Source organism: Lissotriton vulgaris, chromosome 1_2 (assembly GCF_964263255.1).
Source record: "Lissotriton vulgaris chromosome 1_2, aLisVul1.2, whole genome shotgun sequence".
Lineage (NCBI taxonomy): Eukaryota > Metazoa > Chordata > Amphibia > Caudata > Salamandridae > Lissotriton > Lissotriton vulgaris.
Window position 1 is genome coordinate 159,239,724 of NC_141686.1, and position 576,716 is coordinate 159,816,439.

General features: G+C 44.5%; 1 protein-coding gene and 1 pseudogene across 4 annotated transcripts; one reads left to right on the top strand and one right to left on the bottom strand.

Moving 5' to 3' along the window:
• Positions 1-134,926: 134,926 nt before the first annotated feature.
• LOC147734736 (aldo-keto reductase family 1 member B1-like) lies at positions 134,927-421,894 on the bottom strand. 4 transcript variants are annotated; one of them, XM_086953623.1, is made up of 11 exons: positions 362,666-362,757; positions 362,476-362,563; positions 359,082-359,249; positions 335,342-335,458; positions 335,094-335,171; positions 334,018-334,140; positions 303,031-303,137; positions 261,943-262,024; positions 246,805-246,888; positions 194,109-194,191; positions 134,927-136,190 (listed from the first exon to the last, which is right to left on the bottom strand). In XM_086953623.1, the coding sequence occupies exons 2-11, from the start codon at positions 362,509-362,511 to the stop codon at positions 136,148-136,150; spliced, it is 921 nt and encodes a 306-aa protein (XP_086809749.1). In that variant the 5' UTR covers positions 362,512-362,563; positions 362,666-362,757; the 3' UTR covers positions 134,927-136,147. The 4 variants fall into 4 exon arrangements, with proteins under 4 accessions (XP_086809749.1, XP_086809748.1, XP_086809750.1 ...); XM_086953622.1 differs by lacking the exons at positions 362,476-362,563; positions 362,666-362,757 and adding an exon at positions 421,755-421,894; XM_086953624.1 differs by lacking the exon at positions 362,476-362,563 and having other exon boundaries at positions 362,666-362,739.
• On the top strand, positions 413,320-414,264 carry LOC147734737 (barrier-to-autointegration factor-like protein pseudogene; annotated as a pseudogene).
• Positions 421,895-576,716: the final 154,822 nt, after the last annotated feature.

A 576,716-nucleotide genomic window follows, 5' to 3' on the forward strand; every position in this document is an offset into this window, starting at 1 on the left:
AGTAACACAGTGAAAACACCACAAACTAACTCCACACAGTTTAGAAAAATAAAGGGATTTAATCTAAACTACACAAGACCAAAACGACAAAAATCCAACATACACTGTTCAAGAATATGGTTGCAAAAGAGTTCTTAAGGTTGCGATAAAAAAAATCCACAGTTGCGTCAAAAGTTCACAGTTGCGTCACGTTAAGCCACCAGTACCTTTTAAATGCGACAAAGTTCCAAAGCAGAAGCTGGTGCGGTGGAAAACAAGCGATGCGTTGCTCCTGAGACCCTGGGGAGGCGATGCGACAACCTCGCTGCAGCAGCGGGCATGTTGCGACGAATCCGGTCTGTATGGGCAGGAAGGCGATGACTTGTATGGATTCCGGTGCGTAGGTTCCGTAGGAAGTTTACTCTAGCAAAAGGCACGATGGGATGATCTGTAGGGGCTGCGATGATCTCCGGGGCGATGATGCGCGGACCAGCAATGATCTTCATCTCGCAGCTCCTCGATGCGATGGCTCTGCGGCGACACTCGCAGTGACGTGATGTGGTCCGCAAGCAAGCGGTGCAGCGATCTCACCCTGCGACGACAGGCTCTGCGACGACACTAGCAGCGATGGTAATCTTCCCACACCAGTCTGGTGCGTCAGTCAAATGAAGGATGCGACGGCTCTGGCAGCGGCAACAGGCGCTGCGACGATCTCGACCTTCGTAGCGGCGGGAATTTCCTCACACTGTCGGGGATGCGCTCCGCAAGCGAGCGATGCGACAAAACTTGCAGAAAGTCTTTAAAAGCTTGGTTTCCAGCTTCCCAACACAGGTACAACCTCCAGAGGCACCACACATGGGCCACACACTCCAGGAAGGACAGAACTCTCTCAGCAGAGTTCAAGGAAGCTGGGGGTGAAGTCCTTTGGTTCCTGGGACTTCAGAACAGAGAGCCAGCTCTCTCTCAGTCCCTTGGAGAATCCTTAAAGCAAGGGGACACAGCACAAAGCAAAGTCCTTCCCCTCTCCTTGGCAGCAAAGCAGCAGCAGGTCAGTCCAGCAGAGCAACAGCAGGACAGTCTTCCTTCTTCAGTTTCAGCTTTCTCCTTGGCAGAGGTTCCTTCTTGATTCGAGGATGATCTAATTTTCTGTAGTCAGGGGTCCTGTACTTATACCCCTAAAAGTCTTTGTTCCCTTTGTGCAGGCGGGCTCAGAGCCCGGTCTGAACCAGTTCTGGGTGTTACTTGAGCACTTTGTTTTTCCTGGCTTCTCCTTTCCTTTCAGAGTGAGGGGCAGGGTCGTCAGGAGGTGGAGCCAGCATTGTGGAAGGCAGGCACAGCCCTATTAAGGCCCAGGTGCTATCTCCTCCGACCACTCAAGTTGCAAATGCAGTCATTCAGCCTAGGGCTGGCCCAGCCAGTCTACTGAGGGCTCCCCAGACCCTGTCACTCTCAAACCAGACAGTCAATTCACAAAGAGGCCAAGGCACAAAGAAGGGTCAGACAAGAGAACAGCTACTTTCTAAAAGTGCTCACACACTGGATTTAAAAACAACCTTTCCTAAAAGATGTGTTATTAAATTCTGAATTCAGGGATACCAGACTATTATGTCCTATCTTGTTTCTATGGGAAGATATGCTGGTAGCCACTGTAGCCAGCATCCCCTAAGATAGCCTATGGAGCAAGATAGCCTTGCAGCAGTGAAAAGCGAAAAAGGAAGTAATTCACTACCAGAGCATGTCACCTGCACAAGTACATGCTCTACCTTTCACATACACTGCACCCTGCCCAAGGGGGTACCTTGGTCCTTCTATAGGGGTGACCAATGTGCACAGAAAGGGAAGGGTTAGGCCTGGTCAGTGGGGACACTGACCAGGAGGACATGGCAGTTCACAGACTGTACACAGGCGCTGCGGTGGCAGGCCTGAGACACCATTTTAGGGCTACTCCTGTGGGTGGCACAATCAGTGCTGCAGGCCCACTAGTAGCATTTGTCATCACCTGCCCTGGCACACCCTGTGCACTTTACTAGGGACTTCTTGGTGATACAAATATGCCAATCATGTACATCCAATCACAATAACAATTTACACAGGGAGCACTTACACTCTGACACTGATCAGCAGTGGCTACCCTCCATTGCCAAAGGAACAAGGCAGGATATCCTTTGAATTTAATGACATATAAATGGGTGAAATTATAGCTGTTATGAAATATTTAACATTTGCATTCCGTCACAGGGATCCTTGCCTGGCCAAGCTAGAGAGGACATTTTACAAATAATGTCGTAGTTATTAGGGACACTGAAAAGCTCACTTAGACTAAATAGGGCATGAATCCAGCCTTTGTTAAAAAGGCGGGTCTTGAAGTTACTGATGCCAAGAATGCTATATGGAATTTGCCCAAAACCAACATTACTCTCTTTATTTTCTGTAAAGGATTTATGGCTCTTCTCAGTAAGCTGAAGGCAATGACCCTCATCTTCTCCTTTGTTGGCCCTTCAATGTTCAGGGTAATGTCTATTGGAAAACCATGTTTTCCATGAGCCAGATGAACTAGACACCTTCATGGGTATTATCTCTGCGCTACAAATGAATAGTTGAGTTCAGTAGCAGCTTTATTCGATTTAGGTTTCAAATCATAAAAGCAAAACAGCCATAAAAAACATACATTACAATAACACAAAATATATATAAGTTAAAATATGAGCCCAACCTTTGGATGCGATTTCCTTTATGATTACGTTTGTTTTACAGGATTAGCATTAGAGACAATACCATTACAACTAGTTGTCCCTTAATTAAGGCAATTAATAACAGGCAAAATGAATCTATTGAAAACTTCCCATATGTTATGTTATGTTATAAAGCCTTTTGTTACGCGCTCTATTACTCAAGAGTATCCTGGCGCGGTAAGTCAAAGATAGCTATTATACAGTGTTTCAAATCGGTTGGAAGTGGAGATATTACAACCACTCAATGCGCAGACACTTCTGCCCATCGGATGGTTACACTTTGCGTTTGGTCTTAATGGTCAGAGGTATGACGTACTGGGGTAAAAGTCATGTAGATCCCAAGTGGATATAGGGCCATCTCCTTTTTGGGGCTGCCAGGTTTGAAGATATGGGACAAGGTGTGTGTTCCTGAATTTTACTAATACGAGGTCGCCAACAATATCTTTTGGAAGGGATCCTAGCCAGCCCACCCTTCTAACACTCATTATTCTTCCATCCAAGTTAGGGGACAGGGGTTTATTTTTTGTTAGCCAGAAAGTAACCTTATTTTTTAGGTCCTGATGTCTTTCGACTTTTCCGTTTGTGAGTGCTGGCACTCCCGAGAGAACGCACACAAACGGAGCGGCCTCCGGTGGTGGGTGTATGTGATTAAATATTCTTGGCGTGTTGCCATGGTTAGCAACTGTCCCCTTATGGAGTGTAGGTTCTTTGCTCAACCTTACTCTGGCGGCAGTTCACTGTGCTAATGTAGAGTTAGTGGATACCCTAGGAATGTTTGGAGCTAACGTGGGTGAGGCTACTGGTTGGATTTGAACATTATTACTTTGTGCAGTTGATTTAAGCACTTCTATGTCAGCGAGAGACTGAGGTTGGTTAGATCTTGCAATGTTTTTTATGAGTATCAGATTGGCCTTGATCGTTTCCTCTATTCCCGTAAACCTATCCCCTAGACTGTTCATTCTTTCTATCACCTGGGATATTATAGATTTGACTAGGTGTTCGATCTGGGCCAATAGGGTTGCCTGGGTAGAAGGTGCAGAAGAGTTTGATTTCCCGGCAACCTCTGGGGCTGGGGGGGAGGTGATGACAGCCAATGGGGGGCTTGAGCACAGTTCTGGTTGTTTTGCCTGAGTTCCCTGGTGTTTAACCCCATTTCGCTTTCTTTTAACGGAGGCGACCTGAGGGAGCACTACGTTTTGTAGATAACTTTTGCAGATGGTAAGTGGGGGGTACCTAACAGACTATCGTTTAGGTGCAGTGGTGTACTAGTCTGGGGACTTGTGCTTACTGAAGGACAGTTATGGGCGCCAGTTTGCTTAATTCTCGGTTCCAGTGGAGCATACTTAGTTTTACATAAACTGTTTAATTCCTCCAGCAGAGATAGGTTTTGTACTATGTCGGCTGCCTGTGAGGGAGATCGCTTGTTGGGTGTACTATCTGTGGACGTGGATCGATCTGGTCTCTCTGTTTGACGGGGAATGGGCAATGTTGTCCAATTTAAGTAGTGGTTGAGTGTCCCGTTGGACGAACCCCTATGGGGGATAGCATTTTTGGTAACCCCCTTGCGAATCATAGTGTGACTTGTTTAAAAGTAGTGAACGCCAAAACAGCAGTAAGATCTAGTTATTTCGAGGTTTACAAGATAATATCCATTGGGGAGGTCTGTGAGTGAACGTAAATATAATTTCCAGGTCTCTTTACCTCCTCTTGTTGAGATGCCAAGGGGAGTGGCCCGTCCCGTCCACAGAGGGCCCGCCCTTTGCCCGGGCTTAGCCCGCACGCGGTCCCGCGATGCAGGAGGGTCAGCCTCCTTATATGCTCCTCCAGGCGTCAAGGTGTCCGGCAGTAGGAGGTGTCCCCAGGCAGCAAGAGATGCTGGGCGTTGTGGTTCAGCCCTCTCCCCACTCGGCGGCCGCGATTGCAGTGGCGGCAGCGGGGGAGAGAAGCAAGTTCAGCGGGACCCCAACGGTGTCAGCGGATCCCGTAGCAGTGGCAGGAACGATGGATTATGCCCCCAGTAGGTGTCCTGAGCCGGGCAGCAACTCTGTAGATCCGTTTAAACAATTCTGGCTTCGAATTCAATGTACCAAGTCCGTAAGAAATCAATAGTTGTAGCAGGAATTTGTCCCACAAATAACGTAAGGCTGTGTTGCAGAAACTTGTCTCTCTTACATCATAGGCTTGGAGGGGAAAAAGCCAATAGCAGAAAAAACCCCTGCTACAAAAATCCTGTATAACTAAGCAGTGGCCACAGCATACATATGTGAGCAAAAAGAAACGCTATTGAATCACACTGTTCGTGATTCCCCCCAAAAACCACATAATGACGTAGAGGGGCTACAAAACATCCAGGAAGTAAGAGCTCAAAACTAATGACTAATACACGGCCGCGTATTAGTTACAAAAACACAATCCCACAAAGGTTTGCAGTTATCCAAGAAAAGGGAGTGAGGGTTCACGAAGATATCGAAAAGGAAATCCCAGGATCAGCGCCAGAGAAGTCTGCAAGCCTGCAGACCTCACGCAGAGACGCTACAGGATACACGAGATGCCGGCTCCAGGGAGACGAGAGAAAACTCCAGCCCGGCAGTCTCAGGAGGGTTCCGCGGTCGAGGGGGTGGTCCGCGGTAGGTGGCGAGTCACTGGAAAGGTCTGCTCACCCAGCGGGGGTGGAGAGCCTGCCCGGCAGCCCGGAGGTTAAAGCCGCGGCTCCCCACGGCCGATCGTCTCGCCGCTCAGCTATGGGCCACCATCCTTCGGACCTCGCGGCCGGGGAGGATCGCGTCCGCGATTATGCTGCCAGACCTCTGGGAGTCCCCCAACACCCCCGATGAGTGCGAGCGGTCAGGGGAGTGCTGGGGGTTGCTCCGAGTTCAGGTGAGCGGTCTATGGCAGACGGCGAGTCCCTGAAGAGGTCCACTCCGCCGGCAGGGGTGGAGAGCCCACCCGAAAGCCTGAAATCTCAGCCGCGGATCCCTATGGCTGGTCGTCTAGCCGCTCAGCTGGGGGCCGCCATCTTGCGGATATGACTCGTGGATGGGAAATCTACAAATGAATACCTAAAACAGACACTTTCGTATAGGCATGATCAATCTCTTCCTACCATGTCTCTCCCAGTGTAATAGAAAAGTTATTATTTTCACTCTGGCAGTAAAAGGACTAAAGAGTCATGTGTTCTTTGTATTTGCTGTTATAATCACATTTCCAGCTGTGGTTAGCAAACAGAGGCCCCTACAATTTTATTTTTCAATTCAGCTTCACTCTCATGGTCAAATGCCTTAACCCAGTATGGTGCAAAATGCTGTAATGCCAGCATGGAGCTACATAATTATAATGCTACTGTAGGAATAAAATATGATCATGTTTTTTTTTATGTCGGGGATGGTTAGAATGTACTTCTTTGGCCATCACAGACTTTTTTTGGTAACTTTGGGGATGGTTAGGGGAGGAACGGGTGGGAATGAAGACTTTTTATGTCATGTTATGTTATCAGACTTGTAAAGCACATGGCTGCCCCAACGACGGGGCGTCCCAGCGCTGGATCCACAGAGATGGAGACTGAAAGATGAGACAAAATACAGGGAGAGATCAAGGAAAGAGTTGTGTCTTTACTGTTTCCTGAAATCCCTATGGTCTTGTATGTTCCTGATCGGGCTTAGGAGGGCGTTCCAAAGAGGTGCAGCCAGATCCCTAAAAGAGCGACTGCCTGCCCGGGCTCTTCTGACACGGGGTGCACACCAAAAGTTGGTGTGTTGAGCGGAGAGCACGTTCAGGTAAATAGGGCGTGAGAAGATTGATTAGAATGGAAGGGGCCTGGCCATAAAAAAGTCTGTGAGCGATGTACAGAGAACAAACCCTGGAACAAAGGGCCAAGCATGCAAGGACAAGGGCATTGGGCCTGGTGAGCCAGCCCAGGAAACTCCAGAGGTGCAGGAAGAATCTAACCCTGATGGGGAGGATCTGGCCTCTGATGGAATGACTCCATCCCTGCCAGATCTGTCAGATTTGGCAGAATTGACAGGATCAGGTGGACCCTCCAGAGAGGAGTTCAGTCAGGGACAGCGTGACTGTCCCACCCTTGAGAGCTTGAGGCGGATTGCTTCTAAGCAAGAGAAGGGGGATGACAGTGGGTTTCACAAACTCTGTTGGGAAGATGGACTGCTTTATACTGAGGCCAGAAACCCCAAGGAGGGGGCCACCAGGAGTTGGTGGTGCACCAGAAGTACAGAGAGTTCATCCTAACTTTGGGTCATGGGTCATGATATCCCCTTGGCAGCACATTTGGGACAGACAAAGACATGGAACCGGTTGATGAACCATTTCTATTGGCCCCTTATGTCTGTAAAGGTAAAGGAGTTTTGCAGCTCCTGTGTCACCTGTCAGGCCAGTGGCAAGGCAGGGGACAAGACAAAGGCTCCCCTAAAACCACTTCCAGTGGTTGGGGTTTCTTTTGAAAGGGTGGGGGATGGACATTGTTGGTCCCCTGGACCCATCAACTGCATCAGGGAATAGGTATATCTTAGTGGTAGTTGACCATGCTACTAGATACCCTGAAGCCATACCTCTTAGAACCATTGATGCTCCTGCAATGGCTAGAGCACTGCTTGGTGTGTTCACCAGAGTAGGTTTTCCAAAAGAGGTGGTGACAGATAGGGGTACAAACATCCTGTCCAGCTATCTGACAGCTATGTGGGAGGAGTGTGGTGTTAACTACAAGTTCACCACCCCCCCCCCATCTCCCACAAGCAAATGGTCTTGTTGAGAGATTCAACAAAGCCCTGAAGGACATTATAAATGGGATTTCAGAGAAACTCAGGAGGAGTTGGGATGTTCTCCTCCCATGCTTACTATTTGCCTACAGGCAAGTGCCACAGAAAGGGGTTGGTTTCAGTCCCTTTGAGTTGTGGTTTGGACACCCTGTGAGGGGGCCATTGAGCCTGCTAAGAGAGTCTTTAGAGAAGCCTCCTAAAGAAGCTAAGGACCATGTGCTTGATTATGTGCTAGGCCTGAGATCTAGAATGGCGGAGTACACGTACAAGGCAAGCAAGAAACTGGAGGCAAGCCATGAGCTCATGAAGCACTGGTATGATCAAAAGGCTACTATGCCTCAGTATACTCCAGGGCAGTTGGTGTGGGTGTTGGAGCCTGTGGCTCCCAGGGCCCTCCATGACAAGTGGAGTGCGCCCTATCCAATCTTAGAAAAGAAGGGTGAGGTTACCTATTTGGTAGACCTTGGCATCCCCAGGAACGCTCACAGGGTCCTGCATGTGAATAGATTGAACCCCCACCATGATAGGGCAGACATGACCATGTCACTGGTCACTGATGAGGGAATGGAGGAGGAAACTGAGCCTGTGCCTGACCTCTTCTCCACTAATGTGCAAGATGGGCCAGTGGAGGGAGTGGTATTCTCTCCCAAAGTGACAGACCAGCAGCACAGAGACTGTAAGCAGGTGCTGAAGTAGTTTGCTGGCCTGTTCTCTTTGACCCCAGGCATGACTGCGTGGTGTGTGCACCACATTGACATGGGTGACAGCCTATCTGTCAAAAGTAAACTGTACAGGTTGTCTGACCATGTCAGAGCCATCATTAAAGCTGAGGTTGCTAAGATGCTGGAACTGGGGGCAATTGAACTGTCTGAGAGTCCATGGGCCAGTCCAGTGGTGCTGGTACTAAACCTAATCCTCAGGGGGAACCAAAGGAGTTAAGGTTCTGTGTGGACTACAGAGGTTTGAATGCAGTCACAAAGACTGACACTCACCCTATACCTAGAGCTGATGAGCTCATTGATAGGTTAGGGGCTGCTAAGTACCTGAGTAGATTTAACATCAGGTTACTGGCAGACTGCCCTCACTGATGGAGCAAAGGAGAGGTCAGCATTCTCCTCACCAGAGGGACATTATCAGTTCGAGGTAATGCCCTTTGGAAAGAATGCACCTGCCAAAGATTGGTGAACAGGGTCTTGTCTGGGTTGGATCAGTTCAGTGCAGCTTACCTGGATGATATAGCTGTATGCAGTTCTACCTGGGGGGATCATTTAAACCACCTAAGGGATGTGCTTCAGGCTATGCAGCAAGCAGGCCAGACTATTAAGGCAAGCAGGTGCCAAGTAGAGCAGAGTTCTGTGGCGTGTCTGGGCCACCTGGAAGGTTACAGCCCCTCCAAGCAAAAATCCAAACTATTTTGGATTGGACAGTTCCTGTTACCCAGACTCAGATGAGGGCATTCCTTGGACTGACGGGGTATAATAGAAGGTTTGTTTAAAAATGTGGGATCATTGTGGGGCCCCTAACAAAACTCACTTCTAAAAAGAGGCCCAAAAAGTTGATTTAGACCCCAAAGTGTCAGAAGGCTTTTGACACTCTGAAAGCTGCTACGTGTTCAGCACCAATGTTACTGGTCCCTGACTGGTCCCTGACTAGACAAAAGAATTTGTAGTTCAGACAGATATTTCAGAGCAAGAGATTGGGGCATTGTTGTCACAGCTAAATGAAGGGGACCTTGAGGAGTCTTCTTCCCAGAGAGCAGAGGTGGAGTGCCATTGAGAGAGAGGCTTTTGCTGTGGTGTGGTCTCTGAAAAAGTTGAGACCATATTTGTTTGGGACTCACTTTGTGTGCAAACTGACCACAGGCCTCTCCGATGGCTCATGCAGATGAAAGGGGAGAATCCCAAGCTGTTAAGGTGGTCCATTTCCCTACATGGAATGGACTTTACAGTGGAACACAGACCTGGGGTTACCCATGCAAATGTAGATTAAGTTTCCAGGTTTTTCCACTTAGCTGATGAGGACTACCAGGGTGTAGGTTAGTAACCCATCACCTTTCGTTTGGGGGGGGGGGAGGGCTATGTTGCAAAGCCATCCTGTGCCCTGGGCACCCCGAACTTTTTTCTGACTGATGCTGGTGGTAACTGATTTTGACTGACCATGGGCTCTGCCTAACCAGACCCAGGCCCAGTGCTGAGCTGAAAGGAACACATTAACATACAGTTAAAACACCCAACATACACTAGGGTACACAATGGTATGGTCGGGTACCCCTGTAATTGGCATGACCTTCCCCAGAGGCCCCTAGTATATAATAGGGCAGGGTATTGAAACTACCTAGAAGTCCCCAGTACCCTGAGGCATGGCAGTTTAAAGGCCAGCAGCTTTTTCTGCACTAAGCATGTGTGCAATGCTGAAGCCTGAGGCAAGTTTAAAAGGAACACTGGGTGCCAGGACTGCTTTTAAACAGTAAATTATGCCCAAACTCAACTTTGGTGGAAGGGGCACTTACAGATGGAAAGCCTGCACTGTTTTGGCATATTAGGGACCCCAAGGGTCTCCCCTAGATATCCCGGGGCTGGAGAGGGGGTTAGTTATCTATAAGGTACACCCTTATAAAATGAGCTTTTATATGCCTGGGTAAAGTGAAATTTCCAAATTTCACTCCCCCCATTGTCTTAAAGTGCTGCTCAAATTCAACTTTGATGCTAGGAGCACTGGGAAAGGAGGATCTGCAAAATACCCGCAGATTCAGAACCCCTAAAGTCTCCCCTAGTTGCACAAGGGGTGGGGGTCCTGTAGAAATTAGGGAAATACATATAAAATATATTTTCATAAACCCCGATGCTAGAAAACCGGCCCAAGTCATTTAAACCCATTGCAAATCCCATGGCCCATAGGTTAACGTGGTAGTAAGATATTAATTAATAACTGTTGATAGGAGAGGACTAGCCGGACCATTCAACAACTTCCCAGAATAGTAATAGTAAATCCAACAATATCATATTGGTGAAATTCTTATAAAGGGTACATACAAGAAGTTATAAGACTTTCTTGATTGTAAGTCCAAATTCAGCCTTTCAGTGGTCTGCCCTGATTGGTCAGAGTTAAGCAGATTAGCCAGGCTGCTTTGAAGAGAAGAGGTGATAGAGGACCCCTAGGGTTAACAACTCTGCTGGGAGGGCAGTGTGCTGGTCTATAGGAATGCCAGGCCAGAGCGTTGAGTCATAAACCATGCTCTTCAAGGCAGAGGATTGGCTTGCCACTTTAGCCAGCAAAGACCTTCTGTATTTAACACACCTTTACCACAAGGTATAAGCATGAGGCATATCATTTGAAAAGTGCTGTAGTGTAGTTCCTATTTTCCCAATAGACCCTGCACATTGGAATAACATAAACAATAGTATAGACGTAGAAGTGCGGTCTTCCAGGTCTCTACTGACTATGCTAAACTTAATTGGGTTTGTTACCAACTAGATCAGAGGTCACTGGAAACTTTCTTGACTGAATAGGAAGTGATCAGCTTCCCTGGTACAGACAAGAAGGGATTCAGTTTTCCAACAACCGCATTCCAACCATTCCAACCAGTTTTCCAACAACAACTTTGCTCCTTAGAATAAGAGTCAATCTCTAGAGTCGTGTGAAACAATAGACAGTTATTTTACTCAGTCAGTTGTGCAGATTACTTTCACCAAGATGCTGAGAGACGGGCATTTTCAATAAAAAGGTATTGTTTATTGAACAGTCTTTCTTTTCATGCAAGAGAAATGAATTGCCACAATTGCAAGACTAGTTATTATAACAAGTGCGTACAGTAAAATGAGGATTGCGAAATAATACTGTAAAAGCATTGATATGGTTTCTTAGCCATACAATGGTTAAAATTAATAAAATATATACATTCATATATACATTTGACTAATGTGCTCAACTGGTGCTTCTAACTACGCCTACCTGAGTGTACCTGACCTAAGCCTAATACTTGGGAGGGAGTAAGTAAGTTGCAGTTTTAGTTAAGTTGGTTTTGCCAAGGTTTGCTTCAAGAATTCTCTCTAAGGGTTTAGTCAACACCATACCTCTGAAATAGAATGTTGGAGGTCTTGTATCTCCTTCCAGGACTCGATATCCCAGTCACTCGAAAAAGTAGGCTGGAAACGCCGGAGCTGGATTTTCTCGGCAAGAGAAAAGACAACGTCTCACTCAGCGCGTTGAGGAGGAGGGGCAGCGTCCGTGGGCAGCTTGTATCTGCTGGGCTCTGCAGGGGACAGCTGTTCTGCTCCTATGTTCACCACACCATCGCTATCATCGATATCATTGAGGCAGCGCTTGCTTAAGGCAACGTTGGTAATATTTATACCTGAAATGTGCCTTGTTTGACGTAGGTTTTTGGACATAAGACGTCAATAAAGATGTCACTAGTAAGTGATCGTCTCTCAGTGCTCATTAGAGTTCTATTACTAATCAAAACATAGCAAGCGGGGTTTTCCCAGGTTGCTGAGTTTTATCTTGTTGAAGAACTCGGAGTGTAATCTAGGAATCTTAGATAGTGGCTTCTGCTGTGTCATCTGCTCTAATGAGCTGCAGAGGAAGAGATTCTGAAATGTGGCTCTGATCGTGTTAGGCCAGAGACGAGTTTCTGAAATATCTCTCTTGATCGTTTATGCCATTATAGGGGTACAAATGGATTATAGCCGTATAGGGACATAAGGTCACAGTATTGATCAGGGTCCTAGATTAGAACGCGACAGTGCTACATGACAAAATAGTGTACAACCCCTCCATTTGGTAAAACAACATAAAACCCCTCTAAAGAGGGTCTAATAACAAATATCCCAGTGCACATCTCCTACTGTAGTGTAGTTCCTATAGTACCCCTGCAGGACTTGCGCTTTTGGATACCATACACTGTGGGTCGGGTGGTAGACTGATTCTTTGCACCCCGTATATGTTAGCCTTGTTTCCATTAGCTAGCTCACAGTGCCACTAAAATCTCCTTTTATCAGAGAGATTAGTTTTTGGCAACCTCAGAACATAACAACCCTGATTCCTCAGACTCGTGGAAACAATATACTACTTTTCACCCAGCCACTCATGCCTGCTCATTTGGTCTCAGAGAGATGCATGGAAGAAACAGTCGAGCGTGTTTACAATAAGAATTTATTGCACCTTTGTTCTTCTTGTTTAAAATATATATGCTGCTGCTACTACTGTTACACAGTAGCAGAGATATAGGATCAGCAGTACATTGAATAAAAAGGAATAGTATAGTTCGACCATTTTTCAAAAGTCATGAACATATACATGAATATAAAATGCATTTATAAAATAAAGCGCATACTCCTACGATGCCTGTCTAGATGTACCTAGCATGTGAGTAGGTGCGAAAGAGCTAATAAGCCTAGGAGCCAAGAATCTGGCTAGGATTTAGTCGAACCTCATTATCTGAATAATGAGTGTGGGACCTCGTCCTGGTCTCGAGTTGGACACCCCGCAAGGGATGTTTAGACCACTGTCAGCTGGAGCGACTGCATGCAGGAACCTCAGCGTCTCTGGTCAGTGTGTCGGCCTTGAAGTCTCGGTTCCCTCCAACTACTGATAGCAAGAGGTGCTCTTTTTATACAGAGTCCCTTTGTCCCTTGTGCGTGTGTTAGCCATTGTTTAGTATGAGGATGATGTATGGGATAAACCTTGTGCGTAGATAGGCGGAAGGTGAAGTATACCCCAGGGTAGTTTCCTCATAAATTATTCATGTGCTAAGGATTACGTCCTAGCAGTATTGATTGGGAAAAACCCTCCCTCTGCATGGAACTAGGTGAAAGGTTTAGTCCATAAAATGTGTTCAATCCTCATAAGGCGTTCTGTCCCTATATGGCTTTCTGTCCTTATTAGGTGTTCTGTTCTTATAAAGCGTTATGTCCCTAAAAGGCTAGTTCATGTGAAATGTAGGGGAGATGATGTAGGTGAGATCCATGTAAAAAAATATGTTTTTAAGGTGTTAGTTCAGTTGAAGAATAACTCATCCTTGAAAGAATATTAGCTTTATCATATTCATTTCACTATAAAAAAGTCAGGGCTACTTACTCTTTTTGTCATAATATTTGCTATTAAATAGACAAGGTCTATGGAATCTGACACATGGCACCAGCAACTTGTCATCATAAGAGTCTCAGGCCTACTATATTGATCACAAGCTTTCGAAGAACAAGACAAAGCACTCTTCAAATACAATAACTGTTTTTCATCAGAAGCACACAGTTTGTGCTCAATCAAATTCTACAGAAAGGAGGACCTACACATGGATATATGGCTAAGCCCAGTGGAGAGTGAGAGAGACACTGAAGCCTGCTGAGTACCCAGGGAAAAGCAGGAGGTAAAATACCAAAGCAGAGGGGCGGGGCGGGCAGGAAGTTCCAGTGAATGCTACCCTAAGCTCTCCAAGGAAAATGAACCATCTGCTTAGTCCTTCAAGCTTGAGGAGCAAGCTAGTTATCAACCTGAGCCCATTAATAACCAGCATCTCAGAAGAATAAAGTATTGGTTGTATTAGTGGAGCCTCTCACATTACCACGCATAATGAGAGTGATAGCCTGATCTCTTGGTGGATATGAAATAACAACAGTCTACCTCTAAGAAGACCCTCTGGATAAAGAGCAGCAATGAAAGCCTTTTGGAGGATTATCCTCAATCCTATGGCCCCAGGACAGTGCAATGGGAGGCTACAGCCGTGACCAAGAAGATACTGAGCAGTCAGAAGGCAAGAGGAGATGTTACAACGTCCATGGACCGCTGTCACATGAAGATTGATTGGACCAAAGGTACATAACGTGGTGGCTAAAAAAGGATACATTGGATATTTTTGTGATGCAGCAGAGTGCTGTGAATAACAGGACCTATTAAGTGTGCATTACAATCAAAGGTAAACGGGAGGACAGACTCAAAAGGTTCAAAATCAATATCCATGTATGGTCTGTTCTGTGGAAAACTGAGGACCTTAAGACCTTTTGGAGACCTTCTTCTCCCTTTGAAATTAATCTGACTACATTAACTGAACAGAGTGTGACCTACCTGCCAGGGACCCAAGCAAAAATTACAAAACCAGTGCACAAACCCAGTTGTGCTTCCAGATGAGACAGTGAGAGAAGGTATATTGAATCAAGCATCCAAAAAAGAAATAAAAAGAATGCTTTCGCAGATGCGTGAAATAGGCCATGGTAGAGAGCATGCCCAGCTTGAATATATTTAGAGGTTTTTTATCGACCTTGGGTACTAGGTAACATTCTCTCCCCCTTACAGCATTTGCTGGTGGTGGAGGGGAAGACCTAGCTGTTTGTACAGTGGGTTGTCAACTGAAACATACTTGAAAGCTCTCCAGAGTCTTTCAAAATGACCAAACATTATCTTATATCAACTCTGGGTGCTCACAATGGGGTGTAAACATTTTTGTTGTTCTAGTTGGACTTCTTCATGATTCTAAATCCCTAAAATCTCCATCCATCTGCCTTTAGATTGAGTTCTCTAGTTAAGAGCACTGTCTGAACTACCATTTTTATTTTACTTTATTTATTTTAAAGGTTTTATATAGCGCTGGCTAGACCCGTAGTTATCAGAGTGCTTTACATGAGTATCAGAACATAGTTGCAGGTTACATCGTTACAAAGGTTACACAGTTATTAGAGCTTGGCGACCATAGTTACATGTAAGGTCGAGACAAACAAAAAGGACATATACCTAAGGGAAAAAGCAGGTAAGGGGAGAGATTCAGGGGAGGGGGTAGGAGCAGGGGAAGAAGACAGAGTGGGTGAGGGAAAGAGGAGGGGAGGCTCAGAGACACAACATGGAAAGAGGAGGGGGAGGGTGATGGGGACACAAACCGGTAGACGAGTCAAAGCTGCGTCCAAAGTCCAGTAAGCTGTGATCCCAGGGGAAGTGGTATCATTTCCCCATCTCTGTTGCGAGAGGCTCCCTATATGCAGTGGACTCTCTCTGAGGGGTCTCTGAGACTCCAAGGCCTACCTACTGGATCCTTCCCCGAAAAGGAGAGAGGGAGTGCTTTGGCAAGGGGTGCCATACCATACCTCTACTATGAGTGGCTCCCTTGGTGATGTGGACTCTCTCAGCGGGTTCACTGAGACTCCAGAGTAAGAATATTAGATCTTTCCCGACCAAGGGGAGAAGGAGTGCTTAGTCAAAGGGCAACAAGGGACAGTGGGCTAGGAAGAGGTTCGGGACTGGCAGGTCAACAGATGGGGAACAAATGGCAAAAGAAAATCACATTAATTACTGAAAGATAACACATACAATACCCGGATAAATTATTGATCCAGAAAAAGACAGGATCCACGAAAGGCAAAAGTCAGGGAGGACAAAAGGAGGGAGTTTCACACATACATGTCCTTGGGGCATGTGTGTGTGCAACGGGTGTTAAAATTGCATATTCAAGGGTGCATCAGAAATTAAATTAAATGAAAATTACATTTATAACACGTGCTAATACCCAGAGGTGTCTAGGCACGTCGTCTCCCCCTGATATACTAGCCTGAGTGGAAAGTTAACATGCTGTGAGGGCTAGTTGTTAAAAAGCTGAGTTTTTCAAAGTTTATGAAATCCCAGTAGATTGTTTTCTGTCTTTAGTCGGAGGGAGTTTCACAATCTGGCTGTTCTTAAGACAAAACCTCTCCCCCCCTAGGAGGCCCCCTTGGCCCTGGGGATTATCAGATTTGCAGAGGTCGCAAATTATAATTGAGAATTTAGGTGTATTCCTTTTTTGAACTGCTATTAAAACATTTAACAAAAAACACAAAAGGGGCTGTAAAGAAAGACTATAGTTAGGTGATGAGTAATTGGAAGAAAAGATAAAGTTAGGTTCTGCAGACATCGGTATTTATCATGACTTCTCAAACTTGGAAAATCAAGGGCTGCTCATATGGTAAAAGAGGATAGCCCAGGTATGCAAACTATAAAAAGATCCACTTTTGAAAGTGGACTGTGAAGCCTTTTGGGGCATCATGTACTTTTGTATATATATTTGAATATTACACTGGTACTGATAGTTTCGGTGTAGTTATAGTTTGGTCACAGTTCTCAATAAAAAAATACTTCTTTTTGTTTTCTTAATTACTTTGGCATAATTTGATGAATCTGTACATAAGTTAATCCACTTTTCATTTGACAAGGGCAGTTTCATTTTGATCCTTCAATCTGCAACCCAAAAATAGGGGTTACAAATTTTTACTTTTCTACTTTTAAATCACAAAGGTTTAGTTGTCTTTTGTATAGAAAAAACACTAAATGTAGTTATATCAAACTTGCCATGAAAGTAGAACTTTCCTCAAGGAAGTTTGGTGTAAATCCATCCAGTAGTTTTCGAGAAATGTGCATTTAAAGAAAATGTTGGATGGGCATGGAGAAGTTTCCTTTTAAAGCTAATCTGGGCCATGTTATAATAAGGATACACTGTCCTTGTTTGCTCTGCAACTTGAAATAGGTGTGCGGAGCACAAACAGGGATGGTGTGCCCTGTCATTGATATTGCACTGCCCCCAGGGCTGCTGCAAACTGAGTTGACCTGGGAGCAGTGCATTAGTGAAAGGCGGATGTCTGTTTGAAGCTAATGAGGAGTTATTCTCTGCTCAGGGGACAATGCTGCCTGTTTAACAAAGGGATACAGAAATCCTCCAGCAGGCGAGTGCCACGTCCCGTGCAAACGAGGAAACACCTTTTAAGAATAGTGCCAGCTCTCAATGTGTGCTGGCACTATTTGTATTACAGAAGGGGTCAAGCAGGCATCTGTGGCTGCTTCTGTAATACCAAAGTGCCACTGGAGTGCAGAAAGCAAGGGACTTTCTTCAATATGGCACACAGGCCATTAATCCAATGAGGTCTGCAATCCTGGTTCCATTGATCAAAAATTAAAAACATCTTCGAGGGAACATTTTGTTCCGTTGTTCATTTTGGGAATACAGACGCAAAGCGTAGTCTGTGGAACTGTATCTCTCTGATTGGCGGGCTATAACATCAGGAACAATGTAGTGTAGTGTAGTTCATATTTTCCCAATAGGCTCTGCGCATTGGAATAACATAAACAGCAGTGTAGACGTAGGACTGAGGTCATCTAAGTCTCTACTGACTATGTTAAACTTAATTTAGGTTTGCGCCAGCTAGCTCAGAGGTCACTGGAAACTTTCTTGAATGAATAGGGAGGGACAACCTCCCCTGGCTCAGACAAGAAGGGATTCAGTTTCCGACAACCGCATAAACATGACAACTTTGCTCCCTCAGAATAAGAGTATATCTCTAGAGTCGTGTGAAAACAATAGACAGCTATTTCACTCAGTCAGCAGTGCAAACTTAGTTTCACCAGAGTGCAGAGAAATAGAGAGACGGGCGTTTTCAATAAAAAGGTGTTATTTATTGAGCAGTCTTCTTTCTCATGCAAGAGAAATGAATTGCCACAATTGCAATACTTAAAGTAAAGTAAAGTGCGTACAGTAAAAGTAGTATTATGAAATAATACTGTAAAAGCATTGATATGGTTTCTTAGCCATATGATACTTTAAAGTGGATAAAATATATACATACATAAATACATTGACTAACGTACTCAACTGGTGCTTCTAACTAAGCCTACCCCGGTGTACCTGACCTAAGCCTAATACATGGGAAGGGATGAGTAAGTAGCAGTTTAAGTTAAGTTAGTTAATATTATTTTGCCAAGAATCTGCATCAAGAATTCTCTTAAGGGTTTAGTCAGCTCCGTACCTTGGTAATAGAATATGGGAGGTCTGGCATCTCTTTCCTCAGGACTCGATATTCCAGCAACCCGCAAGGGTAGGCTGGAAACCCCGGAGCTGGATTTTCTCGGCTGGAGAAAAAGACAGCGTCTCTCTCAGTGCGTCAAACAGGAGGGGCGACTTCCGTGGGCACTCGCATCAGCTGGGCTCTCGGGCAATTAGATGGCCGCTCTGCTCCAAACCACTGTGTGTTTGCTTAAGGCAACTGTTGTATTTTATACCTGGAAGGTGCTGGGTTTGACGTAAGGTTGGACATAAGACGTCACTAAGAACTAACAGTTCTTTCTGGACTTCAGGAGTTCTTGTTCAAATCAAAACAAAAGCAGGGGGGTTTTCCCGGGCTGCTGGAGGCTTGGTTTGTTTAAAGAATGCGTTGTGCTTTCTAGGAGTCGATGGAAGTAGCCGTGCTGGGCTTTGGATTGCATGGGCTATTAATGAATATGAATCTGATTCTTATGCCTTTATCAGGATATTATTGATTATAACCTCCAAGGGCATACATCGGGAATATAGAATTAGGGTCCTAGATATGAACACAACAGTAGCAGTTACAATGAAAGGAACTGAGTACTGTTCATGGGCCAAGCAAAAACAAGGAGAAGATGGATGGAGCACTGAAACATTTCCCTGTTCCTCATGGGAAATGTACATCCCGAACTGTCAAGCCAGGTCTTCCTTGGACCTGAAACAAGCATCCTAAGACCATGTCAACCCAGAACTGGTCCCAGGTTGATTGTTTCCAGTTTAGGTAAGGCCTGGCTTGGCAGCAAAGGCTGGACTGTTCCCATGAGGAACAGGGTCAAGACTGATTTGCATATGGCTGGGTCTGAACTTTAGCGGTGAAGTGAGCTACAGAACGATGATGGATTCAACCCAGATCTGTGACTGGGGGTGAGTGTATGAAAGGCTTCAGCGCTCTGTTCATCATCTCCTTGTGTTTTCTTTGTTCGCCCTAAATTGGCAGGGTATGCCCAGCCGTGGGTCTCTTGCTCTCTTTGCCACTGGATTCAAAATAACCTGGCTGATGAGGGTGTTACCCTGAACCTGGTCCCAGGATGCTTGTTTCCGGTCAAGGAATGATCTGGCTTGGCAGTTCGGTTGGAATTGGTCCCATGAGGAACAGCCTCAAGACTGATTTGCATATGGCTGGGTCTGAACTGGGGCGGCGAAGTGAACTCAAGAATGATGATGGATTCAACCCAGATTTGTGACTGGGGGTGAGTGTCTGAAACGTTTCAGCGCTGGGTCCATCATCTCCTTGTGTTTGCTTTGTTCATGGCCCAAAGTCAGACCCTGCTCCAACATTTTGACTATGTGCAGTGGGGATTTTCCATCGATGGCAGATAGGGAACAGGGCCTGACTGAAACGCCTAGAAGAACATTGGAATCAAATAAGAAAACATACTCAAATAAATCAATCATTGTATTTTTATAGTTGTCTCTTCCATGGAGTTAATGGTAATGTGTTATGGAAGCTACACTGTATGATTATTTATGACTTTTGTAATAGCATCTTTCACATCAAGCGTGAGGTTATGAGGGCAGGTGACAAACACGTTCAATTGATTTACCTGTAATTGAACTGAAAAATACCAGAAAAACGCATAAGATTGCCATTTGAATTCTACAAAAGGTATTGAACTGGGCAAGTAAGAGTGGTTTACTGTTAGAACTGGGGGTCTCTAGTTGGCAGAGGTGGGTTCCACTGTACAAATATGGACCCTTGCTTCTAGTCAGGGTAAGGAGGAAACACTCTTTAGATAACCTCTGCTCACCCCCTTGGTAGCTTGGCACAAGCAGTCAGGCTTATCCAAAAGCAATGTGTAAAGTATTTGTACCAACACTCACAGTAACACAGTGAAAACACCACAAACTGACTCCACAACAGTTTAGAAAAATAAAGGTATTTAATCTAAACTACACAAAACCAAAACAACAAAAATCCAACATACACAGTTCAAGAATATGGTTGCAAAAGAGTTCTTAAGGTTGCGATAAAAATAATCCACAACTGCGTGAAAATTTCACAGTTGCGCCACGTTTAGCCAACAGTACCTTTTAAATGCAACAAAGTTTCAAAGCAGAAGCTGGTGCGTTGGAAAACCAAACGATGCGTTGCTCCTGAGACCCTGGGGAGGCGATGCGACAACCCCGCTGCAGCAGCGGGCGTGTTGCGACGAATCCGGTCTGTATGGGGAGGAAGGCATTGACTTGTATGGATTCCAGTGCGTAGGTTCCGTAGGAAGTTTACTCTCGCAAAGGCACGATGCGATGATCTGTAGGGGCTGCGACGATCTCCAGGGCGACAATGCGCGGACCAGTGGTGATTTTCCTCTCGCAGCTCCTCAATGCGATGGCTCTGCAACGACACTCGCAGTGACTTGATGCGGTCCGCAAGCAAGTGGTGCGGCGATCTCACCCAGCGACGACAGGCTCTGCGACGACACTCGCAGCGATGGTAATCTTCCCGCACCAGTCTGGTGCATCCCGCAAATGAAGGATGCAACGGCTCTGGCAGCGGCTACAGGCGTTGCGACGATCTCGACCTTCGTAGCGGCGGGAATTTCCTCGCACTGTCGGGGATGCGCTCCGCAAGCAAGCGATGCGACAAAACTTGAAGAAAGTCTTTAAAAGCTTGGTTTCCAGCTTCCCAAGACAGGTCCAACTTCCAGACGCACCACACATGGGCCACACACTCCAGGAAGGACATAACTCTCTAAGCAGAGTTCAGGGAAGCGAGGGGTGAAGTCCTTTTGTTCCTGGGACTTCATAACAGGGAGCCAGCGCTCTCCCGGGCCCTTGGAGAATCCTTCAAGCAAGGGGACACAGCACAAAGCAAAGTCCTTCCCCTCTCCTTGCCAGTAAAGCAACAGCAGGTCAGTCTTCCTTCTTCAGTTTCAGCTTTCTCCTTGGCAGAGGTTCCTTCTTGATTCCAGGATGATCTAATTTTCTGTAGTCAGGGGTCCTGTACTTATACCCCTAAAAGTCTCTTTGTGCAGGAAGGCTCTGAGCCCTGTCTGAACCAGATCTGGGTGTTACTTGAGCACTTTGTTTTTCCTGGCTTCTCCTTTCCTTTCAGAGTGAGGGGCAGGGTCGTCAGCCGCCCAGCAGGAGGTGGAGCCAGCATTGTGGAAGGCAGGCACAGCCCTATTCAGGCCCAGGTGCTATCTCCTCCCACCACTCAAGTTGCAAATGCAGTAGTTGAGCCTAGGGCTGACCCAGCCAGCCTCCTGGGGGCTCCCCAGCCCCTGTCACTCTCAAACCAGACAGTCAATTCACAAACAGGCCAAGTCACACAGAAGGGTCAGACAAGAGAACAGCTACTTTCTAAAAGTGCTGTTCTCAAACACAGGATTTAAAAGCAACCTTTCCTAAAAGATGTGTTATTAAATTCTGAATTCAGGGATACCAGACTTTTATGTCCTATCTTGTTCCTATGGGAAGATATGCTGGTAGCCACTGTATCCAGCATCCCCCATGATAGCCTTGCAGCAGTAAAAAACGAAAATGGCTGTAATTCACTACCAGAGCATGTCACCTGCACAAGTAGATGCTCTAACTATCACATACACTGCACCCTGACCAAGGGGGTACCTTGGGCCTTCTATAGGGGTGACCAATGTGCACAGAAAGGGAAGGGTTAGGCTGGTCAGTGGGGACACTGATGACATGGCAGTTCACAGACTGCGAACTAGCACTGCAGTGGCAGGCCTGAGACACCATTTTAGGGCAACTCATGTGGGTGGCACAATCAGTACTGCAGGCCCACTAGTAGCATTTGTCATCACCAGCCCTGGCATACCCAGTGCACTTACTAGGGACTTCTTGGTGATACAAATATGCCAATCATGTACATCCAATCACAATAACAATTTACACAGGGAGCACTTACACTCTGACACTGATCAGCAGTGGCAGAGTGTCCAAAGCATCTAAACCAGCAAAACCGAAATCCAGCACAGCATCAAAAATATAGGAGGTAGAGGCAAAAAGATAGGGGGAAACCACACCAGGGACGCCAGGTCTAACACATGTCCCCTCCAGCTGAAATTGGGGATAACTGCCAACCCTCTTGGGAGTTCTCTTCACTAAGGTGGAAAAACCTAGACAGACCATCAGCATTGGCGTGTTCTGTGCCAGGGCCCTGTTGCACCGTGAAGTCCATTCCCTGTAGGGAGATGAACCACCTCAACAGTTTTGGGTTCTCACCCCTCATCTGCATTAACCATCCGAGGGGCCTGTGGTCTGTCTGAACACGAAAGCGAGTCCCAAACCGGTAGGGCCTCAGCTCTTCAGAGCCCAGACCACAGCAAAAGCTTCCCTTTCAATCGCACTCCACCTCTGTTCCCTGGGGAGTATCCACCTACTAATGAAAGCTGATCCCAGGCCTCCTCAGTGATCTATGAGAGTACTGCACCCACACCGTGCTCTGAAGCTTCTGTCTGCACTATGAACTCACTGGAGAAGTCAGGTGCCTTGAGCACCGGTGCTGTGCACATGGCAGTCTTCAGGGCATCAAAAGCAGTCTGGCAGGCTACGGTCCAATTCACTTTTCTGGGCTGCTTCTTGGAAGTCAGCTCTGTCAAGGGGGCAACAATGGAGCCATATCCCTTGACAAACTGTCTGTAATACCCGGTGAGACCTAAAAAGGCTCTCACCTCTGTCTGGGTCTTGGAGGCTCCCAAGCCAGAATGGTATCAATCTTCGCCTGTAGGGGCGCCACCTGGCCGCTCCCTACCTGTTGTCCCAAGTACACCACAGATTGCTGCCCTATCTGGCACTTGCTGGCCTTGATAGTGAGGCCTGCCCTTTGCAGAGCCTTCAACACTTCACAGAGGTGTTGCAAATGTTCCTCCCACGTGGAGCTGAACACAGCAATGTCATCCAAATATGCGGCGCTGAATTCCTCCAGCCCGGTCAGTACCTGGTTAACCAGTCTCTGGAAGGTGGTAGGGGCATTCTTCAACCCAAAGGGCATGGCTCGGAACTGGAAGTGCCCCTCTGGGGTTGAGAATGCAGACCTCTCTTTGGCCCCATCAGTTAAGGCAATCTGCCAGTACCCAGAAGTTAAATCAAACGTACTGATGTACTGGGCAGCTCCCAACCGATCCACGAGCTCATCAGCCCTGGGGATGGGGTGTGCGTCAGTCTTGGTGACCGCATTGAGCCCACGGTACAAGACCTGAGTTCTGGAGTGGCACCGGGAGCAGCAAATTTTGGGACTAAGACCACTGGGCTAGCCATGGGGCTGCTGGGGGGCTCAATTACCCCTAGCGCCAACATCTTGGAAACCTCTTCCTTGATGCTGGGCCTGACCTTGTCAGCTACCCTGTAAAATTTCTGTTTCACAGGCAGACTATCTCCAGTGTCCACATCATGGACGCACCAATTGGTGACACCTGGGGTCAGGGAGAACAGGGAGGAAAACTGACCCAACACCTGGCGACAGTCCCTCTGCTGTTCTGGGGTCAGGGTGGGCGAGAGGACCACACCATCCACTGACCCATCTTGCTCCTTAGCTGCCAGGAGGTCAGGGAGAGGATCACTATCCTCTTCCCCTCCAGCATCTTTAGCCATGAGCATTGTCACTTCAGACCTCTCAAAGTGTGGTTTGAGGCAGTTCACATGCAAGACTCTCAGGGGTTGCCTGGGAGTCTTCAAGTTAACCAGGTAGGTTACTTCACTCTTGCGCTCCACCACCTCATATGGCCCAGTCCACTTGTTTTGGAGCGCACAAGGCTCCACTGGCACCATTACCCACACTTTCTGCCTGGGTTGAAATTCGACCAGAGTGGTATTCTGGTCGTACCACCTTTTCATTTCTTCCTGGCTAGCTTCCAGGTTCTCCTGAGCGAGCTTCCAGAAGCGCTGTGTCTGGTTGCGGATGGCCAGCACATAGCTGAACATATCCTGGGGGGTTTTACCACGGGATTTCTCCCACCCCTCCTTCACCAGTGTGAGAGGTCCTCTAACAGGGTGGCCATACAGGAGTTCAAAGGGACTGAACCCTAAGGACTTCTGAGGCACCTCCCTGTAGGCAAACAACAGGCATGGTAACAAGACGTTCCACTTCCATCTCATGGGCTCCGCTAGGCCCATAATCATACCTTTCAGGGTGCAGTTGAACCTTTCAACCAACCCATTTCCTTGAGGGTGGTAAGGAGTGGTGAACTTATAAGTTACCCTACACTCCTCCCACAGAGACTTAATGTACCTAGAGATGAAGTTGGTACCCCGGTCGGAGACCACCTCTCAGGGAACCCCCCATGGGAAAAGATCCACATCAATGTATTGCTCACCACGGGTGCTGTGATTGTCCTGAGAGGGACTGCTTCCGGGTACCGGGTGGTAGGGTCCACCAAGACCAGGATGAACCTGTTGCCTAAGGCTGCCTTGGGGTCCAGGGACCCCTCAATGTCGATGCCCACCTGCTTGAAAGGGGTGCTCACCACCGGAAAGGGTTGGAGGGGTGCCTTGCACTTCACTCCAGTCTTGCCACTGGCCTGACATGTTTGGCAAGATCTGCGAAAGGAACCAACGTGCTTCCACATCTGGGGCCAATGGAAGTGGATGACAAGCCTGTTTAGGGTTTTGTCTTGTCCCAGATGTCCTGCGAGAGGCACGTCATGAGCCAGACCCATTAGGAAGTTCCTGAAGCACACGGGTACCACGGGCACATGGACTGCACTGGGCTCAGCAAACTTAGGCTCGCTATATAACAAGTCATCTTCCCAGTAGATGAAGTGATCTCTGGATGCTCCACATGCTGCCTGGTCTGCAGCCTGTTGCCACATACCAACGAGAGAAGGGCACTCATTCTGCTCCTTGCAGAATTCCTCCCTGGAGGACCCACCTTCTTGCTGCCAATGGGTCAGCTCAGGCAGGTCGCCCAGTTCGGCCACCTGTTCCCCTGTAGGTTCCAGGGCATCCCCCTCAGGTTCTGCTCCTTCCTGGACCTTGGGAACGGCTGAGACTGGTTTCCCGTGCCCTCTGCCTGTTCCTCGCCTGGCAGGTCTCTGGGCCACTGTTTCAGGCTCCAGTTCTGCTAAATCACCCCTACTGGCTGCCATAGCACGCAAGGTCACACAGATCCACGCAGGCAAACCCAACATCTCCAAATTAGTTCGGTGTTCTACATCCTTCCATGGAGAACTCTCCAGGTCATTACAGAGCAGACAGTCTAAAGGGCAAGGCATCACTGACAACAACTTCCAAGAGACCAGACACCCCTCCCCATTCAAAGGGAACATGTGCCACTTTGCAGAGGCGCACTGAGCTATCAGCTGCAACTACCGGGTGGAGTACATTGGGATACACTGCTCTTCAGACACCCACTGACACCTCACGGATGTCACGCTGGCTCCTGTGTCTCTCAGAGCCTCTATCTTTCTCCCATTGATGATCACCTTCTGCCTGTATTTCTTAGAGTAAGGGGGCAGTAAGGTTTCCTTGACCATCTCTTGGTCTCCTAGAGAGACATAACTGCTAGTTCCCCTTCCCCACTAGAAATCATATCTCCTCCCAAAGCTACACTTGGTAACTCTGGGGCTGGAGCACCAGCGGGTGCTGGGGGTTTCTTGGGGTACCTGTTGATAACATGTCAACCTCATTGCAGTGAAAGCAGGTAGGGGGACCTCTGTTTTCCCATCTGCCCCTAGGGGGCCATGGCTGCTTGGGTCTGGGTGGTTGGGACTCCTTTCCCTGGGAACTATTTTGGGGCCCTCGAGAGAACTCCTTTTGGTTACCCTTGCCCCCCCCCACTCTTCTGCTGGGGACCCTGCCCACCTTTGGCTGTGGTACCCACAATTCCTCTGTGGACCCTGGTACTGGTCCAGCGGTCTGGCTCCTCAGCAAGCTCAATGGGGTCTGTCAGCTCGCTGTCTAAAAGATGCTGGCGCAGCTCTGGAACACAACGACTACTCAAGTGCTCCCAACTAATTAAATGCAACAACTCCTTATAATCAGTTACTTTGCTGCCCTTCATCCAACCTTCCAGTGCACGAGAGTACAAATTCACACACTCCATCCAAGTCTCAGGCTCTTTCTTTTTAGAGTTTCTAAACTGCATTCTGTACTGCTCTGGAGTAAGTCCATACCTGAGACGTAGGGCCTCCTTCATATTGGGGTAGGTCATGGCACCTGCTAACTATAAGGGCTCTAGTTCACTCCTCCCAGAAGCCTCAAAATGTTTCCACAGGCCCGCCCCCAATGCTGTTCAGGCACACCATTCATTCTCAATGCAATTTCATAAGAAGTAAACCAGGAATAAATATCCTCACTCCTATTGTAATTCTGTACCAGATCCTTGGGAATATATACTTTACCCCCTGCACTTGCTGTGCGCTGCCACCGTTTGAACTGGCATCCACCTCCTTGGCTTTAAGGTCCAGTTCTCTCATGCTCAACTCATGAGCCAAAAGCAATTTCTTTTCCTCCAGGGCACGGGCATTTTTATTTTCCTCCGCCGCCCTTTCTTTCTCCATTTCCAATTGCTTCATTTTCCACTTCAGGACTCCAAGTCATGTTCTCTCATTCTTTGATTCTATTGTAACTCTTCTTGGGTGAAGCCCCTACTGGAATGGGTGCTACCAGGCCTTGGGCCTGTTCTGCTCACAGGCAGATCTGTGATTTGGAAACCATTCCCTGTACTTGCATCATTTCCCTCTTGTGCCTCCCAATGGGCCTCCAAGGTTCTCTGCAGCTCATCCTTCCTGTAGCCGCTCTTTATGGGGCATTCAAACTTATGGCAGAATTTGCTAAGCTGCTCAACTTTGTATGAATACAAATCTTCAATGCAAAACTCCAATTCTGCCTCCTCACTGAGTGCCTTTCCATTCACAGACATGATGCTTTGAAGAGTTACTCAAAAATAGAACCAACCAAAAAACAGTAGCATGCGGTGGCGTAGTGGTCTGCACTCACTAGTGATGTACACCAATCACTGTGGGCCCGATTCACAGAACTAACTTAAGACAAAATCCTAAACTCACTACTTTTGGTATTCACAGAAGTTAGGAATTTGTCTTAAGTTTGTCTTAAGTTTGGCTTAAGACAGACTTAAGACAGAATCCTAACTTAAGTCTGTCTTAAGACAAAATCCTAACTTCTGTGAATACCGAAAGTAGTAAGTTTAGGATTTTGTCTTAAGTTAGTTCTGTGAATCGGGCCCCGTGGGTCTAGTACAAATACAAGTTCAAATCCCACCACTGACCAACAATGTTAGAACTGGGGGTCTCTAGTTGGCAGAGGTAGGTACCAATGTCAGGGTAAGGAGGAAACACTCTTTAGATAACCTCTGCTCACCCCCTTGGTAGCTTGGCACAAGCAGTCAGGCTTATCCAAAAGCAATGTGTAAAGTATTTGTAAAAACACTCACAGTAACACAGTGAAAACACCACAAACTGACTCCACAACAGTTTAGAAAAATAAAGGTATTTAATCTTAACTACACAAGACCAAAACGACAAAAATCCAACATACACAGTTCAAGAGTATGGTTGCAAAAGAGTTCTTAAGGTTGCGATAAAAATAATCCACAGTTGCGTGAAAAGTTCACAGTTGCGTCACGTTTAGCCAAGTACCTTTTAAATGCGACAAAGTTCCAAAGCAGAAGCTGGTGCAGTGGAAAACAAGCGATGCGTTGCTCCTGAGACCCCGGAGCGGCGATGCGACAACCCTGCTGCAGCAGCGGGTGTGTTGCGACGAATCCGGTCTGTATGGTGAGGAAGGCTATGACTTGTATGGATTCCGGTGCGTAGGTTCCATAGGAAGTTTACTCTTGCAAAGGCACGATGCGATGATCTGTGGGGGCTGCGACGATCTCCGGGGCGACGATGCGTGGACCAGCGGTGATCTTCCTCTCGCAGCTCCTCGATGCGATGGCTCTGCGGTGATGTGATGCGGTCCGCAAGCAAGTGGTGCAGCGATCTCACCCAGCGACGACAGGCTCTGCGACGACACTCGCAGCGATGGTAATCTTCCCGCACCGGTCTGGTGCGTCCCTCAAACGAAGGATGCGACGGCTCTGGCAACAGGCGCTGTGACGATCTCAACCTTCGTAGCGGCGGAAATTTCTTCACACTGTCGGGGATGCGCTCCGCAAGCGAGCGATGCGACAGAACTTGCAAACAGTCTTTAAAAGCTTGGTTTCCATCTTCCCAAGACAGGTACAACTTCCAGAGGCACCACACATGGGCCACACACTCCAGGAAGGACAGAACTCTCTCAGCACAGTTCAGGGAAGCTGAGGGTGAAGTCCTTTGGTTCCTGGTACATCATAACAGGGAGCCAGCTCTCTCTCAGGCCCTTGGAGAATCCTTCAAGCAAGGGGACACAGCACAAAGCAAACTACTTCCCCTCTCCTTGGCAGCAAAGCTACAACAGGTCAGTCCAGCAGAGCAACAGCAGGACAGTCTTCCTTCTTCAGTTTCAGCTTTCTCCTTGGCAGAGGTTCCTTCTTGATTCCAGGATGATCTAATTTTCTGTAGTCAGGGACCTATACTTATACCACTAAAAGTCTTTGTTCCCTTTGTGCAGGAGGGCTCTGAGCCCGGTCTGAACTAGTTCTTGGTGTTCCTTGACCACTTTGTTTTACTGGCTTCTCCTTTCCTTTCAGAGTGAGGGACAGGGTCGTCAGCCGCCCAACAGGAGGTGGAGCCAGCATTGTGGAAGGCAGGCACAGCCCTATTCAGGCCCAGTTGCTATCTCCTCCCACCACTCAAGTTGAAAATGCAGTCATTTAGCCTAGGGCTGATCCAGCCACATTCATGGGGGCTCACCATCCCCTGTAACTCTCAAACCAGACAGTCAATTCACAAACAGGCCAAGTCACACAGAAGGGTCAGACAAGAGAACAGCTACTTTCTAAAAGTGTTGTTCTCAAACACAGGATATAAAAACAACCTTTCCTAAAAGATGTGTTATTAAAATCTGAATTCAGGGATACCACACTTTCATGTCCTATCTTGTTCCTATGGGAAGATATGGTGGTAGCCACTGTACCCAGCATCCCCTATGATAGCCTATGGAGCAAGATAGCCTTGCAGCAGTGAAAAACGAAAATGACTGTAATTCACTACCAGAGCATGTCACAAGTACATGCTCTACCTTTCACATACTCTGCACCCTGCCCAAGGGGGTACCTTGGGCCTTCTATAGGGGTGACCAATGTGCACAGAAAGGGAAGGGTTAGGCTGGTCAGTGGGGACACTGACCAGGAGGACATGGCAGTTCACTGCACACAGGCACTGTGGTGGCAGGCCTGAGACACCCTTTTAGGGCTACTCATGTGGGTGGCAAAATCAGTGCTGCAGGCCCACTAGTAGCATTTGTCATCACCAGCCCTGGCACACCCAGTGCACTTTACTAGGGACTTCTTGGTTATACAAATATGCCAATCATGTATATCCAATCACAATACCAATTTACACAGGGAGCACTTACACTCTGACACTGATCAGCAGTGGCAGAGTGTCTAAGGCATCTAAACCAGCAAAAACAAAATCCAGCACAGCATAAAAAAATACAGGAGGTAGAGGCAAAAAGATAGGGGGAACCACACCAAGGATGCCAGTGTCTAACACTTACAGTTCCGCCAAGGCACTTTTGCGGCCCTTAACGAAATTACCCATGCCAAATAACTGGAACTGTGGACAGAGTTAAGCTAACTGATGAAAGACAATTTAAGATTACTTTCAGGCTAAGGTTCACCACATCAGAGAGAACCTTCTAACTCCTCAATTAGAGGCCGTGGCCGGCTAACCTCCATTGCCAAAGGAACAAGACAGGATATCCTTTGAATTTAATGACATATAAATGGGAGAAATTATAGCTGTTATGAAATATTTAACGTTTACATTCCGTCACAGTGATCCTTGCCTGGCCAAGCTAGAGAGGAATTTTTACAAATAATGTGGTAGTTATTAGGGACACTGAAAGGCTCACTTAGACTAAATAGGGCATGAATCCTGCCTTTGTTAAAAAGGCGGGTCTTGAAGTTACTGATGCCAAGAATGCTATATGGAATGGGCCCAAAACCAACATTACTCAAGGATATGGATAGTTATTCTCTGTAGAGGATTTATGGCTCTTCTCAGTAAGCTGAAGGCAATGAACCTCATCTTCTCCTTTGTTGGCCCTTCAATGTTCAGGGTAATGTTTATTGGAAAACCATGTTTTCCATGAGCCAGATGAACTGGAAACCTTCATGGGCAATATCTCTGCGCTACAAATGAATACCTAAAACAGACACTTTCTTATAGGCATGGGAAATCAATCTCTTCCTACCATGTTTCTCCCAGTGTAATAGAAAAGTAATTATGTTATCAGACTTGTAAAGCACATGGTTGCCCCAGCGACGGGGCGTCCCAGCGCTGGATCCACAGAGATGGAGACTGAAAGATGAGACAAAATACAGGGAGAGATCAAGGAAAGAGTTGTGTATTTACTGTCTTCCTGAAATATATATGGTCTTGTATGTTCCTGATGGGGCTCAGGAGGGCGTTCCAAAGAGATGCAGCCAGAGCCCAAAAAGAGCGACTGCCTGCCCCGGCTCTTCTGACACGGGATGCACACCAAAAGTTGGAATGTTCAGGTAAATAGGCGTGAGAAGATTGGTTAGAATGGAAGGAGCCTGGCCATAAAAAGGTCTGTGAGCGATGCACAGAGATTTGAACTTAATTCTTTTTTCCACCGGGAGCCAGTGTAATTTATGTATGTATTTGGCCGTAGAGCAGGACCACGGGAGGGTAAAGATGGAACGGGCAGCAGCATTTTGAACCCTCTGCAGTCTAGTGTTGCCTGCCTTATTGGCACCCTGATACAGTGAGTTGCAGTAATCTATTCTGGAGAGGATAGTGGACTGGATGATGAGTTGGCGAGTATAGAGGTCAAAGATCCCGAGCAACGGCCTCAGGCCACGTAAAAGGCCGAAACAGCTTCCCACCACTAGTTTAGTCTGTGCCTGAAAGGTAAGTGTGCTGTCCAGCCACACACCCATATTTTTTACTGTATCCTTGGTAGCGGGAGGAATTCCCAAGGCCATAGGCCACCATTGGTTGTTCCAGAGGTGAGTATCCTTGCTCATCAAGAGGATCTCTGATTTACTTGCGCTAAGCTGCAAACAATTGGTCGTCATCCATTCTGCGATGGCCACCATGTCATCACAGAACTTGGTGACATGTTGATGAGAGATGTTAGATATCGAAATGACAAGTTGAGTGTCATCAGCGTAAGAGACCATAGAAAGGCCTCTGCTTTTGGCCACTTCCGCCAGGGGCTGACTCAGAGCTAAGCCCTGGGGAACTCCATAGCGGACAGAGTGCTTCTGGGAGCCATAGGGAGGGGAGCAATACAGTGCAGCAATACAGTTGATGTGAGAGTACCTTCACTTCTCAGCCATGCTGCAATACAGTTAATGTGAGAGTACCTGCACTTCTCAGCCCTGCTGCAATATCTCAACAGTGCAGCAATACAGTTAATGTGAGACTACCTGCACTACTCAGCTCTGCTGCAATACAGTTAATGTGAAAGTACCTGCACTTCTCAGCCCTGCTGCAATACAGTTAATGTGAGAGTACCTGCACTTCTCAGCCCTGCTGCAATACAGTTAATGTGAGAGTACCTGAACTTCTCAGCTCTGCTGCAATACAGTTAATGTGAGAGTACCTGCACTTCTCAGCAGTGCAGCTATATAGTTTATTTGTGAGAGTACCTGCACTTCTCAGGAGCAAATAGGTTTCACCAGCAAGTTCATACTTGATTTAAAACAATGTGTGTTACACTTTATACATGACTTGATGATGATTCAAGGATAAAACAAACGTCAATCTTATTATTGTCAACTTTCATGTAGATTTGGCAAACAAAATGTTCTATTGACTAAGCAATCTAACTACAATTAGACGTCCTATTATTCAATTATTCCTCGCTGTCTCTCAAATTATGGTTCACTAAGTAACCCTGACCTACCAAGCATCCCCATGCACTGATCACCATTTATACTTTCAAATAATATCTTCATAAACAATACATTGAGATGTAATGATTTGTTCCACTTTTTACATTTTAGGCATTACAAAGAAAGGAGTTCACTTCTACTGGCATGTGACTGGCATGTTTATCTTGAATGATGCCACTGTTGAGGTATTTGGTGATGCTGTCTTACGATGTTTTCCGTAATGGCTGATTAGCTAAACATAAATGGGGCATTACATTGATTTCGTATCGAAACCATAATCACTCTTAAATTGAAGGCTAAAGGGCTTTTTAGGTTGTAATTCTTTTTTATGATATATTTGTGATTTAAGTAGACAATCTTAACAACAATTTAGGATAGTTGATGCCATCTTTCTCTGCCCCTGTGTGTGCTGCAGCCATGCTCAACAGTAACAGGGTGTACCCTGTGGCCTAAACCTGGTACTAGTGCCCCCACCTTCTGTGCATCGTCTTTGGCTATGTACAGAAATCACTGGGCGTGACCCCGCCCCTATTCTCTGCCCAGTCCCTGTCTTTGCGAGGTATGTACACTTCATGATAAAAAAATGCTCTCAGTCATCTACTAATATTACAAAGGCAGATGAATGTGCATAATGAGGCTTGGGGCATCCTGTAGATTGGCTCCAGCAACTTAGATCCAATCCATAAAAACATGGCCAAATTATTTACTTAGTTGAGGGCTACCTTGTAGCTAAATATATGCTAACAAGGTGACTAAGTGCATAAACCATATACTGATGTGAGCAACTTGCAAGCAACAGACTAGAATCCCACTCTTTCATGTGCCACAAGACAATAAAATGAGAACAATTGAATGGAAATGATAATATCTGTCATTTATATTGTTTCAAAGATGCAAGTGTGTTCGAATAACCCATATATAATTATAAAAAAAACATGAGCTCCACCTTTTACCAAGTAGGATACATAGGATTTCTGTCACAGAATCGCCAGTTTCTGTTAAGGCTCATAAGGTCTCCATCTCATCTTGAGTTTTTTTTTAAAGTAAATCTTTCTTTATTCGGTTTTCAAAGTACATAAAAAACCATAAAAGAGTTTCAACAATATATTCATACATTTAATTTATCTTTTAAAAACTACAAGAATTTGTCCTAAAATACACTTTAGAACCAGGTACCATACATAAAAAGACTTTGAGGACCTTAGTCAAACCGAATATTTAAATAACATTCCTACTCTTCATCAAATGACCAAGAGTTTTTATATCAAAGATTTACTCTCTGTTTAAAAATACACTTTAAAAACGTTCCAATACATTTGGCCAGTAGTTCAGATTCTAGGAATTGCAAGCGCAACATAGCTGGGCGCCATCTTCTGATGCCCATTGTTTTTAAAAGAGGAATCAACCAGAGTTTGCGATGAGGAGAGTAGAATTTACAGAACAGGATGGTGTGAATAGTTGACTGTTCTGAAACTTCATCGCATGGACAGGGGATTAAAACACGTTCCCAACTGTTTTTAACTGGGAACGCCACCAACCTGTGGAAAATGTTCAATTTGAATCTAACAAGACGAAAAAGTTCAAATTGTGACTGAACATACATTAAGTAAGGTTCGATCTCTAATGTGGTCATGATTGCCACAGGATGAAGAACTGCTTGCTTCCTTGCCTCCTTTGCAGCGCGCAGCTCTTCTACATGGCTCAAGGCCCGCATTTTTAAGTCTTTCCGAGATATTTTTCTGATTTCTTCCGTATATAGATAATACCCTCCTAGCCCCAGATCAACCAGAACATTTTTCACATACAGAAGCCATTTGATTTTGCCAGAGTTGTTCAAAGACATGCAGTCTGTGACTATCTGTTTAGTGAATACATTTTCAGTGGAGGTCCAAATGCGCCTCCAGAGCAAAATTGGTTGTATTTTTGCCAAGTCCTCCAGATGAGAAATTCCCAGCTCTGCGTTGCAGGCAAACGTAGAAACATATTTGGGGGGCGCCAAAAGAAATGGTAAAAAGGTATTTTGAGCTACCTGTAGGGGGTTTGTGTTGGTGTACCCCCATAACCCTGCTCCATAAAGTGCAGTTGATTGGCATTTTGCCCTATATATACGTAATAACTCTACCGGGGGTCTCCTTCCTAGCTTCTGGGAGAAACTGATAAGTGCTGCAATAGCTCGAAGCAAGTGATGCTTTCTTGCCTCAACAGCTGGTTTCCAGCACATTTTTTCATCGATCATAATGCCGAGGTAGGGATATTTGGCAGTAGATTCAACCCTTTCGCCATCAAGCAGCAGCGTGTTTCTCTTTTTCCTTCTGGATCCTGCTACCATAATATATGTTTTTTTTATGTTTATACGCAGGTCGAGGGAGCCCATGAATCTAGCGTACCTGTCTAACGCATTCTGCAGCTCTCGCAGTGTTCGGGCCAATATCACCGCGTCGTCCGCGTATAGTAGGGCGGGTATCGGTCGATTTCGTACCTGGGGAAAATCCTGGGCCCCCCTCAACATCTCAACCTCAAGCCCATTTGTATAGAGAGAGAAGAGAAAGTGGGCCAGGACACATCCCTGCCGGACGCCACGCTCCACTGCAAACGAATCAGAGAGTTCACCCTTTATACCAAAGCGCACCCTAGCGGAGGCGTTCGAATACAACTCTCTCAGGATTGTGATGAGAGAGGACTCTACTCCCATCTCCGCGAGAATCGACCATAATTTCGAATGGGAAACGCAGTCGAAAGCAGCAGACAAATCTACGTACACCATATGTAGAGAGCCCTGCTTTGCTGAGACATATTTACCCATCATTAATGCCAGGTTTAATGCTTGCTCTGTTGTCCCAAAGCCTTCCTGAAAACCAAATTGGAGGTCGGAAAGAATCCCACCATCGTCGGCCCACTGCTGGAGTCGCTGGAGCACTACTCTCCCCACTACTTTGCCCAACGAGTCCAGCAGCGAGATTGGGCGGTAGCAGGACACATCCTCTCTGTTTCCTTTCTTGAATATCGGGACCATAGTGGATTGGATCCAAGATTCAAAAACCCCGCACTTCATTACTGAAGAAAAAACCCTCGTTAGAATGGGAGCCCAAATTTCTATGTTGTGCTTAAAAAAATCCACTGGTACCCCGTCCGGTCCGGGGGCTTTCCCATTTTTGCTCTTATTCAGTGCATCAAATACCTCGGCTAATTCGACTTCCAAAGGAATGGGATAAACATTTACGCGTGAGCTGTCACTGCGCGCTCCCACTGACGATTCAACTTCCTCAGGGATTTTGAATATTTTGGAAAAGTGGCTTACCCACACTGGGCCCTCAATAGCCACCTCAACGGATGGCTGAATTTTTGAGTCAGCCAGGAATGGGGCTTTCAGCACCTTCCAAAACGCCTCATTATTTTTATTCAGTGTGCTTTCGTGCAACTGATCCCACAGTGCTTGCTTCAACTCCGCCTTCCTAGCCTTGCATGCAGTACTATAACTCTTTCTCCGGGACCTTATTTCACCATGGTCTCTGACAGTTTTTGCTAGGGCCGTCTTTAGTTTTTTATGTGCTGCTGAACACTTGTGGTCAAACCATCCTTTATTTATGTCCCTATTTCCTTTCCGCTTAATGGTTAGGAGTTTGTTTATTTTTTCTAGGATTAACCTAAAGTTTTGAAGGACATCCTCTTCCTGTGTATCTAGGTCGAGGCACTTCTCTATAGCCGAATAGACAGTGTTTACCACCTTTTTAGTTATCTCGCCTGCGTCTACCTTCCCCACTTTAGGGCGTAACCGTTCAGTTTGGACAAATGGAAATTGTTTTGGGCGAGTGCGCTAGATGTAAGATACGAGGAGTACTGTCCCTGTTCAATAGTCAGCTCCACAGCCAGAGCAGAGTGATCGCTCAGAGTGTTAACTAACACTCTGAAGTTCTCGACTCTGCTCACCAGTGTTACTGAGGCCAGGATGTAATCCACTGTGGACTCACTTCCCCTCCCCAGATAAGTGGGATCTAGTTGCTTGGTAGTCATGTTTACTTCGTTTATAACCACCAGGCCCAGCTCAGAGAGTGTTTCATTATGGTGCTCTCCCACCATATTATGGGAGAAGTGAATAATCTGCTTTTCTTGCTCGCCCACCAGCCCACAGATGTTACTATCTCCTCTATCACATGGGTGCTGATTAAAATCCCCCCCCCCAGATAATGCTTATCATTCTATCTGGGTGTGACCTCGTCAACAACTTTATAGGTTTTTGACGAAGTGCCCCGAGTATTTTGAGGGCATCGGCTTCCAGCAGGTTGTTATAGAGTTTTATGAGCAGGATGCTCTCCTTCTTTCTGAGTGAGAGGTTTAGTAGCTGGTAATTTGAGTCCAGATACAAGGGTAAGACCTTTAACCCTGGTATGGTATTTGCCACAAATACAGATAATCCACCCTTTGCCCTACCAGAAGTAACTGCAACAGCTGGGGTAAAGTAAGTTTTATAACCCAGCAGATGCAGTTCAACAGTACACCAGGTCTCCTGGAGGCAGATGACATCATGATTTTTGACAAAGCTAAGGGCACTTCCGTCCTCAATCTTTGGGTGGAGTCCCGCAATGTTCCAGGACAAAAAGGACAAGGTTTTCCCCTTCACAGGTTCAGGATGGAGTACTACTTCCAAACGATTGGCCGCTTCAGTTTGGTCGTTCTCTTTTACAATGGAGCCTTCTCTGCCCATGTAGGTTACATCTGCAGGCACCGTTTGCTCTATTAGGGCGATTTCTGCCTCCTCTACCCCAATCGGTGTATGTTCTCCGTGGTTTGTGTCACTGGGTATAAGTTCTTCACTGAGCTCACTCTCCTGTGTAGGTGCCCCTTTTGCCTCAACAGATTCAACCAACCCTGGGTTTACTATACTTTCTTGCTTATTTACCCCTCCCCTAGAGATCGGGGAGCGTCAATCTACATCATCCAGTCCATAGAGTACTGAGAAATGGTTTGCAGTGGGTAGGTTTAAAACCCTGTTGTACGGAAAAAATTTATTTGGGTGCCCCTGATACAACTGTGGTCCATAGGGATAATTATTAAAGTTTTGAATTGACGGTTGACATTCCAGTCCTCGCCACTTAAAAGGGTACCTTCCTGCTGCGCTTTCCCTCACCTGCGGTACAGACTCCTGTGGATAGAAGTAACTGACATGATGGGTGGAGATAGAATCACCTACTCTCCCATCGTACCGTAAATCTCACGGCCCTATGGTCTTTGAAGTTAACGATGATAACATCCCCCTTCTTGTCCTTTGGTCTTGAGCCTACCCATATTGCGCGCCTCACCGCTATGATTTCTCCATTAATATGCGCAGGGAGAGGTCTATTGTTAACCAACCAGTGTATTATTTTGTTTTTTAAAGCTTGATGATCCTCCCTTAAACCTTCAGTAATTTCTGGGACTCCTGCCATAATGATAGCGTATGGTGCGGCCTCTGGCGGGAGATCTACTACCCGAAGGTTGCTTCTCTCGTGTTTCTGGGGAGGCTTCTCCCAGTTTGCTTTTGCTGGTTTAGCTTGGGCAGGCCTTAGTTGGCTCCCCATCGCCCTTTTATCTTCCAGCTGGGGAGTCTCCCTTTGTTTCGGAGGATTTGGTTCTGCTGGCTTTGTCTGTACTTGAGGGGGGGCTTTTTTAATAGTTTTAGCCGGGGCTTTTTTCCCGAAAGCAACACCAGTTTTCGGGTTAATAGCACTGGTCGAGGGTTTATCAGTACGCAGAACGGGGTTAACAGGAATACTCTCCGAAGTATTTTGTGGTTGTACCCTTACTAGTTCTGCAAGAGAAATGGTATTTTCCCCCACCTGGTGGACAAGATGGTCTAACTTTGAGCTGATTATCCGAGTTCTCTCAAGGAGGGGAAGCAGAAGTGACTTCACTTTAGTGAAGTAGTGTGGCTCACTGGTTAGAGGCGGCAGACCCGAGAGCAGAGGACGGCCCGGGACCAGGGTTCGATTCCCGGCGCGGCAGGTTTCTGGACCAGGGTCAGCGGACTCGATAATTCTCTCGCCTCGGTGCCCACTCTGATCAGCGATCACACTCGGCAACTCTGGGCATTAGCTTGCCTCATCTTTACTAACGGCCCCACCAGACCGCCGGGGATGCCTGGTCTCACCCTGGAGATACCCATTAAGGGACCATCTCTCAGGGAAGCCAGGAAGGGTTTCGCAGCGGTCGAAGCGCCTTGGGACCCTACGGGTAAGTAGTGCGCTATATAAATGCCAATACATTTACCATGACTTCTATCATCCCTATTAGCCCTCCCTCCGAGGAGAAGCCATGGGACGAATCAGGGCGATTCTGAGGGAGTGGGGAATCATCTATTACTACCTGTGGGACTGGTGGGAGAGCTTGAGTAGGATCTATCTTCGTTATTTTTGCTTGGCGTTTCTTTAGAGGCCCCCCCCCTCTTTTCCTTATATTATGTTTCGCCTCAACTATGGGATGGTGGCTTGTGGCTGGTGAAGAGGCAGTTAATAAATTGGGTGAAATAGACAAACTAGTAGTGTCAGCATTTTGAGACAGGTTCTGGGAGGAGGCATCGCTGCCAGAACTAAACAGCTCCTCGTCCCCGTCCCCTGCATTTGTAAGTTGGATTGCCTCCCCTAACTGAATTATCTGCTTTGGGGAGGCTGCTGACCCTATCCCTCCCAAAGACTAGCGCTTTCCTGTTAGTAAGTCTAGCGAGAGTCGCTTTTCCACATCAGAAATCTCTTTTTCCAAGACAGTAGACACTCTTTTGAAGAATTGATCGATGGTACCAGTGGCTACCGTATTAGAAGTTTCAAGGGTAATATTACGGTTTTTCCCCGTCTTAGATGCCATCTTTTCAAGGAAGAAAAAGAACTATAGTACTTTCAACACATACGCACCCCAAAAGAAGTTAGTCTTACCTAAGCTAATCAGTGGCTAATTAACTTCATAAACCGAACCACGCGTGCACGGTGATTCTGTCTGGCAGAAATAAGGGGGGGTGGCCCAGCCCGGCCTTGTTTGGCCTTAGACGGCCCGCCCTTTGCCCGGGCTTAGCCCCGCGCTTCGGCCCGCGCGCGTCCTGCGTGGGCGCATACAACCGTGCTTAAATACGTGGAAAGGAGGAGGCGGGAAGAGTTACAGGTGCGCTCGTTGTAGATCGCGCACTGCACGGTGGGACTCGCAGTCCCGCACCCTCTCCTGCACAGTCCGTCGATTTCCCTCCAGGGAGAATCAATTAGCACCAGCACTTCAGGTGGAAGATACGGCGATTCCCAATATGCCTTACAGCAGTCCAGGCGACGAAAGGGGAGAGCAGTTCACCAGGATACTCCCAAAGGGCAGAAGGGCAGAGTTACACCAGGCATCTTGAGTTAGTTCAAAATCAAATATCTGGAAATGCCAGGGGAAACATAAATTGAGTCAATTGAGCAACACAGAGGAAATTATCAATAAACTGCCAACTAAAATGTAGTATCACTGAAGTTTTAAGAGGCATGCATCATGGAACTTGACTGTCCTTTACATTTTGATTTAGACCTGGTCATCTAGTCGATGGGACAAGCTGCATTTTAGACATGGGGCAAACCATCCACTACACACGGTAGAAGAATGAAAATGGTGGTAAGTTGTCCAGACATCAGAAAAAGCACGAACGAAGACATGTCCATGTGAATTATGAATAAAGGTGGAGACCCAGCCATTTCACGTTTGTAGTTTATATAAAAAAATGAATATGAGCTTCAATCTTCTCCTGATGGCTGTGCTCAACTAGATGACGACGGGGGCACCCCCTTGTCAGCAGGATTTGCTATGAATCTACAATCCACTTCTACCACCGCCGAACCTACCATTAATCAAACAGCCTGACCCAGTGTACTGACATTTTCTACCTTCCAATATATATATATATATATATATATATATATATATATATATATATATATATATATATATATATATATATATATATATATATATATATATATATATATATATATATATATATATATGTATATATTTCCTATTTTTATACAAAATATCCAGAATTTGACCCATTACTTACCTGTCTCCACAGTTCTCCATTGCTACTTTTATAACTCCAGGTGGTTTTACTTATTCCATGGTGCCAAGTTGGGGAATCTTAAGTTATTTAACACACAAGGCTGTGAGGTCTATTCCTCTCCCTGTATGAGCCCAAAAAAGACAGTGGGGCAGGAGGCCAGCTTCAGATTTTCAGAACACAGGTGTGTAATTGAACTGTAGCCTCGAAGCATGATATTTACATCACAGGCCTGTGCTTTGAAAATGTGAAGAAGTGTGGCTTTCACCTATGAATTTACCAAATGTATAAACGCTGAAGAGCAGTAGTTACAAGCAAGTCATGTGTTTCTTCCTCTGCACTGGATCTTCCACAGTTCAGATGTTTTGCATTAGGGTAGGAAGTGGTACAAACAGTCCGGCCCACACTGTTGTTACAAGGCTTTGGGGAACCTCCACTCTCCCTGATGCTTCTTGTTGTGAGTTAATTTCATGCCCTTCTTCTTCCTTTGCTCTTTCCTCTTGTTCAGCCTATGATGCCTATAGAATGTGATGACTGCATGGAATGTGGTGTGCAGGTACAAGATTGATGAGCAAAGCAGCAACCCTTGGTGGAAGCCAAGAGCAGGATCTCTGCAGACCCTAGACAGTGGAGTAAAACCCTCATCGTTTTTCTTGCTAAAGTGCCATCCGTTTCCCCGGTTGCAATCAGAATTTCGATACAAAATGTCTGCATACATATTTTTGCCCAAACTTTATTTTCAAAAAATCCCTCCCTCGATAAAGATTTTGTATTATTAATTCCATATTATACATACCTTTGTATATTTTTGTATACAATATTTAGGAGACAAGGCGCAGATGTTCTGGTCCTGTTTAGTTTGGCCCTCTATTTATTTAGAAAAGGCATAGAGTAAAAGAAAGTTTCCAACCATCCCACACAAGCCTTTATCAAAAGGACCTTGACCGCTTCCACCCTGGCTGAAGGCAACAAAAGACTGATGAATGTTGCATTCCCACCGGAATAAAACAAGTATTGGCACAGTAGGCTCTTACATTGTTTTTTTGTTTCATTTTATAATTGCAACTATATGCCACAAAATTAAAACCGAAAATGAAAATATGCCGCCACCTACACATGGCTGTCATATGCTTGTAATAAAAAAAATGACGTTTAAAAAAAAAAGTCAGTGATGTGTGGCAGGATTTCATGAATTGTAATGTGTGTCAAATACATGCTAGGCCTGGACTGTTTGCCAACATGAGAGTGTTAACACATTAGGGAATGTGACCGAAAGGCATAGTGCATAGAAAGCAGACTAGCTGCTTGAATGGTTATGTTAACAAAATTGTACTCTATTGTCAAGTTTTTATTTTAGAAACTCCAAATTTTCCTGCCATCGCACCAGCGAACAGGGTAGAGAAAGACAAAGGGGCAGATTTACAATAACTGGCGCATCCCCAGGGATGCGCCAGTTATTGTGCACCGCAGCCCTGCCACCCATGGTGCCCCGCATTTACAATGCGGCGCACCATGGGGCAAAAACGGCTCAGATGCGTGACGCATCTGTGCCATAAAGGTGATGCATTGCTGGAGTTGCGTCGCAAGAGCGACCATGTCCAGCAAGGCTCGGGGGTGCCCTATCTGTCCAATGCTGCGTCAAGCCTTACGCCTGCTTCAAGCAGGCGCAGGGTTTTGACGCAGCATTGGCCTAAAAGTGACTGAGTGAAATCTTGTAGATTTCGCTCAGCCACTTTTGCGAGGCGCACCTGCCCCGGAACGCCCACCCTGCGCCGGAACGCCCACATGTGGCGCAGGGCTTTACAACGTGACGCATCTGCCTAGATGCGTCACGTTGTAAATAGGTCACAGGGATGCGCCACGTTTACTCCGCCGTTGCGTGACGCAAATGTGGCGCAAGTCCAACATAAATCTGCCCTAAAATGTCAATTTCTGGGATGTGTGCTGCAAACACAGCTGCAAGGAACAGTGACATCGAAGAGATCTGAGACATTACCATTAGCTTACGTACATGTATCCAAAGGGGCATTGTTAGCACATCAAGGTTCCAAGATAGGGGATGAACAGAAGCATCCACGCCTCACTCCATAAGAAATCATTGGTAGTAAAGGTAGAACAAGCATTGGCATAGCCAATAGGTCTCGCTGTGGGATAAGTTACCATCACTCCACCCTAACACTCACCAACCTCTCGCCCCGTATTAAGGACATATGAAAGCTTGATGCTAACCAGTAGAGCTAGGGCTATTATTTGTGCAGATTTCAAATCAACTTATAAGCCGTAATTAAGCTCTTGAAAGAAATGTCAAACCAACTCCAGGGGCATATCAGTGTTTTGACTCAGATCGCACAATCTAGCTATGTGAGCGCTAGCATTAGCTACTGATTCAGTGTTAGAATTTACAAAGGGACAATATGTAGCTCAAAAAAGTTTTTTTCGACCCTGGCAGGTTGAACAACTGAGCTTGCCCTGAAAGATTCGGATCTGTTCAAGCAGATTACATAAAATATTGCATATATGCTCTCGACAGTGGCACTAAACCCACCGAGCTATCCTTGAAAGACAAACATCCCATAAGTTCTAAATCACAACTTTTTGCATCAGATTCCTATCTCGCTGGTTTCAATCAATCAGCATTTGTAGAGTCCAGCACTGTCACCTCTAGGGGTATCTGGGCACTAGAGTGCAAGGTCTCCGTCAAAAAGCCAGGTCTTGAGGAGATGGTGGGAAGAGAGAAGAAACGAGCAGAAAAAGGCTAAATAGAGTTGCAGAAAAATGCGTGATCAGAAAAGGCAAAAAGAAAGGCCAGAATAGACAAAACCGTGGACAGAAAATCGAGCAGAAAAGAAAAAACAGAGCAGAAGAGGGGGAAAAAGAGGGCAGAAAAAGGAGCAGAAAGGCGAAATGGAGGGCAGAAAAACGAGCAGAAAGGGCAAAGCAGAGCAAGATATGAGCAGTAGAGGCACAAACAGAGGGCAGCAGGTAGACAGACAGCAGAGGGTAGCAGACTAAGGGCAAGCTGGACAGGAGAACTGTAGCAGGGGAGAGATGGCATGAGGACTTGCTCAATGGGGTTGTGCTGTGATCTCCATTAGGTAGGTCCTGGGGAGGGCGGGGTACTGGGTGGTGGGAGGAGGGAAATGGTGGGAAAAGGGAACAGCTGGAAGATGTAAGAAACTATCTGAAAAAGTCAAAGGTGGACTGAAAAATTAGCAGAAAAGACAAATCAGAGGGCAGGAAAACGAACAGGAAGGCAAAACAGAGCAGAAGAGGGCAAAACAGATTGCAGAATTCAAGCAGAACATTTCTAAACAGAGGGCAGAAAAACGAGCAGAGAAGGCAAAACCGAGTAAGCAAAGAGCAACGGAGGTACAAAAAGAGAGCAGCAGGTAGACAGGCAGCAGAGGGTTGTGGACTGCGTGGAAGCTGGACAGGAGAACTGTTGCAGCGGGAGCTGGCACGAGGACCTGCACCAGTACCCTCTTTTCATTCATCTCTTCATTGACGTATAGAAATATAAATAAGGCATGTTTTCTAAGAATGCTTACAACAATCCTGAAAAAAAGACATTAATTCAGAAACTGACTGGGAGGTAGCATCCTTTGTTCAAAGGCACAGAAACAGCTCAACTTAGTATTACCCTTTGCACTAACAATACAAAGATCATACTGAAGATCAATGGAAATATTGTTGTACTATCACTGCTAACATATCTTCTAGCTGTAGGCTCAAACTTAATTATTATAAGTTTTTACAAAGATTCTATTACACGCCGGTTCGGAAGCTAAGGTTCCAATTAGCGGATAATGATAGATGTGAACGATGTCATGCGGAGGGGGCGGGGTTCATCCATCTGGCATGGGAGTGTCCTGGGGTGTATGACTACTGGTCCCAGGTGCACGATGCATTACAGATTATGACGGAAGGGGTCATTGATAGGGACCCACTAGTTATGCTGTTGGGATATACATTGAATGTACCTAAGCCCATCCGTAGGTTTATGGATGTTGTCCTGCTGCTTGCAAAGAGGAGGGTCGCATGCCGTTGGGGTAGGGGAAGGGCCCCGAAGTTTAAGGAATGGTTGGATGATGTGGTATACTGTCAGGATCATCACAATATTTACGCAGAACTGCTGCCTGCTCGGAGCAAGACGAGAGACATCTGGGGTCCTCTACAGATCTATCTGATGAAAACTGCCTCGCCACATGAGGGGTCAGAGGATAGCAGCGAGGGTGTTGGGTTGTAGGTAGAACACTCCTAAGGATACATCTCCTAGCACCGATGGCGGGACGCCGTGAATCCTTCTCACTGTATAAAGTTATGTAGTGTTAAAGATTTAAAGGAGACATCGCTGTAATAGGGCTACTCGACTTCACCTGTACTATTTGTCTTGCTGCCCTGTGAGTTAACTGTACGAACTAACTCGGAGAATGTATGACAGCGACGGGAATGGGCTCACTGGTATTTTTCTGTTTTGCTCGGACCGCTGGCTCAGACAAATGTACCTATACGCTTGTCAATTGAATGTAACTAGCATGACTGTAACCAACTTGAATGTCTTTGTTAAATTAAAAATGATAAATAAAGGTTTTAAAAAAAACAATACAAAGATCAGACAATGCAGGGTAACATGCTGCCCATCTGCAAAGTACTTCAGAGCCTTTCAGAGTGTAGTAAATGCTATATAAATGTTCATAGCATATAGTGAAAGCTTGTCCCTTTCACCCTGGAATACTTCACACACATACCTACACCCAGTCGCCACCGACAGACATATTGCAGACCTGCTGTTCAAATCACATCTCTCTGCATCAGTCCATGCTCAAATCCGGCCTTTGTTAAGATAGCGCCCTGAGCGGAGAGAATTTGGTGCCCTTGCTGATGCTAATGAATTAAAAGCAGCCAGTCGCTTGAAACCAGTAGCGAACTGGCCAATACACACAGCAGTTGCCAGAAGTATTACAGCCCAAATTAAGGATGGGGAAAGCCAAGTAGGAACTGCTGTTCAACTGAGAACCTTACGCTATACACTGGAGAAGGACGGCACTTCAGACACAGCCTGGTATTCTCCCTGCCCTCATGAAACCAGCAACGCAGTACCTGAATCTCGAATATCTGACGATGCAAAGGAAATTGCCCGGCATTGAGGACTTATGGAGCTCCCTGGCAGTCTATGAATGGTTCCTATACATGTACAGACCTTGGCCTGAAGAAGGCCTTCGCTAAAATTACTCAGGCCCCACAAGAAGGTAAAAACGAGTCGGCATATATATAAACGTGGCCAGGAGATGGCCAGTCCCAAAGAAAAGGAGGCAAGTAAGACACAGGAAGGTTAAGGAGAGTATTGATACCTTCATAGACCGAAAGAATGAACTCCGATCACTAAGGGCCACATGGTACTTTAGGGTCTTAACTCTGAGGGATGCAAGATGTCCTCAGTTGATTGAACTAATTGAACTATTTAACCTTTGGTGGTTATTGTTGGACACTACTTCCCAAAGAATATAACATGAATATATATGTTGGACACCTATGTACCTAAAAAGTCTTTTTATAGTATAGTAATGAATGTATGTCATGTATTTATTATGTGAATCTTATGTAAATTTGTCATTATTGTGCATTGATTGTTTGTCGCACAGTATATAATGAATATGTGGTGGGTTCTTAAGTAAAGATGCCCATGGGAGGTGACAAATGAAGACAAGGCGGTACTAAGGAGGGACTAACAATCCTATTAACAAATCAGAAGCCAGCATTTACGAAGAACAATGACACAAGCCAATGACAAGTATGAGCAGACAGTGGGCGGGGCTTGTATTCCATACTCTTACTACAATAAGTCTCGCAGAGCAGCACATGCGCGCTGACTCTAGGCTTGACCTAAAAGATAGTCCCTCAGCAGAAAGCAATTCTGGTATTTTACTGACATCTATTGGTCTTTTTCTATCAAGACAGTTAAATAGAGGCAGTTGAACAGAAAAAAAGTCCCTAAGAGGAAGCAGACAAGTTCTAGGGCTGATCTCCAGAGTCCACAAAGTGCATACACATATAATAAGTATAAACTAAAGTATATACAAGAGGTCTTGAATGCTCAATTTAAAAATACACACATCAGCATCAAAGGACGGCTGAAAGAACACCACATAGTGCGCAACACAACTGAGAAAGATATATAATGCACATTGTTGCATAACAGCTGTATTACACGACAAACTACTTCTTGGTGCTTAACAGCTGGCACAGCATGTATACATACAATGTATATTCCATACTATATTAAAAGAAACTTGAAAGTATAGCTCTATGGTAGAGCTGAAAAGTGTGATAGGCACTATATAAAAACTCCAACAGAATTAATAACAAGAAAAGGGCATGGGCGGATGGGGTGGGGAAAATAGACATGAGGGCGGGTAGAACAAGGACAGGGTGGAAGATGAAACGGGGATGGAGGAAGGGCAAAGGAGGTGGAGACAGCTGCCCGGAGATGGTGATCCATAGGAAAAAAAGCATTTTTTTAAAAACATGTTAAACATACAATCCCATTACGACATAACAAAAAAAAAATACAAAGGATAAAATAGATGCAGAACCAAAAAAGCACGAGTGCACCACACCACAATACACAATTCAATAAAAGCAAATATAAAGTCAAAATCCATTAGAGAATGAGAGAGGAATTCCTCAGTTAAATCTCTTTATTCCATTTTCTTATTGAGTAGCGAGACACAAAGTACAGCCGATGCGTTTCATCCAAATACAGGACTTCTTCAGGGCACTGTATCGAAAATTCAAAGTGCCTCCATGAGTAAAGAAGGATATAGGAAGTGCACAGCTCAAAAGAGAGTATTCCTGTCCGATAGGATAACAAACCAAAGGCTATGGAGGTCGTCCAAGAAAGAAGCCACGACTAGTCCAGAAAAGTATAACGCTCGACCCCCAGGATATGAGGTCCAAAGGCGACACCGTCTGTGTGCTGCGTAAGATTAGAATCCCATCTGCAATAAATCAGGCAGAAATGCTTCAAAGTAGCTTTCAATTTGGAATGCCGCTCTTGTTTATGGGAAAGGATGTCAATGGTCCTACACTCTATAAAAGTAGCAGCAACATTCCCATCAATCAACAGCTTCCCTCAAAAAGGCCCGATACGACAGAAGTGGTAGAATCGCGATATGATAGTCGCGTTCTTTGAGAGAGGCTTCCAGGACGTTCACAGCAGCAAGACTCCTTCTGGCTGGATTAGATGCGTTTAAGCTGCCACAAGGAACTAGGAACAACGGAGAAACCCCAATAGATGCCGATAGATATGGAGAGAGGATGTGGCATAACATCCAGAGCTACCGATTTTGGAACTCGGAAACCGGGTTCAAGTCTGGGCATCAGCTCTTCCTGTGTCTACAAAAAAAAAATGCAGACAAGCTGATCGGAAAAAATATAAAAAAACAATGACATAACCCAAGAAAAAGCTGTCTGGAAGCAAAATACGGAATGGAAATAAAATGACAAATGATCAACTTTATTAGCACTACAGCAATTGTTGCTGAACTCCTGTCAGGTGAACGCGTACAGGAAGAAAAGACAACATGTTGAAAGCACAGGCAGAAAAAAAATAAAAAAATAGTGACCTTAAACAAACCTACTTGCAAAAAAGAGTAAGCCTACAAGAATAGGGGCATGCTCAATGTTAGGAATCGAGCTAGTCCTATCTTTATGACCATGCCTTAACATCACATGACCGTGGATAGGTAGATAAAGTCTAGTCCTACCTTTGGGTCATTGCTCGATATTGCCAGTGTTTGGATTCCCTTCCTGGTTGTTGGTTGCTGAAGTTTGCAGAGCAGAGCCTCCTCATCTGCTGCCTTACTCCTTTGTTGCTGCCTTGCCCCCTCTCACGGGCTCGTGAGAAGGGTTTGTCATCATTCCTGATACGTTTTGGTTCCCTCCCCGTTTTACTTTTCCTTCATAGTTAGTTAGCGGTATCCTGGTATCCTTCCCCCTTCCCACGTTCCTTTTTTGTCCCAGTTATACTGTTTATTTATTGTCCTAGGTGTTCGGGGGCTCCCGTTCACTCCAGCGTTATAGATTAAACAAACGCTGAGTTACCGAGGCTTGCTGTTGTTTCCAGCGCGTCTTTGCTGGACTACGCTTCGCCTCATTGTGTGCGGAAGTGACGTTTTGGGTCACTCCGCGGCGGCTTCGTTTCCGAAAGCGCTGTTTGTATAGCGAAACGGAGGGTTTCCCTGCTCCCTGTCCCTTCGGTTTACTTTATTTAGATACGGGGTTTTTTAGGCGTTGGCTGCAAGCCAAATTCGACCTTTTTCCTCTTGTATTATTTTTTGGTACAAGGACATATCAATAACAGCTCCTTCCCTATTTTCTGCTACAAGTCATCAGCGCAGATACCGGAGTACACCGTTTTGCTGTTGTAGTACTCCACATCTTTACGAGGCAGAGCCTGCATATGCCACTGGTAAGAAGGGTTGTATGTTTGGTAAGGCATGGTCATTGGGGGTTGGGTTACACTAGTGTACAGTGCACATGAAAGGTTTTGTTTTCCCCATTGTACATAGGTGCAGAAGCGTAAAGACAGAGGGAGCTGTGTCCTGTTACCTCAAAGGGTGGAAGACTTGGTGTCTCCTCAACATTACCACCCTCTTTTCAGGTCCATAGGTGCACCCATAGTGTTTGTCCTGTGGGTGTCCAGTGGGCAGGTGAAGGGGACTGGTGCATGCTACGTTCCTGCAGTGCTTGGGCCGGCTGGAATCTAACAGAATATCGAGCCCACGTTAAAACAGCACTGCCCGGACTAGCATAGATGAGGACGGGAATCCGATGGGCGGGGGTACGGGGGGTCCCTCAATGCAGGATATAATGGGAGCTGTACACACCCTACAGGCACAGGTGCAAGAGTTGCAACAAGAGAATGTAGGACTGAAACAGGAGTTAGTGGCGGTAAGGGCCAGAGAACAGTCACAGCATAGGGGAACTGGTCCCGTGATACAGCCAGCCACATTCCAGTATTCCGGAGGGGCGGGATCTAGTACCGCAAGTGGCGGCTCTCCCATAGCGGTAACAGTATCAACCCCTGTGGCAGTCCCTTTAGCCCCCCCTGAGAGATTCACAGGAGAGAGTGATAAATTCGGTACCTTTATGAATCAGTGTCAGCTGCACTTTATGTGTAGAACAAATGCCTTTCCTGACGATTCTGCAAAGATTGCGTTTATACTGTCGTATCTGGCTGGTAACGCGGCCCAATGGGCGATTCCATTAGTGGAAAACAACGACTGTGTGTTGTATAACTATCAGGCATTTAAGGAGTCTATTCGCCAAACATGCGTTCATGCAGGCCAGTGATGCTGAACTGTTGAAATTACGGCAGGGCAGGCAGGACTTATTGTCTTATATAGCCAACTTTAACCGATTGGTATCTGAGACGCATTGGCCGACTGAGAAAAGGACATCCCTATTCTATCAGGGTCTATGCGAAGAATTGAAGGACATAGTGTCACAGGTGGTAGATCCGCCTGAGGATTGCGCGGCTTTCATCGACCTGGTGGTGAAATTGAATCATCGAGTGACGGAACGGCGAGGAGAACGTAGCCGGTTCCAGTCTTCACGGGGTAGTTATATGAAACCGGAGGTAAAGGTGGGAGGAGAGAGTAGAACAGTCCCCGAGCCTATGGAGATAGGTGGAGTACGGGGTCCTCTGACTCCAGAGGAAAAGAAGAGAAGGAGAGAGAAGAATTTGTGTCTGTATTGCGGACAGGGGGGACATTTCGCACGTGATTGTCCCGTGAAACCATCTGGTGTGGGGTTTGGGAAAAAGGTGGCATGCATTCAAGTGGAGCAAAAGGAAGAGAAGGAAAGGAAAGCCTAGTATGAAGTGGTGGGGGCGATAGATCAGGCCCCTAGGCATTTTGTGATTAATGCTCAATTGCTGATATCAGGGCAGAACCGTGTCCCGGTGTCAGTGTTACTTGATTCCGGGGCCCCTGGGAACTTTATGGATATCTCGATGGCGGATAAGCTGATGGTTCCTTGTCATCTAAAGGAACAACCAGAGCCAGTAAGGGCAATCGATGGGACTGAGTTGACTTCGGGGTGTATTACCCGACAGACTGAACCATTAGGTTTATTGTGTGACAATGGGCATGTGGAATCCGTGATCTTTGATTTGATCGATGCACCCTCGTTCGGCTTGGTACTGGGGGTCCCGTGGTTACAAACACATAACCCCAGGATCGACTGGGTACAAAGACTGGTTACGTTGGACTCGGTACATTGTTTAAAGAATTGTTATGTTGTGGCGGCGGAGCAGATCGATCCTTTGTCCTGTGCCGTGACCGAGACGAGTAGGATTCCTCCACAGTATTCTGCTTATAAGGATGTGTTTGATAAGGGATGTGCCCAAGGTCTCCCACCACACAGGTCGTACGACTGTAAGATCGACCTAATACCAGGGGCTCCGTTGCCGTGTAGCCGGGTCTAGGCACTGTCTGAACCTGAGGAGGCTCATCTGAAGGCGTATATTGACGAGATGTTGTTGTTGGGTTATATACGTCCTTCTTCCTCGCCAGTGTCATCGGCTATCTTTTTCATACCTAAGAAGGAGGGGTCTTTGAGGGCGTGTGTTGACTATCGAACATTGAATTCCGCCACAGTTAAGAACAGGTACCCTCTTCCGCTCATCTCCGTGTTACTGGACCAGCTCCGCAAGGCTACGGTTTTTACCAAATTAGACTTGCGGGGCGCATACCATCTTATAAGGGTTCGGCCAGGGGATGAGTGGAAGACGGCATGTAAAACAAAGTATGGACTATTTGAATACACCGTAATGCCGTTTGGCTTGTGCAACGCGCCTGCGGCGTTTCAGTTTTTCATAAATGAAGTTCTTGGCAGGTATTTGGACCAGACAGTCATAGTGTATTTGGATGACATCCTTATTTATTCAGAGAAAGAGCTTGATCATACCAAGCATGTGTTACAGGTCTTGCAGACGTTACAGGAACATCATTTATATGCTAAGCTGGAAAAGTGCCAGTTTAGTACTTCCGAAGTGGAGTTCTTGGGATTTGTTATTTCTGCTGCAGGCATTCGTATGGACCCGAAAAAGATTCAGGCTATAGAGACCTGGCCAGTGCCCACGAATGTGAAACAAATACAGGTGCTCCTTGGTTTTGCTAATTTTTATCGGCGATTTATTCAGCATTTTTCTGATATAGTGGCTCCAATGACTCGCCTTTTGAGAAAGGGTGTCCCTTTTGATTGGACCAGTGAGACTCAAGACGCCTTTCGTATGTTGCTGAGACAGTTTGTGTCTGCTCAGGTATTGGTGCATCCTGATCCTGCCCTGCCGTACTTTGTAGAAACCGATGCTTCCTTGTGTGCTGTAGGTGGGGTTTTGTCACAGCGAGATGAAGCCACTGGCCATATGCATCCAACTGCGTTCTTTTCTAAAACCCTATTGCCAGCTGAACGTAATTATACGGTGGCAGAGAGAGAGCTGCTGGCGGTCAAACTGGCGTTTGAGGAATGGCGTCATTATTTATGGGGTGCCCGTCACGTGATTACCATCTACACTGACCATAAGAATCTAGAATTCTTTCGTTCAGCTAGGGCATTAACACCGCGTCAGATGAGATGGGTTTTATTCTTTAATGAATACGACTTCATCATAACCTACAGGCCTGCAGCCCAACAGGTGAAATCCGATGCGCTTTCCCGAATACACGTGGATGTAAAGGAAGAAGGTTCTTTGAGTATGAGCAGGGCAATGATCGCTAAAGAAAGAATCGTAGGGGCATTGACAGTGGACCATTTTCCTGCTCTCGTGAAAGACCGATTAAGTCACTTGGATCTGGCCCCTTGGTTATCCCTACCCCAGGTAGCGATGCAAGATGGTCTTTTGTATAAGGAGGACAGGTTGTTTATTCCCCCTGTGTTGAGGGTTGAGGTGTTGGAGTGGTGTCATTCCTCTGCCATGGCAGCTCATCCAGGTATAAGAAAGACCAAGGACTTGTGCATGAGGTGGTTTTGGTGGGAGTCCATGTCTAGGGATGTTCAGGGTTATGTGAGTGCTTGTCCGGTGTGTGCAACCAGCAAGCCCTCGCATAGTAAACCCTCGGGACTCTTACAGCCTTTGGAGGTTCCACCTGGCCCATGGCATTCTTTGAGCATGGATTTTGTAACTGATCTACCCTCTGTCGCAGGCCTCACCGCAATATTGGTGGTGGTGGATCTATTCACCAAGATGGCCCACTTTATACCGTTTCCCAAAATTCCTACCGCAAAGGAGATGGCGGTGGTGTTCATGTCTTCAATTGTGCGCTTGCATGGGTTGCCGGAGGTGGTTGTATTTGATAGGGGGGCACAGTTCGTCTCACACTTTTGGACCGAATTGTGTCAGGTGCTTAAAACCAAGATACGTCTATCCTCGGCTTACCACCCTCAGTCTGACGGTCAGACTGAGCGCACTAACCAGACGATGGAACAATACTTAAGGTGTCTGATTGCGTCCTTGTCCTGTGATTGGGTAACTGCTCTGCCCATCGCGGAGTTCGCCTATAACAACAGTGTGCATTCCGCCTTGGGCATGACACCCTTTTTCTGTTCCCTGGGATACCATCCGAGGGCGATGGCTATACAGCCCACGGGTCGCGTGCCAGCCATCGACGACGTGTGTAAGCAATTGGGAGACATCTGGGCCTTGGCTAGAAAAGGCCTTTTAGATGCAAAGGAGGCTATGAAGGTACAGGCGGATAAACATTGAGTCCCTGCTCCTGCATACAAGATAGGGGATCTTGTATGGCTGTCTTCACGCAACTTGAGATTACAGGGATCTCGTAAGCTGCAGCCTAGGTTTGTGGGTCCATATCCCATCCTCCAGGTTGTTAACCCCGTAGCAATGAAGCTTAGGTTACCACAGGAGTATAGTGTGCACCCCGTTTTTCATACATCACTGCTTAAACCCTATGTACCAACAGACCAGGTACTGCCGCCCCCTCCTTCTGTCCTGATTGATGGGCAGGAGGAATTTGAGGTCCAGGCTATCCTCGATTCGAAGCGAGTCAGGGGACGTCTTTTATACTTGGTGGACTGGAAAGGGTACACGAAGGATGACAGGACGTGGGAGCCAGCTGGGGGGGTGCACGCCCCGCGGTTGGTTCGATTATTCCATAGACTACACCCCTCCAAGCCCAGACCTGTGGGGAGGATTGTTGGGGGGGGTACTGTTAGGAATCGAGCTAGTCCTATCTTTATGACCATGCCTTAACATCACATGACCGTGGATAGGTAGATAAAGTCTAGTCCTACCTTTGGCTCATTGCTCGATATTGCCAGTGTTTGGATTCCCTTCCTGGTTGTTGGTTGCTGAAGTTTGCAGAGCAGAGCCTCCTCATCTGCTGCCTTACTCCTTTGTTGCTGCCTTGCCCCCTCTCACGGGCTTGTGAGAAGGGTTTGTCATCATTCCTGATTCGTTTTGGTTCCCTCCCCGTTTTACTTTTCCTTCATAGTTAGTTAGCGGTATCCTGGTATCCTTCCCCCTTCCCACGTTCCTTTTTTGTCCCAGTTATACTGTTTATTTATTGTCCTAGGTGTTCGGGGGCTCCCGTTCACTCCAGCGTTATAGATTAAACAAACGCTGAGTTACCGAGGCTTGTTGTTGTTTCCAGCGCGTCTTTGCTGGACTACGCTTCGCTTCGTTGTGTGCGGAAGTGACGTTTTGGGTCACTCCGCGGCGGCTTCGTTTCCGAAAGCGCTGTTTGTATAGCGAAACGGAGGGTTTCCCTGCTCCCTGTCCCTTCGGTTTACTTTATTTAGATTACGGGGTTTTTTAGGCGTTGGCTGCAAGCCAAATTCGACCTTTTTCCCCTTGTATTATTTTTTGGTACGAGGACATATCAATAACAGCTCCTTCCCTATTTTCTGCTACAAGTCATCAGCGCAGATACCGGAGTACACCGTTTTGCTGTTGTAGTACTCCACATCTTTACGAGGCAGAGCCTGCATATGCCACTGGTAAGAAGGGTTGTATGTTTGGTAAGGCATGGTCATTGGGGGTTGGGTTACACTAGTGTACAGTGCACATGAAAGGTTTTGTTTTCCCCCATTGTACATAGGTGCAGAAGCGTAAAGACAGAGGGAGCTGTGTCCTGTTACCTCAAAGGGTGGAAGACTTGGTGTCTCCTCAACATTACCACCCTCTTTTCAGGTCCATAGGTGCACCCATAGTGTTTGTCCTGTGGGTGTCCAGTGGGCAGGTGAAGGGGACTGGTGCATGCTACGTTCCTGCAGTGCTTGGGCCGGCTGGAATCTAACACTCAATGGGAGGGATCAATGGTTCAGAGGTTGCCTAAAAAGGTCCTAAAGGTTAGACAAATTACTTAGAATTGATATTGAATCAAGGGAGCAAAATATATAGGGCAACATATGAAATTGTAATCATTTCAATTTGTAAAAAATATATACAGGTGCTCATATTGGTGGTGGGGTGCATATCGTGACTTGGGTAAATATAGTGAAACAAACAGGAAATTACAGGTACAACAAAGGGTGATCCACATAAATATGTACAGCTGCAAGCTGTAGCAAAAGAGGGCTCCGCGAAGCCAAATATTGTTGCAGAGAGGTGCTGCTGAGCAGAATTTGTGCTGCTACGGAAAAGAATGTAGCGGGAGCCACTACGAAGTCTGGCCAACCAGCGATACACCTTGGACGAATCAGCAAGCAGGTAGGTCCCAATGTTCTGTTGATTCTTCTGCCACTTTTTTGTGGATACTTTTTTAAGTCCCATGTTTTGGGTTCCATTAGAACTAGGGGTAAGCATAATTTTTAATTCACTGGTGGAATTGGAGGAATTGAGTAAATCCATGTTACTCTTGTAATCAGCACCTGCACCATTATCAACTTAAACAATAAGTTCTTGACTGACTATGCCCAGGTTGCTACGAGAGATGTCCTCTGAGGTACAAAGCAGGCCTCAAGCAGCATAGACGTCCTCTGAAATGCAGGGTAGGCCTTCTGAGTGTCTATCACAGATCAAAGTGTGTACTGAAGAGTTGGTCTTAGGGTCCTGTATTTATACCTGATGCCCGCCCTTGAAGTGGGGGGAACGTCTAGGCCTTCCGGCCACCTGATTATGGAAACTGCGCCTACCCCCAATCAGGCTTGAAGAGGTCTAGGGTGACAAAATGCTGGTGTCAAGTACTTTGTGAGTGTGCTGCGGCAGCTCCTTTGAAATGAAAGTGAGGAGGAGAGCAGTTTTGCCCTTACCATCCTGGTAGGTTGCCCATCCTGCCAACATCTAGTCTCCTTTGTGGCACTGTCTGGGAGGACTACACAAAGGCAAACTGCTAAATGCATCCAGTCATGTAACCCAGGTTCTAGGCACCAAATGGTTAGGACAAGAAAATGTCAACTTTCTAAAAGTGGTATTTTCAGAATTATGACTTAATATCCGTCTTTACCATTAAAGAGGATTTTGGTTACCATTGATTTGAGACAAAACTTGACACTTCTACATGTTCCAAATCATCAGTTAGCACGTATTAGATGTAATAAGGTAACCCAATATTATCCTAAGTGAGAGGTACGCCCTGCAGTGTTGAAAAACTCATTTGTGAGTTTTTCACTACCAATACTGTCGGTAACACTACATGCAATTGTTCACATTTACTTAGTACCAAAATCGAACGTTTAACTGTGATTGACCTGTGAGTGTATTTTTGTACACTACCTCTTTCCCTTACGGACTATGAACTGTGTCCTATAGCAGTTTGTAGTTTACTATTTTAGGTACATTATAAGTGATATCACGTTATACTAAATGGCCTAAACTAGCTGGTGGGTCGTATCCAGTTTTAAATTTGATTACTACGCTTGGCACTTTATTAATGTCCATACTGTACATCATTCACCTCTCAATCTCATTATCTGTGCAATTACCCGTTTTCTTCCTTTTTTTAACATTTGAACAAAGTATTTCTAATCAGGTACTTAATTGTAGGTTTGTGTGATTTTCGCTGTATTGAAATAAAGTTTTTCCTTTATGTATATTTTCTTTTTTAATCTAAGTAGGAAGTGTTTTCATTTTTTTGGCTAGGTACTGCTGAGGACTCCTTATTTAAATGGAAAACATTTGTAAGGCTTTTTCTGTTGACACAATACAATAAAATCAAACAGAACTGAACACTACCAGAACACATAAACCTTAAAAGTACATGTCCAACCTTTTAAATACACCGCACCCTGCCCTAAGGGCTGTTTAGCAAAAGGAACGTTTAGGCTTGGCTAGTCAAATTGGCAGGTTAAAACTGCACACAGGTAGCAATAGAAGATCCGAGGCATGTTTCAAAGAGATACTTAAGTTGGTTGCACAATTAGTGCAGCAAGCCCACTGGTAACATTTTCTTTACAGGCCTCGTGTACATGTAGTACCACTTTACCAAGGACTTATAAGGAAATTAAAATGCCAATTGGGTGTAAGACAATTTCACTATGTTGTAAAGAGAGAGCACAAGCTTTTTACCACTGGTTAGCAACAGTAAAGTGCACAAAGTCCTAAACACCAGCAAAAAAGGGTTCAGAAAACAGGAAGAGTGAAAGCAGCAAGTTGCATGCAGGAGGGTCGAGTCCAACAATGACAAAATACAATAGATCAGATTTAGGTTATCTGACTATTCTTTCACCCTCTCCATAAAACAACAGCTCTGTTAATCTGAAACGCACACCTCATTTTACTGATGAAACCTAACATAGTGTTGCAGCTCACCTGAAAGTTGTCCTTGCTGAGACATGGAATGAATGATTTGGGAATTACAATGACATTTCTCTGAATTTGGAAGTGTTGCAGGGATTCTGCTCAGAAACAGAACTATGCTTGGGACCATGGAACCTCAGTAAGTATGGTCCTGAGTCACCATACCACCTCAGTAACCATGATCCCGAGTCCGACTAGCAAATGTGTCTCACTTGCCCTCCTAACCATGTCCAGAGAAACAAGTGAATTTACACCTCAGAACACAACACTCCTTACCCTCTCAGGGATCGCAGTAACTGGAATCCCCCTTTTAGTCTCACACTCGTACTCAAGATATAACAGAGACACAAAGGAAGTTTGAAATGTTTATTTAAACTATCATGCTCTAGAATGCAGTATTCTTGCCACAATCAAAGTACAAATGCCTAAAGAGATACAGTCCGCATAGTCAGTAAACCATATTGTATGAAAAGCCATGTCATGTTATAAAACAGATTAGCCAAACCCCCTCCCCTTCTACAGAAGTGGAATGATTATACAATAAAGATCTCTGAAATTAGTAGCGGACCCCGTACCTTATGATACACAGGTGGACATTCTAAATCTCAGGTACAGCTGTGATCTCCTCTCAGAAAGTCTCTCTCTCTCTATGCGTGTTACATCAAGGTGCATACCTATATGACCAGGCTCATGTGCTCACAAACAACATCTGCACTCATGTGTTGTGTCTAGTTGCTAGTACCTGACTAGAACAAAATAACAAAGGACATTGCTGTTTGACCTTGTCTACAGTGTTCAGACTAAATCCCAGGAAAGAACAGAATGTGAAAACAACTACAAGTTATGTGTGAAAATACAATGTGGCACACAAATAAGTATATTTATAAAGTAAAATGTGCACTGCAAACGCAGTTTACACCATGCACAATTAGACCAACACAGAGAAAACCACACTGGCCAATGCACTCAACACATATGACAGAACCGCATTTACACCTACAATAAAACAAAAGAATACTTTTAAATTAAAAATTTCACCTGTTTCCACTCACAGGATCTGTGTCTTCTAACTCTTGTGCCTGCCCGTACTACATACAGGATCAAGCTAGAAAAGAGGTGATGGCTCCAAAACTTGTGAATTGGGGGTATGCTTGCATGCAACGGAAGAACATCCTGCATAACTGTTCCAAGATAAGCTACATTAGAAAAGTATTCTTGGGAAAAGCAAAAGGATATGTATGGGGAAAGAATTTAAAAAATACTTCTTTCTCATGTCGCTAAACTCCAGGTGGTGGCTAACTGTGATACATAACACAGTCTCAGGTCATACAAAATCGTCTTGGTACACATCCTTATCCCTTCTTATGATTTTCAGAGTTTCAAGACACTCCGTTTGGAGGTGCATGCTGGAAAAAGCAAATTGACTCACAAATCTGTGAATATTGACCTGCGATTATCATCCTGCTTTCGTTTTCTCACACACCCTATACACATGCATTGAACATTGTTGTAAATTACAATGAAAGGAAAGTAAATAAATACAGAAATCAGTCTTCCTTGCCAGTTTTGCTGTAATCTGCCTGCAACTCTCTTGTCTGTCCGTTTGTTGAAGATCAGTTCCAAACTCAATATTTCTCAGTTGGATCTTTCATATTTGCAAACATTGCCCTCTCTTTCTCTCTATAATTCTCTCCTCATTCTCTCTTCATTTCTTCATCATGATCTTTCCACATTCTCTCATTCAGATTCTCTTTCTTAAAAAATAATAGACAATTCAAGGTTGAGTGGGTCTTCCATTTGCTTAATACCAGCTTACCGGTGCACTGACCAGTAATTTTGCTTACAGAGACAATGAGGTTCAGGGCAGCACTGAACAATGCCCTTATAACGCATAGGTTTTAAAAACGTCCGACACGGTGAGTTAACGTTTGGCCAAATTATGTCAAGTGATCCAAACTACAGACACATTCTGCTCATTTACATAACATTATAACAACCTGCTGGCTACACTGGACTGGTATTCCTGCATTGGGTTGCAGGTGGGTTTTGTTTTATGAAATCCTGATCAAGGTGCAAGCTGCCCAGTAGCGCTTATCGTCCGGGAAAACCCATGCCTTTGTTTGGAAAAGGTTGATGCACTGGACCTATGTATACAAACTGTTGCCACAGCAGACTGTAATGGTAAACTGCTCATGGTAATATAGGTCTCATTCTTGGATATGTAGTATTTGGATGGCTCGAATGAGGCCTATTCCACCTCCGCAGAGATTATTTGATCAAAAAGGATTCCAGACTCAACATATTTGTTAACTTGGAAGTTGTAAACTTTGAAAAAAAATGAAATGAGTGATTTAGGGGGATGTCGTTCTAGAGCTTCTATAATATTGGTCATCAATCAATTACTTTTTTAGATGTATGTATGTGTGTGATATTTCTATAATGTAAACCTAGACAGAAAGCAGTGTAGACCTCTACAGGGTCAAAGATGGACCCTGATACATGGAAGTAAGCGTTCTTCATCAACCTCAGATCCAGGGAATACTCGCAAGGGATGTATGACGTTACAACGCATACTTTAACAACGCATACCATTACAACGCAATTTTTACAATGCAGGATCCTTTACAACGAATGCCTTTACAACGCATGACATTACATCGCAGATACTATTACAACGCATGCCATTACAACGTAAGTATAGGTAAGTATATATATATTTTTTTTAATGTAATTAATAAATATTTAATTAATTGTATTGATTAAATACATTTTTTAGTAATGTAATTGTAATTTTAAAATTATATATATATATATATACTTTTTTAAATAAATATTAAAATTACTAAAATACATTTATTTAATTTAATTAAAGTATTTTTTTAAAACTGAACCCTTAAAATACCCCTGTACCCCAAAACCCAAACCTAGCCCTGAACCCTAAAAATACCCCTGTACCCCATAACCCAAACCTAGTCCTGAACCCTAAAAATCCCCTGTACCCCATAACCCAAACCTAGCCCTGAACCCTAAAAATACCCCTGTACCCCATAACCCAAACCTAGCCCTGAACCCTAAAAATACCCCTGTACCCCATAACCCAAACCTAGCCCTGAACCCTAAAAATCCCCTGTACCCCATAACCCAAACCAAGCCCTGAACCCTAAAAATACCCCTGTACCCCATAACCAAAACCTAGCCCTAAACCCTAAAATACCCCTGTACCCCATAACCCAAACCTATCCCTGAACCCTAAAAATACCCCTATACCCCATAACCCAAAACTATATCTGAACCCTTAAAATACCCAAACACCCCAAAACATATACCTCAGTACCCCAAAACATATACTCCTATACTCATACTTTTTATAATTACTTACATTAATTTATTTAATTCATTTTTAATATTTATTAAATTAATGTAAAAAAATTAAAAAATTAAATAAATGTTTAAAAAATAATATACTTACCTATACTTACGTTGTAATGGCATGCGTTGTAATAGCATCTGCGATGTAATGTCATGCATTGTAAAGACATTCGTTGTAATGGATCCTGCATTGTAGTAGTTGCGGTGTAAAAGTAGTTTGTTGTAAAAGTTGCGTTGTAACGGTTGTTTACCCCTCGCAAGTGTTACCCATAGCTTTTCTTGGCATCTCGGGTGTTGGAAGACATGATTCTTCCTCATTTGCCTGAGGAACATGGTCTGTTGTAGGATCACACTCTTTTAGATGTTCACATTGTAGATGTCATTACTGAATCTGCGATATTTCTTGATCCTGGCAAGATAAGTAACTCTTTTACTCTAGCAAAAGAAACTAAAAAATTGAAGTATTAACTTTTAGTATTTGGAGATTCTGGAGAGCAAGAAGGGAAGCCAGGACACTTTTTAAGTAGAGTATGGTATTACTTGAAACACCACTGGCATAGGTAATAATTTGTTATCCAAGAAGTCTTGAATGGCATGTGAAGAGGAGTAAAAGGGTTAGGGATCTGGACTTTGTCCTTTAATTAGGTATGATGCCATACTTCGTAATGTAAAGTGATGGCAAATTGGCATATCCCTTCCCCCTTGGGAGTGTTAAATTGCTTATCTATAAAACAAAATACCACAACAAGTCTGATGCAGTATAATCTTCATCTGAATCCAAAATGTTTAGGGAATCAGTAGAGGAAAAAGCAAAAATTGGGAAACAACCCATGGCAACAGATGACACACAGGTCGAGTTGCCGGTAGTTCAATACTGACATTTGTAGGGTCGGGGACAGGCAATGTATCCAGTAGCTATTACCACTTCTCTTTTATTTCCTTTCTTTCCTTACACCTTCTTTGTTTCTTAGCAGATAAAGTAGAATCTCTTAAAGCAGGCCATGGAATCAACTGAGATGAAGAAGAATTGTTTCTTAAGTATTAAGGCAACTTAACTTTGAGACTATCATACCAAAGCCACAGATCCCATTATCTCAGTACTTCTAATGGAATATGCATGGAATCACGCTCATCTGCTAACATTATGAAAAGTAAGGCAATTGCAAGAACTGGATGACGATGGCTCGTAATGTGACATGCTTCATCATTTGCCACCTCGCCCCACCCTGGTAAGATGTTACTACCATGGTGGACTCGACCTCAGAATGATCCTCTTTGAGGGAGTTCTTAGATATTTCTTCTCTCAAGACAATGATTTAGGTCCAGTTTGTGACTTTAAAAAACCATGGGCTAATCCACTAAAGTATCCTTTAATTTGGTGTTATCCCTGGTTGATTAAAAGATTAACAAGGGGTAAATACAGAAGGCATACTTACGTGTAATCACCTGTATATGCAACACTGTACAAATATTTAGGCCAACATGTTTTTGTCTGTAATCAGTTGTGGGTCTAAGGCATTCACCAGGGCTGTGTCTTTGCCCCCTACACTGCAATTAGTAAGTGCTGGGTTGGCTTAGGTATAAACAGAGGACCTACCTCTCAACTGGTATCATAATTAGTGATAACCTATGAGATCAATACAAAACGAAGGAATAATTGTGAACAAGGAATTGCAGTTGACTTAACTTAGCACAATATTGGACCAGCAAGATGGTCACTTTTACCAAAAATGTTTAAAATATGTAGCACTATATGACACAAATCAATTAACAACAGACAAGTGATTAGGGTGAGTAGACTAACTCTAGGCTTTGGTGACATATATAAGTTTAGTCTCGTGCATATCATAAAACAATGCAGTGATCAAAATGAAGAAAGCAGACAAAAATAAATACCTAGTCTTATTTAGTTAGGTGCGTCATGATCTGTTTGAGGTGGGTCTCTCCTGTAGTCACACTCTTGAGTCACAAATAGATATATAAGATAGTGTTTAGACAGATATCATCTCTATAGAAAAGACCGGAGAATGTTTTTAGACAAATATATATATATTGCCCTACTGTGGTTAGAACACGAATGGTAGGCAAAATATTCAGGCCCCACGTGTACATACAACACTTCAGATACACTTAAAATATAAAACCACGCCCCTGTCCTCTTTTGTACTAGGAGTGATTTACAAGGATACCAAAATATCCTGTTTCACTGCCTCTTGAAGTGCCCGCAATCTAACAATCCTCAAAACACTCAACGCCAGACTTACTTCATCAAGGTCGAGAACCCACTTGTGGCCTAACTTGCCCCATCGAACAGCCATCTGATGCCCTGGTTTTTTGCCTGGAAGTTCCTGGTTGTAAGCTTCTAGGTCACGGTAAAATTAGATGATCATCGTCTTCAAACTCCGCTCTCAGCACTTCCTCGCCGGTAGGCAGCCGGGGACTCCAGCCCCCATCTACCCTTGCGCCTGGAGGTGCTGTGACTCACCCAACGCACCGGAGGTGCATAAAGAAACTTGCTGGCTCCCGCGGGGTGGGAGCCCATCTTCAAACTCCGCTCTCAGCACTTTTTCGCGGATGGCAGGCGGGGAGTCCAGCCCTCATCTACCCTTGCGCCTGAAAGCACAGTGACTCACCCAAAGCGCCAGAGGCGCATAATGGAACTTGCAGGATCCCGCAGCGTGGGACGCGCGCAGGCATTCTCGGGCGAATCCGGGGCCAATAGTGGGCCCGTCTGCGCCCGTCCACGGTGGGAAAAGATGGGGCGGGGCGGGCTACCCTCCTTGGTCTTTCCTTGCAGAATTCTCATTTATCAGTCTCCACTTGGTATTATTTTATTTTTTCCTTTCACTATTGAAATTAATTGCCCTAAAGTGGACATTTAAACCACCCTTAGGTGGTTATTCTTCTTTCTCTTGTGTTTAGGGAGTAAGTAGCAGAGGTGTAGTGCAGTTCTTTAGATCGCAGGGTTCAAAAGCAAATTCAATTTAATCAATAGAGGGGCTCCCAAAAAGATGGGTAAAATAAAAGCTCAAGTCAGGCTAAATGGTACGTAAAACCTTAAAAGGAAAAAGAGATCTCTGGGTGCTGTTTGCCATGAGACTATGGATCGGATAGAAGCAGTTTTGACTGAGTGCCAGGAAATAGCTGAGGCTGGTACATCCTTCTTAGATAGGTAACCTAGCCAGCACAAGCATTAACTCTACCCTTGTTGCCCTGCCAACCATCTCACCCAAAAAATCAGGAAAGTTAATACCACAAAAATTTAACCAACCTTCAAATGGAAGGAGTAAGGGGTTGATTAGAAGAGCCTCAGATTTGGATCCTGATTCGGCTACATTGGTATTACTTACTGAGTCAATGGGGTCCTCCAGTATGACACACTTTACTAATGTTGAGTGTCAAATAGATTTGATATCCTTGTACATGAGGAGGTTTGGGGGTTATCAGATGATCCCGATACACCCTGCAAGGTCCCTGTTACTGAAATGAATACAGTGAAGCTGCTAATTGAGTCATTGAGAGAGGAGGTTCTTGCCCTTAGAACGGAGGTTGATACCCTAACAGCGAGAACAGTTTGTGGGCAGAGGGTTCACCAAGGGTTTTTAGTAGCCACACCATCAAGGACACAATTGGCAAGAAAGAATAGGGGCACAGGACTTTACTCTTTGGCGTATGTTGAGCCCCCCCATAAAATTGCTCCTGTAAGTTCTTTAAATAAACCCTTAGATCTCACAAGTAATTACTACCCGAATGATACATCTATACTAACTGCTAGGAACCTGCTGGGAGTTGGCCAGGTGGGGGCGGATCTGGGGCCTCAGACAGAGGGGAGGTGACTTTAGATGAAGGGTGCACTGCCAGGCTGAGGCACGGGGGGACATTGTTGAGGGGGTCAGCGCAGGATGGAGTCTACACACGACCTAGGGACCAGGGTGCCAATATGTAATTTATCTGACTGACGTTTCCAAACGGGCAGAGTATGAAGATCATGATTAGTTAAAAACTAAAGTCACTCATTGGCTGAGATCCACCCGTCAATGTTATTCCATTATCAGAGATGACATAAAATTTGTAGAAAGATATAGTTCATCTGGGCTCTCTGGGGACACAATAGACTTGGGTGTTCTCTCTGCTACAATTAACCAAAAGTCAATCAAGTGGGATTGGGTGGAGAAGCATCCGGCAATCCTCAAAGCTGTAAAGAGTAATGCACGCTGGGTGATTGAGGAGCTTGCTAAATTCCCTGCTAAGGTTGCAGTTGAGAGTTTGAGATCCTGTCATAAGTCCCTTTTTAGTGAGATGAGGTATATGCTCAGCCAACCCCCCAAAGTAGGGGAAATGGGGAGACATTGTATAGACTTGTCCCAGGACCTTAAGGGTGCCTGGTATAATCAGGACTGTATGAAAGCGAAGGGGGCGCTTACCTGTGCAGTAAAACAAAAGGCATGTCTAAAGTTTATGACCTGCAGAGCTAAATATAGGTATGGCAATTAAAAAAACTAAGAAGGAGTGGAAGGGTTCCCTTTGGTCCTCCCTACACACTGTGTTGATAGATAAAGACCTGTGGTATCTGTACTTTGTGAAATAGTGCTCTTATTTTATAGAGAATAGATATGTTAGAATGTTCTTTTGGATTGGCTCATGTATTCTATATTTCTCTGTAGAGAATGTTGCTCTATGAATAGAGAATGCTTCTGTGGCAGTTATACCTGCTAACCTGAGCCCTTTACACTGCTTTACTTATCTATCAAGTATATTAACCACATCGCTGCTGTGCATTTTCCCCTCCTGTGCTGAAAAAAATGAAAATGCCTGAGTTCATGACGAGCTCAGCTTGAGCATGGAAGGGGTTAATAAATACTTCATCAAACTGAAGACTTCTGGCTCCTGTCTTCGATGTGCAGTTCCACTACAAGCAAGACCACTTCAAGACCCCAAGACCTTCTGGAGAAAAGCGGCTTTCTGACTAATGGGTAATAGGACAACTTTACAATATACTGTTTAGCCGCAAAACTGGGTCACCCACTTCGGGTCTCTCTATATAAAAGGTACTCTCGAAAGTAATGAGGTTAGTGAAAAGTGGGATGAGGCCTTAGTTGGAGATGGCAATACGCTGGTCTCTCTCTTGACCCTTCTGGGCCGGTCGCTCCACACACCGCGTGACTCCCCGTGAGTGTGCCAGGCTCCCCGCTGCTGCCTCGAATCCGCCGCTGCCTTGCAGCTGTGCCTTTCGGTTTCCTCGGCGGTCTCCACCCGTGCTTTGCAGCCGCTCCTGACATTTATTTACTGTAGGGTATTGTTTATTGTTTATTGTATTCTGTTCCTGTACTTTTGTTTCTGCCTTTCTCTGTGCTTGTGTGCTGCCTGTTCCCTTGTCCCCCGCACTCGCCCCCTTGCCCGTTTTTTCCCCCTCTCCCCCCGCTCGTCGCCACTGCTCCCCTGCGGCCCCATCCCTTTTTCCTTTCTCTACCCGCATTCGCCACGCCGCTCCCGCCTCCCAGCTGCTCCTCCCTCCCACTTGGCCATTTATGGTGGAGTCAACGCGGTGGTGAGCGGTGACCCTTGACCCTTCTGGGCCGGTCGCTCCACACACCGTGTGACTCCCCGTGAGTGTGCCAGGCTCCCCGCTGCTGCCTCGAGCCCGCCGCTGCCTTGTAGCTGTGCCTTTCGGTTTCCTCGGCGGTCTCCGCCCGTGCTTTGTCGCCGCCCCTGACATTTATTTACTGTACGGTATTGTTTATTGTTTATTGTATTCTGTTCCTGTATTTTTGTTTCTGCCTGTCTCTGTGCTCGTGTGCTGCCCGTTCCCTTGTCCCCCGTAACCGCCCCCTCGCCCGTTTTTTCCCGCTCTCCCCCCTTCCCGCTCCCCGCCGCTGCTCCCCTGCGGCCCTGTCCCTTTTTCAGTCCTCTACCCCCATTCGCCACCCCCTCCCGCCTCCCAGCTGCTCCTCCCTCCCATTTCGCCATTTATGGCGGAGTCAACACGTACGCGCAGCGAGCACGTGCAGCGGGCGTGCCGATTGTGCACCGAAGGCGCGCCAAAGGCAAGCCCGTCTGCGCCAGTTCGGGCCTGGACTGCGCCCAGTGCCAGGACCCCTGGCCCCCAAGGACGCCATCCCACTGGATGGATTTACGACGCCGCAACCCTCCACGCACTCAACGCCGGACGGTACCCCGCCTGCTACCGAGCCACCCCGAAACGCACCCACGGACCCTTCATCTGCAAAGCCTGCAAGTTCACCTGCCTCCGGACCTGCACCGCTCCCGCCAAGCCAAGCACCAGCAGCAACCACCTCAAGTGCATCCTGCTCAACACCCGCTCTGTCCACAGACACGCCGTGGAACTCTGGAACCTACTCGACACAACATCACCAGACATCGCCTTCCTCACGGAAACCTGGATGAACGCCTCCTCAGCGCCCGACATCGCCATAGCCATCCCGGACGGATACAAGATCACCCGGAGGGACCGCGTCAACCAGACTGGAGGAGGCATCGCCATCATACACAAGAACACTAGCGCAAAATCCGTTCCGCTCGTGGATTTTGCGAATTTTCAGTAAATTCGCGATCCGCGAACTTCTGCGAATTTACCGCCAATTCGCAAATTCGCGAGCGGCGGATTCCGGGGGCAAAAGTTGAAGCCTGGCTGGCCTGTTGTAACTATTTTACGATGGCGCCGGCAAGCTGCCAGCTAAGCATGGGCGGAAAATCCGTTCCGCTCGCGGATTTTGCGGATTTTCGGGAAATTCGCAATCCGCGAGATTCGCGAATCTCCCGCAAAATCCGCAAATCCGCGAGCAGCGGATTTTGCTCGCACTGCTCGCACTGTTCGCGTGAGTTCGCGCCCCGCGAATAAGTGCAAAATTGCAGAAATACACTCTTAGCAAAACTGAAAGTAACTACTTACCAGGTTCAAAAGTTCAGGCTCATCATTAGTAGCCATTTCCTGTAGTGCTTCCTGAGGGGCCCCTCCAGAGTTCAGTTGCCAGTTGAAACTATTATGTGACCCTGCTCTGAACCTCAGAATAGTTACACATATGCCACAAAGGTCCTGAATTACAGCTAAGGGAGACAAGCAGGAGCCAGGCTGGAAGTTAAAATCCATTAATCAGCCCCTAATTCATTATTGTCAGTTGGGGCAGGGCAGGTGTTGTAACTAATTTTGCAACAATGAAAGCACTTAGCAAGTGCAAAAGATCACTAATCAGGGCGCACTAAGGAAGCAGGTGCCAGCTAAAAAAATATTCTGTGACACATTAATCAGCCCCAAATTAATTCAGGTCACTTGAGGCAGGGAAGGTGTGCTTTGCTTTGCCGAAAATAATGTACACTGGACAACCAGAGGGTGTGGTGATGAAACAGAGGGTGGCATGGGTGGGCCAGAGGGTGGCATGAGTAGTCAGAGAGTGGCAGTGGTGACAGAGAGTGGCAGTGATGAAGAAGAGTGTCCCAAACAGGCTGGACACGTAGAAACAACAAGTTCGCAAAACTTGCGACCCGACAGGTAAGTTCGCAAATTGCGAAATTGTAAAAACCCTCGCGAACTGGCAGAAACACGGGCGAACACAAAATAAAAAAAAAATCCGCAAATTTGCGGGAATTCGCGGATTTTGCGGATTGCGAATCCGCAAATCCGCAAAATTCGCGAACGCGAGATCCGCAAAATTCGCCCATGCTTACTGCCAGCGCCATCCTAAAATAGTTACTAAGTTAGCTTCAACAGGAAGCTCTAATAGATAAAATAAAGCAGGTGCTAGCACCTGCTTTATTTTATCTATTAGAGCTTCCTGTTGAAGCTAATTTAGTAAGTATTTTAGGATGGCGCTGGCAGCTTGCCGGCGCCATCGTAAAATATTTACAACATACCCTTCCTGTGACTTCAGTGACTCATTCATCAGCCCAAAAACAATCGGGAGCGTCGTCGAGGCAGGTGTGCCTTCTTCCCAAATCTACCGTGGAAAATCAGCTGTGATAGAGGCCTTTGCATCCTTGACTTTCACAAGCGCAATCCTCGTGCTGTTCCTGTGGCCAGGAGCTGAAGGGACCCCTGCACCCCTCGGGGCGCCTGACTTTGGGCTTGGAAGCCCCCCCCCCCACATACTCGCAGTGTGCACTGTCTTCCCGCCATTGACCCACTATGATGGACAGCTCACCCAAGGGAACCCTGCACCCCTCGGGGCGATTGCATAGTAACACACACATAGCCGCTGAAACTAGCTGAAGCTCAAATGAAGTGACTCATTCATCAGCCCAAAAACAATCGTGAGCGTCGTCGAGGCAGGTGTGCCTTCTTCCCAAATCTACCGTGGAAAATCAGCTGTGATAGAGGCCTTTGCATCCTTGACTTTCACGAGCGCAATCTTCATGCTGTTCCTGTGGCCAGGAGCTGAAGGGACCCCTGCACCCCTCGGGGCGCCTGACTTTGGGCTTGGAAGACCCCCTCCCCCCCCCACACACTCGCAGTGTGCACCGTCTTCCCACCATTGACCCACTATGATGGACAGCTCACCCAAGGGAACAATGCGCCCCTCGGGGTGATTGCATAGTAACACACACATGGCCGCTGAAACTAGTTGAAGCTCAAATGAAGTGACTCATTCAGCAGGGCAAATCCGTGGATCCGCAAATCCGCCGATTTTGCGGATCTACGATCCGCAAATCCGCAAAATCCGCTGATCGTGGATCCGCAAAATCCGCCCATACCTAAAGAACACCATCCGCATCTTGACCAACTCCAACGACACCTTCACCGGCGCCGAACACCTCCACTTCCAGATACACACCGACCCCAAGACAACCCTCAGAGGCACCCTCATCTACAGCCCCCCGGGACCGCACACACAATTCAGCGAAGACATCGCAGACTTCATCAGCCCGCACGCCCTCGCCTCCTCCGACTACATCCTCCTAGGGGACCTCAACTTCCACCTGGAGAACAACAATGACAACAACACCGCTGCCCTGGTGGACAACCTCGCCAACCTCGGACTCAAGCAACTGGTGAACACCCCCAAACACTACGCCAGCTACACGCTTGACCCTGTGATCTCCTCCAGCAAGCACATCTCCTTCAGCCACTCCACCGGACTCCACTGGACTGACCACAGCTGCGTCCATTTCAGCTTCAGGAAAAACACGACCGCCCACAAAAGATTCCTCGCCGGATATGGAGCAAGATCACCGCCGTACAGCTCACCATCTCCCTCCGCCAGAACCCTCCCGCCAGCACACCGGACCCCAACGAAGCAGCCAGCAACCTCACACAGTGGATCACCAACTGCGCCGACGACCTCGCACCACTAAAGCACCCCCCTATCAAGCCCAGAAGCAAGAAAGCCCCCTGGTTCACCATCGAACTCAAGGACTCCAAGAAGAACTGCAGCACCCTCGAGAAAGCCTGGCACCACAATCAGACCGCAGACAACATGACCGCCCTCAAACACGCCACCCGCAAGCAGCACCAAGAAGACAGCTTTCAAAGAACGACTGGACAACAATGCCCACAACAGCAAGGAACGGGAAACGACCTTTACAACTCAACTTTTACACTGCACTACCATTACAACAAAACTTTTACAACGCAACATCCATTATAACGCATGCATTTACAACGCAACCATTACAACGCATGACACTACAATGCACACCACTACAACGCATGCCATTACAACACAGTCATTACAACACATACCATTACAACGCATAGCATTACAACACATAGTATCCTTACACTATCCAACACTTACCCTACTGTTGCACCTCCTGGAGTTAGAATAGTAATTTTTAGTCCTACACTATCCAACACTTACCCTACTGTTGCACCCCCCTGGAGTTAGAATAATAATTTTTACCTCTACACTATCCAACACTTACCCTACTGTTGCACCCCCTGGAGTTAGAATAGTACATTTTACCCCTACACTATCCAATACTTACCTTACATGCAATGTAATGTTATGCGTTGTAATGGTATGTGTTGTAAATGTAGTATGCGTTGTAGTGGAATGCGTTGTAAAGGTAGTTTCAAAGAATCCGTTGTAATGGCATGCGTTGTAATGGTATGCGTTGTAATGGATGTTGCGGTTTAAAAAGTGCGTTGTAAAGGTAGGCGTTGTAAAAGTATGCGTTGTAACGTCATACATCCGAAGACACCACCCGCACGATGAACACCATCCACTCCGGATCACCTACCGACCCCTGCCCCCACCACGTCTTCAACAAGGCCGACTCCATCATCGCACCCCAACTGCGGGACATCATCAACACCTCCTTCCACACCTCCACCTTCCCAGAGAGCTGGAAGCACGCCGAGCTCAGCGCCCTCCTGAAGAAACCAACAGCGGACCCCACCGACCTCAAGAACTTCCGCCCCATCTCGCTCCTCCCTTTTCCTGCCAAAGTCATCGAGAGAGCCGCCTGAAACTGAACTCACACAAAACGGAAGTCCTCATCCTGGGATCATCGCCCTCTGCCTGGGACGACTCCTGGTGGCCCCCGGCCCTGGGCACCACTCCCAATCCAATGGACAACACACACAACCTGGGCTTCATCCTGGACTCTTCCCTCTCGATGACTAGACAAGTCAACGCCGTCTCCTCATCGTGCTTCAATACCCTGCGTATGCTCCGTAAGATCTTCCGCTGGATCCCCACCGAGACCAGGAAGACCGTCACCCAGGCACTCGTCACCAGCCGACTGGACTACGGGAACACCCTCTACGCTGGAACCACAGCCAAACTGCAGAAAAGACTCCAACGCATCCAGAATGCCTCCACACGACTCATCCTGGACATCCCCCGACGCAGCCACATCTCCGGCCACCTGAGAGACCTACACTGGCTCCCCGTCAGAAGAGGATCACGTTCAGGCTCCTCACCCACGCACACAAGGCTCTCCACGACCTGGGCCCCAAGTACCTCAACGACCGCCTGACCTTCTACGCGCCCACCCGCCAGCTACAATAGACCAACCTCGCCCTCGCCGCCGTCCCACACATCCGCTGAGCCACCGCCAGAGGAAGATCCTTCTCCTACCTGGCAGCCAAGACCTGGAACTCCCTCCCCATCCACCTGCGGCTGACCCAGGGCCATCTTCTCTTCAGGAAGCAGCTCAAGACCTGGATGTTCACGCAGTAACGCACCCCACTCCCCCAGCGCCTTGAGACCCTTCCGGGTGAGTAGCGCGCTCTACAAATGCTAGTGATTGATTGATTGATCTCTCTCGAGGAAACCCAAACACCCGCCGAGCCCCCGGCCCAGACAGAATCCCCAATGATTTGTATAGAGAGGATAAACCTCTCTGTGGCTCCTACATAAATCTGGTAACAAACTTGATTATGCCGGGTGCTGCCATTCCACCATTGTGGCAGATTGCAGAGATAGTGCCCATTTACAAAAAAGGGGACAGAGCTAAGCCGGGGAGCTACAGGCCGATTAGCCTTATTGACTCCCTTCAAAAAGAAAAATTGTAAACAGATTCTGGGGAGGATACATGATTGGATGTCTGAGTTTCAAATCCTGAGTGATATCCAAGCAGGTTCCGCACAAAAGGCAGTACCCTGGATCAGGCCTTCTGCTTTTTGTGCATCTATTGGAAGAAAATAGCTGTTAAAGGGTGGGGGGAAATTATATGTGGTTTTGTTGATCTGCGCACAGCATTTGATCTTGTCCTGTGGGCCACACTATGGAGAGTATTAAAAGAGATGGGCATGCCGGGCAACCTTTTAGATATTTTAATCAGATTACACTCATCCAATGCAGCACAGGTTAGGTGGGGGGAAAACAACCAAGTAACAGGAACCTTTCCTGTCCAAGGAGGAGCGAGACAGGGCTGTGTCCTAGCCGCCGCTCTTTTTACTCTTTTTATAAATGGGGTGGTTGATTTTATAGATAGAGAAGGCTGTGATGCCCCTAAAATTGCAGCGAGAAGAGTGCCTGCACTACTCTTCGCCGACGACACTCTTTTAATTCCCAAATCTCCACAGGGTCTTCAACAACTTTTGAATGATTTTATAAGGTTCTGCGATGAGAAGGGTCTGATTTTAAGTTAGTAAAATACATAGGAAGATGATCTCCCACCAAATTGCTCCAGCACTTGAAATCTATAATTCTAAGGTCCTTGGGGGGGTACTTTATGGTGCAGAGCTGTGGGGCACCGGCAATTCTACCTGCCTCACAACTATCGAAAATCGCTTCCTAAGATCACTGGTAGATCTTCCCGATAGCTCCCCCTTGAAACCTCTGAATAAGGACCTTGCTCAGTGACAGCTGGCACTCAAGTTGAATTGGAACCTTTTAATGTTTTGGTATAGGCTATGGACAGCGGAAGAATTAGAAACTTATCGAGTGACCTTGTCAGATCTTCTAAAATTCTCCAGGGCTGCATCGATTAGGTGGTTCACCTCCCTAAGGGAGTTATTAGGGAGGATGGGGATGGAGGCCTTTTGGTCGAACCCGAAGAGTATGGCCGAAATACCGAGGGCAAAGATAAAAGAAATCTATTGGGAAATGACACTTGTAAAGGACCTGGAAAAACCTGTGTCCAGTTTAACTAATGATTTTTAAAATGTTAAACCAGTCCCCTGTTTCGAGACAAGTATTGATGAAATTGTTCCCCTTTTGGCATGCAAATTGTTTTTACAGTTCCACTGTAAGACTTTACCCACCAAAACTGTTCTATTTGAAGTGGTCCTGTGACTTTTTTACTGATGATTGTGCCTTGTATGTAAAGTATGCTCAGAATCTATTGTTCATTTCTTTTCTTTTGCTCATACTATTTATCCCTGCGGAAAAAACTGATATTTCTATTGTGTAGACTTGTAGGTCCAGGTCATTACCTGGAGGAGCTTAGAGTCTTGTGCACTGACACTCGAAGAATAATGGCATATGACCTCTCAAGATTTTAGTATGCACTATGGATCAGACATGAAACACTCCTTGCATAAAGCACTTTATTTTCTTCTACCTCACTGTATTTTAGTATCTGCAAAACGTTTTTTTATGGAATGCCCTTTTAACATATTTATTGGAAATCTTCTTTCATTGTATTTTTTATTTACTTGACCTGCGTACTTTTTTGGATCTATGTGATCGAAATAAAGTTAATGATTATGATGATGATCATTTGCACCTGTGTCTGCCGAGGGGCAGTGAGAAAATCCGGACCGGAGCCGAAATCCTCGCTCAGCATGCTAAGGATCCGGGGGGTCCGACCCCGCGGACTGACATGCCAATACCTTGCGCCTCTATCATACTTCGATTTTGGGGCGTTTCCCCAAGGCCTAAGGCACGTAAATATGAGAGCGGGAGGAGGGAATATAGTCAAAAATCTGGTTTGTTTAACCCGGATTGTCTTTTAGCCTCATGTGATGATGTCTTTTGTGCTGCATTATGGGACATGAAGTCCCTCATCATATTGATAGCTAGACAACCTACAGTTTTCTTAACAAAAAATATGTTTATATTCAGCCAAACAGAGTATTAAGACATCATACGTCTGTTCATTGTCAAAATTACTGAGATCCAGAACATTTCTGGATGACAAGTGGGACAGAGCCCTCATTTTCTAACAGGAAAATTATCTACTTTCCTGGATTTTTACATGTGCCACCAGCCTCTATTTTTGGGATTTTTTTAAAAGAAGGATTTTGTGTGGAGGACCAGTACTCACTAGCAAGTAATTGGGTATCGAAGTTTTAATTCTGTGTAAGATTCTTATCAAGTTCACATTTTCTCCCGCTGATAAGCTCGGGGAAATGCATTACGATTATTTACAGGTAGGCCCAGTTTTTTACACAAAGGCAGGTATACAACCTAATGATGGAAAGACCAAGGTGCATATTACCAACAAGTGGCGATATTTATCACTAAATAGGCTTAGCGACGATTTTTTTATCGCTGAGCATCGCCGGAATTTATCGCTGAGATAACGTGCTATTAGCAACGTTTATCTCCAAAGCGATAAAGATAAATTTTCCAGCAATAGCGGCGAAATGCGTGAATATCGCTGAGAACACAGCGATATTCACGCATTGGCGACAAAATGCTCTTAGCCATGTTATCCACCTCCCATTGGATAACATGGCTAAGAACTGGTCTGGGCAGGTGTTAGTATTTGGAGATATTCGCGCTTAGCGCGAATATTTCCATCGCTATGCCTGCCTTGCTAATAGGCGATAGCGATGTTAGCGACTGTTTTCAGTCGCTAACAGTTTGGGTACAACCACTTTGCATGTCATTAGCGATAAATATCACTAACATGCAAAGCGGGCCCCAAACCGCTCGCTATCACCTAAAAGCTGTTGCTAACTGATGTTAGCGACAGCTGCTAATAGGGCAATAGAAATATTGCCGCTTAGCGGGCGAAAACGGCCGCTAAAGCGGCGAAAATTCCCTTTCGCCACCCTTGATAAAATGCCCCCAAGTGTTGCTACCTTCTGTGTCATGATCCCCATAGGATATCGTCATTTGGACCCTGCAAATCAGTTCAGAGTCGAGACACCCTTCGTTGTTCAAACCTGAAGAATGCTCTTGTGATGTTGGTGTTTCTTTGTTCCAGTTTTTCTACCATTTTATGTCGTTTTCAGAATGTTGCCTTTCTTTATAATGTCTGCTGTGGATGTCAGCAAGGAGAAGTCACTCGCTGAGCCACCTTGTAGATGGGATGTGAACTTGTTTTACTATTTTCTAATGACTTAATAGTGCATTTGCTAAACCACTGTGTTAAGCGATTGTGTATGCCTATGTTATATTAATATAGTAGTAGTATGTACTTTATTGTGATTGATTTATTAAAATTGTTACATACAGAAAACGAATTTTCTCAGTCTGGCACACTTAAAATAAATATGTTAAAACAAATGAAATTTCCGTAGTGCAACACACTTAAAATAAACATTTTAAAACCTTTTACAAACACCTCACCCGAAGTTAAAATGGTTATTGGAGTTCTTATCACAACAAGTAAAGTAATTGAAGATGTAATAAATGTTTTTTTTTTTTAATAGTTTGACAAAATTTGGCTGCTTGACCGAGATAATCTGTGAATGTAAATGTGTTAAAGCTTTTATACATTGTTCAATCAGTTGAATGGATACTTGCCTCTCAGACAGCCCCCCTGGACAACAGCAGAGATGAGGTATCGATTCACTTTTGAAGTTGCACAGTCTGAAACTGAGATTTGTAAATTCGAATTTGACCAGGATAATCTAAAGTCTTTTATCAGAAAAACTCATAAAAACGCATACGGTGAATTGATATTCCCAAAGATTTATTATGTACTGATTCTGTTAGGTAGCGCTGAGTGGTCATAGTATTGTAGGATTCCATATTGTAGACCTAGTTTTTAATTATTTCAAGTTTTATTATTATTATTATTATTATTAAGCTTATAGAGCGCACAGCTACCCGGAGGTTTCCCGGCGCTAAGAACAGGATGAGGGCAGAGAAAAGGCAAAGTTTGAGACTCATGAGACAAGGGAAACAGCCTATTGATTAAACAACCAGGTTTTTATGTCCTTGCGGAAATTTAGGCAATTTGGTTCTGTACGCAGGGGAAGAGAGTTCCAAAGGGAAGGTGCCAAGTAAGCGAAGGACCGTCCGCTCATTCTGGCCCGTTTGATCCTGGGTACCTGAAACTTATACTGGTTGGAGGAGCGAAGGACGCAAGAAGGGCAATATTGGTGGACTAGATTTCTGAGATAAAGTGGAGCCCTGCCAGTGTGGATTTTGTGCATAAAGCATAGGGCCTTGAACTTTGTGCGACACTCCATGTGAAGCCAGTGAAGGTTCCTTAAGGACATAGATGTGGGGGATTTATTAGGGAGTTTGCAGAGAAGCCTGGCCGCTATGTTCTGCACCATCTGCAATGTACGCGTTACTTCCTTACATGCACCTAGGTAAAGGACATAATCATAGTCCAGTCTGGGTGTTATTAGAGCCTGAACTACGTTTTTTTGTGTGTCCTAAGGAAGCATTCAGATGATCTTCTGGAGCCACTTGAGAATCGTTACACAGGTGGAAGCAACTCTGACCGCTTGTTGCTTCATAGACATCTGGTCATCGAAGATAATGCCGAGGTTGCCTGGCATCGGATGGTCTCAGAGACACCTACAAGTGTTGATTCAGTTGAAAAACCTGACCTAAAGCCAGACTGAGAGTGGTGAAGAAGATTCCTAGATTCGGTGTATTTGGTGAGTTGTGTGTTAATATGTTTTTCAAGAATTTTAGAAAAGACCAGGAGGAGTGAGATAGGGCGGAAATTAGATGGATTTTCAGGGTCAGCATTTGCCTTTTTCAGCAGAGGTATGATCATAGCATGTTTCCATGCATTAGGGACCGTGGCTTCCCCTAAGGATATGTTGAGCAGTTCTAGAATAAGGGTAAGGGTAGAAGTGTCCAGGGCTCGTAAAATTTGTGGGGGGATGGGATCCATAGGGGAGCCGGATTTGATGTTACCAATGATGTCATAAAGTGTGTTGATATTTAGAGGGTCCCAGGTTGTTAACTACTGGGAGGAACTGCTGAGTGATAGGTTCAGTGCCTCAGGTTCACTGGTAGTCGCCAGTGCAGGCTGCTCCGAATGTGAATGGATAGGAGTTAGGTCTCCAAAGTCGGCGTAGATGCTATCAATTTTAGAGATGAAGAATTCTGCCAAAGTATTGCATTGCGTGGAGTCTAGACATGGGGCTTTCGGCTGGCATAAAGCGCCCAAGAGCTCCTGTACCGCTTTGAAAAGCGCTTTTGGGCGATTTTGTGCATTCAGAATCGTGAGGTTGACATATTCTGCCCTAGCGGTGTTGCAAAGTGCATGATATCTAGTTAGGGCGGATTTGTACACTTGCTTAATGCAGGGGTCATAGTCGGTGCGCCACCTCCGCTCCAAGTTTTTACAGATGTTTTTTTCCCTTTTAAGTGAATCTGTGAACCACGGGGCTGGTGGGTGGTGCAAATTGTACTTCTTCTTACTCTGAGGGAGGCACGCATTGACGGCAGAAGTAAGCCAGCTATGTACGACCTCCTCTTGTTTGATGTTAGTAAGTGAGGGGCCTGGTGTTCTCAAGACAGGAATTACATTTATTGGAGTCCAGGTTTTTCCAGTTTCTGGTCACCCTGGATCCTGTATGAATTACTGGGGTCTTGGGGGACCGATCAGTCGTTATAGAAAAATCCACCATGTAGTGGTCTGACATGGGGATGGGCAGGGAAGGTTTGCATGTTATGGTATCCAGATTTGAAAAAATGTGGTCAAGTAGGTTCCCGGCCTTGTGAGTTGGGCCAGAGTTATGGAGAATGATATTGAGTGCAGCTAGATCCAAGATGAGATTGGTACTGGTAGGGCAAGATGTATCATTCAAGTGAATATTGAGATCTCCAATAATCAGGAAGTTAGAGGCGTCTAACAGCAGCGGTGAAATGTGCTCCGGGAGTGAAGTAGCCCAGGAGCTGGCTGGGCCAGGGGGACGATAAATAAGAATTCCAGATAAAGTAAAATTGGGGGATAGCAGGAGCTTGAAAAGGCCGGCTTCACAATTATGTATATCTAAGTCCTCCCATTTGCAGGTATAGATTTTATTGAAGATAATTGCTATCCCTCCACCCTCTTTACCTACTCTGTTTCTACCGATGAAGGTACAATTGTCGGGAAGGGCAGATGGTATGTCCGGACCGGAGCTGTCATTTAACCTGGTTGTAAGGTGGTAAGTAGGTCAAAGATGTCTCTTTTGTGCCTAGGTAGCGATCTACAGTTCAAGCTAATGAATATAGACTCGTGAGGGAAATCTGTGTGTTTGTACCTGAGCCGAGGCTGCGGGAAATCGGAGGTTGCCATATTAAGTGTAGAGGGTAGGGATAAGATGGTAAGATTACATCCAGAGCATTTGGAAGGAGCTTCGTGACAGCTAAGTGGAGTAGTTTGTGAGCATTGTGTGGACCTGAGATTGAGAAGGGCATCTCTAGAATATACGCGGGTTTTTGTGGTGGTTGTAGCAGCAGGGGGACTGACTCCTGGCCCCGTCCGGTCGCGGACGGACGCAGACGGGCTGGACTTCGGCGCGCCATTGTCGCGCCCGCTGCGTGCGTCCGCTGCGCGTCGGCCAACACATCGGTTATAAAGGGAGTCGGCGGTATGTCAACTAGACCGCTCCCCCCTTCCGTCGGAAGTGTAGGAAAACGAGCTAGGCTCGGAGTGGAACGGGGCGGACACAGTTTGCAATTAAAAGGTAAATGAGAATAATGAGAGATTAAAACTAAGTACAGTGCAGGACATAAATCGTGCCCCCTGCTCTCTCACAGCAGCGCCAGTCTTCGTGAAAGCAGTACACTCCGGTACACTACGGTTTAGCAACATGGTTTGTGTTTTATTTGTTGACTTTGCTGATTGGGAGATGGTATTCTCACAAATTGGCTTTGCTTCTAGATCATGAAGTGTGCTTGATAAGGTCATGGACCAGGAGTTTTGGGCAAAGCAGCTATTTTCTATTATTAGCTTAATGACTCCCTTCAATGTACCCTTCTTCGCTTTATTGAGAAGGTGGCAGCATTTCAGAAAGTTTGCTTTGAATGCTAGACCTTGCCAGATTAGTCCAATTTCCAGTTGTGTTTGTGCTGTTGAGGTGCTCCGTGGCAGATTAAACAGAGTTTGGAAAGTACTGTACTGTATTATCTCCAATCTCATCGCTCAGGGATAATGAAGCAAACCAAAAATGCTCGAATTAATTTCAGCACCTGCTAACCACTTGGGCTTTATTTCCAACCATCATTATTTTGCACACTGTGCGACCTCAGTTTGTACCCAGCCATATGCAAATTAGTCAAGACCCTGCTCCAATAGGAAAAGTCAGGTTCGAAATGGCATGCCAGGTCCTCTCTTAACCAACAACAAGCAACCCAGGACCGGCTTTTCCCTAGCTAAATCTATCAGCCAGGTGCAGCTTGGTTCCTGTGTCAGTGAGCATGGGACCTACATCTGGGCATACGCGTCCCACTTAGGGTGACACACTAAAGTATACAAAAAAGTGATGGATGGAATGCTTGAATCAATCTTAGTCACTGTCAATCACTCGAGGCCACATCCCAATCCATTTTTAGATCGGAGATGACAAATGTTTAGCCCTTGTTACTCTTAATGTCAGACAGTCTTAAGGACTGTGGGGCATATTTCAAAGAAATGGCGATAACTATCGCTAACCTAGGTTAGTGCTAGTTTTCCTATCACTGTCTAGCCCTGCAAGATATCGCCCAGTTAGCGACATATTAGCAACATTTTGCTAACAGGAGATAGCTTCAGGGATTGCCGCTAACATTAGTGCAATGGCGTTAATGAAACTGGCGATAGCGGGTGGAATCCAGCGATAAGCCCTTAGCAATAGAAAAAGGCATGCTAACCCACAAATTTGGACTGAATCTATCTGCCCACCTCCAATATAAAGGAAAAATGCAGATTTGAGCAGCCAGGGGATAGTGCAGCACCCATCAACAACCCCCTTAAGCCACCCAACATCCTGGTTAACCAGGATGAGAACCTGGTTCCAACGCAAGACCTGTGTCTGGTTCCTGGATCCCTTGCTGGACTTGCGTCTGGTTCCTGGATCCCTCGCTGGACCTGCATCTGGTTCCTGGATCCCTCGCTGGACCTGCGTATGGTTCCAGGATCCCTCACTGGACCTACGTCTGGTTCCTGGATCCCTCTCTGGACCTGCGTCTGGTTCCAGGATCCCTCGCTAGACAGCGTCTGGTGCCTGGATCCCTCGCTGGACCTGCGTCTGTGGCGTGGAATGGGATGTGGAGTAGCTGTGGAGTCGATGAGCGGTGGCAGGATCCATTGATGTGCGACGATCGCTGTCACCTGGTTGTAACGTCTGGCAGGTCGCATGAAGACACGTTGCTGACTTGTGTGAGAAGCCCGCCTTGCGCACTTCGGTGCAGTTAATGGTAGCAGTGATCCTGCGCACCAATGTAGTGAGGTCTGCTTTGCATACTATAATCCACCACTACACCGGGGTGCATGGAGGGGATTACCAACGGTGGCTGCCGTCTCCCTGCATCACAGGACGGAGGATGTTGGGCTGGCTGGATGCTCTGGAGGGTGAGGCCCCTGTGCTATGCCGAACTTTGGTGGTCTGAGCACTGCAACTACATGCCTAAGGGAGCACTGCTACATCAATTGCATCAGGTGGTCCACCAGTGGACTACGCAGTGACTTCTGTACCCAGCCCAGTGGAAGCACACCTGGCTCAGGCTCCTGCAGGATGAGTGACAGATTTGGAGAGAGTGCAGTGGATTGCGCCACAGGGTCAATGTCCAGGTAAGGAGAAGGTGGAACGCGTAGCGCAGAAGGGCCGAGGGGGAAGTCGCTCATGCCTATCACATGTAGATGATGCACCCCCAGTGGCGGCTCCACAGCTGCATTGGAAGAGCGTTGCCCTACCACCTCAAGCAGTGCAGAAGAGCAACAATTATCACATGATGATAACTCAATCAATCAATCACTCAGGGGAATTTTAAGCACGCTACTCACCTGTGAGGGTCCCAAGGCACTGAAGGGGGGGGTGCAGATCTGTTAGCCGAAGAGCCAGGTCTTGTGGGTCTTCCTGAAGGTGTTCAGGGAGGCACCTCTGATGTCTGCCGGTAGCTTGTTCCAGATATTGGATGCAATGTGGGAGAAGGATCTTCAGCCTGCTCTGGCTCTGTGGATGTGCGTGGTTTCGGACAGTGCGAGTTTGGAAGATCGGATGTCTCATTTGTGTACAGAGAAGTTGATTCTGTCATTAAGGTATTTGGTTACGTTGTTGTGTAGGCATTTGTAGGCATGAGTGATGATTTTGAAGGTGACTCTTTTCACCACGGGGAGACAGCTGAGTCGTAGGTGTTGGCTGATGTGTTAGAGCCAGGGGATGCTGAGGACGAGTCTGGTGGCGGTGTACTGTAATGTCGGTAGTTTGCAGAGTAGGGACTTGGGAATGGCAGCGTAGAGTGTGTTTCCATAGTACAGTCTGCTGGTGATGAGTGCATGGGTGACAGTGTTCCTTGACTCTCAGGGTATCCATTTGAATGTCTTGCGGAGGATGCAGAGGGTGTTGAAGCAGCTGGAGGTGACGGTTTAGACCTGTCTGTTCATGGTGAGGGATGGTTTGAGTACAATGCTGAGGTTTCTGGTGTTGTCCGAGGGGTAGGTGGGCTTCCGAGGGCAAAGGCCAACAGGTGTTGTCCCATGCTGAAGGTATGGTTGCAAGGACAAGGACTTCTCGGCGTTGAGCTTCAGGCAGCTGTTGGTCATCCAGACAGCAACTTCCTGCATTCCTTTCTGGAAGTTGAGTCTGGCGGTGGTGGGTCTTTGGTGAGGGAGAGGATGAGCTGGGTGTCATCAGCGTAGGATACGATGTTGAGGCCGTGTTGTCGGACAATGGCATCCAGGGTGCCATCTAGATGTTGAAGAGGGTCAGGCTCAGAGTGAACCCTCTGCGACTCCGCAGGTGATTTACGTGGGATTGGAGAGGAAGGTTGGCAGTCTGATCCTTTGGCTTCTTCTGGGGAGGAATGATTGGATCCTATCAAGAGCTGTTCCTTGTCGTCGTGTAGTCTGGTGGGAGACGGTGTCAAAAGCCGCTGAAAGGTCGAGTATGATGAGGGCTGCGGAGTGGCCTTGGTACAGGAGTGTGTGGATGTCAGCTGTGGCAGTGAGTAGGACGGCCTCGTTGCTGAGGTTGGTTCGCTATCCGGATTGGGATAGGTCGAGGATGGCGTTGTCATCAATGAAGCGTGTCAGTTCCTTGTTGACAGTTTACTCTGCAACTTTGGCTGTGAAGGAGAGGAGCGAGATGGGCTGGTAGTTCTTGAGGTCAGTGGGGTCAGCTGTTGTTTTTTTGAGAAGGGGCCAGACTTCTGCACGCTTTCAGTCATCTGGGTAGATGCCTGTTGTGAATGTGGTGTTGATGCTGCATCGCAGTTCGTATGTGATGGCTGCCGCAGCTCTGTGGTAGATGTGGGAAGGCATGGGTTGGTGGGGGCCCATGAGTGGATGCCTTTCATGGTTGAGGCTGTGTAATCGGCAGTGACTGGCGTCCAGGTAGAGATGGTGGCTGGCTGGTGTGCCCCGGGGCGGGGTTGTTTGTAGACGAGGGTTCCTTGGAGTGTTGAGTTGTGGCTGGGCTGGATCTGGAAGTGCATGTTTTCGGTGGAGGGGAAGGTTTGACTGGAGGTGGTGAGGTGGAGGGTGCTCGTGTGGGCAATGGCGAGGCACCCTCCCGGGTGGTTGGTGTGGTCCTTCTTCTGGATCTTGTTCCATCCAGGATAGCTGTGATGATGTCGGGGGCGGAGGAGGCGTTGGTCTAGGTCTCTGTGAAGAAGGCGATGTCGGACGAGAGAGACTCAAGTAGGTTTCAGATTTCCACTGCATGTTTGTGCACGGAGCGCCCGTTGAGGGAGGATGCATTCTAGTGTGTCGCCGGTGCTGGCGTCAGCTGTTGCAGTCTGGGGTGGTGGTTAAACTCTGGCGGCAGTGGAGGCAGGAGAACTGGCTGTGGGTCGTGTCCCGGGGTTGAGTGCGTGGAGGATGGCTGTGCTGTAACAGTGGGTGGCCCGTGATCCAGGCTTCCCGGTGTAGGTCACGGTTGGGTCCCAGACGTGCACAGATGGGCTTGTCTTAGGCGCGCCTCTTGTGCGCCAGTGGCGCGTGACCGTTGCACAATTGCCAAGCATCCACCATTAAGTAGAGGATGGTGGAGGAACGATCAGCAGGGGGGCAGGAATGTGCGAGGACAGGGGTGCGGGGCCGCAGGGGCAGCAGCGGTGGGAAGCGAGAAGTGCGGGCTCAGAGTAGCCAAAAAACAGTTAAAAAAGGGAAAAACAAGGGATGATTAACTGATGCTGACAATCCCATCGCTGCATTGCAGCATTGTGATTGACTCAGGGGAGGGAGCCTGGCTGCCTACTTCCTTTTCCTGGAAGCAGACGCAGGAGAGCAGGAGCTACAAAGGCACCGGCACTCGAGGTAAGATTTCCCTCAATATATTTTTAACAACACCCGCTCACACACGTCCCCGTGTCCATGCACCATCCAGTGTTCTTTATGGCGTTTACCACCTCACAGCTTTCCTGACCCCTGCACTTCTCAATGTTGGCCGCTGTGCGCCCATGCTCAGTGGGCGTACCACTCGTGTAACAAAGGCACATACGTAGTTGCGACGCATGCCATAACATTGCATATCATTACAATGAATACTAATCCTCAGCACATTGCAACAGTAGAGTAGGTGTTTCATAGCGGAGACATGAAGATCACTGTTCCCACTACAGTGAGTGCAACTCAAAAATAACCTTTGTACAAAAAAAACCAACTGTGAACCTTGGAATACCTTCTTGAACTCCCAAAAACACCCAAAAGATCACATTTGAGACAAATGCACCACCTCAAATTTTTCTTTATTTTCGCACAAAACACATCCAAGATTTAGACATTTAACCCCAAAAAAACACCCCAAATCTACAGAATTTACACCAAAACCCACCCCATTTTTCATTTTTTAACCCCAAAAAACACTCCATTTTTCATTTTACCCCAAAAAACAACAGATTTTTTCATATTATACCTCAAGAAACACTCAATTTTTCATATTTTACCCCAAGAAAAAGACCAATTTTCATTTTTTACATCCAAAACCCATGTACACCTCAAAAGGTTTACATTACCCTATTACTAACCTCACAATGCATTGTAATCAGATACGACAATGACAATGACAATGTACTGCCTGAGTTGTAATGGTCATCTTCCGTGACAAAGGCAGCACATTGGCTATGCCGTTTGCGGCCGTCTGCCCCTAGACCGTGCTCAGCACCAAGGTGCATTCCTCTTGGACACTCCACCGATACGACGCCAGCACTCTCCTCGCAATCAACCCTCACGCCACTCGTTTGCCAGGACAAACCTCTACTCCATAATGGACATCACCTTCGCCATCACTGAGGGATTCAGTATCACCCGCAAGGAGCACCCCAAACATCAAGGAGGAGGCATTGCCGTCACCTACAAAAGAACACTCCGACTGACCACACACTCTAATGAGCCAAGGGTGACCATGGACCATGTCAACTCCTGATCCAGACCAAGCCCAAGAACATCCTTGGTTGCACCCACATGTGCAGGCCCCCGGGCCATGGCCTCCCATTGTACATTTCCATTGTAGACATCATTGCACCCAATATATATTGTATATTATACCTGTACTTGCTGGAGCACCCTGACGCCGTGAATCCTTTTGTGGCCAAAGAACCCTGCAGAATTCCACAGACGCCGAATTCCCCGCTGGTTGAAGCCCTCCCGCCGCCGCAGTCTCCAATCTTGCGCGGCCGCAGCGGTGAGGGTCGCTGGTACTACAACTCCCAGCATTCCCAGGGGCGGAAGTGACCTCGGCGAGCAGCGCGCCTGGAGGCGCATAAATTAAAGCACAGCTCCGGTGGAGCGGGCATACCTGTACTTGCTGGAGCACCCTGACGCCGTGAATCCTTTTGTGGCCAAAGAACCCTGCAGAATTCCACAGACGCCGAATTCCCCGCTGGTTGAAGCCCTCCCGCCGCCGCAGTCTCCAATCTTGCGCGGCCGCAGCGGTGAGGGTCGCTGGTACTACAACTCCCAGCATTCCCAGGGGCGGAAGTGACCTCGGCGAGCAGCGCGCCTGGAGGCGCATAAATTAAAGCACAGCTCCAGCTCCGCGGGACGCGAGCGGGACGCCGGGCTAAGCCCGGGCAAAGGGCGGGCCCTCTGTGACCCTCAGTGACCGAGGTAGGCCGGGCCGGGCCCGCTCTCTTTTAGTTTATATTTCCATTGCTTTCTATTATCCTCTTCTGTGTCCATCTGAGGGGGAGGATTTACAGATGCAAGAACTGTGATTGCTACACTGCTCCCTGGCCCTTCCTGTTTTGCCTGGTCGGTTCTAATCCCAGACTTTTATACATTTAAAACTGTTTTTTACTTACTTTCATATTACGTTGGAAAATGTCTAAAACTTTACGATCAGGGAAGGTAGTGGGAGAAAAACCTGCCCGGAAGGTAACTAACATTCGGACAAGAAACAAGTCAGTAAATTACCCACCTTTGAAAGGTCAATGTCAGTTATCCGAACTCTGGGATCTGTCTGGTATAAAAAAACCTCAAGATAAATCTTTACATCATCCAGATATTAAAGCCCCGGAAGTTCGCTTACCAGGTACCTCTGAGGATCGATCTTCACTGGTTCAGCAGGGGGCGCCCCAAACAACGGAAGGGGGGTCACCCACCCGGGATCCTACAGATGGGAAGCCGAGGATTATAAGTGAGCCAGGTCACATTCCACCGATCCATGAGGTATTTCGGAATGACAGGCCGGAGGATGACTTGTCTGCGTCATCCACTGATTTGGAACTATGGGGTCGCTACGTAAGCCCTGTAAAAAGGGAATCTCTGGAGACATGTAAAGCTCAGGGGGGTGCCACCCCATCAGGGTTATTGTTGTATAGTAGCACCCCGTCGCTAAACAGACATGAATTATCTGACTTACTAAACTCCTCCAAGAGCCCTGACCTCAATCTCCTAGATAATAACTGCACTGCGGAAGCACGAGAAAAGCCGATCTCTGAGTCCATGATCGCGCTGGAACAACTCCTTGCTTCCATCTTGCAGCTTTTGGGGAAATTTGTGGGCAGCTCTGACTGTATCCTTGAATCAGTCACCCAAATCCTAAAGCTACTGCTGCTGAAAATGCCGGACTTGAGCATACCCTCCCCACGTGAGCCTGGATTATCTGTACCCGAGGGGAACGGTATTGCTAGCAGTAGCAAATCAGCCAAGAAAAATGAAGAGCCGGATTTGGCCCCCACTAAGGAAAAGCCTCATACTGCAGCCCCTAACTGCATTAAGAATATAGTCTTGGAGATAGAGGAGGAGGAAAAGGTTTTGCCTGGCCCCAAAACGGCTCCGGAGTTATTTCCTATCTTTGTCCCGGATGGTGAAAAAGATCTCCCGACTAATAAACTTGAGGTCAATGAAGAGAAAAGTAAATATGGTAAACAAAAAAATACCAAAGCCACTAAGAGGAAGCCTACTCGAAAATATAGAAAAAAGAAGCAACGGAGGATCATCTTCCAAAAATGCATAGAGGCAAGGGAGAATGAAACAAGGAATGGGGAATCCTTATCTGCTTCCTTAAAAGTGGACATGGATGTGAACTTTACCACTTCAACCTCAGTGGAGGAGGAAAATGAACAAGGCAGCCTGCCCTTTCAGGAAGATTTTCCACAAATTGGGGGCTCTCTCCCAGGCTCACCTTTTCGGAGTGCACTAGGAGGCTCAACTCCCCATCCATCTGGGAACTTAAACCCTCTTGCCCCCCCATTTGTGGTCACAATTGACTCTGAAAATTTGGGCCCTCTGGCTCGCCCCGTGAGTAGGCCAAAGGCCCCTGTGGATGTGCGAGTACTAGATTTTGTGCCATTGTTTGATACTGACCTTTTGTTAAATAGAGCCTGGCTTCTTAAACGCTTCAGTGAAGTCGAATGTCTCTATCACATCCAATCTAGAGACATAGACCTGGTGACCCTGCTGGGTGGAAGTCGGGTTTTGAGTATTCGGGTGAAATTTTATTCCCCCATTATATCAAATCTGATATTAGAGCAGGCTGAAAATTTTCAACGCTTGGGTATTGATATCCTCCCTATATCCAGCCTTGGCAAGCCAAATGTTTTTGATAATCAGGGGTTGAGGGGCGGTGAGCAAAATGGGGTTGCCTCTCCTCTGAGAGACCTGAAAATCTGGGTATCCAGAGGAAAACGTTCTGTTTCGCATGTGAAGCCTCTTCCACTAGTTGAGAATTCCACACTCAATGATGATAATAACCGGTGGAATTGGCTCCATAGTGCATTAACAATAAAAAATAAGGATAACCCCAAGTTGTTCCAACATCTTTAACCCAACTTTAAACGTAATTTCCTGGAACGCGGCCGGTTTCCATAACAGCCCGGAGAAAATGTCACTATTATCCACTTTGGAGGCTGATATATTGTGTATCCAGGAAACTTGGTGCATAGACAGGTTAATGCCATTAAAAGATTATTATGTCTTGGAAATACCGGCCGCGCCCTCTAAGAAAGGGCATGCTAGGGGGGGCCTCGCCTGTTTACTGTCAAATAAGTTTCAATGGAGATTTTCCCATTACATTGACTCTAGTAGACTTTTCCACACAATATTTTTAGAAAATATATTTTTTGATAATGTAAAATACCCTATGGTAATTTTTAATGTGTACATTCCGCCTGAGGAAAGCTTTAATGACAACTTGCAGCGGGTCCTCCAGCACATGGATAAGATAAAAAATTCACCTCCTTTTCCCACAATTTTACTTATTGGCGATTTGAATTGTAAAGTATCAAACGCTGGTCTAAGACTTTTTAGGAATAATGCGAAGGAGGAAGCATACCGCATCCCCCAGACACTTTTCCCGGAAGACTTAAAGACAAATAAAAGGGGGAAGATCTTATTAAAAGAACTAGCAATCGGGGACGGTATCATCTTAAATGGAAGACTCCCATCTGACGTCCCCGCAAATTATACCCATAAATCCCCCTTTGGGTCATCCATCTTGGACTATGCCATCGCCAGCTACGGTCTGTTTCCCCGGATTCTTGACTTACAAATCATCCCCACGATCCTGAGCGACCATAGCATATTATTAATATCAATTGCGCTAAACTCCTTGAATACGGCACCTTGGTCGTTAAAGGGCAAGGAGGTCACCTTCCACTCAACTACCGGAAGATGCTTCTGGAATAATGCTGCCATAAATGCAGTTCAGGAGCTATTGTCCGATACCCTTAAAGGAATAGAACAGTGGAAAGGAAATGAAATAGTTTGTTTTGAGGAATTCATGTTAAAGATTCCTTTGAATGCTAAAAAATGTCTCCCACCTAGGAAAATAGGAGAGGTAGTCCCTCCGACTCTCCGTAATCTAAACAGGGATTTAAACAAACTGATCCGCGCACAGTACGCTGAAAGGGTTCCAGAACGAGGGAAAAATATTGCTAGGTTAAGAAGAAAGAGAAACAGACTCAAGCTAAAAATTTTAAACGGGATAAGGAGGATGAAGTATGGATTAATCTAAGGGAATCCGCTGCACGTGGTAACATTAAAGACTTTTGGGCAATAATTGGGAAAGGATGTGGTACACGCCACGCCCCTATCCCCATAGCAATCTCTGAGGATATATGGTCCTCTCATATCCGGGAACTATATGCAGGGAATGGGATTACAAGTACGGATAACCTCATCTATGCCACCCCTGATGACTCGGTCTTCTTTCCCTCTGAGAAAGAAATCGAGCTGGCTATAAAAAATATGCGTTCCTCTGGGGCCATGGGACCGGATGAGCTTCCGATGACGGTCCTAAAAAAGGACCCATCAACATGGAGCAAAATCTTATTTCCCTTGTTTAGGGCATGTCATCTTTCCAAATGTGTTCCTGCATCATGGAGAGGAAGCATTCTGGTCCCCATCTTCAAGAAAGGGGCACGGGACTGTCCCGGCAACTATCGCATGATTGCGCTCCTCGACTCCATCGGAAAGGTCTTCGCGAAATGCCTCCTGAGTTCCCTGTCTGATTGGGTCGAGGAGCGAAATATCTTGCCGTTGGAACAGACTGGCTTCCGGAGGGAACACGGCACTCTGGACAACCTGACTGCCCTTCAGGTTATTACTGACAAATATGTCCAGGTGAGAGGGGGTGTTGTCTACGCTGCCTTTATTGATTTCTCCACAGCGTTTGATAAAGTAGATCGGGGAACGCTGTGGAGAAAATTGGCGTCATTGGGTGTCCCTACTTCCCTGTTGGAACTGCTGCGGGCTCTGCACACCGAGACATGGTGCAGAGTCTTAATGGGGGGTGAGAGGGGACTTTCGGCCAAAATTCCTTCTCAAAATGGCCTCAAACAGGGCTGCTTATTGGCGCCCCTGTTGTTCTCCTTATATACTACTGACCTCCCTGCTGTAGTGTCCCACAGTGAGGGGATCGCACCTCTGATAGGAGGGGTGCCAATCGCCTGCCTGATGTATGCGGATGATGCTTTATTACTTGACTTAACTCCCGCAGGTTTAGCAAACCGGCTCCAGGCTCTGCAGGACTTTGCTGGGGTCCATTATATGAAGATTAACATCAATAAAAGTAAGGTGATGTGCATTGCTGGCAGGAAGAAATGCCGCTCGACAAACTTTGGTTGGGCTATCGGAGCTCATAGACTGGAGGTCGTAACTTGCTACACATTTCTAGGGAAAATAGTCTCGGCCAATATGAGTGAGAACCCGCACATAGAGCATTGCTCTCGCAAAGCTCTTGCCCATGGCAATGGATTAAAGTCTCTATACCTGGCAACGGGGAAAAGACATTTCTCTAGCCTTCTTGAAGTCTTTAAAGCTAAAATCCCCGCAACCATCTTATACGGTATAGAAATAATAGAGATAAAACTTTGGGCCTTTTGCCACAAGATTGAGGGAAAACTCCTAAGATCCCTCTCTTCTTTAAACAACGCCTGTCCGCTGGCCGCCTGCAGGTTGGATTTTGGACTCAGGAGTGCCTGGGTTCAGGGGCTGTGTGCCTTGATAAGGTGGGTAGCCAGTTTGGCCAGAGGAAGAGAGGGAACCCTGCGAGTCTTACTCAAAAAAGAACTTTTGGGCAATTTTAAGGAATTCTCCAAATTGGTCAGTAATTTTAGGAGGGCAGTCAAAATTCTCAGACTGGATGAAAGTGCACTCTTCTCCTATTCTCCCACGCAGTTAAAGCAGGTCCTTAAGGAGGCTTCGTGGGACTACTGTTTTTTAACTGATATAGAAACAATCGGAGTTAAAAGGAATGTGGAGCCACTCATCTCCTCCTATAGATTTAGACAGCCTCAACCGTATGCCCTGTGGAATTTACCACACGGGATTCGTAGATTTTGGTTCTTGTTACGGTACGACTTAATCCCCCTTAATGTGTTGCTATCCAAATGGCATGGTACTTCACCATTGTGCAATCTATGTAAATTGAATAACCAGGACTGTTTGCACGTACTTCTGATTTGTCCTATGTTACGTAGCTTGCGCAACCGATGGCTGAAAGTAATTTGTCTACGTCTCAGCATCGTCACTTTACATGATTTCCTGAATGCACTTTATTGCCCACCGAATGAAATGTTTTGTGCTTATATTTTTAACTTTTTTAAAGGATTTTTAACTATTTATTAATGTCTCCTGAAGATTGGGCCGACCCGGCCTCGCGGGACTGGGGGTTTGCAGTGTTGTTGTCACGGTTTGAATTTTATGTATTATTACCTTTGCATTTGTGATGATTTTTGTTGCTTGTTTGTACATGTTTATGTGGCCCTCTTTGAGAGCCAAAACATAATAAATAAATTTGAATTTGCTCATTGCACCCAGGGTCTCCCATCCACCAACTACATCAAACACGGTGAACTCAGGTTCCACCTGAGCAACCCCAGTCACCAGAGCACCACCCCCTCCTGTCACCGACATCAGATGCAAGCAGCAATATAGCAGGAAAAATAGTTGAGCACGTCACCTCTGCCTCAGCTTCAGTCACAACACCGGACTCTCCTGGCACTACCATCATTAGATGAATGACGTCTTCACCTTGCCCACCGGATGCCAGTTCCGTCATTGCACCCCGTCACAGCTGGATCAAGGCCACCGCAGAATGTCTGGTCAACTGCCTCCGCACCAAAACTCCACCAATGCTTCCAAACAATGACACTGCAGCGCGCAACCACCCCGATGGATCTCCAACATCGTCGACGTTCGGGCACCCCTTATGAACTGCACTGCATCAGTACCTTCCGCCTGCCTGACAAAAGGCGTGAGGGTGAGGCAGTGCCATAGGGATAGGCTGGCCCCATGCATTGCTGGAGTTGCATCATGGTTTGACACAACTGCAGCTATGCGTGACTTTAGCACAGGCAGATATATCAGGATTCCTGACATATCTGACATTACTTGTGTCATGGAGCGCTATCCAGTGATTACAGCGCATCCATGCTGTAGCAAGAAGGGCGTAGGGAGAAGTGTTGCAACGCTATCTTGTCACAGCGCAGCAACACTTTGTGACACAGGAATGCACATTATCTTATTGATTGTGCGCATTCCTGCACTTTTGTTTTGTCGCAGGGAAGCAGTGCAACGTTGCTTACAGGGCTGTCCAGTGCCAAAACCTGCAGAGTTTTATCACCATTTTAAAGAACAGCTATTTTCTGGTCCTAAGTAACTGGCTCTAACTGCAGTTAGAGCCAGTTTTTTGGCTCTTCAGAATTTCAAGGAGCCCCTTGATAATATGGAGTAGTGATGTTTTCGTACATTTTTGCCCAGGAACGCCTACTTTGCATGTCATTAGGGATAAATATCGCTGACATGCTTGGCGTTAAAAAAATGTTCACTATCGCCCAAAAACTTGCGCTAAGGCCTGTTAGCTGCAGCTTTTTAATACTATGATAATGATATCGCTGCATTAGTGGCAGAAAAGTACTGATAACGCAGCGATAATGGGCTTGATAATATGCCCGTATGTGATTTTGAGTTGTCTGCATAAATCATTTGCTACAGTAACTCCCTGGTATTTTATTGTAGCTGGTTGATTTCTCGCTTTGCCCTTTTCTGGTAGCCATGTGTCATGGTCATTATAGGCTGGACTATATTTCAGGACAGTGGAAGCAGAAAGCCGCAATTGTTTCGCTATATTTCCCATATCCCTTGACCTTTGATTTGGCTTGTCAGTGCTAGTTTGTTGACAGTTGTAGCAATGCAATTCTTTTGTAGCTCACTACAGTTTGATATAACTTGCAAGTCATGCATACTGTAGGACTTGCAACCCGTGATTGTTTTTACCCTTGGTGAATATGATACAGCTTTTTTTTAAAGTGGAACTAATAGCTGTAAGAAGGCTAAATAACAGAATGGGAAGTATGCACCCTATTTCAATCCTCTATTAGTAATAATTTTCTTTGATGCGCTGAAACCATTACCAAATGTAACTCTTTCATAGGTTTCTAAGTACAATGAAGTAGTTGCCTGTAACAGAGAAGCTGGGATCCCCCAGGCCGCCAGGTTGTTCTTTAGAATCAGCAGATTGACTCAGACGCAGGAGAATAGCCAATGAAGCTTGCAGATAAAAGGTCACTCCCTTTTCCGAGTGATTGCGTTATGGGCCAGAAATGATAATGTCACAATATTATCCGTGGTGCTACAATTGAGCCTGAACCCCATTTGGAAGAAGAGAAGGATGTTCTGTTCTTCTGCCCATTGTTCACGTTCCTGCAGTAGAATCCTAGCATATGCTTTGCCGCAAATGTCCAGCAGCGCTATTGGCCATAGCTAGATGGATATGAACTGTGGTCCTTGCTTTTAAAAAGAGGGAAGAAAATGGAACCAATATTTTATGACCCTACACACAAAAATTTAAGCTCTAAATAGACAAATCAACCAGAACTCCGAATATTGAATATCAGCATCAAATTTAGTTCGACCCTGGTGCCCTGCTTCCCCTGATATGCTTTAGAACAAGTTCACTGGTCCCTGTGTCATTTAAGTAGCTGCTGTTATTTCAATGATCTTTAATATTTTTAGTAATTGTTTAAACACAATGTTACAGCAGATTAAGGGCCTGATTATGGCTTGGTACCACCATTGTGGCAGCGTCTGAGTCCCCCCTGGCGGGTTGGCGGTCTGCCAACCATATTTCGATGTTGGCGGTCCCATAGACGTAACACCGCCTGGTTCCCACCGCCAGTACTTTTCACCCAGCAGTGACAGAGTAACAGGCTGTAGTGGCTGATGGTAGAAGTCCAGACTGGTCAAAGAAAAGAAATTACCTAACCTCCCTAAAGTTAAACCATATTTATTGTACTGGAACAAGTAACTGCCCTAGATGTGGAGAAGCCACCACAAATTTGATGTGGTCCTGTAGGAGATTATGACCAAGCTGCATCCCATCACAGAAACACCCATCAACTAACTGTCAAGAAATGCCGGCTAGGATGCGATCAGCCAACAGCCGCGCTAGAGTAAGGGAGCAGGCTTTCTCCTATCTACCACCTTCAGCATGGAATAAGCTCCCTCTTGAGCTATGCCCTGGACTCTATCTCCCTGTTCAGAAAAAGCTGCCAGCCTGCCTTTGAACTGAGTGCCGAGACACTCCCCGGAGTAGCGGCACGCTATATAAATCTAGTTCCATTCTGTAGGATTGCGTCATGACCAAAGAGTTACATGGATTATGGAATGCTTTGGTGAACGTGCGATCGAGACGGAATGGCCGTTGGAGAGCGAGCGAAGCGGTCAGGTTGTTGACCACAGCGGTTCCATTTATAATAAAGATCTTACCTATGCATTCGTGTCAAGGTGTCATTCCTGTGAGAAGAGATCACCACACATTAATTCTGGAATAGTTCCTACACCCAAAGGCAGTAAAATGAGACATAGGTTTGCAACCATGGGAACCCTGCTGACTATCGGCCGCTTAGCCACACACTGGCTTCATTGGACTGGGCTGGGAAAAAGGATGGAATGGGCACCAGCTGAAGAAACCCACATCAGGGCCACTAGAATTGACAAAAAAACTGATGAGGATTTACAGCAGTGGATGGTAGTAAATGCCAGTGGTTTAAATAACTGGCATAGCTTTAGATTGTAGACCACCTAGAAACTATGGTAAAATGATAAAACCAAATTGTACCTAATCCATGGTCAAACCAAATTGAACATTGCCTGATAACAGAGGGAATGGAAATGACAAAAAAGAGGGGAGGAAGGGAACTTGAAGAGGGGAATCCCACATGATAAATGACTAAAATGTAAAATAGGAACACCAATGAATGGAGAGTGGTGCTGCTAGATAGGAAGGGTATACATAGTAGATACCATTCATTCATTTACCAAAGTAATGAGGTGCAAATAAGCGGGGTACTGGGGGAACATGTCAGACCCCCAGGTAGACGAGCATGGCCAGAGGAGTGATAAAGCAAGCTTGACATACATATATGATTTGAATGGTAAAGATAGTGAAAATATTTTGGTAGAGTTGATAATAAGTAATGTATATGTATGTACCTGTTAAAAAAGTCACACACAAATAAAGTGGTTTAAAAATAATTAATTTAAAGAGATTATTTTACAGGCCTAAAGAACGAGTGTGCTTTAATACCATACGACCTTTAAATCAAGATTTGTGCATTTTGATTTTCATACAGATACAAAACAAATTGTTTATCTGCAATTGTTATGAAACTTCCCAAAAATGCAGGGCTTAGATTGTCTTTAAATGTCTTTGCATGTTGTCTGCCATAACCACCAGGTAATTTATAGCATAATACACAGTACAGTGCTCCTACTTAGGGGCCGATTACGATGTCCGACAGACCTGAATCCATCTGACATCGTTTGGGAACCGGGACCGAACGACCTCCTGCATGCATTCCTGGTAAAGAGCTACGGTGCAGTTCATCCCTGCGTCCGGTGACCGGCACCTCAAGGTGCATGCCACCGGGTGCAGGGATCAACAGGGGGCACCATAGGTGCCACGTAGGCCACAATCCGGAGGCCTTGCACCCATGTGGAGCCCTGGGTGGGGCCCAAAGTCAGATTCCCACAGCCTTTCCGTGTTGGAAAGGCCGGCACAGAAGGGCTGTGGGAAACGGCCATCGCAATCCCTCGGGCGGAAAAAGACGCCCGAGGGATTACTGGCCCCTTTCGTAATGGCAGACGGGCTCTCCAAGCCCTTCGTAAACCATTCGGAAATCCTGTCTGGATTAATTTCTGACCGACTCCATCAAAATGATTCAATCGGAAATTAATCCAGACAGGAGATTACGATCCAATAGGAACGGCTCTCTCCGAGGGTGGGAGCTGCTTCGTACGGCATCGTAATCGGGTCCGTAGTTTGTTTTTTTATGGTATATGGCTACTTAGCACATAACAAACCTACAGATATCAGATTGTGAGATAAACTGATCAGTTACATACTGCAGAAATATAACAGTTATATCTTTGTTTATTCGCTTACCAAAAATAAATGTGGAGTCATGATATGTAGTTAAATATGAATGAATAGAGACAGAAATGTCAAACAAAATAAATGCAATCAAACCATTTGTGTATGTGCGTACATGTGCACGGGTACTTGTATCAGTGCTTCCCAAGCTCATCTTCTGATAACATAAAGATTGACTTGATTTAACTTTATTTCAGGTTGAGTGCCACCCATAACTAACCCAGGTTAAGCTAGTGCAGTACCAGTTTAAAGGCACTGCTGTGACCGCCTACACTTTCATTTTTATCATTTTATAATGATAGAATACATGTTTTTTTTTCTCATAATCTTTTAATTATGGCAAGGTACAGCATAGCCAAGGGCAGTCAAAATGGTACAGGAGACAAGTCAGTAAACAGCATAAGAGGAAAGTATAAATCAGAACCCAGCAATTATAAACAAAGCAAAGATCTTCTAAAATATGACTGCAAAGCGTCTCTTAATGCTCGCCTTGTTATACAGGAAAAAGGTAGAAACAGTAAAACATAGAAGAACAACAAATTTAGGGCAATGTTAAGTAGCAAGCATTTCACAGTGGAAGTAGTGTGATATGGGAGCATACATACATCTGCCACATGAAGCAAGTGGGGCAAGAAGTGTTGGATAGCGGACCCGACTGCTAGAAAAAGGTTATTCAGAAAGTTGCAATGCCCGGAGCTTTGGCGAATTGAAGCAGGTGAGCTCCAAGTGGGACAAATATTGGATCAAAGGGCGTTGAAATTTAGTGTCTGTCCTAGCTAGGTTATGCAATAATTGTTCCATTGCCAGCACTTGCGATAGGCGGGTGAACCATTGGGCGATTGGTAGCAGTTGTCTTTTTCCATGGTAGCGCTAAGAGTTACCATGCAACACTTAACATGTGGCTAACAAGTTTCCAACCCGCGTGGGTCATTGCCTCAAGGCCAAGTGGGCAAATTCTGAAGATAATGGTAGAGTAGCAGGTAGGAGGGGGTACCCTATGGCCACTTTAATGTGCCCAATATCTCCTTCCAATAGGTAAGATGAGGATACAAGGCCACATATGAGACAGAGATCCCCTACCACGAATCCAAAGACGTGGAGGGGTACATGGTAGAAAGGCAGGCTGGTTGCAAAACCATAGAAACATAACTTCATCGGTAATATATTGGCCTGCTCCACTATGTTTTTCAATGTTCTTTCCCATGTGGTGCCCAATTGCCTGTTCACACAGGGGTGGTTTAGTGGCACTCTGTTCCCTCTCGTTCATACCTTTCTGGAAAGAAAAACTATCTTGAACACTGGGATACGAGTCTGCTATTTGTTTGTCCAGATAGCTAATTTTATCTTAATTTCAAAGGGGATCCCCTCCGCTTAACCCGCCCTACTGTGAGAAATATCTGTGATTTTGTACAGTTTGTACAAAGGCCCGACACCGCCTGGAATCTGCCTACTTGTGTTTGGAACCAACACCATACCGTCCAACACCCGGATCATGTACTGGCATCTTAGTTGTGAAATACCTCTTCTACGTCTAAAGCTGAAATGGCATAGTGTTCTTCCACTTGTAGGATGTGTGTTACCAATTTTTTCCCCCATGTGTCTCCTCATACACATCTAGGAGTTGCTTGGCGAGCTGTTCTGGGCGACACTGATATAGTCCTGATGGGATGCTATCACTTGCCAACATCTTATTCTGAGGCCTCTCTTTCATAGATTTAATCAAAGCCTCCCAGTAATGGTTGCCTCTAGATCGTCTCTTTTTTCTTTAGTCAATTAAGGTAAAGAGGTTTCCACTAGGTAAGCTAGCAACTATTCTTCTGCCATTAGCCTTCAAAGCCATCCTTATATACAACCACCATTGGTGGTGGACGATCAGAAAGGAACCTGCCCAGATACTGAGATGCCTCAAATCTGTGCTGTATCGATTGTGAGACTGACATAAGTTTTAACCTGCTATAGGTACTACGTGAGCTCTGTGTGTTTAGGAAACAGCAGTATTCTTTTTTGGAGGGGTTAAACTCTTTCTGAAGATCCAAATCTCTAGCAGTTTCCCTTTTTCCATAATTTCCCTCAGGGGGCTCGCCATACCTGATTTACTTCTTAAATTGGGGGGAGAGGGAATTTAACTCAATCAGCCATATCACAGTAGCTCCCAAGTATGTCACTATCGTGACTGCATTATGACTGCCCCAGAGACCGTTTTTCACCAACATTTGGTGCATAGATTTTTATAATCCTCATTTTTTTAGTCTAGCGTCCCATATATTAGGAGATATATTCTCCCCACATCAGCCTTCATGAATTGCATTTCGAATGAGGTTCTACGCATTATCCATGTATTAATTCCCTTTGCATAAGTTAATCAGCTTCCATTCAGCATTTTCCCGCAGTCAGGCTATAGCAATCCCAAATCTTTCAAAATGATACTACCCTTTATTGCTTTGTGTAATCTTTCAAGCCTCCTACGTTCCATGTAAGGAATTAAACTCGAGTTCCTTGCTGTGGTGTGGCATAAGTGACATTTCCAGAGGCCTTTGATTTACCATCTAGCACCTTGATTTCCTGGAGAACAACCCTAAGACTTACCCATGGTCTTTTGAATGTGTGACAGATCTCGTACTCCCACTACAAACTCCTCCCCAGGCAATTCACCTTCTAACAGTGTGGACACAGTAATCCTCACACTTTCTTTATGTTTTAAACAAGGATACTTGAAACTGTGTTCAAATACTACCAACTACCTAAGTGTAATTGTTCATGTCAAGACCCTGCTCTTCAGATTCTACTCAGGATCACTGTTCAAATGGATATACATCAAACCTTCATTTGTTGCCTGTTGTCACTCTTGCTTGAGTATCCTGTCAGTTTCCTTTCCTCACCCATGCCCAGCCAATCCCACTCTTCGACCTGGGGGTGTAGAAGATGTGTGAATTTCCTTTGAAGATTAGACAAAGCTTGGCTGGTACAGCAGAATGTATTTCATGCCCATTCTGATGTTTTGATTTGATTTGCCCCTTGAAAGTTTTTCCTTCACTTTCTTAATTTCTGCATATTTCTTGCCACTTATCCTTTGGATCGAGGCTCACCATGTTTTCATGTATGCTGCAATGTTAGATCTCTGGCTTTGAAGTTGAATATACTAGCTATCATTGCTCCAAGATCAGGCCAAGTGCCCAAAGGTCCCTTTTCACAGAAAAAAACGTTGGCAATCCTTTCAGTACCAATTTTTTTTAAATCCTTTGTTACAGAAACAAGTCCTTGCCCTCTGCTCGTTCCAGAAAAACTATAGGATTGATGTTATTTCCTCTGGCCTATCCCTCTGAGTCCTTAAATCTGGTCTGTAAGTCCTCACCTTTACCCGTTAGCACCCATGCTGTTGCTTTCAGCTCAATTATTACTTTTTGCTTTGTTGCTGTTTCTTCCATCTTTTGGGACCTTTCATTGACTTTCTTCAAGTCTGTCCTCAGCGACTTGACATCTGCCATGATAGCATTCATTTTGTGTCCCATTGTGCAGCTAGACTTCTCAATGGCCTGCGATATTTAGGTTGAAGTTTGCTCTGTACATCATCAGTGTGCCATCATCAGTGTGGGTCTCAGTCAAACGATTTGCCACTCTTGTGCCAACATTCCTAGCCATTGTACAGTACTACATTTTAGTTTAGATGTGCCATTTTCACCTGCATATGTCTTCGCTCGTCCATGTGATTTTATTTTTTTGTAAACTTTATTTTTGATTATGCAAAAAAAAAAACGTCCCCCCCCAATTGTGGCATCATACAGAACCATTGAATACAGGACGACAACCTCATTAAGGCACATTAGGGACAAAGACACCGATAATCATCAGTCAGGCCTTGTGCTTCAAGATGCTTATTTTCACATCCCCATCGCCCCAAAGCATCGGAAGTTTCTAAAGTTTTGCATCCAAACAAGCCACTTCCAATTCACAGTCTTGCCCTTCGGGCTAAAGTCAGCTCCTCGCACATTTTCAAAGTGCATGGCAGTAGTAGCGGCTTTCCTGAGGAAGAGACGCATTTTCATCTATCCTTATCTAGATGATTGGCTTCTAAAGAGTGCGTCTACGATTCTGCTACTGCAACATCTCACGTTCTGCATACACCAACTGTGGAGACTCGGCCTGCACGTAAACCCTCAAAAGTCTATCCTCAATCCAACGCAGAGGATACACTATCTGGGCGCACTTCTGCATTCAAAGGACGCAAAAGTGTATCCTTCGGAGGAGAGACTATCCCCCATTCTCCTCAAGTGTCAAAATGCTACTGAAGACTCTTCGACCCACGGCCAGGCAGATTTCGTCTCTTCTAGGGTCTATGGCCTCTTGTATTTTCCTCGTTCCAAATGCCAGGCTGCACAGTGGTCCCAGTTTTCCAATCGTTGGGAGGACAAACTGTCACTAACCCTGTCAGTACAGATCTCCATCCGATGGTGGATGCAGCGGAGTCATCTGGTAGTGGGAGATCCTTTTCAAGAGGACATACACAGACAATCACTGGTGACAGATGCGTCCCTTCAGGGATGGGGCGCTCATCTGGGGTCTCTTCAAATTCAAGGAGTGTGGTCAGAGAAAGAAAGACTGTTTCATATAAACATGCTGGAACTCAGAGCTGTCCACCAAGCTCTCAAAGCTATATGCAAATCAGCTCTGACCCTGTGCCTCATGGGAACAGTCCAGTCCGAACTACCAAGCCATGTCTTTCCCAGACCGGAATCAAGCATCCAAGGACCGGTTTCTGGCTATCAGCCTTCATCCGCCTGGATAGCTTGACTCCAGTGGTGTGGAGAGCCTGGGACTCACGTCTGAGTATGCCCAGCACACTCAGGGTGAAAATTGCAAAAAACACAGTTGATGGACAGAATGTAGAACAATGTCATACATTCACCCCAGTACAAGTATCTGGGCTTAAATCCATCGTTTTATTGCACTCCACAGTGACACATTAATGAGCAAGAACTATGATAACACCAATGGGTTTGAAGGTTCCTGAAATAATCAACTATAAGAATGCTCCCTGCTCCTTCCCTTGTCTTTTATTTTAAATAATAATTTAAAAAATACCAAATATAAAGAAGAGTATACCAGATGAAACACTTATGCTGAAAAATAAAAGGTTAACACAAACGTATACTTATAAATACCAATAGATGGCACTGTGATGTAAGATATCACATTTAGTTACTTGGTTCCTCTCGACTTGAAGAATGATGAATTAGTCTTTTGTGTGCAAAGTTCAATCGGTCATCAGGCTTGTTGAAATTCAGCAAAAAAAATAACAACTTTGATCAATGTCGGTGAGATCTGTGTCCGAACATAAATCCTTTAATTTCAAAAGAAATGTGAAGGAAATCAAAAATGGCGTCCACACAGCATTAAATACGCAACCAACGCTACTTAACGTAAAGATGACAAAGGTGGGTGTTGGAAGAGTCCGATAAGCCAGATGAGGAGGAGAATGAACAAAGAGTGGAATCCTTGCGTGTTCTGGAAACAGGTAGGCGTAGATACATGTAAATGACAAAGTAAGCGGTGAAGTTTGACAAATGCAATGTTAACTAAGTAAGCGGTTGAGATTTGACAAATGCAATGGCATGGGCTTGTGACATTTGAATGATGCTCATGTCCTTATTTTATTACAAGTGGCAAAAAGTTCAAAGTTTCAACACAAACAAAACGGATAATATCCTTACGCCTTGTAGATAATTCTAGCACCCAAATTTCAAAAGCTTGTAAAAACTCATGTATGACTGCCTTTTAAGCCAATTACAGGCGCTGACAACACAGGAATACAAACGCTTCCAACAAACTGGGAGAAGCAGTCAATTTTCAAACACTCGTGTCACCAATGCACTGCTTGAGGAAAAGTAGTCAGAAACGCTGTGGAAGCGAAGCGATGATGGCCCACTAATTATCAAAAAGTCCATGAATTATCAAACGCTGAGAGAAAGTAGCAGTGATAACCCACTAATTTTTAAAAAGTCCATGGATTTACACCACTAAAGTAGAGCCCGCACCAAAATCTCCCAACTTCCGAGGGTTTATAAATTATGAAGAGGTGAGATGAGTGGCGGTTGCTCCAATGTACGAGCTCAGAAGTTGACCTTTAAACAACAAAATGAGTGGTTAAAGTTACATATGAAATGAGCTTTAATGTTTCTAAAGCCAAAGAGATAAACGGTACTCACATAAACATGAGAAATACCAGTCTTTTGGTAATCCAGTCCAGAAAAGTCATGGAAATGTTCTTTGATGTTGAGATCACAATGCTGTTGCGTAAGTAGAGACCGCAGCTCGTCGCCAGTGTAAAATGTAGGTTTGAATGAAGATGAGGAGACTCCAGATAGCAATACATTGTTGTTAAGTTTATTCCAGTAAAGTGATCCCATCCATCCAGCAGGAGATGTCAGGAGCGATTGACCACAAACAGCAGAGGCATCACAACACCAGGTTCTATCACCATGGTGCACATTTAAACATAAGCGAGGTGTCTGCAATGTCTGCATTAATAAACAAATATGATAATTAAGTAACTTAAGGATATTACATTTACCATCGATGCATTTGCACAATTGATGTTAAGGACATTATCACAGCCACCCTGTGACCCAGACCCTTTCTTGCATCATTTGTTTAGGTGTTTAAAATTCCCCTGATGATGGCCTCCCAAGAGCCTGAAATGCATCAGGAACTATAGGTTGGAGTATAACTTCTTATTTTATCCGAAGATGTATATTTTTGATATCATGTGGATAAAATACACATGAAGAGGAATTTATGAAAATTGAAGAAATTCAATCCTTGTATACAGATTTACCTGCCCCACGTTTGATTAAATGTGGATTACTCCAGTTACTGGATACACCGCTGTGCACTGAGCGGACACCACCCCTGGGGTGGTGTTTACCATATCCCCCGCTGCCCCCCCTCCCCCCCATCCGGATCCCTGTCTGGAAATAGGGAAAATTGCTAACAAGAAAAGAGGAAAAAACCTGGTACTGTGAAGAAAATGTAAATTATCCCCAGATCCTCAATCATAGAGGGCAGATGGCTGATTTGTACCATTTAAAGCAAAACGTCATCCTAAACTTCACCCCGTAAAGATCTAGGTATTTCTAACAACCCCCGCTAAGCTCTTTTAGATACTCCTGAGCCTGAATCTCAGCGGTAAAGCTACAAGTGTAATCCTAATATATAACTTTTAACCGGGCAGGATTTTGGAGAAATATTTCAGCCCTCAATTTCTGCAGAGGGTTAAAAAGTTGTCATAGCCACCATCGTCTCTCTACCGTGGCATGTGCAAAGTCAGCTCTAACGAAAAATGCAAAACCCTCGAACTCTCTTTGCATTGGGACAAGCTAGTTTGTATATTTCTTGACGTCGCAAGAAACTTCCAAAGTAAACCAACATAGGCCTAGGTCTCTCCGGGTCATTGAGCCATGACTTCTCCCGTATCAGAGGAAATCTAAGGGCCTGTTGGATTTCCACATCCGAGTTCCAGTTAGTCTTTTCTGGGTAGGCTCCTTTTAATTACTTGATCACATAGGCTTGAATCCTGTCCCTCCACCCCCTTGAGAATCCCCAAGATTCTCATGTTATTCCTTAGTTGTCTGTTCTCTTGATCTTAAAGTTTCCAGTAGACATTCGTCATGACTGTTTCCTGAGAGGATTTCTGGGTTTTAAGGGCATTCATTTTGGTCTCTAAACAATCCGTCCATTCCTCCACCATGGTGATTCTTCCAGCGATGTCAGAACATGTTTTATTTACTTTCTTTATTATTCCATGTCGTTTTTTTGTAGCCAGCCATGCACGACGACTAGAGCTCTGGGTTTCTTCCTGCAGTTGCTTTATGGATTGGAGGATTACATCCAACGTTGTTTCTACTCTTGACTAACCAGATGACGCACACCCAGATGGTTTACTGTTCTCCTTTGAGGTCTCCCCTGGCTCGTCTGGAGGATGTACAAATTGGGTTGTGGAATAGTCCCATCGCAGATTCTCCAATGAAGCACCCCTTGCTCCTATCGGTTTCCTCTCCATAGCTTTTCCTTCCTTTTTTCTTTCCCCCAATATTTTATGCTGTGTTAGACATACTGAATTATCGGGAGCACTACTAGAGGAGGAGTAAGAGGCCAACTCATCAGTTGACGATGAACAAGTATTGCAAACATTTGAGTGGTCTGAGTTATCAGTCAAAGAAAATAACTTTGCCCCTTTATCGGTAGACCTAGACATGGCTTACAGCTCAACCCCATCAATATTCCAGCTCTGTGCTCCTGTCAATGGTGTTCCTGGATTGGTCCATGTAGATGCGTTACCAGGAATCAGGCCTAGATCCTCAGTCTGTTCATCATCCTTAGATTTTGGACAGATGCGTATCACATTTGTCTGCACCCGAGTATCTGGGGATTTAAATATACCTCTCTGCCTTGATCTGGGTCGCAGCGTTACCAGGGGTTAGGTCCAGGTCTTCACTCTGTGTCCCCTCCTCAGCGTTTGAACAAGTACTTGCCTCGTTTGTCTGAAGTCGCTTTTCTGGGGTTTGAATTGTGCTCCTGCGGGCTATATCTGTATTAACCAATGTAGCAGGGGTAGCCTGAGGAGATATAGACTTATCCACACTCAACGGGTTACTAATTGGAATCACCTCCCGAGTGCATTTTCCTGGATTGAGACCTGGCCCTCATTTATCCTGTACTGGGACCTTATTAGCAACTTGTGAAAATAGCCTTTGAATTAATAGATGTGTTGCCATGGTGTCCCAAAGCAAACCTATCTTCCCAGGCCATTTGACTCCCTCCAGTCCAACATCAACTCCATTGCTTTTTATCTTGCCCCTGCTAGTGTTTTCTTCAACTTTCCTCCCCCCCTCGCCTCTTTACCAGCACCACGGCGATTGGTCACGACAGGTACAGCTGATAGGTTGGCCGACGCCGCTCTCTTTGCATTCCACGTTCCTGTAAGGCTGCAGAACAGAGGACCGAAGACAGGGAAGCTGACCTGACGAGACTGCGGATTACTTTCACCACTGCAGTAACCGCAGCGTGAAGCAGCCAGTCTTGTCCGCCATGCGAACTCACATTAGACACGGCCAGCAGAGATCGCTCACTGAGGCAGAAACCTGCTTGCATACTCCAGGTCGGCGCTCCTCCACGGAGGGGAGAATCAAGTCAGGGGAGCAGCAGGTTAGCTGGCATCTTACTGGGGCACCATCTTGCCCTTGATATTCAGAATTTTCATGTCTTTTCTTCCCGTTGCAAATTTGATTACTATCGAGCTTTTGACGTATTTGGCTCACCATGCAAAGATGGCCTTTGTGTGTCCGGTTCATGGAACACAGTATTTACGGAAAATGGTGGGACATTAGTACATTTTTTATGACTGTACTCTATACACTTATGAGTAGTTGGAGCCAAAATAATCCTTGAAGTCATACCCATTGTTTTTCTTGCAACTCAATAACGTATCAAGAAATTTAAGTGGTTGGCCACCCATTTCAAAAAGGCTTATGGCTGACCATTATATGTGGCAAAACCTTGCAGATTTATAATGTATTCATTTTTATCATTTTGAGGAACACCGTTTTGAAGCTTATAAGATTACATTACTAGGACCTTGTTAGACCTGACATCTTTTGGCGTGATTACCCCTATCTTTTGCCTCGGCCTCCTGTATTTTTGATGCTGTGCTGGATTCGTTTTTGCTGGTTTAGATGCTTTGGACACTCTGCCACTGCTGATCAGTGCCAGAGTGTAAGTGCTCCCTATGTAAATTGTTATCATGATTGGATATCCATGTTTGGCATATTTGTATCACCACGAAGTCCCTAGTAAAGTGCACAGGGTGTGCCAGGGCCGGTGATGACGAATGCTACTAGTGGGCCTGCAGCACTGATTGTGCCACCCACAGGAGTAGCCCTAAAATGGTGTCTCGGGCCTGCCACTGCAGCGCCTACGGGCAGTTTAGAACTGCCATGTCCTCCTGGTCGGCGTCCCCGCTGACCAGGCCGAACCCTTCCCTTTTCGTGCACATCAGTCACCCCTATGGAAGGCCCAAGGTACCCCTCTGGGCAGGGTGCCGTGTATGTGAAAGGTAGAGCATGTACTAGTGCAGGTGACATGCTCTGGTAGTGAATTACAGCCATTTTCGTTTTTCACTATTGTAAGGCTATCTTGCTCCATAGGTTAACATGGGGGATGCCGGCTACAGTGGTTACGGCATTTCTTCCCATAGGAGCAAGATAGGACATAAGTATTTAGTATCCCTGAACTCAGAATTTAATAACGCATCTTTTAGGAAAGGTGGTTTTTAGATCCTGTGTTTGAGGACAGCACTTTTAGAAAGTTGCTGTTCTCTTGTCTGACCCTTCTGCGTGCCTGGAAAGGTTTGTGTATTGACTGTCTGGTTTGTGAGTGACAGGGGCTGGGGAATCCCCCCAGAGGCTGGATGAGTCAGCACTAGGCTGAGTGGAGCAATTGCTACCTGAGTGGTGGGAGGAGTTAGCACCTGGGCTGAATAGGGCTGTGCCTGCCTGCCACAATGCTGGCTCCACCTCCTGCTGGGCGGCGGAGGACTCTGCCCCTCACTCTGAAAGGAAAGATGCAGCCAGCACGTCAAGGTGCTCAGGATCCACCCAGAACTGGTTCAGACCGGGCTCAGGGCCCACATGCACTGAGAGAACAAAAACTTTAGGGGTATAAGTACAGGACCCCTGACAACAGAAAATTAGATCATCCTGGAAATCAAGAAGGAACCTCTGCCAAGGAGAAAGCTGTCGTTGAAGAAGGAAGACTGTCCTGCTGTTGCTCTGCTGGACTGACCTGCTGTCGCTTTGCTGCCAAGGAGAGGGGAAGGACTTTGCTGTGAGCTGTGTCCCCTGTCTTGTAAGGAATCTCCAAGGGCCCGAGAAGAGCTGGCTCCCTGTTTCCGAAGTCCCAGGAACAAAAGGACTTCACCCCCCAGTCTCCCTGAACTCTGCTGAGAGAGTTCTGTCCTTCGTAGAGTGCTTGATCCAGTTGTGGGGCCTCTAGAAGTTGAACCTGAGCTGGGAAGCTTGAGACTAAGCTGAGAAACTTGTGAAGCTGAGAAGTGTCGCATCGCTCGCTTGCGGAGCGCATCCCAGACAGTGCGAGAAGTTTCCCGCCGCTACGAAGGTCGAGATCGGCGCAGCGCCTAACATCGCTGCCGGAGCCGTCGCACCCTTCGTTTGCGGGACGCACCAGACCGGTGCGGGAGAATCGACCATCGCTGCGAGTGTCGTCGCAGAGCCTGTCGCTTGGGTGAGATCGCCGCCCCGCTTGCTTGCGGACCGCATCACGTCGCTGCGAACATCGTCGCAGAAAACATCACATCGAGGAGTTGCGAGAGAGAGGGTCTCCGCTGGCCTGCGCATCGTCGCCCCGGAGATCGTCGCAGCCCTACGAGATCAGCGCATCGTGCCTTTGCGAGAACAGACTTCCCACGGAACCTACGCACCGGAATCTACGCAAGCTGCCTTCCTCCCCTTACAGACCGGATTCGTCGCCGCACGCCGGCTGCTGCAGCGGGGCTGTCGCATCGCCTCCCCAGGGTCTCAGGAGTAACGCATCGCTTGTTTCCACCGCACCAGCTTCCTGCTTGTGGAACTTTGTTGCATCCAAAGGGTACTGTGAGTAAATGTGACGCAACTGTGAACTTTTCACGCATCTGTGGATCATTTGATCACACCTTAAAGAACTTTGATTACAACCTGAAGAACTCATTTGAAACCGTAACCTTGCATTGTGTATGTTGGATTTTTGACGTTTTTGGTCTTGTGTAGTTTAGAATAAATATCTTTATTTTCCTAAACTGTTGTAGAATCAGTTTGTGGTGTTTTCACTGTGTTACTGTGAGTGTTGGTACAAATACTTAACGCATTGCCTCTGGTTAGCCTAGACTGCTCAGGCCAAGCTACCTTGAGGGCGAGCAGGGGTTATCTGAGAGGGTTATCTCCTTGTCCTGACTAGAAGCAAGGGTCCCTATTTGGACAGTGGTACCTACCTCTGCCAACTAGAGACCCCCAGTTCTAACAGACCTCATTTTCCATTTGGAGTTTGACGAAATTGTGAATACATGTTATATAGGAGTTATGTATAGTTTCACATTTATGAAGATATTTTGTATGTTGTCATTGACAGAAAATAGGACATACTTATATACATACTTATATACTGAGGATGTAAGCCTTGGGACCCACAACTTTTAATACAGATTGGGTTATTCAATTATTGTATTACTATTAAAAGAACAGTTGTTTTACAGAAATCATGTTTGAAACAATCACTGGATTTACACTATACTACTTAGGAGCGAAAAAAGAATTAACAGTTTTTATTGGTGAGTGTCCAATCTTACTTTAGAATCAGGTTCGAATTTTGGTTGGCTGGTCTTGATAATACAGGATTTTAATCTAATTGATATTTGTCATATTGGTTTATGATGTTATGAGCTGTCACACCAGATAGATTATTTAAAATGTTAAATAGAATTGGTGAAACAATAGTGAGAAAATAGAAGTTTATATTGACATTGTATTGATAGAAGAAATTGAGACTTTGGTCATGTTGTGATGTACATTGTGGTATTCAGTCAAAATATAGAGTTGGAAATGTCAACTTTCACTAATATTGAGTTTTAAATATCCTGACACAGAAATATCGACAGCAAGAACATCATGGTCAAGAATATCGACTTTAAGGTAAGAAATATCGATGTTAAAAATATAGAAGTCACTGTTAATGTTTGCAAAAATACAGTTGTTTAAAATATCGTTTTTTTAAATTAGTGTTATGTATTTTAGTATATATTTTTAATGTATGTGATATATTGTTTTGTATAAGTATTGCATATGTTTTTAATATATGTATTACATTTTTAGTAGTTATTAATTTTATTTTAATTACATTTTGTTTTTTAGTTCTGTAGTGGTTTGTGGGTTTATAGGGGAATAGGGTGGGAAGTAATTTAGGGGTCTATTAGGATGGCGGACGGATCACCACCAACCTACTGGTGGTGGTTATCCATCTGCCAAAATACCCAGCCGGATGGCCTTTTACTCCCGCCATGGTGGGGTTACCGCGGTGGACGGAAAGACCGTCTGCCACTTTTCCGCCGGTAGGCAATCATAACAATTGTCTACAGGGCAGAAAAGGCCTGCAATATGGTGGTGGTGACTGGGAGGCACCACCATCCTTTTTACGATGGTGGCAGTGTAATGCCTTTCATTGGCAGAGACTCCGCTATGGAAAGGCGTGCAGTGTTTCCTTTAGGGGCCCAGGTAGGTAGTAGGGTGGAGGGCTGTACTTGGGGGGATACCCATGGTACCCCCCAACATTGGCATACACAAGGGCGCAGGCACCGCGCGGTGCCTATCACGTTGTGCATGCCAATGCACAACATGCATATATTGTATTGTGGCAGGTGCTGCTTACAGTACCGCCCATCACAAGGCAATATATGCGGGATGTGACAGCGAGGGTGGTGGTCGCATCCTAATTGGTGGTGCGGGACTGCCGCACAAGTGGTGCCGGTCCCAGCACCGCTAGGGTGGATGGCGGACTGGAGTCCGCCCACCATCCTAATAGACCCCTTAATTATAATGAATTAATACATATTATTTATTTATTAATATTTATTTAATTTAGATTTTATAATGTTAATTGTGCTTTTAATTTTTTTGTGTACATTGTAGGTGCAGGATTTCGGGTTTTTAGGGATAAAAGGTGGGAAGTAATTTATTTGTAATTAATTTATAATTAGTTGTTAATTAATTGACAATTAATTATGGTAATTATGTAATTAATTTTAGGTGCGGGTTGTGAGGTTTTTAGGGGTACAGTATGGGAAGAAATTTATTTTTAATTAATTAATAATTAGTTGACAATTAATATTAATTAATTAATAATTAGGGTAATTGTTTGATTATTTTTTGGTGTGTTTGAGTTTTGGGTTCATAGGGATGATGGGTGTGGAGTAATTTAATTTTACTTACTTTATAATTAGTTGTTAAATACTATTAGTTATTTAATTGAAAAATGTGTTTAAGTGTATAATTATTTTTTTTGCAGTTTAGTTTAGGGGGCCAATTCCTATGGCTTTCCAAAGAGGTCTGAATCGGATTCGGGTTTGCCGAATCTGATCTGGAACCCTTGTTTCTAACCGAAGCTCACACACTTCCCAACGACCGCTTCAGATGCCTGGAAACCGTTAGGGATGTCCGAATCGGTTCCAAAAGGCCTTCGGACAGGTTGTGTCTTTTAGAACTGATTTGTACAGCTCTATGGACTTGGTTTTCCGAGCGAGCGAGTACGATGACCAATTCAGACAGCCGTTCCGATTCGTTTCTCTGAAACAAAACAGCTGCCGAATCGGTCTTTGGTTGCCCACAGCAGGCCTCACAGGGGGCCCTCCGAATTGGGCCGGTTGGGGTACCCACGGGACCCCTCCTTTCTAACTCTAACCATGCACAGTGTGGCAGGCAACAAGGGGTGCCCGCCACAGGTCGCACGATTTTCCCCAACCACCCGTTTCTTCAATGGGAGCCTGTGTTCTCGTTTGGAACACAGGCTCCCATAGAAGTCAAGGGGAGTCTGACCAACTTGAATCTGGAATTATCCGGAGGCATCCAAATTGCTCAGTCGGACTCCCGTGATTCCAGTCGTTCGGAATACATTCCGGAACCGATTCGGTCAGAATGCTTTCTGCACGACATCGCCACTAGGTGTGGGTTGTGCGCATTATAGGTGTAAAGGGTGGGAAAATAATTACATTTTATGTGTTTTAATTTGTTTTTGAATTAATAATATTTGTTTAATTGATCATTAATTATGGACATTTTGCAAATACATTTTCTTTTTGATGTGGGTTGTGAGTTGTGTGGTGGGCTATTAAGTAAATAGACTACATTTCTGTAATAATTCATATTTTTGCTAATAAATAATTTCTAAATGGAAATATTTATTTGTTTCAAATTTTTTTAATGTTATTTCATATAATATGTTTAGGTATATGTGATATGTATTTAACATTATATTAAGTTTTTATTTTTAATATTAAATATATTTTTATTTTTAACATTTATATTGTTTTTACTTACTTTAAAAAATATATTATTATGCTGTTGATGATATTTTGCTTGCTTTTAATTTTGAACTGACTGGAGTGAGAATAGTAATTTTCACCCTCCGCTGTCCAACACTTTCCCTACTGTTGCACTCATTGGAGTGGGAATAGTAATTTCTACCCCTCTGCTGTCCAAAACTTTCCCTACTCTTGCACTTACTGGAGTGGGAAAAGTAATTTTTTCCCCTCTGCTATCCAACACTTTCCCTACTGTTGCACTCACCGGAGTGTGAATAGTAATTTTTACCCCTCCACTATCCAAAACGTTCCCTATTGTTGCACTCATTGGAGTGGTAATAGTAATTTCTACCCTTCCGCTGTCCAAAACTTTCCATACTGTGATGTAAATAAATAATTTACTCTCTTAATTTCTATGCAGGTAAGTACTTAATCAATAATAACTCAGATCGGATGAAAAAAGACAGAGTCCGTGGTGTTCGAGTTCTAAAGGGTTTTATTCCTTAAAAAGGAATGGTCATGACCAAGATATCATATTCTGACCACCACACAGGGTGTCAGAAGGGATAGAGCGCGCTACATTTTATTAACAGTACATAGCTTATATACTTATTGTACACCATTGAAAACAGTATAGAAGGCGTAACAGCTGAGAGAAGACAAGATAACAGTATACACGTGGTACAAGTGCGTAATCAAGAGGCGTGAACTAGAGGTGTGTGCTAGAAACGTCACGGGTAGGTGTCACGAATGGGTGGCACTAACAGAAAATGTTGCAATGTCAGCAGAAATCGGAAGCTTGGATGCGCGCGCAGCTGCATGACGTGTAATTGGGGGGGTGCAGGGGACTTGACATTTACACTGACGGAAAGAGACAGAAGTCTGGCATGTCAGATCAACTTGTGCTTCTATCATATCTGATATCTGATGTTTAGGAACTAAGCTATCTGGGCAGAAAGGTCTCTAGAGCAGAAGCTATTCTATACTTGCTGTGAGTGCGTGTATAAGCGCCTGAGTGTCTGTATGAGAAGCGTGGGGGCATGGGGCCTTCCATGGAAGCATGGCAACAGAAGCTATGAATTACTTGCACAGAGACAGGTCGGCCCTTTAGCCCTGCAGCTGAGGAAGGATGTTTACTGAAGCTAGCAGGCAGGAATGTATTTTCGGGGCGGGAAACAGATAACTCGAAGGTTATAGTCAATCTTGGCAGGCAGCGGGCTGAGCTGAGCACGGAGGGCCGCGCTAGAAGTAAGTCAGAGTTCACGGGTACGGGGGCAGCCTGGGCAGAGGCCCTCGCAGTCAGAAGCCAGAAAGGAGGTTCGGTGGCAGAGATTCAGGGCCTACTTCAGCCAGGGCTGGAAAACATAGGAGTACACTACAAAAAGACGTTGGCATAGCATACTTAGGAACGGACCATTCAACCCATTCATGGTGGGTCTGAAAGAGGACATGTTAACGTTGGACGCAAACGTATTTGCGTCTTCTTAGCTGGTACAGGAGGGAAGTTACATGCACTTTAACTCGTACATGGAGTCGGTGGGGTACGCGCTAGGGAACATAACTTGACCAAAAATCTATATTACCTCATTCCCTCCTTGTTCCCTACGGACCCTTCATGATATATCGATCCTCATGAATCGATCAGTCTGTTCATGTAACATTATATGTTCATCTTTCTTTCTTTGACTGTTTGAGAGAAAACTGGAATGTTCAATGCACGATGTGGCACACAGTCCACAAATCGCTGGCCCACACTGTAGGCACAGGCAGCAGCTGAATACTATAACAAGGCCAATGCCTAGGAATGATAAGATCTTCCATCCCCAAGCGGATAACGTTGTCCAGAACCAACCGGACCAAGTCCAGGTGCCTGGATTCTGATGTATCTGATTTGCAATTTTATGCAGACGGGTAATAGCTTGATAGACAGATGGTGCGTTTTGTGGAATGAAAACACAGCAACTTGACCCGATGACCTTACAGGCTCCACCTCTATCTGCCAAGATGACGTCAATTACAAGACGATTTTGAAGGACAACAACCCGTATAGCAGACTGCTCCTCTGTTAAGTTACCTAAGGCGGAGGCAGTTTCATGTACTACAACTTCAAGTGTTCTGGTTAATCTGCGTATTAATTTACTGTTTTGGACAGGTCCTAAAAAGAAAAAGAATCCTTTATTGAAATCAGTGTACTGTTCCCATGCCGTTTCTGTGTAGTCGACAAGTGGAATATCTCTTTTGGGTCTATTCTGCACTAGATTCGTATTTCTATGATAATCAGGGGGAGCTAGAAAAACAGGTGGCAGAAGGAATGCAATATAACAGGTACCATCCCAGTCGGGAGGCAAACGTATGTATGCGGTATGACCACAAACAAAATAGGAGTGACTGATAGCTTTGAAAGACGATTTACCCTGATCACTGAATTCGACCACAGTAGTGCATTTACTATGACCTACGTGTACTGAACCTTTCTTGCTAACACATAGTTCACCTGTGACTGGTAATACTAACACATGGGGCAGAACTGGAGCAGCTTCGGATTCAACGGTAAGGATCATAAGGCTAATTGTGTAATTACCTAATCCATATACTTCATTTTCTAGATCAGTTCCTATTCGAGTGGGAAGTCCCTCTTTATCAGGATAACAGACGTCGAGCAGAACTAAGTTCAGGTTTCCCCAAACCCAGCCCCCATCGAAAACAGCAATATCAGGATCTAAGGAATTAATTATTTTAAACCATGCCCCACAGGAGCCATTGTGAGTGAACGGGTACGGAAAGAGGGGCAGAGCTCCCTTGTAATTCTGGTAGGGAGGGAGTCGACCACATATCCAGCAGTCGGTAGCATTGTTTGTCTGATGGGAGTGGTGTAACATACTAATGAATGTATTGTTGCGCAGCGCAAGTCTGTAAGAGAGTTCGTGTGCAGGAAGTTCACTAAAAGTGTGTTCAGCAGAGACATTGTAAGCAGATTGGTCACGCCTGAAGATAGGCCAATAAATGGGTAGCAGAATGCTGGCAATAATAATTAGAACACTTAGGAAAAACATTATTAACAACGTCACTATACAGTGACTACGCAGTGATTTGCAGTATGTAATTCTTTTGACTTGTCTCTCTCTCTCTCTATCTCGATCTAGGGGATACATGTCAGAAACTATTTAACCGATTCACCTAGGGGAGGACTTAAACAATTAAACTGTCTGACTTGCTAGATCGGAGTTTCATACGATATAGTTCTTGGGGAGTCTTTTCTCGTTCGGTAACGGTAAAGTCTTTTTCCTCAACACAGTCTTTGGTGGGGGTGGACGAGTCTCGATCAGGTTTCAGTCCGTTTTTTAGTTCATTGCAAAGCTTGATGTGACTCGTGTGGACCCACCCCTTTCTCCCCTCTATCTTCACGGCGGTCCTCGTGGTGAGCAGGACGGTCTTCGGTGCTTTCCAGCGGGGCTCCAATGGATTTTTCCGGTCGAAATTCCGGACGAGTACCAGGTCCCCAGGACGGACCTCGTGCGGCTTCACATCAGTGTTGTCAGGAAAGGCTGCGGCAACCTGTGAACGACATGATTGGAGTGCAGACATCAAGGAGGCAAGGTAATCTGTCAACATATTGCAATCAACATCAGTGATTTTCTTCGGAATGGGCGTCCCCCACATATTCGGTGGTCTGCCAAAGACCACTTCGTACGGGGATAGCCCTGATCTTGAGTGGGCGACCATTCTCATATAGAATAGTGCTACGGGCAGGGCGACTATCCAGTCGACCCCCTTTTCCTGACAGATCTTTGCAAGGCAGATCTTTAGTGTCTGATTATGCCTTTCTACAAGGCCTGCTGCTTCGGGGTGTCGGACACAGTGGAACCTCCACTGATATCCTAGCAAAAGGGAAACCTGTTTCATCAACTCGGACGAGAATGGCTGTCCGTTATCTGAATACACGACACGGGGCAAACCGTACCGTGGGAAGAATTCACGAACCAACTGTCTGGCAGTGGTCAGAGCAGTGTAGTCTGGAACTGGGTATGCTTCGGTCCAGCGGGACAGAGCACAAACAATTACAAGGACATATTTGAATCCTCGACAACTGTTCATCTGGATATAATCCATCTGGAGGACTTCAAAAGGGTGATCGGGAGGATGAAATCCACCTTGCTCTACAGGGACGCTTTTTCCTGGATTGAACTGACAACAGATCATGCAAGTACGCACTTTCTGTTTTGCTGCTGCTCGTAAGTGTTTGTTGTACCAGAGATTTTGTAAACTGTCTAACATCGCTTTCTCTCCTAGATGTGCCGGGCTATGTGCTGTATTTATCATGACTTGAACCATTGAGTCGGGGAGAAACCATATAGATTTTCCCTTCGTCATCCAACCTTGATCTGTCTGAATCCCTCCTAGTTCAGTCCATTTCTTTATTTCATCTGGAGTAGCATGTGTCTGGATATCGATTACGTCTAGGGTGGGATCTCTAACTGTCATACATTTTGTCGGTACTATCGTCTTTGTCACATCATTAATCTGGGTGTGAGTCAGTGCTGTATGTTTTGCTGTCTGGTCTGCCAGGTCGTTACCCTGGGAAACGGAATCTGTAACTTTAGTATGTGCTTTACACTTCATGACTGATATGCCCGAGGGCAAATGTATTGCTTCTAACAGTGCTTGAATGAGGGGACCATGTTGATTCTTGGCCCCATGAGAGGTCAGGAAACCTCGTTCTTGCCAGAGGACTCCGAAGTCGTGTACAACTCCGAAGGCATAACGGGAATCAGTGTATATGTTTACATTTCTGTTCTTGGCTAGAATACAAGCTCGGGTCAGAGCGATGAGCTCTGCTGCTTGAGCAGACAGTGTGTCTATACGATGTGTTTCTTTAATTTCAGTTTCAGTGGTCACGGCATACGCGGCCACTAATTCTCCTGTACTTGTTCTCATGCATGAACCGTCCACATAAAGTGTCAGGTCTGGATTTGTCAGTGGGACATCTGTTAAGTCTCGTCGTGGCTTTGTTACTGCATTAATTATTTCTATACAATCATGCGGGGCTGGATCTGTCATACTTGTGGGTAACAGTGTTGCTGGGTTCAGGATGCTGCAGCGTCTGATTTCTATGTGTGGCTGGAATAGTGTTAATTCATAACCTGTCAGTCGTGCTATAGTTAAGTGTTGAGTCTGGGTTCTGTTTAACAAAACCTCTACAGAGTGTGGTACTTGAACTGTCAACTGATGACCTAAAACAATTGAATCACTTTGTCTTATTGCTAACGCTGTTGCTGCTACTGATTTTAAGCACGCAGGGAGTGCCTGGGCTACTGAATCCAATGTACTAGAGAAATAAGCGCAAGGCTTATGTGAACCTGCTTGATCTTGAGTGAGGACAGACAACGCTGTACCATCACGTTCTGTAACAAAAAGTGTAAACGGTTTGTTGTAACATGGTGTTGCTAAAACTGGTGCTTGGCATAATGCTTTCTTTAATTCTTCAAAAGCTTGTGTGTGTTCCTGAGTCCAAGGGAGGGCAGTCGAAGTCGCTGCCTCCTGTGTCGTTAACTGGATGAGTGGCTTGGCTAGAAATGCATACTGGGGAATCCATTGTCTGCAGTACGAGGTGAGGCCTATGAAGGCCCGCACTTCCTTTTGTGTCTGGGGTTGCGGCATATTTGCAATTAACTGAATGCGATCGGGAGTGAGCTGTCTCCCCACTTTGGACAGCAAGTGACCCAAGTACACAACTTGCTGAACACAGAATTGTAGCTTCGAAGGAGACACCTTGTGTCCCTTGTCGGCCAGGAAGTGTAAAACTGTCAGTGATGCTTTTTCACATTCGGGCTCACTTCGTGCGGTGATCAGTAGATCATCGACGTATTGCAGTAAAGCGGTGTTAACTGGCATTTGAATACAATCTAGTTGTCTTTTCAGTGCTTGACTATAGATGCTGGGGCTTTCTGTGAATCCTTGAGGTGCGCGTGAAAATTTGAAGCTGCGTCCATTTAAACTGAATCCGAAGAGATATTGGCTCTCTGGATCAATAGGCACGCTGAAGAAGGCGTTCTTGAGATCAATTACAGTAAAGAACGTTGCTTCTGAATCAATGGCAGTCAATAAGGATGAGATATCCGGGACCACAGGGTACTGTGGAATAATGCATTTATTTAATTCTCGAAGATCAATCACCAGCCGATATACTGGCGGTGCATTGGGATCAGTACGTTTAAGAATCGGAATGATGGGTGAATTACAGATATTGGAGTCGGTCTCGACGACCACTCCTTGGGCAATGAGCTCTTCAATGATTTTCAGTAAAGCCACTATAGCATCGGTTGGTAACTTGTATTGTCTGATTCTGGGTAGTACAACACCTGCCTTGAGTGTAACGCGGTATGGTGTAATGTGCATACAGCCTACATCAGTTGGGCCTTTTGCCCACAAGTAATCTGGTACATTTTTCAATCTGACATCAAATTCACGCAGGACATAATGACCTTTGAAATCCCGCAGAAAGAGTCTAACTCCCTCCGGGGAACAGCATATTATAGCTCCTAGAGCCTTCAATGTTTTAATTCCTAACAGATTTTCTGGACATGATTTTGTAAGTAACAAGTCGGTAACACGTGATAATGGACCCACAGCCAGGGGGACTGGTTCGGATACTTCATTTACAATAGGCTGTCCTGAAAAACCAAGGGAAACATTTTGTGAGCCTGAGAGGGGTGCCCCTGGAACTTCATCATGGCTGATTGTAGTGCGACTTGCCCCTGTGTCAATTAAAAACTTTCTGTCTTTTCCCAATACTTGACTGTGTACATAAGGACCTTCTTGATCTACAGGAATCTCAATAAGAGGCAAGCCACCTTCCCTCTCTAGGCTGTTTCATGTATATCGGGAATATTCGGGATAAGCGGACTGGGCATACTGATACATCTGTTGTGAGACTTGCTGAGACGCGGCAATAGGCTGTGGCTGTGGTATCGCTACTGTCTGTGCTGGAGTCGAAGAAACATGCATAGGCTGTGTATTCTGTGTACTCTGTGAAGTCTGATGCTGGTTATGGTCTTGTCTAGGCGGATGCGGTCTTTCTTTAGTTTTACCTGTCGCTATGTTATGTTTCAGAACTGGGCATTCGTGTACGTAGTGACCTGGCTGCTTGCAGTAATTACATGTCCCTTTAACGGGAGCTGTAGTGTGACTTGTCTGGGTCGCACCCTTTCTGTGACCGTCGGATGGGACCGTCTGAGCTACTAACATTTTCATCTTTGTGTCTTTCATGCGTTTTTGTTCCTGATCTTGTTCTTCTCTAATTCTGTTCTGATGATATTGTAACATTTGTAACATCTGTGATGGCGTGTTTGCTTGCCATGTACTCTCGACCTTGTACACTCGATTTTTAACTAACGGTAGGGAATTCTCGACTAACTTTGATACAAAAAGATGTGGGTACGACTCGCTACTTGGCTGGAGGCCACTATTGATAATAAAACATTTCTCGAATCTTGAATAGAAGTCACTAGTATCTTCATCATGTTTCTGTTTACAGGAAGAGATGGCGTCCCAATCTTCCTTTCTAGTTGTCAATAATCTTGGTAGAACCTGTACTATTAAACCTGGTAATGCTTTAGTTTTGTCCCCAAGGCCTAACCCCGGGACCCGTTTCTTTTCTTCGTCCTCTATTTCTGCCCATGCAATCTTTGTGTCTCCCACCTCCCATTCCTTTTCCTTTAATTTCTCGAATATGCCCGTGGGCAATAATACTTTCAACATTTTCATGATGTCATCATATGTGTAGTCTCCCATCAGTAACATGTCTTTGAGCTCTCTGTGGAAACCTGCAGGGTCTTTATCATGGCACGGGACTAATTTCTTCATTTCTAATAGTTCTAATTTAGTCAGAGGCGTGTGTACATACACGCGTTTCAAGACCTTATCCTCACCCATAACTGGGTGTACTTCTCGTAAGGGGTTCTGACTTTCAATACTACCCCCGCATTGCATGTGGTACATTTTCCTTTCTGGAGGTGGGGCGGGAACGTATTCAGAGCTTACAAAGGTATTATATCTGTGTCGCTGTTCTAGAATTATTTGAATTAATTTGGTGCTTAAGCCTCTCCATCTATCCATCAGTAGTGCTTCTAGTGTTTCGTGTAAGGGACCTGGATCAGAATAGTGTTTTCTGTATTTGATGAGAAGGTGCTGAATCATGTATACACCTGCTAATTTCTGTTCGTCGGGGGAGAGGTTCAGAAATGTCTGTGCTAAGGTATCATCATTGTATATGTCTGCATTTTCGGCCCATGATACAGCTGATCGGGCTAGTTCTTGTTCATCCATAGAATTGAGCATGTGGTACCCAACTCGGTCTCGGAGCCTTTTATCAGTTTCCTGGAACTGATGCTCAGCAGAATTCGGATTTGTCAAGGCAGAGAAGAAAACTCTCTTGCTTTCTGGACGGATACCCTTCCTAAGGTAAGTTCCCTTACCTACATATGCTATAGTACCTGCAGATTTTTCTGGTTCTTCAGATTCTCCTTCCTCCTCGGAGGAAGCTTTGTCTTTCTCTTTTTCGTGTATCTCTATTACTGTTTTTCTTATTTTCTTGTACATACTGGCTATGCATTTCTGTCTATCATGTTTACCTTCCGATGTATTTTGACCCCACTTGTGGAGTGCCTCTATTTCATCCTGGTCTGTCTCAGGCCTGTCTCGTTCTCTTATTAGGCAGTTTATAAAGAAACGTAATATATATGCTTGAGTGTCAACTTTCTGATGCTCCATGGCATCTTTAATACTTTCGGGATCTTTTCCAGTCTGTATAAACCGGTAGATTCTGTCTAGGTGTTCTTTCATACCGGAAAACATTAACAGAAAATCAGTAGCGGCACGTAACCGTAATGATGCCATCATCATTCTATCCTCTTTTCCGGGTACTGGATCATATCTGCAGACTGTAAGTTGTCCTTTGAGTGCACCAAGACGGGGTGATTTGTACACGGTGGGACTCCGCATGTCCCCTAGGGATAATCTGTGCGTTAGGGGCGGGGTCTGAAAACCCGCGGTCGCACTTCCTGAAGCGGAAGCTTGGGCATCCTCCCTGTGTGGAGTCTGTAATTGAATTTGTCTTTTAGTAGGATCTGGTAGACGTGGTTTCGGTAGGTCTGTTTTGAGTACGGGAAGAGGCGGGGCTGGCGGAACAGGAGAGGTCTGTTGTGGTACCGGCGGAACATGACCGGGGGGTGGAGTGCCACCTCCGTCCCTGTCAGTAGGCAGGGCACGAACAGGCAGATTGGTGTAAGCTGGTGCTACATCTTCTAGGTAGGAATTTAGGAATATGTCTTTAGTAGTCTTGTGCATTACTTTAGTTGGAACTAATGGTGACGGCAAATTTTTCGGTATTTCTGAAATGGCGTCAGGTGTACCCTCAGCCAAAAGATACATGCTGTTCACTTGGCTATTTCGGATGCGATCTATTTGTTCTGATTTTACTCGGATTCCTTCAATAACTAATTCGTTTTCTTGGGCCTTTTCTGATTCTTTAAGTCTGTCTTCTCTACGAAGTGCTCTTTCAGCACGTTTATGTGATTCCTTACGCCAAAATTCTATGGCGTCTTTCTGGGATTGTCTGGCTTTCTTTTTCCGTAATGCCTCTTCTACCTTTATGATGCACTCGGCATCCCATGTTCCGTTAACTGGCCATCGGTATCTTTCTTCTAGGTGCTTTGTGTAATCGGTCCATAATTCTAGATACAATATGGCGTCTATGCCATGTTTAAGATACATGAAGTTACCTGGAGTGTCCCTAGGGGGGATAGGAATTTCTTCCTCTAACATCCCTTTCCTAGTTCCTAACTGCTTTAACTTGTTGAAAAACGGCATTGTGCCTACTTGATACTGAAATGCTCGATCCTTGATACTTAATTCTGAATTTAACTAGTTATACAAGAAAACACAATAATGCACATAAAAACAGTCACATTCATACCACGACATTAATTACATGAAAAGACATTTGAGACATAGATGACTACCCCCTATATCAGATGTACTGCTAAACAGTACAGATACACCGTTGTAACAGTGCAGAAATTCAGAAATTCGGAATACTAGATATACTGCTAAACAGTACAGATACACTGCCTAAAAACAGTGCAGACCGGACTTGTGTACCCAAACCCGTCTAGATACGCCCCAGCAATGGTACTCACCGGGAAGCATGGAAAACAGAAGGCCTCGGAAAACTCGACTGGACTCGACTCGAAACTTCGGAAAACTTCGGGAAACTTCGGAAAACTTCGGAAACCTGGTGGGCCTCTTGACACCTCGGACCTTGCTTCTTTCGGCTAGGCTCTGGTCGGGATCCTCCGCACTCCTCACCGTCTCGTCTGGGCACTGATCGCAGTCTTCGTCACCTCCGTGGGTCAGAGGGAGATGCAGGAAATCCTGCCGGTACGCGTATGGTCCTTCTAACTGATGGCAGGGGACAGAGCTTGCAATGCGCCAACCGGCGCGTGAGGTGGGGGAGGGGTCCCTGTTCGGGCGCCAAAATGATGTAAATAAATAATTTACTCTCTTAATTTCTATGCAGGTAAGTACTTAATCAATAATAACTCAGATCGGATGAAAAAAGACAGAGTCCGTGGTGTTAGAGTTCTAAAGGGTTTTATTCCTTAAAAAGGAATGGTCATGACCAAGATATCATATTCTGACCACCACACAGGGTGTCAGAAGGGATAGAGCGCGCTACATTTTATTAACAGTACATAGCTTATATACTTATTGTACACCATTGAAAACAGTATAGAAGGCGTAACAGCTGAGAGAAGACAAGATAACAGTATACACGTGGTACAAGTGCGTAATCAAGAGGCGTGAACTAGAGGTGTGTGCTAGAAACGTCACGGGTAGGTGTCACGAATGGGTGGCACTAACAGAAAATGTTGCAATGTCAGCAGAAATCGGAAGCTTGGATGCGCGCGCAGCTGCATGACGTGTAATTGGGGGGGTGCAGGGGACTTGACATTTACACTGACGGAAAGAGACAGAAGTCTGGCATGTCAGATCAACTTGTGCTTCTATCATATCTGATATCTGATGTTTAGGAACTAAGCTATCTGGGCAGAAAGGTCTCTAGAGCAGAAGCTATTCTATACTTGCTGTGAGTGCGTGTATAAGCGCCTGAGTGTCTGTATGAGAAGCGTGGGGGCATGGGGCCTTCCATGGAAGCATGGCAACAGAAGCTATGAATTACTTGCACAGAGACAGGTCGGCCCTTTAGCCCTGCAGCTGAGGAAGGATGTTTACTGAAGCTAGCAGGCAGGAATGTATTTTCGGGGCGGGAAACAGATAACTCGAAGGTTATAGTCAATCTTGGCAGGCAGCGGGCTGAGCTGAGCACGGAGGGCCGCGCTAGAAGTAAGTCAGAGTTCACGGGTACGGGGGCAGCCTGGGCAGAGGCCCTCGCAGTCAGAAGCCAGAAAGGAGGTTCGGTGGCAGAGATTCAGGGCCTACTTCAGCCAGGGCTGGAAAACATAGGAGTACACTACAAAAAGACGTTGGCATAGCATACTTAGGAACGGACCATTCAACCCATTCATGGTGGGTCTGAAAGAGGACATGTTAACGTTGGACGCAAACGTATTTGCGTCTTCATAGCTGGTACAGGAGGGAAGTTACATGCACTTTAACTCGTACATGGAGTCGGTGGGGTACGCGCTAGGGAACATAACTTGACCAAAAATCTATATTACCTCAACTGTTGCACTGACTAGACTGGGAAAAGTAAATGTTATCCCTCTGCCAACCAACACTTTTTCTACTGTTGCACTGACTGGAGTGGGAATAGTATTTTTTTCCCCTCCGCTATCCAACACTTTCCCTACTGTTACACTCATTGGGGTGGGAACAGTAATTTTTACCCCTCCACTGTCCAACACTTTCCCTACTGTTTCAATAACTGTAGTGGGAATAGTACATTTTATCCCACTGCTATCCAACACTTTCCCTACTGTTGCACTCACTGGAGTGGGTACAGTAATTTTTACTCCTCGTTATCCAACACTTTTCCTACTGTTGCACTAATTGGAGTGGGAATCTTAATTTTTACCCCTCCCCTATCCAACACTTTCCCTACTGTTGCACTGACTGGAGTGGGAATACTAATTTTTACCCCTCTGCTATCCAACACTTTCCTTACTGTTGCACTCACCGGAGTGGGAATAGTCATTTTTACCCCTCCGCTATCCAACACTTTCCCTACTGTTGCACTCATTGGGGTGGGAATAGTAATTTTTACCCCTCCACTATCCAACACTTTCCCTATTGTTGCACTCTCTGGAGTGGGAACAGTCACTTTTCACTCCTCATTATCCAACACTTTTCCTACTGTCGCACTAATTGGAGTGGGAATCCTAATTTTTACCCCTCCCCTATCCAACACTTTCCCTACTGTTGCACTGACTGGAATGGGAATAGTAAATGTTAGCCCTCCGCTGTCCAACACTTTCCCTACTGCTGCACTCACTGGAGTGGGAATAGTAATTTTTAAAACACACAATGTGATAGACGGAATGTTGCACATTGGCAAACATTCACCCCCAGTCACAGATCTGGGTTTAATCCATCATTATTTTACTCACCATGCCAGCCTAGTTCAGACATAGCCATATGCAAACCAGTCTTGACCCTGTGCCTCATGGGAACAGTCCAGGCCGAACTGTAAGCCATGGCTTCCCTGGACCGGAATCAAGCATCCTAGGACCGGTTTCTGGCTATCAGCCGTCATCAGCCAGGATAGCTTGACGCCAGTGTCGTAGTGAGCACAGGACCCACGTCTGGGCATACCTTTCCCACTTAGGGTGAACAGCAAAACACACAAGGTGATGGACGGAATGTTGCACATTGGCAAAACATTCACCCTCAGTCACAGATCTGGGTTTAATATATCATTATTTTCCTCACCACGCCACCCCAGTTAAGACATGGCCGTATGCAAATCAGTCTTGACGCTGTGCCTCAATAGTCATTTTTACCCATCGCTATGCAACGCTTTCCCTACTGTATTACTCATTGGAGTGGGAATAGACATTTTTACCCCTCCGCTATCCAACACCTTCCCTACTGTTGCACTGACTGGAGTGGGAAATTGAAGTTTATAGATTTTTAAATAGTTTAATGTTTAAATTTATAAAATATTGTTTTTTTTAAATAGTATTTATGTTATTGGTATATGTACATATTTATATATATGTATTTGTTACATTTTTATATAATTTTTCAATGATAAAATACATTAAAATTATTAGTTTAATAATTGTTTTAAAGTAAATATATATGTATAGATATATTATACTTATTATATGTGTGTTTACCCTTTTTAAATTAAGTTTATTTGTTATATTGGTTAAAATGTATATTAATTCTAATTTATTGTTTAAAACAAATTTTATTCTTTAATATATTTAATATTTATAAATTTCTGTTATATATATATATATATATAAATAAAAAGTGGTATTCTGTACAGCTATATTTATAACATCGACCATTATCAGTAAAGGAGGTAGATATTTTTGACATCGATATTTTGGTCACAATATTTTTGTATGGGGATATTTTGAGTGTTGATATTTTGTCAGTGTACCGTACATTGTAAATGTTTATTAAAACATGTGTTTTTTGCCTATCATGCATGGCTTTGTTACATGTTTGGGGTCACATGCTAACTTGGTTGTGTGCCCCTAGAAGATTTAGGCTGTGTTTTGCAAGAAATAACAACCATTGTTCCATCTATGAATTTACCTCCGTATATCTGGACAACCGTAATGTACCACCCGACACATGCAAAATAACTTTTCTTGGTTCTTGAGTTGTAAGCTTGTCTGAGATTGGGAATAATTGAAGGATCACTACGTTCTAAGGTGTACCTCTCTCATCTTTGTGTACCTTCAAATATGAATGGTTTTTTACTCTGACATGTATTTGTACGATGATGTGTGTGTAGAACCTGAATTCCCTCTTACTAAGGACAGTGTAAAGAACCTTAATGAGTTTAAAATTGTTTGGGGTAGTATAATCTATTCATGTCTGATTTTGACAAATAAAAGATATAAGGATGATGTGGATTTCGTACTTCTACAATCACAAAAAAATTTGGAAGTGGATTTTACCTATGTAGGCAACAACAAGGTCAATATCAAACAATATAAGGGAACTCCTTTCTGGATATGTATTAGAACATTTTAAAATTCACTTATTTGCTGTGAAACTTCAGATCGGATAGATCATATCATAACACTGCATGTTAATATCAACTTGGTATATTTATAATGTGGTAAAAGAAGTGACTAATGATGTCAGAACTATGATACAGATATGATTATTGGAACTTTAGTTAGGGAGAACAAAGTGGACCGTGTAGTGAATTAAGTATCATTACTATGTATTCTAGCTGAGGAGCTGGTTCTCCACTTGTGTAAATGTTGTATATTCTCTTCTTCTTTGCTGTAGAACCCATAAGCCTTAAAATTACTTTGAAAGACAATAAACATATGTGCTAGTGACTTTGTATTAAAAATGAATGGCATGTGGATATTTGGAGCAATCGCAATAAAAATACATGTATATATATATTGGTAGAAAAAGAGAGATAACATATATTGTAATTTAACCGTAAAACAGAGAAGAGTTTATCACTTTTTAAGATATATTAGACTGAAGACAATTTTTGTAACAATTTGTACTTATCTGTATTTTTAGTTGGATAAAGTCTTATGAATAATAAAGTTGTTATTAGTCAAATGATATGACTCCTCAAAGTGTTATTGAAAATGTAATATATACACCAGGGTGGCCCCTAGTTTAATTAGGTGAGTTGTGCTGGGCCTTAAAGATCTGAAAAAATCAAAATTGTTTTGGTCAGAGGACCACTGCCCCCTGCCCTCTGATAATTCCCAAACAAGAACTGTTTATTAAAATGAGAACCCATCTTTGTAATAGACCAAGGCTGCTTTAAAAAAAAACTAACATGAATGAAGAATTGGAAGTCTGCTCTCTCTTGCAGACCTCCATCTCTGCATTTGCCGTCAATCGCAGAGTGTTGCAAATTGCAACCTTAATAATTCTTATTAGGCAGATTGTTTGCGACACCCTGTGAAAGGACAATTTGTGATTCAACCTATTGCTGTAAAAGTTGATTTACAAATTGCACAGCCTGGTTTAAGAATAACGCACATACATCCAGCCCTCAGTGTCCCAGTTGGCACCGGCAGTTAAGTAGTGGTACTCATATACAAAGAAGGGCACTCACATGCAGAGGATTCCAAAATTATTTGTGTCAGCCTTCGTTTGTGAGAAGTTTAATGCAGTCTTGCCTACTGCTGCAGTTGCTTCCCAATGAGTTGAGAAGGACAGTGAGCAAGGCACCAGAGAAAATGTAATGGATTCAGCATGGGTGAGCTTCTGTCAGGCACTATGTTACAATACATGTCAAAAAAGAAATCCAGCCAAGTTTCTTTTTAGGTTTCGAACCTGGCGAGGGGCACGAAGTGCCCCTCCCAGTTTGAAAACTATTGTCTTCAGTAGGGATGTCGGCCCCGCCTCTGCCTCTCATTGGCTAGTGTTGTGTTGCTTACTTTTGTACTGCTCCTTTAACCACACACATTCTTTCCTATGTCATTGCTGAATGTAGAACCTTGCATATGTCATCTTGATGTGCATCCTTTGTAAGAGTCAGTTATCCATTGATGCTGATCTATGCTGGATTAATTGTACTGTGCTCTTCGATTAAACAAGCTTCTACCTTAACCATCCTTGGATTCATCTTCATTTCACTGGCGACGGGATTCGAAGAGCAGAACCCACGTGGATACCTAATCTAATTTAAAAATTTAACTTGGTTTACCTCATCTTACTCAGAAGGACGTTAAACAACTCTTGGACTTGGTAAATATACAAAGAATCGTTATTATCTACCTTGGATCAACTTTAAGGTGCTTGAGCATTGTTTTTTTTTTTTTTTTTTTTTAATAATTATGAGCTGTTATGGGCGGAAGCAAAAACAAGAAGATTGACTTTAACCTTCAATCGTAATTTAAACTATGCGCTTTACTGAAGTAAACTATGCGCTTTACTGAAAAGTGTGATCGAAATTAGAGATTTCAGCTCTTTACCGTTTCTTGTTAAGAAGTTTGCTTGCCTTAAGCGTTTTGCCGTTATTTTCATTACGCTTTACAACCCGCTTCGCAGCTCGCTCCAAGGCTCGCACCATTTCCAAAAACAAACAATTCGTTTGGGTCTGTGACGAAGTCGACGCAGTGCTGTTCCACTCCTACAAAGTTCCGCTTTGAATTCTGGGAGTTGCGTGTGACGTAATACGTCACAGCGTCATAGCGGCCATCTTGGTAAAACCCGAAGTCATGGACACATTCGTTTTAAGATCGAGTGAACTCTTTAGCGCTTGAAGAAATAAAAAGACAAATTGAATTATTTTAACAGCGGATTATCATTAACGGTGATTCGCGCACCTTGTCTTACCTTATCAGCGCGTTACCATCGACGGTGACTCGCACACCTTTGGGATTTGGAGAGAAGGTTAAACAATTCAACAGCGAGTTACCATTAACGGTGATTCGCACACCTTCTCCTGTCTTATCAGCGCGTTGCCATCGACGGTGGAAAAAAAAAAAGAGAAGAAGAGGATTAAAGCATTTCAACAGCGAGTTACTATTAACGGTGATTCGCACACCTGGTTATTTTCTTATTTTTTTTATTAGTTGATTTACAGTACATATTATTATCTTATCTACAAGACTTCATTTTAATTGTGTTCTAGCACTTTTAGTGATAAGATTCTTAACATTTAATCCAGCATTTTTCTCATTTAAAGTTTTATTATAGAAGTAGTAGGTTTTATTCAGGATGACTCAGCCTAACTATAATATTAGCCCTCCTCAGGCATTTTGGGTTTCTGGTAATGAACCACCACTCAAGTGGTTGGAATGGAAGCCTTATTTTTGTAATTACATTGATGCATTAGATGAGGATGGAAAAATGTCTCATGCTCAGAAAAAGAGACTTCTTCTCCATTCTTTAGGTCCTGTTGGACTAAAAGTGTATGAAACTATGACTAAACCCTCCTTTCCTGGTGATTTAAATGTTTATATGTTAGCACTTTTACATTTAGACACTTATTTTGCTCCTAAGGTGTGTATTGGCGTAACGAGGTATAAATTTTTCTCAAGGAAACAGTCTAAAGAAGAAAATATTGATCATTTTTTAGCTGACTTGAAGAAGTTGTCCTTGGATTGTAAATTTGGTGTTCTACAAGAAGAATTAATTAGAGACCAAATCGTTATGCACTCTTATAATACCTCCATACAGGATAGGTTATGGATAAATGGGGACTCTCCTCTTGATGATATTCTTGCCATTGCACGCAAGGCAGAAATGTCTGGCAGATGCGCTAATGTGATAAAGAATGATAATAGTGCAATGTCTAATGATGCAGTTTGCAAAATTAATGCTATGGACAAAAAAAAGTATAACTATAGTTCTAAGCAGTCTTTTAGTTCTAACAACAAATTTTCTTCCGCTAAACATCCTCAGTCCTCCTCAAATGTTAAACTTAAATGTTACAGATGCAACAGTTTAGACCATTTGGCTGACTTCAAAGGTTGTCCTGGGTTGAAAACCAAATGTGCTAGTTGTGGTTTGAAAGGTCATTTAACGAAAGCATGTAATAGGAAAAAGAGAAGTAAAGTTAATTTTGTGAATGACATTGATGAGGAAGAGAATTTTGAAAATGATGTTGAAGATAATCTAGTAATGAATGTTCATGATAAGTTAGTTCTAAGAATAAGAGACGAGGACATGGTTAACAAACCTATTTGTACAATGAGTATTGGTGGTGTGATTGTAAAAATTTATGCCGATTCGGGCTCACCTTATACCATTGTTAATGAAGATATGTGGAAATCTTCATTTATTCAACAGGTGGGGGAGAAATTATTGCCATCAGATATCCACCCTGAAGGTTATTTAGGAGACCCTATTTCCATCTTGGGTTTTCGTTGGTTTGTTTTCAGGTTCAAAGACAGAGAATGTAGAGGGAAGTTGTACATTTCAAAGAAAGGACCACCTGTTTTAGGGTGGTTCGACCAAAAACAACTCCACATTATCTTGGATCCTAATAGCAAAGAACAAGTCTTAGTAGTTGATGACTGTTCTATAGTTACAGATAGCATTTTAAAGAAATTTCCAAAGGTTTTTAGCAAAACTTTGGGGAATTTAGTTGGTTTTGAACATAAAATCATACTAAAGGATGATGCTTGTCCAAAAGTGCACAAGTGTAGAAATGTGCCTATCTTAGTGAGAGATGAAGTCAGTAAAGAACTGGACAAACTTGTGTCTACTGACATCATAGAACCTATTGAGGCAAGTGAATGGGTTTCGCCAATTGTCGTCGCAAGACGGAGCAACGGCAAAATCAGGTTATGTGTAGACCTAAGGTATTTAAACAACAACATTGTGGTTGATAAATTCCCACTTCCCAAAATCAATGAGATGGTCTCTAGTGTTGGTAATGCCCAGTGGTTCTCTACCATAGACCTGTCATCTGCATACCACCAGATTTCTCTGTGCCCTGATTCGATGAAGTTTACGTCTTTTGTGACGCCTTTTGGGTGCTTTCGTTATAAACGCATGCCGTTTGGCTTAGCCTCAGCGGCTGCTGTTTTTCAACGGCTTATGTACCAATTATTCAAGGGAGAAAAAGGTGTCAGATATTTTCAAGACGATATTCTGGTCTTTGGAGATGATGAGAATGAGCATTTATCGAGGCTACATAAAGTTTTGAATATCCTTGAAAGCAAGGGTCTTACTGTTGAACATTCCAAATGTAAATTTGCTCAGAAAAGTGTAACTTATTTAGGACATATCATTGATGCTGAAGGGGTTAAACCCAAACCCTCTTTGGTTTCAGCAATCTCCGAGGCTCCTATTCCTGCAAGTAAAGATGACATCAAGTCATTCTTAGGAATGGCTGAGTTTTGCTCCAAATATGTTCCTAATTTTGCGAGTGTCTCATACAATATTCGGCAACTTTTAAAAAAAGGTGTGAAGTTCGAATGGTCAAAGTCTTGTGATGAAGATTTCTTGAATATTAAGAATGCTATTGCCCAGACCACTGCCTTGCACAGTTTCGATCCATCTTTAGAGAATGTAATTACCACAGATGCAAGTAACAAGGGTTTGGGAGCGGTTTTGGTGCAGATTGATGAGAAAGGGAAGGAAAATATAATAGCCTATGCCTCTAGATCCCTTTCTCCTTGTGAAGAGAAGTACCCTATAATAGAAAGGGAGGCCTTAGCTTGTGCCTGGGCACTTGATCATTTCAAGTCTTTCGTATGGGGCAAAATGTGTTTGTTACGAAGTGACCACAAACCATTAGTAAAGATCTTGACTACCGAAGGAGTTATCAACGCTTCTGCTCGCCTAGCTAGGATTTCTATGAGGTTACAGAATTTCATATACAAAATTATTTATGTACCAGGTAAAAGCAACGTTCTGGCTGATTTTCTGTCAAGAATGCCCGTAATGCTGGAAGAAGTTGATAATAATGATTGGAATGAATTACAAATAGCATATGTTCATGATGAAGGACTTTCAGCCTTTAGCAAGGAAGAGTGGAACAAGGATTATCTCGCTGATGAATGCTTACAGAAAGTTATATCTTTCACCATTGAGGGTTGGCCAGATAAAAAAGATGTTCTTGATGATAATTTAAAGCCTTTTTGGGAGATTAGGTCCGAACTCTCGGTTTCTCATGACACCTTATTAAGGGGTGAAAGAATTGTTCCTCCTGGTGGGCTGCGGGAAGGAATCATTGAACTTTGCCATGAAGGTCACCCTGGAATTGTTAGATCTAAATCCTTAGTAAAGAATTTATTCTGGTGGCCGGGTTGTGATTCTCATATAGAAAAAGTTGTTAGAGACTGTACCATTTGTGCTTCTGCTGACAAAACTTTGCGTACCTGCCGTCCTCCTATGTTGGAGTGTTCTCCTCCAGAATCTACTTGGGAATCGGTTTCCGTAGACATTATGGGTCCTGTTCAGGATCAGGATGGTTCTCAGAGGTATTTAATTGTGATCATTGATTTGTTTTCAAAGTGGCCTGTGGTCAAAGTGGTAGAAAGAGCAGATACTGATTCAGTTTTAGGTTTTCTGGATGAAACTTTTGTCACTGAAGGTATTCCTTCTTGCATTCTCACCGATAATGGTGTTCAATTTTTATCAGTTAAGGCAAAAAGGTATTTTAGCAAACTTGGTATTAGACATAGGACTACGTCCCTTTACAATCCTGGTGGCAATGGTGTTGTGGAGCGTTTTAACAGGGTTTTGAAGAACACTATTCAACTTTCTATTAGTAACAATTTGGATTGGCAAACTCAAGTTGGAAAAGTTGTTTGGAACTACCGCATTACTGTGAATGATTCTACAGGTATTTCTCCTTTTGTTTTGATGAAGGGTAGGAACCCACGTTCTAAAACCATTCCCACTTGGTTATTTTCTGGTGAAATTGATCCCTACTCAAAAGATTTAGTTAAGGCACGGTTAGTTCAAGTCCACGATAAAAGTAAAAGATATCATGATTTGAGGCATGGATCAAAGGAGGTGACAATAAATGTTGGTGACTGGGTTAGAATTAAAAAACCCTTTAAGGTACAGAAGGGTGAGTCTACATTTTCTGAACCCTTCCAAGTTTTGGAAGTTTTGAAAAATTCTGTTAAACTTAGTAATGGGAAAGTTTGGAACTTAAGTAGAGTTGCCAGATGCAATCCTGGTTCTTCTTTTAAGGCTGATGTGCCCAATCGAGTTTGGAAACCTGAAGATTTGGAGGTTGATGACTCTAATGGTGATTTGGATTCTTCCCATGATTCTGGAGTTGTTGGTTGCCCAAGTTCGTGTGAAGTTTCAGATCATAGTTTGGTTGTCACTGGAAGCAATAACTCAGATTCTCCTAGCAATATTCCTGAGGAGTCAGTTGTTACTCCTAGGGAGGATTGTTTGGTTTCTGGTGAGGATTCTTCTCTCCGCCATTCCTCAAGGAAGAGGGTGGTTCCTTCGTGGCTTAAAGATTATATCACTAATAACAGTTAAAAGATTATATCACTAGTAACAGTTTAAGTCTTATCACAAATTTTGTTAGTGTTGCTGTAGCTGTTTTTATTCATTATATGTTTCCTTCTTTTCTTTTCTTTTTTTTCTTTTTATTATAGATAGGGGGATGTGTTGTGTTGCTTACTTTTGTACTGCTCCTTTAACCACACACATTCTTTCCTATGTCATTGCTGAATGTAGAACCTTGCATATGTCATCTTGATGTGCATCCTTTGTAAGAGTCAGTTATCCATTGATGCTGATCTATGCTGGATTAATTGTACTGTGCTCTTCGATTAAACAAGCTTCTACCTTAACCATCCTTGGATTCATCTTCATTTCAGCTAGCTCCATAAATGGAGGATAGCCATTGGGAGGCAGAGGCTGTCAATCGCGCTTTCTCTCGAAAACGCGATTCGGGGGCGTTTCTGGTGCTTTTTTTAAGCCCCGCCCCTTTGTCCCGGGCCGCGCTGCGATTGGCTGCCGGCCCGGGACACCCCGTGACGTCATTCCCGGGCCGCGCTGTGATTGGCTGCCGCCCGGGACACCCCCGTGACGTCAGCCAATCACAGCGCGGCCCGGGACCTGACTTGTTCAGTTTTGCGTTGTGTAGAAAATTAAATCATAATAGTTTAGTTGTCTCTTGGATATGCTGCACAAAATAAACGTTAGCGTAATCTCATTTCACAATATTGAGCAGCAGTTATGTCAATGCATTGGCATTAGTACAGCGAGTATTCTGGTCGAGAGGGGGGTCTAGTCGAGACCAGCGCCCTTGGAAACCCTTTGCCGCCAAATGACCACCGCGGCCCGGGGCCAGGAAACCCCCCCCGCAACTTGCTCCGAGGTCCAGGAGCTGCCGCGCCGAAGAACGAAGCCGCCGCGACCCCATTGGCTGAGGGAGCCGAGCCCCCTCACTAACGCCGCGACGGGATTGGCCCGTGCGGCGCAGCGTCATCAGCTGTGGTGTGCCGTGATTGGCTGAGCCTGCGGAGCGTCATCGGCGAGGCCGCGCTGCCATTGGTTGGCGGCCTCGCGCTCAGAGGGGCTCGACTAGAGGGCCGCGACAGGATAGGCTGCCTCCACTGAAGGTGCGGGAGGTGCTGAAGAATTGTCGTAATCACCGCCGGGACCGGGGACGAGATCTGACCCCGCCGAGGGACTTGGAAGCGTCCCGCACCCCCGGCCAGCCGTCCCCCCACCAGGTGAGCCTCACCGCCTCCCCCGCCGCTCGTTGGATTGTCGAGAGCGGGCGGGAGAGGAAAGGGGACCGGCCGGGGCGGGGACGCGTGCAATCTGCACGACGGGTGTGCTTTGGTGCGCCTGAATCCCAGGAAGACGCGAGGCGGCCCCGGGGACGAGAAAGAGTCCCTGGGCCTCGCGAGGGAGTGGAATCAGCGCTTGAAGCCCATAGTCAGTCAGTTTCACTGTTAGGGGGGAGTGATTAGTGTTTTGGTTTTGTTTAGTGATTAGTTATGTTTGGTAGAAATTAGAAGAGCGAGCTGCTTACAGTATTGGCTGTGCGCGGACTATTAGGTTGAGTTTATGCAACCGGCTAATATGTGTTTTTAGTTTGTTTGTTACACCTTTGCTTGAGTGAATGCGGCGCTTGTTCAGGATGCATGTTGGTGGGGGTGCCTCTGAAATAACCCGGACGTGGTTGGAAAAGGTGTGGTTGGTTGATCTTGTATGAGTTTATTTCTGATTCTGGTGCTCTGTGGCGTGACTTGTACAGTCAGTTGATTCGAGAGAGGAAGAACCAGGTCTTTTCTGCCTTCCTAAATGTCAGGTGAGCTTCAACGCACCCTTCATCCACTGGGAGTGAGCACCATCGTTTTGCTGCTTGCACAGAGAAAGATGTGCAACCAATGTTTTTTTTTTGTAAGTCTGAAAAACCAGTTGTGGTGTCATTCTACAGCGAGGTAATCTTTTCAGGTATGTGTGTTGATCTTTTGATGGAAGGTTGGTGCTGTTCTATTCATGGCTTTGTGTGGCATAAACAGGGTTTTGAAGGTGGCTCCCTTTGTAATGGGCAACCAGTGAAAGGCCTTCAAAGCAGCAAGATGTTCTCTTATAGGTTTATGTGCAGGAGCTGTTCTACGGGCTAACTTCTGGATTCTTTGTAAACACCTCAAGACACAGAATCTTTGGTTAGGCTGGTGACATAGTTGTCATGGATGTGCTCTACATTATGAAGTCAGGAGTATTGCTGACATGCCATATATTTTCAAAAGCTAATTTTGCTGGGGCAAAGTCAGACACTTATAGGAGTACTTCTGGGAAAGTTATGTTGGCTCTTAAAGGCCAGGGCTGCAGAGGGGGGGAATTGACCCTCTTGTCAGGCAGCCTGGACAATTCCTTTATAAATGATAATTTGGTCATGATATTTCTGGCAAACAGTATTGTTACTAATGACCACTGTCTATGAGGTCGCCCGAGTGGGCGAAGCAAAGGTATGCAGTCCCAGAGTGCGGCTGGAGAGTCATGGGGGCATTGCATCTACTTTGACTCTCATGGCGTCGGCTGACCAAGTTTTCCCCTGTCAGTTAAATACTAAACCCTCTCGCCCACCATAACAATGCAGGATGGGAGAGGAGTGGGGAGTGGCCAGAGCAGGTGGATTAATTTACAAATATATTCGAAATTCTCCCTTCTTTATTGATGTGAGCACAAACACGCATACACTCACCGCAATGCATATTGAAAAAGAAGAACTACTCAACATATGAGCTCTTACACCTGTTTTTTCGATTATCAGCCCTCATGTCTAACAAGTAGCGGGATCTTAGGTGAGAACGATGGCAGCACATTCCTGGGAGAGAATAAAAGTGACACGTGGAAATGCTTGAATTACTCTAAATCACTAGCAGTGCATTCCATGCTATCGTTTTAGCTCATCACTATCATTTCAGAAAGAACCAATCACTTGGGCCTTGGTTTTGCTCCTCGTCCCCCCCCCCCATTTCTGTGTGTGTGTTTGTGCTCTGTGAATGTGTGCAAATGCAATAGGTCTCGCATTTGTGAGAGATTAAGCTATTGGCATTGTAAATGACAATGCCATTTATTTATCTGTTTTCAAAACCATCACATAAATACAAAATTTGTCATTTACAATGCCAATAGCTCTAACTTTTACAAAAGGCGAAACCGTTGCATTGTAAATGCTTGTTTAACCTTTCTAATCAAGACAAAACATACACAAGACAATATCCACAAGTGTCTGCTACACACTGGAATTCACTTTAATCAGAACTTCAAAAACTCTATACATAAAAATACAAGCATCTTTGACCTAAGTCAGGCACCTTTACCAACAAGGCATATGTACAGTCAAGTACTAACAGTTCTTTAACCAGTTGGCTGCTAGTGTTTTTTTCCTCCTGTGCTGGAAAGTAAGATTTTTCATTGTTCATGACAAGGTCAGCTCGTCATAAGCACCGCTCCACTGAGCCGCATGACGAGCTGAGCTCGTCATGAGCAGGGAAGGGGTTAAAATAAAGAACTCTGCAGCAGGGAGCCAGTGAACCCTAGGATAACAAGCACACAGCGTGATATCGAAATTATTATGTTTTTTAAATACACGTAGTGTTCTGGAAAATACAGTAGCCTCACAAAATGAACACAAATGCCCTTACTACTACATCCATTTCCTATGAACCCCATTTGGAGCACAATCTAAAGTCTCAAAATATCCAATCTGGTTCACAATGAATGGGCAATATGTTGTTGTCAGGATGTGTGAACCGATTTTTTTATGCTTGTTCCCTTTCACGGATTCAATAATGCAGAGTTATGTTAGAATTAACAAATCTTCATCAAAATACATAAATGAGACAAAAACACCTTGCAAAGACCCAACTGCAGTCACAGACCACAATACCCCGATAGTCCTGAGACTACCACGAAACGGAGCACAAGGCAGTGCTATGCACAGGATACCGCACATCATGTAAACCATTGCTGCAATTCTATTTTGCAATCTTAGCAGTTGACATCTGTTGGAATCTGTGCGCATAAGCATAACATTAGAGTTAAATGTAGGTGACATACAGAAGTATCACTTACTTTCTCCGTCTTAGCCTCTTATGCTAAAAGGACACTATCAATTGATTATTTTCAATCATATGGTCTTTAGTTGTGAGGAGTGCTTGCTTGCATCTTCTTTGCACCTCCCCTCTAATGATTGTTCACTTTTTGAGAGATACATTTTAAAGGTTTGACTCATTCACATGATCCTTTCATCTCTTTGACTCAAATATCAATTCTCCTTCAAAGAGTTATGCGTCAGTAGTATTCATTTACAGCCCAATTGATGGAGCGCCTAGAAAAGAATGTTTGGTTTAACCAATCAACATTTTGTTTAACATATCACTGTTCCTGAAAGACACTACATTGTCTTGCAGTGGGAAACTTTGAATCCCGATGAAGCAGTTATTTTGAAATTTAAAACTCTGCGGCAAAAGGATAATCCTTCTGATATCTGCACCTGAAAGACATAAAAGCCAAAAAAATTGTTTGATGACAATTGCTAAACATGGTTTATAAGATCACTTCAACTTATCCCATAGGCATATTTTTGTGGGGTTCACGCACATTTGCAGCAGATGGCTGTTCAATGGTATCTCGACCTTGGGATCTCACCATTGTCAATTATTTGGGCAGAAGAACACACAATGAACTACCAGGCATTGTAGCAAAGAAGAAAGACTGAGCTTACAAAGCCATAGTGAGGTGGTGCAAAAGAGTTCGTGGGAAAGAGGCTCTTAACTGCCAGAGGGTGCAGGGAGTAACAGGTACATGCATCAATGTTGGCTTTTGCAATTCCTTAATTGCAATGTTTAAGGAATCGCAATTAAGGAATCGCAAAAGCCTATGCATGTAGAAGTCACTTACAAAATAGCGATTTCTAAACATTCCTTAATTGCAACTCGCAAATTGCGAGTCGCAATTAAGGAATACCTCCCCATTCATTTCCTTCTAGGAATGAATGGGAAGACATTCTCAATTTGTGATTCTCAATTAGAGAATCGCAAATTGAGAATGCAATTGCCAGGGTCTCAAAAGGACACCCTGTTGCACCCCATAAAGTGATCTGTGCACATATGTTGCACACACACATGCCCTGAGGGCATGTGTGTGTGCAACAAGAAACTTTGAAAAATTTGCATATTCAAAGTTTTTGCAAATTACCATGAAGGTCAACTTCATGGTAATTTGCTCCCCCTATTAGGGAAATCGCTGATTTTTTAACTTTTATGCATTGCATTTAAGGAATCGCAAAATGCGATTCCTTAACTGCAGTCGCAATTTGAGAACTCGCAATTAATTGCGAATTCTCAAATTGCGAGGGCCTTGACCCTTGATGCATCGCAAAAGCTAATTTTGCGATAGCAAACGGCCGATTTTTGCGAATCGCACCGTTTGCGATCGCAAAAGGCTTTGATGCATTTGCCTGTAAGTGCATTATAGCTGTGAACAGGAAGTGTGAGGCCAATGTAAAAAACTGGCAGAAAAGACAGGTAGAAGACGAGAGATAGGTTATTGTCATGAATGGAATGGAAACAGGGGCAAGAAAAGAAATCTGCAGAAGGATACAAGGTCCCTTAAAAATAAACAGCTCTGTCGTATAAGTGAAAATGTTTCTGCAGTCACTGGGGAGTTTAGACACTCAACCCATCCTACATGGACTCTGTCACTCATCCGCATACTCATGCCTCTGATGATCCACCGACTTATTCTATGTTTATATGTGTATGTATATATGTATGTATATTTTACAAATCCTGTCAGACAATCAAATATTAATCCATCATTGAAGGTCAACTGCCCTTAAGATACATTTTCACCATAAATAAGTCAGCACTACTGCCTTGGTTTACATTTATAAACAGGTCAAACCTACAACATCTGACGTAAATCTTTCCAAAGAGCTAATAAGGCCTATGGCCTTTAAAGTTGATATATCACCACTTCAGGAATACTGTATTGAGCGTACGCTTTTTTGACTAGATAGCCGTCTGGTATATAGCAATAACATTACAAAATGTGTCAGTCTATATTTGTCAAAACAGTACACAACCCCGCCAAAGGGGGCCTATCAAGAATTTTCAAGATGGCCCATTGGCTTTAACAGACACTCTTTTCACAAATAAATAATTCAGGTCTACTGCTTATGTTACAATGTTTTGTAATAAACAGATCAGAATCATTGCAGCACTGGCTTGACATAACATTTCCCAATGAACCAATAAATCCTATATCATTTAGTTTTTGCTTTTCAGTTTACCCAACAGTGTATTTTGCATAAGCTTTCCCACTAGGCAATCATAAGACATGCAATCATAAAATTGCAAATATGTACAAAATCACAGTTGACAAAATAGTATATGATACCTCCCAGGGGGAGTAACAAGGTTTATCACAGTACACATGTTCTATCACAGGGTTTCTTAGACGGAGTAATAACATCCTTACCTTGTTCTGTCCCTACTTTACTAAATCCCTATCAGGAGGCTATAACTCAGGGTAATAACAATCCACCCAAAAAGGGTTATTGACTTTAACATTTGTTTTTTACAATAAATACGTTAAGCCTATAGCTTTTGTCATGATGTTTATAATAAACATATAAAGTCTGTGCCATCTGATATTATACTTTCCAGTGAACCAATGAGGCCCATACACTAGTAGTGGCTTGTAAACATCATGTTTTGACTTGTAGTGGGCCAGAGTCCAAAGTACTACCAGCAGTTCTTAGGGAACTCAACTCCCGGTTCGCGCTGTGTCCTGCGGCGATTCTTGGCGCATTCCTGAGCCAAAATCGTCAGTAAACGGCCCCTACTGAAGGCTGAAGATGTGAGGCATCGGTGGGTGAAGTGCTCCTGCCCTCTGCAAGCCTCCGAGGTGCTCGCACGACTGTCCCAACTCCCGGAGGGTGATCCAGAGTGAACTGATATGGCGGCCTGAGTTCGGCAAAGAGCAGCAGCGGGCGGCTTCCAGAAGGCCTGATTGCTGCATCGGATCACTAGGGGCACTGGTGGTGAGCTCCGGATCGAGTACGGTGGGTCTTTTGACTCCGCGGCTTATGCGGGACGCCCTGCCCTTTCTTGCCTGACTCTGACATGGCGGCCGCGAGGCCTCTTCATGGCGAGTAAATGCCTGAGCCCCCAAGGAGAGCACATACGAGGGGAGATATGGTGTTTTGGCCGCTCTGTTAGCCATAACGCTGCTGCCAGAATAACGGTGGAGTCTAGGACGAGGAGTCCTCCTCTTCCATACCCTTCGGCACACACGACCCCCTGGGGAGTCTACCTGCAGACGTGCTGATGCGGAGCTTTCGCTTCTGGGCCTCGTGGAGCTGACCCGTGGAGCTAACACCCAGCCGAACAAAGTGACGCCAGTCTCACTCAAACACTAAACCACACAGACTTAGGGTCCAACATATGGGGATTTGAAGGAGTGGTGACGGAGGCAGCAATAGAAATGAACAACCTCACAGGCAGCTGGGAGGAAAAGTGAAACTGAAACCGCCTTAGACACGGGACAGCCTAAGGGGTGCCACAGTGTAGTGAAGAAGATGACATAACAACAGTGTTCACTCCAGTGGGCGGTGAAGGGAGCCTGCGTCACTACACTCTGTTGTCTCAACTCTTTGACCTCAACTCTAAAGCTACCTTTGTATGATGTCCGGTGAAGCTACCTCCCGAACCATAGGGGAGATTAGTTTTGAACTCCCTCCTTTGACTATTACCTACCTGGCCGGACTTCGGGCAAACGCTCCCGCATCTCTCCTGACCTTATCTTCCCCCTCCCTATTCCCCCAACCCCCTCCCCTCTCCGCTCCTACTCTTTCCAGCTTCTGTCCTCTGCGATCACCTGCCCCTGCCCCTTGTCCCCACCTTGTTTCTCAGTGAACCTCTTCCCTCGACACTTGAGACCGAACTATTTTGTCTGATGCCCAATGGAGCTACCTTGTTTAGCTATAGGGGAGAGGGGCCATGGATTCCCTCCTTAGACAGACTTCCTTTCGTCTCTACGGTTGTCTCTTCCTCACTTTCAGGCCATTTATGACCTTATTGAGGATGAGTCCCCTGACGTCTTTGCTATCACAGAAACCTGGCTCCAGGATGTGGACGCGGCTATTATCAACTTAGCCTGTCCCCCTGAGTACTCTATGTACACGTTAAATCGACCTACGAGAGGTGGTGGCATAGCCCTCATAGTTAGGTCATGTTTTAACTGTATGTGGAGTGGCCTGAACATCGCGGGCTGTGAAAGCGCCTCTTTTAAGATCTTAATCAGCCCTCAGTTTACGCTCTCGGGGATGGTTGTCTACCATCCTCCTGGTAGTGATGTAGTGTTCAGAAACTCATTTCCTGATGCGGTTAGCACGCTAGCCGTGGGATGTGCTAACTTTTCCATCTTGGGTGACCTGAACCTGCATTTTGATACTCTGACCAACCCGACGGTGAGCAGTATTCTAGCTGATTTGGAGGCTCTCCAGCTTTCCCAACAAGTATCTCAACCTACCCATGTAGGGGGCCACATTTTGGACCCCTTCTTTACCAACTTGGATGGGGCTAGGGTAACGTCTATCTCCCCTTTAGGGTGGAAGGATCATTTTCTGGTGACCATTCGGTACCCTTTACCTGAGACCCTTCTCACTCCATCGGTCCGTAGGGTTCCCAGGCGGCACTGGAATAAACTGAGGCTGGATGACTTGCATCGTCTCCTAGCGGAAGAGCCGCTGGGCCCTCTGAATAATGTGGAAACAGGCTATGACCAGTTTTGCACTTGGATTTCCAAGGCACTGGACTCCCTGATCCCCATTGTTTCAAGTAAAGTAAGCGCTAGAGAGTCGAGCCCCTGGTATGACAGTGTGCTACGTTCCCTCAAGGGTACTTGTAGACTGGCGGAAAGAGCATGGCGGAAGACTTATGGGGCTGATTTGAAATCCGCATATACTGCCTCCGTCAAAACTTACCATCGTGCTATCTGTAGAGCTCGCGCAGCATTTTATGCCGTGGAATTCCGTAACAGCTCGAACCCGTCCAAGACCATATTCAAGGCCGTTAAGGATCTCTTGACGAAAAGGACTTCCTCTGCTGCAGTGGGGTCTATTTCACACTGCGAGTCCTTGGCTTCTTTTTTCTTGAAGAAGGTCCAGGCTATTTACCGGGCCTTCCCCAGTACGGGGACCGTTTTGGAAGTCCTGGAGGGGGTTCAATGACACTCTATCTTGCACTCTTTTCCCCCACTACCCCTGGAGGGATTCGACAAACTGGCTTCGCAGATTAAATCTGGTTCGCCGTCGGATCCTGTAAGACCCGCTCTTTTTAGAGAACAGTCTTTTCTGGGGCGCTCTGCAGTGTGCTCGCTAGTTAATCTTTCACTGGACTCAGGTGTGGTTCCAGCCAAATGGAAGCAAGCGGTGGTTTCCCCAATCATCAAGAAGCCCACCTTGGACCCCTCGAAACCTGAAAGCTATCGCCCCATATCACTTCTACCCTGGCCGGCGAAGATTGTGGAGGCTCATGTCAACCTGGCCTTGTCAGAACATCTTGGCCGGACCAACGCCTTAGACCCCTCGCAGAACGGCTTTCGTGCTGGGCACAGCACGGAAACGGCCCTTCTTGCAATGGTAGAACACCTACGAGCAGTACTGGATGCTGGTCAGACGGCGGCGCTGATATTATTAGACCTCAGCGCCGCCTTTGACACGTTCTCCCATAGCATCCTGTTACACCGGCTAGAGGAGATCGGGGTTGGGGGACAGGCGTTACAGTGGTTCCGCTCCTTCCTTGACAATCGTTCTTTCTGTGTGGCTATCCCTCCCTTCAAGTCCAAAGTCCAGCCTCTGGCCATGGGGGTGCCGCAGGGATCCTCGCTGAGTCCCACGTTATTCAACCTGTTCGTGAGACCGCTGGCTGAGGTCGCTAGGCAGTGGGGCCTGACTTTGGTCTCATATGCCGATGACACTCAGCTGGCGGTTACTCTCAGCGGGGATGCGGAGCAAGACGCCCCCAGGTTTCAGAATGGACTGAAGGCGGTGGCCAACTGGCTGACGGCGAACTGTCTTCAGCTTAATGCCACCAAGACAGAGATCATGATTGTCGGGAAGAGAGTGGAGCTTTGGGGTGACAGATGGTGGCCTTCAGAACTGGGCCCTGCTCCGACTACGGTTTCGGAACTAAGAAACCTGGGAGTCTGGCTGGACGCTGGCCTCACCTTTGTCGGCCATACCAAGAAAACAGCAGCTTGCTGTTTTGGCGTTCTTCGAGGTCTAAGACCTGTGCTTAAGTTTTTTGATGCCCCAACTAGGCAGCTGGTAATTCAGGCTACAGTCATTTCTCGCCTGGATTACGCCAGCTCTCTTTTGGTGGGGGCTAATCAGGCAGAAATTACCCGCCTACAACGGGTACAGAATGCCGCAGCCAGAGCGATAGTCGGCTTGCCTAGATTCTGTCCTGTTTCCAACGTCCTTCGCTCCTTACATTGGCTTCCAGTGAGGAAGAGAATCCATTTTAAGGTCCTCTGTCTCACTTTTAAAATTCTGAAGGGCATAGGTCCCCAGATTTTGTCTAATCTTCTGTCTTTTTATGTTCCGTCACGCGCTCTGCGTTCCTCGGGCCAGGCTCTCGCCGTGGTCCCGCCTTTCAGGCTCTGTCGTGCCGGTGGTCGCTCCTTCTGTGTCAAAGCTGAAACCATTTGGAACTCCCTCCCGGTTGAAATTCGTCTGCTGGAGGATCTTATGCTTTTCCGAAAAGCTATCAAAACATTTTTGTTTTAGATTCTTTTTAACTGTCCTATGCTGGTTTGGGCCTCCAGTTGTGCTATGTTCTACCTTGTTGAGGCGCCAGGACGCTCCTTTGCTGGAGTAGCTGTGCACAAAATAAATACCAATAACATAACATAACATAACTTTCTCACCTCCCCTACCCCCCACTACTTTTCTCTCTCCTTTTTTCCCTCTCCTAATGTATTGCTGATTGTCTGATGTAATGTGTAATTGTAGATCTCTTTCTGTTTATATTGTTGAACCACATTGTTGCACTTCCCTTCGTCTCTCCTGTCGTCTCCTCCCGCATCCTCCCTCTAGTTATGTCTCTCCTTCTCTCCTCTCTCAATGTATTGAGACTGAACTATTTTGTCTGATGCCTGAAGGAGCTACCTGGTTTAGCTATAGGGGAGATGGGCCGTGGATTCCCTCCTTGGTCGTCACCTACCCAGTCGGTCTTTAGACAGACTTCTTTTCGTCTCTCCTTATTGTCTCTTCCCTTATTCTCACTTTCTCACCTCCCCTACCCCCACTACTTTTCTCTCTCCTTTTTTTCCTCTCCTAATGTATTGCTGATTGTTTGATGTAATGTGTAATTGTTGATCTTTTTCTGTTATATTGTTGAACCACATTGTTTCACTTCCTTTCGTCTCTCCTGTCCTCTCCTCCCGCATTCCTCCCTCTATTTTTGTCTCTCCTTCTCTCCTCTCTCAATGTATTGAGACTGAACTATTTTGTCTGATGCCCGATGGAGCAACCTGGTTTAGCTATAGGGGATATGGGCCGTGGATTCCCTCCTTGCTCGTCACCTACCTAGTGGGTCTTTAGACAGACTTCTTTTCGTCTCTCCTTATTGTCTCTTCCCTTATCCTCCCTTTCTCACCCCCCCTACTCCCTCCACTACTTCTCTCTCTCCTTTCTCTCCCCTCCTAATAGAATTGCCTATTTTTTGATGTATTGTGTAATTTGTTGAACTTGTTCTGTTACATTGTTGATTCTCATCTAAAGCGCTCTGATACCTTCGGGCCTAGCCAGTGCTATATAAAGCTCTTTAAATAAATAAATAAGGAGCAGGGTGCTGGTGAAGTTGCATCTGGGCACGATACTGTAAAGGAGGGCCAACTGAAAACCGACTGCCAGGGGAACTTGTACTCAATATGGTTTCCCTGTGCGCTTATAATATCTAAGAATGGACTTACATATCACAGGGACATATTCACTCATGCAGATGTGCCCACAAGTGGATATGGTGTACTCTGCTTTAGGGCTGTACTACCTGCTGTTGGGGTGACTTACCTATACCACATGCAGTGCTTCGCAGACTTGTCAAAGAGGGCTGTGCGCCATATCAACTCTTCTTTTTTCTATGCACCAAGATGCGCAGGCTGCAATGGCAGTTTGCATGAGCTTGGTGAGGGGTCACTTAGGGTGGCACAATTCGTGCTGCAGCCCTTGGGGCCTCTTCTTAGTCCCAAGGCCCTAGATACCAGGGTTACCAGATACTAGGGACTTACATGGAGACCCAAACGGTGCCAATTGTGGGACAAAGGCACAGTTTAGGGAAAGAACACTGGTACTTGGGACCTGGTTAGCAGGAACCCAGCACATCTGTAATAAAAATTGCATCAGATACCAGGCAAAAAAGTGGGGGCTAATGCAACAAAAACCCAGTTTCCTGTGACAGGTAAGTGCACAAGTGCTTTATTCAGAAAGCAGTAAAAGCTACAGGGGTGAGCAGAAATGAGTGAAGCTGCTCTGTTTCCAATGGCTTCCAGGGGTATTCCAATCGCCCTTTCAGCTAGTGCACAGATGAGCCATCTTGTAAACTCCGCACAAACAACTCCGGGTTGGTGGTGAGATGTCTTCATGTGTGGATCAATGTGTGTTTAAGAAATGGTGGTGATAGCCTGTGGAGGATTCCATGGTTGACCACGTAGCCATGGGTAGATGGCTAGGCCCAGTGGAGAACGAGAAAGAAACACTGAAGCGTACTGAGTGCCCAGGGAAAAGCAGCAGTTAAAATGCTAAAACAGATGGGGGCGGCACGAAGAGACAACTTCCAATGTATTAAGCCCATGGCCCTTCACTTTAATGGATGTGAACCACCTGCCCATTCCTTTGAGCTGGGGAGTAAGCTGGTGCTAAAACTAAGCCCATGAACAACCTGAAATCCCTGAAGAATAAAGTATAAAACAGTGTTTTTAGTGGAGTATCTCACACGTCCACGCATAGAGAGAGTGACAACCTGACCACTTGGTGGATATGGAGAAACCACTCAAACAGCAAAAACCTGCCTCTAAGGAGACCCTCATAATGAAAACCAATTACGAAGATTTTTTAGAGGATTGTTTCTATTCCAGGCCATGAACCCAGGACTTGTGCAATGGGATGTAGCAGTACTGGCCAATAAGATACTGTTAAAAGTGAGATCGGGGAGTGCGAAAAGTAGCACTGACATCCATAGACCAACTTCATATGAAGATTGATTGCCACAAATCTAACATTACGCCAGGTCAGTCAAACTAAAGTCCATGTTCCCCTAAGAGTTAAAGAACAGAGATCAGGCTACAGAAAGTAGCAGGTAAAGGGATAGTTTGGATATTTTCGCGACACAGCAGAGTGCAGTGATTAACCCACCCTATCAAATGTGCAATAAAACCAAAAGCATACCTTTAGGACTGACTCAAAAGGTTGGAGAATGCTCAGAGAGCTCCAAATCTAAGACTGATTTGATGGCCTGTACTGAGGATTTAAACTGTCCTTTGCATACCTTTGTGACTTAAACTGTCCTTTGCAGACTTATTTTACTGTTAGAAATTAATCTGACTGCAGAAAGTTACCAATTAAATTGAACACTATACCACCTACCTTTCAGGGACCCAAAGAAACAGGGCAAAAATATGTACAGCAACATATTTGATGAGAAAGTGAGAGATTATATTCAGAAACAGGCATCAAGAAAATCGATAAGAATGCTTGGTGGTTTGGAGGGGAAGACCTAACTATCTGTGCATCTGAAACATATTTGAACACTCTCCAAAGTCTTTTCGAATTACCACACTGTCTCAAAATGACTCTAGATACTCACTATGCTGTGTAAAAAGCTTTGTTTTTGGCTTATTTCTGATTTCGCCTTTGATTGAGCTCTCTAGTTAAGAGTATTGTATGCACTACCATAATCCTAGGATTATCATTTGGTGATTTGTGAGTATGCATGGTCTGGAAGTTGTATAAAAGGTGTAAGTTGACCATGTAGGTGTATTCCTTTTTAGGTCCTCTTGAAACCTCTTGTATATACGTGTGGGATTAAAGCCACCTCCTTGCTATTCCTTTGTTTATTTCAGCTTCCATTAAAAATCCTTGCTTGATAGTGTTCGGTCCTGCCTCTTTGTCCCTCCTTTTGCTCTTTTGTTTACTCCCATAGAGCAGGGACTTAGTACTGTACTTTTAGGCTCTGGTTCTTTATCTCTTGGTTTGAGGGACTACTTTATTATGTATTTCTTGCTTGTGTTACATGGGGGGTGTTTCATAGCTGTTTGCATTTTATTATTGCAGAATTCCTCCCTCTCACTGCCTCCTCAGCTGGAAAAGACCGGCTGTTGTTCTTGACCGTGCTCAGCAGGAAAAAGAAAATAACAAAGGTTTGTTCGCTCTAGTTACATTTTGGTTTCATTTTGCCAAGTCTTCTGTTCTTACTTTGCCTGCAGCCCTTCCTCTGTAACAAAACACACGACTGGCTAACGGCAGAGGAAGGTGTGCTGGCAAAGTGAGAAAAGAAGACAGTTTAACAGTGCACCTCCCCCTTTGCACAATACATGGCCTGTGTACAATTTTTATTTTATCATCTCTAGGCACTATACAGTGATACAGTGCACAGGCCAGTACTTTTGGAGGGCGCCATGTTGTCTTCAGACGTCTGGCTGTAGGCAGCTGTGTACCACAAGCTGGCCCAAGTGTGGTGCCTCAGCAGATGTTTTTGTTTTATAGAGCCGGCTTAGCTTGATCGGCGAGACAAAGGAAGGGGCAGCAATGGCTCGCTTTACACACACTTTAAAACATCCTAGGAATTTGTGCTGCTAAATGGGAATTTTCCACAATTGTTTATGTTCCTTTTACATGGACTTTAATTTATTGGCACACTGGCTGGAAGTTGTGAAATTCAGTAGCGGCTCTACTGGACCCGGGTGGTGAGGTGGGCTGGGTTTGGGGGGGTGGGGACGGAGGGACGAAAAAAGAAAGAAAAAAAATTACCTCGCTACGGCCAACCGTTGCCTCTTCTCCGTCCTCTTTCCTGTCTCTTGTATCAGCAACAGGAAGTTCCCAGGCTCCCCTAAGCCAATCACAACACTGCAATGCAGCATCATGATTGGTCTGAGCACAGTAGATCAGCGCTCAGATGGGGAATGGGAGGCTGGGCATGTTCCTCAGCAGGCTCTGCATTACCTCCTGGTGAGAAAGATGCAAAGTGTGCAGGACTGTTTGGCTGGCCCAAGTGCACCAGGCAAGCAGTCTTGTGCAGTTAGGGAGTGTAAACCACTTCTCCCCCTGCTCTATCTGGCCATCCCACCCCACCCCGAGAGCCACTGACTACAATAGGAAAACTAAAATGATAATAATGATACATTAGTATCATTCTAGTTTTCCTCTTGAGCAGTGGGGCGACACTCCTCCGCCTTAGCAGATGAGCCAAAACTGGTGAAATAAAACGAATATGTAGGATTATTTTTCCAATCTATGGGGCCGATTCACAGAACTAACTTAAGACAAAATCCTAAACTTACTACTTTTGGTATTCACAGAAGTTATGATTTTGTCTTAAGTTTGTCTTAAGACAGACTTAAGACAAAATCCTAACTTAAGTCTGTCTTAAGACACGCTTAAGACAAAATCCTAACTTCTGTGAATACCAAAAGTAGTAAGTTTAGGATTTTGTCTTAAGTTAGTTCTGTGAACCGGGCCCCAAATTTTTGACTGCTCTATGGCAGTAAAGTGTCAAGAGGCGAGTGGTGTTTTCTTGTTTTACTTTGAAAGTAAGTGTGTTTTACCCAGTTTCAGCACAGTGTAGATGCACCAGCACCAGGTAGATTCATGCTGAGCTTAGAAGCCTGTTCAGTGCCTCAACCAGAAGCAGTGGGGTACCAAGCAGTAGCGTGTAAAAGGCTTGTCATGGTTGAAATATGCCCTTTATATATTAAATGTAGGTAGTCTGTGCGCACTGAGTGGGTCTTTCAGATCAGAAGTCCCTGTTTTTTTCTTATGTTTATGTCAGAGGTATGTGCCCTCTCCAAACACAAAAGTGAACTTTTATTTTATTTGGTTAGGGAGTCATGGGGCAGGAAAGCAGGCTCCAGTTGTGACTCGTGATTGGTCCTTTTTGATTAAGTGAGCTAAAATGAAGTTGACTTATCTGCTTGGAGCCGCATTTAAAAGAGGCTGATTGCCTAGTGCTTGTTACTATTGTTGGTTCATATGTATTCTAAGTTGGAACTATTGCTTTGTGACATATGCGGCTATGCTTGGACTGCATTAAAAGTTGTATGCATAATGGTAACCTCTGGTCTTGTAATGAAATAGATGCCCCCCCCTCCCATCAGGTACCTGTGTAACGTTGGGACCGGCTTTGCCATGTAAGCAAGCTTCAACCCGCTAGATGTGTATGAAGGTACATGAATAGCAGCCTCTCCGAGCAGCTCACCCCTCTCCAAACACCCGTTCCCAGAGAAGGAGGAGCTGTGGCTGTGTCAAATAAGAGAAACCTGCGCACAGAGATGTTAGTGGATAAAATGTGAGTCATGGCTAAGAAACAATTCTCAGTCCTTCTCGCTGCACCTCTTTGCAGAGATGCCTTCCCCATACCCCTAAATGTAGCAGGCCAGTGGTTCTGCAATCCACAAACCTGGATATACTTGCATAACATCCTCTAGCCAGGCATGGCCAGAGGCTTTAAATAAAGGGGAGTGGACCGTTCGCGGTCTCACTTCGACACATGCACAGCGTGTGAGTGTGTATTTTTTAATGGACATGGGAGCAGGGCCTACACGAGGAAATTAATAGGGTGCCTTGCACTCCCACCACCACACTGGCGACAATGGTGGGTTGAGCCCCTGTGCACCTTCCACCACGAGTAGCTGGGCAGGCAGTATCCAGCACCGGCAACCACGCAGATCGGAAGAAGCTACCTCCCACGTCGTCGCACAAAGCACTGCAGCAACCAGCAAAAGCAGAGGCTGTCACAAGGCTGAAGACATGGCGCCCGCTACCAGCATCCTCTCCCTCCCAGCTAAAAGGCGGTAGAGTGAGGCAGACATGCAGAATCAGGGCTAGCACGCAGAAGAGCTAGGGCACGTAGCAGAAGCGTTCCGCTGTGAGTAGCGAGCCAGCTAAGGCCGCGCCCACTGCGCACGGACATGCGCACGATCGAGAGACTCTCTGTAAGCAGAAGAGCCTGCACTAAACCCAGCAGGCCCCATGCGCCTCTACATGCCAGATCTGTGGTCATTCCTGCTCCATACCTCTTGAACAAGCAGTGGCACCTACAAGAAAGACAGAAATGTATAATATATAATATCAGTAACTATAAACAGTAGAGAAAACAGGTCCTGGCACCTGCAAGGGGAACAGAAGGAAAAACAAAGAATAATAACAAACAGAAGCATTATCACCAGCTGTGGCACCACAAAACATAGAACGACCACAGATCGCATGAAACCTTGAGACACAGGGCCTCGGTACGAGAGACTGCCATTAGACCCGACTACAAGCTAGCATGGCAGACGAAGTTCAACCTCAATAACCAGCCCACACACAACACGGCCTCTCAGAGGGGCTGCCACAGTTCACCGAGCTGGCAGACCCAACGACCGCATCCCCACTGTGGAAGATATGTATTGGGCAGCTGGAGAATTACTACGTCACCACGAGTAAGGCAGATGGTGCTTTCAAGACGGCGCTGCTCCTCCATCATGCAGGAGAAGAAATATACAAACTATTCAACATTTACCAGATACTGGACCATCCACAGATTCTGACACCACAGTCAAGGCACTCAATGCAGATTTTGACCCCTAGTTAAACACAGATTTCGAAAGGATCAAGCTACGCCAAGCCCACCAACGAGAGGGGGAATCCATTGACACTTTATACGCAAGGCTACGCAAACTAGCAAGCAGCTAGCAAGACGATGCCAGCCCTGTGTGGACTGGGAGCAATACTGGCTCAGGAGAAAGAGCCAGGTTGATGGCCCGTGTTGGCGTTCGCTAGCAAAGCGTTGACGCCAATTGAGACACAAGATGCCCAAATCGAGTGGGAGGCCCTCGTGATCAAGTGGGCCTGTGAGCACTTCCACCTATATATAGGTATCCAACCCTTCAAAGTCGTCACAGATCATCAGCCCCTTATTCCCTTATTCCGGGGATCCGGCCCCATCCAGCCTCCTCCCCAGGATCGAGAGGTGGCCATCCAACTGCAGCACTACCAGATAAAGGTCTTCTACTGGCCAGAAGCAAAGAACCCAACCGACTTCCTATCTCGCCACCCAGTGACGTCCGACAAATCGGGTGACCACAACGAAGTTGAGGACTACGTTCAGATAGTTTCAGACATAGCCTACCCCCGTGCTCTACGACTGGAGGACATCAAGGAAGCTGCCAAAGAGGACCCTGTCAACGTGCGAGTAGGAGCAGCAGTGCAAAGTGGAACCTGGCGAGAATTCCTTAGGGATGCCAATGACTGGCCAGGCGAGGAAAAGGAAAGCCTGACAAAAATATGGTGCGTGCATGACAAATTCAGCACTACCCCAGATGTACTCCTCCTACGCGGGTCTTGCACAGTGATCCCGAAGACATTAAGGCACCATGTCACACAGCTGAGGCACGGAGGACACCAAGGCGCCATGAAAATGAAGACAAGGATGTGGGAAAAGGTATTGTTCCCTAGGTTAGAAGAGGTGGATGAAGATCTTGTTCGTGAGCGCCCAGAGTGCCAAGTGTCGGGTGCCCCAGAAAAGACAGTTCCAGTAATCACTGAAGAGCCAAGTGTGACACCTTGGGCCAAGCTAAGTATGGATCTCGGGAGCTTCTCGGATGGGTGAACCACACTGGTCCTGTTAGATGGCTTTTTGAAGTAATTGACTCACCAGCTTTTGTCTACCAACAAAAATCAAGAGTGACAACGGACCGCCTTTTCATGGTGCCAAATTTGGGGACTTCTCCAAAAGACTCTGAATACGTCAGCGTCGCATCACTCCTCAATGGCTACAAGCTAACGGGGAGGTGGAAACTTTTATGCACACAATGAATAAGTCAATTTGAATCGCAATCACTCAGCAAGCAAACCCCGAGCACAATTTACAACAATTCCTGAGGATATACTGGAGTAATCCCCATTGCACAACTCAACAAGCACCCTGGACTTTAATATTCAATGGACCTCGTTGTGACATGATTCCCACTACCCATACACCTCTTCCTCACGATGTTCAGGGGACCCAAGAACGTCGCGAACGATAAAATGCTCTCGCCAGCCGGACCCGGAGAGCTAGGGCTCGATCATTCCTACCCGGTGATCATGTAATCATCAAGGACTGTAATCTTGGGTGGAACTTCAGGACATTGTTTGAGCCTGGAGTCTGGATCGTCACCAGAAGTGACAGAGCAAAGGTGACGGGCAGCAAGGGGAATGTGTGTTCTTATCCCGCAGTCTTTTTCAAGGCAGGGAATCACAACGCGGTTGTTACAACGGCTGCGTTGTGATTCCGCATGCCATTACTCCGCAAGTCAGAACAACGACTTGTGGACGGGGGGCGCTGGATGTTGGAACAGTATAATTTACTATTCCAACTCCAGTCTGTGTGGACACTAGGGAAGGCACCTCCCCGCCCCCTCCGCAAGTTGTTGTTCCGACTTGCGGAGTATTGGTATGCAGAATCAAAAAGCGATCGTTGTAACAACCACTTTTTGATTCCCGGCGTTGAAAAAGTTTTGTGGTAAACGTTGTTTACCCAGCAAGGGGCATGAAACAATACCAAGCAACATATCCTGGTTCAAAAGGGGTGAAACTTCTCCCCAGTGGCCCCTCCAAGGCAGCCAATGAAGAAAATACTGTCTGTAATGAGTATGGAGAAGATGGCACAGTGGGTAACAAGCCAGAGATAGGGGCCTGGTGGATCCCACAGAAAGCCAGCACAACAAAACGCAAGCCGGTCCTCCCATGTGGGATCTCCCCACCCGTAGCCAACCCCATTGATACATTCTTCGATCTAATCCTCAGCCTAGCCACCGACTCAAAGACTTTGCATGCTGAGTACAAGAACTCTGATTTTCAAGACCAAGTTGGGGAGGGATGCAGCAGGTCAGACCCGCAGACCCGTATATACTTGCATGACATTCTTTCGCCAGGCATGGACAAAGGCTTTCAATAAAGGGGAGTGAACCCCTTGGGGTTTCACTCCGACATATGCAGTATGTGTGAGTGTGTATTATTTAATGGACCTTGGAGCGACGGATATGTCGGAGAACCACGCCTCTGATAAGCTGTAGGTGACCACACCCCCTTCACGGGCAATGGCGGCAGCACTGCAAAATGCCAGAGTCTCAGCGGTCTTGGGCATGGCAAGGAAAATCGCCCCAAAGTGATTTTATACTGCAGCGATGGAGCTCGATTGAAGACGCGTGCTGAGAGGTGGAAGGGACCCCTTAATTAATGCCGACTCAGAGAGGTGAGGAGAGGAGTCTGGGATGTGGGAAGGTGAGTGATTGGTGCTGGGAAGCGCTGTTGTAAGTAAAATTCAAGGTAATAAGCAGAGTTTATAACGCATCCCAGAAAAGGTAGAAGCCCTGCATCAACAAGTGCAATAACCAGTGTTAGCATATTAGAACTGACCATGGGGAGACACAACAAGCAAGTCTCTAAAGTACACTCAGCGACCAGACTAAAAGCAAAAAGCCGCCTGATGCAGGCACAGGCTTAGGTGCTGTCTTCTTGGGTTTGAAGAGCAGGACTTTTAGGAAATCGTATTGACAATAATTTGAGCTTTGAAAGCTCTGAGGACAAATTGGTCGATGAGTTTAACGCAACAAGTCAGGGAGACCAAATCTCTCTTTCGGTGGAAACCGGCGAAAGCACCAAGGAAGAGAGAAGGAATGTCAAGGAGTTTCCTCTCTTTATGAAAAAGCTAGCCCTACCAGCCCTTCCACAGTCTAATTCACCCCAGACAGTGGCAGTCGATTTGGCCAGCCCATGCCAGATTCCACTAGATCTTAGTGTATCATCTTCATCCCTAGCTCCTCTGATTCCCCAGCCCCTCCACACGTTCAAAACACGCTAACCTGAATTTCCATGACACAAGAACTGAACGCTAATTCCTTGAATCCACTCCAACTGCCTGCCACTAAATCTGCACTGATTCAAAACCAGACGTAGAATTATAGCAACACCTCATCTATTCCAGGAACAACAAAAGGTTTCAGTGCAGAGTTTTAAATTTTTTTCAAAAACTGCACAAGCGACTCAAAGTCAGCAGGTCCAGACTATACCAGATTCTTCACAGCTTTTAGGTTCAGCTTTTGTCACAGTTTCAGAGCCAGTAGAAACTCTCTTAGACAATCTACCAGACGATCTAACAGAAACAGCTTCCACCAAACAGTTAGATATCAAGACACTGCTCAATCTTATCCTTGATGAAATAAGAAACATGAAGAGGTCTCAGGAAAAGGAAACTGCTTCCCTTCATCTCCGCCTAGATAAAATTGAAGACGGGATGTCTTGCTTTCCAGTCAAAATCCAGGAAGCAGAATCCAGGATTTCTCAACTGGAGAACCAGATGACCGGATTGCTTACCAAAGTACGTAAAGTGACTAAAGACAGGAGTTCATTAGAAAACAAGCTCGAGGAGCTCGAAAATCATTCTCATCACTCTATCCTGCGTATAGTGGGAGTTCCCGAGAGAATGGAGTGAGCCCAGACACCACAATGGGTGGAATCCTTTATTAGGCAAAAGGTTCTCCCCGAATTTAGTGGGGATTTTACCATCACCAGTGCTCACAGAGTTCCTTTCCATCCTTTGCCAAGCATGAGTGGCCCCCGTACCATCTTAGTCAACTTCGCGGACTATCGTATTAAGGAGAGGGTCCTGTCCAAAGCAATCCAACAAAAGCAATTTCCAGTCAACGAAACTTCCAATTGCAGAATCTTTCCTGATATGTCTGCAGCAGCGGCTCGCAGACGCAAAGAATTTGCCAAGCTGCTGTTTTTAATCAAAGCTCCAGGTGCACAGGAGTCAGTTGCTCAACAGTCAAAATTGGGTGTCCTTGTCAATGGGAAATTTCATATGTTTGCTAATTTAGAAGAAGGACAAGATCTTCGTAAGGAAATTACAAACTCACAATGAATTGGTGGACTAATGAATGATTCTTCACTTATTGAGTGAATTTATGAATGTATCTAACTGGGTTTTTTGGGTTTTTTTTTTCAAGCTTAGTCGACATCCCTATGCCGGAGTCGGGGAGTGGTCACCGCGGGTGCAGATCCATGGCACCAAAAAAAATAGTAGTGGGGAACGAGAGGTGGTTAGTGTGGTGGTATGCCTCTCTAGAGAGAGGATTCAGAATGAGAGTGGGGGTTTGGGGGGTGTTTAAATGCAGGAAAAAATGAACAGGAAAAGAAAAATGTGTACTCGATTTTACAGATTTACTTTATTTGAATGCCGGCCGTGGTAATAGTGATTATTCAACTTTATAGATAAAATGTTTAAATGCAGAATGTGACTTGTAATATTAATGGATTACTTAATCCACGTAAAAGAGCTGCCTTTTTAAATTCGGTTACGTCACTCTCTCCTGAGATTGTGTTTCTACAGGAAACTCATTTTAGATCTCATGACCCCAAAATAGTATTTCCTAAAAAGTATTCACAGGCATTTTTTTCCTCTGCCAATTTAGCGGTTCGAGGGGTGGGGATTCTACTCAGGAATACACTGGATTGGCAAGTCAAAGATGTCCAGCGAGATGGGAAAGGTAGATGGCTGTGGGTGGCAAGATATATTGCTGAATTTGGTAAATTATTATGGTTCTATCAAGGACGATACCGCAGCACTTGTCCAAATTTATCAATTAGTAATAAGCATGGAAGGTCTTGTAGTTTTAGATGGTGATTTTAACTTTATTTAGAATCTTACCTTGGATTCATCAAATAAAGCAAAGCGTCAACTAAAACCTAAAACCACAAAAATAATTAACAGCCTAAAAAAATACTTTTTGCTAGTGGATCCCTGGAGACTAGCTAACCCCACCCTCTCGCAATACACCTGCTATTCAGGTAGATTCAGATCAGCCTCACGTTTGGATAATTTCTTAGCTGATAAAAAAGCTGTTGGGGATCCAGTAGAAATAGTAACCAACTCATTTTCAGATAACTCTCTAGTGTCTTTTTCTTTATTATTAAATGAGAAACTGAAAAATAGACCTAGATGGCAATTTGATAAAACTCTTTTACAAGATATGACCTGGCTAACAGAAACTAGACGGTTTATCAAGGAGTTTTTTCAAAACTATCTAAATACAGCTCCTTTATTTTTGGTACGGGAGGCCTTTAAAGCCACCTTTAGAGGCCAGGTTATCTCTTATCAAGCAAGAATCAATAAGCTATGGAGACACAAGATCACCATACTTCAAACCGCGGTGGAGGATGCTAGAGGAAATATAACCTTACAGATTCCTCAGCACCCATAATAAAAGCATAGCAATAAGGGTTAGCTATAGCAATGGAAAAGCTGAAAGATTTTTTCTTAACAGAGGAAATTTCAGGAAGTAAGGCTTACCAACAAAAATTATATGAGGAGAGTCAGCAGAATGGTAGATTTCTGGCTTGGTCAACGAAAACACAAAGCGCTGCACAATTATTCTCCCAAATAAAAAAACCTGCAACTGGTCTCCTAGTCGAGGAAAAGCAGAGTATTGGCGAGGTGTTCGATTCACATTTTATGCATATCTATGGAGAAACGCAGTGGGTAGATGAGGCAGATTTTGAGAGATATTGTCACTCACTGGAGCTACCGGTGTTATCACAGCAATTCTCAGAAGCTCTGAGCTCTCAAATTCAAATTTCTGAAGCACAGGCAGTATTAAAAAGAGTCTCCCAAAATATCCAGAGGCGAGAGGCAAGATGGCGGTCGGATGAGGCCGTAGCTCGCACTGCTCAGAGAACCCAATGGTAGATTAAGCCTAAGTTAAGCTATGGAAGATACTAACTACTGAACTGGGCACATAACGGAACACATAGAGGAGTATATTTGGAATACTAGCAGAAAAACTGAGAAAACAAAAATTAAAGGCAGCACGGGGGGAGCGATGCGATCAGACCTCACCTCTAGCAGCGTCTCGACTCCGCAGACTCCGCGGACTTTGCAGGGGCGGATTCTCCAGCTGGCGGCTTTCGTTGGTCTGATGCTGCTGAGCTCCTGCAATCTTCAGAAGATATTCTTGGCATTTTCGGACACTTGGTGGTTTCTGCCTCAGAGACAGTCTGGTGGCAGCAGTAGTGGAGGCAGCGGTGAGGCATTTTTCTGTTTTGCGGCGAGTCCGGCAGATCCAGTGCCGGCACTGTCGGTACAGGCGGAACCAGCAACAGAGGATGAGAAGGTGGCTATCTGCTCGGCTGTGATGGCGGAATCGGAGGCAGCCATTCTGAGTGTGGAAATGGCCCCAAAATCGGCAGCAGTAACAGCAAAGGCGAAAGCAAGTCTCGCCCTAAAGACCCCTGCTGTGGCGAGATCACCAGCGGCAGCAGAAGAATCACATGTGGCAACCACACCAACACAGGCACAAAAGGAGAAGGAGCTGGGGCAAATGCTGGACCCAAGCCATTGTCCGAGAAAAGGAAGGGAGGAGTAACAATAAGGCCAACTGCTTCCACTGTGGTGGACCTCCTGAGAGGTAATGGCAGCATACCGCCGGAGGAAGCAGCAGGAGCTATACAGGTACAGACACTAGACACACAGGCATGTAAAAGCGTCTCCGAGTCTGATATACAAAACAAACATGTGTCCCTTGCTAAAAAAGATGGGGGTGGACATGAAATACTACTAAGGGAGGATGAGGCTAGGGCTCACCCCTCTGATGCTGGCATAAATGAAAACATTATCAATATGAGAACAGTCTATGCTGTAGACGCTGTAGATAATCTTGTAAACACTGTTTCAGTTACAGGGCCTCCACATCAGACAATGTTACAATTAGAGACAGCGATAGAGGAAGGAGGGGCATGTGCAGGGGGGAAAGCCGAGAAGGATTCCGAGAAGGAGCTGGATTTCTATTCTCTTTCAGATGGAGCAGAGTGGTCTGATGAGGTTACTGATAGTAGTAACCCTGAGGCAAGTGACAGTGATCTGGAATTACACCCCCTAGACGGCGTAAAATCCGGGACAGTCCAGAGGAGAAGGAAAACACGTGAGAAAGAGCTCTCGTGGGACTATACTCCCTTGGTTCAGCTTACAGGCACCTCAGAGATGGGAGTAAAGGGAGGGGAAACTACTGCGGCGGCAATGACATTAGAGACTATCATGCAGGCAATAGCTGCTCACCGCGAGGAGACCCGACAAGACGGCCGCAAGGCTCAAGCGGCAATGAGGAAACTACAAGGAGTAGTGCAAAAGCTGTCCAAAACATGTAGCACTTTCGGGGAGTGGATGACTGACTTGGAAACACGGATGTGTACCGCAGAGACAGACTTGGTTAGCACACAGGAAATGGTAAAATCACAGGAAGCACAGATAACGGATATACAGTGGAAACTGGAAGAACATGAGAACTGGCAACGGCGGAATAACCTATGAGTTCTTGGTGTTCCTGAGGGGGTGGAGGGAGTGGAGGGGGAGGATGCCCGCAGATATGTTATTGAACTATTTAGAGAATCACTTCCTGAACTCACAGACTGGAACTGGTCACTAGAAATCCAGCGGGTGCATAGGGTATACTTTGGTAGCTTTTTGCTACGACAAGCAGTATTCGAGAAGGCAAGGCCCGAGGCAAAACGTACTAGGAATGAGGTGTTATACTTTGTCCGCCCTGACTACTGCCATACCGCCGTCGAAAGACGGTGGAGGCTGAGGCAGATGATTAAACCATTCCAAGATAAAAAGGCACTGGCTTTTCTGGATAACCCTGCAAATCTAAAGGTAATCTGGAACGGGCAAACACATTTGTTCCTGTCCGAGATAAAAGCAAAAGAATACCTGGACAGCCTAACACCCTGATTAGGGCTGTAAAAATGTAAAGTAGAAATAGATGCCTTCATCTGTACTTTGTTTCTGGGAGGGGTTGTTAATTTTTCTTTTTTTTTCCTATTCCGTCGCTCCGGGGCTTCCTGTCTCCTTTTTTCTCTCTCTCTTCAAAGATAATGTAAGGTAGTGAGCTAGACCATTTATTGTAGCTACATAGCATAACTGCAATAAAAATGATGGTTTATTTACGGGCGATCAGGCTGGTGCGTTGCACTCATCACACGCAGACAATGTCTGAGTGTCTCTCGGAGGGGATGTGGGAGTGGGGGGTGGAGAGGTGGCAGCTGGAGGGTTGTAGGGGGCAGGGGGTAAATTTGAGGAAAAACACACACAGATAAGAAGTGGGTAAAGGTGGGCAGTTGAGAGGCAGATACAAAATTAACAAAAGTGGCTTAAAAGGGAAAATGTTACAGAAAATTAGTGGGAAAAGAGGACCAGTAAGGGTAATTGAGACTGTTAGAATTGTTAGAGCTATTTTAAGATGGGGAGAATAGATATCTGTTCAATAAATGTGGCAGGACTCAACAATGCAGCCAAAAGGGGTAAACTGGGGAGTTGGTAAAATTTAATACATTTGACGTTATCTGTCTCCAAGAGACCCATCTCCCCTGGGATAAAAGGCATCTTATGGTTTGAACAGGGGTATAATTTACTGGTCGCCACATAAAAAACCTCAAATATTCGAGGGGTAGCCATTTTGGCCAAAACATCGTTGGGCCCAGTCAAACGTAAGGCAGCAGATAAGCTTGGCAGGTGGGCTATAGCGGAGCTAGGACTGGGTCTCAAAATATGTTCAATTTATGGCTCGAATTATGATGATCCCCAAATTTTCGAGGATCTCGAGGTAGAATTGGCAGCATGGTCTATAGCCCTCATCTTATGTGGAGATATGAATATTGTGCTTCATCCATTACCCAATGTCAATAACCAAGGGAGGTATCAAGGGCCGAAACTGAGGGTATATAGGGCTTTTACATCACTTATAAACAGTCATGGATTAGTAAATATATGGCAGGCAAAAAAGCCACCTCAGAGTTCTGTTAGCACTTATTACTCGTTTCCACACAGGAAATATGTTAGGATATATTATTTTTTCTGTACGCCAGATATACTCGACAAGGCTAATATAACAATACTACCTAAGGTTATATCAGACGACAATCCGTTAGTTCTAGGGGTTGAAGTTTTAGATGCCATTAAAAGCAGGGGGAAATGGACTTTTGAGAAGAAGCTGTTAGTTAATAGGGAATATGTTGAGCATATAAGAAAATGGGTAATCGACTATTTTGACATTAACAGGTATAGTGCCTCAAGAATAATAGTTTGGGACGCGCTTAAAGCAGGTCTGAGGGGAGAAACTATTGGCTATGTGGCTAAAATCCAAGCTATTCATAAGCTGAAAAATCAGGAATTAATGCGAAGGTTGAATGCGTCAGAAGATGAACACTCATTTTTAATCAGGCACGGGAGAGAGACAATGCAGAGCCAGGTACAGATACAGACGCTTAAGGCAGAGATTAATGGATGGCTTGCACAAAAGGTTGCAGAGTAGTTCCAATCCCACTGTAATAACTTGTATGAGAGCGGAGAGTTAGTTGGGAAGAGACTAGCTCTTCGCACTAGGCAAAAGTCAGTACAGAACCAGATCTTGGCGATCAATAGGGGGGGGTGTGGAATATACTTATCCGGAAGGCATAGTTAAAACTTTCCAGGATTACTATCAAATGTTATACTCTGAAGAAGCTGGCAGGGAGGAAAGAATTACATTAGACGATATTAGACAACTGGTGACAAAAGAAGACCTAAGGCAAATTTTAAATGAAGATATAAAGGACGAATTTGGAATCAGAGATCTCCCAAGAAGAAACTGAAACAGCAGTACAGAGTCTGGCTACAGGGAAGGTTACAGGCCCTGATCAAATACCCCTTGAATTATGTAAAGTATTGGGTTTGACAATAATACCACTCTTGTTAGATTTGTTTAAAGGGATCCAATACAATGGAAATATCCCGGAGTCATGGAAGGAATCTAGAATTGTTGTCTTTACAACAAAGGTGAAACGCCCAGATAACCCAGGGTCATACAGACCAATCTCCCTAATTAATAAAGACATAAAGATTTATTCTAATTTCTTGGCGACTCGGTTAGGAAGGGTCATTGGTCGTCAGGTCTCCCCGTGGCAACATGGTTTTATACCAGGGAGGCAAACAACAGACCACATTAGAAGAGTAATTTCATTGTTTGATATTATGTCAGAGACGGGGGCCAGATGGCCATGATCCTTCCGGACGCCGAGAAGGCATTTGATCATGTAACATAAGATTTTCTGTGGGGAATATTGGAACTAAGGAGGTTTGGTCAGGGACTTATAAGAGCGATTAGAGCAATGTACTGTGACCCAAAAGCTCGGATATCTGTAATGGGTAAATAGTCAGGGGAGATTTTAATTTGCAGGGGGGCTCGCCAGGGATGCCCCTGCTCACCCATTTTATTCGCTCTATATTATCAACCTGCTAGTAGAGATGCTGCTGCGGTCAGTTAAAATTAAACCTATCTGTACTAGGGGGTATCAGACAAACGTTTTAGCCTTGCTGATGATGTGGCAATTGTCACAACAGATCCCAAGGAGGCACTAGACGAGATTGCTGTTATAACAAAGAGATTTGGCAGGCTATCAGATTATAGCATGAACAGGGAGAACACTATTGTAGTTTGTACACAGAATGTGGAATTTGAGGATGTAAGTCAAGCACAATCAGCAGTCTATTTAGGGGTCCGCGTCACGCCAAAAGTGGTTAGGATTATGAAAGAAAATTTTGACCCACTAATTAAAACTATAGCTTTGGATTTAAAGAAGGTTAACGGGCTACATTTGTCAATTATAGGGAGGGGTAACTATTTGAAAATGAATGTACTGCCGAAATTTTTATACCTCTTTAGGTCAATTCCACAAGTTTTGGATGACATCATACTAAAAAACATCAACTCCATGCTTTCTAATTTTGTGTGGCATTACGGGAAGATAAGGAGGTCTATGAAATTGCTGACATTGTCACATGATCGAGGGGGGTTGGCAATGTCAAACATCACATTATATTATTGGGCAGCTTTGCTTCACCAAAGTAAGTATAAGCTTTATTCAATAAAAATGTATCATAAAAGCATGTACATCTAAAATTCATATTTTAAAAATATATGACACAAAATAGAAAACATAGTTCATACTGTACAGTGTACCTCATACAATTAAAAGAATGTATATATAAGAAGATTTCATTAAGATCGTAAAAACAATGTTAATAGCAAGTACATCAAATTACATTCTTAGAGGATGGTGCGCTACTAATTTTCGCTATGAGCTTGGTTCTTATTAGCCATCCCTCCCAATTATTTGGCCACACCACAAACCATGGTAAGGCAGGCAGTGTTGGTTTTTAGAATGTGTAATGTGACACGATAATTCTTGGAGCCAAACTTTTTGCAGACTGGTTTAAGCCATTTGGCTCTAGCCATCCTATAGGCTGGGCACGCGAAGAAAAAATGGGCAATAGACTCATTAGGAGCTACACAACCTGGGCAAGGTGCAGAAATTAAGTTGCTCCGATTCCAGGAAGCTGCCACCTCATTGAGCGGGAGAGTCCCCAGTCTCATCTTCAAATAAAGCGCCCTATCCCTGGGTGATTGAATAAAATCAAGGTAGGGTTCTAATTCTCGGATGGATTTGTGTTCAAGGAAGGCCTCCGTGAGTTTTCCCATTCTAGGATTACTCATCTCTACTGCCTGCACCCATTGCCAATAGACTCTTTTTATGTCCTGCTTAGATGGCGGAATCTGACTGACCCAAGCCTCCCCAAGACCTATATCGATTAAAAGCAGCCTAAGATTGGTAATCCATTTGATCTTATTCCCTGTATCGGCTTTCATTAGCTCACTAAGGGCGGCAGCATAATTGGACAGCTCTGAGGTCCTTCTTATGCGTGCCCAAAAGAGTAAAGGGCGGAGGTGTGCAATATCCTGGATGGATCGTCTTCCCATATCATAATGCAAGGGCTTCAACGGTTTGGCGACTGGAAGGGAGACAAGATCTCTAAAAAACTTGTTTTCAGATCTGGCGAGTTTGTTGGTGTTTACAAAGCCCCAAAGTTCGGCCCCATAAAGGACCGAAGGTAGTGCTTTACCGTCATAGACTGCGAGGGCCGGGGCAACAGGCCTACTTACAGAGAGATGTTGTTCTCTAAGAATGGCCCCAGACACCCGCTTGTGGCTTAAAGCATTTTGGCTAGGTGGGAATTCCATTTCATAGTTTTGGTGACCCAGATTCCCAGATAGTCAAAAGACTCAACGGTGTCCAGTGTGCAGTCGTTTAAGGTCATGCAGTTTCTGAAACGTCTTGATGGGTTAATTGTCATTAACCTTGCTTTGCTTGTGTTTATTGTTAACCCCCGAGAATCACAGAAAAGGTTGAACCTATTTAGGAGTTTTTGGAGCCCTCCCAGTGTTTTGGAAATCAGGAGGGTGTCGTCGGCGAACAGGAGGGTTGGTGTTTTCTCCCCTGCCAAAATTGGGGCATCTGCTGGTTCCTCTCTAAGGTGGTCAACCACCCCGTCCATAAATAAAGAGAACAGGGTGGGAGCCAGGACGCATCCCTGGCGCACCCCCTGTTCACCACGACCCCCTCCGTCAGCTGCCCCTGCGAACCCCACCTGATTCTGGAATAATTGTCCTCATGCAGACGTTTTATAAAATCGAGGATCAGAGGGGAAATGCCTAGATCTTGCAGGACCTGCCAGAGCTATTCGCGGGGTACAAGGTCAAAGGCAGTTTTCAAGTCTATAAACGCCAAGTACAAACTGCCTTTCCCGATCACTACTACTTTCCAATGGATCATGAAGAATCTGAATACCTGACCCATTTTGCCCACCTTTTGCCTGAAGCCTGCTTAGAAGTGCGAGAGGATATTCCCATCCTCCATGCAGGACCTTAACCTCATAAGGAGCACCCTGCCAACCACCTTCTGGATTACTTCGATCAAACTGATGACCCTGTAGTTGGCAGGGTCCTCCCTATTTCCTTTTTTGTAGATTGGAACAACCTTCGCACCTTTCCATGAATCAGGGACTGCTGACCCCCCAGCTATTAGATTCATCACAAGGAAGATAAAATGAGCCCAAGGCTTTGGATCATGCAGAAGCAGATCTCCAGGAATGCCGTCGGGTCCCGTGGCTTTACCTGGGGAATACAGCTTATTGCTAGATCTACCTCATGGATGTCAAAGTGGTCCAGCGACTGGGAGGCACTAGGAAAGCTAGAATAGATCTCATTTTGGGGGAACAAGGGGCCATCGGCTCCCGAATATAGGTTAGAAAAGTGATCGTGCCATTGTTGCCCTGTGATGTGATTTGGGATTGGGTCGAATCCTTTTCTGTTCTCTCTATTAATTACTTCCCAAAATAGAGTTAAGTCCCTTTGTTTGGAAGCGTATTTGAGGTCCTGCCAATGTGCCTCATCCCAGTCACGTTTGGCTTCCACTAATGTTTTGGAGTAGCCCTTTCTTGCTGCTCTGATTGCCAATAGGTCTTTCTTCCTGACGGCTAGGGATAGAACCTGCATACTGATGAATACCATGGGTTTATAAACCTTGCTGAGGGGTTCTTTTTTGCCATTTTCCCTTCTTATCTAGTGTTTCTCAATAAAACAGGGGGAACATGGTTCGGTTCTCAACATCTCTATAGACCATATCAAGCTCCTTGTTTTTTAGGGCAAGGAGTTCCCTGATGGTTTGCAATTTACATTCTTGTTGGGAAACTTTGTGCCACTTAAGGCGCCTATTGCAATTAGAGGGTATTACTTCTCTAGTTGACATTGGCGGAGGGTTAAATGCCTCTGTCATGGAGAGTGACCAAACGTTGTTAATTTGCAAACAGAGTGGATTATGGTCGCTATCCAAAGAGTGTTTTACTACCATATCCTGGATATCCCCCCATAATCATACATCTACAAGAATGTAGTTTATTCGGGGCGGGGAACTTATCCTATTATAAGTATTAGCTCCAAATGGGTCTGAGCCTGTCCTTCCATTTGAGGCTCTTAGATTGAATTCCATGGTCAGGGCATTTATTTGAATTGCCCTCTGTGATCACTTCTTAATGGGCGCAATGTTGAGGGGCGGATTGGCCCATTTAGTATCCTCTTCTACAGTTCACAGTAAGTACTCCTCACTTAGGGGTTCATATGTGCAGTTGAAGTCCCCTGCTACTATGGTGTTAGAATGAGGCGGGGTTTGAGGTAACTCATACTCCAAGGCTGCTATGGTTGAAGATGTCTGTGCGCCCGGAGAGCCTCTTGCATATATATTGAATAGCTCTAATGTTGTACCGTTAGCTGGCCCTCTGATGGACAGGTGGAGGATATCTTGTGACAGACAAATGTGTGTAACGATCGACCAGTTTAATGAGATGTTAATCCAAATTTGTAATCCCCCAGAAGGGCGGCCCTTACCTCCACCAATTGCTGGAATAAAGTCAGAGGTGAAACCAGATTTATGTAAGGGCGATAAGCTCCAAGTCTCCTGGAATAAGCACACATCGAATTTTTCGATGAACGCATTCACCTCGGGGAGCAATCATTTTTTCTGAAGCCCGACTATGTTTCAAGAAAGGATATTAAGGGTCCTCAAATTAGACCTAGCCTCAGGGATTTTACTGTCAAAAGTACACCCTGGGACCCAAGCCCGGTCATCAATCATTCTCTGGCCCTTTGGTCCTTCAGTCCTGAGTCGGCTTACACTAATATTAGACTTCCCACATCTGTCTCCTGCTGGGATGGTGATAGTGTTCTGGATTAGCCCCCTGTTTAGTCAGTCAACAGTGTTTATACCGGACCCTCCTCCCGACCTCCCTGGCCTTCGTGATGTACCGGTCTGGATGGTGACCAGAGTGGAGAACATCTACTCTGAATGGAAAATGCACTGCAGAAGAAGTATGAAACTCCAGGGCCAACAAGTTCTCAGCAAGTACAGCATCGGTTAGCAATAACTCGATGCAGTCTGTCTGAGAGTTGCACGATGAGATCCTCCTAACTCTGATGATGTCTTCAAGTATTATAGACCTACATCCCCTCACATGGCGCTGCCAATGGATTGCTTTATTACGTAGGGACTCGCTGCTTTCAAAGCTTTGCATAGAAGAGCATTTGGGGACTTTGACCATATATGCTGTTGGCAAATTGCCTGCAGGGGATGTGGGGTTCCCATAGTTAGCAACTCTGGCCTGTATATTTGTGCCAGTGCGAGGATGATATTGTCCCTGAGATCTAGCAATGTTAGAAAAGATGCGTGGAACCCCTTGTGCTTTCGTTGTGTCAGCATAAGATCCCTTAATACTCGAGGTGGGTTCATGAGGAGGGGGCCATTGCCTCAATTTCGTTGCTCAGGTTGGATCCTGCCACCCACCCCAGTAGAAACACCAGTAAATGACCTAATCATGGATGGGGGAGAGTGGGGGGATAAACCTGAGTCAGTGGTCTAGAGGGAAGGATTTGACCCTACGATTTAAATCTTTATAGCTCTGCATTTGCAACCCGATGCGAAATCGCCAATGCCAGTGGCGTTATGTTCGCTGGTTGTAAAAGAAGGAGGTCCCTCAGATGAGAACTCCAATACAGCAAACCTATTCGAGCAGGGTGTAAGGGGAAGTTGCTCATCAGGTGCGCTAGCACATGCATCCCCTACGTCAGATATAAATGTAGATGGTGAAAGAGATGCATCTAGAAGAGATTCCTTGGAGCCGTCAGTCGATGAGCTATGAGTCATAGGTTTAGGGGGTTTATTTCCTGGTTTCATAAATATCAATGGAATTGCTCATTTGAGTTTGCTGGCTGATGCTGATGCCGCCCCCAAAGGGTTAGCAGCAGCATCCAATGCTGTATTAGTACCTCCTAAAATCTCTTCGCACTCACTGACTATCAGCTCTATTCTATCAATGACACAATTGCCTTTTTCCCTTTCTTGCTCCACCTTGGCTGCTCTCCATTGGCTTCCCATAAAAAAGAGGATCCTTTTCAAAGCGCTCCTAACTTGCTATAGGATAACCTCACAGAAAGCCCCTGAATACCTGAAGGATCTAGCCATCCCCTATGAGCCCAATAGAGCACTTCGCTCTATGGGAACTGGTCTTCTTAAAGTCCCCCGGATAAAAAAGGCCAGAATGGGAGGACGCTCCTTTCGCGTGATGGCAGCCAACAACTGGAATTCTCTCCCAATGAACATTAGACTAGCTGAGACGGAAACAATATTCAGGAAACTTTTAAAAACCTACCTGTATACCCTCTGGTCCGCCCCTTTCTCCTGCTGCTCTCTCCACAGCGCGGGGACACGCCGGGATGGCGTCACCAGGCGCTTTATAAACCCCTTTATTATTATTATTATTAATTGCCCCCCCCGCCCTCCATTGCTTTCCTTCTACCCATGGAATAGATATTAATGCCCAAAAGGGCTTCAGCGGGGTTTAGCCGTACAAATGGAACTTTCACCTTTATATGACAACAACCACAATTGTTAAACTCGTAAAGTGGATGCTGTCAAAAATACATCACAGAGCCCCTCAAGAATGATAGGCAAAAAGTACCTTATGTCCCGTACCCAGAATGTCAGAGAGGGGCCCTGCCTCTTCCTGGCGATGACTGGCAAGGACGGGCCCACCCTTGGCCTGGGCTTTGCCCGGGCGCCGCCAGCGCCAGTCCCGCGTTGCTTGGGGTGGGGGCGCTTTTAGCTGTGAAGAGGTGTCACAGGTTATGGCGTCACTGTCCCGCGCCAGTCAGAGGATTATGGGGAATGTAGTTGTCGGTTCCCATCACAGCGGGTTTTCCCTGCAAGTGGGCGAAGAGTGCCGGCCGTCTCTCAGATGGCACTGCCCAGCGTAAATCAAGCCGATCCCCTCACGGCTGCGGCAAGGTAGGCAGGAGAAAGTTAAAGCGCGTCCCGCGTTGCGTGGGCGCTTTTAGCTGTGAAAAGGTGTCGCAGGTCTGGCGTCACTGTCCCGTGCCAGTCAGAGGATTATGGGGAATGTAGTTGTCCGTTCCCCTCACAGCACTTTTTCTCGGCAAGTGGGCGAAGAGTGCCGGCCGTCTCTCACACGGCACAGCCCAGCGTAGATCAAGCCGTTCCCCTCACGGCTGCGGGAAGGTAGGCAGGAGAAAGTTAAAGCGCGTCCCCAAATATCATTTTTATTGAAGCTGGATAGTATAGACGGTAGGAGTTTGAGTGAAAGAGTTCCTACAATATTTGAATTAGCAGTAGGAAAGGAAGCCGCAGGGTTTCTCTTAAAACAAGTGGAGCACAGTTATTATAACAAAGTACGGTTTAAAATCATAAAGAGTGAATGGTGTAACTGGAAAAAGATATAAAAATGTATGGGGATACCTAGAGTTACACAATATACTCCCTTATGGCACGGGTCACTTTTTATGAAGAACACCTATGATACCATGGGGCAGGAATGGGAGAATAAGGGTATACCTACTGTCGGACAGTTCTACGGTGGAAAACAGCAGCTGCAATTCGTGGATCTGCAACGTGTTTGGGATACACTCAGTTCTTTAAATTTGTACAGGTTAGGAGTATTGTTTTGTCATATAGACCCAGGGTGATGATTGGAAAGATCCCCCTGATGGAGCTAATCAGAACTAAGTCATGTAGAATCGGGTGTCTATATAATCTTCTATTGCCAGAGATGCCGGACGATTTAGAAAAGAACGAGGCAGCATGGGCAGTAAAACTAAACAATCCAGATGCAGACATTTATAGGAGTTTAGAACTATCAGCGGAAGTCTTTTTAGCTTCTAATTTGAAAGCACAGCTATATAAGACTATATTTAACCTGTACTTCACACCGGCGAAGCTCTTTTCATGGGGGAAAAGAGAGGATGATCGGTGCCGTAGGTGTGGGGTGGGCCCGGCCACAATGATACATATGTTCTCTGATTGTGATGAATTGATCCTTTTAAAATCAGGGATTTCAGGTTTTTGAAGATCTTTATTTGATAGCAATCTGAAGCTAACTACTACATTGGCAGTTTTGCGGTATGAAAGTTCTCTCAGCTGCAATAAAGAACAAGAATATTGCTTATTTTTGGGCACAGCTATATATCAAATAATGCTAGCCGCAAGATGGAAGGATAAGAAACCTCCCACCTTTCAGATGTGGTTAGCCAGGCTTCTGGGAGTCTGGAAGCAGGAGGCAGCCCTATACGCATGTAGAGGTAGGAAAGCTAGAACCCGTGGGTTAAAAATATGGACCTGCACTGCAAAATGGAATGGTTAGGTGGGGGGGCGTAGTAACAGTAAAAACAGTTAAAAACATCTTTTAGGAGGAAATTCATTCTTTTGGGTGGATTAGCCATATAGTTATCTGTTTTTTTTCTTTTCTTTTAAGTGGTACACGTTTCTGTGTTCTGATAAGGGTTCTATTTGAACACAGCATTTATTATGCAGCAGATGATGCATTTACCCGTCTGTTCTATTTTTTTGTTGTTGTCTTTTTGGTGCTAATTCCATTATTGTAGAAGGGAATGTCTTTTCTGGTGTGAACAATAAAAAAAAGAAGTAAAAAAAAGAAAGGAAGTATTAAAAAGTATGGCGAATGCCAAAGCTAGTGGAGTAGATGGGATGCCCGTAGAAATTTATAAGGCATTTCAGACTGAATTGCTTCCTTTTTTAGTAAATTTGTTTCATGAAATTAAAGATGGCATCGATACCCCTAACAGTTTAAAGGAGTCGTTAGTAATACTTTTTCTTTAAAAGGATAAGGACCCTGCCGACTCAAGTCCTACCGGCCTATCAGTCTGTTAAATACAGATTATAAACTTCTAATGAAAATTTGGGCAAAAAGGATAGCACTCTGTGCACAACAGCTGGTTCATATTAATCAAAACGCTTTTATTCCAGGACGTTTAATGGCATAAAATACTTATTTTTTAATGCAAGCCATAGATTACTTTTCTACCAACCAGATAGATGCAGTGATCATGATGATGGACGCTGAAAAAGATTTGGTAGATTTGAGTGTGTTATTTTTTATTTATCAAAGTTTATTTTCCTTAACAATTTATACAGATGTTAATAAAAATATATGGAGGGGCAGAAGCTACAATAATGATTAATGGCTCAGTAAATGGAAAGGTACGGGGTACCCGTCAGGGATGCCCATTGTCCCCTCTCCTATTTTCTCTATTTATTGAACCCCTATCCGAGAAGATCCGGAAAAACATAAGTATAGTCCCTCCTATAGACGGAATGTCAAAAATTAAGTTATATGCAGATGATATTATTTTTTAAATATGAAGGCCGGGGCAGATAACATACAGACTGTATTAGATGAAATTCAACATTTTACACAAGTTGGAGGATAAAAAGTAAATCATGCAAAAACTGAAATTTTAGTATTTAATACGACTCTTTTGGATTTCCCATTTGCCATCTATCTGAAACCGATGCACCCAATTAGATATTTGGGAATTTAAGTCACTAATGATTTTGGGCAATTATTTTCTCTGAATTATGTTAGTCTGCTTTCGAAAGTCAAATAGCTATTTGATAACTGGTCGTTGCTGCAACTGTCTTTAGTGGGAAGGGTTTCAATGGTTAAAATGATGGTACTTCCATTATTTTTATTTTTTTTATTAATCTGCCTTTGAAAATCCCGAGTTATTATTTTAAGGAACTCGACCAATTATTAAGGAAGTTTGTTTGGAATTATAAACAACCTAGGCTTAAGCTTTCTATATTGCAACTTGATGTAAGTTCAGGAGGAATGGCACTCCCACATTTTTTAACGTATTATCAGGCTTCTTTACTTAATCTATTTTCCCAATTGGGTAAGAAAAACTCAGTTTTTGATAAAAGAAATTGGTACATATGCTGGATGAAAGTGCCATCAGACTTCCAGCTTTCCTACGTCTGGCAAAACTCCCTAAAAAACGCATTATAAGATCATTTTTACTCTGGTTGAAAGAATGCAGACTTTTGTTAAATCATGGAATATCCCCATATTTCACGCTTATACCCCAATACAGGATGGAGCAGTAGGAGGTCTTAAACTTTCTAGTAGGCTTTTTGAGGTCTGTAAAGAATTATGCTACCTCCAGTTTGGGGATTTTTATAATCTTGATTCCTTAATTACTTGGGAAATGGTATATTTTCAGGCCACTACACCAAATACTGCATTGGCCTTGAGTTTTGTACAAATATCTAATTTTCTTAGAAACAATTATGCAATTCTAGATGAGACAAAAAGGCCAATTGCCAGGCAAATAGTAAATACAATGGTAGGGTTTAGCTGCTGGTACAAGCTGCTTAATCTAAAAGCCAATTCAGAAGAGGTCCTGATAAAAGAACTGCAAAAAAATCATTCAGAGACAGGCTTCAGGTTTAATACTAAAGAATGGACTCAGCTTAATGAATTAGCGAATAAAACTCTTAGAGGTGCCAACTTTAAAATAATTAATTTTTGTATCTAGATGGTTATTATATTTTACTCCTTTGAAACTGTCTAAAATGTTTCCAACTTGCCCAAATAAATGTTTTCGTTGTAACAGAGAGGGGGTGGGGGGATGGTTACATATTTTTGTTGAATGTAATGATTTACAATATTTCTGGAAGAGGGTTTTTGAGGAAATATCCATAATTTTATCTTCGGAAATCTGTCCATCAGCCATGTTTGTGTTTTTGGTTCTTCCGCAGCAGTGAAATGCTTCACAAAAAATCAGCAATATTTTATATTAATTGCCATTGCAGTTGCTAGATCACTTATTCTGCAAAACTGGAGAACCAGCTCACAACCTAGCACTGAGCATTGGTTTAATAAAATGATTAAGACGTATAAATTTGAAGAGGCCTATGCCAAACATATTGGAGCTGTATTAAGATTTAAAGGTATATGGCCCACTTTTTCTCCTTATGGATTCATTGACGAAGCTTGATGATTATAAATTAGTTAATATATAAGCTATATATGCACATAGCACTTTGCAGAAAACTGTATTTTCTTTAAAAAATATAAAAATAAAAAATAGGCACATGGTACTTTCTATATTTGCACTTTATTTTTTAATTCTATTTAATGTAATTTATTAAATTGAATAGTTTAGGTGGGATCTTTTTAATCTAGGATTGTGGGAATCTGATTGTTTATCAGTTGCTTTTTGAAAATGTAATATGAAATGCTCTATATGAATTGCTTAACATGCTTCCTTAAATTTTTTTTTTTTTTCATGGTCATGCTATGTGTTATGTAAATCGATATGTAAAATGTTTGATTTACCTATTTTTACCTGTTCTAATAAAAATTAGAACAGGGAGCGGGGCCTCCAGGAGGGAATTAATGAAGTGCCCCGCATTTCCATCACCACACTAATTGCCACCTTTTGAAAAGGCGGATATGCAGCTGTGGAGGATACAGAGGCCTGCGCAAAGACTCCGGAGAACTGTTGAAATGAAGAGCACGGCTGAAAAGTAATTACCAGCCCTTTTTGGGGTGCCTTGTTGCAGATATGACTTGCCCATAGCCCAATGTACCGTCTTATGAGGAAGAAGTGATGCCGATGTGTAAGGTCACAGAGACCACTGCAAAGCCTGAAGAGTATTGTTGAAATTCAGAGATCGACTAAGAAGCAGCTCTCAGGCGTCCTCGCTGCACCTTGCTGCAGATATGCCTTCCCTTACCATATTATACCCCATGAACAAATGATGCGGCTATGTAAGATTATGAAGAACTTTGTAAAGACTGCAGAAAATTGTTGAAATGCGAAGCACGGCTCAGAAGTTATTCTCTCCTCTCCTTGCTGCGCCTCTTTGTTGATATGCCTCCCGCATCCCTCATTATACCTCCTTCACAGGAAGCCGAGATATCATGTCAATTGGGTAGAGTGGAAGGCGCCCAGAGTTACCGCCTGGGTCCTGTTTGTGAGAAAGGATAGCAGCAAGTCTTTTGCTTTATCCAGAATGCCCATTGCAGTGATACAGTCGATCAGAGTAGTGTGATCAACCGTGTCAAATGCAGCTGAGAGGTCCAGCAATATAAGTTCTGCAGTGCCTTCCTGGTCCAGAATGAGTCTTATATCTTCTGAGGCCTTGATTAGTGCTATCTTTGTGCCATGACCCTTACAAAAACCAAATTGGGTGTCATCTAACAGATGATGGTCTATATATTTAGTGAGTTGATGGTTCATCACTTTTTCAACCACTTTGGCCAGGAAAGGCAGGCTACCTATGGGCCTATAATTTTTGGTATATTCCGGGTCCAAGTGCGATTTTTTTAATAGTGGGTTTAGTATAGTTTTCTTCCATGCGGGCGGGTATGTCCCTGAGGAGAGCATTGCGTTGCAGATCTCCGCTAGTATAGGGGCTATCAGTTCAGTGACAGGTGCGAGAACAGCTGGTGGGCAAGGATCCTTAGCTGAACCATATTTGATAGTAATCATTACGTTGGCGGTTTGGTCCGCAGATACTTTTTCTAACTGCGCAAAGGAATGATCTAAGAGATCGATGGATATAGGCTGATTAGTTTGATTTGTTTGTGCTGTGAATTCAGAGTAAATAATATTTACTTTACCATAAAAATAGTCCACTAAGGAATTGCACAGCGATTGTGAGGGCACAGGGACTGCCACTGAGGCTCGACATGATAACTTAGCGACTACTTGGTAAAGTTGTTTATGCGAGTTTTTAGCAGATTGAACCTGGGCTATATAGTATTTGCTTTTTTCTTGCGCAATCATTAGTTTGTATTTAGCAAGTTCATCCTTGTAATAAAGTTTTTCTTCGCAGGCGTAAAATTTACGCCAGTGTCTTTCCCGATTTCTGCATAATTGCTTTTGTTGCCTAAGTGGTTCAGTGAACCTGGGAGCTGATGGGGAGTTCCGATTTTTGGATATAGATTTATTTGACACCAAGTTGATATCATTGAGCAACCAGTTGGCATATTTTGTTGAAGCTATGTTTGACGCAGGATTGGTGAACCGCAAGCTCCCAGACAGGGACAGATGCTTCGTTCCCTGACTGATGGCTCTCCATCATGCAGCAGTGGATGGCCTTCAGTTTTCATTTCATGCATTTTATTGATCAACGGCTCCATGTACATAGTGCAGTCCCAGCTGGACAATGTTGACACCCATATCTGCAGGCCCTGATGAAACATCTGATCAGACTACAGCTCGTACAGACCTCGAAAGCTCGCGAACATATCCCAATCAGGTGCACACTGGCACTGGTTCCTTTAAGAGCATGAATGTCACCAGGAGGGCCACCTATCACAGGTTCAATGAGTCTCTAAGGCTAACAGCAGGATGCATGTACTGCCCCGCTGATATAACTCTACTTAATGCACCCAGGGCCAGCACCTGTATCTTCGGCCGTTCATCAGCCTCCTGATGACTGATACCTCTTTGGCCAGTTTATGGAAAATCATAAGACTTGGCTCTCTGGGTGCAGTGCCATCTGGAGCCAAAACCGTGAAGGGGCCTCTGCACCCACATATGGATGTTTTTACTACCCGAATGAGGACTCTAGACGCCATTTTCAGTGTTTACATCTGTTTTGTACCCACTCTGGGCACCCAGGAGCGTTGAGTTTAAACACATGAAAATACCTATAACCAGCGGCAGCTCTTCCCCACCCCATTAAGGCAGAGGAGCGTTGCCCCAGCAGCTAGTGGAGCAAAATTGAAAAAGAAAATAGTAATAAAATTAATTACAGTTTTATTTCTCACCGATTCCAGCCTGAGCAGTGTTTGATGGTGGGGGATTGCTGCTGACTGGCAGCAGGGTAGTTTTACTAACTCCTCCAGTTTACACTGCACAAGTCAAAAGTCAAAGTCAAAACGAGCTTTATTCGATTTTAGGCATATAAAATCATTAAAGCAGTCAATACAAGTATCTCATCTCAGTTCTAAAAATACAGTGATCTTACATAAAATATATACAAGTTCATGGAAACATTCATTTTGCTACAGTTTTTCCTATTACTTAAGAAATTTATAGTGTATGACCTCTGTGCCGAAATAATGCATCACAATAATAAAACTACTCATATGTGTTCCCTTAACTTCTAGATATTTATAGTTTTCCTTGCTCTCAATGCACTTTTCAGGAAACCCACCATAGTTGCGATGCAATAGTAGCTATCCAACATCTGTAGATTCAGTAGAGCTGGGCGACATTGTCTCCGGCCCCCCTGTTTTAATAAGGGTTTAATCCATGTACGTCTTTCGTTTGCATAGAATTTACAGAATAGGATTACATGTATGGTTGTTTGTGAAGAGATGTTGTCACACGGACACATGCCTTGATCCCTTGACCAATTGTTCATGTCAGGGTAACTGATCAAACGATGAAAAGACCCAAATCTGAAACGTGTTAACACGTATCTATCATATCCCCCATACAGCACAGTAGGTACGGTTGAATGTTGTATGTTATAGTAATTATTTGGTGCTGGACCACCGTGGGTTTGTTTGTTTCCAGAGCTAACCTGTTATCGTCCAAGACAGCCATGCAAACTTTTTCAACTCCTTCCGGTGTATTGAATTATTTGTTTCCAGTCGGAGTAAATACTCTGGGTGCCCTATGTCTTGCATAAAGTTTTTCACATATCTTAACCAGATGATCTTGTTTGCATGGTCTAATCTCATTGCATCGGTTAGGATTTCCTTATTTAGCCCTGTGCTCGTGGAGGTCCAAATTCTATGCCAAAGCAGCACAGGTTGAGCCTTAATTAAATCTGAAATAATTGGGACACCTAACTCGCTTACAGGAACTGCCAATATGAATCTTAAAAAAGCGTTTTCAACTTGCTGAAGTGATGTATGTAAATGTTTTATTAGATTCTACCCTGCAACCCCCAGCTTGAAAACTTCTACACTTTTGTTTCCCTCTCCCGCAGGTCATTATAAAACTTTTCTTTGTGTTCATTTTCAGACCCAGGGTGTAAGAGCCCTCTGTAAACCAATCTGGGTGCGTGACATGAGTACAGCATCATCAGCATAGAGAAGGGAGACTATCGGGGGCTTATTTACATATGGCGGGTCCCTAGCGTTTGACACCAACTCCTGTTCCAACACTGCACAAGTCACTCTGGCTGGCTATCTTGCAACAGCCAGCCTGACATGTGCAGTGTAAACCTCTCCACCTAGCTGTCTCAGACAGCTGGGTGGAGTAAAGGCGCTGCCTGCCTGCAGCATGAGAGTAGCATCGGGATTTTCAGAGAGGGTTGCCTGAGGTTCCACGAGGTGCCAGTGTGCTGACGGCATCCAAGAAGAAATAAGAAAAAGATGTAGGAGAGCAAAACACAGGTAAGTACATGTATATTTAAAAAAAATTCTTCTTGCCTCTCACTTGGTTTGGCTCTCGGTCTTCTCAAGCTCCCTTCAGTGTTGAGGCTCACCACCCGCCACTGCTTATAACAAGTCCCTGTATGATGCTAATTTCACTACCACCAACATTAACAAGCATATACTTTCTACCTCAAAAAAGCCCTCCCTGATAATGACAAGGATCCCCATAAAGGCTACAGGTATGTGTCCTGACATCAGTTTTTTATTCTTTTTTAACACCCAATAACACAGATTTGGAGTGTAGCTCCTACCTATTTGTTTTTTTGTCACCAAAAAGGCATAGCTATCCACATACTTCCATGCCACACCTTTCAACTCCACACATTTACAATCTATACCATATAATTCAACACCAAACCACATCATTCAGCTCAACACAATTACACACCACAATCATCCAATCCACACCACAGAATTCCACATCATTCCAGAAAATTCAACAGCACACCACATAATTAAATTCCACTATATACCACTCAACAACACAAAATACCATTTCGCATAATTGGCTCCATAAAACACAACCCCACACATCATTCCAGTATGCTCAATATCACAATTACTGTCCACATAATTCCACTGCACACCATGTCACAAAATTTCACTACACAAATCCACTCCACACCACATGATTCCATGTCACACAACTCCACATCTAATAATTCCAATCCAACCCACATAATTCCAATTCACACCACATACGTACACTATATAACACATGAGTAAAAGACATTATCATTTACAACACCACTAGCTCTAACTTAAGCAAATGTGATTCCTATTGCATTTCCAATGCTTGTTTGAATTGCAACTAAAATGTTTAACAAAAAAAACCACAAAATGAGGGCTTGAATTACAGGCTCTCCTCGGGTGGTAGGGAACTGAGGGGAAAAATTACCCGAATATAAAGTCAGGTTCTGCAGACATTTGCATTTTTCATGGATTGTCAAAGTTTAAAAATCAAGGGCTTCCCATCTGAAAAAAGAGAATAGTTCAAGCATACACACTTTGAAAGATTTACTGCTGGGGAATACAGGCTATCTGTGTCGGTGTGCAAGTTGTTCTAGCACAAAACGGGATAAAAACAGTATGCTGACACAACCGCGCAACTTGGGAGTGGGATTTGAATGCTGCTGCCTGCTTGTGGTTTGGGAAAACATTTGAATGAGGGTTTGGGAAAGCACTGCTAAGTGGGTTGAAAGAAGGCATTTTTATTTGTTTTAAGCTACTAAAATTGTGATATTGCACATTGCACTTTTACAGAAGGGGGCTCAGTCTTCCAGACTGCCTCTGCGTTGCTCTTCCTGACGAGCTGCGGTGCCTGTATGTGGAGAAGTGTGGCTCAGTGGTTAGACGCGGCAGGGTCTAGGGCTCAAAAATTCCACGGACTCGATAATTTTCGCGCCGGTGCCTACTCAACTCACGGGGTCACACTCTGCGACTCTGGGCAATAGCTTGCTTAATCTCCACTACGGCCCCTCGCGGTGGGATGCCTGGCTTTCACCTTGTAGATACCCTGCCGGGGTATCTCACAAGGGAATACCAGGACGGGTTCCCTAAGCAAGCGCCCTGAGACCTTCGGGTGATTTGTGCGCTATATAAGTCAAATTACATTACATTCACAGCAAGGTCGGCGTGCTAGTTTTTCTAGATCAGAATGGGATAAAAACAGTGGTGCAGATTTACAAGCCCACGCGCCTCTTTTACGCCGATGTTGCGTCACTTTTGTGACGCAACGTCGCCGCAAAAGATGCGCCATGGTGCAGGGTATTTACACAATGTGACTCATCTCCCAGATGCGTCACGTTGTAAAGCCCTGCGCAGGAAGGACGTGTTCCATCGTAGGGGGGGGGGGTGGGCTTTCCGGCGCAGGAACCCCTCCCAAAAGTGGCTTCATGAAATCTACAAAATTTCACTCAGTCCCTTTTGGGCCCATGCTGCGTCAAAACCCTGCGCCTGCCTGAAGCATGCGTAAGGATTTACGCAGCATTGTGGCGATATGGCCTCCCAGAGCATTGCTGGAGCTGCATCGCGCTTGCGACGCAACTCCAGCAATGCACCGCTTTTACGGCACAGATGCGTGAGGCATCTGTGCCGTTTTTGCCCCATGGTGCGCCACATTGTAAGTGCGGCGCATCCAGGGTGGCGGAGCCATGGCGCACAACAACTGGCGCATTCCTGCTGATATGCAGCGATGCACCAGTTATTGTAAATCTGCCCCTCTATGCTGACGTGACCGCGCAGCAGAAACACCGCCGGCGTACCAAAGGCAAGCCCATCTGCGCCTGTCAGCGCCCGGAATGCAGCTTGCGCCAGGACCCCTGCACGTTTTTTCCTGCCAGATCTACACTAGTGAGCAGCTAATAGCACTGAATAAGGATAAACGCTGCAATTTTTCCACAGGTTGAGAGAAGGGATCAGCTTCCATTTTACGATATAGCATGTAACTTTTCCTTTATGGTTTTGAACCTTGCCTCAAGTTTACCTGCCCAGTGTCTTTTCAGTAGGAACCACAACTTACTTGATGTGGTTACCTCGACCTCGGGCCCTCCACATAATTTCCCAACAGGGAAAAACAACCACCCTAGACCTGCTACTAATGTGTATAAGGCTATACACTGCTGATCACTAGATCAGTGATTCGGCACTAGTACGAATTTGAATCGTTGTTTCAAACAGCAAACCCGGATATGGTCTTCTTAACAGAATCCTGGGCCAATGAAACATCAGACTGCATCTTTACTCTACCAACAGAATACTCACTGTCCAGTGTAGATAGATTGGGGCAAAAGGGTGGCGGCTTAGCAATTATCTACTGGGCTAGGCTGAAAGCCATTTTCAAGCCTATTTTGCTGCCTGGAGTAGAACTATGTCCTTTAACATTAAAATTTCCAATACTATATCTTTTCCCGGTCTCCTTTTATACAAGCCACCTAGACCGAAAGCCCCGTTCATCCAAGCATTACAGAACTTTATGGAATCCTGTCTGGAATATCCTACCTTCACAATATTGGGGGATTTCAACTAATGTGGATACTTCCAATCTACTAGACAACATGGAAGGTTTTCAGACTAACACAATTAGTCTTAGAGCCCACACATAAGGCCCTTCATACTCAGGATGGTATATTCACGAACAATCCCAATATTTCAATTGAAAAAGTATCACCCTTCATCTGGACTGATCATATGGCCATCCATTTTAACCTATTCTTTTTGGATAATGGCAGATTGCAGTTAAACATACTGCCCCCTACCAAAATAAGCTTGAGGAAAAAAATTAAGGAAGAAGACCTTGTAAAGACGCTAGATAAGAACCCACCTTTGTTAGTGGCAGCCAATTCTGATGGCTGGATTTGATCAGCTGGTCACAGCAAGAACAACCAAAGTCCAGGATAATAGAACCTCAGCTCCTTGGTATAATTCAGACCAAAAACGTATTAAATCTAAGTGTAGACGAGCAGAGAGGGCATAGAGAGCAGATTATAGTGATCAAGGTAAACGTACCTATAATCTAGCACTAGCTGAGTGTAAGGCAACTATTATAAGTACTAAAATAAACTATTTTACAACTAAAATTGAAGCTGACAAAAACTCCGCAAGAGAGCTTTTTAAGACCATCACCGCCTTGTCCAAACTGCAACAGGTGAATCAATGTGCACCGGACCAAGCCCTTTGTGATAAAATGGCAAATTTCTTTCAGGAAATGGTCAAAGCAATGAACTTGCTGGTAAGGTCCCGGCAGCGATCGGACCCCCCTTACCACCAGCGGAGGAGTCCATTTTGGACACCACGATGTGTCAAATGACCAGTTTTTCTTCATTAACAGTTGTTAAAGTTAACAAGCTGTTATTAGCAACACAATCTAGGTCCCTGACTGATAAGATCAGTACTTTACTAACTTCGCTTCTAAATAACATCATTAGTTCAGGAACCTATCCAGTCTCTTGGGAGAAAGCATGTATTAGATCAATTTAAAAGTAACCCTCTCTCGATCCACTAGATGTGAAAAGTTACCGACCTATATCCTGCCTGCCACTGGCAGCAAAAATAGTAGAAACATCAATTAATCAAGATCTAATTGGTTACTTGGACGCCAATGATCTTCTGGATTCAACACAGCATGGCTTCAGACCAAGGCACTCTACAGAGTCAGCTCGAAATCATGGCAACGGAGGAAATTCACAAACAGTTGGACGGAGGAGGTAGAGCCGTTCTGATATTTCTTGACCTATCAGCTGCGTTTGATACAGTGAATCATCTGGTATTGACGCAACAGCTGAAGGCAATAGGGATCAAAGAGGCGGCTCTAACCATTCTCACCTCGTTCTTTACTGTAAGAAAACAGAGGGTGTGTTGGGGCAATTTGACATCAGAGAGGTTGTCCCTTCCCTGTGGAGTTCCGCAGGGTTCAGCCTTGTTACCAAACCTATTTAACATATATCTTACGCTGCTGGGCAAGTTAACGAGGGCTCGCAGGTTCTCTTTGGTAACTTAGGCCGATGACATGCTTATCGTCATCTCCATTTCCTCAAATGCTCAAACGATGGCAGAGAGATTCCATAGCTGTCTGAAGCAAATTATGAGGTGGATGCATCAGAGTTACCTCAAACTGAATACAACCAAAACAGAGGTCATGGAGTTTGGGATTGAGCCTCCACTTTAGGATCAATCCTGGTGGCCAGCAGAAGTAGGTCGCTGCCCAAACTCCTCGGCAAAGATTAGGAACCTAGGGTTTCTGTTTGACGTCCTTCTAAATTTTGCCAGACAGATTAACCATGTGACATCATCATGCTTCTTCTTGTTGAAAATCTTGCGTAAAGGCCGACCGCTCATCCCTTTAGACCTCAGGAAAGTGGTTATCGTAGCCATAGTCCTCTCCTGCATCGATTATTGTGATACAGTCTTCCTGGATGTTGACATGTGCCTACTGTTAAAACTTCAATCACTGCAACATACAGCAGCTCAAGTGCTGCTCAATATTCCTAAATACCAACATATCTCAAATAGTATTAGGGAGCTGCACTGGCTACCAAACAAGCAGCGCATTGAGTTTAAGGCTTTATGCCTGGTGCATAAAGCTTTGTACAGGGAGGGTCAGGGGACCTACAGAAACTTTTCCAGTGGTATTTACTAACTAGGAAGCTTATATCGGCCAGCAATGGATTAGTTCAGATCCCCAGGATTCATAAGGCCAGATGAGGTGGTAGAAGTCTCTCATACCGAGCATCGAAGCTCTGGAATGAACTACCAGCCATCATAAGGTTTCAGAATTCCAGACCACGGGTCAGAGAAATGCTAAAGACCTGCTAGGGAATGAAGCTGTTGCACCCATCTGTTACCTGCTCCCCTGTTACACATAGCGCCAAGGCGCCTCAGCATTCATGCGCTCTACAAGTCTCTTACTTACTTACTGTGTGAGATTTCAAAATAGACTGTCAAATCATTGCAGCATGCATGTACTTTTATATATATATATATATATATATATATTTTATATCAACACCAACAGTTCCTGTGTAGGTATGGTTAGTTTATAGTTTCCACTGAAAATTGTAAATAGATTTTTTACTTTCTTTATTATTTTGGCGCAGACATAGAATCTGTACGTAAGTGTGCAAAAAAAAAGTTCATGAACTTTGGGTTTGACATGGCAACTTTAGTGCAGATCTGTCAAGCAGTGACTAAACAAAAGGTGTGTGCGGGGGATAAAAAAAGCGACTTTGTTCTTGTTTTAACTTCAAATAGGACTATTTGCTCTCCTATACAGAACAAAAGCTGAACAGAATTATTCCAAACATGGCATGGAGGTAGAAGTCAAGGAAATGCCTTTGTATGGTATGGTCTAAATCCATCTAGTAGTTTTTTTAGAAATTTGTGTTTATAAAAATGTTGGGTGGGCATAAAGTAATTTAACCAGTACTTAATTTGAGCCTGTGGACCTCACTGGCACTCATTTCTGGGGAACTGCTCTTATTTTTGATCAGTAAATAATTTATAGAGGGATAAACACACAAAGGGAAAGAAGGAGAAGGAGAAAGATAGAAAAAAAAAAACACCAAAAAGGGAGAAATCTGCAATAGTGCGAAAAAGTTGTACGTAGTGTCTAGTAGTGGATTATAGAAGCATGAGGTGGATTTAAGACTACCAGCCTTGGTACTGGGTGTGCCATTGCTTAATTGCAAGGGCGTCTGAGCAAAGCTTTGGCACTGTGACTCTTTCTTATTTTTTTTACTCAAGTTCTGTTCATTGAGTTTTACACCAAAGGGGGAAACAATAAAACAATGTAGGTGTAATTACAAAGGAAAAAGGCATATGATTGGCAGTCACATTACTGAAGCAGTGCATTTATACAACACAGGCTTGCCTATGTAAGAGATTGAGATGCATAGCAGAAGCCTAGGAAAGGCAAGGTCGAGCCAGTTAAGGAACCATGACGGGTTCAAGTGATCAACCTAGCGCTCTGGACACCAAACAAGGGCGTCTGCTAAAGATGTGGGGGATAAACCTGGGATGAATGACTGGGGGGAAAGGGTATTAGGGGGAAAGAAGGAGGGGGAGTCAGGGATCACCAGTGGGATCCTCGAGGTCTTTAGTCATGTGGGGTACCGGAGGGTGGTCGTTGCTTACAAAATGGTGGTATGTTGAGCATGAACAGTCGGGTCCGCAGGATAGGGAGGAGGTGCTCAATAACGAGTTGTCAAAAAGGTGCAGTGCTCGTAGTCTAGGGGGTTGGAAATATAAGTGTGACAGCCGACATAGGTATTGAACGGGGGAGCGACCAGAGATGGCAGAATTTCAGTGTAGGTGAGCCTGTGTGTCATCTGCTCCAGTGCAATAGTATGCCAGAGTTGTATGAACCAGGAGGCAGTGGCAGGGGGCTATGGGGAGCGCCAGGACCACGCTTTAAGCAGCTTGGCTGCACCGACCATGTGTCGCATCAGGTACCAGTCCTTGTGGGTCATTGTGGCCAGGAATGTTGGGCGAATGCCTACGATGACTGTGTGATAGTCCTCTGGTATTGGGTATCCCAGAGTGCCCCTGATGTGGCTCAATATCTCCTTCCAGAAGGTTTTCAGGGAAAGACATGCACACCATATGTGACAGAAGTCACATTTTTGGGACCCACAGCACCAGCATAAGGCGGGGACTGTAGAACCCATGGAATGCAGATGGGTTGGGGTGTAATACCATTGAAACATGGACTTGTAGGCTGCCTGTTGTTGATCAGTGCTTCTATGTTTACTTGGTATTTCTTGCCAGAGCTGCTCCCACTGTTTCTCTGTGATAGTAGGTGTGTCATCCGTGGACCAATTCCATTGATATGATGGCAGGGGCGAATGCTGCAGGACTGCATATGTCTTAGATTCTAATCCCCAAGAACCCGTAAAGCTATGAACAAGGTGTTCAAAGAGGGTAAGGGGGTGAGTAGATGCCTCTGCATTGGTTGGAGGGCCCAATGCTGAAGCTGGAAATATTGGTGACGAGCGGATTCTGACAGATAAAAGTCCCTTTTGCATTGATCGTAAGGCTTGATTGTCGGGCTTTAGAAGGGATCTTACAGGAGCCTGCTTTCACCCGATACACATTCTGGTAAGGACTCCCGGGGGAGAGCATGAGAGAAGGCAGGATTGCGTGCTATTTGGTTGTTTGGTGAAAGGAATGTGGTCAGTACACACCTTACAGCCAGTTTGTCCCAAATACCCAGCACTGTGCGCTTTGGAGTGGTGGCATAGGCACTGCGTGGCCGCGAGTATTTGGGCAGTCAAACAAGGTCCTACAGTACCCTGCAGGCGACTGCCCTGTCCATATGAACCCAATGTTTTTCACTCTCCCGCACCACCCACTCAGAGATGTAGTGTAAGTGTGCCACCCAATAATAGTCAAGGAGGTTAGGGCATGCCAGACCCCCACGGTTGCAGGGGTGCATTAGGCGCGCTGCAATATGCCGGGGTGTTTCACTTTCCAGATAAAGGAGATACGGTCAGCCTGCAACTTGGTGATGTCATCAGTGGGAAAGGGCGTTGGTAGTGACTTAAATAGGTAAAGATGCCTGGGAAGAATATTCAGCTTCACCACATTAAGGCGACCCAACCAGGAGATATGAAAATGCTTCGTTGGAGATCTATTAGGATCACCCTACGAAAGCGCTGCCAATTTGCCATTGTCCTGGAGGAGATGGAATTTGTAATGATAAGACCTAAATATTGTATGGAGTGAGAGGCCCCCTTAAAGGGAAAAAGTGCCTGGAGATTCAAAAGATGTTGTGGTGGAAGGGTGAGGTTGAGTGTCAGCGACTTCGCTAAGTTAATTTAGTCATAGGCTTGGGGAATCTGGACACCCGCCGGGAGAGGGGTATCTGGCTCCATTAACGCTAGGAGGAGGTTGTTGGCATACAGCAGGACCTTGTGTTCCTGACCAGCGAAAGGAATACCTCTGACGTCCACCGAGCACCGCTGTTGAATAGCAAGGGGTTCCACCACCAAGGCAAAAAGAAGGGGGAAAAGAGGGCAGCCCTGCCGGTTGCCTCAAAATACTGGAAAAGAGTTGGTGGTCTGGCCGTTGATGCAAATACAGGAGGTGGGTGCCATATAAGAGACCATGATTTTATTGATCATTAAGGGCCTAGCCCTATTTTCTGCAATATCATGCTCAAGAATGCCCAGCTCACCAGGAGGGAGGCCTTTTCTGCATCAAAGGAAAGGAGAGCGGGGATGGAGTGGCGCTGGGCTTTTTCAGCCAGGTGAGCCAAGCAACGAAGGTTGTCAGGGCCCCACCGATTGTTTTATAAAACCTACCATCAACTCAAGAAGGAGATTCTCCAAGCTGCTAGCCAAGATCTTGGCATAGAGCTTCGCATCAGTGTTTAAGAGGGCAAACAGATGTTTCAAGATCTCACCCCCTAACCTTGATGGTAGTTGGTAGGGTGAGCAGAGGGCAGGGTCCTTGCCTGGTTTAGGGATCAGGATGATTTTAGAATTGGACATGTTGGGTGTAAGCCCTGTGGAATGGGTGAAGGAAATGTATAGGACGAGCAGGGTGGCTTGGAGCGGAGGGAGGAAGGCCATATAGAAAGTTGGGGTGAGCCCATCAGGACCAGGAGTTTTCCCTTTAGGGAGATTCTGGAGGGTTTGCGGAGTTCAGCAGCCGTAAAGGGCTCTTATAAGGGGATGAATTTTGGGAAGGATCCAGAGGTGGCCAAGGACAGCTCTGAAGGTAGTTAGCTATATCAGTGTGGTCTTCTCCCCTGAGGAGTAGAGAGTTCGATAGTAAACCTGGAAGACATTTTGCTTACCCTCCACCCGAATCGCCCACTGAGAATCAAACTTCTGGAGCTTAGCTATGTGGGACCTCATGCTTTGGAGACGTAGCCTGCACGCAAGGAGGGAGCCTACTTTGTCTCCTCCTTTGTAATACTTTTGCTTGAGGACAAGGGGCGAGTGCTCAGGCTTATTGACCCAGAGAGATCAGAGCTGCCCCCTCAGGATGGCCAGTTGGCGCATAGCTTGTAGTGTGGGATGCTGTTTATCAGTGTGCTCCAGGGCGATGATGTCTTCTGTGAGCTTAGCTTCACACGGGAAGACCCGAACAAGTGAGGAGTATAAAAACCGGAGTAATTTTGCAGATTGATGTGAACCCTTAATCATTACCGGCGTTGTTATTTTCCTTGACTATGAAGCCAGTGTTCAGAAACGAGGGAGCAGTGTGCATGGCTAATACGCATGCGCCGCTGCTTCGCTGTGTCGCACATGCGCATTGTAGCACTACCTTGTGAGGCTTCACCGTAAAGAGTTACCGCCTCTCTCCCCCGCCCTATCCATTTATTTAAACTCTGCATTTCGCTGCTTTTAATTCACTCTCGGCGAGTGTTTGGACAGAGGTAGGTGTACTAGAGGCTACACCCGCATTATTTAGTAAGTACCATTTCAATTAAGCCCACCTTACTCCACTGGTGCTTTTTCCATTTTGTTTATGTACCTGGTCTGTGTCTATTGTTTCCACAGCCCGACTTTTCGCGGGCGTCCATTCCCTTGACCACTGGAGGAGAGCTTTTAATTAGTATTTGGTAAGCGTATTGATGTGAACTACCTGCCTCACGGTTTGCTACTTTTACCAATTTTTAAGATTGGCAGATCTCTGCCCCATAGTTGTTATACGTTTAATCAACTCCATACAGCCAAGTCTAGTTGCCTTTTAACACCATTATATGCGTTATTTGAGCCAAAGGGCTCTTTGAATTAGCAGCCCCCGACCCACTGTGGACCAGTCTTGTGTGCCTGAGTAATCTTTCTATTTGAAGCGCTGTGTACACATAAGTGGCACTTTGTAATGCATCAAGTTGTTACTGACGCACAAATGCGGCTTACCTTGTTTTCTCTTTCTCTAGGTATCATCCAGGAGCAGCTTCTATGCAGCGGCTATAACCACATAGCGGGGACACAGGTCCCCTGTCCCGCCCTGGCTGAGATAAGAGGGTTCTCATTTTAACTTTTTTATATTTTGTTCACGTGCACTTCACTGTTTTTGTTTTTGGGTCCTGAAGAAGCGCCAATGACCTACTGGCGATAGAGGCCCGAAACATGTTCACCTCGACTAGTGACACCCAGGCATAGTGGGCCTTGTGGGGTCAGTCATTTTTAAGCAGTACTTTCAACTGCCAAGGGTTACCTAGACAATCTTGTCACTGCTTCCATACCCTTGATTTTACCACACTATCATGTTTGCACGTAATTGATTTACCCTCCCTTACCCTTCCCCACACACCCGCATGCAACATCCGGCTAATCCTCTAAAAGATCTCCGACAAAGTGACCCTTCGGGGGACCTGTAGGGAATTGCAGCGCCGGCCCTACGAGGAGCAAAATGCCCGACATCCTCCGGGGTGTGTGAGGGCAGCAGAGGATGTAGAATGTTTTCCCCTCTCTTATTAGGGTACTTTTTACCTAGGATTACTTTTCCCCATTCTTCCCTGTTTTTAAAGTATGGTTGACTGCTTGCACCCTGATACGTGGGTGACTTATGCACCCTGGTATAGGAACTTTGTCCTCTTTTTGCGAACAGATTTGGTTTAGGAGCATGGACACTGGACCTTTATTGGCTCCTCGGTCCCCCCTCTCTTTTGTTGAATTGACTTAGCTTCAAGCAGGCATGGTTCCTGAGTCCTAGCTATAGAGATGGACAGTGAATTAATTGTGAAGTGTTCTGTGATGTTGTCCTGTACCACCGCCCTGTCAACAGGGTCTCGTAGGAGTTGGGAGGAGAGGCGTCATCGCAGGGGCACAAGGGATTGGGCCATGCGAGGTGTACATGTAAGCTCGACGTTAGCATGGTCCAAGATGAAAATGTCAGATATCTGTGCTGAGGCGAGGGCGGGCAGTAGGGAGGAGGAAACAAAGAGGTAGTCGATGCTAGGCTAGGACAAGTGTACTTGGGAGTAGAAGGAAAAGTCCGTCAAGTCCTGGTGGAGGTACCGCCAGGTGTCTACTAGGCCTGCATCACAGATTTCTTTCTTGCCTGTCCCAGACATTGCCCCTGTACCCTGGACATTGGGGGCATTTCTGTCAAGAAGGGGGTCCTAAACCAGGTTAAAGTCGCCCCCCCATGACTACGTCTCCCCCAATGGCACCCTGTTGGTCTGATATGGTGTGGCGTATAAATGCGTTTTGTGCTTGATTGGGAGTATAGAGGTTTAGAAGTGTAAGGGTGTCCCTCCCCCTCTCTACTCTGAGAGTGAGATAGCTCCCATCTGGAACTCCAGTTAGTTTAAGTTAGTTTATGAACTTCTGTGTAAGCGCTCCTTTTGCTTAATATGGCGACCCCAAGAGTCTTTGTGGTAGTGTTTGTCCAGTGTTAGTGCAGGTATTTGGGGTGGGTCAGACAATGTCAATCGGCAAGGAGGAGGTGGGTCTCTTGTAAGTCAATAATGTCGGGGATGAGTTGTAAGAGGTAGTGCCACACCTGTCGCAACTTAGGGGAGTTAAGTCCACAGACGTTGAGGGAGAGCAGTTTGAAGTCATGTATGGTGGTCATGGGAAGGACCCAAGAGACAAAGAAATATCAGTGTACAAAGAGCAGCAGGTCGAGCAGAGGCTGGTGAGGAAGGGCCCCCCCACAGTGCCCTACGGCAAACATGAGTACTACAGTGGGAAAGAGATCTCAGGGGGACTGGAATGGCACACAAGTGTGTCAGAAAGAACTAACAGTGCCAACAGGGACCAACCATGAGAGCCACTCCACAGGGGGTCAGGAAGGAGAGATCGGACCTGGATGAAGAGTAACCCTCATTGATGGAGAGCTCGTCTTGCAGGAGAAGTGCCCTATAGCAACTCAGGTCGCCATTATAGGCAGGTAGTCAATCCTGTAAATCCCATTTGTGGAAGGGCAAATGATAAACAGCAAGCAATGACCAATAACAGTTAGGGCTCCCTGCCATAGATGCATGGGTTATGTTTCATCAGCCGAGTAGTGCGCTTGTTCTGATTTCATTTTTTGGAGGTGCACAAGTGTGTCTGCATTCACCATCTTGGCAGTTTGAGTGGCCTTAGCATGGAGGGAATGACCCCACTTTTGGACTGTATGCCGTTTGGGTTACCATGGGTCCGGATGCGAAGAGGAAGCAGCGAGGTGCCCCCCTACTCAGGGTCCCCCGGAAGGTTAAGGAGGGTCCTGGCATCTGTGAGAGAGTGGATCATAAGTTGCCTACCATTCCAAGTAAAGAGAAACCCAAAGGGATGAGCCCACTGATATTTGATAATTTGAGAATGCAATTGTTCAGTTATTGGCTTAAAGTCATGTCTCTTCTTCAAGTTTAGGGGAGAGATCTTGAAACATTTGTATGGAATGGCATTGGAACACTAGGTCTGCCTTGCCCCTTGCCGCCAAATGCACACTTTCTTAGTCTTGGAAGAAGTGGACCCTGCTGAGCATCTCTGGGGGCATTCAGGATCCCGGGGAAAGTGCCAACTCAATTTGCTCTGTCCAGAATCAGGGGTGCATCCTCCGGCTCACCACTAATGGCCGGTAAGAGGTCCCTAGTGAAGCTCATGATCTCTTCCCCCTCTGCTCCACAGGGGACACCCCTGATGCGGAGGTTGTTACGCCGTGCCCAATTTTCCAAGTCTTCCTGCTTGGCTTGGAGCTCGATATGTTGCCCCACCAGAGTGTTCACACTTCTCCAGAGGGCCTCTTGGTCCTCAGCGCCAGAGTCAACAGTGCGTTCATGATCATGAACCCTGTCACCCACTGCCGGGACATCTTTGCACAGATAATTGAGGCAGCTTTTGATATCCATCTTCAGGGAGCCTATCTCCTGGGGTATGTCATAGAGGAACTTCTCCATATAGCCCTGCATCATAGATAGGGCAGGGGACGCCGCAAGGGGCTGTGAGGCTGATTCTCTCTTCGTACCCATGTCTGTTGTGGCTGATTAGGCCAAGAGAGAAGTCAGGGCCAGTGGAGGACTGCGGGCTGCCAAGGGAAGCGGCACAATTAGACACTCTCCCCTCATGACAAGACACCCTGGGGCTGTCCGAGGGAGGATGATGTCATCGAGTCCGCCCGGAGCCAAAGCTGTAGCTAGGCAGAGGGCCCAGGAGCTAAAAAAGATGCAGCAGTGCCCACGGCAGTCCTTGATGGTGAGGGAATGCTTTGGCTTCTGGCAGATCAGGTCTGGTGCCCCCCGGCTGTAGAGAATCTTGGAGCGCCCAGGACAGGGTGGCAGTGACAGTGTCCACAACCGCATCGTCAGCGGTCACACTGGAGGATCAGGAGTTTAGGGGACCTTGGTGTGACCCTTGGCTGCCGTCACCAGTGCAGATGAGCCCTCGGCACACCAGCATGCCAGGTCAGGCAACCCCAAGCAGCGCTGCAGTCTGGGGCCGCTCAGAGCAAGATGGCAGCAGGGGGCCTTGCAGCTGCGGAGGGGGGCGCTGGACGAAGGGTCCAGGAGGCAAGCAGGTTTCGGCAGTGCCTGGGCAAGCTCAGTCTACCTTGGTGGAGGCTCTGGTGCTGTTGTGGGTAAGATTGGGCCGCATGGGTAGCAGAGAAAGGCACATGAGTCACAGCACCCACCCACCTGCACTGGATGTCTGGAGGGTCCATGGTAGCCCCATGCCCTCCTCTAGATGGATGCCCTAATTGTGACACACAGTCACTGCACATCCTGATGAGCTCTTTTCTAGTTGCCTCTGTGCTTGCGTCTAGAATACAGTGCATGTGCAGACAAAGTGTTTCCCTCATTTTCATGGGGCCACACCCCCACGGAAATGAGAGAACACCTCCTCAGGATAGTGCTGGTACTATATGTGTGCTGGTGCTATATATATTACAGAAGGGGCTGCGCAAGAGTCTACTGCCTCTTCTGTATTACTAAAGTGCCCTGGGAGGTTCAGAAAGCAGGTGCACATGTTCTAGAAAACATTTTCCAGCACTTTGCAGACAAATGCAAAACTCAGTGTTAACTGGTGATGCCAACCAACGTTTTAATGGTCACAAAGGAAGGCAAAGATCTCCATGTGGCTACAAATTACACATCCATCTTTCTTATAAAAGTTCTAAAACAACGAGATTTAGCCAACAAATCTGCTGCATCCCTCGAAAAATAATACATAGGAAAGTGGATGGCATTCTTTTCCTGTTTTCCACACTATCTCAAGTTATCAATGAAATGCCAGATAAGTTGAGGAAAAGGCCCCAGGACCAGCTCTCCTCGTGCTGGTGCATCGCTCTTCCTCCTGTCTTCTCCTTGCCTTTTCCCCTGTCTTTTGAGTGCCTTCTCCATGATTTCCCCTCATTTTCACTGCTTTCTCCTTGTTTTTTTCCCTGTTTTTGGACTGCCTGCTCCTTGCTTTAGCAGTTAGCAACTCCAGTGCCTTGAGGCCCTCACGGGTGATTTGCCGTGCTTTATAAATCCTTGATTGATTTGAATTCAAGAAAGCCTTGGAGACATATCTATTGATTTGTTCCACTGTCAACAACCAGGCATTGTAGGCATTACAAAAAACAAACTGTACTTTTCCTTGCATAAGTATCTTGAATTATGCCACTGCTGATGTCCTTGGCGATGCTGTCTAACATCACCAGTAGTGTCTTCAGTGATGGCTGATTAGTCTACCATAATGGGGTATAACACTAATTTTGGATCAAAATCATGCCAACTCTTAAATTGTAGGCAAAAGGGCTACCTATGTTTTCATTCTCTTTTATAACATATTTGTGATCTAGGTAGCCAATCATAACAGCCATTTCAAACAAGCATTGGCATAGCCAATAGGTCTCGCTTTTGGGACCTTATAAGTATTTAGCCATGCAACAGTTGATGTTGTTGCACCAAGGATATTGTGCAGCATAACTAAATACTTATAAGGTCCCAAAAGCGAGACCTATTAGCTATGCCCACCCATTCCCTCCCTCTGTCTTCAATCCACATCCTCTCTCTTTCGGGATGTGAGGAGACCAGGTCCATGATCTAGACATGCTAGAAACAAATGCAAAAACTGACATTAGGGCTGGAAAAAAACAATGATTAGGCAGACACCAAATGGTGATTGGGGTGTGGTGTTATTCTATGGGACATGCAAATGGGGAAGGGCAAGTTGTTTTAAGGTGGGGGTCGTCGCAGGGGAGAAATCAAATGAATGTTGTTGCTGAAATGCTTTAGATCACCAGAAATCTGAAGACCGATGAGAGGCCGTGTATATTCACAACACTCGCAATTTGTCTAACAAATTGTTTTAAAATGATTTTCCCTAATATAGTGACTTTAATAACAGCCACAAGATTTCTGTATTGAATGGGTTAAAGCTCAGCATCTGTCCGTTATTTGCGTGCAACAAAGCAAAGATTGTGCATTTTAAAAACGTCTGTAGAGGCAAATTGTTTGTGGTCCAGGCTTTGAGAATTGGCAGCCTTCAACAGCAGGATGCCGAAGGCACTGGAAAAACCATGAATGTGGGCAAGAGAACATGGATTATTGCTCATTTTAGCGCTGCCCAGCAATTCTAACGAGGCAGGGGAGCCTGTGTGTAAGTCTCTTGCACGAACTGCCTGGGGGAAAACTCCTGGCAATGTTAGAGTCCGTATTTGTTCCGAATTCTGAGCAGAACACACCAAATCCATCACTTACTAATACAAAGCTGTAAAAAAGAACAGAATCAGAACACAGCAACATGGGCGTAGTGGATGGTTAACACAAAAGAAAAGTGAGTAAATTAGGCATGGCTCATAGCAGTTGCTGTGTGACCAATTAACAAATAAAATAGACAATCAAATTAAAGGAGAACTACACATAGTACAACTAAATAAGACTCGGGCAAAATGTGTACCCGTTTACAACAATTGATAACCATTGTTAGTGTTCAGCTATTAACTATCGAGAACAGAAAGCACTCTGTGCCTTCTAATAGGTTGGAAGTGATTTATACCCAGGAGCGGGTTACATGGTCCAGAGGTACACGGACTAGTTTTACAATATGTGCGGGCCTCAGGTTTCTACCTGCGTAGTGTACCCTGCAATAGAGCTAGCAAGTATGTGAGGAGCATTGGAGAAAGCGAAAGTAATATCGCATGCTGTGAAAATGAAGCTGACGAAGAGGGAGGGGGAGAAGGGAGGGGGTGGGGTGCCTGCGAGTGGAGCGTACGGCGTTGTTCTGGAAACCACATATATTTTCTATTGCTGAAACAAAAGCAGTAATTTTGTCGACTTAAAAGGATGAATGGCTGTGTCAACCCATGGGAACTGAAAGGATAGGTTTATCATTTATTAACGCTGCAGGCATCAAGCTAACGGGAAGTGAGTCGGAGAAGGGAGAGGGCATTCACGCACATGATCAAAGAGGCCAAATGCCAGCTGTGCACGTCGCGCACGCTTTTGTGCGCTTAATAGCAAGCTGGTGGCCGGCAAGTTGGCACTTTTTAAAGCAGCTACTTAATGTCTCGCCAGGGCAGCACATGCGCTGGCTCAGGCGAGACCTAAAAAGCATAGGCATAGCCAATAGGTCTCGCATTTTGGGCCTTATAAGTATGTAGCCATGCAACACATAGTTATTAGCTCTTTTCTAAATGAGATGATGTGTGAATTTAAGTTGTTCCAAAGCTTAGTCTTCCAACCACAAAGCTTTTACCTCCCCAGTTCGCATTGTAGATTCTGGGCGTGGTCATAAGGTTCACCCCTTTTGATCACAGATGTCTGCCAGGAGTATATATCCGCAAGGAATGTTTCAGAAAACCTGGGCCGTTATTGTGTAGCGCCTTATAGGTGTGAACCGTCACTGGCCTTTGCAAACGCAGACATGGGTGGATAAACGTTTCTGTGAGACAGTGGGTAATGCGTATGCAGTGCCAAGACGGGGTGGCAAGGGTGGGGTGGGGTGCAACACATTAGATGCAGTGTGCCATTGGCAGAAATGAGCAATGTTGAACCGCTCTTCACCGTTGGCCCCTCATACACATTTGACAACACAGTTTCGCAAACACACAACAGTAGAGCAATCTTGCCACGTTTGTGTGTAGCATGGAGAACTGAAAGTTTTGAAGTAATTTGGACCCCACACAGAAACCACAGTTCAGGAACAGGGAAGTCTGCCAGCCGGAGGCTGCGACGCACAAAGGCTGCTACCCCAGTGGTCCTTCACTGGGAAAGGAGCGTGAAGAGTGCCTTCACATGCCTTTGTTTGGTGCTTGTACTGGCTGGGGAATCCCTAGTGTCTGGGGACTACAGGGAAGGGGGAGTGCCAAAAAGTACAAAGGAGTACCTGCAGGAGCCAATACGACTGCTGCTCTTCCTCCTTGGCTTGCGCCCCAGCCCCCTCTGCCATTGTAAACAGAAAGATTACAAGTGGAGTGCGGTCAGATGGACATAGCGGGGCGCGGCATACTAACTGTTCTACCCCCAAAAGGGAAGTGCAAATCAGAACAGTAACTTTTTACTCTCCCCACACAAACACTCTCTCCCACACACATCTCATACTGACAAACACACACACACCTCATACTGACACACACACAGTACTATTAGTAAAACAAGGAAAGAATTTTTAAAACAGGGGTGCAGGCATCCAGACTCATGGGAGGAGGTGGCAGGGATGAATGCTGTGGGCCAAAGGACCTCGAAGCGGGGCCACAGAAAGTAAAAAAAAGTTCCAGAAAAGCAACACATAAAGACCAATGCATAAGGATAGGGGAAGTTAGAAGCTGATCCCTGGGAGGTTACAAATGACAGCAAGGTAGGACAAAGTAGAAGGATTAACCACCAGCAAGGAAGCCTTTTGAAAGACAATCACAGTGAGGAATAAAAAGCCAGTGGACAGGATCCAAGCCCACTGAGTAAAAACTGCATGTATCAGAAGACAGTGCATGCTTTGCTTAGACTCAACCTAAAAAGTTGTTGTCAGCTAATTTATTTATTTCATCTACATGTATGTCCTGTGCCCTCTTCCTGCGCATCTGTTACAGCAATGCCCAGCAGGTAAAGTGTGTAACCTGTGACCATACCCTAGGACTAGTGTCCCCACCTTTTGTTCATCATCTTTGGTTATGTGCAGAAATCACTGGGTGAGACCCTGGCCCTATCCTCTGCAAAATCTCTCTATTTGTGACGTATGTTCGTTTCATTATACAAAAATGCCCTCAGACATCTACTAATATTACAAATGCAGTTAAATGTGCCCGATGGGGCTAGGGGCATCCTGTAGTTGGACTCACTCCATAAAAATTGTTAGGTTAGGACTACCTTCCTGAAAGACATCTGCTAATAAGGGGACTCAGTGCATAAACCATATATTGATGACGTATAACTTTCAAGCCACAGGCTCCAATCCATGCTCTTGTCAGCCACAACAACAAAATGAGAATCATTGAATGGGTATAATATTATGTCATTCACTTTACTTCAAAGATGCTTGTGTGTGCCAATATCCATATCCTAATTCTAAAAAACTTGACCTCCACCTTTTACCAAGTAGGATACTTACATTTCTATGTCACAGAATCGCCAGTTTCTGTTAAGACTCAGAATGGTGTCCATCTCATCTTTAGTCAGTTCAAAATCAAATATCTGGGAATGCCAGGAGAAACATAAATTGCGTCAATCTGAAGAAATGATCAATAAACTGCATATCACAGTAAGATTTCTCTGATGCGTGGCGTAAATTCAGCCTTATCTAGTAATGTCTCTGTGGTGGCTGAAGACACTAATACTGAAACAGCAGCTAATACCTCCTCAGGGAACAATTTTTTTCGCGAGGTTCAGAGAATTCGTATAGGAAACAAGGAAAACAATATGAAACAAAGAGAGGATCAGAGAGGAAGACAAAGAGAGGATGTAGAGGAAAGGGCAAATCCAGCAACAAGAGACAGGGTGAATACTCGCTCTTGGAGCAAAAACAAACAGTGAATAATACAAGTAATGATATTCAAGTTGTTAACTTATCGTGCTTTCCCTTATCTGAAGATACAATTGTTGTATTGAGCAAGGGAATGAGCTTTTGTCCGACAGTTCCATGTGATTTTACTTCTGTTAACATTGATTTGTACAGATTCATCAGAAATCTTAAACTAAAACATTTTTTTGCCTTTGATAAAACTGTGAATAAAAATCAAGCACCTGATATTATTGTTGGAGATGTATGTATTCAAGAAATTCGTGATACAGCTTTGTTGTTATCTATCAGTGAGAGTGAGGAGGATCCAGTCACTATGCATAAAGTTCTTCATGATTTAGAATATAGTACTGATCATAGAGTTGATAGTGGCCTAAAATCCAAATCGAAATGGACACCTCAACTTTACAGTGGCAATAATATTGATGCATTTTACAAAATGATAAAAAATTATTTGGATAAATGTGAAAGTCGAATAAATGATCATAAACTCATGACATATACTGCCAACTTGACAACTAGAGATCGGGCAGCACTTAAGAAGTTGACATCTAATAAGGATATCATAATAAAGAGGGCAGATAAGGGAGGCAACATAGTAATTCTTGACAAAGAGTACTATGAGAGTGAAATCTTGGGTCAATTGAGTAATGAGGTTTTTTTATAAAAAATTATCTGGTAATCTCATCTTTAAAATTACTAAATTAATCAATGACCAGCTTGGGTTATGGTTCTCCTCTGGCCTGTTAAATGAAGATGAGTTTAAATATTTAACAGTTGACAGACCGCGTCACCCCTGCCTATACTGTTTACCTAAGATTCATAAGAATGCCACTAGACCACCTGGCAGACCAATATTGTCTGATATAGATGGCCCTACTGAAAAATCTCTGAATTTGTGGACACCTACTTGCAGCCATATGTAGCGAACCTTCCGTCCACCATACGTGATACCAAGCTTATCCTTAACATTATTATGGACATCCCTTGGGATGAATCCATGATTATGGTGACTTTAGATGTTGTCGCCCTTTACACTAATATATCTCATGAACAGGTTCTAGAATCATTGCGCCACTTCCTATACAAACGACGAGTGGAGCTATTTGACCATTCCAACATGTTGGTAGACATGGCTCGTATGATACTGGAGCATAACGTCTTTCTATTTAAAACTGATACCAACAGACGTGTGGCACCACGATGGGCTCCAGATTTGCGCCATCTTTTGCTTGTCTCTTCATGAGACGGTTCGAGGTGGCGCACATCTGGGGCCGGTCTGGTGCCTCTTGGCATGACTATATAATGTATTTTGGGAGACATATAGATGATTGTTTATTGATTTGGACAGGAGGAATACCCAAGCTGCAAGAATTTTTTGAATTCCTTAATAACAATAGTTTCAATATGAAGTTCACCATGAACTATAGTGCTGAATCCATTATTCTCCTTGATGTTGAACTGTTTGTGGAAGGAGGGTAGATCAAAAGCAGGATGCACAGAGAGGAGACATCATGTAATTCACTGCTTCATGCTGATAGTGCCCATCCAAAAACCCAGATAAACTCTATTCCTTATGGAGAGTTTTATAGAGCTCGTAGGAATTGGTCAGATGATGAGGATTTTAAAAATGTCATTAAAGACATGCAAAGAAGATTTCTCTCCAGAGGATATGATAATAAAGTTGTGGTAAGAGCTAAGAAACAGGCTTATGCTCTGAACAGGATAAATACTCTTAACCACGTGAATTGAAAGAAACTAAAACTTCACCAGTCAGATTAGTGACCAATTTCCATCCATGGCCACATAAGATATTTGGCATTTTAAAACGTGATTGGCATCTATCAACTGCGGATGTACAACTACAGAAACATGTTTCAAAATATCCGAGTGTAACATATAGAAAAGGTCAAACTATAGATAGTATGATTAGTCCTAGCTACCCTAAAAATGATGGAGCAAATCCAACATGGTTACATAGACATAATTTAGGTTCCTTTAAATATACTAATTGCAGTATGTGTAGATTTACAGTTAAAGAAAAGAAGGATTTCCGATACAATGGCTCAAAGACATATACAATTAGACAACATATAGATTGTACTACTAAATATGTGGTCTATATTATTGTATGTAACTGCTCCAAAATCTATGTGGGAAGTATGATTAGGGGCATGAAAGATCGTATCTCTGAACACTTTAGAGCGTTTAAGAATATGGATTTTAGATATCCAATTGGTGTGCATGCCGCAGTTTGCCCACAAAAAACGAAACAGCTTGCCTTTTCATTTCATGGACTTGAAAGTATTCCGCTTAACATGAGAGGTGGAAATCGAGAACTTATGTTCAGGCAAGTAGAGGTGCGTTGGATAATTAGACTTCATGCGGTAGAGATGGGAATCAATATTGATAGTGAAATGCAGCACTTTTTGGGCCAATAGAAGGATGCAGTGATACAGATATTTGAAGCTAGTCTTTAGGGTGTGCTAATAATTCTCTATCTTCAGTGATACACCCTTTGATGAGTTTATTTAATCTTATCACATGATAGTATATCTGGAGCAAATTGAATATGCAACAGATATAATGTAATCGATATGATGTGTGTAATATATATAACTCCTTGATCAAGAAACTGAGATATCGTATAATATGGTTGCGATAAATTAGATCATTTACTTGCTAAGAAACTGAGATATCGCATAATATGGTTTGTGATAAACAAGATGTACTTTCTTGAAAACTTCTATTCCTGACAAATTAGTAATGTCTCTTTTTTACTCTGTATTACAATTTATGTCTATTGGAATAATGATGACCAGGTCAGGATATCAATTGTGAATTTACTATGTTTATTCTTTTACTCCTTCCCTCCTATATGGGCTCTCTAACCTTTTTCTTTCACACATAGCTAATTATTAGATGAGAAGTAAGTATTTTTTAATAGACTAGCCCTCCTAGCACTGTATTGTGATAACATTTCTTCTTTAGAGTAACCGCTAATATGTGGCTTTAACTTATTTGCCGAAATGTGGACATAGATAGAGGATAAGAAATAATTGTATCGTCAATATATAGGTATATATTATTTTTGAGACAGGATTTACAATTGCGTCAATCGAAATTATGATTATTTTAATCCAAAATAATATCTTTCAAGATGGCGCTGCCCTTAGAACGCTAGTCCGTTCTCCCTTTTTAGGCTGATCAAACTATCAGACCCACTAAATAGGTTAACTCATAATAACAATTGGAACTTGATTATAGACCGAATATTGTTATATTTACATCTATCGCCATAGATTTAAATATTAAGATGACGATCGCGAGTAAATGTATGTATAACAAAAGGTCGCAAACAAGGCTATTGTAATCGATGGTCTAGTTCTTCTTAATAAATGATTTAAAAAGCTATAATTTATATATAAAGACAATGAGGAGTATTATAATAATGTTCGTGATTTACTGTTGCATATATTAGGATATCGGTATCTGAGATATACAAGTCCGCTTTTTATATATAAGATTAATAGGGTATAAAACGCCTTACCCAAGATGGCGCTGACGCTAGACGCCGAAGCTAAAATGCGTTCCGAAGATATCTGGATACTTTTCCTTCGGGTAAGGCCCCTATGGCGTTTCATTTTGAGAGGAGTTATTGGTTCGAGTTAGACATAACTAGTGTGCTGATGCGACCAGTTATGTAGGAATAACATTGTGCAACGATATTGTGGTCTTTTTTTCAGGTTCCAACTTACGAGACCGACTAAATTAAGAAAACCGTTAATTATCTATCGCTATGATATTAATTTTAGATTTGAGTCAGAACGGTCCGAATATTGGCCGGTTTGAAGTCACGCATAGAAGATACTTAATCGTTGACTATCAATACTTAGGTAAATCTTGATCTCGATGTTGTTTATTTTAATAATTAATTTCTCTGACATATCGATTTAACATGAATTAGTGTATGGGAGGTCTTTTTTATTGAATTGAAAGTAAACTAAAGTGTCTAGGTACTTACTTATACCCGGTACTGTGATGATAATATATCAGTTTGTCTATCTTTAATGAGAATATCCGGAATGAGCACTTTTAGAAGGATAAGACGACATGGATATTATCTTTTATCATTAAATATGACTCCGCTAAGAGATTTTAGATAAATTAAAATATTACCCTTCAAAGGAATGAGTAGTTAACAGACTAAGAATTGTCCCTTTGATTTTAAGCTTTATAGATGTATAATTTTGTTAAGAATGGAATGCATAAGACTATATTAATATATAGTGTAGCCTTCGGTAGTATTTAATAGACTGAATGGAAGCTATTTACGATCAGTACCGAATGAATAATTCCAAATTCCTTTCCTTTTGGAATTCTTTATTGGTTTAATTGGAATATTTTTTCCTTTATGACATCACTTCTGAAATAAAGTACTTTTGGTAAGTTGTATTCAGTCTTTTGTAAGATATAGTATAGGTATAGATTTGATGGCATCTTTTAATCACGTAGGATTTATACACTGATTCTTTCTATTTTAATTACTTCTTTGGCACTTTTGACACAGGAGGTGTTGGTTCTCATCCATACTTTTCTCTTCTCCCCCTTTACTTAATCTCTCCTGTTTAACCTTTTTTTTTACTTTATTTAAATTCTATTTCTTGGATGTATTGACTTATAACTTGGGTATATATCCCTTAAGAGCACTTCTTTTTATTATTAGTATCCTTTCCCTGTAGCTTTCTTCTGTTTGGATGTTTCTATAAATTGACCCTCCATACAAAATTAATTTGCTCATATGTATACTAATTTAGGACATATTTTGCTTGTCTTTAGCCCTGACAAAGTCATTGGCTGAGGAGCCAGACAAAACATGTGTTGGCAAGATCAATTGGCTATTTGTATATTGAAGAAACCCTTGATGATTTGTACCCGGTGATTGGACTGAAATTGAAAATTTAAATTGGAATAAATAAAGACGACACGGAAAATTACATCAACTTGAAAAGGCTAATTTTGATATGGACACTTGTAATTACTAGAGTTGCTCAGGTTGGGGAATTGTGTTGCAAATTACAGTGGGTTGGAGGCATTGTCTCGTAAAAGTTATGATACTGCACTTTTAATAGGCATCCATCATGGAGTTTGGGTCTTCACGTTTTCAATTTAGAACTTGTCAACTAGTGGACACTGCATCTTACATAATGGGCAAATTGTGCACTACAAATTGTAAAAGAATGAAAGTGGTCATAATTTGCACAGACATCACAGAAAGTAAGAATAAAGATATGTTCTTCTGATTGATGAATAAAGCGGAGATCCGATAACGTCTCATTTGTGCTTTAAGTGAGAAAATGACTGGCAGTTTCAATCTTCCCTTGGTTATGTTTGCCATTCATATTCGAGGAACGTGGTGGAGTGCAGCTGCCATTATAATTTTATTGTTAAAGTGCCCAGTTGCATATCAAAATAACGATAATAAAAATGTTGTCTGAATATATATCTTTGCCTAAATATTGTTTATAAAAATTTGTAATTGTAGTTGAAAATGTATTTATATACCACTTCTTACCCCTGCTGATGAGTTGAAGCACTATTTGGCAAGTAGCACACTACTCTGGAACCCAATAAGGATTAGTGGTGAATTAGTATGGGAAATATAAGTTGTTAATTTGAGTGGCTGACATATGAGTTTGTTAGTTTGACTGAATAGGATAAAGTAGGGATAAAAAGGGAAGAGTCCAGAAAGTTTTATTTGAGAAATCATAGTAGCAAGATGATATTCGGGATGAATCAAAGATAGGATAGAGCACAGAAGAGTCTAGAGAGGGTTATTAGGACGATTATAGTAGTAAAATCAGGTTTGGGATGAGTCAAAGGAGGGATATAGGAGGGAAGACTCTAACGAGTGTTATTTGGGAGATCATAGTAATAAAAGGAGGTTTGGGGTGAGTTAAGAAGGGATAGAGAAGGGAAGAGTCTAGAAGGGGTTATTTGAGGGACCTTCGTAGAAGAATGAGGTTTGGGGTGGTTTGAGGAGGGAAGAGTCAAGAAAGGGTTATTTGGGGGATCAAAGTAGAAGAATGAGGTTTGTGGTGGTTTGAGGAGGGAAGAGTCAAAAAAGGGTTATTATGGAGATCCTAGTAGTAGAATGAGTGTTGGTATGAGTCAAAGATTGGAAGTAGATGATATATTGAGAGAGGTATAGGATGAGACATAGAGTAAAGTGATGAGACATAGAGTAGTGCATTGGAGAGAGTTTTTTTTCTACAGTATGAGTAAAGTAATAAATATATAGATGCATAACTACATAGAAAGAGTATACATGTATAAGGAAAATAATAAAGAGATACAAAGTTTTATTGTATATCGTCCCATATGTGCACGTATAGATAGATAGTTTGAAATTCCGACTTTCAAGTGTTGCTGTACGCAATTTATTTGTGAATTTTTATACTTTTTGTATTATTATTTATTTAGCATTTTCATTAAACTCAATAGTGAAGCACTTACATATACACTTGATATGATCACATTCACATATTATGAGAGATAAAATAAAATAAAACAGAGCATCTAATCAGATAACGTATATGAAAACTATGCAGAGACATACATGCATGTTATATATATTAACCATATGTAACATATATCAATCAATCAGACATTTATAAAGGATGGCAAATCACCCGTGAGGGACTCGAGGCTCTGGAGATAATGCCTGCTGCGTGGTGGTGTGGTCATTCAAACATCTGATCCTTTAGTTCTTTCATGAATTGTTGGAGCTACACTGTGGTCCTGCGGTACAGGGGAAGGTTGTTTCATGCCTTGGCTGCCATGTGTGAGAAGGAGCTTTGTCTGCTGTTGGTTCGGCGGATCCGTGAGGTGTCTGTAAGGGACAGGGAAGTGGATCGAAGGTGTCTGGTCGGTTGGTGGAAGGTAAGTAATTTGTTGATATAGGCTGGTCCTTCGTTGCACAGGGGCTTGTAAGTGTGGGTCAGCATTTTGAACTGGCATCTCTTCTGAATCAGGAGCCAGTGTAGTTTCTTGAGATGGTGTGGGATGTGGGTCCTACGGGGGAGGTTGAGTCTGAGCCTTGCCACTGTTTTTTGAATTGTCTGGAGTCTCTTAAGGAGGCATGCGTTAATTCCTACGTAGAGTGTGTTTCCATAATCCAGTCTGTAGGTGATGAAGGCCCTCGTGATGATTCTTCTGGTGTTGATTTGGAGCCTCCTGAAGATCTTGCCGCACATGTGAAAGGTGAAGAAGCAGGTAGATGAGACTACATTGACTTGTTTCTTCATTGATAGCTTGCTATCCAGAATAATGCAGAGGTTACGGGTGTGGTCTGTTGGGGCAGGAGGCAGGTCAAATTCCCCAGGCCACCATGCGTCGTTCCATGGTGAAGAGTTGTTCCCAAAGATGAGGACTTAAATCTTGTCCTTGTTGAGTTTGAGACAGTTGTCTTCCATTGTGTCTGTGATGTTCATCATGAATCTGTGGAAGTTGACTTTGGCGGTGGATGGGTCTTCGGACAGTGAGAGGATGAGCCGGGTGTTGTCGTAGTAGGAGATGATGTTGAGTCTGTGTGCTCGAACAGTGTCCTCCAGAGGGGAGTAGTCATGTAGGTGGCGATGCTAGCTGTGTGTGTTTTTCTTACTGCTCAAATATTTAACCTATCAGTGTTTTAAAAACATTTTTTAAGAACTGCACCAATTCAGGCATATAATTTTTTTCTTATGCTCAAAACTTTGCGCAGTATTTAAACTTACCCAGTGCCTGGACACCCCACCCACACCTCGGTCCGATGTGGTAAGTGCCGTTGAGCGGAAGGCGTTCTTAGGAGGCGGCATTAATGTCGGGAACACTTCCGGTAGCAGTTAGCGTGCTAGCTTCCCTTGCAACACTACTACTTAAACTGATGCCAGAGCGCACGCGCAGTGGACATGGCAGAACCCTAAATTGTAGGTATCACTGCTAGCTGTGTGGGTGTGTTTTTCTTACTGCTCGAATTTTTGACCTGTCTGGCTTTTTTTTATTTTTTTTAAGAAATGCACTGATTCAGCCATATATATGCTTATGTTCAAAATTGCACCTTGCACTTTGCACAGTATCTAAACTTACCTAGTGCCTAGACACTGCACCCACGCCTCGGTCCGTCGCGGCAAGTGCCGTTAAGCGGAAGGCATTCTTGGGAGGCTGCATTAAGGTCGGGAACACTTCCTGCAGCAGTTAGCGTGCTAGCGTCCCTTGCTACACTGCTACTTAAGCTGATGGCAGAGCACCCGCGTAGCGGGCGCTCTGTCGGCGCGCTGAAGGTGCGCCAAAGGCCAGCTCGTCTGCACCCGTCCGCACCTGGACCGGGCCTAGGGCCAGCTCCCTGGCTCCATTTCATCAGCCCTGTCCAGCAAGAGAATATACTACTCAAGTACACAACTGAAAAACTATCGCTTTTCAATCAATGCACATGCCTGCCCTCGCATAGAGTCAGGTTCGCTAACCAATAGCTCCCCGCAACTGCCCCAATTGTGCATTCAAATTGGAACCCCACCCCAAATCTGCCCCTTCTCAGAGCCCCCCCGCAGTCTAAACAGGAACATATTCACACAGCTCTTATAAACGCGCGATCATTAGCTAAGCATAAATATGAAATATCAGAGCTCCTAAAAGACCATGATCTGGATATACTCTTCATTATGAAAACATGGACTGACACATCGTCCGGACCCAACCTCAGCTCTGCTACCCCTAACGGTTACCTAGCCTAAAGTCAAGCTAGACCCATCAAAAAAAGAGGCTGATTAGGGATGATCTATCGCAATAAATACATAGTCAGGATAGAGACCATCCCCTCTCTGGTCTGTGAAGCTTTGAACTTCTCTATCATGCTTACCCACTCTCAACCCTTTAAGGGCAGTCTGCTTTACCGCCCATCAGGCTCCAGGGCAGTTTTTCTCTCCACTCTGGGCACCATGCTGGAGCCCTTAGCAGGCGAACCCTCTTTTACCATTATAGGTGATTTAAACTTTCACCTAGAAAACCACTTAGATAACGACACCAACTTGCTGATCTCAGGACTAGAGGCAGTAGGCCTTACGCAACTGGTGACAAGCCCCACGCACTCAGCTGGTCACACACTTGATGGCATGTTCTCCAGTAATCAATCTATTTCCTTGAAGAACATCCTGCCATTGATCTGGACCGATCACTGTGCTGTCCTATTTAATATCCATCTAAATAAAAAATCCATCGTAAATCCTACACCACACCTACCCACATTCTTCAAGACCTGGAACAGCATAGATCCACATCTCCTTAAATCGCACCTGCTCTCCACGCAACCAGACCCTACACCGGACCCTGATCTCGCCTCATCGAACTACTCAGAATGGCTTCATAATGCATTCAATTCACTGGCCCCACTAAAAAAAGCCTTCAGAAATCGACTCACCCCTTCTGCTTTATGGTTCTCAGAGGCTCTCAGATTAGAAAAGCAACAATGTAGAAACCTTGAAAGACACTGGTGGAAAGACTACGGCAATAATGAAAAAAATCACTACAAAGATGCACTCATCTATACTACTATTATAAAGAGAGAACTTGCACCTTTAGGCAAGGTAAACTCGGGAACCACAGCGCCAATCTACACACCCGATACACCGTTGAAATCGGCAGGGTGTGTTGATGGCCATAGGCTTTAAATTTTTTTAAAATAAACGTTATATAAAAAGTTAAATTTTTATAAAAAGTAGTTCCCCCAAAGTAGCGCCGGCGGCGACTGTGCGTCGTCACGTCAGGAGCAGGGGAGGAGCAGCGTCCCAGGAGCGGCGGACATGGCGCGCAGGGGAGGAGCGGTGAAGTGAGGCCAGCGGCGGAGCGGAGAGGCGGATATGGCGCGGGGAGGAGCGGCGGCGGACAGGTGGTGAGTGGCAGAGCGGCAGAGCGGAGAAACATGGACCGGCGGTGTGAGCAGCAGAGGCAAGGTAAGAATCCGGGGCAGCCAGGGTCGGGGCGGGCAGGGCACGGGCTGCTGGGGAATGTCAGGGCAGGCGGGGTTAGGGGAAGCCAGCATTTCAGGTTTGCCTGCTCTCCCACCCTGGCCCCCGCCCGCCACAACATTGTCCGGGACACAGACAATGTCGTGGCGGGCGGGGGCCTGGGCGGGAGAGCACGCAAACCTGAAATGCAGCCCCTAGCCCCCTTCTACCCTAGGCAACGCTGGGGCGGGCTGCTAGTTAAATATAAACTTCTTATTGTGCAGGAGAAAAGTAAATACTACATTAGACAGATAGAATTTGCGCAAGACTCTAACAAACAACTATATCAGGTAGTAGCCAAACTATCAGGGCAAGCATCAAATCTCACCATAGCCCCCTTACAATCTCTATGCGACTCACTTGCCGGCTACTACTTTGAAAAGGTCAATGACATTTACACCAACTTCTCCTCTCAACCCAAAATAGATGACCAGCTTTCGAATCATGTCATCTCGGAACCCTCACACTCTTTCTCAGAATTGGATAGCATCTCACCGCATCAAATTACAAACCTAATTTCCATTGTTAAATCAGGATCCGCCAACGACCCCTGCTCTCCCTCTATTCTAAAACCCATCTCTGATCTCATAGCCCCCAGTCTCTCTAACATTTGTAACGCGATGTTTAAAACAGGCATCTATCCGCTGATATGGAAAAAAACCATCATCAAGCCTTTGCTTAAAAAACACAATCTTGACCCTACCGATACAAAAAATTACAGACCCATTGCTAGCCTTCCATTCTTAGCAAAAATCTTCGAAAAGATTATGAGTTCCCAACTATCCAAATACATTGAAGACAACAACCACCTGGAAGACACGCAACTTGGTTTCGGTAAGGGCCAGGGAACAGAGACAGCGCTTATTAAGGAATCAGATGAGATCAGGATGATATTGGATCATGGGGGGGGCCGCTGTTCTGATACTGTTGGACCTCTCAGCAGCATTTGACACGGCCGACCATGCCACCTTGATCAATCGTGTCACAAACATAGGTATCAGACACACAGCCAGAGCCCTCTTGACCTTCTTTCTCACCAACCCTACCAAATCAGTGATTCTTGGCACTTTTACCTCCCACAATTCGCCCTCCCGGGCGGCATGCCACAAGGATCATCATTGAGTCCGACACTATTTAACATCTATGTGTCGGACCTGGCCAAAGTCATCAAAGCACACAGGATGGGTCTCAATCCTATGCTGATGATACACAATTGGTGCTGCAGTGCACAATGATGGAGGGTCAGTAGCAGCCAATTTCCAGGAAGGCATGCTGGGCTGGCCATCAGCACATGGATGGCATATTATTGCCAGCCTGGTCCCCCTCCTGGTGGCCGTCCAAATTGGGACCCCCCCCCTCCCGGTATATAAGGTCAGAAACGTGGGCGTCATATTTGACGACAAGCTGTCCTTCATACCTCATGTTAATTCTGTGGTCTCATCATCATTCCACAAACTAAGAATGATAAAGAAGCTCCTACCATTCCTCCCACTCAGTGCTGGAAAGTCCCTAGTAAGTCCCTTAGTCATGTCAACTACTGACTACTGTAATGGTCTCTTCATAAATGTACAGAGCAAAGCCCTAAATAAACGACAGCTGGTCCAGAACTCACTAGCCAGAATCCTATCAGGAACCCCAAAGTACAAATCCATCTCAAAATTACTCCAACAGTATTACTGGCTTCCGATAAAAAGGCACATTCAATTCAAGGCCCTCTGATTAACTTATAAAACATCGCTCAATTCTGGACCTCTGGTCCTGAGGTAGGCCCTGGGTGCTTACATCCCTAACAGGGCTCTACGATCATCTACAGCAAACTTGCTAAGGGTCTTCCACACCAAGACAGTCTCATGGGGTGACAGACGATTCAATGTCACCACGGCCAAGCTATGGAATTTTCTCTCCCAACCCACATCAAATCTAGCCCGACCCTACAGTTGCCTTCAGGAAAATGACAAAAACATGGCTATTCAGCCAATGGTCTATAAGTTTTGGTTCTGGCTCGCTATCCATAGCACCGAGACACCCACGGGTATTTGTGCGCTTTACAAATTGTATAAATAAATAAATAGATGTTAAAGAGGGCTCCACAGAGGATTTTCTTGGGCTCTGAGGCGAACGGTGGGAGACTGATCCTTTGGGTTCTGCTAGTTGGTACAATGCACTCCATTTTAGGACATCTCCCTGGATCTCGATGTTTTGGAGTCTGTTGATCTGGATGTGATTGAAGATGGTGTCAAACACAGCGGACAAGGCCAGGAGATGAGGGCTGCCTTTTGTCTGTGGTCCAGGAGGGCTCTGATGTCGTTGGTGGCTGCAATTAGGGCAGTCTAGGTGCAGTGTTTTCTCGAGGACTTTTGCTGAATAGGGGAGCAGAGAGATGGGCCTATAGTTCATTTGTTCGGTTTGGTCAGCCAATTGTTTTTTCAGGAGTGGCCTTACTTCACAGTGTGTTTCCTGTCCTCAGGGAAGGAGGTCCCGGTGATGGAGGTGTTCAGGACTTTGTCCCTGATTGTCTTGCTTCCGCGGTTAAGAATGTAGTACATGGGTGCTCCTTAGTGCACAGAGTTCATGATGGAGATAATGCTCTGCAGGGTGAGGATGTTCCAATGGGTGAGCATTATACATTTGTTTAGCATACCTAAAGAATATCTATATATTTTTAAACCATAAGTAGAATATATATTTGTACAAAGAAATGCACATATCTAAATACATACATATGACCAAATTATACCTGTTTACAAACACAAGCATATGCAGTACATTTGTGTTCACTTTGCCACTTGATTCAAGCTAGCCTGGCTGATGAGGGGTGTTACCCCGAAACCAGTCTCAGGAAGCATGTTTCCAGACCAGAGAAGACCTGGCTTGGCAGTTCGATCTGGACTGTTCCCATGAGGGAAAGGGTCAAGGCTGATTTGCATTTGGCAGGGCCTGAACTGGGGTGGTGAAGTCAACTAAAGGACTGTGATAAATTCAACCCTCATTGTGTCTGGGGGTGATTGTCTTCAACATTTCAGCGCTCCGTCCATTATCTCCTTGTGTTTGCTTTGTTATCCATAAGTTGACAGAGTATGCCCAGACGTGGGTCCCGTGCACACTATGGTCCGGATTCACAGAATGAGCTTAAGACTCAATCCTAAACTTACTACTATTTTGGTATTCACAGAATGCACTTACTACTTTTGGCATTCACAGAATGAACTTACTAGTTTTGGTATTCACAGAAGTTAGGATTTTGTCTTAAGTCTGTCTTAAGTCTGTCTTAAGTCTGTCTTAAGTTTGTCTTAAGACAAACTTAAGACAAAATCCTAACTTCTGTGAATACCAAAAGTAGTAAGTTCATTCTGTGAATGCCAAAAGTAGTAAGTGCATTCTGTGAATACCAAAATAGTAGTAAGTTTAGGATTGAGTCTTAAGTTCATTCTGTGAATCGGGCCCTATGTCACTGGATTCAACTAGCTTGGCTGACGAGGGGAGTGCTCCTGAAAACCAGTCCCAGGATGCTTGTTTCTGGTCCAGGGAAGATCTGGCTTGGCAGTCTGGGCTGGACTGTTCCCATGAGGAACAGAGTCAAGACTGCTTTGTGTATGGCTGGGTCCGAACTGCGTTGATGAAGTTAGCTAAAGAACGATGATGGATTCAACCCAGATCTGTGACTGGCGTTGATTGACTGAAACATTTCAGCGCTCTGCCCATCATCTCCTTTTGTTTGCTTTGTTAGCCTTAAGTTGGCTGGGTATGTCCAGACTTGGGTCCCCTGCTCACTTTGCAACTGGATTCAAGCTAGGCAGGCTGATGAGGGGTGTTACCCTGAAACTGATCCCAGGGTGCTTGTTTTTGGTCAAGGGAAGACCTGGCTTGGCAGTCCGGGCAGGACTGTTCCCATGAGGAACAGGGTCAACACTTATTGGCATATGGTTGGGTCTAAACTGAGGTGATAAAGTGAGCTAAAGAACGATGATGGTATCAACCCAGATCTGTGACTGGGGTGAGTGTCTGAAAAGTTTTAGTGTTCCGTCTATCATCTCCTGGTCTTTGTTTTGAGCCGAGGTGCCAATCTGGAGTGGAGGTTCACTTGCTGCATGTATTTGGTGATTTTATTCCTGATGAAAAGTGGGGATCCATGTATTGATTTGTGGGTGATACACAGAAGCTTGGAGATGTATCTTCTGGCAACTGGTAACCAATGTAGGTCCCTCAAGGTAAGGGAGATGTGGACTTGTGGCTTAACATGTAGTCTGACAGCTGATTTCTGAATTCAATGTAGTCTTTTCATAGTTGATAAAAATAATCTGTGTTAGAGGCCACTGGGGTAATCAAGTTTAGACAGTACAAGAGAGATATTAGCTTGGGCCTTGTGTGCAAATCCTATGTAGGGGAAGATGCGTTTGAGAGTTGTGGTGGATAGTAATGAGGCTTAATTTTTGCTAACTTGTCCACTGGGGCATTTATTGATAACTTGGAGTCCATGGTAATTCTGAGGTTTCTTACTTCCTTAGATACTTTGTGAGGTGGTCCTTGATCATCAAGCAGGCGCTGATTGGGTCGTAATTTTTCCAATCGCACCATGTGACCATTTCAATTTTATAAGCGTTCAATTTGAGATGGCTCAATGTCATCCACTGATCAATGCCTCTGAGGCAACTACATATTTTAGAGTTTCCAACTGTCTTTAAGGCTTTCCAGTTGAAGTAGTATTTGTGTGTCACATGCATAGTTATAGCATGTGAGCTGAATTGATCATTGCCGGTAATTACTTCATGTAGCTGTCAAGCATGGCTGAGGTGATAGAGCTGTGAGGGACCTCTGATTTTGTGAAGTACGGTTGAATGGGAAAGGGGGAGTATGGATGCTATTTGTTCTGTTTTGAAAGTAGGATCGGATCCCGTCAAGAGCAGTTCCCTCTATGCCGAGTTCAAAGAGTCTTTGGAGTAGAGTGCCATAATCAACTGTGTCGAAGGCAGCTGAAAGGTCAAAGAGAAGTAGTGCAGTGGCCCCGTTCTGGTCTACTGTGTTTTTAAGGTTATTCCAGATGGCAGATTTTGTGCCTGTTCATAGGGGCATCAAGTTTTGAAGTTGGAAAGTATGGGATTATCTTCAATGAACTGTGACATCTGAGCAAACGCTGCTCTTTCTATCAGTTTGTCCAGTAAAGGTCCATTTGTAACGCATCTGTGGTTGTTTGGGTCATGAGGATCCTCGTTGGTTTTCTTTAATAATGGAATCAATGTGGAGGGAAAGAGGAATTTGTGATCCAACCGATTTCCTCGAGTTATATATTCTGATCAGAGGGGGAAGGATCACTTGTCCTGCATAACTTTGGGTATGCCGTAACTGTTCCGAGTAGTCCCAATGTTAACCCTCATGCACGTGCTGGTAAAGGTGTGGTATTGAGCGGTATATCTTATTCTCCGCCGTCCCTTGCACGTGTGTGCATAATCATCGGGTTGTTTTTTCATGCAACCTCCATCCAGGAGGCATTACCCATTGTTAAAAACAGTAGTGATAAGTGATGGTGAGGTGAAAAAGTGGTGGAATAAAAAAGTCTCGCTCGATCAGAAAAATTATTTATTAGTTCTGTATTAAGAGGCAATAAAGTTAAAATTAAGTCGGTGAACGTGAGTTATTATGACTCGTTCACACTAAGTGAAAAAAAGGTCGACATGTTTCAGCCCTTTCTTATGCCTGGTAGGTCATGTGGGCTTTCTTCAGGACCGTGATGTGAAATAGAGACCTCTCACGCCTCTATTAGTGGTAAGAGAAAAGTTTTAAACAATGGAACAAAACATTATGTTGCTCCAAAGGAGGTCAAATAGTACCTGCAAAGAAAGAGACATAGTAGACACAGGGTAAAGGTGAAGGGAAACATATAAGACTATACGACTGGTTAAATGCACCAGGAACACATAATTCGCACTGTGGCGTAGCAACTAAAAAATGGCAATACTTTGCACTGACTACCTCACTCAAAGAATAGGGTCGACTATCTCTTAATTTGCATGGGATTTAAAAGGTTCAGTTGGTTTTGTTGGAATGGCAAGTGATGGGAGTAATGGTGAGAGTGGCGTATGGTTATAGGTGCCGATCTACAGGCATATTGGTGTGATTATCTTATACACATTCATTCCTCACCAAGCATGTTGTGACATTCAGCAGCATAATCAGGCTGCGCTGCATTATCTTAAGAGTTTAAAACAAGAGAACATATTATTTTCTCTGTACACAGTATCGTAACATACCTCCGTTCTTGGCTATATTAAGCCTCTTCGGTATCAGGGTGGGTCAGGGAGGCACGCTACAATGGTAAACAATTGATCAGAACATGGTGTTCTCTTTCATTAATACTTTACGGTTTCGCAGCGTTGTGGTCCTCGTGGTACCTCTGGCTCTCCATTCACTCCTTGTGCTGACTCTGCCACCTCTGTCCCGGAATACGAGAGGCGTTTCCGGGCAGATGATTTTATAGGTAGCGCAGTAAGGGGAATGGTGGAAAGACTATGGCATAATTAAATTGGAAAGTTAACTGGATCTTATTGTATGATCTTTATATCTCATCCATTGAAAATTGTGCCCCACGGTATGTTATCGTTCAGACCATTGACATCAGTGCCGAGTCTGTGCACCCACCGTTCGTTGTATGCCTTTTTTAATATTCTGGAAAGATTCCTGTGGAATAATTATTGATGATTCATCTGCCTGGTGTAGCTGCAGAGGTAGTTAAAGAATGTTTCTGAAGATTTGTGTCGGACAAGGGTCAGAAGGACAGCCTGCTGACCTCCTTGGTTTGACAAGATCTATATATTCACTTTGTGATAGTTATTTGAATGAATGAATGAATGTAGAGGCTTGGTTAGCCTACCCTTGGAGGGGATTGTTGGAATTGGGTTGGTGCGGGTGGTTTTCCTTTGTTTTGAATAGGAGTCAACATGTTTGCTTTGCTTGTGTAATGATGTGCCAATGTGTCAGTAAATTGTTGAGTAATAAGATGGATTCTTTCTGTGCATGTACGTTTACGAAATTCAGTGAGAATTTTATACAATTCTTGATTTTCACATTTAGTATTTTAAATTCTTTCTGAATAGTACCTTTTTTTTTATAGCTTATTTGCTTTTGGACTTGTACATTTTGTTATGTTTGTGTAAGTGAAGTTTCTCTTGATTGCTATTTGTTTTGAGCCAGGTGCATTTCAACATTGCAATTTGTTGTTTATCTTGTTTTAGTTCTGTATTCCCCCATGGTTTTTATTTTCTTTTGTCCTGTTTTGTTGTTCCTACCGGTATTAAGATGTCAGGAGGCACTCTTAAATGTTTTGACTGAAATGTATTGTGCCTAGATCTGGGTTGGATGATAGTTGTATTTCTAAATATTCAAAATTGAGTTTAATGGTTGATTGGTGGATGCATGTAAGGTGGCTTTAGGTATGTTGATTAATGGTGTTTTGTGTTAGAAAGTTTACCAGATGGTGGTCTGACCATGTGACTGGAGTAATCCTTTGAAAAGTAACTAGTTATGAATTTGCAAAAATGATATCTAGTATGTGTCTGGCAATGTGTGTGGGGTTGTGGATAATCTGATGTAAGTTCAGTGTGTCTAGTCCACTGATGATAGTTCTTGTGAGGGGTATATTGGGTTTGTCAAACCATATGTTTAGGTCACTAAGGATGCATAGATTGGAATGTAATGTCATGAAGTTTGAAACTGTGTCTAGAAACATGTCCGGGAATGTTGCATTGCTAGGTGGTAGTCTGTAAAGAAGGTGGACGTAACAGGAGGAAGTTGGTGAAGGGTTGCGTCTGGTGAGCAAGACCTCACAACCTTGTATTGAAATGTCATCAGGTTTGGTGAGGTTTGTTGTTTCCTTGAGTATAACAGCTAGTACACCACCTCTTTTGCCTATGCATTTTTGAGTGTCAGTTTGATAGCCTGGAGGAACAACTTAATGCAACCCTGGAGCCATGTCATCTCACAACCAGGATTCAGTTATGAAAAGTAAGCCAGGTTGTGTGTCAGTGTGTGTATGTCATAGATGTGGTGCTTGTTTTTAGACAGTGATCGAGCATTTATTAATAGTCAGTCTAGAGATTGTGTTTCGTGGTACTGTGCCTTTATTTTCTAAAAGAGTGGGTAGTATAATTGAACTTGTAACAGGTATATTATTAGTGATGGTATTACTTGTATGAGGATAGCAATAGTGTTGTTTTGTCTACAGTGTAAACCTCATCCAGAATGCTTAGAAGGTATTTTGTTGGGTCTAGGTGTGAAGGTGGTGAAGATGGTGGTTGAGAGCTGGTGAGTTGGTGAGCTAAATTGTTTCTGTAGAGTAGCATTGTTGTGTAATAGAGAAGGAGAAGCAAGGTTGTGAAGGATGGCATGTTGTTTATTTTGTTTGTATCTGTTTAGGATGGAAGGTTTATGGGTTAGGGGTACGGTGGAGGTTGGGGGTCATGTTTTAAGGTTCTCATTTTTGTAATGGATGAAATGTGGGTGAATGAAAGTTGTTATGTTGGGGTAATTGTGATAGGTGTTGGTGAAGACAGAACATTTCGGAGTAAAGAGAATTTAGAATCTGTAATACTTGTGTAGTCATGAGGTTGTGATGGAATATAATATGAAATTATGGGTGTGCGTGTAAGAGTGGGATGTGCTGCTATGTGTGCTATGTTTTGTTTTTGTGGAGTTAGGAGATGAGATATTGATGTAGGGAATTACTGTGAAGGATCTGGATGAAATGTATTGTTGGTGAGTGGAAAAGAGGGTTGTGATGTGCATAGGAGGAGAGTGTATGTGGTATGTGAGATGGAATGGATAGAGGTTATGAATGTTTGCTAGTTTTGGTAGCAGGAAGAGCTGATATTTGTAGTGGAGTCGAGTGTAAGGATTGTTTGAGTGCATGTTTTTAGTAAAAAGAGGAGGAGAGTGTTGATGATATGGAAGAGGGTTAAGAATAGGTTTGCTGGTGATGGAAAAAGGTCTGTCAGATGCAAATATGGGTAAAACCTGTTGTTTAGTATGAACAGGGAGTGTGCATTTGAAAGGATTAAGCTGATGTCTAATTTGGGTTTGTGTTGTGTTGGTAATGTGTGGATTTTGTAGTGGTTTAGGACACAGTGGTGTTTTGTGTGAGAGTGAAGGTGCTGTGTGTGGCAGTTGGAGTAAAAGAGTGTATAGATGTGGTTTGTATGGTTTTATAGTGGTTGAAATATAGTTAGAGTTTGTATGTTGTAAATGAGCAGCATGTGTTTGCTAAGATTGTGTTTGTAAGTAGAGGATGTTGATGCCTGAAGGTAGTTGCTGGCACATGGAAAAAAAAGGGCAGCATTTCTGGTCTAAGGCCCTAGCCTGACCGAAAAAGAAACTGCCCTTGTTCTCTTCACCTTTACCTTCAACGCACTGAACCCTAAGGTTATATAGCTCTAGGTCAGGTGACCTTCCTCCAATGAGAACCCTAGCCTTAACCCTAGAGCAATTTTGAGACCTGGCCCAAATAACTAATCACAGTTCTAGCCATAGCACGCAATCAAAACCCAAACTTTAAGCAGTAGGTCCATTGGAAACCCTAGCCCTAGGAACCAATTGGAACCCCATCCCTACAGCCAAGCAGAACTCAAGCCCTAAGTACAATAGAAACTTTGAACACAAGCATGCACGATCTGCACTTTGTAGTTTCTGTTCAATCCTGCAGGCTGAAGGCCACAAATGACTAGACCAACTCAATGGAATGTTGCACGCTCTCTAGAGCGTGGCAAATAAATATGTTTGGTATGTTATTTGTTTAACTTTCTAATTGCAAATATTTGCCACAAAATAAAACAGAAAAACTGAAAATATACCTTCACCTATGCATGACTGCAACATGCTTGCAATAAAAAAGTTTACATTTAATAAAACATTCAGTGATGTGTGGCAGAGTTTTCAAAAAATAAAATGCATGTTAAATATATGCCAGGCCTCACTGTTTGCAAGCATTAGGGTGTTAATACATCAGAGAACGTGTGCAAGAGATATAGTGCCTAGAAAGCAGACTAATCGTTTGGATGGGAAAGCAAACAAAATTATTATCTAATGTCATGCTTATATTTTAGAAACTCCAAATTTTCCTATCACTGCACATACTAACACAATAGAGAAGGAAACCTTTCCATTTCTCTGATGTTTGCTGCTGTCACAGCAGCAAGGAACAGTGACCTTCAAGAGATCCGAGACATTAGCATTAGCTTACCAACATGTATGCAAAGAAGCATTATCAGCACACCAATGTTGTAAGATGGGTGCTGAACCAAAGCAACCACTCCTCACTCCATAAACAAGCATTTGCAATGCAATAGGTATCGCATTAGGAAAGTTTGAGCTATTGGTCTTGTAAATGACACATTTAATATTTATGTGTTGGTTTTGAAAATAGCAAAATTAATAGCTTTGTCATTTACAATGCCAATACTTTTAACTTTTGCAAATGTGACACTGATAGCATTTGTAATGCAACATGTTTTCTATTTACACGACTTAGATGTATTGATATTACAAATAACAATGGCTTTTTATTTTTTTAAATAATTAATACTTAAATAACATTTATTGTAATTTATAATGGCAATAGCTTAAACTTTTGTAAATACCTTTTGTGAAGATTATGTTCAGTGTATTTTATTGTGACGAAAATCCAAGAACTGAAGTGAAATATTAATGTCTTTTTGTGACATTTGTAATAAAGCTTGAAACATTGAGAGAATATATTTGAACCAGTTGTTGTTGAATGGTTGCACTGATTGATGCTGTGGTGGCGCGGAGAGATGTTGTGGTGGCGACGAGTGACGCTGTGGCGTTCAGTGATGCTGTGGTAGCGCATAGTGATGTTGTGGTGCCCCTGAGTGATGCTGTGGTGCCCCAGAGTTATGCTGTGGTGCCCCTGAGTGATGCTGTGGTGGTGCGATAGATAGAGGGCGATAGATAGATAAATAGAGTGAGGGCGATTGATAGATAGACAGAGTGACGGCGATATATAGATAGACAGAGTGAGGGCGATAGATAGATAGACAGGGTGAGGGCGATAGATAGCTAGACAGAATGACAGCGATAGATAGATAGACAGAGTGAGGGCGATAGATAGATAGATAGACAGAGTGAGGGCAATAGATAGAGTGAGGGCGATAGATAGATAGATAGAGTGAGGCAGATAGATAGATTGATAAATAGATAGAGAGTGAGGCCGGTAGAGAGATAGAGTGAGGGCAATAGATAGATAGATTGAGGGGAATAAATAGATAGAGTGAGGGCGACAGATAGATAGAGTGAGGGCGATAGATAGATAGAGTGAGGGCGATAGATGTGTGTGTTTGTGTGTGTGTGGTTGTGCGGTTGCGTGTGTGTGTTTGTGTGTGTGGTGTGTGTGTGTGCTTGTGTGTGTAGCACCAAGACGCCCTCAGGCATTTGTTTGCACTCTATAAATTTCATAAATAAATAAATAGTATGTGTGAGTGGTTGTATGTGTGTGTGGTTGTATGTGTGTATGGTTGTGTGTGTGGTGGGGTGTGTGGGGTTGTGTGTGGGGTTGTGTGTGTGGTTGGGTGTGGTTGGGTGTGTGGGGTTTTGTGTGGGGTTGTGTGTGTAGTTGTGTGTGTGGTTGTGTGTGTGTGTGGTTGTATGTGTGGTTGTGTGTGGTTGTGTGTGGTTGTGTGTGAGATTGTGTGTGTGGTGTGGTTGTGTGTGTTTGTGTGGTTGTGTGTGTGTGGTTGTGTGTTGTTGTTTGTGGTTGGGTGTGTGGTTGTGTGTGTGTGGTTGGGTGTGGTTGTGTGTGTGTATAGTTGTGTGTGTGTGGTTGTATGTGTGGCTGTGTGTTTGGTTGTGGTTGGTCTTGTGGTTGGGTGTGTGGTTGTGTGTGTGTGTGTGGTTGTATGTGTGGTTGTGTGTGTGGTTGTGTGTGGTTGTGTGTGAGATTGTGTGTGTGGTGTGATTGTGTGTGTTTGTGTGGTTGTGTCTGTGGTTGTATGTGTGTGGGTGTGTGGTTGTATATGTGTGAGTGGTTAGAGAAGGATGTATGTGGAAGAGAGCAGCAGATCAGCACAGCAGAAGAGAACAGGGAGTTAAAGAAGGAGGCGGGTGGAAGAGAGCAGCAGATCAGCACAGGAGAAGAGAACAGGGAGTTGGAGAAGGGGGCGGGTGGAAGAGAGCTGCAGATCAGAATGGGAGAACAGATCAGGGAGTTAAAGAAGGAGGCGGTAAAAGAGAGCTGCAGATCAGCACAGGAAAAGAGAAGAGAACAGGGAGTTAGAGAAGGAGGCAGGTGGAGTTATAGGGCGGAGTTGTAGGGTGGAGTTGGAAGGTGGATTTGGATTTGGAGGGTGGAGTTGGAAGGTGGATTTGGATTTGGAGGGTGGAGTTGTAGTTGGAGGGTGGAGTTGAATTTGGAGGGTGGAGTTGGAGTTGGAGGGTGGAGTTGGATTTGGAGGGTGGATTTGGAGGGTGGAGTTGGATGGTGGAGTTGGAGGGTGGATGAAGGGCCAGAAATAATCGGGCAGATTCATTGACTTGGTAAACAGTGTGCTTCTGAAGGGCCGATAGGGCTGGGACAGAGTTGGTCATTCGTGAGACTGCTTGATGCTTCAAATGAGCCGGTAATATTGGGGCAGAGTCAGTGACTTGGACGAGAGGGTGTTTCTAAAGGGCTGGTAGGGCTGGGACAGAGTCGGTAACTTATGAGACAATTTGGTGCTCCTTAAGGGCTGGTAATATTTGGGCAGATTGAGGTGACATGGGCAGAATAAGGCTGGGACAGAGTCATTGACTTGTGAGTCAGTCTGATACTTCTGGGGAACCCAACGGGGTGAAGCAGCCAGTCTCAGAGGCCGTATGCTGACATCTGTGCTAGCACAGTCAAGCGTCTGCCCGATGTCATTGGTAGACAGACTAGTGCCAGATAGGCTCGGTTGAGGGGAGACACTCACACCCCAGCACAATAACAGCACCATTTAATTAAATACTCATAGGGAAGGCAGTAGGCGCAAAGACAGGAAAATACACTAGGGACAAAGGAGTGGAAGGAAGAACAAAAACATTACATTTCTACATATGAGTCGGTGGTGGAAAAGAGAGAGTCTGTTTGTGAAATCCATCGCCAGCCCAAACACACGAGCACTATCTGTAGGCCTTTTATTGTTGTCTGTCTGCTGAGGGCGGAGGGGCCAATGCGGGCAAGCTTAGTGTGATGTTTTGGAGTGAAAAGCTCTGGCAGTGCGCGGAGGGGGCGGGGGAAACTCTGGCATTGTGGGGGAGAAATGCTGTAGTGAAAACACAATGAAAAATTCTTGACAATAAAAGCAGTTGTTATTGCGTTGGTGGACATCGAGCGGAAGCCGCGGTGGAGAGGCAGTAGTGTTGTTAAAAAGAAAGAACACATTATGTGCCATGAAGTCTGTAGTGTAGGAGTAGTATTTATTTTTCTGGTAATATTTTAATATAAGGATGGTACAGTGAAGTAATACGCACGCATCTTGTTGTTATACTAAAAGCCAATGTGTGCACCATGAAGTCTGTAGTATGGGGGCTGTTTTGATTTTTTCCTGTAATGTTTTTAAAGGTGTGAATGTTGGTGTGAACGAATGCGCACACATTTTGCTGTTAAACAAATGACTATGGGGTGTGCCATGAAGTTTGGACTGTGTGAGCAGTTTCTATTGTTGCTTGTAATGTTTGTAAATTTGTGTATGGTGTTGTGAACAAATGCGCACGCACCTAAAGTTGTGCTGCGTGGTAACTTCCCCTTTTTTTGTAGTAAAGGCTTTTTTAAGTAGAAATAAATGGAATCATTGATACCAAAGGCATGTCCCTCTTGTGAGAATATAAAAACAAAGCCCAACATAAATTAAAAAAAAACAGTATAAACCACACCAGTTGCACTCGGGATAATTTTTTTTATCATAAAAAAATGCAAGTCCCTATCATGGGAAAATAAAAAGAAAGCTCAACCTAAAGGGGGGGGGAAGTAAAAATCGCACAAGTTGGACTCGGGAAACATGAAGCACAAGTTTAGCTCAGGAAAGTGGTACATGGGATAATTATTACAAGATGATAATACACGTCCCTATCACGGGGAAATTAAAACAAAGCGCAAGCTAAAAGTGGGTGAAAAAAAATTGCAAGTTAAACAGAGATAATTGTTTCCGGAAACACAGAGCACAAGTTGAACTCGGGAAAGTGGCACTCTGGATATGAAGCATGTCCCTATCAAGGGGAAATAAAAAGTAAGCGAAAGCTAAAAGTGGGTTAAATAAAAGTACATATGGCAAGGTAAACCAAGATAATTGTTTATGTAAACACAAAGCATAAGTTGAACTCGTGAAAGTGGCACTCAAAATATGCACATCCCTATCATGGGAAAATGAAAACAAAGCGCAAGCTAAAAGTGGGTTAAATAAAAGCAAATATGGCAAGTTAAACCGAGATAATTGTTTATGGAACCACGAAGCACAAGTTGAACTCGTGAAAGTGGCACTCAAGATATGCACGTCCCTATCATGGTGAAATGAAAACAAAGCGCAAGCTAAAAGTGGGTGAAAACAAAATGGCAAGGTAAACAGAGATAATTGTTTCCGGAAACACAGAGCACAAGTTGAACTCGGGAAAGTGGCACTCAGGTTATATGAAATGCCTTTAGGAGACAAATGTTGGTGTGCGAGGCTTCCTTTCAAGTCGGGTGGGGGAGCAGGGGAACCAGCAAGTGGGAGGGAACAGCTCTCGGCATTGCTGGGTGGGCGGGGGAGCAGCAGCCTGTGCTGTGAGAGACAAATGTTGGTGTGGGAGGCTTCCTTTCAAGTCGTGTGAGGGAGCAGGGGAGCCAGCAAGTGGGAGGGAATGACTGAGGCCAAGCGCGCGCTGGTGAAGCGTCACACTTTAATACTTAACATGCATTGTGAGAAATTCGCTTGGTCAAGAGAGTTGTTCTAACACAATAGTTTCGAGTAATAAATTACTCGACCAAAAAAATCATTGGTAGTGGAGGTAAACTAGCATTTGCAATGCAATAGGTCTCACACTTACGTGAGTTTGAGCTCTCAGCATTGAAAATGACGACTTTTTTAATGTTTTGGTATATAAAACAGACATATGCTAATAGCTTAAACTCTCACAAATGTGAGACATATTGCTTTGCAAATGCTTGTGTTAGAAAGCTGTGTTGTAATTGGCTAAAAACGTAATGCTGCCTTCAGGCTATTCTATCAGGTCAATCGGTTTTAAATGTATTCACACCTTGGGGCAGATTTATGTTGGACTTGCGCTACGTTTGCGTCACGCAACGGCAGTGTAAACGTGGCGCATCCCTGTGACCTATTTACAACGTGACGCATCTAGGCAGATGCGTCACGTTGTAAAGCTCTGCGCCACATGTGGGCATTCCGACGCAGGGTGGGCGTTCCGGGGCAAGTGCGCCTTGCAAAAGTGGCTGAGTGAAATCTACAAGATTTCACTCAGTCACTTTTAGGCCAATGCTGCGTCAAAACCCTGTGCCTGCTTGAAGCAGGCGTAAGGCTTGACGCAGCATTGGACAGATAGGGCACCCCCGAGCCTTGCTGGAGCTGCGTCGCGCTTGCGACGCAACTCCAGCAATGCGTCACCTTTACGGCACAGATGCGTCACGCATCTGTGTCATTTTTGCCCCATGGTGCGCTGCATTGTAAATGCGGCGCACCATGGGTGGCGGAGCTGCGGCGCACAATAACTGCTGCATCCCTAGGGATGCACCATTTATTGTAAATCTGCCCCTTAGTGTTCTAAAAAAGAAAGACAAATGTGCCAAAATATGTGGCGTGGTGTCAAATGTTCCAATTGTTTCTAAATGTGCTTCCATTAGAGACTGCGGCAGCACACTTAAAAGTTCGGATATAAAAAAGCTTGATGTCCCTTTGGCGTGCCCGTGGCTTAATGTAGGAGCAGTAGCCAGTAAACAACTGCTGACTGTTATCACTTCTTCCCTGCCCCAGGAAGTCTGGCTTGGTGTCAAGCGTTCCAATTGTTTAGACATCTGCTTCAGGTGAAGACTGTGGCAGCGTAATAAAAAGACATGTAGGCTGGCACTTAAGATTGCTATCTCCTTGAGAAGCTGCATATGTGTGTTGTAACAACAAGCACCGATTGATTGATGTTTTATAAACAACAGGATGAGAAGTATTCTACAGCACTATAATGTTGCTTTGGCGCTTTCATTCAGTTGCTTTGCTTGTAACAGTTGTATTTGCTGTTCTGTCCCATAGGAGCAGTGAAATAGAATTCCAGTCAGGTAGAAGGAATACGGAAGCAGTGGCGGCTGGTGACATTTGAAAGTGGTAGGGCGTAACATGTATGGATAAGTGACCTGTGGTGAGCCTGCTGGGCCCTTTCACATGGTACACCTTGAAAACAGATCCCGACAACCAATGCTGCACTAAAAGTGAGTGTAAAAGGCAGTTTAGGACTCTGCCGTATCATGTTTCTCAGTAAACATTAATCTAAACATCCACAGCAAAAGTATGGGTAAAAAACACAATTGTGCCAAGTATTTTTGATAACTGTGCTTCCAAAGTATATTTTTTTCCTTGGAATGTTAATTTCCTATTTAGGTACTGACTCTATAAGCTATAAAATACTTGTATTACCGCAAATGTTTGTCATCATTTAGCTTCATTAACTAACTTAGCAGTGTATTATTTGTCAGAATGCCCTGCACATTGAACACTGATGACTGCAGAACTTAACTTGCTCTGTGCCGCATGCTATCTAGGTACCCTCACTGTCAACTTCAGAAGTTTTCATTATTACAAACAATTATACATTTCTAAACGGGTTCTGTGTTTCGTACTAATCCTGTAGATGGCACCGATTTATTCGCCGCTCAAGTTGCACAGCACGATAGGAAGTTAGGGCCACGGTTTCACAAGATGAACCCTACCCTGAAAGATCCTGCCCCATCCTAAACACACGGCATTTGTTAGATAAATTGAACCCCTCCTGAAGTGCGCGAACCCTGCCCCAGTGTGCGCACATCTGATAAGGCGTGCTCGTCAAGTCACATTAACTCTGTACTGTAGAAAGACGGCTACAAGGGCTATCCTTTGTCTGCGTTTCCTGTCCCGACGCCTTAGGCTTAGCCCTCACCGCGCGAGCTAAGCAAAACACATGTTTGGCAAATAAATATAAAAAACTTACCTTGGCTTCCCGCGCTGACTCCCGACTCGAATCCCGTCCCGAGACTGCAGACTCCCGCCGTCCTGGATTTAGAATGCCGCCGCTACGTTTGACGTGGTCCTGTGGGCTCTCGTTGTCACTGAAGGCTGCAGGCAGCCTCCCTCCCCTCCATGGCAGCCGGCGCTGATTGGTTCGGCCGGCTGCCCTAACCGCGTCATTTTTCCTAGTCTGCATCCTGCAGAACGGAGAGTGGGAGGTGGCTTGGGGGGAGCGGCTTGCCCACTCAGGCTGCCCAAACAGTCAGTATTAACAACAGTGGGCAAGCCACTCCCCCAAGCCACTCCCCCCTGCCCTGAGGCTCGAGTAACAAGGAAGTTCTGTTCTGCTGACTGCTTTCTCGCCGTGCGAGAAGGGCAGGCAGAAACAAATGGTAGTTATAAATAAATAACTACCATTTGTTTCTGCCTTCTTCTCGCACGGCGAGAAAGCAGGGGGGGCGGCGCCCAAACTCCCCCATGGTAGAACCGCCACTGTACGGAAGGTTTATAAGGAGAAAAGAGTAATCTCTTTATAAGTGTGCTAGGAGAGGAATACTAACATATATGAAGCTGAGGGTAAAAAAGAAACACATACTATTTAAAACAAAGTATTTAACAAACCTGAAGCCCGATTGTTAATTAATAACCCACTTTAAACTGTAATGCATTAGAGGATATGTAGTGCCTACTCTCTGTTTCAGAAAGAATCCACCCTTTATAACTCGCTGTAACCAAAGGGAACATAGTACATATTATATAAATAAACAAATACCAGCAAAGTTTACTGTTCTGTTTTCTCTCTCACACCTGCCAACTCATCTATGCCTTGCTGTATTCAGCATCATTAGTTATAAGTAGTGAATTGTGCGTATCTGCGCTTTAATACCTGATACTGAGCCTGTTTTTTCTGTCTTCTCCAGGTTGCTTTAAAAACATCAACTGCACTGCAACTAAAACCAAAAGCCCAAAACATAGTCCCACCCCAAAGAATCAAACTTCTCTTTATGTAATATTTTATTATTAATTTTTTCTCATGTGTGCTGTGTCACCACCAGCGGTTATCATGAAGGGAGTGGTGGGGTGGATGGGGAGGGGTAGGGATGACGATGGAATACATCTGTTGTTTGAAACATCCATACTAGTATAATAAAGAGAGAGCCCAAACCTTTGAGGCGGGTAATCTCAGGAACCACAGCACCAATCACAACACCCAATACAGCGTTGGAAAGGGCAGTTGCAGCAGAAGGACATAGGCTATGCAGACGCCCACCTTATACATTTAAAAGGTAAAAGAACTGTGCCAACGAAGTAGTCCCTTGTGGGTGTGTCTGCGTTGCGTTGTGCTTTGGGCGTGTGCTGGGGGCGTGACAAACACTGGGGGGCGTGTGGTACGTTCCGCCCTTCATGCCATGTCTCATATCGTGTGCTAATCCCACCCTGCTCCCTTTTGAATACCCCTACACCCCATAATCATACCCCAGCCTTACTCCTTAAAATACCGCAACACCCTTAAACACTAACCCATCTTAACCCTATAAATATACCCTGTACCCCAAAACCCAAACCTACCCCTGAACCCTAAAATACCCCTGTACCCCAAAACCCAAACCTAGCCCTGAACCCTAAAAATACCCATGTACCCCAAACCCCAAACCTAGCCCTGAACCTTTAAAATACCCCTGTACCCCAAAACCCAAACCTACACCTGAACCCTAAAAATACCCCTGTACCCTAAAACCCATACTTATCCCTAAACCCAAAAACTACCCCTGTACCCCATAACCCAAAACTATATCTGAACTCTTAAAGTACCCAAACACCCTAAAAACATATACCTCAGTACCCCAAAACATATACCCCTATACCCATACTTACCTTATCCAATTTTTTTTTAAAAAACATGCTTTTACTATTCATGCATTTACAACTAATTTCGTTGTAAATGTATGCGTGGTAAAAGCACATAAAATGTAATGCTATGCGCTATAATGGCATTGCGGAGTCATGGTACTTTCGTAATGAAAGTTTGCGGAGTGATGGTATGCGGAAAGAAAGTTGCGGAATAATAGGTGTTTACCCTCCCCCGGTAAGTACATTGGTGGCACGACGGCCCACATTTCCAGCAACATACTCATATTTTTTCACCACCCATTTGAAAAATGCACATGTCTCTCTCATTGATGGCCAGCACCGACATACACTTTTAGACACACCTCCCGCCACAAGTTCTAGAATTGCAAACTTTAGAGCTGGGGAGCTACGTTTGAATCTCGGCATCAGCTCAACATCCTGTGGTTCCAGGCAAATCGCTTTGTCTCCCTGTGCCTACCACAAATGAATGTGTTCTTCTGTAATGTAAATTGTGCTCATGCCATGTTGTCGAGTTTGCGCTATATAATATTGCAAGTAAAAATAAAGTAGGGAAACTCGAGTTCACACACTACTGAACGCGCACTCTTAAGTGCATCAGCAGTGCACTGTGAATCGGAGCATTTCACAGGCCTGTCACAGATAGGAAATGCTATCAAAACGAAATCCTACAAAACAATATACTACTGGCCGACAGCAATTCCTTCCCGGACAACGTCGGGACGGGCTGCTAGTTATCTATATTTTTTAATCCTGTGTTAATACCTGCTGCAGACAAGTTGTTTTTAAACAAAGATAAAACTGGTTAGAAGCAATCAAGTGCACTAAATTTCTAAGCAACTTTCTTTTCTAATTTATTATACAAAAGTGCCCAGGGTTCTTTTTTAGGTTGAGCCTAGGGTGGCACGCAGCACTGTCTAGGAGATGACCTTTAGAAATCGGTCAACTCTTTTCAAGCACTTGTGCTTTTGCAGGCATCCACCTTGCGGGAGCGAGCAGCGGCGAGGAGGGCCTATCTGTTTTCAATTAGTGTTGCCGCGCGCGCTTGTTGACACTCCTCTACTCTCGCTCTCACCCTCGCCCTCCCTTGTTAGGTAAAGCTAAAGGCAAATATTGAGGACTGGTTATTTATTTAAAGTTTTATATATCCAAGTTTGAACAATTTGGTATCATTAAAAGAAATACCTCGCACAGATGTGACAAAACCTGAGCAGAGTTCCTTGTACATTAGGTGTAAAGTAGTTTCGTATCTTTCTATCGATCTCGGATGGTTAATGATTAAGACAGTTATCGAGGTTGCAAATCTTCCAACTTCTCTCCTCCCCTTACCCTCGAGCTTTCTCCCTGCCCTTTTTACCTGCACCAATTTTCTTTTTATGCTACACGCTCTGCTTCCTGTTTTTCTGTACGCTTCACTACCTTTTACATGGTCCTCTAGTACTTTCTGAAGTTCGGCAGCCTTTACAGTTCTGGGATGCTGCTTTGCCAATGATTCAATGTTGTCGTTGATTTTGGTTGGGCGTCAAATTGTTTAAAGGTCAGCAATATTGTTTAGAGTCCAATCAGGCTGAGTAGATTGTTTTCCTGATTTACGGTGTCTACATAGGGTAGTAGCTGGTAGGATACTTTTGTGGATGAGTTTGGAGCAATATGTTTATAGCTGTTTGTTCCCAAGGACTTTGCCATTTATTTCATTTGGTTTGGATGGCAGTTAATTTCAGATCTTTTTAAGTTTTGCATCCTTGCTAAATATGATCCAATTGTGTGTGTGCGTGTGTCTGTGTTTGTGTGTGTGTGTATATGTGTGTTGGGGCATAGTCCTTTGCTCTAATTCCAGTGAACAAGCCTGACTTCTTATAGGGGTTGTTTCACACTTGCTTGCACTCAGTCTTACTCATCACCGATGTTCACTCTGTCTCATTCACTACAATCACTTACTCTCAGTTGCACTTACACTCAGGTTTACTCACTCTGACTCTCTCACTCTCAGTCAGCCTCACTGACTCACCCTGTCTCACTCATTCTGAATCTGATGATGACAGATTATGATGAATTGCAGCCCGTGGCATGCAGCATCTCCGATAGGTTTCACATTTGGGACCTTATAAGTATTTAGTTATGCAGCGCAATATCCTTGGTGCAACAACATCAACTGTTGCATGGCTAAACACTTATAAGGTCCCAAAGGCGAGACCTATTGGCTATGCCCAGGCTTGTTTCACTATGTTTAAAATGGAGAGATTTTTTAAGTACAGCCCTCCCTTTGAAACCTCGTGGCAGCTCCACTTCAGTAATGTATAATGTTATAAACGGTAAAGTAGAGTTAAGCAACAATTTTATTTGTTGGAAAGGAAGGTAACAAGACAGAAGGAAGGGGAGCACCAATGTCAAAAGAGAAGAGCGATACGGGGCAATCAAACAGTGTGAAAAAGACTTGTTAGCTCGCATCAGTGTGCCAAATATAGTTCACAACAGGTCACAGCAGGCCAAAGACCAAGGGGCTCAGAGTTGGGAAACCCGATATCAGAAGCATTCAAGTGGTCTGCAGTTGCAATTTAGAAAAGGTATCATTGATGCTCAGTTTGCAATGCAAATATTAGAGCTGCCATATTATCACAAATTGTGGCTAAAGCTACATAAAGGACGACCAAACTTGCAAGGTGGTGGCAGGACATTAATTGGTTTATTTTTCACGTCATATTAATTCTTTGCTTACTTGTCAGTGCTACATGTTTGTTCGCTAATGGTCATTGGCACTATTCAATTTAAAAGCAGCAGAGGCCCGTGCAGGTAAGAGTGATTGGACAGTGGGGCTGGAATGAGGGGGGAGGGATTTCGACAGACAAAAACAAGGGAAAATAAATAATTTATTTAATTTTCCTTCGTGGTCGTCTGTCGAATCCCCGCCACCACTGCCAACCCAGCCCCACTGCTCTTACTTGCACAGGCCACAGCTGCTTAAAAGAGAATGAATTTCGCCTTTTAGTTAGTAGATTCTCTTGGTATTGTTAAGTTAGTAAAATGAATAATATTAATTAAATCTGTTTGTGACAATGAGAAATAGGCATACCACAACACCACTACCACCCGAGATAAAAGTTTTTAAGTAAGCACTATTCAGAAAACGTACTAGGCAAAAAAAACATTTCAGCAAAATATGTATTGTATCACTATACATATTACTATACATATGTAGCTGTATTTGCTAGTGTTGTCTTCGAATTGCACTTTAAAATCCAAATAAATACTTTAAGTCTACCCAAAATAAATTTAGAGGACTGTTATTGCTAGGTATCAATATACTTGCTGCTGTGTACATACATTTTTCTCTTAGGCACAAGGAAGGTGTTTGCTATTAGTAAAAGTATGGGTTTTGAAATTATTTTTTTACAAGCAGGAAAATCACGCGTTTTGTACAATATTTGCAAAATCATGCAATTTTGAAGGGTTTTGGTAGCAACAGAAAAGTTGTGAGCTATTTAAAGTGTGTATTTTGAAACCGGTACTTAATGTAGCTTAACGTTTAACTACATGTTTGTGTGTTTCAATAAATTACTTAATTCAGCTTAAGGTATAATTTCTAAAACCGGGCTAAAAACAAATGCAATATTTTAACAATATTTAGTAGGAGCATTTACCTAAAAATATGTATTATTTAAAGTATGTATTTCAAAACCTATACTTAACATAGTTTAAGGCATATTTAATGAAACATGTCAAAAAGAAAGGCTGCACCTTAAAAATATCTATTAGAAGCAACAGAGGATTTTAGTGCTGAGAAAACAGAGGCTTCATACAAAAAATGTCCCACAGCAACATTTTGGAGCCGAGTGAAAACACAAATATAATCCCTATGTTTAAAGTCGGCAGATGCAGAGTCCATTTTTCTCCCAGGCAAATCTTAATTCTTTTAAGCTATTAGAACAAAGGCTGGATGTTAGAGAAGTCCCACTGGATCATCAAATGCTCTTGGTAGTAGGTAAAAAATGTGTGTTTACACATATCTCGTTTTCGTTAGCTACAAAGTAACAAGCGCAGCTCTTAAATATGAAATGTCACACACAAGCAATAATTTACTTTCCTAAAAATATCCCATGGGAGCAGCAAGAAAACATTCTATAAATGTTCCAACAAGCAAAGATAACAAATATAAACAAGATAGTATAACAAGCTTCAAGCCTAAATAACCAAACGAAAAAGAAAAAAAGTCTGTCAATACAATGTTAAAAACAGAAGACTGTACTTGGCCGGAGCTCTCGGGGAGGGGCATTAGGAAACAAGCATTGGCCAATAGGTCTCACCTTTGGGACCTTATGTGTTTAGCCAGAGCTCAAGGAGCACATGGAGAATGCCAAATCTTTCAAAAGAGACATTTGAGGGAGAGTGACAGGCCCAATTGACCCACCTACACAACAGCATCAAGACGGATTAGTTACTTACCTGTGATCCTACTCCTCTTCCAGGGGTATCCTCATCAAAGTCATAAGAACTAGAATATTACCGCCCATGCGCCGGACCCCGGAAACACAATCATATATGTGCCCACACATATGTATCTCCATATATATATATATATATATATATATATATATATATATATATATATATATATATATATATATATATATATATATATATATATATATATATAAAAAATAAGCAACTTGCAGCCTTATACACACCTGAGCTGATTAATGCTGTAAGGACTCCCCATTATATCATGAAAGCATACATTAGAAACAGGGAAAAACAACAGCAAAACATGTTTTGAATCTGTTTTAATGCTTAGCAGTCAGAAGAGACTCTCACATAGGACTGAAAGCATATACAGCTCCCAGGCTGCATTGCAGAAACATAGTCTAAAAAGACTGAAAAGCTAACTCATAGCAACACAGAGATAAACTGGCATTGTGCCTTTAAGGCAGTCATGACCCCCAGCTACCCATCATGCCTCAGGAGTGACAGTTTGGTCAGTTGCTCTTTGCGGTGACTCAAACAGCCATGACACAAAGAGTTGACATTACCTCATTAAAAACACAATGATCCTTTGCCCGGGGAGGCGGGAGGGTTGCTTATGACTTAGATGAGGATACCCTTGGAAGAGAACTATGATTACAGGTACGTAACTAATCCTTCTCTTCCAGGGTATCCTCATCAATAGTCATAAGCACTAGAATAGAATAGCGAGCCTCACCTCATCCACCTGCGGGTAAAGGAAAACATAATTGTAAATTAACCAATCAGCTCAGATAACTAAGCCTGGATAGATAGATTACTATGTGAATAGATTCTTCAGGTAGGCCTGGCCGACTTGAGTATCAGCCCTGGAATCGGATTCTAGACAATAATGCCTTGTGAAAGTGTGAACCGATCTTCAGGTTGCAGCCTTGCAAATTTCTGACATTGAGTTTATGCACCGACTGGTAAGCCAATTTTATACAGGACACTATCCATCTCGAAATGGATCTTTTGGAGGCTGGGAAACCTGTTCCCATGGCACCATAATTCAGAAACAATTGATCCGATTTCCGTATGCCCTTGGCACCCTCCAGATAGAATTTAAGTACTGTTTTGAGGTCCAAGGAATGTAGCGACCTCTCCGCGAGAGTCGCAGGGTTTGGAAAAAAGGACGGTAGGGAGATTGACTGATTAATATGGAAATCAGATATAACCTTTGGCAAAAAAGCAGGGTGCGCCCTTAATACTACCCTGTTGTGGTGAAACACAGTATAAGGTTCTTTTGCACACAGCACTTGGATCTCACTTACTCTGTGCGCTGATGTTATCGTTACCGAAAAGCGGCCTTCCACCTCAGGTGCTGCAAAGAGGCTTTTTGAATGGGCTCAAAAGGAGGACCCATTAATCTAGACAGCACCAGATTCAACTCCCAGGGAGGAGAAGGGTTTCGAACTGGGGGATACACTTTCTTCAACCCCTGTAAGAAATCCTTAACCACCTGCATTTGGAAAAAGGAAGGTTGGCTGGGTGACTTTCTGTATGCCGTAATGGCTGACAAATGAACCCTGATTGAGGCATATTTCAAACCCGCTTTAGCTAAATATAGAAGGTAAGGAAGAATGACGCCTTCCTCCCCCTTCGTAGGGTGAAAATATTTTTCAACACACCATAGGTAGAACCTCTTCCACTTAAAAGCATATGACGCTCTTGTGGAGGGCCTCTTAGCCTCTTTCAGAATATGCATGCAGTCCTGTGTCAGATTTAAGTGTCCGTAATGTAGGACCTCAGGAGCCATGCAGCCAAGTTCAGGGAGGGAAGGCTGGGATGGAGAATCCTCCCGTCCAACTTGGTCAGCACGTCCGCTCTGTATGGCAGTCTCCTGTGGGGGAGTATCCATAACTGAAGAAGGTCCGGGTACCACCACTGCCATGGCCAGTCTAGAGCTATCAGAATCATCTTCATGTTGGATTTGATGAGCTTGGACACCACCTTCGGGATCGGAGGCAGAGTAGGAAAGGCGGAAGCAAATGTCTCCGACCAATCCATCAAAAGCGCATTCCCCCTTGTCCCTGGATGGTGGAATCTGGATGCGAAGGCGTGGCATTTTTTGTTTTTGTCGTCTGCAAACAAATCTATTGATGGACGACCCCACTGTGGAAAATATCTGCCACCACCTCGTCGTGCACCACCCAGTCTGGCTGATCTTTGAAGTGCCGACTGAGTGTGTCGGCTTTGACATTCTGCTCTCCCGGAAGGTGCACTGCCACTATGGAGAGGTTCTGAGCCAGGAGCCAGTGCTAGATCGCTAGAGCCTCCAGGGAGTGAGGGCGAGAGCGCGTACCACCCTGTTTGTTTAGATAATACATGGTGGTCGTGTTGTCTGTTTGGATCACGACCGAGTTGGACGTGATCGAAGGGAAAAAAGCTTTCAGAGCGAGATGGACTGCTCGAAGCTCCAACATGTTTATTTGGTAGGACTGTTCTTTCGTGGACCACCGGCCCTGCATTTGAAGGCACCCCTTGTGTTCCCCCCATCCTTGAAGAGATTGATTGATTTTAGCTTTTATATAGCGCATACTGTCACCCTACGGGCATCCTGGCGCTTAAGAACAGAGAGCAAGCCGTGACCAAAGTAGAACAGGTCGCCACAGAGGAGAAGATCACAGACTAGATCGTGGGATAGAGCCAGGTCTTTAGATTCCTACGGAATTCTAACAGAGAGCTTGCTAATCTAAGGTTCTGAGGGAGCTCATTCCATAAACGAGCGCCAACCCTACTGAAAGCCCTACCTCCAAGCCTGACCCTCTTAAACCGAGGAATTGACAACAGGCCAGTACTGGAAGAGCGAAGCTGCCTTGAGGGAAGATACCATCCGAACCTTTCCTGCAAGGGAACCGGGCCAAGCTCGTGCACCGCACGTAAGACCATACACAGGGCTTTAAATTGTACCTTTACCTAACAGGCAGCCAATGGAGCTCCCGTAACGCTGCGGTAGAGGAAGAGCTCCGCGGCCTACCAAGAGCCAATTTGGCTGCTGCAGACTGGATTCTTTGCAAGCCTTGACAGATGTAACCAGGGGCTCCCAAATAGAGGGCATTGCAGTAATCCAGCTTGCTGCCCACAATGCTGCTTACCACCAAGGTTCGATTCTCATTAGGTAGTAGAGGGAGTATTTTGCGCAGCATGCGGATCAGGGTGAAGCAGACACTCGCAGTTTTAATTACCTGTGATTCCATCTGGAGGCCGGCGTCGAACATTACCCCAAACTTACGGACTTTCCTAACCGGGATGAGCGGATCATACTCTGGTAGGAGTCTAAAATCACACGGCAGTGATCTAGATATCCTGCCTGCAGAGCAGAACATCACCTCCGTCTTCCCACTGTTAAATTGTAGGGAGTTCCTTCTGAGCTAATCCGACGTCTGCCGCATACATTGCTGGAACACCTCCATCGATATTGCGTGGTCCTCTTCCAAAGAAAAGGCCAGCTGCGTATCGACGGCATAATTGACTAAGCTGACTCTGAAATATTTTATAATAGAGAACAGGGGCTGCAAGTAAACATTAAAAAGAATAGGGCTTATTGCAGAACCCTGTGGCACCCCATGAGCAACAGAGGATTTGGCAGAGGAGAAAGGTGCAAGGGTTACTACCTGCTGGCGACCCTCCAAATAGGACTGAAGCCAATGCAGTGCCCGGCCTCTCACTCCCAACCTCCTCAGCCTTTCCATCAGTAGGAGATGGTTTACCGTATTGAAAGTGGCTGACATATCGAGAAGCACTAGAATAGTAACATTCCTGCTGTCGGCCTGCATACATAGGTTATCCATCATTGTAGTCAGGGCGGACTCAGTCCCATGCCCCGGACGGAAGCCAAATTGGTCTTTATCCAGTAAAAGATTCTCCTCCAGAAAGCAGGATAGAGTCCTGCTGACTGCTTTCTCCAGAATCTTCACCGGATATGGGAGGAGGGAGATGGGCCTGAAATTAGCCGGTACTGATGGGTCCAAAGAAGGCTTTTTAATCAATGGGGACACCACCGCTAATTTCCAACATTCCGGGACCTTACCTTCTTCCAAGGACTGGTTGCAGATCTGCCTCAACCAAGGAAAGGTGCTATGGCCTAGAGATTTCCAAAATTTATGGGGAAAAGGATCCAGGGGAGCACAAAGATGATCGGGATTAAATTGTTCTGTGTTGGCATTGTCCTGCAAAGTGTTCACAATACTTGCGATCTTATCCTGAAAGTGCCGGTTGATGTCATTGCATAGTTTTTGGGACGTTACAATTTTATTTTCTAAGCAAGTGGGGCACGAGAGGTTCATTGGGCGCCTGAATGATAGAATTGGCATAGAAATCTGCCTTGGCCCTAAGGATGTGCTCTATATATTGCAGTTGTAACTGTCTGAGAGTTTTTGTATCTTCCTCAGCGTAATATTGCCTCCACTTCCTTTCCGCCTTCTTAGGCAGCACACAAAGCTGTTTCAGCTCCTCACAGTACCAAGGCGCCAAGATTCTACTTTTAATTTTTATATCTTTTATAGGGATAACTTGATCCAAGGTGTGCCCCATGTAGTTAGAGAACACATTGTAGTTATCATCGACAGACAGAGCAGCTGAAAAGTGGGTAACACCCAATTCCAATGCGGTGAGGCCAGTCCGCTCCAGCTTAGCCCATTCCCTGCCTCTCCTGTAAGCCCTTTGCTGACCTGTCCCTATTCCTGAATGTGGCAGCCCGATAATAAACTGAATACGATAGTGGTGAGTCCAGGTCTGAGGAGTAATGTTCAAAATTTTCGTTGTGGGCTGGTTAGAAAATAACAAATCAAGGGTATGCCCCCCTTGATGTGCAGGGTCTACCACCAGCTGGGAGAGATTTAAGTTGGCGCAGGTCAGCCTAAGATCACGCAAATGGCTGTTGACATTCCCTTCTTCCCAAAGATTAAAGTCGCCTAGAACAATCATATTGGAGTGAGCCAATGTAAGATTCGTAATACTGTCAAACAGAATTTGAAAATCTGTGGGCCCTCCTGGCGGTCGATAGCATACCAATCCTGTGAGGAGATTTCCGCTGGGGGAGTATAGGGAGAAACCCAACATTTCCATTCCCTCTACCTCATCCACCTGCAGGACTCTAAAGTCCAATTCCTCCTTGAAAATCATCCCCACTCCCCCACCTCTGCCCCTAGTTCTTGGTTTGTGGAGAACTTTGTACCCAATCGGGCAGGCATTGCCTAGGTCAACAGTGGACTCAGCATGAGACCAGGTTTCCGAAAGAAACAGAACATGAAGACCCATATCTTCTATCAGGCTCGATACCTCAGATGAATGTTTAATAAGAGACCGGCTGTTGATCAGTCCTCCCGTGAGTGTGTTACCTGACTTTTTCACCTGCATCCATTATTAACGATTGCACTGGAACTGGTTGATGGAAAGGGACTCCCACCAACAGATTCTACCACTTGATGGAGGATATCGCTGCTTGGGAGAGCACGATCCGATCCTCCCAGCAACATGTTGCTTGGTCCCACTTGTCTTCTAGATCTTGTTGCAACAGTCACATTCTCAGCATGGCATTGGAGATGAGAAATATGCAGGAGGCCATCGACCCCAGCAGAGATGGCACTTGTCGGACTGTTGGGCAATCTGTCTGAAGCAGAGCCTTGCACTTCTGCTGCATTGAAGAAAGTCTCTCCTCCGAAGGAAACGCTCTTCCTTTGTTTGTATCCAGAGTCGATCCCAGATAGTGGATCGTCTGGGTGGGCTGTTGGACAGACTTCTCCATGTTGACATGAAGACCCAGTTTGTGTAGTTGCTCTAGACAGACTTGGAAATGGCTCCTTACTTGTTGAGGAGATGGCCCTTTGAGGAGCCAATCGTCTAAGTAAGGGTAGACGAACAGACCTCTTCTGTATAGGGCAGCTGCCACCCCTGCCATACACTTGGTAAAGACTCGTGGGGCAGATTTCAGCCCGAAGGGTAAGACCTTGTATTGATAGTGCTTGTCTCCGACCACAAACAGCAGATACTTGCGATGACGTGGAGCAATGGGTATATGGAAGTACGCATTTTGGAGGTCCACCAAACACATCCAATCTCCTGCTTGCAGATGTCGACATATTTGATGAATGGCCAACATGCGAAACTTCTCCTTCATGATGACTCTGTTCAGCAGGCGAAGGTTCAGGATAGGTCTGAACTTGTGCTCCTGGTCTTTTTTGGGCACAAGAAAGTACCTGGAGTAGACTCCCTTCCCTCGATGCGCGGAAGGGACCTCTTCTATGGCCTTTTTCCACAGAAGGGTTGCCACTTCCTGCCGGAGCAACTTTAGTTGGTGAGGACAAGATCTTTTCAGAGGAATGTCCTTTGGAAGCACACAAAAACGTAGTGCGTATCCATTGCGCAGTATATTGAGCACCCAACGATCTTTTGTGATGCTGTACCACCGATCTGACCATGGTAGAGGACTGCTGCTGATAACCACCTCTACCTCTGTTTGATTTACGCCCTGATACTGCGACTTGCCTTGGTTTTTTCCTTGGGACCATGTAGGGGTTTGAACCCTCTGCTGGTATCCCTTGCGCTGGTTGGTCCTGTATCGACGCTTGAACTCCTTCTTCTCCAAGCTAACGGCTTTGAGGGTATCGAGTGCCGCCTTCATCCTGCCCATTTCCTCATCTGTATGGGTGCCAAACAGAGAGGAGCCGGAAAATGGGAGATTTAGGATTCTCTGCTGCGCATCCGGCTTGATTGCTGTCAGTCTCAACCAGGAGGATCTCCAGGCGCAAACTCCATGGGCATATGAATGTGCCAATAGTGTAGCGCCGTCCGCTGCCTTGCTGATCACTTGGCTGGCAACAAGCGACCCCTTGGTGATGATCTCTTCAAAGTCCTTTTGATCCTCTTTTGGCAGCTTCTCTTTGAAGCGGTCCAAGGAGTCCCACAAGGCCCTGTCATAGCGACCTAATAAGGCTGCAGCACTGGCAACTTTTAATGATGAAGCTGCCGAGCCACAAACCTTACGACCCCAAGAGTCCTGGGACCTACTTTCTTTATCGGAGGAACCGATGAAGAATTAGCCACAGCATGAGTTTTCCTCGCTGCTGCAATGATAACTGAGTCCGCAGGTGGATCTGTCTTTAAGAAGACAGGGTTTGTGGAGGTCGGCTTGTATTTTTTCTGAATTCGAGCCGGTGCTGCCTCGATAACCAGTTCCAGAAGGCCAGGACCCAGGGGAAGTAAGGGACGAGACGCTGCTCTCTGATGCATAGTCTAAAAGATCACCGTTGTTGCCACCTGAGGGGTAGACATCTCAATGTTCAGCTTCTGAGCCCCTCTCTGAAGCACATCATGGTAGGTGTTGATGTCATCTATCGGAGGCACTCTCGATAAAGGGCTGTCCGATAGGGTAGGGGAATAATCCCTCTTCGATGATCGGGTGGAAGAAGAAGACCACAACGGTATCCTTCGCCTTCTGTGATGGGAACTATGTCTTCGTTCCCGTGACCTGCCCATGCGCTCCTCACGTCTGGGAGAACAAGATCTTTCCATTTCCTGCACCAATCTTTGTAAAGATGACCTATGGAGGGGACTGGCATATTCTTGCATCCGCTGTGTTGCTCCTGTATCCTTTTTCCAGTGATGCAGGGGGAGGAGCCATCTTGGAGACAAGTGCACAGCCGGGGAAGCCTCCCTGTGCTGTGATGGAGATCTATGAGTAGGTCTTCTGGAATGCCTTTCTGGAGAGGCAAATCTCATTGAAGGATGTCTGGAGGAATGAGAGGAAGAATGGCGTGACACGGATTCTGTTACCAGAACCACCCATCCTTCTCTAGACCTTGACGTTGGGCATGTGCCTCTCGACGTCGATCCGGGCCTCCTTCTCGACGTCGATCTCTGGTCTGTTGTTGGATCCGGTCTCGACAACGCTTCTCTACTTCTCGACGGCGAATCCCTTGAAGACGACGCCTGAACATCCCTTCCGTCTTGACATTGAACGTTGATGAGCTGACGACGGAGGAGGGGTTTTGCTCCTCGATGCCGAACGTCGTTGTGCAGACACAGATGAAGGGGCTCTGCTCCTCGACGCCGAACGTCGCCATGTTGATAAAGGCGGAGGGCTCTTCTTCCTCAACGCCGATCGTCGTCGAGACGACGTTGGAGGGGTGCCGATCCTCGCCGCCGATCGTCGTCGAGACGATGCGGAGGAGTTCCAATCCTCGACGCCGATCGTCGCCTGGTGGACGACGGCAGAGGACTCCTGCCCCTCGACGTTGATCGCCAATGGACTGACAACGACGGAGGGGAACCTGCCCTCGACACTGAACGTCGTGCTGACAACGTCGGGGGACTTCTACTCCTCGACATCGATCGTTGCCGGGTTGACGGTGGCGGAGGGCTGATACTCCTCGACGCCGATCGTCGCAGAGTTGATGATGGCTGAGGGCTTCTGTTTCATGACGCAGATTGTTGCTGGGTTGACAACGGCGAAGGATCACGATTCTTGGACGTCGACGACGTACCTGAATGGCAATGTCTTCTCGATGGCGAGCTCGCCGCCGATGGTCTTTTCTTGGACAAAATTACCTACAGGTGGTAGATTTTTCAGTGCCGAGCTCGCCGCTAAAGTAGAAGGGTGAGGGATCTTGCTTCTGGATGGAGATCTAGCCCTCTTGGAGCCCTTCTTCACTGGTGACCTGCCTCTGGAAGACTTTTCTGCCAGTCCATGAAGACGGATTCTTTCTCTGTCTTTTAAAGTCCTTTTGTACATGGACTGGCAATGAGAACAAGCCTTAGGGTCATGGTCCTTAGGCAAACAAAGAATACAGACCAAATGAGAGTCTGACCTGGCTTTCTTTTTACCAACAGAAGGGTAGGGGTCAAAAAGGGATGGCATTTTGAGTGGAAACAAATGCCCAAACTGTCAAAAAAACCAGAACCTTACTTCAGAAGATGGAAGATGTCAAAGTACGTCAAAAATTCTCAAAAAAGTGAACATTATTTCTGACTAAAATCAGAAAGAAGTGGAGCTGTGTAATCAGGATCCTTCCTGAAGGAGCCGGAAAGAACAACTGACCTAACTGTCACCCCTGAGGCATGATGGGAAGCAGGGGGTCATGACTGCCTTAAAGGCACTGTGCCAGTTTATCTCTATGTTGCTATGAGTTAGCTTTTCAGTCTTTTTAGACTATGTTTCTGCAATGCAGCCTGGGAGCTCTATATGCTTTTAGTCCTATGTGAGAGTTTCTTCTGACGGCTAAGCATTAAAACAGATTCAAAACATGTTTTGCTGTTGTTTTTCCCTGTTTCTAATTTATGCTTTTATGATATAATAGGGAGTCCTTACAGCATTATTCAGCTCTGGTGTGTATAAGGGTGCAGTTGCTTATTTTATATATATATGTATATACGTATGAGATACATATATGTGGGGCACATATATGATTGTGTTTCCGGGGTCACGTGCATGGACGGGAATATTCTAGTGCTTATGACTTTGATGAGGATACCCCTATAAAATAACTAGGATTACAGGTAAGTAACTAATCCGTCTTGATGCTGTTGTGTAGGTGGGTCAATAGGACCTGTCACTCTCCCTCAAATGTCTCTTCTGGAAGATTTGGCATTCTCCATGTGCTCCTTGAGCTCTGGCTAAACACATAAGGTCCCAAAGGTGAGACCTATTGGCCAATGCTTGTTTCCTAATGCCCCTCCCCGAGAGCTCCGGCCAAGTACAGTCTTCTGTTTTAGCATTGTATTGGAAAACTTTTTTTCTTTTTTGTTTGGTTATTTAGGCTTGAAGCTTGTTATACTATCTTGTTTATATTTGTTATCATTGCTTGTGTGGAACATTTATAGTATTTTTTCTTGCTGCTCACATGGGATATTTTTAGCAAAGTAAATTATTGCTTGTGTGTGACATTTCATATTTAAAGGCTGTGCTTGTTTCTTTGTAGCTTCCGAAAACGACACATTTTTTTACATACTACCAAGAGCATTTGATGCTCCAGTGGGACTTCTCTAACATCCAGCCTTTGTTCTAATAGCTGTTAACTCTGTTATTGAAACGACACCAAAGATACAGTGACCTGTTCCTTGTAGAGGTCGAAGAAAAGAATTAAGATTTGCCTGGGAGAAAAATGTACTCTGCATCTGCCGACTTTAAACATAGGGATTATATTTGTGTTTTCACTCGGCTCCATTTTCGGTGCCTTAAAAAAAAATAATCCACTCCTCCCTTAGAACATCTATGATATACAGCCTTTGGTTAAAATGTTGCTGGGGGACATTTTTAGTATGAAGCCTCGGTTTTCTCAGCACTAAAATCCTTTGTTGCTTCTATTGGATATTTTTAAGGTGCAGCCATTGTTTTTGCCATGTTTAATTACATATGCCTTAAACTATGTTAAGTATAGCTTTTGAAATACATACTTTAAATAATACATATTTTTAGGTAAATGCTCCCACTAAATATTGTTAAAATATCGCATTTGTTTTTAGCCCTGTTTTACAAATCATACCTTAAGCTGAATAAAGTAATTTATTGAAACACATACACATGTAGTTAAACGTTAAGCTATATTAGGTACCGGTTTCAAAATACACACTTTAAATAACACACAACTTTTCTGTTGCTACCAAAACCCTTCAAAACTGCATGATTTTGCAAATATTATATAAAAGGCGTGTTTTTCCTGCTTGTAAAAAAATAATAATTTAAAACACATATTTTTACTAATAGCAAACACCTTCCTTCTGTCTAAGAGAAAAATGTATGTAACGAGGTAATGTCAATTATTTGTGTCATGGCTTTTTGAGTCACCACAAAGAACAACTGATTGAACTGTCACCCCTGGGGCATGATGGGAAGCTGGGGATCATGACTGCCTTAAAGGCACAGTGCCAGTTTATCTCTTTGTTGCTATGAGTTAGCTTTTCAGTCTTTTTAGACTATGTTTCAGCAATACAGCCTGGGAGCTGTATATGCTTTCAGTCGTATGTGAGAGTTTCTTCTGACTGCTAAGCATTAAAACAGATTCAAAACATGTTTTGCTGTTGTTTTTCCCTGTTTCTAATGTATGCTTTTATGATATAATGGGGAGTCCTCACAGCATTATTCAGCTCTGGTGTGTATAAGGCTGCAGTTGCTTATTTTATATATTTATATATATATGTAAAAAGCCACCGGGATCAAACGAGGTGGGCTACATGGAAAAACAAACAGGCCAAGTAAAGGAGCAGCCCCCAAATAGGCAACAAGTACATTTGTCTGGAGCAGAAACCCAATTGCTCTCTTTGGGACTTTCGTACTGTCCGGAATCAAATTTCAAAAATACTCAAACCAGGGCAGATGTATACCAATATATTCGAAAGCTCAAGCTTAAAAAGTTCCACAAATTACAAACACAAGGGAATGCGGAAATGCGCCAACCATCAGATAAGTCCGAGGCTCCGAGACTAGTTGCAGGAGACTATGGCCTATTATCTGACCTACAATCACTGGTCAATCTAACCTCACCGTCTCAGACCTACAATTCTCCGGAAGAATGTGGGAGTATCATGAAATGATTTCCACAAAGACAAGCACCTGAGATAACCGCAATGGGCAATAGGAAACCGGAAACCCCATTCAAAAACAAATCAAAATTTACTCCGATATTGGCCAGAGACTCAATAGATGTCTTCAATGAACTAGTAGTGGCACAAGTTAAGAAACTCAATGTGGCAATTAATACGAGCAAAAGGAAATTCACCAACCTGGAAAGCAAGTATGGACAACTAATGGAAAAACTGAAAAAGGAAAATAATATAGTGATTAGAAACTCCGACAAAGGGGAAAACATAGTGTTATGGCCTCTTTCAGAGTATATGGTAGAAGCATATAGCCAATTAAACGACAATAAATGCTACCATAAAAGTACCCCCAATAACTCCAAACCATGCAGGACCAACTACATAGTAAACTGCTGGCATGGAGGAGTTTGGGTCTCTTGAGTCTAGATGATTTCAAATTTAAAAAAAAGAACATCCCAAAACACCTGTCATATACTTTATACCAAAGATTCATAAAAACAAGGAAAGAGCGCTTGGCAGGCCGATTATAGCAGCCTGCGATGGACCATTAGAAAATCTGTCCAAATATATAGACTTTTTTTACAAGAACATGTTCAAGGCTTAGAATCTTTTATCAAAGATACAGGTGATTTTATACGTAAAATTAGTAAGATACAATGGCAAGAAAGCTATCATATGATTACCCTAGATGTATCTTCGTTATATACTTGTACAAAGAATCATGACGGTCTAAAAGCAGCTGAATACTTTTCATCAAGAAGACCCATAGAATTTAGTCAACACAATAGAATGTTAATAGACATGCTGACTTTCTGTTTGGAGAACAACTTTTTTCTGTTTAAAAACAAATGTTCCGACAGGTCCAAGGTGTTGCAATGGGGGCCAGCATCTCCCCCAGTTATGCCTGTATGTTTATGGGCTGGTGGGAGGAGCTGGTCCTCAGGAAGCAATACCGAGATATCTACAAAGATAAGGTGGTATCTTGGCTAAGATACATTGATGATCTGATTATTATTTGGAACGGGACAGTGAATGAAGCGGAGGATTTTATCAAATGTATGAATGTAAATTACGTAAATTTGAAACTCACATCATTTATAAGTAATTGTAGTGTCTCTTTTTAGACGTCAAGGTTTCCATAAATAACGGTGACATTTGTACATCTCTATTTCGTAAGGAAACTGCAGGCAATACGTTGCTCTGTGCAACCAGTGCACACCCTCCGCACCTAATACATAGCATCCCCTACGGGGAGATGCTTAGACTGCGGAGGATATGCAGCAGCAATGTGGATCTAGAAAAACATCAACAGGAAAGCAAAATGCATTTTATTGAACAGGGATATAGTGCCAAAATCATAGATGTAGCTATCAGTAAGTCCAGGCAAATGGTAAGGGAAGATATGTTACAGGATAGGGAGCTGTCGTATAACACCCAAGACAACAACTTGCCAGTCCCTGGGGAGCCCCCAAGATTGATTTTAACATTTAGCAGACAGCAAAAGGAACTACGCAAGATAATCCAGCGTAATTGTCACATAGTCAAAGACGATCCCATAATAGGCAGTTCACTCCCAGAATTCCCATCAATAACTTATAGGAAATCAACATCCATGGCTAATGTACTGGTTAAAAGTAGTCCGGAGTACAAGTGAGAAGCCGGGTGGCTTGCGGCCAGGAAGGGATTTTTCAAATGTTCGAGCTGTAAGGCCTGCAATTATGGGTGTAATAAAACTTAATTCCTGACAGCCTTTAGTGCAAAACCCCAAATGATTAAGTATCATCTAACCTGCAAAAGTGAGTTTGCAGTATACGTACTTGAATGTAGCTGCAACCTAAAATATATTGGGAGCACTAAGTTGGCGGCGCACAAAAGGGTGCAACAACACATTAGGGCGATAAACAACAATGACCCAAATTACCTAGTAGCGCACCATTTTAACACCTTGGCTGCTTGAGAGATTCCTCTCCTGTGCTGGGCCCTAATAGAAATGGGTGTGGTCATGACAAGCTCAGCTCGTCATGAGCACACGAGCACTGTGCCTCATGACGAGCTGAGCTCGTCATGAGCACCGAAGGGGTTAAGGAATTTCACGGGGGTAACATAAAGGAATTGAAGTATTACGTCATTGACACTGTCCCAATACAAAGAAGAGGAGGGGTTAGGGAAGGGAAATTAAGACGTTTGGAAACCCACTACATATTGCAGCTCGATACAAAACAACCTAATGGGCTAAATATGAGTGAGGACTTGCATACATATTTAGAATAATAAGATAATGTCTATTCCCTTCTCAGATGACTAATGTTTATCTACTGCACTATACCTAGAAAAGTTCATTAGTTTTAATATCCTGTTTTTTATTATTAGTATCAATGTGAATACTAAACTAGATTCACAACCACTTTTGCACTTTAAGAATCATGAATTACCTAATGAAACATTTGATCGATTTTGGATATTTATTAGCATTGTTGGTTTCTTTTATAGAGAGGTTTTTATGATAAATGAATTATATTTATGTGAATTTTTTATCATAGTTATTTATTTAATTATGAAATATTAATGACTGATTTTAAATTAAAGATCATATTTATAATTGTGGGAATCATTTATCTATTTCTACTCTTCAGGTTGAAACCTCCGCTTGAGGCAATTAAGATGCAATTTGCACAGGCTGTTTTTTGTACATAATTTTGAACATAATCATGCTATAGTGGTAAGACTTTGAGTCAAGGACCAGTAAATCGAAACATGAGTGGAACTATTATAGTACATTTCTTATAGGCACAGCAGCACTTTGAAATTTGTAAATTTGCACATTAGAAGTTAAGCAAAGAAGCTATACTTCAAACACAGTTTGCACTTTAACTTTTATCATGGTATTACAGGGGTTCTACACTATCACTTTTTATCAATTTCATGGACAGGGATAAGAATAACAAGGGTCATTGATGAGCAATTATGCATTCGTGCAATAAATTATCATTTCAATTGGTTTGTAAATAATCGATAAACCCATTGGGTGGAAAGTAATAAAACCATTGAATTTCATGACATGATTTTTCCTTTTCAAAAAAATTTATTTACATGTTACATTTGAACTTCATGGTGTAAAAAGCAAATAATGGAAAAGAAGCATTGGAGCCCTTATAGAGTATGTTTTCTATGTCTATGTATGCATTTGCACTTTCAATATGGAGGTGGTACACAGTAATGTTGTCATGTGATCAAGGCAGGGATCTCCCGAAACGCGTCGTGATGGCTGGTGGTGTTCTAGAATAAAGTAAAATAGCACCAAACCTGCGTCTACGCTCGTCTTTTTTAGTTGGAAGTAGCTGTGTGAGGTGCGAGGTTTGTGGCATATGTATATAGATATACATATGGAGATACATATTTGTGGGGCACATATATGATTGTGTTTCCGGGGTCCCCTGCATGGTCGGGAATATTCTAGTGCTTATGACTATTGATGAGGATCCCCTGGAAGAGAACCAGGGGTTTTATAGGTACTGGTAATCTGCACTGGGACTCACATCAAACCCTCGCTGGGTTTGGGGTGGGGCTTCCTGTAGACACACATGGAACTGAGTTAATAGTTGGAGGAGCCAACAATGGAACCACCAGAGAAGGTGTTTGGGGCTGAGAAGAACAACATTCTTATTATTAAAAAGAATGTTCTTGGTCTTACAACCACGGCTGGCCAATTCAGGGGTGCCGATTTCCAAAGTAATTTTGTTAAGAGTTTATTATAAATCATTTTAGGATAAAAGGGGAGTATATTCATAACCTTGCTCTCATGGCAGTTAGTCACACAAATAGAAGCTATGCAATAGCCATCTGGTGCAAAATAGGCCACAAAACATATGATATAGTTTGGGAAGGACCAGAAGCACATACTACTGGGACACATGGGGGACCTTAAGATTTTGATCCTCAGCACTACAGGTATCAATGCCCAGGTCAAGAGGAGAGTGATTCCAGTTGCCAGGTATGCCTTCTCCAAGAGACTGACCTTAGGCACTGCTCTCATTGGTTTCTGCACCAGCGACTGTCCTGTGACAAGATAAGCAAAAAAAGGCAAGGGTGGCTTTCCTACTGTCAAATACATTAAGAAGATAGTTGGAGGGGGATGTGCCAGAGATACCGGATAAACTGCTAGGCTTTAGAGTATCATGTGGGGATTACAATTTCACAATAATTGTGATATACACACCCAGTGCTTGCCAGGCATGATTCCTTAGACACACCATTCCACTCATACTGCAAACTCCAGATAAGGATGTACTTCCAGAGCGTGCCCTGAACCAATGACAGGGACAGGACAGTGCAATGGGTGAATCAAGTGGGGAATATCACCTCTACTGGTTAAGACTTGCTGTAGGAAGTAGACCTCATCAAACCATGGCTACATCTACACCTGCTTACTAGAATCTACACATACTTCTATGCAGAAACCAGATCTTTAGATTGTGAGGCAATCCAGACACAATATGCAGAGAGACACCATTCTGATAGCCTGCTGTTCTTTCTAACCATGCTGTGGTTGAGCAGAGTGTGTGGACCCACAGGTCCAAACAAAGTGATATTCTCAATAGCTTTCTTCTCAGTGGTTACTTCTCACTCCAGACACCATATCTCTGGAAGGGGCAGATTTAAAAGCTCCTGCCTATCAGTATGGTGTGCCAGCACCCCTAGCAGCAGCTCTCACTCCATGTTTACACAGCATCTTGCCAAGCACCGGAATTTAAAAGTGCAGGTACATATGCTTGTACTGCTGCACGCTGGAGATTCCAAGTCTCCCCATCTTAACCATTCGTTCTGTGCGTGTGAAATCTCTCAGTGAACCATAGGCAGCTTTGAAATGCAACAAAATCACAATTGAAACCAACTGAATGCTAATATTCACGAAACCAATGGTTATATTATTGCAAAATTCAAACTGTGGGAATCGGTATCACTAAAAAACAAAAGTGCGCCTTGCGTGGCAGCAGGGGAGGGGGCCTGCGCGATTCCCTTGCGGGAGCGTGCGACCATATGGCGCCACCATATGGCGCTGCGCACTCCTGCAAGGAAATCGACAGACGTGCAAGCGTTGCCATTGCAAGCAATGCACCGCATGCATGTTTTTGCCCCCAAAGCTGTACCAATGGCATTATGTCTCTCTCGTATCAGCGCATGCGCACTGCGTAGGCAAGACCTAAAAAGGCAAGACAAATGCATGCCATAAACCAATAAAAAAGCAAGAATGTCCAAATGACATTGCGACCAGCAAATAGCAAGAAAGGAGGTAAAATAACAAAATTTCAAGCCCACAGACTGATTACAGCAGGTTTTGAAGCTCGACCTAGAAAGGTACCACTGCAGACACATGGACCGGTTGTTGAGGGGAAATGCTGAAAGACTGAGGGGCATATTCACAAGCCCCCATCGCCCCCCAATGTCACTTTCAGTTTTCACACAATGTGGCATAACGCTTCCTTGCAAATAAGCCCGCTTTCATGCTGCGTTTAGTGTGAAAGGGGAGTGCCGCAGGTGTTGTGGTTGGCGTTCCAGCCCAACACCCATTGATTTTGACGCTGCCCCTATTCACAAGGGCAGCGTAAATAGGAGGTAGCACCAAAATTAAGACCAGGAAAACCCAGGTCTTTAGTTTGCGAAACGATGAGAAATGCTTTATTTCACCTCGTTTTTGTTACCCCATGTGTGCTGCCTTGTGCAGCATACAAAGAAAATGCAAAATGCCATGGTTTGTTTGTGTACAGAATGGCGTCACTTCCTGTACATAAACAAACCTTTTTTTAAAATGCCGTTTTGTAACTTACATGTGTGCTGCATGAAGCAGCACACATATGGTGCAGCCTTGCGTTTCTGAAGTGGCGGAGAGAGGTGTTAAGCCAAGCAGGCAAACGCCTCTTTCCGCCACTTCCTTTTGAATATCCCCCTGAGTTCTGACTGCTGACTAGATGACAGCATGTGTTTGGTGTGGAAACCATTCTTGGCGTAATAAAGCTTAGCAAACCAATACAAACATATAATGATTAAGGCTAATAAAATTTTTGGTAGGGAATAAACTAATAGTCTAAGGATGTGTGATGAAAATATGATTGTGGCTTTTCTAATATTTGCTTAGCACAAAAGAAGTCAGGCTTAACTCAGAGACACTGTATTAAGTATGTATGCAGCACACAAACAATAACATGGTGAAAATACAACAGAAGAAACATCCCACACCAATTTAGAAAACATAAGAATAACATTTCATGAATAAAATGACACAAAAACAAATTAAATTCAAACAGTTGAACCAGAGTTATGAACTTTTAAAGTTTTTAGTGAAATCTATCACCTAAAAGATCAAAACGTCAACCGCGGGTATCTGGTCACATGAGACCAGGGCAAAGTCAAAAGTTAAGGTTGACTATAGGGCAGTTAGGATACATGCTGTGGATTCAGCATGGTCTCAGCTTAGCTTTGGACTTAGAAGCAATTTCTCAATGCAATGTCTGAGAAAGTAATGTTAAGGGGTGTGAGGCAGCAGGCAGTGGCTGAAGGATGAGTTATCATCACTGGGGAGCACTGGACGAGCATCTCGGTGAAGCCATCGATGATGGTGGGTAAAAAATCTCACACCTCAGTCAACCAACAACCCAATTTCTCACACTTGGGAAAAGGGTTATCTTGCCAATTCCAATTTGCAGTTTAAAACTGCACACAGGCTGCAGTGGCAGACCTGGGACATGTTTTAAAGTGGGTGGTACAATAAGTGCTGCAGGCCTACAAGTATCATTTAATTTACAGTCCCACGGTACGTGTAATACCACTTTATTAGGAACTTGTGGGTAAATGAAATGTGCCAATTAGATGTAAGCCAATTATACCATGTTTTAAGGAGAAAGCACAAACATGTTATCACTGGTTAGCAGTGGTATAGTGCACAGAGTCTGAAACACCAACAACAGCAGGCTCAGAAAACATAAGAGGTGAAGGCAAAATGTTTGAGGGTGACCCTGCAGAGAGGGACAAGTCCTAAAATGACAAAACACAGTATATTAGATTTTAGATTACTGGACTATGCTTTAGCCCTTTCCATAAAACAGAAACCCCTGAAACCTAGCATAGCGCTACAGCCAAAGTGTCACACCTCACCAGAAAGTTTTCCTTGATGCGCTCAGGTCTGTCTGATTTGGGAATTACAATCACATTTCTCTGGATTTGGAACCGCAGTAACACCTAAAATAAAATGAAAGATTACTTTAAATAAAACTTTCACAATTTTGCAAAGTCACAGAATACATGTCTTCTATCTCTTGTGCTTGCCCATACAACTGACATGCAGGGTCGTCACTTGAAAAGAGGTGATGACACCAATGCTTGTGAGCTGGGGCACACTAGCATAGACTGAAGAACAGCCTGCATAATTGTTCCAAGATGACCTACATGAGAAAGGTATCCTCAGAAAAAAAGTATAAGCTTGGGCAAAGAATTTAAAGAAAACGACTGTGCTCATGTCTCCAAACTACATATGCTGGCTCGCTGTGATGTGCAGCACAGTGCCAAGTCATACCAATCGTCATGGTTCACACCTTGTACATCCTCAACACTGTTTATGAAGTTTATGACTTTCAAGGCACTCAGTTTGGAGGTGTGTGATATAAAATGCAAATTGGGCACAGAAAAATATGGATAGCGGCCTGCGCTTCTCACCTGCTTTTGTTTTCTCAATTACTTTATTCACATGCATTAAATATTGTTGTAAATTACAATGAATGGAAAATAACTAAATCAATTAGTCGTCCTTGCCAGCATTGCTGGAATCTGTCTGCAGATCTCGTCTGCCGGTCTGTAGAAAGTCAGTTTCAAACTCAGTACTTCCCAGTGGGTTCTCTCATATTTGCAAACATTGCACACACAGTCACTCTCTATTTCTTTCTATAATTCTGCCCTCATTCTGCCTTTATTCATCCTTGTGCTCTCTCTGCGCTCTCTCATTCATAATATATTTCTTAACAATAATTGACTGTTCAAGTTTGCTTGCATTTCCAGCTGATGTTGAGTGAGTCTTCCATTTGCTTAATACCAGATTACAGGTTTATTTGTAAGTCATTTTGCTTTAAGAGACAAAGAGATTCAAAGCAGCACTGCGCAAGGCCCTTTCAACGCATACATGTCTAAAACCTCTTACATATGCAAAAAGAACAAATGATGGACATACACCCCCCAGTCACATGGACATTCACCCTCAGTCACATGGACATTCACCTCCAGTCACAGATCTTTTTTTACTCACTATGCCAATCCAGTTTGGACCCAGCCATATGCAAATCAATCTTGACCCAGCTCCCCATGGGAACAGTCCAGCCCGAACTGCCAGTCCAGGTCCTCCCAGGATCTGGAACAAGCATCCTGAAACCGGTTTCGGGGCATTACAACTCATTAGCCAGGCCAGCTTGAAATCAGTGGCAAAGTGAGCACGGGACCCACCTTTGGGCATACCCATCCTACTTAGGAAAAGAAAAGCAAAAAGAACAGATGATGGAAAAAATGCCCCCACTCACCCCCCTCTGTCAAAGATCTTGGCTTAAACCAGCTGGACTTTGTCATAAATTTAGATACGATTAGGGGTGGGCGTAATATTCTGTTCCGCTCGCGGAATTTTTGATAATTTGACATTTTCGCGTTCCGCGGAGAGCGCAAAAATGCTAGAATTTCCGCGCTCCGCAGGGTAGCAGAGATTTTTTTCATGCTCGCGCTTTGAAAATACGTTCTTGCACGAGCAATCGCCTTACCGGGATCCCCGCATTCGCCGACAAGTTTTCCTGATCCGGTCGCGTGCTCCACGAGATGTTGGTAGCCGTTTGCGCGTTATCGCAAGAGTTCGCACCCACGATCACGTCATTCGTCTCGCGATCATGCACCACGAGAGTATGAGATCTCAAACACGTCATTCGCGAGCGAGAGCGTGAGGATGCGAACACGTCATATCCAACGCGTCAAGGAGCGTGAGAACGCGAAAACATCATTTTGGACGCGCCATCGATATCCGGCGGAAGTAAGGTGAAGCTTGAGAACTTGAACAAGTAAAATTTTCAATCTGGAGAAGAATATCATCTCTAGCAGCATAAACCCTTCTGTAAATGATTATTTGGATGACAAAAAACTCCTCAGATTGACATTTGGCTGTCCTTTTTTGTGCAAGGAGTCCTTTTTTAAAATGGGGGCGAGAGAGGAAGTGCCATAGAATCTCCAACTTCCTGTTCCTGTCCAGCAGCCTCCTCTCAGTGCTTTGCCCATCTCCTGCTCATTCTGCCTTTGGATTTCGAGCTGGAAAGATCACTCTTTTGTGTGCTGCATCATTATCATTGGATATGAGGATTTTTGAATTTGATATATTACAAGTAAGTTGGTGTTGTGTCTGTTTGATTGGGGGCATTGCAGTTGTTACAACTACAATTTAATTTTGGTACTTATCATTCATTTTCTTTAAATTGTTGTGGGTAGTAGTAGTCAGTAGGCCCAGAGCTAGTCATGGGTGGATGCATGATGAAGCAACTATTCCTTTGGTGTTTTTGAATGTATTTCATTTTCAAGCATCATTTGGGGCATGGGTGGCATTGGATTGATTTGGGAAATGTGTTTTTTTTGGGGTGGGGTTTCTGTTGTTGGGTGTCTTAAAGAAATGCCTTTGTTGTGTGTGTCTGGTGTATGTTGGTGTGCAATGCATGCACCCTGCAGACCTTTTTTGGCCTGTGTATTTTCGATTTTGCATTTCATTACATTAAAAAAAGGCAAAGCAGTGTGCTTTGGCATGCATCCTTTGCCTGGCTTTTATAGGCCTTTTGTCAGTTCATGATGTTTCCTAGGGTTCCTGCTTGTTGCTTGTGATTTGTGAGCGTCCATGTGGCTGGTGGTCTTTTTTGTGGTTGGAGTTATTAGTGTGCTGCTTTTGCCATGTAGGCCTGCATGGTTTTCCTATTGGCTTACTGCTTCCATCCATCCATCCCCTTTGCCAGCAGCAGCTCCATGAATGATGTGACGCTCAAATAATTTATTGCCAAACAGGGTCCACCCCACTTCCATTACATTTGTATTTTGGTGGTTCTTATTCTCTTTCCTATCCTTCCTGAGAGTGTAGTGTGTACACAGTAGTATAACATAGCCCTTGTTGACAAAGTCTCAGAAATGGCTAGACTATATATTTTGTTTGTTTGTTTGTTTGTTTGTATTAGTACAGTAGTAATTGAACCACAACAACAAATGCAACATTTCACTGATGTTCTCCTGGCTTATTTGCTTTTAGGTGTACAAAAAGCCAGAGGAGGAGTTGTCATCATCAACATCCGTTGTACTGCCAGACAGACGTCCTGCAGCGCATCACATCCACGTGTTACCACAACTTGTGCACCTGCGTCCTGCCTGACATCTGAAGAAGATGGCCCCAAAGAAAGGTACAAGGTCCAGTACCAAGAACGTTGCCGGTGAGAAGAAGGAACAGAAAAAGGAAGTGCCACTAACCACGACTGGTGTGCCGACCAATGTTTCTTTTGGGACCAAAAAAATTACGCATGCAGCAGCGTTGTCCGGGAACCAAGCTAAGAGCAGCACCTCTGCACCAGCGGTCGCACCCCACCAACCTAGGCCCAAGCCCTTGAGTGTCGCAGAGGTAGCCAGTCTACTAGCGAACAGTAATATTGAAATTTCATTATCGCAAAGTAGTACACAAACAACGCAGGCAGAAACTCAGCAGATAAGAGTGCAGCAGCAGCCGCAACAACAACAGCAGCAGCCGCAAGAACAACAGCAGCTGCAAGAACAGCAGCAGCCGCAAGAACAGCAGAAGCCGCAAGAACAGCAGCAGCCGCAAGAACAGCCCACAATAGTAGTTGTTGCTCCTGAAGTAGGGGCATTTCAGGAAATTGAGCTTCCTGCAGACAAAGTGGGGCAAACTAGTTTCGGAAGATCTATTGACTTCCAGACAACAAGCGAGGAAAAGGAGGGTTAGTCCATCATCTTCTTCTTCAAGCCCCACTTCTGATGATCGTGATGCCACTTGAAAGCCACCAGCTCGGTCTGAGAGTGATGCACGCCACAAGACAATGCTACTGAAAAGGAAGGTTCCAGAAAGACTTAGAGTTATGGAGGTAGATGTACAAGAGGGGGATGATGTTGATGATGATGAGCCAGTCATCAAGTACATCACTCCCGCCCAAAGGGGATTGAGACCAACATTATCACCTTATCCAAAAAGGCTGCTGATGAGCGGGATGTAGCACGGATACCACCAACACAGGTTACACCACCATGACCTCCAACTGCCATATTTTTAAAGGCCCAGCATCCAGACCTACATCCAGCTCAACCATCTCAGTAGGTAGTGGTATTAGAAGTCACAGTGTAGCTGCACAGAGTCATATTCCAAGCACACCCTCCAGTTCCTCTCGTATTGTAAGTGGCACATCCAGCAGCCCCAGAAAGTTCTCCTCCCCAGTTTGGGACTTCTTTTCGATTAGCACTAAGGAGGAGAATGTTTCAATAAGCTCAATTTGTCGACAAGGTGTTCAGCGGGGTAAGCTTGGTACAAACTATGGTACCTGAGGCCAAACAAGTCATCTCAAAATACACCACACTATCGTGTGGGAAAATCACCTACTTCACTTACAACAAAGTAAAAAAACTCAACCCATTGATGTTGTGCATGAAGAATCAGGGAACGATATTATTGCGGTGGAAGGTGAAGAAGAGGGAAGCATTTCTAGCCCTGAGCCCAGTAGTGTAGTGGTACTGCCCACATCCTCCTCAGCAACATCTCAGTGGTACCGCAGTAAGAGCCATACTCCGAGTCAGGCTGAGACACCAAGTCGACCGAGTACTGCAATGAAACAAAGTGCGTTGTTGAGCCTAAGTGGATTAATGAAAACAACAGCACCACAAAGGAAAGTAATCCAGCCTACCATTGAGAGCATGCTTAGGTTGGAGGGGCAGTTCCAACACAACCACCCAACGGCACGGCTGTACAATGCAAAGCTGGCTAAAATGTTAGCGCTGGACCTTCTCTCTTTTTCATTTGTGGAAGGGGTGGGTTTCCTTGAATTTGTGTCAGCCATCTGCCCTAAATGGAAGGTTCCCCGCCGGTCCTATTTCGCAAGAATTGCTGTTCCGGCACTACATCATGATGTGCTGGAATTGGTTGGACAAACTTTGCAGCAGAGTGCTGTTCACAATATCCACCTGACAACAGACAGTACAGTCCTCCGAATCCAGCTCCTCCGCTCCATCCTCCTGAATCTCCTTAAATCCATTGCCCTCAAGACAGATGATGATTGGATGATGCAAAATAGAAGAAAAAATTAAATCTTTCCTAGTCCCTCCAAAAGAAGTGGAACATGATGACTACTATAGCTATCCTCCTTTCTGAGCCGAGAGAGACTGCCCATTACCTGAAAATGAGATGGAACAGGTAATGAATAATGCCATGCATTGGATGCAGACTGAGTGATTTTGTTGTTTTTTGTCGTGCATGAAGTTATTTCATTGTGCACTATTTGTAATAATCATCATTTTACAAACTAAAAGTAACTCAAGGCAATTTTCCCCTTCTTGCAACTATTTTTAGAAATTTAAGAAATTTGTACTTCTACTTCTACTGCAGCTTAATACATTGCTTTTAATACAGGAAGGTGACTCAATCTGTACACTGCACACTGAGTATGACAACAGCATCGTCCATGATGATGATGTCGAGAAAGACGGCCCCTTAACTTAAGATGAGATGGAACAGGTAATGAAAGTGAATGGCATGCATTGGACACCCCTGACTCTGAGTGATTTGTGTTTGTGTTTTTGTTGTTTGTTGTGCATGAAGTGAAGTCAAAGTGTACTAGTCTTACTGTACACACTAAAGAGTGACTCAAGTCAATAATATTTCTACTCTTGTTGTTTAATAACAAAATTGTACTTCTACTGCAGGCCGATCTTCACTGTCAGTCAGTACAAGTATCGGAGATGATTGATGGAATAATAAGTCAGGATGTTTCATGAGTGGCATAAAAGATAAATAAGTCAACAACAACCACAGCAGACCTAAATGTCTGTGTAGAAGTGGAGTCAAGTGTAGTGGTGGTATGACTGTGGTGCATTTATTTAGTCACTTAAAATAAAATGCTATGTTGCTGGATATGTGCTTTATCCAACTCTTTCAAAAAATTTACACTAAACGGAGGATGTGCTAAGCGACGTGCCGTCACTGTGGGCCTGCTCTGTCCTGTTGTTGTTGTAGGTCAATGCTGGAAACAGACTAGAGTAGAGATGATGCATACATGCCGCCTCGGAAAGTGTTCTTGTTGCACTACACCATAACTTGTGCATTTTTTTCAACTTTGTTTCTCAATATCCCTTTTGTTTTTCCATCTACAATTACAGGCCGGGCCTTAACCGGTGCTATACTTGGGAAAATAATGCACACTTGTGCCTAGCTTACAGGGCGTGAGTATGACGTGATTAAGATAAGTACGCCAGCGGTTGTGCAAGCTTGTTTACTTACACAAGCTCTTTCTTTTACCTTTTTCTCTTTGCAGGGTGTGCCAATTAGCTACCACCCCCATCCCGAGACCTATGGTGCTTTTACTCTTAGCGCCTCCTGTAAGAGCTATTCTGGTTTTAATACTTCTTTTTAATTCTGGTTTGTTAACGATGTATGTGTGTGAATTTTTTGGCCCATTTTCATGACACATTTGCCGATCGTCATTATCAAGTCACTCATTAGTCCTAGTGCTACGTTCACTCATTAGTCCTAGTGTTACGGGCATATCAACACAGCTTTTCCCGTTTGCGCGCTAGAATAGCAACACTATGAGACTTATGAAGGGTTTCTCGTCCCTATGTCTCCACAAGGTATTGTTAACCATCTATGAGCACGAGCGCACCTTTGATTTCACTCGTGCCTTGCCTTGCATATGGCAACATTTGCACTATAGGAGCACCAAAGCAAGTGTGTCCAGTAAAGGTTTACAACGGACACTTAATCTTTTAACCTAATATATATATATTTTTTTTCTTTGTTGTTTCTGTTATATGTGATTGTCTTTGTCTTTAAAGAATAAACTCGGTTCCACTCCAAAACACTGGAATCTTAATAGAATATAATGTTTCTATTTTTCACACTAGCAACCCCAGGCTAGGGTGGGCGTTAGCACGCCCATACCACCGGGGTTCTGACACTACACTTTCATTTTATACTCACTGGTCCTGACGAATGCCTGATAGAACATTTCACATAGGCTGAAATATGTTGACCTTATTATAGGATAATATTTGACTTTTAATTTTGGTCCCCTATCCTACACTACAATTCTTTTATCCCTGTCCAATTGGCAAAACCAATAAAATTCTTTTTTGACTCAATTATGACATTTTAATATAACACTTTTTTCACTTCACATTCACAAACAAGCATCGCAGTAACCTGGCGTTGCAGCACACCAGGGTGGCATTCGGCCACTCCTGGTGGGGCCCGAAGATGAAGCATGTCACCAACCAGGTTGGTGAGTGAGGGCTTTCTAAATCAACATATTAAGGTTGTCATCTGCAGGCGACTTAGACTTTTTGCTTGACCACTTGCTTATCCTGCTCTGATGTATTGCAGTAACTCTAATAGTGATGCTCCTCTGTTGATTTTTTGGTTTACCTCCCAAGGGGAATAGGAGCGCTCCTCGTTTCCCTTTCTCTCCTGTTGTTATAAGTAAATTAAATGTACACCAATAATTTATCACACGCTTGCTGGGGCGGATGAGGCAAAAGCAACAGTACTTCAATTTCAAGGCAGAGCGAGGATCTTCTTCTGCTTGCCCACCCATGAGCAGTATATTTTAGAGGTGATTTTTATTTACCAAAGGAACATATATATCGGCATTAATTGCCGGCATTGATTGGATTTGTTGTCATTCTCATACACAGCGCTAACTGTTACGCTTGTGTCGAGTGTACTGTAGGCCTAGTCAAGTGTCTCGACACTACAGTTTGTAACTCTTTGTAGTAGGCTATCCCCACCACCATTATGTTTTGTTGTAAAATATTTTTGCATGTTAATGTTTCGCAGTAAGTTCTGTACTGTACTTCATTCTACTACTCCTCGAACAGTCTCTCTCAGGCAACAGACTGTCTTATTTTCTTTTTTTGCAAATGCTTCTGCCATTGTCTACTACTACTACCACAACAACCATGGCATGTTAGGAAAGGAAACCATCATCACCATGCAGCCATCTCTGTGCCTAAGTTAAACATCTAGCAAAGGTAAGAGAAGTTTATGGGAGGCATAATTAATAATGGACATGTTTTCAATCAATTCACACACCCCTCTGAGTCCAGTTAAAGAATGCATAGACTACAAGAGACTGACAGTACTAGTAGGACAACTCAATCAGTGAGGGGTGCCGCATTTATCTGTTTGTGTCTTACAAAGTCAGCCAATTATTTATATCAAACACTGGCTATGGGCAGCCCTGCACCAGCAAGGAAATAGTGTGATGTAAAACAGTAACCCCACCCACAAAACATTAACAACATTGTATGTAAAGTAGAAATATTACTTTAATAACCCTAACAAAAATAAACTATGTAAAATAAAAACACAAAACCTGACCCACCCCTCTCCCTAACCCTAACCCCAACCAATGCCCGAAAAGAAAAAGTCCAACCTAATGTCCAATTGTCCAAAACCCCAACACCCGATTCCCACCCACCAAAACAATAAATAAAAAAGGGGCAATAAACAGGGTCTCTTCTTTATGCTCGGCGGGATTGTCTTTGGAGGACACGCACTGCCTCCTCAAGAAGGGCGACGCGGCGCTTTAAAGCACGGCAGTTGTAGCCACAGTGGGGGGGGGGCACCAGTGATGGCCTGGGGCATTGGAGGAGGCTGCAGCTGCTGCCACCTCCTCCTCCTCCTCTTATTTATTTATTTATTTTTCAATTTGTAGGGCGCAACAGCTACCCAAAAAGGACCTCCAACCGACTATATTCCCGCTGAATGGCCACCAGCTTCCGGCGGCCAACTCCTTCCGATCCGGTTTCCCCTTGAAAGGAGTAGCTGTATATCAAAAAGAAAAAACAAGACTATTGTAAAATATACTCTTAGAAAAATAGTAAGACAAGTTAATTATAAACATAGTGGCATGGTAGCACTATAAAGCACAGTTCAAAACATTTGTGGTGTGTATCTATCCTCCCACTTCCTTGGGCTTAACATTTGTGGGATTTTTTCAGGCATTCAACCAACTATGCATCGGATTCCAATCAGTCACCTATGCATGCATTGCATGCATGCATCACACGTATCCTTCGCTCTGTCAGTCATAAATATTAAATTTTGCCCGTCCTTCGCTTCCTTCCACCTGTTTGTCCCTTTTAGTTCAACAACAGGTGATCTGATCTGACTTTTAGTGTTCTCCATAAAACTTTCAAAGTGGAGTGAAATCAGATAGAAGAGGCCATTGGTTACTCAATACTCCCACCGCTAATGCCTTTACTAATGCCAATTAAAGGGTGTCTTCACTCTTCAAACATTCACAACAACTTCTTACTTACTAAGTCTCAACAATACAGTATACATACAGTACACCCTTGCAGGGAGTGTAATGTTAATAGTTAAGGATTATGAATCTAACTCACCACCACCCGCCACTGGTGCTGGCTCACCCTCTGCAGCTCCATCTGCAACTGCTGTATCCTCGCCAGCCGCGTCGCCTACGCCGCATTTTTTAGGTAACATATACACCTCCCCCTATTGGTCAGTAGAAGATTGAAAAATGAGTTAATAGTAATACATACATATACAACATACATCACTAGTACAAATCAGGTAGTAGTAGAGTAGACATTAGTAGTTATATGGTCTCTAGGGTCATTCTAGTCTTTGCTTAGTTAGCCCGAGCCATGCAACCATTTTTCCTTTGTGTCTTCTATTTTTTCACATGTGACGTTACCTCGCAGCTTTTTGTATAAGATACCTTTGAACCCACATGACCTCATTCTGCTACTGTCTAAGCGCAGCATACCAGGTCAACCAAAACATTAACAAGCCATATTATGGAGTTCTGGTTTTAGTCCATATTGCCTATCCATAAAAATGCTACACTTTTTGGCACAGCTGAGAAATACTTGGAATATAGTAACGCGCACCATTTTTCTCATTACAGACAGAAGATTCCCTTCTACGAAACAGAGCTTTGCAGAGCTTATGATGTAACAACTACCAGTACTAGGTTCTTCTAAGGTGAGGGGTCCCCAGAATGTGCTCAGAGATTTTCATATATAATTTTATAAAAACTATATTCCTACCAAGGGGATGGTGGTGCTTCCACCACTGTTCAGTTATAATGATTTCCCAATTTTCTATGCACCTGTAACTGTATTTAAGTGTTTTAATGGTATGCATGTTCATGTTGGTGCTACATTGTAGAACAATGTCCAGAGCTTGTCAATTGAAAATAAAACTTTTTACACTTACATAGACTCAGTGGTATTTGGTGTGGACCTTCACGAGTGAGCGAGCAAAAGGAAGGGTGTGCATGTGCATTGCTTCCATGACTGAGAGGTCGGGAGTGTTATGTTCTGGGTTGTCTACTTGTTGGGTATCTTGAGTTGGGGTACGGAGTGCTAATAGTTATGATGAGATACTACTAAAACTAGTCGAGCAAGGGATTGTGGTGGGTTCTGAACTTCTGATTGAGGTGTGAGGAAGGTCCAACCTACCATCACCAACTTCCTATTTTCTTGTGCAAAGTTCTGTATGTGCAAAATCCCTACAATAGTAGTAGATTGTCCTATCCTATCAAAATAGTAAAATCTGATTGTGCATTTCTTGGTGGGAAATGTCGAAAAGCCTCAAGATTAACAAAGACTCAAGGTCAATAATAATAGAAGTAGTACAAGAGGACAACCCAAAGGACTGGACTCAATGGCTAGAGCTACTGGGGAATCTGAGTTTTATTTAAAATGTTTTAAATAAAGAGTGGCCAACTGGGCAAGCTTAGCTACAGACAGACTAATAGTAGTAGTACAGACAGTCATCATAGCAGAGGCAGTTAGAGGTAGGGATAACAAGAATTTATAAACAGATAGTCCAGATCGAAGGATAATTGTTGGTAAAAAATAGCATTAGGAAACAGAAACAATAGTTCTGAAAAAATATGACGCAGTAAAAGTTCGGGAATCAGAATTAATAATATTAAAAACAAGAAGACTTACTAGGGCCAGCATTAGAGCCCTCATCGTCCTCCTGTTGCTGTTCTGCTCTTCCCGCCGACTGAGACCCTGCCTGCTTGCCCCTGGGTGTTGAACATGAAAGATATACGAAAGAGACAAACATTGATGATTGGTGTGAAACAAATAAAATATTTTTAAAGGACGGTCCAAAAAACATTTATGTAAACAACAATTGCAATAAATAAATTGACCTGCGTCATCTGGTCAACAAGTAGTATTGAGGGATTCGCGGATCGACTACTTACTATTTATCAACACTAATCCAGACTTCCATTCTGATTCCAGAATACTAACTAAGCCTAAGCAGTACGTACCACCTGACCTAGCCCACCTATTCCAGGCTTGCCAATTGTACATTAAATATGCATTTCCATTTCTTTTAGTCCTCAAAAATGCATATATGGTCAAATGGAGGACACATGACTACTTTTTTGCATTCACCAAATTGAACTCATTGAACAAACTAAAAAAGGTTCTACTAAAGACTGGGGTAAGCACTGGCAGCATGTGATGTAACAGAGGGGGAATCACGCTTACCACAAAAAAATTACAAACTCATACTAAGTAACTAAACCTAAGTATCAATCCACCGCTATCTCTTAGTGACAGGACAAAGTAAGGACTAGAGTCACTATAGCATTACGTAACTTAATTTCTATACAATAAACTCTTACATAATCACGCTAAGCGAGCGCAAACGCAAAGTTGCCAACAAGTAAGATTAGTAGCGCAGAAGAGCACCTGTTCATAACAATCACAGACGACTTTTAAACGTAATTTACCTGTAATGTAAGCAGCAGCATTCTAGCTGGTTGAAAAAAAAAAAGATATTCGCAATATATAACACAGAGCAGAAAAACAGACACAAAGTAGTAATAATTCAATACTTACTCACCAAGACCTGGGACATCCACTCTTAGCAGGTCCTGCTCTCGGTCCAGGATATCGGACCACCGATGCGTCAATTGGTTATGTGTGCGCCGGACCCAAAGCAGCAAAACACTCCCTGGCCCTTCCCCTCTGCTCCCGGAGGCCGTACCCGGACCCAGGCCTGCCACCTGCTGCCAGGGTTAAGGGGAGGGGGCGCTGCATAAAGAAAACCAGTGCAGCCAACTCCTCCTCCCCAAATAAGGCCCGTGCCTGCACCCCTTGTGGGTGTCGCCTTCCGCAAGGAAGGCGTTAGCTGCTCTGGCTCCGAGCCCTTTGCCCTTTCAACATAGTTCTGAGGTAGGCGGGGCTGGAAAGAAAAGGTAAAAAAATGTGAAAAGTAAGTAAAAGAAATTAAAAGAGAAGGCAATAGAAAAAGAGTGAAAAAGTAGTTAAAACACACAAAAAGTAGACAAAAAACTAAAATATAGAAGCAGGAAAATAGTCTGAGAGATAATAAATAAAAAAGATCCAAAAAAATAGAGTTAAAAACAAGATGGCCATGCCCATTGTGACCGCGTGGGCAAGTTTGCACGATATTTTCCCCCGAACACGCAAAAAGCGGCGCTTACACGTAAAAGTGTTCCCGAACAGGAAATACGTATCGCGAACGGACGCGAGTAAGCATTGCGCAACCCAGAAGAGGAAATAAGCATCACGAGCGGGCGGGACAAGGGAAAACAAGATGGCCGCACCCATAGGCGACCGCATGGGCAAGTAGACGAGACATTTCCAATGCGATCACGCAGAAAATATCGCGAACAGGCGGGAAAAGAACTTCCGCGTCTTCGCGATATTTCCATGTGTTTGCGGAGATTTTCGACATTTTCACGAAGAGTTGCATAAGGTGATTACGCAAATTCCGCCCACCCCTAGATATAATCCCATGCTACCTGAAGTAAAATGAGCGCAAATTGTCATAACACCCCCATTTGAGTACCAATTTGCTTATCTACAAAGAAATCCCAAAACAAATCTCACACAGTAAACTGCTCATCTGAATCCGAAAGATTTAGGGAATCAATAGTTGTACCAAGAAAAACACAGATGGAGATGTTGGTTGTTCAGTACTGAAATGGAATAGTGTCTGGGACAGGCAATGAAAACCTATTTCCTGCTTATCCTGTTTTAGTTCCTTTCTTTCCTAACACATTCTGTGCTTCTTAGCAGACAAAGAAGAATCTTTCAAAGCAGGCCCTGGAACCAACTTAGATGAAGAATTGTTCCTTAACTGCGAAGGCACATTAAATAGATCAGGGGTAGTAGTCTTTGAGACTGTTGTAGAAAGGCTGCAGACCCAATTCTAACATGACTGATGTACAGCTAATGGGAATATTCAAGGTATCATGCTCATCTGCTAGAACTATCGAAAGGTCAGTCAGAGTAGTCTGGGGTATTTGGCAGCAGGGATCTAATGGCTAATTGAAGTCTCACAGATTTGTGGTGTCCATACAGGAAGATCAAAGACCCACAGGGTCCTGGTGCACCTGGAGGTGAAGGAAGAGCATTACTTAGGATCATCTCTAATTAAATAAAAATTTAAATAATTAAGAGTTTGAAAATATTCAAGGTGCACCTCAAAAAGTGTGCAGTGGTCAAGGAGTGGTCCAGTGTCCAGAATACCACTTGTGAAGCTGGCAATGCAAAATTAGATGACTTACAGTGTTTACGGTGTAGTAGACTGTTGCAAATGACTATGGACCTAATTTATGGGGATTTGACGTAGGGCAGCACAGCAAGGTGACCCTACATCAAAGAGAACAGGCAGGAATGCACCGTATTTCCTGTGTTTGCCCCCAGCGCTGGCAAAGTTTCAGCAGCCTAGTGCCAGCATGAACATCTTTACATCATGGTGCAAGAATGCCTGTGTTGTCGGCAGGATTGTTTTTGTGCAGGAAGGGGCAACTTTCTGCACAAAAACAATCCTGTGACGCGTTTTCCTCTTCCTATTTGCAGGGGCATAGCTTGATCAGTAAGAAAGGGGAGTGAGATTCAGAGTTTCCAGCAATTACGCTGGCACATAATGTTAAATACATTATACAAAAGCTGAGTGCATGAGGGGCTTAAAAGGCAGTGGAAAGAGAGAGGAATGAGGTTTTGTAGGGTACTAAGTGAGAGAAAACAATATTTTGTAAAATAACAAAATATTTTGAAGACTTTCAAAGCAGTGAGAGGGAGAGAGTCTGTGCATTTTTTCCTGTTTGTATGTGCATATCCGACACTGCACCATACCCGATTGCAATCACCTGTACCCAAATATTTACCAGAAAATACATATATTTGGCGAGTGTAACACCCCAAGCAGCACCTCTAAAGGCCACACCACTGTCTATGTGGCTGCAGTATGAAAAGAGGAATAAACAAGGAAAAATTAAGTAATTTCTCCTTGTTACGCCGCACCCAGCCGCGTTCCATGCAGGTCAAAGCGGTGGGGCCTGGTGGGGGAGATTTCGACATAAGACCACGAGGGAAAATTAATTATTTATTTAATTTCCCCTACCAATCGTATTCTAAAATCAACACCCCCCACCCGGCCCCATTGCTCTTACCTGCACGGGCCGCAGCTGTCCTCACCTCGGGGGGTGCAAGGTTTTAACGCTTCCCCAAGTTTACATGGTCTTGTAAATCTGGAAAAGCATCAAAATCCATTGGTGTTGCATGGGAATACCCACGGCAATGCCCACTGAAGTTCTCCCAAGTGCATAATAAGGCAATGCAGCGATTTGCACTGCCTTGCTCCATATCTATGAGGCCATTCAAGGCAACACAAAGTTGCTTTGTGTGATCTCATAGTTTTTGTCATTTGCGCTGCTGGAGCTTCATAAAAAGTGACGCTCTGGCAGTGCAAGGGAACCATAAATATGCCCCTAGATGAGTCATTCCCTGGCATCCCTCTAAATGTCTATATATTCATCCAAACACATCTCCAGGATCAGTGATAGAACTGTATATGCTGGCAGAACAAAAACAAACTTGAAGGGGAAAAGATAAGAAAGTATTACAAGAAAGGTTACAAATAGAAATATGGTGCAGTTTGAGAAATGTAGATTCGACCTTTTAGAGCCATTAGTTTAAATGAATGTCCCTTTCACCATGTACCTGAGCAGATGTTTTCTTGTACTTTGCTGCAATCTTCTTGATCCTAGGGTCAACCAGGAGGACCGGATCTTCAGGCTTGGCCCTAGTAGAGGTAGTAGGAGAAGGAGCAGTGACATGTTTTTCTTTAAAGTAATAAGTTATTCTGCCTTCCACTTTTTCAAAATGCATTTACATTGTGAAACCGAAAAATAAAAATAAAATAAAAAAACTGCAGCATGGCATGTCATAAAAGGATGCTTTAGTCCCCGGCTTCTATTCTACTTCTGTTTTTATTCAGTTTTTTCAAGGTTATGAATTTCATGAGGATTCCTAGCTGGAGAACTATCATTACAAGTCAGTCATTTTTAATTCTTCAGCAAAGAATGTTCCCTCGATTCGTTAACTTTGAATAGATTTTACAGAAATGATCATTCTGGGAGGAAACATTGGAAGGAATCATGAGGAACATGAGACTCATTTGAGCATCCACTCTTATGTCCAAATCCGAGCAACATTGGGAACAAAACGCATTCAAACTCATTCATGTGGCAGCCTTTCAAATCTCAGTAAGAAGGGTGTCCTGAAAAGGATCTGTAACAGTGGCCTCAATACTTACAGAATGGGCTCTAGAATGCACCAGAGCACTATGTTCACTTTAACAAAGGTGGATGCATCCCTCGATCCACTTAAAGATCAACTGCTTGTTTTCCCTATGTTGCCTTGAGCACTGGAGGCCAACAGTTGTGTTGATCATCTGACATAATTAGTGATCTCACTGTAACACTTCAATGCAGATCTCACATCTAACCTAGTGAGAGCTTGCTGTGCCAGAATCTCCGAAAAGTAGAGTCTGATTAACATGATATTCCGGACAGCACCTTGAGTATGGAGAATTGACCAGTCCTGAGCACCATATAATCTTGATTAAAGACTGTAAGTTGTTCATCCACTGATAATACCTAAATCTCATAACCCTCCTTGCAGAATGAATGAATCGAGGAAAAGATTGGGTTGACCTCACTTTTATTGAGTTTGTTACACCATTTCATTCACCGGTGATTTTTGGCCCACTGTGTTACGCAGCCCATGATCTAAAAACCTCTTCTTCGGTCACAAAACCAATTATGTGCCTGTTCCTTTCTTTCTTGGACTGGCCACCCTCATTTTTCTCTTTTCTGTTGAGCATTCCTTTGTCAAGTAAAGGAGGATAAGAAGACAGCCTGACTGACTCCTGCATAATTGTGCCCCTATCGTCTCCCCATCCACAGCTATATGCACATTACATTAGAATTATGTTAAAGGACACTGAGGCTTCCATTTATAGGTCTGGGTAAGTCAAGACCTTTAGGGCCAGATGTAGGTAGCCTAATACTGGTCTGTAACGGCCGAAATTACCGAATATCGGCCGTTACCGACCGATACTAGGCTTTCCAGATGTAGGAGGCCAAAATGAAGGATAAGGTAATTTACCGAATCGGTAATTTAAGGAATTGGTAGATTATCAAATTCATAAAATACCAATTTGGTAAATTACCAAATATTTAATGTAGGGAGCACTCAAATGAGTGCTTTTCTCATTTCAGGATTCGGTATTTACCACCAACTACAAGTTGGTGGTAAATATCGAAAACCGTGAAAAAAGCTATTTTTAACAGTGCCATGTGGCAGACATACATGCCCTTAGGGTATGTATGTGTGTCACATGTGCACCCATGCACTATTCAGGGGTGCAACAGGGTGTCAATGTGACACCCTGCCACCCTTGTAGGTCTCCCCCCTATTATCGATTCGGTATTTACCGAATTGGTAATTCCCATTCATTCCCATGGGCCTCCATAGGAATGAATGCGACTTACTGATGCGGTAAATACTGAATCGGTAAACACCGATTCTTACCGATTCGGTAAAATTTACCGAATCATTAGCTGCATCACATTTACCGATTCCTAAATACAGAATCGGTAAAATTCGGTATTTAGGAATCGGTAATATGTGATTACCTACATCTGGCCCTTCGTTTTTTGTCATTTAAATTCTTTTATCGGAAAACCTAAAAAAGACATGCAGGGAATTTGTAATCTCAATGTATTGATTCTGTTTGGAAGCACTGAGTGGTCATGGTATTGTATGATTCCATAATATAGTTTTTGCGAGTTCTATCAACTCAACAGTGTGACTTGGCAATATGGTGTATGTTTTATTTGCTGACTTGAATGCTGATTTGGAGACAGTATTTTCAAAATTGACTTTGTTTCTAGATAATGAAGTGTGCTTGAAAATTACATGGACTGGAGGTTCTTGGTTAAGCACCTATTTTCCAGTATAAACTTAATGACTCCCTTCAATGTACCCTGCTTTGCTTATTGAGAAGGTGGCGGTATTTCAGAAAGTTTGCTTTACATGCTAGGTCTTGACAAATTAGCCCAAATCCCAGTCGGGTAATGGTTCTCTGAAGGTTTTCTGTGACAGATTAAACATGTTTCTGAAAGCAATGCACTGTATTATATGAACATATGATGAACATAGATCAGAGATAATAACTTATACAAACACGTGATATTTGGAATGCTTGCATTAATCTCAGCCACTGGTAGTTACACGGGCCATATTCCAATCCATCGTTATTATGCACATCATGCCTCCTCAGCTTGGACCCTGCCATAAGCAGACAGCAAAAATGTAGCCCATGTTGCTTTTATATCATGCAAGCTGAACGACTTTGTAACTTTGAGCAAATTGTGCATAAACTATACGTTAATGTAGCAAACTGTATTGTAGCATCAGTTATGTCTCGTTTTGCCAGGGTAATTATAGTCTGGAGCATATCTCAAGATATATGAAGTAGAAAGCCACGATTGTGTTGCTATATTTTCAGAAATTTGTGACCTTTGATTTGACCTATTTTAGTTCTAGTGTGTTGACACACTTGTAGCTATGCAATTCTTTTAAAGCTCCCTGTAATCTGATATAACTTGAAAGTCCTGCATGCTGCAGGACTTGAAAGTAGTTAGTTTTCATCGTTGGTGGATATAATCTAGCTTTTTTTTAATGATGAATTTATAGCTATATAGAGGCTAAATAATAGAATGGCAAGTATACTCCTTTGTTTCAATCCTCTATTAGTAAAAATACTCTTTGATACGCTGAAACCATTACCAATTTTAACTCTTACTCAGGTGTCTGAGTACAATAAAAGAATAGTTTAAGTTCAAGTTTATTTTGTTCTAGTGTTTAGTCTTTTAAAACCATTACAGTAATATACATTCATAAAACCTTTTAAATACTCATTTCACAGAAATTTATATAGACAAAAGAAAAATAGAAATAATCCAAATAAACTCTTCTTAAAATATGTAACATGACTGACTTGTCTCTCCTGAGACAAAATATTATCAAACGATGTCTTTACAAATTTCAAGTTAAGTTAATTTGCTATCGGGATTTTTGTATAGAAGATGTTGAGTGGCTTCTATGCTCCTTTAAAGTTATTAGTTCACACTTATTAGTATGAATACGTCAGACTAATACAATTAATTGTTGGCTGAATTATACCATGTAGAAGCATTGGGTCATGTTAATTTCTTTTTAATGTGCGTATTAGAGCTGACTATAAAGTTCTTTGCCTCAAAAAATTAAGAGAATGGAGGAAGAAGCAGTGATTCATTCTACTTCCATGCTTAATAGTTTATAATCAAAAGAGAATACACCACGTATCTTGACATTAACTTACCCAACGTGTCAAAGCGATCTATCACGTTATCGCTATGACTAAGGTCCTGATGAAAGTCCACCGATCTTTAGAGACACCCATGGACTGAAACATGTCGACCACTGAAATCATCATTATATAGGTGCAGTAGACAATTCACACATCCATCAGAGCACCACAGACTATTTTTAATCTTACACCATCCTGACGAATAAAACAAGAGTACAGGTTATGCAGTATTTTTAATTTATCACTTTTTTCCGCTAACACTATCGAAATCACGACGGTCAATGAGCCAGATGGTCTCCATCCAGGTGGAGGAAGGTTGACTGCCTGGAGAACGGGAAACTCATGCGGAAATGGACCCAATGATAAAACCAATCACCTAACCTTCTCAAGCGGAGTGTCAGGTTCGGCTTTAGGCTTCTTCGGGGCTAAGTTGAGAGTCCAATACCTGGCCCTACCAAACCACCTCAATGTTCGATATGCATTGACACGAACATATGAGATAATTCAACGGGGCGCGGGAAAGGAAGGGGACAGCGGGGAGGGAGATCTGTAACGACAAATAACAACAGATTAGCACACCCTATCTCCCTCACTCTATAAAGGGTATTCTACAGTGGTCTTCACTACCCTAGGAACCTCCCACTAAGTGTGAGTTATACCTGTAAAGGAAAATACACAAGGCTTTAATCCTAGCGGAGACACGGATGTGGAGGAGGTAGGAGGACTTGTACCCAGCTGCAAGACAAAATATACACTGTATAACATATACTGTTGTAGGAAATCCTGAATGACTAATGTATAATAGCACGTACCCTACACATACCCTGAATATTGCTTCATATCTACTTGTATGGGTACATCATAAGCCCTTCTCTCTAGACCCCTCCTGTCTCCTGCAGAAACGAAAACAAAAGAATAATAAATTCTGCTTCAAGCGGAACCTCGCCTGAAAACACCCAGGGAAAGGTTCCCCCAGAACTGACTGCAGTGTTGACTCCACACCGCTGTGCAGAATGAGTGGTTGTGCCTTGCTTCGATAAAGGAATCAATGTTTTACTCCTTCTGGGCGCATGAATAGTGAGGCTCAGTGTTTATGTGCAAGAGAGTCCCTTCGCTTTTCTTTTGCACGTAGTATTTACAAACATATATACACTCGTGTTTGGCAAAGAAGCTGCGCAATGTCTCTGTAGCTCCTACTGCCCTGGAAATGCCAAACACGGATCTGAACCAGTGCACAAAGAAGGGAAGCAGAATTACACTCAGCCGAGTGAGCCTTCCCCGCTTTCTGAGTCAGCCGGCCGGTGTGCTGTTGGGATCGATGGAACCAACGCCTCACACCGCCACCAGAAAGCCCTTACTCACTGTTCAGAAGGACTTGGGAAACAAGTCGGATCCTACCAAAGTTCCGGAGCTCCAAAACGCACGTCCCTGTAACAACGGAATTATCGGCGTCTTAGAGCCGTTGAATCCGTTCCTTTATTTCCTGGCATGCGCGCGCACTCGACGTCCTACGTGCCCTACGCGCGGCATGCCGGGAAATGTAGTTTCCATGCTCCCTGCTACCGCCCGGGATCCGTGGACAACTCGGGACATGACAGTACATCCCCCTTCACAAAGGGGCCTGACCCACCCGTGGCTTCGCAGGAAACAAACGATGGAAACGAGCCACCAACCGGGGAGCCCGTACGGCCCTAGCCGGTTCCCAGGAATCCTCCTCAGGCCCAAACCCCTTCCAGGACAGCAAGTATTGCAAGCGCCCTCTCACCCATCTAGAGTCCAAGATCTTCCGCACCTCATACTCCTTATCTTGTTGCACCCAGACAGGCAGAGGGGCCCTACGCACAGGACACTTGGAGGGTTTCAAGAGCGACACATGAAAAACCGGATGGATACGCATCTGTGCCGGTAGACGCAGACGCACAGCCACAGGGTTGACATGTTCCACCACTCGGTAGGGACCGATGTACCGGGGGTTAAACACGCTGTGTCGTTTAAACTTGATGTTTCTTGTGGACAACCACACCAGATCCCCCTTCCGATAGACCGGATTGGGTCTCCTGTGCTTGTCGGCTTGGTGCTTGTATTGTGCTTTGGCCTTGGCAAGATTCCTGCGTGTATCCAAAAGAACTTGGCGCACACGCAGCAGTCTTTCTTTCACCTCAGGTATCTTCACGTTATCGGAAGGTAACAGCATGGGGGTGAACCGGGGGTGATGCCCATAGGAACAATAGAAAGGTGAATGTAGTGTGGATGCGTGTTGGGTGCTATTGTAGGCCACCTCTGCCACCCACAACCAAGTTACCCAAAAATCGCTGCTTTCTTGTACATAACAACGGAGATACTGTTTCAAGGATTGATTTACTCTCTCCGTCTGTCCATCTGTTTGCGGATGAAAGCTCGTGGACACTGACGAGGAGATGCGTAAGGCGGCGCACCATGTTTTCCAAAATCGGGCTGTAAACTGAGCTCCGCGATCAGAAACTATATCACGGGGCAGGCCATGTAGCCTTACTACGTTCACCAGTAGAAGGTGAGCTAACTGGCCTGCAGTGGGCACCTGAGCACATGCGATGAAGTGGCCCATCTTTGTTAGGAAGTCCACCACAACCACAATAGCCGTCTTGCCTTGGTCTTTCGGGAGTCCTACTATGAAATCCACTGAGAATCTTTCCCACGGAAGGGTAGGAGTTTGTAGCGGTTGTAACAACCCCTGTGGTTGTTGTCGGTTCGATTTCATCTGGTTACAGGTAACACACTCCGCCACCCATTGGCTCAAATCTGGTCTGATGGAAGGCCACCAAAATTGTCTTTGGGTTTTCTCCAACGTTTTGATGAATCCCATATGTCCTGCACACGGAACATCGTGGCACCAGGAGAATACGGTCTTCCGCAACGCAGTCGTGGGTACTAGGACTTGTGTTCCTCTCATTGGGATGCCTTGTTTCATCTTCCACTCAGGGTGATGACGGAGCCATGTGCGCCACACACAGGTTTGGACTCCTCTCCGTACTCCCGATAGGAAATCGTTGGTGTGGGTTGCTCCTATCACCTGTTCCGGCTCGACAATCGATCGAATGGGTTTCTCCAAAGGGAGTAGGTGATTTTCTCTTCTTGTCAATGCATCAGCTTTTCTGTTCTCCGTACCGGGCCTGAACGTAACAATGAATCGGAATTCCTCGAACAACAACATCCATCGAAGCTGCCTGGGGGACAGATGTCTTGCTGCTCTTAAAAACTGCAGATTGCGATGGTCGGTATATACTGTGATAATGTGTTTGGCTCCCATCAGCCAGTGACGCCATGTCAGGAAAGCGTCTCTAATGGCGAGCAGTTCCTTTTCCGCGATAGTATAATTTACTTCCGCAGGACTGAGTTTTCGTGACATGTAGGCAATTGGATGTAGAACGCCTGTGGTGCTCTCTTTCTGGGACAATACAGCCCCTAGAGCAATCTCAGAGGCATCCGCCTCGACGATGAACGGGATATCAGGATTGGCGTGTGTCAACACCGGGGCTGAGGAGAAGGCAGTCTTTAATGCATTAAACGCACGCTGAGCTTCCTGATCCCACACGAACTGCGTGTTCTTTTTTGTAAGTCTCGTGAGGGGTGCCACCATTCCTGAGAATCCTGCTATGAATCTCCTATAAAAGTTGGCAAAGCCCAACAGGCTCTGTATGTCCTTGACGTTCTTGGGAACGGGCCATTCCACTATAGCTTGCACTTTTCTTTCTGCCATCACTTGTCCCGATGGCGTCAGCATCACACCCAGAAATTCCACTGTCGTGACATGGAATTCGCATTTGGTGATCTTGCAGAAAAGATGGTGTTCCCTTAGTGCCTGTAATACGGATTTGACATGGGTTATGTGCTCCTCTGTTGAATTTGAATAGACCAAGATATCGTCTATGTAAACGACTACGTGACGATCCATAAAGTCGCGAAGAACTTCGTTGAGAAAGAATTGAAAAGCGGCCGGGGCATTGCAAAGCCCAAAGGGCATCACCAAATACTCGTAGAGTCCATACCGCGTCTTAAATGCCGTCTTCCATTCGTCACCCTGCCTAATGCGTACAAGGTGATATGCCCCACGCAGGTCCAACTTGGTATAGATACGCGCTGCACTGACTTGTTCCAGGAGTACTGGGATCAAGGGCAAGGGGTATTGATTTTTCACGGTGATGGCGTTTAATGCGCGGTAGTCGATGCAACACCTTTTTTCCCCGTTTGCTTTAGGTATGAAGAATAAGGGAGACGCTGCCGGGGATCTGGAAGGTCTAATGAATCCTAGAGCCAAATATTTATCAAGATAGTCTCTCAGGGTTTCGGTTTCGGGCAACGTCAAAGCGTAGATTCTCCCGTTGGGGATTTCAGAGCCTGGTAGGAGGTCGATGCGACAATCATAAGTTCTGTGAGGAGGGAGCTCTTCTGCCTCTTTATCACTAAAGATCACCCCAAACTCTGCATAACAAGGAGGCAAGGTTACATCTTTTTCTGCTGCCGTGGCTATCATCTGCATTGAAGCTAAAGTGGAAGCAGGGTTCTTAGAGTTCCTGATACAGTGGTCACTGCAGTACGGAGAAAGAAACTGGATCGTTTTAGTGGTCCAACGTATGTCGGGGTCATGTTTCTGTAACCAAGGGAGACCCAGTATGATTCCATACTGTGGGGCTTCTATGATGTTGTAGGCCAGCGTTTCCTGATGATGATTACCATACACCAGTTCATATTCCATCGTGTGGTAACTTATGGGTCCTGCGTGTAATTCGTTCCCGTCAACGGCGTAAACCGTTTCTGGTGTGTTTTTGGGTACTAGAGTTACTCCTAGTCTCCGTGCTTCAGTGTAATCCATAAAACACCCCGTAGCACCGGAGTCGACCATCACATGTACCTTCTGTTGTACGCCATCTATCATCATGGACATTTGCAGAAACAGATGATTCTTCTCTGCTTCTGTTCTTGGGGAGAGCGAAGGGATGATATGTGTGCTTGAGGGCTTCCCTTCATCCGCCATCAAGCCGTGTAGTTTCCCGAATCTTTGTCTGCCACTCCGGCGAGGCTTTGTCCCCCCTTGTATCTGTTGCCTTTTGGTTTCACCGGGCATTCGCGCAGGAAGTGGCCTTTCTTTCCGCAATAGAGACATAACCCTTGTTTGCGCCTATGGTCTCTCTCGCTGGTGGTTAAGGAGGCTCGCACGGCCCCTATATCCATTGCTTCGGAATGAGTAGCCGGTTTTTCGCCGCTACTGGCTTGTTCAGAGGGCATCACGGTTTTGTCCTTTTTCTTATGTTCTCCTTTTCTTTCTTTCATACGATGATCCAAGCGTAAGGCGAGCTCTATCAACGCCGTGCAGGTACGGGATTGTGTATCGATTTGAGCCAACACGTCCTTCATTTCCTCGCTAAGGCCTTGATAGAACAAAGCGGTTCTCTTGGCTTCCGGCCAATCCGTTTCGGCCACGAGTCGTCTGAAGTTGTTGAGATACGTGACAATATCGGCTTCTCCTTGTTTTAGCTTTAACAGTTCTCGGTCCGCCGTGAAGATTTCAGCCCTCCTATCGAACGTCTTTTTGAATTCCTCTCTGAAATTATCCCAGTGATATAAGAGGGGGTCATCCCTTCTGACTATCAGAACAGCCCACTGAGCAGCTTCCCCACCTAAATATGATATTAGGAAAGCTACCCTCGCCTGATGTGTGGAAAACATTTTTGGTTTGCACATGAAGTGCATTTGGACCTGCGTCATAAACACCTGCACCTTTTTTATGTCCCCATGGTATCGTTCTGGTGGAGCTAGGGGTATTTGGGCCGGCATTTCTACCACCACCGAAGTGGTAGGGGAAGAGCCACTGGTAGCTCCCGTGGTTGTGGAGGATAGTGGCAATCTATCCACCCTGGCCCGCAATTGAGCGTTCTCCGCTCTTGAGGCGGCTACCTCTCTATTGGACGCGGCCAGTTCTACCTGCACTAAAGCCAAAGCAGCCATGACATCCTCTAAGGTAGTCATGGCGACTCTCAGCACAGCCAAGAAGAGGTAAAATCCTTGGGCCGATAATTCTGTCAGGTTCGGCTTTAGGCTTCTTCGGGCCTAAGTTGAGAGTCCAATACCTGGCCCTACCAAACCACCTCAATGTTCGATATGCATTGACACGAACATATGAGATAATTGAACGGGGCGCGGGAAAGGAAGGGGACAGCGGGGAGGGAGATCTGTAACGACAAATAACAACAGATTAGCACACCCTATCTCCCTCACTCTATAAAGGGTATTCTACAGTGGTCTTCACTACCCTAGGAACCTCCCACTAAGTGTGAGTTATACCTGTAAAGGAAAATACACAAGGCTTTAATCCTAGCGGAGACACGGATGTGGAGGAGGTAGGAGGACTTGTACCCAGCTGCAAGACGAAATATACAGTGTATAACATATACTGTTGTAGGAAATCCTGAATGACTAATGTATAATAGCACATACCCTACACATACCCTGAATATTGCTTCATATCTACTTGTATGGGTACATCATAAGCCCTTCTCTCTAGACCCCTCCTGTCTCCTGCAGAAACGAAAACAAAAGAATAATAAATTCTGCTTCAAGCGGAACCTCGCCTGAAAACACCCAGGGAAAGGTTCCCCCAGAACTGACTGCAGTGTTGACTCCACACCGCTGTGCAGAATGAGTGGTTGTGCCTTGCTTCGATAAGGGAATCAATGTTTTACTCCTTCTGGGCACATGAATAGCGAGGCTCAGTGTTTATGTGCAAGAGAGTCCCTTCGCTTTTCTTTTGCACGTAGTATTTACAAACATATATACACTCGTGTTTGGCAAAGAAGCTGCGCAATGTCTCTGTAGCTCCTACTGCCCTGGAAATGCCAAACACGGATCTGAACCAGTGCAGGTTTTGGCCGTTGCAAATTGTCCCATGGATGATCTTTTCTTTGCTAAGGCGAGGTCTTGTGACACCCTACGCTCCATTAATGTAATCCCTTGGTCTAAGAAAGTATTGGCCCTTATAATGAAGTTATCCAAGGTGCCCGTTGATAGGAGTCCCTCCTGCAGCAGTTTTACTTCTGCTCCCTCGGGTGGACATTATTTCCCGTGAAAAATCACTATTCGTTGCAATGAGTGACAGTATAGAATGTATAAAAGGTTTAAAATACCTGCATACTGCCACTCAGCCAACCAGGTTAGGGTTTGGAGTTAGGAGTTAGGGGACTGGCCCAGCCCGGCCTCCACCGGTCTCTAAGGGGCTTCAACAGGCCCGCCCTTGGCCCGGGCTTGGCCCGGCTCGTCCCGCACGCGTCCCGCGAAGCGGGGCTCAGCTCTGCTTATGTGCGCCTCCTGGCGCTGGCGCGGTGTCAGCAGAGCGCGCCGCCGCTGAGGCAAGTGGGAATTGTAGTCCCGGGGCGGCGGCGCAGTTTAACAGCGTTCAGCTGACTCCTGGCGATGGCGGCGTCCTCCCAAGCAAGTGGCAGCTTTTGTGGTGTCTCCCCCACTCCAAACAAAACAACAATGGGAGAGGTAGGGAGATTCAAGGACACTCTCTCAGTCCCCGGTTTAGATGCAAGCAAACAAAAAAAGAGAGGTCAAATCAGTCTCAGAACTGCCACAGAGATGGAGCGAGATAGATAAGAATCACACACTCACTTTGGGTGGATAGGAAGGCCCTCACACACCGACATAGTCAGTGTCATGCTTCATCACTGTGCCCCACCAAAGAGGCCGAGTGCCTCTTTGGTGTGCTGCGACGCCAGAAAGACTGCGGAGCTGGTTGTGTGAAGAGGGGCGTGTTGTGAGGGTAATTAAAATTAAAAGTCCCTAAAAGGGTATCAGTAAAAAGAAGTTTAATGAGTGATCCCTAAGACACGGATAAAAAGTATTATGTGTCTGAATTTAGTTGCCAAGGTTTAGGGTTGGTTAAATTCAGAGAAAATACATTAAGTCAGTCACTGGGCCTAGTGATGAAGCATGACACTGACTAGGTCGGTGTGTGAGGGCCTTCCTATCCACCCAAAGTGAGTGTGTGATTCTTATCTATCTCGCTCCATCTCTGTGGCAGTTCTGAGACTGATTTGACCTCTCTTTTTTTGTTTGTTTGTCTCCCCCACTCCGCCGGGCTCAGCTCTGCTTATGTGCGCCTCCTGGCGCTGGCGCGGGGTCAGCAGAGCGCGCCGCCGCTGAGGCAACCGGGAATTGTAGCCCCGGAGTGGCGGCGCGGTTTAACAGCGTTCAAATGACTCCTGGCGATGGCGGCGTCCTCCCAAGCAAGTGGCAGCTTTTGTGGTGCCATTTGATTCCTGTGTTGAAAGAATAATTGCCATGTATTATTTTGTTCAGTAATTTTTCCTTTCTTAGTGCTTTTCTTAGTCTTCTTTTCCTTTTTGAGACTGCTGGTTCTGCCTCTACTTTGTCTTATGTTTGGTTTCTTTTTCATGGCTTCTTGTGTTGGATTTGACTTGTGGGCTGGGAGATCTGACTCTTGATTTCACTTTTTGGTCCATTACCTTATTGGGGATATGCGTGATGGAGACACAGTCCTTGCATTAAAAAGCCTTTCTTGTATTTCATGTGTTTTTTTTATTGAGTTTTCCATTTTATAAACAGCACAGCAATTAACAATTCATTGCAATTATATTTGAGGAATCATAATACAATTTTTTACAAACAGCATTTAATTTAAAGACAGTTGGAAAGAAGAAAAGAGAAAAGGAAAAAGAAGATAACCCAAAAGTTACAGATTATATAGAAATAGATGTTTTGTTTCAGAAAATTAAATAAATAACTAACTAAGCTACAGAAATAAGTCTAGGCGATATATAAGTGCCATTCTCTAACTGCAGCCTAGGGCCTATTTTGGGCCTGGGATTCCCTCCAGCTGGATAAGGGTGCCCATATACGTCTGCCAAGAGATTTCCCTTTCTTGCCCTTTCTTTCGTAAATTCCCTTCTCAAGGTTAAATACAGAGAGGAGCCGTGCCAACCATGGATTAAATGTAGGGGCGGCTTGATCTAGCCAAGCTGAGGCAACACAGATTCGTAGAACTGCCATGGTAAGAAAGAGAAAGCGGAGAGACCTGGTATGTCCCTGGGTATTATCAACCCCAAGATTAATTAAAGGTGAGGTTAACTTAATCCTAAGGCCCAAATGGACTAAATAAATGTTGTAATTGAGATTTTTAATGTGTCTAATCGGGGGCAGGTTGATAACATATGGTCTAGATCAGCCTGTGAAGAATCACAACGTGGACACCTAGTTCCCTGCTGCCCCCCCCCGCCACCCACTGTAGAATTTTTGCCGGAGTGTAGTACAGGGAAAACACTTTTATAATGTTGGGCCTGGAGCCCAGCTGAGCCTAGTACTGCCTGCCCCAGCTCTAGGGACTGGAAAAAATTATCCGGGTCAGTGCCCAACCTGCCTTCCTATTTTTTGGCAAGTTTTTCTAGATCATCCAATTTAAGTGCTATTTCATGTGTTTTTGTTGTTTCTTTTGACTCATATTAATGAGCGGTCTTGCTGCTTGTGATCTTACTTCCATCAATATTTCTGATAGAGGTTAGTTGGGCGCAGTAAGATCTTTGGAGAGTAGGTGGCGAAGGAATTATGAGGTGGCTGCCCGTGATTTATATAAATCTGCACGTAGGAATTACCATGCCGCAATTAAGCTGGCAAAAAAAACATACTACTTGGAGGTTATCTCTTCTGACAAGGGACAGAAAGAGATCTTTAAGATAGTCAAGAGTTTTACCAACCCCACTACACTCTCTCAGGAGATTCCACCTTCCCTCCCGCTTTGCAATGCCATAGCCAACTATTTTGAAAAGAAAATCTCTGATATTGTTAAGGATTTTCCACCCGTGCCATCTATTTTGACAAATTCGGAAACAATGAGGATAGGCGCTATGACAAATAACACTTCTCGCCTTGACTCATTTATTCATATCTCCCTGGAGGATTCACATCAGGCTATTTTAGCCATAAAATCTAGATCTCCGTTTGATCCCTGCCCGCCCATGGCCCTGCGAACCTCGGTTGAGGAGATAAACTCAACTATTAACAGTATCATCAATTCCTCATTGGCTACAGCAGTAATTCCAGGTGATTGGAAGTGTGCAGCGGTTATGCCACTACAGAAAAAAGCCCTGCCAGATCCAACTACTCTGTCTAACCTGCGCCCCATTTCCCTACTCCCTGCGGTGTTTAAATTGACGGAGAAATTAGTTAATTATCAACTCACAAGTTTTTTGGAGGAGAATAACATCCTGCACTACATTCAATCAGGGTTTCGGTCCAAGCATTCGACTGAGTCTGCTCTTCTGTTTACAGCAGAGACTTTACGAATGGCATTGGACCAAGAGAAGAAGGCCGTCCTGATTTTACTCGATCTATCGGCGGCCTTCGATACGGTCTCACACTCTATCTTGATTGACCGTTTGGAGAACGCAGGTATAGGAGGAATGGTGCTGGCATGGCTTGCTAATTTCCTCTCCCAAAGACGTCAGATAATAGTACTAGGTGACTACAAATCTGAAGAAAAGGTCATCAGCTCAGGGGTCCCACAGGGCGCTAGTTTGAGTCCTGTTCTTTTTAATCTTTACATGGTTCCCCTGATTGAGCTGATTGCATCCTACCAGATTGAAGTCATATCGTACGCTGACGATGCGCAGCTGATCCTGGCGTTGGATAAGGAGCTGCCTGGGGCTGAGGAAAATTTGATGAACTGTCTCACGGCTACATTTGAGTGGATGAATAACAATCACCTCAAGTGTAACTCAGGGAAGACAGAAATATTGCCCTTTGGACCCCACATTTTTTTCCCCTAAACTATGGTGGCCTGAGGATGCAGAAGCTCCTCCTAATACTATTTCTTCTGCGCGAAATCTGGGTATTAAATTTGATGACCAACTTTCGTTCAAGCAGCAAGCGGTAGGCGTAGCTAGCTCATGTTTCCAGATCATCAAATCATTGAGGAAGTTTTTTGATCTTCTTCCTCTGGCAGCCAGGAAGATGGTAGCAGTAGCATTGATAACATCTAGACTGGACTACTGCAATAGTCTTTATGCATGCACCAATAAAGCAGTGCTGCATAGGCTGCAGGTGGTCCAGCATGCTGCTGCTCGCCTGGTACTTCGCTGGCCGAGAAGGTCATCTGCCTCGGCGGCGCTTAAGATCTTACACTGGCTGCCCATCCACAAGCGTGTCCTATTTAAGGTCCTTGTCATCACCTTTAGAGCCTTTCAGTCACAAAGTCCGAGATATCTGTTGAATGGCTTTAAACGCTACGTGCCAGCACGCTGCTTGAGGTCTGCCAATCAAAATCTTTTGTGATTCCCAGATTCAGATTGGCCACCAAAGGGGGGAAATCTCTTTTTGTACTAGGCTCAAGAGCTTGGAATAAATTGCTAGCTCAGCTTCGGCGTATAGTCAAGGAGAGTGAATTCAGGAAGTCTCAGAAGACATGGATCTTCTCACTCTCCGAAGCGGCTTTAAGAGCATTAGTGTAAACCTTGTAATGTGTGAAATTGCCTTCTGTCCACCAACCTTTTCCAGCGGGGTTGGGTGTTGAGCGCCAAGATGCTCCTTGGAGCGATAGCAGCGCTATATAAATGTGTGAGACCAGCTCGCCACCTCCCTGAGCCAGCACCCTCCTGCCAGCTCAGCGGACCCCAGCCAGGCGGCCGACAACCTCACGAAGTGGATCAGCAACTGCGCGGACGAACTCGCCCCGCTGAGGACCCCGCCCAGCAGACCCGGTAGCAAGAAGGCCCCATGGTTCACCGACGAACTCAAGAGCTCCAAGAAGAACTGCCGAGCCCTCGAGAAAGTCTGGAAAAGGGACCCGACACCGGACAACAGGACCTCCTACAAACTGGCCACCCGGAAACACCACCAGCTGATCCGCGCCGCCAAGAGAACAGCATTCAAGGACCGGTTGGACAACAACGCACACAACAGCAAGGAACTCTTCAACATCGTGAAAGAGCTCTCCAACCCCAGCGCAGGAAACAACGACATCACCCCATCGCAAGACCTCTGCAACTCCCTCGCCTCATACTTCCACAACAAGATCACGGACATACACAGCAGTTTCAACAACCAACCAACGCACACCATGACCGACCAGCCACCCCCCCCCCACCACCACCCTCCACGCCTGGACCCCGATCAGCACAGAAGACACCATCCGCACGATGAACTCCATCCACTCCGGATCACCAACCGACCCCTGCCCTCACCACGTCTTCAACAATGCTGACGCTGTCATCGCACCCCACCTGCGAGACATCATCAACACATCCTTCGACACCGCCATCTTCCCCGAAAGCTGGAAACACGCCGAACTCAGCGCTCTACTCAAGAAACCAACAGCAGACCCCACCGACCTCAAGAACTACCGCCCCATCTCGCTTCTCCCGTTTCCAGCCAAAGTCATCGAGAAGACCGTCAACAAGCAGATGGCCGCCTTCCTCGAGACGAACGGATCCCTCGACCCCTCACAGTCCGGCTTCCGAGCCAAACACAGCACCGAGACCGCCCTCATCGCCGCCACCGATGACATCCGAGCCCTGATGGACAATGGAGAAACAGCGGCCCTCATCCTCCTAGACCTCTCCGCGGCATTCGACACGGTCTGCCACCGCACCCTAACACGGCGCCTCAGCAACATCGGAATCCAGGACAAGGCGCTGGAATGGATCATCTCCTTCCTCGACGGAAGAACACAGCGAGTCCGCCTACCACCGTACAAGTCAGAGGCCTCCGAAGTCATCTGCGGCGTCCCCCAAGGATCATCACTGAGCCCCACCCTCTTCAACGTCTACATGAGCCCCCTCGCGGCCATCGTACGCAAACACCACCTCAGCATCATCTCCTACGCCGACGACACCCAGCTGATCCTCTCCCTGACCAACAACCCCGCCGCCGCCAGAGCCAACCTGCACGAAGGGATGAAAGAGGTAGCCGAGTGGATGACGACCAGCCGCCTGAAACTGAACTCGGACAAGACGGAGGTCCTCATCCTGGGCTCTTCACCCTCCGCCTGGGACGACTCCTGGTGGCCTCCCGCCCTGGGCACCGCACCCGAACTGACAGACCATGCACGAAACCTGGGCTTCATCCTGGACTCCTCCCTCTCCATGACCAGGCAAGTCAACAGCGTCTCCTCGGCGTGCTTCAACATCCTACGCATGCTACGGAAGACCTTCTGGTGGATCCCCACAGAGACCAGGAAGACCGTCACCCAGGCCCTCGTCACCAGCCGACTGGACTACGGCAACGCCCTCTACGCCGGGACCACCGCCAAGCTCCAGAAGAGACTCCAGCGGATCCAAAACGCCTCAGCCAGACTCATCCTCAACATCCCACGATCCAGCCACATCTCCGGACATCTGAGAGACCTTCACTGGCTCCCCATCAACAAGAGAATCACCTTCCGCCTCCTCACCCACGCACACAAAGCCCTACACGACCAAGGCCCGAGCTACCTCAACAGCCGAGTCAACTTCTACGCTCCCAAACGCCACCTCCGATCAGCCAACCACGCCCTCGCCGCCGTCCCCCGCATCCGAAGAGCGACTACAGGAGGAAGGTCCTTCTCCTACCTGGCCGCCAAGACCTGGAACTCCCTCCCGTCCGACCTGCGCCTGACCCAAGACCACCTCTCCTTCAGGAAGAAGCTGAAGACCTGGCTGTTCGAGCAGTAGCGGCACCCCCCCTCCCCAGCGCCTTGAGACCCAACGGGTATGTAGCGCGCTTTATAAGTGTCACTGATTGATTGATTGATTGTGCTTACATTACATTACATTACAGATCGGCAGCTATCTCCTCTTGACCTCCACCACTCAAACTGCGGACGCTTTCACTTCCTACAACAGCTTTACATTCTGTCTACGGTTCTAGAAGTAGGTTGATGTTTGTAGGGCTTACTTTAACTGTACTTTTTGCTGTTAAAAAGTCTGTTATTTTGTACCTCTCCTTTTTTTATTCTACTGCCCTTGCTTTTTTTAGTGCTGTTTGGGTAGTTTTGTTCTGCTCATTTCTATTACGTAGGCTTACCACCAAATTCAATGAAAAGTCCAGCTCGGGGGACTGTTGTCTTGCTCTCTTTCTTTGCTGATTTTTCCCTTGACCTGGAGCCCCTCGATTTCTTCCAGATTGCATTATATTCCTTTTACCTCAATCCCCTTTCAATCTTCCCTTATGCCTGGAATTCCTTCTGCATGGTAAACTTCTTGGCACAAGAATGAATACTTAGTTTTCTTTAGCTGTTTGCTATATATTGTACGTATATGTGTATATTGAATTTGTGAGTTTCACTTTTAAATCCATGTTGTATCTTTGTGTTATCCTGTGGTTGTCAGTCGTAGGGCTGTTGCGCAAGTGTATACACCCTGTTTATCTTTAGGGCAGCCTTCTTCCCAGTGTTCTTCAATCTTCTTTCACCCTGGATTGTTCAGTTCTGGGCGAGCAGACGCTCTAACAGCGCTCCTCTTAAGATTCACAAAATTTCTATAACCTTTGATCCCATGCGAGTCTATGCCACGTTTGTTGCCACCTATCCGTTGTGGTAGGTTGTGTAGTGTTGTGCTCTCTCCTCTTGTTATTCTTTCTTTGGCTGATCTCCACTTGTACACAAGGCGCACTGACCTGCCACCAGCTGCATCCTTGCAGTGCTGGGTCTGTTATGGCCTGAGCCGCATGGTGCACCTTTGTGCGCACTGCCTCTTAAGGTTATAAACTGGGGAGTGTTGGTAAGGCATGACCACTGTTTGTCCACTTGCAATTTACTCTGACTGCCCCAATTTGCTCTAGTGGTGAGGCAGAGGTGACAGTCTACTGGGGCTTGAATACTGGATTTTGATAGTTTCTGTATCTGCTGCCACCTTACTAATTTGTCACTTGTGCCACTTATTCGTTGTCCACCCATCTCCTTTTATGTGGCGGTAGCTCACCTCTATTTCCGGGTGATCTTCAGGAAGGGTTGGATCTCACAAATTTCAGGATGTCTCCCCCTGCACACCTGCTGACCTGCCCCTTCTACCACACCTGCCTGTCCACCTCAAGCCATGTTCCTGGTTACCACTGATGCCTGAGGGGGGTGAGGGCTCCTCAACCGCTGGACTCAGACACTGCCTCGGTCTTCACGGTCCTTTCCGGGTGCTTTTACTCGGCAGGTCTGCCGCACTCCTCTCTCCATGCGGGTTCCTCTCCACAGTGGTTGTGCCTCGACTGCATAACATTCGAGCTCTGGCTCCACCTCCCCCTGCTGCTTCTTCTGATGCCACCAAAACAGGAAAGAATATGGGAGCGGTGTCTCCGCTGCGCAAACCACACTGGCCTAACACCAGCCGTCTCCACAGAGCCGGAGCAAAACCGCAGTTCTAGCCTCACCACCCATTCCTGTTTCTCTCAACTCAGCGCTGGGGATCAGCTCCTCTTCTGGCTCCCGGCTCCTATAGCTTCCCGACAAATGCAGATTTTCAGTTTCCAGGTCTCAGCACGTCCTGCATCCTATGTCACCAAACACCTGGAGCCTGTTACAGGGGAGTTAGGATTCCCCAGTCTGCCGGTTTGTTCCACAGAATCAGTAAATCAACTCACATGCAAGAGAATATTGAATGAGGCACACAAATAAAGGGGCTTGTTTGTGAGGTATTTCATGATGGGCAAGAAAAGATAGTGTGATGGCTGCACCTCACGGATGTGAGTGTGTCTCCCTGGGCACAATCAAGACTCCGCAATTGAGGCTTTAATTATTAACCAAAATTGTATTCGCAAAGTTTTTAAGCAATACGATTTAGAGGAATAAACTTCATTGACGTCTGGTTCCTTTCCTTGTAACAAGTTTTATTCACTTATTCATAGGTGTTCATTTCCTCCTATTACAATATCCAATTTCATTTGTAGATGTGAATCATGCCAGCATGCCTTAGTTTTGAGCGAACGATGGTGTAATCGTGGTGAACAGTTATCACAATGTGGGTTTTAATGAACATTGCTACGAATGAAGGTTATGCTATTAACTGTGTTGCTAGCACAGGGTGTATGGTGGTTTCACATTGATTGTAGCGCTCTGTATGAGTGCTATTCAAACGTGTTAGTAAGGTGGTGCCAGTGTTTAATGTGAGCGGGTGTTATGCCGGTGAGGGGAAGCAGAAGTTTAAGCTAAACGATTTATAGCATTCCTTGTCTCACAGTAAGACTTATGATATCATTTGACATACGCATATAGAGCTGAGCACTCGCGGAAGTTTCTAAGTAAGGTTTTTGACGTTGGGTAAAAATGCTATAAGAAAACGTGCCAGTGAAGTGATGTCTGTGTTTTGGGTGCTATAAAAAACGTGCTGGTGAAGTGATACCGATAGTGGGAATAGCAGTTTAACGCGAACGAGTGATAGCAATCCATGTTTCTCAGCGAGGCTAATAATATCATGCAGCAAGGTACAGTGTTTAAATGTCAAAAACCTCATTCAGAAACTTCCGCAAGCGCTCAGCTCTATATGCGCATGCTGGCATGATTCACATCTACAAATGCAATTAGATATGATGTGATATAGATCTGTTCTCTCAAAGTATCATTGTTCATTTTAGATTTTCCCTGATGAAGGGTTCATAACCCGAAATGCCTTGGACTGAATAAATGGGACAATATTTTAATACGAGGAAATGAACACCTATGAATAAGTGAATACAACTTGTTACAAGAAAATGAACCAGACGTCAATGAAGTTTATTCCTCTAAATCGTATTGCTTAAAAACTTTGCGAATACAATTTTGGTTAAAAATTAAAGCCTCAGTTGCGAGGTCTTGATTGTGCCCAGGGAGACACACTCACATCCGTGAGGTGCAGCCGTCACTCTATATTTGAACGTACCTGACTGGTACACATTACCCCAGGAGTACATCCGACATTTCAAAACTTCTTCAATCCTAACTAAATTCAAGGTAGTAGCACATAGTACCCCATCCTTTACAAGAAAAGATAGTGTCACAATATTATCCCTAGTGCTGCAATTGAATGTGTTAAACTCATTTGGAAGAATGATGTTCTTTTCTTCTGCCCATTGTTAAAGTTTCTGTAGTAGTATCCTGGTATATGCTTTGCCATCAATTTCCAACAGCACTATTAGATGGTAGAAGCTTGAAGGATCTGAACAATTGCAGTTGTTTTTTAAAAGAGGGCATAAAATGGAACCACACAATAATGTACAACAGTACCCACTGAAAATGAAGCCCTCAAAGGAAATGCAAAACAGACTGCTCTGGATTAAATTCGTTCCCGAGCCCTGCTTTGCCTAGATATGCTTTAGCATGACTTTAGTTCTCCCTGCTTCAATTAGGTGACTGCTATTGATTCCTTGATATTTAATATCTTTATGGAATTATTTCAAACACAGTGTGAGTGCAGATTAAGATTCCAAGGCCAACCTGTCATCATTGTAAATATTTAAGATGCAATTCTCCCACAATGTGCTAGACTTACAGTGTTTTCATTCTGGGGGTTTTCATAATCATCATTTTGGTTTATATAATTCCAAAACTTGGTGTTGTATAGCATTTTAGGACCCTAGTATCATTTTCCCGATTCATACCCTTATATAGGTATAAATCACAATGTCCTTATTTAGGCATAGAAATCATAACCATATTTAGACATAGCTCATGCAGTCCAAATACGGCCTGGCTACTTCCACTAGTTCAGAAAATCCACAACGATTTCTTGGAAAACTCGGCTTCAGCAGTTAGGGACTTCCCCTTGCTTGAATATTGATTTGTCCAAGAACTCATGGAGTTTTCAAGGACTCTTTGATGACGTTATTATGTCCACCTTTACGTCAAACTCAGCACCTTCAAGGTATAAATATGCCCACACTTGCCCAAGCAAACACACAGTGGTTTGGAGCAGTTCGACTATCTACTTGCCCAACGCATCTCGCTACAGCAAGTGCCAAAGGAAGCCGACCCTCCAGCAGACGCACTGAGAGAGATACTGTCTATACTCTTGCCGAGAAATCCAACTTCAATGTTTCCAAGCTACCCTTGCGGGTTGTTGGGAAATCGAGTCCTGAGAATGACCTCCTTCATTCTAAATCAACGTACGGAGCTGATTAGACGCTAAGAGAAATCTTGGATAGATTCTTGGCAAAAGAATACTAAACTTATGTTACACCACACTTACTTCTTCCCTCGTACTAGACTTAGGTTAGGTACATCGGGGTAGGGGTATTTTAGAAGCACCAGTTGAGTACTTTTAGTCTTTATTTATTTATGTATGTATTTTATGGTTAGAAACCATACCATGCTTTTACAGTATTAATTCATAATACTTTTCTTGCAGTATGCATTATACTTTACAGCCAGTATCGCGATGTTAGCAGTTAATTTCTTCTGCATGAGAAAGAAGACTGTTCAATAAATTGCAAACGCCCGTCTCTCTATTTCTCTGCTCCTCTGATGAAACGAAGCATGCATGAATGACTGAGTAAAATATCTAGCTATTGTTTCCACGACTCTGAAGATCAGTTTTATCTTGGGGAAACAAAGTTGTCATGTTAATGCAGTTGTCAGAAACTAATCCCTACTTGTGAATTCGAGAAAGTTTCTAGTGACCTTTGAGCTAGCTGGCACTCACAATTAAGTTTAATATATTAGATAGAGACCTAGTAGACATAAGTCCTACGTCACATCTATAGGATATATTATTCCAATGTGCAGAGCCTATTGGGAATATAGGAACTACACTACATGGCGCCCAACGTTTGGTAAGGCACTAATTTAACGCTAGATACTAGAGTAACTCAGTCGTGCTTTTCACATTCGCCATAACTGAGTAGGACGGAAAATCCTATGTATTAGTTTTTGGGTTTGTTCAACGTTCCAAAAATATTGTGCACCTTATCTTTGTGTCCTTGAAACTTGCTCTGCAAAACTTTCAACAAAATGGACGACGATGATAATCCCTGGGCCAGTGGAACTGGAGCGTCTACAGCCCGACCAGGTTTAGACGTTAAAGGTTTCCAACAAAATGACGCGGATGCTATAATCATCCCAGAAAACTATTGCTATAAAGCTTATAGAAAATGGCCTGTCACAAAGAGGTGGTAGGGTTATATTTGTCATAGAGGCACATGAATATCGGGATACAGAGGTATTATATTCATGGATTATCTTCCCAGAAGCAAATCCAACAACACATGGGTTTCACTTCTACAAGGTAGAGGAACCTCCAGTGGAATACGTTCCTTTGGAGGACATTGAAATTCCACTAACTTACCCAGAGCATCAGCTCTGGTTTAAAGGCGCCCTACAACATCAAAATCACATTACCAGGTTCGGTCCACTAGGTAGACCAGGAGCTACATGGCCGGTACTAGCCAGCTATACACCACATCCTGACATTGAAAGAATGTCAGATGTAGAACTGTTAGCTCAGCTAAAACAATTAATTAAAATACATAGACAGTTGGTACAATATGTCATGCGGACCCTAACAGTCCAACCTGCTATAAGAATTCCACAGCAAACCCTTCATCAAGGGAACACAAATAAAATTACACCACAGACTATACAATAAGTCATTGGTAAACTACCCACAAAAAGGCAACAAATTACATTCTGGTTAGCTCAAATAATTACTCAGATCGAGGCAGGATTTCCCGATCGTACACCTCATGAGAAACTCAGGATTCAAACAATCTGTTTACCAATGGGGATCGCACCACACCTGGAGGACTGTGACACTTGGGGTACAGTCTTTGCTGCAATCTACACAAAAACTCATGGTGTACCGTCTATGGCGGTGATACCAGACGTCCTGAAACAGATTCAAAATGAATTCGGGGCAGAGCCTGCTTTAAATCTCGGTATGAAGTTACTGAAGGATTTCAAACAGGTCTCAGCTATAATATTAGCTAATATTAAAGGTGAAGCAGCATCTGTGGCAATTCGCCAAAAACTAAAAGAACTTGCTGTTACTGAGCAAGCATATGAACTGGCCAGAATAATAGAAAAATCCTATGAAGAACAGGGTAGAGATAGTTTGGGTGGGAAACCAGTAAAACCCGAACTAACAGAAAATCTTTAAAAAGTTTTTATTAAAAATACACTCACTGCTCCTAAAAAGAAGTGGGAAAATACTAGACAGACACTTCCTAAAGAGAAGCGTTCTCAATCCACAGGAAGGTCTCCTCAAAAGGAGCACTCTGAAAAGAGATATAACCTCAGAAATAGGGATAATTTGAGAAAACCTGATAGATATCAAGATACTGATACACGTTCCTCTCGTACCTTTCAGACTTCCTCGCAGAAATCCGAAAGAAGAGGACGATCAGAACACAAGGAAGAACGCGTGAAGTCCAAAAACGATCAACACGTTCCAAAAAATAAGAAAACTCACATCACCAAGAAGAAGGTAGCAAGTCTAAAAATCAGACATGCCGAGGATCTTGCGGACACAACTCAAGAACGGGGAGAGGGCCCAGACAATGCTAGACAGCGCAGCAGAAGTTACCATAGTTTGCAAGATCCTGAAGGATCATCTGGAGACAGTGGACCTGAATGAAAACATTCAGGTTGAAACTGCCGATACAAGGGTTAGAGTACCACATAAGTTATATGGAGTAACACTCCGGACAGAGGGGGACATAACTAGAAAAATAAGAGCACTCTTTTGGGAAAAACTATCTAAAGGGTTATGACATCCTTCTGGCTGAAAACGACTGGCCACCTGAATTTGTCAGGGAGTTCCCACATGGCGAAGAGATCATTATGCCAGCCTTCTCCAATCATATTCCTATTCATAAAAAATACACTTATACCAGAAAATGGGTTGTGGCCCAGGCTCCAGCATTATATAAAAATCATGTGGGATGGGATGAGGACTCTCCTCACCATAAGATCCAGTTAAAAAACTCAACCTACTGCTCAGAGGCAGTATCCAGTTAAGCAAGAAGCTAAAAAAAAAGGTCAGGGAGATCCTAGATCAACTTGAATACCAAGGGGTGATACATGTACCTCATCCATGAACAATGCTTTGTTTCCTGTCTCCAAACCAGACAATACATATCGTCTAATTTTGGACTACAGACATTTAAATTCTTGTTGCAAAACTTTTGCAGGACAAAATGCACACAGTGCAGCTCTGATGAACAACATCATACACAAAAAATATAAAACCACATTAGATATTTCAAACGGTTTATTCTGTCAAAATATCGAACCTGAAAGCAGGTACTTGACCGCTTTCTCAATTATGGGGACACAGCGTCACTTCTGTCGTCTCCCCCAGGATTCAAGAATAGTCCAAGGTTATTTTCAGCCAGAGTAAAAGAGTTACTACAAACGTATGATGATGAGGCATTATCGTATGCCGATGACATCTATCTTACTGATGGTGATTTGGACAGGCACTTGAACAGGGTGAACACCATAATACTTGACTTCGCCTCTGAAGGGTACAAATTAAATTTAAAAAAATCAAGGATTGCCCATCTCAACGTCCTATTCTTTGGATACGAACTTTCAAGAGAAGGCAAAAGCCTGGCAGCAAACTTTTTGGAGATATGTGCGCTACTCCAACCTCCAACAACGCTGAAAAACTTACAGTCATTTCTAGGATTCCTGAATTTCGGAAGAACTTACATTCTGAACTACGCAGAAAGGGTTAAACCTCTCAACAAATTAATCAAACCTGATTTCAAATATACTAATTGGACTCAAAAACACACACAAATTTTGCGTTCAGTGCAAACAGACATGTTAGCAACAACCCATTTACAGACACGCGTAAATGAACGCAACCTTGTAATCCAAATCATCCCAGGGAGATGCGGATTCACATACCTAACCTTTAATGAAGGTGAAAAGGTACCAATAGCTTACAAATCACATTTGTACACACAAGCTGAAATGAAATTCACTTCAACAGAAAAAATTCTGACAGCGGTTCAAACTGCAGTAGCAAAAGAGAGCCCTCGCACAGGGAAAACTCATAAAAGTCGTTACTCCTGTACCTGCCTTAGAGGCAGTGACAAAAGCGAGCATTCCGAATGCAAAAGCTTTACATCCAAGATGGATACAATGGGTTAATTCTCTTGCTGCAACAGACGTTGAATACGTTTTTGACCCCTATTTGAAAACTCAAGAATTTCTACAATACGAACAAGAATGTTGTCTGCCCTCTGAGATTCTGCCTATAGAATATTACAGATCTATAATTTATACAGATGGATCAGCACAGCCCGCATTTGGGGGTAAACAAGCTTATAGTGCAGCGTGTGCGATTGTCAAAGGTCGCTGGCGCGATGGTAAATTCAGAACTATGGGCACAAAAATTCAATCTCTCGAAGACTGTACAGCTCAGCGAGCTGAGCTACAGGCTTTCAAGATGGCACTTGAAAACACTGATCGCAAATTCCCCACACTCATAGGGCCCGATTCACAGAACTAACTTAAGACAAAATCCTAAACTTACTACTTTTGCTATTCACAGAAGTTAGGATTTTGTCTTAAGACAAACTTAAGACAGACTTAAGACAGACTTAAGTTAGGATTTTGTCTTAAGTCTGTCTTAAGTCTGTCTTAAGACAAACTTAAGACAAAATCCTAACTTCTGTGAATACCAAAAGTTGTAAGTTTAGGATTACTTCTTAAGTTAGTTCTGTGAATCGGGCGCATAGTGTGCAATTCGTATTACTGCGTCCAATCTTACAATGAATATTGGCAGAATTGGGTTTAAAACAGTTTCAAAGACGCAAAAGGTGGCACAATCAAGCATAATTTGCTTTGGGAACAAGTAGTTCAGTTACAGAAAGAACTACAAAAGACTCACGTGATCCATACACTGAGTCATCAGAGTGATGGAGTTCAGGTTGCAGGGAATTCATTGGCTGATGAAGCCACGAAGGCAGCTGTGCAAACGGCTTCCGTATCTGCAATCACTCATTCAAAAACAAAAATAGACGGCAAAACTAGGCTAGCTGTCAATGCCACAAGCAAAGGCAGCGGTGCATCGTTACCTCTGAACTATCCACTCGAATATTCATACATAATTGATGCAAACTCTGTTCCTTTTGCTCGAATCCCTGGAGTGGGGGATAGAGTAATTCCAAACAGGAGGCGGAGAGGTGCTTTAATTCAAGAAGCACATATGGTAGAGGGTCTGATACATCAAGGGATCTCAAAATCTCTACTAGAGTTAAAAGAGATGTACTGGTGGCCAGGGATGAATACCCACATTTACGAATTTGGAATTACTTGCGATGTCTGTTACACAGATCACAGCTTTGTGACTACAGTGTAGCCAGCCCATACAGACACCATTGTTAGATAGCATTAGACTATCCACGCTCAGACGTCCCTATGGACAAAAGCGGTCCCACAACTATTAGTACAAGATTCATTTGGATGTGGCCTCAGCGCTCGGCTGACGCCCGAACCGTTATAAAAGATTTGCGAGTCTTTATCGGCACATACGCAATCGGCACGCTACATTCTGACCAGGGTCCTGCGTTTAGCTCTCGAGCTTACAAGGAGGCCATGGTCAGCTTGGGCATTGCATTGCGGTACTCTAGTCCATTCCATCCTGAGGGAAATTTGGTTGTGGAAAGAAAAAACTGTGACATGAAGCAATCTATAACAGCTAGGGTATTAGGCTCGGTTGACTGGTGGATCAAACATCTAATAAGTGTCCAATGCAGTCTTAACAACCTGCCAAGAAATTCTCTGGTTGGAATCACTCCATATGAAATCCTTTTTGATACTAGAATGATGGTCGCAGACCTCGATCGTCATACTTCAGTGGTAGAACAAAAACCCTTTGATATCAAAGACCGTTTGGCTGTTTTACAGGACTTAAATGAAACAAGAAGAAGTCTAAGCAACATCATACAGAAGCCAAAGACCACTGACGAAAAGCCACCTGTCCCAGCAAGACCAGTCTGGATTCGAAAGATTGGGGATCTGGTCAGAGAGAAAATAGCAGATAAGAAGGAATTTGCGTCTTCTTACAGAAAACCAGTACCTGTGCTAGCAATACACGGATCAAGAACAGTGTTACCGCTGCCCCTTGCTGGAAGAAAGCAGAACCTGTCCGAATTAATTGACCTGGTAAAACCACACCATGTGGCTGATAATAAGTAGTAGGCCCAGTGGACTCCAAAGGTGTAGCAGACGACCAAATCTTGCTACTATCCAAGAGGTTCAAACTGAAAGACTCATCACCTTTGAAGAATCTGCAGTGAGAAAAGAAGGACTATGCTATAAAGCCATGGAACGTGTGCCTCTTGAAACCCAAATAACAGTTTGTCAAGAAACTCCCATCTACAATGATGTAGCATCTGACTATACTAATATGTCAAGGGAACAATCAGCTCCAGATGCGATACCAACAATTGACAGAACTGCATCTGGCTATTTCATCAACTTTGATACGTTTTCTGAGGATCCCAGTGAGCCCGATACAACGCCAGCAAATACAACTTTCAAGGAACAAGTAACAGAACTTTTTCACCAGCTTGCAAAATTCAACCCATGGTGATACCAGATATGTATATATCTGGTATCACCATGGGTTGAATTTTGGATTGTGTTAGGTGTACTTTTTCTCCTACTTTGGCTCATTCTTGTTCTAAGTTTGGTAAAACTGATAGATGGAAAATATAGTAGAATGGACACAGCAAGTAAGAACATCAACTTGCTCCTGAAGCCACACAAATCATCCCATCGTGAACAAAGAGACCTGTCATCAGTAAACATCAAAGACATTCCACTACCAGGTGGAATAGCATGGGACAGAACTGATTATGGCATTTATGGTCCTGTCAATCTGCTGAAGATTCCACACCAATTTAAGGTTTCCTTGAGTTATTTGTTTCACCCAGTACATTTTCTGATGATTGGGACTTTCAGACTGTTACTAACATGATGGCAGACTTAGAAATGTCAGCAAAATTTGCAAAACATGAATATTTAAAAGGTTCATCTGATTATGAACAAATGTATTGTTTTAACCATTATGGTCACCATTATTTGCACAAATCTGCAAACCCTAGAAATTTGTTATTTATAATCAATGGGAACATTGTCCAAAGCCACCAAAGGGTAGCTCTAAAACATTTTATGAAAAATGTCCTTACTTCTCAGGCTTTAATGTCACAAATCCAGAAACATTTTACTTTAAAAATGTTAATAAGACAGGCTTGAAAAGTATGTTAAGTAATACTAAGCAAATTTATTCTGCGGCCTTTTATGCTCAATTGTCCACATTAGGTTTTGACTTTTGGAAAGACAACATTGAGACAAAAACTGTTTGGGGCACAAAAGACTGGCAGGTGTCAGGTTTAGAAGCCTTATTTAGAGCCTGCATCATCCCAGAACAAATTTTGTTTTTAAATGAAACTGTTCAACAGACATCTTGTCTTGGCCTGGATAAGATAAAAGACTTGTAAAAACCGTCCATACCTAAACCCACACCTGATAGTAATAGAACTACAGATAAGGAGGTAGACGTAAATTATATTTTACAACAACACAGAACTAATCCTGATTGGAAAAAATGGTTAATCTGGCCCACAGACACAAATAACTGTCACGATAGATTCCTGAACAAGACTCAAGGGTTTACAGTAACTAGACCAGATCCAAGATATATCCGGAGACAACATCCAGGAATAATAACAACTTACAGTGTAGGAAAACTGTGCCTTGAGTGTCTCAAAAATCCGCACTCCCAGATATAAAACAACACTTAACTTTACTTAAAGATGGCATTGATTTGAGACAATTCTTACTAGTACCTCGCAAACAACGTCATAAACGTTTCATATACGCCGGTATTTACGCTGCTTATAATGAAGCATGGAAAGTCACGCAAATGGAAACTGCAGAACGAATACAAGAACTTGATAGTATTACTTTAGAAAAAGCTCTCTCTGTAGTTTACAATGGGTAACAACTCTCTCATCCAGAATGTATTCTTTGGACAGCATTGTATCCTCTTCCATAGACATAATGGAACAGGACTTGCTCATTTTACAACATGGACAGTCTCAATTGCATTCTATAATGCTGCTAGGCTGGACGTTACAAAACCTTTGTTCAGGCTATATGCCTTGGCGTCTAATCAACATCACGTCATTGGTACAGAGGGGAGCAGACTATACAGTGCTGAGCATAGAAAAACTGAAAAGATTACCATTAACCGTTTCCGAGAAACCAGCCTATGAATGGATAATACATGGCTTTTTTTTTTTTTTTGGACTGGATTGTAATATGTATTCGATAAACATTTGAACTTATACATATGTTACAATGCTGAAACATTTTATCATGCATGTATATGAATGTATCAAATTTTTATAATTGAATCATTTTTTATTAATTAATTAAAATGTGTCAAATGTGCAAAAACTTGTTTTGATTACTTTTTATTGTTTCGCTTGGCAAATGCCATTGTTCATGTGCTAGTGTTCATTATAGATTTGCCTGAGTACTATATTCACACAAAACGGATAATACATGGCACCATCACGATACCAGTGACGATTTCCAGTTTCAGTATTGCTTAACACACATACCAGCAGACCTGTATGAAAGGTTGAATAAAGAATACATAAAGTAGACCTGGGATTTACCATACACACACAAATGTTGGAGTGGGGAAAAGGAGGTATTTCTTAGTGGTAAAAGTTGCAAAACCACATTGAGCGGTACACTTCTGTGTGAGGGTATTAATTTACATGGAGCCTGCGATGGTTCTTCAACCAACTTATCGTGCCACCTGCAGGGTTCCCCGGCAGCAGTGATAGATCCAGTTTTTAGGCAGCTTTCCAATGGGAGCTATAAATGTTGAATGGCCTATCTCGTTAGTGTGTCATCCAGGGTCACTTGCTGTATGCAAGTATTGTTTCCAACAACTAAGACAGACGGGGAGTCACCACTATGACCTTCAGTGTATGTAATGTAATGTAAAGTACATTTGTATAGCGCTACTACCACTCCAAGGAGCATCTTGGCGCTTGGTACCAACCCAGGTGGAACAGGTCGGTTAACTGATAGCAGCTCGATGGACACTTCCCACTTTATACTAAGGCTTTACACGCGGCGTCAGTGAGAGAGAACACCCAGGTCTTCAGGACTTTCCTGAAGTGGCTTTCTGTTGAAATTTGCCTTCACTGAACATCTCTTCTATATGAATTGATACTTTAAGCAAAATGAAAGCCATTCTTTTACAAAAAACTGTGCCACTGACCTCGGCCAGAGACACGTATGATCTGCAAGTTGCAATGTCCTTTGCGGAGATACATGCATTAATAATCAACAAACTGCCCCATACATTTCACAGAAATGTTAGGTCGTATTTTAAACATGTCTGATACCAGTGGTATTGTACTATGGCCCGATTCACAGAACTAACTTAAGACAAAATTCTGAACTTAGTACCTTTGGTATTCACAGAAGTTAGGATTTTGTCTTAAGACAGACTTAAGACAGACTTAAGTTAGGATTCTGTCTTAAGTCTGTCTTAAGTCTTTCTTAAGTCTGTTTTAAGACAAAATCCTAACTTCTGTGAATACCAAAAGTAGTAAGTTTAGGATTTTGTCTTAAGTTAGTTCTGTGAATGAGCCCCCATGTATTTAAGATGATTTTTTCTGGACTGTTAGCACCCTTTGAAGCAGTCCTAGGCATTTTTCCAAACTTCGTGTACTCTGTGTTCGGCGGCCTGCCTCTCGTTTTGGAACTCGTAGCAGGGATACTATTTTTATTCCTCCTGCTCCGTTATGGCAAGTCCAGTAACCAGCGATACCCAGATTACCATGGAGAACACTCTTTTGGCAATGCAGTATTGTGAGAGCATAACACAGATTCTTGGCTTGGCTCGTTTGAGAGATCTGAATACCACGTGGTTCCTATCGTTCAGACCAATCTGGAAAGATTGCATCTTACCTGTTCTACAATGCCTGCTTTGTGGAGAGGAATGCGTGTTGGATATCTGTCTAACACTTCCATCAGCGCTGCCAACGTATGTTGATGTTTTGCTTGGTTCGGTAACGGCTCATGCATTGTGTTGCCCCCAACAGCTACCAATCCTGATGATGGCATTCATTGAGGTCTCACTGGCAATTCCAGCTGAGGTTGAGATACGTGGACCAACAGCCACACAGGTACCATTTACTGCGAACATTGCTAATGCGACTGATGCTGATGGCGATCCTTCTCATCTGTGTAAAATTGATCTACTTAATGAAGTGTTTCAACTTTCACCTACTGTGGTAGCCGATTTCTTTGCCAGCTTAGTAGATTTAATGTTTTCTCCTGACACCGAGAATAACTTTTAAAATTAGCAAATAGCGTTCTATCAACTTTGATTTCGACCTTCGTTTTTCAAAATAAAAAATAAAAAAAACAAAAAACTAAAAAGTTCTGAACTCTATTTTTCTACGATTTGATTTGACTTTTTCCAAAAATGAGCTTTGGCACAAAGTAATCTGCTTAAAGTAGAACTATTCTTAGGGAACAAGAATTCTTTGAGTACTTCCTAGAAACAATATTGACCTTATACACAAACCAAAACAGCTTACATATTATGCTATGGGATGGTCTCAACCGTTTTCTTCTGTATTTAGAGCCATTTCATCAATGTAATTTTTTATGATTCATTCAGTTAGCATTGCCAATATCATATTTTATGCTTACAATGAAATCATTGCTTTTATATGCGTACAGTATTAATGCTCATTTTCGTGTGCAACCATTTAAAGTGCATTTTTTTGTATTTTTGGGTGGGATTGTAAACACATGCTTTAGATATGTTTTAGTGCTTGAATTTAGTAATGTCGATCATAATAAAGTGGAGTGGGTGTTGTATAGCATTTTAGGACCCTAGTGTAATTTTCCCAATTCAAGCCCTTATATAGGTATAATTCACCATGTCCTTATATAGGCATAGAAATCATAACCATATTTAGACATAGCTCATGCAGTCCAAATACGGCATGGCTACTTCCACTAGTTCCAAAAATCCACAACGATTTCTTGGAAAACTCGGCTTCAGCAGTTAGGGACTTCCCCTTGCTTGAATATTGATTTGTCCAAGAACACATGGAGTTTTCAAAGAACTAAGACTCTTTGATGACGTTATTATGTCCACCTTTACGTCAAACTCGGCACCTTCAAGGTATAAATATGCTCACACTTGCCCAAGCAAACACACAGTGGTTTGGAGCAGTTAGACTATCTATTTGCCCGACGCATCTCGCTACAGCAAGTGCCGAAGGAAGCCGACCCTCCAGCAGACGCACTGGGAGAGACGCTGTCTTTTCTCTTGCCGAGAAATCCAGCTCCAGTGTTTCCAAGCTACCTTTGCGGGTTGTTGGGAAATCAAGTCCTAAGACTGACCTCCTTCATTCTACACCAAGGTACGGAGCTGATTAGACCCTAAGAGAAATCTTGGATAGATTCTTGGCAAAAGAATACTAAACTTATGCTACACCACACTTACCTCTTCCCTCATACTAGACTTAGGTTAGGTACATCGGGGTAGGCTTATTTTAGACGCACCAGTTGAGTACTTTTAGTCTTTATTTATTTATGTATGTATTTTATGGCTTAGAAACCATACCATGCTTTTACAGTATTATTTCATAATACTCTTCTTGCTGTATGCATTATACTTTACAGCCAGTATCGCAATTGTAGCGGTTCATTTATTCTGCTTGAGAAAGAAGACTGTTCAATCAATACTTTTATTAAAAACGCCTGAATCTCTATTTCTTTGCACCTCTGATGAAACGAAGCATGCACGAATGACTGAGTAAAATATCTATCTATTGTTTCCACGACTCTGAAGATCAGTTTTATCTTGGGGAAACAAAGTTGTCATGTTTTTGCGGTTGTCAGAAACTAATTCCTTCTTGTGAATTCGAGAAAGTTTCTAGTGACCTCTGAGCTAGCTGGCACACACAATTAAGTGTAATATATTTGATAGAGTCCTAGTAGATATAAGTCCTACGTCACTTCTATAGGATATATTATTCCAATGCGCAGAGCCTGTTGTGAATATAGGAACTACACTACATTGGTTCGGTCTTTAAGTCTTGAGATCTTAGCAGCACATGTATAACTCACTAAAAGCAGTAGTCTAATCATTTCCTTTCTCAATTGCCATATAACGAGGATTGTTGAAGCAATGCGTATTGCCTTTGCTAATTGATATAACTCTGATTCCAGTGCGCATAGCCAATGTGTTTTGAATTGTACCCATATCTTGAAGATGTATAACTGTATTGGTGTTATTTTGATTGAAAACCAATAAAGAACATAAAAAAAAGTCTTGAGATCTTAAAGATGACTTGGAATTGATTATAAATATATTTCTTCTTTTCTTCCCACAGTCCTGTCTCATAAATGGCTTTAAACTTTTGCAAATATTTTCCTCTGTTCTACTTTGTAGGTCTTTAATTCCTGTGTGAACCACTTCTTGCTCCCTGCTTGTATTGTCCTGTCAGTGAGCGGGACGTTGCTGTCCCTTGGCATTTCTACTTGTAGTGATTTGATCATTTTCAGTCACAACTGGTGGCCTTTATAAAGGCACTGTAAACCCTAGAAATCTTTGTTTTAATGCCTGTGTACTAACTGATTTTTCCATACTGTTAGCTTCTCTGTATTTCTTGTGTTCCATCTTTTCTCTCCTCAGGCCATTGTAAATAACATTGCAGTTTTTCAGCTCGCATTGCATACAAATCTAGAGTTCTTACAGTTGGCTGGTGGCTGTCCAACCTTTCTAACATTGAATAATCAACACATTGTGTAAAAATAGAGCAATGAGATAGGTATAGTCTAAAATAGGATGTCTTCCATATGTTGTAAATTTATCACACAATGCCAAGGATTTTAGAGACAGACAGGTAAAACAGTCATCTTTTTGTTTACCCAATAGGACAGATTACAGATGGGTAAAAATGTCTCTCTGTTGGACACAAAGTTTCTTTCAGATATACCCAGGCAATGGTTGAGGAATATTAAATTCAATTCCCGGTTATGATCACTTCCAGGCCTGAATAATGATGCACAAGTTTCTCAATCTCTTCTAAGAACTGCTTCACTGCTGCCTTTTGATCTGCGTTGTGTATTTCTAATTGAGTACTAATTACTAAGATGTAGTACCATTTTTCGTTCATTTCAATATTTTAAAACATAGCTGCTTGAAAGAAGTGAGAAGAGTTTAGTAGCTATAAATTGACTTTAATGGTTGTTGATATATTAATGGACAATTCTCCAGATGGTCTACCACATTTACTATATAATACTGCTAGTATTGAGAACACTTACTAAAACGTTACAAGAACCATGTCTTTGAACCAGGTTTCCTGGAGACACACTATGTCCCTTTTTCCTATAAAAGACGTTATGTCTGTGTTGTTTTGTTTTGTTATGCCATACACATTCCACGATAAAATGGTTATGAAGCTTGGACATGAACTTGTTGCTTATTTTCTGAATTGGTGCGCTAGGTGTTTTGGCTTATACTAGACCCTAGCATTAATGGGAGCCAGCTCCAATCTTCGTCTCTCTTAGTTGCAGCATTAGAGGTCACATAGCAGTGTCATTATGTATTGTGATGGGAACTGCACTGTTTACAATGTATGGTATATTAATAGCTCCTATGTTCCTTTAAGGATACAACAGTGCCCCTTTGTATAATAACCTTTTTGTTAAAAGAGAGTCAAAACATTGGGATATTTTCAATCTCCCTTTTGTAGATTCTCATCCCCCAATCGGCATACTCTTCCTTAAAACTGAGCAATAACGCAGCTATTTTAAGTGATGTGATAACATGTTGTCCTTAGTGGAGTGACCAAATTAGTTACTTCTAAGCTGGGAGTAGTTAGAATCTCGTTATGAGTGTCTTCTCAGGAATTGCAGTATTATGAAATATAAATTCATGGGTAGACTCATTCCACCTGTGTGTAAATATGGGATTAACCTTGGTGTCTTAGGGGTTGTCCTGTTTTTGTAGGTGTTATTTCTGTTTGCTTTATTAAATTGTTTGGTCTTATCCTTCTTACTTAATGGTTTAAGGGATGTGTCTAGATTTTTGATAGATTTGTTTTGTAAATTAGTGGTAATTCGCTTTTCCTGAGCTGTGAAGTTGGTCATTGATAAGAGCTTGTTTTGCTTGCTTGGTGCTATTTTTCAACAAATCCACCAGCGGTGCGTGGTTAGCCTTAGTTTCTTTTGGTGATGCATTTACACATAACATGTTTAACGTCTTACTGTCATCTATTCGCTGTTTACGGCATTACTGGTAAGGTACAGTGCTTATCAATTATCGGAGTGCATGCACATTTACACTGTTGATGTAAAATACTCCAATTGGAGATACAGGTCGCTAGAAACTGTAAGAGATCTACTTTTAGTTTAATTTTTATATTAATGTGCTTGTATTCTCTTGCCTCTGATATACTTGCCTTTGTTTCGATGCTTGCTCTATGAAGCATGGATACTGAATTCAGCTAGCTCATCATCTGAGATCTTTGTTGTTGTGTCTCTTTTCAAGGTCATTTTTTAGGTCTCGCTCTCGAGACCTATTGTTGTTGAGATGCCTCTCAAGGGAGACAGACCGGGGCACGCGTGGCGATTGTGGTCTGTGGACACGCTTACACATACAGCACCTGCTTTCGCTTGGCTCTCTCTCTCGCACACACACACGCACCCGCACCCCCGCCCGCCCGCGGCTCGGAAGGATCTCGGGAAAAACTGCAGCAGGTTTTTGGAAAGCTGATCCCGGATTGCAGGGAAGTTCTGGTGGGTTCCAGGGGATCGAGAGAGGACCTGCAGATCTCAGTCGCTTTCGTGTCATGGCTCCTGACAGCCTGAGGCAGTTTTCTTCCAGCACAGCCCTTTCCTTCCCCTGGGACTCTCAGTGTTATTACCTGAGCCTTCCGGGATGAAACTTCAGCAGCCAATCCGCGTGCGCGCAGCTGCAGCCGGCTGCTAGCTGGAGCAGCTCGCGCCACACTACAACTCCTGCGAGCGCCTGAGCCGATGGGGTTGGGTCAAAATGTACCTAGCAGCTACGAGACAGCCCAGGAAACTATAGTCTGGGGTTGGGGAGTGTCCAAGCTTAAAACACACGTATGGGAGACACGCCCGCAAAGTGCTTACAAATGATGGCGAAATGATGGAATGCCTTCGAGGCTCGTACTGTTTGGCCGGTTGCAGAAAAACATAAGCACATCCGAAACATGTTCTCTGGAAAACACCGTAAAATAAATGCTCTTTCTTTTCCATCCGTGTCTTTATGTTGTTTTTCAATGGCACAGGTTTCAGCCCACCTCTCGTTGGTTGGCCCTGGGGACTCTCTAGTGGTTAACTGGGTCACCTCCCGGGCCCAAGGACCTGTTTTCCTCAATCTATATATATTCATGAGCACGTTCCTTTCCTCCACACTCTGGTGAGAAATGGGAACAAGTGCAACCTAGCTGAAACCACTAACTTGAACATCTCACTACGGTATGAAAATGCAAAGTGCTGGTGTGGTGCCATGCACCTGTCGGGCGCCACGCCTGTGAGGTCACCTGGACTGTGGCCATCTTGACTGGCTGCGAGAAACCTTTCCCACGAGCCCATGTCTACATGGGACCGAGCAGCCTCCCCCGTTTGTGTTAGAATGGTGGATTGAGAACACAACAGGCTTAGGATCAAATTCTGAGAAAAAAACATGCAAATATACACCTGTAATTTTATGCCTATGAGCGGAGTATATTAACAAAGTTTTGGAAAATTCTAATTTTTTGAATTGCACGAGTAAGCATTGGCATTGACAACTTGTGTGTGTTCGTTAACTTTATATTGAATGTTCGCCCTTGAAAGCACACTATCGCTGGAAACACATTTTATTGCATGTAACATTCATATAAATTAATTGACCGGCATAAAGACATGTTTTGTAAAACCCAAATATGAATTTACGCTAGTAGAGCGGACAGTTTGTGCAGCGAAGGTGACCTAACTGCAACCACGGCTTTGAGACCGGGCTGGGGCAGAGAGAGGTGTCTGTAAGCCTTTCATCCCATCAACCAGTCTGAGCTCTTCAAGCACGTGCAGCCGTTCAAGGTGATTGTGCTGGCCAATAGGAGAGTAAAGTTTCTTGTGTGTGAACATGAGGTTGATGATGCAAGATTACTGTGGAAACGTGTTCAAAGGTTCGCCTATGTACTCTAAGGGGTATCATAAACCAGGCCTAATCTGCAGGTTGTTTGCTTGCTCTGCCCCACCCAGCCTATGGAAATTGCCTGAACTACAGGAAGCAAAGAGTGGGAAAGCTCACAGCCACTGTTCAATCGAAGGACGCGAATATCGGCGTGGTCGATACACCTGGGGGCCTATTATGATTGCGGAATTTCCGCATCCTCCGGGCCGGCGGAAGCCACCGCCGGCCCGGAGGAGGCGGAAAAACCGCAGCGGACCCACCAAAGACCAACTGCCACATTAGGATGGCTGGTGGGTCTTGGTTACAGTCCGCAGCTTTTCCGCCACGGTCAGCTTACAACCGCGGCGGAAAAGCCCTAATATGGTGGCGGTGTCTTCCAGACACCGCCAGCCATATTAGGATTGCTGCAAAGACATGCTTTTCCACGGCGGGTTTTCCGCTGTGGAAAAGCATACGGTTCTTCACTGCGGGGGCCCGTTGCGGGCCCCCTAGGTGAAGGGGGGCGTGGGGGGTGCACATGCTGGTACCTATGGTACCCCCCTTCATTTGTATGCAGAAAGCGGCAGGCACCGCGCGGTGCCTGCCACTTTCTACATACAAATACAATGCGTGCATTTTTAACATTGCTTCGGGTGCAGCTTGAAGCCGCACCCGCCGCGATATTAAAAATAGAGGATGTGACCGCCAGGGTGGCGGTCACATCCTAATTGTACAGGAGGGAATGCCGCAGCCCATGCGGACGTTCCCTCATCCTCAGTGATCGCGGACGGACTCAAGTCCGTCCGCGATCATAATCGGCCTCCTGGTGTGGTTTTCAGTTCAGGACATGTGCTTTTAAAAGGTGGGGACTCCCCTGCGCCTGCTCACACGGCGCTCTTGTTTTTTTTCTTTTTTAATCAGACTACAGAGACTTTATAACTGGGTATAATCGGTTACCTTTTTTCCCTTTTTTCCCTACCGAAGCCTTCCGCAAGCTCTCTTCAAACAAACTCAACAGATCTAAAAAAAAATTTATGTTCTGTGCTAGCACATTTGTTTTCCACACCCTCACCTCACACCCTAACACACCCTCTCAAACACCCTCACACACTCTCACCCTCACGCCCTCACTCACCCTCACACCCTCACTCACCCTCACACCCCCTCACCCTCACACCCCCTCACTCACACCCCCTCACACCCCATCACCCTCTTACCCACTCACCCTCTCACCCTCACTCACCCTCACTCACCCTCACACACACACACACACACACACACCCTCACCAGCATAGCATAACAAAATATAGCATAGCATAACAAAACAAAGCATAGGATGGCAAAACAAAACATAGCATAACAAAACATAGCATAGCAAAACACAACAAAGCATAGCATAACAAAACACAACAAAGCATAGCATAACAAAACAGCATAACAAAGCATAGCATAGCATAACATGACAAAGCATAGCATACCATAAAACAAAGCATACAATAACAAAACATAGCATAACAAAACATAGCAAAACACAACAAAGCATAGCATAACAAAACACAACAAAACATAGCATACATAACAAAAGATAGCATTGCAAAGCATAGCAAAACATAGCATAGCATAACAAAACACAACAAAACAAAGCATAACAAAACACAACATAGCATAAAAAACAGCATAACAAAGCATAACAAAACATAGCATAGCAAAACAAAGCATAGCATAATACAACACAACAAAACATAGCACAGCATAACAAAACATAGCATAGCATAACAAAGCATAGCATAGCAAAACACAACAAAACATAGCACAGCATAACAAAACAAAGCATAGGCTAGCAAAACAAAGCATAGGATAGCTAAACAAACTATAGGATAGCAAAACAAAACCTAGCATAACATAACAAAACATAGCAAAACACAACAAAGCATAGCTTAACAAAACACAACAAAACATAGCATAGCAAAACAAAACATATAATAGCATAGCAAAACATAGCATACCAAACACAACAAAACATAGCATAACACAACTTAGCAAAACAAAGCATAGCATAATAAAACACAACAAAACATAGCATAACAAAACAAAACATGGCATAACAAAACATAGCATAACAAAGCATAGCATAGCAAAACATAGCATAACAAAACATAGCATAACAAAACACAGCATAGCATAACAAATCAAATCATAGGATAGCAAAACATAGCATAGCACACAGCATCACTCCGCACCGCCACAGCATCACTCAGGGGCACCACAACATCACTATGTGCTACCACAGCATCACTCGTTCTCCATCACAACATCACTCAGCGCCACCACAGCATCAATCTGTGCAACCATTCAACAACACCTGGTTCAAATATGTTCTCTCAATGTTTCAAGCTTTATTACAAATGTAACAAAAAGATGTTAATATTTTACTTCTGTTCTTGGATTTTCGTCACAATAAAATACACTGAACATAATCTTCGCAAAAGTTATTTACAAAACGTTACGCTATTGCCATTATAAATTACAATAACTTTTATTTAAGTATTAATTATTGAAAAAAAGTTAAAAGCCATTGTTACTTGTAATATCAATACATGTAAGTCACGTAAATACAACACATATTGCATTACAAATGCTGTAGGTGTCACATTTGCGAAAGTTATAACTATTGGCATTGTAAATGACAAAGGTATTAATTTCGCTATTTTCAAAAACAAAACATAAATAAAAAATGAGTCATTTACAATACTAATAGCTCAAACTTTCCTAATGTGAGACCTATTGCATTGCAAATGCTTGTTGTTATTCTCTTGATAAACCTTGGCAATTGTTAGTACTGTTATATAAAGTTTTGATTTCTGTTGCATGTATGCTACTTCAACCGCAGATGTGAAGGAAATGTATAAAAGTTAAGGAAATTAGAGACATAGTTATTATCAGATGCGCAGTTGCTGGTTGCTTGGTCAGGCAAAGCTCGGTCTCACTGAGCTGCAAACTTACTTTACGTTTGCGCATTTTTGCTTAGTGAGCATGTTGTAGACTTGGAGCTTGGAGAGATATTTTTCTTCCACATGGTTCATTAATTTGATTCTGAAAAGTTACTTACTGCGAACGTCTATTATTTGATTGAAAATCCTGGATTTTAGTGTCAATTAAAAGTATACAATAAAATAAACATAATAAATAAAAATGATGGATACTCACGATGGTCTGCCAGGACAGCCTAAGGGTCTGTAGGCAGTCACAGCAATGCCTTTAGACTGGCAGTACTCCACAAGCTTGACCTGGGTTAGGTATGGGTGGCACTCAACCTGAAAGTAAAGATAAATCAAGTCAACCATTATGCTATTAGAAGATGAGCATGGGAAGCACTGGTTCAACAATGCTGAATTTAACAGTCATTTGGTGTTGAAGCACACCCAAACTTTAGTCCCTGTAATAACATCTTATATTTATTATTTTATCAAGTAGATGCCAATACATTACCTAATAACTTTACCAAAATATTCTCAGTCTTCACCTGTCTTTCAGCCATAAAATGATGTAATTATATCAAGCTTGCATTGGCACTTCTCCAGTCATGCCGTCTATCTGGGGTTCTGACATGTTCCCCCAACTACCCCGCTTATTTGCACTACATTACTTTAGTATCTATCATTTATGACTGCCCTGGATTGCAGCTCCATTCCCTGTCCATTGGAGTTCCTATTTTTAATTCTAGTATGTCATTGAAGTGAGACTCCCTTCTTCGAGTTCCTTACCTCCTCCTTTTGTCATTTCCATACCCTCCCATATCTGGCCATTTACGATTTGGTTTTACCATAGATTCAGTTTGATTTGGTTTCAGCATTTTACCATGGATTCATGGTGGTCTACAATCAAAGGCTATGTCAGTTATTTTAACTACGACCATCCCCTTCTCTAAATCCTCTTACTCTTTTTTTGTCAATTCTACTAGTCCTGATATGGGTTTCTTCTTCAGGAGCCCATTGCATAAGATCATTTTTCCCCAGACCTCCCCTATTGGGCCAAAGGGATGTAGCGAGTGTATGGCTAAGCGGCGGAAAGTCAGCAGGGTTCCCATGGTTACAAACCTACATCTCATTTGACTGCCTTTGGGTGTAGAAACTATTACTATCTTGACTATATTACTATATATGTATATATATTGATAGTACCATGCTTGACTGCTAGTTGAGGCGTGTTTTCGTGATGGGATGCTGCTTGATCATAATAATCCTCTTTCAGAATTCAGCTATTATCCTACAGAACCACAGAATACATATACAATTTGTGCTCACTTCTCCACAGCTAAGGAAGTGTCTTATTTCAGAGTAGTAAATCTTGTTTAACTTTAGAGTGTTCAGGTAAGGTCTATGTTGGATATTATATAGTATTAATTTGAATGTAGCCTTGCTTGATGCACTAGCATCCCTACAAATGTTTAAATAGTTCATCATCATCAAACACACTTTATTCGGTTTCTGTATAAAACCATAAAAGTAAACCATACAAAGTATAAAAAGTGTACTGATACAATGTATTTGTACAAGAATCACATAAATAACAAATCTCACCGAAAAATCTCATGCAATGCATAAAAATATATTATGAAGTGCATATAAAGTAAGTCATTGGAAGTAAAGAGCAGAAGGGAAAATTAACTCAATGTCCCTAACTAGCCTATGTATATGAGAACTATGCCATCATTTAAAAGAAATATCAATTAATCTCAATTAATCGCAGCAGGCACTACGCTTCACTGCTGATTTCAGAAAGTTAAGAACAAATAGAATAGTGTCACCAGACAGCAATTGCAAATAAATAAAAGCTGGTCGCACCTGCTTGAACTCCAACCTTTTTAAAATTAGGATGATAAAAGTTTTCCGGGGAGTCACATATAACTTACAAAATATAAACAAATTAAGCATATCCTGTGGACACTCACATTCGCAGCAAAGGGCTCTAGGATCAGGGCCTCTGCTACGCCCCCCTGGCGTTGCCAGCAGGAGGTGGAAGAGATCAAAGTGAAATCTAGTCAGTAAAAAACATTCATAGGTGCTAAAAGTCCGCAGGTGATATGGATCTATCGATTGCATGGTTTTCAGAAAAATGAATTTACGAACACTAGGTTTCCTCAACTCACGCTCTTCCCTCTCTAGTCTCCTCTGACTATAAAAAGACTCCCGCACCCAGCCCAGGTCTTTCTTGGTCACTAAGTCTGGGTTGGTGAATAATTCAACTCTTCCCAATCTTTCAAAACTACTCTTTATATAGTTAAGCCATAGAATATGATGAGCATAATCAAGAGCCATACACTCCTTCTAGATCAATTCGTTCAGCCAGATCTTCAACCAAAATGTTAACGGACGAAGAGCCAAGAGGTCAGAAAGATAGGACACCCCCAGTTCTTCATGTGCCACCATATTAGACATTCCCTGGGGCACGCCTAAAAGACGTTTCAAAAAGGTATTCTCAGCCAGTTGTAACTTGTCCATATCAACATGACTCCATATTACGCTACCATAACAGGCTTTAGTAATGCATTTTGCCTGGTATAGCTGCAAGAGTGCTGCAATCGGTCTCCTACCTAATCTGGAGGAAAAACTAAAAACAGCTGTAATTACACGCACCAAGTCTCCCCTCTTTCTCTGTTTTAGTGGACCACATTCAATCTGGTCAACTATTAGGACCCCTAAATACGAAAAGACGTCTGTGCAGGGAACCTGAGCAGATACAACCATAAATCGATAAAGCTTTCTAGGGTGAGGTCCCACCTGCACCACGTAGGATTTGGAGTCATTTATTGACAGATCCAAATCCACCATAAAAGTGGAAAATGTGTTGAGCAATAATTGCAGCCCTCTTGCTATCCTAGACATGAGGACCGCGTCATCCACATATAATAAAACTGGCATTCCACGCTGACCCACCTGGGGGTAATCTACCTTGGGCTACAATAAAACTTTTTCCAGATTATTAATATACAAATTAAACAGAAAAGGGGCTAAAATACACCCTTGGCGTACTCCTCTTTTTATTGTATAATAGCGGGAGACCCTAAGGTCAGGAGAAAATCTGACCTGAGCCTTTGTTGCTTTGTGGATGTCCTCCAAAAAATAAACAATTTTGCCATCCACCCGATGGCCAGCATGATCTGCCAGAATTTAGCCCTGTTCGCACGATCAAACGGGGATGACAGATACATGAAAGCCAAATAGATGGTACAGGGTCGAGCAACTGTGTATTTATTGAGCATCATGAATAGGGTAAGGCAATGGGCTACGGTAGACCGCCCAGGATGGAACCCGTACAGGATGTCCGTTAAAATATTGTAGTCCTCTGCCCAGCTGGTCAGCCTACCTAGAAGAACTCGGCCCACCATCTTAACCACAGAATCCAGCAACGATATTGGTCTATAGCAATGAATGCTATCTCTGTTACCCCTTTTAAAAACTGGCACTATGGTGGAAGTGGCCCATGATTCAGGGGGACCTGATTTTACCACTGGTTCATAATTGCTGTGAGTACGGGTGCCCAAAAATTTGGGTCGGATTTATAAAGATCCGACAGAATACCGCCAGGACCCGGGGATTTATTGCTTGACAGCCCAACAATACCTTTCTTAACCTCTTCTACCTTTAAAACCAGTCCAGAAGTCCCTGCCTTACAACCATATGAACTATATATATATATATATATATATATATATATTAGGGGGACACTAGAACATAGTTTCGAAGTGAAGCACCCTATCCTCCTCTGTAATTTGGACACCCATCGCATTTCTTACATCTTCATTCTGAAAGGAGCTATTTATTATACTCCAAAACCTAGAGCTATTCCTCAAAGTGCTAACCTCAATTAACTCCCTCCAGACTTCCTCATTTAGCATAGCCCTGCGTCTAGCCAATTCTGTCTTATACTCCCTTCAACAGGTTCTAACTAGTGTGAAGTCTCTTGGGCTCTTACTTAATGCTTCCTTCAACTTCCTGACTGCCCGGGAACAATAAAAATCAAACCATCTAGGGACCTGAATAAAGGGTCGCTGTGCGGGGGCATTGAGGAAATCACTTATTTTAGCGGAGCACACATGATGGTTAATGATTCATAAAATGCCTCAGAGGGTATATGGGGCCAAATTTAACCTTCTTCCACCATCCGTTGGTCTCACTACCCCGCTGTCCCAAGCCCCCCCCCTCTATGAGCCTATAAGGGCCCACTAAGATAACCACACAAGGGGCTGTGATCACTATGTATACTAACCAAGATGGTAAATCCTGTGGTTAATTCAAGAGGAGGGTTGATACCAAGATAAAATCATCATTATCATCATCAGAAGTCTTTATTTCAACCAAAAATGGCCATAAAAGCACAAATAAAAAGACTACATTACATTTAGTTAAAAAAAGGCTAAAAAGTAACATTTCATTCATAGCGTTATCATAACTATTGCCTTGGAAAAAACACCAACCAGGAGAATAAAAACATGTATTATAATCAAAATCCATTGTCATCTTATTTGGCCTTCTAGCTCGCACCACAGCACCACAGCCCCACATTATTGTTTAGGTGAGATGATGATGAAGTTCTTGTGCATCATGCGGCCACTCTAGGGGATCATGGCTCCATTTTCCTACTGCTTCAGGCAGCAGCCCCACATTGTTGTTTAGTTAGAACAGTCATAAAATGTTTGTACATCATATAGACAAACTACAAACTATTAAAGTGCTTGTGCAACCTACAGGCCATCTTGAAGATTAATACATTATCTAAAATATTAAATTCACAAAGGACCCATATATAGGTGGAGCGTGGCCATAATCTCACCTAACAACAATAGACAATCCTGCAAAGCAGCAATGGTCAATATCTATTTTGAACAATATAGTTAAAAAGTTTTCTTAAAACAATTATAGAATGGTTACTTACAATTTACAAAGATACCAATAAGAAACTAGAAACTGGGCCCCTTGTGGAAAGTGTGATAAAGTGTGTTGGCCCACGCTAGGGAGATTACTTTAAAATGGCACTACGAACACACCACATTGACAATAAAAAACGGGAGACAGAAAACACAATAGATGGGTGTGTGCCATATTTCAATAACCTGTATGCCTCTCAACAGTGTCTAACTCCCAAATGTCTACATATCTGGCAGAGCCAGCGTGTCCTTGCCTTTTTATAACTGTGGCAAATAAAAAATACATGAATGTCTGTCTCGTATATATTGCTACAAGCTGGGCAACTCCGATCAGATGTGTCCGCCCATTTACTAGTAAATGCACACAGTGCAAGCACCCAGTGTCTGAACTGAAGATATAATTTTTTGGCCAAGAATGGCTGGATATCATCCAAGACTGGTTCTAGACTGTAGTGGTCTTTTACTTGTAGAAACTTGAGTGTTAAACAACCGACTGAGAGATTCCCTGTGGCCTGAATTAGTTTGTATTCCCTATAGCTCTCCACCAGGATATTGTTGGGCGTAGCAAGGCAGGTTTTTTCTGCATTGGCCCACAGGTTACCGCTCCCTATTGCAACGCGGGTGTTCCTAATGTGTACCAGACAGGCGAGCTTGCCCGCACCCTGAAGCCTCAGCACTTCACTCAGCTCATCTCTATAGACTGACAGTTCAGGGGTGCTCCAGAGACGATGCCAGAATAAAATGGGTCTGAGGGCGTCTTCATCAGAAATTGATCTAATCCCCAGGTCCATTCTGAGTGGTATAAGGGGGGAGCTGGGGGAAGACCAAGGAGTTTCCTAGCAAAAGATTTCTCAGAGTTTACCAAGGAGCCCAGAGGGGGCGATGGCCCCAGATTTCAACACCATACAGAGCAGCACCCCTGGCCTGTACTTTCTAGATTTCAACAGCTGGACTAGGACTTTCTTGGGAACAGCTCCTATATACCTTAGTTAGCCCCCCGTAGATTGTGCTAGCTTTAGCCTTGCCCTCTGAATTTGCGCTCCCTAGTCCAGTTTTTCTGTAAGCGTGATGCCAAGATACTCACAGATGGAGACCCTCTCTAGTGGTTTTCCATCTGAACAGGGATTAGGACGAGTACTAGTACTTGCATTGAAGACCATGGGCCCGATTCACAGAATGAACTTAAGACTCAATCCTAAACTTACTACTATTTTGGTATTCACAGAATGCACTTACGACTTTTGGCAGTCACAGAATGAACTTACTACCTTTGGTATTCACAGAAGTTAACATTTTGTCTTACGTGTGTCTTAAAACAAACTTAAGACAGACTTAAGACAGACCTAAGACAAAATCCTAACTTCTGTGAATACCAAAAGTAGTAAGTTCATTCTGTGAATGACAAAAGTAGTAAGTGCATTCTGTGAATACCAAAATAGTAGTGAGTTTAGTTTTGAGTCTTAAGTTCATTCTGTGAATCGGGCCCCATATATTTAGGGCCCGATTCACAGAATGAACTTAAGACTCAATCCTAAACTTACTACTATCTTGCTATTCACAGAATGCACTTACTACTTTTGGCATTCACAGAATGAACTTACTACTTTTGGTATTCACAGAAGTTAGGATTTTGTCTTAAATCTGTCTTAAGTCTGTCTCAAGTTTGTCTTAAGACAAACTTAAGACAAAATCCTAACTTCTGTGAATACCAAAAGTAGTAAGTTCATTCTTTGAATGCCAAAAGTAGTAAGTGCATTCTGTGAATACCAAAATAGTAGTAAGTTCTGGATTGAGTCTTAAGTTCATTCTGTGAATCGGGCCCTTAGTTTTTTGTAGGTTGATTTCCAAGCCTCGGTTTCTGCAGAAAGAACTAAAATTGTTAAGGGTCTTCCGGATTGCAATGGGTGATTTAGACAGAAGGAGGGTATCATCCGCGAACATCATCGCTGGAATTTTGCAAGTTTGGGGGCATCAATGTCTAGCTCTGCGGTTAGTGACTCAACTAGGTTGTTAATAAAAAGACAAAAGAGTGTTGGGCCAGAAAGCAACCTTGGCGTACACTTCTTTCTACCGGCAATTGAGCAGTTAGGTCGCCATTTTTCCCATACCTGATTTGGGCATAATTCCCTTGGTGGAGGCGTTCCAACAAATGACAAAGATAGGGTGGGACGCTCAAATCCAACAGGAGTGCCCACAGTTTCCTTCTTGGGACCAGATCAAATGCGGACTTAAGGTCCACAAAAATCAGGTAGAGGCTGCCACCCTCTAGAAGTACACACTTCTAGTATAACATTTGTAGGCTAAAATGTGATCAATTGTTGAAATCTTGGCTCTAAACCCAGCTCATCCATCCAGCTCTGTAGCCGTCCAAGAAGGACGCGGGCAAATAATTTTTGACTTACGTCAATTAGACTAATTAGGCGGTAATTTGCGGGTAGAAGTGGCGATCCCTTTTTAAAAATGGGTATAAGTTTGTCCCCAGCCCAGGTGGTAGGTATCGCCATTCCACAGAGTATGGCATTGAACAAGGAGCACAAGTAGGGGATCCAAATGGCGGTTCAGAGCGAAAAAGACCGCTTGGGATCTTGTCAAGTACAGGGGCCTTGGACGGTAGAATCTTATGTACTGTCTCTGATGTCTCTTTTAAAGTGATGGGTGGGGCATTTATCTTGTGTGACATAGAAGTGGTGCCCACTGGAACATCTGTGTCCACATCCCTCACATATAGTGATTGGAAATGTACCCTACATTTGCTCTAAGCTATGTTGGATTCTACTGCGCTTTTGGATTCCTTTGATCTAGTGTTCACTATATTCCAGAAAGTTTGCATGTCATGCGCACTTAGGGCGTTGCTCAGGGTATTCCATTTCTCATTTTCTCATCTTTTTTTGCTTATAAAATGGCTTTAATATGTAGCACCCTTTTCTCTCTGATCAAGGGCCTATCATTTTTTTTAATTGCGGCAATAGGATCTGACTTGGCCTTATGGCAGCTTACATTGTACCATGGATGTCTTGAACTTCCAACCCCTTTAACTTTTTTGATTGGGTTGAATATATTGGCCAAACTGTTTACTAGATTTTGATGGTTATTAGATATTTCGGAACGGGAGTTTGGAACCCCATCAATCCCAGTTAAATGTTCTGCTGTTAAAAGAAACTGAATAGATGTGTGATATACTAGAGCCATCTTTGCTTCAGATTGGCAAAAATAGCCCCAGCACACTCTCCTCCTGCAATTGCTCAGTTGTAGCCTGTGATCTGCTGGTGATGATAGTACAGATACATTCTTGTCACAAGGTGAGATAACCTCTAGTGTAAGAGAATTGTGGTCACTATCGATATGGGGCACAATATTGAAGTCTAGCACCCTGTGCAATGATTTAGAATTTACCAAGATGTAATCTATGATAGATGTTTGCCCTGGCCTATCAAAGGTATGATGCCCTGGTGTATCTGATTTAGTGCGTCCATTGCAAGCTCTCCGGGAGTGTTTGAGTATAAGAGTATTCATTTGCAACATTAGAGGGGACCATGCATGCATGCTGGGGGGATGTCTGGCTCCGGGATAGCCCAGTGGAGATCTTCATCACTTGAGTTGTCAGCGGTCCATCCATTCAGTGGTTCATACTGACAATTAAAATCCCCGCCCATTATAACCCAAAAATTTTCAGGAATTGATGGAAAAAAGAGTGTTAGTTGTTCAAGGATTGGGAATAGTCATTAATGAAAACGATTCTGATCTTCGTGGAGAAGGTTAAAAAAATGCTAAGAATATCCCGGGATGATGTCTCTATCTGGTTGGAGACACATCCCAAGTGCACACCAACCCAGGTACATAATCTTCCTGATGACCTTCTCCTACCCCTGCTGGATGCTGTTATGCTAAATTTAGCATAGCCCTCTCTGTGAGTGTCCGGCCCAGCCCAAGTTTCCTAGAACATGCATAACTCATCAATGAACAAACCCTATTCTGGATTGTCCAGTTTGGGGACGAGACCTGCTATGTTCCAAGAAAGGCATTTTAACCTGGGTGGACCCTTGCAAACTTCAGGGTTTAGGAGGCGATTGCCCTGTTTTGCTGTTAGGCTTCGAGGTGCTGAGCATATCGCCTTCGGCCTAGCTAGGTGTGGGCATTTACTGGTGGCAGGGGGGGGGCGGCAGTGTTGTCTATGTTGTTTACAGACACACACTGTTGTACTATAGATGAACATGGGGTCTCCAGGGGCGATCAGATATAATTTGAGTGTTAGCAGCTACCTTCCATCCTTTGTTATCTGCTCCACTCTCTACCCCCTTCTGTTCTCCTGGCCCCTGCCCTAGTGTCATCAGCCCCCGACAAAGTGTGCCCCTCCAGTTTTGGTAGAATTCCTGTGTGGGAACCCCCTACACACGGGCCAATCCACAAACTCCAGTGAATCAAATCTATTTGGGAGTGGCAGATTATTGAAAAGTGAGCTAGGGTGGTGTGTACCCCTGAAGGGCCGACACTTGGTCTGTTCCCACAACCCCCTCTCAAGACCATCCTGGTTTGTACATACTGGTATAATGCTGGGGGGTAAAAATAACCCGGTGGGAAAGCCCCTATCTCCCCCCCCCAGTATATGGTTTTCCCTCTAAGACTGTTTGGACTATATTTGGCGACCTAAAATTGATCACAACGCAGTCCCCTGTGACAGTTTTTGGCCTCCAGCCTACCCATACCACCCTGCGGGTCATGATTATATCATCTGAGTTCTTGTATGAAAAATTTCGATGCCTGGTCAACCAGAAAATACATTTGTTTTTAAGTGCCAAATGAGATTCCCTGGAGCCCTTGTTCGACCTTTACAATGGCCCTCATTTGGGCCTGTATGTCCTTGACCAGTGTATGTACCCAGGGTGGCTGTGCCAAGCCTTCCTGCAAAGCAGGCGCCATCTCCATTGCTCCCAGATTATCAGGCACCAGGCGTTCTGTGGGGGGATTCTTGCATCTAGATCCAGTGTTTACCATTGTCTTATCTTTACGTGTTCATGGTAGAACAGAACGAGTTTGTTCCATGGTCACTTTGGGGCCAGGTGACTTGCAAGTTTTAGTACGTGGGTTTGGGTGGTGGGTCTAAGGCCAGAGCTTGTCAAACGGGTGGGTGATTCTGGTTGAGAAGAGGTGCAACAAAATCTGTGCCCAGCGATAAACGCTGTTCTGTTAATTCGATTTCCGTTGCCACTACACCTATTGCCCTTTGGAGCATCCTGTCAATAGAAATTTGCTGGTGGGTCGTTGCGTTTTGGGGGGATTGGAGTTGGGATTTGCCCTCACCAGTGCGCTTTCCCATGATTTGTAATGCACCGTTACGATGGACTTATAGCCAAATATTTGGCCCTGCCTACCCTTGGCCAGACCTTCACTTCAAAAAGTTAAAAAGAGCGACCGGTCTGAGGTGGGCAGTTTTTCAGAAGCCCCCAATACACGAAGGCGATCCTGAGTGAGAGTCAATACAATCCGGACTCAATAAGATGATAAAATACAGGCAAATCTGACCTTAGCTCCAGAGGTCTGGGAGTCCAGCCTTAGGGAAATTGCCCAGCCCAGCCACTTCGGGGCTCTGACGGGCTCAGACGGGCCAGCCCGCACACGTCCCGCACTGTGGGAGCCCCTGGGCGCTTGTGTAGGTTCCTCCTGGTGCAAGGAAAACGTTGGCAGCGGGATGCCGCAGGGGACGCTGTGGAGTGTAGTCCAGCACTCCCCGGCTCCTGGTCCCAGTCACCGCCCTCCTGAAAGCTTTGGGCCCCCAACGAATGGCAAACAAACAACAGCAGAGCTTCCCACACTGCGGAAGCCCCTGGGCGATTTTGCAGGCGCATCCTGGTGCAAAGGTAACGTTGGCGGCTGCGCTGGATGCCGCAGGGGACGCTGGGGAGTGTAGTCCAGCACTCCCCGGCTCCTGGTCCCTGTCACCGACCTCCTCAAAGCTTTGGGCCCCCAACGGAGGGCAAAAAAACAACAGCAGGACTTTCTTGGATCTCCACATAGGTGAGTATTAAAATCCCCAGCAATCAGATCATTTTTACAAAACGACATTAAGATGTTTCTTTAAAAAGGAGCCAAACATAGAAATGTTACACACGTCCTTAGCACAAGACATTGCGTTATAAAAATTCAAGAGACCCAGTTTATGGGACCCATTACACAACAGCAAAGACTGTATACACGGGCTCTCAGTCGTCAACACAGATATCTTACACTCTGTTGCCAAGGAAACAGGAGGATGAAGGAGTAGCCGGAACAGAAAAAAACTTATAGCCCTCCAACAGAAAACTATTCCTGGTCAGCCATGTTTCTTGCAAGCAGATCAAACTGTACTGTTTTATAAATAAATCTATGAGGGGGTCAAGAAGCTTATTAGCTAAGACTGCAACATTCCATGATATACAGTTGCAGTCTATTCCACCCAAAGTCCCATCGCTTTGCCGAGATTTGCCTGGCTGAATATTTGTTGGCCCCAGTTCCACAGAAACGACCCCACTAACTCAATCACAAGTGTCCAAAGCGCCCAAGGGTGCAAAACGATTTGATAACTCCATAAGAGATGGAACAAGCTGCTGCCTGCGTTGTGATGTCCAATGAGTATGGTTCAAATTTACTTTTGTGGACCTGAAGGGAAGGTGGGAGGACTTCTGCCTGTCAAACAGGGCTCTACTGTTATGAGACATATTGTTCCAACCAGATGACTCAGGTTTATACAAGAATCCGAGAGGAAGGGCCATAATAGATGTCTGGGGACCAAAAGGGTAGTTAATTGCGTCTGTAGCCAGAATCGTTCCTGCAATATGAAGTCTATTAAAATTGATAATGACACAGCCTTCCTTGCAGGACTTATAGGAGCTACCTACCCAATATACCCTTCGCACCATGTTTCTATTTTTTCCATCCTTGTACCTATGGCAGTATTACAGGACAGCCAATGTAGAACTTTGTTCTTCAGTTGGAAATAGTTTTCCTTAACACCCTGGGTGAGAGCGAGGTGGCACGTTCCCCTGGATCACAACATAAGGTGTTAATTCTGGTGGAAGATATATATCAACAAGATTCTGATCGAGACTCCCCACTCTCCCCAGAGATGACTCTCCTGCTCTATTACTCTCAGGGATGGTTTGATTCAGTGTGGGTGCCCTTTCCACAGGTCCTAAACTTAAACCAGAACTTAAGACCGTGTGGTTCTGTGAGGAAGACGGGGTCAAGGGTTCTGTGGGCAACTGATGGCAAAATCCATGGGTCGCTTACACAGGGGAGATGGATGCTTCTTGGTGTTTAAATGAGAAGCTGCCAGATTAGGTCCTTCGGTTGCCAGATGACCCAATGGGATCATTGGTTCCATATTAAAGGCCTCCCCCCTTGAAGGGATACAAAATTTGAGGTCAGAAAGTCCCTTTTCTATTGAAGTCAGTAAGTTGAAATAGTGAAACCAGTATCGAATCCAATATAACCTTAACTGAGACTATAAAGGATTTTAGTATACTTGCCATGTCTGCCTTTGTGATTGCTTGATCAATTGGTAACTTCTGGCATGTCACCTCAACTCTCGGTCTTTTGGCCTTTCCCCCAGACATTTGGCCCTTTCTTTTTCTGCCTGATTCTTGACTGGCCATCTCTACTCTTCCTGTTTCCCCTTGCATGGCAAACCCAGAAGTTATTAATTGCTTAAAAGGGCTGTCGGCCACACGATTCTGGGTTGGGGATACTTTATCCCCCCTAGTATTATTGACCACCATTCAGCTGGTCGGGCCCTCTGATGCTTGCACTCCTGGTCTATTTGATGGACCATCAACGTTGTCTCAGATCGTGTGTGTCCAGGCTGGATTAGGAAGAGGGTGATTTACAGGGGCTTGAGAAAGACGCCGGACTACCAGCTCTATCTCTTTGTCAATCACTCCTGATGCCCTCTGTGGAGAAGAATCCATAGTCACTATTGAGCCTGTCACAGCCCTCCCAGAATCCGTAGTCACCTCGCGTTTCCCCATGCAGACCCAAAGCAATATTCACTCAGCGCTCTTCAGCCGCGGACTTGCAAATGAAAATGTAACAAAACTTGTACTCCTGATTGTTGTGCAAAAAATCCCACAGGGGACTGCTAGCACGGTCACATATAATGGAGGCCTCACATGCTTTGGAACCAAATCACAAAGTTTACAAAGTCCATAGGTTACCTAGATGCTGTGACACCACAGTCAACAGCAAAAAATGCAAATAATGTAAACAAGGGAACGCTGCCTTCCCTACCTGCTCCTCTGACCTCCACCCCAACGATGAGATAATGGCCCAGGTGGAGCACCCACTGCAAACCTCCACCTCCCCATGCACCGAATAAGCTTTTGTGGAGAGATGGTGGAGAGATGGCAAATAAAATAAAAGAGAACCAAGAGGGAAGACCCATCCCAGCCTCTTCTGGTCTCTGACGGGCCCGCCCGTGGCCTGGGCTTTGCCTTGGCGCGCACATGCGCGCATTCGGCACTTCGGGGGACGCAACACGCTTATGAGCACTGAAGGGATGGGTGGGCATGAAATGCAGTCCTCCTTCTCCAGCTCCCACCAGGAATCGCCAAGCGGCTACCACCACCACAGGAGATGTGACGTGCTTAATCGCCAAGCTGCTATATGTTTATAAAGTTACAGGAGTATCTGGGAAGCCTTTTGAAACATCACCTGCTACTTGTGCATATTACAAAAATTAGGATGGCCCAACATTGAAGCTTTCTTGTGCCTTACTGAATGTAATGAAGTGGTCACCCGGGTAGTAGTCTCCCATTATTATGCAGTTCCCATACTTTCACTGATATGTCTGATAATATCTTCAAACAGTGGCAAAGACCATATCGCCACATCTGGGCCATATCGAGGCTAGCTCCACTATGTTTTTCAATGTTCTCTCCCATGTGGTGCCCAATTGCCTAATCACATAGGGGTGGTTTAGTGGGACTCTGTTCCCAATCCTTCATAACTTTCTGAGCCCATCCCTATCATGTTTCCTTTTCATAAATTGTTCCCCCGAGGTCACTCCTTTGTTGAGCCATCTCATCGCCTTTTTCAGTGGGCTGCTATTTCATATAATTCCACATGCAGAAGTACAAGACTGCATGCCTCCCAGGCTTGCTTAGGTGTGCCCAGGTGTTCACTACTACTTTTACATCCACAAGAAAGTGACTACTTGTTTAGATGCTCAAATACAGACTGTGGTATTGACCACATTGAGTTTTGCATGACATAAGGACACCTGGAAAGAAAATTCATCTTGGGCAATTGGATCCGAGTTTGCTACTTGTATGTTCAGATAGCTAATCATTATCTTACTTTCATTGGAGGATCACCTCTGGTATAGTTCTCTCTTCAGCTTAGTGAAGCCCACTATAAGAAGTATCTGTGATTTTGTACAGTTTGTACGACGGCCCGACAACCCCTAGAATCTGCCTGACTCCTCCAAGGGGATCATGACGACTAAATACTTTGCCTGCTCCATCGACACTATTATAGCATTTGTGTACAATGACACTATTTGTGTTGTGTCCCTTCTGGTACGTGTTAATTCTCTAATTGCAGATGGAGTCTCCCCAACCAAGTGGCTCAACGATTAGCACAATTAGCAATGGGTCGAGTGGGCAGTCTTGCTTCCTGGCCCTCTCTATTTCCCAACTCTTTAACACCAGTTCCCACACTGATCTCTGGCTTTCGGCTTTGTGTACTGAAACAAGTTCGGAACAAACACCATGCCCTCCAACACTCGGATCATGTACTGCCACCTCGGGTGTCAAATACCTTTTCTATGTCTAAGGCTGGTATGGCATTGTATTGTTCTCCCAGTTGTAACAAGTGTAGGATGTGTGTTGGACTCCTGAGGTTCTGTTCCAGCTAGGTGTGAACTCATCCTGGTACAACATAAATTCTAACCTGCTATCATTGGTATGTGAGCTCTGTGTGCTCGAATATTAGCAGCATTCTTTCTTGGAGGCCATACGCTCTCTCAAAATATCCAGTAATTCCGCAGTGTCAATAACCTCCCTCAGGGTACTCGTCATACCTGATTTACTTCTCAATCTGGGGGGGATAGGAAGGGGTTCTATCCAACAATCCTTGTAAACCAAAAGTAAACTCACCTGCTCCTAAGTATGTCACTCTCAAGACTGACTATTTGGCCGCCTACATTTGGTGCATAGATTTTTATAGTTCTCATTTCTTTACAGTCTAGGCCAATATATTTTCCTTCCACATGAGCCTTCGTGCATTACATTGTGAATGGGATTCCATACACTGTCCATGTTGTAACTCCCCTTACATAAGTTGAACAGGTGTCCGAGTACATTTGTCCCCTGCCTTTCTTATATACTTTCTCTACCGCAGCTTCCAAAAAGTGCCCTGCAAGCAGGCAATATCAATCCCACATCTTTAAAAATACGAGTAGACCCTTTATCGCTTTGTGTAATCTTTCAATGTTCCATACATTTAACTCCGGTTCCATGGTGTGCCAAGTGACATTTCCTGAGATTTTCTATCTATCATCCAGATCCTCGATTTCCTAGACTACAACCCTTCCCTTTACCAGCTCAGACTTGGCCATAATCTTCTGAATGTGTGGCAGATCTCTGAGTTGTTAACTCCCTCTACAAGCTGTCCCCTAGACAATAATCTTCTAACAGTGCATACACATGATGACCCTCATACTTTCTTTCTGTTTTAAACTAGGAAATTCAAAACTGCGTTCGAATGCCACCAACTACCTATGTGTAACCATTCATGTCCAGTCACTACTCTTCAGATTCTACTTGGAATCAATGTTCCTATGACTATTGTTAGAAATAGGATTCCTGGTTGGCTAAGTTATGCATCCAGGCCAGGCAGGAACCACCTCTTAGTCATGGTAAGCTAGATACACACTTTAAATTAACCTGTGCTCACACTTTAGCTGCTTGGCACAGAGCAGGCAGGCTTAACTTAAGAGACAATGTGTAAAGTATCTGTTCAATACACACATACATACACAGTGAATACACCACAAAAAGACTCCATAACAGCTTTAGAAAAATAGGGAATATTTATGAGTAAACAGAACCAAAATGGCAAAAATCTTAATCAGTAGAAGTCAACATATGAATTTTTGAAGAATATATGCAAAAACAGTGCTTAGAAGACAATAGCACTAAAATATTACTTGAGGTTGCGAGGGACTGGGGTAAATCCAAAGTTTGGGTAGACTGTGATGGATGGCATGCCGCCTACAGGAACCAAGTAGGGTCAACTGAAAAAATTCCTTGGATGGAGCAAAGTGTTGTTGTTGAGTCCGATGTGTCGGTTCCAATTTACGCAGTTGAGTTGATGCCGAGCCTCGCAGTCGGAACCTCGATTGGGGCTGCATCAGAATTGAACCTCGCCATCGGTATCTCGGATCTGTGCTGTGTCATTGTCAAGCCGTGAAGGGATGTCTTCAGATTGATACTGCATTGAAGGGTACTGTGCAGTGGCGACGATGCGTTGGTTTTGTAGAAAATCAACTGTAGAACCCACTTCCGAGGCCCAAGACTGGAGAGGGCACCTCATGCAAGGGTAGGACTCACAGGTGGCAGAGTCCTGCAGCTGCGGCAGAATTGCAGGAAGTCTTTTGTTTCCCTTCGGCATACAAGAGGCAGGCCAGCAAGTCCTAGGAGTCACTCTTGGTTCTAGCAAGGTTGGTCCAGTCCTTCACCTTAGCAGGGCAGAGATCAGGAGGCAGCAGGGCAGCTCAGCAAAGCAGAAAAGCAGTTCCTCAGAACTGTCAGTCAAGGGAAAGTGGTAATCCTTACAGCCAAGCAGACTTTACTCCAGCAGAGTTCTTCCCAGGTCCAGTAGTGTCCTGTCTTGGTAGGGGTAGAGAACCAGAACTTATACCCAAATACACCTTTGAAGTGGGTGGTAACTTCAAAGCATCTCTTTGAAGTGCACATGATCCCTTTTATCCTGTAGCGGGTGATCAGCCCTTTTTTGTGGGACTCAGAGCACTGTCTATTCAGATGTAAGTATTAGCTTACACTCCCCTTTCCACCTAGGAAGGCTATCAGAATGCAGATGAATCCTCTGTAACACCCACCCTTCCTGTATTTGTGGCTGTCTAGAGGGAATGTGCAAAGTGTAGCTGTCACCCAGCCAAGACGTATATTGGAGACAGGCTGAAGGCACACAGAACAAAGTTAAGAGCAGAGAAGTGTCCACTTTCTAAAAGTAGCATTTCTAAAATAGTAATGCCAAATCCAACTTTACCACTAAAAAGTATTTATCAGTGGAGTGGTGTGGCTCACTGGTTAGAGGCGGCAGACCAGGAAGCAGAGAACGGCCCGGGACCAGGGTTTAATTCCCGACAAGGCAGGGTCGTGGAGCAGGGTCAGCAGACTCGATAATTCTTGCCTCGGTGCCTACTCTAACCAGGTATCACTATCGGCAACTCTGGGCATTAGCTTACCTCATCTCTACAACGGCCCCCCACATTTGCCGGGGATGCCTGGTTTCACCTTGCAGATACCCAGTAGGGACCATCTCACAGGGATAGCCAGGACGAGTTCCCCAGCGGTCTACAGCGCCACGATGCCTCAGGGCAGCAGTGCGCTTTACAAAACACATACATTTACATTTACATTACCCTTCAAATGATATGAAACATGATTTAGCTTCTTCTTTCTAATCTGGAATTACAGCTTAAAAGTGTTTTTCGGAATTCCCAAATGCTAGCCTATGGGAGGAGTAGGCTGCGAAAGCGAATTTAGCTGTTTGTCACTACCAGGACATGCAAAATTTAAAGGTATATGTTCTACCTTTTACTTACACAGAACTCTGACCTTAGGACTTCCTGGGGGCTACCTTAGGAGTGATGTATGTGTAATAAAAGGAGAGTTTAAAGCTTGGCAAGTAGTTTGTAATGCTACGTAAAAGTGCCAGTAAACTGCACACACTTGCTTCGCAATGACAAGCCTGATACGCGTTTGAAAGGCTAATTGTGTGAGTGGAACAATCAGTGCCACAGGCCCACAAGTAGCATTTAAATTGCAGGCCCTGGGTATATGGAATACCACTTTACAAGGGACTTATGGGTGTACTAAATAAGATACTCAGGTATATACCAATGTCACCATGTTTAGGGGAGAAGCACATGCATTTTAGCACTGGTTAGCAGTGGTAAAGTGCTCAGAGTCCTATGGTCAACAAAAAGAAGTTCAGAAAAATGGGAGGAGGAAGGCAAGAATTTTAGGGTGACCCTTCAGAAAGGGCCATTTTCCAACAGATATCAGTCAAGACTCTCCTTGGTTGTCTGTCACCGCTATTGTGCTGTCATCCCTCCTTGCTCGAGGCTCTGTTTAGTTTCCTGTTATCACCCATGTCCAGCCAATCCTAATCTTCCCTTTGGGTGTAGAAAATGTGTGACTTTCCTTTGAAGATTACACAAAGCTTGGTGGTTACAGCACAATGTATTTTATGCCCATGGTTCTGATTTTTGTTTTGCTTCTTGGAAGGTCTTCCTTAACTTCTGTATATTTCTTATCACTTACGCCTTGAATCGAGGGTCTCCTTGTTTCCATGTATGCTGCAATGTTACATCTTGGTCTGTGAAGTTGAATATCCTAGAAATAATTGCTCTCGGATAATGCTCCAGGCAGCAGGCCCAGAGCCCTAAGCGTCTTTTCGACAGAATAAAACTAAGCGAATCCTTTCAATACAAGTTGAGTTGTAATCCACCATTCCAGGAACAATTCCAGGCCCTCTGCTTATTTCAGAAAACCCATAAATCAACTTTTGTTTCATCTGGCCTTCATCTCTGAGTCCTTAAATCTGTTTTTTAGGTCCTGAGCTTTCCCCATTAGTGCCCATGCTGTTGTTTTCAGCTCAATTAATTCTTTTTGCTTATCCTCCACTTTTTCTTCCATCTTTTGCGAACTTTTATTACATTTCTTCAAGTCTGGCATGAGCAACTTGACCTCTATCGTGATAGCATACATTTTGTGATCCAGTGTGGAGCTAGACTTCTCAAAGTCCTACAATATTTGGGTTTAAGTTGGCTCTGTACGTAATCAGTGTGCCTCTCAGCCAAATGATTTGCCAATCTTGTGCCAATCCTTCTAGCCATCACATTGCTTGGCTGCGTCAATTTCGCCATCTATTTCCTCTTCCATGCGCTTTTACTTTTGTCTTCACCAGTTCAGAGCTATCCCCCTGGTTCAAAGAATAACAGAATTTCCTCCCTACCAAGGTGTCTCATGATTCCCACTGAGACCAGCATCCACTTCTTTCTAACTTCAGGCTATCAGCAGTGGGGGGAGGGGAAGGGGTGGTATTGGGGGTGGTGGGGGTGGGAAGCCACACACATACCAACACCACACTCTCCAGCGTTTGCCAGTGGTCAGTCTAGTCTGCTCCTAGAGCAGAATCTCAGAAGACTTTGTCCTAGCTTCATGCATACCAGGTTTGGGGAGAGAGTACCTCATTTGGTCTCTCCGAGTCTTGGCCTGCCCTGTGTGGCTCTTAATTTCCTGGCTCCACACAGCACCTCGACTCCCCCATGGATGTCATTTAAGGGTTTCCAGGGGTTCACACCTGTGTTCCCTGGCTTGGCTCCTGCGAGGCGGAGCTCTACGCTCAACACTCCTGTCCTCTGAGGAAAGTGACAAACTTGAAAAACAACTATTTATTGTTGCACGTGGAATGGATGCCAGTAAAAAGATGCGTCTGTGTTTCCTGCTGCCTCTGTGCATTGAAGGGAGCAAGAAAGACAGGAGTGAGTAGGAGAAGGAGAGAGGAGGTAGAAAGGACTTGGGGGAGATTAGGGAAAAAAAGAAAAATAACAGCAGGAAAAGGACGCTACAAAGAGACATGTATAGTGGTTCACAGACAAAAGCAGGGGTATGTGTGTTTGGGGGAGACAGAGAGAAGGATTAAAGAGACATCAGACAGAGGAGACTGAGATACCGACAGGTGTGAAAAAGAGTGAGACAGGTGCGAACGATAGGTGATAGAAACATAGGTGACAAAGAGACAGCTGAGAGAGAGAGGGGAGCACTAGTGAAAGGGGATGACAGTATGAGAGACTTGATATAGAGACAGATGAGAAGAGGGTAGCTAAGAGAGATGGAAAGAGGGGAGAGACCGGTGTGAAAAATGTAAAAACAGGACAGCTTTTGACAGACAATTGAAAGGCAGGTAGAGGTTTGTGAGACTTGTAAGAAAGATATAGAGAAGAAAGGGACAGGTAGCAAATGATAAAGAGGCAGCCGAGAGCTAATGGGGAGACAGGTGAGAGGTGAGAGACTATTTTGAAAGTGTCTGTCGAGAGAGCGAAAGAGAGTGAAAGGGTGGGCAAACAGATGAGAGAGGTAATAGAGACAATGATGAGCGAGGAAGCTTGGAGAGAAGGGAAGACAGGTGTGAAAGAGCGACACGATAAAGAGACAGGTTAGAAAAACAGCGACAAGTGGGGAGATTAACAGGTGAAAAATTGACAGCTGAAAGAAGGGAGACAATTGAAAGAGTGGTGAGAAAGTGACAGAGATAAATATGATAAATAGTGATTATCCAATTTAGAGAGAGAACCAGAGGTAGAGGTTAGAAAAACAGGTAAGGAAATGGTGGGGAACAGGAAAGGTGTGATCTATGGAGCTGATATTGAGACATAGACAGGTGAGAAAGAGACAGACAATGGAGTACGAGAGGTGGTAGGCAAGTGAAAGAGTGTAATAAAAGAGAAGAGGTGAGCAAGTGAGGTGAGAGAGGGGAACACATGAGATGTAAGGTGATCCATGAGAAAGACAAAGTAGCGGAGGAGTCAGTAGGGGTGAGAACGAATCAGTAACAGGTGAGAAAGATAGGTATGCAAGAGGTAATAAAAAAAGACATACAGCTGAGAGGAGGTTGACATCTCATAATGTGACATCACATAATGACATTGGGGTGAAAGGACATGTGATGTCACGTCTGCTGCATTCAAGTTAGACTTTAATGAGACTGTGGCCCATCTCCCCCTATTTCTTTTTTAGGTCTCTCCTAGCGTTGCTGCACACTTGCGCAGCAACGCTCGGCGAAATTTATTGCTTACAAGGACTTTCAGAAGAGGGCTTTAAGCCCCCCTCATTTCCATTGGCTGGCATCACTGTTTATGCTAAACGGTGGCCTGCCATTGGAAATGAGGGTTTTCTGTAGACACCCGTTTGCCTGCGAGCCGGACTGGCTTCCCTGCTTTGCTGCTGTCGCCTAGGGCCTGAACCTCTGGCTCTTTCTTCGGAGACGCTGATAACGTACTCCAGAGAGGACATTATGTCGCTGCGCGCTCCTAAAAAGCCATCATGTAAGTACATCTATAAGGATTCGTCACCATATACTGCCTGTAAGACCTGCCTCGCTACGCAACTAGATAAGGGAAAGAGGACCCTCCTAATGGCGCTGCTTAATTGTAGATCTCTCCCATGCCAAGCTCTGGAAATTAATTTCCTGATACAAGATCACGAACTGGACATCCTGTTCCTGACGGAGACTTGGATTGTTGCCAGCTCAGGCGCAGACATGGTCCAAGCCCTTCCCCCTGGTTTTTTGATATACCATCTTGATAGACCTAAGGGGCGGGGTGGCGGCATTGCCATTATATACAGAGACACATTGGTGTGTAAGGCGCAGAACAGTGACGTATTGGACTGTGAGAGCTGTCAGTTTTCTTTACAGGTGTCTCCTACGGTGACCGTGTCAGGCATCTTGATCTATCGTCCACCAGGAGTCTTAGGGAGGTTTGTTGGCTCTCTGATGGAAACAGTCACGCAGTTGGCTTCCTTGACGACTAATTTTATGCTGTTAGGAGACTTGAATCTCCATTTTAACGACCCAACGGATTTTGTGGCGGCGGATCTGCTGAGTGATCTTAAAGCTTATAATCTTAACCTAAAAAACCTGGGACCCTCTCACTCCAAGGGTCACCTTCTGGATCCTATTTTCTCAAACATTCCCTATCTTACAGCTCTGCCCGTTTGTCCGTTGCCTTGGACTGACCATTTCCTGGTTCCGGTCAGTCTGCAGGTTGACCCGAGAGTGGCCCCCTCTCCGAGAGTTTGTACTCTGGAGAGAGCTTGGTCCAGGTTATCTGTTGATAACTGGATTGCGAGACTTGAGAGTTCATGCCCCCCTGTAGCAGCGGATCCGGTTATAGCTGATACGGATTTTGAGCTGTGGATAACCAACTCCCTGGACGTCATTCTCCCCAAAAAAAGAGTAGCAAAAAGGGGTAAAAGGATGGGTTCCGCCCCTTGGTATTCGCCGGACTTACGCATCCTTAGGAAAGGATGCAAGAGGCTGGAGAGAACCTGGAGAAAAAAACTGGGAGGTGGCAAGCGGGGATGAATATCGCACCGCAATAAGATCATATAAAAACGCCCTTCGCAGTGCTAAGGCGCAATTCTTTGAAGAAAGGATAAAAAGTGCCTCTAATTCTTCGAGAGAGACCTTTACAGTGGTAAAGGAACTCCTCAAAATCCCGGAGCCCCCAACGACTCAGGATAACCCTGCTGAGAAGTGTAGAGAGCTAGCAGAATTTTTCCATCTAAAAATTGAAAACATCATAGCTGCCCTACCCCAAGTCGTACAGGTTGCACAGATAGGCAATCAGACAGTAGGAGAAGGCTCCCGCCTGGATACCTTTGGTCCAATCCCTGTAGCTGAGGTAGCAAAGGAGCTAAGATCCATGAAGAGTGGTTCACCAGAGGATCCAGTCCCAATGAGATTTTTGAAACAGGCAACATCTGTGGTTGCGGCCCCTTTAGCGAACCTGATTAATGCATCCCTTACCCAGGGTGTGGTGCCGCCGAGCTGGAAAAGAGCGGTTGTAAAGGCTCTTCTGAAGAAACCCAATCTTGATTCATCAGATTTGGCTAACTTCAGGCCCATCTCTCTGCTGCCGGGTCTTGGTAAGATCGCTGAAAGACTGGTTAATCGTCAACTATCCGTCTTTCTGGAATCCAATGGCTTGCTGAGAGATTCACAAACGGGCTTTCGGCCAGGGCAGGGCACAGACACCGCCCTCTTGGCAGTTGTTGAGGAAGCAAGGAGCATTTTGGATTCAGGAGGGTCAGTGGCAGTGATCCTCCTGGACCTCAGTGCTGCCTTTGACACTGTAAATCATCAAGTGTTGATCCAACGGCTGTCCAATGTGGGGGTCACAGGAGTGGCGTTGCAATGGCTTAGGTCATTTTTGCATGGTCGTACCTATCAGGTCTGGGAAGGCAGCGAGAAGTCTCCATCTATCCCCCTCCAGTGCGGTGTGCCACAGGGCTCCTCGTTGAGCCCTACATTGTTTAACGTCTATATGGCCCCCCTGGAGGATGTGGTAACCCCTTTTGGGATAAAAATTGTCAGCTATGCTGACGATACCCAGCTGGTGGTCGCATTGTCTCAACTGGAGAAGAACCCAGACGCGCTGCGCCTATGCCTGACCAATGTACACACCTGGATGTGTGAATCGTCGCTTAAACTAAACGGTTCCAAGACAGAGATAATGCTGTTAGGGCATAAGACTCCCTCTCTCCCCTTGACCGTCTGGCCCAGCTGCCTGGGGGAGCTCCCCAGCCCCAAGCAGGAGATCAAGAGCTTGGGAGTATGGTTGGAGCAGGATCTTTCCTTTAAAACTCAGGCCAAGAAAACGGCGGGGGTCTGCTTTGGGCTTCTTCGTTCAGCCCGTAAAGTCTTGCCCCTCCTCCCCTTGCCATCGAGGAGGCTACTCATCCAGGGGTTAATTATCTCCAGGCTTGATTACTGCAATGCCATATTCCTTGGTGCTCCGGAAGCCACGCTCAGTAAGCTGCAACATGTGCAAAATGCTGCGGCTAGGCTGTTGACTAACATACCAAGGAGACAATCAGCTAAGCCCGCCTTGAAAGCATTGCATTGGCTCCCGGTGAGAGAGAGGGTCAAGTTAAAGGCTCTCTGTACGTCCACAAGATTCTTCAAGGGAAAGGACCCCCTTCTTTAGGGAAGCTAGTGGTGCCTTATAAAGCCAACAGAGCTCTTCGCTCTGATCAAAAACTTTTGCTTCAGGTCCCCAGAGTCCACAAAGCCCGTACTGGAGGCAGAAGATTCTCGGTGCATACAGCCACCCTTTGGAACTCGCTTCCTTTGCAACTGCGCCGTGAGACTTGTATCCTTCGTTTTCGGAAGTCTCTGAAAACACACCTTTTTCCATCTTAAACACGCTGGATAGCTTTGCACTGGTCTGACGGACTCCTTGACAAGCGCTGGAATGCCCAAGGGTAACCACGCGCTATATAAGACTCAAATAAAATAAAATAAATAAAATAAAGCGCTTTCTTTATGGGGCCATGTGTTTCTAATTTTCTTTTTTCTTTTCCTTTCCTTCCAATCTTTTAAGTATGGGTGACTTTTTGCACCATAATGCTTGGTTGACTTTTTGCACCCTGGCATAGGAACTTTGTCCTCTTTGTTGGTTAAATATTAATATTAGGAGCATGGACACTGGACCTTTATAAGCTCCTTGGTCCCCCCCTCTCTTTTTTTGATAAATATATTCATCCAAGGGACCGTTAATTTTACTCTGTCCTTTCTTTCTTTTTTTCGTGAGGCACACAAGGATTACTTCATTAGTAGGACTTGATTCCACAGTATACCTGGACTTCATTGCCTTGGTGATGCAGTGGTTAATTGTCCCACTTTCGTAACTGTAGATGTGCGCAAGGCACGCAATAGATAACTCCTTAAGATAGCTATATAACATTTTGTATTTTAAGAAATTGCTTGAGGCCATTTGAGTGTTCACGACTAGGTAGCAGTATCACAGGGCTATATTACTTGTAGTACGAGGTGCGGTCCAGGTATGACATTAGGATAACCCTTTATGGTAAATTATGTTGCGATGGAGGGTATTGTACGTAAATCATTTTATGCTGCGAATTGCCTGTACTTTTCTGGACATTTCGGGCGACATTCCCGTTCCTTGATTAAATAGTGAGCGGTTGCGCATGAGCGGGGGAGTAGTGTGCCCGAGTTAAGCTCATGCGCGTTCACCTTCGGCGCATTCAGTTGCTTCTCTCTAGGATCCCCCCAGAAAAGGATACCGCCTCACACCTGATCTGGTCTGTGTAATTAAACCGGCGATTTTGCCGATGTTAGTTTCCTTTCGGCAGAAGCGTGGACTTGGGTAGGTTGTAAGGAGGCAGCACCCGCATTCTTTTGTAAGTATTCCATGAATGTAATATTCTGCACTGTGAGCACTGGGCCCAGCATTTCTGACGATTGGCTAATGTGCCTCTATGCTGCTGTCTCTGTGTTTATTGTTTTCACAGCCCGGTTTCTTGCGGGTGTCCATAATTCTGACCATGTAGGATTACTACACGCAGTGCTTGGTGAGCATATTCTTTGAGCACTTATAATTTTACAGTTTGGACGCTTGTTTTAAGTAAACAAACCATAACGGATTGCTTTGTTTTATGGGGCATATATTATATCCCTTACCAGGTTGAGGTCCATTTAACCCCTTTTCGCCTTTTTCTAATATATATGCTATTTAGGGTAGGGACCATAACCAAAACCAAAACCCCCTCACCCCCCCCTCTTTTTGACCTGTTACGATCCACCTGTCTTGTGTGCCTTTCTATTTAATTGTTTATGTGTATTTGATGTACACACATGAGTGGTACATTTAGCGGCATCAAGTTGGCACTGATGCTGACTTATTACTTTGTCTTGTTCTTTTATTTTCAACTTCCTAGGTTTCAGTCAGGAGTGGCTTCCACTTAGTAGCTGTGACCATGATAAGGATATACAGGTTCTACTCCGCCCTGATTGAGATAAGAGGGTAATTTTCACACCCACTAAATCATGTGCACTTTATATATATTTTTTACTTGATGGTCCTGACGAAGCGCTAATGATCTATGGGCAACGGAAGCGTGAAACATGTTGACCCTGACTATTGACACCTAGGCAAAATAGGCCTTTTGTGTCAATAATTGTTAGCAGTATTGATTGCTAAGGGTATACTTTTAAACATACCGCTGCATGTTTACCCTTACATTTATTTTAATCTATTACACTGGCACGAATTTTCATTACCCTCCTCTTGACCCACCCCCCGCACACCCGCATGCACCATCCGGCATTCCTCTAAAAGATCTCCGATAAAGTGACCGTTCAGGGGACCCGTAGGTAATTGCAGCGCCGGCCCTACGAGGAGCAAACACCCGATGATGAAGCATGACAATCTTCGGGGTGTGTGAGGGCAACAGAGGAAATAAAGTGTTTTTCCCTCTCATAAATTTGGGTTCTCTATACCTTGGAATCCCTTTTTTAGTTTTTTATTTTCCTTTCCTTCCAATCTTTTAAGTATGGGTGACTTTTAGAACCATAATGCTTGGGTGACTTTTTGCACCCTGGCATAGGAACTTTGTCCTCTTTGTTGGTTAAATTTCAAATTAGAAACTCATGGCCCCATAAAGACAAGAAATCGATGCTTGTTTGTGATGCGCGCTATTCATGGCTATTTTGCGCATGCGTGATGTGCGACAAATGACTAGCACAAGGAAAACCAGGAAGTGATCCTTGAGATAACAATTCATGTTGGAGGGTGTGCTGGGCTCCTGCAAGTGCTGTTGCCGTGAAATTGGCAGTTCTTTGGGAGCAGCGGCAACCGGGGGGCCCGAGGCTGCACATGGACAGCCGCTGCCGGTGAATGTGTTGCTGGTGCTCCGAGGCAGCGCATGGACAGCCGCTACAGTTACTCGCATGCCGTTTACGGGCGAGGATGCGAACGGGAAACAGGTGATGAACCTTACTGTGCAGACATATGCTTGGTGACCTGCATGGAAAAGTCCCAGATATTACGGTGAGATGCAAACCCGTTGTTCATGACATTACTAGTTTATCAGCGGCCTTCTGTCTCAAATCTAGGGCAGACAGGGCCTGATTCACGCAATTGACCAATCACGTACGAGGTGGTATATTTTTTTGCAGTGTCAAAAGCGTAATGAAATGTGATTAGAGAAGCAAAATATTGCCTAAGGACTGGCTGGGGAGTTATGTATTGTTTATTGGTTGTTAGGCTCCCAGGCTGTACCGTGGCTTGGGATTGGCTGGAGGAACGCTTGCCCATTCTCCATTGACTATGGTGTCCGGGAGAGCTGATATGTCCCGGCTGAGAATGCTTTCTGTACTCGCACCTCCCTTCAGTGTGCGGGTTGTGTGCTTCAGTAGGGGGTGTCCGTCTGTTCCTCTTACTAAAGCCGGTGCAGCAGGGTCCGAGACAGCGGGAACATTCTGGAGGGTCCTTCGGCCGGACATCCCTGATGGTAAGTGGACGCTTAGCCGAGGCCATGCCCAGCTGCACTGCAGCTTCTCTGTGGCGCTGCCCGCAGCAGCCTGCGTCACGGACGTGTCGCCTTCTGCAGACCTTAGCTCAGCGGCTCCGGCCTCAGGTCCAGGCAACAGATTCCGAGCGCCTCCGGCGTGCACAGCGCTCTTTTGCTGCATTAGGCCTGCTGTATGGTTCAGGTTGCCGCATCCCACTCGATGGCGCACGTTCCCGCCTTGGCTGCGCACCCTTTGCCTTGCTGCCTTCCATGCACCCTTCAGGGGCGGCCTTAGACATGTGCAAGCTGTGCACCTGCACAGGGCCACCAAACACCAGGCGCCACCACGCCAATATATATCCTTAATATATTAATCCTCTGAGGATGGATACATATTTGCATGGCGGCCCCCTGCAGGGATTTGGCGGCCTTCGGCTCTGTTCCACTTCCAAACACCCTGACCCCCCCTCCCCTTCACTGGCCTCCGCGCTCCACCCGGCCCAGACCCCCTCTTCTGGGGTCCCCTACCTACGCTCCCTACCCAGGGCCGCCATGAGCCTAGAGCCGCCCCTGCACCCTTTACACCTACCACAGTTCGGTCGGTAATGCTCTTCCTTAATCCTGCTTAGAGGGCATAATGGGCACTGGTCTTTAAGGCGGTACTATCCGGGTCCTGAAATACTGCACTTAAGTACGCTGGGGCTGGTTTAAAAAAAAAAAAAGCTAAATTGAATCTGTGAGTTAAATAATTTGAGCGTCCCACAATTGGTTTAATGCATAGCAGAATACAATTTAGTGCCGGCGGACTGATTTTGCCAATTACAGAGTTTGCAGATGCGAATTCGATATTAAATGCATCTGGCTCCACGTGAGAATCTAAAACGATTTATGCTCAAAGCAATACTATCAGAAGGACCTGTGATTCGATTACTAGCAGCAAATGCCCGTGTTACATGACAGTGCAAGGAAGCCCAATTGCTTATTTATTACGGCAATCATTGTGCTAACTTTTGAGGTCGACTAACCCACGAGGCAGGAAACTCTCATCTTGCTGAGATCACGTGGTTGCCCCACTACTACTACAAGGTACTATAAATTGCATTGTAATTGAATTATATAGCACTTATTACCCCATACAATGTGGCGAACCCCTGTTTAGGTCTCGCCTAGTGTTAGGTAGGTGTAACAAGCATTAAAAATGCAATAGGTCTCGCCTTTCATTAACTTAAAGCCATTTACTTTGCTATACAATACCATTAGCAAAGCAAATGGCTTTAACCTAATCAAAGGCGAGACATATTGCATTTTCAATGCTTGTTTTTTAGGTGTGGCCTAGTGACAGCTTTAGCTGTTGTTTAGCATCCACTTAAAAAAAATCATAATAAAAATATATACAGCTATATATATGTATAGGGGCTTTCAGTCAACGGTCTTCATTTATTTCATCTATTCAATTGTCATTCCCGTTTTGCTTATGTTCGCCTCAGCATTCAGTATATGACACTTAATTCATTGCCTGTTTTGCACTATAAGTGCCGTAATTTTTCATGATTACATATTCATAGCTGCCTTAGAAGGTAAACACTAGTTTTTGATTTGTTCTATAAAATTATAGTTCCACCTTTCTCTTAAAGGGAATTCAAGTCAGTTAGTGCATTACTATAGTTTCTGTTTATTACGGACTTAAAATAAACTGGAGAAGTTATCTTTAGGTAGTTATTTTGATATGTCTTGCTATGAGTTATATTTTCAAAAGTCTTTTCTTTGAGAAAACAGTTTGAGATCCACAGACATGAGAACATTTTAGGCCTAGATTTACTAATGTTTTGTGCTGGGTTTCCGTTACTATTGTAATACAAACTCCACACAAAGGGGCATATTACCAACAAGTAGCGATATTTATCGCTAAATAGGCTTAGCGACAATTTTTTTATCGCTGCCTATCGCTGGATATGTTAGCGGAGAAAACATGCTATTAGCAACGTTTTTCTCCATTGTGCTAAAATATCCAGCTATAGCGGCGAAATGCGTGAATATCGCTGAGAATACAGAGATATTCACGCATTAGCGACAAAATGCTCTTAGCCATGTTATCCACCTTCCATTGGATAACATGGCTAAGAACTGGTCTGGGCAGGTGTTAGTATTTGGAGATATTCGCGCTTAGCACAAATATTTCCAACGCTACAGCTGCCTTGCTAATAGGCGATAGCGACGTTAGCGACTGCTTTCAGTCGCTAACTGGTTGGGTACCCCTACTTTGCATGTCATTAGCGATAAACATCGCTGACATGCAAAGCGGGCCCCAAACCGCTCGCTATCGCATAAAAGCTGTCACTAACATCAGTTAGCGACAGCTTCTAATAGGGCAATAGAATTATCGCCGCTTAGCGCCCGAAAACGGCCGCTAAATCGGCGATAATTGCCTATCGCCCCCTTGGTAATATGCCCCTCAGTGTTATGCTAGGATTTACTATATTCAGTGCAAATCAGGATTTGTGTTGGATACATTTCCAAAGTAGCACAAAAGTTGCATTATGAGCTGCTTTACATTACTTTGTGCAAAGGGGGGGTTCCAAGTTTGGCACATGCGTTTTGTGGCAAACCCCTATCTACAAACATTTGTAGACAGCGATTTGCGCAAAATCCTATGCCTCCTCACGGCAGGTGCAACTAAAATACATTATTTACTTTCTCCTAATTTGTCCTACTTTGCATGTGTGCTATGTTGTACAGCACACATACACACCAGGAAAAGTGTTAAAGGGTTACCTTCAAGTATAAAAACTATTCTTTACATAACAAACAGGCTTGTGCTATGGCTATAGTGTATGTGCGTTGGCGCATCGCAGCCTAAAGGGAACCTGAGCAGGCAGAGATGAAAACAGTGCTGTATTTTCGTAGATATGGTGCTGTTCTGTTCTCTCTCTTTCATGCAACGCACATGCTTTGTGTGAATTGTTCATAAATCTGGGCCCTGGAGTTTAGGAACATTAATGGTAATCCGATGGTGGAGACGTACGATTTGTGAGCAGTCAATCCGATAAACATATTCTCATTTAAATGGTCTACATACTGCTTATTTTCTGTGCTAAGGCTGGCTGCTTCAGTGCTTTCTGACTGTAAACATACAGAACTTAAAAAATAGAGTTAGATACATGCTGGGAGCAATATGCCTGGCAGAGGAACAGGATGAAAAGATCCTGCCACACAGTTGACATTGCTGTGTGGCCACATTGTATTTATTCACGGAAAACTGTGGGTGAAGAAGGCAGCCACGCCCATCTAGTCAGTCCGGCTTGGTATCCATTTACAATTTGACTCTCTCTGTTATAGGCAGAGTCACCAGTATCAGGACATTGGCAAACTTTCACCTTTATGAAATCGGTGGTCCTGGTGTCAGGACACAAAATTACGTGCAAAAAGAAATATATGTAAAGTTCAAAAGATCAAGCACAAAGGTTCATGTAGGTGAAGAAATTTTATAAGTCAATTGTTGGTCAGTACAGAAAGTAATAGCCAGCCGACACGTGTTTCGTCACACCGTGAAGGAGATGTGACTCATCAGGGCTGATAGGCTAACAGGGATAATGGCTCCATTATCCGGACCTCGCTTCCTGGACGCAGAGACTTGGTGCGCTCTCCCTTCTTCTTAGGTAGCCTCGGGAAGTTCTGGACATACCCGTCTTTCACTTCCACTCCCATTTCGAGGAACGGGGTGCCTAGTTCCTTATCCTTTGCCATACTACGTGGCCAGTTTCTGATTGATTACGCCACCACGATCCTGATTATCTCTGTTAGCCTATCAGCCCTGATGAGTCACATCTCCTTCACGGTGTGACGAAACACGTGTCGGCTGGCTATTACTATAGTGGCGTTGCCAATAATTATCAACTAATTGCAATATCGACTCCTCTTCGCAACACGCAGCTGTGAAGAAAGTCTTACCTGATTGGTTGCTGGCTTATATTTTAGTCCTGGCTTGTTCAAGATGGCTTCCATCTGAGCGTGGTTGAAGTTGGAAATTCCTATGGCCTTCACCATACCTGCATCCATCAACTCTTCCATGCCCTTCAAGAGGTCAAATGAGATTTGAGTGTCCACAAACCCCAACATACTGCAGAGATTAGGCGATCCCACAGAGCACAGGTGACAACCTGGCCACAGCCACATACAGTCTAAAATACTTAAAGCCCTCCGCATCATGAAATGCAGTTCATAATCCAACTGTAATACAATGACACAATGACAAGAGGCTCCTAAATACAATAAATATATGTATCCACATAGTCTGGAAAAAGACCCCAGTAACAAAGACCAAGAGTCCACAGGCAACACATAATCCCATTAGCGCAAAAGATACACAACTATACATAGCACAAAATATTTACAAATACTCCCAGTATTAACACCTACAATTCACCCACCCCAAAATATCAGCTGTAGCCCAGAAGCCACACTACCTCAGACCTATTGTCTTGCAGATCGCCTCGCACAGAGAAAGAACAAAACCGAACACCACACAAGAAAAAACAATACAATTGCATACTGTACGAGAGCGGAATCTACCTGGAGCACAGATTTGAACATGCAATTTCAGAATAAAAAGAGAATCACCATTATGTCAAAGAATGCAACTGTGAGGTGACCATCATAGTTGGTTGAGAACCAAACTGCTAGCGATTTGAAAGAGGTAATTAAGACCTCATTAGTGAGTGCTATCTATTGATTATTAAATGTGGCAAAGGTGATTGTTCATTCGAAATGATCCCAAACACAACTTTTTGGGAATCCACACTTTCTCAGATGTCTTAAAGTGACATCATCACCAAAGTGTGCGTTCTGTTGTAACACCAAACATAGGTAGAGGTCATAACCTAAAAATATTCGTAAGTAGACAAGTGAAACAGAGGTCACGAACAACGTCAAAAGAATCAGTCTCACTATGGGTCACTATAGACATTCACAATTCATCCTTCCCTGATAGTGGGACTCCTGGAGCAGCACAGCCTCCCCAATCCTACCTCCCAAGTCTCCAGAATGTTAGTGTTGCTCCTAATTGCATGCCCTTTTTCATCAAGTGGGATCAGCTTGTCACCAGCCTGCCAAAGGAAAATAAAACATTTCACACAAGAAACTTTTTGCATTTTTTCTATAGACAAAATCTTGAATGGGGACCACATCCAAGCATAACAGGAACCTAGTGCATTTAGGAAAGCTTCGTCATGTTTACACTTATGGAATATAGAGTGACATTGACATAAAAATGCACCTTAAACCCCATCGGCCAGTGGATCAGGTACATATCAAGATAGTCCAGCTTCAGCGCATCCAGAGTTTTCTGACATCCAACCTTCACCATCTTCTTCTCATGAAAAGTGCACCAGAGCTAAAATAGAAGATAGTTGTGTTACTGGAAGAATGAGGTTCAAGTGTCCAGTCCAGGTCTCTGCAAGGTTAGGAAAAGACACATTTATTCAGAACAGTGATAACCCATTGTGCATGGATACCCTCACAGTTGAATAGTGCACTATACAATTCAACAAAACATAGCAATGTATTTCCATCTGGTATGTGTTCAATGGGCTGGCTGGATGTTTCAGTTTGGGATCCAAGTGCAGCAGGGGGGCACCTCACATAGCATTGAATTGGTGAACAATTTTATCGACAGAAGAAGCACGAATGAACTATCCTTTTCTATTCCTCCTAAATAGGTTTGATGCTGTAAATCCCAAAAGGAAGCAGCCAGTTCCTTATAAGACTTCAGTTAACAGTGCTCTCTACAGGGCATCTTCAGCAAGCAACAAAAGAAGCATCAGTGCCGCAAAGATGCACAATGTGCACCGCAAGTAGTGATTCACTTTAGACGTATTCTATTTACGTGCCTTCAGACGGCGAACATACCAGACAGATCAATTTTTTTCCGCTACAAACACGGGTTTATGGACTAGATGTACTAACATTAGAAATAGCAATTACTAAATAGCTATTTTTTGCAAATCGGTATTTGGTAATCGCTATTACTAATGTACTAAGTTATATCTGCAAAAAGAACAATTGATGGGTAGAACGTAGAACAATGTCATACATTCACCCCAGTACAGAGATCTGGGCCTAAATCCATCGTTTTTTTGTTCACCATGCCATTCCAGTTTGGACCCAGCCATATGCAAATCAGTCTTGACCCTGTGCCCAATGGGAACAGTCCAGCCCAAACTGCCAGGCCAGGTCCTCCCTGGACTGGAAACAAGCATCCTAGAACCACTTTTGGGCTTTTAGCCCTAATCAGGCAGGATAGCTTGACTCCAGTGGCATGGAGAACAAGGGACCCACGCCTGGGCACACCCGTCATACTCGGGGTGCCAAATGCAAAAAGAACAATTGATGGACAGAATGCAGAACAATGCCATACATTCACCCCAGTACAGAGATCTTGGCCTAATTCCATCATCATGCCACTCCAGTTCGGACCCAGCCATTTGAAAATTGGTCTTCACCCTCCGCCCAATGGGAACATTCCAGCCCGAACTGCCAGGCCAGATCCTCCCTGCACTGGAAACAAGCATCCTAGGACCAGTTTCTGGCTTTCAGCTCTCATCAGCCAGGATAGATTGACTTCAGTGACATGGAGAGCACGGAAAGCTATCTTTTTTTTTTCTTTTCTTCAAGTCAATACATCTTTCCCCTTGTGAAGCTCTGAGCCAGGTCAGAGAGTGCTCAGGGTCTCGTACCTCCTAGCTGGTTGATATAATGGACTGCTGCCACATTGTTCATCTTCAGAAGGATGCAGCATTGAATCTTGCCCTTAGCTTTGCACTATAGCGCGCAGAAGCCTGCCATCAGTTTGAGGCAGTTGATATGAAGGGATTTTTTTCTACAGAAGACAATTTTCTTCAGTGGAGAATTTCCCACATTGCGCCCCCAGCATGTACCGCTGGCATCTGATACGATAATCAGATCCCCTTGGGTGCCGGACATGGCCAACTCATTCCAGGTGTCTATGTGGGCAATCCACCACATCATCTCCTTTCTGACTTCATCGAGTAAGGAGACTGTCTGAGATTAGGTGAGTTCTTGTCAAAGATGAAAGGCTTTCAGACGCACCAGGACCCAATGCAGGTGTCCTGGGAAGATGGCCTGTAAGGAGGACGATAAGAGATCTACTATTCGTGCGATGTGCCTGATGGAGGTGGGCAGTTTTCCACCATAATGCACACTTTGCATCTACTTTTCCGCGCAATTCGTGTTTGATCTTGGTTAGTTTCTGAGACTCAAGGTGACCCTGCTGGAGTACAGCACGAACCCCAGGAAGACAATGGATTGAGTCAGTGACAATATGGACTTGTTACCATTGATGAGGAAACCCAATGATTCCAAGATAACTGCAGCTTCCTTGAGCATTGGTACGTGAGCAGGATGTTGTCTAAGTACACTATGAGGTGCATGCCCTTGGCCCGAGGTGTTCCACATACAGCTTCATATCCTTGGTAAAACACCACAGTGCCAAAGACCACCGAGAGGGAAGACTGGTAAACTTGAAAGTTTGGAGTTGCCACTTTAACTGCAGAAAACGGCAGTGTGGTGGGTGGTCCGGGATCGTAAGGTATGCATCCTTAAGGTCTTGGTGCGCCACCCAGTCCGTGGGTCTTAAAAGGTCCCGTAGGAGGTGGATACCTTCCATTTTGAAGTGGCTAAAGACCAGCGATTCATTAAACTCACTGAGGTTGATGATTGGACATTGGCCCCATCCCTCTTCTCCATTAGGAAGAGGCTGCTGAGGAATCCAGTGGGGTGAGGGTATAGCCCTTTTTCAGAGCAGATCTGACACTACCGTATCCACTAGGGTGGTGTCTGATTGTGAGAAGGAAAAGGGGAGGGGAGGGGAAGGTTGGCTCTGGGATCGGTAGAATTCTGTTTAGAAATCCTGTAGTCCGATGTAATTGTCCCCCAATTGTGAGCAAAATTCATCAGTTTGCCCCACAGCCTTACTTACGAGAAGGGGTATACAGTCACGTTATTATTATTTTTTTGCTGCTTTATTTAGCGCGAACTCGACCCAAAGGTATTGGAGTGTTTTACATGAGCACCAGTTATGTTACACAAGGACACATTCAATTTTTTGGTAGGCGCGGGGAGATTAAGGTGTTGTGTTTTATCTAGGACCCCAATCAATATTGTGACCTCATGCCCCTATACGGCTATAATCAATACATATCCCTATAATGGCATAACGATCAGAACCATATTTTAGTAACTCGTCTCTGCAGCTCATGACAGTCCATGACACAGCAGAAGCCACTTCCTTAGATTCCTAGATAGCACACCGAGTTCTTTCGACATCTCAAACCCCCCAGCAACCTAGGAAAGCCCCGCTTGCTTTGTTTTGATTAGTAATAGAACTCCTGCGAGCACTGTAAGAACAACCACTTCTTAGTGACATCTTTATTGACGTCTAACGTATACCAACGTTGCCTTAAGCAAACACACGGTGGTGGTGAATACTGGAGCAGATCAGCCGTCCTCTTGCAGAGCCCAGCAGATGCAAGAAGCCCACGGACGCTGCCCCTCCTCCTTGACGCGCTGAGAAAGACGCTGTCTTTTCTCCTGCCGAGAAAATCCAGCTCTGGCGTTTCCAGCCTACCCTCGCGGGTGACTGGGATATCGGGTCCTGAGAGGAGATACCAGACCTCCTGCATTCTATTCCAGAGGTACGGTGCTGACTAAACCCTTAGAGAGAATTCTTGAAACAAACTCTTGGCAAAACCAACTTAACTTAAACTGCTACTTACTCCCTCCCATGTATTAGGCTTAGGTCAGGTACACCGGAGTAGGCGTAGTTAGAAGCACCAGTTGAGGTTGTTAGCCAATGTATATATGAATGTATATATTTTATTCATTTTAACCATCTTATGGCTAAGAAACCATATCAATGCTTTTACAGTATTATTTCATAATACTCCTTTTACTGTACGCACTTTTTATAATAACAAGTCTTGCAATTGTGGCAATTCATTTCTCTTGCATGAGAAGGAAGACTGCTCAATAAATAATATCTTTTATTGAAAACGCCCTTCTGTCTATTCTCTGCATCCTGGTGAAAGTAAAACTGCACTAGTAACTGAGTGAAATAGCTGTCATGTTTATGCGGTTGTCGGAAGCTGAATCCCTTCTTGTCTGAGCCAGGGAAGCTGATCACTTCCTATTCAGTCAAGAAAGTTTCCAGTGACCTCTGAGCTAGCTGGCGCAAACCTAAATTAAGTCTAACATAGTCAGTAGAGACCTAGAAGACCGCAGTCCTACGTCTACACTGCTGTTTATGTTATTCCAATGCGCAGGGCCTATAGGGAAAATAGGAACTACACATGTATCAGGGTAGGCAATTACGATTCTTAATTGCGATTATTAAGGAATCGCAATTATGGAATTGCAATTGCCTATGCATGTAGGTTTTACAAAAATTTTAGCGATTTCTATATATAAAAGCAAATAGTAAATTGCGATTCGCAATTACGGAATAGCGTCCCATTCATTCCTATGAGCCTAGAGGCCTGTAGGAATGAATGGGAATTGCATGCACAATTTGGGATTACAAAAAAATTACTCGCAAATTGCACATGCAATTTCAAGGGCGCAACAGTGCCAAAAGGCCACCCAGATGCACCCTCGAAATTGGCATGTGTGCACATGTGGCGCACACACATGCCACCTTGAAAAAAGCACTTTTGTGCATTTCTTAAAGTTTTTGCAAATTACAATCAACTTGCAGTTGATGTTAATTAACTTTTCCTAAATGTGAAGTCGCATTTAGGAACGGCTTGTTGCATCCCAAATAGGGAATCACAATTTGCTATTCCCTTAATGCATTCACAATTTAGGTCATCACAAATTTTGCAATTAACTATTTTGCGAATTTGCATTTGGGTTGATGCATTCCAAATGCCAAAATACTGGTCGCAAAGGGGCCGATTCTGCGAATCGGCCTGTTTGCGGATAGTATTTTGGTTGATGCATGTGCCCCTAAGAGATTTGCCCAGAATCACAGGATGTGGAGTCAACACTGAGGCTCAAACCTTGGTTTCCCATCTCTAAAGTAAGCTGCTCTAGCCGTGAGACGGCATCCTCTCCCCTTGAGAGGAGTTGTGGCTGCCGCTACCCCTGAATATCTCTCTGAGTCCTCAATGGCAGGTGTAGCCTCTGGTGGGGTAGAAGCTTCCGAAGCTGGCAGGGCCCTGCCACAGCCCTGGTTTGGCAACGTTCCCTCTGAAGGGAGCATGATACTGGGATTGCCCGGCCATGCACCCCCTGCCACAACCAGCCCTGTTGAAAACCCAGGGTGTAAAATTGTGCTTTATAGGAAGCTTGAACCATATCAAGGGAGTTGAATGTGGCTACAGATTTCCCTAACTCCCTTATAAAGGGAAACCCAAAAAGTCCCCAATGGGCAATGGGGCACACCTCTGACTTTGCCAAGTCTCTCAGTTTCAGGTCTACCTTAATCAGCAGAGACCTGTGCCACTCAGTGGAGGTGGTGTTGTTGACATTCCCTAGGAAATATAATGGCCGACTGGGCCCAACCTGATAGCTCTTCCGGGGAGATTAGGGAGCCAGACACTTTGGAATCTTCGACCATGTCCAGGATTTTAGAAAGAGGACCAGAGAGGTCGCGGAGTTTATCTTGACAGGAGTGGAAGGAGTGCTCTACCCGTTTCTTTGGGTCCTGTATGTATTTGGCCAAGAAAGTGGCCATCCGTGCATCAATTTTGGGAGTTAGCACTACTTTGCCTTCCAGGGACGGATGGTGGGCATTCCACTCGAGGGCTGTTGCATATCTCCTTCTCCAGGGGTTTCAGAGTCACCCTGTTATGTAAGCGGTCACTTTCGTACTAGAGGCCACTCTGCCGAGCGGGGGGCATGAGGTCTTAAGGTCCAGCATGTCCGACCCTGTGATTGGTGTACCCTTTCCCAGGGTGGAATCTCCGTCGGGCATGTGCAAGGCAGCAGAAGGGCATCAGCGCCTGTCTGGCTCATTATCCCCATCAGAGGCTGTGGTGGAATCATCCCCCAAAGTGGATCAGGGAGGGGTGTTCTATTTTTCAGATACCCCGTGAGGCTCTGAGTTCGGGAATGGTAGGGACTCAAACCCTAAGGGTTGAGCATGGCGGTTGAAGACTCTGTTGAGTCCATAAAAAGTTTGGAGGTTGATTTGAGGGTCATGTGCGTGCTTTCGCTTGCTCTCTGCGGGTGACGTGTCAGGAATCCCTGTAGGTAAAGGGACCAGGGGTCCAGAAAGGTCTTCCCTCAGCAAAATGGGTTTAAAATATTTTTCTGACATCTGCAAAAGCTTCTGCTTGAAGGCTTACCAGATCCCCCAACTAGAATGTCAAGGTCCAACATGCTAGTTGGGGGATCTGGTAAGCAAATATTTAGGGCATACAAGTGGACCTCTAAATTTTACCCAATTTGTCACAGAAGGCTATTTGTCTTTTAGGCAATACCAACTGAGTGATATCCCAAGAATACGCAAAAACTAAAGAGGCAGGGAAGGAAGTAGATGGTCTCCTATTTAGTGAAAACTTTATAAAGGTAGGAGCCATTTTGCCAGCCACTATATCTCAAGAAATGGTTCTAAACAGACAAGAGTCTCTTTCAAATTCCAACACAAATTCAAGGTGGAATTCTAGCCCCACAGATCCAGAGGTTTCAGACCGAGTGTTTGCATAAATAGAGGAGTCCAAATTACAAGTAGAACCTTCAATTTATGGACTTCTTCGGGTAGGAGGTTGTTTAAAGCGGTTTCTACATGTATTGCAAGCAATAACCCTGGATCCTTGAGTTCTATAAACCATCCAAGGACATTGCAAAGATCTGTATTCTGCTCTGATTCAGAATTCAATTTGTCATGCTCTTTCCTTCTCCAACTAGCAAAAGGTATTAGTAACTCAAGAGGTACTTTCTCGTATCGTACTTTATCATCATTTCAAAATGAAGACTATCCTGCATCTCAGGTATTTGATACCAGAAAAAGCTTAAATGGTCCATTCGGATGCAGGATTCATATCTAGCGATTCCAGTCCATCAGATGGTTAGGAGGTATCTTCAATTCCAGTGGGAGGGATTGTTTTACTGATTAAGAAGCTTAACATTCAGTCTCTCTTTAGCATCGTTCATAACCATTTTGCATCAAGGTAATGAAACCAATGGTTACCCACATGAGATCTCAAGAGGTCAGAATAATAACTTATTTAAAAATTTCCTTCTTTTGGGGCAGATCAAGAACATGCTAATATGTCATCTATCACATTTCTTAAACTACTATAGATTCTAGGTTCTTTGTAAACAAAAAAAGTCTGCAACTCAACCTTCCAGACAAATGCAGGGGCATATTAGCAAGGCGGGCAATATGAAATTATCGCCGCTTTTGTGTCCGTTTTCGGCCGAGAAGCAGCGATAATTTCATTGCCCTATTAGCAAGCTGTCGCTAACAGCAGTTAGCGACAGTTTGTAGGCGATAGTGAGCGGGTTGGGGCCCGCTTTGCATGTCCAGATATTTATCGCTGATGACATGCAAAGTAGGCGTACCCAACCTGTTAGCGACTGAAAGCAGTCACTAACATCGCTATCGCCTATTATCAACGCAGGCGTAGCGATTTAAAAAATTCACGCTAAGCGCGAATATCACAGAAAAATAACGCTTGCTAAGACCACTTCTTAACCTGTATATCCAATGGGAGGTGGATATTCAGGTTAAGACCCTATTGGCGTTAATGCCTGAATATCCAGCGATATTCACGCATTAAGCCGTTATCGCCGGATATTTTATCGCATTTGAGATAAACGTTGCTAATAGCACGTTATCTCTGCGATAAGATCCGGGGATGCACGGCGATAAAAAATTATTCGCTGAGCTTATTTATCGATAAATATCGCTAGTTGTTGATAATATGCCCCGCAGTTTTTAGGGTTTGGAATGAACTCAGAAAAGTCTGTTCTTGAGCTTCCAGAAGAGAAGGTCTTTTTTTTACCAAAAAGGAAATTGCTCATGTTCTCTCTCTACCTTCTCTAACACTTATGATTTTGCTGCAGATAGTAAACTTACTAGTCTCCTCTATTCAGCCATATTTCTAGGTCCTCTTCATTGCAGGCCTTGCAAAGGTTAAATTGTTGTAATCTATGAAAAGGCCTGCCTTATTGCTATGTAGTTCAACTAGATCCTGAATTCAGATCAGAACTTCAATGGTGTTTAGACCATTTGAAGGCATGGAAGGAAGACATTTTTTTTCTTCAGCCTCAGGTTTTGTCTTAGAATTTGATGCAAGTTGGATTGACTGGGGCACAAGATGTGGTCAGTACTCGACTGGCAGGGCATGGTCAGTAGAGGAGACAATGTTGCCCATCAATTATTTAAAAATGCATGCAGGCTCCTTTGCAATCAAGACTTTTGCATAAAACAAGATAAGTTGTTCCATGCTACTTTGAATAGGCAATCTTTCAGAAGTAAAGTGGGCAAATCATCTCCGAGGAACAAAATCAAAACCCTTAGTAGAACTGGTCAAACTTCTCTGTGAATTCTGTCTCTGAAACATACTTTCGGTGCAGGTAGAATGTGAGCCAGGGAACTACAGTACAGCTGTGATAGGTGCTCCAGGCATCTTCAAGATGCAAGTGACTGGTGACTTGATTTTCAGAAAATCTTTTTCAATATTATGTCCTTTTGAAACAGACGTATTTGCTTCCTGTCTAAATGCACAGCCTCCTACATATTACAGTTGGAGACCAGATCCACAGCTTTAGCAACAGATGCTTTACTTCAGGACTGGTTGCTTTATTTAACCTTTTCCATGCTCATGACGAGCTGAGCTCGTCATGGGCCATGGAACGCTCAGGTGCGGGGAGAATTCCCCTGCTGTGCTGAGCGTTCCACTAGAGCCGGTGCACCTGTGCACCTATGACGAGCTGAGAGCACCGGAGTACCATGCCTCATGACGAGCTTAGCTCGTCATGAGCATGCAGGCGATGTGCGTGCCCCACTCCCCCCTAGCACAGCGGGGGAATTTCCCCCGCAGCAAAGGGGTTAAATAATGCCTTTCCCCCTTTCAGCATGATCTCTCAAATTAAGGCCCAATTAAGGTGTCAGAGAGTTACTTTGCTCCTGGTAACTCCCTTCTGGCAGGGCCAACCCTACAGTACTCGAATTGCTGATAGATCTTCAAGTTCTAATGCCATCTGTTCCCAGGTTACTCCTCAATCCACAATGTCAGAGTCATGAACTGAGACTTACTCCCTCATTGTGATAGCATGGGTGGTTTTGGGTCAGCCTCGAGAACCCCAGGTATTTTGTCAGAGGCTGCTCAGCTCACACAAAAAAGCCTGGGCTTATAGAGCAACTAAATAATGCCTGTCAACCCGGATGGCCTGGAATAGTTGGTGTTTGGATAGGGGTGCGGATCCCTTTTCATCTGATGTAATTCGTATACTAATGTTCTAGGGTCTCTTGCTTTTCAAGGGAAAGCATGCAGGACTATCAACACATATATATCAGCAGAACATCTTAGAGTAGATGGTACATCTGTGGGAGAACACTCCTTAATATTAAAGAGAGTAATATTTTCTAATCCCCTTTCCAAAATATAATCATATGTGGGATGTTAATGTGATTCTCAATTTGTTTTTCAGTTAGTATGAAAATTCCTCTCTCTCAAATTCCTTTCTGCAAAACTGACTGGTCTTGTTGAAACGTCTTTCTAAAGTTAAAGCTCTGGACAGCTTTTCTGTTCAGTGTGCCCCATCTGGGGTATGTTTTCAGGCTCACAGAAGAACTAAACAAATGTGTCATCTGTTTTTACCTGTATTTTCCTCTTAAGCCTTAACTTTGTGTGGGTAATTGTCTAAGAGAATATATTGCAAAGACCAAAGATTTGAGAATGTCCTCCCATCCCAACTCCTCATATCTTTTAGGCCCCCTCACAAACCAGTTTCTACCTATAACCTAGCACGTTGGTTCAGATAGGTAATGGGTTTAGAAGGCATCAGCACTTCAGTTTTTGGGGCACTTTCCACTAGAGGTGCTATGTCTTTTAAAGCATTTTGGTGTGGGCCAAGTTTGTACAGCATTCTCAAATATGCTGAATGGTCTAATGTTTCTACCTTTAGAATGTTCTATAGTAAACTCATTCCTCACATAGCTAATTCTATGTTTGCTATGCTTTAACCAAGCACAATAGGAACCTCCGGTTTTGTAATAAAATTGAGATTTTAAGAGCTTTCGTGAGAGAAAGTCTTTGAGTTTATTAAATACACTTAGACAAGTGTTATCCCTCCTGTCTCATTGTTAACTTCCCCCCTTTTTTCCATGCCTACCGGAAATGCAAACCAGACTTCTTACTTACAAAGACATAAAGACACAAGTATTATCTCTCCTTGCCTGACTACAGCTACAGAGCGCCATCGCAGTAGTTTTAGGATGGATTTTGCCAGAAACATTTTCACTTGTCTTTAGGCTTTCTCGATTGTTCTTGTTTTGTTTCCTTTGTTATAAACTTCTTAATCTGCTCCCACAAGAAAAGAGAAGTTGCTGCTCTCTCAGTTAAGATGAGTATATTATTGCTACTGCCTGAGTGGTTGGTGCCATTTCGATCTCATGTGTTAGTTGTTTCTTTATAGGTACCATGTGTAATGTAGTTTTTTCTTGGCTGTTTTTTAGCTAAAGCAAGAAAACAAAAGAAGGTGATGTCGCACAATTTGTGTTCCTTCATGTGCAGGAGAACATTATAACCATTGGTAGTCTGCACCCGTTTATAAGAATTTTTTGTATTACCATGTGGTTTTAGAATGTGAACTGTAATAACGTGAAAGGGGACATGATAGGGATATTTTCAATGCAACCTGAAGAAATTAACGTTGAAACTAGATGTGTTTAGTTTCAAACATTAACGTGCAGAATTTGTACATGCTGTTGACAGTTTTTTCACATATTTGATGTGCTTATGTAATGTGTTAATTTAGCAGTGCTCAGTAAAAGTGTTGATATTATATGATATTTTGTGAGCCTGTGTGCCATTCTCTTATGTTGATTGATGTCTGTAGGCCTGAAATGCATTTTCCGTGGAAGCTCTTGCATTAGATTTATTAGTTGCATTGTAGGTGTACGTATGTGGAAATTTCATCCTTGTTAGCTAAATAATGTCTTTGTTTTAGGAGCTAGGCTTAGGCAGAAGAGGATACATTGAGCGTTGATACTGATAATGGAGAACTGTTGTACTTTCTCATCAGAGCAAGCCTGGGAATCAAGGTCATCTCGCCAAGGCCTGGGTGCATCATTGCCTATGAGGAGTTTGCTTTGCTGGATGGTGTGATGCTGCAATGTATCTTGGGATACTACCTGTTGTATTGAAGTGTCTGGGGACTTCTGCCTTGCCTTGAGAGAGAGAGCATCTTAAAAGAAGCTCTGTAGCTTTTCGCCACTTGACCCATTTGATGTGAAGAGACTTTTTAGGAAGACTACACATGTAGACACCTAATGGATCTTGCCTTTGGAAATGCAATGTAGGGAAGTCACGTTAGTGGTAATGTAGGGACAGATTAATGCTTTATACCCACAAACTTCCAATGAAGGATACTCTTAATGTCTGCTGTTATCTTTTGTATCCTGATTCTCGAACTGGTCATCTAGTGCATGTTGCACCATCTTAACTTCATTGTAGATTTGGATTTTTATTAGTTCCAATGTATTTCTACACCCTCACTTTGAGGTGCCTGTATGTCACATTGTTCTTGGCTTTGTAATAAAGTAACTAAAATTAATTGGTAGCCTGCGATTCTTAGGAGTAATGGTAAATTGGAAATTAAATAATTGATTTACCTCTCCTCCATGCTTTTATGCTGACAAAAAGAACCAGCGACCTGAAGGTCCTTAGTAGATCTAGAACATGGAACCCGGCTCCTTCAAACGCATAAAACTTGCCTCTGTGTCTTTAATACAATCAAGACTTTATTTCATTAGAGCTAAGAAAATCTCCATTTTACTCGCTATCACCTTAGAACACAAAGGGGCATATTATCAAGGGGGTTTATCTCCGCTTTTTTGGCTTTAAAAGCCAAGAAAGCGGAGATAAAATTATCTCCCTATTACCTAGCTGTCGCTAACACCAGTTAGCGACAGCTAGTAGGAGATTGCGACCATCTTGGGCCCCACTTTGCATGTCAGTGATATTTATCACTAATGACATGCAAAGTGGGCGTGTGTGATGCAGCGCCCTCCCTTACCTCCCTTGGGCCGCGTCTCTTCGGACCTTCGAGTAGTATGGAAACCACACCCGAGGCGTCCCTAGCAACAACCCGGCCAACCAGACATACAACCTTCTTTCTTCTGTTCCAGGAGCCAATCAGGAGCAGCGGATACCCGGAAGCACACCATCCCGACCCCGGAAGTACCTTCCCCATGCAGGAACCAGACGCTGGAAAAGCCGGAACCAGGAACCAGTCGGACGTCGGATCAAGCTCGTGGCAGGCGACCCAGACCGGAGCGGAGACGGAGAAGGCGACTGAGGAAGAAGACGAGTGGAGTGAGGACTGGTGGAGTCCGCAGGAGGTGGCTGGGGAGCGGCCGCAACTCAACCAGGAGAGTTGCGGCGGAGCGGGTGAGTGACCGAGAACCACCCCTGTAGCACATTAGGTGCATTGTAAATACTCTCCCTGTGTAAACCTTCCAGTAGAATCACACATTCACCCGTAGCACTGTATAGCACTTTCTAGCCCTGTATAGCACTGTAGATAGAGACCCTCCTTCCCCCTCACGTCCTATCACTCAGTGCACATTCTGACTCTCGACACCCGTCCTATTTCAAGATCCTGACCCGACCCTACCTTCCCCGCCTCACTGTCGTTTCCTCCCCCTCACGTGTACCCGGGTGCTGGTGAATGGTTCTAACCTACGAAGTCCAGCGGGACTAACGGCTCCTTTATTTTTGTTTTCTCTCCCGGAACCTCCGAGGACCACCCAGACCGGAACTCTGGAGGAACCAGCTCTACGCGTGTCCCGGACCAGAGTCCATCCATCACCCCGAGGAGCAATTTTGTGTTCATTTTCTAAAGACCCTTACATACTCTGTTTATCCAGTGGGAAAAAAATAAACAAACATTGCCCACTACATACGGCCTCCGCGCTTGATATTCCGGTCCGCCAGTCCCCCACGTCCACATCTGGTGTCAGAAGTGGGATCCGGAAGCATGGAGGCCGTCATACAGAAGATGGCTGAGTCCCAGGAGATGTTGGGAAAACTGATGGAACGCTTCCTGAAAACAGCAGAGGAAGACAGGGGACAACTGCACGACGTCCTCAAGGGTCAGGGAGATGCCCATGACCAAGCAATGGGAAAACTTACTGATGTTATTGGACAACAACAACAACGACCCTTAACCTCCCTACCTTCAGTTGTACTACAAAAGTATGTTCCGGGGGACGACCCGGACTACTTTTTCACAAATTTCGAAAGGTTAGCTCAGGCCGCATCGTGGCCAGTGGACCGATGGGGGCAGTATTTAGGGCCACTATTGACTGGAGACCTCCAAGCGGCTTACCAGCAAGCCAATATACAGGGCAACACGCCATACAACGATATAAAGAAATGCATATTAGAGCGTCTAGGCATAGACGATGAGACTTACAGGGTGAAACTACGCCAAGCCAAGGAAGGACCACAGGAGACACCCAGGGCCTTGTCCTTCCGCATTAAGGACCTCACAAATCGTTGGCTTCGTCCTGACTCATCCACGAAGGAGGATATCCTTGCCAAAATCTATCTGGAGCAGTTCCTGGCCTCCCTGCATCCGACCACACAACGATGGGTACGGCAACATGCACATCTGACCCTAGACACCGCGGTGGAAGTAGCGAGTGCATATAGTCGAGCACAAGAGTCCCAAAGAGGCAGAGAAGAACACCCCCACAGGCTGCACAATACGAACACTGTCCGGCCCCACCGACCTTCCCTACCCCGGAAACCGGACCCTCCTCCGCTTCTACCGGCTCCGCTCATGTACAGACCTCCCAACCCAGGTCCACAGTGTTACAACTGCGGAGGATTTGGCCACATTGCCCGTGCATGTCCTCAGGAGGATGAGCCCATGGAGGTAGGCATTGTGCAGAACTATGTTTGTGCAACACCTGGGAAGACGCCACCTCCATTCCGTTGCCCGGTGTACGTTGACGGACATCCAGTCCTGGCCTTGGCTGACACGGGTTGCAGACAAAGCGTCTTACGTCCACAAGATATGCCAGCTCCGCCTGGCCCTCCCACTGGCATGGTTGCCATCCAATGTGTCAATGGGGACACCAAGAGATATCCGACCACCCAGATACGTGTACGACATCCCGCAGATCCCGGAACCAATCTCACTGTGGGACTGATACCTGGTCTTCCTGAACAGGTTATCCTAGGGAGCGATTATTCGGGCCTTCCCAAGCTATTGCAAGATACAACGGACTCCCTAAACCAGTGGTGGGACGAAGCGCCTTTTTCCAGGGATCATCCCGTCCCTGATCAGACACTCAGACCTCGGAAAACCTGCAATCAGAAAAGAAAAGAAAAACGAAACCATGTCACTGCCTACTCTGTGGTCCCGGATGAACATCCTTGGCAAACGGACAGGGAGTTCAGGGCTTCACAACGAGAAGATCCCGTCCTACAAGAGGCATGGGGAAAGGCCTTGGATCAGGAAGATCCTCTACAAGTAGGTCCTTATTTTTACACAAAGAATGGACTACTATATAGAAAAGGGGGTCCTCGTCAGCCGTCCCAATTACTGATTCCTGGGCCCTTCTGGGATAAGGTCCTCTTTCTTGCGCACAGCCATCTCTTAGGGGGTCATTTCAGTGACGAGAAAACAAGCCTATCCATCCTAGAGAAGTTCTATTGGCCCGGAGTACACGAACAGGTCAAACAATACTGTAGACAGTGCCCCGTGTGTCAGAGGAACAGCAGATATCGCCCTCCCAAGGCTCCCTTACAACCCTTGCCACTCATCGATATTCCCTTCAGTAGGGTAGGGATGGACATTATAGGACCCTTGCTCCCCTCCCGCAGTGGGTGTCGGTACGCTCTGGTTCTTGTGGACTATGCCACCCGCTTCCCTGAAGCTGTGCCCCTACGCCAACCCACTACACTGACCATAGCTAAAGCCCTGATCTCCATATTCGCTCGAGTAGGGTTCCCCAGGGAGATCCTTACGGATCAGGGCACCCCATTCGTTTCCGCCCTAATGAGACAAGTGTGCTCCAATTTAGGGATAAAGCAGATCCGTACCTCTGCCTACCACCCGCAGATAGACGGGCTGGTAGAGCGATACAACGCTACCCTTAAGATGACACTAAAAAAAATGTTGGCATTGGAAGCAAAGAGATGGGAGGAAATGCTGCCATTGGCCTTGTTTGCCATACGCTGCAAACCCCAAAGCAGCACAGGATATTCTCCCTATGAATTACTTTACGGTCGACCACCTCGCACCCTTTTGGACATGGCCCAGGAACGTGAGAGGCAGAACCCGACCGAACACGCCCCCTCCCAGAATACGTCGAGAACCTCAAAACCCATCTCTCTCAAATACGCGCTATAGTCAGGCAAAACATGGAGAGCGCACAAGCCACACAAAAACGGTAGTACGATAAGGGCACCAAACCCCGTGCTTTTGTCGACGGGGACCTAGTCCTCCTGATGAGACCGTCATCTGACCAGAAATTGCTGGGTCAGTGGCAAGGCCCCTATACGATCCTTCGACAAGTGACCCCTGTAACATATGAGCTAGAGTTGGACCCCACTCGGGGTACTACGCAGGTATATCATATAAACCATCTCAAGAAATGGGAAGGACCCCGACCGGTCTTAGCGAGCGCTGGCCTTCAACCCTCTCTCTCTTTCGAGCCCTGTTTTGATCCTGAAATGACCGGGGTCCAGAGACAGAGCCTACTGAAGGTGCTACAGCCGTTACAGAAGGTATTCTCCTCTTCACCAGGTCATACCTCGATTACAGAACATACCATTCAAACAGAACCCGGAAAGATAGTACGGCAACGACCCTACAGGGTCCCGGAAGCCCGCAGGAATATCATAAGACAGGAAAGCGAACAAATGTTGAGTATGGGGATCATTGAGCCTTCCGTCAGTGATTGGAACTCCCCCATAGTGTTGGTGCCGAAACCTGACGGATCCGTCAGGTTCTGTATCGACTTTCGCGAGGTAAATAAAATCTCCTCATTTGACACATACCCCCTACCACGTGTCGACGAAATGGTCGAGAATATCGGGAAAGCCAGATATATATCCACCTTAGTCCTCTGCAAGGGTTACTGGCAGATCCCATTAAAAGAACAAGATAGAAAAAAAACTGCCTTTTCCACCCCGGACGGATTGTTCCAGTTCACTGTGTTGCCATTTGGCCTACACGGTGCACCAGCCACCTTCCAAAGGGCTTTGAACCATGTGCTAAGACCCCATTCCAGGTATGCCGGAGCTTACCTCGATGATATCGTTATTTACAGTAATAGCTGGGAAGAACACCTTGATCATCTACATAAAGTAGTCACCTCATTAGGAACATTCGGGTTTACCATCAATCCCGCAAAAACCACCCTAGCAGCCCAAACAGTAAAATACCTTGGTTACATCTTAGGCGAAGGAATGATTCGTCCACAGGAAAAGAAAGTCGAAGCCATCCAGTCCCTCCCTTTTCCCCAGTCCCGAAAAGACCTCCGAGCATTTTTAGGCCTGCTAGGCTATTACCGCAGGTTCATCCCCAACTTCTCCCAGACCGCTGCCCCCCTCACTGACTTGTTAAAGAAATCAGCTAAGACAGAAGCCATCCTGAAGAATCCCACACCCGTATTGCGGCTAGCCTTCACTCGACTCAAGACCGCCTTGACATCCAAGCCTGTGTTGGTAAGTCCGGATTATTCCCGGCCCTTCATCCTACAAACGGACGCCTCGGAACAGGGCCTAGGGGCGGTTCTTTCCCAGAAAGATATGAACGGGAACAAGAAACCTATATTGTATCTGAGTCGTAAACTGTATCCCAGGGAAACTAACTACGCAGTCGTGGAGAAAGAAGCACTTGCCATAAAATGGGCTGTTGAGAGCCTGAGGTATTACCTGGAAGGACGGGAGTTCCTTATATATACTGACCATGCCCCTTTGGAGTGGATGGCCCGGAATGAAGGACATAATGACCGGGTCCTCCGCTGGTTTCTGGCATTGCAACCATATAGGTTTCGGACAGTACACCGAAAGGGGACTGAACAAGGTAACGCCGATTACCTCTCCCGATACCCCATGACCCAAACCCGTACAAGAAGGACAGCTAGGGGAAGGGGATGTGATGCGGCGCCCTCCCTTACCTCCCTTGGGCCGCGTCTCTTCGGACCTTCGAGTAGTATGGAAACCACACCCGAGGCGTCCCTAGCAACAACCCGGCCAACCAGACATACAACCTTCTGTCCTCTGTTCCAGGAGCCAATCAGGAGCAGCGGATACCCGGAAGCACACCATCCCGACCCCGGAAGTACCTCCCCCATGCAGGAACCGGACGCTGGAAAAGCCGGAACCAGGAACCAATCGGACGTCGGATCAAGCTCATGGCAGGCGACCCAGACCGGAGCGGAGATGGAGAAGGCGACCGAGGAAGAAGACGAGTGGAGTGAGGACTGGTGGAGTCCGCAGGAGGTGGCTGGGGAGCGGCCGCAACTCAACCAGGAGAGTTGCGGCGGAGCGGGTGAGTGACCGAGAACCACCCCTGTAGCACATTAGGTGCATTGTAAATACTCTCCCTGTGTAAACCTTCCAGTAGAATCACGCATTCACCCGTAGCACTGTATAGCACTTCCTAGCCCTGTATAGCACTGTAGATAGAGACCCTCCTTCCCCCTCACGTCCTATCACTCAGTGCACATTCTGACTCTCGACACCCGTCCTATTTCAAGATCCTGACCCGACCCTACCTTCCCCGCTTCACTGTCGTTTCCTCCCCCTCACATGCACCCGGGTGCTGGTGAATGGTTCTAACCTACGAAGTCCAGCGGGACTAACGGCTCCTTTATTTTTGTTTTCTCTCCCGGAACCTCCGAGGACCACCCAGACCGGAACTCCGGAGGAACCAGCTCTACGCGTGTCCCGGACCAGAGTCCATCCATCACCCCGAGGAGCAATTTTGTGTTCATTTTCTAAAGACCCTTACATACTCTGTTTATCCAGTGGGAAAAAATAAACAAACATTGCCCACTACATACGGCCTCCGCGCTTGATATTCCGGTCCGCCAGTCCCCCACGTCCACAGCGTGCCAAGATGTTAGCGACTGAAAACAGTCGCTAACATCGCTATCTCCTATTACCAACTTTTGGAGATATTCGCACTAAGCGCGAATATCTCCAAAAGCTAACACCTGCCCTGAGCAGTTCTTAGCCATGTTATCCAATTGGAGGTGGATAACATGGCTAAGAGCATTAGCTCGGTAATGCATGAATATCGCTGACTTTTCAGCGATATTCATGCATTGCGGCAATTTGTATCGCATTTGCGATAAACCTTGGTAACATCAAGGTTTATTTGCGGTAAAAATCGCCGCAGCTCAGCGGTAAATGTTTCACGCTAACCAAGCAATAGCGATAATTATCGCTATTGCTTGGTAATGTGCCCCAAAGTGATCAGGACTATACAATCCAGAAAATGAACTTTGAAAGCCTCATTGTAAGAATAAAATAACACACATTGAGGAAACACACACTGAAACCACCCTGCTGCTTTAAGCTCATTTAAAAATATACTTTCTAAACCCAAATTGGCTTTTATCAGATAAAAAACAACAACAGTGACTAGAAAGGAACCACCTTACAGGACTGTTTAGCTTTCCATACTTGCCAACATTCTATTACCGAAAATAAACTGCCTACAAGTCACAAAGAAATTAAAAAGATATGCATATGTATGCACATAAATTGAACATGTATTACAGTTGCTTTCATGGGGTGAACCAACCGAATGTTATTACAGTGAACATTTAGGTCAAAATTTGATGTAGAAATCACTGTCTGTTTTTTCTGACTAAAGCTTGCCAACAGCATAAAGATCAATGTGAAATTTATCAGTGAAAACAATGGGACATACAAAGAGTGCACGTAGACCTCATAATTGACATTATTCTGAAATACCTAATAAACATTATGATGGTTGTCAGCACAAAAGGGGACAGAAAAAAGTATTCAACTTTGTGACAAGAAGTGTTTTTTAACTAGCCATTGACTAAACAGGAGTGATGATATATTATATGTTTAGCGGCTGCATCCATGGTGTTTATATGTTCATGGACGTCAATCAGAGGAAGCAACTGCAACCTAAGGCCTGCACTCTGAGATCCCTGGTATTGTCATTTCTATCCTCAGTCTTGTGTAATAAAGGCAATGCTATGAAACAGAGAGTAGGACATGAGACTTTAACAAACATAGCACCTAGTTTAGAGGTTTAGCTAACAGAGTAGTCTTCATCGGGATGGCAGGTGACATTACTGTGACAGTGTTGAGGGCACTCTGCTTGCCATCGGCCATCTCTGTACATTGAAAGGAACCACTAACAGACTGGGTCCTTTTAATGTACTAAAAACATAAGGCCTGATTACGAGTCTGGTGGTGCAGCACCGGGTACGTCCCGCTGCCGAACTGTCAAACCAGTGGTGGAGAGGAAACTTGTAATATGCTTGGCGGGATCGCGGCGGTTCTGCCAAGCATATTACTGTCTCTACACCACCGCATCTCTGCTAGAGAATGGCAGTTCTCTGATGGCTGTGGCAGCGCAATGGGAGTCCTAATTGTAATAGGGTGGTCAGATGACTGTCACCGCCATGTCCCCTCGAGCCTAACGGTCAGCGGACCGCCAGACTCCTAATCAAGCCCTTAGGGTCCGACTCCGACTTTTGGTGGTGGGAGGGCAGGGGCTCGCTTCTGCTGTGCCCCCGCACCACCAGGAGTCGCTGCCGTCTGGATGCCAGATTACAAGATTTTTGTAGTCAGATGGACGGCCCATGGCGGTGCTGATTAAAAGGCTCATTGTGAGCCCATGTAGTGCATTTCTTCCTGTGCAGGAACTGGGGGTGCAGAAATACAGGGGGCACAGCATGTGCCCCCTACATGCACCCCCATGCACAGGGGCAACAGAGAGCCCTGTAGGTGCCCCCGCGAATTTGGCGGTCTCCGGATCACCAGACTCGTAATTAGGGCCATAGTGTACAGCTGCTGCTGGTTTGATAGCCATTCACCAAAGTACTACAATTGTTTTGTTTATCAATACCAAACTCCAAAAATGGGAGTTTTTTTTTTAACCTCAGCACAAGCTTTTACCTAGCAGTTGACAGAAAGGGGAAAAAAACAATACTTTGCAACCCTAAATCGGGACGATGGTGTAATGTCTTCCCTTTGGCAGCTCTACTCCGTTTGGCCGTCTTGGAAATATTCTGTCCAGGAGCCAATGGGTGCTCTGCCCCCAGAATAATTTTGGTCCACCCATCGAGGGTTTGGCAGGCAGGCTACTCCATCACATTTGCAAAAGAGTACCATGTCCACCAAACTCTAAATCTAATATTTATGTAATCTGTAAGGTTTCCAAGTGGTCATGCAAGTAAAACGAAGGATGTTAGTCACATTGACTAGTCACATTTTCTGAATTATTATTGATTTGAGGTGATTTCTAGTGCTCTTTATTAGAGAAAATAGGTTTTCCTAAATGTATCTCACAATATCGATTTAACTGCTTGACTTGTGGTAAAGTGTTACTCAAAGTGTCACAAGCATGACCTTGAGATGTCACACGCAATTCTACAATCATGAAATATTAAGCACAAGCCAACGGAAAGCTTGGCAGCTATTCCTGTGGTCTGAAGAGAAGAAGGAAGGCCTGCAGTCAGAGCGGTGTTGTCCTCTGTGTCCTACAACTTTCACTGTGAAGTTGGAATTTTTGGATCGGTTATCACAGTCGACAACATAATTACCTCTTTTCATTCTTTCACAAGAAGGAAGGTCTGTAGTCAGAGCGGTGTTGTCCTCTGTGCCCTACCACTCTCACTGTGTCAGAGCGGTGTTGTCCTCTGTGCCCTACCACTCTCACTGTGAAGTTGGAATTTTTGGATCTGTCACCACAGCCAACAGGATACCTCTTTTCATTCTTTCACTAGAAGTGCTTCCGGATAAAGTATGTTAACTGCCCTGGGTCATTGTCTTGTTTTTATCACTGAGGCACCGCTATTACCAAGGTGGCAGCCTTCCTCCGTAAAAATCTTAACACCATTCCTGCTGATGATATCCTTCTCCTGTGCTGGGCCATAATGAAAACGGGCGTGGTCATGACGAGCTCAGCTCGTCATGAGCACACGAGCAGTGTACCTCATGACGAGCTCAGCTCGTCATGAGCATCGAAGGGGTTTAGGATGTCACGCAAAAATGAGTAGGCATTAGTGCTGCAGGATATGCAGAAGCCTACTGCCTAAATTGGTAGGGTAGGCAAGTATAACATTTTAAGGCTAGAGCTGTCGACGTCGAAGCTGGGGATCCGGGTTCGAATCTCGTCTACGACGCTTAACATCCTGTGATTCTTGGCAAAATCACTTAAGGTCCCCCTGCTTAAGAAAAATGAATGTGTTCTTGTGTAACAAAATTGGTGCTATGTAAAGCGCTCTGATACCCGATTTATTGGGTCTTGTTTGCGCTATATAAAGTCCCCTAAATAAATAAAATAAAGAAAACAGTACTCTATCCATGCTTACAAACCGGATGAATACAGAGGTTTGTGCTCAGGACTAATATAAATACACAAATTTCATTTATAGTTGTCAATACAATACCCTGGATACAGCGGTTAGATATAACACACAAAAACTGTCTTCTATCACATTTGCCTTCAAGGTATCTTTCAAAGAACTTAAGCCGCTAGGAGAGAAGCCTGCTCTTTCACCTTAGGGCAGGCACCTTAAAATATCTACTGTGCTTCCCCACAGGCTTTAATAAAAAAATTGAGCAAATGACCTGTCACTCTGGCAATCAGAGTAACCAATCAATGCTACATTTTTTTTTTTTTTGCAATTTTTATCAAATATACACTAAACTATGTTTGATTCCTCTTTTAAGGCAACTACCACTGTTGATTACAGAACAGCCAACATGGACATTTTAAATCTTGAGAGGCTAGATTTGATATTTAGTGTAAGTTCCTTTCTGAAGGCGTACTTCGTTTACCTGCTTCTATGAGTACTTTATAAACACACTTGATCTCACTTAATATCAATTTGCTGCTATTTGCTTGGTATATCAAGTCTATATGTTGGTCGATGCTTCGTAGAAACTGTTGCCTTGAACATCTTGTTCATTATTATATTGTTTACATTTGACCGTATTTTAACATTACGCTGCTATATATGTTTAGACCGGATTGTACTCTGAGATATCATGCTGTTATTAGTTTAGATTTGATTGTCTCCTTATCGATTTTATATATCAGTCGTTGACGGTCAAAATTTCACTTTACCACATTTATGCTGCTACTTTATTTTTATATGCTAGTTTTTAACATGCTTTTATGGATATTTTATATCCGAATAAAGATTTATTGACTTGCCTTGACACACACAAACACATAGACACAACATTCATGTAACTATTGCAGTAAATATTGACTGCCAGCAGGCACTCTGAATTGGATTTATTCTGTTTGAAATAGTTGAGGTTTGAAATATCAGGGGTTAATGGGCGTAATTCTACTAATTTATGCCACAAATGCTAACCAGCTTTATATGTCGAGGGAACTTCAATGCAGGCAGTTTTCAACAAGGGTGTAAATCAGACAGATTCTCTCTCTGAGGGAGACTGCACTTAACATCATTCAGGCACATATAGAGGTGGCAGTAATATGGGGCCTATTTATTTAGGCATTCTGGATTATGTAAAGTAGTAATCCTGTAGTACTCTTTTACATATTCTAACATACCTTTGTGAATTTGTCCCAGAACAGTAAAAAACAAAATGCAAATAAAATTGGAATATTTGTGGAATATTCATAAACATGTAGAACAAATAGAAAGGACTATGACATCTTTGCACTTTTAGTAATGGGGTATTAAAGAGATTTCCTACAGAACTAGTTCCTATACTAATAAATGTGTTAGTAAATCATCCCTGTATTCTTTAGGGGATACATTATAGTGTAGACTAGTCTGTCGAAAAACAGGTATGGTTTTAACAATATACTACCAAAAAATAACTGTGGGTCTCTAGTAACAATTAGCTCTGTACTCTCTTACTGTCTCATCTACAAATGATGTTATACTAAGGGACTGTTCACGATGTGATTTCGTTCCCATCAGTTACGCACTGAACCGCCCCTTTATCATCATTTGGGCCATTTCACAAAGTGATATGTCCAGCATGTAGACATACGTTCTCTACTATGGTGTCCATTGATAAGTCAATCCGACTGGCAGTTCATAAATGGGGGTGGTAACTGAAAGCTCCATTTATGAACTGCCGGTCCGATTGACTTATCAATGGACACCATAGTAGAGAACGTATGTCTACATGGTGGACATATCACTTTGTGAAATGGCCCAAATGATGATAAAGGGGCGGTTCAGTGCGTAACTGATGGGATCGAAGTCACATCGTGAACAGTCCCTTAGTATAACATCATTTGTAGATGAGACAGTAAGAGAGTACAGAGCTAATTGTTACTAGAGACCCACAGTTATTTTTTGGTAGTATAGTGTTGAGTGTAGGGGGCTATAACTGTGTATTGGTCTTTAAACATTCCCCTGAACACTATTCCCTCCTTTTGTGTTAATGATTTTAACAATGTCTTTCATTTGTCAAAAACAATCTAAAATATGGATTTCCATCCCGCACATAATTCAACAAACTATAAAGATTTATAATTAGCTTTATGAAGAGATGTGCAACTTGCCCTCGGTAGTACCAACATCTCACTCAGAACAGTACCTTGCTGACAATAAACAAATCTTCTCGTTTAACAGCACCCTCCTGGATTTTCTGACGGATTCCTTCCCCGACCTCATGTTCATTCATATAGAAGTAGGCGCTATCAAAGTGGCGATATCCTGCATCAATGGCCGCCATCACAGCATCCCTCACTTTTTCAGGAGGAGACTGGATTAACAAAAAAATGATAATAACGTTATCAATGGAATTGCCTCAACCAAAGCAGAAACTGGAATGCCATATGCATGCACTAGCAAGGCAAAATGTCTGGTCTGCCTCTTCAATGGATGTTAAATTACCATACATCTGCTAACACAAATGTAATTACTTACCAAATGCTTTATTAAAAATGCAAATGTGCAGAATTTGTGTTAAATATGTGGGGCCCGATTCACAGAATGAACTTAAGACTCAATCTTAAACTTACTACTATTTTGGTATTCACAGAATGCACTTACTACTTTTGGCATTCACAGAATGAACTTACTACTTTTGGTATTCACAGAATTTAGGATTTTGTCTTAAGACAAACTTAAGACAGACTTAAGACAGACTTAAGACAAAATCCTAACTTCTGTGAATACCAAAAGTAGTAAGTGCATTCTGTAAATACCAAAATAGTAGTAAGTTTAGGATTGAGTCTTAAGTTCATTCTGTGAATCGGGCCCGAAGTATGTTTGTTGGAAACATTGTGGTTGGCACCATACTTAAAAACTATAGGCCTGTAACCTAGTTATGGAGAACGAATTCTAATAATGGCATATGTGAAGACTCAATGTCTATAACGTGAAGGTCATTAATACAAAAATGCTTTACACTTTAAACAACAATTGTGCAAGTTTTTTTCTTCCCTTTTCTGCAGACATTTTATTTTCCAAAACTACTGTTATTAGATAACAAATAGATATTTATTGTATTAGATGACTGATAGTGAGGGCTTCACCAGAGAGGCTGTAGACGACAGGGAGGATGATCCATGAGAAGATGATATAAAATATAAGAAAGGAAGTGCCTGCAATATTAAAGTACATATGGTTGAAAGACGATTGTACTCTGGTGAGAAGATAGGTAGTAGACCTGTTCCCAGGAGCATGCTGAAATCTTACTGGTCAACAAAAAGAAGAAAGAATATCCATGTTGCGACATAGAAAATGTGTGATTATATTAGTGTCTGTTCCTAGACTAGTTAGGCAGATGTGATTAGGACTGATGCTTCCACTCTTTAGATGTAGAATAGACTAATTGACTGAGAGTAGCATCCCATTCTGTTTCCCTTTTTCCTGACTCTGAGAGGAGACCCTGTACTGAGTTTCTTGAACATCTCTTTATGAGAAGTCTTAGTATACTCCTGGATCTGCTGTTATTTGACCTGAAAATACTTTCCAGTTTATTTGGCTAAAGCTACATGCTTATACTATTTCTCTCATCAGAACGCTTCAAGGGTTTCTGACCTGACACATTTTAATCCCTTTTAGATTTATCTTGATCTAGCTCACAATAGGGACGTTTCTTAATAGATCACACTTGTTACTTATGTTATTGATGCTTTATTTTAAGTTACTGAATTGATTCATCTTATTACTAAATATTGAATAATGTATAACCATTTCTGATGTATCTTGGAGAGTAAACCTTCAATAAAATAATGAATAATAAAAAGATTTAAAAATAAAAAAAACTTAACTAAACTCTCTTTATTGACTGATCTAAAATAATGAAAATTGTTAATGATTTATATTGAGATTTAACTTTTATGTCTCAGCTGACAACAAAGATCCATCAACCTGATGTACACTGGGTTCTTGGTGAGGAGTAAGTGATGAGCAGAACCTGGTACTCCATCTATGTGCGTAATCACTCAGCATCTGTGCATCTTTGTACAAAGTCACACACATACACTACCGGTGCGACCCGTTGTTAATTGAGGAGGGGCCCTGCCCCCCACTTTTTTTCAAACATAAAGAGTGAGCAAAGATCAGCCTGACAGAATCGCTTCATGTTGCGATCACGCAGACGGGCACTGTAGATGGCCTAAATGCACAGGCTGCTGTCTAAGCTGAACATCTACAGGCTGAAGATTTCACAGACCTGTGGGTGTGACCTTCTCAGTCCGGCAAAGTGCTTGGAGGTTTTACCCCTCATGATGAGAGGGAGCATAACAGATAGACCCAGACCTGAGTGCTTCAGTTTTAGGGGTTCAGGACCACGTGTCCATCATTGGCGCCTTGCAAGTAAAAAACAATGGAAAAAGGAGGAAAAGATCTACTGTAACTTATCTAAATAGGAGACAATTAATTCACCTATTTCTAAGCCATTTAGTGCACTTAGGAAAAATCGAATTTATACCACCCCATCACTCATACAAAGGGACTAAATTACACATTTTTTATTATTTTTTGTAATCACTAAACTCATATCTCTTTGTTCTTTTTTTCTTTGTAACAAACATCAACAAATAATTTTATACACAAGCTTTTTGTACAACATATACCATCATATACATCACTATATACACACCTATATACAACACATTCACAATAAATTGACCAATGAACAAAATCATAACACAAAAACACAAAGACTTGTACGATTTACACCCTACAAAATATTTCAGCAAAGGCTGAGTGCCCTCCCATTTACTCTAGGAGGTGCATTTGGAGGTAGTATAGCACAGATGGTTCGAAAACCCAAATTACCGAACCTAAATCGAAAACTGTGTCACAAAGGCTACAAGCTCCCAAATTAATTGTAAACATAAACACTCCTCCAGTATGAAAGTGTCGACGCGGTCGCGTTTCGGCCTTCCAAGCAATCTGGCCTCTTCAGGACAGGGTGATAATCCACCTAAGAATACATGTAATCCAAATAAAAAAACATTTTAGGAATCCATTCACGTACTCTGTGCCCTCCTCACCAATCAACAAAATCCGTGCCCGGTAGTCATCGTGCCCAGAGGAGAAACTAAAGAATAAACTAAATTGGAGGGTTTTCAAGTGTACTTAGGCCCATCATCCTGCCACCGGCAGGCGTGGAGAGTGGGTGGTGATCCTATGACCATATCCATGCACTTCAAGTGATTTATGCGTTACACAAGCTGGAGTGACCCAATCACCAATGCCACATGCTGTTAAAAGGAACGCTATCAAGTGTGACTAACCGTTACTAATGGAAACATGACCTCACGGCAATCCATGCGCCCTGCATGCATCTCCAAGTCACTACATACTCACTACTTACAAAAGAATTAAATCCAGGGGCAGCTGGGAATCGTTCACAAAGACCAAAACCAAAGGCAAATTCTGCAAGTTGAGATGACAGAATCCATAAATAGTAAACAGCGCTTCTAGTGGTGATTCATTCAGTTAACCTATATCAGGGTAAACCGTTCTCCTACCTTAACACGAAGTCTGGCTGGGTATGAACAAATCATCTTAGTAAATCGTCTCACGTGTGTGCAAAGGTGTCCACACTCCACCGGCCAACTAGGGAGACCAAGGAAAAACTGTCAGAAACTACCAGCCTAAACTCCTCTACAACCCTACCCCCACTTTCTACATCTGCAAGCAGTCTGCCACTTCTCTTACCTACTACTAGCCCGGGGACTCCAGAACGTCTCTCTCCTTCAAAAACTGCCGCCAAACATGTCGGGTTTGCTCCGTACGACGCCCGCCAGAACCTCCACCAGGAAGTAGCAGACGTCATGCCCCATGTGACTGGGGTTCTCCGTCATAAAAATAAATGACGGACTATGCAATTTGCTAGGCCAATGTTCACTCACCCTGCCCAACTTGATGTCAAAAGGGGGAATAGTATGTGTGAGCCGGGGCACCGTACACACACTCTGGCCGAAGTGGAAAAAATTAATTAACTGAGCGTTTCAAGGGGGCCACGAAAATAGTGAGGAAAAAACGCGGCTCCTCCCTATCTTAAAATACATAAAATGGAGCTGCTTTACACTAGGGGCAAACAAGCCCACAACTGAATACAATATGTGTGACTCCCACAAAGGTGACACAGACATCGTCACATGTGGTGTGGCACGTGCTACAGACACGGGAAACGGATCAAAGACCAACTGTGAACGGGAGGCACAGAGGATGAACATCATTCCATCATTAAAAAAACACTGTGTGTACACAAAACCCTAATTCAAAACACTCATGTGGGTCTGTACCTATACAAACATAAAATACAATACATAATATACAAAATATACAGTCTTAAGTATTCACACAAGGACCATATCATATTTTACTCTGTCATATTAATCTATATACATCAATATTTCTGTACAACATGTTACAATTCAGCAAATCAAAATATAACACAAATAATTATCAAACACAACAGAATAGGTGAACAGTTGTTATCTCAAATACATTACACTGTAATTAATGCCCATATTTCATCCCGGTCATTCAGACCACTTTTCGCAGTTTCATATTTCTCAATCATTCTGGCTTCCAGTCTGTTGAGGGTTGCCTGCATCATGGGGGTTCTCTGTGTTCTCACTACTAGTAGAACAGACCAATTTATGTCATTTTCATTATGGCCCTTTTCAATGTAATGCTGGACCAATGGCGCTCCCAAATACTGACATCTAATTCTTGATTGATGTTGTATTACTCTCATTTTCACATTCTGGGTGGTCTGCCCTATGTAGGATTTCCCACACGGACAGGAGATGCAGTACACCACATTTTTGGTGTTGCAATTGGAGAAGCTTTTTTGTATATGCTTACGGTTGTTAATCATTACATGTTTGGTATTGTTAGTCAGTTGACACACAACACAGCCGTTGCATTTATAGTGTCCAACTACAGGGGGGAGGTGCAACATACTTCTCAAATCACCCTTTTCTGATGTCTGCCTAGTTGCCTTCACCAAATGTTGACGAATGTTCTTAGCTTTGCGAAAGGCAAATAAAGGCTTAGGGATGTCGAACTGCTGTATTAGTCGCCAATTCCTCAAAATGATTCGTTTGATCATATTTGCCTTAGGGCTATATGTTAAGACACAAGTCATTTTTTCCGTATTCTGTTTTTCTTTTGGTGTGAGCAGAGTCTCCCGTGGTGTAAACCAGGCCCGTTTGAGTGCTGCTTTCACCAATTTTCTAGGGTACCCTCTGTTTATCAATTTCATTTGAAGTTTTCCTGCATTCGCAAAGTAATCACATCTATTGGTGCAATTGCGCCTGATCCTTAAAAATTGCCCGTAGGGCAGGTTCTCTTTCAATGTTCTAGGGTGTCCACTATTAAAATGAAGTAAGGTGTTCCGGTCTGTAGGTTTGGAATACAGACTAACCTCTAGCCTTCCGTCTTTGTGAGTTACATTCAAGTCCAGGAAATTAATTCCCTCCTGACTTTAGGCCATAGTGAATTTCAAGTCCCTGGATCTGCCATTAAGCCAATTATGGAAATCACTTAGTTCTTCAAAGGTTCCTGACCAAATTACAAAAATATTGTCGATAAATCGACTCCATTTCGCAATATGGGGACGGAATGGTGTATTGTCATTGAAAATGAAATTACTTTCGAACATGTCCATAACCAAATTAGCAATTTCCGGGGCAAAACAACAGCCAATGGCTACTCCTTTGATTTGCAAAAATAAATCCTCCTTGAAGGCAAAAAAACTATTTTTTTTAAAAAGTTTAGCCAGAGATGTGTTGAAACTGGTAGGTACTGCATGGGGTCTCATCCTTTTATCTAATACTATCTCTAGTATCAGCAGGGCCTCATCCTGAGGGATGTTAGTATACAGGCTTTCAATGTCGAAAGTGACCAACAACTGGTGGTCACTTTCAAACACTGAGCCCTCTATCTTGGAAATGAAATCCATTGAATCTCTAATATATGCCTCGGTTTCTGGTACAAATGGTTTTAAGAAGACATCGATATATTTAGCGAGTGGCTCCAACAAGGAACCACAAGCAGCAATGATAGGACGACCTGGAGGATGCTGTAAGTCCTTATGCATTTTGGGTAGGACATATATGTTTGGTATTTTGGGTGAACTGGCATTCAGAAAAGCATGTTCCTTTTTACAGATATATCCTATGTCTAAGGCTAGTGTGGTAATCTCCATAATCTGTGCTTTGAGACTCTCCGTAGGGTTTTCCTTAATGGGACGATAGTGATCTATATTCTGCAATTGCCTCAAAATCTCATTATCATATTCATTGACGTCGCACAGTACAATCCCACCCCCTTTGTCTGCAGGTTTAATAACAGGAAGGGGGTTACTAGATAAATCTTTCAGGGCTGCCATTTCCTGTTTGGAGAAGTTAGGCTTGAAGTATGTTTTTTACGGCTAACTTCATCCACTTCATTCAAAATTTGTTCTTCGAATATCCGAATCTCATCTGGCATCGTAGCACTTTCAGGACAAAATGTGGACTTTATTTTAAGGCCACTAGTATTTGTTTCAGTGGTTTCGTCCATATCTGTGAAAAATATTTTAAGCCAAATTTTGCGCAGGAATTGTAATACTTCCATCTTAGTATTCACAGGGTCATTGACGCCTTGTCACAGAGTGGTGTGGGATCAGCAGTACAGCTGACTCTATCCCACTCTGTGATGAGTACGGGACTGGTTCCTCCTCTCATAGGCTGACACATAACAGGGTCAGCCAATGTGAGGAGGTTGAAATAGCAATCCTCCAGGCTTCCCGTCTGTCACCTGAGATCTCTGCAGGGATCTGTAAGATTTGTATTTTATGTTGGGTGCGTACATGTGTGTGCATGCATCAATGTATGTGTATGTCTGCATGTGTGCTGTGAATGAAGGTGCGCATGTGTTTGTGCTTGGAAATGGTGAATGTATGTGTGCACTTGTGAATGGATGGGTATGTGTGTGTACATGTAGCTGGGTGAGTATGTGTTTGCGTTTGTTGCCTGCCCACCCCCTGCTCAAATTATCAGAAGCCACTGCCAATAACATGGCTCAATAATCTTGTGCTGTCTTACTTCTAAAATTGATCAATACTGTAAGTAACTGTATTTTCTTTCAAACTGTCATCATAATCGAGCAGTGTGAGAAAAAGAAAGGTATGATCAGGTGCTAGCATTCCGTTCCTTTAGGCATGTACTCACATTTCCCATTAGGAAATTGAATAGGTTGCCATCTTGGAACAGTGATGCTAAGTGCCTCCTTTAGGGAATCCCACCAAAGGAAAAACACATGTACATTCCCAATTCTTAGTGAAACAACAGCTGCCCTGAAGCATCAAACCTGTGGCTGCTGCAGACTCCACAAGTAGTAGCTGCTGCAACTCCCGACTAAGCAGCATGACTGGCCACAGCTCATAGCATGCACCTTTACTTGTAGACAGAGTAGCTCATCAGACAGGTGATGGCCCTAATTAAACTTGGAGCTTGTATTTTCTAATGGCTCATACCTAATACCGGGCTCCTGCTTGAAAGCTCCTCTCATCTCCTCTGGTGCTGGCCCTGGTCTGCAGCAGGGAAGCAATGTATTTATCAGGATAGGGCTGTCATATGTCCTAGTTCACCACTAGCTGCAAGTCCCAAATGGTGGGGTGTTTAAAGATCTACTCATCTGGTCTTACCTTGACTTCAGGAAGCTCAAGCAACTATAGCCCAACATAGGTTAGCAATGCCTAGAACTCTGTCAGTTCAGCTAAGTCAGCTCCTTGGGCTTGAGGGAACTAATTGTGCTAATGGGGGATCACTGTATGCCCAAATGGTGCTTTTGAGACGAGACGACTCATCCTTGCTCCTACAGGTCACCAGCAGCACTCTCACGAATGAGGTGCAGGATCTGAAGCACCCAACTGACCCATGGGGGTGGGGGGAGAGTGAAAAAAGCTATGCCTGAGAAATGAAGAGCAGTTCCCCTGGAGACAACCTAAAGCACCCTGGATACATGGTGGTCCAGTTCCTGCCCTGGAGATACACTTTACACTTCATTCTGATGTATGCAAACTGACACAGTCCAGAAAAACAAGAACACTGGTATATAGAATATATTATATATATATATTTGTTTATTTTATTCATCTTTATAATTCATAAATTAAAATAAAAGTGTATATTATTTATATACAAAGTCTCTTTTTATCTTTGGTTATCTAAGATACTATTGTTTTAGTGCGGCTTCATTATAATATCAGAAGTTTTTGCACAAGGAAAAAATATATTTCCAATTATTCTCTTGATGTACTCTATTTTTTTAATACACTAATTTGTAGATTTCCTCCAAATGTGTAGATGAGATTCAGCCTCAATTTAATTACAATGCATTTTAAAATACAAACATTTACACTGTTGAATGCACACAATTTACATATATATTTAGTATTATTTTTGTTGGTATTGTCTTACAAAGGCTGTTTTTTATTGTCAACTCCTAAAATCATTTATCATCTGTGTTAGCACCTCGTTATATGCATCATATATCTTTCAAGGTAATCCACATGAGTAACAAAAGTAGGTTCTACTAAGTTATGTAGATAGATATAAATTATATTATTTATGATTATAGCAAGAATACCAGTTACATTTGGGGAAGGTCCTAGGTATGACCCAAGGTAAAATGTGTGCAGCCCCCTGAGTAGAAGCATAACTGCGGTGTAAAACACAGTTTTAGTAAATAGCGACAGTTTCTGCTAATAGAAGGGCATAATCATCCTATGCTCAGTTCAGAAAATCGTGAAAACTTGGCTCTTTTCATTAGCCTACAACTAGCCCACTCGATCTGTACTGGCTTGCTCTCCCACCCCAGCGCCAAGAAACCGTAGGTGTACGTGCGCTTTATAAGTTTCATTTTTCATTTCATTTCATTTCAATCACGAAGAATTGACATAGGGCGGTGCAGCAAGTCATTTTGCTACACTAGTCTATGCCAATTTGAAAGGGGAGGAATGCACCATATTTACAATATATCGAGCATTCTCTGCCTTCGGATGGCGAACAATTAGCAGCCGTGGGCCAACGCAGGTGTGTCAGTTGTTTGCATGATTTTTTTTGATCAGGAAGGGACACCTCCTGCCCCAAAACAATCATTGCATTGGAAGCATTTTTCTCTTCCTATGTGTGCGCAGCACACATGGAAAGTGTAAATAAAAAAAATGAAAATAATGTTATTTCTCCTTGTTATGCCACCACTGGGAGGCGCATTGTAGTAATGCATTCCTCGATTTATGTCATGTTTTAAATCTGAGAATGTTTCAAGACCTATGGGTGTTGCGTGGGAACACCCACTTCAACGCCCATGGCACGCCTCCCTGACCCCGTGTGAGGCAATGCAGCGACTTGCCCTGCATTGCCTCACTCCTTAACTACAAGGCCATGAAAACGCATGCAAGGTTAATTTTCCGGTTTATTATTGTTCATTTTTTGAATTAAATACATTTGGGGGCACCAAAATCTTTTAATTGTTAGGGCCTCCTAATGTCTTAATCTGGCCCTGACTTACATCCATGCAGGGTGGCTTTGCATGGCTTCATAGCCCTGTGTCATGCATGTAACACTTTACATGGTGCAAACGTAACTCAGGCCTCTCATAAACAAGACCCTACATGTTCAAAATATATGAGCCAAGCAGTAAGTGTATCAAAAAAGAACTCCACCAAAATCTATAATAACCAAAATAAAGGTCATAAAAGGTATGAATTGTGGGTCCAAAATATTTCAAGTTATTTAGAACTTAAAGAAATATTCCGGTTTAATATAAAGAACGTAACCGCTTAACCAGTTTACTGCGGCCCCGATTTTCCCCGCAGTGCGGCACTTCCGCAAAACGGGCGGGCCGCGTCGGCCATTGGCCGACGGCAGCACTGGGGAGGTAGTGCTGCCGTCGGCCAATGGCCGACGGCAGCAAGGAAGGGATTTATACGGTTGGACCATGAAAGAAACAGTCACAGAGACTGATTTCTCTTGAATGCTGCTGTATCACTACTTTAAGTAAGAAAGGAGTGTGCATCTTTGGAGACACACTGTGAAGAACGTATGTTATAAATTCAACCACACGTTATTCATCATTGGGCAGTTTAGCATTATCTACAATCTAAAAATGACTGAAATTTAGAGTCAATTTCTAGTGTTGCCACGTATATAAACAGAACAGTACCTGGAGTGACCACAAGGGTTTACCGTTGTTCAAGCAGTGGAAAAAGTCTAAGTCTAAGGAACGATTTGAAATTCGTACTAAACATCAGAATTTGCAACATTTGAGAAATCTTCAAGAATGATGGGCATTTTTATTTGCACAGTATGAGTTTGTCATTAGTTACATTCCTGAATCAAAGAATGTGTTGATGAATGCCCAGTCCCACCAGAAGCCATAATCAGCACTCACTTATGCGTAATCTGTCATTTATCCGCAACATTTAGTTGTAATACTTCCATTTATTTTGGAGATCATTAAGACTGTACAGAATCTGCTGAATACTAAGGACTTAGTAGATTTCCACATGAAAACTCCCTTGGTTGACCAAATGAGCTCTTTTTATTCCTACTAAGGAATTACAAGTTTATAATGAAATTATAATACAGCTGTTTCTATTTCTAGTCGTAGAAGTATTCAGCCTACTTTTCATTTTGCTTTCTAAAGATTCCTGTGTGATAACAGTGAGAGTACTCACTTTGATAAATGGCCCTTTTCTCTCCATTGCAGAAGATATCAACTGCTGAAGGAATGGCCCAGAGTTTTTTGACAGATGTATTTCACCTTCTGGCTGCCATTTCCAATCCATGGGTAGAAATAATGAAATAAATAGTCTGCAGTAATATTTGCAATCCTACTGTAACTCTACTCAAGATGATTGGGCTTCTTATCTACCTATTGCATAATGTTCCTACAATTATGCAACTCTAACTTCTACTAGAATATTACAATTCCTTTGTTTCAGGAATTCCAACACTGAGTTTTTCCATCTCCTCGTCAAGTTGATCCTTTCATGCCTGCTGCTCCTGAATATTTGAGTCTGTTGAAACAACATAGACAACTTGTTTAAGAAGGTTTACATAATTGTAAGTTCCTGATGAAGCAGTATGTTGGTAAATGAAGATCAAGCTCTAATTTGCTTTGTCGTAGGAAGAAGGTTTGGTTTTTTGCTGGTTTACCACGAATTTATAATTTAACAGCCAAATTTAATCCACCATTTTTGGGCCATTGGTGATAACTCTCCCAGTTAATCCTGCGGCTTTCCAGTTAAAGTTTGCTCCTGTTTGGAAGATTAATTTTGTACTTCATTCCACTCAACTGAAGCCACCTCTGTCTGATCTTTACCACTGACTTCAATGTCACTGAAACCCCACAAAAAATATATAAAGGATATTCAATATATGAGGATTAACAGATTTGTGATTCTCAAAAGTTTGAGGAAATGTTTAATTTTTGATCCAGTTAATGTGGTGGAAGTGGGGAGGAATCTAAAGTGGGGGCAAATTGTTACAGAGCTACATCATGAGTGCCTTTTAACCCCGTGCCAGAGAGAGTTTGCAATTTGTCATGATAGCAAGGCTAGTGCATTTGATATCTTGGATGCATTTGGAAATATGTCCAGTGTCATAGGGAAGTTATTACAGGCCCCAGGTGGAGGCCGTAAGCAACTAGGACCAAGACGGTTTGACTCAACGTGTTCCCAGGCATCCAGGAAATTGAAACAGGCCTCGGGAGTCACACTTCGAGATCAGGTGGCTGTTAAAGGACTACAGAGAGTATACAAGGCCGCTCTAGCAAACCGAAAGTCCACTTTGAAGGAAGAAGCCTGGATCGATTTAGTGGAGGCCAGTACACTGAGCAATAGCTCAAAGTTCTGGGGTATTATCAACAGTCCCTTCATAGCTGGAGATAATGGCAACTTACTAGACGCCCATATTACAGAGGATAATTGGATAAACCATTTTGAGTGCATTTTCCAGTTGGACACCCCGCTAACTGATAGGCAGGAAAGGGTGGCCGGCAAGGCGGAACTCGTTTTTTACAACACAAGAGGTAAGAGCCGGCATCCTGGGACTGTCTAAAAACAAGGTCCCAGGGCCAGATGGGATTCCGCCGGATCTCTACATCACTCATGTGGAAACCTGGGTGCCTGTTCTTATAGCTGTTACTAACGCATCAGTCCAGGTCGGCTGCCCAGACTCCTGGGCCCTATCGACCATAGTCCCAGTGTTTAAAAAGGGGTATCGGGATAGCACCCTTTGCTACGGCCCATCTCCCTTCTGTACTCTGTAGTGAAGGTGGTAGGTCATATGGTACTGGACAGACTTTATCCTGGGCAGATGAAAAAACTTTTTAGTCGAGTTGCAATATGGTTTTCGCCCAGGTCGCTCCACCGTGGAACAATGTTTAAATCTGTATATGGTTCTATATAAGTACACCGTGACCCGCTCCAGCTCCATCCACCTAGCTTTTATTGACCTGTCATTCAACTGTGTTAGCCGATAAATGCTGTGGCAGTTGATTTCCTCTATAGGCATTGACAGGAATATTGTTTTATTTCTTAGGAACCTTCATAGAGATTCAAAAGCGGCTGTACGTTATTCAAAAGATCTCAATGTGACCCACAAGTTTGACATCAAGAGAGGGGTGCACCAGGGGTGCATCTTTACCCCTTTCTCTTTAACTTATATATCAATTCCATAGAGAAGGCCTTTTCAGACACAAAGCTGACTGCCCCCAGGTAGGCCACCGTAGCCTGCCAATCCTCCTGTATAGGGACGGTGCTGTTCTCATGGCAAGGACAACCAGGGGTCTACAATTCATAGTAGCCTGCCGGTCCTCTTGTATGTGGACAATGCTGTTCTTATGGCAAGGACAGAAAGGGGTCTACAACTCCTATTGAACTCTTTTGTTCACTTTATGGAGAATGTGAACCTGACGGTTAATCATTCCAAATCATTTGTCATGCAGGTGGAATCCCGTAAAGATAAGCTGTCTACTTTTAAGTTGGGAACCTCGTCAATACCCAAGACCAATGTCTTCTCCTATTTGGGAGTAGTGTTTGACAACACCTTGAGTTGGTGCCCCTTACTTACTCATAAGAGAGGGGACCTAGTTAAAGCTTCCAAAGCTGTCCTTAAGTTCGCCTCTAGAGTGGGAGGAAAAACTTATAGGGGCTCTTTTGAAGATCTATAAAGCAAAATGTATCTCAAAGGCTAGTTACGGGAGCAAGATATGGGGTCACTTTGGGGTAGAGGTCCTGCAAATCACTGAAAATTCCTTCCTGCGACGGGTTCTTTCGGTACCGCAAAGCATCCAGTCCTACATTGTGCCTGAAGAGCTGGGGATGTCTTACCTTTCAGACGAACTGGCACTAGCATTGTAGTTAAAAATTTGGGATAAGCAAAAAAAAGCACTTAGTAAAGACATCTTAATGGATTGTCTTTCTCTTGACCACGTCACATGCATTCGATGCCACCAGTATATAAAAGTAGGCCTCTCTAGGCTAGGGAGGGTAGAACTATTTGATAACCTCTAGCTTATATGCAAGAGGGATTCTGCCTGGGCTAAAGAGTGAACGTGTGGAAACAGAGCTGCGCAAGCCCAGCATGCATAGGTGTACCGTGTTAAAAACTGTACCACCACTGAACCATATCTTTTGGGGCATAAGAGCATTCATGATTGTTTCTTATTTGACGAGGTTTCGGCTTGACCGTTTCCAGTATCTCGTGGCACAACCACGTGATGCTCACATAAGTCAGTGTCTCATTCCCTGTGGCTGCGATGGTCAGTCTCCTCAGGGCATGATTCACTTTTTAATGCTTTGTAGTTTTTACTCGACTTCCAGAAAGTTATTTATTATCCCTATCTTTAAAAAGGCCTGTTTTAGTAGGATGAGACCAGCTTTTATTTTTTTACAACTCCTCTCTAGTGATACTGTTTTGTAGACGCTTAACTTTTTATGGATTGCTGTTAGACTCAGGTCACGCTGCGATTAATCTTGGCATTTTGATCCATCCATTTTTATCCTGTAATTAGACTACCCTGGTTGTACTGTATTGTGAATTTGTAATTTGGTGATGTTTTTATTGGTGTTTTTACAACGTTTATGATTATCTACAGAGTGAGTGTTCCTCAGAAGATGCTTCTTTACTCCATGGCCATATTTTTCTCCAAACCATTTGGAAAAATCCAAGCGCTTACTATTGCCTTTGTACCTAGAGCAGTACAATGAAAAAGAGCATAGCTAAAACCATGCAGGGTGGGAAGTCTCTTGTGTTCTACTCTAAAACACTTTCCTGCATACTGCATAATGTGACGTGTGTTTCTTTCAGTATGCGTGAGCCACTCCAGTGCTCTCTGCCCATAGTGACCTGGAGATTTCTTTTGTAGGTTGAGTGGTGTGTGGAGTGCAAGTTATGATTGTGGGCTTCCAAAATACTACAAGGCTTGTGAATATCTAACTTGTGCTTTTTCTTCATGGGAGTGCACATGCCACACATTTCCAATCAGGGACGGAGAGTAGCCGTATAAGATCAAGATCGAGATCCACCTGCATTTGTCATCAGGTGTGAGTAATTTATGGCCCCATTACTAGGCCCACATTCCTCTCCCTAAACAAGATCAATGAATTGTTTTTATGATGCTCCAAGAAATCTATACAAGTGCTCAAAACTATTGTACTTTGAGTCAGTCCAGTGACCTGTTTCTATAAGCTGTACTCTGGGCCGCAGAGTTTAATTAAACTAACTGTTCTAAGTTTTGCCAAACGCCTCTTGTCTTTATATTTTCAAGGTAAATTCATAATTGAGCAACATTTTGGCAAGCCAGATAGGAGATATTAATGCTTCGAACCCGACTGCAGCTAAAGGAAAGGCTGTAGCTCTGACGGATTCATATTTGCGCAGCAAATAAGGTAAGCAGATGCGACAATTGATTTAAAGTTCTGGTGAATCCATGGGGCAGAGGTCTGTACTAAAGTCAGTGGTAAGAGACTATGAGCCAGATTGTCAAAAAATGCACGCACTGCGTTACGTGACATGGTGGGAGCAGGGGAGCAAGATACAGAGATATTGCTCTCTCCTCCCCTTTCTTATTTCAGCTGCTGTGCGCCACACACCTACGTTAGCGCTAGGGTGTGTGCATGAGTCTAGCATAGGATTTAAGGCTACCCTTCATGTACAAAATACCATGCCTAGACAAGTTTAAATGATTTTCCCACTTAGTATGTGTCCTGCACAGTGCAGTACTCATGCAAAGTCAGAAAAGAAAGGAGAAATAAAAACATTTCTCCTGTTAGCACCTCCGTTGGAGTGGCGTTAATGTTTGGTGTAAATTATTAACTTGTTGCTGCTGATTGTATCGGTCGATTTTCAAAAGTTACCTTTTAATCTTTGTACTCCTCTCCCACCTGCTGCAACAGTACTGCAGCTGCTCCCTGGTCCACCACGGGGTTTCCAGATTGTGTAGAGGGAGCCAGTGGACATACCTCCTCCCTACTTACGGGCTGAGGTGGAGCCATGGGGTTAGAAGTCTAGTTGCTACCCATAGCTACTTAAACTCATGCCTGCCTCGACATGCAGCAGACACGCTTTGCAGTAAGGCTGCCCTTAGCTGCTATTATTAACTTGTTGCTGCTGATTGTATCAGTCGATTTTTAAAACTTGCCTTTTAATCCTTGTACTCCTCTCCCACCTGCTGCGACAGTACCGCGTCTGCTCCCTGGTGCCCCACGTGTTTTCCCGATTGTGGGGAGGGAGCTAACAGACATACATCTTCTCTGGCTCTGGAGCCACAGGGTTAGCAGTCTAGCTGCTACCCATAGCTACTTAAACTCATGCCTGCCCCGACACGCAGCGGACGCTCACAGTCATCACCAGGAGCCAGGACCCCTGCTCCTTTTAAGCCTGACTTAGGACATAGGTAGAAATATTCCTTCACAAGCTTGGAACTCCTAGAAATTAAATGGTCAAAAACATTTAAATGTATTAACTGCCCACGTGGCACTTCCGGGGCCTTCCCTGACATGGAGGGACCGTTTGCTTGCAGGAATTGTCAATTCCAAAGTCTGGAGTTGAAGCAGAAACACGAGGCTCTACTGCTATCTGATCTAGAAAGGGGCAATTATACCTTAGATAGTCTCTCTCTCCCCCCCAGACTCTTCAACCAACAAATTTGGTCTGGGTTGGAACTGCTTTCTAGGCAATGTTAGATCACTGCCCAAGCATGCCATTGAAATCTGGGATTTACTTTCTTCTGGAAATCCCGATATCGGATTTTTGACTGAAACCTGGCTCAAACCTAGCTCCTCCCCGGCTATTGCCACCTGATGGCTACTGTATTCAAAGGCTAGATAGACAATCTAAGGTTGGTGGAGGAATAGCTATTATCCATAAAGCCATAATTAAGGTATCGATACTTGAGTAATGTTGCAATGATAAAATAGAAATTTCAGTTTTTAGAATTTATTTTCTGCCCCATTACTACTGGAAAGGTGCCCTTGTATATCGACCTCCGGGTCCCCTCCAAAACCTACATGCCCTACCTCATACTAGGACTAACAGGTAAGTTGTCAGTAATTGTAACACCCAATTACCATATATATTTTTTATCAGAGCACTGGCCCTGGGCCTGGTCAGCAGAGCATAAGGTACAGTCAGAGCTAGTTACCACCAGTATTGGTAATAACATGGGGGTGATCTGGGCAAAAAGGATGGCTTTCTCACAGTGCTCCTGCTTGGAGCCAGCTCCATCACTCCCTGCTGTGAGAAGCATGCTTCACAAAAAGGCTGTGTCTTGGAGCGGGTGCACCTAAGAATGATGAAGGGTCTCTACAGAGCCGTTTGCAGGATTAAACAAGCACACAAAATTGACGTCAGAGGATGATAATCTAACAAACCGCACTCTAAAACAAACCGGCTAGCTGGCTGTATTTCAACTTTGTAAACCAAAAAGTAACATAGGCGGACCCACGTGCATGCCACCTCAATAAAGCTTTACTTTTGTTATTTTGTATGGAAAGCAGAGACACTAATGACCCCTGCTTTGCAATGTGCAGTGGCAGAGATCCACCCACACTGGATGCCTAATTCAGACAGCCCTCTCACACCTCATATCCCCTACGCCTCTTTCCAGGTCTCCAATGATCAGCAGCGCAGACAACTCAAGAGCAAGCCTCAAAAATGCATCTCCTTGTAGTCATCCAGGGCTAAATTTACAATAAAGTAAATAATCGTGGAGGATCACGTGTTCATGGACGTCATTTAGGTGTCACCAGGGGTCCCAGCTGCCACTGCTGGCTTGCTCCCGAGATGGGAAGACAAAAGAGCCACTAAGGGGTAGAGCATAATTTTTGTCAGAAAAAATAAAATAGTGGCCCTTCTTCTTCTTTTTCCTTTTTAATCAGCCTGTGACCTCTCCAGAATAAAAATAATTATAGAGGATTCCCTTACCTGTTTTAACCCACACACCACATCTACATCTTACCCACCCCTCACACCCACAGCACCTATACGGCAAGGAACAAAAGATCTCCGATAAAGAGCCCCTTTATGGGTGCCGGTCGAGCATTGCATCGCCGGCTCGACGAGGAGCAGATCCATATGATGAAGCATGACACCTACCTTGCTGGGTGTGTGAGGGTCCTAGTTCCGAAAGGAGGTATTCCCCACCTCCCCACCACTCTGAGTACTCACCAGGTGGCCAACTTGCCACCCAGGAACACCGTACCTCTTTTGTCTTCTAGTTCTACCCAGGACCTTTATCCAGCCCGCATTGTCCCCCTTGTTGTTTACTATATACATTGCTCCTGAGAGACCCAGCACTGTGCCTGCTACCCCTAACCTCAGAGGGCAATAGCTAACTTGGAAAAGAATCATCAACTGTTGCAAGTGGTGCGGATTGACCCCGTGCCTCCTGCTGCCCCTGAGCATGTGGAGAAAATAAGAAAGAAATACAGGGAGAGGAGAGAGAAAGAGAGAGGGGTAAAGGTAAAAGGCTTTGAGGCGAAATTAGGGTAGAATAACGAAAGGAAGAAGACACTAGAGAGAGAAGGGTTAGAGATCAAGATACAATGACAGAAGGATGTGTGTTTGAGAGAGGCAAAGAGGGATGTAAGAGACATCAATAATACTGTGACAGACAGGCGGGAAAAGACAGATAAGGGAGTAGGAGAGGTGGGAGAAAAGTGAAATGGAGAGTGGAATAAGACAGAACGATGAAAAAATCAGTTGATACAGGGGAAGACATGTATTATAAAGATATCAGTGAGAAAGACACAGTTAAATAGACAGGAGTGGTGAGAAAGAGTCAGCAACTCGGGAAAAAGATATGTGACAGATAATGAAAAAGTTAGACAGTTCACAAATAGCTGAGGGGAGGGTGAAGCATGTCAACAGTCGTATGACATCACTTCCTGTTATGTCATTGGGGTCAAAACATGTGATGTCACTTCTGCTACACGTGGCATTTTGATGAACCAATGCTGATGCACATATTGCCGCTGTCTGCCAGAAGTTTCAGAAATTCACATACTTTGCATCTGTATGGGACTTATAAAGCTCAGGAATCACACCCGAAAGGGTATCTCTGCGCTATGGGAGCAGTATAGTCAGATAAACATGGGCAGACAAGATTAAGCTCTGGACAATACTGTTTTCAGGAGTTTCCTAACACAGAGTAAGTTGGAGCAATTGCGTAGTTCCTCGTGCATGCACAGTAAGCAGTAAGACACCACTTTGCAGCATTCTGTCACCATAAAAAGTCACAGACCTCTGTATACTGGTGCACTGCTTATTACAAACCTCTCCAACAAAACTATAACAACAAGAACCACAGTCAGTTTGACTGAGTTTATCTCACACTCGAAACAAGAATGACGCTTTCTTTCTGATAGAAGAAAGATCCTTGCCTCTGAAATATTGTACATTTTTTCTTTAATGGGAGGCAGAGGCTCATGGAAATCTAGTGCAGGTATTTTTAATGCCTTAAATAATGTTGTTGAATTCTGAATAAAAGATACCGTTAAGTCCAAAGCACTGACTGCACATCTCTGCAGACCGAATCAGACTCGGGTCTGTTTTGGAAATTACCAAATGCTCTGCGATACTACGCACCTGCCAATCAAGGAAGCTTGAGTGTCTGAGGCGCTATTTGCACAATATGATCCAATATCACAATTTGTTAAGCTTTGCATAGATTGGAGCATATGCGCCTCTTACAGGATGTTTTCCTTAACAAGGAATTTGTTGTTCAAATGTGTATGCTCACTATTCGGTGCAAAACTTCAATTGAATAATACTCCACAGAGGAAAGAAACTGTCTACGATTTTACTTTAAAAAGTGTGCTCTGAGACCCGATCTGAAAAGAGACACAGCTTATGTGTGGGCACCTGAAATTTTATTTGGAGGAGTGCAAAGAATAAAACATATTACTTTGCTTCTGGGCACTATCTGAATTTAAAATGTGTTTGAACAGCCTTTCGGGCACATGCGATCAACCAAGCATGGTAGAAATATATGTACTGAAAAAGCAATGAAAATTAGCATACCATTAAAAAAAAATACTTGTAAAGTTCACCTTATTTCACCTTTAATGAGTAAACACAGAATCACAAGGCACTAACGTCAATTTGATCCCTAAGGGGTGCCTATAATTATAACTTGGGCTAGAATATGTCATAAAAAACTTGAGTTATGAGCTCCGATTGTTACTCCTTTAAAAACTGGGGTTATCCAGACCCATGTGCGACTGGTAAAACTGGCACGACCAGTTTCCCCCACAAGCATTAACAGATGGGGCCATGCTGCTTTTAGGTAGTAATTTTGGATGATTCCAACTATCTTTGCAAAATAGGGCATGAGGCTCTAATAAATGAAAAATCTGACAGACTCAGTTGTACCTGTTAACAACTGTTTTCCCAAATATTTAGTTGCGGTGCAAAGCTACCCCGATACAAATGTTATTTACTCCTAGAATGGCCAATCATTACATGACATAAATAAAATCTGTCTCCAGTTATGGGATTCTGTGTGCCAATCCAATGCATTCTGGGTGCTGCTGTCTTGATTTGCTTCTATTGCTCTGATTAGACACTAACACACCAGATAGCAATAATTTGTACGTTTTAAAGCTGTTGTGTGTTTCCTGCATTGCTCATTGTAGTATTCCCTACGTTAGCGTAACTGTGCACGTTGCAGGCCACTTTTATTTTTGCACATGTTACTATACAACACACTTGTTTTTGTGACACATTATATTTTGACTCAAAAACTGCTCATGATTTATTATTTTCCTGGGATTTAGTCTGAACACGCTAGACTAGGTGAAACAACAAGGCCCCTTGTTATTTTCTCTAGACAGATAATAGCACAAGAAAATGCAACTGCGAGTGTGAACACACACATCTTGTCATATAACAGAGCAGGGGCGGCCTTAGGCATGTGCAAGCTGACGAGACGGCGTTGACTTGTCTGGTCATGGAGAGGGAGTAGTCCAAGATGAAACCCAGGTTGCGTGCGTGGTTTGAGTGCGCTGCCAGGGGCAGGGGGCCACCAGGAGTCGTCCCAGGCGGAGGGCGAAGATCCTAGGATGAGGACTTCCGTCTTGTCTGAGTTCAGTTTCAGGCGGCTGTTCATCATCCACTCGGCTACGTCTTTCATCCCTTCGTGTAGGTTGGCTCTGGCGGTGGCTGGGTCTTTGGTGAGGGAGAGGATCAGCTGGGTGTCGTCGGCGTAAGAGATGATGTTGAGGTTGTATTGGCGTGCGATGGCCGCAAGGGGGCTCATGTAGACATTGAAGAGGGTGGGGCTGAGCGAGGAGCCTTGAGGAACGCCGGAGATGACTTCGGTAGCTTCTGATCTAAACGGAGGGAGGCGGATTCTCTGTGTCCTTCCGGCGAGGAAGGAGATGATCCATTCTAGTGCCTTCTCTTGGATTCCGACGTTGCTGAGTCGCTGCACTAGGGTGCGGTGGCATATAGTGTTGAATGCAGCGGAGAGGTCCAGGAGGATGAGGGCCGCTGTTTCCACGTTGTTGAGCAGGGCTCGGATGTCATCAGTGGCTGCAATGAGGGCGGTTTCGGTGCTGTGGTTGGCCCGGAAGCCAGACTATGAGAGGTCGAGGGATCCGTTCGTCTCGTGGAAGGCGGCCAGCTGCTTGTTGACGGTCTTCTCGATGACTTTGGCCGGGAACGGGAGGAGCGAGATGGGGCGGTAGTTTTTGAGTTTGGTGGGGTCCGCGGATGGTTTCTTCAGTAGAGCGCTGAGTTCGGCGTGCTTCCAACTCTCTGGGAAGGTGGTGGTATCGAAGGAGGTGTTGATGATGTCCCGCAGGTGGGGCGCAATGACAGCATCGGCCTTGTTGAAGACGTGGTGAGGGCAGGGGTCGGTTGGAGATGCGGAGTGGATGGAGTTCATCGTGCGTAGGGTTTCTTCGGTGTTGATCTGGGTCCAGGCTCGGAGGGTGAGGGTGGGGGGTGCAGGTGCGGTCGTGGGGTGCGTCGGTTGTGTGCTGAAGCTGTTGTGTATGTCCGCGATCTTGTTGTGGAAGTAGGAGGCGAGGGAGTTGCAGAGGTCTTGTGATGGGGTGATGTCGTTGTTTCCGGCGCTGGGGTTGGAGAGCTCTTTGACGATGTTGAAGAGTTCCTTGCTGTTGTGGGCGTTGTTGTCCAGTCGTTCCTTGAATGCGGTTTTCTTGGTGGCGTGGATCAGTTGGTGGTGTTTCGAGTGGCGATCTTTAGGGTGGTCATGTTGTCTGGTGTCGGGTCTCTGCGCCAGGCTCTCTCGAAGGCTCGGCAGTTCTTCTTGGAGCTCTTGAGTTCGTCGGTGAACCATGGTGCTTTCTTACTGCCGGGTCTGCTGAGCGGGGTCCTCAGTGGGGCGAGGTCATCTGCGCAGTTGCTGATCCACTTCGTGAGGTTGTTGGCAGCCTGGCTGGGGTTCGCTGAGCTGGCGGGGGGGTCCCGGCTCAGGGATGCGGCGAGCTGGTCGGCAGTAATCTTGTTCCAGCTTCTGCGTGCAATCTGTTGCTGGTGGTGGTGGATCGTGTTCTTACTGAAGCTGAAGTGGATGCAGCTGTGGTCCGTCCAGTGGAGTCCGGTGGTGTGGCTGAAGGCGATGTCCTTGCTGGAGGAGAAGATGGGGTCGAGAGTGTGTCCGGCGTGGTGGGTGGGGGTGGTCACCAGCTGCTTGAGTCCGAGGTTGGCGAGGTTGTCCAGCAGGGTGGTGGTGTCGCGGTCGTTGTTGTTCTCCAGGTGGAGGAAGTTGAGGTCCCCGAGGAGGATGTAGTCCGCGGAGGGGAGGGCGTGTGGGCTGATGAAGTCGGCGATGTCTTCGCTGAATTGTGTGCGTGGTCCCGGGGGTCTGTAGATGAGGGTGCCTCTGAGGGTGGTCTTGGGGTCGGTGTGGATCTGGAAGTGTAGGTGTTCGGCAGTTGTGAGGGTGTCGTCGGTGTTGGTCGTGATGCGGATGGTGTTCCTGTGGATGATGGCGATGCCTCCTCCGGTCTGGTTGCTGCGGTCCCTCCGGGAGATCTTGTATCCGTCCGGGATGGCGATGTCGGGTGCTAAGGAGGCGTTCATCCAGGTTTCGGTGAGGAAGGCGACGTCTGGTGATGTTGTGTCGAGCAGGTTCCAGAGCTCCAATGTTTTGGTCAGTTACTTATTTGCGGGAACCCTGAGTAGTGTTTGTGCTTGTCCACAATACCTTTGCACCGTCTATCGAAGACCCCCTTGGTGTCAGTGATTACTGGCAGTTCGGGCTGGACTGTTCCCATGAGGCACACGTTCAGGGCTGATTTGCATATGGCCATGTTTGAACTGGTGGGGTGTGGAGTGCAAAAAAACGATGGATTTAGGCCCAGATCTATGTACTCGGGTGAATGTATGACATTGTTCTGCATTCTGTCCAACTGTTGTTTTTGCATTTGTCACCCTGAGTGGGATGGGTATGCTCAGACGTGAGTCCCATGCCCTCCACACCACTGGAGTCAAGCTATCCTGGCTGAAGACGGCTGATAGCCAGAAACCGGTCCTAGTATGCTTGATTTCGGTCCAGGAAAGACATGGCTTGGCAGCTCAGGCTGGACTGTTCCCATGAGGCACAGAGTCAAGGCTGATTTGCATATGGCCATGTCTGAACAGGGGTGGTGTGGAGTGCAAAAAAACAATGGATTTAGGCCCAGATCTCTGTACTGGGGTGAATGTATGACATTGTTCTGCATTCTGGCCATCAACTGTTGTTTTTGCATTTGTCATCCCGAGTGAGATGGGTATGCTCAGACGTGAGTCCCATGCTCTCCACAACACTGGAGTCAAGCTATCCTGGCTGAAGACGGCTGATAGCCAGAAACCAGTCCTAGAATGCTTGATTCCGGTCCAGGAAAGACATGGCTTGGCAGTTCGGGCTGGACTGTTCCCATGAGGCACAGGGTCAAGGCTGGTTTGCATATGGCCATGTCTGAACTGGGGTGATGTGGAGTGCAAAAAAACGATGGATTTAGGCCCAGATTTCTGTACTGGGGTGAATGTATGACATTGTTCTGCATTCTGTCCATCAACTGTTGTTTTTGCATTTGTCACCCCGAGTGAGATGCACAGACGGGAGTCCCATGCTCTCCACACCACTGGAGTCAAGCTATCCTGGCTGAAGACGGCTGATAGCCAGAAACCGGTCATAGGATGCTTGATTCCGGTCGAGGAAAGACATGGCTTGGCAGTTCGGGCTGGACTGTTCCAATGAGGCACAGGGTCAAGGCTGATTTGCCTATGGACATGTCTGAACTTGGGTGATGTAAAGTGCAAAAAAACGATGGATTTAGACCCAGATTTCTGTACTGGGGTGAATGTATGACATTGTTCTGCATTCTGTCCATCAACTGTTGTTTTTGCATTTGTCACCCCGAGTGGGAAGGGTATGCACTGATGTGAATCCCATGCTCTCCACACCACTGGAGTCAAGCTATCCTGGCTGAAGACGGCTGATAGCCAGAAACCGGTCCTAGGATGCTTGATTCCGGTCCAGGAAAGACATGGCTTGGCAGTTTGGGTTGGACTGTTCCCATGAGGCACAGGGTCAAGGCTGATTTACATATGGACATGTCTGAACTGGGGTGGGGTGGATTGCAAAAAACTATGGATTTAGACCCAGATCTCTGTACTGGGGTGAATGTATGACATTGTTCTGCATTCTGTCCATCAACTGTTGTTTTTGCATTTGTCACCCCGAGTGGGATGGGTATGCTCAGACGTGAGTCCCATGCTCTCCACACCACTGGAGTCAAGCTATCCTGGCTGAAGACGGCTGATAGCCAGAAACCGGTCCTAGGATGCTTGATTCCGGTCCAGGAAAGACATGGCTTGGCAGTTCGGGCTGGACTGTTCCCATGAGGCACAGGGTCAAGACTGATTTGCATATGGCCATGTCTGAACTGAGGTGGTTTGGAGTGCAAAAAAACAATGGATTTATGCCCAGATCTCTGTACTGGGGTGAATGTATATCATTGTTCTGCATTCTGTCCATCAATTGTTGTTTTTGCATTTGTCACCCCAAGTGGGATGGGTATGCTCAGACGTGAGTCCCATGCTCTCCATACCACTGGAGTCCAGCTATCCTGGCTGAAGACGGCTGATAGCCAGAAACCGGTCCTAGGATGCTTGATTCCGGTCCAGGAAAGACATGGCTTTGCAGTTTGAGCTTGACTGTTCCCATGAGGCACAGGGTCAAGGCTTATTTGCATATGGCCATGTCTGAACTGGGGTGGTGTGGAGTGCAAATAAACGACGGATTTAGGCCCAGATCTCTGTACTCGGGTGAATGTATGACATTGTTCTGCATTCTGTCCATCAACTGTTGTTTTTACATTTGTCACCCCAAGTGGGATGGGTACGCTCAGACGTGAGTCCCATGCTCTCCACACCACTGGAGGCAAGCTATCCTGGCTGAAGACGGCTGATAGCCAGAAACCGGTCCTAGGATGCTTGATCCCGGTCCAGGAAAGACATGGCTCGGCAGTTCGGGCTGGACTGTTCCCATGAGGCACAGGGTCAAGGCTGATTTGCATATGGCCATGTCTGAACTGGGGGGGTGTGGAGTGGAAAAAAACGATGGATTTAGACCCAGATCTCTGTACTGGGGTGAATGTATGACATTGTTCTGCATTCTGTCCATCAACTGTTGTTTGTGCTTGTCCACAATACCTTTGCACCGCCTAAGCCTGCTTGTGCTCAGCTTTGAATCCTCAACAAATTAATCATGGCACAACCAATTGCTATTGCAGTCAACTGCTGACAGGCAGTCTATGCACATTTGCGACATCATGGAGTCCCTAATGCAGGTGCTCTGGTAACTTTTGTAGTTGAAGCGGACACATCTTTCTGCTTTGAAGTCTTTCTTTTCTGAGTCATGTTTCCAGCTGTGGATGCTAAACTAATACAATTCATACATAAACTACACCATCAGCACCTGGGGCATAAAGACCTTATGCACTTACCGAAACACTTCTTACAGTCTGGGAACACCAGACTTGGTTTAATGGTGCCCTTCCCCATGTTCCTGGGCCAGTTTGTATGGGTCCTCTCAGTAATGAGGGGTCTACTTAGCTGAGTATAAACCATATCCAGATTTACCTTTTTTTTTTAAATCACATCTTTTTATTAAGTGCTTGACAACAGGGGGAATAATATTAAAACAGATATCGGCCTTTTGTGGTCCCAAATCCCTGAGACAGGAACTCTTATAATAAGTCGTCATCACTACTGACATTTGTGGTCACCCTCTAGCCCGTAGCAACTTCAGAGGACATCATTCCAGAAGCGGAACACAAACCACCACAGTATGCATTCCAGTGACCCTAAATCTTTTTTCATTTACAGGGACAACCACAACCCTGATATTTCATCTTTTCCACCACCATACACCAGTCCATACCACGCTTCCATTCCCTGAGCTGAGGTGGTGATTCTGCTCCCAACTATTTAGCTTTGTTCGACGAAGGAAATGAGTCCCCGACACTGTTTATACAGGTCACCACTAAAGTCCAACAAGACTATATAAGTTGACAGTCCCAGAGCAGATGGTACAAGGTACTTTCCCTCCTACATCCCTGCAGGTCAGCTGAATCAGGTCTCCTGCCCACCTTGTCCAATGTATTGCAGGAGACATAGGCTCTGTGTAGTATCTTGAGTTGTGTAGCATGGAATCCCGCCACTTCCTTGGGAGAGGTTAGGGCTTCCAGCCAGTCCTGATCTGCTATGTCTCCTATGTCAATTTTCCAATGGAGCCAAAGCTGGAACTTGTCTGGTGCATTGTTAATAAGGTTTTTCAAATAGTCTGTCTACTAATGGGGATGAATCGGGAAGAAATCCCACCTTAGGGATTCCTGCCATCGAAGCATGGCAGACGTGGAGGTACCAAGAGGTTTCTGAAGTGGCTAAGTTATATTTGCTCTGCAAATCGGGGACCAGCAACACTGTTCCACCCTTCCAGAGGTCTCCCACCTTGGAGATACCCACTGGGGGCCTTTTAGCCCATTTGTGCCCAGTTTTCTGGAGTCCCATTGTGGAGTAGACTTTGTAATCCTGCCTCTCAGCCCAGTATTTTAAAAAGTTGTGTGCCATATTTGGACCTTTAGGGCCATGGGCCCCGTAAGGGTCACATGTCTTGGGGAAGTGTACAGCGCTCGTTGGTATCAGTGTGGCCATAGCATATAGCGGTCCATGGTATAGGCCGGGTTGTCTTGAGTATAATAGTGGCAAGCAGTGCCTCCTGGTAATGTTTGTGGATGTCTGGCAACACTATCCCACCATCATAACAGTCTTGTATCAGTTGTTTCTTTAGAAAATAATTTATTGTAATTTTATTGGTGGTACAACACAGCCTAAAAGCCCCGCATATTCAAATATAACAGACTTTGAGCAAATCTCAGCAATACCGGTGTTACATAACTTTAAGAACCAGGCACACACCAAATACTACTCCCCGAACCCTACAGGATAAAAGTCCACAGTATAGGAGTGAATAAAGCTGTGGGCTACTATTGTGCCCAAGTCTATATGACCGTACCTCCATCTCAATAAGGGATTCGGAGGGCTGTACAGAGGGCAAGTAAATACCTCTATTATCCAGATTTTGTTATGTTTCTGGGGGCAGCCCCTTGCCTGAAAGACTGCCATTTTTATCCCCATACATCTGTCCATGGCCCACTTCAACCACCCACTGAGGGCGGAGAGACCGCTTATAATGTTGGGCAATTTACCGCTTAGCTAACGTCAACACCAAAAAACAAAAGGTGTCATGGCACTTCCTCAATGATCGTTCTTCCGAAAGTCCTCAAACAAATACAGAATGAACACAGAGCAAGTCCTGCTCTTGATTTGGGGATGAAATTAATTGATAATTTTCTCATAGTCTCTAAAATGACTAGTTCTAATGTAAAAGGTGAAGCAGCATCTTTGGCTATACGCCAGAGACTTACCGCTGTGGCAGTAGCAGACCGTGAATATGAGTTGCCTACAATTATTATTAATGAATATACATCATTAGGACACAATAATTTAGGGACCAGGCCTTCAGTACCACCACTTGGCAAGCCTGATACTGACAAGGATGCCAGACCATCCTGTGAGTTGCTAAAAAATACATGGGATGAATCCAAACAGCAACAGAAAGGTAAACCTTGTGGAGGTTCTCAATCCTCAGAGTCCTCTGAGAGAAGATACGGTTTTCAAGATCGCACTAAAACCAAGACTCCAGAAAGGCATAAGGTTCCTGATACACGTTCTCCTTGTTCCTTTCAGGATCTGTCTGACCAGCAGTACGACAGAGGAGGACATTTTGAATGTAGACAAGGAGAGTACATGAAAGAGTACGTGAAACCACAAAGGGAGACATGCCTCCTCCATATCAATCCCCTTTTTTCAGAAAAAGAAAGTTGTGGCCTTGACTGCTAAATGTCACAGATGGTGAGAACCCTCCCCCTGGACAGGAATTGGGCCGTGACTCTCCGAAGTCTACCGGCCCAGTCCCCGGGTGAGTACCATGTAGCAGTTTGCCTATATTTTCTGCTGTTGTGCCATGGAAGTTGGGTGGCTTTCCCCCATTGCCCTGATGCCTCCCCCTTTCTTGGCCCTTCTTTGGGACTTGCAGCAATGCCGTCCTGTTGGAACCTGCTCTTTTCTGGCACTTTCTTAGTGTACGTTGGCTCCCTGTAGCTGTTGCTGTATGGTGGGATCCTGCAAGGGTCGTGGGTAGTGCAGGGGTGGTTTTCAGCAGGGTACCAAGGAATCCTTGAGTGCTCCGCGGTTTTGTCCCCTTTTGGGGACAGCAAACTGGTACATGAGGATATTTGTGAGTTATTGTGGTCCCTCGCCCTTTCTTTGCCTGGTTTTAGGGCTGCGACCGTGCTGTCCTGTACACCCATGTCCTTGTCTGATTTCTGATGTTGAGCTGCATTGGTCTAGTTCATCCCTGGTTGGGTGTCCGCCCGGGGTTGCCACCTACTTTAGTGTTTGTTTCCCCTGCAGTGACACCGTTGTGTGATGTTCTTCTTTTTTAGGCTCTCCATTGGCCATCCCAGCCTATGGCCATACCACCCTGAAAGCACCTGCTCTTGTCTGATCTCAGAAGTTAAGGTGAGTCCACCTTGTTTCCACTTGCTCTCTTCGCCTCTCAGGGGTTCAGCAGGTTCACGTTTGGTTCCTTCCTGGATTGGTGTCCCCCTGGAGATTCTGGTTCTGAATGATATGAGTTGCCTGGGCGCTTGGTTGGGGTACTCCTGGTGTGGCTGTGTTTGTGACTGGCTGAGTTGTTGGGTTCATGCTGGCTCTGGGGTGTGTTCCTCCTGGCATTTTCTTCCACCCATCCTTTTTGGGGTATGTGCTGCTTCTGGACTGGCCCTGTGGTCTCAGGGGTGGTGTCCTATGGTCTCTGGCTTGTGTGGTCTGAGCCTGTGGGTGGCTGGTCCCTTTGCGCTCTGGTCCTCGTCCTTGCAGGGGTGGGGTGGTCCTGCTGCTTGTGGCCTTGGCCCGTGGTTTCAGCTGAGATGGCCTTTGCCTAGGCGACTGCTCCTGTCTTCCCTGCGTGTCCTCCGTGGATCCATTCCCGATGGTGGTGTCAGTCATTCGGAATTCGCCGCCCCCTCCTTCGGGGGTGCAGTCACATTTTGTTTGCTATGCCCATTTGGGTGCCTGCCCATCTTGCTGCTGGTTTCCCGGTGCTTGCCGCTATGGTTTTGGTGGGGTATTTTGCTTCTGACTACTCTGTTTCCTCCGGTTCCTGCGCTGTTGTCCCTCTGCCAGCGGCTCTGTTTTCTGGGTCTTCCCTGTTGTGCCTCTTTGTACTTTGGGTTGCCCTGGTCTCAGTAGCATCTGCGGTTCGGCTTGCCTGCCCGTGCTGGTCTAGCCTTTTGTGTCTGGCCCCAGCTCAGTTAAGGTCTGGGTCTGGTGGTTTCCACTCCTTTGCATTTCCTTTGGTGGGGCACTGTTGCTGGCCTTGTTTCCTGTGGGGTGTTGGGCTTCACAGGGTTCTAGTATCTCTTTCCTGTCCTTTCCAGTTCAGTTGGGGCTAAGGTCTGGCTACCTGGTCCTCTTGGTTGGTCTTTCGGCATCTTGTTTTCTTTTGGGTGCTGTGGATGCACCCTTCCGGCATTCTTGTGTGTGCCTTGGCCTTTGCCTTTTGGCCTCTCCCTGGGCCGCCGCCCTGGCTCCTTCTCCTGTGCTGGGTGCTTGGCGGTTGTCCTGTGCAGGCGCTGGTGGTTGCTGTATGTTTCTGCCCTGGGGCCTGGTTTTCCTCTGTGAGTTTTGTAGAAGTGTCCTCTGGGCTCTCTGGTGGGCTGAGTCCGTATGGTGGGGGGGGCTGGTGGTTGGTCAGTGCTGCCCCCTTCCTGGTTTGGTCTGTGTGGCCTAGCCCTTGGTTGGTCCTTTGGGTTTGTGCCTTGCCTTGTTGGCAGTATTAACAACAGGGGGTACCCGGTAAACCAAGCGGCATCTGGGTGAATATAGCTAATTAAAGAAAAGAGGATGCCACGGTATTTACTTCAGAAAAATGATTTATAAAGACAAACACTACTAATTATCTGTCTTATCACAACATAAGTTGTATGATATCTATCTGTCATCAAATGTAACGTTCATCTACTGGTTATTATCAACAACTTAACAAAAAAATACAGAAACAACAAACAAATTGATTCGTAATTTGTTCTTAAAGATCCTTCTTCATTTTATACATCATAAATATAAATCAGTAAGACAAGCAATATTTAATCTTGTGTGAAAATACTTATCAAAATTCAGAAGACAAATTATTTACTTCAAGATCCACGAAGTAAAATATCATGTTATTGTGGACCCTTAATCCAAGCGAATGTAAGCAGCCCAATAGTTTGTTTCAAGGAAAATACTGGCAATGTCTTTTCCAGGCCTAATTTCCTTTCGAGGCACCAAAATAACAAGGAGCATATGAAGCGAAAAAAATGTTTTTAAGGCCTCAAATCAATATAATGCTCCTGAGGATTATATCCAAGCGATATCCAAGTCAAAAAAGGTGTCGAAATTAGTGTTAAATGTCGACGCGTTTCGGCCTGTCAAACAGTTGCAGGCCTCATCAGGACAAAGGGCAACACAAACATCATACAAGTAATCCAAAAGATAATTCTCAAATAGATTTCGGCTATGATGGTCAGAGGCTGTCGATGTAATTCCGGAGTTAACAGGTTAAAGCCAGGAACAACTCCTTTTAAATGAGCAACCTGTGTCTATCCACCTTTCGTAAGGATCCCCATCAATCCAATTACCTGCATTCGTATGGAGATCTAAACAACCCCAATATTCGGAAGTAAACCAGAGTCTTCAAATCCTCGGCGTTTATCCAAGCTAATTGTTGGCAGGCCATTTCCTCTTTCTTTTTGGGTTGGTCTCTGGTGGGAATTCCCTATGGTGTTGGGGTTCGTCCTGTGGTTGGTTCTTTTCGCCCTTCATGCCTGGTTGAGGTGGGGGCTGTGGTGTGTTCCCTTTCTTCCCCTCGTCTTTCTTTGGGGTTGCTTGGATGTCTGTTTGGCTTTTGAAGCTTCCCTTCTGTTCTGGCTTGGGCTCGCTCTGTGTCTGTTCTGTTGAGAGGTCGGTGTGGCTCCCTGTTGGTGGTGGGCTTGTCAGCCTTTTGTCCAGTGGGCGCCCTTGTCGGTTTTTCGTGTCCTGTTGGAGCCTCATCATTTCTGGTCCTCTGGGTGCTGGTTGCTTCAGCCCTTGCTTCTATTCTGAGGCTTTGCTTTTGGGGTATTGGTGGGGTGCCTCCTTTTCGGCCCTAGTTTCTTTACCTTGACGTCTTTATGGCATGCGCTGTTCTGCTTGGCGGTTTGGGGTTTGCCTTTAATGGGGTCTGGGTGCCTGTTTCTCATTTGTCTGGTTGGCGGCCTTTTTGGTGTCCCTGTTGCCTCCTGCTTTCCAGGGTCCCAGTATCCTGACCTTGGTTGTGTCCCTGTTGGCCTGTTCCTAGCTTGCTTGTGAGTTTGGCCTCTTGGGTCTTCTTTTTTGTGTGGCCTCCTCACTGTCCTTCGGTTGTTGGTGGCCTCTGGTGGTTTCTTGGCAGGTTCTCCTCCTTCCTTGGTGGTCCGGAGCTTCATAGTGTGTGTTTACTTTTCTCAAGTGGTAGCGCTGTGGGTTTTTCTAGTTTTTTCACAGTGGTCGTTTCCTGCTTGTTTTGGGCGAGTCTGACCCTACGTTTGGTAGGGTGCTTTCCAGGCTGTGTGCTCTGCCTGTGGTTTCCTGCAGTGCTCCCTTTTGCTTCTCTTGGGTTGCTGCTTTTGGCGTGGTTTCCTGGGTGTGCTTGAGGGTATTTGTAGGCCAGGTTTATGGCTTTGGTATTCTCCACTTGTCATGAATGGGATGAAGACAGGAGGGACCCAGGGGTAATGCCCTATCACTTACCGGTAATCTTCATTACTCCTTATGCCATTGTCCTCGTCCAATTCATTACGCCCTGCCCTCCCTCCTGGATGGTTGGCCTTCCTGTTGAGGGCTTTGTAGTTCAGGCGGAATGCTGAGTAAGTACTGCTTATGTACTCCTATTGGGAGGGGTTGGGGCTAGGGCATCAGCATTCCTCTGTTCATTTTTTGCTGTTGGGAGATGATTATATCCACTTGTCGTGAATGGGACGAGGACAATAGGACCATGAGTAATGAAGATTACTAGTAAGTAATAGGGCATCATTCTTCTCCATATCTGCCCGAGGGCAACTCTGTTGTGGAAAGCATGAACCATGACTTAAAACAGTCCTTAATAGCTAGAGTATTAGGTACTGAGAGTAGTTGGTTGAACCATCTCTGTTGGGTTCAGTGAGATCTTAACAACCTCCCTATCTTTGGGTGGGAGGACCCCATATAAAGAGCTTTTGGCATCAAGATGTATGTTCCAGACCATGACCATCTAAACATTGTGGTGGCTGCCGCAACATTTGAGGTAGATAACCACTGTGCTGCCTTGCAGGAGCTACAAAAGATATGTGACACTCAATCAAGCAAATACTTTCCAGCATCTTCTTTTCCAACTGCTGATATACTGACTATGGTTACAGGTGGCTTCCAAAATTTGTAGATCTCTTTCAAGGGAAGGTGGTGATTAAAAAAGTTTGGTCCATCCTACGGTGCTCCTGATTCAGTCCTTGGCTTACAAGGTACAAAAACTGTAATCTTGCCACCACTTCGTGGTTCTAAGGACAAACCATTTGTCTCCATTAAACATGTCAAACTACGGCATGGTTTGTTATAAACAAGGGAACCCCATAAGGTAGAACCTGGGGTAAAGAGATACTTTTAAAAGAACAATGGTTCGAGGTAGGCCTTATGAGGTCCTTAGAAGAGAGTAGAACAAAAGCGAATATTTAATAAGTCGCTAGGGAGCAAAAGTAGTAGGTACAGGTAGGAGTTTTTATTTTACTCTTTTTTCTTAAGGATATACATAAATAATTATACTGTATTGCAGGTGCTCAAGTGAATAGTACGGTGCAGGACGTGACATAAGTGATCAAAGTGAACGGACTGTCACACAACAACAACAAGGATAAAAACACAACAATTATATACAATAGAACGAGTGAAATTCCTTGGGTAGGTCGACGGCGTTTCGATCTATATAGCTTTAGATCATCATCAGGACAGATGAGCCTCCTGAAACTGTAAGAATTTCAATTACACTTTGTTTCCTACATGTATGCTTAACTGGCATTCCTACATGTGTGCTTTAACTCGCATTGGTTTTTGGTGCTCCCGGGAAAATAAAAGTTTTGCATGCACATGTTCTTATGTTTCCACATGCGCGTTTGGTGAAGAATTAAAATAAAGGAGGTGTATGGTTTAACCTCACCTTAGTGCGTGGCGCTTATTTAATCAAAAGTTATATATAAGAGCGCATGCATTATTCGAAGCAATTAATTTGCAGCAAATTTAAACTATACCTTGCCGATGAATTTGGGCAAGGATGGTTTTTTGTACAGTACAGCTGATTGGATGTCGCTGTTCTCAAGAGAATCTGCAGGTAATGTAAAATATTTTTAGACATCGGTTGAACTTGGTAACTATAATTATATACTAAAGAATTATAGTTATTTGGTTGGTCTAGGGTTTTAAAACAGTATCTGGTGATTCTGAGCAAGTTAAAAAAGAGGGGGACTGAAAATTAACCATATTTACTCGCAGGTATAAACACTTACACTGCTGTTAATGAGTTTGGGTCTCTCAATGGGGTGATTCAAGTAGCGCTCAGTCACTTCTACTTAGACGAGGGTCCTACTTGAACTTGTAGAGTGAGAAAAAGTAATTAGGACCTTTAAAATGCTGTTAATCACAGCTAAGATAAAGAGGACAGGGCTACTTACTTGGAAAGGTTTAAAACGAGTTTAAACAGAATTAGTGTAGGGGGGGTTCCGTTAGCGCATTCGTCGCTATGGCACTAGGAAGATATTGGCGCCTGAAACTACAGAAAACACGTTTGTCAGTGCGTGGCTAAAATTAAACGAGATTCAGTATGCTAAGCGTGGCCCCGTGGTCGGCGGTACACTTACTTAATCTTGGCAGTTCGGCGTAGCAGGAAAGGGGGGTCCGAGTACCTCTCTCGCAGTTGCTCACAACTGTGTGGACGCCAATGCCTCCATTATTAGCGTGTAGGAATTATTGCGCGCGCAGACACAGTAGTGTGTCGAGACGGAGCATGCGCGGTAAGGACTATTGGGAGCATGCGCTGGGGGTTAGTGTTGGACTTGGGCACATGCGTGAAAGGATAGGTGTTAATAAATGAATTTACAACCTAGGGGTTTGATGTTAGCGCGGGGGTATTAGTCATTACGGGCCAAAATTAAACCGTTCTAAGTGGGAACTTAATATATTATATTATATTAGTAGATGCAATAAACATAACCATAAGTAAACACTGTTAAGAAATTTTTTTTGAAAAGAACATTCAATTGCCGCTTTCATGAAGATGCAGATGCACCTTGGTCAGTGGATAAACAGAATACATGGCTTAATGGATTCACAGAAAACTTCACTTGGTGTGGTTCAGGTGCACATGTTCCATTCATCAAGTGAATTGAGTCCTTTCTCAATGGTTTTACAATAAAAAATCCATTTACATTCCAACCGATTTAGTATTGTCTGTTGATTGCCTCCTCTGGCATTTGGCATCAGTTTGTCAATAACCTGCCACCTCATGTCGTTTTCAGAATGTCCCAGTTCGAGGTAGTGTTCCACCAATGGAGCCGTTGTCACTTTACATCGGATCCTACTCCTGTGTTGGGATATTCTTGTCTTTATCTGTTGAGTCGTCTGTCCGATGTATAGTAGTTTGCATGGACACTCAATACTGTAAATCACATTTTTTGAATTGCAATTTGTGAAAAAATTTAGAGTGTGCTTAAAACTTCCATACTCGAATACTTTAGTGTTGGTGGTGAATTCGCATGCCATGCACTTATTACATTTAAAATGCCCTAAGACTCGTGGCAGATTCAATCTGGTTTCAATTGTGTTATGAACGATTGGGTTGCTGGCTGCTCTCACTAGATGGTCTTTCAGGTTACGACCTCTTTTGAATGATAAAAGGGGGAGCCCGGTGTTTAGCTCTAAAGTATCTAGTACATTCCAATGTTTCTTGATCATTTTCGTGAGTTTGTTACTAGCTGTATTAAAAGTGGTAACACAGGTAATTTTAGATAAGGTTTTTTTGGGGTGAGGTTCAAGTAAATATTCTCTGTGTGTGTACCAGGCCCTTTTCATGGCCCTTCTTACAAGTTTTCTTGGATAGCCTCTTGCAGTTAGTTTTTTGCAGAGAACTTCTGCTTCAGTAAAAAAATCGGTTTTATATTTGCAATTTCTCCTGATTCTCAGGAATTGACCATAGGGTAATCCATCCCTCAGAGCCCTGGGGTGTGCACTATGGTATTGTAGGAGGGTATTACGTTCCGTGGGTTTACGGAACAGTGTGGTGTACAATTGTTCTTCTTCACATTTAATGGTCACATCTAGGTAGTCGATTTGGTGTCTGTTGTATGAGTGGGTGAATTTAAGGTCTGTTTGGTTGGTGTTAAGCCATATGCAGAAATTGTCTAGTGATTCTTCATCACCGCTCCAGATCATGAGGACATCATCGATGTATCGATGCCATGACTTTATTTGATTGCGGAAGGGATTTGTGTTATTGAGGATGACGTTAGTTTCTATGTCATCCACGAAAAGAATCGCAAAATTGGGGGCAAAAATCGCCCCCATGGAAGTGCCCTTACACTGCCTATAGAAGGTGTCTTTGAATAAGAAATAGTTTTTGGTTAGGGATATTTCCAGAAGGTTTATTATGAATTCCGTGGGGACTTGATGTGGTGCCGGACGATTGTCCAGATGTTTTTTGATTACGCTAATTCCTTTGTCCTGGGGGATGTTGGTGTATAGTGACTCTATGTCTAGAGTCACTAGGATCTAACTATCGGGATGGAATGGGTGTGACTCAATGAGATTGATCAGGTGTGTAGTATCCTTAACATACGTGGCAGTGTCTTGGACCATGTCTCGGATAAAAAAATCAATATATTTTCCCAGGGGTTCTACAACAGACCCGCAACCTGAGAGTATTGGTCTTCCAGGGGGTCGTTCCGTATCCTTGTGAACTTTAGGCAATGTGTAAAGTACAGGGGTGCGTGGGTTTTTATTATTTAGGAATAAGAATTCATTCTTACTCAGAAATCCTGATTCAAGTGCTTCTTGGGTGACATTAAGGATTGTTTCACTTATATTCTTAATGGGGTTGCCTCTTAGTTGTTCGTAGTGATCTTTGTTATTGATCTGGCGCAAAATTTCATTTTCATAGGAGGTGCGGTCTTGGATGGCTATTCCGCCGCCCTCGTCACATGGTTTTATGACAATGTCATTGTTTTGTTTAAGTGTAATCAGGTTATTTCTCTCCTCTTTGCTGATGTTGTAGGGTGTGAATCTATAGCTGTCCTTTATTTTGTCCAGATCGCGTAACACTAAGTGTTCGAAGGTAAGCACTTCTGGCGGCATGGTTCCACTAGATGGACGGAATGTGGAGGGTGGGCGTAAGCCTGTAGTGTCATTTCTATTTGGTCCCTCGCGGTTTTTAAAGAAAGTTTGCAGTCTTACTTTTCTGAAAAATTACATGATTTCAGCTTGGATATTGAACCAGTTTGGTTTCTCAGCAATTACAAATGATAAACCTCTGCTAAGAAGGGCTATATCTGTTGAATTCAGTTGATGTTGGGACAAATTAAATATCGGTATTGTTTCTGGATTAGTATTAGTTGCTGGTTCCATGTCTAGTATTGGTAGCCCCATTGGTAAAATATGTTCCTGGTCTGGCGTTCCCCCGGAGGGAAGTTGTATCTGGGTTTGGGTCGTGTCTTCCCTCTCCCTCTCCCCCGAGGAGGGTCTGTGTGCCTCGACTGGCCTCTCCCTAAAAAATGGGGATTTGTACCAGTGGAGGTACCAGGGCCTTCTGAACCCTCCGAGCCTTCTGATTCTGCTGAGGATTCAGAGAATGTTACTGGTGCTCGGTTTCTGAACCGGCCCCACGAACCAGTAGGAACTCTTTGCTGGTCTGGAGGACCCGCAGTGAAATAATCCTCCCGAAGGTACGGGTAGGTTTTTTCTTTATTATATAGCGACGAATGCGCTAACGGAACCCCCCCCTACACTAATTCTGTTTAAACTCGTTTTAAACCTTTCCAAGTAAGTAGCCCTGTCCTCTTTATCTTAGCTGTGATTAACAGCATTTTAAAGGTCTTAATTACTTTTTCTCACTCTACAAGTTCAAGTAGGACCCTCGTCTAAGTAGAAGTGACTGAGCGCTACTTGAATCACCCCATTGAGAGACCCAAACTCATTAACAGCAGTGTAAGTGTTTATACCTGCGAGTAAATATGGTTAATTTTCAGCCCCCCTCTTTTTTAACTTGCTCAGAATCACCAGATACTGTTTTAAAACCCTAGACCAACCCAATAACTATAATTCTTTAGTATATAATTATAGTTACCAAGTTCAACCGATGTCTAAAAATATTTTACATTACCTGCAGATTCTCTTGAGAACAGCGACATCCAATCAGCTGTACTGTACAAAAAACCATCCTTGCCCAAATTCATCGGCAAGGTATAGTTTAAATTTGCTGCAAATTAATTGCTTCGAATAATGCATGCGCTCTTATATATAACTTTTGATTAAATAAGCGCCACGCACTAAGGTGAGGTTAAACCATACACCTCCTTTATTTTAATTCTTCACCAAACGCGCATGTGGAAACATAAGAACATGTGCATGCAAAACTTTTATTTTCCCGGGAGCACCAAAAACCAATGCGAGTTAAAGCACACATGTAGGAATGCCAGTTAAGCATACATGTAGGAAACAAAGTGTAATTGAAATTCTTACAGTTTCAGGAGGCTCATCTGTCCTGATGATGATCTAAAGCTATATAGATCGAAACGCCGTCGCCCTACCCAAGGAATTTCACTCGTTCTATTGTATATAATTGTTGTGTTTTTATCCTTGTTGTTGTTGTGTGACAGTCCGTTCACTTTGATCACTTATGTCACGTCCTGCACCGTACTATTCACTTGAGCACCTGCAATACAGTATAATTATTTATGTATATCCTTAAGAAAAAAGAGTAAAATAAAAACTCCTACCTGTACCTACTACTTTTGCTCCCTAGCGACTTATTAAATATTCGCTTTTGTTCTACTCTCTTCTAAGGACCTCATAAGGCCTACCTCGAACCATTGTTCTTTTAAAAGTAAACTACGGCATGGGGCTTATAGTCCATAGTAGGGGGAGGGTCTGGAGGCTGAGACCTCTGCCAACACCATGACCAAATGAATATTTGTTTCTCTTATTGCGAATTCTACAGCGAATGTTGTTTATGCTGATCCACAGTTGGCAAATCCCTTAGGTTGGATTTTCAGAGTCCTACTACTGAATCCCAACCCCCGGTTTTCAACTAAGTACTTCAGGGTACTATATGGGGCTTTTTGGTTAGAACTTACCCGCATATTATTCGTTTGGCACCCACACTTGTTGGGACAGAGGGATAGCTTGGGGGCTCAACAGGAACTCGCCGCTTTTGGCCGCCATATTGGGTTGGGCTTTAGGAGGTCTACACCATCTCTAGGCGCCATCTTGTGTGAGGGGACAGTGGCTTGCCCTCACAGGATTCTCGCGACACTTCGGTATATAAGATGACCACCTCTCTAGCGCGCAGCGTTGGCGCGCAGCAGGCGCGACGTAGGTGCGTCAGAGGTAAGCCCGTTTGCGCCCGTTCGCGCAACGGGCGCACCTAGGGCCTGCAATTCTGCCCATTCGACTAGCCCACGCATAGTATATTCCAGGGCATATCTTCTGCACTTCAGGCCTGACCTGCCCTCATGCTCTCAGCAGGCTGCTCCTTTGGATAAGCCGGAGCAGCTTTTATGTGGACTACTTAACGTCCGGTCCCTCTGTAAGCACCATATGGAGATTGTCTTTCTCATTGAGTCCTGTGGACTCGATGTGCTTTTCCTTACGGAAACATGGACTCGGGCGGACAGTGAATTAGAACTGGGCCGGGCCTGCCCTCCGGGCTATAAAATCAGGCATACTCCTCGCCTGAAGAACAGAGAGGGCAGCATAGGTTTTATCTTCCGGGAAACCTTAACACTTTTTTAGTTACAGATCAAGGAGGTACCGGGCTTTGAGCTCATGGGTTTCTCCTTTAAAGGACAGGAGAAAACGTTACATTCAGGGGTTCTTTGTTATAGACCACCGGGTAATGTTCCATCTACTTTGCCGGATTTTATTGACCTCATTTATGATCTCTCCAATTCTCATAATAGACTGCTAGTACTGGGAGATTTCAATCTGTGGCCAAAAGGGCCTTTGGATTCTGCCTATAATGATCTCTGCCAGGCTTGTAGCAATATTCTGCTGCAACAGCTGGTTCTCTCTGCCACTCACCAGAAAGGTCATGCTCTGGACCTGGTTTTTGCTGACGCCCAGCATGTAGTGGTGAATGACATCATGTCCCAATGCTGGACGGATCATGCGCTTGTTTCCTTTCATCTTTATTTACCAGCGGTTCCCCTGAGTGACACAGGGTTGAGACATACCAAAATCGGCAGACCTTGGTCTAGACTCCTAAAATCTCCAGTCCTGACTTCTCTCCTCCCTGAAGGATTTACACTAGGAAGTGGTGTTGATGAAAGCTACGCCAGTCTATGTCAGCAGATATCCAACTCCTTGGACAAGGTGGTCCCATTGCGCAGATCAAGGGACAGACAGAACCGTGCTATGCCTTGGTATACCACCGACCTCTTGCAGCTTAAGCTGAGATGCAAGCGGGCAGAGGGGGCGTGGAGGAAGCACTATCTAGATGCAACAAAAGTCACCTTTAGGCTAGCATTACAGGAATACAAAGCACAGATCAAGCGTGCTAAAGCAGTCTACCTGGAGGATATGTTAAACCAGGCGACTAACAAGTCACAGACTCTGTTCAAGATTGTGAATGATCTTTCCCACCCGGCTGGAACCATGAATAATATTCCAGTCTCACAGGCCTTATGTGATTCTCTGGCAGCCGCCTTTGAGGATAAGATCATCACGATTCTGAGCGGACTTGCTGGGGGGGCTTCGCCCCTGTCGGTCCCTTCTGACAACCTATCTAGTCGGGCTGCTCCAGGGGGTCTCCCATGCTGCTCTCAGTTGGGAGCTCCGGAAGAACCTTCCAGTCGACCCCTGCCGAGTTGCTCTCCCCTCGGCTTGGGAGCTCCGGAAGAGTCCTCCAGTCGAACCCAGCTGAGTCGCTCTTCTCTCAGTCTGGGAGCTCCGGAAGAACCTTCAAGTCGACCCTAGCTGAGCTGTTCTCCTCTCAGCGTGGGAGCTCTGGAAGAATCTTCCAGTCGACCCCAGCTCAGCTGTTGGCCTCTCAGCTTGGGAGCTCTAGAGGAACCTTCCAGTCAACCCCAGCTGAGCTATCCTTCTCTTAGCTTGGAAGCTTCGGGAGTACCATCCAATCGTCCCCAGCTGAGTTGCCCCTCCTCTAGCCTGGAGGCTCCCAGTCGATCCCGGCGGAACTGCTCCCCCCTTAGTCCGGGAGCTTCGGGCGAACTCTCGAATCGATCTCAGCTGAGTCGCTTCTTTCTTTCTCCTTTTGAGTAGTTTTGTAAATTGGCACAGACTGTGTCATCAGGCTCTCCGCTGGATCCTCTTCCGCACAAATTCTGTAAATTATTCCAGGAAGAACTCTTTTATCCTCTGTATTCCATCTGTCATCAGTCGCTTGTCACTGCGACAGTTCCGGAGAGCTGGAAGTTGGCGGTGGTCTCTCCCCTCCTGAAGAAGCCTACACTTGACCCCACCTCTCTGTAAAATAAATTACAGGCCCATTTCCTTGCTCCCTTTTCCGGTTAAGATCTTGGTGAAGTTGGTTACCCGTTCTCTATCCAGTTTCCTAGAGGATAACACCTGGCTGGATGTGGCTCAGTTTGGGTTCCGGCCAGCGCATGGGACGGAGTCTGCGCTGGTGGCCGTGCTAGACAATCTTCGTTCGCGGGTCGACACAGGTCGGGCAGCCTTTTTAGTGCTGCTCGACATGTTGGCCACGTTCGACACGTTCAGCCACTCCACCCTCATTGAGAGACTGGAGGAGATCGGGGTTACGGGGCTGGCCAGGGACTGGTTAGTCTCATACCTCAACAACAGGCAGCAGGTGGTGGCTTTGCCGCCTTTTAAGTTGGATGTGCGGAAAGTTGGGCAGGGGGTGCCGCAGGGCTCGGCCATCAGCCCTTTACTATTCAATCTGTACCTCCGCCCTCTGATCCAATTGATAAAATCCTTCGGTATCTCTGTGTTTAATTACGCCGACAATACCCAATTGGTCTTTTCCTTGGACGGCAAAGACGCTGTCTCCTTAGAGACATTTCACCGCTGTATGACTGCCACATCGAACTGGCTGCGCTCCAACTCCCTCCAGTTTAACGGATCAAAAACGGAGGTGCTGTACTGCTCCAATGACCATGTCCCGCGCTCACTACCGGATGATTTCTGGCCCTCTTCCTTTACGGGGGCAGTGACTGCAGCAGAGTCTGCTCGAAATCTGGGGGTCATGTTTGGCCCCAACCTATAACTGGACCTTTTCGTTAACAAAACCGTAGCCACTTGCATGATGCTGCTTCGGATGTTGCGTAAAGTCCTACCACTGCTCCCAGCGCAGGCTAGGCCAGAGGTAGTGCGGGGTATAATCCTTAGCAGATTGGATTATTGCAACACACTGTTTCTGGAGGCGCCTAGAATGCTGGTGGGTAAGCTGCAGCGGGTCCAAAATAAGCTGGCACTTTCTCGACCGCGCGCTGCCTCTTCCACCATGGCACTACAGGATCTACACTGGCTGCCTGTTCATCAGCGGATCCTTTTTAAAGCATCCTGCCTGGTTTTTAGAGCTGTACATGGACAGGGCCCAGTCTTGCTGCAGAACTTATTCTCTTGGTATTCCACATCTCGGAGCCTATGCTCCTCCTCTGCATGTCTGGAAACGGTCCCCAGAGTTCAGAGGACAAGGATGAGAGGTCGGTCGTTTAGCTTTGCAGCCGCTAGACTCTGGAACTCTTTTCCACTCTTGCTAAGGAGTCAGGGTGAATTCCTAGCATTCAAGAAAGGGCTGAAAACCCATCTGTTTCCAAGAGTAGTATGAGCTCTGCATCAGTGGTTTCGGCTTGCTGAGTCAAAGCGCCAGGATACCCTCTGGGTGGCAGTGCAGCGCTATATAAGTATGCAAATACATACATACATATATGGATCAAGATGATTTGGGGGGCGTGGCTTGGATGCCGAGGAGGTAGGCAGCGTAAGCCCGGAGCTCCGCGCCCGATCCCGAATATCATCCTGATTCTCTGATCGAACCCCAGCGAAACTGGGTAACTTCAGAATCTAAAGGCGTCACGGAGGGTATGGCGCTCACAGCGGACGACCTAAGGCTGTTCCCGGCCCAATACTTTGAGTTTGAAAGTTCGCTTCGGGCGTGAAGACATTGAACTAAGATGGCGTCCTCGGCCTGAGACAAAGGAACGACGGGGACACGAGGCCGGACTCCTCTGCTACCCTGCTGCTAATGGTACTGGTTGAGTCGACAAGTCCTTCTTGACTCACTCGGTGGCCTCGAGCGAACTTTACTCGCACTGACGCGAGTAGTTGGTCTTCGGGACGTTAGATGAGTGCACCGAGGAGGCGACAATATGGCGACGGCCCTGTAACGTTGGCCCCGGCCCTTTGAGCACTACTGGCATCGGACGGTGTCAACGACTCAACGGCTCATCGGAAGCGCCAGTCCCAGGAGGCGACTTCATCCTAAGTGCCTGGAGGGGGACTCACGGTGCGGAGCACAGCAGGCCTATCGGCGCCTATTGGCAGAGGAATTTCCTAGTGGTGACGCCCTGCGGAGTGAAGATGGGGAAGCCGAAAGGGAAGGGGGATGGCGCGACCGACACTGAGGCTGCGGAAGGAGCGGATCGTGACCAGTCGGCTCTTCAACGCATGCAAGACCGTATATTGGAGGCCATCTCCACCACAAAAGATGCCCTGCAGCAGGACATAGCACAAGTGGCGACGGGCCTGGGCCTCCTGAAAGCAGATCACGACAAGCTTAAGGACAGAGTAAAATCTGTAGAAATTACTGTTCAAGAGTTGGCCCCGGACCATACAGCGGTGAAGGCACAGATGGCGAATGTGCTAGATCGGTTGAAGGTGCTGGAGAGAAGGGCCGAGGATGCGGAAAACCGGAACAGGCGCAATAACGTTCGCCTCGTAGGCCTGCCGGAAAAAATTGAAGGCAATGATATGGTGGGTTATCTCGACAACTGGTTACGAACTGAGGTGGCACCGGAGGGATTGTCCCCTTTCTTCTCCCTAGAACGGGCCCATAGGGTGCCAGCTCGGCCGCCAGCCCCGGGCCTCCCACCCCGCCCGGTGGTGTTCAAGTTGCTCCACTACAGAGACAGAGACTGGCTGTTACAGAGGGCGAGGGAAGCAGGGCCTTTTCAGGTGGATAAAAACAGGGTCACCATGTTCCCGGATTATACATTTGAGACTCAGAGGCTCAGGGCCAACTTCCTGTCCCTCAAGCGTGAGCTCCGTGGTGAGGGCATAAAATATTCCCTGCTCTTCCCAGCGAAGTTGAGAGTGGTGGTGGATGAAAAATCACTCTTCTTTACATCCTCGGCGGATGCCTGGGCCTGGTGGGACACTTACAAAGCGGGAACAGATGGCGCTAAGGCCAGGGCGGAGGAGGCTAGAGTGGCACAGCCGATCAGGAAATCCCAACGGATCCGAAAGAATCGCCGGAGGACTGGCAGACCTTCTGTATCACAAACAGAGACGGAGAGACAGGCGGCCCTGCAGGCAGTCGTGAATTTATCTAGCGCAGCCAGGAGCCAGTCCGGGAAGGGCACAGACTCTGAGGAACCAGGCACGGGGTCGGAGACGGGACTCTCGGAATTTGGTAGAGCCAAAGGCCCTATAGTGACGCCACAAACTTCTGGGGAGATCCTTGAGGCATGATACGCTGGACGGAGGGAGCGGCCTGCTGGTCAGACCCTGGGGCGCTGAGCCCGTGGGCGCAGAATAATGTTATTTGGGGTTTCGTGATTCTGTACTGAGGGGTTTGTGGGGCAGAATGTGCGGGATTGATTTGCTTTAACGAACCTTTCGACATCGATCCGCGCCCTACTGGCCCTTACGGTCATCGCAGTGGAGACTGCGAACGCTAGTGCCTTTCCTTGAGGGGTAGTTGGGTGTGACAGTTTGGATGGGGGTACTTCCATTTGTGGGGGCCTGTCCTGGGGGGTGGGAACCGAGAGTAGTTGGGGTTGCTCCGGTTGTTGTTTTTGTTTGGGGGGGGGTTTCTTCTGTTCGGAGTGGGTGGGGTGCACAGTACGTGGTTGGCAAACGCGCGTGGTCGATGATTTCTATTGTTTTGTCGGTGTGTGCGAAGGGCGATGGCTAGTACGGGGGCTTTGAAATGTGTGACCTGGAATGTGCGGGGTATGCAGACTATGGCACGTAGACACAAGGTGCGTACCTCAAGCGTAGGGGTGTGCATATAGCGTTCTTGCAAGAGACACATCTCAACAAGCAGGAAGGGATTGCGCTGCAGAGGCGGTGGAGGGGGCAGTTATTTAACACAACGTATTCAGCCTTTGCAAGGGGGACGCTGATTTGGATACGTGCGGGGGTCCCCTTCCAAGTCACTAAAATGTTGGTAGACCCCGAGGGCAGATATGTAGCGGTGGAGGGGAGGCTGAGGGGCAGGGTGGTGTCCCTCTGCAGCGTGTATGCTCCCAATGTGGATTTACCCTCATTTTTATCCACACTCTCGGGCAAACTGGCGAGTTATCTAGCAGGGCCAGTGCTCATGGGGGGGGATTTTAACTCGGTGGTAGATGTAGTTTTGGACAGATCCCATCCCCCGCTGCGCGCGTCCCCAGCACATAGGGTGGCCAAGCGCAGGCTAGAGTGGCAGGAGAGTTGGGCTCTCAGAGATGCTTGGAGGACACTGCACCCCACCACTAGGGACTACTCCTTTCACTCGCATTTGCATGACCTGCATGTTAGGTTGGACGCTTTTCTGTGCTCATCACATATGCTCCCCACGGTGGGTGGGGCGGAGTATTTGGCTCGGACGATGTCGGACCACAATCCTTTGTTGTTGTCCCTGAACTGGATGGTGGAAGTTAACTGTGTGCCAACATGGCGACTGCAACCTGACACCCTGGATGACTTGCTTTTCAGGGAGGCCCTTGGGGAACGCATAGAACGTTACTTTGAGGAGAATAGCGGCTCTGCCTCCACTAGGGCGGTGGAGTGGGACGCGTTTAAAGTGGTGGTACGGGGGCACTGTATTGGGAACGTTGCGGGGGCCCGCAAGACTTTGATGGATGATCTTGAGAAGGCGGAAAAGCGGCTGAGGGGCCGCCCGAATCACCCTGAGCTACAGGAGGGGCTTAGTGGTGCCAGGGAGGCGCTAGCGGTGGAGCTGGAGCGGCTGCGTAGCTTTGACCATAAAACATACATGACGAAGGCGCATGCGGAAGGTGATAAGGCGGGGTCAATGCTGGCGTGGCTTGCCAACCCAGTCAGGCGGGGCATGCCGATCATGATGATCCAGGAGGTGGGGGAGGAGCCCTGCCATACCCAAGCCGGGATACTGGACAGGTTCCGAGCGTACTATGAAGGTCTATACGAGAGCGGAGAGTCGGGCGGGGCGGATGAGCTGGGCGCCTTTCTGGAAGGGTTACAGCTACCGCAATTGGAGGAATCGGAGGCAGAGGAGTTGGGTCGGCCCATCACGGTCGGGGAGATAGGGTGTGCAGTAAAGCAGATGGCCAGAAATAAAACTCCGGGGCTTGACGGCCTCCCGATTGAGTTTTACAGCAAATATTTGGAGTACCTTGCCCCGCAACTGCTATCAGTTTATAACGAAGCGCAATCGCGAGGTCGGCTCCCGGGTTCCATGTGTGAAGCCCTCATGATCCCGTTGTTAAAACCGGGCAGGGAGGGAGCGGCTCTGTCCTCTTATCGTCCGTTGTCCATGCTCACAACGGACTCTAAGGTCCTGAGTAAAATCCTAGCGAATAGACTACTGGTCCACATGACTAGACTTGTTCATAAGGATCAGTGCGGCTTTATCCCTACACGTAACACCACTCACAATATTCGCAGGCTTACAAGATTGCTGGGGGCCCACTGGCCGGATTCCATCACTCCATTGGTACTCTCCATTGACATCGAGAAGGCCTTCGATAGTCTTGAGTGGGGATATTTGTATGAGGCGATGCGGCGCTTCGGGCTGGGGGACGGATATATTAACTGGACCAAAGTCCTGTATACTGATGCGGTCGCTAGAGTCCGGGTTGGCTCACTGATTTCGAAGCAGTGCCCTGTGCGTCGAGGCACTAGGCAGGGGTGTTCCCTCTCTCCCCTCCTGTTTGCCCTGGCAATGGAACCCTTTGCTGTGGAGGCCAGATCGAGCCACCAGTACGCCGGATTGATGTATAGGGACAGGCCGCATCTCATTTCGTCGTATGCGGATGACCTATTGATGTTCTTAGCAGACGCGGACGCAGAGCTCCTAGGGGCGAGACGGCTGCTGGAGCGGTTTGGGCGACTGTCGGGCCTGAAGGTTAATTGGCCTAAATCCTGTTTATTCCCCTTGAGACCGGGAGAACCGTGCCCTCTCACGGCGCAGGAACTCCGGTGGGAACCGCATTGTTTGCATTATCTAGGAGTCTACATCTACCATACCCCGGCGGATATGCTGGACGGTAATATCACCCGTTGTATTACCGCCCTGAGAGGGAGTATGGATTTTTGGTCCACTCTTCCGCTATCTCTGGCTGGTCGGATCTCCCTGCTTAAGATGGTGGCTCTGCCCAGGCTGCTGTGTTACTTTAGGACGCTTCCGGTGTGGATCCCGAGCTCTGTTTTTCGGCGCCTGAGGTCCCTGGTCATAGCGTTTCTCTGGGGCACAGGGAGGAGGCGCATCGCTCTGGACACCCTTCTGCGACCCAAGGATGAGGGAGGCTTGGCGGTGCCTGATTTTGAAGAGTACTACCTAGCAGCACAATTGCAGGTTTTCACCCAGGAGGTCGCGAAGGTATATAGAGGCCCGGAGCATGCTAGAGACGAGGGTACTCCGCGGCATGTGCTGGCATATATAACACTGCACCAGAGGCTCTTGGTCAGGGACCTGACAGTGGAGGAACAGACGTTCCGACTCTGCTGGAATCGGGCGCGCAAACGAGCGGGGATCTGCCTTATGTATGCTCCTGAAATTCCGTTGGGGATGGTTACGGCCCTCCCTCATGGAGGGGACTGGTCGCGGCTGCTGGGCTGGGAAGAGGCTGGGGTCCAGATGCTGGGCGACTTGTACGAGGATGGGGTGCTACTCCCGTTTCAGGAACTGCAAGAGCGGTTCGACCTGCCGAGGGGCGACTACCTGTTGCATGCGGCGGTCACGGGCGCTATGCAGGATCATTGGGGAGAAGGATTGCAGGAACCAGGGACCTCCATGGCTTGTCAATATACGATGATGGCAGCCGGAACCTTTAAGGCTGTCACCTGTTTATACTCCAGAATGTTGCGAGAGGCTTTGCAGCCGCTAGCATGCATTGAAGGCCAAGTGGGAGTTGGACCTTCAAATGGAGATCCCTGATGCGACCTGGGGTCAGCTGCTGCGACGGGCGCGGAAAAGTTCGAGAAATGCCAGGTTTCAGCTAATCCATTTCTACATCATCCATAGGGCGTACCTCACTCCGGGGAAAATACGGCAATACTTTGGGGTGGAACAGGCCGCCTGCCCCAGATGCAATACAGTTGGAGCAGACTTGGGTCACATGTTGTGGGATTGCCCTGCCCTGGGAGATTACTGGCAAGAGATTGGGAGGACCCTCAACAGAGTAACGGATAGAGACGTTCAGTACACCAAGGCAGTGGGGGTCCTACATTGGTTTCCGCACACGTCTAAGAATAAAAACACCAGCAAATTCGTAGATTTGGGGCTGATCCTTGCTAAGCGGGAGATCACGAGAAATTGGAAATCAAAAATGGGACCCACATATAAACGGTGGTATGGTGAATGTCTGCGGTGGGCGGCGTGTGAGAGCACCTTGAGGTACCAGGTGGCTTGGAGAACGAATGATGAGAAGGCTATGGAGAGGGCGACTGCATGGGAATTGTTGGTACAGGCGCTCCGAGATGACGCTGACGAAGAGCATGAGGAGATGGAGGAATTGGGTACTGCCAACCCCGCCACCTTACCGGGGGACACACCTTAGCGAATGTATAAAACCTTCCTGCTACACACCAGACTTTCTTTTCAGTAGTAATTTTGTATAGCAGGGCCACGGGTGGGGGGGGACGTTTGGAATTGTTGGGGTGTTGAGGGGTAGATGTTTGATAGGGGTGGGGGAGGGGTGAAAATCACAAAAGCAACCCACTTTTTCTTGCAACAATGACTTCAGACAATGTAAGACACAGCAAGGAATGAACCACGGGTGAAGGCTGAACTGTCCTCGGTATGGGGACATGCCACTCAGGACGGGGGACGACGATCACTGTATTTTCTTGCTATGATTTCTGATTGCACTATGACCTCAATGTCTGTACATTTATATTGGTGATGCAATAAAAACGATGTTACAAAAAAAAAAATGGATCAAGATGATTTTTCTTCTGCTTTGCATCCACCTCCATCACAGATTTGAGTTTTAATTTCATGGTTCAAACACACTTTCGTAGTCCTGCCTTGGATAAAAGTCTGGATCATATTATCCTTGGTTTTCCTGTTTATGTGGATTGGATTTGTGACTTTTTACCTGTTAATCAATGGCCATTACCTACCAGAACGTTCTGTTACGAACTGGGTGATGGGGTGTTAACACCCCATTCTTCTTCGCATAAACTGCCTCATTAACATTTCCGTTGTTCCAGTCACTGATGGGATTGTTTGGGATAAAGTTCCTTTCAACATATTTGGCCCTACAGATACGTTGCAGATACCATATGTGTTTAAAGTTTTTATAGGTGATGTAATAGCGCAGGGGTTACATTCAGATGATTGGGATGTTGAAACTGTACATTCTATGCTTTCAGAGCTGTAGTATTATATTGATGTTGAAAAAGAGGACCTATACCTTAATACTGCTAACTATGCTGATATGTTATATTATTATCAATGTGGACATCCTTTTTTACACAGAACCAGTAGTCAACATCCAAAGTATTTTACATGCTATGACTCTTTAGAACCCAAGTCCTATTATTATAAACTAGTTCCAACCCCACCATGAAAATACATGCTTACACAGACCAAACTCATATACACAGCTTTATTTGTTAATGAGTTAGCCCTTAAAGGCTTTGATTACTGAAAAAATGCAATTGATTTTAATCGATCGAGGGAGCAAAATCTTGGTAGGTGCAAGGAACGGAAAGCGTGTTTCGAGCATGCTTAATTCTCACACAAAAGATCTTCTTGAATGATACCATACAGTAGAGTAAGTGCCTGTGTCTTGCAAAATTTAAAGAAATGAATCTCCCAACAATTCCCTCTATTGCCCGCTTTGATAATTGGCAAAATTTGACAAATTACACTGAAGAACAACTAAACTGCATGGTGCAGAATGGTACATTCAATTCCAGGATTTGAGGTCCTAACAGATGGTTATAGTGGCCAGTAGACATTAATGGTTGTCATTGTTGATTTCTTAACTCCACCCCTGGGTTGAAATCAAGCAGACCTGATCCCCGATATTAAAACTCACAATATTCTGGTATTGTTACCACCTATTCAGTGGGAAGGTTGTGCCAACAATGGTTGGAACATTCCACACTGTCTTCAGTGAATCAACATCTTTCTCTCCTATCTGAGGGCATGAATTTATCAGATTTTATTTTAGGTCCCAGATCTCCATGTTTTAAAAGATGTATATATGCTACCTATAATGAGATGTGGAAATTATCCCAGATGCTGCACGTTTAACCCCTTCTGTGCTCATGATGAGCTCAGCTCGTCATGAGGCACAGTGCTTGTGTGCTCATGACAAGCTGAGCTCGTCATGACCACACCCGTTTCTATTATGGTCCAGCACCTCAGGCAAATATCTCAAGCAGCCAAGGTGTTAAGACAAATTGATCAAGATAATTTGGATAAAGTGCTTGCTGTTGTTAATGATAGTATTAATAAGTTGTTTTTTCATATCTATAATTAAATAACATTGTATCATCTGTTATTGATAGTATGCAAAGTAATCTGTCAACGTTATGTAATGAGCAATGAGCAAAGTCAGCTTAGATCTATCATGCAGTTTAGCTGGACTCTTCAAACACTTAAGAATGGGTGCGTACCATGGTTCTACCTGAATTTCAGTTGTTTATTTATAACTTTCAATTTAACACGCAAACAACAACAGATGATGATCAAAGATGCAACTTACACAATGCTGCATTTAGAAAAAATGTATTACATTCTATTCACTATAGCTGAAACACCCTCAGTTGTCTGGTTAACTTACAGCGTCATTTCTTTGCCTATCTCAACATTTCAGTTCACTGCTTGCATGAAACATTTTCCCATTGGTAGATATGAACCCCTTGGGGGTTCATACACGAATTATGGTCACTTCCCTTTACATGTCATTGCGAAAAGGCTGGCAGGAATGTTTTCCTTACTGGAGAAGAATGTAACTCTTCTGTTGGAAATTCACTCATTTGCAAACATATTAAAATTCACGGCACATGAAATCAGCAACAAATTTGACATGCTATTTAAAAAGAATTTCAGTTCTGCAAATTCTTTCCCTTATTTGAGCCTTTCAAATGGGCGTTAATTAATGTTAGCAGTCAAGATTTCTGTGAAATGAGAGCTGGAGTCCCCTATATTTCGTTTGTTTCCCAGCTCATCAATTGTTGCACTCTGTTTTGTTTCCCACTCCACATTGAATTGTAGATAGCTTTTTGTGGCTTTCTATTCCAACTTTGAAGATAGACTTTAACAAGCTTAGCAGCCTTAAATCATTATTGTTTCATCACGAAGAATCTCTCACAACTGCTCATGAAATCTTTGAATTGCAGGTCGCTAGAACTTCTGGTGAAATACAGTCATTGTTAAATACAAACTTTCCCCTGCATTCGGTGAATTAGTGCATCACATTTTAATGCCTCTAGTATAGCTAGTCTCGCACACTTTTTTTGAGGTTGTCAGCTCAGGCCTCATCGGTTCTTTCCAAACTGGTTTGGGAATAATACTCGCTTTTATCCATTCCATTTTTTTATGTGAATTCTGAGAATTTCCACTGCTGTTAGTCCTCATTTGCGGCATAATCATCTTGTTTCTACTTATCTAAAATAAATGCTCCTTTCGTGGGCCCTCTGGGACTACAACCTGCTCCAGTACTATCAAGAGTGTATGCTTCAGATTTTTGGGAATATTTCTACTGCAGGGGCTGGATCTTGACTAGTCCTTAGCATTCCGGCCTGCCTGGTTTACCTGTGTACAACCTGTCTAACACTGCCGCTAGTTCCCCTTTGACTGGGCACTATATATTTGCCTGGCTTCGCAGACACCCGCTGACTTGGACATTGAACTGCTAATGAGTCCCCTAATGACCCATTTCCAGGACTGTCCCCTGGGTTTGCGATTTCTCCACAATGCAAAGTTTGAGTCACTCATGTGCGAGGGAATATAGTCATCGGCACATGGATCACGGAATGGAGGGTCAACTAACACTGATGCAGGTTGCCCAATAATTATTACAGCATCTGCAGGGATTGAGGATCATGTCTGTCCCTTGGACCTTGTAACTTGGGCTGTTAATCAATCATCATTTGCGGAGTCGGACTCCTTCATGGAGTCCTAAGCCTATGAATTGGTGAGTGACACAATAGATAACTCCAAAAGCACCATGATTTTTCTAAAATGGCATTTCCTTATTGAACGATTTCAGAACTTTGCTTTTACAACCTATGTTTTGAATTTGTTTATCTTTCAATTATATTGTATCTTTTTGTGCTATTGGCGTGACCAAATGGAATGTGTTGTGAGTTTCCTGCATGGCCCATTGTAGTTTTCTCTATGTTAGCCTAATCGTGCGCATTGTAGGCCGCTTTTATTTTTGAACATGTTACTACATAAGACGCTTGTCTTTGTGCCACATTATATTTTCACATAGAACCTGCACATTTTATTCTTTTCCTGGGAGTTAGTCTGAACACACTAGACAAGGTCAAACAACAATGACCCTTGTTTCTCAGGTCAGACACTAGTATTTAGACATAACAAGAAAATGCACTGCTGTTTGTGAACACACACAACTTGCCGTGTGACAGAGAACAAGGGTTCTGAAAAACAGACACTGAGCAAAAGTCCTGAAGCAAGAGTGTTGCATCAGCTGTGATGTAGAACATCCACCTTTCTTTGCTAAGGTACGGGGTCCACCACTATTCCCAGAGAGCTATAATCTATAATCATTTAGCTTCAGTAAAAAAGTGGGCGGGGGAGTAGGCTAATTTGTTTTATAATATGACAGGGCATTTTAGGGTCTCTGGTTTGTTGACCATGCTAATGATATTTGTGGTATGCATTTGCTTTCTAATTGTTGAGCAAATACTTCATCTTATAGTACAACAGTCTAAATAAATATTATAAACTCCCTTCATGTCTCTAGTTTATCGAATTGTGGAAAAAGAGTGAGAGAGCAAAAAGGTGTGTCATGTTTCCGTAATCCCTGAGAGGGTCTGGACTGCTGTGTTCTAGGGTGCCAATTCAATTGCTTCTCTGGCAAGATTAGGAGAGCAAGTGAAGCACTATAGCTAGTCTGACTCAGGATCATGAGGTAGTATGGAAACTCAGTACCCACATGCTGAGGTATCAGGGTCCCAAGCATAGTTCTGTTCCTAAGCAGAACCCGAGCAACAAAGCCAGGACTTGAAACACAGAATGAGATGTCCACCCTTCTTCCACCAAGTTGATTTCAACACAATAATGCTGGGATATCCAAAGTAAATCGAGGAAGGCCAGTTCCATACAAGATGTTCAGGATACCCACTGCCTACGTTACTGCCTTCAATGTACACTTATTGCATGTGCAGTTATTTTAAATGGCTATCCTGAAAGTCACAATACTACATGACTGTAAATGCTCAGGTTGGCTTCTATGATGAATAAACAGTGCACACCTTTTATCACTCAAAATATATAAAGCCGGATGTGAAAAATAGGCCATAACCAAATAGTGAAAAGGCTCCATGGAGATGAAATTGTCCTGGAAAAGATTGCAGAAGTTTGTCAGTGCAAGGTGTAACCAGTTCTAGGCAGTCCTGCTGATTTAGGAGGTGTGATGGGTGCTGGACTGTCTCATGCTAGTCTTGTGTAGGGGCTGGCCCAGCAGCTGCTCCAATGAGGCGCAGAGACTACAGAGAGAACACATTTCAAATACAGGTGGCACAGATAGGATAATTAAAAAAACACAGGCATTTGTAGAAGAAAACAGAAAAAGAGTTATGGATCTCTCAGGCCAGACTCATGCTAAGCCTGCTCAAAGGGACCCACATCACCCCACAACTCAGTAACCTCCACTGGCTCCCCGTCCTGAAAAGATGCCAATTCAAAATATTGACACACGCATAAAAGGCCCTACATGACCTAGGACTAGCATACATCAACTAATGCCTGAACTTCCACCAACCATCCAGAGACCGTCGCTCCACCTTCATCTCCCTCGCACAGACACAGCACATCCCCTAAAGTCACAGCAGAGGCCGGTCCTTCTCTTACTGCGCCGCTAAGTCCTGGAAGGGCCTTCCTCTCCAATTTCGAACATCACCCTCACTGGCAGGATTCAGGAAGAGACTCAAGACCTGGCTTTTCGACTAAGCCCAGCAACACAGCCCCTGGATATCCTCTGGGGTGATTAGCAGCGCTATACAAATACGAATTTGATTGATTGATTGACTAGGTAGAAAAGGGGATATGAAACAAGTTCAAATTGAATCAGGAGCAGTGTTCATGCTCATTCCAACTATTCAGGATGGCACACTCTTCCAAGGTGTGGAAAGAGGGTAGTTTGCAGGTAGGCATCTTGTGCACAGTCTTGCATGCCTGTGCTCACACTGGAAAGATGCTGCTCATGTGGGACAGGATCGATGTTGGAGCTATCAGGCTGATTGTGGGGAGCACATTTATCCACACAGCGCTTGTATACCTAGACTTTCTCTGTTGTCCGCTTTACATTTAACATAACTCTCCACAGAGCATGGTAAAACATCTCATCATCACAAAAACACAGAGTTTAGGCCTGATTTCGATCTTGGCAGGACTACCTTGCCTCGCCACTGAGGCGGTTCCAAGTAATCAATCGAGCTGATATCAACAGACTACGGTTTGCCGCATCAGCGGTCTTCACAGCTGGCTGACAGTACTCCAGCAGGATTACGAGGAGACGATTTTGATGTTCCTGTTGTGCTGACAGTGCCCTGGCGGCAAAGACCTGAGGGTGTGAGGCCATGGGGTTATGGAGACAGGTAAGTACTACTCATCATAATCTCAATACACATATATGTTGTGGATGTACACCCACAGATTCAGGCGACAACGGGGTGGCTTAGCTCCGTGGCCAAGTAGTGGCACCACAAGGAGGACTGGTATGATGGGGTTCAAAATGGAAACGAAGGTGGGAACCCAAAAAAAGGCACGTTTTCATGTCTTTTTCTTCAATTCCCCCAACTCGAGGAGGTGTTCCTGCCACCATTGTCTCGATGGAAAGTCACAGCGAAATTGGCTTGGTGGTCTTCTTGGAGGGACTCCTTCCCCCAGTTGGTTTTTGCTATGATGCAGGAGTGGCGGGAGAAAGATTACGGTGGGACTCGGTGGTCTTTTGGCCAAAGGCCCAACAATATCTATATACAGCAGGCAGGAAGACAGACAAAAAAGAGGCGGCAGGACCCAATGAGCCAAAATCTAAAGAAAGCCCTTTGTCTCGGAGCCCATGGGCGAAAAGACTGTTACAGTACTCGCCAGTATTGGAGAAGTGCTTTGAACAAGAGTTAGGTTTGAAAAGGCGTGTGTCGTGCAGGAGCAATTTCTCCTTTTGAAAAAAGATGAGGATGATCTCTTTAAGGGTCCTGAAGGATTCACATGCAGCAAGCGAAAGGCAAGAAGACTTGTGCTCTTCTTGTTTGAAAGAATGGTGTGAGGCATTCCTGTAAAGAAGTCATTGGTTTGTTTTTCTGTTTTGTCAAGCACTTGATAAGTGTCACACCACCTTGCGGCAGAATGAATTAAATGTGTACATGGATTAACCCTATTTTACATTTATAAATAGTAAAGTACAAGTAGGCTTTGAAGCTTGAGTAAACAAGTACTACAACAGTGAAACGAATTCCTGCAGTCGCTGACTCTGGACATTCTACGGCTACAGATGTTAATTAATCGCTTCATTACTATGAGCTGCTGAAGGCTGTCAATAAAAACACACAGCGAAACTGCACAGTTTCAGCCCTGATTCTGCAGCATTTCCTCTAATGTTAACATTATAAAAGACCACTCACGCACTTGACTAAGGAAGAGTGAGAAGGATCAGATTGAGGAGAAATGCAGAACAGAGCTTGCTACAAAAGTTGCACTCTGTAGAGTGCAACAACAAAAAGAAAAAAAATAGTTTCCAAAATCGCAAGCAGTGGAAGGACACAGGTACTTTGCCCATGCTCCAGGGGAGTGCCACACACAAGAAGAGGAAGTGTCGACCACAACATTGACCAGTGAGATGAAAGCAATTTTAGAGTGACAATCATGCCAACTAATGGTAAATAATGGGCGGCTTCCAAGCCAACAGATAGTAAACAACATGTCTCGAAGAGACAAGGCATGCTCTGTCTATGCGAGACCTGGAAAACTTTGCACTAAATGCAGTTGTGGTGTGTATTACTTAAAAAAATACATTTTGGAAGCTAAATCTTTTTGCACAGTTTGTTACAACCTATCTTATACTGTGTGCAACACAATTTTAAAATAATGAGTTGCATATTCACAGTGCTTTCAGTTGCAGGCTGGGAACCTCGTAGCACTGTAGATACAAGTCACTATTCCCCACTACAGCAAGCTGGATTTGATTCTGTAACTGTCTGGTTAAACACACAGGCATCTGCTTTGATCGCATTAACCAAATGAACTTAAATTATGTTATAGAGTGCATTTCCCAAAGATTATATTACCTTGCATTTATTTTCCATTGAATGTGTTTTTATTATTTTATATGCATGCACCTGAAGGGGAAAGACCAACAAAAAAGTTGCTGAATATTTTGTCATTTTTAGCCTCACCTCTGACCCCACCCCTACAGGCACTAACCCCCGCCCCCACTGCACTCGGGATCACTGTTCCCATACTTTTTTTTACACACTTCAAGTGATGTAAATGATCACATCCTTCACGTTTACCTACAGTACGAACATTAAACAGATCAATATTCATATCTGGTAAGGATGGAGAAAAGGGACCATAGAATTTGCAACTTTCTCCTCTGTTTTCAAAACAGAGAACCATTTGTCTGCATAATCAGTGTGTGGATCCCAGTTTGTAGATTGTGGATACCAGGTTTTCAGCCCCCCCTACAAAAAAACTAGCTAAATCCATTTTGTTACTTTCCTGCCATGTCTATTCTCCCTTCCCTTTGTCATTTTGGTCCTGAATGACCTTTTTGCATAAATTCTCTCAACCTCTTTGTTTGCTTACTGTACCTTACTACTCTATTGTAACTGATGTAAATTGTAATGTACTGTTCCTCTGTTATAGAGCTCTGATGCCTACGAGTCTAGCCAGCGCTTTATCATTCTTTTGATGTACCCTCTAATGCAACGTTGCCCTGGTTATGCGCTCTGATACCTCCAGGTCTAGATAGCGCTATATAACCTTTGCAAATCAAATAAACTAACAACTGTTTTTTCCAAAATGCGGAGACCTGAGCAACATGGCCAATGACCGGTGGAGCTGCTTGACAGCTAATGAGGACATTGGCCCTGGTATCCCCCTTGACCATCATCTACCCAGCCGGACATTGGGCATAGTTCCTCCTCATCTCCTCGCTATTACTCCCTCCTCCCCTCCCTCCTACGAATTATTGAAACATTGTTTATGTGCACTGTACCTTACTATGCTCTTGTAACTGTTGTAACTTGTAACGCAACAATCCTAAATGTAAAGCGCTCTGATACCCTCTTGGGTCATGTTCGCGCTATATAAAACTTTATACATAAATAAAAATATAAATAGTGATGTTTTTTGAAGAAAAAAAAATGAATTGTTTTGTGATGCCAAAAACGTTTTTTCGTTTTGTTTATTTTGGTTGTTTGTTTTATTTTTTATTTTTGTTCATTGCTCAACAGGAGTCCCCCTCTCAGTTTTTAGGTCTCGTAGCGATACAGCGCGTCAGCGCTGTACTCGCCGAGATCTTTTGTCACGGACTGTGCTTCCCAGGAGACAGCCTCGGCCACGCGCATTGCCTCTTCAAGGAGGCGATTTCCGCTGGCCACGCGCTCGCGAACGCGCTCAGCTGCTGTCTCCTGGGAAGCAGCAACACCACACTCGCATGCGCAGAAACAGCGACAGACACACACACGAGCGCTCATGCACGCACGCACCCACACATACAGAGAACCCCCGCCGTCGCATACACACACACACACACACACACGTGCACCAAGCATCCCCCCCCACCCCTCCGCCATCGCACCCCCCCACCCACCCACCCCTCCACGGTCGCACACACAGACACACACACATACAGGCATCCCCCCCCCTCCCCCCCTTCCCTGCTCACCGGTCAACGGCCCTCCGGACTTGTGCAGCCTCCGACCGCGGGGCTCTCCCTCGGTGCTCCTCCAGGCACTCCGTGGGCGCGGTGCTCCTCCAGGCACTCTGTGGGCGCGGGCTTCACAAAACGGAAGTCCCGCGCCACGATAGGTTTCGTTTTGTCAGTCCCGCCCCACGATAGGTTTCATATGCAGCTCGTCTGTCTGCTGGGCCGGTGTCAGCGAGGTCGATAAATGAGTACTTATGGAATCATGCAATAATCACAGGTAATTATTTATTGCGAAATAATCATAAAGTTGGGGATCGAGTTATTATCGCCGACATGTTTTATGTTTTGAATCTAATTAAAAACAAGCCCAGCAGGACACAGGCGCCCAGCACCCTCATGGTGGGGCGGAGGCCTCATTGCATAGCATAAAAATATGGCCCTGTATGTAGGACTTTAATAATGAGTTATTGACAAATAACATCTTTCTGAGTAATTACTGTTAGCGAGAGTGGCCTAGTGCTCATTTCATGCACCGTGAGTTGATGAAAGGCTGAGTAGACTTCCTGGGGCTAAGCCTGCTGGCTTCAAAGATCCCCGTGCGGTGCAGGCGCACACAGACCTTCACAGGACGGGTTGTGTGTGTCTCCCCTCGCAGACAAACCGAGCCTCTGGTTCTTCACACGAGGGGAGGCAGCGACGCGCGCAGCACCGGGCTTTAACCGGCCATTAATGACCCAGCCGATCGATCATTCCGTATTAGTCATGAAAGTAACCGCCGTCAAATTGCTAATATATTTCATTAACATCTATGCTTTCGGTGTGGGGAGGGTGTGTGTCAGGCAGGCTGCTGTGCTGCGAGCCGGGGCAGTGCAGAGGGGAGGGAGACACAAAACAACACAACCCCGACACCGCATCCATGCGGGCCCTTCTCAGACATGGAGAGGGTACAGGGCAGACGAGAGGCCTCTGAGACTACAAGAGCCCCTCTGGAGAGGCAGCCAGAAATAGGGACGCACCCCAGGAAAGGAATACAGGGAACGCTGGGGTAAACATTCATGAATACAAGAACAGCACAGAGACATCTGAGTTACATGACTGGGGGCTGTCGAGCTTTGTTAGTGGTTACTGAGGCACACGTGTTGCCACAGTTTCACATAGGCATCTTCAATGTGTGTAGGGTGTGGCATCTGTTACACAGGGATCCTTGTGTCTCTGATGGTGGAGCATGCGGGAGAGAAATTTTTGTGTCTCTGAAGGTGCCGCCTGCTTTATGCAGGAATCTTTGTTTCTGAGAGTGTATCCAGCATTCTTTTATAGAGACATTACATAACGCGTCGAGCACTGCCCGGCTCTGGTGTACACCCTCGTGTGGCAGTGATGGCCTGCGCGCATCCCTGTGTGACTTAGGAAAGGTGGCAAGACTGGCAGTTTATCGGGTTACTGACACACAGCGCAGCGCTACACAACACCACAATTCAAAGGTAGGAAATGGGCTTCTAAGGCAGACAGTCCCTCACCCAGAGGATTGTGTTACAAACACACCCCTTACTGCAGCCCTGTTGGCACTCCTATCCTGGCTGAAGACGGCTGATAGCCAGAAACCGGTCCTGGGAAGCTTGTTTCCGGTCCAGGGAAGACATAGCTTGGCAGTTCGGGCTGGACTGTTCCCATGAGGCACATGGTCAGACTGATTTGCATATGGCCATGTCTGAACTGGGGTGGCTTGGTGATCAAAATAAAGATGGATTGAACCCAGATCTGGGGGGTGGGGGAGATGTTTTGCCATTGTGCAACATTCCGTCCATCACCTTGTTTGTTTTGTCTGTTCGCATCTCTGCATACCACCGAGCAAAACATATTAGTGCCAGCCTAGAATGCAGGTAAATACGTTTTATGGCATTCATTTTAATGAACGGTGTTTACATAGTTTCGTTGTTTTGCTGAGTCAATGACCCCACACAGGCAATCTATCTCTGTAACCTGTGGAAGTGACTGCAGGAATCTGTCCTGGTGCCAGAACAGGCGGATTACACTGTCCAGAGGCAGGGCGGAGGGACTTCACCAGAGAAAGCCTTCTGAAGCTCATTAAACACTTCTTCTGAGCCCCTTGTATGTTTCTTAAAACTTCGCTGCTTCTCAGAAAATATGCATGGCTGTGCCAAGATAGGTAAAGAGCTATGTCAATAATTGTTTGCATGCTGCCCGTCGGATATCAACTTCGATGGAAACTAGAGTGTTTCTGTACCACTGTGTCAGGAAACAAAATGACCCCAGAATAAAAGAGTTTCTATATTAGTGCAGTTCCAAGGAATAACAGGCACTCTTTCCACCTCAATGCAGGCCAAGTCTGCCAGCGAATAAGATGTGTGGGGCGGGGGCATGTGTTGGGCAAAGGTGGCGCAGATTATAGATGGTCGTGGAAGGCCCTAGGACCTCCACAATTGAGGAGCTGTGCATTTTATGCTGACTAAACACATGGTACAAGAGCATGTGGCACGTGCCCCCCCCCCCCCAGAACACAGAAGGTGATCCCACCGCTGCATCGGAGTGCGCCAAACCTTACAAGCAAATCACAGCACCTACACTGCAGCACCCAATAACAAGCATTGGTGCCAGGAAATAAGGGTTCATCAGTGCCAGCCCGGCATACTAAATAACCCCAGGCATTCGTGCTCTCCAGTATTGCAGGAACCATTCAACTTATTTATTTATTTAGAGAGTTTTTTATAGCGCCAACATAACCCTTGCGGGTATCAGAGCGCTTTACAATAGACCAGAGATAAATAGAATAAAAAATATCAAAGTCACTAACCAATAATGGATGCGGCTGCACCCCTGAGAAGGGAGGGTTCCTATGCATTCCTCTGTGCACCTGTACACTCCCTGTCTCTTTCGTGCTGTGCACATCCATGTCCCTCCCCATCCGCGCTTGCACCTCTCGGCTTCTCTTGTGTGCATCCCTCTGCCTCCCCGTGCCCTGCATTTATGCTTACCTCTGCGCTTCCATTGTTTCATGTGTGCACGTCCCTGCTTCCTTGTGTGTGCACACCTCTATCCCTTCTCTCTTTGTGCATGCTTCTGTCATAAGAACGGACATGGTACAGGTAGGCTGTTTTTTATTTATTTATTAGTTTTCACTTTTATATAGCGCAAACTTTACCCGCAGGTATCCGAGCGCTTTAAATCAGCATGCTTATAACAACCAAGACTAGCACTCTATATTACTGCCAACTTAGCTTAGCATAAGCAACAGCTAACTACTCACAAACAATGTTTATATACCAATTGCAAATGTAAAAAAATTAATGCAAAGCATTGTCATTTACAATGCCAGTAACTCAAACTTTAATGCTGCGAGACCTATTGCATTGCAAATGCTTGTTTAATTATGACAAGGTGGCAGTAGGCACCAATGGTTTGTCTGTCTGCTGCTGGAGACAAATGTAGAGCCTTTTAGATGACCAGCACAGGTAATCTGCCTCCCTGTACAGCCCCACTTCACTCCACCCTGGGGAAGATTTGCGCAGCCTGTGACTCAAAAAGAGCACAGCCCCTCCCAGTGGTCTCACTGTCAGGCTCTGGACAGGAGGAGACCCACCACATACTGTGTCTGCTCAGTTTGGCCCATTGTCCTACTGCACAAGACAATGAGCCAGGCATTATCTCTACTTGGCTATCATGAACTCTTATCTTAACTTCTAGGGCTACAGCAGCCTTTAAGGCCAGGCCAGGCGCCACCGGCCAAGCCGGTCCAGGAAAACGTGATTGTATCTACTACTAAAAAAAGGCCCACCAGCTCTCCTTTGCTTCAGGCACCTCGGGCAATGGCCGATGGACCGTCCTGCCGTATTTAAAAATGTGACCTCTGAAAACATGGACTTTCCAGTGAAATCCGTGACATTTGGTCATCCTGCACCCACCCTCCTGCAACCGATCCGGAATCGGAGACTGTGTAAGCGAGTTTAATGACTACGTCTCGCCAAGAGGATTCCAGCCCAGGTAGGCCTCCGGCGTACCTGGGCCGTATAATTAGCAGCAGAAGCCGGTGAGTTGGGAGGAGGGCTCGGAGAGCAGGTCGTTCTGCCTGAGCGCAGTCACTCCTCTGTCAAGCCAGCAAGTCCGACACCGTGACGGGAAAGATGTTGAAGTTACTCAATAATGACTGTATTAAAGTAATGCGTTTCAGATGCATCCCCTATTACTTTTCACGCATTTATCCCCATTTTGCACCCCCCGCCCCCCCCGTTCTGTTTGCTTTCAACAAAGACTGTATAGTTTTTTCAATGGACTGACACTGCATTCTGTGAACCAAGTTGTCAGGTACATGCACAAGGGCTACCTGTATAAAACTGTGTTGAAGGAGATTACTTATGAGATATGCATAGAGACAGTTTAAAAAACGTGTGGAGCAAAAGAATGAAAGTGGCAAAAAGAGAGAGAAACTGCAGATGACTCACTGTTACCTGAAGCACCCTGAAGACCACGGACTGAGTAATGTTTAAAAAACACAGCCTAATATTTTCAGAATTCAAACATTTTCAATTCTATTTCACAGCAAAATTGTTTTTAACTACTAATTATTTTGCTATTGTTAACAAACATCGGTACCACCAACAGGTATGGCGTGTTTTACGGGTATGTTTATTGTGCTATATGACTGGCTACAGACTACACATATAGAATACAGGCACACACATACTAGTCATTGACTTGTTTTACTCACGGGGCAGTCTCTTTCGAGGTGTCACACATTCAACAGTATAATGTCATCGTTCATACGCTTGAGCCATAGAAATGCCACACATAAGCGATCCAAAAATGTGTCAGCTATGCGCATCGTGTGAACTGCCTGTTCCATGCAAAAGAACATTTTAAGCCCCGTCTTTACCCTCTACGTACCCTCAACGTGCCCAGCCCCAGCGCTGGCATGAGAGCCCCGGTGTTCAGCTTCACGCAGGTGGCCATGACTGCTGCAGGTCGCGAGGCAGCTCTTCTGGAGACGAACTTCTGTCAGAAAGGTGCGCGTGAGATGCAGGTAGCGCGAGCTCCACAGGCTCTTAAGCTAGCGCGCAGCGAACCTCAAAACTCTGTCTCAGATTGGCCAGGGACTTCGAGGCTTCTGGTTGGCCAGACTGTGTACCGAGCAACTCAGAAAACTGCATGATGTGCTTTCCGGTGGAGCCAATACTCAAGGGCTTAGATTCGAGGGAATGGAATGGGGGTGGTTGAGTTGTTGTGATCCTGTAATTTTTTGGGAAGTTTGCAGAATGCAGATTGTTTCAGTTTCAGTTTCATAAGCTTTTATTCGATTACCACTTGTTTATAATCATAAAAAGTACACAATTTAAAAGCAAACAAATAAACAATAAACAAAAATTAAAAAAGAAAATTAAAAATACGTGTATGTCATGTTAACAGTGAAAGATTCATGTCCGGTTATAAGTTATGGTGTATTTTGAGAGTAGCTTTTAGAAAAGTAGCTATGGACTTCGCAACCTGTGGCGAGTCCAAACACTGCAAAAAAAGAAATGCAGGATGACACAGTCTGTGACCTGAGGATTGAAGAAGTGGGAGAATCCAGAAATTTCGTGGTGATTTGTAATATTTTCAAAAGAAGATAATATGGATTGTTGTTTGTGAAGAGAATCCATCACATGGACAGTTCATGAGTGTGCGAGACCAGTTTTGAACTTCGGGAAAAGAAACTAAACGGAAAAAGGTATTGAAACGAAATCTTGTCAGGAGATATTTCTCCTGGTTGGACAGATAATAAGTCAGATAGGGTTGCATACCTTTGACAGTTTGTATTGCACAGATTTGACTATTCGAAGTTTTTGTGATCTCCTCCTGATTGCGCAATTCTCTCAAGTGGACCAAGCACATCTTCTTTAACTGTTTTCTAGAGATGTCTTCGATGCTAGGAGGGTCGTCGAAATAAGAATTACAGCCCAGGTCGTGAAAAAAGTTCCGTACATAGACCAGCCAAGGGATCTTGTGCCAATTAGTTAGAGCTATACAGTCCGTTATCAAAGATCGTGTCAGGTGGCATTCGGGTTTGGACCATATACGTTGCCATAGTAAGATTGGTTGGGAACGAATCGTGTCTATAATGTATTCTATGCCAAGCTCATTGTGTGAAGCATAGTTCGGGGCGCTTTGCGGAATGGCCAGCAGGTATTTAATGAAACCATTCTCTGTTACCTGTAAGGGATCTATGTGGCCATACCCCCACACGCCTGCGCCATAAGAAGCCACACTATGGCATTTAGCATAGTAAATTTTCAGGAGTTCGGGTGGACCTGGTTTACCCAATTTTCTCGAGAAAGAGACCAGGGCCGATGTTGCACGCTGGAAAAGGAGGTTTCTACTGGCCGTAGCTTGTCGCCAGTTCAAAGCATCATCCACGAGGATGCCCAAATATGGATAGACAGAGGTTTTTTCCAGTCTTGTATTGTCCACCAATATTGGTTTAGGGTTTTTGACCCTGGGGCCAATGTACATGGGAAAAGTCTTTTTTATGTTAATTTTCAGGCCAAGCGAGCCCATAAAGCTACTGTATTTATTGACTTGTTTTTGGAGTTGGTTTAGTGTACGGGCCAGGATGACTGAATCATCTGCGTATAGCAGTGTTGGTATTGGACGATGATTTATCTGGGGTAGATACTGGCTCCCTTCCAGCATGGCCTGCTCTAGTCCATTGGTGTAAAGGTTGAACAGGAAGGGAGCCAGTACACAGCCCTGTCTTACTCCTTTTGTTATTGTGAAGGAGCGAAACAGCTCACCGTTGATGCCAAATCTGACCCGCCCTGTGGCATCGGAGTAGAGTTCCCGGAGGAAGGCTATTAGAGGTGGGTCCACTCCGAGGTCACTAAGTATTGTCCAAAGTTTTTCATGTTGGACGCAGTCGAATGCCGCACTAAGATCGACATATACGAGGAAGATGTTGCCTCCTTTTGCGCCAACATATTTTCCAGTCAGGAGGGCGAGGCTCAGGGCCTGTTCCACGGTCCCAAGACCCTTCTGGAAGCCATATTGCAGGTCGGTCATGATGTTATTTTCCTGGGCCCAAGATTGTAAACGGTTCAGGAGCACTCGACCTGCAATTTTACCCATGGAATCCAGAAGGGAAATTGGCCTATAACAGGCCGGGTCATTACGATCGCCCTTTTTAAAAATAGGCAGCAGGATTGATGTTGACCATGACTGTAGTAACCCAGCAGACCTTACTGCTGCCAAAACCTGGGTGATTATTGGTGACCATAGTTCTGTATTGTGGAGAAAAATGTCAATTGGAACTCCATCAGGACCAGGAGCTTTGCCTGGTTTCGACGCCTTAAGTGCTTTGGTGACTTCCATATGGTGAAAACAGATGTTTATCGGAAAAATGTTATTCTTCGATATATGGGCTTCGCTGTGGTCTGTTCCAGGTGGGTCTTGTGGAGAGTGACCAAAGATTTTAGAAAAGTGCATGACCCAATCATCTGCCGTGACTGCGACATCTAGATGCTGCCCCTTTGCACTGTCAGCCAAAAAGGGGGATCTAATAACTTGCCAGAATAGAGCACTGTCCTTACTTTGGCAGCTGTCGTGGAGTTGTGCCCAAAGATCTTTCTTGATTTCTCTTTTGTGGTCCCGTCTGGCTAAATTGTAGAGTTTCCTTAGATTGGAGATTTCCTGTGGATTCCTCGTGGGTCTATGTAGGGCTTCTTTTAAACTTGAGAGGGCCTTTCGGCAGGCTGTATCAAACCACCTCGTAGTGGAGGGCTTATTGATCCTTGGTTTGCCAGAAAATTCTTTACCAATTATTTCCAGAATATTCTGGAAACTATCGATGATTGACTGAGGAGTGGTATCTAGAGATAGACAGTCAAGTACCCAAGGTTTAGATTTTTCAAGGACCCTCTCTGTTACTTCCACCGGGTCAACCTTGGCCCATTTGACTGTGTAACCGTTCAGTTTGTTTATGGTTAGTGCATTTTGGTTTAAGTGGCTCGAAATAAAAGGATATGGCCTAACCATTTTTAGATTAATTCTTACACTGATCGGAAAATGATCGCTACAAGCATCTGTCCCGGTAGAGAAGTTGGTTACTTGTCCCTTAAGTGTTTGGGAGGACAGAATAAAGTCAATAGTGGTTAGGAAGCCTCTTCCATGGAAAGTTGGAGAGAAGTCTTTCTGTGGCTCATCTAAATCGTTTGCAAAGTCCAGATCTAAGGAAAATATGGTTTCATTTAATTTATTTCCACAGGTTGAGTGGACAAAATGGGGCAGAGGACTGACATGCTCATCTTGCAAACCGCGGTTTCCGTTTTTATAATTGGAACATAATGTGAGATTGAAATCGCCCCCCCAAATTAGGTGTACTTGGTTAGGATTAAAATCGTTTTGCAGAAATGCTAAACAAGTGGCAATTTCAGCTAAGGTTGTCACACAATCCATTGTAGTTGAATTGTTATAGTAGTTTATTAGAATATAGATACAATCTTTTGTAAAATTTATTTGCAAAATTTGGTAGGTCGGGAATTCTTTTAGCATCCTAATGGATAGAGGAGGGAGAGTGTTGGCAACATAGACCACAAGACCCCCCTTTGGTCTACCCAAGGCTCCCTGAATTGCTGGGGTATGAAAGGTTTTATAGCCCGCAAGATGGTTTGGGGTGATAGACCATGTTTCCTGAAAGCAGAGTATCTGGTGTTCCCTCACTGTTTCAAGCCATGACTCTAATGTCAGCTTGGAACGCAGTCCTGCGACATTCCAATATATTATAGAGAAATTCAAGTTGTTAGGGTCAGAAGGTAGGTGGGAGACAGAGGGTTTAGGTGGAGAGCTCTCTGTTAGGGACGTGGTAGATTTAGTGATATAACTCAAATCATTAGACTGGTGGAAACTTGTGTCGATGGTATCCTTATGGGTTTACGAGGACTTTGGTCGTCGTTTCATTCAAGGTGACGTTGCGGGTTTCTACAGTAATCCCAAACTGGGAGTTTGTATTAATGGGCAGGATTTGATTTACTTGTCCCTGGGGTTTGAGTGGGCATGACTGTGATCCAGAGTTTAGTGGAGTGGCCGCAATATGTACGTCCTCGGTCTTCGTTCTTATAGGCCTTACCGGTCAATCCACCATCTCTAGGCCGTCATACCGGTTTCTAGTAGGAAGACCCTGCCAGCCCTCCGGTGGATAGTGGGGTCTGCCTTGCCAGGACTGGTTATGCCAATCTCTGTTTCTGTTTCTATTCCCGTAGCTATAGCTATATCCCACCTGGTTCCATTGGTCTTCCTGGGGGTGCTGCCAGTTCGAAATGGGAATATATTGCTGTGTATTCAGTGGTGGATAAAAAAAAGAAAGATGTTGGGCGTCTATTCCGCCTTTTTTCCCCAGGGATGGCCATGAGCAAATGTGGTCCACGGTAGTAGAATCCCTGCAAGTTACTATGATGCAGTCACCGTGGATCGACTTGTGTTCATCGCCTATCCATATTACTCTTCGGACTGTGGAGATCCCGCCAGAATGGTATGGTTCTAATGGTCTGTTTATACTTAACCACTGCAGGACCTTGTTCTTGAGTGACCAGGCAGTTTCAACCATACCTTCGGTAAATTCAGGAACGCCTGTGAGGAAAACCGTATATGGGGTTGCCTCCGGTGGGAGGTGCACTGGGCGCCTAGATCTTGGTGCCTTTTTGGGTACCATCTGGGGTTGTGTAACCGTCGGTTTAGAAGGTGTGATGGACGGTTTGTTTGTGACTTGGTTTGTGGACGTATTTGTGTTTACAGGTTTTACTGTTTTTACAGGGCCTGTATCGGGTAAAAGCTGAGGCAAGTCTGTGGGTGTTCTACTCTTTTGTACACTTGACACTGAGTGTTGCTGTTTTACTAATGAAACAGTATGCTTTGTTTTTAATGTTTGGAGACTTTTAAGGGGTGGGTAGAGTTTCCCTTCCCTTGACTAACTGAGTGTGAGCTCTTCACACTGGGGTGGGGTCGTGATAGAATTGCTATTTGAGCTTCAAGGTTCCTTATACTAATTTGTATAGGTTTTAGATGGTGGGAAAAAAGCTCTTTGATTGTAGTTAGTATTTGCGATGTGGTTTTGCAAGTTCTACATGGGTAGTCTATTTCCTCAATGAGAATAGGAGGTGGTAAAGAGTTATTTTCAGTTGGAATAATTATACTTGGTTGTGTGGGCTGTATGGGTCGATCCCTCCCAGTTTCCCTCCCGAGTTCTATGGGGGTATCGGGGATTGCTGCGTTATCGCATGAATTGTTGTTTCCTCGTTTGGGGATGGCTCCTTCCCTCGCTCCCCGAAGCTGTTTATCTATGGTTGATTCCAATCTGTCATGTGTTTGACAGGCTTCTAGATCTGGAGTAACCTCTAAATCATCTGATAGAAGAGATACAGACTCTGATTGGGTTACTGATAAATCAACTGAGCATGGAACTGTATGGATGTCTGCAACAGTCACGGATAAGGGGAGGGTAGAAGTAATAGGGGCTTGTTGGATAGGAGATGCCGCAGTTGCTATAAGGCCCATTGACGAGTGTTTTGCTTTAATGAGGTCCAGAGAAACTCTGCGTTCCAAAAGGGAAATACTATGTTTGATTGCCTCGTTGGTCCATGAGATAAATTGATCTATGGGTCCAGTAATCTGCGCTACAGCCAGTGCGGTTTTGGTTTTGCTTCTGGTTCTTCCAGGCATGATGGATACGAACGAAATCCTATGTACAGAAACGTGTCGGGGTTGACAATAAGGAACAAGGGGGATGGCCCGGTCCGGTCTCTACCGGTCACTAACGGGCAACAACGGGCCCGCCCTTGGCCCGGGCTTTGCCCGGGCTACGACCCGCGCGCGTCCCACGATGCGCGTTATTAGACCTGCTTAAATGTAAGATGGAGGCGTGGCACTGGGAGGGGGCGCGGCTCGGCCGGGAAGAGAAAAGCAGCTGTTGGTGGTAACAGGAATGCTGGTCCTCGCAGTCCCGGGCGCCGATCCTCTCACCTCCTCTGCGGCCACGAAGATGGTCTGTTCTGCACACGGGTTTCAGAAGAAGCAGGAAGCTTGAAGGGCTACTCCTGTAGCGAAGGGCAGTGGCAGGCGATTCCAAACACCTCTAGCGAGCGGCTCCCGCGAAGCGGGTGCTGCGAGAGGTAAAGAGCAGTCAGCGGGAGGCGTGGCACTGGGAGGGGGCGCGGCTCGGCCGGGAAGAGGAACCAGCTGTTGGTGGTAACAGGAATGCTGGTCCTCGCAGTCCCGGGCGCCGCGCCTCTCACCTCCTCTGCGGCCAGGAAGATGGTCTGTTCTGCACACGGGTTTCAGAAGAAGCAGGAAGCTTGAAGGGCTACTCCTGTAGCGAAGGGCAGTGGCAGGCGATTCCAAACACCTCTAGCGAGCGGCAGATTGTATACAAAAGAACTTTCATGTATGGGAAAGATAACTTTGCAGTTTGCCTTATAAGGTCTCGCCTACGCAGTGCTTGCGCTGTCTCGTCGAGTATTCAGGATATGGGCTTTAAGCACTGCCTTTGTTCTGCCCCTGTCTTTTATTGGTTTCTTTTAGTGTCTTTAGGAATTATTTTTATTTAATTGGTTTATTTTATTAATAGTCCCTCTTTGTTCCTTATTTAGTACCTCCCTCTATTCAATTGTTACCTCCTTCGAGGACAGCCCCATTAACATGTGTCCTTACTCTGTAGCTTTCATTAAAAGTTACTGAGCACTATTTAGTTAAATAATGTGTTCTTTGTGGTTGCTGCAGCAGGCACAACATGCCGTCCGTTTTCTGCAACCCTTCCTCATTTGCACTTGCTGTAGGAAGGAAGATATGATCTACCGCTTCTGCAACTTGTGACGCTGCAGAGGAGGTAATATTATTTTACTCCAGTTTATATAAATTTTGTTCTACCATGATGGACCATGTTTACGGAACGGGGTACTTCCCATTTTGGGCATTCATTGGCCACTGATGCTACTATACATCAGGGTTTTTTCGGATTTGTCTACAAGTTTTCTGACTCTAACTTTTTTAAGACTGTTCCTGTTCCTTAATGTGCTACAGACGGCCACTAAGACTACACAGACACCTATTGAAACACAGTGTGCCTTCTAGATACTTATCTTTGGTCTCGTAGATTTTACGAGGCACATTCCTCCCTAGAGTCGCGAAGTATTATTTCTTCCTTGGACGCTTGACAGTGCGATCCTTTCCAAAGATTTACTTTACTCTTCTACATAACGGTTAGAAGAATAAGGACTCTATTTTGTGCCTTCTTCAGTCCGCGTTCTAGCCTTGAAGTTGTCTACACGATGATTCATGTGTCGGCTGTCTGCACCAACGTGACTACAACATTTCAATGATACTATAAGCTTTATTGAAATTTTCATACATGGACAATATTTCATTTGGATTGTTTAACCCCTTCGACGCTCATGACGAGCTCAGCTCGTCATGAGTTATGCCTGTCGTACGCTCATGACGAGCTGAGCTCGTCATGAACCGCAGGTTTTTTTAAAACTCAGCGCACAGCGGGAAAACGCATAGTGCGCATGGGGTTAACATTTGGACCATATAAGACCGTGCACATAGTTGTATTTCTTCATTTAATTGTTTTGAAATTAAAATTAACGGACAACAGAGTCAGTCTCCTAAACAACTTTGCTGTGCTCTATATTGTATATTTTCAATTTATGTATTGTGGGGAATCTTGGTTTTCCTCATACAGAGCAACACTGGGTAAGTGGCACACTGTTCTGTATTGAGCACGCATGCATACATAGTTCCTTTATATTGTGCATAACGTTACGGAGGTGCTGATTGTTCTCACAACCACTGCTATTTGTTCTTAGTGTAATACATTTTTTTAATCTCTGACAAAAATGTACTTTCTTTCCTTTTCCTTCATTTTGAATGCACACAGTTTTCTGTTTACTGCGCCATGCTAATTCGTTTTTCCGATTGTAATGATTTTTTTTACTGTGTTTTGGTGACCTTTAATTTTATTTCAACAAGTACAATGTATACGATGTTGTGTTTGCCTTATATTATTTTCCACCAAAGGGGTAAGGTTACCTTTAACTGCACCATCACGTTTTGGAACGCACACAGTTCTTTTTTCACTGTGCAACGCTAATTAGCTTTTCCGATTTTAATGTTTTGAGATTGTGTTTTGTTGATGTTTCATTTTAACTAAACCAGTAAAATGCATATGATATGTGTTTGTGTTATATTTTCTTTGACCTCCGGGTGTAAGGTCACCTTTAACTACACCATGACATTTTGAACGCAAATGACTTTCACTTCACCGTGCATGTTAATTAGTCATTTAAAAAAAAACAGCTTAATTTGACAAAAAATGTTAATTTCACAACAAAAGAGATAATATTTTTCAAATGTGCTCAAGTTCACTGTTACAACTTTTAATGCACAGTGTGACATGCTGTTATAATTTTAATATGCAGTGTAACACCCTGTTACTATGTTAATACATGTTTCTTTGTACTATAACTTCCGCACACCATAATGTTATTAAAGGTTTGTTCGTAATAGCAACAACGTAAATTTTTTTTTTGCATTTTGGTGCCCTGCCACGCACAAACTATGATTAATAACAAGTTATGATTTTAAAACAACAGAGGAGGCGTTATGTTTTTTTCAGCCACACAGTGTAATGGCAGCTTTAATGGCAATTTGACATGCTATTACAATGTAAATACAATAAAACGCATTCCATATGGGATTTGCGTTTTGTTTTTATCGGACGTAGGATGTAAGGGTAACTTTTATGGCATTGTGACTCACTGTTACAATCTTAATACACAGTGTGACATCCTGTTATAATGTAATTATGCAGTGTGACACGCTGTTACTGTGTTAATTCATGTTTCTTCGTACTTTGATTTCCACACACCACCATAAGATCGGAATGCTTTTTTATGCTGCAGAACAGCTAACAGGTATTTATAACATTAATGTATAAAATTCATTGAGTACAATGTATTTTCTTTCCTTACTTTTGGAATGCACACAGCTTTCAGTTCACAGTACCACGCTAATCAGCTTTCCCTATTGTAATGTGTTTTATACTGTATTACGGTGAGCTTTACTTTTACTTCAATAATGCACACAATGTTGTGTTTATGTTATACTATTTATGCTCACAGGGGAAAGGTAGCTTTTAACTGCACCCTGACATGTTGTTATAATGCTATAAAATGGTGGTTTCTAGTTCCAACAAATTAAATGTATTATTGGAATCTTGATTGCTCCGCAAGTACAAACCGTTATTAATTACAATTTATGCTTTTAAAACATCAACTTTACTTTGGTGCTTTGGTGGCTTTTTTATGAATATTTTCCATTTAAGTGCAGCATAGTATTTGACACTACCTTAGCAATACAATCAGGTGCGTATACATAGCCTTTTGGAAAGGGAACTTGGTCAGAACAGACTCATGCTAATATTTGTTTATTGTTGGTAAACAGTCCCTAAAGTATCCTGTTTGACACTCCTGTTGGACGGCCTTTGAAGGATATCAGTCTCATGTCAGCAGAGGTGGCAAAGCTGAGCAGGCAAGTACTAGATGAAGCTCCTTGAATAACATGAATTGGTTCTTGCACGGATGCTGCTTTATGATTCAAAGTCACTGTGAATGACATTTGACTGCAATGCTTTAGAAGAGGCCCAAGTGTATACCTTTGTCTTTGGCGAATTGAGGCATGGCACAGGAGATGGGCTGTTGAACTTTCTGGCTGGCATGATAGATACATTTTTTTAAATACTTTATTTCTGTCAAATAGACCATAAAAGTGCATGTGCAATAAACGTACAATAGATTTAAACTATCATAATAAAATGTATAACCCAAGTAATAAGTATACTGTGTTAAAAATGCTGTTTAAATGTACAGCTTATTAACCCCAAACTGTCCTTAATTGATGACACCATTTGCCCACCTCCAACAACATATGTCACCTGCCTGCTGCTTCCCAGGGGCAACCTGCAGAGTGAGAATAATCCCCTTATTAAATACATTTGAGTTAACAGGTACTACTCACATAAAACTGAAAACAACTAAAAACCAATTAAAAACGAGGTTAGCTTTGATAACTTAAGATAAAAAGGGAAATATCCCAAATAAGAAGAGAAAAATAAATCAACTTAAGACAATAAATATGTCTTCAAAAACAACTTACGCACACACCACATAGAGATTAAGAAACTCGACACTGCATATACAATTGGCGTGTGGGTGTTATATTTCAAAATCCTAAATATGTCTTCACATTGCTCGAACCCTAAGTTTCTACACAACTCGACCAGCTATCGCTGCCTGGCTGTTTTGTAACCTGGACTGAAAAAAAGGCATGAAGTTCTGTCTCCACCTCCCAGTTACAGGTGGGACACCCTAAAAAGGTGGCACCTGACCATATCTAAATTGAATATATAATTTACTGGCTAGTGCTGGTTGGATGTCGTCCAGGAAGGACTCTAATATATATTGGTCCTTGGTTCTCATAAAATTGACAGTTAAGGAACCAATGGTTGAGCTCTCCTGTAATTGAGCAAATGTGCCACCCTATAGCACCTTCCCAATTCTTTTCTTGATATTACACGACACACTTCCTGGGATTACTCCATAAACTCATTCTACCTATTCTTCTGAGTGCATCAATAATACATACAGACCATGCTAATTTCCCTGTGCCCGGAAGACCCAATACCTCCTTTAAATCTTAACTATAAGCCACCAGGCCCGGGGTGAACCACAGATGACTCCTAAAGGTTAGAGGTCAAAAACCAATCTCATCTGCGATTCGTTTGACCCCTAGATCCAAAGGCAATGCATTAAGTGGTGTACTGAAGGGGAGCCCAAATAACTGCGTGATGAAGTTGCTCTCAAATGTATTCATATTCTTACAGAACGATGTCCCCAAAGTTCTGCCGCATAAATTGTAGCACCCCATGTTTGCACTATATATATCTCTACTATTGGCCCAACAGGTTTCTGGAAAGAATTCCTGCATAGCTTGGCCAGCCCCCCCTGTTGTCTGTGCTAACTTATGACTGGTTTTAGCTATTTGCGGCCCCCATTCAATTTTTTCCGTTAGTGTAACACCTAGATATTCAAATATTGATACCCTCTCGAGCGGGATGCTATTCAGACAAGGATTGAGTTGTGTTGTACTAGCTGGATTGAAGACCATATATTTAGTCTTCAGAGTATTGATCTCCAGCCCCCTGTTTTTACAAAAGGCATCAAAACTATTGAGGATCCTCTAAATGCCCATTGGTGTCTTAGAGAGCAAAAGAGTGTAGTCGGCAAACATCATTGTCAGCACTTTTCTGTGCGCTAGCTACGGGTGTCATTATCCTTCACCTCATTTAGTTGATCAACCAATGCATTGATATATAAACAAAACAGGGTAGGTGCGAGTACATAACCCTGTCTTACTCCTCTATGAACTGCAAGTGGGAAAGTAAGTTCACCATGTTTACCAAACTTAATTTGCACATAATGACCTTCGTGCAGTCTCCTAAGCATGAGCCAAAGATAGGTGGGAACGCCAAGTTCACTTAATACAACCCATAGTTTGTCCCTGGGTACGAGGTCAAAAGCAGTTTTGAAATCCACAAATTTGAAATAGAGACTGCCACCCTCTATTGTCACTGTTTTCCAATATAGAAGTTGGAGCCTAAATATTTGGTCAATGGTGGATGTGTTTTTCCTGAAGCCAGCTTGGTACGGATTCAAAATTTCATGTTCGTATATCCATGCCCGGAGACGATCCAATAGTAGCCAGGCAAACATGTTTTGGGTTACATCAATCAGACTGATAAGTCTGAATTTAATAGGCAAAAGTGGGAAGCCCTTTTTAAGTACCGTGAGGATTTCTGATCCTGCCCAGGTTGCAGGGATCACCATTCCCTGCAAAATATCGTTAAATAAAACCCACAAATAGTTCCCCCAAATTTTTCATTCAGCACAAAAGAGGTCCCCTGGTATCTTATCAAGCCCTTGTGTTTTTCCTGGGGTTTCCTGGGGTTATATTACCTATGGCACTAGCTATTTCGATCAAGGTTATCAATGTGGCCTAACTATGGGTAATCTGTAGTGGGGTTGTAACTGGTACTATGCCCTCTGCCTCCGCCATGGTGTACAGGGCCTGGAAACGTCTCCATTTCAGATATCTGCCACCATATTGCTTCCCTTCGCTACAGCTTCTATTTTCTATATTCCAGAATGCCTTCAATCATTATTTGACAGGGCATTTTTTAATGCATAGCATTTATCCATCTCCCAGGTTTTTTTTGCTTGGGAGATGCTCTCCATATAATACCCGCTTTTGTTTGGTTTGAATCCTGTCCTTGGATTTGATAGTGTCCATCAAAGCCCGCTTGGCCTCCAACAGCTACAGTCAAACCAAGATTGATCGACCTTTTTCTTCCCCTTAAAGATCCTTTTGGAAAGAATAATTCAGTCAAATTAGATGTCAATGCTGCCTTGAGCTCTACAATTCTTGTAAGAGGGAAAAAGTGCCATTACAAGCTGTGTTTTTTTCCATTTCCAGTAGGGTCGGGATGATGGTTGAATATAGGGAGGCCAGCTTGTCAGTATAATTTTGGATTACCGGCCACCATATTCTTCTCCTATTGTTAGATTCTGTTAGTCTATCATCTGGCTGTGTACTAGAGGCCGAGTTATTCCCAGGGACCGTCAACTCAATCTGCATACTCAGAGCATTGTGATCACTCTCATGTTGGAGCAAGACAGCAAAATCAATGGCCCTGTGCCACACCCTGGTTTCCACTAGGATGTCATCTAAAAAGAAAGATTGACCAACTTTATTGAATGAAAAATTGTCAGGGTCACTTGTGCAAACCGGTTGCCTATGTCCTCCTGCATATAGAGAAAATTACAAAATAGGTGCTTCAGGGAAATGGGCCGCCACTGAGGCCCACAGGTTTTGAATAGGGAAAATCCAGTCCAAAGCCATAAGTACAGTTACCCCGAGCACCAACGTGGGGAGAAAATGAATGTCCAGTTCCGTTGTATATTCACATTAGTTTATTTTCTTCAGATTTCTTCTATTCCCACTTCAAATATTCATCTCTTCAAATGTAGCCATCAAGTCGAGCCACGCTTTTTGTCACAAAACAGTGTTTTAAATCTCTGACTTCATCAGGGCTCCAAGTAAACAAACAAAGAGAGTCTGAACTACTCTATATACAACTAATAATCCTTCACCAAACACCCTGGTCAACGGAAAACAAACCAAACAATGCTAGAATAAAACAATTCTCAAGCAGTGAAAAATCTTTTGAAAGTGCTTTTGCTTCTAAGCAACAATTGTATCTTTTATAGATTCCATTGGTGAAACAAATTAAATCAAACGTGCTGGATCCAAATACTTGTTACTTCATGTGTAAAAGCACCACACATAACTGTAAACAAAAAAATATTTGTATACACCGTGACAGAATTTTATAACTAGGTCTCATTCTATATATGGTGATCATTGTGTATATCGATGGTCTGGCTCACCTGTAGAAGTTAAAAAAAACGTTGGTTTTTTTAACATCTGCTTCTTCAATTCTTTAAGTCATTTGGACCACATAATAAATAGGACCTAGAATTCAATTAGAAAAGATTGGTGACCTATCCCCTACATTTATAGATTTCTATCTATGGATCCGATGTTATCAACCTTCCAAACTTAGAGTTAGGTCATTATTCAGGTTTATGAATATACTAGCAGCCCGTCCCGACGTTGTCCGGGTATGAATTGCTGCCGGCCAGTAGTATATTGTTTTGTAGGATTTCGTTTTGATAGCATTTCTTATCTGTGACAGGCCTTTGAAACGCTCCAATTCACAGTGCACTGCTGATGCACTTAAGAGTGCGCGTTCAGTAGTGTGTGAACTCGAGTTTCCCTACTTTATTTTTCCTTGCAATATTCTATAGCGTGAACTCGACAACATGGCATGAGCACAATTTACATTACAGAAGAACACATTCATTTGTGGTAGGCACGGGGAGACAAAGCAATTTGCCTGGAATCACAGGATGTTGAGCTGATGCCGAGATTCGAACGTAGCTCCCCAGCTCTAAAGTTCGCAAATCTAGAACTTGTGGCGGGAGGTGTGTCTAAAAGTGTATGTCAGTGCTGGCCATCAATGAGAGAGACCTGTGCATTTTTCAAATGGGTGGGAAAAAATATCAGTATGTTGCTGGAGATGTGGGCCGCCGTGCCACCAATGTACTTACCGGGGGAGGGTAAACACCAATTATTCTGCAACTTTCTTTCCGCATACCATCACTCCACATACTTTCATTACGAAAGTACCATGACTCCGCAATGCCATTATAACGCATGCCATTACATTTTATATGCTTTTACCATCGCACACATTTACAATGAAATTCGTTGTAAATGCATGAATGGTAAAATAATGTTTCTTTTTAATGTTTGAATAAGGTAAGTATGGGTATATGGGTATATGTTTTGGGTACTGAGGTATATGTTTTGGGGTGTTTGGGTATTTTAAGGGTTCAGATATAGTTTTGGGTTATGGGGTACAGGGGTAGTTTTAGGGTTTAGGGGTAGGTTTGGGTTTAGGGGTACAGGGGTATTTTTAGGGTTCAGGGGTAGGTTTGGGTTTTGGGGTACAGGGGTATTTTAAGGGTTCAGGGCTAGGTATCGGTTTTGGTGTACAGGGGTATTTTAGGGTTCAGGGGTAGGTTTGGGTTTTGGGGTACAACTGTATTTTTAGGGTTTAGGGGTAGGTTTGACGTTTGAGGTACAGAGGTATTTATAGGGTTCAGGGCTAGGTTTGGGGTTTGGGGTACAGGGGTATTTTTAGGGTTTAGGGATAGATTTGGGTTTTGGGGTACAGGGAATATTTATAGGGTTAAGATGGGTTAGTGTTTAAGGGTGTTTAAGGGGTATTTTAAGGAGTAAGGTTGGGGTATGATTATGGGGTGCCGGGGTATTTAAAGGGAGCAGGGTGAGATTAGCACATAATATGAGACATGGCATGAAGGGCGGAACGTACCACACGCCCCCAGCGTTTGTCACGTCCCCAGCACACGCCCACAGCACAACGCAGACACGCCCACAAGGGACTACTTTGCTGGCACGGTTCTTTTACCTTTTAAATGTATATGGTGGGCGTCTGCATATCCTATGTCCCTCTGCTGCAGCTGCCCTTTCCAACGCTGTATTGGGTGTTGTGATTGGTGCTGTATTTCCTGAGATTACCCGCCTCAAAGGTTTTGGGCTCTCTCTTTATTATATTAGTATGGATCTCAGCTATAGTCTCAACTATTCAGAGTTAAACTTCAGCCAGATTGGATGAAGGTATTTTCTAATATTGTGTTTTTTGGAATAAGATTGTGCTGGATTATATGAGTGAGCCTTTTTGCTTTTAACAAAATAGCTATGTGATTCCTCTTGCCGTCTATTAGTTGTATTGTGTGCGACTATAGCTGAGATATATTCATAAACCTGAATTATGTCTCTTTTTAACTAAGATTTATTGTGGTCTAGATATTAGATTAATGCTCTGGATAGTTGCTAGATTAAGTGATTGTTCACTATACGTTTGAGTATGCACTATTAGAACTTGTGACCTAACTTAAGACAAAATACTAAACCTACTACTTTTGGTATTCACAGAAGTTAGGATTTTGTCTTAAGACAGACTTAAGACAGACTTCAGACAAAATCCTAACTTAAGTCTGTCTTAAGTCTGTCTTAAGACAAACTTAAGACAAAATCCTAACTTCTGTGAATACCAAAAGTAGTAAATTTAGGTTTTTGTCTTAAGTTAGTTCTGTGAATCGGGCCCTAAGTTTGGAAGGTTGATAACATCTGATCCATAGCTAGAAATCTATAAATGTAAGGGATAGGTCACCCATCTTTTCTAATTGAATTCTAGGTCCTATTTATTATGTGGTCGAATGACTTAAAGAATTGAAGAAGCACATGTTAAACAAACAAACGTTCTTTTTAACTTCTAAAGGTGCGCCAGACCATCGATATACTCAATGATTTCGATATACGCAATGATCACCATTATATCTTTTTAAATTTAAAGAGGACCTGTAAGCCATCTCTGACTGGATGACAGCAAGTTGCGTACAGTTTAATGCTGCCAAGTCAGAAATTCTTGTGATGGGAAGAGACAGTGCTCTGTGGTCTGAACAGTGGTGGCCTGACAAACTAAAACCTGCGCCTCTGCCAAAAAAGGCAGTAAAAAACTTAGGCTTTTGGATAGACTGTGAGCTTTCGTTCGAGGCACAATCCAAGGCCCTAGCGTGATCTTGTTTTGGTCTCCTAGGAGGGTTGGAACCTCTACTTGGGTATTTTACAACAAAGGTCCGCCAAACTATTCTTCAGGCCACAATCTTATCGAGGTTGGATTGTGGTAATTCCCTCTAATTAGGCGCCAATAAATGTTGTATTTCTCACCTCCAAAGAATTCAGAATGCAGCAGCTCGCACCCTGCTAGCACTAAATCGTGTTCGGTTGCAAATCTCTTGCCTAAGCTTCATTGGTTGCCGATACCGAAAATAATTAATTTTAAGTATCTATGTGTGGCCACACATTTTTTTGCCACAACAGGGACCGCCGATTATGCAGATCTGCTGGTCCAATATGTGTCAAATCATCCACTGCGATCGGTTAACTCTGGTTTGGTCTGTATCCCTCGATTTCACAGAGCCAGAGCAGGTAGTCGCTCGTTCAAGGTTCAAGCGGTGCACCTCTGGAACTCCCTCCCGATTTCAATTGGAGGACTCTAGAACCATCTGGCATTTCGAAAGGCTATAAAGACCTGGCTTTTCCCAGCGTAGGATGCTCTTCATGTTCTGGAGTGGTCTATCGGCCCTTGCTTAGGTAGCTATAGGACGCCCCGTCACTGAGGCAGCTATGTGCTGTATGAATTTTAAAAATAAAAGTAATAAATATAGAATGAGACCTAGTTATTAAATTCTTTCACATGTATACGGATATTTTCTTGTTTATGGTTATGTGTGGTGCTGTAATAACACATGAAGCAACACGTATTTGGATCCTGCACGTTTGATTTAATTTGTATCACCAATGGAATCTATAAAAGATACAAATCTGCTTAGAATCAAAAGCACTTTCATAATATTTCTATTTGCTTGAGAATTGTTTTATTGTAGCGTTATTTGGTTCGTTTTCCGTTCACCAGGGAGTTTGGTGAAGGATTAGTAATTGTATATGGAGTAGTTCAAACTCTCTTTACTTGTAGCCCTGACGAAGTCAGAGATGTAAAACAGTGTTCTCTGATGAAACACGTGTTGGCTCTATTTGATGGCTACATTTGAAGGTATTAATATTTGACGTCGGAATAGAAGAAATCTGAAGAAATAAACTAATGTACATTCATTTTCTCCACACGTTGGTGCTCGGGATAACTGTACTTATTGCTTTGGACTGCGTTTTCCCTATTCATAACCTGTGGGCCTCAGTGGCGGCCCATTTCCCTGGAGCACCTATTTTGTAATTTTCTCTAGATATGCTTTCTTCCCTGGAGAATCAGATTTTGTACGACTATTACAGGCTCTTAAGAATGGTTTTGTGGAGTGCCAGCGGGGTCCAGGCCCTAATTGGTGGAATGTGTGGTTCAGAGATTACCCAGCGCAGATCTTCACAAAAAGTTGCACCATTGAGATCACCAAGAGGCTCAAATTGGCAGTTAAAATTGCCACCTACAACTAACCACATATTTGTAGTGATGTAGGAATAAAGAGTGCCAATTGCTCAATGGTCGGAGATCTTGGCGAAGACTTATAGGCCTAGAGTAGACATTAATCAATGCAATTCTATTCTTTGGTGCAAAGGTAAGTGGAATGCACTGGATATCATTGGAGGAAGACTCCAGCTGCTCAGCCGTGCAGCCCAAATGTGTGCCTACCCAAATATAAAGGCCCCCAGACGGCCTACTCCTTCGCCTGGAGGTAGCAGGTACATTAAATTATGTAAACCCCATCCGCAATGCATCCCCCGGTGCCCATGTTTTCTGGAACATACATACGTCAAATTGGTCCACAAAGAGCCCCCAATCAGGGCAATTCAATTTACTTTTCAGGCCAGCAACGTTCCAGGATAATACCCTCAGCTTTGTTAGTTCCTTGTATTTTTCTTTTTTAGATGCATGGATGTCGGGGTTAGGGAGCAGATTTTCCCTCAGTGGACACTAGAGTGCTTCCCCACAGGCCTTATTTGGACTCCTCCATAGAGTGGAGTGGAGAAGTGTGGCTCACTGGTTAGAGCAGGCAGACCCTGAAGCAGAGGTCAGACCCGGGACCAGGGTTCAATTCCCGACGCGGCAGGGTCTTGAGCTCAAATGTCCATGGACTCGATAATTCTCGCTTCGGTGCCTGACCTAATCATGGGTTCACACTCTGCAATTCTGGGCATTAAGCTTGCTTAATCTCCACAACGGCCCCCCGCGGTGGGATGCCTGGCTTTTACCTTGGGGATGCCCTGTAGGGGCTATCTCACAGGGAAAAGCCAGGTCAGAATCTGTTAACTACAGGTATTTTAAAAAACAAGGGTCTAGGAGGTTGATGCCATTGTTCGAGGTGCTGTTGATTTCGACTCTGCATATCCAGCACAGAGCTGTTATGTACCTTTGGTGTCAATTGGCTTGATGTGTAAAAATAGCCCAACAGAAAGGGCTTAAGTACCATGCCCATGTCCAGGCAAAGATAATTCCTGCTTAAAAGGCTATGGACAGGTCAAGGGGTTTTTAAAATGTATAACTACACAATCCCCTTGCTTGTCTTTTGGTCTATTACCCACCCAGCGGACCCTGAGGGTCATAAGGATTTTACCTGCATTTTCATAGGCAACCTATCTATGCCTCGCCAACCAAAACAAACATTTGTTCTTCAATTCAAGTTGGGTTTCCCTCTGGCCTCTTTTGTTTTCAGGTGTACCTGTCAGTATAATTACATACAGAGATGATGTAGGAAGTACATTTATGATAGGAAGGGGGCCCCTTTCATCCCTGCCCTCTGTGTCAATCTCATGTCCCACCTGTTCTCCGCTCATCTTGGGCCCATGTGTACATTCTGTTTTTTTGGAGCCCTATTGGGTTGAACAGGATCTTCACACTTGACCTGACTATTGGCACTCCCAATAACCGTGGTGGAGGCACAGACTTGGACATGTGGTGCAGCTGGTCTTTCCATGGGTGTTGAACTAACATTGTCAGTCTGACAGCTGATATTAGTTCCCATCACTATGGCAAGGGTGTGCCTTTCACTGTTGTTTCTAACCCTGGTTTCACACAGTGCCACCATTTTATCTATACGTTCAACCAAGGGAACAAGCTCTTCTCTCACAATAGATCTGATCTGACTCTGTAAGTCAACCATCAGAATCACCACCCAAGCAGGATATTCCAGATCCGTTTACGTTCTGGCAGTACAACCCGTGTCCAGGTCCAGTTCATCCGGGTACATCTATACTTTTGGACGACCCATCATTAAATTTCTTTCCTTTTGTCCCCATCCTGGATATTTGTTTGTGTTTTGAACTCCATCTTCCCCGTATGTGCTTTGAGTACAGCTCCTTCCTCAATGCATGCAACTTGCGTATCAACAGGGGAGTGATTTCCATGACAGGGATGGCTGAGTTGACTGGAGGGAAAGGGAGCCAGTCGGAGAGTAGCGTAGGTTTGGTGTTAGTGACAGACATCTTTCTGTAAGTTCTATTTCAAGAGGCTACCACGCCTTTTGCCCTCTGCAACATCCTGTCAATTGAGGTTGGTGGTATAGAGGAAGATAGTGTCTGGGGCAGAACTTGGTGTTTTCCGAGGCGGTCCGTTTCCCCATTGTTGCTGATTAATTGGAAGTACAGAATGGGGACCTCCCTCCCCACACTGCTGACCAACAAAAACTCTGTCTGGATAAAGGGGGAAAGTGAAAAATAAAAAAACAGGAAGCAGTAACTTAGATACAGGACAAGAAATTAAAATGAATAGTTGTGCTTTACTAACCAAAATTGGCGCCCTTTACTGCAGTAACTGCCTGTCGAAAATCTTAACAGCTTGGCGGGCAGGTTTGGTAGAAGCGATGAGTGGAATAGAGATTAGGCAACAGGCTACCCCAAAAACAAAATGCCAAGAGAGTGGGCCTAGCCCAGCCCAGCCTCATCTAGTCTCTGGTGGGCCAAGACGGGTCCGTCTTTGCTCTGTCTTTGCTGGGCCGATCCCAGGCACCCCCACATGCATCCCAAACCGTGGGATGCCCCACCGAGCCTTACGACATGCCAGCACCGAGGGAACACGCCACAGCCCATCCCCAGGCTGCAAATGTGGCAGAATCTGGCGCGGCAAAACGATGCAGCTCTGCATGATATTAATCGATGCACCAATGTCTACAATAAAGGTTATGGGGCAAACTGTTGATCTTTATTGTAATCTTGGGGCAGTGTGCAAATTAGTCATTAGCCTCAGAGTGCCTTTCACACACCTCCGTCCGTAACCGCCCTTTAACGTGCCGTGAGAGCAAGGATCTGATTTTCGTCTGCCTTAACTTCCTGTCTTTCGACTCTCTCACCTTACTACCATTTCTTTGGTTCCGCCCTTCCATGATAGATATGAGAGATTTAGGATTAGCTTGTGCATTTTCTAAGGCCTGCTTTTTAGGCATAATCATCGGACCACCCTTCCTACCTCCCCAACCATTCAACGAGCAGGCGCCAAAAAGCATACCTTCTCTTGTCTAAGGGGGTTGCATTCAGATTTAGAGTATAACTTTATGAATATTTCCACTCTATATGTGTTGGAGAGAGAGAACTGGTCCACTTTTTACATAGCTCTCTTCTCGCCAGCAGCATAGCATAAAATAATAATTATTGCTCATCCGCAACTGAAAAATATTAGGAGAGGGCTTACCTGAATCTGACTCGTTATCCTATCCAAAAAATATTAGGAGAGGCTTACCTGAATCTGTTTCTTCCGAATTTCAGTCAGCGCTCTACATACCTCTCCCCAAAAAACCTGGATTTCTGGACATCCCATAAAAATGTGAATATCATTTGTCGATTTTAAACCGCATTTGATACATGCCATCTCTCCTCTATTCCCCAACTTCGCCTATTTTTTCGGGGTCCAATACACTTTATAAATAGAAAAAAGATGGTTTCCCTTTAAATAGGCGGGTTTGATCATCTTAAAAAGTGTAGTAAAGGTTACTTGTCATCATTTTTCCAGCGTTGCTCCTTGCAAGTCCGTCTTCCATACTTTCTGTGGTTGAGTAAGCTCTCTCTCCAATTCTTTCATCATACGCCAGTACCAATATGACATTTCCTTCTTCCTTGGCTCGTCCAAAATCAGGCTTTCCTACAGTTTCTTTGCTCCTCCGATCTTGCTTTCTGATGCTTGGACTCAACTCTGGATTTTGAGATACTTAAATCTGGAAATACAATTGTTTGTTCTAGTTTGAAATCCCTCCCAAGAGATCATCCTTTTTCCTTCAATTAAATCCTCCCATCTTTCCACTCCAACTTGCCTCAATGCCCCAGCTAGATTGTACTTTGTCCATTCCGGTGATCCAGGCGAGTCCCATATCAGACCCAAGTTATTATAGTACATCCATTTCAGTCTTCTTCTAATCCTGTACCAGGTTTCTGCCGCTCCTCTGAGGATTTTCAGCCTGACTTAAAAAAAATATTTCGGATCTGCATTTTTAGCATGAATCCTGAGGTCCCTCCTTCTACCTGTTTGAACAGTCCCATAGTGAAAAATGAAGAATCCCAAAGGGTAAACTTAAAAAGCGCACTGGGTGCGTAAACCTGCCTCCACTTTCACTACTCTCTTTCAACTCACTTATCATACATCATAATAGAAAGTGCCATATAAAAAATTGAACAAATGTATTTGTAGTACATAAAAACAAAGGTATTTCATATGTAAATACATTTACCTAACATAGTCAAGCTAATATCACAGATTAAAAAGAAAGGACAGTAATACAATACAGATGAATCAATTAAGATAAAAATAAAAATACCACTCCTAGAGAGTTACACAAACAGACTAATGTGATCAGTCTTCAAAAGCTAACACATCTACAAAACTACAATAATACTCGCACTGGGGGATAGACTCCTTTGTATTCAATATTCCCACAGTGTTGAGTTAGTAGATTGTGTCAATTCAGACAGCGTTGACGCGTTTCGATGGTTCTTTTAAATTTTATCCATCTTTTTCAAGACAAAGTCATAAAACTCTCTAGTTCACGTAAAACTTGTTGTCAAGCCAACACCTAAAAGACATAAACATTATTAAAACTAATCTTAACAGAGTTGACACAATACTCTATCACATAAAAATGCCTTTAGTAACCACAGTTCAACATTCACAGTGTTTTTTAGTGATTTTATCCAAAAATATGTATACATGGAAGCATTCCTGACCTAGTTAAAATTCAAAATATTTAGTACAATCTCCATTTTCTGGCCTACGTTCCTACTAGACCTTGTTCATGGGGTCCTTCTTTGTCTAAGTAGTCATAGCCAAGGTTGGTAACATACAAGAAAAAGATTCCATTAATATGGGGCCCTTATTCCTAAAGGTAACAGTCCTCCTTCCCCCCTCTTGTATAAGGCACTATCTACGCTCATATAGTGTCTCCTCTCCATGCTCACACTCATTCTATTTTACAACTGCACTCCGTTCTCTATGATTACACTCTGCACATATATTCATTTAGGTGGCTTATAGGATCTTTATTGTTCCCTCACCTTAGAGGTAGTATCCAGAAACCAATTATTCCTTTTTGGTCATTCTAAAATTCTCATTGGAAGAGACGGGTTTCTTTCAATCCACTGCTCCTTGAGTGTAATTAACATATCGGGCAGCTATGTGCAGGCAGGGCCGTTTCTACCATTAGGCAAGACTAGGCGGCTGCCTAGGGCGGCAAAAGTGGGAGGGCGGCAAAAACCATGAGTTTTGAAAATCTCATGAGTGAACGGCCGCCAAGTCTTGCCTAATGATAGAACCGGCCCTGGCCCTTGAGTGAACTGTCTTCGATTTCAAAAGCGCATTTGCATCTTCAAATATTCAACGTGACGTGATGTGACGTCGTCCCGTTGGGCGCCACAGGGGGCAGCCATGCGCGCCCGCTCTCGTCAGACCTCTGTGCTCATCTCGTGGCCACGTCACCGCTCAAGGCAACGACACACCGGACACCCAGAGTACAGGTGAGGAGATCACAGTTCTACTTGTGTTGGCTGGTGCACAGCCTACATCACTGGGGACTGCATGCACCTCTTCCTCTCCTTGTTTCCTACGCAGTGGACAACACTGGAGACTGAGAGTAGACGGGTACCCAGTGGCAGTTCCTATAATCGAGAATTCTTCATTTAGATAACGATAGAGAACTATTTGTACTTTCAGAGTTTCATGTACGCTGATTACTTTAATATTTCAACCACTTCTATTTTCTGCATTTTTCTGTATCTTGATGCGCAGATTTGATATCTTATTTAGACCTTCATTAAGAGTACCTGTTTCTCCTGAATTTTATTGTGTTAACTAAAATTCATGCGGACGTCTGGATGTTATTTAGAGTAGGAGTTGTGTGCGATTAATGCTGCCTCAAGAGCGTTCTTTGCCAATCAATCAATAGCCTTGCACGAGTCTCTGCTCAGCCAATAGCAACATATAAAGGGCAATTGGATGTAGCCAGCTGCTGCGACCCCGATCTTGACCTTTTCTGGGCCACGGGGGTCTAGAAAAGCAGCGCTTTGTGAGACATGTTTACCCTTAGCATTTAACCCCTTCTTGCGTATATCGTAGGACTGAGCAGTAAAAGGGATGCTGTTATGAGGCAAAAAGGTCCGCCCTGTGACGTCACCGGTGGATTCAAATGGGGGCGCGACCTCGCCGTCATTCACCCAGACATTTTAGCAAATAGACGTCCATAAATATGCATCAGAATTGCTTGTGTGTGTGTGGGGGGGGGGAGGGGGGGGCGGAGGGAGGTAAGCCTGATGCAAAGCACAATAAATCACTCGATTCCAACAAATAAAACTGGCAAAGCTGATTGTGAAGCAGAACCTCACACTAGTTTACAAGGGCCACTCAACATGCCAGAAATGATGTCTTTCGTACCCTTTTCTTTATCGTTACCTCGCTGCACATGGGAGCAATAGATCAGCTGCTGCACGGGCCGACAGAGCACGGTTCCTAGGGGTAACAACCCCCAATTACACACGGTCCCCACTGTGTAAGCCAACATTGTTCCTGGGCAGGCTAGCTTCCATCGCCATCCAATGTGCATCCTCTTTATGGAGACTTTCACCAGCTCTGGGAGGGATGGTCATGTGATAGTTAGCAATCCCACCACTAAACTGAGACTCCAAACACTCCTTTCTCAGAAAACCCCGGCCAGCCAGGTTGGAAATATTATTGGTTTTTACTGGCCTAGGCTGGGGCTTAAACATCACACTGTGTCACAGTCTATACACAATGACGTATGACTCACCACACTATAGTAGATCTTTATGTTTTCCAGTCCCCCGAGGTTCAATGCATTGCACTTCAGCCAGGATCTTCACTATCTCGCCAGGTCCTACAAGGTGGGGGTGGGGGCATTAGGGTCCTGGTAGCCTCGTAAAAAGCGATCCTTCTTCGGCACTGCCAGAACTTTCTAGTACAGTTGCTGTTTCATAACAGGAAAGTTTTATTTCTATTTTCTTTTTCGGGTGTGTTTTAAGTTTGCCCTTCATTCTTCACCAATCAGTTTTACGAGAGTATTTGGTGATGAATTATTATTGAATCACGTCCAAATGTTAGATTTTTTGCAGACTAGGCTGTTAGTTAGAAAATGTTAACTCGTTGAATTCGCTCCCTAGTACTTGGTAACCAAGAGAGTTGGGCTGAAGAATAAATTAACTTAAATTAAATTAATCAGCGGGGATGACTGGGGGAGAGTGATAGTAGTAAAAGGGAGGGAGGGGGGGCATTTTTCAAATCTCGCCTAGGGCAGCGAAACACCTAGAAACGGCCCTGTGTGCAGGAATAAAAAATCATAATGTAAAGTCCAAATTAATTGGTATTGATTGATCTCTCACCTGCTTCAACGTTTCCACGCAGGTGTATCTATCCTTACACTGGGATTTCTACTATTTATCGTGTCCCAGTTGTATGCACCTTTATTAGTATGGTCATAAGGCGTGTTTCCTAAGGATGTCTACGTGCCGGGAGGACTGCTTCACTCATGAATTTGTAAGTCTGACCTTCTTTTACCTATGTATAGGGAAATATATGTGGTCAATAAGATATCTTATTTATCTATAGACATACCTGTTACATACTCATATTGGCATTTATTAAAATTACCCAGCGTTTAACGTTCGTTTGATTACCAACTAAAGTCCATAGTGGGGTATTCGGGCTCCCTCCCTTATTTTGATTACATTTTTCTCGAGCCTATTTTAAAATAGAACATGGCCCCTATATTGCATGCAGTGCAGACACATGAGCGGAGTAAAAACCCCTTTCGAACCATATGGGTTCCTTCTTAGAGCCTTGCTCAGAGGGACTCTTCAATGTAATTTATAACAGTACTAATCCCCCTTTCCCGTCCCACTGCCTCAGCTTACATTCTCCCCGTGCCCGCCTTCTACGCGCCTTGCCCCGGGAGGATTCTCGGACTAATATTTAAATGACTGCTCCCAGTATCACCATCCCATCTTATCTACTGGATTTACGATCTCACTTTGCCTGGTATATCCCTCTCGTTCAATGCTCACTCACCAATGTAAACTTCTTTAAGCGAGGTGAAATACGTCCTCCTCTAACGGCGTCCTATGTCGCACATCTCCGGCACTCTTAAATAGGGCCCTATTATTTCCCAATACGGATCACCTGTGTATTATTTTTAAAAGTATGATGACCTGTCTTTCACCGGAAGAAAAACACACTGCTTCCGGGCAGGCCTGTGATAATACATTTACATCGGGTACTAAAAATTTTAGTGTGGTTGATACGTATATATTCGAATTGTATAACTACTTATTTGCATAACCAAAGAATACAAATGGATAATGTTTGCATTGTTTAAATTAAGCATGAGCGTAAAATCCGTTCCGCTCGCGGAATTTGCGGATTTTCGGCAAATCCGCAATCCGCGAATTCGCAAATTTGCACGCAGCGGATTTTTTTGCTTGGTGATACAATATTGCGGCGTGCGGCGTTCACTTACCGTCATTCAGCATTTGCAGAGTTGTTTTTCTCCATGTTTTGCGTGTGCTGCGCCATTTTGGATCTTGCTGCGGGATCCCGCTGAAGTTTGTTGACTGCGATTATGTCATCGCGGCTTGCCACCTTGCACAGCGAGAGTTTGTCAACGTGAGTATGTCATAAAGGCCCGTGATCACGCCTCGCGGGAGTAAACAATTGCGAACACCTAGATGCGGCGGGCAGCAACAATCTTGCACTTGCGAAATTGCAAAATTTACAATTCTGCACAAGAAATCCACCAGCAGGCAGCATAAACCTTCTGAAAATGATGATTTTTATCAGAATAACTCCTCAGGTTGACATTTGCCTGCACTTTTTTTTGCAAGGAGTCCATTTTGGGGAGGGGCGGGGGTGGGAGGAAGGAAGTGCCCCACAGTCTCCAACTTCCTCTTCCTGTCCAGCAGGCTCCTCCCAGTGCTTTGTTCATGTCCTGGTCACTTTGATTTGGATCTTGACCTGGAAGGATTACTTTTTGTGGATGCTGCTGGATATTTGGATTTGAGGCCTTTTTGACTTTCTTTGGATCACTTTTGGATTAGAAATTTCACAAGTAAGTTTGTTTGGGGCATTACAGTTGCTGCAACTACAATTTTGGAACTTTTTCAGAACATTAAATAAAATATATTGTGGGTAGCCACAGTATCCAGTAGGACCAGGGTTAGTTGTGGGTGCATGATACAACTGTTTTGCTGAATTTCAACATGATTGAGGGCATGGATGGCATTGGATTGTGGTGATTTTTGTGTGTTTTTCGATTTTTGGGGTGGTGTTGGGGCCTTTTGCCCAGGGGTACTCAGTGGTGCATGGACTGAGTCTTTCTGTGGGGTCTCTTTAATGTAAACATCATGGAGGGCATGGATGGCATTGGATTGTGGTGATTTTTGTGTGTTTTTTTTAATTTTTTGGGGTGTTGATGGGGCCTGTCCATGTGGGTGGGGGCCATTTTGAGGACTGGTACAGGCAGAGCCTGGCCATGTGGTGGGGGTTTAGGGGCCATTTTAAAGCCAGGCAGTGTGCTTTGTTGTGCCATAGGCCTGCACCCAGTCTGCCATGCTTTCATCCATTATGCCCAGGGGTACTCAGTGGTGCATGGGCCTAGTCTTTCTGTGGGGTGTCTTGAATTTGAACATGATTGAGGGCATGGATGGGATTGGATTGTGGAGATTTTTGTGTGTTTTTCAATTTTTTGGGGTGGTGTTGGGGACTTTTGCCCAGGGGCACTCAGTGGTGCATGGACTGAGTCTTTCTGTGGGGTCTCTTTAATGTAAACATCATGGAGGGCATGGATGGCATTGGATTGTGGTGATTTCTGTGTGTTTTTCGATTTTTTGGGGTGTTGATGGGGCCTGTCCATGTGGGTGGGGGCCATTTTGAGGACTGGTACAGGCAGGGCCTGGCCATGTGGTGGGGGTCTAGGGGCCATTTTGAAGCCAGGCAGTGTGCTTTGTTGTGCCATAGGCCTGCACCCAGTCTGCCATTCTTTCATCCATTATGCCCAGGGGTACTTAGTGGTGCATGGGCCTAGTCTTTCTGTGGGGTGTCTTGAATTTGAACATGATTGAGGGCATGGATGGCATTGGATTGTGGTGATTTTTGTGTGTTTTTTTATTTTTTGGGGTGGTGTTGGGGCCTTTTGCCCAGGGGTACTCAGTGGTGCATTGACTGAGTCTTTCTGTGGGGTCTCTTTAATGTAAAAATCATGGAGGGCATGGATGGCATTGGATTGTGGTGATTTTTGTGTGTTTTTTGATTTTTTGGGGTGTTGATGGGGCCTGTCCATGTGGGTGGGGGCCATTTTGAGGACTGGTACAGGCAGAGCCTGGCCATGTGGTGGGGGATTTTGAAGCCAGGCAGTGTGCTTTGTTGTGCCATAGGCCTGCACCCAGTCTGCCATGCTTTCATCCATTATGCCCAGGGGTACTCTGTCAGTGGTGCATTTTATTGGTCTTTCCATTTTGGGGGGTGGGTATAATAAAATTGCTCACTTGCAAACTATTAATTGAAGCGCTACATGTGCAACATTTATTTAACTGACGTTCCTCTGGCTTTGTTTGCTTTTAGGTGCAGAAAGATAAATCATCAGCCTCATCGTTCCTCATCAGTGCCAGGAACAAGTCCTGCTGAGGTGTGTGCAGCACAATGTCACGTGTGGCCACAGACAACTCTGCAACTTGTGAAACTGCAGCCTGCTGTTCTGACATCTGAAGAAGATGGCCCCAAAAAAAGTTGCCCGTAGATCCTCTAGCAAGAAAGTTGCCAGTAAGGAGCAGAAGAAGCAAGTGGCGCCACTTACCAAGCAGACTGGTGTGCCGACCCACACGGAACATGGTCAAGAAACACCTCCTCTAAAGATTTGTTCATGGAACATTAATGGTTGTCAGGCACTTTGAACTCAACTCGAATTCTACGATGACAACCCCACACGGAACATGGTCAAGAAACGCCTCCTCTAAAGATTTGTTCATGGAACATTAACGGTCTGACAAACAAACTGGAGGATAAATCTATAATCTCCTATTTTAGGGTATTTGATATATTGTTATTACAGGAGACATGGCTCTCTGAACCGCAGCAAATAGAAGGCTTTAAAACTCACCACATTCCTGCACAAAAACTGAACCGCTCAGGAAGAGGGAGCGGGGGCCTAGCTATTTACATATCAACAAAAAATGCAATCGCATCCCGGGACCTTGCAGGTTCGTCACACTGCCTTCAGTGTGTGGGAATTTCTTTTACTTCTAGAAAAGGCCAGCATTGGTCTCTGATTCTAATGAATGCCTACGTTCGCCCAAACTCAGTATCAAGACAATCATTTGCAGAAAAAGTGACTGCGACAGTACTAAGAGTGAAAACATGTCCGCTAAACCAAGAAATACTCTTATCTGGCGATTTTAATATGTGGCTAATGTCAGACCTACAAAAAAACGAGGTCACTGAATCACATGACAGTATCTGGGAGATACCACCGCAGGTACGGCCAGGATGGCATAAGGACGACTCGAAGGGTCGCTCCTTGCAAGGCAACCTAGAAAATCTGGGACTAAGAGCCCTCAATGGGCGCTATTCCTTAGACAAGCCTCCCTGCTTCTCTTACTTATCGAAAAATGGTGCTTCACTAATGGAAAGGGGCGACCACTCGGTCCCCCCGAACGTATGGTGGAGTACCCCGATCCCCCCGGGAAGCCATCTTGGGCGGGAGGCGAGTCTCGGCTGGTATGCCCGAAGCGGCGTAGCCGGGGCGCGCTTTTTCCCGCCCTAGAGGGGGTTGTCCTAGACACTGAAGCCGCCAGCCACGCCCCCGGAGGCGGGAGGAGGCGGGTTTACGCCCGCCCGAAGAAGGATAAAAGGAGCAACAAGCCAAGGAAGCATCCTCTTGTTCCTGTGCTCTGAAGCTGCACCTCCCCGCTGCACGTGAGCTCGAGACGGAACGAAGAGCCAATTTTGAGCGTTGTAATTTTGTTCTTGTTCTTTCAGATATCTTCGTTGTAGAATGCCGGGCAAGAAGGTCGGAAAGCGGGTCGGTACCGATCAGATGCTCCGCATGCTCGTAAAGGACATGGCCGAGATGAAGAAGCAGATGGCGGCAATGAACGGGGTAGGAGGCCCGAAGCGAGTCGTCGGACCAGCATTGCCGGGAGTAGTCCCCAGCGGGAGAGGCAAGAGGTCCAAGAGAGGGGCATCTGGGGGAGAGGCCCCGGTTCCCGATACACCGATCGAGGAGCCAATCCCGGTTCCGAAGGAGGGGCAACCGATCCCCGTTGTAGTCACCCCTGTGAACGGGGAGGATATGCCCCCCGAGTTGGCTGCACAACTGGCAGCGTGGTTGGGAAAAGATAGTGAGGGCACCACGGCGGACGACGCCAGGGCAGTAATGAGGCAATTGCGAGAATCTAGAGAGGCTGCGAAGGCACCATCTTCTGTTCCCCCACAGGTTCCGGTGGGTGAAACCGCAGCGGGCACGAGTTCGACAGCAAATACAGCTCCTAATTCAGGTAAGCGGCTACTGCCGATTGCGGGGGAGGGGTCTGTACCCTCACGAAGGGAGAAAGTGGCCCAGCATGTTCCAATTGAAGTTAAGGAAAAGATTTGGGCTGATAAGTATGTAAACATGTTTTCTTTGCTTACCGACCACTACGAGATCGAGCATGTGAAGGGTCAAAAAGAGTTTCTGCATCCGAGTGTTTGGCGCGCCAAAATGGCCGCCTTTAAGGTCGATGAGAACATAGGTAACTGGGGCAGAGCGTTTGGCATATTCACTTCAATTATGGGGGAACGAAGGCCTGAGTTGTTGCCCGAGTTGCCCATATATCAGACACGTATCATGGAGTATTCTCAATCACATGAGGGCAATCAGTGGTTTTGCTATGACAATGTTTTTAGGAAGGCCAAGGAGCACGACCCAGCTTTGACCTGGGATTGTTACGACTCCATTTCTTGGCAAAAAATGGAGAATTCAGGCATGTTAAAGGCACCATTGTCGGGGGGTAATGGGGGTGAGTTTTCCCGCCATTCGTCTGGGACGCCCTTTCGGACGGGTGCAGGTAACGAGCATCACTCGAAGTCGAGTGGCAACGCAGGTAAAAAGGGGATCTGTTGGAATTTTAACAGGGGAAAATGTTCAAGGCCCCAGGGGTCATGCAAGTTTAGACACGACTGTGGGGGGTGTGGACAGTCCTCGCATCCTGAGACCATGTGCAGAGCCAAAACGGGTGATAACGGTGGTAGGGGAAGCGCCAAACAGGTCTGAAATAGTCCGAGGGGCGCCTTTACCTACCCCGGTTGATACCATGGCAATGATTCCTTGGCTCAATGAATACCCGGATCATGTCTCCGCTGGGGTGTTGCGAGACGGGTTTTCGTATGGTTTCCGCATTCCAGTGGGGAATTTTCAGGGTAAGGCACGTTGTAAGAACCAACTGTCGGTCCTGCAGAATACGGCGATGGTACAGGTAAAGATTGGGAAAGAGGTGACTCGTGGGCGGGTTGCCGGACCATTCGATATACCACCAGTTCCTAACTTTGTTTGTTCCCCCTTAGGAGTGGTCCCCAAGAAGGACCCGGGTGAGTTTAGACTAATACATAATTTGTCAGCCCCACGAGGTCTTTCCGTGAATGATGCGATAGACCCGGAAGTGTGTTCGGTGCGGTACGCATCTTTCGATGAGGCCGTCGCCATGTTGAATCGCCTGGTCCCGGAGCGCTGATGGCAAAATCAGACATCGAGTCAGCGTTCCGGTTGCTCCCGGTACACCCAGACGATCAGCGTCTCCTTGGTTTTATGTTTCAGGGTCGCTATTACATGGACAAATGTATGCCAATGGGATGCTCCATATCTTGTGCTTATTTTGAAAAATTCAGTTGTTTTCTGCAATGGGTATTCACGAGACAGACGGGTTTTCAGCATGTTATGCATTATCTCGATGATTTTCTGTTCCTGGGGGCAGCCGGGGATCCAGAATGTGGACAGGCTTTAAAAGATTTTTGTGGCTTGATGAGTCATTTTGGTGTGCCATTGGCACCAGGTAAGACTGTGGGGCCATCAACTTCGCTCGAGTTTCTTGGAATAGAGCTCGATTCAGAAGAAGGTTGCTTTCGGCTACCCAAGGAAAAGGTGGTGAAATTCAGGGCCTCCCTTGAAACATGTATTTGGGAGACTAAGGTGAACTTGCATCAATTGCAGCAAACTGTGGGTCAGTTGAATTTTGCCCTTAGAGTAATGCCAATGGCCCGCCCCTTTTCCCGCTCGATTGCACAAGCCATGGTCGGTCTTAAAGAGGGACACCACCGCACGAGGCTCTCGGCAGAGATTCGCCAGGACATGCGCATTTGGTTGGCATTCCTGGCGGATTTCAATGGTCGAATTGTTTGGAACAAGCCGGCGGTGTCCTCCGAGGAGCTGGGGCTGTGGACAGATTCGGCGGGGAGTATAGGTTTTGGTGCCATATTCGGAAAGCAATGGTCGGCTCAAAATGGCCGTCATGGTGGCACGAGTGCGGGCTGACGAGTAACATTGCTTTTCTCGAACTGTTCCCTATTTTGGTGGCCCTGAAAACATGGCCCGAGGGGTTTCGGGATCACTCTGTGGTGTTCTGGTCCGATAACATGACCGTGGTTGAGTGTATCAATAGCCAGGCAGCACGATGCAAATGGATTCTGAGATTGCTCAAAGAAATTGTGTTATTGTGTATGCAATTAAATGTGCTCTTTAGGGCAAGACATGTGCCGGGGGTACTGAACCAAGCGGCTGATGCGCTTTCTCGTTTCCGTATGCAGGCCTTCTGGGGTTTTCTGCCCACAGCGGACCCGGTGGCGGCACCCTTTCCCGAAGCTCTCTGGTCTCTCGGTGCCCCGAACTACAAAACCTCGTGGGAGAGAGTTTAGCACCCAGGACAAGGAAGGCATATGAAGGGGCGTTCCGTTCCTATTGGTCCTTTTTGGGTGCTGCTAGGGGGGAGCTTTGGGGCCAGGAGGAGTTTGTCGTAAAATTTTTGCTGTCTTTACATCAGGCAGGCAAGTCAGTAGCTACGGCCCAGAGGCATCGGGCCGCCATTTCCTTTATGGCAAGGGCTCATGGGATCCAGGACCCGACAGCGTCTTTCGTTGTGCAGAAAGCACTACGTGGGTGGCAACGCCTTGAGGGTCGCAGAATAGATGAGAGGCACCCGATAGGTCTGGATAGATTGGCCCTGTTATTATCCGTACTCCCTGCGACATGTTCATCCCAGTATGAAACAGTGTTATTCCGGGCCGCTTTTACGTTAGCATTCCATGGGGCGATGCGGGTAAGCGAATTGGTGGTGAAGAACAAGCGGGATACGGTGGGAGGACTGTGCCGAGAGCACATTCAGGTTAAGGGGGAGACGGTGATTGTCTCGTTTGTCAGGTCCAAGGCCGATCAGGGTGCGATTGGGGATTGCATAGTCATACATCGGTTTCCCGGATCCCCCATGTGCCCTGTTGTTTGCGTAGAGGAATATTTAGCGCAGAGGGCGGCATCATGGGGAGGGACCTTGTTGAGACACGCTGATGCCACCCCACTGACGAGGTTTCAGTTCCAGCGGGTGCTTACAATGGCAATTTCGGCCGCGGGCTTGAACCCCGGCGAGTTTGGGACCCATTCCTTTCGGATAGGGGCTGCCACTGAGGCTACAGCCAGGGGTCTGAGTGTGGAAAAAGTGAAACGTTTGGGGCGTTGGTCCTCGAATTGTTACAAAAGGTATGTGCGGTTACACATGTTGTGAAGCTGTTATCAAGTACTCACGCTTCTTGTTTTTGTTTGGTTTACAGTTTCGCAAGCTTACGAGGCGGGGCGGACTGTGCAGTCGACCCGACACCTGGGAACCAGCGGTCAAACATCACCGGCTGCGGAAAAAGTGGTGTGGGTCGTGGGCCACTCATACGTGAGGCGTGCCGCGGACGTATTCAAAGCAGGTGACATGATTCACATGGCTGGGGAATACGGGTACAGGGTGACCTTCTACGGAAGGGGCGGGCTCTGTATTGACCAGTTTCAATCCTTTTTCGAGGGTTTGTTAGGGCGGACAAGGTCACCGCCATCTATAATCATAGTCCATCTTGGGGGCAACGATTTGGTGACCACTGGTAGACGACTTCTTCTCGAGGCAATACTTTCCACAGTAAGTTGGTTGGCGAGAAGGGTTCCAGGGTGCACAATTGCATGGTCCCATATGATTCCACGTAAGGTGTGGCGGGGGGCGAATTCGGTGTCTGCTATAAATCATTCGGTGAAGAAAGTAAATAACAAATTGGGGAGATTGTTTCGTTCAAATGCATTGCATTCTATTCCTCATGGTTGTATCAAGGGGGACAGTATGTATTTGGAGGATGGGGTCCATTTGTCCCGGGTGGGGAATGCGTTACTCATAGGAGACCTTATAGCTTGGTTAAGAAGTTTACAGCATGACCTTTAGGCAGGAGTTTTGTGGGGGGTCCGGATAGCCGGTCAACTATCCGGCCTGTGGCGGTAAGGTCATGATCGGTGAGCAGTAATTGGAAGATCCCTATGGGGGGGGCGTCACCCATTACGGATGGGAGCGCCCGGGGGAGGTGGCCATTGGCCCCTCAACGGGGAGGCGGTCCCTTCTAAGGATGGGCCGCCGAAAGGAAAGGGAAGGCGGTCAAGGCCCCTCCCTGGATAGGAGGGGCTACGGGCCCCTCCTGGGAATTTCCCGGGGCCAGGACATCTGCGACGGCAGATGTGGTAAGTTGTGTGGGGTGGGGAGGGGGGTTTACGCTACCTTCTAGACACCTCACACGAGTCCTCCTCGGACGACCATAAAATGGCGTCGAGTTCATTGGGGCCCCCGTCAAGTCAAGGGAAATTGGTATGTGCACATGAGGTACAGCCCTCTGTGCGGTCGCCCCTCGCAAGTGTGGGGGTAATTCTGGTTTAGGGATCTGACACCGGTTACGACCTTGCCGTTGGCCCTTAACGTTAGGATGTACAATTTCAAGTTAAAATGTATTTGTAGGATGTTAGTTTCGGCTAGGAGAACCTTTGTATTAGAAATATGTTAAGGTTAGCCAAAACATCGTAATGTGGAAATGAAATTGTACATAATATGAAACTGTTATTTTAATGTTTTGATTTTGTTTCATATTTTAATAAATACGGCCGGGAGGGTCACTCCCTCCCGCCTTCCAAAAGTTCAGAACTGTTTCCGGTTTCCCATCCTTGGGGATTGTGTTGAGAGGGGGTGGCGGGTATCTCAGCCATATTGACTACACCTTCGCTAGCCTTCCACTCTTTCATCTAATAACAGGCTATCATCTTGGAAGCAGAACAGAAAGCGACCATTGCCCCCAAGAAATAACACTGAGGACCAGTCTAATTCAACATGAAGAAGAAAGGGGATTGCCATCTGAGAGCTATACAATCAGCCTAAAACGAATCAAATACTCTCTGAGCAATTTTCACCAAGTAGCAATAGAGGCCAAACAAATCATCGAGCGTTACAGTAAGTGCGCGGACGATAAAATAGTCAACTGGGCATCATTCGCAATCGAACTCATCGACAGATATGCAAAACCGGTAAAGTATGCAATCTTGACTGGGCAAAAGCCGAAGCCCCACTCAAATCTAGCGATACAATCTGCAACAAGATCCATGAATCGTGCATGGCGGGCATTAAAAATAGATCCAATGGACTCTACATAAATAACAAAATTGAGAGAGGCCCGCAGCTACCTTAGAAAAGCTAAAAGAGAGCAACGTAGAACACAATGGAATTCGTTCTGGGCTAGACTTCAGCACGATATTAAATCAAATAATTCTGCCAGGTTTTGGCGAACAATCAACAGCATATCAGGGCAAGTACCAAAAGTAGCTTCTTCTTGCATATTGGAGTCGGAGTGGGTCGACTTCCTCAATCTTCACTTTAATGATTATAAAACAAAAATCTTTCATCAGAATTTCACCCTTGAAGACTATGAAGACCGGAACATTATCAATCCCTCTATGAAGTTATCCCTCAACGACGGTCAAAAAATAGTATCACCAAATGAGTGCTCTTCGATTGGGAGTAGCAAAGATCTTATAAAAGTGCAGGAGCAAGATATTGGAAAATTGATTAAAAAGGGTCGGACGGACGGGGCTCCAGGTCCAGGTGGAGTCCCTCAAGCTTTGTTTAAGGAGGATGTACCCTTCTGGGCTGGGAAACTATGCACTTTATTCAATTCCATTCTGCAGAAAAACATCATACCTCCCTCCTGGCGTGGATCAGTCCTAGCACCAATCTTTAAAGGTGGGGACAAAAAATCCCCTGGGAACTACCGTCTCATTGCCCTAATCGACAATGAAGCAAAGTACTTTGCAGGAGTTTTGCTGAACTCCCTTAGGGCATGGGCGGAGGACAATGCTATCATCCCTCCAAATCAAACTGGCTTTACAAGCAACACCGGAACATCGGTCAACCTCATGACCCTCTCCTGCCTGATCGATCAGGCTGAATTCAGCTCCTGTCCACTCTACATGGGATTCATTGACTTTCAAGCGGCCTTCGACAACGTGAATAGAGCTAAGCTCTGGCAGAAGCTGTCTAGTTTCAACATTCCAAGTGACCTCCTAAGAGCCATACAACTTCTACATCAGGACACATGGGTCAGGATCAAGATCGGGGACAGCTCACGTTTGTCACGCCCAATTCCAACGACAAAAGGCCTAAAACAGGGCTGCGTCCTGGCCCCGACACTTTTTAACTTATTTCTATCCGACCTTCCTGGTGCTCTTAACAAGGTCAATTCACATGCTCCCAAGGTAACTGGTCTCTTGCTGTCAAACATACTATACGCCGACGATGTTGTTCTTCTTAGTAAAACTAAGATCGGCATGCAAAGGCTTCTGGACGCCACCTCCGACTATTCTAATAAGAATAACCTACAGATCAATAATAAGAAGACAAAAATATTGGCGGTCCGTTCAGGTAAAGCTAAGAATCTGTCTTGGACCCTTAATAAGGAAAGCATTGTCGAATCTAAATGCCATAAGTACCTTGGAGTCATCTTTAACAACAACAACAGATATAAATCTCAGTTGGAAGAACAAAAAAGGAAGGGTGCAGCACTTGCCTTCGCCATTGGATCCGTTCACAAGAAACTACAAGGCCCAACTTTTGCACCTACTTTACAGGCCGCTCAGGCAAAAATCATTCCCACACTAACCTACGGCAGCGAAGTCCTAAAAGGACTGGACAGTGGCCAATTGGACAAAATAATCACAAAGATTTATAGAACAGTGTTCAAACTACCAATTCAAACATCTCCGGCACAAATCAGGTTGGAACTGGGAATCTGCCATCAACCATACGCCAGAGCCATGACCTTTCTTGTGTGCTGTCACAAACTGAGATCATCTAAGGAAGGCAGTCTAGCACACCATCTCTGGGTTAGTCTCGATACGAACTCATGGCGCGCAGGGAACGACTATTGGAAAAAAGGCCTAACAACCTTATGCTTAAATGAACTTTGGAGCATGCATGTAAGCCAAATGGAATTTAAACGGCTAGCGAAACTAAGCACAAAAAAGTTGTCAACTGTGGAAGATAAGGCACGGCTGGCAAAAAGAAGTCATGGGTGGTTGACTCTGCATTCCTACGCCCTGTTGATTCCACAACAGTATCTAACCGTATCTTTTACTGCACGAACTAAATCAAAATTCCTAAAATTGAGACTGGGAGTTATCAACCTGTTGGCCCATTTCCCAAAATGGAAAAGAGATCATGGACGAGAACTTTGTCGACTTTGTGGGAATCACAAAGAAGACATCACACACATTTTATGTCTTTGTCCAAAACTGCTGAATGAAAGACGGTTCCTTTTGAAGCACCTTTGGAACACCAACAAGATTAGATCGTGCAGAGCAGCAGTTCTGGCCTGCTTTGACCCCAGGAACATCAAATTAAACTGTGCCTTGGTAAGGTTCATGGACCTCGCAGGAAAAAAACTCTGCGAGGGGCCAAATGCCAGTGATTCATCGATGGCTTAAGGTTCCTGGCAGGCTCCATCGGCTGTCCCTATCCACCTTGGATCCCAATCAGTCGCCATTTTTTATATGTATTTTAAATGTATCTTTTACATATTTTAAAGATTCTGTATTTGCAATGATTTTTCTTTTAATCACGCAATAAAGCTCTTATATATCTGACTGGTGTGCCGACCGCCGCATTTTGGGGGGAAAAAAAAGTACGCCTGCAGCAGCAGCGGGGTCTGCTGGGGACCAAGCTGGGAGCAGCACCCCCGCTCCATTGGGCTCAGTCCCACCACCACCATGCCAACTTAAGTCCAAGCCCTTGAGTGCTGCAGAGGCAGCCAGTATAGTTGTTCAATCACCATCGACCAGTGATGTAGGATCATCGCAACAAAGTAGCAGCATCCCTCAATCAACACAGGTTGTTGTAACTCATCTGACGAGTGTTCAACAACCACAGCCGCAACAACAACCACATGTGCAAGTACAAGCCCAAGTACATGTGGAAGGAGAGGCGGAGCAAGGAGATACGCAAGTAGAGGTGCATGGAGCAGCACAGGTGCCCACAATAGTTGTTCCTCCCGAAGTAGGGGCACATCAGGAAATCGACATTCAAGCCGAGGTATCATAAGAGGAAGCCACTCCTCCTGCTCATTCATTGTCTTCCAGATCCCTAGCAAGAAAAAGATCAAGGATGGTGTCTTCATCTTCTTCAAGCACCCTTCCTTCTGATGATATGGATGGAAATTGGGAACCACCACGGCCATCTGAGAGTGAGGCACACCATGATCTGACAAAGGAAGCTAAGCGTAAAAAGAAGGTCCTCGAAAGTCTCATAGTTATGGAGTGTGATGATGACGCTGAACAAGAAGTGGCGTATACTCCAGCTGATGAAGACTCTCACGACGACGACGCAGTCATCATAGACGTCACTGCAGCCCCAGCGGGCATGCAGCAAACAGACATTTTTACCCTAGCCCGAAATGCTGCTGAGCGTGATGTAGGCAATGTGGCAATGGGACCACCACCAATGCAGTTAACTAGTACACCACCACCTACCGCTTCCATATTTTCTCGCCAGAAGGGACCTCCATCCACCTCGACCTCCATTATCTCAATTAGTGGTGCTGTAAGTGCACAACATAGTAAATTTCAGCAACACAATTACTCCACTTTATCTGGCATTAGCATTCCCAGTATCGCCTCCTCCGCCCCCACAGACATTTGAAGTCTGCAGTTTGGGACTTCTTTAGTGTTAGCCCAACAAGGGAAAACATAGCCATTTGTACCATTTGTAAGCTTGGAGTTAGTCGTGGTAAGCTTGGTGCCAACTATGGTACCCGAGGCCAGAGAGGTCATCTTGAGAGACAGCACACTGTCAAATGGCATGCGCACCTAAAGGAGATCAAGGCAGCCCGAATTGTAAGTCAACAAACTGTATCCGTTGATGTTTCATCTGATGATGACGAGGAGGAAGAAGCGTCAAACCTTTCTTCACTTACACCCAGTACCCCTGTCAGCAGCACACCCCCTGCAAGATATATGAGCTACACTAAGAGTGTGGGAGAGAGAGAGACACCATTGCGAAAAAGTTCATCATCACCGAGCATAACTGGGTCGAAGAAGTCATCATCATCCTGTAAAATGGTCCAGCCCACCATTAGAAGCATGTTGTTTTCAGATGCACCATTTGAACGCAACCACCCAATGACGCGTCTATATAACACTAAGCTGGCAAAAATGCTAGCGCTTGACCTTCTCCCTACTTCTTTTGTGGAAGGGGTGGGTTTTCTTGAATTAGTGGCAACGCTCCGCCCTAAATGGAAGATTCCAGCACTACATGAAGATGTGCTGGAGGTGATTGGGGCAGCTTTGCAGAAGAGTGCTGTTCACACTATACATCTGACAACAGACATGTGGACCAGTTGCCAAGCCGTTGATTACATGTGCATCACTGCACACTGGGTATCTTTTTCAGGGGTTAAAGCAAAGCTAAACGCAGGTGTTGACCCGGACAAAGTTTTTAAAGCTGCTCGGAAACATGCAACACTAGCCATGTTTGCCATAGAGAAAAGTCATACAGGAGAAAACATTTTACATGAGTTTAACACAAAGGTCTTTCAATGGCTGTCCCCAAGAAAACGCATGATTGGTTATGTTTCCACGGATAATGGCGCCAATGTAGTTAAGGCCATGGATAAGGGTAACTATTTCAGAGTGCCGTGTTTGGCGCACTGTATAAACCTGGCTGTTAAAAAATTCTTGAGTGAAGAAAGTCCAGTGTGCGAGTTACTGACCACCTGCCGAAGAATGTGTACACATTTCAACCATTCTTTTAAGGCCCGGAAGCAGCTGAGGTGCCTGCAACATGAACATAAACTGCCAGTGAAAGCACTCATCCAGGAGGTGGTAACACGTTGGAACTCAACCTTCTACATGCTTGAGCCTCTGTATGAGCAGTATGTGGTAGTCGATCAGTATTTCTTTACACAGGGTACACCTATGATGGACCTGAGGATACAGGTGTGTATGTATGAGGTCTGTAAAGCGCACTGCTGCCCTGAGGCGTCGTGGCGCTGTAGACCGCTGGGGAACCCGTCCTGGCTATCCCTGTGAGATGGTCCCTACTGGGTATCTCCAAGGTGAAACCAGCATCCCCGGTGAATGTGGGGGGCCGTTTTAGAGATGAAGCAAGCTAATGCCCAGAGTTGCCGAGCGTGATCCCTGGTTAGAGTAGGCACCGAGGCGAGAATTATCGAGTCCGCTGACCCTGGTCCACGACCCTGCCGAGTCGGGAATTGAACCCTGGTCCCGGGCCATTCTCTGCTTTCGGGTCTGCCGCCTCTAACCAGTGAGCCACACCACTCCACAGGTGGAGCAATGGAAGCTAGTTAAAAGCCTGACAGACATGCTTCGTCCTTTTGAGGTGTTCACGCGTGCAGTCAGCAGGGAGGACTGTAATTTGGGAAAAGCTATCCCATTGTTGCGCATGCTGAAGCACCAACCGAAGGCGGTGTCTTCTACGTTTCAAAAAGAGGGAAAGGAACAAGCATTTGAATTGGCGGAGAAATTATTACAACGCCTACTTTGCGATGAACCTCTTCAAAAGATCCACACAGAACAGCATTACCTTTGTGCTACTATTCTGGATCCACAGTACAAAAAGGCAGTGGCAGGCAGAGTATTCTTTCCTTTTGATGACGCAGATGTTACAAAGTACAAACATTGGCTAGCTGTGTCAGCCAGTCGGTTTGAAAGAGAACGGCAGGAAATTGAAGGAAAAGGCAGTACATCAGCACCAGCAGGCCATCCGGAGTCAAAAAAATCCACTTCTGCATCTGTGGCTGTGGCAGAAGTGAGTGATTTTCCCTCTCAGCCGTTAACGACACCAGCAACCATATCATCTGCACCAGACACAACAGTAACATTGTGTGAAGAAGAGGATTGGCTAACTCAGCTTGGGTTGCTTCTCAAAAGGTCCCAGCAAAAAGTAAGCAAAGTGGAGGAACCCTGGAGAACCTTGAGTCGATGGTGCAGGACTATCTGAATGACTCTACAGAGGTCTATGTTCATGATGACCCATTGGCGTATTGGCATGGGAAAAGAGAATTGTGGCCAGAGATCACCAACTTGGCTATAAATTACTTGTCTTGCCCACTCGCAAGCGTGTCTTCTGAACGTGTTTTCAGTGCTGCTGGTGGCATTCTAACTTGCAAAAGGACCCGCCTCTCGGCCAAAAATGTGGAGAGGTTAACAATGATCAAGATGAATCAGCACCTCATACAACCAGATTACAAAATACGAGAATGCACGCAGGAAGAAAATGAGGAGGACACCAACTTAGATGAGGGAAGTTCTTCTCTGTTAGGTGACCTACTCCCGTCTGAATTCGCAGAGTTTGAGGAAGAGCTCTTCTTCCCTGACACCGAGCCCTGAAAATGAGTCAATGAATCACTAACTTTCTTTTTCGTCCTTATTCACTTTTATTCCTTTGTGTCTGTCTTTATTTGTTTTGCAAAATCTATATAAAAAAACTTTAATCACCTTATCACAAAAACAAGCCCATCAGCAGAACTGTCTTCACTTATTTGCTTATTGATTTGTATGGTGCCGCAGTCTGCATTCCTCAGGTTCACATGCTCCTCTATCCTCCTCCTCCAGACTCCTATTTCCCTCAAAGCCGATGGCTGGATTACGCCCAATGAAGAAAGACTCTGCACTTGTGGGGGTGTTCTACTTCTTTGCGCGTGAGTTGATGGGTCTGGGGCATTGTTGTGAAGGTCTAATACCGGATAAAAGTGTTGGAGAAAATCGGAGCAGAAAAAGATTTTGAGCTTTTGATCACTTGCCTGTCTTTGGGGTGCTGTTTGACGGGCTTTTAGGTTGTTGTGGGTGGGTTTTGGGGTCTGGGAGCACTACTGGCACAGTCTAATGTTGATTGCATTTGTTTTTCAGGAAATCCATGGTGGAAAAGAGGAGTTAGGGGCTAGCTGCACAGCGTATTTGGACTGAATTGAAGGTAGTAGGCCCATTTTTGCTTTTTGCCTGTTTGGGGGTATTCTGCTTTTTTGCGGGTGGCTGCAGGGGTCTGGGGCCATTGCTGGGAATGTTTAATACCGGATAAAAGTGGTTTGGACAAAATCGGAGGTGACATTTTTTTGCGTTTTTGCTAACTTGCTTGTCTTTGAGGTGGTGTTTAGGGGGGTTCCGGGTGTTTGTGGTTGGGTTTTGGGGTCTGGGAGCACTGCAGGGTATGGATACTTTTCATTGCAAGAGGTTTGAAGCAAATCCATGCTGGCAAAGGGGAGTTAGGGCCTAGCTGCAGAGAGCGCGTGGAGTGATTTTTTACTTTTGCTTTTTGGCTGTTTGGGGGTCTTCTGCTTCTTTCCGCCTGGGTTGACGGGTCTGGGGCCATTGCTGGGAATGTCTAATACCGGATAAAAGTGGTTTGGACAAAATCAGAGGTGACATTTTTTCCCCGTTTTGACTGACTTGCTTGTCTTTGAGGTGCTTTTTGGGGGGGTTCTGGGTATTTGTGGGTGGGGTCTGGGAGCACTGCTGGCACAGTCTAATGTTGATTGCATTTGTTTTTCAGGAAATCCATGGTGGAAAAGGGGAGTTGGGGCCTAGCTGCAGAGCGCATTTAGACTGAATTCCAGGTAGGCTCAAAGTTTTTTAAGTGTGGCTTTTCCCGGGTGTTGCCTTTTGACTTGTTGGGGGGGTTAAACTTGTTTTCGCCCGGGTTGACAGTTCTGGGGCCATTGCTGGGAAGGTCTAATACCCGAAAGAAAGTGTTTTGGATACAATACCTGGGGAAAAAGTATTTGCATTTTCTGAGATTTCGCTCACTCTACCGTTTTCGGGGGGCTGTTTGTGGGGGTTCCTGGTGTTTGTGGGGGGGTTTGCGAGTCTTGGAGCAATGCTGGGTATGGGTATATTTGCTTGCTTGCAAGTGGTTTGAATACAATCCATGGTGGGTAAGGGGGGATTTGGGCCTACTTTACTTACAAAGTACATTTTGTCACCATTTTCTACTAGGCCTCGTTTTTGGAGATCTGATTGGGGGTCGTCTATATTTTTGCGACTGGGTTTAGTACGGGTCTGGGAGCACTGCTGGGAAGGTCTAATTTTGTTCTAAAAAACAGTTTACAGTACACCTAGCTTGAGGGGAAAGATCCGCTAAATTAATTCGCCCATACTTATTTATCCTTCAAAAGGAGACTCAGACAGAGTACGCACTTTCAAAAATATTGCACTGTCTATTAGGAAACTCAAAGTGTGACTTTTTGCACTACACAGCGTACATACCTTATATTTATTTGTCAGTGGTGTTCTAATATCACTTCCTGTTTTTCCATCAATAATTACAGGCCGGGTTTCAGCCTGTGCAATGGGAAAAAAAGGATGAAGTCAGGTTTCACATTAGTGAGCCGCAATTCAGCATCTGCCAGGCAGGCAGTGGACAGGGTGTCTTCTGGTCACCAACATTGATGGACGGAGCGTCAGATGGAATGGAGGAGTCCCGCTAATAAGAGGAATGGTTGTATGCATGCAACTTACCAAATTCAACAGGACAACTACAACAACATACAGATACAGTATCCGTTCTTTTATAATTATCTTTTAAGTAATGTTATTGCTGTGAACTTCTATGAGTGTGACTCTGCATTTCTTTGATCTCTGCTTCTAAATTCATCCCTACAGCCATTGTATAGGTTTTACTTCTGCTATTTTTAAACCTAATTTAATGAAAGAAGTGTTTCTCTGAGTGCAGAGATAGGCAAGTGAAAACGCATGATTATTACTGCAGCACTGTAGTGTCGCATTCTTTCATTCACGGTTGTCGAAAGTACTACTTACTTTTCAGTAACTATGCATGCAGTAGTGCATGCACTTCCTTTATGTCACTTAAAAGATTTATGGATAGCTTTGTACCCAAAGATTTATTTATCTTCAATTATTGTTTGTCCATGCTCTGCTTTTTTTTTTCTCTCAACAAAACTTTCCCAAAAAAACCCATTCCCATCCATTTTCCAAACCCTAACCCTCTTCCACCGGGCTGTGTGGTTTTGAATGATGTGTGACTAAATGACAGCAATCATTCCACACACTTGCTGGGGAGGATAAGGTCATAGCAACAGGCTGGTGAAGGAATCCGAGGATATATTCTTACTCAGCTTGACACAGAGTCACTATTGGCAAATGAAAGCAGATTTTCATGTGCCCCATCAACTTGATTGGTCATCAAGAACATCCTCCTCCTAGACGTCGCAAATTATTATGCTGCTGTGTCCTTCACCTTCAGTACTATTTCTTGTAGTAGTAGCCAATGTCAAAGAAATTCAACGCAAGTACTAGTTATACTTTCAATACTTTACCATTTGTTAGGCTACATTGTGGCACTGTTCTAGTGTACTGTCACCTGCTATATTCTCTATCGTACCGTTCTAATGCTACGGTAAGGACAAGCAAGGATTCATTTTCTTTTTTTTCAGATGCTGCAACTGCCACTGTGTAACACCACCAGTACCACCGCAATGATGACATTTCATCCACCCAGGATGGCCAACCTGAATCGCCATTTCCCGTGCAGCCAGCCCTGTGCCTAGCCCTATTTCCAAACACAAATTACAGGTAAGATAAGCATTTGGGGGGAGGTAGTATAATGGAGTATTAGGAGAGACGAGAGGCTGACGGTAGTACTAGTAAAGTTCTAGGACTATTGAATTCACTTACTCTGGGACAGGCACTTAGTTTTGAAAACGTTTGGGCAATTATTTACACAACTTGAATCAAGATGCCACTTAAGTTTCAGGAAAACAAACTTACTGTTAAACCCCCACCCACCAGCCTCAAAAGCAGTAAAAAAACACATATGCAAAGATAAAGTTTAAAGTATATTTATATCCCTAACATAAATAATCTCCCGCAAGACCCAACCCACCCCCACTCCCTAACCCCAACGAATGTCCGTGAAAAGTCCAGTCCAAAAAACCCTACTCCCAATTCCCACCCCCGAAGTCTTTAAAAAAGGGGCAAGGAACAGTCTCCTCCTACTGCTGGCAGCTGTTGACTTTTTGGGCCAGGTGGGCATGCTCCTTGCGGAGGGTCTCTAGCAGGGTTTTTCTTGTTGAGCAGCTCCTGCTTGAGGTAGGACACCCTGAGTGAAAGGCAGTGCAACCTTTTTTTGGTACTGCTGTGGGGGGCAGCTGATTTGTTTGATGCTCGGCGGTGGCGGGTGGCAGCGGTACCCCAGCTCCGTACCGCTGGAGACCTGCTGCGCTGACTGGCTGACCCAGGGAGCGCGGAGGAGGATGCAGGTGTCGCCGTGGATGTTGTCGACGTACTCTGCGTGTCCTCCTCCTCCTGGGCCACCAGCCGCCGATATTCGGCGACAGTCGCCTCCAGCCTCCGTTGCCGGGCCCTTTTAGCCAGCTCCTTCCCTGTTGGTTTGGAAGGAGCATCAATATGAAGAAAGAAAGACATAGTCTGTAACCAATGCTCTTTAAGATTAACACAAAATGATTCAGCAGAAAGTTGTGTCACAGTAGAACTAGCAACTTGCAAGTGCAGTACATAACTATTGTGGACAGTATCTATCTAACCTCCCACTTCTTCATCCTTGCTCTAACATTAGTGGGAGTTTAAGGAATCAATTCTACGAGCACCATGGACTCACTCCATTAGAGTCGACTATGACAGTACACCAGTCTTCTTCTTCTTCTTCTCTCTTGTTTAGCAAAATTGGTACGTTAACTTCTGCAAGCCGGCATAATGCCAGTGCAGTCAACTTGCACCCGAGAAAAACAGACTCCCGCCATGATGAGTGAGACAGACTTGTGCTACTGTACCAGTCCAGTACATGCAGGTGGTGATGCTCTTACTTTTCTATTACGGGTGGCACTGACAATACTTTGTTACAAGGGCTACTGCTTAATTAATTTAACTTTCACCCTACAGTGCCAATGAATACTAGAAAAGGAAAATGAAGAAGATAAATAATCTGATTATCTATCACAGCACATGGTATGTATTTGCTTACATATGGGATGACTTTAGGTGCTTTGCTTTTTATTGAGTGAACAGTGATACATCCACACATGAATGACCGAGTTCTACTAAACTTATTAACAGAGCTAGTGAGTGGCCATCGTAATAGCCGGATATATGCTGTGCTTGCAATACAAACTACTGCTAATAGTCATGGTTGTATTTAGACAAAATTAATTTAAAACTTATTTTCCTTGCCTTTCCTACACTGGGACGGACGTGCGGGTGCGGTGTTACATGCTCTTCAAAGTAACACTTAGTTCATCCAGTGACCGTCTACTCTCTCAAGATACACATATGCTATCTAAGAGTCAGATAGTACCATGATCCAGGCATCCATCCATTCAAACTATATGTCATTCATTCTTCTTCATGTCTCTCATCTGGACAAACCTTATGTTTTCTCACGGGAAAACAACCTTTTCATTTTATTTGGGAAACCGCAAGCCATACATCCGTGCTTGACTTGCATTTGAATTTCAACCAAAGGATATATTGCGCACACATACTGGTTCACCCACCCAGGCTGTTCTCCTTCCACCCATCCTTGCTTCATCCTTGACCCAGCCATGCATCATATTCCTTCCCAGCCACCTCGGGCACCAATCAAACACGTATCATTCTTCTTTGTCAGTCATCATTACTTTTAACTTGCTCGTCCTTCCACACTTACTTACACCCTTCTTTGGCTTTTCGTTTATCCCATCCATCAAGTTCATCTCAGATCTGATTTGGATTCTCGAAAAAAAATTCACAGCTGAGTTGAAGTAAATTTAGAGGAGGCTACTTTGTTCTAAATTTGAAAGTCTGCTTAACAATATAGTAACTTAACTGTTGAACATATATACTACACCCGTGCAGAGAGCACACTCTGCAGTCTGCAATCTCAATAAGTAAGGAATATAAGAGCTTACCACTGCCCGCCACTACCGTGGCAACCCGCACAGCAGTTTCCTCTGGCACTTGCACCCCCTCCTCCCCAGAAGTGTCCTCCTCCACCTCCGCGCTGGGCCAGGCACCAGATGTTCCACCTACAAAGTACAATTAAGAATGTTACATGTCATAGACATACACCACTCACTAGTATTTTGTCTAGGAATGAAGAAATGTGAATACAGAAACCAATCTAATAATTTGTGACTGTCTAATCTAAAGTAAAAATGTCAATTTTTCAAGGGAAGGGTGTTGTCTTGCTGCACTTTTTGGCACAACTGATGAATGCTTGCTTTTTAACACGCACCATTTTTCTCATAACAGACAGAAGCTTCACTTCTAAGAACAATAGCAAGATCAGATCATCATCACTAGGACGGAGTGACCAACGATTGAGCACCAAAAAGAAAAATTAAAGTTCAAACCAGGTGAGGGCTCGGCTCGCCCATAATAAATGTGTGAAATAAATCACTAAGCACTTTTCCATTTTTAATCAACTGTTTATGTTTTATGACAAGCTTGATTTTAATAAATGTTTTTACTTTTAATAAAGCTTTAAAACTGAAATAGACTCTGTGGTTTTTGGTCAAGAGTGACTGAGCAAAAGGTTTTGCAATTTGCAAGCATGAGTCCGTGCCTCTGACACTTCTGGACTCTGACTCCGTACTCTTGTCCTGCGTTGGATAATCATCATTGGAGATCAATCATCTATGAATTCGGGAGCTAAATGACTCTGCCACACTATCTAGTCAGTGAGGAGATTGGGGGTTCTTCAAAGTCTGATATCACTGAGGTATGTGGAAAGTCTACCTCTGCCTATTATAATTGATAAACAATGCACTATTTAGTGGCCATAGTTCTGTTTGTGCAGATTTGTCCCTGCAACAGTAGAAGTATGGATTGTCCTCCTATCCAAACCAAAAGTAAAGTAGTATCTTATTCTTTCTTGGTGGTCATTCACATTTTATTTTTGGGAATTGTCAAAGCATAAACATTTAGAAGACTTGAAAAGACATTATGGACAATCCCAGAGGACTGCACTCAGTGCATAGAGCTATTGCTGACAAGAATGGGAGTTTCGTTTAACACCTTTTGCCAAATGTGCAATCTTAGTTAGCTACACAGACAGACTAATAAGAATAATCTAATAATACCACAGGGAGTCATAGTAGAGGCAGGATAAGAATTTAGATACAGTCTACAAGAAGATCAAAGACGATTTAGAAAAAATCGAATGAGGAACGCTAGGAAAAAATAGGTACTCCATATTAAAATTAAAACTTACCGGGGCCAGCAAAGGAGCCCTCGCCTGACCGATCCTGGCCTTGTACAGCAGCAGCAGCAGCCTCCTCCAATGCCCTCTTGCCCCTGGGGGGAGCTGATGTACAACATGAAAGAAAGGAAGACCCGAAAACATGAATGATTGTTGTCAACCAAATGAAACATTTCAAAAGAACAATAACAAAATATTTTGGCGAAATAGCAAATAGACAACTATTCCACGGGATATATTGACCTATCTCATGTGGTCTACTCCGATATTAGTATTGCTTGATTTGTGGACCGTCGACTTGGAAAGTTATGTAACTCACTAAACAAACTACTAAAAAGGTTCCCCTAGGACTGGCAGGCAGCAGTCCGCAGCACGCGAAGTGACAGACAAACTCCATCGTGATTGCAGATCAGTGACAACACTAAAAAGTTTCCTACTACATTAACCAGTCATTAAAATACTCAAACTGTCAATCCACCACCACTATTTCTTCTTATTGCCAGGTGTACAAAGGAAGGACTGGACTTGAGTCTGTAGGGGCAGATTTACAAGCCTGTTGTTGAGTGACTTTTGTGACGCAGCGGCAGAACAAAAGAGGCGCCATGGTGCGGCTTATATTATCAACGTGACGCATATGGGAGATGCATCACGTTGTAAAGCCCTGCGCCATCAGGGGGCGTTCCGGCGCAAGGGAGGGCGTTCCTGCGTAGGAGCGCATCCTAAAAGTGGCTGAGGGAAATCTACAAGATTTCAATCAGTCACTTTTAGGACAATGATGCGTCACTCAAACCTGCGACTGCTTGAAGCAGACGTATGGCTTGACGCAGCATTGGGGAGATAGGGCACCCCAGAGCATTGCTGGAGCTGTGCCATCATTGCGACGCAACTCCAGCAATGTGCCGCCTTTACGGCACAGATGCGTAACACTTCGGTGACGTTTTGGGCCCATGGTGCGCCGCATTGTAAATACGGCGCACCATGGGTGGTGGTGGCATGGCGCACAATTACTGGTGCATCCCTGCTACTTTACGCCGGTGATTGCAAATCTGCCCCTTAGTGTTTAGCATTACGCAGTTCTGTAAACTACACTCATACATAATTTCTCAGGCCAATGAAATGAACACAAAATCGAAAAAAAAATAAGCATAGTAGCAACGCTACTGAGAAGGAAAGCAGTGCACCTGAAATGCACAGAAGATTTTGAAATATAATTTAACTACAATGTAATCGGCAGCATTATTGCTCTTGGTAAAAAACAAAAATGTGCAATATAATAGTAACACACAGAGCAGGAGAAAACAGAGTAGTGATGAAATAGCTACTACTACTCACCAAGCCCGGGGATCTCGATGCTGAGCAGGTCGAGCAAGTCGCGTTCCGGGTAAAGGAGATCCGTCCAACGGTGGGTGGCCTGGTTGTAGGTGTGCCGGACCCGAGAATGAGAATACATGGCCCGGCACACCCTCTCCCACAGCTTCTGGCGCTCCCGGAGCCCGTACCCGCTTGCGATCCTGCCGCCTGCCATGATGGTCCTGGGGAGGCGGTGCTGCACATAGAACACTAGTGCGGCCACCTCCTCCGTGCTAAAGATCTCCCGTGGCATCACTAGCTCCCCCCTCAAACGCCCGCACGGGAGCAGGGCACGGGGTGCGGGACCCTTCCCCTTCTCGGGCTGCTTCCTGGCTCCCTTTACCATGGTCTGGGCAGAAAGGAAGGTAAATAATAAATAGGAAATAGAATAGGGAAGAAGAAAAGAAAAGAAAAGAGTTTAAAAAAGTAGTTTAAAATTAACCAAAAGTAGCAGCAAACACAAAAATATAGAGCTAGAATAATAGAGGGATTTTAAAGTAAAATAGATTTAAAAAAAATTCAAACAAGCAAAGGATGGCAGAGATTCAGAGAGGATACAGAAAGCATGCCCAGAACCATAGCAATGAATGAAAAACAAGATGGCCGCGCCCGTTCATGACCGCGTGGGTAAGTTCGCGCGAGATTTCCCCCGCGATCACACGCAAACTTGTACTAGCGAACCGCACACTTTGCGAGATTACACATAGCGCCCACAAACAAGATGGGCGGGCCCATGTACGACCACTAGGGTAACTTCACCTCGTTGCGCTACCAGCAGCCTGCGAAAACGCAAAAAAACAAGCGAACTAACACGCCTCAATAAAACAAATCGCATATTCGCACGAATTTGCGGCTTCCGAATTCGATCTTGCGCAAATTCGCGCCCTGCGAATCCCGAGAAATTGCAGAAAAACGATGTTTGCAAAACTGAAAGCACTCAGCAGGTGCAAAAGTTCAAGCTCATCATTAGTAACCATTCCCTGTGGTGCTTCCTGAGGGCCCGCTCCAGAGTTCAGTTGCCTACTTGCAACTATTCTATGACCCTGCTCTAAACCCTCACAGCAGGCTCAGAGAATAGCTACAAGTATGCCACAAAGGTCCTGTTAAAAAAATTTACACTGCAACAGAAAGCAATTACAGATAAGGAAGCAGGTGCCAGACTGAAAGTTCAAATTCAGTGACACATTAATCAACCCCTAATTCATTCATGTCAGTTGGGGCAGGTGTGCTAATGAATTTTGCAAAACTGAAAGCACTTAGCAGGTGCAAAAGTTCAAGCTCATCATTAATCAGGAAGTACTTACAGCTAAGGAAGCAGGTGCCAGCTCAAATTCAGTGACACATTAATCAGCCCCAAATTAATTCATGTCAGTTGAGGCAGGGCAGGTGTGCTTTTCCCCCCATAATCTACAGTGATGAACCAGAGGGTGGCAGTGATGTACCAGAGGGTGGCATGGGTGAGACAGAGGGTGGCAGTGGTGAAACAGAGGGTGCTGTGATGAACCAGATGTAGAAACAACATAGTCGCGACCGTTGCGACCCAACAAGTTCACGTTTGCGAACTATTACAAAACCCTCCCGAACTGGCAAAAAACCTTGCGAACACAAAAAAAAGAAAAAATCCGAAAATTCGCGAAAGTTCGCAGATTTTGCGGATTGCGAATTCATGAATACGCAAATTCGCGAAGCGCGAATTCGCAAAATTCACCCATACTTAGTTTAAATTGACATTGAGCAAATAATCCAAATACGACTGCCCTCCTAATAAAATACATAGGTCAGTCCTACCAATCTGGTCCGGAACCTTCCACCGAATACAGCAGTGATTATAGTGGCCCTCTAAAAATAGGAATTTATACATGCCCAATATTAACTATTGTATTAATGGAACCTAGTTATACAGCTATATCCTACATAATGGTTTTAAATTTTTTTTTATGGTACTCTTCTTAAAAAAATAGAAGGGACAAGCCCAGGAATCATTATGTGGATCTATGTCCAATATTCTTTATTAACAAAACTCATTAAGATAAAGCTCATTAAGAAAAAGGGTAAGTTTACTATCATATAACCTGCATACGTCAAAAACCCAAGTCCTTTATAGTAACATGTTGAGCTATCCACAAAAAGTAGCATACATCTTCCTTGTATTTTCCCCCAATAGCAAAAGAGTCTATATTTGTTCAATTGCTAATTGAAATTCAGTTGCCTTGCAGTTATATTTACTCTTATCCAGATAGCATTCGGGTTGTACTTAAGGGTTTCGACGTCAGGTGATAAATGACATCCAATCTTCTCTGCTGTTCAAGCCCTTGGTAATAGTCTCAAGCATACATATAAACCATTGCTCTCTGGTTCTCCTAATTTTCTCAGTATTTCTTCCTCGCCAGTTTGTTTTAATTTTTTCTAATATATACCATTTGAAAGCATCGCACTTATGGTTTTTAGACATAAAATGAGTTGTTAATGGGGCATTTTCTTTCCTAGTGCGAATGGCGGATTTATGTTCTGTTAGCCTAAGACGCAGTTCACGACCCGTCTAGCCCACGTAGCCTAGGCCACATGGGCAAATTAGGAGGTAAACCACGTTCTTCGTCCTGTAATTGGTGAGATCTTTAGAGTGAACTGTTTTATCATTATAGGTGATGGACTTGTCTACCACGCATTGATCACAGATTGAGCAATTGCCACACTTATTGTTTCCTATAGCCTGCGTTTGGAAAAGCGTGCTTTGGAAGCCCTCCTTCTTTTCCGGATAAGTGTGTACTAACGCATTTCTCAGATTATTATTACGCCGAAAGGCGAATAATGGTTTTTCTATGGGTTGGTCTCTTTCATCGTTGAGAATTTTCCAATTACGATTAATGATGTTTTTAATCTGGTTACTTACATTAGAAAATTTGCTCACAAAGACAATTTGATTTCCATTAGTCTGATCCTTTTTAGTTCTATTCATATCTATCACAGATTCTCTATTATAGAATCTCGCCCTTTTAAAAGAATTTTTAATTAGCTTTTTAGGATATCCTCGGGCTGTTAGTTTCTTTTTAAAAATTTCAGCATTAGTGTAGAAATCATCAAAGGAAGTGCAATTCCTCCGAAGTCGCAGAAATTCGCCAAACGGGATATTATCTTTCTGCGACTTCAGATGATGGCTATGATAATGGAGGAGGGTATTCTTGTCAGTAGGTTTGCTATATAGTTCAACCGCTAGGACAATATCTATATTTTTGATACAAATGTCAAGAACATTGACATGAAAAATGCTCCAAGTAGAGGTGAATTTTAAATTGGGATCCCCCAAGTTGAGCCAAGCAATAAACTCCCCCAAACGATCACTGGCACCACTCCAGATGAAGATGATATCATCAATGAAGCGATGCCAGTGACTGATGTTTTCAAAGAAAGGTGCCAGTTAATTAAAGACATGGATCCTTTCAAAATTGCTAACATAAAGACAAGCTAGGCTCGGCGCACAGGTTGCGCCCATGCTCGTCCCTTTTATTTGGTGATATAGATCTTTTGTATAAAGGAAAAAGTTATTTTTAAGGACTAGGCTAACACAGGTCATAATAAAACCTAAATTGCCCCCTTTAAGGTCTTCTACCTGAAGCATTTTTTGGTATATTGGTGTAAAGAGCTTCAATATCAAGGGTGACCAGAAGCTGGGTCACCCCATTGAAGCTCACACCCTCAAATGTTGATATTGCATGGGCTGAATCCCTAAGATACGATGCTGGTTGGGCTACTATGGGTTTTAGAAATACGTCAGTGTATTTGCTCAGCGGTTCAAGAATGGAGCCTATGCTGCTCACTATTGGACACATAGGTGGCTGTTTTAAGTCTTTGTGGACTTTCGGCAGTCCATAAATAGCTGGTGTAATGGGATCTTGATTGTATAAAAATGTATACTCTTCTTCGCTAATGCATTCCTCCAATTTCACCCTATCTAAGGTTTCATACACTTCTCTTTTTAGTTGGAGATTTCTGGCATGGGATACTTGTCGGTAATGTTCTTTTACATTCAAGAGACTCATCATCTTGCTATCATAATCTGTCTCATCGAAGATTACCACCCGCCGCCTTTATCGGCGGGTTTTATTATGATGTCACCATTTTCCTTCAGGTTCTTAAGAGCTTGTTTGTGTTCAATAGACAGATTCTGATTTAATCTATGTGGTTGCCTAAATAGATTTTTTATCTCAATTTCAACTGTTTTTTCAAAAATAGCGATATTACTACTAACCTGGCCTATTATGGGAGTAAATGTTGATTTGGCCCGAAGGCCTGTTACATTAGTACTTTCTCTTCTTTCTCTCCCTTCAAAAAAATCCTTTCATCTGATTTTCCTGAAAAATAGTTTCAGGTCTTTGTCGAATTCAAATTTATTCGGGACAACTACTGAGGCAAAACTAAAGCCTCTTTCTAACACTTCTATTTCTATTGGTGTCTGTATCTTGGTTGAGAGATTAATGACAGGAATCTTCTCTATTTCCATTATCTGCGATTCCTTGTTTTGAGATATTCCTGAGGGGGATAAGTCCTGATTTGCTCGACTCGATTCGGGTTTCTGAAATTCCCCTGCTCTCGCATCTCTCTGTTCTGACGCTGGTCTAAAAAAGGCTCCCCTTCTTGGTTGAATCCCTTTCTATTTCTATTGTCAGAGGGGCGTTCTTCCTCATCACTACTGGAGCAGAAAGTATCTGAGAACGTAATTCTCTTATTACCCCTTCTTTGATATATTGGTTTTTGGTATCTGCATTTTTCCCATCTTTTGTCTTCCTTCTGGTTGTATTGTCCTTACCTAAATAGGGATATACCTTTTCTGCACTAAACTTTTCCAGGTCTTTCCTAAGTTTGGTGTTTTTTTTGTTAGTAAGGTAATCCCAATAACTGTCCGTTTCCTGGGCCATCTCTTCTAGTCTCTTTTTAATGTCATCTACCACTGTTGTGTCTCTAATTTTGGCCTCAAGTTCCTCAATAGCTAGTTTCTCTATTATTATGACCTCTTGGGCTGTGTCTATAATGAGGATAAACCAATCTCGGCTACATCGGTTTGCTATGTGTGACCATGTTTCGATTAATTTTTTAAGTTTTACACATAGCCCTGGCTCATTTCTAATTTGTAGGCCAATGGGTATAACCCCTGCACGTAAATAACTAACCAAGAAGTCCGCGTGCAGTTCAGTGCGGATAAGTTTCTTTTTTAAATTATATAATTTTATTAATTGCTCTTGGTTTGTATTTTTACAACAAAATCTTCACGTTTGTCATGGTTGGCTAATTACCGTTATGTGCATCTTCCGAAGTGCAAGTAACGGAGAATTCCACGTGATGATGCATCTTTCGATGAGCACGCTGCTAGGACACGATGTGCGAGACTGATTCTTTACTTCTACCACTGCTAGAAACAATTGTGTAACGGTCGTCGGGTCAAGACGTGACCTACGTCAGGCGGCCATTTTGATTGGCTGAAATCAATATTATATAAGAACTTTTACTGGACGACTCAAAGGAGTTTTCATTGGTTGCAACAACGATTTTCTAGCACGAAAGTTTCTATTGGTGATTGCATCGCGGCTTCGAACATTGTGATTTATCGATCCTTCAGAAAATGAGCTTCGAACATTGTGATTTTATCGATCCTTCAGGAACAGTCAAGCCTGATTCTACAAACTTCTTTAAACGGGGGTATTTTAACGAATCTTCAGAACAATCAAAACTGATTCTTCATTTTTCAAGCAGCGGTATTTTAATGAACTTTAAGAACACCTCCTTGACAACAATATTTTCTTATTATTTTTGTTTTGTTACTTAGTTATTTTTATTAACATTATTCCTTTGCAGGGTGTTGTGTTTAAGCTGTTATAATGAATGATCAAGGGTTGGCTGCTCCTCCTTCCTTTCTTTCTTACAACGCCAGGTGAACCAGCCATACCCTGGAAAGAGTGGAAAAAGATATTTGTAACTTATGTTTTAGCTACTGGTGCTGACAAGTATGGGCCCATTCGCAAGCAAGCAATTTTACTTCATCACCTAGGTGTTGAGGGACGTCGCTTGTATGAGGACTTACCTGAGATATCTCTAGGCAAGGAGTATGCAAATGTTAGAAAAAAGGTTCTTTGCCAAAATCAATACTGTTTTGGAGAGACATAAGTTTTTCTGTCGTGTACAAAAAGTAGATGAAGATGTTACTTCTTATGTAGCTGCGTTGAGGGGATTGTCTTTGATGTGTCAATTTGAGAATTTAGGAGAATCCCTCATACGTGACCAAATTGTTAAATGTACTAACAACAAAAGACTACGAGAAAAATTACTTGTTCAAGATTCCACTCTAGAAGACACCATTCAGATAGCAAAAAGTTTGGAGAATTCTGATTTATGGATTAAAGAAATTGATCAATGCACCAACTCTATAGTTACAAAAAATACTTCACTAAAAGATTTTGAGTCTAAGGATTCGAATCCTAAGGGGACACAAGTATATGCATGTGTTGATGAAATGAAAATGGTGAAGAAGTGAGGGACGTTTCAACAGAAGTCTTTCAGTAAACCTCTTTATTCTAATCCTTCTCACACTGCATCCACCGGCATTGATTGATATAGCCTCTGAAAGTACTGACAAATCAGTAAAACCACATTCTGTCTTTAACGTTGATGGTAAAGAAGTCAAAATGTTAATTGACTCGGACAGTTTGTATACATTATTATCAAAAGATATGTATCTCCAAGTATGGGGAAGCAAAAGTAATAAAAAGTAATGTTGATTCTTGGGATGTACCTGACATTAAGGCTGCTGGTTATGGCGGTAAAACCATTGACATTCTAGGCCTCAAATGGATGATTATAACTTTTTCATGTAGGAAGATTATATGGAAGAGTATGGGGCTCATTAGGATGACGGGCGGACTTTGTCCGCCCGCCATCCTGTCGGAATTCGGGACCGCCCGCCATTAGGGTGGGGGTCCTGTGGGGGGTATTAGGATGTGCCCCCCACAGTGGCGGGCACATCCTGCATTTATAGCATTGTGGCGGGCAGTGCTCTCTGCACTGCCCGCCACAAAGCTATAAATGCATTAATGAATTTGCATAAACAAAGTGGCAGGCACCGTGCGATGCCTGCTGGTTTGTTTATGCAAATGAAGGGGGGTACCACAGGTACCCCCCCTGTGTGCAGCCCCCACCTCTCCTTCACTCTGGGGGCCCGCCACCATATTAAACCACCATATTAAACCTTTTCTGCCCCGGTCGCCTTGCGACCGGGGCAGAAAAGCGGCGGACGGTCTTTCCGTCCTCCGCGGTCCCCCCGTCATCCTAATATGGCGGGGGTGGTTTAGGTGCGGATGGCGGGCGGATTGCCCCCGCCAGGCTGGCGGGGGCAATCCGCCGGACATCCTAATGGGCCCCTATATTTGACGAAGCAAGGTTCCAATTTACTGGGTTGGCGACACCAGAAAGATCTGGGAATTATGTTAAATCCTAATGCACTTGAACCTGTAACGTCTTTACCTGTCCTTAATGTAGATAATTATGAAGCTGATATTATGGGGAAATTTCCAAATGTGTTTTCTGACAAGTTGGGAAAATTGGTGAATTTCGCTCATAAAATCATTCTAAAGAAAAACGCAGTACCAGTAGTCCACAAGGTTAGGAATGTACCTGATCTAATGAGGGCTCCTCTCCAAGAAGAGCTAGACAAACTATTGAAGTTAAACATTATTGAACCTATTGAGGCTTCTGAGTGGCTCGCACCCATTGTAGTCGTGCCCAAGGATGGAGGAAACAATATTCGTTTATGTGTTGACCTTTGCGATCTTAACAAAAACATTTGGGTTGACAGGCACCCACTACCAAACATTTCTGAAATGTTAACAGGAATGGGTGGGGGCGCAATCTTCAGTGTAATTGATATGTCTGCAGCATATCACCAAATTGATCTGGACAGGGAATCAAGACCATTTACTTCCTTTGTAACACCGCTGGGAGCATATCGTTACCTGAGAATGCCATTTGGTTTAGCGTCTGCCTCAGCGGTGTTCCAAAGAGTCATGCAACAGATTTTTGGTGATATGGATAATGTCTTGTGTTTTCAAGATGATGTGTTGATTGTTGGAAATGACAGTGATCATCATAACGTTTTAATGGAAGTTTTGAGGTGCATGGAAAAGAATGAGTTGACTATAAAGAAGGAGAAATGCCAATTGAAAAGAGATTCTGTGACCTATTTAGGACATGAAATTTCAAAGTCAGGTATAAAGCCAAAGAGGAGCATTATTACAGCCATTAACAATGCACCTACTCCTCTTAATAAAGAACAGTTGAAGTATTTTCTAGGATTAGCAGAGTATTGTTCTAAATTTATAAAAGGGTTTTCAGAAATTGTAGAACCTTTGAGATTGTTGATGAAGAATGGAGTTACTTTTGAATGAAATGAAATTTGTAAGAATGCATTCATGTTGATAAAAAAAGAAATCTTACATGCGCCTACTCTTTGACATTTTGATGTCAAGGGTAAAACCTTTATCACTACTGATGCGAGTGCGGTGGGGATTGGAGCTGTCCTATCTCAAGTTAATGATGGAGTGGAAAGGATTATTGGTTTTGGTTCCAGAAGGCTTCAGGGAGCTGACATTTCTTACTGTACGATTGAGAGAGAAGCTCTGGCCTGTTGTTGGGGCATTAAACATTTTCAATACTTTGTTTGGGGTTTACCTTTCAAGGTACGCACTGATCACAAGCCTTTGGTACATTTATTTAAAGGAGGAAGGGGATTGGAAGGCAATGTTACTCCCAGGATTTCGAGGTGGATAATGTCTGTGATTGAGTACAATTTTCAAATGGAATACATGAAGGGTTTGAAGAATGTGGTAGCGGATTGTTTTTCTAGGATGCCGGTGGATGCCACTAAGGAAGATTTGAAGGAAGCGGTGGATGTGATCACGTGTAATGAGGAGCAAGCATTTGATAAAAACGAATGGGACAATGAGATGCCAGAGGATGCTTTGTTACTGAGGGTGATGGATTGTGTATCAAAAGGATGGACAAAAGAGTATTCTGAAGATGTTTGTTTTAGGAGTTTTTAACATGTTGGAGAAGAATTAAGTGTAAATGAGGGAAAATTATGGAGAAGGAACAAGTTGGTACCAACGAGTAAATTGAGATGTAAAATTATGAACATAGCACACAAAGGGCATCTTGGGAGGAATATGACCAAGAGGCATGTTCGGGTGTCGTTCTGGTGGCCAGGGATGGACAGTGACATTGAAGGACTTGTCAGAGAGTGTTATGCGTGTGCTATGAGTGATAAGACGAAGGTTGTGAGACAACCTCCCCTTGCTTGTTCTGAATTTCCTGAACGACTTTGGGAGAGGTTATCTATTGATTTTTTAGGTCCCATAACTAAATTGGGATCTCAGAATAAGTTTTTGATGCTCCTAGTAGATTATCACTCCAATTGGTTTGTTGTAGAATCAACAGATTGCATTGACACAGAGAAGGAAATTGGTTTTATGGAAAGGGTTTTCTTGAATGAAGGTATTCCAAAGACACTAGTATCGGATAATGGAGTACAGTTAGTTTCCAGAAGAATGAAAGAGTTTGAATGTAAAATGGGAATTTCCCATGAGAAGGTTGCATTGTTCAGACCACAGGCAAATGGTCTGGTAGAGAGGATCAACCGTTTATTGATGGATAATATCCAACTTTCATTAGCAAATGGATTGGTGTGGTCAGAGGAGCTTAAGAAATGAGTGTGGTCTTATCGAGTAACGCCACATTCAATGACAGGAGTTTCTCCATTCTTTTCTCTTAAGGGACGTGAGACAGGTGTGAAAGAAGTTCCAGGTTGGTTGAAGAACAGAGAGTGTGTCTGGGTGGATCGTGCTGCAGTAGAAGGTGATGTTAAAAGACAACAAAAGGTGACTATGAGTCACTACAATTTAAGGAAAGGTGTTAAGGATTCAGATATTTAAGCAGGAGATTGGGTTGTAGTGAGAAGAGGTGGAATTGTTACCAAGTGAGACAGTAAATTTTCAAAGCCTGTACAAGTAAAAACTGTAAAGAACAGTATTCTTATTCTAGCTGATGGATCTGCATGGAGTTGTGGCAATGTCTCAAAGTGTCACGCTCATTGAAATATTAATTGTATTAATATTTTTCTTGTATTTAGTTTTGTATAAATTTTATTTCACGTTTTTATTATTGTTCTTTGTAAGGGGGAGATGTGTGGGGATTTATTCATGATGGAATGTTGAGTGTTGCTAAGTGATGTGGAATGTAAATCTTTGAAGTGGGCAGTGAAGAAACTGGAGTTGGTGAAGCAGCTGGAGGTTTTGTTTCCCTTATGCTACAATAAAGATACCAACCTATTTTCCAGCATTGGACGCATCTTCACACCGATCTTACCCTGCAGCTTCATAAGACCCGCTTCCGTAAATGGCAACGTTACGGCGTTAAAAAGAAAAGTCAGCTTTGGTGATAAAATAATTTTCGTTAAAAATTCAATCTTCCAAAGATAATCAGGAGTAGATTCATTCAAATTGATATTAAATCACAAATTTCTTTTTTCACCCTGCTAATTTATTGATATCTTGGGTCACTCTCAATACTAAATATCTCATTTCCGTATAAATGTTTTCTGTCCCTCCTTCTAGATTCCACACCATAACCTCTGATTTATCTCTATTTATTTCGTACCCTGATACTTTCCCAAAATCTTCTGCGATTTTTACTACATGTTTCATTGTATTCTCTAAATCCGCTGTATATATCAGCAGGTCGTCGGCATATAATGCCAGCTTCTTCACCCAACCGACTCTGCTCTTAATTTTTTTTCTAGGGGTTCCATATATTAATTAAACAATAATGGAGACAACGGGCATCCTTCTCTTGTCCCTCTCTTTATGTTGAAGGCTGATGTTAATACTCCATTTACTAAAACTCTTGCTTTTGGTGACTTATAAAACCCAGCAAATGCTCTGCAGAACCTATCCCCTAATTTTTCCATAATGGATGTCAGAAAAGCCCAGTTTACACAGTCAAAAGCCTTGGTGGCGTCCAAGGCAATGACCGCCAAAGGTGCCTTATTTGTTTTTGACAAATCTATTGGTCCTATCAGGGAATAAGTTAAGTCATGTAATGATATCCCATTAGGCCTTTAAGCCTATCTGCCAGGATTATTGAGATTGTGGCTTCTGGCCAGGATTCTGGTTGGAAATAGGAATATGAAATCTGTGATAACATTACGAACCACTGATGGGATTATTATTATCCTTATGATAGGTTGCAAGACGGCAAGCTGTCTATATTTGAAGATATCGTGTACAGTCACTTTATGTTTTGAATGAAAGATTTGTTACGAAGTATACGAAAGACTATAGCAGGTATGCCTTAATGCCAGAAACGTCAAAGTGAACCTTAATAACTAGGAACTTTAAAAGAACTCTTATGTTTAGACTTTCTTGTAACTAACATGATTTCGGATAAATAGGTGGATGTTCGCAACACTGTATTTTCGTCTCTAGCGCACAAGTTCATTTTTGCTGTTAGCTATTAAGGATAATTGCACAAAATTGACAGAACCAAATGCTAAATTTGAAAGTTTTCTAACATCAAGGCTTTCTCTCCCAATCGAAAATAACGTCAAATGGGCGGGTGGGTAGTTGATTAGGAATTTCTTTCCCCAATATGCAAATATATGAATAGCCATGTGGGCTCTCAATTTCAAAAAAATGTATTACGAGGATATTCTTACTCCCAAGCAAAATATATTTATTGTTTCTGGTTTCTCCATCCTTGAACAAAAATGTAATTCTGGCTTCAATTGATTTTTAACCATTTCCCCCCCCCCCCCGCTTTTTTTATATTCTTTCTTATATTCTTAATTCAAACAGGTAATATCTATGCTCACGAATCTGAACTCAAAATCATCAATAAACCCCCCTTTTTTTATATTTAAAGGTAAGCAATTTCGCCTTAAATTGTATATAGAATAGATAGCGACAGTAGTCCAGGTTAACCATGACCTTGCATATAGCTAAATAATAAGTTTCCAACATGATCTAAAACAACTAGAAGATGGAACTAAAGAATATGTTTCATCTGGCGATATCATAGGTTATATAATATAGAATCCATCCAAGGAATTAGAATCCCTGTCCGAAATTTAGTTAGGATATTGGCACCAGGAACCTCCTATTTCTATTTTTTGTATTTATGTTTCTATTCTTATTTCTATGAGTTTCTGACTATATATGTTAATACTATCTTGTATACTGTATAACATGATTATAACTAGTGTAAACAGCATTAAGTCAGTGTGTATGTCCTTATCTAGCGGTATATCATGTTTAATTATCAATTATCTGGAGAAAGATTATAGCACAATTATGATAATCTACAACAATTGTATTGTATTAAACAAAAGAATGAGTGACCTAAAACATCATCTATTTAATTTTAGAACTATGCTGAAATTGTCCTGATGAAGACACATTGTATGTGTCGAAACACGTTGACAGACATCAGCTTCTTCAATCAGTTCTAGGAACTATCAATGCTCCATTTTTTTCCCTGAATACTATGTATTATTGGGGATGAAAAATTGTTATTTTTTAAATGTATTTTAAACAAAACCTTTTTGTATGATTGGACATGTCCATATCAATTTTTATAAGTATAATTACATTTTTTATGCTATCATAGCACGTTGTTGTCCTATTTCCCTTCTTGTGTTTGTTCACTTTATTGTATTTTATTTTGCCAGATATTTTTGTTATCTTTGCCTGGGTATTTAGCTTCGCCATAAAACAGGATTCTGGTTGAGCTACCCCTTGCAAAAATAACTCATAAAACAATCTCCTCAAAATCAAAATTAGTTTTTTTGTTTCGTTTGGTGTTTTGCCTTTGTCGTTTGTTCTTTCTTGCAAGCAGCCAGACCTACATGTGCCTGTCGTTTGTTGGTCCATGCCATCAACGCATATCCATCTCCTTCACTGGTGCTCGATAATGACGTTGATGAGCTTTTGTAGGATGAGCGTGACGGCGATCGACTTTGTCTGGTTTCTACTTGTCGTAACTGAGGTTGCTTTTTTGCTTTGTGGGTTGGGCAAGAATATTTCTGGCATCCATTTTCTCTTCTCATAGTTACATAGTTTCTTTTTCACTCTGCAAACCGTTATGAAGTGGTTCTCCTTACTGCAGCCTTTTCACACTTGGCCTATGGATTGACATTTGTCTTCATTTGGAAAGAAAAACCCACATCTGAAACCCAACCTTTTCTTCTTTGTAGACTGTGAATTGGATGCATTGCCAATGTTGCTTCCCTTTTTGCTGTTCCGGCTTCCATGCCAGTGGCTTGTCGATCCGCTCTTTCTTCGTCCCTTGTTAATACTTTCTCTAATATGAGCGTCTCTCTTAACATGCGTCTTCAGAAGGAGTCTGAAAGACAGCCATCGATAAATTGGAGACGTATGGCTTCTTTATCGCTCAATTAACTAAACTTGCAGTGCTTGATAAGCACATCAAGTCTTTTAACAAATCCATCAATCTTTTCACCTTCTTGCTGTCATGCTTGATTGAAAATGTATCTTTCATAGTCGATGTCTGACATCAAATTGAGCTTGGCTTCCAATGCTTCCTTGACTTGAAGGTACAATACTTCATCAGTTTGTGATATTTTCTTCAGCACTTCTTTTACTCAATCACTAGCAAGGTTCCTTAGGTACTTAATGATTTTTTCATTTATTTCTTCTAGGGCATCTATGAAATAATTGAACGTGTTCAATCCATGCAGTCCATCTGGTGGCAATAGTCTACTTTTTGGCAATGTCGAATGGTGGTGGGGTTTCAGAAACATGGCTGCACTTTACTTTGTGCTTCTTTTGGCAGCCAATAAAACATTTCACAATTCCAAAGGATTTTCAGTGCACTGGATGCCACTTGTCAAGTACCTAGGTGGCGTATGTATCTTATTTTTGCAGAGCATTGGATGGTTGGGTGAAGGGTAGGAAGGTAAATGATTTTCAGGTGCTCTATGATTTCGTTGCATGGGAGCACTGTCCAGTAGTTGTTTTCCGGAGCTATGCCAGCACCTGATTGACAGTAAGCTGACTGATCCCAGGAAGTTTGCTGTGGAACCAGACCGCTGGGTTAGTACCAGGGTCCAAAAGGATTATGTGGGAGACTCCGCCAAAGGTGGATAGGGTTCTCAGCAGAAGTGAGGGGGGTGCAAGGGTAAACCAAAGGAGTTCCAAAAAGGGCTCCAAAGTAATCCCAAGGCAACCAAGGTAAGGGTCCCAGCCTCCCACTGAGAAGAGACCATGGGTCCCGACAGGTAAACCTGTTCAGCGGGGTCCCAAGACATGCATTAGTTGTGTTCAAGTGGGTCACTTCCAAGGAAGCCCCAAGTGCCCCAACACGGTGACCACTGCACCCACTGGTGCACCGCCCTGGAAAATGGCTAGCGTAGCCTTGGGGAAGGAGTTGGGCGGATGGAGCCTTGAAACACTAGCAGGTCCCGGTAGCGGTGCCATAATTGTGTGTAGTTACCCTGCAGACACAAGACCAATTGGCGTGTGCTGCATAACGAGTTGGTTGCAGGTATGAAGGACACTGACAACGACTCGGCCAAGTGGTAATTCTAAGTGAAGTGAATACTGGTCATCCCTTTAGCCCTGATGAAGAGGCGCGAATTGGTAGCAACGAAACATGTAGGCACTTTGGACTTAGCAATGGTCTAAATTGACCATTGCTAAGTCCAAAGTGCCAAACCATTTTTTAACTGAGGACGCTCACAGCACTAAATAAAGCTAAATTTAGCCAGTGAGTAGGATCTCATTTTTAATGTTGGGAATTTCATTTCCTTTCTCACGGGGACCAGCAGGGCACTTGTGTGACATTAGCACCTGCAGTGCATACTCTACTTTTCTTTAACTTTCTTTTCTTCACTTTTGAGAAAATTCACTTTGGAACACATTTTCCTTTCATGGTAAGAAAGCAACCGATGATGATAAGTGGGTGTGCTAGCGAGTACCAACTAGCAAGCCCCCCTTGGTGTTAATACTGAGAGGTGCTTTCTCTACATTCTCACATTTTTCGTAATCTTTTATAATCAAATTTTGGTGGGAATTCTTTTGGCTGCAGTGTAGTGACATTGTGTTACAAATTGGACGTATAGACACTTGATTTAGCTGTAGTAAACCACATTGTTGGGGGAGTCGTTGGAAATATCATTGGCCCCTCTGGTGTCTGGAAGTTAAAGGTATCTGTCCACCGAGTCAGGTCCTGGTTGTTGATAATGTGTTGAGTGGGGGGCGGCCTGACTTTTGTTCCCCCTGTGCTCCTTTCTGTGTTGAGGAGGAGTTGGCTGCCCAAGGTGGGTGCGGTCCCTCAGAGATGTCCCTAGTCTCTTTATGAGACAGTGAGATGGTCCCTAGAGCTCATCTGCCTGATAACACTAAGAAGTACAGGCAGTGTGTGACCATCAATGGCCATAGTTTGGAGGCTCTGAGAGACACCGGAGCCAGTGTGACAACTGTCAGTTGTTGGCTGCTGTATGAAGAGCAGGTGGTCCCCAACACATTGTACACAGTAGTTGCCGCTGACAGCTCGGAGTGCCTCTGCAAAATGGCACAGGTTCCCTTTGAGTGGGGGTGTCTCAGGTACCTTGACTGTAGTTGTGAGGCCTGCCATGCCTGTTGGCTGTCTTCTAGGCAATGATTTGGAGAGCTTCACTTGGTGAAGGTGGAGTGAAGGTCTCATTTAGAGAGGTTGGGTATGCCTGAGTGGGCGTGTGTGACCACTTGGTCAATGGCAGCAAGTAAGGGCATTCAAGAGGACGTGGAGCCTGACAGAGTGGCCCAGGTGCCTGCCAGAAAGAAGAGGCAGTGGGCACGGGAAACCAGTCCCAAAATACCCATGGTCCAGGAGGAGGTAAACCTTGAGGGGGATACCTTGGAGCCTACAGGAGAGCAAGTGGCTGAACTGGGGGACCCACCTCAGCTGACCCATTGGCAGCAGGAAGGAGGCCCTTCCAGGGAAGAGTTCTGCGAGAAGCATAGGATGTGCCCTACTCGTGTTGGTTTGGGGCAACAGGTTGCAAACCAGGCACGAGGTGAGTGGATCACATTGGATTTACTGGGAGAATGGTCTGTATAGTGAGCCTAAGTTTGCCGAGCCTGGGTCAGCCTGTGTGCCGGTGGTACCCCAGCGCTTCAGAGCCTTCCTAATGGGGCTGGCTCATGATTTGCCTTTAGAAGGACATTTGGGGCAAGACATGACCTTTGCGAGGCTTGTCACCCACTTTTACTGGCCCCAAATGCTCAAGAGTTCTGATACTCATTGTAGGACTTGCCAGACTTGCCAGGCAAGTGGTAAGAGTGGGAGGAAATGCAAGGCTCCTCTCCAACAATTCCCTGTGTTCAGCACCCCGTTTGAGAGGGTGGGCATTGACATTGTGGGGCCTCTGGATTCCAAGACAGCCATGGGCAACAGGTTCATCCTGGTCTTGATGGAACATGCTACCCAGTACCCTAAAGCCATCCGTCTCCAGAATATGACGGCCCCTGTGATGGGTCATGCGTTGATGGGGAATTTCTCCAGTGCGGGGTGCCTCAGAGAGGTGGTGTCCGACCGTGATACCAACTTCATATCTAAGTATATGAAGTCCCTGTCTCAGAAGTTTGGTATAACCTATAAGTTCACCACTCCTTATCACCCCCAAGGTAATGGGCTGGTTGGGAGATTCAACCGGACCCTGAAGGCCATGATTATGGGGCCCGATTCACAAAATTAACTTAAGACTCAATCCTAAACTTACTACTATTTTGGTATTCACAGAATGCACTTACTACTTTTGGCATTCACAGAATGAACTTACTACTTTTGGTATTCACAGAAGTTAGGATTTTGTCTTAAGTTTGTCTTAAGACAAACTTAAGACAGACTTAAGACAGACTTAAGACAAAATCCTAACTTCTGTGAATACCAAAAGTAGTAAGTTCATTCTGTGAATGCCTAAAGTAGTAAGTGCATTCTGTGAATACCAAAATAGTAGTAAGTTTAGGATTGAGTCTTAAGTTCATTCTGTGAATCGGGCCCATGGTTCTTGGTGAACCCATGAGGCATAAGGGGACGTCCTCTTGCCATGACTTCTGTTTGCTTACAGAGAGGTGCCACAGAAGTCCTTAGGGTTCAGTCCCTTTGAACTGCTGTACAGCCATCCTGTGAGAGGACCTCTGAGTTTGGTAAAAGAAGGCTGGCAGAAAGCTCCTGGTAAACCTCCCCAGGATGTATATAGCTACATGCTGGCCTTCAGAAACCAGACTTAGTGCTTCAGACAACTCACTCAGGCGAATCTGGAAGCCAGCCAGGAGGAGATCATATGATCAGAATGCCAATCTGATCGTGTTTCAGCCTGGACAGAAAGTTTGGGTCAAGACCCCAGTGGATCCTTGTGCACTCCGGGATAAGTGGACTGAACCATTTGAGGTGGTGGAGCACTAGAGCAACGTCACCTACCTAGTGGACTTGCAGTCTCCTAGGAACCCTTTGAGGGTCCTACATGTGAACCGCCTGAAGCCCAACTTGGAGAGGTCCGAAGTGGGCATGCTCCTAGCAACAGATGCTGGGATGAAAGAGGAGACTGAGCCTCTTCCTTGACCTCGTGTCTGCGAAGGAGCAAGCTGGGTCAGTGGATGGTGTGAACCCTGACCTCTGAACAGCAGAGTGACTGTCGCCAACTGTTGGGACAGTTTTCTGACCTATTCTTCCTGACCCCCGGTGTCACTAAGTGGTGCATCCATGATGTGGACACTGGGGACAGTCCTCCAGTAAAACATAAGATTTACAGAGTGACTGGCAGGGTCAGAGCTTGCATCAAGGAAGAAGTCTCTAAGATGTTAGCTCTAGGGGTGATTGAGTCCTCCAACAGTCCTTGGGCCAGCCCAGTGGTCTTGGTCCCGAAGGCTGACACACCCGGTGGAACTCTGGTCCTGTGTGGATTACCAAGGGCTCAATTCAGTCACCAGGATTGACTTGCACATCATTCCTGGAGCTGATGAGCTCATCTATTGTTTGGGGTCTACCCTGTACCTCAGTACGTTTGACTTAACGTCTGGGTACTGGCAGATTGCCTTGACTGATAAGGCAAGAGAGAGGTCAGCATTCTCCACACCAGATGGGCACTACCAATTCCTGGGATGAAGAATGCCCTGCCACATTTCAGAGGTTGGTCAACCAGGTATTGGCTGGGCTGGAGGAGTTCAGTGCTGCCTACCTGGATGACACTGCAGTGTTCAGTGCCACTTGGGAGGAACATCTGCACCACCTCTGGAAAGTGTTGAAGGTGCTGCAGAGGCAGGCCTCACAATCAAGGCGAGTAAGTGCCAGATCGGACAGGGTTCTGTGGTGTACTTGGGACACCAGGTGGGGAGCGGCTAGGTGGCGCCCCTACAGCCCAAGATAGATACCGTTCTGGCTTGGGAACCCCCCAAGACCCAGACAGAAGTTAGAGCCTTTTTAGGACTCACAGGGTATAACAGGAGGTTTGTTAAGGGGTATGGCAGCATTGTTGCCCCATTTACAGAGCTGACTTCCAGGAAGCAGCCCAAGAAAGTGAACTGGACTGATGCCTGCAAGGAAGCTTTTGATGCCCTGAAATCTGCCATGTGCATGGCGCACGTGCTTCGGGTGCCCAACTTCTCAAGGGAATCCATTGTTCAGACAGATGCTTCAGAGAATGGTGTGGGGGCTATGCTCTCACTGCTGAATGAAGAGGGCTTAGACCAACCTGTAGCCATTAGTAGAAGGCTACTTCCAGGGGCACTGAAGAAGGTCAGACGACAAGTTGAGACTATGCTTGTTTGGGACTCACTTCTGGGTTCAGATAGGCCACACACCTCTCAGATGGTTGATGCAGATGAGGGGTGAGAATCCAAAGCTGATGAGCTGGTCCATTTCCCTACAGGGGATGGATTTTATGGTGGAGCACCGCCCTGGTCCAGAACACGCCAATGCTGCTGGTCTGCCCAAATGTTTCTGCCTTAGGGAAGAGAATTCCCAAGAGGGTGGGTAGTTATCCCCAAATTTCAGCTGGAGGGGACATGTATTAGACTTGGCACTAATGGCGTTGGTCTCCCTTCCATTTTTTGCTGTTGCCTCCTGTGGTTTTGCCGGTCTAGATGCTTTGGGCACTTTGCCACTGCTGTGCAGTGCCAAAGTGCAAGTGCTCCCTTTGTAAATTATTGTTATGGATTCGTGATTCCATGATTGGCTGTTTTGATTTACTTGTCAGACCCTAGTACAGTGCACCATGTGTGCCCAGGGCCTGTAAATCAAATGCTTCTGGTGGGCTTGCAGCACTGATTGTGCCGCCCACAGAAGCAGCTCGCAAAATGTGGCTCAGGCCTGCCAGTGCAGAGCCTGTGTGCAGTCTGGGACTGACATGTCAACTTGGCAAGTGGACACACTTGCCAGTCTCCAAACCTTGCCTTTTCTGCATGTTAGTCACCCCTAAGGTACGCCAAAGATACCCCTGTGGGCAGGGTGCATTGTATGTGAAAGGTAGTACATGCCCTGCGATGTGAGGCATGTCCGATAGTGAAATACTGACAATTTTGTCTTTCAACATTGCAAGGTTTTCTGTCCCCATAAGACAGAACGGGTAGGTTGTTTATAACATCGTATAAACAAAACTGACCCCGGGAACAAGATAGAAAAGAAAAGTTTAGTATGGCTGAACTCAGAATGTTAAAGTGCATCTTTTATTGAGGGTGATTTTTTTCATTCTGTGTTTGAAAATACCACTTTTAGAAAGTGGGTATTTTCTTGCCTAACCATCCATTGTACCTCTGCTAGGTTTGTGTATTGTATGTCTGGCTTTGGCTTTTGGGTGACAGGGGCTAGAGAAGGGCTGTGGCTCCAGGAGTCTGATGGGTCAAGGCTCGGCTGAATGGACCTGGATTGAATTTAGAGTAGGGGAGGAGATTTCATTTCACCTACCTGGGCCTGGTCTGCCTTCAATAATGCTGTCTCCACCTCCTGCCAGGAAGCTGCACCAGTGAGGACAGAACTGGTTTTGGCTGGGTACAGACAAACTGCCTTCAGAGAACAAAGGATTTGTGTGTATAAAAAGTGGGGCCCAGTCTTTTAGATAACTTCTGGGAAATCAAGAGGAAACATTTGCCAGGGAGAAGAGCCAGATAAGCTGAGTAGGAATACTGCCCCTGTGCTGTTTGCTGTCTGGGGTTGGCCTGCAGTGGCTGCTTGCTGCCAAGGAAAGGAGAAAAAGGACTTTGCTGTTTTGTTTTGTCACCTGCTTGAAGAAAAGATCTCCAAGGGCTTGAAACTGAGCTTGCCTCCTATTCTGAAGTCTCAGGAACACAAAGACTTCTCACCTTCTGTCTCCCTACATCTGGAATTGCTGTTTCAGCTGCTACATAAGGAAATTGCAACACAGACGCCTGTGAGCGACGCCATACCCAGCACTGAAGCCATAAGCGCTGCCCTGACTTGTGACGTAGGCCCCGACCACTGTTGCCGTGCCGCATCGACTCCAAAGCCAAATTCATCATTGCGGAGCCGCTCCTCGACTAGAATAATCCCCGAATCCAGCACCATCACGCCATATTAAGGAACTGAGACTTTGGCACCTTCGTGACGTCACCTCCCCGATACAGTAAAGAACTGTCATCTGGCCTCCCCTGTGCCACAGTAAGGAACTGAGGCTTCACCTCCCCTAGGGTCGTAAGGAACTGATGGCGCGCAGCGCCAAGAAAGCATCTCCTCCCAACGCCATGAACTGTCTTTGTTTTGATCGTTACCAAAGTCCTGTTCTTTGTGGGCCGGACGCCACACACCTCATGGTCGGCACCGTACTTTGAGATTTTCACCGGTCACAACGTCGTTATTATTATTATTATTATTATTATTATTATTATTATTATTATTATATATATTTTTGTAGAGCGCACAGCTACCCGGAGGTTTCCCGGCGCTAAAAACATTTTTGAGCAAAGATACAGTGGGGGCACAAAAGGGTTTGTGGGAGGATTATTGATTGAACAACGATGTTTTTAGGTTCCTACGGAAGTGGAGGTAGCTTTTGTCCGTGCGGAGCTGGATTGGGAGGGAATTCCAAAGAGAAGGGGCCAGATAAGAAAAGGAGCGTCTACCCATTCTTGCTCGAGTTATCCTGGGTACCTAACATTTATGTTGGCTTGAGGAGCGTAGGGTTCTTGGGGGGCAATATTGATGAACAAGGGTGTTGAGGTAAGATGGTGCTTTGCCTGCCTTAATTCTGTGCATAAAACACAAGGCTTTAAATTTTGTACGGCGTTTGATTCGAAGCCAGTGTAAACTACGTAGACCAGAGGAGGTGGAAGATTTTTTGGGTATTTTGCAAAGCAGCCTGACAGCTTCGTTTTGTATTGTTTGAATTTTCCTTGTGACTTCTTTACAGGCTCCCAAGTACAAGATGTTGCTGTAGTCCAGCCTAGATGTAATTAGGGCCTGGACTACGGTTTTTTGTGTGTCCTGGGGGAGCATCCACATGATTTTTCTGAGCCACTTGAGAATGGTAAAACAAGTGCCTGCAACTCTGACCGCTTGATGTTTCATAGACATTTGGTCATCAAAAATGATGCCAAGATTGCGAGCGGTTTTGGAGGCAGAGGGTGTAGGTCCCATCTGAGGTGGCCAGTGTTGGGGGCCCCATAAGGCAGTGTGTTTACCAAACAAAAGCAGTTTGGGCTTTCCTCCATTGAGTTTTAGTTTGTTATCATGCATCCATTTGGCAATGTTGTTAAGGCTGGAGCAGAGGGAAGACGGGTTAGAATGTGCATTAGCGGAGAGTGAATAGATGAGCTGAGTATCGTCAGCATATGAGTATATCGTCAACCCAGATTGTTCCGCTAAAGTAGCAAGGGGACTGATATACAAATTAAACAAAATGTGGCTGAGAATCGAGCCTTGGGGAACCCCAAATAGTGAGTTGTGAGTTTTTGATGAGGATGTAGAAGAAAAGACTTGGAAAGTTCTGTCAGTGAGAAAACTTTTGAGCCATGCAAGGGCAGATCCAGTTATGCCACAAGTTTGCAAGGTGTTGAGAAGGATGGTGTGGGAAACCGTGTCAAACGCGGCACTGAGGTCGAGTAAGATGAGTGCCACGGTTTCCTATTTGTCAACTTGCAGGCGTATGGTCTCGGAGACCCCTAGAAGGGTTGATTCGGTTGAAAAACCTGCCCTAAATCCCGACTGTGATGTGTGAAGGAGGTTGTTTGTTTCTGTAAAATGAGTAAGTTGGGTGACAATATGTTTTTCCAAGACCTTAGAGAATAGGGGTAGGAGTGAGATTGGGCAGAAGTTAGAAGGGTCATCTGGAAATGCTGTAGCTTTCTTCAATAAGGGTGATACCATGGCATGCTTCCATGCCTTGGGGACTTTGGCTTCTCTTAGGGAGGAGTTTAGGAGCTCCAGAATGAGCGTAAGGGAAGGGGTGTCAAGTGTCATAAGGATTTGTGGGGGAAAGGGGTCCAGGGGGGAACCAGATTTGATAGTTTTGATGATTTCACGCAATGATGTCAGGTTGAGCAGATCCCAGTTGTCTACTTGCTGAGAGGTGCCACCTAAGGATGAGTCCGGTCTAGCTTCGTCAGAGTGAGAGATCATTTTGGGAGAATCAAGTGATATTGGAGAAGAAGTTGAATCTTTAAAATCTGCATAGATTTTAGCTATTTTGTTTATGAAAAATTCTGCAAGAGCATTGCACTGTGAGGAGTCCAGACAGGGGGCTTTCGGTTGACAGGTAGACCCAGAGAGTTCTTGCACAATTTTAAAAAGTGCTTTGGGACGGTTTTGAGCATTCTCAATTGTTGATTTAGTGTATTCAGCTCTGGCTACTTTACATTTAGCATGATATTTCAATAGGGCAGCTTTATATAATAGCTTTATTGAGGGGTCGTAATGGGCGCGCCATCGACGCTCTAAATTTTTACAAGCCGTTTTTTTCAAGTTTAATTGAATCTGTAAACCAAGGGGCAGGTGGATGATGTAAGTTCTGCTTTTTATTTCTTTGCGGAAGACATACATTGATGGCAGAGCTAACCCAGTTATGAATAACTGCGGCTTCCTCGATGTTTGTTATATTAGTGCGAGGCCTGGTTTCGTCAAGGCGTGCATTCAGCTGGGCAGTATCGAGTTTTTTCCAGTTTCTCATAACCCTGGGTCCAATAGGAGCATACTGAGAGGTGACAGGCAGGGGGACAGTTATTGTAAATTGCAGAGGGTAATGGTCGGACCAGGGGATGGGTACATGTGGTTTAAATACGATATTGTCAAGATTGGAGAAAATCGGGTCAAGTAGGTTGCCTGCCTTATGGGTTGGGCCAGAATTGCAGAGAGTAAGGTTAAATGCTGCTAAGTCAGCTATGAAGTTGTTTGCTGGTGTGACAGGAGATGTCATTAAAGTGGATATTTAGGTCTCCAACTATCAAAAAGTTGGCGCCATCTAACAGGAACGGGGCAATAAACTCAGGAAAGGAAGTTGCCCAGGTGCTGGCTGTGCCAGGAGCACGATAAATTAAAGCTCCGGATAAGGTGAAATTGGGGGATAGTAGAAGCTTAAAGGATCCAGCTTCTCAGTTTTGGATGTCGAGGTCTATCCATTTACAGGTGTATATATTTTGAAAAAGATTGGTAATCCCGCCTCCCTCTTTATGCAGTCTATTTTTGCTAATGTAGGTATAATTCGCTGGTAGGGCTGCTGCTATGTCTGGCCCTGAGCTGTTGTTCAGCCAGGTCTCAGTCAGGAAAAGTGCGGCCGGTTGTGATGTCGTAAGTAAATCAAAGACATCTGTTTTATGTTTTGGTAATGACCTGCAATTCAGGCTAATAAAAGAGAGTACATTTAGTGGTGGCGTACAATCTTGCGTGGGCCGTGATGGTGGAAAGTCGGCGGTTTCCAAATTAATTGTGGAGGGTATGGACAGAAGACTAAGGTTACAGTTGGTACATATTGAGGGGGAGTGCATGCAGTTAAGGACCGGGCCTTGGGAGCATAGAGCAGAATTATATGCAAGAAGAGTATTCCTGGAATAGATAATGGGGGTGTTAGAAGGAGAGCCATAGGTTATAACTCCAGGTGGAGTTATTTGTTTCTACAAGCTTTATTTGAGTGAATAACCTATTTTTAAGGATATCCTGATAACTGTATTCTGGATTTTTGTTGTTTGGTCTTGTTTTGGTTTAGATAAAGATTGTTTATTTTCTAAACTGGAGTGGTGTCCATTTGAAGTGTTTTCACTGTATTACTGTATGTGTTCACAAAGGCTTTACACACTGCCTCAGATAAGCCTGTCTGATCGTGCCAATCTGCCAAGGGGGTGAGTATGGGCTATTTTAGGAGTTATCTCTTACCCTGACTAGAAGCAAGGGCCCCTATTTGGACAAAGGTACCTACCTCTGCCAACTAGAGACCCCCATGTCTAACAGATAGCATTACCAGATGATGTGCGTATCAAGAACTGTATATTGGCAGGTGAGAGAACCCTGGACTGTGAAAAAGGCAGAGATAGGTCTTTATGGAGTCTTTGGCTCTTCACTGTGACCTGTTATCAGCCAATCTGTTAGGGACGGGGATACCCGATGACATTGGGGTCACCAGCAATAGGTAAATATCTCTCACGCAGGCTTTAGTCAATATAGTAAAACCTTGACCATCTGCTATAAACCACAGAAAACTTTGATGCTTTTGATGTATCTGGATATGAAAGTATTTGTCTTGTAAGTCCAATAATGTTGTGAATTTTCCTTCCTGGAGTAACAGGAGGGTTTCTAGAAGAGTGACCATGAGAAACAAAAACTTGCCAATAAAAAGTTTGTTTTGTTGTAATCTGTGATCAAGAAAAACAAGTAGCACTTTACTGGCAAACTCTTGTAAGTGACGCTAATGTGTTTGGGTGTGAATCTGGCCACTTTGCGATCACTCTGTCCTGCTATATTTAGTTTTTTATTTATTTTTCATATTTTGAACCTTTTTTTCCAGAGGCTTCACTGTGGAAAACAAAAATGTCAGAAAAAGACGGCAAAACTGTTTTTTATTTTTTGATCCATTTAACAGGGGAATAAATAAACGAAAGGAGGAAAGAGAGGATGAGTACCATTTCTTGAAGTCACGGTTTTCAGTAAGTGAGAAGTCGCTAGTTATGTTATGATAAATTTGTAAAGCGCACATACACTGGGGAAGTTTCATGGCGCTACTATGCTTAGAACCCAAGTCCAGATTCGCAATTAGAAGGCCTGACGGAATAGCCAGGTTTTAAGATGACCTCTAAAACTGAGAATAGTGGTACAGAGGCGTATTTTGGAGGGAAGAGGGTTCCAGAGCATGGGGACCAGAATGGCAAACCTGGCACCACCAGTACGGTTTAATCTAAAAGAGGGGGTGGACAGAAGTAACTTATGCGCTGAGCGAAGATTTCGCATGGGAACGTGCTTGTGGATCAGGTTGTTCACAAATTTAGGACTTTTTCCATTGAGTGGCTTAAAAATGAGGCACCCAACCTTAAAGGCACAACGCTGGATTACCGGTAGCCAATAAAGTTGCTTCAGGAGAGAAGTAACATGAAGGTGTCTGGGTTGATGAACAGGCAAACAAGCCTCCTGGTTTTGAACCAACTGTAAGCGTTTTGATTGATAAAGGGGAATACCAAAGTAAAGTGAGTGGGCATAGTCGATGTGGGACATGAACATGGCAAGAATCACTGAATCTGAGCTTTGTAGGTGAGAAACCTACAGATCTTTTTAATTTTCCTGAGTTGAAAAAAACAGGTAGAAATCACTGATCCTATGTGAGGCTTCATAGTGAGATCCTGGCTGATGATTACCCCAAGGCTCTTGTCTTAATTAGATGGAAAGGGGGGCTGGCCTAGTTCCCTGGGCCAAAAATGAGGGCCCCAGGGATTCTTAGTAATGCCGCCGGTTAGAACCAACTCCTTCTTGTCCGGATTGAGCTTAAGATGATTGCTGTTCATTTACTGACTAATGAACAGTATGGTGGACTGAAAGGCGTGAACCGACTCCAGAGAGTTGCTAATAGGGAAAATTAGTTGAAAGTCGTCAGCGTAGTTGAATGTGCAAACTTGACGCTCTTTCAGGGCTCGGACAAGAGGAAGAAAGATACAAATTGAATGACCCTGAGGCACTCCGCAGGAAATTCTTATTCTGGGAGCAGTAAACGCCGCTTTACTAACTGCCTGTGACTGGTTTTCCAGAAAGGAGATGATCCAGCAAAGGGCGGGTCCCGTGATCCCCGCGTCTCTGACACGATCGACCAGAAGATTATGGCCGACCGTGTCAAAGGCCACAGAGAGAATAAGCAGGACAACAGCCTACGGGGAGCCACCATTGACCTTGTCGCGGAGAGTGTCTAACACTGTGAGGATCACCGCCTCGGTAGAGTGAGCTGGGCGGAACCCTGCTTGATGAGAATCAAGAAATTCAGATTCTTCAAAAAAGTCAGTGAGACATCTTGTGACATAAGCTTCTAGGACCTTTGCAAGGTAAGGAAGAAGAGAGATTGGACGATAATTTGTTAAAATTTGAGGGTCTGCCCCTGGCTTCTTCAAAAGGGGAATGATAATAGCCTCCTTGAAGGTAGTGGGGACAATGCCCTCGGATAATGATTGATTCATGAGATTGAGTGCAGGGCTGGGAAGGGTAGTAAACATTTCTTTCAAAATACCAGGAGCGCAACAATCAGTGGGGAAGCCAGTCTTAAATTTACAGAGCAAGTCTGCAAAGGTAGGCTCCTGAATTCTGGTGTATTGCATAAAGGTGCCATGATTCTGGGTGGTGGTAAGACTAGAAGCCAGATTTTTGCAAGCTGGAATGCTGGATTTTTACAATGTTATCAATGAAGAAGGATTTCAGAGAATTACAGATGTTTTGGGAAGGGCCAGATTTAATAGAGATTCTGTCGGGATTAGAAAGTTCATTTAATATAGAGAAAATCTCTTTTGTACGATTAGTTGTGGACAAAATTTGTGAGGAAGAGTTTACTGCCTTGGCGGTCAAGATGGATGTTTTATAAATGTTCATGGTGTGTACATAGAAACATTTATCTTCAGGTAGATAGTGGCGTCTCCATGTTCTCTCCAATTGCCGTAAGGCTAATTTCTGTTTTTTTTAACTTGGCGGAAAACCACTTTTGGGCATTGTGACGACGGGAGGCATGTATTTTCCTGAGGGGCGCAAATTTGTTGCTAGCAGCCAACAGCCAGCTGGTTCACTGTTCATCAGCCTGGTTGATGGAAGAGTTAACGGGGGAGAGAGTTAACAAGTGAATCAAGAAATAATGTTTTCTCAAATTTATTCCAATATCTGCGGGTACCTCCTCCTGGGCAAGGCGGTTTAATTGGGAAATTGTGAAGGATAGTACATTTGATTATATGGTGGTCTGCCTAAGTACAAGGTGATACTGATAAGGGGGGCATAGCTTTATTGATTGTCCAGATATGATCAAGGATATGTACCTTGATGTGAGTAGCAGTGGTAACTTGTACCAGGTTTGGGGCTAGATGTAGGTAATTGTAAATTACTGATTCGAAAATACGGAATTTTACAGATTCTTTATTTTCGAATCTGTAATTGCTATGTAGATAAAAAAATCTGTAAAAATTACCTAATCGTTATGATTCGGTAATTACTGAATCGGTATTTACCGATTCAGCAATTGCCATTAATGAATGTCAATTACCGAATCGGTAAATACCGATTCGGTAAAATAGGGAAAGAGTCAAGGGTGGCAGGGTGTCACTTTGACACCCTGTTGCACCCCTGATTAGTGCTTGTGTGCACATGTGGCACACATACATGCCCTATGGGCATGTATGTCTGCCACGTGGCACAGCTGAAAATGCATTGATTTGCATTTTCAAAGGTATTCCTTATTTACCACCAACTAATAGTTGGTGGTAAATAACAAATCCTTAACGCACATGAGCACTGTTTAAAGTGCTTCCTACATGTCATTTACCGATTTGGTAAATACCGAATCGGTAAAATGAAGATTCAGTAAATACTGAATCGGTAAATACCAATTCGGTATTTACCGAATCTGTAAATTGCCCCCCTACATCACAAAAGCCTATTACCGGTCGGTAACGGCCGGTTGCGGCCATTACCGACCGGTAATACCCTTCCTACATCTGCCCCTTAGTCCTGAAAGTAACTCACTCAGTTCAGCCGATTGGGGACCACCTAATGTTTCATTGGCCCAATAATTAAAGTCACCAATCAGCATGACCTTCCAATGGGTAGTAAGTAGGTGTGCAACCTGTTCACCTAAAGAATGGGAGAACAAGGGCATCCTTTGAGGAGGCATATAGAGCAGGACACACACAAGCGGGGTAGTGATTGGTTCGAATTCAAATTTAAGCACCAGATTGTCCACTGATGGTAAATCTAGAGAGGTAAGAGTAGAATATTTGCAGTTGTGATGGGTAACGGTTGGCTTGAATAATATGATAATCAGAAGGGAGAGCAGCTAAAATATCTGGGGAGGATTCCAGAGATAACCAAGTTTCCGTAAGCAGAAGGAAATTCGGTTGCTTAAATTTAAGTAAAAAGAAAATATCCATTTGGTGCTTAACCACTATTCCAGTAAATAACAGAAAGCTCCCGAGTGCCATTGCACTCTTGGGTCTGGGGAAGAGTCACTCTGTGAATGGCACATAGTTCAGGGAACAATGCTTTAAGAAGCAAGATCCCCTGTGCCTTCAAGCTGGAATAAGTCAGGGCATTGAGAGTAGAGGGAAGTTTATGTAGAGCTAAACAGTGGCGCTGTAGTCGATTTTTTTTCTGGCATGGTGACAGGCACCAGTCTTCGTACATGTGTGAACGGGGGCAGACAGGCTTACCTTCGGTGCGCTGTGCTCCCTCGCTGCGATCGGCTTTAAATAGATGGTGGCAGCCTAAGCTCCGCCCCGCCTACACTGTGATTGGCTACGATGTCAGCTGAGAGCAGCCGGTCCTGCCTCGCTAGTAATTCAGTGGGTTAACAGGTATTTTACAAATTTAAAAGAAACATTTCCACAACAAGAGTAAAAAGATAGCAACACAGATTCTGGTAAGAGAGCGCAACGAGCGAGGGAATCTAAACAAAGCCATAAAGAGAGGGGAATAAGATGAAGAAAGAGAGGGAGAAGCTGCCAGTGGCAGAGCAGAAGTGGACACTGTCCTTGTCTTCCCTGGGCAGAAAGGAAAAGAGTCCTTTTCCTGCTCTGCCTGCCACACCCATCCCCAAGTGGCCACAAATGCTGAGCCTTCTCTGCAGTCCATGGCTATTTCTGTCATCCTGGGACGAATATTTAAAATAAACAAGCATTTGCAATGCAATATGTCTCGCATTCACGCAAGTTTGACCTATTGGCATTGTAAATAACAATGCCTTTTATTTATGTTTTTGGTTTTTAAACATAAATAAAAGGCATTGGGCCCGATTCACAGAACTAACTTAAGACAAAATCCTAGATGTACTACTTTTGGTATTCACAGAAGTTAGGATTTTGTCTTAAGACAGACTTAAGGCAGACTTAAGACAGACTTAAGTTAGGATTTTGTCTTAAGTCTGCCTTAATACAAACTTAAGACAAAATCCTAACTTCTGTGAATACCAAAAGTAGTACGTTTAGGATTTTGTCTTAAGTTAGTTATGTGAATCGGGCCCACTGCCATTTACAATATTAATAGCTTAAACTCTCACAAATGCAAGACCTATTGCATTGCAATAACGGGCCTTCTTGACTGCTTGTTAGATTGTAAATATCGGAGGAAGGGTCCCGCTTGCGACGTCTTCAAAGTAGTGAAAAATAGTGCTGTAAAGTAGATGTGTAAGTGTTGTATATTACAAAGACACAAAGTGTTAAGTGAGAGTTACATATGATCGAGGTATAAACACTAACAAAGCGCTACAACACCTTTTGCTCTGTGATTCCATTGTTGCGACTCAGGAAAAAGAGCGGGAAGGGGGTCTATTTCCTGCCCTCTTTGTGATTTCAGTGTGCAGTGTGGTATTGGGTAATGTGATTGCATCTTTGGCCTAATAAAAACACTCCAGCTGTATTAAGGCCCTGGCTTCACATCCTGGTACAGGGCAGGCTGTGCTTTATGGCAGTCATGGAGAGAGCGAGTCCCAGCTGCTGCTCTGGCCTTGTATAGTGCCCCTGCTATTACTAGTGAGCGAGAGGCACTGAGGTGGTGTTATTGGTGGTGGTGGTATTGATATTGGTGGTGATGGTATTGGTGGTGGTGGTGGCATTGGTGGTGGTGGTATTGGTGGTGGTGGTATTGGTGGCGGCATTGGTGGTTGTTGTACTGGTATTGGTGGTGGTATTGATATTAGTGTTGTTGGTACTGGTAATGGTGGTGGTGGGGAATTGGTGAGGGTGGTATTCGTGGTGGTGGTATTGGGGTGGTGGTATTGGGGGTGGTGGTATTGGTGGGGGTAGTGGTATTGTTGGTATTCAGTGGTGGTGGTATTGGTGGTAGTGATTTTTGGTGGTGCTATTGGTGGCATTGGTGGTAGTATTGATGGTGGTATTAGTGGTGGTATTGGTGGTGGTGGAAGTATTGGTGAGGGTACTGATGGCTGAATTGGGGTTGGTGGTGGTGGTATTGGTGGTGGCATTGTTGGTAGGGGTATTGGTGGTTGTATTGGTTGTGGTGTTATTGGTGGTGGTGGTATTGGTGGTGTCGGTGGTGGTGGTATTGGGGATGGTGGTGGTGTTGGTGGTGGTGGTATTGGTGGTTTTTGTCGGCCCGATTCACAGAACTAACTTAAGACAAAATCCTAGATGTACTATTTTTGGTATTCACAGAAGTTAGGATTTTGTCTTAAGACAGACTTAAGGCAGACTTAAGACAGACTTAAGTTAGGATTTTGTCTTAAGTCTGCCTTAATACAAACTTAAGACAAAATCCTAACTTCTGTGAATACCAAAAGTAGTAAGTTTAGGATTTTGTCTTAAGTTAGTTATGTGAATCGGGCCCACTGCCATTTACAATATTAATAGCTTAAACTCTCACAAATGCAAGACCTATTGTATTGCAATAACAGGCCTTCTTGACTGCTTGTTAGATTGTAAATATCGGAGGAAGGGTCCGGCTTGCGACGTCTTCAAAGTAGTGAAAAATAGTGCTGTAAAGTAGATGTGTAAGTGTTGTATATTACAAAGACACAAAGTGTTAAGTGAGAGTTACATATGATCGAGGTATAAACACTAACAAAGCGCTCCAACACCTTTTGCTCTGTGATTCCATTGTTGCGACTCAGGAAAAAGAGCGGGAAGGGGGTCTATTTCCTGCCCTCTTTGTGATTTCAGTGTGCAGTGTGGTATTGGGTAATGTGATTGCATCTTTGGCCTAATAAAAACACTCCAGCTGTATTAAGGCCCTGGCTTCACATCCTGGTGCAGGGCAGGCTGTGCTTTATGGCAGTCATGGAGAGAGCGAGTCCCAGCTGCTGCTCTGGCCTCGTATAGGGCCCCTGCTATTACTAGTGAGCAAGAGGCACTGAGGTGGTGTTATTGGTGGTGGTGGTATTGATATTGGTGGTGATGGTATTGGTGGTGGTGGTGGCATTGGTGGTGGTGGTATTGGTGGTGGTGGTATTGGTGGCGGCATTGGTGGTTGTTGTACTGGTATTGGTGGTGGTATTGATATTAGTGTTGTTGGTACTGGTATTGGTGGTGGTGGGGAATTGGTGAGGGTGGTATTGGTGGTGGTGGTATTGGGGGTGGTGGTATTGGGGGTGGTGGTATTGGTGGGGGTAGTGGTATTGGTGGTATTCAGTGGTGGTGGTATTGGTGGTAGTGATTTTTGGTGGTGCTATTGGTGGCATTGGTGGTAGTATTGATGGTGGTATTAGTGGTGGTATTGGTGGTGGTGGAAGTATTGGTGAGGGTACTGATGGCTGAATTGGGGTTGGTGGTGGTGGTATTGGTGGTGGCATTGTTGGTAGTGGTATTGATGGTTGTATTGGTTGTGGTGTTATTGGTGGTGGTGGTATTGGTGGTGTCGGTGGTGGTGGTATTGGGGATGGTGGTGGTGTTGGTGGTGGTGGTATTGGTGGTTTTTGTGGTGATGTTGTTGCTGTTAATAATACAGGCTTTTGAAAACAACCCATCAGGTGGCTTTAAGTCAGATGACATGCAGCACAGATGTGCTGTTGTCAGCTGCAGCCCATTAGCACACGATTATGTGCAAACTGGAATTCACATATGTAGGAGAGTAGGGTCTGCTATCCTATGGTCACCCCAAATTTTTGCTTTTTGCTTCACTGGTTTCTGACTTAATGTGGCTGTGGGCCTGCTAATCAGACCCACAGCCTGCTGTTCTCTCTCTAAATTGATGCCAATGCACTTTAGGTGTATTACGAATTGGAACTGGTTCACCTTATGAGCCCCTGTAATAGTGCACCCTAGGTGCCCAGGGCATAGGTGTATCCAAGGCCTACCAGGGGCTGCAGCACGTATTGTGCCACCCCTGGCCTGGCCTCCATCTTTGACACAACTGGCTGATCACTCAGCTGGGGTAAGTCGGTGTAACCACCTCTTACTTAGGTACAGTATGTCTGTGCCTAACCCTAAACTGGACACATATGTTCCTATCAGCCACTCCTATGGAAGGCCTCATCAATCCTGGAGGCAGAGTGCTTGGAAATATGTGAGATGGTGCTCTGGCATGAGCTGAGCCTGTCTGCAGCTGTCGGGAACAACTCCCTAAGCTGTTCCGGGATATTGCCATACCATATACTCTTAAGTGCATTATAATCCTCGCGGTTAAATGCTAACTTTGGTTTGGCTTTATCAAAACATGTCGAGTAAGGTGTCATACGAATTGGAATACTATCCCCTCGCCAATTCTGGCGACGGGGATAGCATTCCACCCTTCTAGAGGGACACGACATGTGCGTAGCCTTAACCCCGGTTAAAGTTAAACAGAGCCTCAGCTTCACAAAATGGACGCTGCCACCACAGACACAAGTCTGGCCTCCTGCTGCTGACCGAAACTCGGCAGATGGTGGCCTGGACAAAGGGTTTCCTGCCTTGGGAGGTGCGAGCACCACCCCAGACAGGATTTTGTGTATTAGGTAGGACAGGGCTGAAAAGAATCAGACATGCCCGGGGCACACAAGGTGTCCCCGTGCATAGGCCAGTCCAAACCGGTTCTGGGGCCTTCCAGCCCCAGTCCTGGCGCGGAGCTGGACAAAGGAAAGGGGGTGTAACCGCCCCCTTCCTGGTTCCTCCCAGAGGAGGGACCTAGTAGGTGATCCACCCCCAGTTTGGGAATAAGAGGGGGAGCAGTGCCATTGCACGGCAGATCATCCCGAAATCAACTTAAAACTAAGAAGAAGACTGGACTTCGACATTCTGCTGCACAGAAGACTGAAGAAGAATCTCCCTTGTGGCCAAGGAGTGACCACCCTGTGAACACAGGTACCAACCAGCGACTCGACGTCTGCTTTGCCGCCGCCTCCCGCCGGAGACCGAGCCCAGAGCCCGACAAGAACCAGACTCCCAGACCTCTCAGAGCCCGATCCACAGTCCCTGCGAAGAAGGGACCCGTGGAGGCACCGAGCGACGTGGGACCGGACCTCTTGAAAGACACCCGACAAGCTGACTGCGCAGCTTCTGAGGCATCCTCGACGTTGTGCTTTGGGGATTGAGAACCCCCACCACCGAGCAGCCCTTGCACCGAAGATCAGCCCTCCAGCATCTCCACGATCTGCGTGGGGCCCTTTTGCATTGTGCCACTCGACGCGCCATCCCGGCCACTAGCCACGCGGCCAGCGGCCATCTTGGCGACGAACCCGAAGATTTAAACAGCAGGTCTGGTTGCTCCAGACCTACCCAAGCTCCTGTGAAAAGGAGCACTCGCTCTGACCTTGCTGGTCCGAGTGAACAGCATCTTTCAACTCCTGCGTGGCTTGCATTTGCCAAGGCCTGTTTGCTCCGATCAGGTCGCCGACACCGCCAACAGCGAGAAGCCTACGTGGGACAGCTCGTGACCGACTCCTGGACGTCCTCGACCCCGGGTATCCACGTGGCTGCAGAAAGAAGCTACCCGACAACGCCTGTTTGCACCCGACATCGCCTGGTTCCACTCTGGTTCCACGGTAGTCACTGGCTAGTGACTTTGAACACTGTCCCCTCTGCTTTCAGGTCTTCAACTCTTCAGATCCACCCTTGGATCCACCGGAACTCTTCTCATCGAGCCGCCTGCAGCATCTTTAGCTCCAAGCACCATCGACCAGCGTGACGAAACCCGACACATCTTCGACCCTGTGCACCCGCTTCCTGTGGGTGAGGTAACTCAGCTCCGCCGGTGCTCCTGCACTGGTACACATCCCAAGGGCCTGTGTTTTAAGTTTCAGCTCCGTAGGTCACTCGGAAGGTTCCTAACTTTCTAACTTTGTGCTTTTTACGCACCATAGACTTTGTATTGAGAAGTGCGTGCACTTTGAACACTGCACCCGAGTCCCGTGGGCCTTTCCCGACTTAGTTAACTCCAGTCTCGAATAGCTCCAGCGATTCCCAAGGCCCTAGGCCTCTTCACTTTCCTTTAGGTATCTCTTATACCACTTATTTAGTATATGGTTTAGGTGGCCCCTAGGGCTCATCCATATTGTGCAACTTTTGTGTATTTTAAACTGTCTTGTGATTTTACGCTTGTGCTTCTGTGCTCATAAAGAGTCCAGGGGATTTTAATAGTTAATAAATCAATATATATTTTCAATATATATCTGTGTGGTGTCCCTTTCATTTGGTATTCAAGGGGGTTGTGTATGGTATAACAGCTGGCTTCACATGCCTTTCAGAGTTTAGCCTAAGACTGCTTTGTCCACGTTACCACTAGGATAACTGGTCTACAAGGTTGAATTACAACCATCATCATAAGGGTTGCTTGGCATGGTACAAAGTGATCACTAGAATTAGTGAGCATTATATACCAGGCCAACTTCTCACATTGGTGAGCAGCGGATTGGGATCTGAGCTTGCTGTTGTTTTACCATTACAATCTTTGAGATTATCATTTGAAAGATCATACAGGTACCTGCTAGGTACATATAAAACAAGACTAGTATACTTAAGTTCTACTGAACTTAGTTGTTGTAGAGCAAAGGGAGTAGCACACCCTAGCTACAACTACTAGATAGGTTTAGTAGGTAAACACCAGTGTAGGTAGATTGCAACACATCCACCCACACTAGAGCAATGTCTGGAACAGAGGGGTCCAGTGGACTTACTCCTGTTGAGAGTGACCCTCCAAGGGCACCATCCCAGTTTGCTATTTTTCCCTTTAAGGAATTAAGACAGCTTTGTGTCTTAAGGGGTCTGAAGACAGGGCCTTCCCCTACTACAGACCACCTAAGAGAGCTCTTGGATCAGTCTGAGGCTCTAAAGACCTCTAAAGCAAACCCCACAGGGGATGCTGAAGGAGGCCATCCTTCAGAGGATGACACTGTAGACACCCCTACCCCTATCATCCTAGTAGATGAGGAAGCCTCCACCACTGGAGCTCCTCAGGTAGATGAAGAGGAAGAAGAAGAAGAGGAGGAGGAGGTGGAAAGCAGTGAGTCAGATGATGACAGAGATAGTCAGGTGCTGGTCAGTAGACTGAACCAGGCTAACTTAAGTCAACTTGGGAATGAATCAGGTAACAACCCATTCAGACCCCCAGGTGGACTTAACCAGGGCCATAGGAGGAGAAGGCATCACTCAGGTGAATCCAATACCTCCCATGTCTCTAGAGGCTCTCATGGTCACTCCAGAAAGGAGATGACTAGCCCTCAGAGAAGGGAACATGAGGCCAAGATGAGAGAGGCTGAGCTTAGGATCCAGAGGCAAGAGTTAGAGGTTGCCCTGGCTAAGGAGAAACTTGCTAGAGCAAGACAGCCTAGAGAGAGTGGGGTAATAGAACCCACTGGTGGCAGCAATATCCACAAGGATAAAGACAGGTCTTTTGATAATAGAAACCTGAGTAAGATTGTGCCCCCCTACAAAGCTGGGGATGACATCCATAAATGGATTACTGCAATGGAGAGAGCCTGCAGAGTACAGCAGATCCCTCAGGAGCAGTGGGCAGCAATCTTGTGGCTCTCCTTTGAAGGTAGAGGCCGAGACAGACTCCTCACAGTTAGTGATGGGGATTCTAGAAACTACCTGGTCCTGAAGAGTGCTCTGATTGATGGGTTAGGCTTAACCACTGAACAGTACAGGTTAATGTTCAGAGATACCCAGAAGACACAGACTCAGGACTGGTCTGAATTTGTTGAGTGTGCCACTAAGGCTCTGGAGGGATGGTTGCTGGGAAGTAAGGTTACAGACTATGAAGGATTGTACAATTTGCTGATGAGAGAACAAATTTTAAATAATTGTCAGAACCAGCAGTTGCATCAACATTTGGTTGACTCAGATTTGACCTCTCCCCAAGAATTGGGAAAGAGGGCAGATAAATGGGTAAGAACCAGAGTTAAGCAAAAGAACCAGAACCAGAACCAGGGTGGTGACCAGAAGAAAACAGACCAGAAGGGTGGGGAGCAGAAAGCTAAAGACCAGAAGTCTTCAACAGGGCCCCAAACTGAGACAGAGGGTGGGTCCCAAACTTCCAAGAAGAAGAAGAAAGAAGGTCAGAAGAAACCCTGGTGTAAAACTTGTAAGAACACCTCTCACTGGACAAGTGAGTGTAAAAAGGGTGGAGCCCCCAGCACTGCAGCCCCTAAGGCACCTGCACCCACTAGTACAGTTAGCAGTGTTGGTCCTCAAGCCAAGGGTTTAGTGGGAATCACTTTGGGAACTGAAGGAGATTCTGACCTAGTCAGAACCCTTACACAGGCTGTTCTGGTTTGTGAAGGGGACATAGATTTGACCCCTGACATAAGTCCCAGTAACCTGGGCAAATACAGACAGACACCTTTGATTAACAACAAAGTGGCTCAAGCTTACAGGGACACATGTGCCAGTGTCACTATGGTGACACCTAACTTTGTGGACCCTGGACAATACATGCCAGGCGATGATTACCTGGTGACCAATGCCAGCAATGTCACTACTACACATAGTGTGGCACTTGTTAACTTTTCCTGGGGAGGGGTAACTGGCCTAAAGAAAGTTGTGGTTAGTGCTGATCTCCCAGTAGAATGTTTGTTGGGCAATGACCTGGAGAACTCTCTATGGTCAGAAGTTGAGTACAGGACTCATGCAGAGATGTTAGGGATATCATCACATGTCCTTGCTGTGACCAGGTCACAGGCCAAAAAGTGCCTCTCTGAACCTCAGGTCTTGGATCCTGGAACAATGGACCAAGTACCTCCCAAGAAGAAGAACAGGAGGGTTAAGGCTGCGCCTTCCCAACTGCCTACAAGTGAGGATCAGGCTTCACAGGAAACTGATCTTGAGACCTCTGAAGGAACTGTCCCTGAAGAACTTGAACCTGATCAGGTTGAGTTTCTGGGGACAGGGGGACCTTCTAGGGCAGACTTGGGGCAGGCTCAGTTAACCTGTCCTTCTCTTGAACCCCTCAGACAGCAGGCTGCTGCTGAGGCTGCTGGGAATGCTCAAGGTGCCCATAAAGTATATTGGGACGATGGACTCCTTTATTCAGAGGCTAGAGACCCCAAGCCTGGTGCTACCAGGAGGTTGGTTATACCTCTGCAATTTAGGGGCTTCCTACTCACCTTGGCCCATGATATTCCTTTAGCAGGACACCTAGGCCAGAACAAGACTTGGGACAGGCTTGTCCCTCACTTTCACTGGCCTCACATGTCTGAAGACACCAAGGAGTTTTGTCGCTCCTGTGAAACCTGCCAAGCCAGTGGTAAAGCAGGTGGAACAACCAAGGCCCCCCTGATCCCACTACCTGTGGTGGGGGTTCCCTTTGAGAGAGTGGGGATTGATATTGTTGGTCCAATGGATCCCCCTACAGCATCTGGGCACAGATTCATACTGGTGGTAGTGGATCATGCCACCAGGTACCCAGAGGCAATTCCCCTTAGGACCACAACAGCTCCTGTTGTGGCCAGGGCCTTACTTGGAGTTTTCTCCAGAGTGGGGTTTCCTAAGGAGGTAATATCCGATAGAGGTACTAACTTCATGTCTGGATATTTGACAGCTATGTGGAAGGAATGTGGTGTAAACTACAAGTTCACCACTCCTTATCACCCACAATGCAATGGGCTTGTTGAGAGATTTAACAAGACCCTAAAGGGCATGATTAAAGGATTACCTGAAAAGCTCAGGCGAAGATGGGACATCCTTCTGCCCTGCCTTTTGTTCGCTTACAGAGAGGTCCCTCAAAAGGGGGTTGGCTTCAGCCCCTTTGAATTGTTGTTTGGGCACCCTGTAAGAGGACCCCTGTGTCTTGTGAAGGAAGGATGGGAGTTACCTCTCAAAAAGCCTAAACAGGACATAGTGGACTATGTACTTGGTCTCCGCTCCAGGATGGCAGAGTACATGGAAAAGGCATCCAAAAACCTTGAGGCTAGCCAAGAATTACAAAAAGCTTGGCATGACCAAAAGGCTGTCCTTGTTGAGTTTCAGCCTGGACAGAAGGTATGGGTGTTGGAGCCAGTGGCCCCAGCAGCCCTCCAAGACAAATGGTCTGGACCCCATACAATTCTGGAAAAGAAGGGAGAGGTTACCTACTTGGTGGACCTAGGAACTCCCAGGAGCCCCCACAGGGTGCTCCATGTGAACAGATTGAAGGCATATGTCAGCAGGGCAGACATGGGCTTGCTCATGGCTACAGATGAGGGACAGGAGGAAGAGAGTGACCCTCTCCCAGACCTGCTCACTCAGAACCCTGAGGATGGCTCAGTTGATGGTGTGACCTTAGGTGGCAGCCTCACTGAACATCAGCAACATGACTGCAGACAAGTTCTACAGGCATACAGGCATATGTTCTCATTGACACCCAGTCAGACTAACTGGTGTACACATGTGGTGGACACTGGTGACAGTCTTCCTGTAAAGAGCAAAATTTACAGGCAACCTGACCACGTCAGGGACTGTATAAAGACTGAGGTGCAAAAGATGCTGGAATTAGGTGTCATTGAGCCTTCAGAGAGCCCCTGGGCTAGCCCAGTGGTTCTGGTCCCCAAACCTCACACCAAAGATGGCAAGAGAGAGATGAGGTTCTGTGTGGATTACAGAGGACTCAATGCTGTCACCAGGACAGATGCACACCCTATTCCAAGGGCAGATGAGCTCATTGACAAGTTGGCTTCTGCCAAATATTTGAGCACATTTGACTTGACAGCTGGCTACTGGCAAATCAGGTTAGCTGAGGAGTCTAAAGCCAAGACAGCATTTTCTACCCCTAGTGGGCATTATCAGTTTGTGGTGATGCCCTTTGGTTTGAAAAATGCACCTGCCACCTTCCAAAGGTTGGTGAACCAAGTCCTCACTGGGTTGGATGACTTTTGTGCAGCTTATCTGGACGATATTGCTGTCTTTAGCTCCACCTGGGAGGATCACCTGATCCACCTGAAGGAAGTGCTTGAGGCTCTGCAGAAGGCAGGCCTCACTATCAAGGCAACAAAGTGCCAGATAGGGCAGAGCAAGGTTGTATACCTGGGCCACCTTGTAGGTGGAGGCCAAGTTCAACCACTGGAGAGTAAGATCCAGACCATCAAGGACTGGTCCCCTCCAACTACCCAGACTCAGGTCAGAGCTTTCTTGGGCCTGACTGGGTACTACAGGAAGTTTGTTAAGAACTATGGGTCCATTGTGACTCCTCTTAATGATCTGACATCCAAGAAGATGCCCAAAAAGGTTCAGTGGACAGAAATCTGTCAAAAGGCATTTGATGACCTGAAGAAGGCCATGTGCTCTGCACCTATCCTGAAGAGTCCTGACTACTCAAGAGAGTTCATTGTCCAAACAGATGCTTCTGAGTTGGGAGTGGGAGCAGTGCTTTCACAGCTTAATGTAGATGGCCAGGACCAGCCCATTGCTTTCATTAGCAGAAGGCTGACCCCCAGAGAGAAACGTTGGTCAGCTATAGAGAGGGAGGCCTTTGCTGTGGTGTGGGCCCTGAAGAAGTTGAGACCATACTTATTTGGCACTCACTTCAAGATTCAGACCGACCATAAGCCCCTCCTATGGCTTAATCAGATGAAGGGTGAAAACCCCAAACTACTCAGGTGGTCCATTTCCCTACAGGGGATGGACTTTACAGTGGAGCACCGCCCAGGGACTGACCATGGCAACGCAGATGGTCTCTCCAGGTACTTCCACTTAGAACATGAAGACACAACTGGTCAAGGTTAGTCTAATGTCCCTGCGTTTGGGGGGGGGTTATGTAGGAGAGTAGGGTCTGCTATCCTATGGTCACCCCAAATTTTTGCTTTTTGCTTCACTGGTTTCTGACTTAATGTGGCTGTGGGCCTGCTAATCAGACCCACAGCCTGCTGTTCTCTCTCTAAATTGATGCCAATGCACTTTAGGTGTATTACGAATTGGAACTGGTTCACCTTATGAGCCCCTGTAATAGTGCACCCTAGGTGCCCAGGGCATAGGTGTATCCAAGGCCTACCAGGGGCTGCAGCACGTATTGTGCCACCCCTGGCCTGGCCTCCATCTTTGACACAACTGGCTGATCACTCAGCTGGGGTAAGTCGGTGTAACCACCTCTTACTTAGGTACAGTATGTCTGTGCCTAACCCTAAACTGGACACATATGTTCCTATCAGCCACTCCTATGGAAGGCCTCATCAATCCTGGAGGCAGAGTGCTTGGAAATATGTGAGATGGTGCTCTGGCATGAGCTGAGCCTGTCTGCAGCTGTCGGGAACAACTCCCTAAGCTGTTCCGGGATATTGCCATACCATATACTCTTAAGTGCATTATAATCCTCGCGGTTAAATGCTAACTTTGGTTTGGCTTTATCAAAACATGTCGAGTAAGGTGTCATACGAATTGGAATACTATCCCCTCGCCAATTCTGGCGACGGGGATAGCATTCCACCCTTCTAGAGGGACACGACATGTGCGTAGCCTTAACCCCGGTTAAAGTTAAACAGAGCCTCAGCTTCACAAAATGGACGCTGCCACCACAGACACAAGTCTGGCCTCCTGCTGCTGACCGAAACTCGGCAGATGGTGGCCTGGACAAAGGGTTTCCTGCCTTGGGAGGTGCGAGCACCACCCCAGACAGGATTTTGTGTATTAGGTAGGACAGGGCTGAAAAGAATCAGACATGCCCGGGGCACACAAGGTGTCCCCGTGCATAGGCCAGTCCAAACCGGTTCTGGGGCCTTCCAGCCCCAGTCCTGGCGCGGAGCTGGACAAAGGAAAGGGGGTGTAACCGCCCCCTTCCTGGTTCCTCCCAGAGGAGGGACCTAGTAGGTGATCCACCCCCAGTTTGGGAATAAGAGGGGGAGCAGTGCCATTGCACGGCAGATCATCCCGAAATCAACTTAAAACTAAGAAGAAGACTGGACTTCGACATTCTGCTGCACAGAAGACTGAAGAAGAATCTCCCTTGTGGCCAAGGAGTGACCACCCTGTGAACACAGGTACCAACCAGCGACTCGACGTCTGCTTTGCCGCCGCCTCCCGCCGGAGACCGAGCCCAGAGCCCGACAAGAACCAGACTCCCAGACCTCTCAGAGCCCGATCCACAGTCCCTGCGAAGAAGGGACCCGTGGAGGCACCGAGCGACGTGGGACCGGACCTCTTGAAAGACACCCGACAAGCTGACTGCGCAGCTTCTGAGGCATCCTCGACGTTGTGCTTTGGGGATTGAGAACCCCCACCACCGAGCAGCCCTTGCACCGAAGATCAGCCCTCCAGCATCTCCACGATCTGCGTGGGGCCCTTTTGCATTGTGCCACTCGACGCGCCATCCCGGCCACTAGCCACGCGGCCAGCGGCCATCTTGGCGACGAACCCGAAGATTTAAACAGCAGGTCTGGTTGCTCCAGACCTACCCAAGCTCCTGTGAAAAGGAGCACTCGCTCTGACCTTGCTGGTCCGAGTGAACAGCATCTTTCAACTCCTGCGTGGCTTGCATTTGCCAAGGCCTGTTTGCTCCGATCAGGTCGCCGACACCGCCAACAGCGAGAAGCCTACGTGGGACAGCTCGTGACCGACTCCTGGACGTCCTCGACCCCGGGTATCCACGTGGCTGCAGAAAGAAGCTACCCGACAACGCCTGTTTGCACCCGACATCGCCTGGTTCCACTCTGGTTCCACGGTAGTCACTGGCTAGTGACTTTGAACACTGTCCCCTCTGCTTTCAGGTCTTCAACTCTTCAGATCCACCCTTGGATCCACCGGAACTCTTCTCATCGAGCCGCCTGCAGCATCTTTAGCTCCAAGCACCATCGACCAGCGTGACGAAACCCGACACATCTTCGACCCTGTGCACCCGCTTCCTGTGGGTGAGGTAACTCAGCTCCGCCGGTGCTCCTGCACTGGTACACATCCCAAGGGCCTGTGTTTTAAGTTTCAGCTCCGTAGGTCACTCGGAAGGTTCCTAACTTTCTAACTTTGTGCTTTTTACGCACCATAGACTTTGTATTGAGAAGTGCGTGCACTTTGAACACTGCACCCGAGTCCCGTGGGCCTTTCCCGACTTAGTTAACTCCAGTCTCGAATAGCTCCAGCGATTCCCAAGGCCCTAGGCCTCTTCACTTTCCTTTAGGTATCTCTTATACCACTTATTTAGTATATGGTTTAGGTGGCCCCTAGGGCTCATCCATATTGTGCAACTTTTGTGTATTTTAAACTGTCTTGTGATTTTACGCTTGTGCTTCTGTGCTCATAAAGAGTCCAGGGGATTTTAATAGTTAATAAATCAATATATATTTTCAATATATATCTGTGTGGTGTCCCTTTCATTTGGTATTCAAGGGGGTTGTGTATGGTATAACAGCTGGCTTCACATGCCTTTCAGAGTTTAGCCTAAGACTGCTTTGTCCACGTTACCACTAGGATAACTGGTCTACAAGGTTGAATTACAACCATCATCATAAGGGTTGCTTGGCATGGTACAAAGTGATCACTAGAATTAGTGAGCATTATATACCAGGCCAACTTCTCACAACATGACTTACTTCGCTAATCATTTCTAAATCCATTTTACTTGGGGGTTTCAAACAGACACAAGATAATGCTGGGTTAAAGTGATTGAAAGCGGGCGCCCGTGTTATGTGGGCGCCGTGCTGCTTAATAAAACACAAGCGGTTTTAGCTGCAGCAGCGCATGTCCGTTCTGATGACTGAATAACAGATCCTGCTTAACAACCAAAGAAAGGGGGCCAGTAGCCATGGGAGGTTACAAATGAAGACAAGGCCATAGTAAAGAGGGATTAACAAGCCTATTACCGAATCCGAAGGCAGCATTTATGAAAGACAATGACACAAGCCAATGAAAAATATAGGCGGAGTGGGTGCAGCTTCTCGTCCCATACTCTACTACAGCAGTCTCGCAGAGCAAGCAGCTCATGCTTGTTGGTGCTAGGCTCGACCTAAAAAGTAGGGGAACAGTTCTAGATTTACTCTGGAACCCCTGGTAATTGGATTGTTGGTTCCTGCCAAAAAGTGTAGCGGGGAGAACTATCTTACACCATTCTGATGAATCACTGACTCCTGATTAAAGTTTATTTAGTTTATTACAAAGCCAAGAACAATTGGAGATACTAACACCTCAGAATGAGGGTGCAGAATTACATTGGAACTAATACAAAGCCAAATCTAGAGATAAATTCATCAATCGCACGTACACATGAGCATTATTACTGTGCACGTTTAAATCAATGCATTACATAAGAATATGTGACCTTACAACGAGATCAAAATGATCGCTGTGCGTTACATTGCATTTTTTACAACGCAAGTCATTACAACGACTTGCGCTGGAGTGTGCTGGACTTGGGAATAGTATGATTTACTATTCCAAGACCAGTCTACGTACAGTAGGGAAGGTGTGGAATAGTAAATCATACTATTCTTTAGGTTAGAGCATCATCCAGAGCAAGTTGTTGTAACGACTTACGTTGCAATACCCGCGATGTAACGGCATTGCGGTGCAATGCCCGTGTGGTAATGGATGTTTACCATTGCATAACAGTGAATTAATTTCTCATTAGTCACTTGTAAAATCAAAACAATAAAGCTTCACCATGTAACTGACAATTGAAATATTAATTTCTCCACCTTGTATGAACATTTCTTTATCATCTCACTTTACACGTTATTACAGTTCACGTTCTAACAACCAAATATTAGCATGACAATGGATTAAATGTGTAGGTGTGAACTACCCATGATCATAATGCACCCCTACAAATTAAAGCACCATCGCACTATCACAGGGGCACGCCGTGCCGTGCCAATCCCCCCACTTTGACCACTTTGACTACTGCCATGGAAAAGCACTCTCAGCCACACTCCAGGCCCTCCAAATGGTCTTGCACCTTCCTCCTCTCTAACCATGCATAGGCCTGTAGAATGGAAGAAGAAGGGCACGGTGCGCCTACTTGCCAGTGGGCGGTACTGTCTCGCACTCATTTGTTGTGCAGAGAAATCAAGTAGCACCCCGGGCACCTCACTAGGGCTCTCCCAAGCGGCGGATGATATTAGGAAGGGCCTCACCTCCTTCAAACATGCGGGCATGGACGGCTGGGACGATGGAATGCATGCGTGTGTCCTTGGGGGAGGAAGAGGTTTGCCTCCCCTCGTGATCAAATGCAGCCAGAAGGGCAGGTGCAGCGGCCCAAACTCAAGGCCCACTGATCTGTGCAGGGCGTCGCGCTATAGGCAGCTTTCACAGACGTGCACCCTCGCATGTGGGACAGGAATGATGGCAAGCCCAGGCTGCGACCGTCCTCATCACCTGTATTGTATCTGCCTCAGTGCGGATAGGTTGCAGAGGCAGGGCTGCAAAAATGCCACACTGATTCGGTTTGCTGGTGTATGCGGGGTGGTCTCGAGCAGCTACCCCACCCTTTACTTATGGAAAGTGTGATACATTGTACTGTGGAGGCTGGGTGCTACTCTACACATGTGACATCACACCCTTCATTTAACTAATTTATCTGATGGGATTTTCTTGATATCACATAATTTCTTCTGAATTTAACAGCTCATACCCATCTATACTGCTACTTTTCACCTTCTTATAGAAAAATGGCAATACAACAACAAGTTATGCAACCACCCCCAATTTTACTAGTACCGGCAAACCAGATATTAGGTGGAAACACTGTTTACACATTTTTTTTTAATTAGCTAGTTGCTATAGATACTGTGAAACACAAGGCAGCTCTTGTATTCAATTGTCTTGGCCATGATGGTCAAAAAGTGTTTAGCAGATGTTGGCACACCACATGGGCAATGTCAGAAATTGGGTTGTTGGTTGAGTGGGGTGTTAAGTGTGCTCAAGCAACAGCTATGATTCCTGTCAGGGTGAACCACTTAAGTCACTAACTTTACCTATGCTTAATCCTCTGGTAACTTGGCACAAAAGTAGTCATGCTTAATTTAGAGGCAATATGTGAAGTATTTATAGTAACAGACTGCTGTAAAGTGAAAACACAACACAGAAAAAGCCCAGATTACCGAGTGCATTTTTTTCTAAGCACATTTTTTGGAGTGTTAACTGATGAACAAGGCTGTGTTGGCCACATGTTATACATCGGATATTAACATCAGCATGCTCATTACCGAAATCACACAACTTACACAGTCTATCCCACCCAACCCACCCCAAAACTAGCCCACAATCTGCAGTTCATACACTCCTGTTTACTATTGCCCCTATTTCAATCCCAGAAAAATAGAGTACATTTTAATAAATTATTTGCCACCAAATCGACATACATCCAATCAGTAGAACCAGAACTTTGATTTTCTAAAGTTTAAGGTAAAATCTAGCAGCTAAAATGTCAAAGGTCCAAATGCGGACATCTGGTTGCACAAAACCAGGTGAAGGTGAAAAATATGGCCAACTGTGATACAGTCGGAAACAAGAAGTGGATTGGGAGTGGGTGGCGCTTGCCTTTAGACTTAGAAGAAATTTGAAGAAAAATGTTCTAAGAAGGTAAAGTTTAGTGGGCCAAGGCTGCAGACGGTGTCCCAGATGGGTGTGTTGTCTTCAGGGAGCCACTGGACGAAGTCATGGTAAAGATTTCTACGTTTGGACTTAGTCTCTTTTTTGGAAGTCAACAATCTATAGCATGATGAGGCAGGAGACCTTAGCTGATGAGTGTTTCACAAGGAAGTATTTTCCTTCGGCGAAGGCCCGCTGAACAGGATTTGCTGCTGCTGAGAAGAACATGGGAAAAGTGTCCGCTAAGTCAATACAACCAGTGAAGCACCTTCGTCTGGTGGACGAACAGGCTGGCCTCAGATCTCAAAGCAGTTTTTCAGCCATAAGTCCCTATCTGAGCACTGCTAGCACTATCAAGAAGGGTCCAGTACTGGAGGGGTGCCACTTAGGGGTTAGGAATCACTCAGGCTGGGTTCAGGTCCTGGTTCAAAATGGTTGTAGACTTGTCTGTCCCTGAGGCTCTGATCAGGGTTCAGCCAGATAGCCCTTGGAGTCACTCTAGTAGTCCTGGGTTCGGCAGTAGAACAGGGAACAAATAGCAGGGCTTGCCTCTGAAATTTCAAAGCAGGATTCAAGCAGCTAAACAGCCCTTTCAGGTGTAGCAAAGCAGTCTCCTGAAGTAGACAGCAGGCAACAGAAGCAGACATTCCTCTTAGAGTCCTTCTGCAGGTCCAGAAAAGGAACTGAAGAGTAGGTCTATTTTAATACCTGGTCCCTTCTTTGAAGTGGGAGAAATTCCCTGAGAATTCCCTTTGAAGTGCTTGCAGTTTCCTGCCTCCCGTGCCCTGGCCCCAAGCTGGCTGCATGAATGATGCAAAGGTGGCCAGTCCTTTGCTTGAAGGCAGGGCACAGCTTATTCAATTGCATGTGGGGCTGTCCCCAGCTCAGTCCCTTCCATCCTGCCAGTGATGGCCCATTCACGCACACCCAATCCCTCTATTGTGTGGTTGTCTGGGGGGAATGCACAAAGTCCAACTGCAAACTACACCCAGACACGTGACCCAGGAGCAGGCTGAATGCACTAAATAGATCAGGAAAATACGTATTTTCTAAAAGTGCCATTTGCAAAATTGTAACTTAAAATCCAACTTTGCAGTTAAAGAGGATTTTCAATTTCAATTTCTCTGTCACCAAACATGAAATGTTATCCTGTTCCCAATCTGAAGTTGGCCCTTATTAAATGAAATAAGGCAACCCAATGTTATCCTATGGGAGAGGTAGGCCTCACAGTAATGGTTTACATGTGCCAAGTGTATGAGTTCAGAACAAATGGAGCCGCTCCCAGTTAGGCGACCTAGGTGCTACAGTATTAATGTGTGAGTGTAGGAATCTCACTAAAAGTGAAGGACTAGTGTCATGCTTCATCAAATAAGTGATCTGTGTGTTGTAGATTCTATTGTCCCCCCACCGTGGTGAATATGGTCAATCGAGGAGGTGAGGAGCAAACATTTAGGTGGAGACATGGAGGACGCACCACGGAACACGTTTGACCACAGGGGTTTTCCTCCCTCGCCCTCCTATGGGGCAAATTGAGCCCATGTTTAGAGCTTGAACGCAATAACCGCATAATAGTGGAGCGTGTTCTAGATCACCCCACCTAATGGAACCCTCTCACCACAGCCTGGTAAGAGCAGAGCCTGTTTTCTGATCTTTAGGTCCTGATGAATGCCATGGACCCTACTGGGCCGATTGGCAGAAACATGTCGACCATATTCACCACGGTGAGGAGACAATAGAATCCCCAAAACATGATCACTTATTTTAATCACCATATAGATGCCAGTTATATTAAAATTGATTTGACATCTATAATGGCCTTTTAATCTCACTTATTGTCGGTAAGGGCCCCCACTTAGTTCAGAAGTGCATCCCTGTCGTCAGGTGTATGCCCGCCCTCTATCAAACCAAGTTTTTAGAGGGCGGGGTCTGGTCAATGATAAAGCATGACACTAGCTGGTGTGTGAGACCAGTCCTTCACCTTTTTGTGAGATGCCCACACTCACAAATTAACACCGTGGCACCTAGGTCACACATCTGGGAGCGGCTGCATTTGTGCTGAACATTATATGTTGGAGGCTGCCTGCTCCAAGCACCTGTGCCTCTGGTTCCCTTCCCTAGTTCTTCTCTGGGGCTTTGGTGGTTATGCAAAGTGTATGTGTGCCTGTGAATGGTACAATACAGGGAAAATGCAGTACTGGGCAGTGCGTGTATGGTAAATGCATGTACGGGGTATATTTGTGTCTGTGAGTGGTACAATACATGAAGGAAGTAGTGCTATGCAGTCTATGTATGCTATATGCATGTACTAGGTATATGTGTTCCTGCAAATGGTACAAGGCATGGAGGACTCTGTGTTCCATTTTGAAAGACCAAGGGCTGCATGGTGAAACATGAGGAGAGGAGGTAGAGGAAACACCCAGACAGATTTGTGTGTTTCTGTTTTCATGTAAGCTGGGTGGGACACACACTACGCTTAAAACGATGCTCTTTGTTTCACTGGGACGGGGCATGGGCAGGATGGAGATGGGGCTGATAAGGGAATCATAAAGAGTAGAGCTTAGGCCCTGGGCTAACCTTTTGATACACATATCACATCACTGTGGCTAATATCCAGGTGTTTACTCAAGTCACTTCCATGGCCAGTGTTGTGGGCTTATCGGAGTTGGAGGTGCTATTACTGTGCTGTGACAGACTTCTTTCAAAAAGAAGAGAGGGCAGCAGGGTGAGTGCTTCAAAAGGAACCAGACCCATAGCATACACATCAAAGGCTCGTACTCTAAATAACATTTGGTGTCTGTAAATTAATATAAAAAGGGGAACCAATAATTGTCAGCTGTCAGGCAGCCAGATGGGCTGTTTGAGGAGGGTAGCTCTGCAAGACGTTTGCCTGTGACCATGGCTGGTGGCCAAGGCCTGCTAGTCTTCGAGCTGGATGAGGGGACATCACCCAGAGAATCCAAGACCACCTGTACTGGTGCCTGCCTGCTTGCCAAGACCAGTGTGCCGTGGGAGAAAGAGAAGACTGTTGGAGGGAATAAAGTTCGGTGGGGCAGCCTCTTGCGAGGTGTAAGGGAAGGCTTGGTGAGAGGATGCAGCTTAACGGCTAGGGTGGTCAACCTCAAATCTGGGGAACCAGGTTTGAGCCTCAGCAATGACGCTCAACATCCTGTGATTCTGGGCAAATCACTTAATCATCCCGTGCCTAACAAAAATTAATGTGTCCTCATGTAACGCAACTGATGCTCATGTAAAGCGTTCTGATACCCGATTACGGTTCAAGTTCAAGCTACATAAAACTAAGGAAAAAAATGAAGAAAAAAGGCTGCTGCACCAACCGGCTTGTTGCCCATGTAAAGGATAACGTTTGCAACCCTTGTTTGCCAGAGGAAGTTATCTGTTTAATCGCTCTGCCAAACAGGCACTGAGTTTGCAGTGAGGAACTGGTGACCCCGTTTGCCAAGAAGGGTCGCTGTGAGAAGATTGTTGTGCTGAGAGGGGCATAGCCCTTGTGCGGTGGTGAGCTCATACATATATTCCAGGAGGGACCAGCACCAAGGAGATCGCTTTTCCTAATCAGGTTGAGGCCCGTGCACAATGAAAGTACTCTGACGATATGCTAAATGGGGTCACCGGAACCAGAAAGAAGTGTGATCTGTTGAAATCATCACAGGAAGAGTGAGGCCGCCACAGGGACCTCTGCACAACTACATTCTATGTTATTCTATTTTTGGGATTTATATAGCGCATGGCAACCCAACAGGCCTCCCACCACTGGTAAACATTGGCTCTTGGTGTTAGATGCCTGCTAAATCCTAGAAAAGATAGGTTTTAAGTTGCTTCCTGAAGCTGGAACATTGCTGGGTCATTAGGACAAAGGTTTTACATCAGGATCTTTGTAATCCCCCCGCCCCCACCATGGGACGTACCAAAGACTTATCCTGCGAGGAGGAGCGCAAGTAAACATTTTTTCAAAATATCCCATGTTCCTTAAATAAATACAGAGGGTATAAATTTTTTTATCTTGGAATGAATGTTATTGGGGGTGGGGAGTGGCATGGAGTAGTTCCTTGGGCTGCTGTTTACCCCACTTGGAGAGCATCTGGCACAATTCTCAAAGGGAACAGCTTTTCATTTGCAAATCAGTTACAACTTAAACTTGGGTGTTGGTAACTGATCGAAGGTTTGCAACTTAAATTAAAGCCACAGCCCATTGAAACCCAGATTTATGAATTCTATTTCACTACCCCTCATCTTTGCGATTGGAACGGGAATGCAAATGTTACTTAGCGGGTTAGAAAGGTTTTTCTACAGTTCAAAATACGCTTTTGCGACTGCAAAACCAAATGATTTTGTCAATTGCAGGTTATGCGGCATAAAGGCAGTTTTGTACATCAGGCCTATGTACAAATACCAGTTACTCAAATTTAATGCAATAGAATGAATGCAGCCCTTTGCCTTGATTAAACTCATAGGGTGAAGGGTTAAAAGCCATTATCTTCATATTTTCTTAATTTAAATTCCTAATTTCTACTTCTTATTGTACTTGGCATTTCGACAATCAGAATAAACATTAATCTACTTATTCTCCCTAGTTTGAGGATTCATGCCTTTCATTTCCTGATTCAGTCATTTGTAAAATCCCATCAACTAATGCACCAGAAAAAAATGAGTGACCATTTAAAATTGCTTCAGTTTCATATTGTGGCTTCTACTGTGGGTGGTTAGAGAGGTGGAGAAAATAGGAGGGCATTAAAGGAAAGGTCACTAAGGTGCAGAATCTACATGAATAATGGTAGGGGGCTGAGCAAGGTAATTAAATGGGCATTGGCTAAATTTGTATTTGTGAATGGTTTGAATACTTCCCAAAAATGTAATATGTTTTGGCGTTTGCTGCCCTAACCATGGTTAAGGTAATGCTACTACAAAAGACCCAACAGACAGAAACGATAGGGAATCACTGACACAATCCCCAGGTGTCTCCAAAATACAATAGAGCAATGCTATGGTGTCTGTAAGAGATGTGGCAGTAATATTCACTAATTAATGTTGAGAGATAAACAAGGATGAAGCTTAGTATCAATGATTAAAATGTCGATCACTTTCTGGTACTATTAAGTCTCCATAGTACATGACATAAAAAAATTGTAGGAATTGCTTTTAGAATTAGCAAAATGTCCTAAATCGGCAATGTTAAGCTTTCCAAGTACGCCTGGGCGATGAGCTCGTCTCCGTTAGCGGAGTTTTCGCATGTCAAGTTGGTGTGCGCGAAAGAGGAAAATCCACCTGACAGTGAGATTTTTTCTTGCTCGCGCTCACCAAGGTCTAGTTGGTGAGAGCGAGGAAAATGAAACTCCTGGTGAGATTTCTGAATGCGGGTGATGGGATTTCTCAATGCGAGTGGTTGGGGCAGTTCGCGACTTCTCACGTTGAGAAACCTCCTGTTCGTGTTGAGAAAGCTGCTGTTCGAGTAGAAAATCTACTCGAGCAGCAGAAAAGAAGCTGTGCCCTTTTGCACTGCCGTTCGCAATGATTTTACAGCGTGGGACAAACACCCTGTGCTCAAAATCACCATGAATGGCATGACCCTAACGCACTCTGGCGCTCACGGAACTCTGCGTAGCGCGGCAGAGTTTTATGTCACTTCACAGAGTTCCGTGCAACTCCACAAACTCTGTCTAGGCTTAGTTACAAGACGAAGAAAGAAGATCTTCTGGGAAGAAAGGCAGCTGTTGGTTAAAATATACATAAGTGGTTTGTATATAGGTACAATTTGATAGATTGTTGGCAGGATTCACACGATCAAATTGATTTTACATATTAAAGTAAACAATGTCAGAGTCAAGCAACAATTTTCTAACCTGTTGAATGTACAGAGGTAGAAATAATACCACCCGTAGTCTTATCCTATTGAAATACCAATAACAACTGTATTATCCACAACTTAGCCCCTCCTCTGACAATAGCCCCCCTAGTTTGCGGATATGTTGCTCAATGTTAGACTAGAACAATAGGAGAAACATAAATAATCAAAACTTTTTTGAGATAAATGTAGACACCTCAAGTATTACCAACATATCATTTAAAGGCATAGGTTAGAAGGATTTGTTTGGCCAATAAGGAAGTGTACTATGGGCAAGCTGAACAATTACAAAATGATCTGAGGGAAGCATACTTTCATGTTCCACCCCATAGACGATTAACAAAATAAGTTGGATAAAAGACGAATTCCTTGAAACTTTCTAGCATTTGCTCTGCTGCTGCTTGTCGCTACTACATTTTAGGCAGACACTACTAAAGCCATTCTTTGTAACCCATGGCTTACGGACTTGTATCAACACACGCAACTTGTATTTTTACGACCATTGACCTTTCGGAACTGGCAAGATTTGGCAAATACTTCAGGGTGATGCAGGGCCCGCTGAAAAAGAACAACTAAGCGCAGCAATGACTGCCGATGAACTAAATGCACCCTGGCACATTTGCAACAGATTTTTAACGAATTCATGATCTTTTATGTAACGACTGCTGATTTTAAATTAAGTATTTTACTCTTTGATACCATAAGCTTGTGAAGATTACAGGCTCCACAAAGATCTATCTCCTAACACACTGTGCACTTTGGTGTATTTGAAATTGACTTTAAACAATCACATTGTCAATGAGACAACTATAGTTGATTTTAAATCAATTGTCCTATTTTTTACTTCTATATGCAATATGACACTATAATGTACTAACTACTTTTAATTTTTGTTTTCAAAATATTTCATATTGTCATGGTTTTAATTAATCATACAATAAATGTACTACTACAAGCTGAATTCTATGCTATTATGACAAAGAGAGGTTTTAAACATGCAAACAATCACACAACATTTAAAGAAGATACAAAGTAGGGAGATACTGAGTCTTGAAGTCAAAGACTAGGCAGATTCTTAATCAAATCCATAAATGTGAAGATTTCAGAAAACAATTGTACAGGAAATATAGCACCCTCGCTCTTTAAGATAGTGGAATATCTTAACTTGATAGTTTAAGTCTATATGGCTGAGATACCCGCCACCCCCTCTCGACACAATCCCCAAGAATTGGGAAACCGGAAACAGTTCTTGAACTTTTTGGAAGGCGGGAAGGGAGTCACCCTTCCCGGCCGTATTTATTAATATATGAAACAAAAATAAAACATTAATTGGCCACCTCCCCCGCGCGCTCCCATCCGTAATGGGTGACGCCCCCTCATAGGGATCTTCGAATTACTGCTCACCGATCATGACCTTACCGCCCGACCAAAAAATAAATACGACAATTCTACCTAAGTTACTAATATTACAAAGCAAACATCACTTATTATCCAGCATAACTACTGATCAATCCATTTTCCCAATTACTTTATTTGCAAACATACTGAAAATAACCAATCTTTATTGCATTTTAAGAAATTCCACGATAATCATCACAACCTGTAAGAAAACAGAGAGAACAAAAAAGATACTATATCGACTGTATTCACAACGAATCGCTGTCCTCAGGGGCTGGTGGGTGGGTCAAAATTGGCTCTTCGTTCCGTCTCGAGCTCACATGCAGCGGGGAGGTGCAGCTTCAGAGCACAGGAACAAGAGGATGCTTTCTTGGCTTCCGCTCCTTTTATCCGTCTTCAGGGTGGGCGTAAACCCGCCCCCGCCTGCCTCCGAGGGCGTGGCCGGCCGCGTCGGTGTCTAGGCCAGCCCACTCTAGGGCGGGAAAAAGGCGCGCCCCGGCTACGCCGCTTCGGGCATACCAGCCGAGACTCGCCTCCCGCCCAAGATGGCTTCCCGGGGGGATCGTGGTACTCCACCATACGTTCGGGGGGACCGAATGGTCGCCCCTTTCCAAAAGAGCACCAGCTTTTGAATAAGTCAAAACTGATATTTGTGTTGTCATCACCTCCCTCCCATCCACAATGACATTGGGAGAAGATGGGCTCCCTAATGAGTTCTACATATTTTTTTGGAATCCCTACTTCCCCATCTTTGCATAGTCTTTGGAACATTATGGCAAGGCCGGAAAATTGTGCCCTCATTTTGAAAAGAAAAATTGATAACCTTTTTATATACTTATCCGCCCAAATCAATTCCTTAATTTCTAGCGGGACATGCTGGGCAATCTTTTCCTTTCGAGAAGGCACAGACCCCTCCCCCGCAATCGGCAATGGCCGCTTACCTGAAGTAGACCCCGTGCTTGTCACCGAACTTGGGCCTGCTGTACTTCCGGCTGCCGGAACCTGTAGGGGAACAGAAGATGTTGCCTTCGCGGCCTCCCTAGATTCCCGCAGTTGCCTCATTACTGCCCGGGCGTCGTCAGCTGTGGCGCCCTCGCTATCTTTTCCCAACCACGCTGCCAATTGTGCCGCTAACTCGGGGGGCATATCCTCCCTGTTCACAGGGGTGACCACCACAGGAATTGGATTCCCTTCTTTCGGCACCGGGATTGGCTCTTCACGTGGGGTATCGGGAACCGGGGTGTCTCCCCCAAGTGCTCCCCTTCTGGGCCTCTTGCTTTTTCCACCGGGGACTGCTCCCTGCAAAGGCCGTTTCGTTCCTCCCTGTCCGTCTTTAGCCTCCACCTTTTTCTTCAGATCGGCTATCTCCTTCATGAGCACGCGGAGCATCTGCTCGGTACCGACCCGCTTTCCGACTTTCTTTGGCATTCTCCGACGGGATATCTGCAAGACAAAAGAAAGATTACAACGCTCAAAATTGGCTCTTCGTTCCGTCTCGAGCTCACATGCAGCGGGGAGGTGCAGCTTCAGAGCACAGGAACAAGAGGATGCTTTCTTGGCTTCCGCTCCTTTTATCCGTCTTCAGGGTGGGCGTAAACCCGCCCCCGCCTGCCTCCGAGGGCGTGGCCGGCCGCGTCGGTGTCTAGGCCAGCCCACTCTAGGGCGGGAAAAAGGCGCGCCCCGGCTACGCCGCTTCGGGCATACCAGCCGAGACTCGCCTCCCGCCCAAGATGGCTTCCCGGGGGGATCGTGGTACTCCACCATACGTTCGGGGGGACCGAATGGTCGCCCCTTTCCATATGGCTGAGATACCCGCCACCCCCTCTCGACACAATCCCCAAGAATTGGGAAACCGGAAACAGTTCTTGAACTTTTTGGAAGGCGGGAAGGGAGTCACCCTTCCCGGCCGTATTTAATACAGAGGTTCTCCTAGCCGAACTAACATCCTACAAAACATTTGACTTGAAATTGTACATCCTAACGTTAAGGGCCAACGGCAAGGTCGTAACCGGTGTCAGATCCCTAAACCAGAAATACCCCCCTCACTTGTGAGAGGAGCGACCGCACAGAGGCGTACCTCAAGTGCATCTACCAATTTCCCTTTGTACTTGACGGGGGCCCCAATAAACTCGACGCCATTTAACGGTCGTTCGAGGACTCGTGTGAGGTGTCTAAAAGGTAGCGTAAACCCCCTCCCGCACCCCACACAACTTACCCATCTGCCGTCGCAGATGTCCTGGCCCCGGGAAATTCCCCAGGAGGGGCCGTAGCCCCTCCTATCCAGGAAGGGGCCTTGACCACCTTTCCTTTCCTTCCGGCGGCCTCTCCTTAGACAGGACCGCCTCCCCGTTGAGGGGCCAATTGGCCACCTCCCCCGCGCGCTCCCATCCGTAATGGGTGACGCCCCCTCATAGGGATCTTCGAATTACTGCTCACCGATCATGACCTTACCGCCACAGGCCGGATAGTTGACCGGCTATCCGGACCCCCCACAAAACACTCCTACCTAAAGGTCATGCTGCAAACCCCTTAACCAGGCTATGAAGTCTCCTATGAGTAATTCGTTCCCCACCCGGGACAAATGAACACCGTCCCCCAAATACATACTGTCCCCTTTGATACAACCATGCGAAACCGAATGCAGTGTATTTGAACGAAACAATCTACTCACTTTGTTATTTATCTTCCTTACTGAATGATTCAAAGCAGTAACCGAAATAGCCCCCCGCCACACTTTCCGTGGGATCATATGGGACCATGCAATTGTGCACCCTGGAACTCTTCTTGCCAACCAACTTACCGTGGAAAGCATGGCCTCAAGAAGAAGTCGTCTACCAGTGGCCACGAGATCGTTACCCCCAAGATGGACTATGATTATAGACGGCGGTGACCTCGTCCGCTCTAACAAACCCTCAAAAAAGAATTGAAACTGGTCAATACAGAGCCCGCCCTTTCCGTAGAAGGACACCCTGTACCCGTATTCCCCAGCCACGTGACTCATATCACCTGCTTTGAATACGTCCGCGGCACGCCTCACGTATGAGTGGCCCACGACCCACACCTCCTTATTCGCAGACGGTGATTTCTGACCGCTGGTCCCCAGGAGTCGGGTCGACCGTACAGTCCGCCCCGCTTCGTAAGCTTGCGTAACTGAAAATCAAACAGAGACAAGAAGCGTGAGTATATCATTACAGCTTTACAACATGTGCAACCGCACATACCTTTTATAACAGTTAGAGGACCAACGCCCCACACGTTTTACTTGCTCGACACTCAGACCCCTGGCTGTAGCCTCAGTAGCAGCCCCTATCCGAAAGGAATGGGTCCCGAACTCGCCGGGGTTCAAGCCCGCGGCCGAAATAGACATTGCAAGCACCCTCCGGAACTGAAACCTCGTCAGTGGGGTGGCGTCAGCGTGTCTCAACAATGTCCCCCCCCATGCTGCCACCCTCTGTGCTAAATATTCCTCTACGCACACCACAGGGCACATGGAAGACCCGGGGATCCTCTGAATGATTACACAGTCCCCGATTGCACCCTGATCGGATTTGGACCTAACAAACGAGACCGTCATTGTCTCCTCCCTGACCTGAATGTGTTCTCGGCACAGTCCCCCCATCGTATCCCGCTTGTTCTTTGCCACTAATTCGCTTACCCGCATAGCCCCATGGAATGCTAGTGAAAATGCGGCTCGGAACAACACTGCTTCGTACTGGGATGAACACGTTGCCGGAAGTACGGACAATAACAGGGTCAACCTATCCAGACCTATCGGGTGCCTATCGTCTACTCTGCGACCCTCAAGGCGTTGCCACCCACGTAGCGCTTTCTGCACAACGAAAGACGCTGTCGGGTCCTGGATCCCATGAGCCTTTGCCATAAAGGAAATGGCGGCCCGATGCCTCTGGGCCGTAGCTACTGATTTACCTGCCTGATGTAAAGAGAGCAGGAATTTCATCACAAACTCTTCCTGACCCCAAAGCTCCCTCCCGGCAGTACCCAAAAAGGCCCAATAGGAACGGAACGCCCCTTCATATGCCTTCCTCGTTCTGGGTGCTAAACTCTCTCCCACGAGGTTTTGTAGTTCGGGGCACCGAGAGACCAGAGAGCTTCGGGAAAGGGTGCCGCCACCGGGTCCGCTGTGGGCAGAAAACCCCAGAAGGCCTGCATATGGAAACGAGAAAGCGCATCAGCCGCCTGGTTCATCACCCCCGGCACGTGTCGCGCCCTAAACAGTACATTCAGTTGCATGCATAACAACACAATCTCCTTGAGCAGTCTCAGAATCAATTTGCATCGAGCTGCCTGATTATTGATACACTCAACCACGGTCATGTTATCAGACCAGAACACCACAGAGTGATCCCTAAACCCTTCAGGCCACGTTTTCAAAGCCACCAGGATAGGGAACAATTCGAGAAAAGCAATGTTACTCGTCAACCCGCATTCATGCCACCATGACGGCCATTTTTGAGCCGACCATTGTGTACCCAATATGGCGCCAAAACCCATACTCCCCGCCGAATCTGTCCAAAGCCCCAACTCCTCGGAAGACACCGCTGGTTTGTTCCAGACAATTCGACCATTGAAATCCGCCAGAAATGCGATCCAAATGCGCATGTCCTGGCGAACCTCTGCCGAGAGTCTCGTGCGGTGATGTCCTTCCTTCAAGCCGCCCATGGATTGTGCAATCGAGCGGGAAAAGGGGCGCGCCATCGGTATCACTCTTAGGGCAAAATTCAACTGACCCACCACCTGTTGCAATTGATGCAGGTTTACCTTCGTTGCACGAATACATGTCTCAAGGGATAACCTGAATTTTAACACTTTGTCCTTGGGTAATCGAAAACAACCTTCCACCGAGTCGAGCTCGATCCCCAGAAACTCGATCAAGGTCGAGGGACCCACAGTCTTACCTGGCGCCAATGGCACACCGAATTGATTCATTAGGACACAAAATTCATGTAAAGCCTGTCCACACTCAGGATCCCCGGCTGCCCCCAAAAACAGAAAGTCATCGAGATAGTGCATAACATGTTGAAAACCTGTCTTCCTTGTGAATACCCACTGCAGAAAACAACTGAACTTCTCGAAATAGGCACATGAAATCGAGCATCCCATTGGCATACATCTATCCATGTAATAGCGACCCTGAAACTGAAAACCAAGGAGACGCTGATCGTCTGGGTGTACCGGGAGCAACCGGAACGCTGACTCGATGTCCGATTTTGCCATCAGCGTCCCGGGCCCCAGGCGATTCAACATGGCAACGGCCTCATCGAAAGATGCGTACCGCACCGAACACACTTCCAGGTCTATCGCGTCATTTACGGAAAGACCACGTGGGGCTGACAAATTATGTATCAGCCGAAACTCACCCGGGTCCTTCTTGGGGACCACCCCTAGGGGAGAACAAACAAAGTTAGCAACCGGTGGCAAATCGAAGGGACCGGCGACACGACCTCGAGTCACCTCTTTCCCAATCTTTACCTGTACCACCGCCGTGTGCTGCAAGACCGACAGTTGGTTCTTACAGTTCGGTACACCCCGAAAATCCCCCACTGGGATGCGGAAACCATATGAAAACCCGTTTCGTAACACCCCAGCGGAAGCATGATCCGGGTATTCGCTGAGCCAAGGAATCATTGCCATGGTATCAATCGGGGTAGGTAAAGGCGCCCCTCGGACTGTATTAGACCTGTTTGGTGCCTCCCTTACCACCGTTATCACCCGTTTTGGCTCTGCACATGGACTCAGGATCGGATGACTGCCCACACCCTCCACACTCATGTCTGAATTTGCATGACCCCTGAGGCCTCGTACATTTCCCTCTGTTAAAATTCCAACAGATCCCCCTTTTACCTGTGTTGCCACTCGGCTTCGAGTGGTACTCGTTACCTGTACCCGTCCGAAAGGGTGTCCCAGAGTTTTGGCGGGAAGATTCCCCCCCATTACTCCCTACCAATGGTACCTTCAACATTCCTGTACTCTCCATTTTTTGCCATGACACGGAGTCGTAACAATCCCAAGTCAACAATGGGTTGTGTTCTTTAGCTTTTCTAAACAGATTGTCATAGCAGAACCACTGATTGCCCCCATATGCCACAGAATACTCCATAATACGCGACTGATAAATGGGTAACTCGGTCAACAACTCGGGCCTGCGCTCACCCATGATGGATGTAAAAATGCCCCACGCTCTGCCCCAAGTACCAATGGTCTCGTCGACCTTAAAGGCGGCCATTTTCGCGCGCCAAACACTCGGATGCATGAGCACCTTTTGACTCTTTACATGCTCTATCTCGTAATGGTCGGTAAGTAATGAAAACATGTTTATATACTTATCCGCCCAAATCAATTCCTTAATTTCTAGCGGGACATGCTGGGCAATCTTTTCCTTTCGAGAAGGCACAGACCCCTCCCCCGCAATCGGCAATGGCCGCTTACCTGAAGTAGACCCCGTGCTTGTCACCGAACTTGGGCCTGCTGTACTTCCGGCCGCCGGAACCTGTAGGGGAACAGAAGATGTTGCCTTCGCGGCCTCCCTAGATTCCCGCAGTTGCCTCATTACTGCCCGGGCGTCATCAGCTGTGGCGCCCTCGCTATCTTTTCCCAACCACGCTGCCAATTGTGCCGCTAACTCGGGGGGCATATCCTCCCTGTTCACAGGGGTGACCACCACAGGAATTGGATTCCCTTCTTTCGGCACCGGGATTGGCTCTTCACGTGGGGTATCGGGAACCGGGGTGTCTCCCCCAAGTGCTCCCCTTCTGGGCCTCTTGCTTTTTCCACCGGGGACTGCTCCCTGCAAAGGCCGTTTCGTTCCTCCCTGTCCGTCTTTAGCCTCCACCTTTTTCTTCAGATCGGCTATCTCCTTCATGAGCACGCGGAGCATCTGCTCGGTACCGACCCGCTTTCCGACTTTCTTTGGCATTCTCCGACGGGATATCTGCAAGACAAAAGAAAGATTACAACGCTCAAAATTGGCTCTTCGTTCCGTCTCGAGCTCACATGCAGCGGGGAGGTGCAGCTTCAGAGCACAGGAACAAGAGGATGCTTTCTTGGCTTCCGCTCCTTTTATCCGTCTTCAGGGTGGGCGTAAACCCGCCCCCGCCTGCCTCCGAGGGCGTGGCCGGCCGCGTCGGTGTCTAGGCCAGCCCACTCTAGGGCGGGAAAAAGGCGCGCCCCGGCTACGCCGCTTCGGGCATACCAGCCGAGACTCGCCTCCCGCCCAAGATGGCTTCCCGGGGGGATCGTGGTACTCCACCATACGTTCGGGGGGACCGAATGGTCGCCCCTTTCCAAAAGAGCACCAGCTTTTGAATAAGTCAAAACTGATATTTGTGTTGTCATCACCTCCCTCCCATCCACAATGACATTGGGAGAAGATGGGCTCCCTAATGAGTTCTACATATTTTTTTGGAATCCCTACTTCCCCATCTTTGCATAGTCTTTGGAACATTATGGCAAGGCCGGAAAATTGTGCCCTCATTTTGAAAAGAAAACTTGATAACCTGTTTGAAACTGGGCAAACAAAGAGGAATGGGCCTCATATCAGCCAATTGCTTTACCAAACATAGATTATAAAATCGTATTGAAAATGTATGCAAATTGATTTGCTGGAATGATGGATCATCTCATCTATCCAATTCAAAGAGGCTTCATTCTGGGATGCTTATTGGCAGCACACGGGCTGAGGAAACCACGATTGCCATTTTCCCTATCGTGAAAATTATTGAAGGGAAGGAAAAGTGACTCACATCTGGAGTCATTCAGAAGCCCACGAGGGTTCCGTCCTCTCGGCTGGTATGAGCCAAGTTGGTCAAATGAGGTTGTGAAGACTTCGCATGTCCAATGCAGTGGCTTAAAAATGTGTGACGCCCTGAAGAAATTGCCTAAATTTGAATGGCAATGAAACATGTCGCCAAGTAGAGTATGGTTGGATAAGTAGTAGCCATAATCACTTTTTTAGAGCCCACAACCAACATCAAAAGAGACAGATTAAAGTAAAGATCCATGTTGTTTGTGGTTTATATGTTGTTTTGAAACTATTTGTGTTGTTCGTGGTTCCTATACACTGCACTTTTTCACAAACACATTCTTTGTTTGTTATTGGACACATTTCTTTCTTTTGAGCTTGATGGTGCCAATGTTGAGATCAGGGCAATCCTTGTAAGTACCTACCAGGTTCCCGTTGGTGGTGCACCCGTGAGGTGCCATCTTGCCCACAAACACTTTTTTCTGTCTGTCTGAGTTTGGCACATAGGTGTGGGTTATTTGTTGTCTCACAACTGTTGTTTTACATTAAGGGATTGGGAAATTTTTAAATATGGCACAATATGGATGTACCTCCTACCTCATTAATTAAAATAGAGGAGTTAGTTGCGAAAGCTTTGCAACATTTGGTACAACATATAATTCATAGGTGCCTCTGTGGTCTAGGTCATTTATGTGAAAGTAGCTAATGTCTGCTATCAAGAAAAGGTGGTAGATTATGCCAAAATGATAGAAAACCAACCAATGTGGTTTCTAAATGCAGAGACGCCATTTGCAATGGTAAACTAGTAATTTCTTAAGCTATTGTTGTAATTAATCAGCTTCCAAATCTAGGTTACTTGACTCTCTGAAACAAGGTATTCTCAGCACAACTAATTTCAGAAGGAAAATATGCAGTGCAAATTAAAATAGAGAGACTTGCCTTGGGTGTCCACTCTTGCGTTAATATTGGGATTTCTATTGAACTCCTATCCAGGAAATATAACTATAAACACTAGCCCAAGTAAATCAACTTGTATCAAGAAGTTCTACAAAGTATGGTAACAACCTGTGCGGCCACATACCTTGGAATCATGGTTAATATGGCAACCTTCCGTTATCTACAAACTAAAAAAATAATGCAGACTTCGTGGCATATTCCCTTTATCTGGTAGGTAGACTGGTGGAACATTTCACATTATTTGATAGCTTTAAGAAATCTAATCAAATTGTAACCTTATATGACTGCTTATTTCACTTACAGTGTCTGCCATGTTCTCTCGAAAACAATTTTTTTTATATTAGCTAACTTGCTTAATCACCTCTTTTCTGTTGTAAAGTAAACCATGTGAGTTAGGCTGCTAAGCACTTTGCTGGCAGATGAGGGCTAGACTATGCAAAATCATGATCCCAAGCCCCCAAGACCCGTTCTTCACAAGTATATATCAACCTAAAAAGTAGGCATCCAAGTATGACTCGTAAAATTTCTTCCTAAAGATATTGTTAAAAGTATTAAGGGCATTTTATAAGTGCTATTCACAATGGCAAAAAGTGCTTTTCACAATGGGAAAAAAATAGTGAACTCTAAAAGAATGAAGGAATATTTTCTTATGGAAAATGTCCCTCCTACCTGAGGATCTTCACAGCATTCATAAGAATGACTCATGAAAGGGAAATGGATGCTAGATCAAATAAGTACCACTGTGGAATTACCCACTTTTTAGGAATTCAACAGAAATACAGCGTGGAGTATGGAGGTGGGTTATTTAAATACCCACAGGTACAAAGTTAATTTGCAACCTTATAGAAGGAGCTAGATTGTTCAACTATGACGTTCTCTACCCTCCCGGTAGGTCCTTCAAAGACTGAACTTACGAATATATACCAGAATACAAAATAAGAACCTTTTAGCCAGACCACTCAAAAAGTTGTGACCAGTGGACAGAAGATCTATCAAATCAGGTTACACCAGATGTATGGAAGGAGATGAAACTGGCAGTACACAACCTTGTAATCAGCTGAAATCTAAATTAGGATACAATATTTCTTTCGATATCAATTATATTATTCTCTTGAAAGGCTACATGAAATATCCTTAGAATATAGTGATCAGTGTAGTAGGTGTGTGCCCAAAAATGTTAATATTTAAAGAATTAGAAAAGGTCATCAGTCTTGATGATGAAGTTACAGTGTCAGATGATGTGGAGAGGGTATTGTTTTTCCTGGATACCTAGATGGTAGATCAATTATTGCTGAAAGACAGAGGGCCATTGAACCACTCACAATTTGTGAATATAAATTGAAAATGAGCAAAATAATGTAGTTGGAGGAAGTATATTACCTCTATATTATGGTTACCAAAGAAATTCTAGATGATGTAGAGAAGTTTTAAGGGCTGGGCCACAACTTTAAATTAATTTGAACTTATCTACTACAACTTTAATAGTGCATTTATCACGTTTCCAAAGAGGAAGCATTTAATTTAGGTCTAAATTTGAATTGGAAAATCGGCTTGAATACTGACTGACATTTCATCAATGTTTTCAAACAAATGGCATTTGTAATGTAATTACATTTTTTAGCACCTACCCAAAAAGCAAATAAATGCAGACATACATACATATATTGACTAGATGTTTACAAGCACTCATTTACACAGAGGTAGATGGGAAAATGCATAAATATGGGGGTGGATGATTAAATGAATGCATACATGTTAGAGACTAAATAAACACACATGGATGGTTAGATGGAGAGTGTGGGTGCTTACATGAATTCAAGCTAGGATGGATGGATGGATGAGTGTGGGTTGATGCGCTTCTGAGAGTGAGTGGTTGAACAGACCGACTGGAAGATGAATATACTAGTGTAGGTAGATGGATACATAATTTACCTGTTCATTCACAAGCATATATATTGAGGCACCCATTAAAACACTCAATCATCCATCCATGCTCTCATCAATCTGTCAGTCATCACACAATGCATTCCTTAAATCAATCACTTAGCCATTCATACACACAGTACTCTTCCATCCATATTGTCACTCATGAATTCAACCATTGACTCACTTATGTTCATTTACTGATAAAAACAAACTCACCATTTGATAAACAACCATCTTCATTTATAGAATACCCAATAATTCTTGAAAACACTCACCCAACAATCCATTTAAAAATGGCTTCATCCACACATTTGCTCTGTTATTCACCGTTCATTCATCCATACATCCACTCAAACATCCCTTCACCTATTGACACATTTGGTAATTCACTCACTCACCCTCATGCTCAAACTCTCTAATCACTTTCACTAATAACAAGCACTGGGAAACCCTATAGGATTCAGTTTAATGTGACAAAATATGTGTAGCATCCTCCCCAGTCGAGGTACTCGCCAATGACTGCACCGGACACGAAGCTTAGTATAACATGTCTTTATTCCTCTGTGTGTAAGCGCAAACTCAGCATTCGTGCATTCACTTTACTACGCTCTAATCATTATGTCACAGTTCTATGGAGTCTATAACGAGTCATAAAGGTTCGGTCATTACAAACTCATACAACACTGCATCTGTTAAATAACTAATTACAACTTTTTACAAATATATGCAATTAGAGCTCTTCAATGAGTCTTTGTGGCGCTTGTATCACCCTTCCCGACATTGTCTTCAGAAGCTGGTGACAGGCAGTAGAAATGCCCATGACTGGCATTGGCGATGGAGAAGTAGCAGTAGTCAGGGGTTCCTAAGTTGTCCTTTCAGACCCAGTCCCTACAATGACATAAGTGCCTAACGAGCGATGAGCCACATGTTGGAAATGCAAGGAGTCTTGTGTAATGGATTTTCCAGGACGTGGGGCAGAAACCATGTGTCCTTTGGTGGTAACAACATGAAATGATTCAGCTTTGAAAGGACAATCAGACTTATGTTTTCTATGCTAACAAACAAGCACTCGATCTCCTCTAGTAAACGTGACGCCTGTCGCATGTCGCCAAAATATGAGGGAGGTACCCTGATACTTACAAAAAGGATGGGTCTATGTAATATCAAACAAAGAAAGAAATCCCTTTCTGAAAGATTAAACAATGAGCGAGATAAGTATATCTGTACACAATTTGGATTATGTGCTATAGGTACTTTAAATCAGGAAATATAGTAAAGGTAAGTTACCATAATTTTTACTTAGAGAACCATTTTCCTTTATTAGTTGCTGTAATGTGTTACAAGAGAACCTAAGACTAACTCATATAGAAAACTATATATTGTTTTATAATTTCTTTTGCTGTAATTAAAAACAGTTGATGTTAAGGTACAGGATCCACAAACAATCTATTTGTCACAAAACATTATTTGATTAACACTTTATCAAAAAATTTTTTATCCACTTTAAAGAAGACAAATAGCAAAAACAAGTTAAAAAACATACAATTAAAAAAAAAACTATTGATGCTGCATTTCGGTGAATGTATGATAGATCCTCACCTTTTTCAGGACAACATTTTTCCAGTTTATCTGAGTAACAATAAAAAACATACATTATACAACTGTAAAATATGGGAGACATAATGCATTTATAACACATTAATTAGTGTAGCAACTCCAAATTTTCCACAAGCCCTAAATATATATTAGCACCTTACGGTACATTGATTACTTCTTCAACAACATTTTGCATTACCTGTACAGAAATAGTGTGTATATCACATGATCAATTTGTTTTGATGTTAACAATCATCTCCTTGACCTCATACTAAAAAGAATGAACCTACCTAAAACTCTTTTATGGAGACCCTGGAAAAGTCGTCTCCCGTTTTCAATGGCTAAATGCCGAGAATAAGAGAACAGTATTCTTGCAATAGAAGGATTCTATCAAAAAGAATTTATTTGTATAAGCTGTTAAGTTCTTTCTTGATTTAAGACAAGCATTTCTTTGTAAAAGGTAAATCTGAACCCACCTTTTCTAGTTGCTAATTAATTTCAAGCGACAAGAGACATTGTATCATAAAAGCCAATTTAGAGTCATTCATTTGTAAATAAAACATTTCTATAAAAGAAAGGAACAATTAGAAATGTTTCCACAGTCATGGTAACACTCTCAACTTAATGAAATGGGAATTCTCACCTGAAGAAAAAATGATGGTATTAGGCCCAGATCTCTGTACTGGGGTGAATGTATGACAGTATTTTGCATTCTGTCCATCCACTGTTGTTTTTGTATTTGTCACCCGAGTGGGACAGGTATGCTCAGACGTGATTCCCGTTCTTTCCATGCCACTGGAATCAAGCTATCCTGGCTGATGAGGGCTGAAAGCCCGAAACTGGTCCTAGGATGCTTGTTTTCAGTCCAGGGAGGACCTGGCTTAACAGTTCGGGCTGGACTGTTCCCTTGGGGCACGTGGTCAAGACTGATTATCATATGGCTAGGTTCAAACTGGAATGGCATTGTGAGCTAAAAACAATGGATGTAGGTCCAGATCTCTGTACTGGGGTGAATGTATGACATTGTACTGCATTCTGTCCATCAACGGTTGTTTATACATTTGTCACCCCGAGTGGGACAGATATGCTCAGACGTCCTGTGCTCTCCATGCCACTGGAATCAAGCTATCCTGGCTGATGAGAGCTGAAAGCCCAAAACCGATCCTAGGATGCTTGTTTCCAGTCCAGGGAATACCTGCCTTGGCAGTTCGGGCTGGACTGTTCCCTTGGGGCACAGGGTCAAGAGTGATTTGCATATGGCTAGGTTCAAACTGGAATAGCATGGTGAGCAAAGAAACGATGGATTTAGGCCCAAATGTCTGTACTGGGGTGAATGTATGACATTGTTCTGCATTCTGCCCATCAACTGTTGTTTTTGCATTTGTCACCCCGAGTGGGATGGGTATGCTCAGACGTGAGTCCCGTGCTCTCCATACGACTCGAATTAAGCTATCATGGCTGATGAGGGCTGAAAGCCTGAAACCAGTCCTAGGATGCTTGTTTCCTGTCCAAGGAGGCCCTGGCTTGGCAGTTTGGGCTGAACTGTTCCCAAGATGGGGCACAGGGTCAAGACTGATTTGCTTATGGCTAGGTCCAAACTGGAATGGCATGGTGAGCAAAAAAACAATGAATTTAGGCCCAGATCTCTCTACTGGGGTGAATATATGACATCGGTCTGCATTCTGTTCATCAACTGTTGTTTTTGCATTTATCACCCCGAGCGGGATGGGTATGGTCAGACTTCCGGTGCTCTACATGCCACTGGAATCAAGCTATCCTGCCTGATGAGGGCTGAAAGCCCAAACCTGGTCCTAGGATGCTTTTTTCCAGTCTAGGGAGGACCTGGTTTGGCAGTTCGGCCTGGACTGTTCCCCTGGGGCACAGGATCAAGACTGATTTGCATTTGGCTAGGTTCAAACTGGAATGGCATGGTGAGCAAAAAAACAATGGATTTAGGCCCAGATCTCTGTACTGGGGTGAATGTATGACATTGCTCTGCATTCTTTCCATCAACTGTTGTTTTTGCATTTGTCACCCCGAATGGGATGGGTATGCTCACACGTGAGTCCCGTGCTCTCCATGCCACTGGAATCAAGCTATCATGGCTGATGAGGGCTGAAAGCCCGAAACTGGCCCTAGGATGCTTGTTTCCAGTCCAGGAAGGACCTGGCTCAGCAGTTTGGGCTGTACTCTTCCCTTGGGGCACAGGGTCAAGACTGATTTGCATATGGCTAGGTTCAAACTGGATTGGCACGGTGAACAAAACAACTATGGATTTAGGTCCAGATCTCTGTACTGGGGTGAAATATGACATTGTTCTGCATTTTGTCCATCAACTGTTGTTTTTGCATTTGTCACCCCGAGTGGGATGGGTATGCTCAGACATCCCGTGCTCTACATGCCACTGGAATCAAGCTAACCTGGCTGATGAGGGCTAAAAGCCCAAAACCGGTCCTATGATGCTTGTTTCCAGTCCAGGGAGGACCTGGCTTGGCAGTTCGGGCTGGACTGTTCCCCTGGGGCACAGGATCAAGACTGATGTGCATATGGCTAGGTTCAAACTGGATGGCATGGTGAGCAAAAAAACGATGGATTTAGACCCGTCTCTGTACTGGGGAACATGTATGACATTGTTCTGCATTCTGTACATTAACTGTTGTTTTTGAAAAAGTTACTGGGTCAGCTTGTTTTTTAATATGCTGCCACTATACACACATTGATAATTTTTTTTCTTCTAAAATAGCCTTCCCTATTTACTAAGAATAAATACAGAATCACTGGTAAAAAGACTAGAGATAGTATTTCTAACACGTCTACGTCTTACCTGGCAATCCGATCCGTATTTCGGTATTCTCACTTTGCTTTATATATTACAATGTCGAGAAGTTGTGGGAAGCAAAGTCAGGTGATTAACGGTCTGTTAAGGAATGATAAAAATAATTTGTATAATGTTGTTAAAATAAAACCACTATACAAAAACGTACACCATGTATTGCCATTAATCTTGCATTTTGGGGTCTACATTATCTACACATTTATCTCTGTTGAAAATGTCAACTGAACTGGAATTTATACTGTCCATTTATTGGACATATGTGTTAATATTTCACGGCATGAATGGTGTGCAACTTTACGGTGTTAAGGTCCGCCGCAGTTGTACTAATCTGAGAGATTTCGAGTTTCATGCAAATAAGTTGATCAAAAAAATCACTGATAGGGGTTACCCTAAAAAATTAGAGAAAAGAAAATATAAAAGAGCTAAGTATTACAATAGAGATTCTTTTTTTTAACCTTAAGTTAAAAATACAGACATTAAGAAACAACCTATTACTTTTGTTAGTAATTTTATAAACATTAGTAATAAAATAAAATAAATGATCAACAGAAATTGGCGTCTTCTTAATACCAAGGATGTCACTACTTTGCAAAAACGATTTTCTCATACGGAAGAAATCACTTCGCTTAGTACAAACTTGCAGGACAAATATCGAGAGTAAACAATCTGGTATAACTGATGGCCTTGCTCTCAAAGGAAACTTTCCATGTAGTTCCTGTAATACTTGTGTCAATATACTAAAAGGTTCTGTTATTATACATAATAGGACTAAACATCATTTGAAAAATGTAGTCAATTGTCGTACCAAAAACGTTACCTATCTAACAGTATACCACTGTAATAAGGGGTTCATAGGCAAGATGTCCTGGGAGATTAGAATAAGGCTCAACGAGCACAAATCAGCTATCCGTACCAAAAATAAAAATGCTCCGTTAGTGGAACACTGGTTGGTAATGAGTCATACTGTAGATGAGCTAAAATGGTGTATTATAGAAGCTATACAAACCAACATACCAGGTGGTGACCTAATGACTAAAAGGAAAAGGAGACAACAGTTTTTTATGTCTAAATTCAATACTTATAAAAACTGACTTAACAGTAAGGAAGAGTTGGAGAGTCAGATATAAATGATTTTTCTCTACACATCAGAAATTCGTCCCTCTACACATCAGAAATTCTTTCTACACACCATTATTGCATATTCGGTGCAGTATAGAAAATTGACTTTTACCAATCTTCTGGGCTGTCAATGTTGTGAATATTTCTTTAGAGTTCTCTTGAAGCCTAATTTAATTTATTTACCAACATAGGTTATAATTCTTCAACACACCTATTAACAATAGAACAATTCTATTTACTTATGATGTTTACCGTTCAAAGATGACCGCCATTTTTTCTGGTAATATGACATTCTCTAATTATAACTATTATTATGATACCTTTTATAGATCAATTCTATAAAGCTGTGTTTACAATTTACAACATTCATTGGCCTTTTATATATAACAGGCCAATTATTGACTAGTGAATCTTTTTCATTTTAAGTTGGTCAACATGGTCGGGTATCTAGGTATACTCTCAATATGGCTGCCATGTTAAACTTGCTGCCTTTTGTTTCCCGATTTGTAGAATGGTTCTGCCTTCATGATGTAGTTTCCAGCAGACCAAAATAAAAGGAAGAACTTTAGTGCTTGTTTTGTTTCACATGCTCGGAACTGGACTATAGAGCCGTTAGGCCATTTTTATCTTCATTACAGTGAGTGGATAGCACAAAGACGCTCGACGTTTACGGATTTGTATAAAAAAATGTATCCTCACATATTTCATCTCTACCGAGATGTAATACTTTTTAAGGTTGATAGTGTCACTTTGTGATAAGTGTTTATGTAGGCTCTTTCGTTAGCACCGTAAAGTTGCACACCATTCCTGGTGTGAAATATTTACACATATGTCCGATAAATGGATAGTATGAATTCCAGTTCTGTTGACATTTTCAACAGAGATAAATGTTAAGCTAATATAGACCCCAAAATGCAAGATTAATGGCAATACATGGTGTACATTTTTGTTTAGTTGTTTAACAACATTATACAAAATCTTTGTATTATTACTTAACAGTCCATTAATCACCTGACTCTGCTTTCTGCAACTTCCCGACATTACAATATATAAAGCAAAGTGAGAATACGACACTACCAATCGAATTGCCGCATAGGATGTAGCAGTGTTAGAAATACTATCTCTAGTCTTTCTACCAGTCTGAACATTAAGTCTGATTGTGTTTTTATTCTCAGTAAATAGTGAAGGGTATTTTAGAAGAAGAAAAATATCAACAGGTGTATGCAGTAAACGGATTAATAACCAAGCTGTCCCCGTGACTTTTTCGTCAGGTGGGAATTTCCATTTGATTATGTTGGGAGTATTACCGTGACTGTGGAAACAGTTCTAATTATTCCTTTCTTTTGTAGACATTTTTTATTTACAAATGAACTATTCTAAAGTGGTTTTTATGTTCCGATATCTCTTGTTGCTTGAAATGAATTAGCCACTTGAATAGGTGGGTTCAGATTTATCTTTTACAAAGTGTTGCTGGTCTCAACTCAAGAAAGAACTTAACAGCATATAATTTTTTTTCTTCCTAATAGAATCCTTTTATTGCTTAAATACAGTTCTCTTATTCTGGGCATCTAGCCATTGAAAACAGGAGACAACTTTTCCTGGGTCTCCATATAAAACGTTTAGGTAGGTTCCTTGTTTTTACTATGAGATAAAGGAGATGTCTGTAAACATCAAAACACCTGGATCATGTGATATTCACACTATTTTTGTAAAGGTAATTCAAAATGCTGTTGAAGAAGTAATCAATGAAGTTGGGTGCTAATATATATGAAGGGCTTGTGGAAAATTTGGAGTTGCTGCACTAATTAATGTGTTATAAATGCATTATGTCTCTCATATTTTACAGTTGTATAATGTATGTTTATATTGTTAGTCAGATAAACTGAAACATTTTTATCCTGAAGAAGGTGAAGATCTATCATACCTTCACCGAAACGCCGCATAGGCAGTTTTTCTTTGTATTTTTTAAATTGTGTGTTTTTTAACATGTATTTGATATTTGTCTTCTTTAAAGTGGATAAAGAAAAGTATGTAAGTGTTAGTAAAATTAATGTTTTGTGACAAATAGATTGTTTGTGGTACCCTGTACCTTAACAGCAACCGTTTTTAATTACAACAATTTAAAAAAAAAACACTAGGTCACTTACGGATCAATCCTACACACTGGCCGCGACCAACTCCACATTTTTGATCCTGGGTGATCTGAACATCCATTTTGATAAAAAGGAAGCCAAACCTACCGCCGACTTGATAGCAGATCTCGAAACCCTTCAATTAAAATTACTAGGCCATCTTCCCACCCACACTCTAGGACATCTGTTGGACCCAGTATTTACCAACATCAACGATCTCACTGTCCTCAACCCCATTCCAGTCCCTTGGACCGACCATCTCCTAGTCCCTTTAAACTGGCAGATTACTTGCGCTCCGCATCCCACTGCCCCTCCTAGCAAGCCCTCACGATCTTGGTCCAAATTAGACGTAGAAATCTGGAAACAACACATAGAGAGCTCCCCTCCTGCACTTGACACTAACCCCATTTGCGCTGATGCAGAATTCTCAGCATGGATAGGTGACACTCTGGACAAAACTCTCCCCAAAAAAATCTCCTGTAATCCACGGAGTAAAGCCACCTCCCCCTGGTTCACTGACGAATTACGGCTCCTAAAAAAAGCTTGCAAGAGATCAGAAAGAGACTGGAGGAAAAAGTTTGACCACACTAGAAAAACCAAATACAAAACAACTCTCCTCACCTACAAAAAAGCAATCAAAGCCGCACAAGTCAACTATTTCGAGGACAAAATAAAATCATCCACCAACTCATCTCGAGAAACGTTTCAAATAGCCAGGAAACTTCTCAAAATGCCGGAGCCCCCCCCCCCCCCTGGTTGAACCCTCAGCCACTCGCTGCAACGAACTTGCTGAATTTTTTAATTCAAAAATTATCAACATCATCAAATCACTTCCCCCTATTTCTTTGGACGCCCACACAGCCCCCCCGGATGTCGAACAGCCCACTCAGTCATCAATAGTATCTACTGTTCAGCTGTCAGCCTTCACTCCGCTTACAACTGACACTACCCTTCTCATACTCCACTCCATTAAAAGTGGTAGCCCCACTGACTCTGCTCCACTCAACATTCTGAAATTAGTCGGATCTACTATTTTACCCTATCTGACTAAACTAATCAACAATTCACTCACCCTAGGCATCGTCCCTCCCAGCTGGAAAAGAGCAATGGTGAAAGCATTGCTTAAAAAACCTCACCTTGACCCACTGGAACTAGGCAACTACAGGCCTATCTCCCTACTCCCAGGCATCAGCAAAATAGCCGAGAAGCACGTAAACCACAATCTTTCCCAATACCTCGAATCTAATAGACTACTGGAACCATCCCAAACGGGATTCAGGCCAGGCCAAAGCACAGAGACGTCAATTTGGCGGTAGTCGAAGAAGCAAGGAAAATCATGGACTCAGGAGGATCAGTGGCAGTGATCCTCCTGGATCTTAGCGCTGCCTTCGACACCGTCAACCACTCAATTCTGATCCAAAGACTCAGACATCTTGGAATTGCAGGAACGGCTTTGACTTGGTTAGAATCCTTCCTCAAAAACAGACCCTTCCAGGTGGCATAGGGCCCCTTTACGTCCAGATCCACAGCCATCAGCTGCGGGGTACCCCAGGGCTCATCTCTGAGCCCAACCCTTTTTAATGTTTATATGTCCCCCCTCAAGAAAGTCATCGCCTCCTTCGGAATTAAACTACTGACCTATGCTGACGACACTCAACTGGTGGTCTCCTTAAGCCAGCAAGACCACTCCCTTCCCAACCTCCAAACCTGTCTCATCGAAATAACGAAATGGATGAACAGTTCCCACCTCAAGTTAAACAACAATAAAACAGAGATAATGATTTTGGGCAACAAATCTCTATATCACTCCATAACCATATGGCCTTCAGCCATGGGTCCTCCCCCTGCTCCTAAACCAGAAATTAAGAGCCTTGGCATTTGGTTAGACGAAGAGCTCAACTTCTCAGCCCAGGCGCGGAAAACGGCTGGAACATGTCACGGCCTCCTTAGATCGGCAAGAAAAATCTTACCCCTGCTTCCGGCACAGTCCCGCAAACTTCTTATCCACGGCCTTGTACTATCCCGCCTCGACTATGGCAACGCCCTGTACCTGGGGGCCCCCAAAAAAGTTCTGGCAAAACTTCAAACAGCTCAAAATGCCGCATCCCGCATTCTTACAGGAACCCATCGTCGCTGCTCAGCCAAACCCTCCTTGAAGGCCCTACACTGGCTCCCCATTCAGGAGAGAATACAATTTAAGGCTCTCTGCACGACCTACAAAATTCTGCACGGCAAGGCCCCCCCCTATACTCCAAAACCCTATCTCACCTCACACCACCTCAAGAACGCTCCGATCCTCTAACAGCAATCTAGCCTCTGTACCTAGGATTAGGAAAGCCCGCTCTGGCGGCCGACTGTTTTCATACAACGCGGCCAAACTATGGAACTCGCTTCCCACAAACCTCAGAGCCCAACCCAACCTTCTCTCATTTCGCAGAGCACTCAAAACATGGCTTTTCCCATGAGGCTCGCCCCCACTAGGTTCTTGTTGTTAGCGCTGGGATGCTCACGGGCAGCCATGCGCTCTACAAATCTGTAAAATAAATCTACGCTAGTACAGCTCGCTGGACAGCTCTTTTTAGAGTACTCATGAAACATTCAACAAGGCCATTAGTCTGTAGCCAAAAAGGAGTGCTGTTACTTCACATTAAGATGACTGAGAAAGTCTCTGAATTCTCAACTGTTGAAAGGTGGGCCATTGTCAGACTTTAGGATCGCAGGCACACTCTAGCGGACAAAGAGGCTGTCTACTCTCTCAATGACATTTTCTTGAGTGATAGATGACAGATCATTGATCAATGGAAAATGGAAATATTGATCAACGATCTCCATTAGGTGATGTCTGTTGTCAAGAGGACCGTAGAAGTCCACAGCAATTCTTTCTCACATATGCATTAGCAACTCTGGCAGCTGCATGGATGGCAGGCATTTAATGCTCTTTCAACTCTCTAGCAGCAGCGGTGCGTCCATTGGGGCGTAGGGGCGTAGCCCCACCAGCCACCACATGGACCCGCATCGCTGCCGCCGGCCGCAATCCTTCTCTAATTAAAATAAATACATTGCAATACATTCATTGCAACAATCAGCCGCCAGGTGGCCTGCTGCAGTTGCGCAATCCCGATAGTTGCGCAATCGGGAACTTACAGTGCAGTGTGCATGCTTGGGAAAGTTGGGTACTTCCTCAAGCATGCGCACTGTAAGGTCCCCAGCGGGACCCAGGGGTGCTGTTAGCCTGCCACAGCCCGGGTTCACAAAGGGCGACAGGGCGAGCAGCAAAAATGCCCCTCTAGCCAATCCTGGCGCATCATGGAGCACCAGGATTGGCTTGTCAGCCCCGCAGCTTCCATCATTGGATGCCGCGCGTGGGGGTATTTGGAATTGGCTGGTTTTGTGACGTGGCAGCCGCAAGCTGAGGAGCTAACAGGATGTGGGGCGCATCGGAGCAGCGTGACTGCAGCAACACGTGGGTGGTATTTCGTGTCTGACTCGGCGCTGATAATTCCAATGCTGTGCCCCGGAGTTGCTGGAATGTTCACTCTCTCCAAGGTCGGTGCTGAGTGCCTCGAGCTAAGAGCAGGTGATGGGCTAGAGGTTGTTTAGGTACCATGGTGCATTCTGTGTATCAGTCTTTTTTACTTTTCGTGTTTTCTTTTTCAGTTTTAGAAATAAGCTAAAGAATAGACATAGCATCATATAAATATAATGGCGATTCAAAAGAAGTATTTTATTTAGATATATTTCAACCCCGGAACTCATTTGTCTTTTTCAAATGTACAATGCTGTGCATAGTGTTTTCTATTTACATTAAAAAAAGCTCTGCTGCTCTTTTACCCACCGCGCACATCGTGTTCCCCTGTGTGTGAAAGCCATTGTCACAGAGTGAAAACATCCTTTCAGCCCAATGATGCTCATTGTCCCGAAGAGCGGAAATTGGTTCCACTCTGATAAGTTTAAATGTACCCTGAGCAGCTGTATTCCCTGTATGCAAGACAGTGCCGCAGAGAGGTCAAGCTAGAGAAGATGTCGCCTGCGAACTAGCGCCTAATTTTCATCACTTTCCTAGAGACGCTTAATCAGGACATAGCAGATTGCAACTCCTGATCTAATTTAGATATCCCGATTTTAGAACAGCTTGCATTGCTTTAAAGCCTTGATTGTGTTTGCTAAATATCCCCAATGTTACAAAGCCCCCTCACCCACTTGTACACAAGCACTTCAATTAGAAGATGTTCTCTGAATGCATTTTTTCTCAGTCATAACGTTGCTGTTTTTTAGATGGCAACAGGCGATCAGAGGTCCACTTTTCATTACTGAAATAGATTTGTACCTCCATTTGCCTTTCACTTGTGAAAAATGCTCTCAAATAAGCTGTAACTGCTGAAAATTGAATAGTTTAAGGCCCCTGTGTAATCTTCCACAGCCTGAAAAACTGGAACCATTAGATAAAGAATTCACATTCTTTTGAGTTGGTGCTGCAATTTCTAAGGGCAGTGATTTGTGAAAATTGCTGCCTCGCAGTGCTGCCCTGATTTTTCTCACTGGGGATCCTCAATAGACTGAAAACTTTGGGGCAGATTTATAATAAGTGGCGCATCCCTGCATATCAGCAGGGTTGCGCAACTTATTGTGCGCTGCTGCTACGCCACCATGGATGCCCCGCATTTACAATGCGGCGCACCATGGGGCAAAAACAGCACAGATGCGTGATGCATCTGTGCCGTAAAAGCGGCGCATTGCTGGAGTTGCGTCGCAAGCAGGACACAGCTCCAGCAGGGTTTTGACACAAGAAAAGTCAGCGAGTGAGAACACTTCGCTATTCTTTTGGTAGGTCCAATTCAGTTGTGTCTATTTTTATTAGCACGTTTGCTTAAAGCTCTGGATGCTCGCAGGGTGTTGTGTGTGTGTGTGTGCACGTGGTGTGTGGGTTTTATTTCATCTTCGGCTCTGAGCTGGATGGAGTAAGGGGCAGGCTTTTGTCAGGCAGAGGGGCGCTGAACTCCAGAAGCTAATTCACGCCTCAGTGCAGGGGAACAGCATATGCTGCGGTGACTTGTTACAATATCAATTGTGAACTGCACGTTTTGAAAGTGCAAGGTGTCACTGCAGCTATATTCAAAGGTCTTTTTAATTGTACCCCATAAATGTTTAAACATTCTTTCGTTTTTTACTGCAGTGCGTGTGTTGTACTAAAGTATGTAAACCTTTGACCCCTTTGTTTACTGGGTACCAGTGAAGCCCCGGGTAATGTTTGTTGCCACCCTATATTCGTCCCTCTGTCTGTCCCTCTCTAAAAGACGCTGGAAATTCAGTTGTTTAGTTCGGCAGATTGTGGGTCCGCAATAGCTCTGATTCACTTATTTGTTTCAAAGTCAAGTTTTTTTCTCAATGGGCCTTTGATTAAGATAGATTAAATGATTTTAAACTGACCGGCAACAGGGTATTTACTCAAATTTTGTGATAAGGTTTATTATCAATATTATTAAACACAATTGTTTTATTACATTTATGTATCGTTACATGGAGCACAGAGGGGCTTCCTGGCACCTTTATTAGAAAACAAAAAAAATGACCACATTTCTTGTCAAATTAATTCACGCTAAGCAACAACCAACTGAAAATGAAAGTGACTTTTATTGGTGTGAAAGCTGTGGGGTTCTCTGAAAGGAGTGAAGCACTTTGAATTAAATAACTAAGCTCTGTGTATGTGGTAAGGTCTTCAGTGTGTCTCACTCTCTCTCGCTTTCTTTTTCACACCATTTTCCTCTGCACTCTTTCTCTCTTTGAAACATGCTCCCATGTTCCTCCCCATGTATTCCTGGAATCTTGCACCTGCATGCCTCTCAAGCAGTCGTTCTCCTCTCCAACAGTTTCCATTCTCTCCTTTTTGTGCATACTTCCTTTCATCTCCTCCACCTTTCCATGTCCCATGCGCACAGAACATGCCCCTCCACTCACCCGTGAGCACTGCATCCTCGTTTCCTTTCTTTGGGTACATATTTGACAATAGTGTGACCCCCTTTATATGCTAGCTCACAATTGGCACACTACCATTTTCAAGATGCTCGCAGAGAGGCCAAGGACTGAATGTGCCTGTTGTGTGAATACCTTTATTACCAGTGCTCAATTTGAGCAGGTGCTTTCAGGTGCCCAGCACCAGCACTTCTTTTACAGGGCCGGGGCTACAATTTCTGTTCCTGCAGGTGATGGTTTCAATATTAATTGCCCAATTTAAAATAAAAAGAACCACATACCTTGCATGGTGACGGGCTAGTATGTTTTCATAGGGAGGCATACATCTGTTCAGCAGATAACACGTGCATGACCTCTTTTCAAATGTTTGGGTTCTAATGAGCACTAAATATACATTTCCTGCACAGACCAGCAGCCTACCTCACAGGAAGTTTCATTTAGTGTATAAAGTGCCTCGATTTTTTGAATAGCACACAGACTTTACTGTGAGTCCTCTTTCATTCACTCTTATAATTTCTGAGTGTTATGTTAATCAACATGCACGCCGAGGTCGCTGGTTCACCCAGTATGTACGATAATTGCTAAAATGCAAGGACCGTTTTAGACAGTCCTACTTGGGACAAAAAGAGCATGCAAGTTGTTCAGAGTACTGAACGAACGTTACTTTTTGCTTTCTCTTCCCTTTTCCTTACCAATTTTACCTGCCAGACCCACAGATCTTCTTCTTTCTTGTTGACAAATACAGGTAGGATTTTTAGTACGGAATAAGGATATCAGCACGAATTATACGCACTGATACACAGGGGTATAAGGTTAAATTAAGGTATGCACAGATGTACTGATCCGACACATCCGCACAACCGTAGCTGACCCACATAATACACACGGGTGAGGAGCTTGTGTTTTGTTTTTGTGGGATCTCATTTCAAGGTTAGTTCTTAACAGTGCATACAAAGCAAGTTAATCAACACAACGTTCACTGCTCTAGATAGATTTCTGGTATGTATACATGCTGGAATTGGAGCCATGATCTCTTTTGTATGCAATTCATTCTAATTTAGAGTCTCACAACTCTCTTTAATTTCACCTGTTCACGTGGGCAATCGGGCCTGTGTAACTTTTTTGACCACATATGAATTTAATTTAATTTGATTTATGGAATGTCGTATTGAAATAATCACCAGTGCATGACATGCCTGTGGTATAGACAACCATTGATCTGTGCATGATATGCCTATATGATTGCCATTATGATATACATTCCCGCAGGGGCATTTCAAAGGTTGTATGTTCTAGTCCGCCTTTTTGCACGTGGCTTCAAAACGCTGTTATAATATGGATTCTTTAATTCTACTTTTTGCATCTGGGGACACGTGACCAGCCCAGGCCTGTCTTACTTTTAAATGTTGTTCATGTGCCCGAGGTTTATTCCCTTATAGATTGTTACTTGCACTTCATCATACATTGGTGCTGCGTGTCGTGAACTCTTTACACACATTTGTAAGAGTAGTTTTTATCTAATGAAATATTGTTTAGCCTGTATCATTCACAAAGGCAGTGTAGTTGCTATTCCCTTCTGCTTTTAATCATGTTGCTATTTTAACAATGTTTTAATTGTTTTGATGAATTATGAAACTGTACTGTATGGGGTGTTAAGCATTTTTGAAATCCGAAAAAAACTTGAGGATGATGACTAATAGTCGCTAAACAATAGTCTGAAAAATGATAGTGGTGAATTCACGGGCTGTTTTTTTATTGATTTGTTTTTTGTCTACGCCCTGACTGTTGGCCCTATGGTGTCGTTTGTCAGTGTTTTCTTTCTGTTTTTCTGTCTTGGCCCAAGTCTGGCTTCTGATAGGCTTTCAGTGTTAGCTGTTAACTTGCTGATCTGAAGGCTCGAGTACCCATTAATGTTTGCAGCACATGGTGGTTTCTCACAGTACACCACATGTCGACTGCCCCTCCACCTTTATTCATGTTTAAGGGTAGGTTATGTGTATTTGTAGAGTGCTCCACCGCCCACGAGGGTATCCAGGCGCTGTGTACGGGTCCAGCCTCGCCTAGAGGACCTAGGGAGAGTTATTCGAAGGACCAGTGTTTCTTCAGCTGTATGTGTGGTGGGAGTAAAACACAACTTGTTCTTTATCCATCACATCTTTTATTTTTGATGTGCGTGTAAGCCACTGCTAATCGCCCAACATTGGCCTCCGAGTACCTGGAGGAGTACATACAGAGCCGGCTTTAGGGCGGTGAGACGGGTGCAGCAGCACCTGTTGCTGACCTTGGTTGGGGGCACGGTTTAAATTACTTATGGGTTTAAAATGACTGTGATTCTGGGCAAATCACTTAATCTCCCTGTGCCTGAATGTGTCCCTGTGTAACATAACCAGTGCTCATGTAAAGTGCTCCAATACCTTTGGGTCGAGTTTGTGCTATATAAATCTGCATTAAAAAAAAGGCTTATTGTATGTTGATGGCAAGGAAACCAGTCACATCTTTTCTGCTGGTGCGTTTGAATTACAAGGCTCATCTCTCCCGTTTTGTCCCTTTCACTCAGAGTTTTTTGGGAATATCCTGATTAAGTGATTTGTAATGAATCTGTCACACATATATTCCTCATTGCCTCATTGCTTCCCCAGTGACTTCCCAGCCAAAAGACAACTGGATCCCCTTCCAGCAGTATCTGAGTCTGAAATGTGTCTCTGTTATGTAATGCTCACCTTAAATTTAGCCTTTACTACTCACATCAGTGGCACCTCCTGTTGTGGTTGTGGGCAAAGTTTTATAATTGGGTAGCTCATGTGCATTTTCATGACTAATAGGTGGGACAGATGCTAGTCTATAAGCGATCCTTGGGGATGGTCTGAGAACGGTTCAATACATTTTACTCCTCTGCATGTACCATTGTTGCTTGCTTGGCATCAGTCATGGGTCATTGACATCCCATTCTAGTTGCTAAATATTCTGATTTAAAGCTGTGAAAACACAAGGAATCTATTTACTCCACATCAAAAACTGTTTATTGGTAATGGGGTAACAGTCAGTACCAATGTTGTAGGGCAGGTTCTTGATATGGCTGCCATCCTTCCATCATGCTGCCTTATCCATGATTGCTGAGTCCATCTTAGAATAACTTCACTCTGTCAGTGCCACCAATTGCAATGATTTGATCTTTCCTTGTGTCATCACCCACAACAAATTCTTCTACTCTTAGGGCTGAGATTTTCATGAAAGTCTTATAGTCTGAATTCAGCACCTGAGCGTAATATTACGGAATGTATGCAGGCTCTGTGGTTATACTGAATAAGCAGCTACCTATGTTATGCCATCTATTAATGTAATAACTGCACTTTCACAATTGCTTTATTAACCTTCCTGCTTTCTCAAATTTGCTTGAAAATGCGCGATTTTTCTTCTTTTTTTCAAAAATTTTCTTGGGGGGGGTTATCCACCCAAACCCCCCTTTTGGGGTTCAGGCTCGCTCGCTGCGCTCGCTCGCTACGGTGCTGTATGCAAATCACTTTGCGCCCCACCACTTTAAAATCTCACCCACCGCCCCTGCTCTCTAGTCGAGATGTGGAAACCAGATTCAGTCTCAGAGAGCTTGTTTGGTGGCAACAATTTCACAATATCCATTATGGGCCAATTTCGGCTTGGATATGCCACAATACGTCTTTGAGTATTTGAGTGTAAAGAAGCAGATAAACTGCTGATCCCTTTAACTGATGCATAAACCAATTATGACATATTTTAGATAAAAATGACATACATGCTCAAACCGTGCTAACTATACTTTACAGAAAGCATGAGAAAATCTTGATAAAACACTTCATTGTAAAAGCATGCAGACAGGAGTAAATTAGATGAAAATTATTCACTTGAATAACATAGATTGTACTCTATTTATTAGTATTGGTGTATCTTTTCAACTCATAATAGAAGATAACCATTGATATATTGACATGGTTAGAATATTTCCTAATTGCACTTATGTTTAATAGTTAATGTGCAGAAAACATTTATGAAAACTAATGTAATCTAAATGACATCATGTGTGTGTTGAGGAGTCTCATTCTAAACTCCATAGTTTGTATGCGTGAAAATTGTGCACCAAGTGAGAAAGAGAAGAGGGTGCTGCACGTTTATGCCAAAATCATATGCTCTGAAACTTTTAGAGAATAATCTTTATGCATGTACTAATATGAATCACCAGAAAAGATCATAATAATTTATGCTCTGTATAATTTATACATTGGTACTTTGAAATTTCAGTAATAGGTCATGGTTACACGCACTATTAACAACAAAACTAAAATGCTGTATGAGTGCAAATAAGTTGAAAGAAATATATAAGGCCACAAACATATAGATGAAATGTATATTTCCAATTTTTTATATATCTTTATTTCATGACCAAATTCAGTTTAGTCCTGCATTTCCTTACTTTGCTTGATTCTGTTCTCATGGAAAGGCTTTGTAAAAGTTGCAATGTAAAGGGAACTAAAGGGCTTATTTACAAGCCCCTTGTGCCACCGGTATGTCACTTTTTCTCATAATAAAAGTAAGGCAACCGCAGTGCAACACGCTTCTAAATAAGCTTCTATGTCTCACTGGCAGAGCTCCCATGCGCATATGAGGACTGTTTGCAATAATTTTGCTACTTTGGAACATATACCATGAGAAACTGTCATGAGAAACTGTCCTCTTGAACTCACTCATGCACTTTTGCAAAAGGACTATTGTTTAAAAGTTATATACAGCGGATAGTTCAACAGCTTATGTGATGATCACCACCTTTTTCTGTAATATGTGTCTTCTTTATGTTACATGACAAGCTCCCTAAACAAACTGACCAATGTATTGGCTGGTCTGTCCAGATGAGGTGACCAAGGAGGTGTCACCCCGGAATTTGATGATTAAATTATATATTGATGGAACGAAAAGAAACACACTTTTTCTTTTGGATGGAGATCACTGCGTCTCCTTGCTTTTCATACTTCCTTGCTGACTCTTTTGGCTTTCCTTTCAATTGACGAATACGCTGTGTGTGCTATTCCTGGACTTCTTTCCATCCAATGAAAGAGTACCTTTGAGCTGTCATGGTTCATGTCATTCCCTAAACTTTTACAGGGCTTTGGTAACTAATGACATCCTTAAAGTGATTTGATTATCTTGTACTCTAAGCGGCATATGTATCAAGCTATTTTGAGGTCACAAACATTGCGAGTTGCAAAAAAACAGTTTGTAAACTCAAAATAGACTTGTCCTTTTTATAACATAGGTTCGCAGTGCAAAATAGGTATTTACAAATTGAGCGAATACCTATTTTGCGACCCCAAAAATGTTCGAATAAATACTGTGAAATGGTAATGTGCGATACGCTATTTGCGATAATCGCAAATAGAATAATCGCAAATTGCTATTTCACAAAGAAATGTGTAAAAAATAGCAAATTGTGAATTCCTGAAAATCACAATTTCGCACATGGATTTTACCACCAATTACAGGCAGGTGGTAACCAGGTGCAACCTATTTAAACAAGCCCACATGCAACAGGGACTTCCACAATGGCAGCGCCGTATGTGATAGCCAGGAGGATGTGAATTAGAGCTGCAGCACAGAGAAGGAGGCATCAGGAATGGATATGCAGAGTGCGCATCACTCTGTTCCAGCAGACTGATGAGGAGATCCATGAGAATTATAGGCTGGACTCAGCTACCATTATGGACTTGATAGACGAGCTAAAACCCTTGCTGGAACACCCAACAGGCAGGACCCAAACCATTCCAACCTATGTGCAGTTCCTGTGTTCATTGCACTTACTGGCATCAGGGAGTTTCCAGGGGGTGATAGCCGCAGTAGGAGGGGTCTCCCAGACTTGCCTGTCGTGCTTCTTCCATGCATTCTTGGATGCAATGGTACAGAGATCATCACATACAGGACTTCTACCAGATTGTACAATTTTCCTACGTCATTGGCTGCTTAGATGGAACCAATGTAGCCCTCTCACTCCAATCAAACAACGAATATGTATTCAGGAACCGCAAATCTTATCATTCACTCAACATACAGGTCATCTGCAATGCTAAATATATCATCATCGCTATTGTTGCAACATACCCTGGCAGTACACACGACTCCTTTATATTTAAACACAGTCGGAAAAACAGACTTCTCACTGGTGGATATTTTGGCATGGGCTACCTGCTCGGTAAATGCATGTCTAACACTCTAACATACAGTTAAGGTCTGAAGTGAGAGGACAGTGATGAACTTCATGTCTTTCATCCAGAAGGAGACAGTCCATATGCTATGCGAGATTTCATCTTAAAACCGTACCTCAATCCAGCCAGTGCAAGGGCGCGAAGATATAATCGCGCACACAAATCTGCACGCTGTATAATTGAGCGGACATTTGGGACACTAAAGAGCTGCTTCCGCTGCCTGCATAAAAGCGGAGGAACACTACAATACAGCCCAAATAGTTGCTGCAAGTGCGGCTGCTTGTGCCATGTTCCACAACATAGCAACTAAAAAAGGCACTCCAGTTGAAATTACTGGTACAGATTCATCTGAGGATGAGGGCCCAGGTCCACCTTGCAAACCAGCAGGTGGTGCAGGGGCAGCTGCCGGCCAACAGAGACGTGATGAGATAACACAAAACTATTTCTAGGTGAGTAATGATGACACAATGCAAAAGATGATTTGTGCATGACTGTGTTTTATTATTCCTATAGCTGCAGGAAAATATCAGTCACACAGCCTAAACACACACTTTATGTGTGTCACAAGATGTTGCACATGTTATGCCTACAGTGCATGGATGAAGGCCAAACAAAACTCCACATGCAATGGGTTGCTTCACCCATTGGCATTCTGCTGTGGTGCCAGTTTATTTTTTCCGTGCACATCCTGCTGTCGCATGCTCAGGGTGATGAATGCTCTTCCTTGAAGCATCCGGTGTTGTTCCCTGCCTCACACTATGCCGTCTGTGTTCGGCAATTGGTGTGGTGATGCTGCTCCTGCTTGAGAGCTCCTCACTATCCCCTGAGCCCAGGAGTCATGTGTCACCTATGGTAGCTGTTTTCAGCTGTTCTACAGCATTTGTCACCTGCACTAACCCTTTGGCCACATCCTGGCTGCAGTGTTTCATTTCAACCTGCATGCTTACAGAGTGGCGTGACAGCAGGGAAGTGGCCGTACACAGGCAGTTACCGCCTTGCAGTAAGCGTCCAGACGGATGTAGAGACATTGTCTCCCCCGGCGTCTGGCAGCCAGGTCTCTCTTCATTGTGGCACACAGTTCTTTGAATGCACCCGTCATTTCCCCTATGTTCTTCTTCATGTCACTCAGGTTGTGGTCCACAGACACCAGCTGTCGGTGTATTGACCACATTGATATTGTTTGCAGGCGCTGTACTTTTACCATGGTGCCTTCCAGTCCGGCAAACACTGTGTGATCCTCAACATCAGTTGCGCTGGTGGTCGGCCTTGGCCTCTATCTCCTGCATGTTTTCTCCCTACTTTGCACAGGGGGCTGTTCTTGGACCTGTTCTGCACGCTGTCCCTGGTCTGGCTGGCCATCATCCCCTATGGACTCTGGTTCTGCCTCTAACAGTGGAAGTGGAGGCACAATATGACGCTGGCTCCTTGAGACAGGTGTTGGCAGTGTGCTTTGCTCTGTATCCTCTTGCCCTGCCTGGTCCTCTGTACGTGCTGCCTCCTCAGCACCTGAACAGTCATCCTGTGTTCCAGCTAGAACTGTAAATGAAAAAGCACATTTTAAATGTGTGTTCTGCTTCACATTGTTCACTGAATAAAGTTTTCTGATTTTTGGTTAACTAAGTACTGTCTAGCTTATTTTGCCTTTACTGATTTACTTATACTGATTCTACATTGCTGTGTTTCATTGCTCCACTGTATGATGCATGTGACTCCTTCTCCCTTGATGCATTGCTGGGTGTACTGGAAAAAGTGTAATAGAGTTGCATTTTTCCTTTGTAGTTGGCGCATTCCTCAGTGTGTGATTGTGATGGTAATGTGTCAGGGAGGATTCGGCATGCATCTTACCTTGTCTGGTGTCAGAAGGGTCGGAGCTGTTGATGTCAGCCACACCACTGACACTCTCTGGCCGTAGGGTGGACTCCACCAACTCCTCAAGGGGCGTAGATTTTGTTTCAGTGAATGTTCCCCCACCAAACATTCCATTTATTTGTCCTTGCCTATAGCGCCATCATGCAGCATACACTGAATTCCACAGACTACAACTCCCACAATGAGATTCTTGAACTCATATATTTCATCCATGTGTTTTCTTCAATCACTATCATGCAGCAGACACGGAATGCTAACGACTACAACCCCCACAATCCAACCTGGTGAAGCCACGCCTACAGGAAGTAAATGTGCTTTGCACTCTGACATTCAGGCGAGTCAAGGAGTAGGAGTCACCGAGGGAGCTAGATCGAGTCTACAGTGAGAAGTGCCCTTGTAAACAAGAATGGTAAGAACGCCAGAATCAAGCCTTGCTTAGAGCTCTCAGTTCTAAAACTGAAACTGAACACGAGTGGTGACACGCGCTGTTCTCTCTCTTTTTTCAACAGCGTTTAAATCTTCAGCGCGATTGAGTTCAGTCTTACATTTGAGATAATGATGATACACATGTGCCACTAGCACACAAATTCACGGGTAAGCCCAGCCATGATGTATGAATAGAGTGTTGTGATGGTGAATTAATGTGAATTGCACGTCTCTGTTCCTAAAACTATGTACATATATGTCTTTCGCTCTAGCTCCTCCCTCCTTTCTGCGTTGGAATACATTTGTTTTACCTTTGGTTTGGAGCCTCGACCCAGAAATTGAGGTAGGGTGAGGGGAGTAAGATTGTAGACAGGAGTGGTGATGTCTCTTATTATAGATCAGAATTCTTAAAAATGCTTTCTTTCTTTTTAGTTGTGTTTGGTCCTGAGGAGAACCCTGACAATCACGGGGTTTGAAAAGCGTCGACCAACCCGGTCCCGGGTTATTCTTTGAAAAAAACACTGAAATCAAAACAATAATTGGAAACAGCACGAGGAGTGTTTTTCTTTCCTTTGAACTTTACAAAGAACTCTAAATTGTCTAGCAAACAGGAGTCATTTTTTGGCTTTTTGAACAGGTTTATTGACACCGGGATCAGTATGTATGATTAGAGGAGTGAATGTCTGGCCAAGAGTGTTTGGATTCGAGAGTGTGTGTAATTTGTTGTATATATTCATTTGTTTTGTGTATTGATGTATATAAATGTATATAACCTTTTTTGTATTTCCAAGCACCAAACCAAGAAATGGTAAAAACTTAAATAATTTCTGAAAAAGAAGCAATTAAAAATGATACGTTGCAATTTATAAAGCAAGTTTTCATGTTATGTTCCTGTTGACTATTTCTATAAATAAGATGTTGTTAAAAAGGTTCTCAGCACTGGCAAGTGTTTTGTTTCTTTAGTTGTATAAGAGAAGCAGGTGCATTCTACTAGCTAGGCCTTTCTTAGCATGCGCATGGCTCTGAAGAGGGAAACAGCACATAGCGAGCACATAGGCTGCCAAAATACAAAATGGCGTTCAGCTCATGCTAACAAATCCCTCCATTCTTTAACAGATGGTCCTTTTAGCATGAGTTAAAGACATTCCTATGATCCAGTAGGAACATAGAAAATATTTGAACAATAATTTTCATAAATTTATCAGTAGCCTACTTAATTGCTAGGTGGGCATTTTCCATTCTAAATATTTCATTAAGCAGGTATATATGAGGTATAAGCATGAATACAAAGGGAACAAAGCATTGGGTCATAATTAACATTCAGATTGCAGGAGAGAGTAATGACCATTATCACAAACCAAATTATCATTTTTCACAACCCTAAGCAAAAGCAAATCCTAGAATCATCTAGTAAACATTTTCAGGGTTCCTGTGCATTTAAGTGACCATTCATTTCAGTTTCAGAATTGCCAACAGCACATATCTAATAAAAAACATTTTCCAATTGACTTTTACATTTTCCTTTTATGAGGGCTAGAACATTCATCATATTTGGGACCAGGAGGACCACACAGGGCCATAGGAATTAGGACAAAGAGCTGCAAAGGGCTGCTCCTCCTCAAAAATGGGACGAGTAAAGGGGTACATTATTAACAAGAAAAAGAAGAAGTCCTTGGGGAAATTGAAGCCGCTGTACAACCAATCCAGAAGGGAGTCTTCTCCCTGTGTCCGTTTGAGCCTCACAGGCAGGCTCCTGTTGTTTCCACGGTGGAGCTGCACGACTCGCAAATCAAGAATCACAGCCCAGTTTCAAGGAAAAAGTTTCTTCTTTCAGGATAGGATAGTCACCCACCAGGCAAATGCTCTCAGAGATCCTGTCCAGTGTCTCAGGCAGTGCACCAGTTTTCTTCACTTTAATCTAACAGGCACCAGAGACACAGCACCTGTACCCTGAACTCAAGTCCTTCCCTAACTCCTGTATTGCTCTGCTGGCGCACTGCTCATTCGTTGGGGCCACACAATTGCATCCAGTGTGCCCAGGTATCTCTTGACCAACAAACAAAGGAGCAAACTTGCATTCACTTTGGGACCACCATTCAGAGGCCTGATGCTAGGATCTCTGAAGCAACCCTTGCTTCAAAAAGGGTCACCTCAAGCAAAGCCTCCTCGCCATTCTGGTCGGGCTGTGACTCTCAGCTGGGCATCAAAACCTTGATCCACAATTTCTCCTTTCTGATTTGTGACCCCATCTTTCGCCCAAGACAGTGGCAGGGGTACACACTTCATCACAGGGCTTCCGCCTTCACTGAGGTCCTGGTTGCCAGCAATACCTGTGCTGGTTACCTTCACTTTGGCTTCAAGCTGGACTGGAGCTGACGCTGACTCCCCAGGCTGAATCTGATGTCCTGGCCCCTCTGGCAATGGTTGTAAGGCAGCAAATATCTATTGATGGGCAGAACAAAAGGTCTTTAGACAAGGCACATAAACAGTCTATCAACAGAGAGGATAGTCTCAGAATACTTCCTAGTCTTGGGACGCCTCATATATTAGCAAAGCACCCAAGAACCACATCATCTATGTGAGAGTGAAAAAAACAACATCCTGGACATATTGGCAAGTATAAAAGAAACTCTTTGGTGAACTGACAAGAGTAATACATCACCCAATCCCAAGCAGCCAAGGAAATGTGTGTTCATTTACTATACTCAGAGGAAAATAGAAAAACAACACAGACATACCCTAAATCCTTACATTGGTGTATTCCTGTGTACTAATCTAAAAACCCTCAAACAAAAGAAAATGTTCTACACTTTTACTCATAAACTTTACATTACTTACAGGACTGCAGACACTTCTAAAATGATTCTTCTTAATAAAAGCACCTACATTGTACGCATAGGACCATGCTCTCATGTTATAGAAGCAACAGGAAAATCTAAAACTGCTAATTTAACAGGAGTTCTTATCTATAAAACAACATTTCCTTCAAAACATTTTTTTGCTGAGGATCTCATGGGCATCTTCCCTGCGTTCTACTTTTCATGATCCAAACTATGCAACATCGGCTCTAACAAGGACTGTCCTTTTATTTACACAGACTAGCTAATAAAAAAAAATACCAATGCCCTTGTAAAACTATGGAACATGAGAATAACATACAATAATGGTATTATCACCTAAGACTTTTAGAACAAAAACTACCCACATCTAGTTCCCCTTAAAGATCAAAATAAGGGAATAGCAATCTAGACTACTCATCCTGTCATAATTTCATCAAACAGGATGGGCAGTAACATAACATATATTTTTATTCATTTTATTAATGCTAACAATGTTTAAAACAGTTTTACTGAATAGCCAATTAAATGTCTCATTGCTATTCGCTTAGACAGGTTAAAAATAATTGAGAAAAAGAGAGAGTAACATACATGTTGCCTAGCCTTAATTTGTAGAGGAGCTGGCCTCCTTCCCCCATTTTTACAGTAGGAAACCTGAAACAGGTTTCACTTCTGTCAACACTATCAACCCCTGTTTGTAGCAACTGGGCATAAACAAAGATATAGGAGGTACATAGTACATTTGAGGAGGTAAAGAATATGAATACCACCCCCCAATCCTTTTTGAAATTGTACAAGTGAAACATGAGGGTGAATGAATTCAAACGAAATCCCATTGGCTCAGCCCTAGGAAGCGCTAAACTAAAAGAATTAGTGCTGTATACATGGCCAAGCTCACATATACAATTGTATTGTGGTATATTCATGTGAGTGCCTAAAGACTTGCTTTTGCCAACACAAATAAGCACAACTCCTCCTTCTTTCCCTGTGCTGCCATCTTGCCTTTCAAAAAGTTTCAAATGTCAAAATGTCAAAGCAGACCTTGCTCTGGGAGCCCTGCTAGGCATCTAAATGTTGAACTGACATTTAACCCTTCCCAGCTGTCCTATTCTGTATGCAAGGGTTTCCATGCTGCAGTCCCAATTCAAAGTCACCCTAGAGACAGAAAGCTGGAAAGCACGTATCCCCCTGTTTGTCAGTTTAGAGTTAAAAGAATAACTTCTGCTGGTTTTTGATACATATTTACAAATATAAGCAGTGTGCAGTAGACGTTTCTAGCAATATAAAGGTCAGCTATTTCTTTTATACCTAAATGTATGCATTTATTGAAGCCTAAGGCAGTTTAAAAGCTGCTCTGAATGCAGAATTTGTTTTTAAATTAGTGAATTTTGACCAATTTCGATGTTGATATTTGGGGCACTTAAAAATGAATATCCTTTATTTTTTTGCATAATAGTCATCCTCAGAATGTTTTCTACATAGCCCAGGAATGGGAAATCTGAACTCTTTAATATTTACCCTTATAAAAATGAGTTTTTTACACCTGCGCAGAGTGATATTTTATATGCAAATTTTCTCATTATGCGGTATAATACGACTTAAATAACATTTTAGTGCTAGGACGTCACAGTATGAGTATTAAGCTTTATAAATATTGAAAAACGAATATAAAAGCACTTATTTTGTAATAATGTTTTCATAATTAATTTAATAAAATTATAAAACCAATCATTTTGATAATTCCACATAGGCAAGGAATGAAGCTTGCTTTTCCTATCATATTTAGACACATTCATTCATAAACCTAAGCACAGAAGCCTAACTTGAAACATGAAAAGATTTGCACCACTTTTTAAAAGGACAGTAATTATTTAACATCAGAACCACAAATGTGCTTATGTAAAAAGGCCTTAAGAAAGGAAATCCCTACTTTAAATGTTTTCATATTATCCAAAATAATGAACCTTAGTTTTGTAACTTTTTAAAACAGCAGTCTAAAATGCAGGATTTTGCACCATGTTTGCAGTGAAAAAATCCTAGCTGAGTCAACATTCCTGTCTATCTGTGGCCTACAATCAAAACGACAGCTGTTGCTCAGCGGCAGTTAAAACACAGCTGTTGGAAAGCTTTTTTAGTGTTGAAATGTAAGCATGGTGACAGTCTATTTAAAACTGAGGCATTTCAAGTTCTAAAATGTGTGTTTAGTTCAGCAACATCCAAATTACTCAGATGATGTGTTTGCCTGTTTATATCTAACACAGTGTATCTAAGAAAAATGTTGTAACATTTTATAATTGCTTTTATATTTCAAAACACAAAATTTCGTTTTTGAGGCCTATTTTATTCAATTGAATGTGAATTCTAATTTCATCTTTTAAGCATTAGCAGTTTGTACATGTGCATAGTTGCTTACTCTATGAATTTATTAGTAAGATGCAGTTATTTAGCATATCATATGGTTCATTTCTGGATTTTTACTTACATTTTATTTAATATTAATTAAATGACATTTTGCATAACAGACTGATGACAGCAAGAAAAAACACAGACAAACACATTGAGCTCATTCCAGACATGTACAGAAGGGGTCATACTCTCAGAACACATAATACAGCGCGCTTAAGGTTAGCCTCTCTTTCACAAAGAGCGCAATCGCTATTTACTCACAGAAGCACTACTAATGGGAAAACCACAAACCACATAGACATTTAAACACATGATTAACCCACAGATCAACACTTAGGAGAGAAACAAAGAACAGCCCACAGATTGTACTTAAACCAAACCATTTGTAAATACTAGTTGTAAGTCATATTTACAAGAAGAGCTTCTCAATGGTATTCCAAAAGACTGCAAAAAAACAGCCCAACAGACTGTTCTATTTTCAAGAAGCCAAAATACACTCAATTCACTAGCTTTGTCTGGCAGAACACCAACAAAACGCTCTGCATTTCTCCATTTATAGAAGTGCACAGAAAAGGATCTTTGTTTGTATTATTGTCATATTTTAATTCCATTGGGTTACAGAGTCACCAAGGAAGAAATATGTTTTTATACATAAACCTATTTAGGTATTCCCTCTAGGGGAGCCGGCTGATTTACTTCACATCTCACTATGGTACCTCCAAAAAGCTACACATTCTTTGATGTGTGCTTGAAACAGGCATGCCAAAAATATTGCAACATATGCAAATATTATAACACTTAGCACGTAGCACTTAATGTACTCTTGTACTGTGTGCCGTTAAAATCAATTCAAAACAGAGAAATTTCTTCTCATTACCTGCCTATACAAATTGCAATTCATATATTCATCCCATACAAATCCAAGTTGGCCAACACAAATCCCAAAATTCAAAAGCCACAGTTAGGGCCAGATGTAGGTAAATCACATTTACCGATTTTGAAATACCGAATTTTACCGATTCGGTATTTCAAAATCGGTAAATGGGATGTAGGTACCAACATCTGGATTTGTTACCGATTCCTTAATAACTCGGTATTTACCGATTCGGTAAAATTACCGAAAATGCTACATTGATATGTGGGTAGCCAACTTTCCATTGGCACATGGCTTTCAGAATCGGTATTTTACCATGGAATACAAATCCATGGTAAAATACTGATTCCTGTGTACATGCACATCTGTGCATGTACACATGTGCCATGTGACAGACAGACGTGCCCTTAGGGCATGTCTGTGTGCCACATTGCACACATGCCTGTTTTGGGGGTACTAGAGGGTGTCAAAGTGACACCCCCTGCACCCTTGACAAAAGCGGTATTTACCGATTCTGTAAATACCGAATCGGTATTTGCATTGAATCCTATGGGCATGTGTGCCACATTGTACACATGCCTGTTTTGGGGGTACTAGAGGGTGTCAAAGTGACACCCCCTGCACCCTTGACAAAATCGGTATTTACCGATTCTGTAAATACCGAATCGGTATTTGCATTGAATCCTATGGGCTTCAAGGCCCATAGGATTCAATGCAAATACCGATTCGGTATTTACAGAATCGGTAAATACTGATTTTGTCAAGGGTGCAGGGGGTGTCACTTTGACACCCTCTAGTACCCCCAAAACGGGCATGTGTGCAATGTGGCACACAGACATGCCCTAAGGGCACGTCTGTCTGTCTTATGGCACATGTGTACATGCACAGATGTGCATATACACAGGAATCAGTATTTTACCATGGATTTGTATTCCATGGTAAAATACCGATTCTGAAAGCCATGTGCCAATGGAAAGTTGGCTACCACATATCAATGTAGCATTTTCGGTAATTTTACCGAATCGGTAAATATTACCGATTCGGTAAAATTACCGAATATGTGCACCTACATCTCCATAGCCCTTTACCGATCGGAAACGGCCGAAAATTGGTATTTTCAGCCGATTCCGATCGGCAAAGGGCTACCTACATCTGGCCCCTAGTGTACTAAACTACCTTACCAATCCCAGGCATCAAAACCAACAGTAAGCCGGATCAAACGATCTTACCAATCCCTTGGTTGTCCAGATTCTAACTGCCAAGTTCTGAATGACCTAACAGTCGTTTTTAGAATACTCACGCCAAAAAGGTTCTCAGTCAGGAGTGGTAAACGTGGAGGATCAAAATCAGGAAGATCAGAAATATACTGGGCTGCAGAGACAGAGAATCTCCAGAATCTCCGTGCACTGAATACCTCCTTAGTAGAATCCTGTCCTGTCCTCCTCAGTAGATTTCTGTCTCCTGACAAGATCACTACCTTAGATAGCCACTTCTCTGATGAGCCCCACGTGGGCGCCATTTGAAGAAAATAGAAACCTTCTTAGGGGTCTCACTGATACTTGGTCCTTTTAATCCAACAAAGAAGACATTGGCACAGAAGCTGAAATATAAAAGTAACATCTTTAATAACCTCAAATGAGGGAGTCTACGTCAAACAGAGGCCTTAACAAATGAATGAGGCAGTCTAAGGAGTACAGAAAACAGGGGCCTTATATATGCTTAGGGTTACATAGTCAGCATAAGACCAAGAGGCAGTCCTGGCACATGTAAGCATGCAAAATACCTAATATGGGCATGCAAGATTAGATTGCTCAACAAAGTGGGAGGAGAGTTACTTCTCCATACATCAGCAAAAATAGCCTGACAGTTGTATAAGAGAAGCAGGTGCATTCTACTAGCTAGGCCCTTCTGAGCATGTGCAAGGCTCTGAAGAGGGAAACAGCACATGGCGAGCACATGGCTAATTAAAATGGCTGCCAAATACAAAATGGCTTTCAGCTCATGCTAACAAATCCCTCCAATCTTTAACAATGTGACTAATCAGACTGTTTTGAATCCACCAGATGCTTTGACTGGCCCAGTGACTATAGGTCATGTAGCTCCTTTTTATTATACTGGGAATAGAGGGTAACATGTACATATATTGTACACAACAGATTCAGAATATTGGAAATGTACAGTCACAAGAATATGGCATAGTACAAAGTCAACATGTTCATAGACAAAGATATCAAACTCAAAATGGGCCCGAGCCCCAATGCTCCAAATGAATAATGAGGCCCAGAAATACAATTCTAATAAAGAGTCTCATGCAGATGCGGAATCCCATGCAATGCAGAATGTGTCTCAGCAGTACTATTTGATCCAAATTGATGATGCAGACTCAGACCTGTCACAATGACAGTGCCTGAGAGGGGAGGTGGAATGTGCGCTTGGTAAATCATTAGAGGTAGACCTGAGTGGTCCCTATGTGGACGGCAAGGTAAATGGGACTCCTATTTCATTTTTTGTCAATACTGGTGCTACCCATTCCATTGTAAGAACAGCAGAAGTGCCAAACATACCCCTCTTGGGAGAAATAATCCAAGCTGTGGGATTTGCAAATCAACAAATGTCAAACCCGGAAACAAAACATGTACCTGTAAAAAATGGTTCTACTGGGTAGTCCATGTGACTCTCTTATTATGGGTTTGCCAAAACCCAACGGCAAATACCGCATTGTTCAAGATTTGCAAAAAATGAATCAGATTGTAGTCCCATGTTTTCCTATGGTACTGAATCCAGCTGTGATTTCACTACATATTCCATATGAATCTAAATGGTTTTGTCATTGATTTGTGTCAAGCCTTCTTTTAAATACCGTTGCACGAGAACAGTTGTGTTTTGGCATGGTGCAGAGTTCCACAAGGGTATACAGAAAGCCCCTCGATATTTAATCAGATTTTAAAGAGGAACATGTTAATTATGTATTAGACACGAAAGATGGCACGTGATTATACATTTTTTAAAGACTTGATTTATTTTTAAACAATAATTTAAAAAAAAATTGTTGTCCTCATATTTGACAAAGGCTAAGAGGGTTTCTTGGATCTGCTTTTATTTTCCTTGCAAGGAAAATATGAGCAGATTAAAGAATCCTTCCATTAAACAATTTTATTGGCATTTTATTATTTTACATACAAGTAGGCATATAAGCATGGTAATTGATTGAGACATTACAATCATATTACATTTCGCCAGTTTGGGCAAAAACATGGAATTACAAGTTGAAAAGATGTGCTTGAACCATGCATGTCTAGCAACATCGTGTAATGTCTTAGTGGATCTTAATGTTTGCCTAATAGAGTGATGTGTCGAGGAATAAGGAGCCGGTTCATTGAAGGGGAGAACCTACCTGCGTGTGTCACTAGCTAGGGGTTGGAACTTGGGGAATTCGTTCGGGCGGGACAACATTGCCTGTTTTGTCCTTTGGAGATCAAGGAATACATTTCACTATGTGTTTTCATAAGCAAGGGGCCAACGACGTCACCAGGAGCGTGGCCCTCTTTTGGAATGCTGTTCAATCAGAGTATTCCGCATTAGATATAGTCCTCTATTTTAAGGGATATCGCCTAATCATGACTCTTGGTGAGGTTGGGGAGCGCTGTCGCTTGCAGCAGGGAGTGGCTCAGGCTGTGTAGCATGGTTTTAGTCACAGGTGCATTCAAGGGTGACACTGGTTACTATGTATTAGCCTTGTGGTGGTGGAACTGGTGTAATAACATTACCCATTCCATGGAAATATGCCTTTTACATATCCCCTGCACCTCTTACCTTCTAATTGTGTCTTCCCCTGCTGAGCCCCATTTCTTAACTGCTCCTACCCAGGCTGCTAGGGGAAGTCCGCGTTCTCCAATGCATAGCAATCCCTCTTTTTGCCAATAGAAGAGCCCGGGAGGTAAATCGTGTTTGGACTTTGAGGTTTTTGTATTTCCGAAAAAGCCCCAACCAACTGGCTTCCCATGTGCCAATGTCCTTGAGTCCTGTTATTACCTTTAATGTCTTGTGTATAGTTTTCAAGTGGGGCTGGATTGTGCGGCACGACCAGAACATGTGTATGAATGTCGCATCCGAGGATTGTCATCTCAGTCACACCAACTGCGTGTTTGGGTAGAAGCGTTGGAGCCTTGCTGGGGTGAGGTAGGCATGGTGTAATATAGAGAATTGCATATTTTTTAAACCTGCTCTTGATCCTGGAGCAGGTTAGAGTGAATATTGTGTCTGAGTTGCCGGCACTGGAATCTGACACGCCCTCTCGATCTTCTTCCAAACGAAGTGATGTATGAAGCTGCACGCCGCTGAGCCCCCCAAGCAGTGGAGTTTGCAGTCGGCCCAGTGACTGTGTCCTGAGTGTCGGATGACGTCTGGTGACATGATGAGCCATTCCGCTATATTCACTTTCCATGAGGGAGAGAGGAGATTAGTATTGTATGCCGAAACAAAGGCACTGGTAATGCTGATTCATGGTTGGCTCACAAGAACTCTGTTGCAGCCAGTGTTGCATGGCACATGCGCCAACGTGAGTCAGGGTATTATTATGTGCTTGAGCGGGGGTCACTGTACTAGCGCTTGCAGTAATGTGCTTGGTGATTTGGAAAGTGCGGTCAGGCAAGGTGAGGGGTGTACAGTGGTATACATTGGAAGGAGTAGTATCCCCGTGTGGCCAGAATAGAATAAGAGGACTGTGAGATTAAATCTCTATGTTGTTTTCATCTAAGGAGGAACATGTTATTTACATATTGGATACAAAAGTTGGCCCATGATTATAAGTTTATTAAAGACTTGATAACTCGGATTATCCACAAAGTGTGCTGAAATGTAATTGAGCACATATGTGGCCCTATTGCGGCAGTTCTCTTTCTATGTCAGTGAATTCCTCCAAGGGGAGCCACTCATAATTGTTTTAAAGATTTGAAACTGACACTCCCACGTTAAACTGCATTGAGAAAGGCTTAACAGATGAAATGTGTCTGCACGGTTAATCTATGTATATCAATATCTGTTTATCTACATTTCTATATATATCTATATATCCTAACTTTTTCCTGGCTAGACGGCACAGAATGAAGGGAGCGCACTCTCAGGCACTTTCTTCACTATTTTATTTCTTTTATAGCATATGAGTATAAATTAGAGGCCCACATTGTTTTGGTCTGCCCTCAGACCTTGAGCACGGGTTATATACATATAGATATATATATCGTACAAAACAAGTGAAATTCAGTAGTTATAGCTAGGTGACCCCACAATGCACTGCTTGTGACCTCACATATTACATCAGTCATGACGTGGTCAGTGACATCACTGATGATATCACCAAGGACATCATAAATTACATCACTGATGACATCATCCAGTGACTGTGATTGTTTTTCAAAAGTTTATGAGTGTAAAATATATATAGGAAGGTGTATTGGTGAATCAGTACGTGTATGAGTGCCTGTATGGATGATTCAGTGGGTGCTTGACTGACTGTATGAGTGAGTGATTAGGTGACTTGGGGCAGATAACACTTTTGTTCCGCAGTTGCGTCACTTTTGTGATGCAGTGGCGGTGTAAACAATGCAGCCAATTTACAACATGACACATCTAGGGAGATGCGTCACTTTGTAAAGCCCTGCATCACATTATCCCTGTGTCAGGTGTAATGTATGCAGGTTGGGCATTCCCACGCAGGAAAGCCTCGTAAAAGTGACACAATGAAATCTACAACTTTTCACTGTGCCAATTCTAGGATGACACTGCATCAAAATCTTGCACCTGCTTAAGCAGACGTGAGGAGTGATGCAGGACAATAAGTAAAGGCCTCAAAATGCAATTCTGGAGTTGCGTCATGATTGCGACACGACTCCAGCAATGCGTGATTTTTGAGCCAACAGATGCGTCAGAATTTCTGATGCCTCTGTTAATCCTTGCGCCATGGTGTGCCGTATTGTAAATACGGTGCATTCATGGTGGCGCAAGGGTATCGCAGGATGGTGCTGGGAAACTGACGCATTTCCACAGATGCATCAGTTTCTTGAAAATCTGCCCCTTAGTGTCTAAGTGGTTGTATGGGTATGTGAGTGGGTAAGTGAGTGATTGGTTGCTTGTGTACCTATGTGGGTGTCTGAGTGTCTGTGTGGGTGGATGAGGGGGTATGTGACTGCCTGTATGAATGAGTGAGTGGGTGAGTCAGTGGCTGTATGGGTTAGTAAGTGTGTGTGTGAGGGGCTATATGGGTGAGTGAGTGTTTGTATGGCTGTGTGGGTGAGTGGATGTATCAGTGGTATCTGGGTGAGTAACTGGCTATTAGAAAGGCAGTATAGGTGAGTGATGGAGTATCTGAGTGACTGTATGAGTGAGTGAGTAAATATGAGAGTGGCTGTATGGGTGAGTGTGTGCTTGTGTCAGCGAGTGTATAGGTGAGTGAGTACGTGTTAGTATCTGTATGAGTAAGTAAGTGGGTGTGTGTGTTACTGTATAGGTGAGTAAGTGGCTGTGCAACTGACTGTATGGGTGAGTGCGTAGGTGTGTGTAGCTTTATGGGTGACTGACTCAGTATTTGAGTGGTTGAATGGGTGTATGAGTGGATATGTCAGTGGCTGTATCAGTGAGTGAGTGGGTTTGTGAGTGGCTGTACGGTTGAGGGTGGATGTGTGTGTAGATCTGTGAATCAGTGAGTGGGGATGTAAGCTCTGGTGTGGGTCTGTGAATGGTTATGTTGGAGTGGGTGTATGAAAGGTTCTATTGAGTGTGTGTGGGTGCATTAGTGATTTTGTGGATGATGTCATCAGTGATGTCACTGACCATATCACGAGTGATGTCATATGTGAGGTTACATGCAGTGTATTACGGGGACACGAATTATAATGAGCTCAGCTAACTATGACTGCTAAATATAACAGGTTTTGTACGAGTGAAAACTGATCCTAGCTATAACATCCCTGTAACCTTTAGTTTTTTTAGTGAATTTCCATGTTTTTGTAAGTAGTAACAGCATTTGCAGAGTGGTATAGAAAGGGGGCAGGGCCTCTGAACAGCTCTCAGGAATCTCGCTGTGTAGAACTTACAGAAAGTACCAGGAGGGCTTTGTGGCCCCCAAGGTCCCTCAGCATCCAAGTTGACTTCATTCCCCAACCAGTAGTGCACCAGGAGACACATTTACAGAGTGGTGGAGCAAGGGGACATGGCCTCCGAAGAACTCTTAGCAATCCTGCTGTGTGGAACATACTGGAGGTAACAGGAGGCACTGTTCACCACCAAAGACCCTCAGCAGCCAAGGGGACTTCATCCCCCAAATAGTAGTGCAACAAGGAGAGTCGGAGAGAAAGGGGTGGGCCAAGAAGACCTCTCAGCAATCCTGCAGTGTGGGACTTACTGAAGGTAACATGGTTCACTACTGGTTAGGGACGAAGTTCACTTTAGTCTGAGGCCCACAGGAGGCAACGGTACGTCATCACCCACCAGCAGTGGGCGGAAAGGCACGTTTGCAAAGTGGTGGGGAAAGGGGGCATGGGCTCTGACCACCTCTCAGCAATCTAGCTGTATGGGACATACTGGAGGTAATAGGAGGTCTTGTTGGCCCTTAAGGACCCTCAGCAGCCAAGGGGACGTGATTCACCAACCAGCTTATGCCAGGAGGCCTGATTGCAGAGTGGTAGAGAAAAAGGGCTGGGCCACCGGCATCTTGCTGTGGAATTTTTTTTTTAATTATAAAAGAAGTGGGCCTTTGCCTGCCTTCCCTGGGCTAGATACAGTAGTCTCCCACATGCATCCCTCACACATATTCACACACGTGTGTAACCAGCCAAGTACCCCTTACCCTTGCTGCGTTGCAGCAGCTTTATCTTAAAAGGTAAACATGGGCGGTAAACATGTGCAGTCCGTTTGCTATGAGATCACAGTGGGGGAGGCTGGTAGTGTGTATCAACCACAGTCAGAATTTCAAAAAAATGTGTTATCAGAAAAGCTAAAAATGTTGGGCTTTTTTTGTAATCCAGAACACTTAAGGTCTTCTATTAAGATATGTTATGTATTATAAACTTTTTCCATGTTTTCTATTTACGAAATAGTGAAATGCTGGTAATCTGTTTTTTTTTTAAAATTAAATTGATACTAGGCTTTTAGTCTTTCCTCAATGCCGTTCACATTGTGAATCACATGGGATTATAACATAACATGTGTATTTGTAAAGGGCACGTTTACCCAGAGGTCTCTTGGCACTGAATAACAGATGTTCATTGTTACCAAAACTCAATCGTACTCATTTTATCGACCTCAAATGGATGAAAGGCTGAATGGACCCACCGGGGTTTTAACCTGTGACCATGAGGTCAAACACAGGCCCCTGCAATGGATGCATTAGTCCACTGAGCCACCCGACCATAGTTTGTTTAAATTGCTGAAAATTACATTTAACTTACAGAAGACGGCTGCTTCCGTTACACGGACCTCCTTCCCGGTAGTTGGTCGAGCAGCTTGCAGCTGATTTGGTGCAGCAGTCTCTGGAAGGAGACAGCCGCAGGTACCCCCTGTCGAGATAAAGAATACTTATTCAGCAAGGGCAGCAGTGAATGGTGAGTCGGAGGACCCATGATTCATAGCGAGACTGGCGGTAAGTTATGCAGCATTAGACAGGTGGGAAGTGTTTAAGTATATACAGACGGATTTAAAATATTGTATCTGTTGGGCTCAAAGAAATATTATCAGTTTTAAACATGTCTGATGGCGCCCAGCGGGAGAGGGAAGCAGAAGCGGAGGAACTCTTTCACAATTTACCCACAGTTGCTGAAAATAAACAGACAAAGGGACCATTGAAGCCTTCTGTAGACAATAATGTAAAATCATTAAAGGTTTTGGAGAAGAACAAGAATATGAAAACTGAAATGATTAAATGGTGGGAGCAAAAGTTGCTTAAAAAATATCAATAAGAGAGTCATATTCCACGCGGCTTGTGCATTATGATAGCTCTGAGTTTTGAAAACCTGAACCCAATGATGCTGCAAGAACGGGTCAAGAGTAATCTTGAAGCATCAATGAGGCTGGTCCAAATTTTGTAAAGTATGTACAGATTGAGGGTGAATTTTTTTAAAAAGAAATTGATGCTATTAACAAAGAACTGGACAAGTCTGATTTGAAGGATTTAATTGCTAAAAGTCATAGTCAAATAAAAGATAGACTTAAACAACAAGAAGATGTCATCAAAGAAAGGAAAACCTAGCCAATTGCTAGGGACAAGGCAAATTATGAAACTGGTCAGATATTTACCTTCTCAATGAAATGTGATTCCATTAAATGGCAGAGCATTATCAATTCTAACGTAGCTGGGCAAAATAAAATATTCAACAACTAAAGAGATGGTACAGTGTCTGCGTCTGCATCTGACCTCAGTTAAGAACAAAGTGAGACAGATTCTGAGGATGGCAGGATGACTCTCAACAACAGAGGAAGTGACTTAGGAAAATTAACACTAGTAGAAGAGCTTGATTTTTTACGGCGTGATCGTTGACAAAAGCTAAGACCGCAGAATGCAAAACATACAATAGACAAAGGAGAAATCAAAGAAGACAGGCTAGGAGGAAACTCAGCAAATGCAAAAAGCATGAAACAAGAAGGCAACAGATAGAGGAGAAAGTAAAAAGGATGGACAATACTGTCATGAATTTTTCGAACATTGACTTAAATCAAGCAGAGATTCAACTTTTGTCTCTAGGCCTAACATTCTCTTCCGAGAGTAATTTCATTTACGGCCAAATGAGAATAAATGTTTTTAAATTCATTAGAAAACTAAAATTAACCAAATATTCTAAAATCAGTTAGCGAGAATACTCAAGATCCTCCCTCTAGTGCTGAAATCTTGATAATTTACAAGTGTCAGATGCAGCAGCATTACAAAAATTGTATGATCTAGCAAATGAAGAGAGCAACAGACATGTGGCAAGTTCAACTCCGACAATGTTACACAATGCCGGCATAAATCCTTCGACAGCTGCAATCAGTCTGTTTAAATCTGCCTCTTCATTCATGCCTATAATGCTGTGAGATGCAGTGGATATTGATCACTATTGCCTATTCAAGGAAATTAAAAAGTTACATCGAAAAACCCGACATACGTTCAGAAAATTAAAATTTCAAGAAAAACAATATGCCAATCTTATGAAAATATTCCAAGAAAATAATGCAATTGTGATTAATAAATCAGATAAAGGTGGAAATATAGTTCTCTGGCCGAAGGATAATTATCTAAAATAGACATATAAACAACTTAACAATACTATGTGGTACAAAAGATCAAGCATGCATCAAGCAAAATTAATTAGAGAGGCGCTTAAACAAGATTTGATTAAATGGAAACAAGGAGGCCTAATTTCCAAAGATGAATACCAGATTTTACATAATGAAATTCCTGTTCTGCCTGTAATATATTTCATTCCGAAAATTCATAAAGTGTCCCCAGTACCGGGTAGACCCATGAAATCTGCAAAGAATGGCCCCCTGAAAAGATTTCCTAATACATGGACGATTTTCTTCAGAATTTTGTACAGGAGTTGCCCTCTTACATCAAGAATACTGGCGACTTTTTAGTAAAATTGGATTATGGGCCCTGGTTGGATGATTACATTCTTATGACCTTAGACATAACCTCGCTATACACTAGCATTGACCACAAAGATGGGTAATTGGCTGTAGAGCACTATTTGAGAAAAATACCAATCAAAATGTATAATCATAACAAACTGCTCTTAGATTTAATAAACTAGTGTCTAAATAACAACTTCTTTTTATTTGGTAAGGAGGTGTTCCAACAATTGAGGGGTCTGGCAAAGGGAGCCTGTTTCTCCCCCAGTTATGCATGTTTACATGTAGGCTGGTGGAAGGAGCAGGTTCTCATGGTGACTCACTGAATAGATTGGGAATCAAATGTGATTAGCTGACTGTAGTACATTGATGATGCATTTATGGTATGGAAGGGTTCTAAGGACAGTGCAGTAGCTTTTATATGTCGAATAAATGTGAACAAACTCAATTTGGAGTTTACTACACACATAGATAAATATAAAATTAATTTCTCAGATATGCATATATATGTTGCGGGTAAGAAATTATAATCTACATTACACCGTAAAAGCACTACAGGCAACTCCACATTACACAGGTCCAGTTTCCACTCCAGACACTTTATCAACAATATCCCATATGGTGAATTTTTGAGACTGTGTAAGATCTTCAGCTAAGATAAAGATTTGGAATCATGCCAAAAAGAAGCTAAAGTTAGATTTTTGGAGTGGGATATAATATTAAGATCATTGAGCAGGCAGTGTCAAAAGCAAAAGAAAAATCTAGAGAAATAATTATTTTTCAAATGCAAAGCAGAACTGACTCCAACCAGAACATCAGTATATTAAGATAGGAGGCAGAGGCTAAGGTTAGACTTATTACCACATACAGCCAGCAGGAAAGGAAGCTAAGGTCCATTATTACAAACCACTGGCCTATCATTTTAACTGAACCCGCTTGGCCAACTACTACCGGACAAACCCACCCTTACCTTCCAGCAAGCACCCTCCATGAGAAATATGTTGGTTAAGAGCAGCCCTGAATCAGCTGTTCAAAAAAAATTGCTTTTACTAAAAAATGTTTTTTACAAATGCAGTTCATTCAGGGCCTGCAGATTTCAGATCAACACTTTGAAATATACAACAGCATTTAGCCTCAAACCAGTAGATTTGAAGGGTGCCTACAATTGCAGAATGGTGTTCACAGTATATGTCCTTGAGTACACCTGTGGGCTGCGCTATGTGGGTAACACAGAACTGCAGGTGCACTTGAGGAATATGCAACACTTGAGGGTGATAGTAAATTCAGACACCTCATATCCAGTAGCAAGGCATTTCAAATTAAAAAGTAACAATGACCTTAAATGTTTAAAATATTATGTGATTGGAGCAGTGCCGCCTCTGAGAAGAGGCGGCAACAGAAAAAAAATGCTCCATCAGCTGGAGTCAAGATTCAGTTTAGAGTTGGATTCCAAAACACCCTATGGCCTTAATAATAATGAAGATTTGCATAATGTTTTATAAAACATACGTACACAGCCAATGTCTACATATGCATGTATATTTTTGATTACATTGGATGATGTATTAGGAGGATCTTTCCTCCAAATGGAGTTGATGTTGTTGGAATCATGAGGATATATTTATACTGCTATCTAGTCTAATATGACATTTGTAGTTTACTCAGCTGCTCAATTCTTCCCTCTGTTATTTTGTACTGTATTACACTCCGTACTTTGTTAGAACTTTGCAAGTTTTCATGGTCAGCACTTTAGAAATGTTCATTGAGATTTTAGGCATTTGTGGGATGCGCTTACATGAATTTTTGAGATGTTAAATGATGAATCTTCAATCAGCAATCTGACAGAGAGAGTTTTAAGACAACATTTGAAGTTCATTTAACATGACAGGCAGTTTGAGGCAATTTTTTAATTACAAAAGTTTGAATATGGTAATAGCTGTTCAGGATGCTTGTTTTGAAGCCCAAGCATTTATGCTCTTTATATTTTAAATGTCTTCTATTAAGATATGTTCATGTATCATAGACTTTTACCATGTTTTCTATTTCCGAAATAGTGAAATGCCAGTAGTCTGTTTTTTCTAAAAG

Bases quoted from the DNA above. Each gene is read 5' to 3' on its own strand.
- LOC147734736 (XM_086953622.1), bottom strand. From the start codon at position 421,820: ATGGCCACCTGCGTGAAGCTGAACACCGGGGCTCTCATGCCAGCGCTG. The intron at 262,025-303,030 runs GTGAGTATCCAT...TACCTCTACTAG, and splicing joins GGCTGTCCTGGCAGACCATC to GGCCAAGCCTGAAGATCCGG. The intron at 136,191-194,108 runs GTAAGTATCCTA...TATGTCTTTCAG, and splicing joins CGATTCTGTGACATAGAAAT to GTGCAGATATCAGAAGGATT.